The sequence below is a fragment of the Pongo abelii genome, chromosome 9, assembly GCF_028885655.2.
Source record: "Pongo abelii isolate AG06213 chromosome 9, NHGRI_mPonAbe1-v2.0_pri, whole genome shotgun sequence".
Taxonomy (NCBI): domain Eukaryota; kingdom Metazoa; phylum Chordata; class Mammalia; order Primates; family Hominidae; genus Pongo; species Pongo abelii.
Window position 1 is genome coordinate 49,006,854 of NC_071994.2, and position 576,716 is coordinate 49,583,569.

The window sequence follows — 576,716 nt, forward strand, 5'->3', positions numbered from 1 at the left end:
GGGTTTTTCAAAACTGTTCTATCAAAAGGAAGGTTCAGCTATGTGAGCTGAATGCAGAACGCACAGGGAAGTTTCTGAGAATGCTTCTCTCTAGTTTTTATGCGAAGATATTTCCTTTTCCAACATAGGCCTCAAAGCGCTCCAAATAAACAGTTGCAGATCCTACAAAAGGAGTGTTTCAAAACTCTTCTATCAAAAGGAAGGTTCAACTCTGTGAGTTGAATGCACTCATCATGAAGAAGTTTCTGAGAATGCTTCTGCCTAGTTTTTCTGTGATGATATTTCGTTTTCCAGCATTGGCATAAATGCCCTCCAAATATCCACTTACAGGTGTTACTAAAAGAGTCTTTCAAAACTGCTCTATCGAAAGGAAAGTTCAAGTGTGTGAGTTGAATGCACTCATCACACAGAAGTTTCTGAGAATGCTTCTGTCCAGTTTTTAATGTGAAGATATTTGCTTTTCCATCCTAGGCCTCAAAGCGCTCCAAATAAACACTTGCAGATTCTACAAAAGGAGTGTTTCAAAGCTATTCTATCAAAAGGAAGGTTCAAGTCCATGAGTTGAAAGCACTCATCAAACAGAAGTTCTTGAGAATGCTTCTGTCTAGGGTTTCTGTGAAGATATTTCTTTTTGCAGCATAGGCCTGAAATCGCTCCAAATATCCACTTGCAGATTTACAAAAAGGCTGTTTCAAAACTGCTCTATCAAAAGTCAGGTTCAACTCTGTGAGTTGAATGCACACATCACAAAGAAGTCTCTGAGAATGCTTCTGTGTAGTTTTCAGGTGAAGATATTTCATTTCCCAGCAAAGGCCTCAAAATGTTCCAAATATCCACTTGCAGATTCTACAAAAAGAGTGTTTCAAAATTGCTCTTTCAAAATGAAGGTTCAAGTCTGTGAGTTGATTACACTCATCACAAAGAAGTTTATGAGAATGCTTCTGTCTAGTTTTTATGGGAAGATATTTCGATTTCCAGCATAGGCCTCAAATCGCTCCAAACATCCACTAGCAAATTCTACAAAAAGAGGATTTCAAAACTGCGCTTTCAAAAGGAAGGTACCTCTCCGTGACATGAATGCATAAAGCACAGGGAGTTTCTGAGAATGCTTCCGTCTAGTTTTCATGTGAAGATATTTCCTTTTCCAGTGTTGGCCTCTTAACACTCCAAATGTCCACTTGCAGATCCTACTGAAAGTGTGTTTCAAAACAGCTGTATCAAAAGGAAGCTACAACTCTGTGAGTTGAATGCGCACATCACAAAGAAGTTTCTGAGAATGCTTCTATCTACTTTTCAGGTGACGATATTTCATTTCCCAGCAAAGGCCTCAAAACCCTCAAAATATCCACTTGCAGATTCTACAAAAAGAGTGTTTTCAAAACTGCTCTTTCAAAAGGAATGTTAAAGTCTGTGAGTTGAATGCACTCATCACAAAGAAGTTTCTGAGAATGCTTCTGTCTAGTTTTTATGTGAAGATATTTCCTTTTCCAACATAGGCCTCAAAGCGCTACAAATAAACAGTTGCAAATCCTGCAAAAGGAGTGTTTCAAAACTGTTCTATCAAAAGGAACGTTCAAGTCTGTGAGTTGAATGCACTCATCAGGAAGAAGTTTCTGAGAATCCTTCTGCCTAGTTTTTGTGATGATATTTTGTTTTCCAGCACTGGCATAAAAGCCCTTCAAATATCCATTTACAGATGCTACTAAAAGAGTGTTTCAAAACTGCTCTATCAAAAGGAAAGTTCAAGTGTGTGAGTTGAATGCAGTCATCACCCAGAAGTTTCTGAGAATGCTTCTGTCACGTTTTAATGTGAAGATATTTCCTTTTCCATCATAGGCCTCAAAGCGCTCCATATAAACACTTGCAGATTCTACAAAAGGAGTGTTTCAAAACTGTTCTATCAAAAGGAAGGTTCAAGTCCGTGAGTTGAATGCACTCATCACACAGATGTTCCTGAGAATGCTTTTGTCGCGGGTTTCTGTGAAGATATTTCCTTTGGCAGAATAGGCCTCAAATCGCTCCAATATCCACTTGCAGATTTTACAAAAAGGCTGTTTCCAAACTGCTCTATCAAAAGGCAGGTTCAACTCTGTGAGTTGAATGCACACATCACAAAGAAGTTTCTGAGAATGCTTCTGTGTAATTTTCACGTGAAGATATTTCATTTCCCAGCAAAGGTCTCAAAACACTCCAAATATCCACTTGCAGATTCTACAAAAAGAGTGTTTCAAAACTGCTTTTTCAAAATGAAGGTTCAAGTCTGTGAGTTGAATGCACACAGCAGAAAGAAGTTTCTGAGAATGCTTCTGTCTAGTTTTTATGGGAAGCTATTTCGTTTTCCAGCATAGGCCTCAAATCACTCCAAACATTCTCTAGCAAATTCTACAAAAAGAGTGTTTCAAAACTGCGCTTTCAAAGGGAAGGATCCGCTCTGTGACTTGAATGCATAAAGCACAGGGAAGTTTCTGAGAATGCTTCCGTCTACTTTTTATGTGAAGATATTTCTTTTTCCAGTGTTGGCCTGTTAGCACTCCAAATATCCACTTGCATATTCTACTGAAAGAGTGTCTCAAAACAACTATATCAAAAGGAAACTTCAACTCTCTGAGTAGAATGCACACATCACAAAGAAGTTTCTGAGAACGGTTCTATCTAGTTTTCATCTGAATGTATTTGCTTTTCCACTAGATACAGCAATCGCACCAAATATCCACTTGCAGTTTCCACAACAAGAGTGTTGCAGAACTGCTCTATGAAAAGGAAGGTTCAACTCTGTGAGTTCGATCCCCAAATGACAAATGAGTTTCTGAGGATGCTTCTCTCTAGGGTTTATGTGGAGATATTTCTTTGTGCAGCATAGGTCTCAAATCGCTCCAAATATCCGCTTGCAGATTTTACAAAAAGGCTGTCTCCAAACTACTCTATCAAAAGGCAGGTTCAACTCTGTGAGTTGAATGCACACAGCACAGAGAAGTTTCTGAGAATGTTTCTGTCTTGTTTTTATGGGAAGATATTTCGTTTTCCAGCATAGGCCTCAAATCGCTCCAAACATCCACTAGCAAATTCTACAAAAAGAGTGTTTCACAACTGCGCTTTCATAAGGAAGGTTCCTCTCTGTGTCTTGAATGCATAAAGCACAGGGAAGTTTCTCAGAATGCTTCCATCTAGTTTTTATGTGACGATATTTCCTTTTCCAGTGTTGGCCTCTTAACACTCCAAATATCCACTTGAAGATTCTACTAAAAGGGTGTTTCAAAACAGCTATATCAAAAAGAATCTTCAACTCTGTGAGTTGAATGTGCACATCACAAAGAAGTTTCTGCGAATGCTTCTATCTAGTTTTTATGTGAAGATATTTCCTTTTCCAGCATAGGCCTCGAAGCGTTCCAAATGTCGACTTGCAGATTCTACGAAAAGAGATTTTCAAAACTGTTCTATCAAAAGGAAGGTTCAGCTATGTTCATTGAATGTAGAAAGCACAGGGAAGTTTCTGAGAATGCTTCTGTCTAGTTTTTATGTGAAAATATTTCCTTTTCCAACATAGACATCAAAGCGCTCCAACTAAACAGTTGCAGATCCTACAAAAGGAGTGTTTCAAAACCGTTCTATCAAAAGGAACGTTCAACTCTGTGAGTTGAATGCACTCAGTATGAAGAAGTTTCTGAGAATGCTTCTGCCTAGTTTTTATGTGACGATATTTCGTTTTCCATCATTGGCATAAAAACCCTCCAAACATCCACTTACAGATGCTACTAAAAGAGTGTTTCAAAACTGCTCTATCAAAAGGAAAGTTCAAGTGTGTGAGTTGAATGCACTCATCACACAGAAGTTTCTGAGAATGCTTCTGTCTCGTTTTTATGTGAAGATATTTCCTTTTCCATCATAGGCCTCAAAGCGCTCCAAATAAACACTTGCAGATTCTACAAATGGAGTGTTTCAAAACTGCTCTATCAAAAGGAAGGTTCAAGTCCGTGAGTTGAATGCAGACATCACACAGAAGTTCCTGAGAATGCTTCTTTCTAGGGTTTCTGTGAAGATATTTCCTTTTGCAGCATAGGCCACAAATCGATCCATTTATCCACTTCCAGATTTTACAAAAAGGCTGTTTCCAAACTGCTCTATCAAAATGCAGGTTCAACTCTGTGAGTTGAATGCACGCAACACAAAGAAGTTTCTGAGAATGCTTCTGTGTAGTTTTCAGGTGAAGGTATTTCATTTCCCAGCAAAGGCCTCAAAACGCTCAAAATATCCACTTGCAGATTCTACAAAAAGAGTGTTTTAAAACTGCTCTTTCAAAATGAAGGTTCAAGTCTGTGAGTTGATTGCACTCACCACAAAGAAGGTTCTGAGTATGCTTCTGTCTAGTTTTTATGGGAAGATATTTCGATTTCCAGCATAGGCCTCTAATCGCTCCAAACATCCACTAGCAAATCCTACAAAAAGAGGATTTCAAAACTGCGCTTTCAAAAGGAAGGTACCTCTCTGTGACATGAATGCATAAAGCACAGGGAGTTTCTGAGAATGCTTCCATCTAGTTTTTATGTGAAGATATTTCCTTTTCCACTGTTGTCCTCTTAACACTCCAAATATCCACTTGCAGATCCTACTGAAAGAGTTTTTCAAAACAGCTGTATCAAAAGGAAGCTACAACTCTGTGAGTTGAATGCGCACATCACAAAGAAGTTTCTGAGAATGCTTCTGTCTAGTTTTCATGTGAAGATATTTCATTTCCCAGCAAAGGCCTCAGAACTCTCAAAATATCCACTTGCAGATTCTACAAAAGGAGAGTTTTCAAAACTGCTCTTTCAAAACGAATGTTAAAGTCTGTGAGTTGAATGCACTCATCACAAAGAAGTTTCTGAGAATGCTTCTATCCAGCTTTTATGTGAAGATATTTCCTTTTCCAGCTGAGGACTCAAAGCGTTCCAAATGTCAACTTGCAGATTCTATGAAAAGGGTTTTTCAAAACTGTTCTATCAAAAGGAAGGTTCAGCTATGTGAGCTGAATGCAGAACGCACAGGGAAGTTTCTGAGAATGCTTCTCTCTAGTTTTTATGCGAAGATATTTCCTTTTCCAACATAGGCCTCAAAGCGCTCCAAATAAACAGTTGCAGATCCTACAAAAGGAGTGTTTCAAAACTCTTCTATCAAAAGGAAGGTTCAACTCTGTGAGTTGAATGCACTCATCATGAAGAAGTTTCTGAGAATGCTTCTGCCTAGTTTTTCTGTGATGATATTTCGTTTTCCAGCATTGGCATAAATGCCCTCCAAATATCCACTTACAGGTGTTACTAAAAGAGTCTTTCAAAACTGCTCTATCGAAAGGAAAGTTCAAGTGTGTGAGTTGAATGCACTCATCACACAGAAGTTTCTGAGAATGCTTCTGTCCAGTTTTTAATGTGAAGATATTTGCTTTTCCATCCTAGGCCTCAAAGCGCTCCAAATAAACACTTGCAGATTCTACAAAAGGAGTGTTTCAAAGCTATTCTATCAAAAGGAAGGTTCAAGTCCATGAGTTGAAAGCACTCATCAAACAGAAGTTCTTGAGAATGCTTCTGTCTAGGGTTTCTGTGAAGATATTTCTTTTTGCAGCATAGGCCTGAAATCGCTCCAAATATCCACTTGCAGATTTACAAAAAGGCTGTTTCAAAACTGCTCTATCAAAAGTCAGGTTCAACTCTGTGAGTTGAATGCACACATCACAAAGAAGTCTCTGAGAATGCTTCTGTGTAGTTTTCAGGTGAAGATATTTCATTTCCCAGCAAAGGCCTCAAAATGTTCCAAATATCCACTTGCAGATTCTACAAAAAGAGTGTTTCAAAATTGCTCTTTCAAAATGAAGGTTCAAGTCTGTGAGTTGATTACACTCATCACAAAGAAGTTTATGAGAATGCTTCTGTCTAGTTTTTATGGGAAGATATTTCGATTTCCAGCATAGGCCTCAAATCGCTCCAAACATCCACTAGCAAATTCTACAAAAAGAGGATTTCAAAACTGCGCTTTCAAAAGGAAGGTACCTCTCCGTGACATGAATGCATAAAGCACAGGGAGTTTCTGAGAATGCTTCCGTCTAGTTTTCATGTGAAGATATTTCCTTTTCCAGTGTTGGCCTCTTAACACTCCAAATGTCCACTTGCAGATCCTACTGAAAGTGTGTTTCAAAACAGCTGTATCAAAAGGAAGCTACAACTCTGTGAGTTGAATGCGCACATCACAAAGAAGTTTCTGAGAATGCTTCTATCTACTTTTCAGGTGACGATATTTCATTTCCCAGCAAAGGCCTCAAAACCCTCAAAATATCCACTTGCAGATTCTACAAAAAGAGTGTTTTCAAAACTGCTCTTTCAAAAGGAATGTTAAAGTCTGTGAGTTGAATGCACTCATCACAAAGAAGTTTCTGAGAATGCTTCTGTCTAGTTTTTATGTGAAGATATTTCCTTTTCCAACATAGGCCTCAAAGCGCTACAAATAAACAGTTGCAAATCCTGCAAAAGGAGTGTTTCAAAACTGTTCTATCAAAAGGAACGTTCAAGTCTGTGAGTTGAATGCACTCATCAGGAAGAAGTTTCTGAGAATCCTTCTGCCTAGTTTTTGTGATGATATTTTGTTTTCCAGCACTGGCATAAAAGCCCTTCAAATATCCATTTACAGATGCTACTAAAAGAGTGTTTCAAAACTGCTCTATCAAAAGGAAAGTTCAAGTGTGTGAGTTGAATGCAGTCATCACCCAGAAGTTTCTGAGAATGCTTCTGTCACGTTTTAATGTGAAGATATTTCCTTTTCCATCATAGGCCTCAAAGCGCTCCATATAAACACTTGCAGATTCTACAAAAGGAGTGTTTCAAAACTGTTCTATCAAAAGGAAGGTTCAAGTCCGTGAGTTGAATGCACTCATCACACAGATGTTCCTGAGAATGCTTTTGTCGCGGGTTTCTGTGAAGATATTTCCTTTGGCAGAATAGGCCTCAAATCGCTCCAATATCCACTTGCAGATTTTACAAAAAGGCTGTTTCCAAACTGCTCTATCAAAAGGCAGGTTCAACTCTGTGAGTTGAATGCACACATCACAAAGAAGTTTCTGAGAATGCTTCTGTGTAATTTTCACGTGAAGATATTTCATTTCCCAGCAAAGGTCTCAAAACACTCCAAATATCCACTTGCAGATTCTACAAAAAGAGTGTTTCAAAACTGCTTTTTCAAAATGAAGGTTCAAGTCTGTGAGTTGAATGCACACAGCAGAAAGAAGTTTCTGAGAATGCTTCTGTCTAGTTTTTATGGGAAGCTATTTCGTTTTCCAGCATAGGCCTCAAATCACTCCAAACATTCTCTAGCAAATTCTACAAAAAGAGTGTTTCAAAACTGCGCTTTCAAAGGGAAGGATCCGCTCTGTGACTTGAATGCATAAAGCACAGGGAAGTTTCTGAGAATGCTTCCGTCTACTTTTTATGTGAAGATATTTCTTTTTCCAGTGTTGGCCTGTTAGCACTCCAAATATCCACTTGCATATTCTACTGAAAGAGTGTCTCAAAACAACTATATCAAAAGGAAACTTCAACTCTCTGAGTAGAATGCACACATCACAAAGAAGTTTCTGAGAACGGTTCTATCTAGTTTTCATCTGAATGTATTTGCTTTTCCACTAGATACAGCAATCGCACCAAATATCCACTTGCAGTTTCCACAACAAGAGTGTTGCAGAACTGCTCTATGAAAAGGAAGGTTCAACTCTGTGAGTTCGATCCCCAAATGACAAATGAGTTTCTGAGGATGCTTCTCTCTAGGGTTTATGTGGAGATATTTCTTTGTGCAGCATAGGTCTCAAATCGCTCCAAATATCCGCTTGCAGATTTTACAAAAAGGCTGTCTCCAAACTACTCTATCAAAAGGCAGGTTCAACTCTGTGAGTTGAATGCACACAGCACAGAGAAGTTTCTGAGAATGTTTCTGTCTTGTTTTTATGGGAAGATATTTCGTTTTCCAGCATAGGCCTCAAATCGCTCCAAACATCCACTAGCAAATTCTACAAAAAGAGTGTTTCACAACTGCGCTTTCATAAGGAAGGTTCCTCTCTGTGTCTTGAATGCATAAAGCACAGGGAAGTTTCTCAGAATGCTTCCATCTAGTTTTTATGTGACGATATTTCCTTTTCCAGTGTTGGCCTCTTAACACTCCAAATATCCACTTGAAGATTCTACTAAAAGGGTGTTTCAAAACAGCTATATCAAAAAGAATCTTCAACTCTGTGAGTTGAATGTGCACATCACAAAGAAGTTTCTGCGAATGCTTCTATCTAGTTTTTATGTGAAGATATTTCCTTTTCCAGCATAGGCCTCGAAGCGTTCCAAATGTCGACTTGCAGATTCTACGAAAAGAGATTTTCAAAACTGTTCTATCAAAAGGAAGGTTCAGCTATGTTCATTGAATGTAGAAAGCACAGGGAAGTTTCTGAGAATGCTTCTGTCTAGTTTTTATGTGAAAATATTTCCTTTTCCAACATAGACATCAAAGCGCTCCAACTAAACAGTTGCAGATCCTACAAAAGGAGTGTTTCAAAACCGTTCTATCAAAAGGAACGTTCAACTCTGTGAGTTGAATGCACTCAGTATGAAGAAGTTTCTGAGAATGCTTCTGCCTAGTTTCTATGTGACGATATTTCGTTTTCCATCATTGGCATAAAAACCCTCCAAACATCCACTTACAGATGCTACTAAAAGAGTGTTTCAAAACTGCTCTATCAAAAGGAAAGTTCAAGTGTGTGAGTTGAATGCACTCATCACACAGAAGTTTCTGAGAATGCTTCTGTCTCGTTTTTATGTGAAGATATTTCCTTTTCCATCATAGGCCTCAAAGCGCTCCAAATAAACACTTGCAGATTCTACAAATGGAGTGTTTCAAAACTGCTCTATCAAAAGGAAGGTTCAAGTCCGTGAGTTGAATGCAGACATCACACAGAAGTTCCTGAGAATGCTTCTTTCTAGGGTTTCTGTGAAGATATTTCCTTTTGCAGCATAGGCCACAAATCGATCCATTTATCCACTTCCAGATTTTACAAAAAGGCTGTTTCCAAACTGCTCTATCAAAATGCAGGTTCAACTCTGTGAGTTGAATGCACGCAACACAAAGAAGTTTCTGAGAATGCTTCTGTGTAGTTTTCAGGTGAAGGTATTTCATTTCCCAGCAAAGGCCTCAAAACGCTCAAAATATCCACTTGCAGATTCTACAAAAAGAGTGTTTTAAAACTGCTCTTTCAAAATGAAGGTTCAAGTCTGTGAGTTGATTGCACTCACCACAAAGAAGGTTCTGAGTATGCTTCTGTCTAGTTTTTATGGGAAGATATTTCGATTTCCAGCATAGGCCTCTAATCGCTCCAAACATCCACTAGCAAATCCTACAAAAAGAGGATTTCAAAACTGCGCTTTCAAAAGGAAGGTACCTCTCTGTGACATGAATGCATAAAGCACAGGGAGTTTCTGAGAATGCTTCCATCTAGTTTTTATGTGAAGATATTTCCTTTTCCACTGTTGTCCTCTTAACACTCCAAATATCCACTTGCAGATCCTACTGAAAGAGTTTTTCAAAACAGCTGTATCAAAAGGAAGCTACAACTCTGTGAGTTGAATGCGCACATCACAAAGAAGTTTCTGAGAATGCTTCTGTCTAGTTTTCATGTGAAGATATTTCATTTCCCAGCAAAGGCCTCAGAACTCTCAAAATATCCACTTGCAGATTCTACAAAAGGAGAGTTTTCAAAACTGCTCTTTCAAAACGAATGTTAAAGTCTGTGAGTTGAATGCACTCATCACAAAGAAGTTTCTGAGAATGCTTCTATCCAGCTTTTATGTGAAGATATTTCCTTTTCCAGCTGAGGACTCAAAGCGTTCCAAATGTCAACTTGCAGATTCTATGAAAAGGGTTTTTCAAAACTGTTCTATCAAAAGGAAGGTTCAGCTATGTGAGCTGAATGCAGAACGCACAGGGAAGTTTCTGAGAATGCTTCTCTCTAGTTTTTATGCGAAGATATTTCCTTTTCCAACATAGGCCTCAAAGCGCTCCAAATAAACAGTTGCAGATCCTACAAAAGGAGTGTTTCCAAACTCTTCTATCAAAAGGAAGGTTCAACTCTGTGAGTTGAATGCACTCATCATGAAGAAGTTTCTGAGAATGCTTCTGCCTAGTTTTTCTGTGATGATATTTCGTTTTCCAGCATTGGCATAAATGCCCTCCAAATATCCACTTACAGGTGTTACTAAAAGAGTCTTTCAAAACTGCTCTATCAAAAGGAAAGTTCAAGTGTGTGAGTTGAATGCACTCATCACACAGAAGTTTCTGAGAATGCTTCTGTCCAGTTTTTAATGTGAAGATATTTGCTTTTCCATCCTAGGCCTCAAAGCGCTCCAAATAAACACTTGCAGATTCTACAAAAGGAGTGTTTCAAAGCTATTCTATCAAAAGGAAGGTTCAAGTCCATGAGTTGAAAGCACTCATCAAACAGAAGTTCTTGAGAATGCTTCTATCTAGGGTTTCTGTGAAGATATTTCTTTTTGCAGCATAGGCCTGAAATCGCTCCAAATATCCACTTGCAGATTTACAAAAAGGCTGTTTCAAAACTGCTCTATCAAAAGTCAGGTTCAACTCTGTGAGTTGAATGCACACATCACAAAGAAGTCTCTGAGAATGCTTCTGTGTAGTTTTCAGGTGAAGATATTTCATTTCCCAGCAAAGGCCTCAAAATGTTCCAAATATCCACTTGCAGATTCTACAAAAAGAGTGTTTCAAAATTGCTCTTTCAAAATGAAGGTTCAAGTCTGTGAGTTGATTACACTCATCACAAAGAAGTTTATGAGAATGCTTCTGTCTAGTTTTTATGGGAAGATATTTCGATTTCCAGCATAGGCCTCAAATCGCTCCAAACATCCACTAGCAAATTCTACAAAAAGAGGATTTCAAAACTGCGCTTTCAAAAGGAAGGTACCTCTCCGTGACATGAATGCATAAAGCACAGGGAGTTTCTGAGAATGCTTCCGTCTAGTTTTCATGTGAAGATATTTCCTTTTCCAGTGTTGGCCTCTTAACACTCCAAATGTCCACTTGCAGATTCTACTGAAAGTGTGTTTCAAAACAGCTTTAGCAAAAGGAAGCTACAACTCTGTGAGTTGAATGCGCACATCACAAAGAAGTTTCTGAGAATGCTTCTATCTACTTTTCAGGTGACGATACTTCATTTCCCAGCAAAGGCCTCGAAACCCTCAAAATATCCACTTGCAGATTCTACAAAAAGAGTGTTTGCAAAACTGCTCTTTCAAAAGGAATGTTAAAGTCTGTGAGTTGAATGCACTCATCACAAAGAAGTTTCTGAGAATGCTTCTGTCTAGTTTTTATGTGAAGATATTTCCTTTTCCAACATAGGCCTCAAAGGGCTCCAAATAAACAGTTGCAAATCCTGCAAAAGGAGTGTTTCAAAACTGTTCTATCAAAAGGAACGTTCAAGTCTGTGAGTTGAATGCACTCATCAGGAAGAAGTTTCTGAGAATGCTTCTGCCTAGTTTTTGTGATGATATTTTGTTTTCCAGCACTGGCATAAAAGCCCTTCAAATATCCATTTACAGATGCTACTAAAAGAGTGTTTCAAACTGCTCTATCAAAAGGAACGTTCAAGTGTGTGAGTTGAATGCAGTCATCACCCAGAAGTTTCTGAGAATGCTTCTGTCACGTTTTAATGTGAAGATATTTCCTTTTCCATCATAGGCCTCAAAGCGCTCCATATAAACACTTGCAGATTCTACAAAAGGAGTGTTTCAAAACTGTTCTATCAAAAGGAAGGTTCAAGTCCGTGAGTTGAATGCACTCATCACACAGATGTTCCTGAGAATGCTTTTGTCGCGGGTTTCTGTGAAGATATTTCCTTTGGCAGAATAGGCCTCAAATCGCTCCAATATCCACTTGCAGATTTTACAAAAAGGCTGTTTCCAAACTGCTCTATCAAAAGGCAGGTTCAACTCTGTGAGTTGAATGCACACATCACAAAGAAGTTTCTGAGAATGCTTCTGTGTAATTTTCACGTGAAGATATTTCATTTCCCAGCAAAGGTCTCAAAACACTCCAAATATCCACTTGCAGATTCTACAAAAAGAGTGTTTCAAAACTGCTTTTTCAAAATGAAGGTTCAAGTCTGTGAGTTGAATGCACACAGCAGAAAGAAGTTTCTGAGAATGCTTCTGTCTAGTTTTTATGGGAAGCTATTTCGTTTTCCAGCATAGGCCTCAAATCACTCCAAACATCCTCTAGCAAATTCTACAAAAAGAGTTTTTCAAAACTGCGCTTTCAAAGGGAGGGATCCGCTCTGTGACTTGAATGCATAAAGCACAGGGAAGTTTCTGAGAATGCTTCCTTCTAGTTTTTATGTGAAGATATTTCCTTTTCCAGTGTTGGCCTCTTAGCACTCCAAATAGCCACTTGAAGATTCTACTAAAAGAGTGTTTCAAAACAGCTATATCACAAGGAAGCTTCAACTCTGTGAGTTCAATCGGTACATCACAGAGAAGTTTCTGAGAATGCTTCTGTCTAGTTGTTATGTGAAGATATTTCCGTTTCCAGCATAGGCTTCAAAGCCCTCCAAATGTCCACTTGCAGAATCCACGAAAAGAGTGTTTCAAAACTGATCTATCAAAAGGAAGGTTCAACTCTCTGAGTAGAATGCACACATCACAAAGAAGTTTCTGAGAATGCTTCTATCTAGTTTTTACGTGAAGATATTTCCTTTTCCAGCATAGGCCTCAAAGCGTTCCAAATGTCGACTTGCAGATTCTACGAAAAGAGTTTTTCAAAACTGTTCTATCAAGAGGAAGGTTCAACTGTGTGAGTTGAATGCAGAAACCACAGGGAAGTCTCTGAGAATGCTTCTGTCTAATTTTATGTGAAGATATTTCCTTTTCCAACATAGGCCTCAAAGTGCTCCAAATAAACAGTTGCAGATCCTACAAAAGGAGTGTTTCAAACTGTTCTATCGAAAGGAACGTTCAACTCTGTGAGTTGAATGCACTCATCACGAAGAAGTTTCTGAGAATGCTTCTGCCTAGTTTTTATGTGAAGATATTTCCTTTTCCAGTGTTGGCCTCTTAGCACTCCAAATATCCACTTGAAGATTCTACTAAAAGAGTGTTTCAAAACAGCTATATCACAAGGAAGCTTCAACTCTGTGAGTTCAATCGGTACATCACAGAGAAGGTTCTGAGAATGCTTCTATCTAGTTTTTATGTGAAGATATTTCCCTTTCCAGCATAGGCTTCAAAGCCCTCCAAATGTCCACTTGCAGAATCCACGAAAAGAGTGTTTCAAAACTGATCTATCAAAAGGAAGGTTCAACTCTGTGAGTAGAATGCACACATCACAAAGAAGTTTCTGAGAATGTTTCTATCTAGTTTTCATCTGAATGTGTTTCCTTTTCCACTAGATGCCGCAATCGCACCAAATATCCACTTGCAGTTTCCACAACAAGAGTATTGCAGAGCTGGTCTATGAAAAGAAAGGGTCAACTCTGTGAGTTCAATCCCCAAATGAGAAAGAAGTTTCTGAGAATGCTTCTGTCTAGGTTTTATTTGGAGACATTGCTTTTTGCAGCATAGTTCTCAAATCGCTCCCAATATCCACTTGCAGATTTTACAAAAAGGCTGTTTCCAAACTGCTCTATCAAAAGGCAGGTTCAACTCTGTGAGTTGAATGCACACATCACAAAGAAGTTTCTGAGAATGCTTCTGTGTAATTTTCACGTGAAGATATTTCATTTCCCAGCAAAGGTCTCAAAATGCTCAAAATATCCACTTGCAGATTCTACAAAAAGAGTGTTTCAAAAGTGCTTTTTCAAAATGAAGGTTCAAGTCTGTGAGTTGAATGCACACAGCAGAAAGAAGTTTCTGAGAATGCTTCTGTCTAGTTTTTATGGGAAGCTATTTCGTTTTCCAGCATAGGCCTCAAATCACTCCAAACATCCTCTAGCAAATTCTACAAAAAGAGTTTTTCAAAACTGCGCTTTCAAAGGGAGGGATCCGCTCTGTGACTTGAATGCATAAAGCACAGGGAAGTTTCTGAGAATGCTTCCTTCTAGTTTTTATGTGAAGATATTTCCTTTTCCAGTGTTGGCCTCTTAGCACTCCAAATAGCCACTTGAAGATTCTACTAAAAGAGTGTTTCAAAACAGCTATATCACAAGGAAGCTTCAACTCTGTGAGTTCAATCGGTACATCACAGAGAAGTTTCTGAGAATGCTTCTGTCTAGTTGTTATGTGAAGATATTTCCCTTTCCAGCATAGGCTTCAAAGCCCTCCAAATGTCCACTTGCAGAATCCACGAAAAGAGTGTTTCAAAACTGATCTATCAAAAGGAAGGTTCAACTCTCTGAGTAGAATGCACACATCACAAAGAAGTTTCTGAGAATGCTTCTATCTAGTTTTTATGTGAAGATATTTCCTTTTCCAGCATAGGCCTCAAAGCGTTCCAAATGTCGACTTGCAGATTCTACGAAAAGAGTTTTTCAAAACTGTTCTATCAAGAGGAAGGTTCAACTGTGTGAGTTGAATGCAGAAACCACAGGGAAGTCTCTGAGAATGCTTCTGTCTAATTTTATGTGAAGATATTTCCTTTTCCAACATAGGCCTCAAAGTGCTCCAAATAAACAGTTGCAGATCCTACAAAAGGAGTGTTTCAAACTGTTCTATCGAAAGGAACGTTCAACTCTGTGAGTTGAATGCAGTCATCACGAAGAAGTTTCTGAGAATGCTTCTGCCTAGTTTTTATGTGAAGATATTTCCTTTTCCAGTGTTGGCCTCTTAGCACTCCAAATATCCACTTGAAGATTCTACTAAAAGAGTGTTTCAAAACAGCTATATCACAAGGAAGCTTCAACTCTGTGAGTTCAATCGGTACATCACAGAGAAGGTTCTGAGAATGCTTCTATCTAGTTTTTATGTGAAGATATTTCCCTTTCCAGCATAGGCTTCAAAGCCCTCCAAATGTCCACTTGCAGAATCCACGAAAAGAGTGTTTCAAAACTGATCTATCAAAAGGAAGGTTCAACTCTGTGAGTAGAATGCACACATCACAAAGAAGTTTCTGAGAATGTTTCTATCTAGTTTTCATCTGAATGTGTTTCCTTTTCCACTAGATGCCGCAATCGCACCAAATATCCACTTGCAGTTTCCACAACAAGAGTATTGCAGAGCTGGTCTATGAAAAGAAAGGGTCAACTCTGTGAGTTCAATCCCCAAATGAGAAAGAAGTTTCTGAGAATGCTTCTGTCTAGGTTTTATTTGGAGACATTGCTTTTTGCAGCAAAGTTCTCAAACCGCTCCCAATATCCACTTGCAGATTTTACAAAAAGGCTGTTTCCAAACTGCTCTATCAAAAGGCAGGTTCAACTCTGTGCATTGAATGCACACATCACAAAGAAGTTTCTGAGAATGTTTCTGTGTAATTTTCACGTGAAGATATTTCATTTCCCAGCAAAGGTCTCAAAACACTCCAAATATCCACTTGCAGATTCTACAAAAAGAGTGTTTCAAAACTGCTTTTTCAAAATGAAGGTTCAAGTCTGTGAGTTGAATGCACACAGCAGAAAGAAGTTTCTGAGAATGCTTCTGTCTAGTTTTTATGGGAAGCTATTTCGTTTTCCAGCATAGGCCTCAAATCACTCCAAACATTCTCTAGCAAATTCTACAAAAAGAGTGTTTCAAAACTGCGCTTTCAAAGGGAAGGATCCGCTCTGTGACTTGAATGCATAAAGCACAGGGAAGTTTCTGAGAATGCTTCCGTCTACTTTTTATGTGAAGATATTTCTTTTTCCAGTGTTGGCCTGTTAGCACTCCAAATATCCACTTGCATATTCTACTGAAAGAGTGTCTCAAAACAACTATATCAAAAGGAAACTTCAACTCTCTGAGTAGAATGCACACATCACAAAGAAGTTTCTGAGAACGGTTCTATCTAGTTTTCATCTGAATGTATTTGCTTTTCCACTAGATACAGCAATCGCACCAAATATCCACTTGCAGTTTCCACAACAAGAGTGTTGCAGAACTGCTCTATGAAAAGGAAGGTTCAACTCTGTGAGTTCGATCCCCAAATGACAAATGAGTTTCTGAGGATGCTTCTCTCTAGGGTTTATGTGGAGATATTTCTTTGTGCAGCATAGGTCTCAAATCGCTCCAAATATCCGCTTGCAGATTTTACAAAAAGGCTGTCTCCAAACTACTCTATCAAAAGGCAGGTTCAACCCTGTGAGTTGAATGCACACAGCACAGAGAAGTTTCTGAGAATGTTTCTGTCTTGTTTTTATGGGAAGATATTTCGTTTTCCAGCATAGGCCTCAAATCGCTCCAAACATCCACTAGCAAATTCTACAAAAAGAGTGTTTCACAACTGCGCTTTCATAAGGAAGGTTCCTCTCTGTGTCTTGAATGCATAAAGCACAGGGAAGTTTCTCAGAATGCTTCCATCTAGTTTTTATGTGACGATATTTCCTTTTCCAGTGTTGGCCTCTTAACACTCCAAATATCCACTTGAAGATTCTACTAAAAGGGTGTTTCAAAACAGCTATATCAAAAAGAATCTTCAACTCTGTGAGTTGAATGTGCACATCACAAAGAAGTTTCTGCGAATGCTTCTATCTAGTTTTTATGTGAAGATATTTCCTTTTCCAGCATAGGCCTCGAAGCGTTCCAAATGTCGACTTGCAGATTCTACGAAAAGAGATTTTCAAAACTGTTCTATCAAAAGGAAGGTTCAGCTATGTTCATTGAATGTAGAAAGCACAGGGAAGTTTCTGAGAATGCTTCTGTCTAGTTTTTATGTGAAAATATTTCCTTTTCCAACATAGACATCAAAGCGCTCCAACTAAACAGTTGCAGATCCTACAAAAGGAGTGTTTCAAAACCGTTCTATCAAAAGGAACGTTCAACTCTGTGAGTTGAATGCACTCAGTATGAAGAAGTTTCTGAGAATGCTTCTGCCTAGTTTCTATGTGACGATATTTCGTTTTCCATCATTGGCATAAAAACCCTCCAAACATCCACTTACAGATGCTACTAAAAGAGTGTTTCAAAACTGCTCTATCAAAAGGAAAGTTCAAGTGTGTGAGTTGAATGCACTCATCACACAGAAGTTTCTGAGAATGCTTCTGTCTCGTTTTTATGTGAAGATATTTCCTTTTCCATCATAGGCCTCAAAGCGCTCCAAATAAACACTTGCAGATTCTACAAATGGAGTGTTTCAAAACTGCTCTATCAAAAGGAAGGTTCAAGTCCGTGAGTTGAATGCAGACATCACACAGAAGTTCCTGAGAATGCTTCTTTCTAGGGTTTCTGTGAAGATATTTCCTTTTGCAGCATAGGCCACAAATCGATCCATTTATCCACTTCCAGATTTTACAAAAAGGCTGTTTCCAAACTGCTCTATCAAAATGCAGGTTCAACTCTGTGAGTTGAATGCACGCAACACAAAGAAGTTTCTGAGAATGCTTCTGTGTAGTTTTCAGGTGAAGGTATTTCATTTCCCAGCAAAGGCCTCAAAACGCTCAAAATATCCACTTGCAGATTCTACAAAAAGAGTGTTTTAAAACTGCTCTTTCAAAATGAAGGTTCAAGTCTGTGAGTTGATTGCACTCACCACAAAGAAGGTTCTGAGTATGCTTCTGTCTAGTTTTTATGGGAAGATATTTCGATTTCCAGCATAGGCCTCTAATCGCTCCAAACATCCACTAGCAAATCCTACAAAAAGAGGATTTCAAAACTGCGCTTTCAAAAGGAAGGTACCTCTCTGTGACATGAATGCATAAAGCACAGGGAGTTTCTGAGAATGCTTCCATCTAGTTTTTATGTGAAGATATTTCCTTTTCCACTGTTGTCCTCTTAACACTCCAAATATCCACTTGCAGATCCTACTGAAAGAGTTTTTCAAAACAGCTGTATCAAAAGGAAGCTACAACTCTGTGAGTTGAATGCGCACATCACAAAGAAGTTTCTGAGAATGCTTCTGTCTAGTTTTCATGTGAAGATATTTCATTTCCCAGCAAAGGCCTCAGAACTCTCAAAATATCCACTTGCAGATTCTACAAAAGGAGAGTTTTCAAAACTGCTCTTTCAAAACGAATGTTAAAGTCTGTGAGTTGAATGCACTCATCACAAAGAAGTTTCTGAGAATGCTTCTATCCAGCTTTTATGTGAAGATATTTCCTTTTCCAGCTGAGGACTCAAAGCGTTCCAAATGTCAACTTGCAGATTCTATGAAAAGGGTTTTTCAAAACTGTTCTATCAAAAGGAAGGTTCAGCTATGTGAGCTGAATGCAGAACGCACAGGGAAGTTTCTGAGAATGCTTCTCTCTAGTTTTTATGCGAAGATATTTCCTTTTCCAACATAGGCCTCAAAGCGCTCCAAATAAACAGTTGCAGATCCTACAAAAGGAGTGTTTCCAAACTCTTCTATCAAAAGGAAGGTTCAACTCTGTGAGTTGAATGCACTCATCATGAAGAAGTTTCTGAGAATGCTTCTGCCTAGTTTTTCTGTGATGATATTTCGTTTTCCAGCATTGGCATAAATGCCCTCCAAATATCCACTTACAGGTGTTACTAAAAGAGTCTTTCAAAACTGCTCTATCAAAAGGAAAGTTCAAGTGTGTGAGTTGAATGCACTCATCACACAGAAGTTTCTGAGAATGCTTCTGTCCAGTTTTTAATGTGAAGATATTTGCTTTTCCATCCTAGGCCTCAAAGCGCTCCAAATAAACACTTGCAGATTCTACAAAAGGAGTGTTTCAAAGCTATTCTATCAAAAGGAAGGTTCAAGTCCATGAGTTGAAAGCACTCATCAAACAGAAGTTCTTGAGAATGCTTCTATCTAGGGTTTCTGTGAAGATATTTCTTTTTGCAGCATAGGCCTGAAATCGCTCCAAATATCCACTTGCAGATTTACAAAAAGGCTGTTTCAAAACTGCTCTATCAAAAGTCAGGTTCAACTCTGTGAGTTGAATGCACACATCACAAAGAAGTCTCTGAGAATGCTTCTGTGTAGTTTTCAGGTGAAGATATTTCATTTCCCAGCAAAGGCCTCAAAATGTTCCAAATATCCACTTGCAGATTCTACAAAAAGAGTGTTTCAAAATTGCTCTTTCAAAATGAAGGTTCAAGTCTGTGAGTTGATTACACTCATCACAAAGAAGTTTATGAGAATGCTTCTGTCTAGTTTTTATGGGAAGATATTTCGATTTCCAGCATAGGCCTCAAATCGCTCCAAACATCCACTAGCAAATTCTACAAAAAGAGGATTTCAAAACTGCGCTTTCAAAAGGAAGGTACCTCTCCGTGACATGAATGCATAAAGCACAGGGAGTTTCTGAGAATGCTTCCGTCTAGTTTTCATGTGAAGATATTTCCTTTTCCAGTGTTGGCCTCTTAACACTCCAAATGTCCACTTGCAGATTCTACTGAAAGTGTGTTTCAAAACAGCTTTAGCAAAAGGAAGCTACAACTCTGTGAGTTGAATGCGCACATCACAAAGAAGTTTCTGAGAATGCTTCTATCTACTTTTCAGGTGACGATACTTCATTTCCCAGCAAAGGCCTCGAAACCCTCAAAATATCCACTTGCAGATTCTACAAAAAGAGTGTTTGCAAAACTGCTCTTTCAAAAGGAATGTTAAAGTCTGTGAGTTGAATGCACTCATCACAAAGAAGTTTCTGAGAATGCTTCTGTCTAGTTTTTATGTGAAGATATTTCCTTTTCCAACATAGGCCTCAAAGGGCTCCAAATAAACAGTTGCAAATCCTGCAAAAGGAGTGTTTCAAAACTGTTCTATCAAAAGGAACGTTCAAGTCTGTGAGTTGAATGCACTCATCAGGAAGAAGTTTCTGAGAATGCTTCTGCCTAGTTTTTGTGATGATATTTTGTTTTCCAGCACTGGCATAAAAGCCCTTCAAATATCCATTTACAGATGCTACTAAAAGAGTGTTTCAAACTGCTCTATCAAAAGGAACGTTCAAGTGTGTGAGTTGAATGCAGTCATCACCCAGAAGTTTCTGAGAATGCTTCTGTCACGTTTTAATGTGAAGATATTTCCTTTTCCATCATAGGCCTCAAAGCGCTCCATATAAACACTTGCAGATTCTACAAAAGGAGTGTTTCAAAACTGTTCTATCAAAAGGAAGGTTCAAGTCCGTGAGTTGAATGCACTCATCACACAGATGTTCCTGAGAATGCTTTTGTCGCGGGTTTCTGTGAAGATATTTCCTTTGGCAGAATAGGCCTCAAATCGCTCCAATATCCACTTGCAGATTTTACAAAAAGGCTGTTTCCAAACTGCTCTATCAAAAGGCAGGTTCAACTCTGTGAGTTGAATGCACACATCACAAAGAAGTTTCTGAGAATGCTTCTGTGTAATTTTCACGTGAAGATATTTCATTTCCCAGCAAAGGTCTCAAAACACTCCAAATATCCACTTGCAGATTCTACAAAAAGAGTGTTTCAAAACTGCTTTTTCAAAATGAAGGTTCAAGTCTGTGAGTTGAATGCACACAGCAGAAAGAAGTTTCTGAGAATGCTTCTGTCTAGTTTTTATGGGAAGCTATTTCGTTTTCCAGCATAGGCCTCAAATCACTCCAAACATCCTCTAGCAAATTCTACAAAAAGAGTTTTTCAAAACTGCGCTTTCAAAGGGAGGGATCCGCTCTGTGACTTGAATGCATAAAGCACAGGGAAGTTTCTGAGAATGCTTCCTTCTAGTTTTTATGTGAAGATATTTCCTTTTCCAGTGTTGGCCTCTTAGCACTCCAAATAGCCACTTGAAGATTCTACTAAAAGAGTGTTTCAAAACAGCTATATCACAAGGAAGCTTCAACTCTGTGAGTTCAATCGGTACATCACAGAGAAGTTTCTGAGAATGCTTCTGTCTAGTTGTTATGTGAAGATATTTCCGTTTCCAGCATAGGCTTCAAAGCCCTCCAAATGTCCACTTGCAGAATCCACGAAAAGAGTGTTTCAAAACTGATCTATCAAAAGGAAGGTTCAACTCTCTGAGTAGAATGCACACATCACAAAGAAGTTTCTGAGAATGCTTCTATCTAGTTTTTACGTGAAGATATTTCCTTTTCCAGCATAGGCCTCAAAGCGTTCCAAATGTCGACTTGCAGATTCTACGAAAAGAGTTTTTCAAAACTGTTCTATCAAGAGGAAGGTTCAACTGTGTGAGTTGAATGCAGAAACCACAGGGAAGTCTCTGAGAATGCTTCTGTCTAATTTTATGTGAAGATATTTCCTTTTCCAACATAGGCCTCAAAGTGCTCCAAATAAACAGTTGCAGATCCTACAAAAGGAGTGTTTCAAACTGTTCTATCGAAAGGAACGTTCAACTCTGTGAGTTGAATGCACTCATCACGAAGAAGTTTCTGAGAATGCTTCTGCCTAGTTTTTATGTGAAGATATTTCCTTTTCCAGTGTTGGCCTCTTAGCACTCCAAATATCCACTTGAAGATTCTACTAAAAGAGTGTTTCAAAACAGCTATATCACAAGGAAGCTTCAACTCTGTGAGTTCAATCGGTACATCACAGAGAAGGTTCTGAGAATGCTTCTATCTAGTTTTTATGTGAAGATATTTCCCTTTCCAGCATAGGCTTCAAAGCCCTCCAAATGTCCACTTGCAGAATCCACGAAAAGAGTGTTTCAAAACTGATCTATCAAAAGGAAGGTTCAACTCTGTGAGTAGAATGCACACATCACAAAGAAGTTTCTGAGAATGTTTCTATCTAGTTTTCATCTGAATGTGTTTCCTTTTCCACTAGATGCCGCAATCGCACCAAATATCCACTTGCAGTTTCCACAACAAGAGTATTGCAGAGCTGGTCTATGAAAAGAAAGGGTCAACTCTGTGAGTTCAATCCCCAAATGAGAAAGAAGTTTCTGAGAATGCTTCTGTCTAGGTTTTATTTGGAGACATTGCTTTTTGCAGCATAGTTCTCAAATCGCTCCCAATATCCACTTGCAGATTTTACAAAAAGGCTGTTTCCAAACTGCTCTATCAAAAGGCAGGTTCAACTCTGTGAGTTGAATGCACACATCACAAAGAAGTTTCTGAGAATGCTTCTGTGTAATTTTCACGTGAAGATATTTCATTTCCCAGCAAAGGTCTCAAAATGCTCAAAATATCCACTTGCAGATTCTACAAAAAGAGTGTTTCAAAAGTGCTTTTTCAAAATGAAGGTTCAAGTCTGTGAGTTGAATGCACACAGCAGAAAGAAGTTTCTGAGAATGCTTCTGTCTAGTTTTTATGGGAAGCTATTTCGTTTTCCAGCATAGGCCTCAAATCACTCCAAACATCCTCTAGCAAATTCTACAAAAAGAGTTTTTCAAAACTGCGCTTTCAAAGGGAGGGATCCGCTCTGTGACTTGAATGCATAAAGCACAGGGAAGTTTCTGAGAATGCTTCCTTCTAGTTTTTATGTGAAGATATTTCCTTTTCCAGTGTTGGCCTCTTAGCACTCCAAATAGCCACTTGAAGATTCTACTAAAAGAGTGTTTCAAAACAGCTATATCACAAGGAAGCTTCAACTCTGTGAGTTCAATCGGTACATCACAGAGAAGTTTCTGAGAATGCTTCTGTCTAGTTGTTATGTGAAGATATTTCCGTTTCCAGCATAGGCTTCAAAGCCCTCCAAATGTCCACTTGCAGAATCCACGAAAAGAGTGTTTCAAAACTGATCTATCAAAAGGAAGGTTCAACTCTCTGAGTAGAATGCACACATCACAAAGAAGTTTCTGAGAATGCTTCTATCTAGTTTTTATGTGAAGATATTTCCTTTTCCAGCATAGGCCTCAAAGCGTTCCAAATGTCGACTTGCAGATTCTACGAAAAGAGTTTTTCAAAACTGTTCTATCAAGAGGAAGGTTCAACTGTGTGAGTTGAATGCAGAAACCACAGGGAAGTCTCTGAGAATGCTTCTGTCTAATTTTATGTGAAGATATTTCCTTTTCCAACATAGGCCTCAAAGTGCTCCAAATAAACAGTTGCAGATCCTACAAAAGGAGTGTTTCAAACTGTTCTATCGAAAGGAACGTTCAACTCTGTGAGTTGAATGCAGTCATCACGAAGAAGTTTCTGAGAATGCTTCTGCCTAGTTTTTATGTGAAGATATTTCCTTTTCCAGTGTTGGCCTCTTAGCACTCCAAATATCCACTTGAAGATTCTACTAAAAGAGTGTTTCAAAACAGCTATATCACAAGGAAGCTTCAACTCTGTGAGTTCAATCGGTACATCACAGAGAAGGTTCTGAGAATGCTTCTATCTAGTTTTTATGTGAAGATATTTCCCTTTCCAGCATAGGCTTCAAAGCCCTCCAAATGTCCACTTGCAGAATCCACGAAAAGAGTGTTTCAAAACTGATCTATCAAAAGGAAGGTTCAACTCTGTGAGTAGAATGCACACATCACAAAGAAGTTTCTGAGAATGTTTCTATCTAGTTTTCATCTGAATGTGTTTCCTTTTCCACTAGATGCCGCAATCGCACCAAATATCCACTTGCAGTTTCCACAACAAGAGTATTGCAGAGCTGGTCTATGAAAAGAAAGGGTCAACTCTGTGAGTTCAATCCCCAAATGAGAAAGAAGTTTCTGAGAATGCTTCTGTCTAGGTTTTATTTGGAGACATTGCTTTTTGCAGCAAAGTTCTCAAACCGCTCCCAATATCCACTTGCAGATTTTACAAAAAGGCTGTTTCCAAACTGCTCTATCAAAAGGCAGGTTCAACTCTGTGCATTGAATGCACACATCACAAAGAAGTTTCTGAGAATGTTTCTGTGTAATTTTCACGTGAAGATATTTCATTTCCCAGCAAAGGTCTCAAAACACTCCAAATATCCACTTGCAGATTCTACAAAAAGAGTGTTTCAAAACTGCTTTTTCAAAATGAAGGTTCAAGTCTGTGAGTTGAATGCACACAGCAGAAAGAAGTTTCTGAGAATGCTTCTGTCTAGTTTTTATGGGAAGCTATTTCGTTTTCCAGCATAGGCCTCAAATCACTCCAAACATTCTCTAGCAAATTCTACAAAAAGAGTGTTTCAAAACTGCGCTTTCAAAGGGAAGGATCCGCTCTGTGACTTGAATGCATAAAGCACAGGGAAGTTTCTGAGAATGCTTCCGTCTACTTTTTATGTGAAGATATTTCTTTTTCCAGTGTTGGCCTGTTAGCACTCCAAATATCCACTTGCATATTCTACTGAAAGAGTGTCTCAAAACAACTATATCAAAAGGAAACTTCAACTCTCTGAGTAGAATGCACACATCACAAAGAAGTTTCTGAGAACGGTTCTATCTAGTTTTCATCTGAATGTATTTGCTTTTCCACTAGATACAGCAATCGCACCAAATATCCACTTGCAGTTTCCACAACAAGAGTGTTGCAGAACTGCTCTATGAAAAGGAAGGTTCAACTCTGTGAGTTCGATCCCCAAATGACAAATGAGTTTCTGAGGATGCTTCTCTCTAGGGTTTATGTGGAGATATTTCTTTGTGCAGCATAGGTCTCAAATCGCTCCAAATATCCGCTTGCAGATTTTACAAAAAGGCTGTCTCCAAACTACTCTATCAAAAGGCAGGTTCAACCCTGTGAGTTGAATGCACACAGCACAGAGAAGTTTCTGAGAATGTTTCTGTCTTGTTTTTATGGGAAGATATTTCGTTTTCCAGCATAGGCCTCAAATCGCTCCAAACATCCACTAGCAAATTCTACAAAAAGAGTGTTTCACAACTGCGCTTTCATAAGGAAGGTTCCTCTCTGTGTCTTGAATGCATAAAGCACAGGGAAGTTTCTCAGAATGCTTCCATCTAGTTTTTATGTGACGATATTTCCTTTTCCAGTGTTGGCCTCTTAACACTCCAAATATCCACTTGAAGATTCTACTAAAAGGGTGTTTCAAAACAGCTATATCAAAAAGAATCTTCAACTCTGTGAGTTGAATGTGCACATCACAAAGAAGTTTCTGCGAATGCTTCTATCTAGTTTTTATGTGAAGATATTTCCTTTTCCAGCATAGGCCTCGAAGCGTTCCAAATGTCGACTTGCAGATTCTACGAAAAGAGATTTTCAAAACTGTTCTATCAAAAGGAAGGTTCAGCTATGTTCATTGAATGTAGAAAGCACAGGGAAGTTTCTGAGAATGCTTCTGTCTAGTTTTTATGTGAAAATATTTCCTTTTCCAACATAGACATCAAAGCGCTCCAACTAAACAGTTGCAGATCCTACAAAAGGAGTGTTTCAAAACCGTTCTATCAAAAGGAACGTTCAACTCTGTGAGTTGAATGCACTCAGTATGAAGAAGTTTCTGAGAATGCTTCTGCCTAGTTTCTATGTGACGATATTTCGTTTTCCATCATTGGCATAAAAACCCTCCAAACATCCACTTACAGATGCTACTAAAAGAGTGTTTCAAAACTGCTCTATCAAAAGGAAAGTTCAAGTGTGTGAGTTGAATGCACTCATCACACAGAAGTTTCTGAGAATGCTTCTGTCTCGTTTTTATGTGAAGATATTTCCTTTTCCATCATAGGCCTCAAAGCGCTCCAAATAAACACTTGCAGATTCTACAAATGGAGTGTTTCAAAACTGCTCTATCAAAAGGAAGGTTCAAGTCCGTGAGTTGAATGCAGACATCACACAGAAGTTCCTGAGAATGCTTCTTTCTAGGGTTTCTGTGAAGATATTTCCTTTTGCAGCATAGGCCACAAATCGATCCATTTATCCACTTCCAGATTTTACAAAAAGGCTGTTTCCAAACTGCTCTATCAAAATGCAGGTTCAACTCTGTGAGTTGAATGCACGCAACACAAAGAAGTTTCTGAGAATGCTTCTGTGTAGTTTTCAGGTGAAGGTATTTCATTTCCCAGCAAAGGCCTCAAAACGCTCAAAATATCCACTTGCAGATTCTACAAAAAGAGTGTTTTAAAACTGCTCTTTCAAAATGAAGGTTCAAGTCTGTGAGTTGATTGCACTCACCACAAAGAAGGTTCTGAGTATGCTTCTGTCTAGTTTTTATGGGAAGATATTTCGATTTCCAGCATAGGCCTCTAATCGCTCCAAACATCCACTAGCAAATCCTACAAAAAGAGGATTTCAAAACTGCGCTTTCAAAAGGAAGGTACCTCTCTGTGACATGAATGCATAAAGCACAGGGAGTTTCTGAGAATGCTTCCATCTAGTTTTTATGTGAAGATATTTCCTTTTCCACTGTTGTCCTCTTAACACTCCAAATATCCACTTGCAGATCCTACTGAAAGAGTTTTTCAAAACAGCTGTATCAAAAGGAAGCTACAACTCTGTGAGTTGAATGCGCACATCACAAAGAAGTTTCTGAGAATGCTTCTGTCTAGTTTTCATGTGAAGATATTTCATTTCCCAGCAAAGGCCTCAGAACTCTCAAAATATCCACTTGCAGATTCTACAAAAGGAGAGTTTTCAAAACTGCTCTTTCAAAACGAATGTTAAAGTCTGTGAGTTGAATGCACTCATCACAAAGAAGTTTCTGAGAATGCTTCTATCCAGCTTTTATGTGAAGATATTTCCTTTTCCAGCTGAGGACTCAAAGCGTTCCAAATGTCAACTTGCAGATTCTATGAAAAGGGTTTTTCAAAACTGTTCTATCAAAAGGAAGGTTCAGCTATGTGAGCTGAATGCAGAACGCACAGGGAAGTTTCTGAGAATGCTTCTCTCTAGTTTTTATGCGAAGATATTTCCTTTTCCAACATAGGCCTCAAAGCGCTCCAAATAAACAGTTGCAGATCCTACAAAAGGAGTGTTTCCAAACTCTTCTATCAAAAGGAAGGTTCAACTCTGTGAGTTGAATGCACTCATCATGAAGAAGTTTCTGAGAATGCTTCTGCCTAGTTTTTCTGTGATGATATTTCGTTTTCCAGCATTGGCATAAATGCCCTCCAAATATCCACTTACAGGTGTTACTAAAAGAGTCTTTCAAAACTGCTCTATCAAAAGGAAAGTTCAAGTGTGTGAGTTGAATGCACTCATCACACAGAAGTTTCTGAGAATGCTTCTGTCCAGTTTTTAATGTGAAGATATTTGCTTTTCCATCCTAGGCCTCAAAGCGCTCCAAATAAACACTTGCAGATTCTACAAAAGGAGTGTTTCAAAGCTATTCTATCAAAAGGAAGGTTCAAGTCCATGAGTTGAAAGCACTCATCAAACAGAAGTTCTTGAGAATGCTTCTATCTAGGGTTTCTGTGAAGATATTTCTTTTTGCAGCATAGGCCTGAAATCGCTCCAAATATCCACTTGCAGATTTACAAAAAGGCTGTTTCAAAACTGCTCTATCAAAAGTCAGGTTCAACTCTGTGAGTTGAATGCACACATCACAAAGAAGTCTCTGAGAATGCTTCTGTGTACTTTTCAGGTGAAGATATTTCATTTCCCAGCAAAGGCCTCAAAATGTTCCAAATATCCACTTGCAGATTCTACAAAAAGAGTGTTTCAAAATTGCTCTTTCAAAATGAAGGTTCAAGTCTGTGAGTTGATTACACTCATCACAAAGAAGTTTATGAGAATGCTTCTGTCTAGTTTTTATGGGAAGATATTTCGATTTCCAGCATAGGCCTCAAATCGCTCCAAACATCCACTAGCAAATTCTACAAAAAGAGGATTTCAAAACTGCGCTTTCAAAAGGAAGGTACCTCTCCGTGACATGAATGCATAAAGCACAGGGAGTTTCTGAGAATGCTTCCGTCTAGTTTTCATGTGAAGATATTTCCTTTTCCAGTGTTGGCCTCTTAACACTCCAAATGTCCACTTGCAGATTCTACTGAAAGTGTGTTTCAAAACAGCTTTAGCAAAAGGAAGCTACAACTCTGTGAGTTGAATGCGCACATCACAAAGAAGTTTCTGAGAATGCTTCTATCTACTTTTCAGGTGACGATACTTCATTTCCCAGCAAAGGCCTCAAAACCCTCAAAATATCCACTTGCAGATTCTACAAAAAGAGTGTTTGCAAAACTGCTCTTTCAAAAGGAATGTTAAAGTCTGTGAGTTGAATGCACTCATCACAAAGAAGTTTCTGAGAATGCTTCTGTCTAGTTTTTATGTGAAGATATTTCCTTTTCCAACATAGGCCTCAAAGGGCTCCAAATAAACAGTTGCAAATCCTGCAAAAGGAGTGTTTCAAAACTGTTCTATCAAAAGGAACGTTCAAGTCTGTGAGTTGAATGCACTCATCAGGAAGAAGTTTCTGAGAATGCTTCTGCCTAGTTTTTGTGATGATATTTTGTTTTCCAGCACTGGCATAAAAGCCCTTCAAATATCCATTTACAGATGCTACTAAAAGAGTGTTTCAAAACTGCTCTATCAAAAGGAACGTTCAAGTGTGTGAGTTGAATGCAGTCATCACCCAGAAGTTTCTGAGAATGCTTCTGTCACGTTTTAATGTGAAGATATTTCCTTTTCCATCATAGGCCTCAAAGCGCTCCATATAAACACTTGCAGATTCTACAAAAGGAGTGTTTCAAAACTGTTCTATCAAAAGGAAGGTTCAAGTCCGTGAGTTGAATGCACTCATCACACAGATGTTCCTGAGAATGCTTTTGTCGCGGGTTTCTGTGAAGATATTTCCTTTGGCAGAATAGGCCTCAAATCGCTCCAATATCCACTTGCAGATTTTACAAAAAGGCTGTTTCCAAACTGCTCTATCAAAAGGCAGGTTCAACTCTGTGAGTTGAATGCACACATCACAAAGAAGTTTCTGAGAATGCTTCTGTGTAATTTTCACGTGAAGATATTTCATTTCCCAGCAAAGGTCTCAAAACACTCCAAATATCCACTTGCAGATTCTACAAAAAGAGTGTTTCAAAACTGCTTTTTCAAAATGAAGGTTCAAGTCTGTGAGTTGAATGCACACAGCAGAAAGAAGTTTCTGAGAATGCTTCTGTCTAGTTTTTATGGGAAGCTATTTCGTTTTCCAGCATAGGCCTCAAATCACTCCAAACATCCTCTAGCAAATTCTACAAAAAGAGTTTTTCAAAACTGCGCTTTCAAAGGGAGGGATCCGCTCTGTGACTTGAATGCATAAAGCACAGGGAAGTTTCTGAGAATGCTTCCTTCTAGTTTTTATGTGAAGATATTTCCTTTTCCAGTGTTGGCCTCTTAGCACTCCAAATAGCCACTTGAAGATTCTACTAAAAGAGTGTTTCAAAACAGCTATATCACAAGGAAGCTTCAACTCTGTGAGTTCAATCGGTACATCACAGAGAAGTTTCTGAGAATGCTTCTGTCTAGTTGTTATGTGAAGATATTTCCGTTTCCAGCATAGGCTTCAAAGCCCTCCAAATGTCCACTTGCAGAATCCACGAAAAGAGTGTTTCAAAACTGATCTATCAAAAGGAAGGTTCAACTCTCTGAGTAGAATGCACACATCACAAAGAAGTTTCTGAGAATGCTTCTATCTAGTTTTTACGTGAAGATATTTCCTTTTCCAGCATAGGCCTCAAAGCGTTCCAAATGTCGACTTGCAGATTCTACGAAAAGAGTTTTTCAAAACTGTTCTATCAAGAGGAAGGTTCAACTGTGTGAGTTGAATGCAGAAACCACAGGGAAGTCTCTGAGAATGCTTCTGTCTAATTTTATGTGAAGATATTTCCTTTTCCAACATAGGCCTCAAAGTGCTCCAAATAAACAGTTGCAGATCCTACAAAAGGAGTGTTTCAAACTGTTCTATCGAAAGGAACGTTCAACTCTGTGAGTTGAATGCACTCATCACGAAGAAGTTTCTGAGAATGCTTCTGCCTAGTTTTTATGTGAAGATATTTCCTTTTCCAGTGTTGGCCTCTTAGCACTCCAAATATCCACTTGAAGATTCTACTAAAAGAGTGTTTCAAAACAGCTATATCACAAGGAAGCTTCAACTCTGTGAGTTCAATCGGTACATCACAGAGAAGGTTCTGAGAATGCTTCTATCTAGTTTTTATGTGAAGATATTTCCCTTTCCAGCATAGGCTTCAAAGCCCTCCAAATGTCCACTTGCAGAATCCACGAAAAGAGTGTTTCAAAACTGATCTATCAAAAGGAAGGTTCAACTCTGTGAGTAGAATGCACACATCACAAAGAAGTTTCTGAGAATGTTTCTATCTAGTTTTCATCTGAATGTGTTTCCTTTTCCACTAGATGCCGCAATCGCACCAAATATCCACTTGCAGTTTCCACAACAAGAGTATTGCAGAGCTGGTCTATGAAAAGAAAGGGTCAACTCTGTGAGTTCAATCCCCAAATGAGAAAGAAGTTTCTGAGAATGCTTCTGTCTAGGTTTTATTTGGAGACATTGCTTTTTGCAGCAAAGTTCTCAAACCGCTCCCAATATCCACTTGCAGATTTTACAAAAAGGCTGTTTCCAAACTGCTCTATCAAAAGGCAGGTTCAACTCTGTGCATTGAATGCACACATCACAAAGAAGTTTCTGAGAATGTTTCTGTGTAATTTTCACGTGAAGATATTTCATTTCCCAGCAAAGGTCTCAAAACACTCCAAATATCCACTTGCAGATTCTACAAAAAGAGTGTTTCAAAACTGCTTTTTCAAAATGAAGGTTCAAGTCTGTGAGTTGAATGCACACAGCAGAAAGAAGTTTCTGAGAATGCTTCTGTCTAGTTTTTATGGGAAGCTATTTCGTTTTCCAGCATAGGCCTCAAATCACTCCAAACATTCTCTAGCAAATTCTACAAAAAGAGTGTTTCAAAACTGCGCTTTCAAAGGGAAGGATCCGCTCTGTGACTTGAATGCATAAAGCACAGGGAAGTTTCTGAGAATGCTTCCGTCTACTTTTTATGTGAAGATATTTCTTTTTCCAGTGTTGGCCTGTTAGCACTCCAAATATCCACTTGCATATTCTACTGAAAGAGTGTCTCAAAACAACTATATCAAAAGGAAACTTCAACTCTCTGAGTAGAATGCACACATCACAAAGAAGTTTCTGAGAACGGTTCTATCTAGTTTTCATCTGAATGTATTTGCTTTTCCACTAGATACAGCAATCGCACCAAATATCCACTTGCAGTTTCCACAACAAGAGTGTTGCAGAACTGCTCTATGAAAAGGAAGGTTCAACTCTGTGAGTTCGATCCCCAAATGACAAATGAGTTTCTGAGGATGCTTCTCTCTAGGGTTTATGTGGAGATATTTCTTTGTGCAGCATAGGTCTCAAATCGCTCCAAATATCCGCTTGCAGATTTTACAAAAAGGCTGTCTCCAAACTACTCTATCAAAAGGCAGGTTCAACTCTGTGAGTTGAATGCACACAGCACAGAGAAGTTTCTGAGAATGTTTCTGTCTTGTTTTTATGGGAAGATATTTCGTTTTCCAGCATAGGCCTCAAATCGCTCCAAACATCCACTAGCAAATTCTACAAAAAGAGTGTTTCACAACTGCGCTTTCATAAGGAAGGTTCCTCTCTGTGTCTTGAATGCATAAAGCACAGGGAAGTTTCTCAGAATGCTTCCATCTAGTTTTTATGTGACGATATTTCCTTTTCCAGTGTTGGCCTCTTAACACTCCAAATATCCACTTGAAGATTCTACTAAAAGGGTGTTTCAAAACAGCTATATCAAAAAGAATCTTCAACTCTGTGAGTTGAATGTGCACATCACAAAGAAGTTTCTGCGAATGCTTCTATCTAGTTTTTATGTGAAGATATTTCCTTTTCCAGCATAGGCCTCGAAGCGTTCCAAATGTCGACTTGCAGATTCTACGAAAAGAGATTTTCAAAACTGTTCTATCAAAAGGAAGGTTCAGCTATGTTCATTGAATGTAGAAAGCACAGGGAAGTTTCTGAGAATGCTTCTGTCTAGTTTTTATGTGAAAATATTTCCTTTTCCAACATAGACATCAAAGCGCTCCAACTAAACAGTTGCAGATCCTACAAAAGGAGTGTTTCAAAACCGTTCTATCAAAAGGAACGTTCAACTCTGTGAGTTGAATGCACTCAGTATGAAGAAGTTTCTGAGAATGCTTCTGCCTAGTTTTTATGTGACGATATTTCGTTTTCCATCATTGGCATAAAAACCCTCCAAACATCCACTTACAGATGCTACTAAAAGAGTGTTTCAAAACTGCTCTATCAAAAGGAAAGTTCAAGTGTGTGAGTTGAATGCACTCATCACACAGAAGTTTCTGAGAATGCTTCTGTCTCGTTTTTATGTGAAGATATTTCCTTTTCCATCATAGGCCTCAAAGCGCTCCAAATAAACACTTGCAGATTCTACAAATGGAGTGTTTCAAAACTGCTCTATCAAAAGGAAGGTTCAAGTCCGTGAGTTGAATGCAGACATCACACAGAAGTTCCTGAGAATGCTTCTTTCTAGGGTTTCTGTGAAGATATTTCCTTTTGCAGCATAGGCCACAAATCGATCCATTTATCCACTTCCAGATTTTACAAAAAGGCTGTTTCCAAACTGCTCTATCAAAATGCAGGTTCAACTCTGTGAGTTGAATGCACGCAACACAAAGAAGTTTCTGAGAATGCTTCTGTGTAGTTTTCAGGTGAAGGTATTTCATTTCCCAGCAAAGGCCTCAAAACGCTCAAAATATCCACTTGCAGATTCTACAAAAAGAGTGTTTTAAAACTGCTCTTTCAAAATGAAGGTTCAAGTCTGTGAGTTGATTGCACTCACCACAAAGAAGGTTCTGAGTATGCTTCTGTCTAGTTTTTATGGGAAGATATTTCGATTTCCAGCATAGGCCTCTAATCGCTCCAAACATCCACTAGCAAATCCTACAAAAAGAGGATTTCAAAACTGCGCTTTCAAAAGGAAGGTACCTCTCTGTGACATGAATGCATAAAGCACAGGGAGTTTCTGAGAATGCTTCCATCTAGTTTTTATGTGAAGATATTTCCTTTTCCACTGTTGTCCTCTTAACACTCCAAATATCCACTTGCAGATCCTACTGAAAGAGTTTTTCAAAACAGCTGTATCAAAAGGAAGCTACAACTCTGTGAGTTGAATGCGCACATCACAAAGAAGTTTCTGAGAATGCTTCTGTCTAGTTTTCATGTGAAGATATTTCATTTCCCAGCAAAGGCCTCAGAACTCTCAAAATATCCACTTGCAGATTCTACAAAAGGAGAGTTTTCAAAACTGCTCTTTCAAAACGAATGTTAAAGTCTGTGAGTTGAATGCACTCATCACAAAGAAGTTTCTGAGAATGCTTCTATCCAGCTTTTATGTGAAGATATTTCCTTTTCCAGCTGAGGACTCAAAGCGTTCCAAATGTCAACTTGCAGATTCTATGAAAAGGGTTTTTCAAAACTGTTCTATCAAAAGGAAGGTTCAGCTATGTGAGCTGAATGCAGAACGCACAGGGAAGTTTCTGAGAATGCTTCTCTCTAGTTTTTATGCGAAGATATTTCCTTTTCCAACATAGGCCTCAAAGCGCTCCAAATAAACAGTTGCAGATCCTACAAAAGGAGTGTTTCAAAACTCTTCTATCAAAAGGAAGGTTCAACTCTGTGAGTTGAATGCACTCATCATGAAGAAGTTTCTGAGAATGCTTCTGCCTAGTTTTTCTGTGATGATATTTCGTTTTCCAGCATTGGCATAAATGCCCTCCAAATATCCACTTACAGGTGTTACTAAAAGAGTCTTTCAAAACTGCTCTATCAAAAGGAAAGTTCAAGTGTGTGAGTTGAATGCACTCATCACACAGAAGTTTCTGAGAATGCTTCTGTCCAGTTTTTAATGTGAAGATATTTGCTTTTCCATCCTAGGCCTCAAAGCGCTCCAAATAAACACTTGCAGATTCTACAAAAGGAGTGTTTCAAAGCTATTCTATCAAAAGGAAGGTTCAAGTCCATGAGTTGAAAGCACTCATCAAACAGAAGTTCTTGAGAATGCTTCTATCTAGGGTTTCTGTGAAGATATTTCTTTTTGCAGCATAGGCCTGAAATCGCTCCAAATATCCACTTGCAGATTTACAAAAAGGCTGTTTCAAAACTGCTCTATCAAAAGTCAGGTTCAACTCTGTGAGTTGAATGCACACATCACAAAGAAGTCTCTGAGAATGCTTCTGTGTAGTTTTCAGGTGAAGATATTTCATTTCCCAGCAAAGGCCTCAAAATGTTCCAAATATCCACTTGCAGATTCTACAAAAAGAGTGTTTCAAAATTGCTCTTTCAAAATGAAGGTTCAAGTCTGTGAGTTGATTACACTCATCACAAAGAAGTTTATGAGAATGCTTCTGTCTAGTTTTTATGGGAAGATATTTCGATTTCCAGCATAGGCCTCAAATCGCTCCAAACATCCACTAGCAAATTCTACAAAAAGAGGATTTCAAAACTGCGCTTTCAAAAGGAAGGTACCTCTCCGTGACATGAATGCATAAAGCACAGGGAGTTTCTGAGAATGCTTCCGTCTAGTTTTCATGTGAAGATATTTCCTTTTCCAGTGTTGGCCTCTTAACACTCCAAATGTCCACTTGCAGATTCTACTGAAAGTGTGTTTCAAAACAGCTTTAGCAAAAGGAAGCTACAACTCTGTGAGTTGAATGCGCACATCACAAAGAAGTTTCTGAGAATGCTTCTATCTACTTTTCAGGTGACGATACTTCATTTCCCAGCAAAGGCCTCAAAACCCTCAAAATATCCACTTGCAGATTCTACAAAAAGAGTGTTTTCAAAACTGCTCTTTCAAAAGGAATGTTAAAGTCTGTGAGTTGAATGCACTCATCACAAAGAAGTTTCTGAGAATGCTTCTGTCTAGTTTTTATGTGAAGATATTTCCTTTTCCAACATAGGCCTCAAAGTGCTCCAAATAAACAGTTGCAGATCCTACAAAAGGAGTGTTTCAAACTGTTCTATCGAAAGGAACGTTCAACTCTGTGAGTTGAATGCACTCATCACGAAGAAGTTTCTGAGAATGCTTCTGCCTAGTTTTTATGTGAAGATATTTCCTTTTCCAGTGTTGGCCTCTTAGCACTCCAAATATCCACTTGAAGATTCTACTAAAAGAGTGTTTCAAAACAGCTATATCACAAGGAAGCTTCAACTCTGTGAGTTCAATCGGTACATCACAGAGAAGGTTCTGAGAATGCTTCTATCTAGTTTTTATGTGAAGATATTTCCCTTTCCAGCATAGGCTTCAAAGCCCTCCAAATGTCCACTTGCAGAATCCACGAAAAGAGTGTTTCAAAACTGATCTATCAAAAGGAAGGTTCAACTCTGTGAGTAGAATGCACACATCACAAAGAAGTTTCTGAGAATGTTTCTATCTAGTTTTCATCTGAATGTGTTTCCTTTTCCACTAGATGCCGCAATCGCACCAAATATCCACTTGCAGTTTCCACAACAAGAGTATTGCAGAGCTGGTCTATGAAAAGAAAGGGTCAACTCTGTGAGTTCAATCCCCAAATGAGAAAGAAGTTTCTGAGAATGCTTCTGTCTAGGTTTTATTTGGAGACATTGCTTTTTGCAGCATAGTTCTCAAATCGCTCCCAATATCCACTTGCAGATTTTACAAAAAGGCTGTTTCCAAACTGCTCTATCAAAAGGCAGGTTCAACTCTGTGAGTTGAATGCGCACATCACAAAGAAGTTTCTGAGAATGCTTCTGTGTAATTTTCACGTGAAGATATTTCATTTCCCAGCAAAGGTCTCAAAATGCTCAAAATATCCACTTGCAGATTCTACAAAAAGAGTGTTTCAAAAGTGCTTTTTCAAAATGAAGGTTCAAGTCTGTGAGTTGAATGCACACAGCAGAAAGAAGTTTCTGAGAATGCTTCTGTCTAGTTTTTATGGGAAGCTATTTCGTTTTCCAGCATAGGCCTCAAATCACTCCAAACATCCTCTAGCAAATTCTACAAAAAGAGTTTTTCAAAACTGCGCTTTCAAAGGGAGGGATCCGCTCTGTGACTTGAATGCATAAAGCACAGGGAAGTTTCTGAGAATGCTTCCTTCTAGTTTTTATGTGAAGATATTTCCTTTTCCAGTGTTGGCCTCTTAGCACTCCAAATAGCCACTTGAAGATTCTACTAAAAGAGTGTTTCAAAACAGCTATATCACAAGGAAGCTTCAACTCTGTGAGTTCAATCGGTACATCACAGAGAAGTTTCTGAGAATGCTTCTGTCTAGTTGTTATGTGAAGATATTTCCCTTTCCAGCATAGGCTTCAAAGCCCTCCAAATGTCCACTTGCAGAATCCACGAAAAGAGTGTTTCAAAACTGATCTATCAAAAGGAAGGTTCAACTCTCTGAGTAGAATGCACACATCACAAAGAAGTTTCTGAGAATGCTTCTATCTAGTTTTTATGTGAAGATATTTCCTTTTCCAGCATAGGCCTCAAAGCGTTCCAAATGTCGACTTGCAGATTCTACGAAAAGAGTTTTTCAAAACTGTTCTATCAAGAGGAAGGTTCAACTGTGTGAGTTGAATGCAGAAACCACAGGGAAGTCTCTGAGAATGCTTCTGTCTAATTTTATGTGAAGATATTTCCTTTTCCAACATAGGCCTCAAAGTGCTCCAAATAAACAGTTGCAGATCCTACAAAAGGAGTGTTTCAAACTGTTCTATCGAAAGGAACGTTCAACTCTGTGAGTTGAATGCAGTCATCACGAAGAAGTTTCTGAGAATGCTTCTGCCTAGTTTTTATGTGAAGATATTTCCTTTTCCAGTGTTGGCCTCTTAGCACTCCAAATATCCACTTGAAGATTCTACTAAAAGAGTGTTTCAAAACAGCTATATCACAAGGAAGCTTCAACTCTGTGAGTTCAATCGGTACATCACAGAGAAGGTTCTGAGAATGCTTCTATCTAGTTTTTATGTGAAGATATTTCCCTTTCCAGCATAGGCTTCAAAGCCCTCCAAATGTCCACTTGCAGAATCCACGAAAAGAGTGTTTCAAAACTGATCTATCAAAAGGAAGGTTCAACTCTGTGAGTAGAATGCACACATCACAAAGAAGTTTCTGAGAATGTTTCTATCTAGTTTTCATCTGAATGTGTTTCCTTTTCCACTAGATGCCGCAATCGCACCAAATATCCACTTGCAGTTTCCACAACAAGAGTATTGCAGAGCTGGTCTATGAAAAGAAAGGGTCAACTCTGTGAGTTCAATCCCCAAATGAGAAAGAAGTTTCTGAGAATGCTTCTGTCTAGGTTTTATTTGGAGACATTGCTTTTTGCAGCAAAGTTCTCAAACCGCTCCCAATATCCACTTGCAGATTTTACAAAAAGGCTGTTTCCAAACTGCTCTATCAAAAGGCAGGTTCAACTCTGTGCATTGAATGCACACATCACAAAGAAGTTTCTGAGAATGTTTCTGTGTAATTTTCACGTGAAGATATTTCATTTCCCAGCAAAGGTCTCAAAACACTCCAAATATCCACTTGCAGATTCTACAAAAAGAGTGTTTCAAAACTGCTTTTTCAAAATGAAGGTTCAAGTCTGTGAGTTGAATGCACACAGCAGAAAGAAGTTTCTGAGAATGCTTCTGTCTAGTTTTTATGGGAAGCTATTTCGTTTTCCAGCATAGGCCTCAAATCACTCCAAACATTCTCTAGCAAATTCTACAAAAAGAGTGTTTCAAAACTGCGCTTTCAAAGGGAAGGATCCGCTCTGTGACTTGAATGCATAAAGCACAGGGAAGTTTCTGAGAATGCTTCCGTCTACTTTTTATGTGAAGATATTTCTTTTTCCAGTGTTGGCCTGTTAGCACTCCAAATATCCACTTGCATATTCTACTGAAAGAGTGTCTCAAAACAACTATATCAAAAGGAAACTTCAACTCTCTGAGTAGAATGCACACATCACAAAGAAGTTTCTGAGAACGGTTCTATCTAGTTTTCATCTGAATGTATTTGCTTTTCCACTAGATACAGCAATCGCACCAAATATCCACTTGCAGTTTCCACAACAAGAGTGTTGCAGAACTGCTCTATGAAAAGGAAGGTTCAACTCTGTGAGTTCGATCCCCAAATGACAAATGAGTTTCTGAGGATGCTTCTCTCTAGGGTTTATGTGGAGATATTTCTTTGTGCAGCATAGGTCTCAAATCGCTCCAAATATCCGCTTGCAGATTTTACAAAAAGGCTGTCTCCAAACTACTCTATCAAAAGGCAGGTTCAACCCTGTGAGTTGAATGCACACAGCACAGAGAAGTTTCTGAGAATGTTTCTGTCTTGTTTTTATGGGAAGATATTTCGTTTTCCAGCATAGGCCTCAAATCGCTCCAAACATCCACTAGCAAATTCTACAAAAAGAGTGTTTCACAACTGCGCTTTCATAAGGAAGGTTCCTCTCTGTGTCTTGAATGCATAAAGCACAGGGAAGTTTCTCAGAATGCTTCCATCTAGTTTTTATGTGACGATATTTCCTTTTCCAGTGTTGGCCTCTTAACACTCCAAATATCCACTTGAAGATTCTACTAAAAGGGTGTTTCAAAACAGCTATATCAAAAAGAATCTTCAACTCTGTGAGTTGAATGTGCACATCACAAAGAAGTTTCTGCGAATGCTTCTATCTAGTTTTTATGTGAAGATATTTCCTTTTCCAGCATAGGCCTCGAAGCGTTCCAAATGTCGACTTGCAGATTCTACGAAAAGAGATTTTCAAAACTGTTCTATCAAAAGGAAGGTTCAGCTATGTTCATTGAATGTAGAAAGCACAGGGAAGTTTCTGAGAATGCTTCTGTCTAGTTTTTATGTGAAAATATTTCCTTTTCCAACATAGACATCAAAGCGCTCCAACTAAACAGTTGCAGATCCTACAAAAGGAGTGTTTCAAAACCGTTCTATCAAAAGGAACGTTCAACTCTGTGAGTTGAATGCACTCAGTATGAAGAAGTTTCTGAGAATGCTTCTGCCTAGTTTCTATGTGACGATATTTCGTTTTCCATCATTGGCATAAAAACCCTCCAAACATCCACTTACAGATGCTACTAAAAGAGTGTTTCAAAACTGCTCTATCAAAAGGAAAGTTCAAGTGTGTGAGTTGAATGCACTCATCACACAGAAGTTTCTGAGAATGCTTCTGTCTCGTTTTTATGTGAAGATATTTCCTTTTCCATCATAGGCCTCAAAGCGCTCCAAATAAACACTTGCAGATTCTACAAATGGAGTGTTTCAAAACTGCTCTATCAAAAGGAAGGTTCAAGTCCGTGAGTTGAATGCAGACATCACACAGAAGTTCCTGAGAATGCTTCTTTCTAGGGTTTCTGTGAAGATATTTCCTTTTGCAGCATAGGCCACAAATCGATCCATTTATCCACTTCCAGATTTTACAAAAAGGCTGTTTCCAAACTGCTCTATCAAAATGCAGGTTCAACTCTGTGAGTTGAATGCACGCAACACAAAGAAGTTTCTGAGAATGCTTCTGTGTAGTTTTCAGGTGAAGGTATTTCATTTCCCAGCAAAGGCCTCAAAACGCTCAAAATATCCACTTGCAGATTCTACAAAAAGAGTGTTTTAAAACTGCTCTTTCAAAATGAAGGTTCAAGTCTGTGAGTTGATTGCACTCACCACAAAGAAGGTTCTGAGTATGCTTCTGTCTAGTTTTTATGGGAAGATATTTCGATTTCCAGCATAGGCCTCTAATCGCTCCAAACATCCACTAGCAAATCCTACAAAAAGAGGATTTCAAAACTGCGCTTTCAAAAGGAAGGTACCTCTCTGTGACATGAATGCATAAAGCACAGGGAGTTTCTGAGAATGCTTCCATCTAGTTTTTATGTGAAGATATTTCCTTTTCCACTGTTGTCCTCTTAACACTCCAAATATCCACTTGCAGATCCTACTGAAAGAGTTTTTCAAAACAGCTGTATCAAAAGGAAGCTACAACTCTGTGAGTTGAATGCGCACATCACAAAGAAGTTTCTGAGAATGCTTCTGTCTAGTTTTCATGTGAAGATATTTCATTTCCCAGCAAAGGCCTCAGAACTCTCAAAATATCCACTTGCAGATTCTACAAAAGGAGAGTTTTCAAAACTGCTCTTTCAAAACGAATGTTAAAGTCTGTGAGTTGAATGCACTCATCACAAAGAAGTTTCTGAGAATGCTTCTATCCAGCTTTTATGTGAAGATATTTCCTTTTCCAGCTGAGGACTCAAAGCGTTCCAAATGTCAACTTGCAGATTCTATGAAAAGGGTTTTTCAAAACTGTTCTATCAAAAGGAAGGTTCAGCTATGTGAGCTGAATGCAGAACGCACAGGGAAGTTTCTGAGAATGCTTCTCTCTAGTTTTTATGCGAAGATATTTCCTTTTCCAACATAGGCCTCAAAGCGCTCCAAATAAACAGTTGCAGATCCTACAAAAGGAGTGTTTCCAAACTCTTCTATCAAAAGGAAGGTTCAACTCTGTGAGTTGAATGCACTCATCATGAAGAAGTTTCTGAGAATGCTTCTGCCTAGTTTTTCTGTGATGATATTTCGTTTTCCAGCATTGGCATAAATGCCCTCCAAATATCCACTTACAGGTGTTACTAAAAGAGTCTTTCAAAACTGCTCTATCAAAAGGAAAGTTCAAGTGTGTGAGTTGAATGCACTCATCACACAGAAGTTTCTGAGAATGCTTCTGTCCAGTTTTTAATGTGAAGATATTTGCTTTTCCATCCTAGGCCTCAAAGCGCTCCAAATAAACACTTGCAGATTCTACAAAAGGAGTGTTTCAAAGCTATTCTATCAAAAGGAAGGTTCAAGTCCATGAGTTGAAAGCACTCATCAAACAGAAGTTCTTGAGAATGCTTCTATCTAGGGTTTCTGTGAAGATATTTCTTTTTGCAGCATAGGCCTGAAATCGCTCCAAATATCCACTTGCAGATTTACAAAAAGGCTGTTTCAAAACTGCTCTATCAAAAGTCAGGTTCAACTCTGTGAGTTGAATGCACACATCACAAAGAAGTCTCTGAGAATGCTTCTGTGTAGTTTTCAGGTGAAGATATTTCATTTCCCAGCAAAGGCCTCAAAATGTTCCAAATATCCACTTGCAGATTCTACAAAAAGAGTGTTTCAAAATTGCTCTTTCAAAATGAAGGTTCAAGTCTGTGAGTTGATTACACTCATCACAAAGAAGTTTATGAGAATGCTTCTGTCTAGTTTTTATGGGAAGATATTTCGATTTCCAGCATAGGCCTCAAATCGCTCCAAACATCCACTAGCAAATTCTACAAAAAGAGGATTTCAAAACTGCGCTTTCAAAAGGAAGGTACCTCTCCGTGACATGAATGCATAAAGCACAGGGAGTTTCTGAGAATGCTTCCGTCTAGTTTTCATGTGAAGATATTTCCTTTTCCAGTGTTGGCCTCTTAACACTCCAAATGTCCACTTGCAGATTCTACTGAAAGTGTGTTTCAAAACAGCTTTAGCAAAAGGAAGCTACAACTCTGTGAGTTGAATGCGCACATCACAAAGAAGTTTCTGAGAATGCTTCTATCTACTTTTCAGGTGACGATACTTCATTTCCCAGCAAAGGCCTCGAAACCCTCAAAATATCCACTTGCAGATTCTACAAAAAGAGTGTTTGCAAAACTGCTCTTTCAAAAGGAATGTTAAAGTCTGTGAGTTGAATGCACTCATCACAAAGAAGTTTCTGAGAATGCTTCTGTCTAGTTTTTATGTGAAGATATTTCCTTTTCCAACATAGGCCTCAAAGGGCTCCAAATAAACAGTTGCAAATCCTGCAAAAGGAGTGTTTCAAAACTGTTCTATCAAAAGGAACGTTCAAGTCTGTGAGTTGAATGCACTCATCAGGAAGAAGTTTCTGAGAATGCTTCTGCCTAGTTTTTGTGATGATATTTTGTTTTCCAGCACTGGCATAAAAGCCCTTCAAATATCCATTTACAGATGCTACTAAAAGAGTGTTTCAAACTGCTCTATCAAGAGGAACGTTCAAGTGTGTGAGTTGAATGCAGTCATCACCCAGAAGTTTCTGAGAATGCTTCTGTCACGTTTTAATGTGAAGATATTTCCTTTTCCATCATAGGCCTCAAAGCGCTCCATATAAACACTTGCAGATTCTACAAAAGGAGTGTTTCAAAACTGTTCTATCAAAAGGAAGGTTCAAGTCCGTGAGTTGAATGCACTCATCACACAGATGTTCCTGAGAATGCTTTTGTCGCGGGTTTCTGTGAAGATATTTCCTTTGGCAGAATAGGCCTCAAATCGCTCCAATATCCACTTGCAGATTTTACAAAAAGGCTGTTTCCAAACTGCTCTATCAAAAGGCAGGTTCAACTCTGTGAGTTGAATGCACACATCACAAAGAAGTTTCTGAGAATGCTTCTGTGTAATTTTCACGTGAAGATATTTCATTTCCCAGCAAAGGTCTCAAAACACTCCAAATATCCACTTGCAGATTCTACAAAAAGAGTGTTTCAAAACTGCTTTTTCAAAATGAAGGTTCAAGTCTGTGAGTTGAATGCACACAGCAGAAAGAAGTTTCTGAGAATGCTTCTGTCTAGTTTTTATGGGAAGCTATTTCGTTTTCCAGCATAGGCCTCAAATCACTCCAAACATCCTCTAGCAAATTCTACAAAAAGAGTTTTTCAAAACTGCGCTTTCAAAGGGAGGGATCCGCTCTGTGACTTGAATGCATAAAGCACAGGGAAGTTTCTGAGAATGCTTCCTTCTAGTTTTTATGTGAAGATATTTCCTTTTCCAGTGTTGGCCTCTTAGCACTCCAAATAGCCACTTGAAGATTCTACTAAAAGAGTGTTTCAAAACAGCTATATCACAAGGAAGCTTCAACTCTGTGAGTTCAATCGGTACATCACAGAGAAGTTTCTGAGAATGCTTCTGTCTAGTTGTTATGTGAAGATATTTCCGTTTCCAGCATAGGCTTCAAAGCCCTCCAAATGTCCACTTGCAGAATCCACGAAAAGAGTGTTTCAAAACTGATCTATCAAAAGGAAGGTTCAACTCTCTGAGTAGAATGCACACATCACAAAGAAGTTTCTGAGAATGCTTCTATCTAGTTTTTACGTGAAGATATTTCCTTTTCCAGCATAGGCCTCAAAGCGTTCCAAATGTCGACTTGCAGATTCTACGAAAAGAGTTTTTCAAAACTGTTCTATCAAGAGGAAGGTTCAACTGTGTGAGTTGAATGCAGAAACCACAGGGAAGTCTCTGAGAATGCTTCTGTCTAATTTTATGTGAAGATATTTCCTTTTCCAACATAGGCCTCAAAGTGCTCCAAATAAACAGTTGCAGATCCTACAAAAGGAGTGTTTCAAACTGTTCTATCGAAAGGAACGTTCAACTCTGTGAGTTGAATGCACTCATCACGAAGAAGTTTCTGAGAATGCTTCTGCCTAGTTTTTATGTGAAGATATTTCCTTTTCCAGTGTTGGCCTCTTAGCACTCCAAATATCCACTTGAAGATTCTACTAAAAGAGTGTTTCAAAACAGCTATATCACAAGGAAGCTTCAACTCTGTGAGTTCAATCGGTACATCACAGAGAAGGTTCTGAGAATGCTTCTATCTAGTTTTTATGTGAAGATATTTCCCTTTCCAGCATAGGCTTCAAAGCCCTCCAAATGTCCACTTGCAGAATCCACGAAAAGAGTGTTTCAAAACTGATCTATCAAAAGGAAGGTTCAACTCTGTGAGTAGAATGCACACATCACAAAGAAGTTTCTGAGAATGTTTCTATCTAGTTTTCATCTGAATGTGTTTCCTTTTCCACTAGATGCCGCAATCGCACCAAATATCCACTTGCAGTTTCCACAACAAGAGTATTGCAGAGCTGGTCTATGAAAAGAAAGGGTCAACTCTGTGAGTTCAATCCCCAAATGAGAAAGAAGTTTCTGAGAATGCTTCTGTCTAGGTTTTATTTGGAGACATTGCTTTTTGCAGCATAGTTCTCAAATCGCTCCCAATATCCACTTGCAGATTTTACAAAAAGGCTGTTTCCAAACTGCTCTATCAAAAGGCAGGTTCAACTCTGTGAGTTGAATGCACACATCACAAAGAAGTTTCTGAGAATGCTTCTGTGTAATTTTCACGTGAAGATATTTCATTTCCCAGCAAAGGTCTCAAAATGCTCAAAATATCCACTTGCAGATTCTACAAAAAGAGTGTTTCAAAAGTGCTTTTTCAAAATGAAGGTTCAAGTCTGTGAGTTGAATGCACACAGCAGAAAGAAGTTTCTGAGAATGCTTCTGTCTAGTTTTTATGGGAAGCTATTTCGTTTTCCAGCATAGGCCTCAAATCACTCCAAACATCCTCTAGCAAATTCTACAAAAAGAGTTTTTCAAAACTGCGCTTTCAAAGGGAGGGATCCGCTCTGTGACTTGAATGCATAAAGCACAGGGAAGTTTCTGAGAATGCTTCCTTCTAGTTTTTATGTGAAGATATTTCCTTTTCCAGTGTTGGCCTCTTAGCACTCCAAATAGCCACTTGAAGATTCTACTAAAAGAGTGTTTCAAAACAGCTATATCACAAGGAAGCTTCAACTCTGTGAGTTCAATCGGTACATCACAGAGAAGTTTCTGAGAATGCTTCTGTCTAGTTGTTATGTGAAGATATTTCCCTTTCCAGCATAGGCTTCAAAGCCCTCCAAATGTCCACTTGCAGAATCCACGAAAAGAGTGTTTCAAAACTGATCTATCAAAAGGAAGGTTCAACTCTCTGAGTAGAATGCACACATCACAAAGAAGTTTCTGAGAATGCTTCTATCTAGTTTTTATGTGAAGATATTTCCTTTTCCAGCATAGGCCTCAAAGCGTTCCAAATGTCGACTTGCAGATTCTACGAAAAGAGTTTTTCAAAACTGTTCTATCAAGAGGAAGGTTCAACTGTGTGAGTTGAATGCAGAAACCACAGGGAAGTCTCTGAGAATGCTTCTGTCTAATTTTATGTGAAGATATTTCCTTTTCCAACATAGGCCTCAAAGTGCTCCAAATAAACAGTTGCAGATCCTACAAAAGGAGTGTTTCAAACTGTTCTATCGAAAGGAACGTTCAACTCTGTGAGTTGAATGCAGTCATCACGAAGAAGTTTCTGAGAATGCTTCTGCCTAGTTTTTATGTGAAGATATTTCCTTTTCCAGTGTTGGCCTCTTAGCACTCCAAATATCCACTTGAAGATTCTACTAAAAGAGTGTTTCAAAACAGCTATATCACAAGGAAGCTTCAACTCTGTGAGTTCAATCGGTACATCACAGAGAAGGTTCTGAGAATGCTTCTATCTAGTTTTTATGTGAAGATATTTCCCTTTCCAGCATAGGCTTCAAAGCCCTCCAAATGTCCACTTGCAGAATCCACGAAAAGAGTGTTTCAAAACTGATCTATCAAAAGGAAGGTTCAACTCTGTGAGTAGAATGCACACATCACAAAGAAGTTTCTGAGAATGTTTCTATCTAGTTTTCATCTGAATGTGTTTCCTTTTCCACTAGATGCCGCAATCGCACCAAATATCCACTTGCAGTTTCCACAACAAGAGTATTGCAGAGCTGGTCTATGAAAAGAAAGGGTCAACTCTGTGAGTTCAATCCCCAAATGAGAAAGAAGTTTCTGAGAATGCTTCTGTCTAGGTTTTATTTGGAGACATTGCTTTTTGCAGCAAAGTTCTCAAACCGCTCCCAATATCCACTTGCAGATTTTACAAAAAGGCTGTTTCCAAACTGCTCTATCAAAAGGCAGGTTCAACTCTGTGCATTGAATGCACACATCACAAAGAAGTTTCTGAGAATGTTTCTGTGTAATTTTCACGTGAAGATATTTCATTTCCCAGCAAAGGTCTCAAAACACTCCAAATATCCACTTGCAGATTCTACAAAAAGAGTGTTTCAAAACTGCTTTTTCAAAATGAAGGTTCAAGTCTGTGAGTTGAATGCACACAGCAGAAAGAAGTTTCTGAGAATGCTTCTGTCTAGTTTTTATGGGAAGCTATTTCGTTTTCCAGCATAGGCCTCAAATCACTCCAAACATTCTCTAGCAAATTCTACAAAAAGAGTGTTTCAAAACTGCGCTTTCAAAGGGAAGGATCCGCTCTGTGACTTGAATGCATAAAGCACAGGGAAGTTTCTGAGAATGCTTCCGTCTACTTTTTATGTGAAGATATTTCTTTTTCCAGTGTTGGCCTGTTAGCACTCCAAATATCCACTTGCATATTCTACTGAAAGAGTGTCTCAAAACAACTATATCAAAAGGAAACTTCAACTCTCTGAGTAGAATGCACACATCACAAAGAAGTTTCTGAGAACGGTTCTATCTAGTTTTCATCTGAATGTATTTGCTTTTCCACTAGATACAGCAATCGCACCAAATATCCACTTGCAGTTTCCACAACAAGAGTGTTGCAGAACTGCTCTATGAAAAGGAAGGTTCAACTCTGTGAGTTCGATCCCCAAATGACAAATGAGTTTCTGAGGATGCTTCTCTCTAGGGTTTATGTGGAGATATTTCTTTGTGCAGCATAGGTCTCAAATCGCTCCAAATATCCGCTTGCAGATTTTACAAAAAGGCTGTCTCCAAACTACTCTATCAAAAGGCAGGTTCAACCCTGTGAGTTGAATGCACACAGCACAGAGAAGTTTCTGAGAATGTTTCTGTCTTGTTTTTATGGGAAGATATTTCGTTTTCCAGCATAGGCCTCAAATCGCTCCAAACATCCACTAGCAAATTCTACAAAAAGAGTGTTTCACAACTGCGCTTTCATAAGGAAGGTTCCTCTCTGTGTCTTGAATGCATAAAGCACAGGGAAGTTTCTCAGAATGCTTCCATCTAGTTTTTATGTGACGATATTTCCTTTTCCAGTGTTGGCCTCTTAACACTCCAAATATCCACTTGAAGATTCTACTAAAAGGGTGTTTCAAAACAGCTATATCAAAAAGAATCTTCAACTCTGTGAGTTGAATGTGCACATCACAAAGAAGTTTCTGCGAATGCTTCTATCTAGTTTTTATGTGAAGATATTTCCTTTTCCAGCATAGGCCTCGAAGCGTTCCAAATGTCGACTTGCAGATTCTACGAAAAGAGATTTTCAAAACTGTTCTATCAAAAGGAAGGTTCAGCTATGTTCATTGAATGTAGAAAGCACAGGGAAGTTTCTGAGAATGCTTCTGTCTAGTTTTTATGTGAAAATATTTCCTTTTCCAACATAGACATCAAAGCGCTCCAACTAAACAGTTGCAGATCCTACAAAAGGAGTGTTTCAAAACCGTTCTATCAAAAGGAACGTTCAACTCTGTGAGTTGAATGCACTCAGTATGAAGAAGTTTCTGAGAATGCTTCTGCCTAGTTTCTATGTGACGATATTTCGTTTTCCATCATTGGCATAAAAACCCTCCAAACATCCACTTACAGATGCTACTAAAAGAGTGTTTCAAAACTGCTCTATCAAAAGGAAAGTTCAAGTGTGTGAGTTGAATGCACTCATCACACAGAAGTTTCTGAGAATGCTTCTGTCTCGTTTTTATGTGAAGATATTTCCTTTTCCATCATAGGCCTCAAAGCGCTCCAAATAAACACTTGCAGATTCTACAAATGGAGTGTTTCAAAACTGCTCTATCAAAAGGAAGGTTCAAGTCCGTGAGTTGAATGCAGACATCACACAGAAGTTCCTGAGAATGCTTCTTTCTAGGGTTTCTGTGAAGATATTTCCTTTTGCAGCATAGGCCACAAATCGATCCATTTATCCACTTCCAGATTTTACAAAAAGGCTGTTTCCAAACTGCTCTATCAAAATGCAGGTTCAACTCTGTGAGTTGAATGCACGCAACACAAAGAAGTTTCTGAGAATGCTTCTGTGTAGTTTTCAGGTGAAGGTATTTCATTTCCCAGCAAAGGCCTCAAAACGCTCAAAATATCCACTTGCAGATTCTACAAAAAGAGTGTTTTAAAACTGCTCTTTCAAAATGAAGGTTCAAGTCTGTGAGTTGATTGCACTCACCACAAAGAAGGTTCTGAGTATGCTTCTGTCTAGTTTTTATGGGAAGATATTTCGATTTCCAGCATAGGCCTCTAATCGCTCCAAACATCCACTAGCAAATCCTACAAAAAGAGGATTTCAAAACTGCGCTTTCAAAAGGAAGGTACCTCTCTGTGACATGAATGCATAAAGCACAGGGAGTTTCTGAGAATGCTTCCATCTAGTTTTTATGTGAAGATATTTCCTTTTCCACTGTTGTCCTCTTAACACTCCAAATATCCACTTGCAGATCCTACTGAAAGAGTTTTTCAAAACAGCTGTATCAAAAGGAAGCTACAACTCTGTGAGTTGAATGCGCACATCACAAAGAAGTTTCTGAGAATGCTTCTGTCTAGTTTTCATGTGAAGATATTTCATTTCCCAGCAAAGGCCTCAGAACTCTCAAAATATCCACTTGCAGATTCTACAAAAGGAGAGTTTTCAAAACTGCTCTTTCAAAACGAATGTTAAAGTCTGTGAGTTGAATGCACTCATCACAAAGAAGTTTCTGAGAATGCTTCTATCCAGCTTTTATGTGAAGATATTTCCTTTTCCAGCTGAGGACTCAAAGCGTTCCAAATGTCAACTTGCAGATTCTATGAAAAGGGTTTTTCAAAACTGTTCTATCAAAAGGAAGGTTCAGCTATGTGAGCTGAATGCAGAACGCACAGGGAAGTTTCTGAGAATGCTTCTCTCTAGTTTTTATGCGAAGATATTTCCTTTTCCAACATAGGCCTCAAAGCGCTCCAAATAAACAGTTGCAGATCCTACAAAAGGAGTGTTTCCAAACTCTTCTATCAAAAGGAAGGTTCAACTCTGTGAGTTGAATGCACTCATCATGAAGAAGTTTCTGAGAATGCTTCTGCCTAGTTTTTCTGTGATGATATTTCGTTTTCCAGCATTGGCATAAATGCCCTCCAAATATCCACTTACAGGTGTTACTAAAAGAGTCTTTCAAAACTGCTCTATCAAAAGGAAAGTTCAAGTGTGTGAGTTGAATGCACTCATCACACAGAAGTTTCTGAGAATGCTTCTGTCCAGTTTTTAATGTGAAGATATTTGCTTTTCCATCCTAGGCCTCAAAGCGCTCCAAATAAACACTTGCAGATTCTACAAAAGGAGTGTTTCAAAGCTATTCTATCAAAAGGAAGGTTCAAGTCCATGAGTTGAAAGCACTCATCAAACAGAAGTTCTTGAGAATGCTTCTATCTAGGGTTTCTGTGAAGATATTTCTTTTTGCAGCATAGGCCTGAAATCGCTCCAAATATCCACTTGCAGATTTACAAAAAGGCTGTTTCAAAACTGCTCTATCAAAAGTCAGGTTCAACTCTGTGAGTTGAATGCACACATCACAAAGAAGTCTCTGAGAATGCTTCTGTGTAGTTTTCAGGTGAAGATATTTCATTTCCCAGCAAAGGCCTCAAAATGTTCCAAATATCCACTTGCAGATTCTACAAAAAGAGTGTTTCAAAATTGCTCTTTCAAAATGAAGGTTCAAGTCTGTGAGTTGATTACACTCATCACAAAGAAGTTTATGAGAATGCTTCTGTCTAGTTTTTATGGGAAGATATTTCGATTTCCAGCATAGGCCTCAAATCGCTCCAAACATCCACTAGCAAATTCTACAAAAAGAGGATTTCAAAACTGCGCTTTCAAAAGGAAGGTACCTCTCCGTGACATGAATGCATAAAGCACAGGGAGTTTCTGAGAATGCTTCCGTCTAGTTTTCATGTGAAGATATTTCCTTTTCCAGTGTTGGCCTCTTAACACTCCAAATGTCCACTTGCAGATTCTACTGAAAGTGTGTTTCAAAACAGCTTTAGCAAAAGGAAGCTACAACTCTGTGAGTTGAATGCGCACATCACAAAGAAGTTTCTGAGAATGCTTCTATCTACTTTTCAGGTGACGATACTTCATTTCCCAGCAAAGGCCTCGAAACCCTCAAAATATCCACTTGCAGATTCTACAAAAAGAGTGTTTGCAAAACTGCTCTTTCAAAAGGAATGTTAAAGTCTGTGAGTTGAATGCACTCATCACAAAGAAGTTTCTGAGAATGCTTCTGTCTAGTTTTTATGTGAAGATATTTCCTTTTCCAACATAGGCCTCAAAGGGCTCCAAATAAACAGTTGCAAATCCTGCAAAAGGAGTGTTTCAAAACTGTTCTATCAAAAGGAACGTTCAAGTCTGTGAGTTGAATGCACTCATCAGGAAGAAGTTTCTGAGAATGCTTCTGCCTAGTTTTTGTGATGATATTTTGTTTTCCAGCACTGGCATAAAAGCCCTTCAAATATCCATTTACAGATGCTACTAAAAGAGTGTTTCAAACTGCTCTATCAAAAGGAACGTTCAAGTGTGTGAGTTGAATGCAGTCATCACCCAGAAGTTTCTGAGAATGCTTCTGTCACGTTTTAATGTGAAGATATTTCCTTTTCCATCATAGGCCTCAAAGCGCTCCATATAAACACTTGCAGATTCTACAAAAGGAGTGTTTCAAAACTGTTCTATCAAAAGGAAGGTTCAAGTCCGTGAGTTGAATGCACTCATCACACAGATGTTCCTGAGAATGCTTTTGTCGCGGGTTTCTGTGAAGATATTTCCTTTGGCAGAATAGGCCTCAAATCGCTCCAATATCCACTTGCAGATTTTACAAAAAGGCTGTTTCCAAACTGCTCTATCAAAAGGCAGGTTCAACTCTGTGAGTTGAATGCACACATCACAAAGAAGTTTCTGAGAATGCTTCTGTGTAATTTTCACGTGAAGATATTTCATTTCCCAGCAAAGGTCTCAAAACACTCCAAATATCCACTTGCAGATTCTACAAAAAGAGTGTTTCAAAACTGCTTTTTCAAAATGAAGGTTCAAGTCTGTGAGTTGAATGCACACAGCAGAAAGAAGTTTCTGAGAATGCTTCTGTCTAGTTTTTATGGGAAGCTATTTCGTTTTCCAGCATAGGCCTCAAATCACTCCAAACATCCTCTAGCAAATTCTACAAAAAGAGTTTTTCAAAACTGCGCTTTCAAAGGGAGGGATCCGCTCTGTGACTTGAATGCATAAAGCACAGGGAAGTTTCTGAGAATGCTTCCTTCTAGTTTTTATGTGAAGATATTTCCTTTTCCAGTGTTGGCCTCTTAGCACTCCAAATAGCCACTTGAAGATTCTACTAAAAGAGTGTTTCAAAACAGCTATATCACAAGGAAGCTTCAACTCTGTGAGTTCAATCGGTACATCACAGAGAAGTTTCTGAGAATGCTTCTGTCTAGTTGTTATGTGAAGATATTTCCGTTTCCAGCATAGGCTTCAAAGCCCTCCAAATGTCCACTTGCAGAATCCACGAAAAGAGTGTTTCAAAACTGATCTATCAAAAGGAAGGTTCAACTCTCTGAGTAGAATGCACACATCACAAAGAAGTTTCTGAGAATGCTTCTATCTAGTTTTTACGTGAAGATATTTCCTTTTCCAGCATAGGCCTCAAAGCGTTCCAAATGTCGACTTGCAGATTCTACGAAAAGAGTTTTTCAAAACTGTTCTATCAAGAGGAAGGTTCAACTGTGTGAGTTGAATGCAGAAACCACAGGGAAGTCTCTGAGAATGCTTCTGTCTAATTTTATGTGAAGATATTTCCTTTTCCAACATAGGCCTCAAAGTGCTCCAAATAAACAGTTGCAGATCCTACAAAAGGAGTGTTTCAAACTGTTCTATCGAAAGGAACGTTCAACTCTGTGAGTTGAATGCACTCATCACGAAGAAGTTTCTGAGAATGCTTCTGCCTAGTTTTTATGTGAAGATATTTCCTTTTCCAGTGTTGGCCTCTTAGCACTCCAAATATCCACTTGAAGATTCTACTAAAAGAGTGTTTCAAAACAGCTATATCACAAGGAAGCTTCAACTCTGTGAGTTCAATCGGTACATCACAGAGAAGGTTCTGAGAATGCTTCTATCTAGTTTTTATGTGAAGATATTTCCCTTTCCAGCATAGGCTTCAAAGCCCTCCAAATGTCCACTTGCAGAATCCACGAAAAGAGTGTTTCAAAACTGATCTATCAAAAGGAAGGTTCAACTCTGTGAGTAGAATGCACACATCACAAAGAAGTTTCTGAGAATGTTTCTATCTAGTTTTCATCTGAATGTGTTTCCTTTTCCACTAGATGCCGCAATCGCACCAAATATCCACTTGCAGTTTCCACAACAAGAGTATTGCAGAGCTGGTCTATGAAAAGAAAGGGTCAACTCTGTGAGTTCAATCCCCAAATGAGAAAGAAGTTTCTGAGAATGCTTCTGTCTAGGTTTTATTTGGAGACATTGCTTTTTGCAGCATAGTTCTCAAATCGCTCCCAATATCCACTTGCAGATTTTACAAAAAGGCTGTTTCCAAACTGCTCTATCAAAAGGCAGGTTCAACTCTGTGAGTTGAATGCACACATCACAAAGAAGTTTCTGAGAATGCTTCTGTGTAATTTTCACGTGAAGATATTTCATTTCCCAGCAAAGGTCTCAAAATGCTCAAAATATCCACTTGCAGATTCTACAAAAAGAGTGTTTCAAAAGTGCTTTTTCAAAATGAAGGTTCAAGTCTGTGAGTTGAATGCACACAGCAGAAAGAAGTTTCTGAGAATGCTTCTGTCTAGTTTTTATGGGAAGCTATTTCGTTTTCCAGCATAGGCCTCAAATCACTCCAAACATCCTCTAGCAAATTCTACAAAAAGAGTTTTTCAAAACTGCGCTTTCAAAGGGAGGGATCCGCTCTGTGACTTGAATGCATAAAGCACAGGGAAGTTTCTGAGAATGCTTCCTTCTAGTTTTTATGTGAAGATATTTCCTTTTCCAGTGTTGGCCTCTTAGCACTCCAAATAGCCACTTGAAGATTCTACTAAAAGAGTGTTTCAAAACAGCTATATCACAAGGAAGCTTCAACTCTGTGAGTTCAATCGGTACATCACAGAGAAGTTTCTGAGAATGCTTCTGTCTAGTTGTTATGTGAAGATATTTCCGTTTCCAGCATAGGCTTCAAAGCCCTCCAAATGTCCACTTGCAGAATCCACGAAAAGAGTGTTTCAAAACTGATCTATCAAAAGGAAGGTTCAACTCTCTGAGTAGAATGCACACATCACAAAGAAGTTTCTGAGAATGCTTCTATCTAGTTTTTATGTGAAGATATTTCCTTTTCCAGCATAGGCCTCAAAGCGTTCCAAATGTCGACTTGCAGATTCTACGAAAAGAGTTTTTCAAAACTGTTCTATCAAGAGGAAGGTTCAACTGTGTGAGTTGAATGCAGAAACCACAGGGAAGTCTCTGAGAATGCTTCTGTCTAATTTTATGTGAAGATATTTCCTTTTCCAACATAGGCCTCAAAGTGCTCCAAATAAACAGTTGCAGATCCTACAAAAGGAGTGTTTCAAACTGTTCTATCGAAAGGAACGTTCAACTCTGTGAGTTGAATGCAGTCATCACGAAGAAGTTTCTGAGAATGCTTCTGCCTAGTTTTTATGTGAAGATATTTCCTTTTCCAGTGTTGGCCTCTTAGCACTCCAAATATCCACTTGAAGATTCTACTAAAAGAGTGTTTCAAAACAGCTATATCACAAGGAAGCTTCAACTCTGTGAGTTCAATCGGTACATCACAGAGAAGGTTCTGAGAATGCTTCTATCTAGTTTTTATGTGAAGATATTTCCCTTTCCAGCATAGGCTTCAAAGCCCTCCAAATGTCCACTTGCAGAATCCACGAAAAGAGTGTTTCAAAACTGATCTATCAAAAGGAAGGTTCAACTCTGTGAGTAGAATGCACACATCACAAAGAAGTTTCTGAGAATGTTTCTATCTAGTTTTCATCTGAATGTGTTTCCTTTTCCACTAGATGCCGCAATCGCACCAAATATCCACTTGCAGTTTCCACAACAAGAGTATTGCAGAGCTGGTCTATGAAAAGAAAGGGTCAACTCTGTGAGTTCAATCCCCAAATGAGAAAGAAGTTTCTGAGAATGCTTCTGTCTAGGTTTTATTTGGAGACATTGCTTTTTGCAGCAAAGTTCTCAAACCGCTCCCAATATCCACTTGCAGATTTTACAAAAAGGCTGTTTCCAAACTGCTCTATCAAAAGGCAGGTTCAACTCTGTGCATTGAATGCACACATCACAAAGAAGTTTCTGAGAATGTTTCTGTGTAATTTTCACGTGAAGATATTTCATTTCCCAGCAAAGGTCTCAAAACACTCCAAATATCCACTTGCAGATTCTACAAAAAGAGTGTTTCAAAACTGCTTTTTCAAAATGAAGGTTCAAGTCTGTGAGTTGAATGCACACAGCAGAAAGAAGTTTCTGAGAATGCTTCTGTCTAGTTTTTATGGGAAGCTATTTCGTTTTCCAGCATAGGCCTCAAATCACTCCAAACATTCTCTAGCAAATTCTACAAAAAGAGTGTTTCAAAACTGCGCTTTCAAAGGGAAGGATCCGCTCTGTGACTTGAATGCATAAAGCACAGGGAAGTTTCTGAGAATGCTTCCGTCTACTTTTTATGTGAAGATATTTCTTTTTCCAGTGTTGGCCTGTTAGCACTCCAAATATCCACTTGCATATTCTACTGAAAGAGTGTCTCAAAACAACTATATCAAAAGGAAACTTCAACTCTCTGAGTAGAATGCACACATCACAAAGAAGTTTCTGAGAACGGTTCTATCTAGTTTTCATCTGAATGTATTTGCTTTTCCACTAGATACAGCAATCGCACCAAATATCCACTTGCAGTTTCCACAACAAGAGTGTTGCAGAACTGCTCTATGAAAAGGAAGGTTCAACTCTGTGAGTTCGATCCCCAAATGACAAATGAGTTTCTGAGGATGCTTCTCTCTAGGGTTTATGTGGAGATATTTCTTTGTGCAGCATAGGTCTCAAATCGCTCCAAATATCCGCTTGCAGATTTTACAAAAAGGCTGTCTCCAAACTACTCTATCAAAAGGCAGGTTCAACCCTGTGAGTTGAATGCACACAGCACAGAGAAGTTTCTGAGAATGTTTCTGTCTTGTTTTTATGGGAAGATATTTCGTTTTCCAGCATAGGCCTCAAATCGCTCCAAACATCCACTAGCAAATTCTACAAAAAGAGTGTTTCACAACTGCGCTTTCATAAGGAAGGTTCCTCTCTGTGTCTTGAATGCATAAAGCACAGGGAAGTTTCTCAGAATGCTTCCATCTAGTTTTTATGTGACGATATTTCCTTTTCCAGTGTTGGCCTCTTAACACTCCAAATATCCACTTGAAGATTCTACTAAAAGGGTGTTTCAAAACAGCTATATCAAAAAGAATCTTCAACTCTGTGAGTTGAATGTGCACATCACAAAGAAGTTTCTGCGAATGCTTCTATCTAGTTTTTATGTGAAGATATTTCCTTTTCCAGCATAGGCCTCGAAGCGTTCCAAATGTCGACTTGCAGATTCTACGAAAAGAGATTTTCAAAACTGTTCTATCAAAAGGAAGGTTCAGCTATGTTCATTGAATGTAGAAAGCACAGGGAAGTTTCTGAGAATGCTTCTGTCTAGTTTTTATGTGAAAATATTTCCTTTTCCAACATAGACATCAAAGCGCTCCAACTAAACAGTTGCAGATCCTACAAAAGGAGTGTTTCAAAACCGTTCTATCAAAAGGAACGTTCAACTCTGTGAGTTGAATGCACTCAGTATGAAGAAGTTTCTGAGAATGCTTCTGCCTAGTTTCTATGTGACGATATTTCGTTTTCCATCATTGGCATAAAAACCCTCCAAACATCCACTTACAGATGCTACTAAAAGAGTGTTTCAAAACTGCTCTATCAAAAGGAAAGTTCAAGTGTGTGAGTTGAATGCACTCATCACACAGAAGTTTCTGAGAATGCTTCTGTCTCGTTTTTATGTGAAGATATTTCCTTTTCCATCATAGGCCTCAAAGCGCTCCAAATAAACACTTGCAGATTCTACAAATGGAGTGTTTCAAAACTGCTCTATCAAAAGGAAGGTTCAAGTCCGTGAGTTGAATGCAGACATCACACAGAAGTTCCTGAGAATGCTTCTTTCTAGGGTTTCTGTGAAGATATTTCCTTTTGCAGCATAGGCCACAAATCGATCCATTTATCCACTTCCAGATTTTACAAAAAGGCTGTTTCCAAACTGCTCTATCAAAATGCAGGTTCAACTCTGTGAGTTGAATGCACGCAACACAAAGAAGTTTCTGAGAATGCTTCTGTGTAGTTTTCAGGTGAAGGTATTTCATTTCCCAGCAAAGGCCTCAAAACGCTCAAAATATCCACTTGCAGATTCTACAAAAAGAGTGTTTTAAAACTGCTCTTTCAAAATGAAGGTTCAAGTCTGTGAGTTGATTGCACTCACCACAAAGAAGGTTCTGAGTATGCTTCTGTCTAGTTTTTATGGGAAGATATTTCGATTTCCAGCATAGGCCTCTAATCGCTCCAAACATCCACTAGCAAATCCTACAAAAAGAGGATTTCAAAACTGCGCTTTCAAAAGGAAGGTACCTCTCTGTGACATGAATGCATAAAGCACAGGGAGTTTCTGAGAATGCTTCCATCTAGTTTTTATGTGAAGATATTTCCTTTTCCACTGTTGTCCTCTTAACACTCCAAATATCCACTTGCAGATCCTACTGAAAGAGTTTTTCAAAACAGCTGTATCAAAAGGAAGCTACAACTCTGTGAGTTGAATGCGCACATCACAAAGAAGTTTCTGAGAATGCTTCTGTCTAGTTTTCATGTGAAGATATTTCATTTCCCAGCAAAGGCCTCAGAACTCTCAAAATATCCACTTGCAGATTCTACAAAAGGAGAGTTTTCAAAACTGCTCTTTCAAAACGAATGTTAAAGTCTGTGAGTTGAATGCACTCATCACAAAGAAGTTTCTGAGAATGCTTCTATCCAGCTTTTATGTGAAGATATTTCCTTTTCCAGCTGAGGACTCAAAGCGTTCCAAATGTCAACTTGCAGATTCTATGAAAAGGGTTTTTCAAAACTGTTCTATCAAAAGGAAGGTTCAGCTATGTGAGCTGAATGCAGAACGCACAGGGAAGTTTCTGAGAATGCTTCTCTCTAGTTTTTATGCGAAGATATTTCCTTTTCCAACATAGGCCTCAAAGCGCTCCAAATAAACAGTTGCAGATCCTACAAAAGGAGTGTTTCCAAACTCTTCTATCAAAAGGAAGGTTCAACTCTGTGAGTTGAATGCACTCATCATGAAGAAGTTTCTGAGAATGCTTCTGCCTAGTTTTTCTGTGATGATATTTCGTTTTCCAGCATTGGCATAAATGCCCTCCAAATATCCACTTACAGGTGTTACTAAAAGAGTCTTTCAAAACTGCTCTATCAAAAGGAAAGTTCAAGTGTGTGAGTTGAATGCACTCATCACACAGAAGTTTCTGAGAATGCTTCTGTCCAGTTTTTAATGTGAAGATATTTGCTTTTCCATCCTAGGCCTCAAAGCGCTCCAAATAAACACTTGCAGATTCTACAAAAGGAGTGTTTCAAAGCTATTCTATCAAAAGGAAGGTTCAAGTCCATGAGTTGAAAGCACTCATCAAACAGAAGTTCTTGAGAATGCTTCTATCTAGGGTTTCTGTGAAGATATTTCTTTTTGCAGCATAGGCCTGAAATCGCTCCAAATATCCACTTGCAGATTTACAAAAAGGCTGTTTCAAAACTGCTCTATCAAAAGTCAGGTTCAACTCTGTGAGTTGAATGCACACATCACAAAGAAGTCTCTGAGAATGCTTCTGTGTACTTTTCAGGTGAAGATATTTCATTTCCCAGCAAAGGCCTCAAAATGTTCCAAATATCCACTTGCAGATTCTACAAAAAGAGTGTTTCAAAATTGCTCTTTCAAAATGAAGGTTCAAGTCTGTGAGTTGATTACACTCATCACAAAGAAGTTTATGAGAATGCTTCTGTCTAGTTTTTATGGGAAGATATTTCGATTTCCAGCATAGGCCTCAAATCGCTCCAAACATCCACTAGCAAATTCTACAAAAAGAGGATTTCAAAACTGCGCTTTCAAAAGGAAGGTACCTCTCCGTGACATGAATGCATAAAGCACAGGGAGTTTCTGAGAATGCTTCCGTCTAGTTTTCATGTGAAGATATTTCCTTTTCCAGTGTTGGCCTCTTAACACTCCAAATGTCCACTTGCAGATTCTACTGAAAGTGTGTTTCAAAACAGCTTTAGCAAAAGGAAGCTACAACTCTGTGAGTTGAATGCGCACATCACAAAGAAGTTTCTGAGAATGCTTCTATCTACTTTTCAGGTGACGATACTTCATTTCCCAGCAAAGGCCTCAAAACCCTCAAAATATCCACTTGCAGATTCTACAAAAAGAGTGTTTGCAAAACTGCTCTTTCAAAAGGAATGTTAAAGTCTGTGAGTTGAATGCACTCATCACAAAGAAGTTTCTGAGAATGCTTCTGTCTAGTTTTTATGTGAAGATATTTCCTTTTCCAACATAGGCCTCAAAGGGCTCCAAATAAACAGTTGCAAATCCTGCAAAAGGAGTGTTTCAAAACTGTTCTATCAAAAGGAACGTTCAAGTCTGTGAGTTGAATGCACTCATCAGGAAGAAGTTTCTGAGAATGCTTCTGCCTAGTTTTTGTGATGATATTTTGTTTTCCAGCACTGGCATAAAAGCCCTTCAAATATCCATTTACAGATGCTACTAAAAGAGTGTTTCAAAACTGCTCTATCAAAAGGAACGTTCAAGTGTGTGAGTTGAATGCAGTCATCACCCAGAAGTTTCTGAGAATGCTTCTGTCACGTTTTAATGTGAAGATATTTCCTTTTCCATCATAGGCCTCAAAGCGCTCCATATAAACACTTGCAGATTCTACAAAAGGAGTGTTTCAAAACTGTTCTATCAAAAGGAAGGTTCAAGTCCGTGAGTTGAATGCACTCATCACACAGATGTTCCTGAGAATGCTTTTGTCGCGGGTTTCTGTGAAGATATTTCCTTTGGCAGAATAGGCCTCAAATCGCTCCAATATCCACTTGCAGATTTTACAAAAAGGCTGTTTCCAAACTGCTCTATCAAAAGGCAGGTTCAACTCTGTGAGTTGAATGCACACATCACAAAGAAGTTTCTGAGAATGCTTCTGTGTAATTTTCACGTGAAGATATTTCATTTCCCAGCAAAGGTCTCAAAACACTCCAAATATCCACTTGCAGATTCTACAAAAAGAGTGTTTCAAAACTGCTTTTTCAAAATGAAGGTTCAAGTCTGTGAGTTGAATGCACACAGCAGAAAGAAGTTTCTGAGAATGCTTCTGTCTAGTTTTTATGGGAAGCTATTTCGTTTTCCAGCATAGGCCTCAAATCACTCCAAACATCCTCTAGCAAATTCTACAAAAAGAGTTTTTCAAAACTGCGCTTTCAAAGGGAGGGATCCGCTCTGTGACTTGAATGCATAAAGCACAGGGAAGTTTCTGAGAATGCTTCCTTCTAGTTTTTATGTGAAGATATTTCCTTTTCCAGTGTTGGCCTCTTAGCACTCCAAATAGCCACTTGAAGATTCTACTAAAAGAGTGTTTCAAAACAGCTATATCACAAGGAAGCTTCAACTCTGTGAGTTCAATCGGTACATCACAGAGAAGTTTCTGAGAATGCTTCTGTCTAGTTGTTATGTGAAGATATTTCCGTTTCCAGCATAGGCTTCAAAGCCCTCCAAATGTCCACTTGCAGAATCCACGAAAAGAGTGTTTCAAAACTGATCTATCAAAAGGAAGGTTCAACTCTCTGAGTAGAATGCACACATCACAAAGAAGTTTCTGAGAATGCTTCTATCTAGTTTTTACGTGAAGATATTTCCTTTTCCAGCATAGGCCTCAAAGCGTTCCAAATGTCGACTTGCAGATTCTACGAAAAGAGTTTTTCAAAACTGTTCTATCAAGAGGAAGGTTCAACTGTGTGAGTTGAATGCAGAAACCACAGGGAAGTCTCTGAGAATGCTTCTGTCTAATTTTATGTGAAGATATTTCCTTTTCCAACATAGGCCTCAAAGTGCTCCAAATAAACAGTTGCAGATCCTACAAAAGGAGTGTTTCAAACTGTTCTATCGAAAGGAACGTTCAACTCTGTGAGTTGAATGCACTCATCACGAAGAAGTTTCTGAGAATGCTTCTGCCTAGTTTTTATGTGAAGATATTTCCTTTTCCAGTGTTGGCCTCTTAGCACTCCAAATATCCACTTGAAGATTCTACTAAAAGAGTGTTTCAAAACAGCTATATCACAAGGAAGCTTCAACTCTGTGAGTTCAATCGGTACATCACAGAGAAGGTTCTGAGAATGCTTCTATCTAGTTTTTATGTGAAGATATTTCCCTTTCCAGCATAGGCTTCAAAGCCCTCCAAATGTCCACTTGCAGAATCCACGAAAAGAGTGTTTCAAAACTGATCTATCAAAAGGAAGGTTCAACTCTGTGAGTAGAATGCACACATCACAAAGAAGTTTCTGAGAATGTTTCTATCTAGTTTTCATCTGAATGTGTTTCCTTTTCCACTAGATGCCGCAATCGCACCAAATATCCACTTGCAGTTTCCACAACAAGAGTATTGCAGAGCTGGTCTATGAAAAGAAAGGGTCAACTCTGTGAGTTCAATCCCCAAATGAGAAAGAAGTTTCTGAGAATGCTTCTGTCTAGGTTTTATTTGGAGACATTGCTTTTTGCAGCAAAGTTCTCAAACCGCTCCCAATATCCACTTGCAGATTTTACAAAAAGGCTGTTTCCAAACTGCTCTATCAAAAGGCAGGTTCAACTCTGTGCATTGAATGCACACATCACAAAGAAGTTTCTGAGAATGTTTCTGTGTAATTTTCACGTGAAGATATTTCATTTCCCAGCAAAGGTCTCAAAACACTCCAAATATCCACTTGCAGATTCTACAAAAAGAGTGTTTCAAAACTGCTTTTTCAAAATGAAGGTTCAAGTCTGTGAGTTGAATGCACACAGCAGAAAGAAGTTTCTGAGAATGCTTCTGTCTAGTTTTTATGGGAAGCTATTTCGTTTTCCAGCATAGGCCTCAAATCACTCCAAACATTCTCTAGCAAATTCTACAAAAAGAGTGTTTCAAAACTGCGCTTTCAAAGGGAAGGATCCGCTCTGTGACTTGAATGCATAAAGCACAGGGAAGTTTCTGAGAATGCTTCCGTCTACTTTTTATGTGAAGATATTTCTTTTTCCAGTGTTGGCCTGTTAGCACTCCAAATATCCACTTGCATATTCTACTGAAAGAGTGTCTCAAAACAACTATATCAAAAGGAAACTTCAACTCTCTGAGTAGAATGCACACATCACAAAGAAGTTTCTGAGAACGGTTCTATCTAGTTTTCATCTGAATGTATTTGCTTTTCCACTAGATACAGCAATCGCACCAAATATCCACTTGCAGTTTCCACAACAAGAGTGTTGCAGAACTGCTCTATGAAAAGGAAGGTTCAACTCTGTGAGTTCGATCCCCAAATGACAAATGAGTTTCTGAGGATGCTTCTCTCTAGGGTTTATGTGGAGATATTTCTTTGTGCAGCATAGGTCTCAAATCGCTCCAAATATCCGCTTGCAGATTTTACAAAAAGGCTGTCTCCAAACTACTCTATCAAAAGGCAGGTTCAACTCTGTGAGTTGAATGCACACAGCACAGAGAAGTTTCTGAGAATGTTTCTGTCTTGTTTTTATGGGAAGATATTTCGTTTTCCAGCATAGGCCTCAAATCGCTCCAAACATCCACTAGCAAATTCTACAAAAAGAGTGTTTCACAACTGCGCTTTCATAAGGAAGGTTCCTCTCTGTGTCTTGAATGCATAAAGCACAGGGAAGTTTCTCAGAATGCTTCCATCTAGTTTTTATGTGACGATATTTCCTTTTCCAGTGTTGGCCTCTTAACACTCCAAATATCCACTTGAAGATTCTACTAAAAGGGTGTTTCAAAACAGCTATATCAAAAAGAATCTTCAACTCTGTGAGTTGAATGTGCACATCACAAAGAAGTTTCTGCGAATGCTTCTATCTAGTTTTTATGTGAAGATATTTCCTTTTCCAGCATAGGCCTCGAAGCGTTCCAAATGTCGACTTGCAGATTCTACGAAAAGAGATTTTCAAAACTGTTCTATCAAAAGGAAGGTTCAGCTATGTTCATTGAATGTAGAAAGCACAGGGAAGTTTCTGAGAATGCTTCTGTCTAGTTTTTATGTGAAAATATTTCCTTTTCCAACATAGACATCAAAGCGCTCCAACTAAACAGTTGCAGATCCTACAAAAGGAGTGTTTCAAAACCGTTCTATCAAAAGGAACGTTCAACTCTGTGAGTTGAATGCACTCAGTATGAAGAAGTTTCTGAGAATGCTTCTGCCTAGTTTTTATGTGACGATATTTCGTTTTCCATCATTGGCATAAAAACCCTCCAAACATCCACTTACAGATGCTACTAAAAGAGTGTTTCAAAACTGCTCTATCAAAAGGAAAGTTCAAGTGTGTGAGTTGAATGCACTCATCACACAGAAGTTTCTGAGAATGCTTCTGTCTCGTTTTTATGTGAAGATATTTCCTTTTCCATCATAGGCCTCAAAGCGCTCCAAATAAACACTTGCAGATTCTACAAATGGAGTGTTTCAAAACTGCTCTATCAAAAGGAAGGTTCAAGTCCGTGAGTTGAATGCAGACATCACACAGAAGTTCCTGAGAATGCTTCTTTCTAGGGTTTCTGTGAAGATATTTCCTTTTGCAGCATAGGCCACAAATCGATCCATTTATCCACTTCCAGATTTTACAAAAAGGCTGTTTCCAAACTGCTCTATCAAAATGCAGGTTCAACTCTGTGAGTTGAATGCACGCAACACAAAGAAGTTTCTGAGAATGCTTCTGTGTAGTTTTCAGGTGAAGGTATTTCATTTCCCAGCAAAGGCCTCAAAACGCTCAAAATATCCACTTGCAGATTCTACAAAAAGAGTGTTTTAAAACTGCTCTTTCAAAATGAAGGTTCAAGTCTGTGAGTTGATTGCACTCACCACAAAGAAGGTTCTGAGTATGCTTCTGTCTAGTTTTTATGGGAAGATATTTCGATTTCCAGCATAGGCCTCTAATCGCTCCAAACATCCACTAGCAAATCCTACAAAAAGAGGATTTCAAAACTGCGCTTTCAAAAGGAAGGTACCTCTCTGTGACATGAATGCATAAAGCACAGGGAGTTTCTGAGAATGCTTCCATCTAGTTTTTATGTGAAGATATTTCCTTTTCCACTGTTGTCCTCTTAACACTCCAAATATCCACTTGCAGATCCTACTGAAAGAGTTTTTCAAAACAGCTGTATCAAAAGGAAGCTACAACTCTGTGAGTTGAATGCGCACATCACAAAGAAGTTTCTGAGAATGCTTCTGTCTAGTTTTCATGTGAAGATATTTCATTTCCCAGCAAAGGCCTCAGAACTCTCAAAATATCCACTTGCAGATTCTACAAAAGGAGAGTTTTCAAAACTGCTCTTTCAAAACGAATGTTAAAGTCTGTGAGTTGAATGCACTCATCACAAAGAAGTTTCTGAGAATGCTTCTATCCAGCTTTTATGTGAAGATATTTCCTTTTCCAGCTGAGGACTCAAAGCGTTCCAAATGTCAACTTGCAGATTCTATGAAAAGGGTTTTTCAAAACTGTTCTATCAAAAGGAAGGTTCAGCTATGTGAGCTGAATGCAGAACGCACAGGGAAGTTTCTGAGAATGCTTCTCTCTAGTTTTTATGCGAAGATATTTCCTTTTCCAACATAGGCCTCAAAGCGCTCCAAATAAACAGTTGCAGATCCTACAAAAGGAGTGTTTCCAAACTCTTCTATCAAAAGGAAGGTTCAACTCTGTGAGTTGAATGCACTCATCATGAAGAAGTTTCTGAGAATGCTTCTGCCTAGTTTTTCTGTGATGATATTTCGTTTTCCAGCATTGGCATAAATGCCCTCCAAATATCCACTTACAGGTGTTACTAAAAGAGTCTTTCAAAACTGCTCTATCAAAAGGAAAGTTCAAGTGTGTGAGTTGAATGCACTCATCACACAGAAGTTTCTGAGAATGCTTCTGTCCAGTTTTTAATGTGAAGATATTTGCTTTTCCATCCTAGGCCTCAAAGCGCTCCAAATAAACACTTGCAGATTCTACAAAAGGAGTGTTTCAAAGCTATTCTATCAAAAGGAAGGTTCAAGTCCATGAGTTGAAAGCACTCATCAAACAGAAGTTCTTGAGAATGCTTCTATCTAGGGTTTCTGTGAAGATATTTCTTTTTGCAGCATAGGCCTGAAATCGCTCCAAATATCCACTTGCAGATTTACAAAAAGGCTGTTTCAAAACTGCTCTATCAAAAGTCAGGTTCAACTCTGTGAGTTGAATGCACACATCACAAAGAAGTCTCTGAGAATGCTTCTGTGTAGTTTTCAGGTGAAGATATTTCATTTCCCAGCAAAGGCCTCAAAATGTTCCAAATATCCACTTGCAGATTCTACAAAAAGAGTGTTTCAAAATTGCTCTTTCAAAATGAAGGTTCAAGTCTGTGAGTTGATTACACTCATCACAAAGAAGTTTATGAGAATGCTTCTGTCTAGTTTTTATGGGAAGATATTTCGATTTCCAGCATAGGCCTCAAATCGCTCCAAACATCCACTAGCAAATTCTACAAAAAGAGGATTTCAAAACTGCGCTTTCAAAAGGAAGGTACCTCTCCGTGACATGAATGCATAAAGCACAGGGAGTTTCTGAGAATGCTTCCGTCTAGTTTTCATGTGAAGATATTTCCTTTTCCAGTGTTGGCCTCTTAACACTCCAAATGTCCACTTGCAGATTCTACTGAAAGTGTGTTTCAAAACAGCTTTAGCAAAAGGAAGCTACAACTCTGTGAGTTGAATGCGCACATCACAAAGAAGTTTCTGAGAATGCTTCTATCTACTTTTCAGGTGACGATACTTCATTTCCCAGCAAAGGCCTCAAAACCCTCAAAATATCCACTTGCAGATTCTACAAAAAGAGTGTTTTCAAAACTGCTCTTTCAAAAGGAATGTTAAAGTCTGTGAGTTGAATGCACTCATCACAAAGAAGTTTCTGAGAATGCTTCTGTCTAGTTTTTATGTGAAGATATTTCCTTTTCCAACATAGGCCTCAAAGTGCTCCAAATAAACAGTTGCAGATCCTACAAAAGGAGTGTTTCAAACTGTTCTATCGAAAGGAACGTTCAACTCTGTGAGTTGAATGCACTCATCACGAAGAAGTTTCTGAGAATGCTTCTGCCTAGTTTTTATGTGAAGATATTTCCTTTTCCAGTGTTGGCCTCTTAGCACTCCAAATATCCACTTGAAGATTCTACTAAAAGAGTGTTTCAAAACAGCTATATCACAAGGAAGCTTCAACTCTGTGAGTTCAATCGGTACATCACAGAGAAGGTTCTGAGAATGCTTCTATCTAGTTTTTATGTGAAGATATTTCCCTTTCCAGCATAGGCTTCAAAGCCCTCCAAATGTCCACTTGCAGAATCCACGAAAAGAGTGTTTCAAAACTGATCTATCAAAAGGAAGGTTCAACTCTGTGAGTAGAATGCACACATCACAAAGAAGTTTCTGAGAATGTTTCTATCTAGTTTTCATCTGAATGTGTTTCCTTTTCCACTAGATGCCGCAATCGCACCAAATATCCACTTGCAGTTTCCACAACAAGAGTATTGCAGAGCTGGTCTATGAAAAGAAAGGGTCAACTCTGTGAGTTCAATCCCCAAATGAGAAAGAAGTTTCTGAGAATGCTTCTGTCTAGGTTTTATTTGGAGACATTGCTTTTTGCAGCATAGTTCTCAAATCGCTCCCAATATCCACTTGCAGATTTTACAAAAAGGCTGTTTCCAAACTGCTCTATCAAAAGGCAGGTTCAACTCTGTGAGTTGAATGCGCACATCACAAAGAAGTTTCTGAGAATGCTTCTGTGTAATTTTCACGTGAAGATATTTCATTTCCCAGCAAAGGTCTCAAAACGCTCAAAATATCCACTTGCAGATTCTACAAAAAGAGTGTTTCAAAAGTGCTTTTTCAAAATGAAGGTTCAAGTCTGTGAGTTGAATGCACACAGCAGAAAGAAGTTTCTGAGAATGCTTCTGTCTAGTTTTTATGGGAAGCTATTTCGTTTTCCAGCATAGGCCTCAAATCACTCCAAACATCCTCTAGCAAATTCTACAAAAAGAGTTTTTCAAAACTGCGCTTTCAAAGGGAGGGATCCGCTCTGTGACTTGAATGCATAAAGCACAGGGAAGTTTCTGAGAATGCTTCCTTCTAGTTTTTATGTGAAGATATTTCCTTTTCCAGTGTTGGCCTCTTAGCACTCCAAATAGCCACTTGAAGATTCTACTAAAAGAGTGTTTCAAAACAGCTATATCACAAGGAAGCTTCAACTCTGTGAGTTCAATCGGTACATCACAGAGAAGTTTCTGAGAATGCTTCTGTCTAGTTGTTATGTGAAGATATTTCCCTTTCCAGCATAGGCTTCAAAGCCCTCCAAATGTCCACTTGCAGAATCCACGAAAAGAGTGTTTCAAAACTGATCTATCAAAAGGAAGGTTCAACTCTCTGAGTAGAATGCACACATCACAAAGAAGTTTCTGAGAATGCTTCTATCTAGTTTTTATGTGAAGATATTTCCTTTTCCAGCATAGGCCTCAAAGCGTTCCAAATGTCGACTTGCAGATTCTACGAAAAGAGTTTTTCAAAACTGTTCTATCAAGAGGAAGGTTCAACTGTGTGAGTTGAATGCAGAAACCACAGGGAAGTCTCTGAGAATGCTTCTGTCTAATTTTATGTGAAGATATTTCCTTTTCCAACATAGGCCTCAAAGTGCTCCAAATAAACAGTTGCAGATCCTACAAAAGGAGTGTTTCAAACTGTTCTATCGAAAGGAACGTTCAACTCTGTGAGTTGAATGCACTCATCACGAAGAAGTTTCTGAGAATGCTTCTGCCTAGTTTTTATGTGAAGATATTTCCTTTTCCAGTGTTGGCCTCTTAGCACTCCAAATATCCACTTGAAGATTCTACTAAAAGAGTGTTTCAAAACAGCTATATCACAAGGAAGCTTCAACTCTGTGAGTTCAATCGGTACATCACAGAGAAGGTTCTGAGAATGCTTCTATCTAGTTTTTATGTGAAGATATTTCCCTTTCCAGCATAGGCTTCAAAGCCCTCCAAATGTCCACTTGCAGAATCCACGAAAAGAGTGTTTCAAAACTGATCTATCAAAAGGAAGGTTCAACTCTGTGAGTAGAATGCACACATCACAAAGAAGTTTCTGAGAAAGTTTCTATCTAGTTTTCATCTGAATGTGTTTCCTTTTCCACTAGATGCCGCAATCGCACCAAATATCCACTTGCAGTTTCCACAACAAGAGTATTGCAGAGCTGGTCTATGAAAAGAAAGGGTCAACTCTGTGAGTTCAATCCCCAAATGAGAAAGAAGTTTCTGAGAATGCTTCTGTCTAGGTTTTATTTGGAGACATTGCTTTTTGCAGCAAAGTTCTCAAACCGCTCCCAATATCCACTTGCAGATTTTACAAAAAGGCTGTTTCCAAACTGCTCTATCAAAAGGCAGGTTCAACTCTGTGCATTGAATGCACACATCACAAAGAAGTTTCTGAGAATGTTTCTGTGTAATTTTCACGTGAAGATATTTCATTTCCCAGCAAAGGTCTCAAAACACTCCAAATATCCACTTGCAGATTCTACAAAAAGAGTGTTTCAAAACTGCTTTTTCAAAATGAAGGTTCAAGTCTGTGAGTTGAATGCACACAGCAGAAAGAAGTTTCTGAGAATGCTTCTGTCTAGTTTTTATGGGAAGCTATTTCGTTTTCCAGCATAGGCCTCAAATCACTCCAAACATTCTCTAGCAAATTCTACAAAAAGAGTGTTTCAAAACTGCGCTTTCAAAGGGAAGGATCCGCTCTGTGACTTGAATGCATAAAGCACAGGGAAGTTTCTGAGAATGCTTCCGTCTACTTTTTATGTGAAGATATTTCTTTTTCCAGTGTTGGCCTGTTAGCACTCCAAATATCCACTTGCATATTCTACTGAAAGAGTGTCTCAAAACAACTATATCAAAAGGAAACTTCAACTCTCTGAGTAGAATGCACACATCACAAAGAAGTTTCTGAGAACGGTTCTATCTAGTTTTCATCTGAATGTATTTGCTTTTCCACTAGATACAGCAATCGCACCAAATATCCACTTGCAGTTTCCACAACAAGAGTGTTGCAGAACTGCTCTATGAAAAGGAAGGTTCAACTCTGTGAGTTCGATCCCCAAATGACAAATGAGTTTCTGAGGATGCTTCTCTCTAGGGTTTATGTGGAGATATTTCTTTGTGCAGCATAGGTCTCAAATCGCTCCAAATATCCGCTTGCAGATTTTACAAAAAGGCTGTCTCCAAACTACTCTATCAAAAGGCAGGTTCAACTCTGTGAGTTGAATGCACACAGCACAGAGAAGTTTCTGAGAATGTTTCTGTCTTGTTTTTATGGGAAGATATTTCGTTTTCCAGCATAGGCCTCAAATCGCTCCAAACATCCACTAGCAAATTCTACAAAAAGAGTGTTTCACAACTGCGCTTTCATAAGGAAGGTTCCTCTCTGTGTCTTGAATGCATAAAGCACAGGGAAGTTTCTCAGAATGCTTCCATCTAGTTTTTATGTGACGATATTTCCTTTTCCAGTGTTGGCCTCTTAACACTCCAAATATCCACTTGAAGATTCTACTAAAAGGGTGTTTCAAAACAGCTATATCAAAAAGAATCTTCAACTCTGTGAGTTGAATGTGCACATCACAAAGAAGTTTCTGCGAATGCTTCTATCTAGTTTTTATGTGAAGATATTTCCTTTTCCAGCATAGGCCTCGAAGCGTTCCAAATGTCGACTTGCAGATTCTACGAAAAGAGATTTTCAAAACTGTTCTATCAAAAGGAAGGTTCAGCTATGTTCATTGAATGTAGAAAGCACAGGGAAGTTTCTGAGAATGCTTCTGTCTAGTTTTTATGTGAAAATATTTCCTTTTCCAACATAGACATCAAAGCGCTCCAACTAAACAGTTGCAGATCCTACAAAAGGAGTGTTTCAAAACCGTTCTATCAAAAGGAACGTTCAACTCTGTGAGTTGAATGCACTCAGTATGAAGAAGTTTCTGAGAATGCTTCTGCCTAGTTTCTATGTGACGATATTTCGTTTTCCATCATTGGCATAAAAACCCTCCAAACATCCACTTACAGATGCTACTAAAAGAGTGTTTCAAAACTGCTCTATCAAAAGGAAAGTTCAAGTGTGTGAGTTGAATGCACTCATCACACAGAAGTTTCTGAGAATGCTTCTGTCTCGTTTTTATGTGAAGATATTTCCTTTTCCATCATAGGCCTCAAAGCGCTCCAAATAAACACTTGCAGATTCTACAAATGGAGTGTTTCAAAACTGCTCTATCAAAAGGAAGGTTCAAGTCCGTGAGTTGAATGCAGACATCACACAGAAGTTCCTGAGAATGCTTCTTTCTAGGGTTTCTGTGAAGATATTTCCTTTTGCAGCATAGGCCACAAATCGATCCATTTATCCACTTCCAGATTTTACAAAAAGGCTGTTTCCAAACTGCTCTATCAAAATGCAGGTTCAACTCTGTGAGTTGAATGCACGCAACACAAAGAAGTTTCTGAGAATGCTTCTGTGTAGTTTTCAGGTGAAGGTATTTCATTTCCCAGCAAAGGCCTCAAAACGCTCAAAATATCCACTTGCAGATTCTACAAAAAGAGTGTTTTAAAACTGCTCTTTCAAAATGAAGGTTCAAGTCTGTGAGTTGATTGCACTCACCACAAAGAAGGTTCTGAGTATGCTTCTGTCTAGTTTTTATGGGAAGATATTTCGATTTCCAGCATAGGCCTCTAATCGCTCCAAACATCCACTAGCAAATCCTACAAAAAGAGGATTTCAAAACTGCGCTTTCAAAAGGAAGGTACCTCTCTGTGACATGAATGCATAAAGCACAGGGAGTTTCTGAGAATGCTTCCATCTAGTTTTTATGTGAAGATATTTCCTTTTCCACTGTTGTCCTCTTAACACTCCAAATATCCACTTGCAGATCCTACTGAAAGAGTTTTTCAAAACAGCTGTATCAAAAGGAAGCTACAACTCTGTGAGTTGAATGCGCACATCACAAAGAAGTTTCTGAGAATGCTTCTGTCTAGTTTTCATGTGAAGATATTTCATTTCCCAGCAAAGGCCTCAGAACTCTCAAAATATCCACTTGCAGATTCTACAAAAGGAGAGTTTTCAAAACTGCTCTTTCAAAACGAATGTTAAAGTCTGTGAGTTGAATGCACTCATCACAAAGAAGTTTCTGAGAATGCTTCTATCCAGCTTTTATGTGAAGATATTTCCTTTTCCAGCTGAGGACTCAAAGCGTTCCAAATGTCAACTTGCAGATTCTATGAAAAGGGTTTTTCAAAACTGTTCTATCAAAAGGAAGGTTCAGCTATGTGAGCTGAATGCAGAACGCACAGGGAAGTTTCTGAGAATGCTTCTCTCTAGTTTTTATGCGAAGATATTTCCTTTTCCAACATAGGCCTCAAAGCGCTCCAAATAAACAGTTGCAGATCCTACAAAAGGAGTGTTTCCAAACTCTTCTATCAAAAGGAAGGTTCAACTCTGTGAGTTGAATGCACTCATCATGAAGAAGTTTCTGAGAATGCTTCTGCCTAGTTTTTCTGTGATGATATTTCGTTTTCCAGCATTGGCATAAATGCCCTCCAAATATCCACTTACAGGTGTTACTAAAAGAGTCTTTCAAAACTGCTCTATCAAAAGGAAAGTTCAAGTGTGTGAGTTGAATGCACTCATCACACAGAAGTTTCTGAGAATGCTTCTGTCCAGTTTTTAATGTGAAGATATTTGCTTTTCCATCCTAGGCCTCAAAGCGCTCCAAATAAACACTTGCAGATTCTACAAAAGGAGTGTTTCAAAGCTATTCTATCAAAAGGAAGGTTCAAGTCCATGAGTTGAAAGCACTCATCAAACAGAAGTTCTTGAGAATGCTTCTATCTAGGGTTTCTGTGAAGATATTTCTTTTTGCAGCATAGGCCTGAAATCGCTCCAAATATCCACTTGCAGATTTACAAAAAGGCTGTTTCAAAACTGCTCTATCAAAAGTCAGGTTCAACTCTGTGAGTTGAATGCACACATCACAAAGAAGTCTCTGAGAATGCTTCTGTGTAGTTTTCAGGTGAAGATATTTCATTTCCCAGCAAAGGCCTCAAAATGTTCCAAATATCCACTTGCAGATTCTACAAAAAGAGTGTTTCAAAATTGCTCTTTCAAAATGAAGGTTCAAGTCTGTGAGTTGATTACACTCATCACAAAGAAGTTTATGAGAATGCTTCTGTCTAGTTTTTATGGGAAGATATTTCGATTTCCAGCATAGGCCTCAAATCGCTCCAAACATCCACTAGCAAATTCTACAAAAAGAGGATTTCAAAACTGCGCTTTCAAAAGGAAGGTACCTCTCCGTGACATGAATGCATAAAGCACAGGGAGTTTCTGAGAATGCTTCCGTCTAGTTTTCATGTGAAGATATTTCCTTTTCCAGTGTTGGCCTCTTAACACTCCAAATGTCCACTTGCAGATTCTACTGAAAGTGTGTTTCAAAACAGCTTTAGCAAAAGGAAGCTACAACTCTGTGAGTTGAATGCGCACATCACAAAGAAGTTTCTGAGAATGCTTCTATCTACTTTTCAGGTGACGATACTTCATTTCCCAGCAAAGGCCTCAAAACCCTCAAAATATCCACTTGCAGATTCTACAAAAAGAGTGTTTTCAAAACTGCTCTTTCAAAAGGAATGTTAAAGTCTGTGAGTTGAATGCACTCATCACAAAGAAGTTTCTGAGAATGCTTCTGTCTAGTTTTTATGTGAAGATATTTCCTTTTCCAACATAGGCCTCAAAGCGCTCCAAATAAACAGTTGCAAATCCTGCAAAAGGAGTGTTTCAAAACTGTTCTATCAAAAGGAACGTTCAAGTCTGTGAGTTGAATGCACTCATCAGGAAGAAGTTTCTGAGAATGCTTCTACCTAGTTTTTGTGATGATATTTTGTTTTCCAGCACTGGCATAAAAGCCCTTCAAATATCCATTTACAGATGCTACTAAAAGAGTGTTTCAAAACTGCTCTATCAAGAGGAACGTTCAAGTGTGTGAGTTGAATGCAGTCATCACCCAGAAGTTTCTGAGAATGCTTCTGTCACGTTTTAATGTGAAGATATTTCCTTTTCCATCATAGGCCTCAAAGCGCTCCATATAAACACTTGCAGATTCTACAAAAGGAGTGTTTCAAAACTGTTCTATCAAAAGGAAGGTTCAAGTCCGTGAGTTGAATGCACTCATCACACAGATGTTCCTGAGAATGCTTTTGTCGCGGGTTTCTGTGAAGATATTTCCTTTGGCAGAATAGGCCTCAAATCGCTCCAATATCCACTTGCAGATTTTACAAAAAGGCTGTTTCCAAACTGCTCTATCAAAAGGCAGGTTCAACTCTGTGAGTTGAATGCACACATCACAAAGAAGTTTCTGAGAATGCTTCTGTGTAATTTTCACGTGAAGATATTTCATTTCCCAGCAAAGGTCTCAAAACACTCCAAATATCCACTTGCAGATTCTACAAAAAGAGTGTTTCAAAACTGCTTTTTCAAAATGAAGGTTCAAGTCTGTGAGTTGAATGCACACAGCAGAAAGAAGTTTCTGAGAATGCTTCTGTCTAGTTTTTATGGGAAGCTATTTCGTTTTCCAGCATAGGCCTCAAATCACTCCAAACATCCTCTAGCAAATTCTACAAAAAGAGTTTTTCAAAACTGCGCTTTCAAAGGGAGGGATCCGCTCTGTGACTTGAATGCATAAAGCACAGGGAAGTTTCTGAGAATGCTTCCTTCTAGTTTTTATGTGAAGATATTTCCTTTTCCAGTGTTGGCCTCTTAGCACTCCAAATAGCCACTTGAAGATTCTACTAAAAGAGTGTTTCAAAACAGCTATATCACAAGGAAGCTTCAACTCTGTGAGTTCAATCGGTACATCACAGAGAAGTTTCTGAGAATGCTTCTGTCTAGTTGTTATGTGAAGATATTTCCGTTTCCAGCATAGGCTTCAAAGCCCTCCAAATGTCCACTTGCAGAATCCACGAAAAGAGTGTTTCAAAACTGATCTATCAAAAGGAAGGTTCAACTCTCTGAGTAGAATGCACACATCACAAAGAAGTTTCTGAGAATGCTTCTATCTAGTTTTTATGTGAAGATATTTCCTTTTCCAGCATAGGCCTCAAAGCGTTCCAAATGTCGACTTGCAGATTCTACGAAAAGAGTTTTTCAAAACTGTTCTATCAAGAGGAAGGTTCAACTGTGTGAATTGAATGCAGAAACCACAGGGAAGTCTCTGAGAATGCTTCTGTCTAATTTTATGTGAAGATATTTCCTTTTCCAACATAGGCCTCAAAGTGCTCCAAATAAACAGTTGCAGATCCTACAAAAGGAGTGTTTCAAACTGTTCTATCGAAAGGAACGTTCAACTCTGTGAGTTGAATGCACTCATCACGAAGAAGTTTCTGAGAATGCTTCTGCCTAGTTTTTATGTGAAGATATTTCCTTTTCCAGTGTTGGCCTCTTAGCACTCCAAATATCCACTTGAAGATTCTACTAAAAGAGTGTTTCAAAACAGCTATATCACAAGGAAGCTTCAACTCTGTGAGTTCAATCGGTACATCACAGAGAAGGTTCTGAGAATGCTTCTATCTAGTTTTTATGTGAAGATATTTCCCTTTCCAGCATAGGCTTCAAAGCCCTCCAAATGTCCACTTGCAGAATCCACGAAAAGAGTGTTTCAAAACTGATCTATCAAAAGGAAGGTTCAACTCTGTGAGTAGAATGCACACATCACAAAGAAGTTTCTGAGAATGTTTCTATCTAGTTTTCATCTGAATGTGTTTCCTTTTCCACTAGATGCCGCAATCGCACCAAATATCCACTTGCAGTTTCCACAACAAGAGTATTGCAGAGCTGGTCTATGAAAAGAAAGGGTCAACTCTGTGAGTTCAATCCCCAAATGAGAAAGAAGTTTCTGAGAATGCTTCTGTCTAGGTTTTATTTGGAGACATTGCTTTTTGCAGCATAGTTCTCAAATCGCTCCCAATATCCACTTGCAGATTTTACAAAAAGGCTGTTTCCAAACTGCTCTATCAAAAGGCAGGTTCAACTCTGTGAGTTGAATGCACACATCACAAAGAAGTTTCTGAGAATGCTTCTGTGTAATTTTCACGTGAAGATATTTCATTTCCCAGCAAAGGTCTCAAAACGCTCAAAATATCCACTTGCAGATTCTACAAAAAGAGTGTTTCAAAAGTGCTTTTTCAAAATGAAGGTTCAAGTCTGTGAGTTGAATGCACACAGCAGAAAGAAGTTTCTGAGAATGCTTCTGTCTAGTTTTTATGGGAAGCTATTTCGTTTTCCAGCATAGGCCTCAAATCACTCCAAACATCCTCTAGCAAATTCTACAAAAAGAGTTTTTCAAAACTGCGCTTTCAAAGGGAGGGATCCGCTCTGTGACTTGAATGCATAAAGCACAGGGAAGTTTCTGAGAATGCTTCCTTCTAGTTTTTATGTGAAGATATTTCCTTTTCCAGTGTTGGCCTCTTAGCACTCCAAATAGCCACTTGAAGATTCTACTAAAAGAGTGTTTCAAAACAGCTATATCACAAGGAAGCTTCAACTCTGTGAGTTCAATCGGTACATCACAGAGAAGTTTCTGAGAATGCTTCTGTCTAGTTGTTATGTGAAGATATTTCCCTTTCCAGCATAGGCTTCAAAGCCCTCCAAATGTCCACTTGCAGAATCCACGAAAAGAGTGTTTCAAAACTGATCTATCAAAAGGAAGGTTCAACTCTCTGAGTAGAATGCACACATCACAAAGAAGTTTCTGAGAATGCTTCTATCTAGTTTTTATGTGAAGATATTTCCTTTTCCAGCATAGGCCTCAAAGCGTTCCAAATGTCGACTTGCAGATTCTACGAAAAGAGTTTTTCAAAACTGTTCTATCAAGAGGAAGGTTCAACTGTGTGAGTTGAATGCAGAAACCACAGGGAAGTCTCTGAGAATGCTTCTGTCTAATTTTATGTGAAGATATTTCCTTTTCCAACATAGGCCTCAAAGTGCTCCAAATAAACAGTTGCAGATCCTACAAAAGGAGTGTTTCAAACTGTTCTATCGAAAGGAACGTTCAACTCTGTGAGTTGAATGCACTCATCACGAAGAAGTTTCTGAGAATGCTTCTGCCTAGTTTTTATGTGAAGATATTTCCTTTTCCAGTGTTGGCCTCTTAGCACTCCAAATATCCACTTGAAGATTCTACTAAAAGAGTGTTTCAAAACAGCTATATCACAAGGAAGCTTCAACTCTGTGAGTTCAATCGGTACATCACAGAGAAGGTTCTGAGAATGCTTCTATCTAGTTTTTATGTGAAGATATTTCCCTTTCCAGCATAGGCTTCAAAGCCCTCCAAATGTCCACTTGCAGAATCCACGAAAAGAGTGTTTCAAAACTGATCTATCAAAAGGAAGGTTCAACTCTGTGAGTAGAATGCACACATCACAAAGAAGTTTCTGAGAAAGTTTCTATCTAGTTTTCATCTGAATGTGTTTCCTTTTCCACTAGATGCCGCAATCGCACCAAATATCCACTTGCAGTTTCCACAACAAGAGTATTGCAGAGCTGGTCTATGAAAAGAAAGGGTCAACTCTGTGAGTTCAATCCCCAAATGAGAAAGAAGTTTCTGAGAATGCTTCTGTCTAGGTTTTATTTGGAGACATTGCTTTTTGCAGCAAAGTTCTCAAACCGCTCCCAATATCCACTTGCAGATTTTACAAAAAGGCTGTTTCCAAACTGCTCTATCAAAAGGCAGGTTCAACTCTGTGCATTGAATGCACACATCACAAAGAAGTTTCTGAGAATGTTTCTGTGTAATTTTCACGTGAAGATATTTCATTTCCCAGCAAAGGTCTCAAAACACTCCAAATATCCACTTGCAGATTCTACAAAAAGAGTGTTTCAAAACTGCTTTTTCAAAATGAAGGTTCAAGTCTGTGAGTTGAATGCACACAGCAGAAAGAAGTTTCTGAGAATGCTTCTGTCTAGTTTTTATGGGAAGCTATTTCGTTTTCCAGCATAGGCCTCAAATCACTCCAAACATTCTCTAGCAAATTCTACAAAAAGAGTGTTTCAAAACTGCGCTTTCAAAGGGAAGGATCCGCTCTGTGACTTGAATGCATAAAGCACAGGGAAGTTTCTGAGAATGCTTCCGTCTACTTTTTATGTGAAGATATTTCTTTTTCCAGTGTTGGCCTGTTAGCACTCCAAATATCCACTTGCATATTCTACTGAAAGAGTGTCTCAAAACAACTATATCAAAAGGAAACTTCAACTCTCTGAGTAGAATGCACACATCACAAAGAAGTTTCTGAGAACGGTTCTATCTAGTTTTCATCTGAATGTATTTGCTTTTCCACTAGATACAGCAATCGCACCAAATATCCACTTGCAGTTTCCACAACAAGAGTGTTGCAGAACTGCTCTATGAAAAGGAAGGTTCAACTCTGTGAGTTCGATCCCCAAATGACAAATGAGTTTCTGAGGATGCTTCTCTCTAGGGTTTATGTGGAGATATTTCTTTGTGCAGCATAGGTCTCAAATCGCTCCAAATATCCGCTTGCAGATTTTACAAAAAGGCTGTCTCCAAACTACTCTATCAAAAGGCAGGTTCAACTCTGTGAGTTGAATGCACACAGCACAGAGAAGTTTCTGAGAATGTTTCTGTCTTGTTTTTATGGGAAGATATTTCGTTTTCCAGCATAGGCCTCAAATCGCTCCAAACATCCACTAGCAAATTCTACAAAAAGAGTGTTTCACAACTGCGCTTTCATAAGGAAGGTTCCTCTCTGTGTCTTGAATGCATAAAGCACAGGGAAGTTTCTCAGAATGCTTCCATCTAGTTTTTATGTGACGATATTTCCTTTTCCAGTGTTGGCCTCTTAACACTCCAAATATCCACTTGAAGATTCTACTAAAAGGGTGTTTCAAAACAGCTATATCAAAAAGAATCTTCAACTCTGTGAGTTGAATGTGCACATCACAAAGAAGTTTCTGCGAATGCTTCTATCTAGTTTTTATGTGAAGATATTTCCTTTTCCAGCATAGGCCTCGAAGCGTTCCAAATGTCGACTTGCAGATTCTACGAAAAGAGATTTTCAAAACTGTTCTATCAAAAGGAAGGTTCAGCTATGTTCATTGAATGTAGAAAGCACAGGGAAGTTTCTGAGAATGCTTCTGTCTAGTTTTTATGTGAAAATATTTCCTTTTCCAACATAGACATCAAAGCGCTCCAACTAAACAGTTGCAGATCCTACAAAAGGAGTGTTTCAAAACCGTTCTATCAAAAGGAACGTTCAACTCTGTGAGTTGAATGCACTCAGTATGAAGAAGTTTCTGAGAATGCTTCTGCCTAGTTTCTATGTGACGATATTTCGTTTTCCATCATTGGCATAAAAACCCTCCAAACATCCACTTACAGATGCTACTAAAAGAGTGTTTCAAAACTGCTCTATCAAAAGGAAAGTTCAAGTGTGTGAGTTGAATGCACTCATCACACAGAAGTTTCTGAGAATGCTTCTGTCTCGTTTTTATGTGAAGATATTTCCTTTTCCATCATAGGCCTCAAAGCGCTCCAAATAAACACTTGCAGATTCTACAAATGGAGTGTTTCAAAACTGCTCTATCAAAAGGAAGGTTCAAGTCCGTGAGTTGAATGCAGACATCACACAGAAGTTCCTGAGAATGCTTCTTTCTAGGGTTTCTGTGAAGATATTTCCTTTTGCAGCATAGGCCACAAATCGATCCATTTATCCACTTCCAGATTTTACAAAAAGGCTGTTTCCAAACTGCTCTATCAAAATGCAGGTTCAACTCTGTGAGTTGAATGCACGCAACACAAAGAAGTTTCTGAGAATGCTTCTGTGTAGTTTTCAGGTGAAGGTATTTCATTTCCCAGCAAAGGCCTCAAAACGCTCAAAATATCCACTTGCAGATTCTACAAAAAGAGTGTTTTAAAACTGCTCTTTCAAAATGAAGGTTCAAGTCTGTGAGTTGATTGCACTCACCACAAAGAAGGTTCTGAGTATGCTTCTGTCTAGTTTTTATGGGAAGATATTTCGATTTCCAGCATAGGCCTCTAATCGCTCCAAACATCCACTAGCAAATCCTACAAAAAGAGGATTTCAAAACTGCGCTTTCAAAAGGAAGGTACCTCTCTGTGACATGAATGCATAAAGCACAGGGAGTTTCTGAGAATGCTTCCATCTAGTTTTTATGTGAAGATATTTCCTTTTCCACTGTTGTCCTCTTAACACTCCAAATATCCACTTGCAGATCCTACTGAAAGAGTTTTTCAAAACAGCTGTATCAAAAGGAAGCTACAACTCTGTGAGTTGAATGCGCACATCACAAAGAAGTTTCTGAGAATGCTTCTGTCTAGTTTTCATGTGAAGATATTTCATTTCCCAGCAAAGGCCTCAGAACTCTCAAAATATCCACTTGCAGATTCTACAAAAGGAGAGTTTTCAAAACTGCTCTTTCAAAACGAATGTTAAAGTCTGTGAGTTGAATGCACTCATCACAAAGAAGTTTCTGAGAATGCTTCTATCCAGCTTTTATGTGAAGATATTTCCTTTTCCAGCTGAGGACTCAAAGCGTTCCAAATGTCAACTTGCAGATTCTATGAAAAGGGTTTTTCAAAACTGTTCTATCAAAAGGAAGGTTCAGCTATGTGAGCTGAATGCAGAACGCACAGGGAAGTTTCTGAGAATGCTTCTCTCTAGTTTTTATGCGAAGATATTTCCTTTTCCAACATAGGCCTCAAAGCGCTCCAAATAAACAGTTGCAGATCCTACAAAAGGAGTGTTTCCAAACTCTTCTATCAAAAGGAAGGTTCAACTCTGTGAGTTGAATGCACTCATCATGAAGAAGTTTCTGAGAATGCTTCTGCCTAGTTTTTCTGTGATGATATTTCGTTTTCCAGCATTGGCATAAATGCCCTCCAAATATCCACTTACAGGTGTTACTAAAAGAGTCTTTCAAAACTGCTCTATCGAAAGGAAAGTTCAAGTGTGTGAGTTGAATGCACTCATCACACAGAAGTTTCTGAGAATGCTTCTGTCCAGTTTTTAATGTGAAGATATTTGCTTTTCCATCCTAGGCCTCAAAGCGCTCCAAATAAACACTTGCAGATTCTACAAAAGGAGTGTTTCAAAGCTATTCTATCAAAAGGAAGGTTCAAGTCCATGAGTTGAAAGCACTCATCAAACAGAAGTTCTTGAGAATGCTTCTGTCTAGGGTTTCTGTGAAGATATTTCTTTTTGCAGCATAGGCCTGAAATCGCTCCAAATATCCACTTGCAGATTTACAAAAAGGCTGTTTCAAAACTGCTCTATCAAAAGTCAGGTTCAACTCTGTGAGTTGAATGCACACATCACAAAGAAGTCTCTGAGAATGCTTCTGTGTAGTTTTCAGGTGAAGATATTTCATTTCCCAGCAAAGGCCTCAAAATGTTCCAAATATCCACTTGCAGATTCTACAAAAAGAGTGTTTCAAAATTGCTCTTTCAAAATGAAGGTTCAAGTCTGTGAGTTGATTACACTCATCACAAAGAAGTTTATGAGAATGCTTCTGTCTAGTTTTTATGGGAAGATATTTCGATTTCCAGCATAGGCCTCAAATCGCTCCAAACATCCACTAGCAATTCTACAAAAAGAGGATTTCAAAACTGCGCTTTCAAAAGGAAGGTACCTCTCCGTGACATGAATGCATAAAGCACAGGGAGTTTCTGAGAATGCTTCCGTCTAGTTTTCATGTGAAGATATTTCCTTTTCCAGTGTTGGCCTCTTAACACTCCAAATGTCCACTTGCAGATTCTACTGAAAGTGTGTTTCAAAACAGCTTTATCAAAAGGAAGCTACAACTCTGTGAGTTGAATGCGCACATCACAAAGAAGTTTCTGAGAATGCTTCCATCTACTTTTCAGGTGACGATATTTCATTTCCCAGCAAAGGCCTCAAAACGCTCAAAATATCCACTTGCAGATTCTACAAAAAGAGTGTTTTCAAAACTGCTCTTTCAAAAGGAATGTTAAAGTCTGTGAGTTGAATGCACTCATCACAAAGAAGTTTCTGAGAATGCTTCTGTCTAGTTTTTATGTGAAGATATATCCTTTTCCAACATAGGCCTCAAAGCGCTCCAAATAAACAGTTGCAAATCCTGCAAAAGGAGTGTTTCAAAACTGTTCTATCAAAAGGAACGTTCAAGTCTGTGAGTTGAATGCACTCATCAGGAAGAAGTTTCTGAGAATGCTTCTGCCTAGTTTTTGTGATGATATTTTGTTTTCCAGCACTGGCATAAAAGCCCTTCAAATATCCATTTACAGATGCTACTAAAAGAGTGTTTCAAAACTGCTCTATCAAAAGGAAAGTTCAAGTGTGTGAGTTGAATGCAGTCATCACCCAGAAGTTTCTGAGAATGCTTCTGTCACGTTTTAATGTGAAGATATTTCCTTTTCCATCATAGGCCTCAAAGCGCTCCATATAAACACTTGCAGATTCTACAAAAGGAGTGTTTCAAAACTGTTCTATCAAAAGGAAGGTTCAAGTCCGTGAGTTGAATGCACTCATCACACAGATGTTCCTGAGAATGCTTTTGTCGCGGGTTTCTGTGAAGATATTTCCTTTGGCAGAATAGGCCTCAAATCGCTCCAATATCCACTTGCAGATTTTACAAAAAGGCTGTTTCCAAACTGCTCTATCAAAAGGCAGGTTCAACTCTGTGAGTTGAATGCACACATCACAAAGAAGTTTCTGAGAATGCTTCTGTGTAATTTTCACGTGAAGATATTTCATTTCCCAGCAAAGGTCTCAAAACACTCCAAATATCCACTTGCAGATTCTACAAAAAGAGTGTTTCAAAACTGCTTTTTCAAAATGAAGGTTCAAGTCTGTGAGTTGAATGCACACAGCAGAAAGAAGTTTCTGAGAATGCTTCTGTCTAGTTTTTATGGGAAGCTATTTCGTTTTCCAGCATAGGCCTCAAATCACTCCAAACATCCTCTAGCAAATTCTACAAAAAGAGTGTTTCAAAACTGCGCTTTCAAAGGGAGGGATCCGCTCTGTGACTTGAATGCATAAAGCACAGGGAAGTTTCTGAGAATGCTTCCTTCTAGTTTTTATGTGAAGATATTTCCTTTTCCAGTGTTGGCCTCTTAGCACTCCAAATAGCCACTTGAAGATTCTACTAAAAGAGTGTTTCAAAACAGCTATATCACAAGGAAGCTTCAACTCTGTGAGTTCAATCGGTACATCACAGAGAAGTTTCTGAGAATGATTCTATCTAGTTGTTATGTGAAGATATTTCCCTTTCCAGCATAGGCTTCAAAGCCCTCCAAATGTCCACTTGCAGAATCCACGAAAAGAGTGTTTCAAAACTGATCTATCAAAAGGAAGGTTCAACTCTCTGAGTAGAATGCACACATCACAAAGAAGTTTCTGAGAATGCTTCTATCTAGTTTTTATGTGAAGATATTTCCTTTTCCAGCATAGGCCTCAAAGCGTTCCAAATGTCGACTTGCAGATTCTACGAAAAGAGTTTTTCAAAACTGTTCTATCAAGAGGAAGGTTCAACTGTGTGAGTTGAATGCAGAAACCACAGGGAAGTCTCTGAGAATGCTTCTGTCTAATTTTATGTGAAGATATTTCCTTTTCCAACATAGGCCTCAAAGTGCTCCAAATAAACAGTTGCAGATCCTACAAAAGGAGTGTTTCAAACTGTTCTATCGAAAGGAACGTTCAACTCTGTGAGTTGAATGCACTCATCACGAAGAAGTTTCTGAGAATGCTTCTGCCTAGTTTTTATGTGAAGATATTTCCTTTTCCAGTGTTGGCCTCTTAGCACTCCAAATATCCACTTGAAGATTCTACTAAAAGAGTGTTTCAAAACAGCTATATCACAAGGAAGCTTCAACTCTGTGAGTTCAATCGGTACATCACAGAGAAGGTTCTGAGAATGCTTCTATCTAGTTTTTATGTGAAGATATTTCCCTTTCCAGCATAGGCTTCAAAGCCCTCCAAATGTCCACTTGCAGAATCCACGAAAAGAGTGTTTCAAAACTGATCTATCAAAAGGAAGGTTCAACTCTGTGAGTAGAATGCACACATCACAAAGAAGTTTCTGAGAATGTTTCTATCTAGTTTTCATCTGAATGTGTTTCCTTTTCCACTAGATGCCGCAATCGCACCAAATATCCACTTGCAGTTTCCACAACAAGAGTATTGCAGAGCTGGTCTATGAAAAGAAAGGGTCAACTCTGTGAGTTCAATCCCCAAATGAGAAAGAAGTTTCTGAGAATGCTTCTGTCTAGGTTTTATTTGGAGACATTGCTTTTTGCAGCATAGTTCTCAAATCGCTCCCAATATCCACTTGCAGATTTTACAAAAAGGCTGTTTCCAAACTGCTCTATCAAAAGGCAGGTTCAACTCTGTGAGTTGAATGCACGCATCACAAAGAAGTTTCTGAGAATGCTTCTGTGTAATTTTCACGTGAAGATATTTCATTTCCCAGCAAAGGTCTCAAAACGCTCCAAATATCCACTTGCAGATTCTACAAAAAGAGTGTTTCAAAACTGCTTTTTCAAAATGAAGGTTCAAGTCTGTGAGTTGAATGCACACAGCAGAAAGAAGTTTCTGAGAATGCTTCTGTCTAGTTTTTATGGGAAGCTATTTCGTTTTCCAGCATAGGCCTCAAATCACTCCAAACATCCTCTAGCAAATTCTACAAAAAGAGTTTTTCAAAACTGCGCTTTCAAAGGGAGGGATCCGCTCTGTGACTTGAATGCATAAAGCACAGGGAAGTTTCTGAGAATGCTTCCTTCTAGTTTTTATGTGAAGATATTTCCTTTTCCAGTGTTGGCCTCTTAGCACTCCAAATAGCCACTTGAAGATTCTACTAAAAGAGTGTTTCAAAACAGCTATATCACAAGGAAGCTTCAACTCTGTGAGTTCAATCGGTACATCACAGAGAAGTTTCTGAGAATGCTTCTGTCTAGTTGTTATGTGAAGATATTTCCCTTTCCAGCATAGGCTTCAAAGCCCTCCAAATGTCCACTTGCAGAATCCACGAAAAGAGTGTTTCAAAACTGATCTATCAAAAGGAAGGTTCAACTCTCTGAGTAGAATGCACACATCACAAAGAAGTTTCTGAGAATGCTTCTATCTAGTTTTTATGTGAAGATATTTCCTTTTCCAGCATAGGCCTCAAAGCGTTCCAAATGTCGACTTGCAGATTCTACGAAAAGAGTTTTTCAAAACTGTTCTATCAAGAGGAAGGTTCAACTGTGTGAGTTGAATGCAGAAACCACAGGGAAGTCTCTGAGAATGCTTCTGTCTAATTTTATGTGAAGATATTTCCTTTTCCAACATAGGCCTCAAAGTGCTCCAAATAAACAGTTGCAGATCCTACAAAAGGAGTGTTTCAAACTGTTCTATCGAAAGGAACGTTCAACTCTGTGAGTTGAATGCACTCATCACGAAGAAGTTTCTGAGAATGCTTCTGCCTAGTTTTTATGTGAAGATATTTCCTTTTCCAGTGTTGGCCTCTTAGCACTCCAAATATCCACTTGAAGATTCTACTAAAAGAGTGTTTCAAAACAGCTATATCACAAGGAAGCTTCAACTCTGTGAGTTCAATCGGTACATCACAGAGAAGGTTCTGAGAATGCTTCTATCTAGTTTTTATGTGAAGATATTTCCCTTTCCAGCATAGGCTTCAAAGCCCTCCAAATGTCCACTTGCAGAATCCACGAAAAGAGTGTTTCAAAACTGATCTATCAAAAGGAAGGTTCAACTCTGTGAGTAGAATGCACACATCACAAAGAAGTTTCTGAGAATGTTTCTATCTAGTTTTCATCTGAATGTGTTTCCTTTTCCACTAGATGCCGCAATCGCACCAAATATCCACTTGCAGTTTCCACAACAAGAGTATTGCAGAGCTGGTCTATGAAAAGAAAGGGTCAACTCTGTGAGTTCAATCCCCAAATGAGAAAGAAGTTTCTGAGAATGCTTCTGTCTAGGTTTTATTTGGAGACATTGCTTTTTGCAGCATAGTTCTCAAATCGCTCCCAATATCCACTTGCAGATTTTACAAAAAGGCTGTTTCCAAACTGCTCTATCAAAAGGCAGGTTCAACTCTGTGAGTTGAATGCACGCATCACAAAGAAGTTTCTGAGAATGCTTCTGTGTAATTTTCACGTGAAGATATTTCATTTCCCAGCAAAGGTCTCAAAACGCTCAAAATATCCACTTGCAGATTCTACAAAAAGAGTGTTTCAAAAGTGCTTTTTCAAAATGAAGGTTCAAGTCTGTGAGTTGAATGCACACAGCAGAAAGAAGTTTCTGAGAATGCTTCTGTCTAGTTTTTATGGGAAGCTATTTCGTTTTCCAGCATAGGCCTCAAATCACTCCAAACATCCTCTAGCAAATTCTACAAAAAGAGTTTTTCAAAACTGCGCTTTCAAAGGGAGGGATCCGCTCTGTGACTTGAATGCATAAAGCACAGGGAAGTTTCTGAGAATGCTTCCTTCTAGTTTTTATGTGAAGATATTTCCTTTTCCAGTGTTGGCCTCTTAGCACTCCAAATAGCCACTTGAAGATTCTACTAAAAGAGTGTTTCAAAACAGCTATATCACAAGGAAGCTTCAACTCTGTGAGTTCAATCGGTACATCACAGAGAAGTTTCTGAGAATGCTTCTGTCTAGTTGTTATGTGAAGATATTTCCCTTTCCAGCATAGGCTTCAAAGCCCTCCAAATGTCCACTTGCAGAATCCACGAAAAGAGTGTTTCAAAACTGATCTATCAAAAGGAAGGTTCAACTCTCTGAGTAGAATGCACACATCACAAAGAAGTTTCTGAGAATGCTTCTATCTAGTTTTTATGTGAAGATATTTCCTTTTCCAGCATAGGCCTCAAAGCGTTCCAAATGTCGACTTGCAGATTCTACGAAAAGAGTTTTTCAAAACTGTTCTATCAAGAGGAAGGTTCAACTGTGTGAGTTGAATGCAGAAACCACAGGGAAGTCTCTGAGAATGCTTCTGTCTAATTTTATGTGAAGATATTTCCTTTTCCAACATAGGCCTCAAAGTGCTCCAAATAAACAGTTGCAGATCCTACAAAAGGAGTGTTTCAAACTGTTCTATCGAAAGGAACGTTCAACTCTGTGAGTTGAATGCACTCATCACGAAGAAGTTTCTGAGAATGCTTCTGCCTAGTTTTTATGTGAAGATATTTCCTTTTCCAGTGTTGGCCTCTTAGCACTCCAAATATCCACTTGAAGATTCTACTAAAAGAGTGTTTCAAAACAGCTATATCACAAGGAAGCTTCAACTCTGTGAGTTCAATCGGTACATCACAGAGAAGGTTCTGAGAATGCTTCTATCTAGTTTTTATGTGAAGATATTTCCCTTTCCAGCATAGGCTTCAAAGCCCTCCAAATGTCCACTTGCAGAATCCACGAAAAGAGTGTTTCAAAACTGATCTATCAAAAGGAAGGTTCAACTCTGTGAGTAGAATGCACACATCACAAAGAAGTTTCTGAGAATGTTTCTATCTAGTTTTCATCTGAATGTGTTTCCTTTTCCACTAGATGCCGCAATCGCACCAAATATCCACTTGCAGTTTCCACAACAAGAGTATTGCAGAGCTGGTCTATGAAAAGAAAGGGTCAACTCTGTGAGTTCAATCCCCAAATGAGAAAGAAGTTTCTGAGAATGCTTCTGTCTAGGTTTTATTTGGAGACATTGCTTTTTGCAGCAAAGTTCTCAAACCGCTCCCAATATCCACTTGCAGATTTTACAAAAAGGCTGTTTCCAAACTGCTCTATCAAAAGGCAGGTTCAACTCTGTGCATTGAATGCACACATCACAAAGAAGTTTCTGAGAATGTTTCTGTGTAATTTTCACGTGAAGATATTTCATTTCCCAGCAAAGGTCTCAAAACACTCCAAATATCCACTTGCAGATTCTACAAAAAGAGTGTTTCAAAACTGCTTTTTCAAAATGAAGGTTCAAGTCTGTGAGTTGAATGCACACAGCAGAAAGAAGTTTCTGAGAATGCTTCTGTCTAGTTTTTATGGGAAGCTATTTCGTTTTCCAGCATAGGCCTCAAATCACTCCAAACATTCTCTAGCAAATTCTACAAAAAGAGTGTTTCAAAACTGCGCTTTCAAAGGGAAGGATCCGCTCTGTGACTTGAATGCATAAAGCACAGGGAAGTTTCTGAGAATGCTTCCGTCTACTTTTTATGTGAAGATATTTCTTTTTCCAGTGTTGGCCTGTTAGCACTCCAAATATCCACTTGCATATTCTACTGAAAGAGTGTCTCAAAACAACTATATCAAAAGGAAACTTCAACTCTCTGAGTAGAATGCACACATCACAAAGAAGTTTCTGAGAACGGTTCTATCTAGTTTTCATCTGAATGTATTTGCTTTTCCACTAGATACAGCAATCGCACCAAATATCCACTTGCAGTTTCCACAACAAGAGTGTTGCAGAACTGCTCTATGAAAAGGAAGGTTCAACTCTGTGAGTTCGATCCCCAAATGACAAATGAGTTTCTGAGGATGCTTCTCTCTAGGGTTTATGTGGAGATATTTCTTTGTGCAGCATAGGTCTCAAATCGCTCCAAATATCCGCTTGCAGATTTTACAAAAAGGCTGTCTCCAAACTACTCTATCAAAAGGCAGGTTCAACTCTGTGAGTTGAATGCACACAGCACAGAGAAGTTTCTGAGAATGTTTCTGTCTTGTTTTTATGGGAAGATATTTCGTTTTCCAGCATAGGCCTCAAATCGCTCCAAACATCCACTAGCAAATTCTACAAAAAGAGTGTTTCACAACTGCGCTTTCATAAGGAAGGTTCCTCTCTGTGTCTTGAATGCATAAAGCACAGGGAAGTTTCTCAGAATGCTTCCATCTAGTTTTTATGTGACGATATTTCCTTTTCCAGTGTTGGCCTCTTAACACTCCAAATATCCACTTGAAGATTCTACTAAAAGGGTGTTTCAAAACAGCTATATCAAAAAGAATCTTCAACTCTGTGAGTTGAATGTGCACATCACAAAGAAGTTTCTGCGAATGCTTCTATCTAGTTTTTATGTGAAGATATTTCCTTTTCCAGCATAGGCCTCGAAGCGTTCCAAATGTCGACTTGCAGATTCTACGAAAAGAGATTTTCAAAACTGTTCTATCAAAAGGAAGGTTCAGCTATGTTCATTGAATGTAGAAAGCACAGGGAAGTTTCTGAGAATGCTTCTGTCTAGTTTTTATGTGAAAATATTTCCTTTTCCAACATAGACATCAAAGCGCTCCAACTAAACAGTTGCAGATCCTACAAAAGGAGTGTTTCAAAACCGTTCTATCAAAAGGAACGTTCAACTCTGTGAGTTGAATGCACTCAGTATGAAGAAGTTTCTGAGAATGCTTCTGCCTAGTTTCTATGTGACGATATTTCGTTTTCCATCATTGGCATAAAAACCCTCCAAACATCCACTTACAGATGCTACTAAAAGAGTGTTTCAAAACTGCTCTATCAAAAGGAAAGTTCAAGTGTGTGAGTTGAATGCACTCATCACACAGAAGTTTCTGAGAATGCTTCTGTCTCGTTTTTATGTGAAGATATTTCCTTTTCCATCATAGGCCTCAAAGCGCTCCAAATAAACACTTGCAGATTCTACAAATGGAGTGTTTCAAAACTGCTCTATCAAAAGGAAGGTTCAAGTCCGTGAGTTGAATGCAGACATCACACAGAAGTTCCTGAGAATGCTTCTTTCTAGGGTTTCTGTGAAGATATTTCCTTTTGCAGCATAGGCCACAAATCGATCCATTTATCCACTTCCAGATTTTACAAAAAGGCTGTTTCCAAACTGCTCTATCAAAATGCAGGTTCAACTCTGTGAGTTGAATGCACGCAACACAAAGAAGTTTCTGAGAATGCTTCTGTGTAGTTTTCAGGTGAAGGTATTTCATTTCCCAGCAAAGGCCTCAAAACGCTCAAAATATCCACTTGCAGATTCTACAAAAAGAGTGTTTTAAAACTGCTCTTTCAAAATGAAGGTTCAAGTCTGTGAGTTGATTGCACTCACCACAAAGAAGGTTCTGAGTATGCTTCTGTCTAGTTTTTATGGGAAGATATTTCGATTTCCAGCATAGGCCTCTAATCGCTCCAAACATCCACTAGCAAATCCTACAAAAAGAGGATTTCAAAACTGCGCTTTCAAAAGGAAGGTACCTCTCTGTGACATGAATGCATAAAGCACAGGGAGTTTCTGAGAATGCTTCCATCTAGTTTTTATGTGAAGATATTTCCTTTTCCACTGTTGTCCTCTTAACACTCCAAATATCCACTTGCAGATCCTACTGAAAGAGTTTTTCAAAACAGCTGTATCAAAAGGAAGCTACAACTCTGTGAGTTGAATGCGCACATCACAAAGAAGTTTCTGAGAATGCTTCTGTCTAGTTTTCATGTGAAGATATTTCATTTCCCAGCAAAGGCCTCAGAACTCTCAAAATATCCACTTGCAGATTCTACAAAAGGAGAGTTTTCAAAACTGCTCTTTCAAAACGAATGTTAAAGTCTGTGAGTTGAATGCACTCATCACAAAGAAGTTTCTGAGAATGCTTCTATCCAGCTTTTATGTGAAGATATTTCCTTTTCCAGCTGAGGACTCAAAGCGTTCCAAATGTCAACTTGCAGATTCTATGAAAAGGGTTTTTCAAAACTGTTCTATCAAAAGGAAGGTTCAGCTATGTGAGCTGAATGCAGAACGCACAGGGAAGTTTCTGAGAATGCTTCTCTCTAGTTTTTATGCGAAGATATTTCCTTTTCCAACATAGGCCTCAAAGCGCTCCAAATAAACAGTTGCAGATCCTACAAAAGGAGTGTTTCCAAACTCTTCTATCAAAAGGAAGGTTCAACTCTGTGAGTTGAATGCACTCATCATGAAGAAGTTTCTGAGAATGCTTCTGCCTAGTTTTTCTGTGATGATATTTCGTTTTCCAGCATTGGCATAAATGCCCTCCAAATATCCACTTACAGGTGTTACTAAAAGAGTCTTTCAAAACTGCTCTATCAAAAGGAAAGTTCAAGTGTGTGAGTTGAATGCACTCATCACACAGAAGTTTCTGAGAATGCTTCTGTCCAGTTTTTAATGTGAAGATATTTGCTTTTCCATCCTAGGCCTCAAAGCGCTCCAAATAAACACTTGCAGATTCTACAAAAGGAGTGTTTCAAAGCTATTCTATCAAAAGGAAGGTTCAAGTCCATGAGTTGAAAGCACTCATCAAACAGAAGTTCTTGAGAATGCTTCTATCTAGGGTTTCTGTGAAGATATTTCTTTTTGCAGCATAGGCCTGAAATCGCTCCAAATATCCACTTGCAGATTTACAAAAAGGCTGTTTCAAAACTGCTCTATCAAAAGTCAGGTTCAACTCTGTGAGTTGAATGCACACATCACAAAGAAGTCTCTGAGAATGCTTCTGTGTAGTTTTCAGGTGAAGATATTTCATTTCCCAGCAAAGGCCTCAAAATGTTCCAAATATCCACTTGCAGATTCTACAAAAAGAGTGTTTCAAAATTGCTCTTTCAAAATGAAGGTTCAAGTCTGTGAGTTGATTACACTCATCACAAAGAAGTTTATGAGAATGCTTCTGTCTAGTTTTTATGGGAAGATATTTCGATTTCCAGCATAGGCCTCAAATCGCTCCAAACATCCACTAGCAAATTCTACAAAAAGAGGATTTCAAAACTGCGCTTTCAAAAGGAAGGTACCTCTCCGTGACATGAATGCATAAAGCACAGGGAGTTTCTGAGAATGCTTCCGTCTAGTTTTCATGTGAAGATATTTCCTTTTCCAGTGTTGGCCTCTTAACACTCCAAATGTCCACTTGCAGATTCTACTGAAAGTGTGTTTCAAAACAGCTTTAGCAAAAGGAAGCTACAACTCTGTGAGTTGAATGCGCACATCACAAAGAAGTTTCTGAGAATGCTTCTATCTACTTTTCAGGTGACGATACTTCATTTCCCAGCAAAGGCCTCAAAACCCTCAAAATATCCACTTGCAGATTCTACAAAAAGAGTGTTTTCAAAACTGCTCTTTCAAAAGGAATGTTAAAGTCTGTGAGTTGAATGCACTCATCACAAAGAAGTTTCTGAGAATGCTTCTGTCTAGTTTTTATGTGAAGATATTTCCTTTTCCAACATAGGCCTCAAAGCGCTCCAAATAAACAGTTGCAAATCCTGCAAAAGGAGTGTTTCAAAACTGTTCTATCAAAAGGAACGTTCAAGTCTGTGAGTTGAATGCACTCATCAGGAAGAAGTTTCTGAGAATGCTTCTACCTAGTTTTTGTGATGATATTTTGTTTTCCAGCAATGGCATAAAAGCCCTTCAAATATCCATTTACAGATGCTACTAAAAGAGTGTTTCAAAACTGCTCTATCAAGAGGAACGTTCAAGTGTGTGAGTTGAATGCAGTCATCACCCAGAAGTTTCTGAGAATGCTTCTGTCACGTTTTAATGTGAAGATATTTCCTTTTCCATCATAGGCCTCAAAGCGCTCCATATAAACACTTGCAGATTCTACAAAAGGAGTGTTTCAAAACTGTTCTATCAAAAGGAAGGTTCAAGTCCGTGAGTTGAATGCACTCATCACACAGATGTTCCTGAGAATGCTTTTGTCGCGGGTTTCTGTGAAGATATTTCCTTTGGCAGAATAGGCCTCAAATCGCTCCAATATCCACTTGCAGATTTTACAAAAAGGCTGTTTCCAAACTGCTCTATCAAAAGGCAGGTTCAACTCTGTGAGTTGAATGCACACATCACAAAGAAGTTTCTGAGAATGCTTCTGTGTAATTTTCACGTGAAGATATTTCATTTCCCAGCAAAGGTCTCAAAACACTCCAAATATCCACTTGCAGATTCTACAAAAAGAGTGTTTCAAAACTGCTTTTTCAAAATGAAGGTTCAAGTCTGTGAGTTGAATGCACACAGCAGAAAGAAGTTTCTGAGAATGCTTCTGTCTAGTTTTTATGGGAAGCTATTTCGTTTTCCAGCATAGGCCTCAAATCACTCCAAACATCCTCTAGCAAATTCTACAAAAAGAGTGTTTCAAAACTGCGCTTTCAAAGGGAGGGATCCGCTCTGTGACTTGAATGCATAAAGCACAGGGAAGTTTCTGAGAATGCTTCCTTCTAGTTTTTATGTGAAGATATTTCCTTTTCCAGTGTTGGCCTCTTAGCACTCCAAATAGCCACTTGAAGATTCTACTAAAAGAGTGTTTCAAAACAGCTATATCACAAGGAAGCTTCAACTCTGTGAGTTCAATCGGTACATCACAGAGAAGTTTCTGAGAATGCTTCTGTCTAGTTGTTATGTGAAGATATTTCCCTTTCCAGCATAGGCTTCAAAGCCCTCCAAATGTCCACTTGCAGAATCCACGAAAAGAGTGTTTCAAAACTGATCTATCAAAAGGAAGGTTCAACTCTCTGAGTAGAATGCACACATCACAAAGAAGTTTCTGAGAATGCTTCTATCTAGTTTTTATGTGAAGATATTTCCTTTTCCAGCATAGGCCTCAAAGCGTTCCAAATGTCGACTTGCAGATTCTACGAAAAGAGTTTTTCAAAACTGTTCTATCAAGAGGAAGGTTCAACTGTGTGAGTTGAATGCAGAAACCACAGGGAAGTCTCTGAGAATGCTTCTGTCTAATTTTATGTGAAGATATTTCCTTTTCCAACATAGGCCTCAAAGTGCTCCAAATAAACAGTTGCAGATCCTACAAAAGGAGTGTTTCAAACTGTTCTATCGAAAGGAACGTTCAACTCTGTGAGTTGAATGCACTCATCACGAAGAAGTTTCTGAGAATGCTTCTGCCTAGTTTTTATGTGAAGATATTTCCTTTTCCAGTGTTGGCCTCTTAGCACTCCAAATATCCACTTGAAGATTCTACTAAAAGAGTGTTTCAAAACAGCTATATCACAAGGAAGCTTCAACTCTGTGAGTTCAATCGGTACATCCCAGAGAAGGTTCTGAGAATGCTTCTATCTAGTTTTTATGTGAAGATATTTCCCTTTCCAGCATAGGCTTCAAAGCCCTCCAAATGTCCACTTGCAGAATCCACGAAAAGAGTGTTTCAAAACTGATCTATCAAAAGGAAGGTTCAACTCTGTGAGTAGAATGCACACATCACAAAGAAGTTTCTGAGAATGTTTCTATCTAGTTTTCATCTGAATGTGTTTCCTTTTCCACTAGATGCCGCAATCGCACCAAATATCCACTTGCAGTTTCCACAACAAGAGTATTGCAGAGCTGGTCTATGAAAAGAAAGGGTCAACTCTGTGAGTTCAATCCCCAAATGAGAAAGAAGTTTCTGAGAATGCTTCTGTCTAGGTTTTATTTGGAGAGATTGCTTTTTGCAGCATAGTTCTCAAATCGCTCCCAATATCCACTTGCAGATTTTACAAAAAGGCTGTTTCCAAACTGCTCTATCAAAAGGCAGGTTCAACTCTGTGAGTTGAATGCACACATCACAAAGAAGTTTCTGAGAATGCTTCTGTGTAATTTTCACGTGAAGATATTTCATTTCCCAGCAAAGGTCTCAAAACGCTCAAAATATCCACTTGCAGATTCTACAAAAAGAGTGTTTCAAAAGTGCTTTTTCAAAATGAAGGTTCAAGTCTGTGAGTTGAATGCACACAGCAGAAAGAAGTTTCTGAGAATGCTTCTGTCTAGTTTTTATGGGAAGCTATTTCGTTTTCCAGCATAGGCCTCAAATCACTCCAAACATCCTCTAGCAAATTCTACAAAAAGAGTTTTTCAAAACTGCGCTTTCAAAGGGAGGGATCCGCTCTGTGACTTGAATGCATAAAGCACAGGGAAGTTTCTGAGAATGCTTCCTTCTAGTTTTTATGTGAAGATATTTCCTTTTCCAGTGTTGGCCTCTTAGCACTCCAAATAGCCACTTGAAGATTCTACTAAAAGAGTGTTTCAAAACAGCTATATCACAAGGAAGCTTCAACTCTGTGAGTTCAATCGGTACATCACAGAGAAGTTTCTGAGAATGCTTCTGTCTAGTTGTTATGTGAAGATATTTCCCTTTCCAGCATAGGCTTCAAAGCCCTCCAAATGTCCACTTGCAGAATCCACGAAAAGAGTGTTTCAAAACTGATCTATCAAAAGGAAGGTTCAACTCTCTGAGTAGAATGCACACATCACAAAGAAGTTTCTGAGAATGCTTCTATCTAGTTTTTATGTGAAGATATTTCCTTTTCCAGCATAGGCCTCAAAGCGTTCCAAATGTCGACTTGCAGATTCTACGAAAAGAGTTTTTCAAAACTGTTCTATCAAGAGGAAGGTTCAACTGTGTGAGTTGAATGCAGAAACCACAGGGAAGTCTCTGAGAATGCTTCTGTCTAATTTTATGTGAAGATATTTCCTTTTCCAACATAGGCCTCAAAGTGCTCCAAATAAACAGTTGCAGATCCTACAAAAGGAGTGTTTCAAACTGTTCTATCGAAAGGAACGTTCAACTCTGTGAGTTGAATGCACTCATCACGAAGAAGTTTCTGAGAATGCTTCTGCCTAGTTTTTATGTGAAGATATTTCCTTTTCCAGTGTTGGCCTCTTAGCACTCCAAATATCCACTTGAAGATTCTACTAAAAGAGTGTTTCAAAACAGCTATATCACAAGGAAGCTTCAACTCTGTGAGTTCAATCGGTACATCACAGAGAAGGTTCTGAGAATGCTTCTATCTAGTTTTTATGTGAAGATATTTCCCTTTCCAGCATAGGCTTCAAAGCCCTCCAAATGTCCACTTGCAGAATCCACGAAAAGAGTGTTTCAAAACTGATCTATCAAAAGGAAGGTTCAACTCTGTGAGTAGAATGCACACATCACAAAGAAGTTTCTGAGAATGTTTCTATCTAGTTTTCATCTGAATGTGTTTCCTTTTCCACTAGATGCCGCAATCGCACCAAATATCCACTTGCAGTTTCCACAACAAGAGTATTGCAGAGCTGGTCTATGAAAAGAAAGGGTCAACTCTGTGAGTTCAATCCCCAAATGAGAAAGAAGTTTCTGAGAATGCTTCTGTCTAGGTTTTATTTGGAGACATTGCTTTTTGCAGCAAAGTTCTCAAACCGCTCCCAATATCCACTTGCAGATTTTACAAAAAGGCTGTTTCCAAACTGCTCTATCAAAAGGCAGGTTCAACTCTGTGCATTGAATGCACACATCACAAAGAAGTTTCTGAGAATGTTTCTGTGTAATTTTCACGTGAAGATATTTCATTTCCCAGCAAAGGTCTCAAAACACTCCAAATATCCACTTGCAGATTCTACAAAAAGAGTGTTTCAAAACTGCTTTTTCAAAATGAAGGTTCAAGTCTGTGAGTTGAATGCACACAGCAGAAAGAAGTTTCTGAGAATGCTTCTGTCTAGTTTTTATGGGAAGCTATTTCGTTTTCCAGCATAGGCCTCAAATCACTCCAAACATTCTCTAGCAAATTCTACAAAAAGAGTGTTTCAAAACTGCGCTTTCAAAGGGAAGGATCCGCTCTGTGACTTGAATGCATAAAGCACAGGGAAGTTTCTGAGAATGCTTCCGTCTACTTTTTATGTGAAGATATTTCTTTTTCCAGTGTTGGCCTGTTAGCACTCCAAATATCCACTTGCATATTCTACTGAAAGAGTGTCTCAAAACAACTATATCAAAAGGAAACTTCAACTCTCTGAGTAGAATGCACACATCACAAAGAAGTTTCTGAGAACGGTTCTATCTAGTTTTCATCTGAATGTATTTGCTTTTCCACTAGATACAGCAATCGCACCAAATATCCACTTGCAGTTTCCACAACAAGAGTGTTGCAGAACTGCTCTATGAAAAGGAAGGTTCAACTCTGTGAGTTCGATCCCCAAATGACAAATGAGTTTCTGAGGATGCTTCTCTCTAGGGTTTATGTGGAGATATTTCTTTGTGCAGCATAGGTCTCAAATCGCTCCAAATATCCGCTTGCAGATTTTACAAAAAGGCTGTCTCCAAACTACTCTATCAAAAGGCAGGTTCAACTCTGTGAGTTGAATGCACACAGCACAGAGAAGTTTCTGAGAATGTTTCTGTCTTGTTTTTATGGGAAGATATTTCGTTTTCCAGCATAGGCCTCAAATCGCTCCAAACATCCACTAGCAAATTCTACAAAAAGAGTGTTTCACAACTGCGCTTTCATAAGGAAGGTTCCTCTCTGTGTCTTGAATGCATAAAGCACAGGGAAGTTTCTCAGAATGCTTCCATCTAGTTTTTATGTGACGATATTTCCTTTTCCAGTGTTGGCCTCTTAACACTCCAAATATCCACTTGAAGATTCTACTAAAAGGGTGTTTCAAAACAGCTATATCAAAAAGAATCTTCAACTCTGTGAGTTGAATGTGCACATCACAAAGAAGTTTCTGCGAATGCTTCTATCTAGTTTTTATGTGAAGATATTTCCTTTTCCAGCATAGGCCTCGAAGCGTTCCAAATGTCGACTTGCAGATTCTACGAAAAGAGATTTTCAAAACTGTTCTATCAAAAGGAAGGTTCAGCTATGTTCATTGAATGTAGAAAGCACAGGGAAGTTTCTGAGAATGCTTCTGTCTAGTTTTTATGTGAAAATATTTCCTTTTCCAACATAGACATCAAAGCGCTCCAACTAAACAGTTGCAGATCCTACAAAAGGAGTGTTTCAAAACCGTTCTATCAAAAGGAACGTTCAACTCTGTGAGTTGAATGCACTCAGTATGAAGAAGTTTCTGAGAATGCTTCTGCCTAGTTTCTATGTGACGATATTTCGTTTTCCATCATTGGCATAAAAACCCTCCAAACATCCACTTACAGATGCTACTAAAAGAGTGTTTCAAAACTGCTCTATCAAAAGGAAAGTTCAAGTGTGTGAGTTGAATGCACTCATCACACAGAAGTTTCTGAGAATGCTTCTGTCTCGTTTTTATGTGAAGATATTTCCTTTTCCATCATAGGCCTCAAAGCGCTCCAAATAAACACTTGCAGATTCTACAAATGGAGTGTTTCAAAACTGCTCTATCAAAAGGAAGGTTCAAGTCCGTGAGTTGAATGCAGACATCACACAGAAGTTCCTGAGAATGCTTCTTTCTAGGGTTTCTGTGAAGATATTTCCTTTTGCAGCATAGGCCACAAATCGATCCATTTATCCACTTCCAGATTTTACAAAAAGGCTGTTTCCAAACTGCTCTATCAAAATGCAGGTTCAACTCTGTGAGTTGAATGCACGCAACACAAAGAAGTTTCTGAGAATGCTTCTGTGTAGTTTTCAGGTGAAGGTATTTCATTTCCCAGCAAAGGCCTCAAAACGCTCAAAATATCCACTTGCAGATTCTACAAAAAGAGTGTTTTAAAACTGCTCTTTCAAAATGAAGGTTCAAGTCTGTGAGTTGATTGCACTCACCACAAAGAAGGTTCTGAGTATGCTTCTGTCTAGTTTTTATGGGAAGATATTTCGATTTCCAGCATAGGCCTCTAATCGCTCCAAACATCCACTAGCAAATCCTACAAAAAGAGGATTTCAAAACTGCGCTTTCAAAAGGAAGGTACCTCTCTGTGACATGAATGCATAAAGCACAGGGAGTTTCTGAGAATGCTTCCATCTAGTTTTTATGTGAAGATATTTCCTTTTCCACTGTTGTCCTCTTAACACTCCAAATATCCACTTGCAGATCCTACTGAAAGAGTTTTTCAAAACAGCTGTATCAAAAGGAAGCTACAACTCTGTGAGTTGAATGCGCACATCACAAAGAAGTTTCTGAGAATGCTTCTGTCTAGTTTTCATGTGAAGATATTTCATTTCCCAGCAAAGGCCTCAGAACTCTCAAAATATCCACTTGCAGATTCTACAAAAGGAGAGTTTTCAAAACTGCTCTTTCAAAACGAATGTTAAAGTCTGTGAGTTGAATGCACTCATCACAAAGAAGTTTCTGAGAATGCTTCTATCCAGCTTTTATGTGAAGATATTTCCTTTTCCAGCTGAGGACTCAAAGCGTTCCAAATGTCAACTTGCAGATTCTATGAAAAGGGTTTTTCAAAACTGTTCTATCAAAAGGAAGGTTCAGCTATGTGAGCTGAATGCAGAACGCACAGGGAAGTTTCTGAGAATGCTTCTCTCTAGTTTTTATGCGAAGATATTTCCTTTTCCAACATAGGCCTCAAAGCGCTCCAAATAAACAGTTGCAGATCCTACAAAAGGAGTGTTTCCAAACTCTTCTATCAAAAGGAAGGTTCAACTCTGTGAGTTGAATGCACTCATCATGAAGAAGTTTCTGAGAATGCTTCTGCCTAGTTTTTCTGTGATGATATTTCGTTTTCCAGCATTGGCATAAATGCCCTCCAAATATCCACTTACAGGTGTTACTAAAAGAGTCTTTCAAAACTGCTCTATCGAAAGGAAAGTTCAAGTGTGTGAGTTGAATGCACTCATCACACAGAAGTTTCTGAGAATGCTTCTGTCCAGTTTTTAATGTGAAGATATTTGCTTTTCCATCCTAGGCCTCAAAGCGCTCCAAATAAACACTTGCAGATTCTACAAAAGGAGTGTTTCAAAGCTATTCTATCAAAAGGAAGGTTCAAGTCCATGAGTTGAAAGCACTCATCAAACAGAAGTTCTTGAGAATGCTTCTGTCTAGGGTTTCTGTGAAGATATTTCTTTTTGCAGCATAGGCCTGAAATCGCTCCAAATATCCACTTGCAGATTTACAAAAAGGCTGTTTCAAAACTGCTCTATCAAAAGTCAGGTTCAACTCTGTGAGTTGAATGCACACATCACAAAGAAGTCTCTGAGAATGCTTCTGTGTAGTTTTCAGGTGAAGATATTTCATTTCCCAGCAAAGGCCTCAAAATGTTCCAAATATCCACTTGCAGATTCTACAAAAAGAGTGTTTCAAAATTGCTCTTTCAAAATGAAGGTTCAAGTCTGTGAGTTGATTACACTCATCACAAAGAAGTTTATGAGAATGCTTCTGTCTAGTTTTTATGGGAAGATATTTCGATTTCCAGCATAGGCCTCAAATCGCTCCAAACATCCACTAGCAATTCTACAAAAAGAGGATTTCAAAACTGCGCTTTCAAAAGGAAGGTACCTCTCCGTGACATGAATGCATAAAGCACAGGGAGTTTCTGAGAATGCTTCCGTCTAGTTTTCATGTGAAGATATTTCCTTTTCCAGTGTTGGCCTCTTAACACTCCAAATGTCCACTTGCAGATTCTACTGAAAGTGTGTTTCAAAACAGCTTTATCAAAAGGAAGCTACAACTCTGTGAGTTGAATGCGCACATCACAAAGAAGTTTCTGAGAATGCTTCTATCTACTTTTCAGGTGACGATATTTCATTTCCCAGCAAAGGCCTCAAAACGCTCAAAATATCCACTTGCAGATTCTACAAAAAGAGTGTTTTCAAAACTGCTCTTTCAAAAGGAATGTTAAAGTCTGTGAGTTGAATGCACTCATCACAAAGAAGTTTCTGAGAATGCTTCTGTCTAGTTTTTATGTGAAGATATATCCTTTTCCAACATAGGCCTCAAAGCGCTCCAAATAAACAGTTGCAAATCCTGCAAAAGGAGTGTTTCAAAACTGTTCTATCAAAAGGAACGTTCAAGTCTGTGAGTTGAATGCACTCATCAGGAAGAAGTTTCTGAGAATGCTTCTGCCTAGTTTTTGTGATGATATTTTGTTTTCCAGCACTGGCATAAAAGCCCTTCAAATATCCATTTACAGATGCTACTAAAAGAGTGTTTCAAAACTGCTCTATCAAAAGGAAAGTTCAAGTGTGTGAGTTGAATGCAGTCATCACCCAGAAGTTTCTGAGAATGCTTCTGTCACGTTTTAATGTGAAGATATTTCCTTTTCCATCATAGGCCTCAAAGCGCTCCATATAAACACTTGCAGATTCTACAAAAGGAGTGTTTCAAAACTGTTCTATCAAAAGGAAGGTTCAAGTCCGTGAGTTGAATGCACTCATCACACAGATGTTCCTGAGAATGCTTTTGTCGCGGGTTTCTGTGAAGATATTTCCTTTGGCAGAATAGGCCTCAAATCGCTCCAATATCCACTTGCAGATTTTACAAAAAGGCTGTTTCCAAACTGCTCTATCAAAAGGCAGGTTCAACTCTGTGAGTTGAATGCACACATCACAAAGAAGTTTCTGAGAATGCTTCTGTGTAATTTTCACGTGAAGATATTTCATTTCCCAGCAAAGGTCTCAAAACACTCCAAATATCCACTTGCAGATTCTACAAAAAGAGTGTTTCAAAACTGCTTTTTCAAAATGAAGGTTCAAGTCTGTGAGTTGAATGCACACAGCAGAAAGAAGTTTCTGAGAATGCTTCTGTCTAGTTTTTATGGGAAGCTATTTCGTTTTCCAGCATAGGCCTCAAATCACTCCAAACATCCTCTAGCAAATTCTACAAAAAGAGTGTTTCAAAACTGCGCTTTCAAAGGGAGGGATCCGCTCTGTGACTTGAATGCATAAAGCACAGGGAAGTTTCTGAGAATGCTTCCTTCTAGTTTTTATGTGAAGATATTTCCTTTTCCAGTGTTGGCCTCTTAGCACTCCAAATAGCCACTTGAAGATTCTACTAAAAGAGTGTTTCAAAACAGCTATATCACAAGGAAGCTTCAACTCTGTGAGTTCAATCGGTACATCACAGAGAAGTTTCTGAGAATGATTCTATCTAGTTGTTATGTGAAGATATTTCCCTTTCCAGCATAGGCTTCAAAGCCCTCCAAATGTCCACTTGCAGAATCCACGAAAAGAGTGTTTCAAAACTGATCTATCAAAAGGAAGGTTCAACTCTCTGAGTAGAATGCACACATCACAAAGAAGTTTCTGAGAATGCTTCTATCTAGTTTTTATGTGAAGATATTTCCTTTTCCAGCATAGGCCTCAAAGCGTTCCAAATGTCGACTTGCAGATTCTACGAAAAGAGTTTTTCAAAACTGTTCTATCAAGAGGAAGGTTCAACTGTGTGAGTTGAATGCAGAAACCACAGGGAAGTCTCTGAGAATGCTTCTGTCTAATTTTATGTGAAGATATTTCCTTTTCCAACATAGGCCTCAAAGTGCTCCAAATAAACAGTTGCAGATCCTACAAAAGGAGTGTTTCAAACTGTTCTATCGAAAGGAACGTTCAACTCTGTGAGTTGAATGCACTCATCACGAAGAAGTTTCTGAGAATGCTTCTGCCTAGTTTTTATGTGAAGATATTTCCTTTTCCAGTGTTGGCCTCTTAGCACTCCAAATATCCACTTGAAGATTCTACTAAAAGAGTGTTTCAAAACAGCTATATCACAAGGAAGCTTCAACTCTGTGAGTTCAATCGGTACATCACAGAGAAGGTTCTGAGAATGCTTCTATCTAGTTTTTATGTGAAGATATTTCCCTTTCCAGCATAGGCTTCAAAGCCCTCCAAATGTCCACTTGCAGAATCCACGAAAAGAGTGTTTCAAAACTGATCTATCAAAAGGAAGGTTCAACTCTGTGAGTAGAATGCACACATCACAAAGAAGTTTCTGAGAATGTTTCTATCTAGTTTTCATCTGAATGTGTTTCCTTTTCCACTAGATGCCGCAATCGCACCAAATATCCACTTGCAGTTTCCACAACAAGAGTATTGCAGAGCTGGTCTATGAAAAGAAAGGGTCAACTCTGTGAGTTCAATCCCCAAATGAGAAAGAAGTTTCTGAGAATGCTTCTGTCTAGGTTTTATTTGGAGACATTGCTTTTTGCAGCATAGTTCTCAAATCGCTCCCAATATCCACTTGCAGATTTTACAAAAAGGCTGTTTCCAAACTGCTCTATCAAAAGGCAGGTTCAACTCTGTGAGTTGAATGCACGCATCACAAAGAAGTTTCTGAGAATGCTTCTGTGTAATTTTCACGTGAAGATATTTCATTTCCCAGCAAAGGTCTCAAAACGCTCCAAATATCCACTTGCAGATTCTACAAAAAGAGTGTTTCAAAACTGCTTTTTCAAAATGAAGGTTCAAGTCTGTGAGTTGAATGCACACAGCAGAAAGAAGTTTCTGAGAATGCTTCTGTCTAGTTTTTATGGGAAGCTATTTCGTTTTCCAGCATAGGCCTCAAATCACTCCAAACATCCTCTAGCAAATTCTACAAAAAGAGTTTTTCAAAACTGCGCTTTCAAAGGGAGGGATCCGCTCTGTGACTTGAATGCATAAAGCACAGGGAAGTTTCTGAGAATGCTTCCTTCTAGTTTTTATGTGAAGATATTTCCTTTTCCAGTGTTGGCCTCTTAGCACTCCAAATAGCCACTTGAAGATTCTACTAAAAGAGTGTTTCAAAACAGCTATATCACAAGGAAGCTTCAACTCTGTGAGTTCAATCGGTACATCACAGAGAAGTTTCTGAGAATGCTTCTGTCTAGTTGTTATGTGAAGATATTTCCCTTTCCAGCATAGGCTTCAAAGCCCTCAAAATGTCCACTTGCAGAATCCACGAAAAGAGTGTTTCAAAACTGATCTATCAAAAGGAAGGTTCAACTCTCTGAGTAGAATGCACACATCACAAAGAAGTTTCTGAGAATGCTTCTATCTAGTTTTTATGTGAAGATATTTCCTTTTCCAGCATAGGCCTCAAAGCGTTCCAAATGTCGACTTGCAGATTCTACGAAAAGAGTTTTTCAAAACTGTTCTATCAAGAGGAAGGTTCAACTGTGTGAGTTGAATGCAGAAACCACAGGGAAGTCTCTGAGAATGCTTCTGTCTAATTTTATGTGAAGATATTTCCTTTTCCAACATAGGCCTCAAAGTGCTCCAAATAAACAGTTGCAGATCCTACAAAAGGAGTGTTTCAACTGTTCTATCGAAAGGAACGTTCAACTCTGTGAGTTGAATGCACTCATCGCGAAGAAGTTTCTGAGAATGCTTCTGCCTAGTTTTTATGTGAAGATATTTCCTTTTCCAGTGTTGGCCTCTTAGCACTCCAAATATCCACTTGAAGATTCTACTAAAAGAGTGTTTCAAAACAGCTATATCACAAGGAAGCTTCAACTCTGTGAGTTCAATCGGTACATCACAGAGAAGGTTCTGAGAATGCTTCTATCTAGTTTTTATGTGAAGATATTTCCCTTTCCAGCATAGGCTTCAAAGCCCTCCAAATGTCCACTTGCAGAATCCACGAAAAGAGTGTTTCAAAACTGATCTATCAAAAGGAAGGTTCAACTCTGTGAGTAGAATGCACACATCACAAAGAAGTTTCTGAGAATGTTTCTATCTAGTTTTCATCTGAATGTGTTTCCTTTTCCACTAGATGCCGCAATCGCACCAAATATCCACTTGCAGTTTCCACAACAAGAGTATTGCAGAGCTGGTCTATGAAAAGAAAGGGTCAACTCTGTGAGTTCAATCCCCAAATGAGAAAGAAGTTTCTGAGAATGCTTCTGTCTAGGTTTTATTTGGAGACATTGCTTTTTGCAGCAAAGTTCTCAAACCGCTCCCAATATCCACTTGCAGATTTTACAAAAAGGCTGTTTCCAAACTGCTCTATCAAAAGGCAGGTTCAACTCTGTGCATTGAATGCACACATCACAAAGAAGTTTCTGAGAATGTTTCTGTGTAGTTTTCAGGTGAAGATATTTCATTTCCCAGCATAGCCCTCAAAACGCTCAAAATATCCACTTGCAGATTCTACAAAAAGAGTGTTTCAAAACTGCTCTTTCAAAATGAAGGCTCAAGTCTGTGAGTTGAATGCACTCATCACTAAGTAGGTTCTGAGAATGCTTCTGTCTAGTTTTTATGGGAAGATATTTCGTTTTCCAGCATAGGCCTCAAATCGCTCCAAACATCCACTAGCAAATTCTACAAAAAGAGTGTTTCAAAACTGCGCTTTCAAAATGAAGGTTCCTGTCTGTGACTTGAATGCATAAAGCACAGGGAAGTTTCTGAGAATGCTTCCGTCTACTTTTTATGTGAAGATATTTCTTTTTCCAGTGTTGGCCTGTTAGCACTCCAAATATCCACTTGCATATTCTACTGAAAGAGTGTCTCAAAACAACTATATCAAAAGGAAACTTCAACTCTCTGAGTAGAATGCACACATCACAAAGAAGTTTCTGAGAACGGTTCTATCTAGTTTTCATCTGAATGTATTTGCTTTTCCACTAGATACAGCAATCGCACCAAATATCCACTTGCAGTTTCCACAACAAGAGTGTTGCAGAACTGCTCTATGAAAAGGAAGGTTCAACTCTGTGAGTTCGACCCCCAAATGACAAATGAGTTTCTGAGGATGCTTCTCTCTAGGGTTTATGTGGAGATATTTCTTTGTGCAGCATAGGTCTCAAATCGCTCCAAATATCCGCTTGCAGATTTTACAAAAAGGCTGTCTCCAAACTACTCTATCAAAAGGCAGGTTCAACCCTGTGAGTTGAATGCACACAGCACAGAGAAGTTTCTGAGAATGTTTCTGTCTTGTTTTTATGGGAAGATATTTCGTTTTCCAGCATAGGCCTCAAATCGCTCCAAACATCCACTAGCAAATTCTACAAAAAGAGTGTTTCACAACTGCGCTTTCATAAGGAAGGTTCCTCTCTGTGTCTTGAATGCATAAAGCACAGGGAAGTTTCTCAGAATGCTTCCATCTAGTTTTTATGTGACGATATTTCCTTTTCCAGTGTTGGCCTCTTAACACTCCAAATATCCACTTGAAGATTCTACTAAAAGGGTGTTTCAAAACAGCTATATCAAAAAGAATAGGCCTCGAAGCGTTCCAAATGTCGACTTGCAGATTCTACGAAAAGAGATTTTCAAAACTGTTCTATCAAAAGGAAGGTTCAGCTATGTTCATTGAATGTAGAAAGCACAGGGAAGTTTCTGAGAATGCTTCTGTCTAGTTTTTATGTGAAAATATTTCCTTTTCCAACATAGACATCAAAGCGCTCCAACTAAACAGTTGCAGATCCTACAAAAGGAGTGTTTCAAAACCGTTCTATCAAAAGGAACGTTCAACTCTGTGAGTTGAATGCACTCAGTATGAAGAAGTTTCTGAGAATGCTTCTGCCTAGTTTTAATGTGACGATATTTCGTTTTCCATCATTGGCATAAAAACCCTCCAAACATCCACTTACAGATGCTACTAAAAGAGTGTTTCAAAACTGCTCTATCAAAAGGAAAGTTCAAGTGTGTGAGTTGAATGCACTCATCACACAGAAGTTTCTGAGAATGCTTCTGTCTCGTTTTTATGTGAAGATATTTCCTTTTCCATCATAGGCCTCAAAGCGCTCCAAATAAACACTTGCAGATTCTACAAATGGAGTGTTTCAAAACTGCTCTATCAAAAGGAAGGTTCAAGTCCGTGAGTTGAATGCAGACATCACACAGAAGTTCCTGAGAATGCTTCTTTCTAGGGTTTCTGTGAAGATATTTCCTTTTGCAGCATAGGCCACAAATCGATCCATTTATCCACTTCCAGATTTTACAAAAAGGCTGTTTCCAAACTGCTCTATCAAAATGCAGGTTCAACTCTGTGAGTTGAATGCACGCAACACAAAGAAGTTTCTGAGAATGCTTCTGTGTAGTTTTCAGGTGAAGGTATTTCATTTCCCAGCAAAGGCCTCAAAACGCTCAAAATATCCACTTGCAGATTCTACAAAAAGAGTGTTTTAAAACTGCTCTTTCAAAATGAAGGTTCAAGTCTGTGAGTTGATTGCACTCACCACAAAGAAGGTTCTGAGTATGCTTCTGTCTAGTTTTTATGGGAAGATATTTCGATTTCCAGCATAGGCCTCTAATCGCTCCAAACATCCACTAGCAAATCCTACAAAAAGAGGATTTCAAAACTGCGCTTTCAAAAGGAAGGTACCTCTCTGTGACATGAATGCATAAAGCACAGGGAGTTTCTGAGAATGCTTCCATCTAGTTTTTATGTGAAGATATTTCCTTTTCCACTGTTGTCCTCTTAACACTCCAAATATCCACTTGCAGATCCTACTGAAAGAGTTTTTCAAAACAGCTGTATCAAAAGGAAGCTACAACTCTGTGAGTTGAATGCGCACATCACAAAGAAGTTTCTGAGAATGCTTCTGTCTAGTTTTCATGTGAAGATATTTCATTTCCCAGCAAAGGCCTCAGAACTCTCAAAATATCCACTTGCAGATTCTACAAAAGGAGAGTTTTCAAAACTGCTCTTTCAAAACGAATGTTAAAGTCTGTGAGTTGAATGCACTCATCACAAAGAAGTTTCTGAGAATGCTTCTATCCAGCTTTTATGTGAAGATATTTCCTTTTCCAGCTGAGGACTCAAAGCGTTCCAAATGTCAACTTGCAGATTCTATGAAAAGGGTTTTTCAAAACTGTTCTATCAAAAGGAAGGTTCAGCTATGTGAGCTGAATGCAGAACGCACAGGGAAGTTTCTGAGAATGCTTCTCTCTAGTTTTTATGCGAAGATATTTCCTTTTCCAACATAGGCCTCAAAGCGCTCCAAATAAACAGTTGCAGATCCTACAAAAGGAGTGTTTCAAAACTCTTCTATCAAAAGGAAGGTTCAACTCTGTGAGTTGAATGCACTCATCATGAAGAAGTTTCTGAGAATGCTTCTGCCTAGTTTTTCTGTGATGATATTTCGTTTTCCAGCATTGGCATAAATGCCCTCCAAATATCCACTTACAGGTGTTACTAAAAGAGTCTTTCAAAACTGCTCTATCAAAAGGAAAGTTCAAGTGTGTGAGTTGAATGCACTCATCACACAGAAGTTTCTGAGAATGCTTCTGTCCAGTTTTTAATGTGAAGATATTTGCTTTTCCATCCTAGGCCTCAAAGCGCTCCAAATAAACACTTGCAGATTCTACAAAAGGAGTGTTTCAAAGCTATTCTATCAAAAGGAAGGTTCAAGTCCATGAGTTGAAAGCACTCATCAAACAGAAGTTCTTGAGAATGCTTCTGTCTAGGGTTTCTCTGAAGATATTTCTTTTTGCAGCATAGGCCTGAAATCGCTCCAAATATCCACTTGCAGATTTACAAAAAGGCTGTTTCAAAACTGCTCTATCAAAAGTCAGGTTCAACTCTGTGAGTTGAATGCACACATCACAAAGAAGTCTCTGAGAATGCTTCTGTGTAGTTTTCAGGTGAAGATATTTCATTTCCCAGCAAAGGCCTCAAAATGTTCCAAATATCCACTTGCAGATTCTACAAAAAGAGTGTTTCAAAATTGCTCTTTCAAAATGAAGGTTCAAGTCTGTGAGTTGATTACACTCATCACAAAGAAGTTTATGAGAATGCTTCTGTCTAGTTTTTATGGGAAGATATTTCGATTTCCAGCATAGGCCTCAAATCGCTCCAAACATCCACTAGCAAATTCTACAAAAAGAGGATTTCAAAACTGCGCTTTCAAAAGGAAGGTACCTCTCCGTGACATGAATGCATAAAGCACAGGGAGTTTCTGAGAATGCTTCCGTCTAGTTTTCATGTGAAGATATTTCCTTTTCCAGTGTTGGCCTCTTAACACTCCAAATGTCCACTTGCAGATTCTACTGAAAGTGTGTTTCAAAACAGCTTTATCAAAAGGAAGCTACAACTCTGTGAGTTGAATGCGCACATCACAAAGAAGTTTCTGAGAATGCTTCTATCTACTTTTCAGGTGACGATATTTCATTTCCCAGCAAAGGCCTCAAAACGCTCAAAATATCCACTTGCAGATTCTACAAAAAGAGTGTTTTCAAAACTGCTCTTTCAAAAGGAATGTTAAAGTCTGTGAGTTGAATGCACTCATCACAAAGAAGTTTCTGAGAATGCTTCTGTCTACTTTTTATGTGAAGATATATCCTTTTCCAACATAGGCCTCAAAGCGCTCCGAATAAACAGTTGCAAATCCTGCAAAAGGAGTGTTTCAAAACTGTTCTATCAAAAGGAACGTTCAAGTCTGTGAGTTGAATGCACTCATCAGGAAGAAGTTTCTGAGAATGCTTCTGCCTAGTTTTTGTGATGATATTTTGTTTTCCAGCACTGGCATAAAAGCCCTTCAAATATCCATTTACAGATGCTACTAAAAGAGTGTTTCAAAACTGCTCTATCAAAAGGAAAGTTCAAGTGTGTGAGTTGAATGCAGTCATCACCCAGAAGTTTCTGAGAATGCTTCTGTCACGTTTTAATGTGAAGATATTTCCTTTTCCATCATAGGCCTCAAAGCGCTCCATATAAACACTTGCAGATTCTACAAAAGGAGTGTTTCAAAACTGTTCTATCAAAAGGAAGGTTCAAGTCCGTGAGTTGAATGCACTCATCACACAGATGTTCCTGAGAATGCTTTTGTCGCGGGTTTCTGTGAAGATATTTCCTTTGGCAGAATAGGACTCAAATCGCTCCAATATCCACTTGCAGATTTTACAAAAAGGCTGTTTCCAAACTGCTCTATCAAAAGGCAGGTTCAACTCTGTGAGTTGAATGCACACATCACAAAGAAGTTTCTGAGAATGCTTCTGTGTAATTTTCACGTGAAGATATTTCATTTCCCAGCAAAGGTCTCAAAACACTCCAAATATCCACTTGCAGATTCTACAAAAAGAGTGTTTCAAAAGTGCTTTTTCAAAATGAAGGTTCAAGTCTGTGAGTTGAATGCACACAGCAGAAAGAAGTTTCTGAGAATGCTTCTGTCTAGTTTTTATGGGAAGCTATTTCGTTTTCCAGCATAGGCCTCAAATCACTCCAAACATCCTCTAGCAAATTCTACAAAAAGAGTGTTTCAAAACTGCGCTTTCAAAGGGAAGGATCCGCTCTGTGACTTGAATGCATAAAGCACAGGGAAGTTTCTGAGAATGCTTCCTTCTAGTTTTTATGTGAAGATATTTCCTTTTCCAGTGTTGGCCTCTTAGCACTCCAAATAGCCACTTGAAGATTCTACTAAAAGAGTGTTTCAAAACAGCTATATCACAAGGAAGCTTCAACTCTGTGAGTTCAATCGGTACATCACAGAGAAGGTTCTGAGAATGCTTCTATCTAGTTTTTATGTGAAGATATTTCCCTTTCCAGCATAGGCTTCAAAGCCCTCCAAATGTCCACTTGCAGAATCCACGAAAAGAGTGTTTCAAAACTGATCTATCAAAAGGAAGGTTCAACTCTGTGAGTAGAATGCACACATCACAAAGAAGTTTCTGAGAATGTTTCTATCTAGTTTTCATCTGAATGTGTTTCCTTTTCCACTAGATGCCGCAATCGCACCAAATATCCACTTGCAGTTTCCACAACAAGAGTATTGCAGAGCTGGTCTATGAAAAGAAAGGGTCAACTCTGTGAGTTCAATCCCCAAATGAGAAAGAAGTTTCTGAGAATGCTTCTGTCTAGGTTTTATTTGGAGACATTGCTTTTTGCAGCAAAGTTCTCAAACCGCTCCCAATATCCACTTGCAGATTTTACAAAAAGGCTGTTTCCAAACTGCTCTATCAAAAGGCAGGTTCAACTCTGTGCATTGAATGCACACATCACAAAGAAGTTTCTGAGAATGTTTCTGTGTAGTTTTCAGGTGAAGATATTTCATTTCCCAGCATAGCCCTCAAAACGCTCAAAATATCCACTTGCAGATTCTACAAAAAGAGTGTTTCAAAACTGCTCTTTCAAAATGAAGGCTCAAGTCTGTGAGTTGAATGCACTCATCACTAAGTAGGTTCTGAGAATGCTTCTGTCTAGTTTTTATGGGAAGATATTTCGTTTTCCAGCATAGGCCTCAAATCGCTCCAAACATCCACTAGCAAATTCTACAAAAAGAGTGTTTCAAAACTGCGCTTTCAAAATGAAGGTTCCTGTCTGTGACTTGAATGCATAAAGCACAGGGAAGTTTCTGAGAATGCTTCCGTCTACTTTTTATGTGAAGATATTTCTTTTTCCAGTGTTGGCCTGTTAGCACTCCAAATATCCACTTGCATATTCTACTGAAAGAGTGTCTCAAAACAACTATATCAAAAGGAAACTTCAACTCTCTGAGTAGAATGCACACATCACAAAGAAGTTTCTGAGAACGGTTCTATCTAGTTTTCATCTGAATGTATTTGCTTTTCCACTAGATACAGCAATCGCACCAAATATCCACTTGCAGTTTCCACAACAAGAGTGTTGCAGAACTGCTCTATGAAAAGGAAGGTTCAACTCTGTGAGTTCGACCCCCAAATGACAAATGAGTTTCTGAGGATGCTTCTCTCTAGGGTTTATGTGGAGATATTTCTTTGTGCAGCATAGGTCTCAAATCGCTCCAAATATCCGCTTGCAGATTTTACAAAAAGGCTGTCTCCAAACTACTCTATCAAAAGGCAGGTTCAACCCTGTGAGTTGAATGCACACAGCACAGAGAAGTTTCTGAGAATGTTTCTGTCTTGTTTTTATGGGAAGATATTTCGTTTTCCAGCATAGGCCTCAAATCGCTCCAAACATCCACTAGCAAATTCTACAAAAAGAGTGTTTCACAACTGCGCTTTCATAAGGAAGGTTCCTCTCTGTGTCTTGAATGCATAAAGCACAGGGAAGTTTCTCAGAATGCTTCCATCTAGTTTTTATGTGACGATATTTCCTTTTCCAGTGTTGGCCTCTTAACACTCCAAATATCCACTTGAAGATTCTACTAAAAGGGTGTTTCAAAACAGCTATATCAAAAAGAATAGGCCTCGAAGCGTTCCAAATGTCGACTTGCAGATTCTACGAAAAGAGATTTTCAAAACTGTTCTATCAAAAGGAAGGTTCAGCTATGTTCATTGAATGTAGAAAGCACAGGGAAGTTTCTGAGAATGCTTCTGTCTAGTTTTTATGTGAAAATATTTCCTTTTCCAACATAGACATCAAAGCGCTCCAACTAAACAGTTGCAGATCCTACAAAAGGAGTGTTTCAAAACCGTTCTATCAAAAGGAACGTTCAACTCTGTGAGTTGAATGCACTCAGTATGAAGAAGTTTCTGAGAATGCTTCTGCCTAGTTTTAATGTGACGATATTTCGTTTTCCATCATTGGCATAAAAACCCTCCAAACATCCACTTACAGATGCTACTAAAAGAGTGTTTCAAAACTGCTCTATCAAAAGGAAAGTTCAAGTGTGTGAGTTGAATGCACTCATCACACAGAAGTTTCTGAGAATGCTTCTGTCTCGTTTTTATGTGAAGATATTTCCTTTTCCATCATAGGCCTCAAAGCGCTCCAAATAAACACTTGCAGATTCTACAAATGGAGTGTTTCAAAACTGCTCTATCAAAAGGAAGGTTCAAGTCCGTGAGTTGAATGCAGACATCACACAGAAGTTCCTGAGAATGCTTCTTTCTAGGGTTTCTGTGAAGATATTTCCTTTTGCAGCATAGGCCACAAATCGATCCATTTATCCACTTCCAGATTTTACAAAAAGGCTGTTTCCAAACTGCTCTATCAAAATGCAGGTTCAACTCTGTGAGTTGAATGCACGCAACACAAAGAAGTTTCTGAGAATGCTTCTGTGTAGTTTTCAGGTGAAGGTATTTCATTTCCCAGCAAAGGCCTCAAAACGCTCAAAATATCCACTTGCAGATTCTACAAAAAGAGTGTTTTAAAACTGCTCTTTCAAAATGAAGGTTCAAGTCTGTGAGTTGATTGCACTCACCACAAAGAAGGTTCTGAGTATGCTTCTGTCTAGTTTTTATGGGAAGATATTTCGATTTCCAGCATAGGCCTCTAATCGCTCCAAACATCCACTAGCAAATCCTACAAAAAGAGGATTTCAAAACTGCGCTTTCAAAAGGAAGGTACCTCTCTGTGACATGAATGCATAAAGCACAGGGAGTTTCTGAGAATGCTTCCATCTAGTTTTTATGTGAAGATATTTCCTTTTCCACTGTTGTCCTCTTAACACTCCAAATATCCACTTGCAGATCCTACTGAAAGAGTTTTTCAAAACAGCTGTATCAAAAGGAAGCTACAACTCTGTGAGTTGAATGCGCACATCACAAAGAAGTTTCTGAGAATGCTTCTGTCTAGTTTTCATGTGAAGATATTTCATTTCCCAGCAAAGGCCTCAGAACTCTCAAAATATCCACTTGCAGATTCTACAAAAGGAGAGTTTTCAAAACTGCTCTTTCAAAACGAATGTTAAAGTCTGTGAGTTGAATGCACTCATCACAAAGAAGTTTCTGAGAATGCTTCTATCCAGCTTTTATGTGAAGATATTTCCTTTTCCAGCTGAGGACTCAAAGCGTTCCAAATGTCAACTTGCAGATTCTATGAAAAGGGTTTTTCAAAACTGTTCTATCAAAAGGAAGGTTCAGCTATGTGAGCTGAATGCAGAACGCACAGGGAAGTTTCTGAGAATGCTTCTCTCTAGTTTTTATGCGAAGATATTTCCTTTTCCAACATAGGCCTCAAAGCGCTCCAAATAAACAGTTGCAGATCCTACAAAAGGAGTGTTTCAAAACTCTTCTATCAAAAGGAAGGTTGAACTCTGTGAGTTGAATGCACTCATCATGAAGAAGTTTCTGAGAATGCTTCTGCCTAGTTTTTCTGTGATGATATTTCGTTTTCCAGCATTGGCATAAATGCCCTCCAAATATCCACTTACAGGTGTTACTAAAAGAGTCTTTCAAAACTGCTCTATCAAAAGGAAAGTTCAAGTGTGTGAGTTGAATGCACTCATCACACAGAAGTTTCTGAGAATGCTTCTGTCCAGTTTTTAATGTGAAGATATTTGCTTTTCCATCCTAGGCCTCAAAGCGCTCCAAATAAACACTTGCAGATTCTACAAAAGGAGTGTTTCAAAGCTATTCTATCAAAAGGAAGGTTCAAGTCCATGAGTTGAAAGCACTCATCAAACAGAAGTTCTTGAGAATGCTTCTGTCTAGGGTTTCTCTGAAGATATTTCTTTTTGCAGCATAGGCCTGAAATCGCTCCAAATATCCACTTGCAGATTTACAAAAAGGCTGTTTCAAAACTGCTCTATCAAAAGTCAGGTTCAACTCTGTGAGTTGAATGCACACATCACAAAGAAGTCTCTGAGAATGCTTCTGTGTAGTTTTCAGGTGAAGATATTTCATTTCCCAGCAAAGGCCTCAAAATGTTCCAAATATCCACTTGCAGATTCTACAAAAAGAGTGTTTCAAAATTGCTCTTTCAAAATGAAGGTTCAAGTCTGTGAGTTGATTACACTCATCACAAAGAAGTTTATGAGAATGCTTCTGTCTAGTTTTTATGGGAAGATATTTCGATTTCCAGCATAGGCCTCAAATCGCTCCAAACATCCACTAGCAAATTCTACAAAAAGAGGATTTCAAAACTGCGCTTTCAAAAGGAAGGTACCTCTCCGTGACATGAATGCATAAAGCACAGGGAGTTTCTGAGAATGCTTCCGTCTAGTTTTCATGTGAAGATATTTCCTTTTCCAGTGTTGGCCTCTTAACACTCCAAATGTCCACTTGCAGATTCTACTGAAAGTGTGTTTCAAAACAGCTTTATCAAAAGGAAGCTACAACTCTGTGAGTTGAATGCGCACATCACAAAGAAGTTTCTGAGAATGCTTCTATCTACTTTTCAGGTGACGATATTTCATTTCCCAGCAAAGGCCTCAAAACGCTCAAAATATCCACTTGCAGATTCTACAAAAAGAGTGTTTTCAAAACTGCTCTTTCAAAAGGAATGTTAAAGTCTGTGAGTTGAATGCACTCATCACAAAGAAGTTTCTGAGAATGCTTCTGTCTACTTTTTATGTGAAGATATATCCTTTTCCAACATAGGCCTCAAAGCGCTCCGAATAAACAGTTGCAAATCCTGCAAAAGGAGTGTTTCAAAACTGTTCTATCAAAAGGAACGTTCAAGTCTGTGAGTTGAATGCACTCATCAGGAAGAAGTTTCTGAGAATGCTTCTGCCTAGTTTTTGTGATGATATTTTGTTTTCCAGCACTGGCATAAAAGCCCTTCAAATATCCATTTACAGATGCTACTAAAAGAGTGTTTCAAAACTGCTCTATCAAAAGGAAAGTTCAAGTGTGTGAGTTGAATGCAGTCATCACCCAGAAGTTTCTGAGAATGCTTCTGTCACGTTTTAATGTGAAGATATTTCCTTTTCCATCATAGGCCTCAAAGCGCTCCATATAAACACTTGCAGATTCTACAAAAGGAGTGTTTCAAAACTGTTCTATCAAAAGGAAGGTTCAAGTCCGTGAGTTGAATGCACTCATCACACAGATGTTCCTGAGAATGCTTTTGTCGCGGGTTTCTGTGAAGATATTTCCTTTGGCAGAATAGGACTCAAATCGCTCCAATATCCACTTGCAGATTTTACAAAAAGGCTGTTTCCAAACTGCTCTATCAAAAGGCAGGTTCAACTCTGTGAGTTGAATGCACACATCACAAAGAAGTTTCTGAGAATGCTTCTGTGTAATTTTCACGTGAAGATATTTCATTTCCCAGCAAAGGTCTCAAAACACTCCAAATATCCACTTGCAGATTCTACAAAAAGAGTGTTTCAAAAGTGCTTTTTCAAAATGAAGGTTCAAGTCTGTGAGTTGAATGCACACAGCAGAAAGAAGTTTCTGAGAATGCTTCTGTCTAGTTTTTATGGGAAGCTATTTCGTTTTCCAGCATAGGCCTCAAATCACTCCAAACATCCTCTAGCAAATTCTACAAAAAGAGTGTTTCAAAACTGCGCTTTCAAAGGGAAGGATCCGCTCTGTGACTTGAATGCATAAAGCACAGGGAAGTTTCTGAGAATGCTTCCTTCTAGTTTTTATGTGAAGATATTTCCTTTTCCAGTGTTGGCCTCTTAGCACTCCAAATAGCCACTTGAAGATTCTACTAAAAGAGTGTTTCAAAACAGCTATATCACAAGGAAGCTTCAACTCTGTGAGTTCAATCGGTACATCACAGAGAAGGTTCTGAGAATGCTTCTATCTAGTTTTTATGTGAAGATATTTCCCTTTCCAGCATAGGCTTCAAAGCCCTCCAAATGTCCACTTGCAGAATCCACGAAAAGAGTGTTTCAAAACTGATCTATCAAAAGGAAGGTTCAACTCTGTGAGTAGAATGCACACATCACAAAGAAGTTTCTGAGAATGTTTCTATCTAGTTTTCATCTGAATGTGTTTCCTTTTCCACTAGATGCCGCAATCGCACCAAATATCCACTTGCAGTTTCCACAACAAGAGTATTGCAGAGCTGGTCTATGAAAAGAAAGGGTCAACTCTGTGAGTTCAATCCCCAAATGAGAAAGAAGTTTCTGAGAATGCTTCTGTCTAGGTTTTATTTGGAGACATTGCTTTTTGCAGCAAAGTTCTCAAACCGCTCCCAATATCCACTTGCAGATTTTACAAAAAGGCTGTTTCCAAACTGCTCTATCAAAAGGCAGGTTCAACTCTGTGCATTGAATGCACACATCACAAAGAAGTTTCTGAGAATGTTTCTGTGTAGTTTTCAGGTGAAGATATTTCATTTCCCAGCATAGCCCTCAAAACGCTCAAAATATCCACTTGCAGATTCTACAAAAAGAGTGTTTCAAAACTGCTCTTTCAAAATGAAGGCTCAAGTCTGTGAGTTGAATGCACTCATCACTAAGTAGGTTCTGAGAATGCTTCTGTCTAGTTTTTATGGGAAGATATTTCGTTTTCCAGCATAGGCCTCAAATCGCTCCAAACATCCACTAGCAAATTCTACAAAAAGAGTGTTTCAAAACTGCGCTTTCAAAATGAAGGTTCCTGTCTGTGACTTGAATGCATAAAGCACAGGGAAGTTTCTGAGAATGCTTCCGTCTACTTTTTATGTGAAGATATTTCTTTTTCCAGTGTTGGCCTGTTAGCACTCCAAATATCCACTTGCATATTCTACTGAAAGAGTGTCTCAAAACAACTATATCAAAAGGAAACTTCAACTCTCTGAGTAGAATGCACACATCACAAAGAAGTTTCTGAGAACGGTTCTATCTAGTTTTCATCTGAATGTATTTGCTTTTCCACTAGATACAGCAATCGCACCAAATATCCACTTGCAGTTTCCACAACAAGAGTGTTGCAGAACTGCTCTATGAAAAGGAAGGTTCAACTCTGTGAGTTCGACCCCCAAATGACAAATGAGTTTCTGAGGATGCTTCTCTCTAGGGTTTATGTGGAGATATTTCTTTGTGCAGCATAGGTCTCAAATCGCTCCAAATATCCGCTTGCAGATTTTACAAAAAGGCTGTCTCCAAACTACTCTATCAAAAGGCAGGTTCAACCCTGTGAGTTGAATGCACACAGCACAGAGAAGTTTCTGAGAATGTTTCTGTCTTGTTTTTATGGGAAGATATTTCGTTTTCCAGCATAGGCCTCAAATCGCTCCAAACATCCACTAGCAAATTCTACAAAAAGAGTGTTTCACAACTGCGCTTTCATAAGGAAGGTTCCTCTCTGTGTCTTGAATGCATAAAGCACAGGGAAGTTTCTCAGAATGCTTCCATCTAGTTTTTATGTGACGATATTTCCTTTTCCAGTGTTGGCCTCTTAACACTCCAAATATCCACTTGAAGATTCTACTAAAAGGGTGTTTCAAAACAGCTATATCAAAAAGAATCTTCAACTCTGTGAGTTGAATGTGCACATCACAAAGAAGTTTCTGCGAATGCTTCTATCTAGTTTTTATGTGAAGATATTTCCTTTTCCAGCATAGGCCTCGAAGCGTTCCAAATGTCGACTTGCAGATTCTACGAAAAGAGATTTTCAAAACTGTTCTATCAAAAGGAAGGTTCAGCTATGTTCATTGAATGTAGAAAGCACAGGGAAGTTTCTGAGAATGCTTCTGTCTAGTTTTTATGTGAAAATATTTCCTTTTCCAACATAGACATCAAAGCGCTCCAACTAAACAGTTGCAGATCCTACAAAAGGAGTGTTTCAAAACCGTTCTATCAAAAGGAACGTTCAACTCTGTGAGTTGAATGCACTCAGTATGAAGAAGTTTCTGAGAATGCTTCTGCCTAGTTTTAATGTGACGATATTTCGTTTTCCATCATTGGCATAAAAACCCTCCAAACATCCACTTACAGATGCTACTAAAAGAGTGTTTCAAAACTGCTCTATCAAAAGGAAAGTTCAAGTGTGTGAGTTGAATGCACTCATCACACAGAAGTTTCTGAGAATGCTTCTGTCTCGTTTTTATGTGAAGATATTTCCTTTTCCATCATAGGCCTCAAAGCGCTCCAAATAAACACTTGCAGATTCTACAAATGGAGTGTTTCAAAACTGCTCTATCAAAAGGAAGGTTCAAGTCCGTGAGTTGAATGCAGACATCACACAGAAGTTCCTGAGAATGCTTCTTTCTAGGGTTTCTGTGAAGATATTTCCTTTTGCAGCATAGGCCACAAATCGATCCATTTATCCACTTCCAGATTTTACAAAAAGGCTGTTTCCAAACTGCTCTATCAAAATGCAGGTTCAACTCTGTGAGTTGAATGCACGCAACACAAAGAAGTTTCTGAGAATGCTTCTGTGTAGTTTTCAGGTGAAGGTATTTCATTTCCCAGCAAAGGCCTCAAAACGCTCAAAATATCCACTTGCAGATTCTACAAAAAGAGTGTTTTAAAACTGCTCTTTCAAAATGAAGGTTCAAGTCTGTGAGTTGATTGCACTCACCACAAAGAAGGTTCTGAGTATGCTTCTGTCTAGTTTTTATGGGAAGATATTTCGATTTCCAGCATAGGCCTCTAATCGCTCCAAACATCCACTAGCAAATCCTACAAAAAGAGGATTTCAAAACTGCGCTTTCAAAAGGAAGGTACCTCTCTGTGACATGAATGCATAAAGCACAGGGAGTTTCTGAGAATGCTTCCATCTAGTTTTTATGTGAAGATATTTCCTTTTCCACTGTTGTCCTCTTAACACTCCAAATATCCACTTGCAGATCCTACTGAAAGAGTTTTTCAAAACAGCTGTATCAAAAGGAAGCTACAACTCTGTGAGTTGAATGCGCACATCACAAAGAAGTTTCTGAGAATGCTTCTGTCTAGTTTTCATGTGAAGATATTTCATTTCCCAGCAAAGGCCTCAGAACTCTCAAAATATCCACTTGCAGATTCTACAAAAGGAGAGTTTTCAAAACTGCTCTTTCAAAACGAATGTTAAAGTCTGTGAGTTGAATGCACTCATCACAAAGAAGTTTCTGAGAATGCTTCTATCCAGCTTTTATGTGAAGATATTTCCTTTTCCAGCTGAGGACTCAAAGCGTTCCAAATGTCAACTTGCAGATTCTATGAAAAGGGTTTTTCAAAACTGTTCTATCAAAAGGAAGGTTCAGCTATGTGAGCTGAATGCAGAACGCACAGGGAAGTTTCTGAGAATGCTTCTCTCTAGTTTTTATGCGAAGATATTTCCTTTTCCAACATAGGCCTCAAAGCGCTCCAAATAAACAGTTGCAGATCCTACAAAAGGAGTGTTTCAAAACTCTTCTATCAAAAGGAAGGTTCAACTCTGTGAGTTGAATGCACTCATCATGAAGAAGTTTCTGAGAATGCTTCTGCCTAGTTTTTCTGTGATGATATTTCGTTTTCCAGCATTGGCATAAATGCCCTCCAAATATCCACTTACAGGTGTTACTAAAAGAGTCTTTCAAAACTGCTCTATCAAAAGGAAAGTTCAAGTGTGTGAGTTGAATGCACTCATCACACAGAAGTTTCTGAGAATGCTTCTGTCCAGTTTTTAATGTGAAGATATTTGCTTTTCCATCCTAGGCCTCAAAGCGCTCCAAATAAACACTTGCAGATTCTACAAAAGGAGTGTTTCAAAGCTATTCTATCAAAAGGAAGGTTCAAGTCCATGAGTTGAAAGCACTCATCAAACAGAAGTTCTTGAGAATGCTTCTGTCTAGGGTTTCTCTGAAGATATTTCTTTTTGCAGCATAGGCCTGAAATCGCTCCAAATATCCACTTGCAGATTTACAAAAAGGCTGTTTCAAAACTGCTCTATCAAAAGTCAGGTTCAACTCTGTGAGTTGAATGCACACATCACAAAGAAGTCTCTGAGAATGCTTCTGTGTAGTTTTCAGGTGAAGATATTTCATTTCCCAGCAAAGGCCTCAAAATGTTCCAAATATCCACTTGCAGATTCTACAAAAAGAGTGTTTCAAAATTGCTCTTTCAAAATGAAGGTTCAAGTCTGTGAGTTGATTACACTCATCACAAAGAAGTTTATGAGAATGCTTCTGTCTAGTTTTTATGGGAAGATATTTCGATTTCCAGCATAGGCCTCAAATCGCTCCAAACATCCACTAGCAAATTCTACAAAAAGAGGATTTCAAAACTGCGCTTTCAAAAGGAAGGTACCTCTCCGTGACATGAATGCATAAAGCACAGGGAGTTTCTGAGAATGCTTCCGTCTAGTTTTCATGTGAAGATATTTCCTTTTCCAGTGTTGGCCTCTTAACACTCCAAATGTCCACTTGCAGATTCTACTGAAAGTGTGTTTCAAAACAGCTTTATCAAAAGGAAGCTACAACTCTGTGAGTTGAATGCGCACATCACAAAGAAGTTTCTGAGAATGCTTCTATCTACTTTTCAGGTGACGATATTTCATTTCCCAGCAAAGGCCTCAAAACGCTCAAAATATCCACTTGCAGATTCTACAAAAAGAGTGTTTTCAAAACTGCTCTTTCAAAAGGAATGTTAAAGTCTGTGAGTTGAATGCACTCATCACAAAGAAGTTTCTGAGAATGCTTCTGTCTACTTTTTATGTGAAGATATATCCTTTTCCAACATAGGCCTCAAAGCGCTCCGAATAAACAGTTGCAAATCCTGCAAAAGGAGTGTTTCAAAACTGTTCTATCAAAAGGAACGTTCAAGTCTGTGAGTTGAATGCACTCATCAGGAAGAAGTTTCTGAGAATGCTTCTGCCTAGTTTTTGTGATGATATTTTGTTTTCCAGCACTGGCATAAAAGCCCTTCAAATATCCATTTACAGATGCTACTAAAAGAGTGTTTCAAAACTGCTCTATCAAAAGGAAAGTTCAAGTGTGTGAGTTGAATGCAGTCATCACCCAGAAGTTTCTGAGAATGCTTCTGTCACGTTTTAATGTGAAGATATTTCCTTTTCCATCATAGGCCTCAAAGCGCTCCATATAAACACTTGCAGATTCTACAAAAGGAGTGTTTCAAAACTGTTCTATCAAAAGGAAGGTTCAAGTCCGTGAGTTGAATGCACTCATCACACAGATGTTCCTGAGAATGCTTTTGTCGCGGGTTTCTGTGAAGATATTTCCTTTGGCAGAATAGGACTCAAATCGCTCCAATATCCACTTGCAGATTTTACAAAAAGGCTGTTTCCAAACTGCTCTATCAAAAGGCAGGTTCAACTCTGTGAGTTGAATGCACACATCACAAAGAAGTTTCTGAGAATGCTTCTGTGTAATTTTCACGTGAAGATATTTCATTTCCCAGCAAAGGTCTCAAAACACTCCAAATATCCACTTGCAGATTCTACAAAAAGAGTGTTTCAAAAGTGCTTTTTCAAAATGAAGGTTCAAGTCTGTGAGTTGAATGCACACAGCAGAAAGAAGTTTCTGAGAATGCTTCTGTCTAGTTTTTATGGGAAGCTATTTCGTTTTCCAGCATAGGCCTCAAATCACTCCAAACATCCTCTAGCAAATTCTACAAAAAGAGTGTTTCAAAACTGCGCTTTCAAAGGGAAGGATCCGCTCTGTGACTTGAATGCATAAAGCACAGGGAAGTTTCTGAGAATGCTTCCTTCTAGTTTTTATGTGAAGATATTTCCTTTTCCAGTGTTGGCCTCTTAGCACTCCAAATAGCCACTTGAAGATTCTACTAAAAGAGTGTTTCAAAACAGCTATATCACAAGGAAGCTTCAACTCTGTGAGTTCAATCGGTACATCACAGAGAAGGTTCTGAGAATGCTTCTATCTAGTTTTTATGTGAAGATATTTCCCTTTCCAGCATAGGCTTCAAAGCCCTCCAAATGTCCACTTGCAGAATCCACGAAAAGAGTGTTTCAAAACTGATCTATCAAAAGGAAGGTTCAACTCTGTGAGTAGAATGCACACATCACAAAGAAGTTTCTGAGAATGTTTCTATCTAGTTTTCATCTGAATGTGTTTCCTTTTCCACTAGATGCCGCAATCGCACCAAATATCCACTTGCAGTTTCCACAACAAGAGTATTGCAGAGCTGGTCTATGAAAAGAAAGGGTCAACTCTGTGAGTTCAATCCCCAAATGAGAAAGAAGTTTCTGAGAATGCTTCTGTCTAGGTTTTATTTGGAGACATTGCTTTTTGCAGCAAAGTTCTCAAACCGCTCCCAATATCCACTTGCAGATTTTACAAAAAGGCTGTTTCCAAACTGCTCTATCAAAAGGCAGGTTCAACTCTGTGCATTGAATGCACACATCACAAAGAAGTTTCTGAGAATGTTTCTGTGTAGTTTTCAGGTGAAGATATTTCATTTCCCAGCATAGCCCTCAAAACGCTCAAAATATCCACTTGCAGATTCTACAAAAAGAGTGTTTCAAAACTGCTCTTTCAAAATGAAGGCTCAAGTCTGTGAGTTGAATGCACTCATCACTAAGTAGGTTCTGAGAATGCTTCTGTCTAGTTTTTATGGGAAGATATTTCGTTTTCCAGCATAGGCCTCAAATCGCTCCAAACATCCACTAGCAAATTCTACAAAAAGAGTGTTTCAAAACTGCGCTTTCAAAATGAAGGTTCCTGTCTGTGACTTGAATGCATAAAGCACAGGGAAGTTTCTGAGAATGCTTCCGTCTACTTTTTATGTGAAGATATTTCTTTTTCCAGTGTTGGCCTGTTAGCACTCCAAATATCCACTTGCATATTCTACTGAAAGAGTGTCTCAAAACAACTATATCAAAAGGAAACTTCAACTCTCTGAGTAGAATGCACACATCACAAAGAAGTTTCTGAGAACGGTTCTATCTAGTTTTCATCTGAATGTATTTGCTTTTCCACTAGATACAGCAATCGCACCAAATATCCACTTGCAGTTTCCACAACAAGAGTGTTGCAGAACTGCTCTATGAAAAGGAAGGTTCAACTCTGTGAGTTCGACCCCCAAATGACAAATGAGTTTCTGAGGATGCTTCTCTCTAGGGTTTATGTGGAGATATTTCTTTGTGCAGCATAGGTCTCAAATCGCTCCAAATATCCGCTTGCAGATTTTACAAAAAGGCTGTCTCCAAACTACTCTATCAAAAGGCAGGTTCAACCCTGTGAGTTGAATGCACACAGCACAGAGAAGTTTCTGAGAATGTTTCTGTCTTGTTTTTATGGGAAGATATTTCGTTTTCCAGCATAGGCCTCAAATCGCTCCAAACATCCACTAGCAAATTCTACAAAAAGAGTGTTTCACAACTGCGCTTTCATAAGGAAGGTTCCTCTCTGTGTCTTGAATGCATAAAGCACAGGGAAGTTTCTCAGAATGCTTCCATCTAGTTTTTATGTGACGATATTTCCTTTTCCAGTGTTGGCCTCTTAACACTCCAAATATCCACTTGAAGATTCTACTAAAAGGGTGTTTCAAAACAGCTATATCAAAAAGAATCTTCAACTCTGTGAGTTGAATGTGCACATCACAAAGAAGTTTCTGCGAATGCTTCTATCTAGTTTTTATGTGAAGATATTTCCTTTTCCAGCATAGGCCTCGAAGCGTTCCAAATGTCGACTTGCAGATTCTACGAAAAGAGATTTTCAAAACTGTTCTATCAAAAGGAAGGTTCAGCTATGTTCATTGAATGTAGAAAGCACAGGGAAGTTTCTGAGAATGCTTCTGTCTAGTTTTTATGTGAAAATATTTCCTTTTCCAACATAGACATCAAAGCGCTCCAACTAAACAGTTGCAGATCCTACAAAAGGAGTGTTTCAAAACCGTTCTATCAAAAGGAACGTTCAACTCTGTGAGTTGAATGCACTCAGTATGAAGAAGTTTCTGAGAATGCTTCTGCCTAGTTTTAATGTGACGATATTTCGTTTTCCATCATTGGCATAAAAACCCTCCAAACATCCACTTACAGATGCTACTAAAAGAGTGTTTCAAAACTGCTCTATCAAAAGGAAAGTTCAAGTGTGTGAGTTGAATGCACTCATCACACAGAAGTTTCTGAGAATGCTTCTGTCTCGTTTTTATGTGAAGATATTTCCTTTTCCATCATAGGCCTCAAAGCGCTCCAAATAAACACTTGCAGATTCTACAAATGGAGTGTTTCAAAACTGCTCTATCAAAAGGAAGGTTCAAGTCCGTGAGTTGAATGCAGACATCACACAGAAGTTCCTGAGAATGCTTCTTTCTAGGGTTTCTGTGAAGATATTTCCTTTTGCAGCATAGGCCACAAATCGATCCATTTATCCACTTCCAGATTTTACAAAAAGGCTGTTTCCAAACTGCTCTATCAAAATGCAGGTTCAACTCTGTGAGTTGAATGCACGCAACACAAAGAAGTTTCTGAGAATGCTTCTGTGTAGTTTTCAGGTGAAGGTATTTCATTTCCCAGCAAAGGCCTCAAAACGCTCAAAATATCCACTTGCAGATTCTACAAAAAGAGTGTTTTAAAACTGCTCTTTCAAAATGAAGGTTCAAGTCTGTGAGTTGATTGCACTCACCACAAAGAAGGTTCTGAGTATGCTTCTGTCTAGTTTTTATGGGAAGATATTTCGATTTCCAGCATAGGCCTCTAATCGCTCCAAACATCCACTAGCAAATCCTACAAAAAGAGGATTTCAAAACTGCGCTTTCAAAAGGAAGGTACCTCTCTGTGACATGAATGCATAAAGCACAGGGAGTTTCTGAGAATGCTTCCATCTAGTTTTTATGTGAAGATATTTCCTTTTCCACTGTTGTCCTCTTAACACTCCAAATATCCACTTGCAGATCCTACTGAAAGAGTTTTTCAAAACAGCTGTATCAAAAGGAAGCTACAACTCTGTGAGTTGAATGCGCACATCACAAAGAAGTTTCTGAGAATGCTTCTGTCTAGTTTTCATGTGAAGATATTTCATTTCCCAGCAAAGGCCTCAGAACTCTCAAAATATCCACTTGCAGATTCTACAAAAGGAGAGTTTTCAAAACTGCTCTTTCAAAACGAATGTTAAAGTCTGTGAGTTGAATGCACTCATCACAAAGAAGTTTCTGAGAATGCTTCTATCCAGCTTTTATGTGAAGATATTTCCTTTTCCAGCTGAGGACTCAAAGCGTTCCAAATGTCAACTTGCAGATTCTATGAAAAGGGTTTTTCAAAACTGTTCTATCAAAAGGAAGGTTCAGCTATGTGAGCTGAATGCAGAACGCACAGGGAAGTTTCTGAGAATGCTTCTCTCTAGTTTTTATGCGAAGATATTTCCTTTTCCAACATAGGCCTCAAAGCGCTCCAAATAAACAGTTGCAGATCCTACAAAAGGAGTGTTTCAAAACTCTTCTATCAAAAGGAAGGTTGAACTCTGTGAGTTGAATGCACTCATCATGAAGAAGTTTCTGAGAATGCTTCTGCCTAGTTTTTCTGTGATGATATTTCGTTTTCCAGCATTGGCATAAATGCCCTCCAAATATCCACTTACAGGTGTTACTAAAAGAGTCTTTCAAAACTGCTCTATCAAAAGGAAAGTTCAAGTGTGTGAGTTGAATGCACTCATCACACAGAAGTTTCTGAGAATGCTTCTGTCCAGTTTTTAATGTGAAGATATTTGCTTTTCCATCCTAGGCCTCAAAGCGCTCCAAATAAACACTTGCAGATTCTACAAAAGGAGTGTTTCAAAGCTATTCTATCAAAAGGAAGGTTCAAGTCCATGAGTTGAAAGCACTCATCAAACAGAAGTTCTTGAGAATGCTTCTGTCTAGGGTTTCTGTGAAGATATTTCTTTTTGCAGCATAGGCCTGAAATCGCTCCAAATATCCACTTGCAGATTTACAAAAAGGCTGTTTCAAAACTGCTCTATCAAAAGTCAGGTTCAACTCTGTGAGTTGAATGCACACATCACAAAGAAGTCTCTGAGAATGCTTCTGTGTAGTTTTCAGGTGAAGATATTTCATTTCCCAGCAAAGGCCTCAAAATGTTCCAAATATCCACTTGCAGATTCTACAAAAAGAGTGTTTCAAAATTGCTCTTTCAAAATGAAGGTTCAAGTCTGTGAGTTGATTACACTCATCACAAAGAAGTTTATGAGAATGCTTCTGTCTAGTTTTTATGGGAAGATATTTCGATTTCCAGCATAGGCCTCAAATCGCTCCAAACATCCACTAGCAAATTCTACAAAAAGAGGATTTCAAAACTGCGCTTTCAAAAGGAAGGTACCTCTCCGTGACATGAATGCATAAAGCACAGGGAGTTTCTGAGAATGCTTCCGTCTAGTTTTCATGTGAAGATATTTCCTTTTCCAGTGTTGGCCTCTTAACACTCCAAATGTCCACTTGCAGATTCTACTGAAAGTGTGTTTCAAAACAGCTTTATCAAAAGGAAGCTACAACTCTGTGAGTTGAATGCGCACATCACAAAGAAGTTTCTGAGAATGCTTCTATCTACTTTTCAGGTGACGATATTTCATTTCCCAGCAAAGGCCTCAAAACGCTCAAAATATCCACTTGCAGATTCTACAAAAAGAGTGTTTTCAAAACTGCTCTTTCAAAAGGAATGTTAAAGTCTGTGAGTTGAATGCACTCATCACAAAGAAGTTTCTGAGAATGCTTCTGTCTACTTTTTATGTGAAGATATATCCTTTTCCAACATAGGCCTCAAAGCGCTCCGAATAAACAGTTGCAAATCCTGCAAAAGGAGTGTTTCAAAACTGTTCTATCAAAAGGAACGTTCAAGTCTGTGAGTTGAATGCACTCATCAGGAAGAAGTTTCTGAGAATGCTTCTGCCTAGTTTTTGTGATGATATTTTGTTTTCCAGCACTGGCATAAAAGCCCTTCAAATATCCATTTACAGATGCTACTAAAAGAGTGTTTCAAAACTGCTCTATCAAAAGGAAAGTTCAAGTGTGTGAGTTGAATGCAGTCATCACCCAGAAGTTTCTGAGAATGCTTCTGTCACGTTTTAATGTGAAGATATTTCCTTTTCCATCATAGGCCTCAAAGCGCTCCATATAAACACTTGCAGATTCTACAAAAGGAGTGTTTCAAAACTGTTCTATCAAAAGGAAGGTTCAAGTCCGTGAGTTGAATGCACTCATCACACAGATGTTCCTGAGAATGCTTTTGTCGCGGGTTTCTGTGAAGATATTTCCTTTGGCAGAATAGGACTCAAATCGCTCCAATATCCACTTGCAGATTTTACAAAAAGGCTGTTTCCAAACTGCTCTATCAAAAGGCAGGTTCAACTCTGTGAGTTGAATGCACACATCACAAAGAAGTTTCTGAGAATGCTTCTGTGTAATTTTCACGTGAAGATATTTCATTTCCCAGCAAAGGTCTCAAAACACTCCAAATATCCACTTGCAGATTCTACAAAAAGAGTGTTTCAAAAGTGCTTTTTCAAAATGAAGGTTCAAGTCTGTGAGTTGAATGCACACAGCAGAAAGAAGTTTCTGAGAATGCTTCTGTCTAGTTTTTATGGGAAGCTATTTCGTTTTCCAGCATAGGCCTCAAATCACTCCAAACATCCTCTAGCAAATTCTACAAAAAGAGTGTTTCAAAACTGCGCTTTCAAAGGGAAGGATCCGCTCTGTGACTTGAATGCATAAAGCACAGGGAAGTTTCTGAGAATGCTTCCTTCTAGTTTTTATGTGAAGATATTTCCTTTTCCAGTGTTGGCCTCTTAGCACTCCAAATAGCCACTTGAAGATTCTACTAAAAGAGTGTTTCAAAACAGCTATATCACAAGGAAGCTTCAACTCTGTGAGTTCAATCGGTACATCACAGAGAAGGTTCTGAGAATGCTTCTATCTAGTTTTTATGTGAAGATATTTCCCTTTCCAGCATAGGCTTCAAAGCCCTCCAAATGTCCACTTGCAGAATCCACGAAAAGAGTGTTTCAAAACTGATCTATCAAAAGGAAGGTTCAACTCTGTGAGTAGAATGCACACATCACAAAGAAGTTTCTGAGAATGTTTCTATCTAGTTTTCATCTGAATGTGTTTCCTTTTCCACTAGATGCCGCAATCGCACCAAATATCCACTTGCAGTTTCCACAACAAGAGTATTGCAGAGCTGGTCTATGAAAAGAAAGGGTCAACTCTGTGAGTTCAATCCCCAAATGAGAAAGAAGTTTCTGAGAATGCTTCTGTCTAGGTTTTATTTGGAGACATTGCTTTTTGCAGCAAAGTTCTCAAACCGCTCCCAATATCCACTTGCAGATTTTACAAAAAGGCTGTTTCCAAACTGCTCTATCAAAAGGCAGGTTCAACTCTGTGCATTGAATGCACACATCACAAAGAAGTTTCTGAGAATGTTTCTGTGTAGTTTTCAGGTGAAGATATTTCATTTCCCAGCATAGCCCTCAAAACGCTCAAAATATCCACTTGCAGATTCTACAAAAAGAGTGTTTCAAAACTGCTCTTTCAAAATGAAGGCTCAAGTCTGTGAGTTGAATGCACTCATCACTAAGTAGGTTCTGAGAATGCTTCTGTCTAGTTTTTATGGGAAGATATTTCGTTTTCCAGCATAGGCCTCAAATCGCTCCAAACATCCACTAGCAAATTCTACAAAAAGAGTGTTTCAAAACTGCGCTTTCAAAATGAAGGTTCCTGTCTGTGACTTGAATGCATAAAGCACAGGGAAGTTTCTGAGAATGCTTCCGTCTACTTTTTATGTGAAGATATTTCTTTTTCCAGTGTTGGCCTGTTAGCACTCCAAATATCCACTTGCATATTCTACTGAAAGAGTGTCTCAAAACAACTATATCAAAAGGAAACTTCAACTCTCTGAGTAGAATGCACACATCACAAAGAAGTTTCTGAGAACGGTTCTATCTAGTTTTCATCTGAATGTATTTGCTTTTCCACTAGATACAGCAATCGCACCAAATATCCACTTGCAGTTTCCACAACAAGAGTGTTGCAGAACTGCTCTATGAAAAGGAAGGTTCAACTCTGTGAGTTCGACCCCCAAATGACAAATGAGTTTCTGAGGATGCTTCTCTCTAGGGTTTATGTGGAGATATTTCTTTGTGCAGCATAGGTCTCAAATCGCTCCAAATATCCGCTTGCAGATTTTACAAAAAGGCTGTCTCCAAACTACTCTATCAAAAGGCAGGTTCAACCCTGTGAGTTGAATGCACACAGCACAGAGAAGTTTCTGAGAATGTTTCTGTCTTGTTTTTATGGGAAGATATTTCGTTTTCCAGCATAGGCCTCAAATCGCTCCAAACATCCACTAGCAAATTCTACAAAAAGAGTGTTTCACAACTGCGCTTTCATAAGGAAGGTTCCTCTCTGTGTCTTGAATGCATAAAGCACAGGGAAGTTTCTCAGAATGCTTCCATCTAGTTTTTATGTGACGATATTTCCTTTTCCAGTGTTGGCCTCTTAACACTCCAAATATCCACTTGAAGATTCTACTAAAAGGGTGTTTCAAAACAGCTATATCAAAAAGAATCTTCAACTCTGTGAGTTGAATGTGCACATCACAAAGAAGTTTCTGCGAATGCTTCTATCTAGTTTTTATGTGAAGATATTTCCTTTTCCAGCATAGGCCTCGAAGCGTTCCAAATGTCGACTTGCAGATTCTACGAAAAGAGATTTTCAAAACTGTTCTATCAAAAGGAAGGTTCAGCTATGTTCATTGAATGTAGAAAGCACAGGGAAGTTTCTGAGAATGCTTCTGTCTAGTTTTTATGTGAAAATATTTCCTTTTCCAACATAGACATCAAAGCGCTCCAACTAAACAGTTGCAGATCCTACAAAAGGAGTGTTTCAAAACCGTTCTATCAAAAGGAACGTTCAACTCTGTGAGTTGAATGCACTCAGTATGAAGAAGTTTCTGAGAATGCTTCTGCCTAGTTTTTATGTGACGATATTTCGTTTTCCATCATTGGCATAAAAACCCTCCAAACATCCACTTACAGATGCTACTAAAAGAGTGTTTCAAAACTGCTCTATCAAAAGGAAAGTTCAAGTGTGTGAGTTGAATGCACTCATCACACAGAAGTTTCTGAGAATGCTTCTGTCTCGTTTTTATGTGAAGATATTTCCTTTTCCATCATAGGCCTCAAAGCGCTCCAAATAAACACTTGCAGATTCTACAAATGGAGTGTTTCGAAACTGCTCTATCAAAAGGAAGGTTCAAGTCCGTGAGTTGAATGCAGACATCACACAGAAGTTCCTGAGAATGCTTCTTTCTAGGGTTTCTGTGAAGATATTTCCTTTTGCAGCATAGGCCACAAATCGATCCATTTATCCACTTCCAGATTTTACAAAAAGGCTGTTTCCAAACTGCTCTATCAAAATGCAGGTTCAACTCTGTGAGTTGAATGCACGCAACACAAAGAAGTTTCTGAGAATGCTTCTGTGTAGTTTTCAGGTGAAGGTATTTCATTTCCCAGCAAAGGCCTCAAAACGCTCAAAATATCCACTTGCAGATTCTACAAAAAGAGTGTTTTAAAACTGCTCTTTCAAAATGAAGGTTCAAGTCTGTGAGTTGATTGCACTCACCACAAAGAAGGTTCTGAGTATGCTTCTGTCTAGCTTTTATGGGAAGATATTTCGATTTCCAGCATAGGCCTCTAATCGCTCCAAACATCCACTAGCAAATCCTACAAAAAGAGGATTTCAAAACTGCGCTTTCAAAAGGAAGGTACCTCTCTGTGACATGAATGCATAAAGCACAGGGAGTTTCTGAGAATGCTTCCATCTAGTTTTTATGTGAAGATATTTCCTTTTCCACTGTTGTCCTCTTAACACTCCAAATATCCACTTGCAGATCCTACTGAAAGAGTTTTTCAAAACAGCTGTATCAAAAGGAAGCTACAACTCTGTGAGTTGAATGCGCACATCACAAAGAAGTTTCTGAGAATGCTTCTGTCTAGTTTTCATGTGAAGATATTTCATTTCCCAGCAAAGGCCTCAGAACTCTCAAAATATCCACTTGCAGATTCTACAAAAGGAGAGTTTTCAAAACTGCTCTTTCAAAACGAATGTTAAAGTCTGTGAGTTGAATGCACTCATCACAAAGAAGTTTCTGAGAATGCTTCTATCCAGCTTTTATGTGAAGATATTTCCTTTTCCAGCTGAGGACTCAAAGCGTTCCAAATGTCAACTTGCAGATTCTATGAAAAGGGTTTTTCAAAACTGTTCTATCAAAAGGAAGGTTCAGCTATGTGAGCTGAATGCAGAACGCACAGGGAAGTTTCTGAGAATGCTTCTCTCTAGTTTTTATGCGAAGATATTTCCTTTTCCAACATAGGCCTCAAAGCGCTCCAAATAAACAGTTGCAGATCCTACAAAAGGAGTGTTTCAAAACTCTTCTATCAAAAGGAAGGTTCAACTCTGTGAGTTGAATGCACTCATCATGAAGAAGTTTCTGAGAATGCTTCTGCCTAGTTTTTCTGTGATGATATTTCGTTTTCCAGCATTGGCATAAATGCCCTCCAAATATCCACTTACAGGTGTTACTAAAAGAGTCTTTCAAAACTGCTCTATCAAAAGGAAAGTTCAAGTGTGTGAGTTGAATGCACTCATCACACAGAAGTTTCTGAGAATGCTTCTGTCCAGTTTTTAATGTGAAGATATTTGCTTTTCCATCCTAGGCCTCAAAGCGCTCCAAATAAACACTTGCAGATTCTACAAAAGGAGTGTTTCAAAGCTATTCTATCAAAAGGAAGGTTCAAGTCCATGAGTTGAAAGCACTCATCAAACAGAAGTTCTTGAGAATGCTTCTGTCTAGGGTTTCTGTGAAGATATTTCTTTTTGCAGCATAGGCCTGAAATCGCTCCAAATATCCACTTGCAGATTTACAAAAAGGCCGTTTCAAAACTGCTCTATCAAAAGTCAGGTTCAACTCTGTGAGTTGAATGCACACATCACAAAGAAGTCTCTGAGAATGCTTCTGTGTAGTTTTCAGGTGAAGATATTTCATTTCCCAGCAAAGGCCTCAAAATGTTCCAAATATCCACTTGCAGATTCTACAAAAAGAGTGTTTCAAAATTGCTCTTTCAAAATGAAGGTTCAAGTCTGTGAGTTGATTACACTCATCACAAAGAAGTTTATGAGAATGCTTCTGTCTAGTTTTTATGGGAAGATATTTCGATTTCCAGCATAGGCCTCAAATCGCTCCAAACATCCACTAGCAAATTCTACAAAAAGAGGATTTCAAAACTGCGCTTTCAAAAGGAAGGTACCTCTCCGTGACATGAATGCATAAAGCACAGGGAGTTTCTGAGAATGCTTCCGTCTAGTTTTCATGTGAAGATATTTCCTTTTCCAGTGTTGGCCTCTTAACACTCCAAATGTCCACTTGCAGATTCTACTGAAAGTGTGTTTCAAAACAGCTTTATCAAAAGGAAGCTACAACTCTGTGAGTTGAATGCGCACATCACAAAGAAGTTTCTGAGAATGCTTCTATCTACTTTTCAGGTGACGATACTTCATTTCCCAGCAAAGGCCTCAAAACCCTCAAAATATCCACTTGCAGATTCTACAAAAAGAGTGTTTTCAAAACTGCTCTTTCAAAAGGAATGTTAAAGTCTGTGAGTTGAATGCACTCATCACAAAGAAGTTTCTGAGAATGCTTCTGTCTAGTTTTTATGTGAAGATATTTCCTTTTCCAACATAGGCCTCAAAGCGCTCCGAATAAACAGTTGCAAATCCTGCAAAAGGAGTGTTTCAAAACTGTTCTATCAAAAGGAACGTTCAAGTCTGTGAGTTGAATGCACTCATCAGGAAGAAGTTTCTGAGAATGCTTCTGCCTAGTTTTTGTGATGATATTTTGTTTTCCAGCACTGGCATAAAAGCCCTTCAAATATCCATTTACAGATGCTACTAAAAGAGTGTTTCAAAACTGCTCTATCAAAAGGAACGTTCAAGTGTGTGAGTTGAATGCAGTCATCACCCAGAAGTTTCTGAGAATGCTTCTGTCACGTTTTAATGTGAAGATATTTCCTTTTCAATCATAGGCCTCAAAGCGCTCCATATAAACACTTGCAGATTCTACAAAAGGAGTGTTTCAAAACTGTTCTATCAAAAGGAAGGTTCAAGTCCGTGAGTTGAATGCACTCATCACACAGATGTTCCTGAGAATGCTTTTGTCGCGGGTTTCTGTGAAGATATTTCCTTTGGCAGAATAGGCCTCAAATCGCTCCAATATCCACTTGCAGATTTTACAAAAAGGCTGTTTCCAAACTGCTCTATCAAAAGGCAGGTTCAACTCTGTGAGTTGAATGCACACATCACAAAGAAGTTTCTGAGAATGCTTCTGTGTAATTTTCACGTGAAGATATTTCATTTCCCAGCAAAGGTCTCAAAACACTCCAAATATCCACTTGCAGATTCTACAAAAAGAGTGTTTCAAAACTGCTTTTTCAAAATGAAGGTTCAAGTCTGTGAGTTGAATGCACACAGCAGAAAGAAGTTTCTGAGAATGCTTCTGTCTAGTTTTTATGGGAAGCTATTTCGTTTTCCAGCATAGGCCTCAAATCACTCCAAACATCCTCTAGCAAATTCTACAAAAAGAGTGTTTCAAAACTGCGCTTTCAAAGGGAAGGATCCGCTCTGTGACTTGAATGCATAAAGCACAGGGAAGTTTCTGAGAATGCTTCCTTCTAGTTTTTATGTGAAGATATTTCCTTTTCCAGTGTTGGCCTCTTAGCACTCCAAATAGCCACTTGAAGATTCTACTAAAAGAGTGTTTCAAAACAGCTATATCACAAGGAAGCTTCAACTCTGTGAGTTCAATCGGTACATCACAGAGAAGTTTCTGAGAATGCTTCTGTCTAGTTGTTATGTGAAGATATTTCCCTTTCCAGCATAGGCTTCAAAGCCCTCCAAATGTCCACTTGCAGAATCCACGAAAAGAGTGTTTCAAAACTGATCTATCAAAAGGAAGGTTCAACTCTCTGAGTAGAATGCACACATCACAAAGAAGTTTCTGAGAATGCTTCTATCTAGTTTTTATGTGAAGATATTTCCTTTTCCAGCATAGGCCTCAAAGCGTTCCAAATGTCGACTTGCAGATTCTACGAAAAGAGTTTTTCAAAACTGTTCTATCAAGAGGAAGGTTCAACTGTGTGAGTTGAATGCAGAAACCACAGGGAAGTCTCTGAGAATGCTTCTGTCTAATTTTATGTGAAGATATTTCCTTTTCCAACATAGGCCTCAAAGTGCTCCAAATAAACAGTTGCAGATCCTACAAAAGGAGTGTTTCAAACTGTTCTATCGAAAGGAACGTTCAACTCTGTGAGTTGAATGCACTCATTGCGAAGAAGTTTCTGAGAATGCTTCTGCCTAGTTTTTATGTGAAGATATTTCCCTTTCCAGCATAGGCTTCAAAGCCCTCCAAATGTCCACTTGCAGAATCCACGAAAAGAGTGTTTCAAAACTGATCTATCAAAAGGAAGGTTCAACTCTGTGAGTAGAATGCACACATCACAAAGAAGTTTCTGAGAATGTTTCTATCTAGTTTTCATCTGAATGTGTTTCCTTTTCCACTAGATGCCGCAATCGCACCAAATATCCACTCGCAGTTTCCACAACAAGAGTATTGCAGAGCTGGTCTATGAAAAGAAAGGGTCAACTCTGTGAGTTCAATCCCCAAATGAGAAAGAAGTTTCTGAGAATGCTTCTGTCTAGGTTTTATTTGGAGACATTTCTTTTTGCAGCATAGTTCTCAAATCGCTCCCAATATCCACTTGCAGATTTTACAAAAAGGCTGTTTCCAAACTGCTCTATCAAAAGGCAGGTTCAACTCTGTGCATTGAATGCACACATCACAAAGAAGTTTCTGAGAATGTTTCTGTGTAGTTTTCAGGTGAAGATATTTCATTTCCCAGCATAGCCCTCAAAACGCTCAAAATATCCACTTGCAGATTCTACAAAAAGAGTGTTTCAAAACTGCTCTTTCAAAATGAAGGCTCAAATCTGTGAGTTGAATGCACTCATCACTAAGAAGGTTCTGAGAATGCTTCTGTCTAGTTTTTATGGGAAGATATTTCGTTTTCCAGGATAGGCCTCAAATCGCTCCAAACATCCACTAGCAAATTCTACAAAAAGAGTGTTTCAAAACTGCGCTTTCAAAATGAAGGTTCCTGTCTGTGACTTGAATGCATAAAGCACAGGGAAGTTTCTGAGAATGCTTCCGTCTACTTTTTATGTGAAGATATTTCTTTTTCCAGTGTTGGCCTGTTAGCACTCCAAATATCCACTTGCATATTCTACTGAAAGAGTGTCTCAAAACAACTATATCAAAAGGAAACTTCAACTCTCTGAGTAGAATGCACACATCACAAAGAAGTTTCTGAGAACGGTTCTATCTAGTTTTCATCTGAATGTATTTGCTTTTCCACTAGATACAGCAATCGCACCAAATATCCACTTGCAGTTTCCACAACAAGAGTGTTGCAGAACTGCTCTATGAAAAGGAAGGTTCAACTCTGTGAGTTCGATCCCCAAATGACAAATGAGTTTCTGAGGATGCTTCTCTCTAGGGTTTATGTGGAGATATTTCTTTGTGCAGCATAGGTCTCAAATCGCTCCAAATATCCGCTTGCAGATTTTACAAAAAGGCTGTCTCCAAACTACTCTATCAAAAGGCAGGTTCAACTCTGTGAGTTGAATGCACACAGCACAGAGAAGTTTCTGAGAATGTTTCTGTCTTGTTTTTATGGGAAGATATTTCGTTTTCCAGCATAGGCCTCAAATCGCTCCAAACATCCACTAGCAAATTCTACAAAAAGAGTGTTTCACAACTGCGCTTTCATAAGGAAGGTTCCTCTCTGTGTCTTGAATGCATAAAGCACAGGGAAGTTTCTCAGAATGCTTCCATCTAGTTTTTATGTGACGATATTTCCTTTTCCAGTGTTGGCCTCTTAACACTCCAAATATCCACTTGAAGATTCTACTAAAAGGGTGTTTCAAAACAGCTATATCAAAAAGAATCTTCAACTCTGTGAGTTGAATGTGCACATCACAAAGAAGTTTCTGCGAATGCTTCTATCTAGTTTTTATGTGAAGATATTTCCTTTTCCAGCATAGGCCTCGAAGCGTTCCAAATGTCGACTTGCAGATTCTACGAAAAGAGATTTTCAAAACTGTTCTATCAAAAGGAAGGTTCAGCTATGTTCATTGAATGTAGAAAGCACAGGGAAGTTTCTGAGAATGCTTCTGTCTAGTTTTTATGTGAAAATATTTCCTTTTCCAACATAGACATCAAAGCGCTCCAACTAAACAGTTGCAGATCCTACAAAAGGAGTGTTTCAAAACCGTTCTATCAAAAGGAACGTTCAACTCTGTGAGTTGAATGCACTCAGTATGAAGAAGTTTCTGAGAATGCTTCTGCCTAGTTTTAATGTGACGATATTTCGTTTTCCATCATTGGCATAAAAACCCTCCAAACATCCACTTACAGATGCTACTAAAAGAGTGTTTCAAAACTGCTCTATCAAAAGGAAAGTTCAAGTGTGTGAGTTGAATGCACTCATCACACAGAAGTTTCTGAGAATGCTTCTGTCTCGTTTTTATGTGAAGATATTTCCTTTTCCATCATAGGCCTCAAAGCGCTCCAAATAAACACTTGCAGATTCTACAAATGGAGTGTTTCAAAACTGCTCTATCAAAAGGAAGGTTCAAGTCCGTGAGTTGAATGCAGACATCACACAGAAGTTCCTGAGAATGCTTCTTTCTAGGGTTTCTGTGAAGATATTTCCTTTTGCAGCATAGGCCACAAATCGATCCATTTATCCACTTCCAGATTTTACAAAAAGGCTGTTTCCAAACTGCTCTATCAAAATGCAGGTTCAACTCTGTGAGTTGAATGCACGCAACACAAAGAAGTTTCTGAGAATGCTTCTGTGTAGTTTTCAGGTGAAGGTATTTCATTTCCCAGCAAAGGCCTCAAAACGCTCAAAATATCCACTTGCAGATTCTACAAAAAGAGTGTTTTAAAACTGCTCTTTCAAAATGAAGGTTCAAGTCTGTGAGTTGATTGCACTCACCACAAAGAAGGTTCTGAGTATGCTTCTGTCTAGCTTTTATGGGAAGATATTTCGATTTCCAGCATAGGCCTCTAATCGCTCCAAACATCCACTAGCAAATCCTACAAAAAGAGGATTTCAAAACTGCGCTTTCAAAAGGAAGGTACCTCTCTGTGACATGAATGCATAAAGCACAGGGAGTTTCTGAGAATGCTTCCATCTAGTTTTTATGTGAAGATATTTCCTTTTCCACTGTTGTCCTCTTAACACTCCAAATATCCACTTGCAGATCCTACTGAAAGAGTTTTTCAAAACAGCTGTATCAAAAGGAAGCTACAACTCTGTGAGTTGAATGCGCACATCACAAAGAAGTTTCTGAGAATGCTTCTGTCTAGTTTTCATGTGAAGATATTTCATTTCCCAGCAAAGGCCTCAGAACTCTCAAAATATCCACTTGCAGATTCTACAAAAGGAGAGTTTTCAAAACTGCTCTTTCAAAACGAATGTTAAAGTCTGTGAGTTGAATGCACTCATCACAAAGAAGTTTCTGAGAATGCTTCTATCCAGCTTTTATGTGAAGATATTTCCTTTTCCAGCTGAGGACTCAAAGCGTTCCAAATGTCAACTTGCAGATTCTATGAAAAGGGTTTTTCAAAACTGTTCTATCAAAAGGAAGGTTCAGCTATGTGAGCTGAATGCAGAACGCACAGGGAAGTTTCTGAGAATGCTTCTCTCTAGTTTTTATGCGAAGATATTTCCTTTTCCAACATAGGCCTCAAAGCGCTCCAAATAAACAGTTGCAGATCCTACAAAAGGAGTGTTTCCAAACTCTTCTATCAAAAGGAAGGTTCAACTCTGTGAGTTGAATGCACTCATCATGAAGAAGTTTCTGAGAATGCTTCTGCCTAGTTTTTCTGTGATGATATTTCGTTTTCCAGCATTGGCATAAATGCCCTCCAAATATCCACTTACAGGTGTTACTAAAAGAGTCTTTCAAAACTGCTCTATCAAAAGGAAAGTTCAAGTGTGTGAGTTGAATGCACTCATCACACAGAAGTTTCTGAGAATGCTTCTGTCCAGTTTTTAATGTGAAGATATTTGCTTTTCCATCCTAGGCCTCAAAGCGCTCCAAATAAACACTTGCAGATTCTACAAAAGGAGTGTTTCAAAGCTATTCTATCAAAAGGAAGGTTCAAGTCCATGAGTTGAAAGCACTCATCAAACAGAAGTTCTTGAGAATGCTTCTGTCTAGGGTTTCTGTGAAGATATTTCTTTTTGCAGCATAGGCCTGAAATCGCTCCAAATATCCACTTGCAGATTTACAAAAAGGCTGTTTCAAAACTGCTCTATCAAAAGTCAGGTTCAACTCTGTGAGTTGAATGCACACATCACAAAGAAGTCTCTGAGAATGCTTCTGTGTAGTTTTCAGGTGAAGATATTTCATTTCCCAGCAAAGGCCTCAAAATGTTCCAAATATCCACTTGCAGATTCTACAAAAAGAGTGTTTCAAAATTGCTCTTTCAAAATGAAGGTTCAAGTCTGTGAGTTGATTACACTCATCACAAAGAAGTTTATGAGAATGCTTCTGTCTAGTTTTTATGGGAAGATATTTCGATTTCCAGCATAGGCCTCAAATCGCTCCAAACATCCACTAGCAAATTCTACAAAAAGAGGATTTCAAAACTGCGCTTTCAAAAGGAAGGTACCTCTCCGTGACATGAATGCATAAAGCACAGGGAGTTTCTGAGAATGCTTCCGTCTAGTTTTCATGTGAAGATATTTCCTTTTCCAGTGTTGGCCTCTTAACACTCCAAATGTCCACTTGCAGATTCTACTGAAAGTGTGTTTCAAAACAGCTTTATCAAAAGGAAGCTACAACTCTGTGAGTTGAATGCGCACATCACAAAGAAGTTTCTGAGAATGCTTCTATCTACTTTTCAGGTGACGATACTTCATTTCCCAGCAAAGGCCTCAAAACCCTCAAAATATCCACTTGCAGATTCTACAAAAAGAGTGTTTTCAAAACTGCTCTTTCAAAAGGAATGTTAAAGTCTGTGAGTTGAATGCACTCATCACAAAGAAGTTTCTGAGAATGCTTCTGTCTAGTTTTTATGTGAAGATATTTCCTTTTCCAACATAGGCCTCAAAGCGCTCCAAATAAACAGTTGCAAATCCTGCAAAAGGAGTGTTTCAAAACTGTTCTATCAAAAGGAACGTTCAAGTCTGTGAGTTGAATGCACTCATCAGGAAGAAGTTTCTGAGAATGCTTCTGCCTAGTTTTTGTGATGATATTTTGTTTTCCAGCACTGGCATAAAAGCCCTTCAAATATCCATTTACAGATGCTACTAAAAGAGTGTTTCAAAACTGCTCTATCAAAAGGAACGTTCAAGTGTGTGAGTTGAATGCAGTCATCACCCAGAAGTTTCTGAGAATGCTTCTGTCACGTTTTAATGTGAAGATATTTCCTTTTCCATCATAGGCCTCAAAGCGCTCCATATAAACACTTGCAGATTCTACAAAAGGAGTGTTTCAAAACTGTTCTATCAAAAGGAAGGTTCAAGTCCGTGAGTTGAATGCACTCATCACACAGATGTTCCTGAGAATGCTTTTGTCGCGGGTTTCTGTGAAGATATTTCCTTTGGCAGAATAGGCCTCAAATCGCTCCAATATCCACTTGCAGATTTTACAAAAAGGCTGTTTCCAAACTGCTCTATCAAAAGGCAGGTTCAACTCTGTGAGTTGAATGCACACATCACAAAGAAGTTTCTGAGAATGCTTCTGTGTAATTTTCACGTGAAGATATTTCATTTCCCAGCAAAGGTCTCAAAACACTCCAAATATCCACTTGCAGATTCTACAAAAAGAGTGTTTCAAAACTGCTTTTTCAAAATGAAGGTTCAAGTCTGTGAGTTGAATGCACACAGCAGAAAGAAGTTTCTGAGAATGCTTCTGTCTAGTTTTTATGGGAAGCTATTTCGTTTTCCAGCATAGGCCTCAAATCACTCCAAACATCCTCTAGCAAATTCTACAAAAAGAGTGTTTCAAAACTGCGCTTTCAAAGGGAAGGATCCGCTCTGTGACTTGAATGCATAAAGCACAGGGAAGTTTCTGAGAATGCTTCCTTCTAGTTTTTATGTGAAGATATTTCCTTTTCCAGTGTTGGCCTCTTAGCACTCCAAATAGCCACTTGAAGATTCTACTAAAAGAGTGTTTCAAAACAGCTATATCACAAGGAAGCTTCAACTCTGTGAGTTCAATCGGTACATCACAGAGAAGTTTCTGAGAATGCTTCTGTCTAGTTGTTATGTGAAGATATTTCCCTTTCCAGCATAGGCTTCAAAGCCCTCCAAATGTCCACTTGCAGAATCCACGAAAAGAGTGTTTCAAAACTGATCTATCAAAAGGAAGGTTCAACTCTCTGAGTAGAATGCACACATCACAAAGAAGTTTCTGAGAATGCTTCTATCTAGTTTTTATGTGAAGATATTTCCTTTTCCAGCATAGGCCTCAAAGCGTTCCAAATGTCGACTTGCAGATTCTACGAAAAGAGTTTTTCAAAACTGTTCTATCAAGAGGAAGGTTCAACTGTGTGAGTTGAATGCAGAAACCACAGGGAAGTCTCTGAGAATGCTTCTGTCTAATTTTATGTGAAGATATTTCCTTTTCCAACATAGGCCTCAAAGTGCTCCAAATAAACAGTTGCAGATCCTACAAAAGGAGTGTTTCAAACTGTTCTATCGAAAGGAACGTTCAACTCTGTGAGTTGAATGCACTCATCGCGAAGAAGTTTCTGAGAATGCTTCTGCCTAGTTTTTATGTGAAGATATTTCCTTTTCCAGTGTTGGCCTCTTAGCACTCCAAATATCCACTTGAAGATTCTACTAAAAGAGTGTTTCAAAACAGCTATATCACAAGGAAGCTTCAACTCTGTGAGTTCAATCGGTACATCACAGAGAAGGTTCTGAGAATGCTTCTATCTAGTTTTTATGTGAAGATATTTCCCTTTCCAGCATAGGCTTCAAAGCCCTCCAAATGTCCACTTGCAGAATCCACGAAAAGAGTGTTTCAAAACTGATCTATCAAAAGGAAGGTTCAACTCTGTGAGTAGAATGTACACATCACAAAGAAGTTTCTGAGAATGTTTCTATCTAGTTTTCATCTGAATGTGTTTCCTTTTCCACTAGATGCCGCAATCGCACCAAATATCCACTTGCAGTTTCCACAACAAGAGTATTGCAGAGCTGGTCTATGAAAAGAAAGGGTCAACTCTGTGAGTTCAATCCCCAAATGAGAAAGAAGTTTCTGAGAATGCTTCTGTCTAGGTTTTATTTGGAGACATTGCTTTTTGCAGCATAGTTCTCAAATCGCTCCCAATATCCACTTGCAGATTTTACAAAAAGGCTGTTTCCAAACTGCTCTATCAAAAGGCAGGTTCAACTCTGTGCATTGAATGCACACATCACAAAGAAGTTTCTGAGAATGTTTCTGTGTAGTTTTCAGGTGAAGATATTTCATTTCCCAGCATAGCCCTCAAAACGCTCAAAATATCCACTTGCAGATTCTACAAAAAGAGTGTTTCAAAACTGCTCTTTCAAAATGAAGGCTCAAGTCTGTGAGTTGAATGCACTCATCACTAAGTAGGTTCTGAGAATGCTTCTGTCTAGTTTTTATGGGAAGATATTTCGTTTTCCAGCATAGGCCTCAAATCGCTCCAAACATCCACTAGCAAATTCTACAAAAAGAGTGTTTCAAAACTGCGCTTTCAAAATGAAGGTTCCTGTCTGTGACTTGAATGCATAAAGCACAGGGAAGTTTCTGAGAATGCTTCCGTCTACTTTTTATGTGAAGATATTTCTTTTTCCAGTGTTGGCCTGTTAGCACTCCAAATATCCACTTGCATATTCTACTGAAAGAGTGTCTCAAAACAACTATATCAAAAGGAAACTTCAACTCTCTGAGTAGATTGCACACATCACAAAGAAGTTTCTGAGAACGGTTCTATCTAGTTTTCATCTGAATGTATTTGCTTTTCCACTAGATACAGCAATCGCACCAAATATCCACTTGCAGTTTCCACAACAAGAGTGTTGCAGAACTGCTCTATGAAAAGGAAGGTTCAACTCTGTGAGTTCGACCCCCAAATGACAAATGAGTTTCTGAGGATGCTTCTCTCTAGGGTTTATGTGGAGATATTTCTTTGTGCAGCATAGGTCTCAAATCGCTCCAAATATCCGCTTGCAGATTTTACAAAAAGGCTGTCTCCAAACTACTCTATCAAAAGGCAGGTTCAACTCTGTGAGTTGAATGCACACAGCACAGAGAAGTTTCTGAGAATGTTTCTGTCTTTTTTTTATGGGAAGATATTTCGTTTTCCAGCATAGGCCTCAAATCGCTCCAAACATCCACTAGCAAATTCTACAAAAAGAGTGTTTCACAACTGCGCTTTCATAAGGAAGGTTCCTCTCTGTGTCTTGAATGCATAAAGCACAGGGAAGTTTCTCAGAATGCTTCCATCTAGTTTTTATGTGACGATATTTCCTTTTCCAGTGTTGGCCTCTTAACACTCCAAATATCCACTTGAAGATTCTACTAAAAGGGTGTTTCAAAACAGCTATATCAAAAAGAATCTTCAACTCTGTGAGTTGAATGTGCACATCACAAAGAAGTTTCTGCGAATGCTTCTATCTAGTTTTTATGTGAAGATATTTCCTTTTCCAGCATAGGCCTCGAAGCGTTCCAAATGTCGACTTGCAGATTCTACGAAAAGAGATTTTCAAAACTGTTCTATCAAAAGGAAGGTTCAGCTATGTTCATTGAATGTAGAAAGCACAGGGAAGTTTCTGAGAATGCTTCTGTCTAGTTTTTATGTGAAAATATTTCCTTTTCCAACATAGACATCAAAGCGCTCCAACTAAACAGTTGCAGATCCTACAAAAGGAGTGTTTCAAAACCGTTCTATCAAAAGGAACGTTCAACTCTGTGAGTTGAATGCACTCAGTATGAAGAAGTTTCTGAGAATGCTTCTGCCTAGTTTTAATGTGACGATATTTCGTTTTCCATCATTGGCATAAAAACCCTCCAAACATCCACTTACAGATGCTACTAAAAGAGTGTTTCAAAACTGCTCTATCAAAAGGAAAGTTCAAGTGTGTGAGTTGAATGCACTCATCACACAGAAGTTTCTGAGAATGCTTCTGTCTCGTTTTTATGTGAAGATATTTCCTTTTCCATCATAGGCCTCAAAGCGCTCCAAATAAACACTTGCAGATTCTACAAATGGAGTGTTTCAAAACTGCTCTATCAAAAGGAAGGTTCAAGTCCGTGAGTTGAATGCAGACATCACACAGAAGTTCCTGAGAATGCTTCTTTCTAGGGTTTCTGTGAAGATATTTCCTTTTGCAGCATAGGCCACAAATCGATCCATTTATCCACTTCCAGATTTTACAAAAAGGCTGTTTCCAAACTGCTCTATCAAAATGCAGGTTCAACTCTGTGAGTTGAATGCACGCAACACAAAGAAGTTTCTGAGAATGCTTCTGTGTAGTTTTCAGGTGAAGGTATTTCATTTCCCAGCAAAGGCCTCAAAACGCTCAAAATATCCACTTGCAGATTCTACAAAAAGAGTGTTTTAAAACTGCTCTTTCAAAATGAAGGTTCAAGTCTGTGAGTTGATTGCACTCACCACAAAGAAGGTTCTGAGTATGCTTCTGTCTAGCTTTTATGGGAAGATATTTCGATTTCCAGCATAGGCCTCTAATCGCTCCAAACATCCACTAGCAAATCCTACAAAAAGAGGATTTCAAAACTGCGCTTTCAAAAGGAAGGTACCTCTCTGTGACATGAATGCATAAAGCACAGGGAGTTTCTGAGAATGCTTCCATCTAGTTTTTATGTGAAGATATTTCCTTTTCCACTGTTGTCCTCTTAACACTCCAAATATCCACTTGCAGATCCTACTGAAAGAGTTTTTCAAAACAGCTGTATCAAAAGGAAGCTACAACTCTGTGAGTTGAATGCGCACATCACAAAGAAGTTTCTGAGAATGCTTCTGTCTAGTTTTCATGTGAAGATATTTCATTTCCCAGCAAAGGCCTCAGAACTCTCAAAATATCCACTTGCAGATTCTACAAAAGGAGAGTTTTCAAAACTGCTCTTTCAAAACGAATGTTAAAGTCTGTGAGTTGAATGCACTCATCACAAAGAAGTTTCTGAGAATGCTTCTATCCAGCTTTTATGTGAAGATATTTCCTTTTCCAGCTGAGGACTCAAAGCGTTCCAAATGTCAACTTGCAGATTCTATGAAAAGGGTTTTTCAAAACTGTTCTATCAAAAGGAAGGTTCAGCTATGTGAGCTGAATGCAGAACGCACAGGGAAGTTTCTGAGAATGCTTCTCTCTAGTTTTTATGCGAAGATATTTCCTTTTCCAACATAGGCCTCAAAGCGCTCCAAATAAACAGTTGCAGATCCTACAAAAGGAGTGTTTCCAAACTCTTCTATCAAAAGGAAGGTTCAACTCTGTGAGTTGAATGCACTCATCATGAAGAAGTTTCTGAGAATGCTTCTGCCTAGTTTTTCTGTGATGATATTTCGTTTTCCAGCATTGGCATAAATGCCCTCCAAATATCCACTTACAGGTGTTACTAAAAGAGTCTTTCAAAACTGCTCTATCAAAAGGAAAGTTCAAGTGTGTGAGTTGAATGCACTCATCACACAGAAGTTTCTGAGAATGCTTCTGTCCAGTTTTTAATGTGCAGATATTTGCTTTTCCATCCTAGGCCTCAAAGCGCTCCAAATAAACACTTGCAGATTCTACAAAAGGAGTGTTTCAAAGCTATTCTATCAAAAGGAAGGTTCAAGTCCATGAGTTGAAAGCACTCATCAAACAGAAGTTCTTGAGAATGCTTCTGTCTAGGGTTTCTGTGAAGATATTTCTTTTTGCAGCATAGGCCTGAAATCGCTCCAAATATCCACTTGCAGATTTACAAAAAGGCTGTTTCAAAACTGCTCTATCAAAAGTCAGGTTCAACTCTGTGAGTTGAATGCACACATCACAAAGAAGTCTCTGAGAATGCTTCTGTGTAGTTTTCAGGTGAAGATATTTCATTTCCCAGCAAAGGCCTCAAAATGTTCCAAATATCCACTTGCAGATTCTACAAAAAGAGTGTTTCAAAATTGCTCTTTCAAAATGAAGGTTCAAGTCTGTGAGTTGATTACACTCATCACAAAGAAGTTTATGAGAATGCTTCTGTCTAGTTTTTATGGGAAGATATTTCGATTTCCAGCATAGGCCTCAAATCGCTCCAAACATCCACTAGCAAATTCTACAAAAAGAGGATTTCAAAACTGCGCTTTCAAAAGGAAGGTACCTCTCCGTGACATGAATGCATAAAGCACAGGGAGTTTCTGAGAATGCTTCCGTCTAGTTTTCATGTGAAGATATTTCCTTTTCCAGTGTTGGCCTCTTAACACTCCAAATGTCCACTTGCAGATTCTACTGAAAGTGTGTTTCAAAACAGCTTTATCAAAAGGAAGCTACAACTCTGTGAGTTGAATGCGCACATCACAAAGAAGTTTCTGAGAATGCTTCTATCTACTTTTCAGGTGACGATACTTCATTTCCCAGCAAAGGCCTCAAAACCCTCAAAATATCCACTTGCAGATTCTACAAAAAGAGTGTTTTCAAAACTGCTCTTTCAAAAGGAATGTTAAAGTCTGTGAGTTGAATGCACTCATCACAAAGAAGTTTCTGAGAATGCTTCTGTCTAGTTTTTATGTGAAGATATTTCCTTTTCCAACATAGGCCTCAAAGCGCTCCAAATAAACAGTTGCAAATCCTGCAAAAGGAGTGTTTCAAAACTGTTCTATCAAAAGGAACGTTCAAGTCTGTGAGTTGAATGCACTCATCAGGAAGAAGTTTCTGAGAATGCTTCTGCCTAGTTTTTGTGATGATATTTTGTTTTCCAGCACTGGCATAAAAGCCCTTCAAATATCCATTTACAGATGCTACTAAAAGAGTGTTTCAAAACTGCTCTATCAAAAGGAACGTTCAAGTGTGTGAGTTGAATGCAGTCATCACCCAGAAGTTTCTGAGAATGCTTCTGTCACGTTTTAATGTGAAGATATTTCCTTTTCCATCATAGGCCTCAAAGCGCTCCATATAAACACTTGCAGATTCTACAAAAGGAGTGTTTCAAAACTGTTCTATCAAAAGGAAGGTTCAAGTCCGTGAGTTGAATGCACTCATCACACAGATGTTCCTGAGAATGCTTTTGTCGCGGGTTTCTGTGAAGATATTTCCTTTGGCAGAATAGGCCTCAAATCGCTCCAATATCCACTTGCAGATTTTACAAAAAGGCTGTTTCCAAACTGCTCTATCAAAAGGCAGGTTCAACTCTGTGAGTTGAATGCACACATCACAAAGAAGTTTCTGAGAATGCTTCTGTGTAATTTTCACGTGAAGATATTTCATTTCCCAGCAAAGGTCTCAAAACACTCCAAATATCCACTTGCAGATTCTACAAAAAGAGTGTTTCAAAACTGCTTTTTCAAAATGAAGGTTCAAGTCTGTGAGTTGAATGCACACAGCAGAAAGAAGTTTCTGAGAATGCTTCTGTCTAGTTTTTATGGGAAGCTATTTCGTTTTCCAGCATAGGCCTCAAATCACTCCAAACATCCTCTAGCAAATTCTACAAAAAGAGTGTTTCAAAACTGCGCTTTCAAAGGGAAGGATCCGCTCTGTGACTTGAATGCATAAAGCACAGGGAAGTTTCTGAGAATGCTTCCTTCTAGTTTTTATGTGAAGATATTTCCTTTTCCAGTGTTGGCCTCTTAGCACTCCAAATAGCCACTTGAAGATTCTACTAAAAGAGTGTTTCAAAACAGCTATATCACAAGGAAGCTTCAACTCTGTGAGTTCAATCGGTACATCACAGAGAAGTTTCTGAGAATGCTTCTGTCTAGTTGTTATGTGAAGATATTTCCCTTTCCAGCATAGGCTTCAAAGCCCTCCAAATGTCCACTTGCAGAATCCACGAAAAGAGTGTTTCAAAACTGATCTATCAAAAGGAAGGTTCAACTCTCTGAGTAGAATGCACACATCACAAAGAAGTTTCTGAGAATGCTTCTATCTAGTTTTTATGTGAAGATATTTCCTTTTCCAGCATAGGCCTCAAAGCGTTCCAAATGTCGACTTGCAGATTCTACGAAAAGAGTTTTTCAAAACTGTTCTATCAAGAGGAAGGTTCAACTGTGTGAGTTGAATGCAGAAACCACAGGGAAGTCTCTGAGAATGCTTCTGTCTAATTTTATGTGAAGATATTTCCTTTTCCAACATAGGCCTCAAAGTGCTCCAAATAAACAGTTGCAGATCCTACAAAAGGAGTGTTTCAAACTGTTCTATCGAAAGGAACGTTCAACTCTGTGAGTTGAATGCACTCATCGCGAAGAAGTTTCTGAGAATGCTTCTGCCTAGTTTTTATGTGAAGATATTTCCTTTTCCAGTGTTGGCCTCTTAGCACTCCAAATATCCACTTGAAGATTCTACTAAAAGAGTGTTTCAAAACAGCTATATCACAAGGAAGCTTCAACTCTGTGAGTTCAATCGGTACATCACAGAGAAGGTTCTGAGAATGCTTCTATCTAGTTTTTATGTGAAGATATTTCCCTTTCCAGCATAGGCTTCAAAGCCCTCCAAATGTCCACTTGCAGAATCCACGAAAAGAGTGTTTCAAAACTGATCTATCAAAAGGAAGGTTCAACTCTGTGAGTAGAATGTACACATCACAAAGAAGTTTCTGAGAATGTTTCTATCTAGTTTTCATCTGAATGTGTTTCCTTTTCCACTAGATGCCGCAATCGCACCAAATATCCACTTGCAGTTTCCACAACAAGAGTATTGCAGAGCTGGTCTATGAAAAGAAAGGGTCAACTCTGTGAGTTCAATCCCCAAATGAGAAAGAAGTTTCTGAGAATGCTTCTGTCTAGGTTTTATTTGGAGACATTGCTTTTTGCAGCATAGTTCTCAAATCGCTCCCAATATCCACTTGCAGATTTTACAAAAAGGCTGTTTCCAAACTGCTCTATCAAAAGGCAGGTTCAACTCTGTGCATTGAATGCACACATCACAAAGAAGTTTCTGAGAATGTTTCTGTGTAGTTTTCAGGTGAAGATATTTCATTTCCCAGCATAGCCCTCAAAACGCTCAAAATATCCACTTGCAGATTCTACAAAAAGAGTGTTTCAAAACTGCTCTTTCAAAATGAAGGCTCAAGTCTGTGAGTTGAATGCACTCATCACTAAGTAGGTTCTGAGAATGCTTCTGTCTAGTTTTTATGGGAAGATATTTCGTTTTCCAGCATAGGCCTCAAATCGCTCCAAACATCCACTAGCAAATTCTACAAAAAGAGTGTTTCAAAACTGCGCTTTCAAAATGAAGGTTCCTGTCTGTGACTTGAATGCATAAAGCACAGGGAAGTTTCTGAGAATGCTTCCGTCTACTTTTTATGTGAAGATATTTCTTTTTCCAGTGTTGGCCTGTTAGCACTCCAAATATCCACTTGCATATTCTACTGAAAGAGTGTCTCAAAACAACTATATCAAAAGGAAACTTCAACTCTCTGAGTAGATTGCACACATCACAAAGAAGTTTCTGAGAACGGTTCTATCTAGTTTTCATCTGAATGTATTTGCTTTTCCACTAGATACAGCAATCGCACCAAATATCCACTTGCAGTTTCCACAACAAGAGTGTTGCAGAACTGCTCTATGAAAAGGAAGGTTCAACTCTGTGAGTTCGACCCCCAAATGACAAATGAGTTTCTGAGGATGCTTCTCTCTAGGGTTTATGTGGAGATATTTCTTTGTGCAGCATAGGTCTCAAATCGCTCCAAATATCCGCTTGCAGATTTTACAAAAAGGCTGTCTCCAAACTACTCTATCAAAAGGCAGGTTCAACTCTGTGAGTTGAATGCACACAGCACAGAGAAGTTTCTGAGAATGTTTCTGTCTTTTTTTTATGGGAAGATATTTCGTTTTCCAGCATAGGCCTCAAATCGCTCCAAACATCCACTAGCAAATTCTACAAAAAGAGTGTTTCACAACTGCGCTTTCATAAGGAAGGTTCCTCTCTGTGTCTTGAATGCATAAAGCACAGGGAAGTTTCTCAGAATGCTTCCATCTAGTTTTTATGTGACGATATTTCCTTTTCCAGTGTTGGCCTCTTAACACTCCAAATATCCACTTGAAGATTCTACTAAAAGGGTGTTTCAAAACAGCTATATCAAAAAGAATCTTCAACTCTGTGAGTTGAATGTGCACATCACAAAGAAGTTTCTGCGAATGCTTCTATCTAGTTTTTATGTGAAGATATTTCCTTTTCCAGCATAGGCCTCGAAGCGTTCCAAATGTCGACTTGCAGATTCTACGAAAAGAGATTTTCAAAACTGTTCTATCAAAAGGAAGGTTCAGCTATGTTCATTGAATGTAGAAAGCACAGGGAAGTTTCTGAGAATGCTTCTGTCTAGTTTTTATGTGAAAATATTGCCTTTTCCAACATAGACATCAAAGCGCTCCAACTAAACAGTTGCAGATCCTACAAAAGGAGTGTTTCAAAACCGTTCTATCAAAAGGAACGTTCAACTCTGTGAGTTGAATGCACTCAGTATGAAGAAGTTTCTGAGAATGCTTCTGCCTAGTTTTTATGTGACGATATTTCGTTTTCCATCATTGGCATAAAAACCCTCCAAACATCCACTTACAGATGCTACTAAAAGAGTGTTTCAAAACTGCTCTATCAAAAGGAAAGTTCAAGTGTGTGAGTTGAATGCACTCATCACACAGAAGTTTCTGAGAATGCTTCTGTCTCGTTTTTATGTGAAGATATTTCCTTTTCCATCATAGGCCTCAAAGCGCTCCAAATAAACACTTGCAGATTCTACAAATGGAGTGTTTCAAAACTGCTCTATCAAAAGGAAGGTTCAAGTCCGTGAGTTGAATGCAGACATCACACAGAAGTTCCTGAGAATGCTTCTTTCTAGGGTTTCTGTGAAGATATTTCCTTTTGCAGCATAGGCCACAAATCGATCCATTTATCCACTTCCAGATTTTACAAAAAGGCTGTTTCCAAACTGCTCTATCAAAATGCAGGTTCAACTCTGTGAGTTGAATGCACGCAACACAAAGAAGTTTCTGAGAATGCTTCTGTGTAGTTTTCAGGTGAAGGTATTTCATTTCCCAGCAAAGGCCTCAAAACGCTCAAAATATCCACTTGCAGATTCTACAAAAAGAGTGTTTTAAAACTGCTCTTTCAAAATGAAGGTTCAAGTCTGTGAGTTGATTGCACTCACCACAAAGAAGGTTCTGAGTATGCTTCTGTCTAGCTTTTATGGGAAGATATTTCGATTTCCAGCATAGGCCTCTAATCGCTCCAAACATCCACTAGCAAATCCTACAAAAAGAGGATTTCAAAACTGCGCTTTCAAAAGGAAGGTACCTCTCTGTGACATGAATGCATAAAGCACAGGGAGTTTCTGAGAATGCTTCCATCTAGTTTTTATGTGAAGATATTTCCTTTTCCACTGTTGTCCTCTTAACACTCCAAATATCCACTTGCAGATCCTACTGAAAGAGTTTTTCAAAACAGCTGTATCAAAAGGAAGCTACAACTCTGTGAGTTGAATGCGCACATCACAAAGAAGTTTCTGAGAATGCTTCTGTCTAGTTTTCATGTGAAGATATTTCATTTCCCAGCAAAGGCCTCAGAACTCTCAAAATATCCACTTGCAGATTCTACAAAAGGAGAGTTTTCAAAACTGCTCTTTCAAAACGAATGTTAAAGTCTGTGAGTTGAATGCACTCATCACAAAGAAGTTTCTGAGAATGCTTCTATCCAGCTTTTATGTGAAGATATTTCCTTTTCCAGCTGAGGACTCAAAGCGTTCCAAATGTCAACTTGCAGATTCTATGAAAAGGGTTTTTCAAAACTGTTCTATCAAAAGGAAGGTTCAGCTATGTGAGCTGAATGCAGAACGCACAGGGAAGTTTCTGAGAATGCTTCTCTCTAGTTTTTATGCGAAGATATTTCCTTTTCCAACATAGGCCTCAAAGCGCTCCAAATAAACAGTTGCAGATCCTACAAAAGGAGTGTTTCCAAACTCTTCTATCAAAAGGAAGGTTCAACTCTGTGAGTTGAATGCACTCATCATGAAGAAGTTTCTGAGAATGCTTCTGCCTAGTTTTTCTGTGATGATATTTCGTTTTCCAGCATTGGCATAAATGCCCTCCAAATATCCACTTACAGGTGTTACTAAAAGAGTCTTTCAAAACTGCTCTATCAAAAGGAAAGTTCAAGTGTGTGAGTTGAATGCACTCATCACACAGAAGTTTCTGAGAATGCTTCTGTCCAGTTTTTAATGTGAAGATATTTGCTTTTCCATCCTAGGCCTCAAAGCGCTCCAAATAAACACTTGCAGATTCTACAAAAGGAGTGTTTCAAAGCTATTCTATCAAAAGGAAGGTTCAAGTCCATGAGTTGAAAGCACTCATCAAACAGAAGTTCTTGAGAATGCTTCTGTCTAGGGTTTCTGTGAAGATATTTCTTTTTGCAGCATAGGCCTGAAATCGCTCCAAATATCCACTTGCAGATTTACAAAAAGGCTGTTTCAAAACTGCTCTATCAAAAGTCAGGTTCAACTCTGTGAGTTGAATGCACACATCACAAAGAAGTCTCTGAGAATGCTTCTGTGTAGTTTTCAGGTGAAGATATTTCATTTCCCAGCAAAGGCCTCAAAATGTTCCAAATATCCACTTGCAGATTCTACAAAAAGAGTGTTTCAAAATTGCTCTTTCAAAATGAAGGTTCAAGTCTGTGAGTTGATTACACTCATCACAAAGAAGTTTATGAGAATGCTTCTGTCTAGTTTTTATGGGAAGATATTTCGATTTCCAGCATAGGCCTCAAATCGCTCCAAACATCCACTAGCAAATTCTACAAAAAGAGGATTTCAAAACTGCGCTTTCAAAAGGAAGGTACCTCTCCGTGACATGAATGCATAAAGCACAGGGAGTTTCTGAGAATGCTTCCGTCTAGTTTTCATGTGAAGATATTTCCTTTTCCAGTGTTGGCCTCTTAACACTCCAAATGTCCACTTGCAGATTCTACTGAAAGTGTGTTTCAAAACAGCTTTATCAAAAGGAAGCTACAACTCTGTGAGTTGAATGCGCACATCACAAAGAAGTTTCTGAGAATGCTTCTATCTACTTTTCAGGTGACGATACTTCATTTCCCAGCAAAGGCCTCAAAACCCTCAAAATATCCACTTGCAGATTCTACAAAAAGAGTGTTTTCAAAACTGCTCTTTCAAAAGGAATGTTAAAGTCTGTGAGTTGAATGCACTCATCACAAAGAAGTTTCTGAGAATGCTTCTGTCTAGTTTTTATGTGAAGATATTTCCTTTTCCAACATAGGCCTCAAAGCGCTCCAAATAAACAGTTGCAAATCCTGCAAAAGGAGTGTTTCAAAACTGTTCTATCAAAAGGAACGTTCAAGTCTGTGAGTTGAATGCACTCATCAGGAAGAAGTTTCTGAGAATGCTTCTGCCTAGTTTTTGTGATGATATTTTGTTTTCCAGCACTGGCATAAAAGCCCTTCAAATATCCATTTACAGATGCTACTAAAAGAGTGTTTCAAAACTGCTCTATCAAAAGGAACGTTCAAGTGTGTGAGTTGAATGCAGTCATCACCCAGAAGTTTCTGAGAATGCTTCTGTCACGTTTTAATGTGAAGATATTTCCTTTTCCATCATAGGCCTCAAAGCGCTCCATATAAACACTTGCAGATTCTACAAAAGGAGTGTTTCAAAACTGTTCTATCAAAAGGAAGGTTCAAGTCCGTGAGTTGAATGCACTCATCACACAGATGTTCCTGAGAATGCTTTTGTCGCGGGTTTCTGTGAAGATATTTCCTTTGGCAGAATAGGCCTCAAATCGCTCCAATATCCACTTGCAGATTTTACAAAAAGGCTGTTTCCAAACTGCTCTATCAAAAGGCAGGTTCAACTCTGTGAGTTGAATGCACACATCACAAAGAAGTTTCTGAGAATGCTTCTGTGTAATTTTCACGTGAAGATATTTCATTTCCCAGCAAAGGTCTCAAAACACTCCAAATATCCACTTGCAGATTCTACAAAAAGAGTGTTTCAAAACTGCTTTTTCAAAATGAAGGTTCAAGTCTGTGAGTTGAATGCACACAGCAGAAAGAAGTTTCTGAGAATGCTTCTGTCTAGTTTTTATGGGAAGCTATTTCGTTTTCCAGCATAGGCCTCAAATCACTCCAAACATCCTCTAGCAAATTCTACAAAAAGAGTGTTTCAAAACTGCGCTTTCAAAGGGAAGGATCCGCTCTGTGACTTGAATGCATAAAGCACAGGGAAGTTTCTGAGAATGCTTCCTTCTAGTTTTTATGTGAAGATATTTCCTTTTCCAGTGTTGGCCTCTTAGCACTCCAAATAGCCACTTGAAGATTCTACTAAAAGAGTGTTTCAAAACAGCTATATCACAAGGAAGCTTCAACTCTGTGAGTTCAATCGGTACATCACAGAGAAGTTTCTGAGAATGCTTCTGTCTAGTTGTTATGTGAAGATATTTCCCTTTCCAGCATAGGCTTCAAAGCCCTCCAAATGTCCACTTGCAGAATCCACGAAAAGAGTGTTTCAAAACTGATCTATCAAAAGGAAGGTTCAACTCTCTGAGTAGAATGCACACATCACAAAGAAGTTTCTGAGAATGCTTCTATCTAGTTTTTATGTGAAGATATTTCCTTTTCCAGCATAGGCCTCAAAGCGTTCCAAATGTCGACTTGCAGATTCTACGAAAAGAGTTTTTCAAAACTGTTCTATCAAGAGGAAGGTTCAACTGTGTGAGTTGAATGCAGAAACCACAGGGAAGTCTCTGAGAATGCTTCTGTCTAATTTTATGTGAAGATATTTCCTTTTCCAACATAGGCCTCAAAGTGCTCCAAATAAACAGTTGCAGATCCTACAAAAGGAGTGTTTCAAACTGTTCTATCGAAAGGAACGTTCAACTCTGTGAGTTGAATGCACTCATCGCGAAGAAGTTTCTGAGAATGCTTCTGCCTAGTTTTTATGTGAAGATATTTCCTTTTCCAGTGTTGGCCTCTTAGCACTCCAAATATCCACTTGAAGATTCTACTAAAAGAGTGTTTCAAAACAGCTATATCACAAGGAAGCTTCAACTCTGTGAGTTCAATCGGTACATCACAGAGAAGGTTCTGAGAATGCTTCTATCTAGTTTTTATGTGAAGATATTTCCCTTTCCAGCATAGGCTTCAAAGCCCTCCAAATGTCCACTTGCAGAATCCACGAAAAGAGTGTTTCAAAACTGATCTATCAAAAGGAAGGTTCAACTCTGTGAGTAGAATGTACACATCACAAAGAAGTTTCTGAGAATGTTTCTATCTAGTTTTCATCTGAATGTGTTTCCTTTTCCACTAGATGCCGCAATCGCACCAAATATCCACTTGCAGTTTCCACAACAAGAGTATTGCAGAGCTGGTCTATGAAAAGAAAGGGTCAACTCTGTGAGTTCAATCCCCAAATGAGAAAGAAGTTTCTGAGAATGCTTCTGTCTAGGTTTTATTTGGAGACATTGCTTTTTGCAGCATAGTTCTCAAATCGCTCCCAATATCCACTTGCAGATTTTACAAAAAGGCTGTTTCCAAACTGCTCTATCAAAAGGCAGGTTCAACTCTGTGCATTGAATGCACACATCACAAAGAAGTTTCTGAGAATGTTTCTGTGTAGTTTTCAGGTGAAGATATTTCATTTCCCAGCATAGCCCTCAAAACGCTCAAAATATCCACTTGCAGATTCTACAAAAAGAGTGTTTCAAAACTGCTCTTTCAAAATGAAGGCTCAAGTCTGTGAGTTGAATGCACTCATCACTAAGTAGGTTCTGAGAATGCTTCTGTCTAGTTTTTATGGGAAGCTATTTCGTTTTCCAGCATAGGCCTCAAATCGCTCCAAACATCCACTAGCAAATTCTACAAAAAGAGTGTTTCAAAACTGCGCTTTCAAAATGAAGGTTCCTGTCTGTGACTTGAATGCATAAAGCACAGGGAAGTTTCTGAGAATGCTTCCGTCTACTTTTTATGTGAAGATATTTCTTTTTCCAGTGTTGGCCTGTTAGCACTCCAAATATCCACTTGCATATTCTACTGAAAGAGTGTCTCAAAACAACTATATCAAAAGGAAACTTCAACTCTCTGAGTAGATTGCACACATCACAAAGAAGTTTCTGAGAACGGTTCTATCTAGTTTTCATCTGAATGTATTTGCTTTTCCACTAGATACAGCAATCGCACCAAATATCCACTTGCAGTTTCCACAACAAGAGTGTTGCAGAACTGCTCTATGAAAAGGAAGGTTCAACTCTGTGAGTTCGACCCCCAAATGACAAATGAGTTTCTGAGGATGCTTCTCTCTAGGGTTTATGTGGAGATATTTCTTTGTGCAGCATAGGTCTCAAATCGCTCCAAATATCCGCTTGCAGATTTTACAAAAAGGCTGTCTCCAAACTACTCTATCAAAAGGCAGGTTCAACTCTGTGAGTTGAATGCACACAGCACAGAGAAGTTTCTGAGAATGTTTCTGTCTTTTTTTTATGGGAAGATATTTCGTTTTCCAGCATAGGCCTCAAATCGCTCCAAACATCCACTAGCAAATTCTACAAAAAGAGTGTTTCACAACTGCGCTTTCATAAGGAAGGTTCCTCTCTGTGTCTTGAATGCATAAAGCACAGGGAAGTTTCTCAGAATGCTTCCATCTAGTTTTTATGTGACGATATTTCCTTTTCCAGTGTTGGCCTCTTAACACTCCAAATATCCACTTGAAGATTCTACTAAAAGGGTGTTTCAAAACAGCTATATCAAAAAGAATCTTCAACTCTGTGAGTTGAATGTGCACATCACAAAGAAGTTTCTGCGAATGCTTCTATCTAGTTTTTATGTGAAGATATTTCCTTTTCCAGCATAGGCCTCGAAGCGTTCCAAATGTCGACTTGCAGATTCTACGAAAAGAGATTTTCAAAACTGTTCTATCAAAAGGAAGGTTCAGCTATGTTCATTGAATGTAGAAAGCACAGGGAAGTTTCTGAGAATGCTTCTGTCTAGTTTTTATGTGAAAATATTTCCTTTTCCAACATAGACATCAAAGCGCTCCAACTAAACAGTTGCAGATCCTACAAAAGGAGTGTTTCAAAACCGTTCTATCAAAAGGAACGTTCAACTCTGTGAGTTGAATGCACTCAGTATGAAGAAGTTTCTGAGAATGCTTCTGCCTAGTTTTTATGTGACGATATTTCGTTTTCCATCATTGGCATAAAAACCCTCCAAACATCCACTTACAGATGCTACTAAAAGAGTGTTTCAAAACTGCTCTATCAAAAGGAAAGTTCAAGTGTGTGAGTTGAATGCACTCATCACACAGAAGTTTCTGAGAATGCTTCTGTCTCGTTTTTATGTGAAGATATTTCCTTTTCCATCATAGGCCTCAAAGCGCTCCAAATAAACACTTGCAGATTCTACAAATGGAGTGTTTCAAAACTGCTCTATCAAAAGGAAGGTTCAAGTCCGTGAGTTGAATGCAGACATCACACAGAAGTTCCTGAGAATGCTTCTTTCTAGGGTTTCTGTGAAGATATTTCCTTTTGCAGCATAGGCCACAAATCGATCCATTTATCCACTTCCAGATTTTACAAAAAGGCTGTTTCCAAACTGCTCTATCAAAATGCAGGTTCAACTCTGTGAGTTGAATGCACGCAACACAAAGAAGTTTCTGAGAATGCTTCTGTGTAGTTTTCAGGTGAAGGTATTTCATTTCCCAGCAAAGGCCTCAAAACGCTCAAAATATCCACTTGCAGATTCTACAAAAAGAGTGTTTTAAAACTGCTCTTTCAAAATGAAGGTTCAAGTCTGTGAGTTGATTGCACTCACCACAAAGAAGGTTCTGAGTATGCTTCTGTCTAGCTTTTATGGGAAGATATTTCGATTTCCAGCATAGGCCTCTAATCGCTCCAAACATCCACTAGCAAATCCTACAAAAAGAGGATTTCAAAACTGCGCTTTCAAAAGGAAGGTACCTCTCTGTGACATGAATGCATAAAGCACAGGGAGTTTCTGAGAATGCTTCCATCTAGTTTTTATGTGAAGATATTTCCTTTTCCACTGTTGTCCTCTTAACACTCCAAATATCCACTTGCAGATCCTACTGAAAGAGTTTTTCAAAACAGCTGTATCAAAAGGAAGCTACAACTCTGTGAGTTGAATGCGCACATCACAAAGAAGTTTCTGAGAATGCTTCTGTCTAGTTTTCATGTGAAGATATTTCATTTCCCAGCAAAGGCCTCAGAACTCTCAAAATATCCACTTGCAGATTCTACAAAAGGAGAGTTTTCAAAACTGCTCTTTCAAAACGAATGTTAAAGTCTGTGAGTTGAATGCACTCATCACAAAGAAGTTTCTGAGAATGCTTCTATCCAGCTTTTATGTGAAGATATTTCCTTTTCCAGCTGAGGACTCAAAGCGTTCCAAATGTCAACTTGCAGATTCTATGAAAAGGGTTTTTCAAAACTGTTCTATCAAAAGGAAGGTTCAGCTATGTGAGCTGAATGCAGAACGCACAGGGAAGTTTCTGAGAATGCTTCTCTCTAGTTTTTATGCGAAGATATTTCCTTTTCCAACATAGGCCTCAAAGCGCTCCAAATAAACAGTTGCAGATCCTACAAAAGGAGTGTTTCCAAACTCTTCTATCAAAAGGAAGGTTCAACTCTGTGAGTTGAATGCACTCATCATGAAGAAGTTTCTGAGAATGCTTCTGCCTAGTTTTTCTGTGATGATATTTCGTTTTCCAGCATTGGCATAAATGCCCTCCAAATATCCACTTACAGGTGTTACTAAAAGAGTCTTTCAAAACTGCTCTATCAAAAGGAAAGTTCAAGTGTGTGAGTTGAATGCACTCATCACACAGAAGTTTCTGAGAATGCTTCTGTCCAGTTTTTAATGTGAAGATATTTGCTTTTCCATCCTAGGCCTCAAAGCGCTCCAAATAAACACTTGCAGATTCTACAAAAGGAGTGTTTCAAAGCTATTCTATCAAAAGGAAGGTTCAAGTCCATGAGTTGAAAGCACTCATCAAACAGAAGTTCTTGAGAATGCTTCTGTCTAGGGTTTCTGTGAAGATATTTCTTTTTGCAGCATAGGCCTGAAATCGCTCCAAATATCCACTTGCAGATTTACAAAAAGGCTGTTTCAAAACTGCTCTATCAAAAGTCAGGTTCAACTCTGTGAGTTGAATGCACACATCACAAAGAAGTCTCTGAGAATGCTTCTGTGTAGTTTTCAGGTGAAGATATTTCATTTCCCAGCAAAGGCCTCAAAATGTTCCAAATATCCACTTGCAGATTCTACAAAAAGAGTGTTTCAAAATTGCTCTTTCAAAATGAAGGTTCAAGTCTGTGAGTTGATTACACTCATCACAAAGAAGTTTATGAGAATGCTTCTGTCTAGTTTTTATGGGAAGATATTTCGATTTCCAGCATAGGCCTCAAATCGCTCCAAACATCCACTAGCAAATTCTACAAAAAGAGGATTTCAAAACTGCGCTTTCAAAAGGAAGGTACCTCTCCGTGACATGAATGCATAAAGCACAGGGAGTTTCTGAGAATGCTTCCGTCTAGTTTTCATGTGAAGATATTTCCTTTTCCAGTGTTGGCCTCTTAACACTCCAAATGTCCACTTGCAGATTCTACTGAAAGTGTGTTTCAAAACAGCTTTATCAAAAGGAAGCTACAACTCTGTGAGTTGAATGCGCACATCACAAAGAAGTTTCTGAGAATGCTTCTATCTACTTTTCAGGTGACGATACTTCATTTCCCAGCAAAGGCCTCAAAACCCTCAAAATATCCACTTGCAGATTCTACAAAAAGAGTGTTTTCAAAACTGCTCTTTCAAAAGGAATGTTAAAGTCTGTGAGTTGAATGCACTCATCACAAAGAAGTTTCTGAGAATGCTTCTGTCTAGTTTTTATGTGAAGATATTTCCTTTTCCAACATAGGCCTCAAAGCGCTCCAAATAAACAGTTGCAAATCCTGCAAAAGGAGTGTTTCAAAACTGTTCTATCAAAAGGAACGTTCAAGTCTGTGAGTTGAATGCACTCATCAGGAAGAAGTTTCTGAGAATGCTTCTGCCTAGTTTTTGTGATGATATTTTGTTTTCCAGCACTGGCATAAAAGCCCTTCAAATATCCATTTACAGATGCTACTAAAAGAGTGTTTCAAAACTGCTCTATCAAAAGGAACGTTCAAGTGTGTGAGTTGAATGCAGTCATCACCCAGAAGTTTCTGAGAATGCTTCTGTCACGTTTTAATGTGAAGATATTTCCTTTTCCATCATAGGCCTCAAAGCGCTCCATATAAACACTTGCAGATTCTACAAAAGGAGTGTTTCAAAACTGTTCTATCAAAAGGAAGGTTCAAGTCCGTGAGTTGAATGCACTCATCACACAGATGTTCCTGAGAATGCTTTTGTCGCGGGTTTCTGTGAAGATATTTCCTTTGGCAGAATAGGCCTCAAATCGCTCCAATATCCACTTGCAGATTTTACAAAAAGGCTGTTTCCAAACTGCTCTATCAAAAGGCAGGTTCAACTCTGTGAGTTGAATGCACACATCACAAAGAAGTTTCTGAGAATGCTTCTGTGTAATTTTCACGTGAAGATATTTCATTTCCCAGCAAAGGTCTCAAAACACTCCAAATATCCACTTGCAGATTCTACAAAAAGAGTGTTTCAAAACTGCTTTTTCAAAATGAAGGTTCAAGTCTGTGAGTTGAATGCACACAGCAGAAAGAAGTTTCTGAGAATGCTTCTGTCTAGTTTTTATGGGAAGCTATTTCGTTTTCCAGCATAGGCCTCAAATCACTCCAAACATCCTCTAGCAAATTCTACAAAAAGAGTGTTTCAAAACTGCGCTTTCAAAGGGAAGGATCCGCTCTGTGACTTGAATGCATAAAGCACAGGGAAGTTTCTGAGAATGCTTCCTTCTAGTTTTTATGTGAAGATATTTCCTTTTCCAGTGTTGGCCTCTTAGCACTCCAAATAGCCACTTGAAGATTCTACTAAAAGAGTGTTTCAAAACAGCTATATCACAAGGAAGCTTCAACTCTGTGAGTTCAATCGGTACATCACAGAGAAGTTTCTGAGAATGCTTCTGTCTAGTTGTTATGTGAAGATATTTCCCTTTCCAGCATAGGCTTCAAAGCCCTCCAAATGTCCACTTGCAGAATCCACGAAAAGAGTGTTTCAAAACTGATCTATCAAAAGGAAGGTTCAACTCTCTGAGTAGAATGCACACATCACAAAGAAGTTTCTGAGAATGCTTCTATCTAGTTTTTATGTGAAGATATTTCCTTTTCCAGCATAGGCCTCAAAGCGTTCCAAATGTCGACTTGCAGATTCTACGAAAAGAGTTTTTCAAAACTGTTCTATCAAGAGGAAGGTTCAACTGTGTGAGTTGAATGCAGAAACCACAGGGAAGTCTCTGAGAATGCTTCTGTCTAATTTTATGTGAAGATATTTCCTTTTCCAACATAGGCCTCAAAGTGCTCCAAATAAACAGTTGCAGATCCTACAAAAGGAGTGTTTCAAACTGTTCTATCGAAAGGAACGTTCAACTCTGTGAGTTGAATGCACTCATCGCGAAGAAGTTTCTGAGAATGCTTCTGCCTAGTTTTTATGTGAAGATATTTCCTTTTCCAGTGTTGGCCTCTTAGCACTCCAAATATCCACTTGAAGATTCTACTAAAAGAGTGTTTCAAAACAGCTATATCACAAGGAAGCTTCAACTCTGTGAGTTCAATCGGTACATCACAGAGAAGGTTCTGAGAATGCTTCTATCTAGTTTTTATGTGAAGATATTTCCCTTTCCAGCGTAGGCTTCAAAGCCCTCCAAATGTCCACTTGCAGAATCCACGAAAAGAGTGTTTCAAAACTGATCTATCAAAAGGAAGGTTCAACTCTGTGAGTAGAATGTACACATCACAAAGAAGTTTCTGAGAATGTTTCTATCTAGTTTTCATCTGAATGTGTTTCCTTTTCCACTAGATGCCGCAATCGCACCAAATATCCACTTGCAGTTTCCACAACAAGAGTATTGCAGAGCTGGTCTATGAAAAGAAAGGGTCAACTCTGTGAGTTCAATCCCCAAATGAGAAAGAAGTTTCTGAGAATGCTTCTGTCTAGGTTTTATTTGGAGACATTGCTTTTTGCAGCATAGTTCTCAAATCGCTCCCAATATCCACTTGCAGATTTTACAAAAAGGCTGTTTCCAAACTGCTCTATCAAAAGGCAGGTTCAACTCTGTGCATTGAATGCACACATCACAAAGAAGTTTCTGAGAATGTTTCTGTGTAGTTTTCAGGTGAAGATATTTCATTTCCCAGCATAGCCCTCAAAACGCTCAAAATATCCACTTGCAGATTCTACAAAAAGAGTGTTTCAAAACTGCTCTTTCAAAATGAAGGCTCAAGTCTGTGAGTTGAATGCACTCATCACTAAGTAGGTTCTGAGAATGCTTCTGTCTAGTTTTTATGGGAAGATATTTCGTTTTCCAGCATAGGCCTCAAATCGCTCCAAACATCCACTAGCAAATTCTACAAAAAGAGTGTTTCAAAACTGCGCTTTCAAAATGAAGGTTCCTGTCTGTGACTTGAATGCATAAAGCACAGGGAAGTTTCTGAGAATGCTTCCGTCTACTTTTTATGTGAAGATATTTCTTTTTCCAGTGTTGGCCTGTTAGCACTCCAAATATCCACTTGCATATTCTACTGAAAGAGTGTCTCAAAACAACTATATCAAAAGGAAACTTCAACTCTCTGAGTAGATTGCACACATCACAAAGAAGTTTCTGAGAACGGTTCTATCTAGTTTTCATCTGAATGTATTTGCTTTTCCACTAGATACAGCAATCGCACCAAATATCCACTTGCAGTTTCCACAACAAGAGTGTTGCAGAACTGCTCTATGAAAAGGAAGGTTCAACTCTGTGAGTTCGACCCCCAAATGACAAATGAGTTTCTGAGGATGCTTCTCTCTAGGGTTTATGTGGAGATATTTCTTTGTGCAGCATAGGTCTCAAATCGCTCCAAATATCCGCTTGCAGATTTTACAAAAAGGCTGTCTCCAAACTACTCTATCAAAAGGCAGGTTCAACTCTGTGAGTTGAATGCACACAGCACAGAGAAGTTTCTGAGAATGTTTCTGTCTTTTTTTTATGGGAAGATATTTCGTTTTCCAGCATAGGCCTCAAATCGCTCCAAACATCCACTAGCAAATTCTACAAAAAGAGTGTTTCACAACTGCGCTTTCATAAGGAAGGTTCCTCTCTGTGTCTTGAATGCATAAAGCACAGGGAAGTTTCTCAGAATGCTTCCATCTAGTTTTTATGTGACGATATTTCCTTTTCCAGTGTTGGCCTCTTAACACTCCAAATATCCACTTGAAGATTCTACTAAAAGGGTGTTTCAAAACAGCTATATCAAAAAGAATCTTCAACTCTGTGAGTTGAATGTGCACATCACAAAGAAGTTTCTGCGAATGCTTCTATCTAGTTTTTATGTGAAGATATTTCCTTTTCCAGCATAGGCCTCGAAGCGTTCCAAATGTCGACTTGCAGATTCTACGAAAAGAGATTTTCAAAACTGTTCTATCAAAAGGAAGGTTCAGCTATGTTCATTGAATGTAGAAAGCACAGGGAAGTTTCTGAGAATGCTTCTGTCTAGTTTTTATGTGAAAATATTGCCTTTTCCAACATAGACATCAAAGCGCTCCAACTAAACAGTTGCAGATCCTACAAAAGGAGTGTTTCAAAACCGTTCTATCAAAAGGAACGTTCAAGTCTGTGAGTTGAATGCACTCAGTATGAAGAAGTTTCTGAGAATGCTTCTGCCTAGTTTTTATGTGACGATATTTCGTTTTCCATCATTGGCATAAAAACCCTCCAAACATCCACTTACAGATGCTACTAAAAGAGTGTTTCAAAACTGCTCTATCAAAAGGAAAGTTCAAGTGTGTGAGTTGAATGCACTCATCACACAGAAGTTTCTGAGAATGCTTCTGTCTCGTTTTTATGTGAAGATATTTCCTTTTCCATCATAGGCCTCAAAGCGCTCCAAATAAACACTTGCAGATTCTACAAATGGAGTGTTTCAAAACTGCTCTATCAAAAGGAAGGTTCAAGTCCGTGAGTTGAATGCAGACATCACACAGAAGTTCCTGAGAATGCTTCTTTCTAGGGTTTCTGTGAAGATATTTCCTTTTGCAGCATAGGCCACAAATCGATCCATTTATCCACTTCCAGATTTTACAAAAAGGCTGTTTCCAAACTGCTCTATCAAAATGCAGGTTCAACTCTGTGAGTTGAATGCACGCAACACAAAGAAGTTTCTGAGAATGCTTCTGTGTAGTTTTCAGGTGAAGGTATTTCATTTCCCAGCAAAGGCCTCAAAACGCTCAAAATATCCACTTGCAGATTCTACAAAAAGAGTGTTTTAAAACTGCTCTTTCAAAATGAAGGTTCAAGTCTGTGAGTTGATTGCACTCACCACAAAGAAGGTTCTGAGTATGCTTCTGTCTAGCTTTTATGGGAAGATATTTCGATTTCCAGCATAGGCCTCTAATCGCTCCAAACATCCACTAGCAAATCCTACAAAAAGAGGATTTCAAAACTGCGCTTTCAAAAGGAAGGTACCTCTCTGTGACATGAATGCATAAAGCACAGGGAGTTTCTGAGAATGCTTCCATCTAGTTTTTATGTGAAGATATTTCCTTTTCCACTGTTGTCCTCTTAACACTCCAAATATCCACTTGCAGATCCTACTGAAAGAGTTTTTCAAAACAGCTGTATCAAAAGGAAGCTACAACTCTGTGAGTTGAATGCGCACATCACAAAGAAGTTTCTGAGAATGCTTCTGTCTAGTTTTCATGTGAAGATATTTCATTTCCCAGCAAAGGCCTCAGAACTCTCAAAATATCCACTTGCAGATTCTACAAAAGGAGAGTTTTCAAAACTGCTCTTTCAAAACGAATGTTAAAGTCTGTGAGTTGAATGCACTCATCACAAAGAAGTTTCTGAGAATGCTTCTATCCAGCTTTTATGTGAAGATATTTCCTTTTCCAGCTGAGGACTCAAAGCGTTCCAAATGTCAACTTGCAGATTCTATGAAAAGGGTTTTTCAAAACTGTTCTATCAAAAGGAAGGTTCAGCTATGTGAGCTGAATGCAGAACGCACAGGGAAGTTTCTGAGAATGCTTCTCTCTAGTTTTTATGCGAAGATATTTCCTTTTCCAACATAGGCCTCAAAGCGCTCCAAATAAACAGTTGCAGATCCTACAAAAGGAGTGTTTCCAAACTCTTCTATCAAAAGGAAGGTTCAACTCTGTGAGTTGAATGCACTCATCATGAAGAAGTTTCTGAGAATGCTTCTGCCTAGTTTTTCTGTGATGATATTTCGTTTTCCAGCATTGGCATAAATGCCCTCCAAATATCCACTTACAGGTGTTACTAAAAGAGTCTTTCAAAACTGCTCTATCAAAAGGAAAGTTCAAGTGTGTGAGTTGAATGCACTCATCACACAGAAGTTTCTGAGAATGCTTCTGTCCAGTTTTTAATGTGAAGATATTTGCTTTTCCATCCTAGGCCTCAAAGCGCTCCAAATAAACACTTGCAGATTCTACAAAAGGAGTGTTTCAAAGCTATTCTATCAAAAGGAAGGTTCAAGTCCATGAGTTGAAAGCACTCATCAAACAGAAGTTCTTGAGAATGCTTCTGTCTAGGGTTTCTGTGAAGATATTTCTTTTTGCAGCATAGGCCTGAAATCGCTCCAAATATCCACTTGCAGATTTACAAAAAGGCTGTTTCAAAACTGCTCTATCAAAAGTCAGGTTCAACTCTGTGAGTTGAATGCACACATCACAAAGAAGTCTCTGAGAATGCTTCTGTGTAGTTTTCAGGTGAAGATATTTCATTTCCCAGCAAAGGCCTCAAAATGTTCCAAATATCCACTTGCAGATTCTACAAAAAGAGTGTTTCAAAATTGCTCTTTCAAAATGAAGGTTCAAGTCTGTGAGTTGATTACACTCATCACAAAGAAGTTTATGAGAATGCTTCTGTCTAGTTTTTATGGGAAGATATTTCGATTTCCAGCATAGGCCTCTAATCGCTCCAAACATCCACTAGCAAATTCTACAAAAAGAGGATTTCAAAACTGCGCTTTCAAAAGGAAGGTACCTCTCCGTGACATGAATGCATAAAGCACAGGGAGTTTCTGAGAATGCTTCCGTCTAGTTTTCATGTGAAGATATTTCCTTTTCCAGTGTTGGCCTCTTAACACTCCAAATGTCCACTTGCAGATTCTACTGAAAGTGTGTTTCAAAACAGCTTTATCAAAAGGAAGCTACAACTCTGTGAGTTGAATGCGCACATCACAAAGAAGTTTCTGAGAATGCTTCTATCTACTTTTCAGGTGACGATACTTCATTTCCCAGCAAAGGCCTCAAAACCCTCAAAATATCCACTTGCAGATTCTACAAAAAGAGTGTTTTCAAAACTGCTCTTTCAAAAGGAATGTTAAAGTCTGTGAGTTGAATGCACTCATCACAAAGAAGTTTCTGAGAATGCTTCTGTCTAGTTTTTATGTGAAGATATTTCCTTTTCCAACATAGGCCTCAAAGCGCTCCAAATAAACAGTTGCAAATCCTGCAAAAGGAGTGTTTCAAAACTGTTCTATCAAAAGGAATGTTCAAGTCTGTGAGTTGAATGCACTCATCAGGAAGAAGTTTCTGAGAATGCTTCTGCCTAGTTTTTGTGATGATATTTTGTTTTCCAGCACTGGCATAAAAGCCCTTCAAATATCCATTTACAGATGCTACTAAAAGAGTGTTTCAAAACTGCTCTATCAAAAGGAACGTTCAAGTGTGTGAGTTGAATGCAGTCATCACCCAGAAGTTTCTGAGAATGCTTCTGTCACGTTTTAATGTGAAGATATTTCCTTTTCCATCATAGGCCTCAAAGCGCTCCATATAAACACTTGCAGATTCTACAAAAGGAGTGTTTCAAAACTGTTCTATCAAAAGGAAGGTTCAAGTCCGTGAGTTGAATGCACTCATCACACAGATGTTCCTGAGAATGCTTTTGTCGCGGGTTTCTGTGAAGATATTTCCTTTGGCAGAATAGGCCTCAAATCGCTCCAATATCCACTTGCAGATTTTACAAAAAGGCTGTTTCCAAACTGCTCTATCAAAAGGCAGGTTCAACTCTGTGAGTTGAATGCACACATCACAAAGAAGTTTCTGAGAATGCTTCTGTGTAATTTTCACGTGAAGATATTTCATTTCCCAGCAAAGGTCTCAAAACACTCCAAATATCCACTTGCAGATTCTACAAAAAGAGTGTTTCAAAACTGCTTTTTCAAAATGAAGGTTCAAGTCTGTGAGTTGAATGCACACAGCAGAAAGAAGTTTCTGAGAATGCTTCTGTCTAGTTTTTATGGGAAGCTATTTCGTTTTCCAGCATAGGCCTCAAATCACTCCAAACATCCTCTAGCAAATTCTACAAAAAGAGTGTTTCAAAACTGCGCTTTCAAAGGGAAGGATCCGCTCTGTGACTTGAATGCATAAAGCACAGGGAAGTTTCTGAGAATGCTTCCTTCTAGTTTTTATGTGAAGATATTTCCTTTTCCAGTGTTGGCCTCTTAGCACTCCAAATAGCCACTTGAAGATTCTACTAAAAGAGTGTTTCAAAACAGCTATATCACAAGGAAGCTTCAACTCTGTGAGTTCAATCGGTACATCACAGAGAAGTTTCTGAGAATGCTTCTGTCTAGTTGTTATGTGAAGATATTTCCCTTTCCAGCATAGGCTTCAAAGCCCTCCAAATGTCCACTTGCAGAATCCACGAAAAGAGTGTTTCAAAACTGATCTATCAAAAGGAAGGTTCAACTCTCTGAGTAGAATGCACACATCACAAAGAAGTTTCTGAGAATGCTTCTATCTAGTTTTTATGTGAAGATATTTCCTTTTCCAGCATAGGCCTCAAAGCGTTCCAAATGTCGACTTGCAGATTCTACGAAAAGAGTTTTTCAAAACTGTTCTATCAAGAGGAAGGTTCAACTGTGTGAGTTGAATGCAGAAACCACAGGGAAGTCTCTGAGAATGCTTCTGTCTAATTTTATGTGAAGATATTTCCTTTTCCAACATAGGCCTCAAAGTGCTCCAAATAAACAGTTGCAGATCCTACAAAAGGAGTGTTTCAAACTGTTCTATCGAAAGGAACGTTCAACTCTGTGAGTTGAATGCACTCATCGCGAAGAAGTTTCTGAGAATGCTTCTGCCTAGTTTTTATGTGAAGATATTTCCTTTTCCAGTGTTGGCCTCTTAGCACTCCAAATATCCACTTGAAGATTCTACTAAAAGAGTGTTTCAAAACAGCTATATCACAAGGAAGCTTCAACTCTGTGAGTTCAATCGGTACATCACAGAGAAGGTTCTGAGAATGCTTCTATCTAGTTTTTATGTGAAGATATTTCCCTTTCCAGCATAGGCTTCAAAGCCCTCCAAATGTCCACTTGCAGAATCCACGAAAAGAGTGTTTCAAAACTGATCTATCAAAAGGAAGGTTCAACTCTGTGAGTAGAATGTACACATCACAAAGAAGTTTCTGAGAATGTTTCTATCTAGTTTTCATCTGAATGTGTTTCCTTTTCCACTAGATGCCGCAATCGCACCAAATATCCACTTGCAGTTTCCACAACAAGAGTATTGCAGAGCTGGTCTATGAAAAGAAAGGGTCAACTCTGTGAGTTCAATCCCCAAATGAGAAAGAAGTTTCTGAGAATGCTTCTGTCTAGGTTTTATTTGGAGACATTGCTTTTTGCAGCATAGTTCTCAAATCGCTCCCAATATCCACTTGCAGATTTTACAAAAAGGCTGTTTCCAAACTGCTCTATCAAAAGGCAGGTTCAACTCTGTGCATTGAATGCACACATCACAAAGAAGTTTCTGAGAATGTTTCTGTGTAGTTTTCAGGTGAAGATATTTCATTTCCCAGCATAGCCCTCAAAACGCTCAAAATATCCACTTGCAGATTCTACAAAAAGAGTGTTTCAAAACTGCTCTTTCAAAATGAAGGCTCAAGTCTGTGAGTTGAATGCACTCATCACTAAGTAGGTTCTGAGAATGCTTCTGTCTAGTTTTTATGGGAAGATATTTCGTTTTCCAGCATAGGCCTCAAATCGCTCCAAACATCCACTAGCAAATTCTACAAAAAGAGTGTTTCAAAACTGCGCTTTCAAAATGAAGGTTCCTGTCTGTGACTTGAATGCATAAAGCACAGGGAAGTTTCTGAGAATGCTTCCGTCTACTTTTTATGTGAAGATATTTCTTTTTCCAGTGTTGGCCTGTTAGCACTCCAAATATCCACTTGCATATTCTACTGAAAGAGTGTCTCAAAACAACTATATCAAAAGGAAACTTCAACTCTCTGAGTAGATTGCACACATCACAAAGAAGTTTCTGAGAACGGTTCTATCTAGTTTTCATCTGAATGTATTTGCTTTTCCACTAGATACAGCAATCGCACCAAATATCCACTTGCAGTTTCCACAACAAGAGTGTTGCAGAACTGCTCTATGAAAAGGAAGGTTCAACTCTGTGAGTTCGACCCCCAAATGACAAATGAGTTTCTGAGGATGCTTCTCTCTAGGGTTTATGTGGAGATATTTCTTTGTGCAGCATAGGTCTCAAATCGCTCCAAATATCCGCTTGCAGATTTTACAAAAAGGCTGTCTCCAAACTACTCTATCAAAAGGCAGGTTCAACTCTGTGAGTTGAATGCACACAGCACAGAGAAGTTTCTGAGAATGTTTCTGTCTTTTTTTTATGGGAAGATATTTCGTTTTCCAGCATAGGCCTCAAATCGCTCCAAACATCCACTAGCAAATTCTACAAAAAGAGTGTTTCACAACTGCGCTTTCATAAGGAAGGTTCCTCTCTGTGTCTTGAATGCATAAAGCACAGGGAAGTTTCTCAGAATGCTTCCATCTAGTTTTTATGTGACGATATTTCCTTTTCCAGTGTTGGCCTCTTAACACTCCAAATATCCACTTGAAGATTCTACTAAAAGGGTGTTTCAAAACAGCTATATCAAAAAGAATCTTCAACTCTGTGAGTTGAATGTGCACATCACAAAGAAGTTTCTGCGAATGCTTCTATCTAGTTTTTATGTGAAGATATTTCCTTTTCCAGCATAGGCCTCGAAGCGTTCCAAATGTCGACTTGCAGATTCTACGAAAAGAGATTTTCAAAACTGTTCTATCAAAAGGAAGGTTCAGCTATGTTCATTGAATGTAGAAAGCACAGGGAAGTTTCTGAGAATGCTTCTGTCTAGTTTTTATGTGAAAATATTGCCTTTTCCAACATAGACATCAAAGCGCTCCAACTAAACAGTTGCAGATCCTACAAAAGGAGTGTTTCAAAACCGTTCTATCAAAAGGAACGTTCAACTCTGTGAGTTGAATGCACTCAGTATGAAGAAGTTTCTGAGAATGCTTCTGCCTAGTTTTTATGTGACGATATTTCGTTTTCCATCATTGGCATAAAAACCCTCCAAACATCCACTTACAGATGCTACTAAAAGAGTGTTTCAAAACTGCTCTATCAAAAGGAAAGTTCAAGTGTGTGAGTTGAATGCACTCATCACACAGAAGTTTCTGAGAATGCTTCTGTCTCGTTTTTATGTGAAGATATTTCCTTTTCCATCATAGGCCTCAAAGCGCTCCAAATAAACACTTGCAGATTCTACAAATGGAGTGTTTCAAAACTGCTCTATCAAAAGGAAGGTTCAAGTCCGTGAGTTGAATGCAGACATCACACAGAAGTTCCTGAGAATGCTTCTTTCTAGGGTTTCTGTGAAGATATTTCCTTTTGCAGCATAGGCCACAAATCGATCCATTTATCCACTTCCAGATTTTACAAAAAGGCTGTTTCCAAACTGCTCTATCAAAATGCAGGTTCAACTCTGTGAGTTGAATGCACGCAACACAAAGAAGTTTCTGAGAATGCTTCTGTGTAGTTTTCAGGTGAAGGTATTTCATTTCCCAGCAAAGGCCTCAAAACGCTCAAAATATCCACTTGCAGATTCTACAAAAAGAGTGTTTTAAAACTGCTCTTTCAAAATGAAGGTTCAAGTCTGTGAGTTGATTGCACTCACCACAAAGAAGGTTCTGAGTATGCTTCTGTCTAGCTTTTATGGGAAGATATTTCGATTTCCAGCATAGGCCTCTAATCGCTCCAAACATCCACTAGCAAATCCTACAAAAAGAGGATTTCAAAACTGCGCTTTCAAAAGGAAGGTACCTCTCTGTGACATGAATGCATAAAGCACAGGGAGTTTCTGAGAATGCTTCCATCTAGTTTTTATGTGAAGATATTTCCTTTTCCACTGTTGTCCTCTTAACACTCCAAATATCCACTTGCAGATCCTACTGAAAGAGTTTTTCAAAACAGCTGTATCAAAAGGAAGCTACAACTCTGTGAGTTGAATGCGCACATCACAAAGAAGTTTCTGAGAATGCTTCTGTCTAGTTTTCATGTGAAGATATTTCATTTCCCAGCAAAGGCCTCAGAACTCTCAAAATATCCACTTGCAGATTCTACAAAAGGAGAGTTTTCAAAACTGCTCTTTCAAAACGAATGTTAAAGTCTGTGAGTTGAATGCACTCATCACAAAGAAGTTTCTGAGAATGCTTCTATCCAGCTTTTATGTGAAGATATTTCCTTTTCCAGCTGAGGACTCAAAGCGTTCCAAATGTCAACTTGCAGATTCTATGAAAAGGGTTTTTCAAAACTGTTCTATCAAAAGGAAGGTTCAGCTATGTGAGCTGAATGCAGAACGCACAGGGAAGTTTCTGAGAATGCTTCTCTCTAGTTTTTATGCGAAGATATTTCCTTTTCCAACATAGGCCTCAAAGCGCTCCAAATAAACAGTTGCAGATCCTACAAAAGGAGTGTTTCCAAACTCTTCTATCAAAAGGAAGGTTCAACTCCGTGAGTTGAATGCACTCATCATGAAGAAGTTTCTGAGAATGCTTCTGCCTAGTTTTTCTGTGATGATATTTCGTTTTCCAGCATTGGCATAAATGCCCTCCAAATATCCACTTACAGGTGTTACTAAAAGAGTCTTTCAAAACTGCTCTATCAAAAGGAAAGTTCAAGTGTGTGAGTTGAATGCACTCATCACACAGAAGTTTCTGAGAATGCTTCTGTCCAGTTTTTAATGTGCAGATATTTGCTTTTCCATCCTAGGCCTCAAAGCGCTCCAAATAAACACTTGCAGATTCTACAAAAGGAGTGTTTCAAAGCTATTCTATCAAAAGGAAGGTTCAAGTCCATGAGTTGAAAGCACTCATCAAACAGAAGTTCTTGAGAATGCTTCTGTCTAGGGTTTCTGTGAAGATATTTCTTTTTGCAGCATAGGCCTGAAATCGCTCCAAATATCCACTTGCAGATTTACAAAAAGGCTGTTTCAAAACTGCTCTATCAAAAGTCAGGTTCAACTCTGTGAGTTGAATGCACACATCACAAAGAAGTCTCTGAGAATGCTTCTGTGTAGTTTTCAGGTGAAGATATTTCATTTCCCAGCAAAGGCCTCAAAATGTTCCAAATATCCACTTGCAGATTCTACAAAAAGAGTGTTTCAAAATTGCTCTTTCAAAATGAAGGTTCAAGTCTGTGAGTTGATTACACTCATCACAAAGAAGTTTATGAGAATGCTTCTGTCTAGTTTTTATGGGAAGATATTTCGATTTCCAGCATAGGCCTCAAATCGCTCCAAACATCCACTAGCAAATTCTACAAAAAGAGGATTTCAAAACTGCGCTTTCAAAAGGAAGGTACCTCTCCGTGACATGAATGCATAAAGCACAGGGAGTTTCTGAGAATGCTTCCGTCTAGTTTTCATGTGAAGATATTTCCTTTTCCAGTGTTGGCCTCTTAACACTCCAAATGTCCACTTGCAGATTCTACTGAAAGTGTGTTTCAAAACAGCTTTATCAAAAGGAAGCTACAACTCTGTGAGTTGAATGCGCACATCACAAAGAAGTTTCTGAGAATGCTTCTATCTACTTTTCAGGTGACGATACTTCATTTCCCAGCAAAGGCCTCAAAACCCTCAAAATATCCACTTGCAGATTCTACAAAAAGAGTGTTTTCAAAACTGCTCTTTCAAAAGGAATGTTAAAGTCTGTGAGTTGAATGCACTCATCACAAAGAAGTTTCTGAGAATGCTTCTGTCTAGTTTTTATGTGAAGATATTTCCTTTTCCAACATAGGCCTCAAAGCGCTCCAAATAAACAGTTGCAAATCCTGCAAAAGGAGTGTTTCAAAACTGTTCTATCAAAAGGAACGTTCAAGTCTGTGAGTTGAATGCACTCATCAGGAAGAAGTTTCTGAGAATGCTTCTGCCTAGTTTTTGTGATGATATTTTGTTTTCCAGCACTGGCATAAAAGCCCTTCAAATATCCATTTACAGATGCTACTAAAAGAGTGTTTCAAAACTGCTCTATCAAAAGGAACGTTCAAGTGTGTGAGTTGAATGCAGTCATCACCCAGAAGTTTCTGAGAATGCTTCTGTCACGTTTTAATGTGAAGATATTTCCTTTTCCATCATAGGCCTCAAAGCGCTCCATATAAACACTTGCAGATTCTACAAAAGGAGTGTTTCAAAACTGTTCTATCAAAAGGAAGGTTCAAGTCCGTGAGTTGAATGCACTCATCACACAGATGTTCCTGAGAATGCTTTTGTCGCGGGTTTCTGTGAAGATATTTCCTTTGGCAGAATAGGCCTCAAATCGCTCCAATATCCACTTGCAGATTTTACAAAAAGGCTGTTTCCAAACTGCTCTATCAAAAGGCAGGTTCAACTCTGTGAGTTGAATGCACACATCACAAAGAAGTTTCTGAGAATGCTTCTGTGTAATTTTCACGTGAAGATATTTCATTTCCCAGCAAAGGTCTCAAAACACTCCAAATATCCACTTGCAGATTCTACAAAAAGAGTGTTTCAAAACTGCTTTTTCAAAATGAAGGTTCAAGTCTGTGAGTTGAATGCACACAGCAGAAAGAAGTTTCTGAGAATGCTTCTGTCTAGTTTTTATGGGAAGCTATTTCGTTTTCCAGCATAGGCCTCAAATCACTCCAAACATCCTCTAGCAAATTCTACAAAAAGAGTGTTTCAAAACTGCGCTTTCAAAGGGAAGGATCCGCTCTGTGACTTGAATGCATAAAGCACAGGGAAGTTTCTGAGAATGCTTCCTTCTAGTTTTTATGTGAAGATATTTCCTTTTCCAGTGTTGGCCTCTTAGCACTCCAAATAGCCACTTGAAGATTCTACTAAAAGAGTGTTTCAAAACAGCTATATCACAAGGAAGCTTCAACTCTGTGAGTTCAATCGGTACATCACAGAGAAGTTTCTGAGAATGCTTCTGTCTAGTTGTTATGTGAAGATATTTCCCTTTCCAGCATAGGCTTCAAAGCCCTCCAAATGTCCACTTGCAGAATCCACGAAAAGAGTGTTTCAAAACTGATCTATCAAAAGGAAGGTTCAACTCTCTGAGTAGAATGCACACATCACAAAGAAGTTTCTGAGAATGCTTCTATCTAGTTTTTATGTGAAGATATTTCCTTTTCCAGCATAGGCCTCAAAGCGTTCCAAATGTCGACTTGCAGATTCTACGAAAAGAGTTTTTCAAAACTGTTCTATCAAGAGGAAGGTTCAACTGTGTGAGTTGAATGCAGAAACCACAGGGAAGTCTCTGAGAATGCTTCTGTCTAATTTTATGTGAAGATATTTCCTTTTCCAACATAGGCCTCAAAGTGCTCCAAATAAACAGTTGCAGATCCTACAAAAGGAGTGTTTCAAACTGTTCTATCGAAAGGAACGTTCAACTCTGTGAGTTGAATGCACTCATCGCGAAGAAGTTTCTGAGAATGCTTCTGCCTAGTTTTTATGTGAAGATATTTCCTTTTCCAGTGTTGGCCTCTTAGCACTCCAAATATCCACTTGAAGATTCTACTAAAAGAGTGTTTCAAAACAGCTATATCACAAGGAAGCTTCAACTCTGTGAGTTCAATCGGTACATCACAGAGAAGGTTCTGAGAATGCTTCTATCTAGTTTTTATGTGAAGATATTTCCCTTTCCAGCATAGGCTTCAAAGCCCTCCAAATGTCCACTTGCAGAATCCACGAAAAGAGTGTTTCAAAACTGATCTATCAAAAGGAAGGTTCAACTCTGTGAGTAGAATGTACACATCACAAAGAAGTTTCTGAGAATGTTTCTATCTAGTTTTCATCTGAATGTGTTTCCTTTTCCACTAGATGCCGCAATCGCACCAAATATCCACTTGCAGTTTCCACAACAAGAGTATTGCAGAGCTGGTCTATGAAAAGAAAGGGTCAACTCTGTGAGTTCAATCCCCAAATGAGAAAGAAGTTTCTGAGAATGCTTCTGTCTAGGTTTTATTTGGAGACATTGCTTTTTGCAGCATAGTTCTCAAATCGCTCCCAATATCCACTTGCAGATTTTACAAAAAGGCTGTTTCCAAACTGCTCTATCAAAAGGCAGGTTCAACTCTGTGCATTGAATGCACACATCACAAAGAAGTTTCTGAGAATGTTTCTGTGTAGTTTTCAGGTGAAGATATTTCATTTCCCAGCATAGCCCTCAAAACGCTCAAAATATCCACTTGCAGATTCTACAAAAAGAGTGTTTCAAAACTGCTCTTTCAAAATGAAGGCTCAAGTCTGTGAGTTGAATGCACTCATCACTAAGTAGGTTCTGAGAATGCTTCTGTCTAGTTTTTATGGGAAGCTATTTCGTTTTCCAGCATAGGCCTCAAATCGCTCCAAACATCCACTAGCAAATTCTACAAAAAGAGTGTTTCAAAACTGCGCTTTCAAAATGAAGGTTCCTGTCTGTGACTTGAATGCATAAAGCACAGGGAAGTTTCTGAGAATGCTTCCGTCTACTTTTTATGTGAAGATATTTCTTTTTCCAGTGTTGGCCTGTTAGCACTCCAAATATCCACTTGCATATTCTACTGAAAGAGTGTCTCAAAACAACTATATCAAAAGGAAACTTCAACTCTCTGAGTAGATTGCACACATCACAAAGAAGTTTCTGAGAACGGTTCTATCTAGTTTTCATCTGAATGTATTTGCTTTTCCACTAGATACAGCAATCGCACCAAATATCCACTTGCAGTTTCCACAACAAGAGTGTTGCAGAACTGCTCTATGAAAAGGAAGGTTCAACTCTGTGAGTTCGACCCCCAAATGACAAATGAGTTTCTGAGGATGCTTCTCTCTAGGGTTTATGTGGAGATATTTCTTTGTGCAGCATAGGTCTCAAATCGCTCCAAATATCCGCTTGCAGATTTTACAAAAAGGCTGTCTCCAAACTACTCTATCAAAAGGCAGGTTCAACTCTGTGAGTTGAATGCACACAGCACAGAGAAGTTTCTGAGAATGTTTCTGTCTTTTTTTTATGGGAAGATATTTCGTTTTCCAGCATAGGCCTCAAATCGCTCCAAACATCCACTAGCAAATTCTACAAAAAGAGTGTTTCACAACTGCGCTTTCATAAGGAAGGTTCCTCTCTGTGTCTTGAATGCATAAAGCACAGGGAAGTTTCTCAGAATGCTTCCATCTAGTTTTTATGTGACGATATTTCCTTTTCCAGTGTTGGCCTCTTAACACTCCAAATATCCACTTGAAGATTCTACTAAAAGGGTGTTTCAAAACAGCTATATCAAAAAGAATCTTCAACTCTGTGAGTTGAATGTGCACATCACAAAGAAGTTTCTGCGAATGCTTCTATCTAGTTTTTATGTGAAGATATTTCCTTTTCCAGCATAGGCCTCGAAGCGTTCCAAATGTCGACTTGCAGATTCTACGAAAAGAGATTTTCAAAACTGTTCTATCAAAAGGAAGGTTCAGCTATGTTCATTGAATGTAGAAAGCACAGGGAAGTTTCTGAGAATGCTTCTGTCTAGTTTTTATGTGAAAATATTTCCTTTTCCAACATAGACATCAAAGCGCTCCAACTAAACAGTTGCAGATCCTACAAAAGGAGTGTTTCAAAACCGTTCTATCAAAAGGAACGTTCAACTCTGTGAGTTGAATGCACTCAGTATGAAGAAGTTTCTGAGAATGCTTCTGCCTAGTTTTTATGTGACGATATTTCGTTTTCCATCATTGGCATAAAAACCCTCCAAACATCCACTTACAGATGCTACTAAAAGAGTGTTTCAAAACTGCTCTATCAAAAGGAAAGTTCAAGTGTGTGAGTTGAATGCACTCATCACACAGAAGTTTCTGAGAATGCTTCTGTCTCGTTTTTATGTGAAGATATTTCCTTTTCCATCATAGGCCTCAAAGCGCTCCAAATAAACACTTGCAGATTCTACAAATGGAGTGTTTCAAAACTGCTCTATCAAAAGGAAGGTTCAAGTCCGTGAGTTGAATGCAGACATCACACAGAAGTTCCTGAGAATGCTTCTTTCTAGGGTTTCTGTGAAGATATTTCCTTTTGCAGCATAGGCCACAAATCGATCCATTTATCCACTTCCAGATTTTACAAAAAGGCTGTTTCCAAACTGCTCTATCAAAATGCAGGTTCAACTCTGTGAGTTGAATGCACGCAACACAAAGAAGTTTCTGAGAATGCTTCTGTGTAGTTTTCAGGTGAAGGTATTTCATTTCCCAGCAAAGGCCTCAAAACGCTCAAAATATCCACTTGCAGATTCTACAAAAAGAGTGTTTTAAAACTGCTCTTTCAAAATGAAGGTTCAAGTCTGTGAGTTGATTGCACTCACCACAAAGAAGGTTCTGAGTATGCTTCTGTCTAGCTTTTATGGGAAGATATTTCGATTTCCAGCATAGGCCTCTAATCGCTCCAAACATCCACTAGCAAATCCTACAAAAAGAGGATTTCAAAACTGCGCTTTCAAAAGGAAGGTACCTCTCTGTGACATGAATGCATAAAGCACAGGGAGTTTCTGAGAATGCTTCCATCTAGTTTTTATGTGAAGATATTTCCTTTTCCACTGTTGTCCTCTTAACACTCCAAATATCCACTTGCAGATCCTACTGAAAGAGTTTTTCAAAACAGCTGTATCAAAAGGAAGCTACAACTCTGTGAGTTGAATGCGCACATCACAAAGAAGTTTCTGAGAATGCTTCTGTCTAGTTTTCATGTGAAGATATTTCATTTCCCAGCAAAGGCCTCAGAACTCTCAAAATATCCACTTGCAGATTCTACAAAAGGAGAGTTTTCAAAACTGCTCTTTCAAAACGAATGTTAAAGTCTGTGAGTTGAATGCACTCATCACAAAGAAGTTTCTGAGAATGCTTCTATCCAGCTTTTATGTGAAGATATTTCCTTTTCCAGCTGAGGACTCAAAGCGTTCCAAATGTCAACTTGCAGATTCTATGAAAAGGGTTTTTCAAAACTGTTCTATCAAAAGGAAGGTTCAGCTATGTGAGCTGAATGCAGAACGCACAGGGAAGTTTCTGAGAATGCTTCTCTCTAGTTTTTATGCGAAGATATTTCCTTTTCCAACATAGGCCTCAAAGCGCTCCAAATAAACAGTTGCAGATCCTACAAAAGGAGTGTTTCCAAACTCTTCTATCAAAAGGAAGGTTCAACTCTGTGAGTTGAATGCACTCATCATGAAGAAGTTTCTGAGAATGCTTCTGCCTAGTTTTTCTGTGATGATATTTCGTTTTCCAGCATTGGCATAAATGCCCTCCAAATATCCACTTACAGGTGTTACTAAAAGAGTCTTTCAAAACTGCTCTATCAAAAGGAAAGTTCAAGTGTGTGAGTTGAATGCACTCATCACACAGAAGTTTCTGAGAATGCTTCTGTCCAGTTTTTAATGTGAAGATATTTGCTTTTCCATCCTAGGCCTCAAAGCGCTCCAAATAAACACTTGCAGATTCTACAAAAGGAGTGTTTCAAAGCTATTCTATCAAAAGGAAGGTTCAAGTCCATGAGTTGAAAGCACTCATCAAACAGAAGTTCTTGAGAATGCTTCTGTCTAGGGTTTCTGTGAAGATATTTCTTTTTGCAGCATAGGCCTGAAATCGCTCCAAATATCCACTTGCAGATTTACAAAAAGGCTGTTTCAAAACTGCTCTATCAAAAGTCAGGTTCAACTCTGTGAGTTGAATGCACACATCACAAAGAAGTCTCTGAGAATGCTTCTGTGTAGTTTTCAGGTGAAGATATTTCATTTCCCAGCAAAGGCCTCAAAATGTTCCAAATATCCACTTGCAGATTCTACAAAAAGAGTGTTTCAAAATTGCTCTTTCAAAATGAAGGTTCAAGTCTGTGAGTTGATTACACTCATCACAAAGAAGTTTATGAGAATGCTTCTGTCTAGTTTTTATGGGAAGATATTTCGATTTCCAGCATAGGCCTCAAATCGCTCCAAACATCCACTAGCAAATTCTACAAAAAGAGGATTTCAAAACTGCGCTTTCAAAAGGAAGGTACCTCTCCGTGACATGAATGCATAAAGCACAGGGAGTTTCTGAGAATGCTTCCGTCTAGTTTTCATGTGAAGATATTTCCTTTTCCAGTGTTGGCCTCTTAACACTCCAAATGTCCACTTGCAGATTCTACTGAAAGTGTGTTTCAAAACAGCTTTATCAAAAGGAAGCTACAACTCTGTGAGTTGAATGCGCACATCACAAAGAAGTTTCTGAGAATGCTTCTATCTACTTTTCAGGTGACGATACTTCATTTCCCAGCAAAGGCCTCAAAACCCTCAAAATATCCACTTGCAGATTCTACAAAAAGAGTGTTTTCAAAACTGCTCTTTCAAAAGGAATGTTAAAGTCTGTGAGTTGAATGCACTCATCACAAAGAAGTTTCTGAGAATGCTTCTGTCTAGTTTTTATGTGAAGATATTTCCTTTTCCAACATAGGCCTCAAAGCGCTCCAAATAAACAGTTGCAAATCCTGCAAAAGGAGTGTTTCAAAACTGTTCTATCAAAAGGAACGTTCAAGTCTGTGAGTTGAATGCACTCATCAGGAAGAAGTTTCTGAGAATGCTTCTGCCTAGTTTTTGTGATGATATTTTGTTTTCCAGCACTGGCATAAAAGCCCTTCAAATATCCATTTACAGATGCTACTAAAAGAGTGTTTCAAAACTGCTCTATCAAAAGGAACGTTCAAGTGTGTGAGTTGAATGCAGTCATCACCCAGAAGTTTCTGAGAATGCTTCTGTCACGTTTTAATGTGAAGATATTTCCTTTTCCATCATAGGCCTCAAAGCGCTCCATATAAACACTTGCAGATTCTACAAAAGGAGTGTTTCAAAACTGTTCTATCAAAAGGAAGGTTCAAGTCCGTGAGTTGAATGCACTCATCACACAGATGTTCCTGAGAATGCTTTTGTCGCGGGTTTCTGTGAAGATATTTCCTTTGGCAGAATAGGCCTCAAATCGCTCCAATATCCACTTGCAGATTTTACAAAAAGGCTGTTTCCAAACTGCTCTATCAAAAGGCAGGTTCAACTCTGTGAGTTGAATGCACACATCACAAAGAAGTTTCTGAGAATGCTTCTGTGTAATTTTCACGTGAAGATATTTCATTTCCCAGCAAAGGTCTCAAAACACTCCAAATATCCACTTGCAGATTCTACAAAAAGAGTGTTTCAAAACTGCTTTTTCAAAATGAAGGTTCAAGTCTGTGAGTTGAATGCACACAGCAGAAAGAAGTTTCTGAGAATGCTTCTGTCTAGTTTTTATGGGAAGCTATTTCGTTTTCCAGCATAGGCCTCAAATCACTCCAAACATCCTCTAGCAAATTCTACAAAAAGAGTGTTTCAAAACTGCGCTTTCAAAGGGAAGGATCCGCTCTGTGACTTGAATGCATAAAGCACAGGGAAGTTTCTGAGAATGCTTCCTTCTAGTTTTTATGTGAAGATATTTCCTTTTCCAGTGTTGGCCTCTTAGCACTCCAAATAGCCACTTGAAGATTCTACTAAAAGAGTGTTTCAAAACAGCTATATCACAAGGAAGCTTCAACTCTGTGAGTTCAATCGGTACATCACAGAGAAGTTTCTGAGAATGCTTCTGTCTAGTTGTTATGTGAAGATATTTCCCTTTCCAGCATAGGCTTCAAAGCCCTCCAAATGTCCACTTGCAGAATCCACGAAAAGAGTGTTTCAAAACTGATCTATCAAAAGGAAGGTTCAACTCTCTGAGTAGAATGCACACATCACAAAGAAGTTTCTGAGAATGCTTCTATCTAGTTTTTATGTGAAGATATTTCCTTTTCCAGCATAGGCCTCAAAGCGTTCCAAATGTCGACTTGCAGATTCTACGAAAAGAGTTTTTCAAAACTGTTCTATCAAGAGGAAGGTTCAACTGTGTGAGTTGAATGCAGAAACCACAGGGAAGTCTCTGAGAATGCTTCTGTCTAATTTTATGTGAAGATATTTCCTTTTCCAACATAGGCCTCAAAGTGCTCCAAATAAACAGTTGCAGATCCTACAAAAGGAGTGTTTCAAACTGTTCTATCGAAAGGAACGTTCAACTCTGTGAGTTGAATGCACTCATCGCGAAGAAGTTTCTGAGAATGCTTCTGCCTAGTTTTTATGTGAAGATATTTCCTTTTCCAGTGTTGGCCTCTTAGCACTCCAAATATCCACTTGAAGATTCTACTAAAAGAGTGTTTCAAAACAGCTATATCACAAGGAAGCTTCAACTCTGTGAGTTCAATCGGTACATCACAGAGAAGGTTCTGAGAATGCTTCTATCTAGTTTTTATGTGAAGATATTTCCCTTTCCAGCGTAGGCTTCAAAGCCCTCCAAATGTCCACTTGCAGAATCCACGAAAAGAGTGTTTCAAAACTGATCTATCAAAAGGAAGGTTCAACTCTGTGAGTAGAATGTACACATCACAAAGAAGTTTCTGAGAATGTTTCTATCTAGTTTTCATCTGAATGTGTTTCCTTTTCCACTAGATGCCGCAATCGCACCAAATATCCACTTGCAGTTTCCACAACAAGAGTATTGCAGAGCTGGTCTATGAAAAGAAAGGGTCAACTCTGTGAGTTCAATCCCCAAATGAGAAAGAAGTTTCTGAGAATGCTTCTGTCTAGGTTTTATTTGGAGACATTGCTTTTTGCAGCATAGTTCTCAAATCGCTCCCAATATCCACTTGCAGATTTTACAAAAAGGCTGTTTCCAAACTGCTCTATCAAAAGGCAGGTTCAACTCTGTGCATTGAATGCACACATCACAAAGAAGTTTCTGAGAATGTTTCTGTGTAGTTTTCAGGTGAAGATATTTCATTTCCCAGCATAGCCCTCAAAACGCTCAAAATATCCACTTGCAGATTCTACAAAAAGAGTGTTTCAAAACTGCTCTTTCAAAATGAAGGCTCAAGTCTGTGAGTTGAATGCACTCATCACTAAGTAGGTTCTGAGAATGCTTCTGTCTAGTTTTTATGGGAAGATATTTCGTTTTCCAGCATAGGCCTCAAATCGCTCCAAACATCCACTAGCAAATTCTACAAAAAGAGTGTTTCAAAACTGCGCTTTCAAAATGAAGGTTCCTGTCTGTGACTTGAATGCATAAAGCACAGGGAAGTTTCTGAGAATGCTTCCGTCTACTTTTTATGTGAAGATATTTCTTTTTCCAGTGTTGGCCTGTTAGCACTCCAAATATCCACTTGCATATTCTACTGAAAGAGTGTCTCAAAACAACTATATCAAAAGGAAACTTCAACTCTCTGAGTAGATTGCACACATCACAAAGAAGTTTCTGAGAACGGTTCTATCTAGTTTTCATCTGAATGTATTTGCTTTTCCACTAGATACAGCAATCGCACCAAATATCCACTTGCAGTTTCCACAACAAGAGTGTTGCAGAACTGCTCTATGAAAAGGAAGGTTCAACTCTGTGAGTTCGACCCCCAAATGACAAATGAGTTTCTGAGGATGCTTCTCTCTAGGGTTTATGTGGAGATATTTCTTTGTGCAGCATAGGTCTCAAATCGCTCCAAATATCCGCTTGCAGATTTTACAAAAAGGCTGTCTCCAAACTACTCTATCAAAAGGCAGGTTCAACTCTGTGAGTTGAATGCACACAGCACAGAGAAGTTTCTGAGAATGTTTCTGTCTTTTTTTTATGGGAAGATATTTCGTTTTCCAGCATAGGCCTCAAATCGCTCCAAACATCCACTAGCAAATTCTACAAAAAGAGTGTTTCACAACTGCGCTTTCATAAGGAAGGTTCCTCTCTGTGTCTTGAATGCATAAAGCACAGGGAAGTTTCTCAGAATGCTTCCATCTAGTTTTTATGTGACGATATTTCCTTTTCCAGTGTTGGCCTCTTAACACTCCAAATATCCACTTGAAGATTCTACTAAAAGGGTGTTTCAAAACAGCTATATCAAAAAGAATCTTCAACTCTGTGAGTTGAATGTGCACATCACAAAGAAGTTTCTGCGAATGCTTCTATCTAGTTTTTATGTGAAGATATTTCCTTTTCCAGCATAGGCCTCGAAGCGTTCCAAATGTCGACTTGCAGATTCTACGAAAAGAGATTTTCAAAACTGTTCTATCAAAAGGAAGGTTCAGCTATGTTCATTGAATGTAGAAAGCACAGGGAAGTTTCTGAGAATGCTTCTGTCTAGTTTTTATGTGAAAATATTGCCTTTTCCAACATAGACATCAAAGCGCTCCAACTAAACAGTTGCAGATCCTACAAAAGGAGTGTTTCAAAACCGTTCTATCAAAAGGAACGTTCAAGTCTGTGAGTTGAATGCACTCAGTATGAAGAAGTTTCTGAGAATGCTTCTGCCTAGTTTTTATGTGACGATATTTCGTTTTCCATCATTGGCATAAAAACCCTCCAAACATCCACTTACAGATGCTACTAAAAGAGTGTTTCAAAACTGCTCTATCAAAAGGAAAGTTCAAGTGTGTGAGTTGAATGCACTCATCACACAGAAGTTTCTGAGAATGCTTCTGTCTCGTTTTTATGTGAAGATATTTCCTTTTCCATCATAGGCCTCAAAGCGCTCCAAATAAACACTTGCAGATTCTACAAATGGAGTGTTTCAAAACTGCTCTATCAAAAGGAAGGTTCAAGTCCGTGAGTTGAATGCAGACATCACACAGAAGTTCCTGAGAATGCTTCTTTCTAGGGTTTCTGTGAAGATATTTCCTTTTGCAGCATAGGCCACAAATCGATCCATTTATCCACTTCCAGATTTTACAAAAAGGCTGTTTCCAAACTGCTCTATCAAAATGCAGGTTCAACTCTGTGAGTTGAATGCACGCAACACAAAGAAGTTTCTGAGAATGCTTCTGTGTAGTTTTCAGGTGAAGGTATTTCATTTCCCAGCAAAGGCCTCAAAACGCTCAAAATATCCACTTGCAGATTCTACAAAAAGAGTGTTTTAAAACTGCTCTTTCAAAATGAAGGTTCAAGTCTGTGAGTTGATTGCACTCACCACAAAGAAGGTTCTGAGTATGCTTCTGTCTAGCTTTTATGGGAAGATATTTCGATTTCCAGCATAGGCCTCTAATCGCTCCAAACATCCACTAGCAAATCCTACAAAAAGAGGATTTCAAAACTGCGCTTTCAAAAGGAAGGTACCTCTCTGTGACATGAATGCATAAAGCACAGGGAGTTTCTGAGAATGCTTCCATCTAGTTTTTATGTGAAGATATTTCCTTTTCCACTGTTGTCCTCTTAACACTCCAAATATCCACTTGCAGATCCTACTGAAAGAGTTTTTCAAAACAGCTGTATCAAAAGGAAGCTACAACTCTGTGAGTTGAATGCGCACATCACAAAGAAGTTTCTGAGAATGCTTCTGTCTAGTTTTCATGTGAAGATATTTCATTTCCCAGCAAAGGCCTCAGAACTCTCAAAATATCCACTTGCAGATTCTACAAAAGGAGAGTTTTCAAAACTGCTCTTTCAAAACGAATGTTAAAGTCTGTGAGTTGAATGCACTCATCACAAAGAAGTTTCTGAGAATGCTTCTATCCAGCTTTTATGTGAAGATATTTCCTTTTCCAGCTGAGGACTCAAAGCGTTCCAAATGTCAACTTGCAGATTCTATGAAAAGGGTTTTTCAAAACTGTTCTATCAAAAGGAAGGTTCAGCTATGTGAGCTGAATGCAGAACGCACAGGGAAGTTTCTGAGAATGCTTCTCTCTAGTTTTTATGCGAAGATATTTCCTTTTCCAACATAGGCCTCAAAGCGCTCCAAATAAACAGTTGCAGATCCTACAAAAGGAGTGTTTCCAAACTCTTCTATCAAAAGGAAGGTTCAACTCTGTGAGTTGAATGCACTCATCATGAAGAAGTTTCTGAGAATGCTTCTGCCTAGTTTTTCTGTGATGATATTTCGTTTTCCAGCATTGGCATAAATGCCCTCCAAATATCCACTTACAGGTGTTACTAAAAGAGTCTTTCAAAACTGCTCTATCAAAAGGAAAGTTCAAGTGTGTGAGTTGAATGCACTCATCACACAGAAGTTTCTGAGAATGCTTCTGTCCAGTTTTTAATGTGAAGATATTTGCTTTTCCATCCTAGGCCTCAAAGCGCTCCAAATAAACACTTGCAGATTCTACAAAAGGAGTGTTTCAAAGCTATTCTATCAAAAGGAAGGTTCAAGTCCATGAGTTGAAAGCACTCATCAAACAGAAGTTCTTGAGAATGCTTCTGTCTAGGGTTTCTGTGAAGATATTTCTTTTTGCAGCATAGGCCTGAAATCGCTCCAAATATCCACTTGCAGATTTACAAAAAGGCTGTTTCAAAACTGCTCTATCAAAAGTCAGGTTCAACTCTGTGAGTTGAATGCACACATCACAAAGAAGTCTCTGAGAATGCTTCTGTGTAGTTTTCAGGTGAAGATATTTCATTTCCCAGCAAAGGCCTCAAAATGTTCCAAATATCCACTTGCAGATTCTACAAAAAGAGTGTTTCAAAATTGCTCTTTCAAAATGAAGGTTCAAGTCTGTGAGTTGATTACACTCATCACAAAGAAGTTTATGAGAATGCTTCTGTCTAGTTTTTATGGGAAGATATTTCGATTTCCAGCATAGGCCTCTAATCGCTCCAAACATCCACTAGCAAATTCTACAAAAAGAGGATTTCAAAACTGCGCTTTCAAAAGGAAGGTACCTCTCCGTGACATGAATGCATAAAGCACAGGGAGTTTCTGAGAATGCTTCCGTCTAGTTTTCATGTGAAGATATTTCCTTTTCCAGTGTTGGCCTCTTAACACTCCAAATGTCCACTTGCAGATTCTACTGAAAGTGTGTTTCAAAACAGCTTTATCAAAAGGAAGCTACAACTCTGTGAGTTGAATGCGCACATCACAAAGAAGTTTCTGAGAATGCTTCTATCTACTTTTCAGGTGACGATACTTCATTTCCCAGCAAAGGCCTCAAAACCCTCAAAATATCCACTTGCAGATTCTACAAAAAGAGTGTTTTCAAAACTGCTCTTTCAAAAGGAATGTTAAAGTCTGTGAGTTGAATGCACTCATCACAAAGAAGTTTCTGAGAATGCTTCTGTCTAGTTTTTATGTGAAGATATTTCCTTTTCCAACATAGGCCTCAAAGCGCTCCAAATAAACAGTTGCAAATCCTGCAAAAGGAGTGTTTCAAAACTGTTCTATCAAAAGGAATGTTCAAGTCTGTGAGTTGAATGCACTCATCAGGAAGAAGTTTCTGAGAATGCTTCTGCCTAGTTTTTGTGATGATATTTTGTTTTCCAGCACTGGCATAAAAGCCCTTCAAATATCCATTTACAGATGCTACTAAAAGAGTGTTTCAAAACTGCTCTATCAAAAGGAACGTTCAAGTGTGTGAGTTGAATGCAGTCATCACCCAGAAGTTTCTGAGAATGCTTCTGTCACGTTTTAATGTGAAGATATTTCCTTTTCCATCATAGGCCTCAAAGCGCTCCATATAAACACTTGCAGATTCTACAAAAGGAGTGTTTCAAAACTGTTCTATCAAAAGGAAGGTTCAAGTCCGTGAGTTGAATGCACTCATCACACAGATGTTCCTGAGAATGCTTTTGTCGCGGGTTTCTGTGAAGATATTTCCTTTGGCAGAATAGGCCTCAAATCGCTCCAATATCCACTTGCAGATTTTACAAAAAGGCTGTTTCCAAACTGCTCTATCAAAAGGCAGGTTCAACTCTGTGAGTTGAATGCACACATCACAAAGAAGTTTCTGAGAATGCTTCTGTGTAATTTTCACGTGAAGATATTTCATTTCCCAGCAAAGGTCTCAAAACACTCCAAATATCCACTTGCAGATTCTACAAAAAGAGTGTTTCAAAACTGCTTTTTCAAAATGAAGGTTCAAGTCTGTGAGTTGAATGCACACAGCAGAAAGAAGTTTCTGAGAATGCTTCTGTCTAGTTTTTATGGGAAGCTATTTCGTTTTCCAGCATAGGCCTCAAATCACTCCAAACATCCTCTAGCAAATTCTACAAAAAGAGTGTTTCAAAACTGCGCTTTCAAAGGGAAGGATCCGCTCTGTGACTTGAATGCATAAAGCACAGGGAAGTTTCTGAGAATGCTTCCTTCTAGTTTTTATGTGAAGATATTTCCTTTTCCAGTGTTGGCCTCTTAGCACTCCAAATAGCCACTTGAAGATTCTACTAAAAGAGTGTTTCAAAACAGCTATATCACAAGGAAGCTTCAACTCTGTGAGTTCAATCGGTACATCACAGAGAAGTTTCTGAGAATGCTTCTGTCTAGTTGTTATGTGAAGATATTTCCCTTTCCAGCATAGGCTTCAAAGCCCTCCAAATGTCCACTTGCAGAATCCACGAAAAGAGTGTTTCAAAACTGATCTATCAAAAGGAGGTTTAACTCTCTGAGTAGAATGCACAAATCACAAAGTAGTTTCTGAGAATGCTTCTATCTAGTTTTTATGTGAAGATATTTCCTTTTCCAGCATAGGCCACAAAGCGTTCCAAATGTCGACTTGCAGATTCTACGAAAAGAGTTTTTCAAAACTGTTCTATCAAGAGGAAGGTTCAACTGTGTGAGTTAAATGCAGAAACCACAGGGAAGTCTCTGAGAATGCTTCTGTCTAATTTTATGTGAAGATATTTCCTTTTCCAACATAGGCCTCAAAGTGCTCCAAATAAACAGTTGCAGATCCTACAAAAGGAGTGTTTCAAACTGTTCTATCGAAATGAACGTTCAACTCTGTGAGTTGAATGCACTCATCACGAAGAAGTTTCTGAGAATGCTTCTGCCTAGTTTTTATGTGAAGATATTTCCTTTTCCAGTGTTGGCCTCTTACCACTACAAATATCCACTTGAAGATTCTACTAAAAAAGTGTTTCAAAACAGCTATATCACAAGGAAGCTTCAACTCTGTGAGTTCAATCGGTACATCACAGAGAAGGTTCTGAGAATGCTTCTATCTAGTTTTTATGTGAAGATATTTCCCTTCCCAGCATAGGCTTCAAAGCCCTCCAAATGTCCACTTGCAGAATCCACGAAAAGAGTGTTTCAAAACTGATCTATCAAAAGGAAGGTTCAACTCTGTGAGTAGAATGCACACATCACAAAGAAGTTTCCGAGAATGTTTCTATCTAGTTTTCATCTGAATGTGTTTCCGTTTCCACTAGATGCCGCAATCGCACCAAATATCCACTTGCAGTTTCCACAACAAGAGTATTGCTGAGCTGGTCTATGAAAAGAAAGGGTCAACTCTGTGAGTTCAATCCCCAAATGAGAAAGAAGTTTCTGAGAATGCTTCTGTCTAGGTTTTATTTGGAGACATTGCTTTTTGCAGCATAGTTCTCAAATCGCTCCCAATATCCACTTGCAGATTTTACAAAAAGGCTGTTTCCAAACTGCTCTATCAAAAGGCAGGTTCAACTCTGTGCATTGAATGCACACATCACAAAGAAGTTTCTGAGAATGTTTCTGTGTAGTTTTCAGGTGAAGATATTTCATTTCCCAGCATAGCCCTCAAAACGCTCAAAATATCCACTTGCAGATTCTACAAAAAGAGTGTTTCAAAACTGCTCTTTCAAAATGAAGGCTCAAGTCTGTGAGTTGAATGCACTCATCACTAAGAAGGTTCTGAGAATGCTTCTGTCTAGTTTTTATGGGAAGCTATTTCGTTTTCCAGCTTAGGCCTCAAATCGCTCCAAACATCCACTAGCAAATTCTACAAAAAGAGTGTTTCACAACTGCGCTTTCAAAATGAAGGTTCCTGTCTGTGACTTGAATGCATAAAGCACAGGGAAGTTTCTGAGAATGCTTCCGTCTACTTTTTATGTGAAGATATTTCTTTTTCCAGTGTTGGCCTGTTAGCACTCCAAATATCCACTTGCATATTCTACTGAAAGAGTGTCTCAAAACAACTATATCAAAAGGAAACTTCAACTCTCTGAGTAGAATGCACACATCACAAAGAAGTTTCTGAGAACGGTTCTATCTAGTTTTCATCTGAATGTATTTGCTTTTCCACTAGATACAGCAATCGCACCAAATATCCACTTGCAGTTTCCACAACAAGAGTGTTGCAGAACTGCTCTATGAAAAGGAAGGTTCAACTCTGTGAGTTCGATCCCCAAATGACAAATGAGTTTCTGAGGATGCTTCTCTCTAGGGTTTATGTGGAGATATTTCTTTGTGCAGCATAGGTCTCAAATCGCTCCAAATATCCGCTTGCAGATTTTACAAAAAGGCTGTCTCCAAACTACTCTATCAAAAGGCAGGTTCAACTCTGTGAGTTGAATGCACACGGTACAGAGAAGTTTCTGAGAATGTTTCTGTCTTGTTTTTATGGGAAGATATTTCGCTTTCCAGCATAGGCCTCAAATCGCTCCAAACATCCACTAGCAAATTCTACAAAAAGAGTGTTTCACAACTGCGCTTTCATAAGGAAGGTTCCTCTCTGTGTCTTGAATGCATAAAGCACAGGGAAGTTTCTCAGAATGCTTCCATCTAGTTTTTATGTGACGATATTTCCTTTTCCAGTGTTGGCCTCTTAACACTCCAAATATCCACTTGAAGATTCTACTAAAAGGGTGTTTCAAAACAGCTATATCAAAAAGAATCTTCAACTCTGTGAGTTGAATGTGCACATCACAAAGAAGTTTCTGCGAATGCTTCTATCTAGTTTTTATGTGAAGATATTTCCTTTTCCAGCATAGGCCTCGAAGCGTTCCAAATGTCGACTTGCAGATTCTACGAAAAGAGATTTTCAAAACTGTTCCATCAAAAGGAAGGTTCAGCTATGTTCATTGAATGTAGAAAGCACAGGGAAGTTTCTGAGAATGCTTCTGTCTAGTTTTTATGTGAAAATATTTCCTTTTCCAACATAGACATCAAAGCGCTCCAACTAAACAGTTGCAGATCCTACAAAAGGAGTGTTTCAAAACCGTTCTATCAAAAGGAACGTTCAACTCTGTGAGTTGAATGCACTCAGTATGAAGAAGTTTCTGAGAATGCTTCTGCCTAGTTTTTATGTGACGATATTTCGTTTTCCATCATTGGCATAAAAACCCTCCAAACATCCACTTACAGATGCTACTAAAAGAGTGTTTCAAAACTGCTCTATCAAAAGGAAAGTTCAAGTGTGTGAGTTGAATGCACTCATCACACAGAAGTTTCTGAGAATGCTTCTGTCTCGTTTTTATGTGAAGATATTTCCTTTTCCATCATAGGCCTCATAGCGCTCCAAATAAACACTTGCAGATTCTACAAATGGAGTGTTTCAAAACTGCTCTATCAAAAGGAAGGTTCAAGTCCGTGAGTTGAATGCAGACATCACACAGAAGTTCCTGAGAATGCTTCTTTCTAGGGTTTCTGTGAAGATATTTCCTTTTGCAGCATAGGCCACAAATCGATCCATTTATCCACTTCCAGATTTTACAAAAAGGCTGTTTCCAAACTGCTCTATCAAAATGCAGGTTCAACTCTGTGAGTTGAATGCACGCAACACAAAGAAGTTTCTGAGAATGCTTCTGTGTAGTTTTCAGGTGAAGGTATTTCATTTCCCAGCAAAGGCCTCAAAACGCTCAAAATATCCACTTGCAGATTCTACAAAAAGAGTGTTTTAAAACTGCTCTTTCAAAATGAAGGTTCAAGTCTGTGAGTTGATTGCACTCACCACAAAGAAGGTTCTGAGTATGCTTCTGTCTAGTTTTTATGGGAAGATATTTCGATTTCCAGCATAGGCCTCTAATCGCTCCAAACATCCACTAGCAAATCCTACAAAAAGAGGATTTCAAAACTGCGCTTTCAAAAGGAAGGTACCTCTCTGTGACATGAATGCATAAAGCACAGGGAGTTTCTGAGAATGCTTCCATCTAGTTTTTATGTGAAGATATTTCCTTTTCCACTGTTGTCCTCTTAACACTCCAAATATCCACTTGCAGATCCTACTGAAAGAGTTTTTCAAAACAGCTGTATCAAAAGGAAGCTACAACTCTGTGAGTTGAATGCGCACATCACAAAGAAGTTTCTGAGAATGCTTCTGTCTAGTTTTCATGTGAAGATATTTCATTTCCCAGCAAAGGCCTCAGAACTCTCAAAATATCCACTTGCAGATTCTACAAAAGGAGAGTTTTCAAAACTGCTCTTTCAAAACGAATGTTAAAGTCTGTGAGTTGAATGCACTCATCACAAAGAAGTTTCTGAGAATGCTTCTATCCAGCTTTTATGTGAAGATATTTCCTTTTCCAGCTGAGGACTCAAAGCGTTCCAAATGCCAACTTGCAGATTCTATGAAAAGGGTTTTTCAAAACTGTTCTATCAAAAGGAAGGTTCAGCTATGTGAGCTGAATGCAGAACGCACAGGGAAGTTTCTGAGAATGCTTCTCTCTAGTTTTTATGCGAAGATATTTCCTTTTCCAACATAGGCCTCAAAGCGCTCCAAAGAAACAGTTGCAGATCCTACAAAAGGAGTGTTTCAAAACTCTTCTATCAAAAGGAAGGTTCAACTCTGTGAGTTGAATGCACTCATCATGAAGAAGTTTCTGAGAATGCTTCTGCCTAGTTTTTCTGTGATGATATTTCGTTTTCCAGCATTGGCATAAATGCCCTCCAAATATCCACTTACAGGTGTTACTAAAAGAGTCTTTCAAAACTGCTCTATCAAAAGGAAAGTTCAAGTGTGTGAGTTGAATGCACTCATCACACAGAAGTTTCTGAGAATGCTTCTGTCCAGTTTTTAATGTGAAGATATTTGCTTTTCCATCCTAGGCCTCAAAGCGCTCCAAATAAACACTTGCAGATTCTACAAAAGGAGTGTTTCAAAGCTATTCTATCAAAAGGAAGGTTCAAGTCCATGAGTTGAAAGCACTCATCAAACAGAAGTTCTTGAGAATGCTTCTGTCTAGGGTTTCTGTGAAGATATTTCTTTTTGCAGCATAGGCCTGAAATCGCTCCAAATATCCACTTGCAGATTTACAAAAAGGCTGTTTCAAAACTGCTCTATCAAAAGTCAGGTTCAACTCTGTGAGTTGAATGCACACATCACAAAGAAGTCTCTGAGAATGCTTCTGTGTAGTTTTCAGGTGAAGATATTTCATTTCCCAGCAAAGGCCTCAAAATGTTCCAAATATCCACTTGCAGATTCTACAAAAAGAGTGTTTCAAAATTGCTCTTTCAAAATGAAGGTTCAAGTCTGTGAGTTGATTACACTCATCACAAAGAAGTTTATGAGAATGCTTCTGTCTAGTTTTTATGGGAAGATATTTCGATTTCCAGCATAGGCCTCTAATCGCTCCAAACATCCACTAGCAAATTCTACAAAAAGAGGATTTCAAAACTGCGCTTTCAAAAGGAAGGTACCTCTCCGTGACATGAATGCATAAAGCACAGGGAGTTTCTGAGAATGCTTCCGTCTAGTTTTCATGTGAAGATATTTCCTTTTCCAGTGTTGGCCTCTTAACACTCCAAATGTCCACTTGCAGATTCTACTGAAAGTGTGTTTCAAAACAGCTTTATCAAAAGGAAGCTACAACTCTGTGAGTTGAATGCGCACATCACAAAGAAGTTTCTGAGAATGCTTCTATCTACTTTTCAGGTGACGATACTTCATTTCCCAGCAAAGGCCTCAAAACCCTCAAAATATCCACTTGCAGATTCTACAAAAAGAGTGTTTTCAAAACTGCTCTTTCAAAAGGAATGTTAAAGTCTGTGAGTTGAATGCACTCATCACAAAGAAGTTTCTGAGAATGCTTCTGTCTAGTTTTTATGTGAAGATATTTCCTTTTCCAACATAGGCCTCAAAGCGCTCCAAATAAACAGTTGCAAATCCTGCAAAAGGAGTGTTTCAAAACTGTTCTATCAAAAGGAACGTTCAAGTCTGTGAGTTGAATGCACTCATCAGGAAGAAGTTTCTGAGAATGCTTCTGCCTAGTTTTTGTGATGATATTTTGTTTTCCAGCACTGGCATAAAAGCCCTTCAAATATCCATTTACAGATGCTACTAAAAGAGTGTTTCAAAACTGCTCTATCAAAAGGAACGTTCAAGTGTGTGAGTTGAATGCAGTCATCACCCAGAAGTTTCTGAGAATGCTTCTGTCACGTTTTAATGTGAAGATATTTCCTTTTCCATCATAGGCCTCAAAGCGCTCCATATAAACACTTGCAGATTCTACAAAAGGAGTGTTTCAAAACTGTTCTATCAAAAGGAAGGTTCAAGTCCGTGAGTTGAATGCACTCATCACACAGATGTTCCTGAGAATGCTTTTGTCGCGGGTTTCTGTGAAGATATTTCCTTTGGCAGAATAGGCCTCAAATCGCTCCAATATCCACTTGCAGATTTTACAAAAAGGCTGTTTCCAAACTGCTCTATCAAAAGGCAGGTTCAACTCTGTGAGTTGAATGCACACATCACAAAGAAGTTTCTGAGAATGCTTCTGTGTAATTTTCACGTGAAGATATTTCATTTCCCAGCAAAGGTCTCAAAACACTCCAAATATCCACTTGCAGATTCTACAAAAAGAGTGTTTCAAAACTGCTTTTTCAAAATGAAGGTTCAAGTCTGTGAGTTGAATGCACACAGCAGAAAGAAGTTTCTGAGAATGCTTCTGTCTAGTTTTTATGGGAAGCTATTTCGTTTTCCAGCATAGGCCTCAAATCACTCCAAACATCCTTTAGCAAATTCTACAAAAAGAGTGTTTCAAAACTGCGCTTTCAAAGGGAAGGATCCGCTCTGTGACTTGAATGCATAAAGCACAGGGAAGTTTCTGAGAATGCTTCCTTCTAGTTTTTATGTGAAGATATTTCCTTTTCCAGTGTTGGCCTCTTAGCACTCCAAATAGCCACTTGAAGATTCTACTAAAAGAGTGTTTCAAAACAGCTATATCACAAGGAAGCTTCAACTCTGTGAGTTCAATCGGTACATCACAGAGAAGTTTCTGAGAATGCTTCTGTCTAGTTGTTATGTGAAGATATTTCCCTTTCCAGCATAGGCTTCAAAGCCCTCCAAATGTCCACTTGCAGAATCCACGAAAAGAGTGTTTCAAAACTGATCTATCAAAAGGAGGTTTAACTCTCTGAGTAGAATGCACAAATCACAAAGTAGTTTCTGAGAATGCTTCTATCTAGTTTTTATGTGAAGATATTTCCTTTTCCAGCATAGGCCACAAAGCGTTCCAAATGTCGACTTGCAGATTCTACGAAAAGAGTTTTTCAAAACTGTTCTATCAAGAGGAAGGTTCAACTGTGTGAGTTAAATGCAGAAACCACAGGGAAGTCTCTGAGAATGCTTCTGTCTAATTTTATGTGAAGATATTTCCTTTTCCAACATAGGCCTCAAAGTGCTCCAAATAAACAGTTGCAGATCCTACAAAAGGAGTGTTTCAAACTGTTCTATCGAAATGAACGTTCAACTCTGTGAGTTGAATGCACTCATCACGAAGAAGTTTCTGAGAATGCTTCTGCCTAGTTTTTATGTGAAGATATTTCCTTTTCCAGTGTTGGCCTCTTACCACTACAAATATCCACTTGAAGATTCTACTAAAAAAGTGTTTCAAAACAGCTATATCACAAGGAAGCTTCAACTCTGTGAGTTCAATCGGTACATCACAGAGAAGGTTCTGAGAATGCTTCTATCTAGTTTTTATGTGAAGATATTTCCCTTCCCAGCATAGGCTTCAAAGCCCTCCAAATGTCCACTTGCAGAATCCACGAAAAGAGTGTTTCAAAACTGATCTATCAAAAGGAAGGTTCAACTCTGTGAGTAGAATGCACACATCACAAAGAAGTTTCCGAGAATGTTTCTATCTAGTTTTCATCTGAATGTGTTTCCGTTTCCACTAGATGCCGCAATCGCACCAAATATCCACTTGCAGTTTCCACAACAAGAGTATTGCTGAGCTGGTCTATGAAAAGAAAGGGTCAACTCTGTGAGTTCAATCCCCAAATGAGAAAGAAGTTTCTGAGAATGCTTCTGTCTAGGTTTTATTTGGAGACATTGCTTTTTGCAGCATAGTTCTCAAATCGCTCCCAATATCCACTTGCAGATTTTACAAAAAGGCTGTTTCCAAACTGCTCTATCAAAAGGCAGGTTCAACTCTGTGCATTGAATGCACACATCACAAAGAAGTTTCTGAGAATGTTTCTGTGTAGTTTTCAGGTGAAGATATTTCATTTCCCAGCATAGCCCTCAAAACGCTCAAAATATCCACTTGCAGATTCTACAAAAACAGTGTTTCAAAACTGCTCTTTCAAAATGAAGGCTCAAGTCTGTGAGTTGAATGCACTCATCACTAAGAAGGTTCTGAGAATGCTTCTTTCTAGTTTTTATGGGAAGCTATTTCGTTTTCCAGCATAGGCCTCAAATAGCTCCAAACATCCACTAGCAAATTCTACAAAAAGAGTGTTTCAAAACTGCGCTTTCAAAATGAAGGTTCCTGTCTGTGACTTGAATGCATAAAGCACAGGGAAGTTTCTGAGAATGCTTCCGTCTACTTTTTATGTGAAGATATTTCTTTTTCCAGTGTTGGCCTGTTAGCACTCCAAATATCCACTTGCATATTCTACTGAAAGTGTGTCTCAAAACGGCTATATCAAAAGGAAACTTCAACCCTCTGAGTAGAATGCACACATCACAAAGAAGTTTCTGAGAACGGTTCTATCTAGTTTTCATCTGAATGTATTTGCTTTTCCACTAGATGCAGCAATCGCACCAAATATCCACTTGCAGTTTCCACAACAAGAGTGTTGCAAAACTGCTCTATGAAAAGGAAGGTTCAACTCTGTGAGTTCGATCCCCAAATGACAAATGAGTTTCTGAGGATGCTTCTCTCTAGGGTTTATGTGGAGATATTTCTTTGTGCAGCATAGGTCTCAAATCGCTCCAAATATCCGCTTGCAGATTTACAAAAAGGCTGTCTCCAAACTACTCTATCAAAAGGCAGGTTCAAATCTGTGAGTTGAATGCACACAGCACAGAGAAGTTTCTGAGAATGTTACTGTCTTGTTTTTATGGGAAGATATTTCGTTTTCCAGCATAGGCCTCAAATCGCTCCAAACATCCACTAGCAAATTCTACAAAAAGAGTGTTTCACAACTGCGCTTTCATAAGGAAGGTTCCTCTCTGTGTCTTGAATGCATCAAGCACAGGGAAGTTTCTCAGAATGCTTCCATCTAGTTTTTATGTGACGATATTTCCTTTTCCAGTGTTGGCCTCTTAACACTCCAAATATCCACTTGAAGATTCTACTAAAAGGGTGTTTCAAAACAGCTATATCAAAAAGAATCTTCAACTCTGTGAGTTGAATGTGCACATCACAAAGAAGTTTCTGCGAATGCTTCTATCTAGTTTTTATGTGAAGATATTTCCTTTTCCAGCATAGGCCTCGAAGCGTTCCAAATGTCGACTTGCAGATTCTACGAAAAGAGATTTTCAAAACTGTTCTATCAAAAGGAAGGTTCAGCTATGTTCATTGAATGTAGAAAGCACAGGGAGGTTTCTGAGAATGCTTCTGTCTAGTTTTTATGTGAAAATATTTCCTTTTCCAACATAGACATCAAAGCGCTCCAACTAAACAGTTGCAGATCCTACAAAAGGATTGTTTCAAAACCGTTCTATCAAAAGGAACGTTCAACTCTGTGAGTTGAATGCACTCAGTATGAAGAAGTTTCTGAGAATGCTTCTGCCTAGTTTTTATGTGACGATATTTCGTTTTCCATCATTGGCATAAAAACGCTCCAAACATCCACTTACAGATGCTACTAAAAGAGTGTTTCAAAACTGCTCTATCAAAAGGAAAGTTCAAGTGTGTGAGTTGAATGCACTCATCACGCAGAAGTTTCTGAGAATGCTTCTGTCTCGTTTTTTTGTGAAGATATTTCCTTTTCCATCATAGGCCTCAATGCGCTCCAAATAAACACTTGCAGATTCTACAAATGGAGTGTTTCAAAACTGCTCTATCAAAAGGAAGGTTCAAGTCCGTGAGTTGAATGCAGACATCACCCAGAAGTTCCTGAGAATGCTTCTTTCTAGGGTTTCTGTGAAGATGTTTCCTTTTGCAGCATAGGCCACAAATCGATCCATTTATCCACTTCCAGATTTTACAAAAAGGCTGTTTCCAAACTGCTCTATCAAAAGGCAGGTTCAACTCTGTGAGTTGAATGCACGCAACACAAAGAAGTTTCTGAGAATGCTTCTGTGTAGTTTTCAGGTGAAGATATTTCATTTCCCAGCAAAGGCCTCAAAACGCTCAAAATATCCACTTGCAGATTCTACAAAAAGAGTGTTTTAAAACTGCTCTTTCAAAATGAAGGTTCAAGTCTGTGAGTTGATTGCACTCACCACAAAGAAGGTTCTCAGTATGCTTCTGTCTAGTTTTTATGGGAAGATATTTCGATTTCCAGCATAGGCCTCTAATCGCTCCAAACATCCACTAGCAAATTCTACAAAAAGAGGATTTCAAAACTGCGCTTTCAAAAGGAAGGTACCTCTCTGTGACATGAATGCATAAAGCACAGGGAGTTTCTGAGAATGCTTCCATCTAGTTTTTATGTGAAGATATTTCCTTTTCTAGTGTTGTCCTCTTAACACTCCAAATATCCACTTGCAGATTCTACTGAAAGAGTTTTTCAAAACACCTGTATCAAAAGGAAGCTACAACTCTGTGAGTTGAATGCGCACATCACAAAGAAGTTTCTGAGAATGCTTCTGTCTAGTTTTTATGTGAAGATGTTACTTTTTTCAGCATAGGCTTCAAAACGCTCCAAATATCCACTAGCAAACTCCGCAAAAAGAGTGTTTCAAAACTGTTCTATCAAAAGGAAAGTTCAACTCTGTGAGTAGAATGCACACATCACAAAGAAGTTTCTCAGAACGGTTCCATCTACATTTATCTGAATATATTTACTTTTCCACTAGAAGACGCAATCGCACCAAATATCCACTTGCAGTTTCTATAACAAGAGTGTTGCAGAACTGCTCCATGAAAAGAAAGGTTCAACTCTGGGAGTTCAATCTCCAAATGACAAAGAAGTTTCTGAGAATGCTTCTCTCTGGAAAATATCTTCACAAAAATAATTCTTTGGGATGAGTGTATTCCACATTCCATTCCATTCCAATTCATTCCATTCCATTCTATTCCATTCCATTCCATATTCCATTCCAATCCATTCCAGTCCACATTCCATTCCATTCCCCATTCCACATTCCATTCCACATTACATTCCACGTTCCATTCCATGTTCCATTCCACATTCCTTTCCACGTTCCATTCCACATTCCATTCCATTCCACGTTCCATACCACGTTCCATTCCACATTTCTTTCCACGTTCCATTCCACGTTCCATTCCATTCCATTCCACGTTCCATTCCATTCCATTCCACATTCCATTACACATTTCATTCCATTCCATTCCCCATTCCATTCCACATTAAATTCCATTCCATTGCACATTCCATTCCGCATTCCCTTCCATTCCATTTCACATTCCATTCCATTCCACATTAAATTACACAATCCATTTCCTTCCATTTGACATTCTTTTCCATTTCATTCCACATTCCATTCCACATTCCATTCCATTCCATTCCACATTCCATTCATCATTCCATTCCATTACACAATCCATTCCACATTCCTTTCCACGTTCCATTCCAATCCATTCCACTTTCCATTCCACGTTCCCTTCCAAGTTCCATTCCACGTTCTATTCCACATTCCATTCCATTCCATTCCAGGTTCCATTCCACATTCCTTTCCATTCCATTCCACATTTAATTCCATTCCATTCCTTTCCATTCCAATCCATTCCTCATTCCATTCCACATTTCTTCCATTCCATTCCATTGCACATTCCATTCCATTCCATTCCACATTCCATTCCATTCCATTTCACATACCATAACATTTTGTTCCATTCCACATTCTATTCCATTCCACATTCCTTTCCATTCCACATTCCTTTCCATTCCATTCCACATTCCATTCCAGTCCATTCTATTCCATTCCATTCCACATTCCATTCCATTCCATTGCATTCCCCATTCTATTCCTTTCTGCATTCCATTCCACGTTCCATTCCACGTTGCATTCCTTTCCATTTCACATTCCATTCCATTCCATTCCACAATCCATTCCATTGCATTCCACATTTCATTCCACCTTCCATTCCATTAAATTCTATTCCACATTCCATTCCACTTCATTCCACTTTACATTCCGCATTCCATTCCATTTCATTCCACATTCCATTCCACATTCCTTTCCATTCCATTCCTCATTCAATTCCATTCCATTCTAATTTCCATTCCATTCAAGATTCAATTTCATTCCATTCCACATTCCATTCCACCTTCGATTCAACGTTCCACTGGATGATCCATTGCATTCCATTCCACATTCCATTCCATATTCCTTTCCATTCCATTCGACATTCTTTTCCATTCCATTCTCTTTCCATTCCACATTCCATTCCATTACATTCCACGGTCCATTCCATTTTCCATTCCACAATACATTCCACATACCACTCCACGTTCCATTGCATTCCATTTCACGATACATTCCACGATCCATTCCATTACCTTCCACATTCCATTGCAAATTCCATTCCATTCCATTCCACATTCCCTTCCACATTCCCTTCCACATTCCATTCCATTCCATTCCATTCCACATTCCAATTGATTCCATTCCACATTGCATTCCACATTCCATTACATTCCATTCCACATTCCATTCCACATTCCATTACATTGCATTACACATTCCATTTCATTCCTTTCCACATTGCATTCCACGTTCCTTTCCACGTTCCTTTCCATTCCAATCCACGTTCCATTCCTTTCCATTCCACTTTCCATTTCATTCCATTCCACGTTCCGTTTTATTCCATTTTACATTCAATTCTACATTCCATTTCACATTCCATTCCACTCCATTCCATTGCATTCCAAATGCCATTCCATTCCATTGCACGATCCATTCCATTCCAAATTCCATTCCATTCCATTTCACATTCCATTCCATTCCATTCCACATTCCATTTCATTCCATTACTCATTCCATTCCATTCCATTACACATTCCATTCCACATTCCATTTCACCTTACATTCCATTCCAAACTATTCCACATCACATTCCATTCCATTACACATTGCATTCCATTATATTCCACATTCAATTCCGCATGCCATCCCACGTTCCATTCTATTCCATTCCGAGTTCCATTCGACGTTCCATTAGACATTCCATTCCACGTTCCATTCCACCTTCCATTCAACGTTCCTTTCCATTCCATTCCACGTTCCATGCCACTCCATTCCACGATCCATTTCATTCCGTTCCATGTTCCATTCCGCATTCTGTTTCACATTCCATTGCACCTTCCTTTCCATTCCGTTCCATTCCTCATTCAATTCCATTCCATTCCACTTTCCATTCCATTCAATTCCACATTCCACTCCATTTCATTACATTCCAGTCCACATTCCATTCTATTCCATTACCTTCCATTCCACATTCCATTCCTTTCCATGATATTCCATTCCACTTTCCGTTCCATGCCATTCTGCGTTACATTGCATTCCATTCCATTCCATATTCCTTTCCATTCCAATCCTCCTTCCGTTAGATTCATTCCATTCCATTCCACATTCCATAAAATTCAATTCCATTCTGCATTCCATTACATATTCAATACCCTTGCATTTCATTGCACATTCCATGCATTTCCATACCACATTTCATTCCATTGTATTCCACCTTCCATTCCATTACATTCTATTCCACATTCCATTCCCCTCCATTCCACATTCCATTCCATTTCATTCCTAATTCCATTCAAAGTTCCATTTCAATTTCTATTCCACGTTCCATTCCATTCCATTTCACATTCCATAGCATTCCATTCCTTTCCATGCCGGATTCCGATCCGTTTAACTCCACATTCCATTGCACATTACATTCCATTCCATTCCACATTCCATTACATTCCACTACACATTGCATTCCCTTCCACTCCACAGTAGATTCCTGACCTTTCGACATTACATTCCACATTCAATTCCACGTTCCATTGCACATTCCATTCCACGATCCATTCCACATTCCGTTCCATTCCATTCCACTTTCCATTCCACGTTTCTTTACACATTCCACTCCACATTCCTTTCCAAGTTCCATCCCATTCCATTCCACGTTCCATTCTACTTTCCATTTGATCCTTCTCCACTTTCCATTCCCCAATCCATTCCATGCTCCATTCCACATTCAATTCCACTTTCCATTCCATGTTCCATTCAAAGTTCCATTCCATGTTACATTCCACGTTCCATTCCATTCCATTCCACGTTGCATTCCACATTCCATTCCATTCTATTCCACTTTCCATTCCACATTCCATTCCACAATCCGTTCCACAATCCAGTCCTTTCCATTACACTTTCCATTCCACTCTCCATTCCACATTCCATTCCATATTCCATTCCATTCCATTCCATATTCCATTACACATTCCATTCCACATTCCTTTCCATTCCATTCCATATTCCATTCGACATTCCATTCCATTTCATTCCAAATTTCATACCACATCCCATTCCTTTCTATTCTACAGTCCATTCTACATTCCTTTCCACTTTTCATTCCATGTTACATTCCACGTTCCATTCCACATTCCATTCCATTCTATTCACCGTTCCATTCCATTCCATTCCACGTTCCATTTCATTCCTTTCCACATTCCATTCCACATTCCATTTCACATTCCGTTCCACGTTCTATTTCACTTTCCATTAAATTACAATCCATTCCATTACACATTCCGTTCCATTCCAATCCACATTCCATTCCATTCCTTTCCACATTCCATTCCATTCCATTCTATTAGACTTTCCATTCCATTCCATTATACAATCCATTCCACATTCCTTTCCACGTTCCATTCCATTCCATTCCACATTCCAATCCATTTCATTCCACATTCAATCCCATTCAATTCCACGTTCCATTCCATTCCATTCCATTTCATTCCACATTCTATTCCATTGCAATTCACATTCCATTCCATTCCATTCCACATTCCAATCCATTCAACTCCATTCCACATTCCATTCCATTCCATTTCACATTCCATTCCGTTCCATTCCACATTCCTTTCCATGTTCCGTTCCACGTCGCATTCCATGTTCCATTCTAGGTCCCATTCCACGTTCCATTCCTTACCATTCCACATTCTCTTCCACGTTCCATTCCACATTCCATTCCACATTGCATTCCTAGTTCCATTCCTTTCCATTCCGCATTCCATTCCACGTTCCATTCCATTCCATTCCATGTTCCATTCCACGTTCCATTCCAACTTCCAATCATTTGCATTCCACATTCCATTCTATTCCATTCCACATTCCCTTCCGTTCCATTCCACTTTCCATTCCACGTTCCACTCCACGTTGCATTCCATGTTCCATTCCACTTCACATTCCACATTCCATTCCTTTTCATTGCCCATTCCATTCCATTCCATTCCACATTTCATTAATTTCTGTTGAATATTACATGCCATGTTCCTTTCCATTACATTCTACGTTCCATTCCACGTTCCATTTCACATTCCATTCTACATTACATTCCAAGTTCCATTCTATTCCATTCCACTTTCCATTCCATTGCATTACACGTTCCATTCCACGTTCCATTCCACATTTCATTCCACGTTCCAATCCACGTTTCATTCCATTCTTTCCAAATTCCATTCCACTTTCCATTCTATTCCATTCCCCGTTCCATTCCACATTCCATTGCCCATTCCATTCCACATTCCATTCCTCGTTCCAATCCATTTTCGATTCGATGTTCCATTCCAAATTCCATTCCATTCCATTCCATCTTCCATTCCGCATTTCATACCATTCCATTCTGCTTTCATTTCCAGATTCCCTTCCACGTTCCATTACATTACATTCCACTTTCCAATCCACATTCCATTCCACATTCCATTCCACTTTCCTTTCCACCTTCCATTCCACATTCCATTCCACATTACTTTCGTTCCATTCCACATTCCATTCTGCTTTCCATTCCACGTTCCATTCCACGTTCCATTCGACTTGCCTTTTTTTTCCATCCAGCTTCCATTCCGCATTCCATTCCATTCCATTCCACTTTCCTTTGCAAATTCCATTCCCCCTTCCATTCCACATTAGTTCGGTTCCATTCCACTTTCCATGCCACATTCCATTCCACCTTCCATTCCATTCCATTCCACATTCCATTCCAAATTCCATTCAACATTCCTTTCCACATTCCATTCCATACCATTCCACATTCCATTCCCCAATCCATTCCATTATATTCCACATTCCATTCCACATTCCATTCCTTTCCATTCCACTATCCATTCCAATCCATCCCACATTCAATTCCATGTTCCATTCCATTCCATTTCACGTTCCATTCCACGTTCCATTCCACATAGCATTCCATGATCCATTCCATATTCCATTCCTTTCCATTCGACATTCCATACCATTCCATTCCATACCGTTCCACAGTCCATTCCATTCCATTCCACGCTCCATTCCACATTCCATTCCACATTCCATTCCGTTCCATTCCACATTCCATTGCGTTTCATTCCACATCCTTTCTACATTCCAATCCATTCCATTCCACATTCCATTCCATTCCATTCCATTCCACATTCCATTCCATTGCATTCCATTCCATTCTACATTCCATTCCACATTCCATTCCATTCCTCATTCGATTCAACATCCCGTTTCACATTCCATTCCACATTCCAATCCATTCCAAATTCCATTTAACATTCCATTCCATTTAATTCCACATTCCATTCCACTCCATTCCTCCTTCTATTCCACGTTCCATTCCATGTTCCATTCCGCGTTGCATTCCACATTCCGTTCCCTTCTATTGCACTTTCTATTTCACACTCCATTCCATATTCCATTCCACATTACATTGCGTTCCATTCCACATTCCATTCCACATTTCATTCCACATTCCATTCCATTCCATTCAACATTCCATTCAACATTCCTTTCCACATTCCATTCCATTTCACATTCTATACCATTCCATTAAACATTGCATTCCACATTCCATTCCATTCCATTCCAATTTCCATTCCACTTTCCATTCCACATTCTATTCCACGTACCATTCTGTTCCATTCCACATTCCATTCCAGATTCCATTCTATTCTATTCTACTTTCAATTCCACATTTCATTCCACATTCCATTCCATTCCTCATTCCATTGCATTCCAGTCCACATTCCATTCCACAATCCATTGCATTCCATTCCACATTCCAATCCATTCCAATCCACATTCCATTCCATATTCCATTCGATTCCTTTACATATTCCATTCCGCATTCCATTCCATTCCATTCCACATTCAATTCCACATTCCATTCCATTCCATTCCACGTTCCTTTCAACGTTTCCTTCCACATTCCATTCTACAATCCATTACACGTCCCATTCCATTTCATTGCACGATCCATTCCACGTTCCATTCCATTCCATTCCACGTTCCATTCTGCATTCCGTTGCGCATTCCATTCTACGTTGCATTACACCTTGCATTCCATGTCCCATTTCATTCCATTCCACGTTCCATTCCATTCCATTCCACGTTCCATTCCATTCCATTCCACGTTCCATTTCATTCCATTCACATTCCATTCTGCATTCCATTTTACGTTCCATTCCACATTTCATTCCACATTCCATTCCATTCCATTCTATTCCCCATTCCAATACATTAAATTCCACATTCCATTCCAGTTTCCTTTCCATATTCCATTCCACGTTCCAATCCATTCCATTCCACATACAATTCCATTTCGTCCCGTTCCACATGGCTTTCCATTCCATTCCACATTCCATTCCGTTCCGTCCCTTTCCATTCCACATTCCACTGCATTAAATGCCATTCGAAATTCCATTCCCTTCCACACCTCATTCCATTCCTTTCCATTCCACATTCCACTCCATTCCATTCAACATTCCTTTAAATTCCATTCCATTCCACATTTCATACCATTCCGTTCCACGTTCCATTCTTTCCATTCCACATTCCATTACATTCCAGTCCACATTCCATTCCATTCCATTCCATTACACATTCCATTCCTCGCTCCATTCCCTTCCAATCCACATTCCATCCCATTCCATTCCACGATCCATTCCGCATTTCTTCTCACGTTCCATTCCACGTTTTATTTCACGTTCCATTCCATTCCATTCCACATTCAATTCCTTTCCATTCCACATTCCATAGAATTCAATTCCTTTCCGTTCCACATTCCAGTACATTCCATTCCACAATCTATTCCAACTTCCAATCCATTCCATTCCACATTGCATTGCACATTCCATTCCACATTCCATTGCATCCCAGTTTCCATTCCACATTCCATTCCATTCCATCCCACATTGCCTTCCACACTCCATTACATTCCTTTCCACATTCCGTTGCATTCCATTCCTCTTTGCATTCCGCATTCCAATGCATTCCATTCCACTTTCCATTCAACATTCCATTCCATTCCATTCCACATTCCATTCCATTCCATTCCACATTCCATTACATTCTTTCCCACTTTCCATTCTACATTCCATTCCACGCTCCATTCCACTTTGCATTACACTTTCCATTCAAAATTCCATTTCATTTCATTCCACATTCCATACCATTCCATTCCATTCCATTCCATAATCCATTCCATTCCATTCCATGTTACCTTGCACATTCCATTCCACATTCCATTCTACATTCCATTCCATTCCGTTCCACATTCCATTCCATTCCGTTCCACATTCCATTCCATTCCATTCCACATTCCATTCCACATTCCATTTCACGTTCTATTACACAATGCACTCTATTCCATTCCACATTCCATTCCATTCTATTCCACTTTATATTCCACATTCCATTCAACATTCCTTTCCCTTCCTTTCCACATTCCATTCGACATTGCATTCCATTCCATTCTACATTCCATTGCGTTACTTTCTACATTACTTTCCACTTTCCATTCACTTCCATTCCACATTCCATTCCGTTCCATTCCATGTTTCCTTCCACATTCCATTCCACATTCCATTCCACATTCCATTCCTTTGCATTTCACATTCCATTCCAAATTCCATTCCACATTCCAGTCCACATTCCATTCCATTCCATTCCACATTCCATTCCATTCCATTCCACATTCCATTCCATATTGCCTTGCATTCCATTCCATATTCCATTTCTTTCCATTCCGCATTGCATTCCACATTCCATTCCATTCCATAAAATGTTCCATTGCACATTCCATTCCACATTCTTTTCCATTCCATTCCACATTAATTTCCACTTCAATTCCACGTTCCATTCCACATTCCATTCCAAATTCCATTCCACATTCCATTCCATTCCACATTAAATTCCACTTCCATTCCACGTTACTTTCCACGTTCCATTCCGCGTTCCATTCTATTCCATTCCACGTTGCATTCCATTTCAATCCACGTTCCATTCCATTCCTTTCCCCGTTTCATTACACTCCATTCCACATTCCAGTCCACTTTCCATTCCACATTACTTTTCACATTCCTGTCCACATTCCTCTTCACTTTCCATTCCATTCAACTTTCCGTTCCATTCCAATCCACATTCCGTTCCATTCCATTCCATTACACATTCCATTCCAAATTGCATTCCACAATCCATTCCATTCCACATTCCATTCCACATTCCATTCTGTTCCATTCTATTCCAGATTCCATTTCACTCCATTCCACATTCCATTCTATTCCATTCCACATTCCATTCCACATTCCATTCCAAGTTCCATTGCATTCCACATTCCATTCCATTCCATTCCACATTCCATTCCATTCAATTCCACATTTCATTCCATTGCATTGTATTCCACATTCCACTCCATTCCATTCCGCATTCCATTCCATTCCATTCCATTCTATTAAACATTCCATTACATTCCATTCCACATTCCATTCCATTCCATTCCACATTCCATTCCACAATCCATTTCACATTCCATTCCCTTTCATTCCGCATTCTATTAAATTCCATTCGACATTCCATTCTCCGTTCCATTCCTTTCCATTCCACATTCCTTTCCTATCAATTCCTCATTTCTTTACATTCCATTACATTCCACATTCCATTCCTTTCCATTCCCATTGCACTCAATTTCATTCCATTCTATTCCACATTCCATTCCATTCCATTCAACATTCCTTTCCATTCCACTCCACATTACATTCCCCATTTCATTCCTCATTCTATTCCACCTTCTACTCCATTTCAATCCACATTCCATTTCATTCCACTCTACAAGCCATTACTTTCCATTACACATTCCATTCCACATTCCATTCCATTCCGTTCCTCATTCCATGCCTTTCCATTCTACATTGCATTCCACCTTCCATTCTATTCCTTTCCATATTCCATTCCACAATCCTTACCACAATTCATTCCACATTCCATTCCACTCCATTCCACATTCCAATCCACACTCCATTGCATTCCTCTCCACATTCCAGTCCACATTCCATTCCACATTCAATCCACATTCCATTCCTTTCCATTCTGCATTCCATTCCACATTGCTTTGGTTTCCATTACACATTCCATTCCTCATTCCATTCCATTCCATTGCACATTCCTTTCCATTCAAAATTACATTCCATTCCACATTCCATTCCATTCCATTCGACATTCCTTTCCACATTCGATACCAATTTGCTTTACAAGCCATTCCACGTCCCATTCCACATTCCGTTCCAAGTTGCATTCCACGTTCTATTCCATTCTATTCCACGTCCCTTTCGTTTCCATTGCACGTTCCATTCCACTTTCAATTAAACATTCCATTCCACATTACATTCCACGTTGCATTCCTTTCCATTCAATGTTCCATTCCACGTTCCATTCCATTCCATTCTACTTTCCATTCCACATTCCATTTCACATTCTATTCCACGTTCCATTCCTCGTTCCATTCCATTCAATTCGACTTGCCTTTCCACGTCCATTCCTTTCCATTCCACGTTGCATTCCACGTTCCATTGCAAATTTCATTCCACTTTCCATTCCACATTCCATTCCACGTTCAATTACAAGTTACATTCCACGTTCCATTCCACGTTCCATTCCATTCCATTCCACGTTTCATTCCGCATTCCATTCCATTCCATTCCACATTCTATTCATCATTGCATGCCACATTCGATTCCATTCCATCACACCTTCCATTCCATTTCACATTCCATTAGTTTCCATTCCACTTTCTATTCCAAATTTCATTCCACATTCCATTGGACATTCCATTCCACTTTCCATTACACATTCCAATCGACATTCCATTTCATTCCACATTCCATTCCACTTTCCATTCCATTCCATTCGAGATTCCATTTTATTCCATTCCACATTCAATTCCAAATTCCATTTCACTTTCCATTCCATTCCTTTCCATTCCATTCCATTCCATTTCATATTCCATTCCTTTCCAATCAACATTCCATTCCATTCCATTCCAATTTCCATTCAATTTCACATTACATTACATTCCAAATTCCATTCCATTTCACTTTCCATTCCATTCCTTTCCACTTTACAATCAATTCCATTCCGCATTCCATTAGACATTCCATTCCACATTCCACTCCATTCCATTCTATTCCACATTCCATTCCAATCCATTCCACATTCCATTCCATTCCATTCCATTCTATTCCACATTCCATTCCATTCCATTACACATTCCATTCCACTTTCCATTCCACATTCTATTCCACGTTCCATTCCATTCCATTCCACATTCCATTCCATTCCATTCCATTCCATTCCAAGTTCCAGTCCATTCCATTCCACATTCCTTTCCACATTACATTCCACTCCATTCAACATTCCATTGTATTCAATTCCACATTCCATTCCACATACCACTGTACATTGCATTCCACATTCCATTCCACGTTCCATTCCATTGCATTCCACATTCTATTCCTTTCCATTGCACATTTCATTCCATTCAGTTCTATTTTTCTTTCCATTCCATTGCAATCCACATTCCATTTCATTCCATTCCACATTCCATTCCTTTACATTCCATTCCATTCCACATTCCATTCCATACAATTCCACTTTCCATTCCATTCCATTCCACATTCCATTCCACATTCCATTCCACATTCTATTCCAACTTCCATTCCATTTCATTCCACATCCCATTCCAGTCCATTCCATATTCCAGTTCACGTTATATTCCATTCTATTCCACATTCAATTCCATTCCATTCCATATTGCATTGAATTCAATTCCTCATTTCAATCCATTTCTTTGCATTCCACATTTCATCCCATTCCATTCCATTCTATTCCAAATTCCATTACATTCCAAAACACATTACATTCCAATCCATTCCACTTTCCATTCAACTCCATTCCATTCCACGTTCCATTCCACATTCCATTCCACATTCTATTCCACTTTCCATTAAATTTCATTCCACTTCCCATTCCATTCCATTCCACATAGCATTCCATTCCATTCCACATTCCATTCCTCATTCCATTCCATTCCATTCCAATTGCCATTCCATTCAATTTCACATAACTTTCCTCATTCCATTCCATTCCATTCCACATTCCATTCCATTCCATTTCACATTCCATTCCTTTCCATTCCTCATTGCATTCCACTTTCCATTCCATTCCATTCCACATTCCATTCCACAATCCATTCCATTGCATTCTGCATTCCATTCCACATTCAATTGCATTGCATTCGACTCCACATTCCATTCCATTCCATTCCACATTCCATTCCACTCCATTCCACTTTCCATTCCATTTCATTCCCATCGACATTCTATTCCATTCCACATTCCATTCAATTCCATTACATTCCATTCCACATTCCTTTCCATTCCGTTCCATGCCACATTCCATTCCACATTGCATTCCACATTCCACTCCATTCCATTCCACATTCCATCCCATGTTGCACCCCATTCCAATGCACGTTCCTTTCCACTTTCCATTAGGCGTTCCACTCCACATTCCATTCCACATTCCATTTCACATTCCATTCCACCTTCCATTCAGCCTTCCATTCCTTTCCATTCCATTTCACATTCCATTCCACCTTCCATTCCACCTTCCATTCCTTTCCATTCCATTCCATTCCAAGTTCCATTGCATTGCATTCCACTTCCTAATCCATTAAATTCCACATTCCATTCCATTCCATTTATATATTCCATTTCATTCCACATTGAATTCCACATTCCATTCCATTCCACATTCCATTCCACAATCGATTCCACTTTCCATTCCATTCCATTCCACATTTCATTCCACATTCCATTCCATTCCACAATCCATTACATACCATTCCACATTCCATTCCACATTCCATTTCTCATTCCATTCCATTGCATTCCACATTCCATTCCACATTCCATTAAATTGCATTCCAGTTTCCATTCCACATTCCATTCCTTTCCATTCCACTTTCCATTCCATGTTCCATTCCACGTTCCATTCCACATTCCATTCCACGTTCCACTCCACGTTCCAATCCAGTCCATTCCACGTTCCATTCCATGTTCCTTTCCATTCCATTCCACGTTCCATTCCGTTCAATTCCACGTTCCATTCCACATTTCTTTACAAATTCCATTCCATTCCATTCCACATTCCATTCCACATTCCATTCCATTCCATTCCACATTACAATCCACTTTCCAATCCATTCCATTCCAGATTCCATTCCACATTCCATTACATTCCATTCTACATTCCATTCCATAACGTTCCACGTTTCGTTCCACGTTCCATTCCACGTTCCATTCCATTCTATTCCACGTTGCATTCCATTCCATGCCACGTACCATTTCTTTCCATTCCACCTTCCATTTTTTTCCATTTCACATTCCATTCCACATTCCATTTCACATTGCATTCCATTCCATTCCATTGCATTCCACATCCCATTCCATTCCAATCCACATTCCATTCCATTCCATTCCACAATCCATTCCATTCCACTTTCCATTACATTCCATTACACATTCCATTCCATTCCACATTCCATTCTACCTTCCATTCCAGTCCATTATATTCCACATTTCATTCAATTCCATTCCACATTCCATTCCATTCCATTCCACATTCCATTAAATTACATTCCACATTCCTTTACACATTCCATCCCACGTTCCTTTCCATTCCATTACATGTTCCATTCCACATTCCATTCCATATTCCGTTCCATTCCATTCCATTCCATTATACGTTCCTTTCCCCGTTCAATCCCACTCCATTCCACATTCCCTTCCATTCCATTCCTCACTCCATTCCATTCCATTCCACATTCCATTCCATTCCATTATACGTTCCATTCCACGTTCAATCCCTCTCCATTACTCGATCCATTTCATTCCGTTCCACGTTCCATTCCACATTCCATTTCACGTGCCATTCCACCTTCCATATCATTCCATTCCATACCATTCCACATTACATTCCACTCCATTCCACTTCCCATTCCATTGAATTCCACATTCCATTCCATTCTATTACTTTCCATTCCACATTCCATTCCAATCCATTACATTCCCTTCCACATTCCATTCCATTCCGTTACATTACATTCCACATCCTATTCCATACCATTCCGCATTCCATTCCATTACCTTCCATTCCACATTACATTCCATTCCACTCCATTCTATTCCACGTTCCATAAAATACCATTGCATTCCACATTCCATTCCAGATTCCATTCCCTTCCATTCCACATTCCATTCCATTCCATTCCACATTCCATTCCATTCTATTCCACTTTCAAATCCATTCCATTCCAGATTCCATTCCATATTCCATTACAATCCATTCCACATTCCATTCCATTCCATTCCACGTTACGTTCCATGTTCCATTCCATGTTCCATACCATTAAAATCCACGTTGCATTCCATTCCATGCCACGTTCCATTTCACTCCATTCCACCTTCCATTTTATTCCATTTGAAATTCCATTCCACCTTCCATTTCACAATCCATTCCATTCCATTAACTTGCATTCCACATCCCATTCCATTCCCATCCACATTCCATTCCATTTCATTCCACGATCCATTCCATTCCACTTTCCATTCCATTCCACATTCCATTCCATTCCATTCCATTCCACATTCCATTCCACATTCCATTCCTCATTCCATTCCATGCTCCATTCTACATTCCATTTCACGTTCCGTTCCATTTTCCATTCCAAGTTCCATTCGACATTCCATTCCATTCCATTCCACTTTCAAATCCACATTCCATTCCACATTCCATTCCGTTCCATTACACTTTCCATTCGACATTCCATTCCATTGCCTTCTGCTTTCCATTCCACATAACATTCCACATTCCATTCCACATTCCGTTCCGTTCCATTCCACGTTCCATTCCACATTCCATTCCATATTCCATTGTACATCCCATTACATTCCTTCCACATTCCATTCCGTTCCATTCCACATTCCATTCCATTACATTCCACATTCCATTCCACTTTGCATTCCTTTCCAGTCCACCTCCCATTCCACATTCCATTCCATTCATTACACTTTCCATTCCACATTTCACTCCACATCCCATTCCATTACATTCCACATTCCATTCCTTTCCATTCCACGTTGTATTCCAGGTTGCAGTCCGCATTCCATTCCAAATTCCATTCCACGTTCCATTCCATTCCTTTCCACGTTCCATTCCACTTTCCATTCCATTTCATTCCACATTACATTCCCCATTCCATTGCCCATTCCATTCCACCTTCCATTCTACATTCCATTCCACGTTCCATTCCATTACGTTCCACGTTCCATTCCACATTGCATTCCACATTCCATTCCACATTCCATTGCACATTCCATTCCGTTCCATTCCACATTCCATTCCACAATCAATTCCACATTCCATTTCTCGTTCCATTTCACGTTCCGTTTCATGTTCCATTCCACGTTCCATTCCTTTCAATTCCACGTTCCATTCCACAATGAATCCCATTGCATTCCACTTTCTTTGCAAATTCCATTCCACATTCTATTAAACATTGCATATTCCTCCTTTCCACATTCAATGCCACATTCCATTCCACGTTCCATTCCATTCCATTCCACATTCCATTCCACATTCCATTCCATTCCATTCCATGTTCCTTTCAACGTTCCATTCCACATTCCATTCCAGATTCCATTCCATGTTCCATTGCATTCCAATCCACTCCCCATTCCACTTTCCATTCCATTCCATTCCACGTTCCATTCCATTCTGTTGCACGTTCCATTCCACATTCCATTCCGCATTCCATTCCAAGTTCCATCCCACGTTCTGTTTCATATCATTCCATATTCAATTCCATATTCCATTCCATTCCATTCCTCTTTCCATTCCACATTACATTCCACATTTCATTCCACATTCCATTCTGTTCCATTCAACTTTCCATTCCACATTCCATTCCATTCCATTCCACATTCCATTCTCATTTCATTGCATTCCATTCCACATTCCATTTCACATTGCATTCCATTCAATTCTACATTTCATACCATATTCCATTCCATTGCACTGCACATTCCATTCCACATTCCATTCCACGTTCCATTCCATGTTCCATTCCACGTTCCATTCCATGTTCCATTCCATTCCATTGCACGTTCCATTCCATTCCATTCCACGTTCCATTTCATTCCATTCCACATTACATTCCATTCCGTTCCACATTCCATTCCATTCCATTCCACATTCCATTCCGCATTCAATTCCATTCCATTCCAAATTCCATTCCACATTCCAATCCATTCCATTCCACAATCCATTACATACCATTCCACATTCTATTCCACATTCCATTCCACGTTCCATTCCATTAAATTGAACGCTCCATTCGACCTTACATTACACGTTCAATTCCACGTTCAATTCCAATCCATGCCACGTTCCATTCCACGTTCCACTCCACAATTCATTGCACATTCCATTAAACATTCCATTCCACAATCTATTCCATTCCATTCCACATTCCATTCCACTTTCCATTCCACATTCCATTCCACATTCCATTCCACGTTCCATTCCATTCCGTTCCACGTTCCATTCCACATTCCTTTCCATTCCATTACACATTCCATTTCATTCCTTTCCACATTCCATTCAATTCCATTCCACTTTCCATTCCACGTTACATTCCAGATTCCTTTCCACGTTCCATTCCACGTTTCATTCCATTCCATTCCACGTTCCATTCAACTTTCCATTCCATTCCATTCCACGTTCCATTCCACATTCCGTTGTACATTCCATTCCAATTTCCATTCCACATTCCATTCCACGTTCCATTCCATGTTCCATTCTACGTTCCATTCCATATTCCATTACATTGAAGTTCCGTTTCACATTCTATTCCATTCTGTTCCACGTTCCATTGCACATTCCACTCCACATTCCATTCCACTTTCCATTCCACATTGCATTGCACATTACTTTCCACGTTCCATTCCAAATTCCATTCCACGTTACACTCCACATTCCATTCCATGTTCCATTCCATTCAATTCCACGTTAGATTCCACATTCCATTCCACTCTCATTCCAGGTTGCATTCCACATTCCATTCCACATTCCATTGCACATTTCATTCCACATTCCATTCCATTCCTTTCCATTCTTCATTCCATTCCACATTCCATTCCATTCCACATTCCATTCCTCATTCCATTCCATTCCATTCCACATAACATTCCACATTCCATTCCATTCCATTCCAGATAACATTCCGCTTTCCATTCCATTCCTTTCCACCTTCCATTCCAAATTCCTTTCCAATCCATTCCACCTTCCATTAGAAACTCCTTTCCAATCCATTCCACCTTCTATTCCACTTTCCATTCCATTTCATTCCACATTCCATTCCATATTCCATTCCACATTGCATTCCACTTTGCCTTTCACCTTCCATTCCACATCCCATAGCACATTGGATTCCACATTCCATTCCATTCCATTCCACATTCCATACCACATTCCATTCCATTCCATTCCAGGTTACATTCCATTACATTCCACATTCCATTCCACATTCCATTCCATGCACCATTCCATTCCTTTCCACATTCCATTCCATTCCATTACACGTTCCCTTCTACTTTCCATTAGACGTTCCATTCCATTCCATTCCACGTTCCGTTCTACATTCCATTAGAATTTCCATTTCGCCTTCCATTCCACGTTCCATTGCATTCCAAGTTACATTCCATATTCCATTCCATTCCATTCCACATTCCATTCCATTCATTTCAACATTCCATTCCATTCCATTACACGTTCCATTCCACTTTCCATTCCACGTTCCATTCCACGTTCCAGTCCATTCCATTGCTCATTCCATTCCATTCCATTTCACTTTCCTTTTCATTCCATTTCACGTTCCATTCCACATTCAATTTCAACTTCCATTCCACCTTCCATTCCATTCCTTTACATCTCACATTACATTCAACTCCATTCCACATTCCATTCCAATCAATTCCACATTCCATTCCACGTTCCATTCCATTATATTCCATTGCATTCCATTCTGGATTCCTTTCCATTCCATTCCACAATATATTCGCATTCCATTCAATTGCATTGCATATTCAATTCCATTCTGGGTTATTTTCCATTCCATTCCACATTATATTCGCATTCCATTCCATTCCATTCCACATTCCATTCCATTCCATTCCATTCCGCATTCCATTCCATTCCACATTCCGTTCCATTCCATTCCACATTGCATTCCATTCCATTGCACATTCCATTCCTTTCCATTCCACATAACTTTCCACTTTACATTCCACTTTCCATTCCATATTACATTCCACGTTCCTTTCTATGTTCCACTCCATTCCATTCCACTTTCCATTCCACGTTCCATTCCACGTTCCATTCCACGTTACATTCCATTCCATTCAACGTTCCATTCGACTTTTCATTCCATAACCATCCACATTCCATTCCATTCCGTGCCATTCCATTCTGCATTCCATTCCACATCATATGACTTTCATTACACATTCTTTTCCATTCCATTCCACATTCATTCCATTCCATTCCACAATCCGTTACCTTCCTTTCCAAATTCTTTTCCATTCCACATCACATTCTATTCCATGTTCCAATCCACTTTCCAATTAGCATTCCATTCCATTCCATTCCATTCCATTCTGGATTCCTTTCCATTCCATTCCACATTCTATTCCACATTCCATTCCATTCCATTCCACATTCCATTCCACATTTCATTCCACTAAATTCCTCATTCCACTCTATTCCATTCCATATTCCATTACTTTACATTCCACGTTACATTCCAAATACCTTTCCACCTTCCATTCCACATTCCATTCCATTCAATTCCAAATTCCATTCCATTCCATTCCACAATCCATTCCACATTCCATTCCACTTTCCTTTCCATTGCATTCCACATTCCATTCCATTGTGTTCCACTTTCCATTCCATGTTCAATTCCCCAATCCATTCCACATTCCATTCCACGTTCCATTCCATTCCATTCCTCACTCCCTTCCACTTTCCTTTGCATTACATTACACATTCCATTCCATATTCCATTACCCATGCCATTCCACGTTCCATGCCACATTCCATTTCACATTCCATTCCACATTCCATTCCATTCCATTCCACATTCCATTCCATTCCATTCAACTTTCCATTCCATTCCATTCCACGTTCCATTCCACGTTCCATTCCATGTTCCATTCCATTCCAAATTCTATTCAAATCGACTCCACATTCCATTCCAATCCAGTCCACACTCCATTCCATTCCATTCCACTTTTCAGTCCGTCCCACATTCCATTCCAAACCATTCCGCATTCCATTCCATTCCATTCCACTTTCCAGTTCATTCCATACCACATTCCATTCCAACTTCCATTCCATTCCATTGTATTCCATATTCAATTCCATTCGATTCTACTACACATTCCATTCCATTCCTTTATACTTCCTATTCCATTCCAATCCGCATTCCATTCCACATTCCATTAAATGTTCCAATCCACGATCCATTGCATTCCATTCCACTCTCCATTCCATTTCATTCCACATTCCATTCCACATTCCATTCCTTTCCATTCGACATTCCATTCCATTCCATTCCACATTCCATTCAACATTCCATTCCACATTCCAACCCATTCCGTTCCACATTCCATTCCACATTCCATTCCACATTCCATTCCACATACCATTCCATTCCATTCCACAATCCATTCCATTCCACAATCTATTCCATTCCATTCCACATTCCACATTCCATTCCACATTCCATTGCACATTCCATTCCATTCCATTCCATGTTCCATTACACATTCCATTCCATTCCATTTCACGTTCCATTCCACATTCCATTCCACTTTCTGTTCCATTCCATTCCACATTCCATTGCACATTCCATTCCATTGCGCATTCCATTACATTCCAATTTCCATTCCAGTCCATTCCACTTTCCATGCCATTCCATTCCACATTCCATTCCATTCCACTCCACATTCCATTCCATTCCACAATTCATTCCATTCCTTTCCACATTCCATTCCATTCCATTCCATGTTCCATTCCATTCCATTCCATTCAACTGCACATTCCATTCCACATTCCATTCCATTCAATTGCACATTGAATTCCACATTCCATTTCTTTCATTCCACATTCCATTCCATTCCAATCCATTCCATACCACATTCCATTCTATTCCATAAATTTCCACATTCCATTCCATTCCATTCCACATTCCCTTCCATTGCAGATTCCATTCCATTCCATTCCATTCCACATTCCATTCCTTTCCATTCAATTCAACATTCCATTCCACATTCCATTCAATTCCATACCACATTCCACTCCACATTCCAGTCCTCTCTCTATTTCATTCAATTGCACATTTCTTCCACATTCCATTCCATTCCAATCCACATCCCTTCCACAATCCATTCAATTCCATTCCACATTCCATACCACATTCCATTCCATTCCATTCCACATTCCATTCCACATTCAACATTCCATTCGATTCCATTCCACAATCCATTCCACTTTCCATTCCATGTTGCATTCCACGAACCATTCCATTCCATTCCACATTCCATACAATTCCATTTCATTCCATTCCAGATTCCATTAGATATTCCATTCACATTCCATTCCATTCCATTCCACATTCCATTCCATTGCATTCCATATTCCATTCCATTCCATTCCACATTCCATTCCACATTCCATTTCATTTCATTCCACGTTCCTTTCCACTTTACATTGGACGTTCCATTCCACTTTGCATTCCTCGTTTCATTCCATTCCATTCCACGTTCCATTCCACGTTATATTCCATTATATTCCATATTTCATTCTATTCCATTCCAATTTCCATTCCACGTTCCATTCCATGTTCCATTCCACGTTCCAACACTTTCCATTCCACATTCCATTCCACTTTCCATTCCACATTCCATACCTTTCTTTTTAACATTCCATTCCACATTTCATTCCACTCCAATCCACCTTCCATTCGGCATTCCATTCCACCTTCCATTCGGCACTCCATTCCATTCCATTACATGTTCCATTCCATTCCATTCCACATTCCGTTCCACATTCCATTCCGCGTTCCATTCCATTCCATTCCACGTTCCATTCCACTATACATCCCATTCTATTCCCTTCCATTCCACATTCAATTCCACATTCCATTCCATGTTCCATTACATTGCACTCCACGTTCCATTCCACAATCCATTCCTGATTTGATTCCTCATTCCATTCCATTCCATTCCTCATTCCATTCCACATTGCTTTCCATTCCATTACAAATTCCTTTCCACATTCCATTCAATTCCTTTCCACATTCCATTCCATTCCATTCCACGTTGCATTCCCCGTTCCATTCCACATTCCATTCCACATTCCATTTCATTTTCCATTCCATTCCATTCCACGTTCCATTCCACTTTCCATTCCATTCTATGCCACGTTACATTTCACATTCCATTGCTCATTCTATTACACGTTCCATTCCATTCCGTTCCACGTTCCATTCCACTTTCCATTCCACATTGCATACCATTCCATTTAACATTCCATGCCACATTTCATTCCTTATCAATCCACATTCCATTCACCATTCCTTTCCATTCCATTACACGTTCCATGCCATTCCATTCCACATTCCATTCCACTTTCCAATCCTTTCCATTCTACATTCCATTTCACATCCAATTCCATTCCATTCCACATTCCATTCCATTTCATTCCACATTCCATAACATTCCACTACATTCCACATTCCATTCCACATTTCATTCCACATTCCCTTCCTCATTCCATTCAATTTCATTCCACATTCCATTAAACTTTCCATTCCATCAAATTCCATTCCATTCCACATTCCAATCCACATTCTATTCCACATTCCATTCCACATTCCATTCCATTCCATTCCTTTCCACATTCCTTTCCGCCTTCCATTCCATTCCTTTCCACATTCCATACCATTCCATTCCACATTCCTTTCCACATTCCATTCCATTGCTTTCCACATTCCATTCCATTGCTTTCCACATTGCATTCCATTCCGTTCCACATTGCCTTCCACTTTCCATTCCATTCCTTTCCATTCCATTCCACATTCCATTTCACATTCCATTCCACGTTCCATTACATTCCATTCTATTTTCCATTCCACCTTCCGTTCCACATTCCATTCCATTCTATTCCACATTCCATTCCACATTCCATTCCACGTTCCTTTCCATTCTCTTACAGGTTCGGTTCCACATTCTATTCCACATTCCATTCCACGTTCCTTTCCATTCCATTCCACCTTCCATTCGACTTCCCATTCCATTGCTTTCCACTTTCCATTCCCCATTCCACATTCCAAACATTCCACTTTCCATTCCACATTTCATTCCACATTCCATTCCACATTTAATTTCGCATTCTATTCCACACTCCATTCCACATTCCATTCCATTCCAATCCATTCCACATGCCATTCCAACTTCCATTCCATTCCACATTCCATTCTACATTCCATTCCAGAGTCCAATCCCTAGGATTACACATTCCATTCCATTCCATTGCACATTCCATTCCACTTTCCTTTCCACATTCAATTAGACATTCCATTAAACAATCCATTCCATTCCATACGATTCCATTCCAAATTCCATTCCATTTCTCCCCAGGTTCTTTTCCACCTTCTACTCCTCATTCCATTCCACGTTCCATTCAATGTTCCATACCATTCCATTCGACGTTCCATTCCACTTTCCATTCCATTCCACGTTCCATTCCACATTCCACTGCACATTCCATTCCACTTTCCATTCCACATTCCATTCCACATTTCATTCCACGTTCCATTCCATCTTCCATTCCATTCCATTCCACGTTCCATTCCACATTCCTTTCCATTCCATTCGACGTTCCATTCCACAATACATTCCACATTCCATTCCACATTCCATTCCTCATTCCATTCAATATTGCATTCCATTCCATTCCACATTCCTTTCCACTTTTCATTTCATTCCATTCCACATTCGAATCCACATTCCATTCCATTTCATTCCAGATTCCATTCCACATTTCATTCCATATTGCATTCAACATTCCCTTTCACATTCCATTCCATTCCATTCCACTCCACATTCCATTCCTTTCCATTATATTCCACATTCCATTCCACATTCCATTCCATTCCTTTCCACATTCCATTCAACATTCCATTTCATTCCATTCCACATTCCTTTCCACATTCCATTCCATTCTACATTCCATTCTTCATTCCCTTCCACATTCCTTTCCATTCCATTCCACATTCCTTCCACAATGCATTCCATTCCATTCCACTTTCCGTACCACAGGCCATTCCATTCCATTCCACATTCCATTCCATTCCACATTCCATTCCATTCCATTCCACATTCCATTCCTCATTCCATTCCATACCTTTCCACCTTCCATTCCATTCCATTCCACGTACCATTTCTTTCCGTTCCAGATTCCATTCCAGATTCCATTTCACATTCCATTCCACTTTCCTTTTCACCTTCCATTCCACTCCATTCCATTCGATTACACATTCTATTCCACATTCCATACCATATTCCATTCCACTTCCCATTCCATTCCATTCCATTCCACATTCCATAACATTCCGTTCCAAATTCCATTCCATTCCATTCCACATTCCATTCCATACTGCATTCCACATTCCATTCCATTCCATTCCACTTTGCATTTCACATTCCATTCCACATTCCTTTAAACGTTGCATTCCACGTTCAATTCCATTCCATTCCGTACCACTTTCCATTCCACGTTCCATTCCATTCCATTCCACTTTCCATTCCACATTCCACTGCACATTCCATTCCACATTCCACTCCACAATCCATTCCACGTTCCAGTCCACATACCATTCCATTCCGTTCCACTTTCCATTCCACATTCCATTGCACATTGCATTCCACTTCCTATTCCACAATTCATTCCACGTTCTATTGCACGTTTCATTCCATATTCCGTTCCACTTTCCATTCCATAGAATTCCACGTTCCATTCCACATTCCATTCCACATTCCATTCCATTCCATTCCTCATTCCGTTCCACATGCCATTACATTCCACATTACATTACATTCCATTCCACATTCCATTCCACCTTCCATACCATTGCATACAACATTCCATTCCACAATCCATTAAATTCCGTTACACTTTCCATTCCACATTCAATTCCATATATCTTTCCACTGCATTCCATTTCACATTCCATTCCATTCCACATTCCATTCCATTCCGCTTCCCTTTCCATTCCATTCCACATTCCTTTCCATTGCACATTCCAATCCATTGCATTCCATTCCACGTTGCATTGCACCTTCCATTCCACATTCCATTCCATTCCACGTTCCACTCCACATTCCATTCCATTCCATTCCACTTTCCTTTCCAAATTACATTCCATTCATTTCACGTTCATTTCCACATTCCATTCCACATTCCTTTCCACATTCCATTCCATTCCATTCTGCATTCCATTGCACATTCCTTTCCATTCTGCATTCCATTTTATTCCACATTCCATTCCATTCTATTCCATTCCATTCCATTCCACCTTCCAGTCCACATTCTATTCCACATTCCATTCCACATTCCATTCCATTCCATTCCACATTCCTTTCCACATTCCATTGCATTCCATTCCACATTCCATTCCATTCCTTTCCAAATTCCATACCAATCCAATCCACATTCCTTTCCACATTCCATTACATTCCTTTCCACATTGCATTCAATTCCATTCCACATTGCTTTCCACATTCCATTCCATTCCTTTCCACGTTCCATTCCACATTCCATTGCATTCCATTCCACATTCCATTCCACACTGCATTCCATTCCATTCCATTCCACATTCCATTCCATTCAATTCCACTTTCCATTCCATTCCATTCCACATTCCATTGCACATTCCTTTGCATTCCATTCCACATTGCATTCCATTCCACATTCCATTCCACATTCCATTCCATTCCATTCCACATTCATTTCCACTTTCCATTTCATTCCATTACACATTCGATTCCACATACCATTAAATTTCATTCTACATTCCATTAAACATTTCATTCCAGATTGCATTCCACATCCCCTTTCAAATTCCTTTCCATTCCATTCCACATTCCATTGCATATTCCAATCCATTCCATTCCACATCCCATACCACATTGCATTCCACATTCCATTCCATTCCATTCCTTTACACATTCCATACCACATTCCATTCCCTTCCATTCCACATTCCATTCCACGTTCCATTCCACGTTTCATTGTATTCCATTCCACGTTCTATTCTACTTTCCATTAGGCGTTCTATTCCATTCCATTCCACGTTCCATTCTACATTCTATTAGTGGGTCAATTTCACGGTCCGTTTCATTCCATTCCACGCTACATTCCATTTTCCATTAGATTCCATTCCACATTCCATTCGATTTAATTCAAAATTCCATTCCATTCCAATCCATGTTGCATTCCACGCTCCATTCCACGTTCCTTTCCATGTTCCATTCCATTCATTCCACATTCCATTCCATTTGACATTCTTTTTCACATTTCATTCCACATTCCTTTCCTCTTTCCTTTCCATTTCATTCAACATTGCATTCCACATTCCATTCCATTACATTCCATTCCACATTCCAATCCACATTCTATTCCACCTTCCATTCCACTCTCAATTCCATTCAATTCCACGTTCCATTCCACCTTCCATTGCACATTGCATTCCACGTTCCTTTCCACATTCCATTCCACATTCCATTCCGCATTCCATTCCAAATTCCATTCCATTCCAATCCATTCCACATTCCATTCCACCTTCCATTCCCTTCCACATTCCATTCCACAAAGCATTCCATAACTTTCCACGTTCCATTCCACATTCCATTCCTTTCCATTGCACGTTCCATTCCTCTTTCCATTGCACATACAATTCCAGATTGCATTCCACAATCCATTCCATTCCTTACCATTCCATTCCACATTCCATTCAGCTTTCCGTTCCACATTCCATTCCACATTCCATTCGATTGTATTCCACATTTCATTAAACTTTCCATTCCACATTCCATTAAACATTCCATTTCGCATTCCATTCTGTTCCATTAAACTTTCCATACCACGTTTCCTCCCACTTTCCATACCACGTTTCATTTCACGTTCCATACCATTCCATTCCACGTTCCATTCCACTTTCCATTCCATTCCATTCCACGTTCCATTAAACATTCCATTTCATATTCCATTTCACGTTGCATTCCACATTCCATTCCACATTCCATTAAATGTTCCACTCCACGATCCATTGTATTCCATTCCAGATTCCATTCATTTCCATTCTACATTGCATTCCACATTCCATTCCATTCCATTCCACATTCCATTCCATTCCATTCCACATTCCATTCCACATTCCATTTCACTCCAGTCCACATTGCATTCCACATTCCATTCCACTCCGTTCCACATTCCATCCCACATTCCATTCCATTCTATTCCACTTTCCATTCCATTACATTCCATTCCACATTCCACGTTCCATTCCATTCTATTCCACTTGCCATTCCATTCTGTCACAGATTCCATTTCATATTCTATTCCATCCCATTCAACATTCCATTCCACTTTCCATTCCAATCCATTCCACATTCCATTTCACATTCCAAAACACTCCATTCAGCATTCCAATCCATTGCATTCCACATTCCGTTCAAAATTCCATTCCATGCCATTACACATTCCATTCCACACTCCATTCCATTCCATTTCACATTCTATTTCATTCCATTCCACATTCCATCCCACATTCCATTCCATTCCATCCACATTCCATTCCATTCCATTCGACTTTCCTTTCCACGTTCCACTCCATTCCATTCCACATTCAATTCCATTCCATTCCTTTCCACATTCCATTCCATTGCATTCCACATTCAATTCCATTACATTCCAAATTCCATTCCATTCCATTCCACTTTCCGTGCCATTCCAACTCAAGTTCCTTTCCATTCCATTTCACGTTGCATTCCATTCCATTCCATGTTCCATTCCATTCCATTCCACGTTCCGTTTCACATTCCATTGCATTCCATATCTTGTTCCATTCCATTCCTTTCAAAGTTCCATTCCACTTTTCATTGCATTCCATTCCACGTTCCATTAAATTCCATTCTACATTCCATTCCACATTCCATTCCTTTCCATTCCATTCCACATTCCGTTCCATTGCATTCCACTATCAATTCCATTACATTCCAAATTCCATTCCATTCCATTCCATGTTCCGTGCCACTCCAATCCAAGTTCCTTTCCATTCCATTTCACGTTGCATTCCATTCCGTGTTCCATTCCATTCCATTCCACGTTCCTTTTCACATTCCTTTCCATTCCATACCATGTTCCATTACATGCCATTCAATGTTCCATTCCATATTTCTTTGCTTTCCATTCCACGTTCCATTAAATTCCATTCTACATTCCATTCCACATTCCATTCCTTTCCATTCCATTCCACATTCCGTTCCATTGCATTCCACTATCAATTCCATTACATTCCAAATTCCATTCCATTCCATTCCATGTTCCGTGCCATTCCAATCCAAGTTCCTTTCCATTCCATTTCACGTTGCATTCCATTCCATTCCATGTTCAATTCCATTCCATTCCACGTTCCGTTTCACATTCCATTCCATTCCATAGCATGTTCCATTCCATTCCATTCCACGTTCCATTCCACATTTTATTGCATTCCATTCCATGTTCCATTAAATTCCATTCTACATTCCATTCTACATTCCGTTCCATTCCATTCCACATTCCATTCCATATTCCATCCCATTCCATTCCACAGTCTTTTCCATTCCATTTTACATTCCATTCCACATTCCATTCCTTTGCATTCCAGATTGCATCCCATTCCTTCCCTCCCATTCCGCTTTCCATTACCTTCCATTCCATATTCCTATCCACATTCCAATCCACATTCCATTCCATTCCATTCCACATTCCCTTCCACGTTCCATTCCATTCCATTCCACATCCATTCCATTCCATTCCATTTCACATTCCATTTCACAGTCCATTGCATTCCATTTCAGATTCCATTGCTTTCCATTCTGCATTCCATCCAATTCCTTTCCACATTCCATTCCATTCCATTCCACATTCCATTCCACATACCATTCAATTTCATTCCACTTTCCGTTCCACATTCCATTCCATTTAATTCCACATCCACTCCATTCCATTCCCTTCCACATTCCATTACATTCCATCCAAAATCCATTCCATTCCATTCCACATTCCATTCCATTCCATTGCACGTTCCATTCCATTCCATTCCATTCTAAATTCCATTCCGCATTCCATTCCATTCCACATTCCTATCCATTCCTTTCCACATTCCATTCCATTCCATTAAAAATTCAATTCCATTCCACATTCCATTCCATTCCGTTTCAAATTTCATTCCATTCCATCTCACATTCCATTCCACATTCCATTCCATTCCATTCAATTCCACATTCCTTTCCTTTCCATTGAATTCCACATTCCATTGCATTCCGTTACACATTCCATTCCATTCCCTTTCAAATTCCATTCCACATTCCTTTCCATTCCATTCCATCAATTTCACATTCTATTCCAGTCCATTCTATTCCACATTCCAATCCACATCCCATTCCACATTCCATTCCTTAGCATTCCACATTCCATTCGATTCCATGCCACTTTCCATTCGATTCCCTTCCATATTCCACTCCACTCCAATCCACATTCCGGTCCTTTCCATTCCATTCCACATTCCATTCCATTCCATTCCATTCCATTTCACATTTCATTCCACATTCCATTCCATTCCATTCCACATTCCATTCCTTTACATATCACATTCCATTCCACATTCCATTCCATTCCATTCCACATTCCATTCCACATTTCATTCCATTCCATTCCACCTTCTATTCAGTTCCATTTCATTCCATTCCTCTCCACATTTCATTACATTCCATTCCATTCCACATTCCATTCCATTCCATTTCACATTCCATTCCAATCCATTCCACATTCCATTCCACATTCAATTCCATTCCATTCCACATTCCATTCCATTCCACTCCTTTCCATTCCATATTATGTTCCATTCCATTCCACATTCCCTTCCATTCCATTGCTCTTTCCATTAAACATTCCATTCAACTCCATTCCACATTCCGTTCCATAGTCCATTCCATTACATTCCGTTCCACATTCAATTCCACATTACTTTACCTTCCACTCCACATTCCATTACATTCCATTCCATTTCATATTGCATTCCACTTTCCATTCCATTCCATTCCACATTTCCTGCCACATTCCTTTGCATAACATTCCATAATCCATTCCACATTCCGTTACATTCCATTCCACCTTCCATACCATTCCATTCCACAATCCACTCCCTTCCCTTCCACATTAAATTCCATATTCCTCTCCATTGAATTCCACATTCCATTAAACAATCCATTCCACATTCCATTCCATTCCTTTCCACATTCCTCTACATTTCATTCTGATCCGCATTCCATTCCATTGCCTTCCACATTCCATTCCATTCCATTGCAGACTCCATTCCATTCCATTCCACATTGCATTCTACACTCCTTTCCATTCCTTTCCATTCCATTGCACTTTCCATTCCAAATTCCAATCCACTCCATTGCAAATTAAATTCCATTCCATTCCACATTTCATTCCATTCCACATTTCATTCCATTCCATTTCAAATTCCATTCCATTCCATTCCATTCCACATTCCATTCCATAACATTGCATTCCATATTCCATTCCCTTGCATTCCACGTTCCATTCCACGTTCTATTCCACGTATCTTTCCACGTTCCATTCCACGTTCCAATCCATTCCATTCCACATTCCATTCCACATTCCATTACACATTCGATTCCATTCCATTCCATTGCATTCTATTCCACATTCCAGTCCATTCCATTCCACTTTCCATTCCACATTCCATTCCTTTCCATTCCTCATTGCATTCCGCATTCCATTGCATTCCACATTCCATTCCATTCCACATTCTGTTCCATTCCATGACACATTCCATTCCATTCCATTCCACATTCTGTTCCATTCCATGACACATTCCATTCCATTCCATTCCAAATCTTATTCCATTCCATTCCTTTCTATTCCACAATCCATTCCATTCCATTCCATTCCACTCCACATTCCACTCCACTTTGCACTCCATTGGATTCCATCTTGCACTTCATTCCATTCCATACCATATTCCATTCCATTCCATTCCACATTCCATTCCATTCCATTCCACATTCCAATCCATTCCATTTCACATTCCATTCCATTCCATTCCACATTGCATTGCCAAATTCCATTCAATTCCATTCCATTCCATTCCATTCCACATTCAATTCCATTCCACTTTCAATTCCATTCCATTCCATTCCACATTCCATTCCATTCCATTTCACATTCCATTCCAATCCATTTCACATTCCATTCCATTCCGTTCCACATTCCATTCCTTATTCCATTCCATTCCATTCCATTCCATTCTGCATTGTTTACATTGAGTTTGATTCCACATTCCATTCCATTCCATTCCATTCCAAATTCCATTCCATTCCATTCCACATTCCATTCCATTCACTTCCACGTTACATTCCATATTCCCTTCCATTCCATTCACTTCCACGTTACATTCCATATTCCCTTCCATTCCATTCGACATTCCAATGGTATCCACTCCAATTTACTCCACATTCCGTTCCATTCCATTCCCCATTCCATTTCATTCCATTACACATTCCATTCCATTCCATAAAATATTCCTATCCATTCCTTTCCATTCCATTCCACATTTCATTCCATTCTGTTCCTTTCCAAAATCCATTCCACATTCCACTGCATTCCATTCCATTGCACATTGCACTCCATTCCTTTTCACATTCCATTCCATTCCATTCCACTTTCCATTCCACATTCCTCTCCATTCCATTACACATTCCATTCCACGTTCCATTCCAAATTCCATCCATTCCATAATAATTTCCACTCCATTCCATTCCATTCCACATTCCATTTCTTTCCATTCCTCATTCAATTCCATTCCATTCCATTCCACATTGTATTCCTCATTCCATTCCAATCCACATTCCATGCCTTTCCATTCCACATTCCATTCCACATTCCATTGCATTCCATTCCATTCCACATTCCATTCATTTCATTCCAATTTCCATTCCACATTCCATTCCATTCCATCCCATTCCAAATTCCATTCCATTCCATTCCACTTTCCATTGCATTCTATTCCACATTCCATTCCACATTACTTTCCATTCCGTTCCATATTTCATTCAACTTTCCATTCCATTTCATTCCACATTCCATTCCATTCCATTCCATTCTGCATTGTTTCCATTGAGTTTGACTCCACATTCTATTCCATTCCATTCCATTCCAAATTCCATTCCATTCCATTCCAAATTCCATTCCATTCACTTCCACGTTACATTCCACATTCCCTTCCATTGCATTCCACATTCCATTGGTTTCCACTCCAATTTACTCCGCATTCCGTTCCATTCCATTCCATTCCCCATTCCATTTCATTCCATTACACATTCCATTCCATTCCATAAAATATTCCAATCCATTCCTTTCCATTCCATTCCACATTCCATTCCATTCTGTTCCTTTCCAAAATCCATTCCATTCCATTCCATATTCCCTGCATTCCATTCCATTCCACATTCCACTCCATTCCATTTCTCATTCCATTCCATTCCATTCCCCTTTCCATTCCACATTCCACTCCATTCCATTACACATTCCATTCCACATTCCATTCCAAATTTCATCCATTCCATTGCAGATTCCTCTCCATTCCATTCCATTCCACATTCCATTTCATTCCATTCCTCATTCAATTCCATTCCATTCCATTCCACGTTGTATTCCACATTCCATTCCAATCCACATTCCATGCCATTCCATTCCACATTCCATTCCACATTCCATTGCATTCCATTCCATTCCACATTCCATTCCATTCCATTCCAATTTCCATTCCACATTCCATTCCCTTCCATCCAATTCCACATTCCATTCCATTCCATTCCACTTTCCATTGCATTCTATTCCACATTCCATTCCACATTACTTTCCATTCCATTCCATATTGCATTCAACTTTCCATTCCATTTCATTCCACATTCCATTCCATTCCATTCCACATTCCATTCCACGTTGATTCCAATCCATTCCAATTTCCATTGAATTCCATTCCACATTCCATTCCACATTCCATTCCTTTCCACATTGAATTCCACTTTCCATTCCATTCCCTTCCACATTCCATTACATCACATTTCACATTCCATTCCACCTTTCATTTCACATTCCGTTCCACTTTCCTTTCCACTTTCCATTCCAACTTGCATTATACGTTCTATTCTACGTTGCATTCCATTCCACTGCACATACCCTTCCATTCCATTCCACATCCATTTCATTCCATTCCATTCCCCTTTCCATTACATTCCAAAGTAAATTCCATTCCATTCCATTCCACATTCCATTCCACTCCATTGCATTCCACGTTCCATTCTATTAAATTCCACATTCCATTCCCACTTCTATTAAATTCCATTCCACAGTCCTTTCCATTCCTTTCCACATTCCATTCCATTCCAGTACTCATTCCATTCCATTCCATTCCAAATTCCGTTCCATTCCATTTCAAATTCCATTCCATCCCAATTCATATTTCATGCCACATTCCATTCCATTCCATTCCATTCTACATTAAATTCCTTTCCATTCCATTCCACTTTCCATTCAATTCAATTACATATTCCATTCCATTGTCTTCTACATTCCATTGCATTCCATTCCAAATTCCATTGCATTCCATTCCATTCCATTCCATATTCCATTCCCTTTCAACTTCAATTCCATTCCATTCCATTCCTTTCCACATTCCATTCCTTTCCATTCCACATTCCATTCTGTAACATTCCCTTAGACATTCCATTCCATTCCATTCCACTTTCCATTCCACCTTACATTCCACGTACCACTCCATGTACCTTTCCACGTTCCATTCCATTACATTCCAAATTCCATTCCAAATTCCATTCCACATTCCATTCCACATCGCACTCCATTCCATTCCACATTGCATTCCACATTCCATTCCATTCCCTTCCATTCAACATTCCATTTGACTTTCCATTCCAGCCCATTCCATTCCATATTCCATTGCACATTCCTTTCCATTTCATTTCACATTCCATTCCATTCCCTTCCACATTCCATTCCACATTTCATTCCATTCCATTCCCTTCCACATTCCATTCCACATTTCATTCCATTCAATTTCACATTCCATTCAATTCCACTCCTTTCCATTCCACTTTCCATTCCATTCCATTCATCATTCTATTCCGTTGCATTCCACATTGCTTTCCATTGCATATCAATTTCCATTCCATTCCATTCCACATTCCATTCCACTCCATTCCATGCCATTCCACATTCCATTCCATTCCACATTACACTGTATATTCCAATCCATTCATTTTCACATTCCATTCCATTCCTTTACATCCCATTCCACATTCCATTCCATTCCATTCCATTCCTCTCCGCATTCCATTCGATTCCATTCCACATTTCATTCAATTCCATTACACATTCCATTCCGTTCCATTCCATATTCCATTCCATTCCATATTCCATTCCTTTCCACTGCACATTCCTTTCCTTTCCATTCTACATTCCATTCCTTTGTATTACACATTGCATTCCATTCCAATTTCAATTCCATTCCATTCCTTTCCACATTCCATTCCATTCAACATTGCATTCCTTTAAATTATACATTTGATTCCATTCCATTCCACATTCCATTCCATTCAATTCCACTTTCCATTCCAGTCCATTCCATTCTACATACCATTCCATTCCATTAAATTCCACATTCCACTCCATTCCATTCCATTTTACTTTCCATTCCACGTTCAATTCCACGTTCCATTCCACGTACGATTCCACGTTCCATTCCATTCCATTCCACATTCCATTGCAGTTTCCAATCTATTCCATTCCACATTCCATTACATTCCCATGTACATTCCATTCCACGTTCCATTCCACGTTCCATTCCAGTCTACAGTCCATTCCATTGCGTTCTTCATTCCATTTCATTGCATTCCACTTTCCATTCCATTTGATTGCATTCCATTCCACTTTCCATTCCATTTCATTCCATTCCACATTGCATTCCATTCCAGTCTACAGTCCATCCCATTCCATTCCTTTTTCCATTTCATTATATTCCACTTTCCATTCAATTCCATTACATTCCATTTCACATTCCATTCCATTTCATTCCATATTCCATTATAGTCAATTCCACATTCCCTGCCATTAAATTCCATGGGCCATTCCATTACATTACATTCCGTTCCATACTCCTTTGCAATCCATTCAATTCCATGTTCCATTCCATTTTCTGTTTCTCGTTACATTCCACGGTCCATTCCGCTTTCCATTCCACATTCCATTCCATTCCATTCCACATTCTATTCCATTCCATTCCTCTGTCTATTCCATTCCATTCCACATTCCATTCCACATTCAGTTCCATTCCATTACACATTTCATCCCATTCCTTTATACATTTCATTCCAAATTCCCTTCCATTTCATTCCACATTCCATTCCACATTCCATTCTATTCTATTGCAGGCTGCATTACGTTCCATTCCATTCCATCCCATATTCCATTCCATTCCACATTCCTTTTCATTCCATTCTACTTTCCATTCCACTCCAATCCATTCCACATTGCCTTACATTCCAAATTCCTTTCTGCATTGCATTACGTTCCATTCTGCATTCCATTCTACATTCCATTCCATTCCATTCCATTCCACATTCCATTCCATTTCATTCCACATTCCATTTCATTCTATTCCACATTCCATTCCATTCCATTCCACATTCCATTCCCTTTCATTCCACCTTCCATTCCATTCCATTCCTTTTCCCATTCTATTCCACATTCAATTCCACATTCCTTTCAAAATTCCATTAAACATTCCGTTGCACTCTCCATTGCACATTGCATTCCATTCCATTCCACATTCCATTTCCCTTTACATTCCATTCTATTCCACATTCCATTAAACATTCCATTCCACATTGCAACGCACATTCCATTCCATTTCATTTCATTCCACATTACACATTCCATTCCACGTTCAATTCCAGGTTCCTTTCCTAATTCCATTGCAAGTTCCTTTCCACATTCCATTCCATTCCATTCCACATTCCATTCCATTCCATTCCATTACACATTCCATTACACCTTCCATTCCATTTAATTCCATTCCACATTCCATTCCACATTCCATTCCATTCCATTCCAATTTCCATTCCACATTACATTCCATTGAATTCCACATTCCATTACATTGCACACTCCATTCTACATTCGATAAAATTCCCTTCCACATTCCATTCCCTTCCACCTTCCATTCCAATCCATTCCACTCCATTCCACATTCCATTCCAAGTTCCATTCCATTCCATTCCACTCCACATTCCATTCCATTCAGTTCCATATCCCTTTCCATTCCATTCCATTCCATTGACATCCACATTTCATTCCACGTTCCACTCCATTCCATTCCACATTCTATTGCACATTGCATTCCACATTGCATTCCATTCCATTCCACATTCCATTCCATTTCATTCCACATTCCATTCCATTCCATTCCACATTCGATTCCACATTCCATTCCATTCCTCATTCGATTCCTCATTCTATTTCATTCTATTTCCCATTCTATTCCAATCCATTCCATATTCTCTTCCATTCCATTCCTCATTCTATTCCATTCAATTCCACATTCCATTCCATTGCATTCCACATTACACATTCCATTGCACGTTCAATTCCAGGTTCCATTTCTAATTCCATTGCAAGTTCCTTTCCACATTCCATTCCATTCCATTCCACAATCCCTTCCATTTCATTCCACATTACATTCCATTGCATTCCACATTCCCCCACATTCCATTTCGTATTCCATTACTTTCCACATTCCATTCCATGCCATTCCACATTTCATTCCACATTCCATTGCATACCATTCCACATTCCCTTCCATTCCAATCAATTCCAGTCCACGTTCCATTCCATTCCATTCCATTCCACATTCTTTTCCGTTGCATTGCAGTTTCCATTCCATTCCATTCAATATTCCATTACATTGCATTCCAGTTTCCATTGCATTCGAATCCACATTCCATTGCTTTCCGTTCCACATTTATTTCCCCTTTCCATTCGATTCCTTTCCACATTCCATTAGACATTCCATGACATTCCATTTGGCAATCCATTCTATTCCATTCCACGTTCCATTCCATTCTACTCCACATTCCATTCCACATTCCATTCGTTTCCATTCCACATTCCATTCCATTCCACATTCCATTTCATTCCATTCCACATTCCATTCCCTTCAATTCCACATTGCATTCCATATTCCATTCCATTCCATTTCCCATTCCATTCCACATTCACTTCCATTCTACATCCCATTACAGGTTCCTTTGCATTACATTCCATTCCACGTTCCATTCCATTCACATCCACATACCATTCCATTCCATTCCATTCCACATTCCGTTCCCTTCCATTCCACATTCCATACCACATTCCATTCATTTCCATTCCACATTCCATTCCACTTTCTATTCTATTCCATTCCACATTCCATTCCACATTCCATTCCACATTCCATTCCATTTCATTTAATTCCACATTCCATTCCACTTTGACTTCTAAGTTCCATTCCATTCCACGTTCGATTCTACCTTCCTTTCCATTCCGTTCCACATTCCTTTACATTCCATTCGAATTTTCTTTCCATTACTCATTCCATTGCATGCCATTCCATTCCACATTCCATTCCAAACCATTCCACATTCCATTCCATTCCATTCCACATTCCAGTTCATTACATGTTGCATTCAATTCCACATTATACTCCATTGCATTCCATTCAAAGTTCCATTCCATTCCATTCCACTTTCCATTCCATTCCATTAAACGTTCCAGTCCATTCCATCCCACGTCCCATTCCACATTTCAATCCACTGCATTCCACATTCCATTCCTTTCCATTCCACTTTGCATTCCACGTTCCATTCCACTGCATTCTGCATTTCATTCCAGTTTCCATTCCATTCATTTCCACATTCGATTCCACATTCCATTCCACATTCCATTCCAGTTTCCATTCCATTCCTTTCCACGTTCCATTCCATTCCATTCCATTCCACTTTCCATTCCATTCCATTTCTCAAACCATTCCATTACATTCCACATTCCATTCCATTCAATTCAACATTGCATTCCATTCCATTCCACATTCCATTCCATGCCATTCCACATATCATTCCACTTTCCAATACATTCCTTTTCACATTCCATTCCATTCCAATCCATTCCAGTCCGCATTCCATTCCATTCCATTCCATTCCACATTCGTTTCCATTGCAATGCACATTCCATTCCATTCCCTTCCACATTCCATTTCCTTCAATTACACATTCCATTCCACATTCTATTCCATTCCATTCCACATTCCATTCCACATTCTATTCCATTCAACATCCCATTACGCGTTCCATTCCGTTCCACAATCCATTCCATTCCTTTCCACATTCCATTCCATTTAATTCCATTCCATTCCACAATCCATTCCATTCCATACCATTCCATTCCATTCCACATTCCATTCCATTCCGTCCCTCATTCCTTCCCACATTCCATTCCATTGCTTTCCACATTCCATGCCATTTCATTCCACTGCCCGTTGCATTCCACGTTCAATTCCGTTCCTTTCCAGGTTCAATTCCACCTTCCATTCCCTTCCGTTCCACATTCCATTTCATTCCATTCCACTATCCTTTCCATTCCACATTCCATTCCAAGCCATTCCACATTCCATTCCATTCCATTCCACATTTCATTCCCTCTATTCCATGTTCAGTTCCATTCCTTTCTACATTCCATTTCATTCCAAATTCCATTTCTTTCCATATTCCGTTTCATTCCATTCCATTCCACATTCGATTCCATTCCATTCCACATTCCGTTCCACATTCCATTCCATTCCATTTAACATTACATTCCACTCTCCATTCCATTCAATTCCACATTCCATTCCACATTCCATTCCATTCAATTACATTCGACATTCCATTCCACTTTCCATTCCTTTCCATTCCATATTCCATTCCATTTCACTGCATTCCAGTCCCCAATCCTTTCCATTCCATTCCATTCCACATTCCATTCCACTCCATTCCATATTCCATTCCACATTCCATTCAAATCCATTCCACATTCCCTTCCATTCTATTCCATTCCTTTCCATATTCCATTACATTCCATTCCACATTCCACATTCCATTCCACGTTCAATTCCAGTTTCCATTCCTAATTCCGTTGCAAGTTCCTTTCCAAATTCGATTCCATTCCATTCCACGTTCGATTCCATTCCATTCCATTCCGTTATTCATTCCATTCCATTCCATTCCATTCCTTTCCAATCCATTCCACATTCCATCCCACATTCCATTCCATTCCATTCCAATTTCCTTTCTGCATTACATTCCATTCCATTCCACATTCCATTCCATTACATTCCACGTTCCATTTCATTCTATTCCATTCCATTCCTCATTCAATTTCACATATCATTCCTTTCCACATTCCATTTCTTTCCATTTCACATTGCTTTCCACATCCTATTCCATTCAATTTCTCATTTAATTCCACTTTCCATTAAATTCAATTGCCGATTCCATTCCACATTCCATTCCATTCCATTTCATTGCATTCCACATTCCATTCCACTGTACATGCCATTCCATTCCACATTCCACTCCATTCCTTTGCATTCTAGTCCACATTCCATTCCATGCCATTCCATTCCGCATTCCACTCCATTCCATTGCATTCTAGTCCACATTCCATTCCATTCCATTCCATTCCACATTCCATTCCATTCCATTCCATTCCACATTCCATCCCATTCCATTCAACAATCCCTTCCATTTCATTCCACATTCCATTCCTTTCCATTCCACAATCCCTTCCGTTTCATTCCATATTCCATTCCATTCCATTGCATTCCACATTACCCCGCATTCCTTTCCATATTCTATTCCTTTCCACTTTCCATTCCATGCCATTCCAAATTTCATTCCACATTCAAATGCCTACCATTTCACATTCCATTCCTTTCCAATCCATTCCAGTACACGTTCCATTCCATTCCATTCCACATTCCATTCCCTTCAATTCCATGTTCAGTTCCATTCCATTCCATTCCATTCCACATTCGATTCCATTCCATTCCACATTTCATTTCACAATCCTTTCCATTCCATTTAACATTCCATTCCACTTTCCATTCCATTCAATTCCACATTCCATTCCTCATTCCATTCCATTACATTCCAAATTCCATTCCACTTTCCCTTCCTTTCCATTCCACATTGCAGCCCATTGAATGGAAAGTGTAATGGAATGGAATGTGAAATGGAATGGAAAGAGGAAAGGAATGTAATGGAATGTGGAATGAAATGGAATGGAACGTGCAATGGAATGTGGAACGCTATGGAATGGAATGTGGAATGGAATGTGAAATGGAAAGGAATGCAATGTGGAATGGAATATAATGGAATGTGGAATGCAATTTAATAGAATGTGGCGTTCAAACTGGAATGGAATGGAATGGAATGTGGAATGGAATTCAATGGAATGTGAAATGAAATGGAATGGAATGTGGAATGGAGCCTGGAATGGAATGTGGAATGGAAAGTGGAATGGAATCTGGAATGGAACGTGGAATGGAACGTGGAATGGGATGGGATGGAATGTGGAATGGAATGTGGAATGGAATGGAATGGAACGCAGAATGGAATGTGGAATGTAATGGAATGGAATGGGAAATGGAACGTGGAATGGAATGGAATGGACCGTGCAATGGACTGTGGAATGAAATGGAATGAAAAGTGCAGTGGAATGTGGAATGGAATGGAATGTGGAATGGAATGGAATGGAATGTAGAATGTAAAGTGGAATCGAATGGACTGTAAAGAAGAATTGAAAGTGGAATGGAATGGAAGATGGAAAGGAATGTAATGGAATGGAATATGGAATGGAATGTTATGGGTATGGGAGGTGGAATGGAATGTTGAATGGAATGTGGAATGGAATGGAATGGATTGTGGAATGGAATGTGGAATACAATGGAATGGAATGGAATGGAATTTCGAATGGAATGCAATGGAATATAGAATGCAATGGAATGGAATGGAATGGAATGTGGAATGCAAAGGAATGGAATGTGGAATGGAATGGAATGGAATGTGGAATGGAATGGAATGGAATTTGGAATGAAATGAAATGGAATGGAATGGAATGTGGAATGGAATGGAATGGAATGTGGACTGGAAGTTGGAATGGAATGGAATGTGGACTTGAAGTTCGAATGGAATGGAATGCAATTGAATGGAATGTGGAATGGAATGTCGAAAGGAAAGGAATGGAATGTAGAATGGAATGGAAGGGAACGTGGAATAGAATGTAATATGGAATGGAATGCAATGTGGTTTGAAATGCGGAATGGAATGGAATAGAATGTGGAATGGAATGTGGAATGGAATGTGGACAAGAACGTGGAATGGAATGTGGAATGGAATGTAGAATGGAAACTGGAAAGGAATGGAATGGAACATGGAATGGAATGGAAAGGAATGTGGAATGTCATGTGGAATGGAACGTGGAATGGAATGGAATGGAACGTGGAATGGAATTGAAAGGAATGTGGAATGGAATGGAATGGAATGGCATTGGGGTTGGAATGTGGAATGGGTTGGAATGTCGAAAGGAATTCAACGGAATGGAAGGTGGAATGGAAAGGAAAGGAATCTCGAGTGGTTCGTGGAATGGAATGTGGAATATACTGCGGAATGGAATGTGGAATGGAAGGTGGAATGGAACGTGGAATGGAATGGAATGGAAAGTGGAATAGAACGTGGAAAGGAAGGTGGAATGGAAGGTGGAATGGAAGATGGAATGGAATGCAAAGGAACGTGGAATGGAATGTGAAATGGAATATGGAATGAAAGGGAATTGAACGTGGAAAGGAATTTAATCAAATGTGGAATGGAATGGGGAACAAAATGGATTGGAATGTTTAATGGAATGTGGAAGGGAATGGAATGGAATGTGGAAGGGAATTAGGAATGGAAGGTACAAAGTAAAGGGGAATTGAATGGAATGGAATGTGGAATGGAATGTGGAAGGAAATGGAATGGAATACAGAAGAGAAAGTGGAATGGAATGTGGAATAGAATGTGGAATGCAATGGAATGGAATCTGGAGTTGAATGTGCAATGGAATGGAAAGGAATGTGGAAGGGAATGTGGAATGCAATGTGGAATGGAATGTGGAATGAAATGTGGAATGGAATGCAATGGAATGTGGTATGCAATGGAATGGAATGGGAATAGAATAGAATGGAATGTGGAATGGAATGTCGAATAGAATGTGGAATGGAATGGAATGGAATATGAATTCTAATATGGAATGGGATGGAATGGAATGAGGAAGGGAATGTGAAATGGAATGTGGGCTGGAATGTGGAATAGAATGCAATTGAATGTGGAACGGAATGAGGAATGGAATGGAATGGAATGTGAAATTGAATGTGGAAAGGAATGGAATGGAATGTGGAAAACAAGGGAATGGAATGCGGAATGGAATGGAATGGAATGTGGAATGGAATGTGGAATAGAATCTGGAATGGAATGGAATGCAACGTGGAATGGAATGTGGAATGGAATGGAATGGAATGTGGACAGCAAATTGGAATAGAATGTGGAATGGAATGGAATGGAATGTGGAATAGTATGTGGAATGGAATGCAATGGAAGGTGGGATTGAATGTGGAAAGGAATGTAATGGAATGTGGAACATAATGGTATGGAATGTGGAATGGAATGGAATGGAACGTGGAAAGGATCGCGGAATGGAATGTGGAATTTAACATGCAATGGAACGTGGAATGGGATGTGGAATGGAATGAGGAATGGAATGGAATGTGGAATGGAATAGAATGGAAAGTGAAATGGGATGGAATGCAACGTGGAATGGAAAGGAATGGAATACTTAGTGGACAGGAATGGAACGCGGAATGCAATTAAATGGTTTGGAATGTGGAATGGAATGGAATGGAATGCAATGTGCAATGGAATGGTATGAAAAGTGGAATTGAATAGAATGCAAAGTCGAATGGAATGGAATGGAATGGAATGAAATGGAAGGTGGAATGGAATGCAATGGAATAGAATGCAATGGAATGGAATATGCATTGGAACGTCAAACAGAATGGAATGGAACATGGAATTTAATGTGGAATGGAAAGTGGTATGGAATATGGAATGGAACGTGGAATGGAATGTGAAATGGAATGTGGAATGGAACGTGGAATGGAATGGAATTGAACGTGGTATGGAATGTGGAATGGAAAGTGGAATTTAACCTGGAATGGAATGGGTTTGAATGTGGAATGGAATGTGGAATGGAAGGTGGAATGGAACGGGGAATGTAATGGAATGGAAGGTGGAATGGAATGTGCAATGCAATTGAATGGAATGTGGAAGGGAATGTGTAATACAATGTGGAATGGAATGAAATGGAATGTGGAATGGAATATAATGGAATGTACAATGGAATGGAATGGGATTTGGAAAGTTATGTTGATTAGATTTCAACGGGATGCGGAATGGAAAGTGGACTGCAATGAAATGGAATGTGGAACGGAATGATATGGAATGTGGAAAGGAAATGAATGGAATGGAATGGAATGTGGAATGGAAAGTTGAATAGAATGGAGTGGAATGGAATGTGGAATGGAAAGTGGAATAGAATGGAGTGGAATGTAACATAGAATGGAATGTGGAGGGGAATGTGGAATGGAAAGTTATGGGATGCGGAATGTATTGGAATGGAATGCAGAATGGAATGGAATGAAATGCGGAATGGAATGTGGAATGAAATGCAACGGAATGTGGAATGGAATGTGGAATGGAATGGAATGGAATGTGGAATGGAATGGAATTTAATGTTATGGAATGTTTAATTTAATGTAATGCAGAATGGAATGTGGAATGGAATGTGGAATGGAATTCAATGGAACGTGGAATGGAACGTGGAATTGAACGTGGAATGGAACATGGAATGGAACGTAGAATGAAACATGGAATGAAATGTATGATGGAATGTAATGAAATGTGGAATGGAAAGGAATGGAATGGAATGGAATGTGGAATGCAATGTATTGGAATGTGTAATGGAAAGGAATGGAATGTGGAATGGAATGAAAACGTAGGGAAGGTGGAATGCAATAGAATGGAATGAAATGTGAAATGGAATGTAATGGAATGTGGAATAGAATGGAATGGAAAGTGGAATGAAATTCAATGGAATGTGGAATGAAACGTGGAATGATATTGAAAGGAACTTGCAATAGAATGTAGAATGGAAAGTGGGATGGAATGTGTAATGGAATGGAATGGAATGTGAAATGGAATGGAATCAAAAGTGATATGAAATGGCATGGAATAGGGCATGGAATGTGGAATGGAATGTGGAATGGAATGAACTGGAATGTGGAATGAAACGTGGAATGGAATGTGGAGTGGAATGGAATGGAATGTGGAATGGAATGTGGAGTGGAGTGTGGAACGGAATGTGGAGTGGAGTGTGGAACGGAATGTGGAATGGAAAGGAATAGAAAGTGGAATGGAATATGGAATGGAATGTGGAATGGAACTTTAAATGGAATGGAATGCAATGTGGAATGGAACATGGAATGGAATGTGGAAAGGATTGGAATGTGGAAAGTAATGGAATGGAAATTGGAATTTAATGGAATATAATGGAATGTGCAATGGAAAGTGAAATGGAACGGAATGGAATGTAGAATGGAATGGAATGGAAAGTTGATTGGAACGCCGAATGGAATGTGGAATGGAAAGTGGAATGCAAAGTCGAATGGAATGGAAGGGAATGTAGAAAGGAATGTAATGGAATGGGCAACGGAATTTGGAAGGGAAAGGAATGAAATGTGGAATGGAATGTGAAATGCTATGTGGAAAGTAATGTGGAATGGAATGTGAAATCGAATGTGAATTGGAATGGAATGCAATGTGGAATGGAATTGCATGCAATGTGGATTAGAATGTAATGGAATGGAACTTAATGTAGAATGGAATGTGGAAAGGAATGTGGAATGGAATGGAATGGAATGTGGAATGGAACAGAATGGAATGTGGAATGGAATGGAATGTGGAATAGAATGGAATGGAATGTAACGTGGAATAGAATGGAATGGAAAGGAATGGAATTCGGAATGGAATGGAAAGCAATTAGGAATGAAATGGAATGGAATTCCGAACGTAATGTAATGGAAAGTGGAATGCAATGTAATGTAATGGAATGTGAAGTTGAATGGAATGGAATGTGGAAAGGAATGGAACGGAATGTGGAAAGAAATGGAATAGAACGTGGAATCGAAAGTGGAATGGAATGTGGAATTGAATGTGCAAAGGTATGGAATGGAATGGAATGTGGAATAGAATGGAATGGAATGAAATTTGGAATGGAATGTGGAATAGAATGAAATGCAATGTGAAATGGAATGCAATGGAATGTGTAATGGAATGGAATGGAATGGAATGGAGAATGAAATGGATGACGAAATGGAATCTGGAATGGAATGTGGAATGGAGTGGAATGTTGAATGGAACGTGGAATGGAATGGAATTGAACTTGGAATGGAATGTGGAATGGAATGTGGAATGGAAAGTGGAATTTAACCTGGAATGGAATGAGTTGGAATGTGGAATGGAATGTGGAATGGAAGGTGGAATGGAACGGGGAATGTAATGGAATGGAATGTGGAATGGAATGTGCAATGCAATGGAATGGAATGTGGAAGGGAATGTGTAATACAATGTGGAATGGAATGAAATGTAATGTGAAATGGAATATAATGGAATGTAGAATGGAATGGAATGGGATTTGGAATGGTATGTTGATTGGATTTCAACGGGATGCGGAATGGAAAGTGGACTGCAATGGAATGGAATGTGGAATGGAATGATATGGAATGTGGAATGGTAATGAATGGAATTGAATGGAATGTGGAATGGAATGGAATGGAAAGTGGAATAGAATGGAGTGGAATGGAATATGGAATGGAAAGTGGAATAGAATGGAGTGGAATATAATGTGGAATGGAATGTGGAGTGGATTGTGGAATGGAAAGTTATGGGATGCAGAATGGAATGGAATGGAATGCGGAATGGAATGGAATGAAATGCGGAATGGAATGTGGAATGAAATGCAGAATGGAATGTGGAATGGAATGTGGAATGGAATGGAATGGAATGTGGAATGGAATGGAATTTAATGGTATGGAATGTGTAATTTAATGTAATGCGGATTGGAATGTGGAATGGATTGTGAAATGGAATTCAATGGAACATGGAATGGAACGTGGCATTGAATGTGGAATGGAACATGGAATGGAACGTAGAATGAAACATGGAATGAAATGTATGATGGAATGTAATGGAATGTGGAATGGAAGGGAATGGAATGGAATGGAATGTGGAATGCAATGTATTGCAATGTGTAATGGAAATGAATGGAATGTGGAATGGAATGGAAACGTAGGGAAAGTGGAATGCAATAGAATGGAATGAAATGTGGAATAGAATGGAATGGAAAGTGGAATGAAATTCCATGGAATGTGGAATGAAACGTGGAATGATATTGAAAGGAACTTGCAGTAGAATGTAGAATGGAAAGTGGGATGGAATGTGGAATGGAATGGAATGGAATGTGAAATGGAACGGAATCAAAAGTGGTATGAAATGGCATGGAATAAGGCATGGAATGTGGAATGCAATGGGATGTGAAATGGAATGGAATCAAAAGTGGTATGAAATGGCATGGAATATGGCATGGAATGTGGAATGGAATGAACTGGAATGTGGAATGAAACGTGGAATGGAATGTGGAATGGAATGTGGAGTGGAACGGAATGGAATGTGCAATGGAATGTGGAGTGGACTGTGGAACGGAATGTAGAATGGAAAGGAATAGAAAGTGCAATGGAATATGGAATGGAATGTGGAATGGAACTTTAAATGGAATGGAATGCAATGTGGAATGGAACATGGAATGGAATGTGGAAAAGATTGGAATGTGGAAAGTAATGGAATAGAAATTGGAATTTAATGGAATATAATGGAATGTGCAATGGAAAGTGAAATGCAACGGAATGGAATGTGGAATGGAATGGAATGGAAAGCTGATTGGGACGCCGAATGGAATGTGGAATGGAAAGTGGAATGCAAAGTCGAATGGAATGGAATGGAATGTAGAAAGGAATGTAATGGAAAGTGCAATGGAATATGTAAGGGAAAGGAAAGCAATGTGGAATGGAATGTGAAATGCTATGTGGAAAGTAATGTGGAATGGAATGTGAAATGGAATGTGAATTGGAATGGAATGCAATGTGGAATGGAATGTGGAATGGAATTGCATGGAATGTGGATTAGAATGTAATGGAACGGAACTTAATGTTGAATGGAATGTGGAAAGGAATGTGGAATGGAACGGAATGGAATGTGGAATGGAACAGAATGGAATATGGAATGGAAAGGAATGGAATGGAATGTGGAATAGAATGGAATGGAATGTAATGTGGAATAGAATGGGATGGAAAGGAATGGAATTCGGAATGGAATGGAAAGGAATTAGGCATGGAATGGAATGGAATTCCGAACGTAATGTAATGGAATGTGGAATGCAACATAATATAATGGAATGTGAAATTGAATGGAATGGAATGTGGAAAGGAAAGGAATGGAATGTGGAAAGAAATGGAATAGAACCTGGAATGGAAAGTGGAATGGAATGTGGAATGGAATGTGCAAAGGAATGGAATGGAATGGAATGTGGAATAGAATGGAATGGAATGAAAGGTGGAATGGAATGTGGAATAGAATGGAATGGAATGTGGAATGGAATGCACTGGAATGTGTAATAGAATGGAATGGAGAAGGAAATGGACTGCGGAAAGGAATGTGGAATGGAATGTGGAATGGAAAGTGGAATGGAACGTGGAAGGGAATGGAAAGGAATGTGGAATGGAACGTGGAAGGGAATGGAAAGGAACGTGTAATGGAACGTGGAATGGAACGTGAAATGGAAAGTGGAATGGAATGTGGAATGTAATGGAATGGAATGCAAAGTGGAAGGGAATGTAATGGAATGTGGAAGGGTATTGAAAGGAATGTGGAATGGAGTGGAATGGAATGCAATGTGGAATAAAATGGAATGCTCTACAATGTGGAATGGAATGGAATTGAATGTGGAATGGAAAGCAATGGAATGTAGAATGGAATGGAATGGAATGGCATAAAATGTGGAATGGAATGGAATGGAATGGAATGGAATGTTGAATTGAATGGAATTGAATCTGGAATGCAATGGAATGGAATGGAACTAAATTTGCTATGGAAGAGAATGCAACGTTGAATGGAATGCAATGGAATGTGGAATGGAATGGAATGGAATGAAATGTGGAATGGAATAGAATGGAGTGCAATCTGGAATGGAATAGAATGGAATGTGGAATGCCATGGAATGGAATTTGGAATTGAACGGAATGGAATGTGGAATAGAATGGAATGGAATGTGGAATGGAATGTGGAATGGAATGGAATGGAATGAAATGTGGAATGGAATGGAATGGAATGCAATGTGGAATGGAATGCAATGTGGAATGGAATGCAATGGAATGTGGAATGCAATGGAATGGAATGTGGAATGGAATGGAATGGAATGCAATGATTAATGGAATGGAATGGAACGTTGAATGGAACAGAATGTACTGGAATGGAATGGAATGGAATGTGGAAAGGAATGGAATGAAATGGAATAGAATATGGAACAGAATGGATCGTGGAGTGGAATGTGGAATGTAATGGAATGGAAAGTGGAACGGAATGTGGAATGGAATGGGATGGAATGTGGAATGGAATCTGGAAAGGAATGGAATGGAATGGAATATAGAACGGAATGTAATGTAACGGAATGGAATGTGGAATGCAATGTCATGGAATGTGGAATGTAAAGGAATGTGCAATGGCATGGAACACAATGTGGAATGGCATGTGGAATGAAATGGAATGGAATGTGGAATGGAACGGAATGGAACGTGGAAAGAAAAGGAACGGAATGTGGAATGGAATGGAATGGAATGTGGAATGCAATTGAATGGAATGGAATGAAATGTGGAATAGAATTGAATGGAATGTGGAATGGAATGTCGAATGGAATGGAATGGAAAGTGGAATGGAATGTGGAATTGAATGTAATGGAAGGTGGAATGGAACATGGAATGGAATGTGGGATGGAACGTGGAATGGAATGCAATGGAATGTGGAATGGAATGTGAAATGCAATGTGGAATGGAATGTGGAATGGATTGTCTACTTCAATGTGGAATGGAATGTGAAGTGTTAGGGAATGGAAAGTGGAATGGAATGTGGAATGAAATGTGGAATGGAATGTGGAAAGGAATGTCAACTTTAATGTGGAATGGAATGTGGAATGGAATGGAACCAAATGTGGAACGGAATGGAATGGAATTGTACGGAATGTGGAATGGAATGGAATGGAATGGAAGGTGGAATATAATGGAATGGAATGGAATGTGGAATATAATGAAATGGAATGGGGAATGCAAATGAATGCAATGTGGAATGGAATGGAAGGGAATGGAACGTAGAATGGAATGGAATGAAACGTGGAATGGAAAGTGGAATGGAACGTGGAGTGCAATGTGGTATGGAATGTTGTATGGAATGGAATTGTATGTGGGATGGAATGTGGAATGGAATGGAATGGAATGTGAAATGTAATGGAATGCAAAGTGGAATAGAAAGGAATGGAATGGAATGGAATGTGGAATGGAATGGTATGGAATGGAATGGAATTTGGAATGAAATGGAAGGGAATGTGGAATGTAATGGAATGGAATGTGGAATGGAATTGTACGGTATGTGGAATGAAATGTGGAATGAAATTGAATGGAACGTGGAATGGAATAGAATGAAATGAAATGGCATGTGAAATGGAATGTGGAATGGAATGTGAAATGGAATGTGGAGTAGAATTTGGAATTGAATGAAATGGAACGTGAAATGATATGGAATGGAACGTGGAAGTGAATGGAATGGAATGTGGAATGGAACGTGGAATGAAACGTGGAATGGAACGTAGAATGGAACGTGGAAAGGAATGGAATGGAATGTGGAATGGAATGCAATGGAATGTGAACTGGAAAGTGGAATGGAATGCAATGGAATGTGGAATGGAAAGTAGAATGGAATGGAATGGAATGTGGAATGCAATGTGGGATGGAATGGAATGGAATGTGTAAAGGAAAGTGGAATGCAATGGAATGTGGAATGGAATGTGGAAAGCAATGTGGAATGGAATGGATTAGCATGTGGAATGGGAAGTGGAATAGAATGTAATCGAATGTGGAATGGAATGGAATTGGTTTGCATGGAATGTGGAATGGAATGGAATTGAATGTGGAGTAGAATGTGGAATGGAATGGAATGGAACGTGAAATGGAAAGTGGAATGGAAAGTGGAATGGAATGGGAAAAGATTCGGGGAATGGAATGTGGAATGTAATGGAAGGGAATATGTATTGGAATGGAATGGAATGTGGAAAGTAATGGAATGGAATGGAATGGAATGTGAAGTGAAATGTGGAATGGAATGTGAAATGGAATGTAGAAAGCAATGTGGAATTGAATGAAATGGAACGTGGAATGGAATGCAATGGAACATGCAATGGAATGAAATGGGACTTGGAACGGAAGGTGGAATGGAAGGTGGAATGGAAGGTGTAATGGAATGCTGAATGGAACGTGGAATGGAACGGAATGGAACGTGGAATGGAATTTGGAATTTGTCATGGAATGGAAAGTGGAATGGAATGGAATGGAATGTGGAATTGAATGTGGAATTGAATGGAATGGAAAGATTAATGGAATGTGCAATGGAATCGAATGGAATGTGGAATGGAATGTGAAATGGAATGGAGTGGAATGTTGAATGGAATGGAATGGAGAGTGGAATGGAATGTGGACAGTAATGCAATGGAATTTGGAATGGAATGAGAAATGGAATGGAATGTGGAATGGAATGTGGAATCAAAAGTGGAACGGAATGGAATGGAGCGCGGAAGGTAATGTGGAATGGAAAGGAATGGCATGTGGAACTGAATGTTGAAAGGAAAGTGGAATGGAAATTGGAATGGCATGGAATGGAATGGAATGTGGAGTGCAATGCGGAATGGAATGTGGAATCGAATGGAATGGAATGTGGAATGGAATATGGAATGGAATGGAATGAGAAATGGAATGTTGAACAGAATGGAATGGAATGTGGAATGGAATTTGGAATAGAATGCCGAATGGAACGTGGAATGGAATGTGGAATGAAACGTGGAATGGAACGTGTAATGGAACATGGAATGGAACATGTAATGCAACGTGGAAAGGAACGTGGAATGGAATGTGGAATGGAAAGAGGAATGGAATATGGAATGGAATCTGGAATGGAATGGAAAGGAATAGAAGATGGAATGGAACGTGGAATGCAATGTGAAATGGAATTTGGAATGAAATGTGGAATGGAATGAAATGAAAAGTGGAATGGAATGCAATGGAACGTGGAATGGAGTGGAAGGATACTTGGAATGGAAAATGGAATATAACGTGGAATAGAATTAAAGGGAATATGGAATGCAACGGAATGAAATGTGGAACGGAATGGGATGGAAAGGAATGTGGAATTGAAAGGAATGGATTGTGGAACGGAATGTGAAATGGAATGGAATGGAATGTGGAATGGAATGGAATTTGGAATGTAATGGAATGTGGAATAGAAAGTGGAATTTAAAGGAATGGAATGCAATGGAATAAGAAATGGAATGGAATGGAATGGAATGTGGAATCGAATGGATTATGGAATGGAATCGAATGCAATCGAGTATGGAATGGATTGTAATGGAATGGAATGGAAAGTTGAATAGAATGTGGAAGGCAAGGTGGAATGGAAAGTGGAATGGATCATGGAATGGATTGGAAGGGAAGGTGGAATAAAATGTGGAATGGAATGTGGAATGGAATGTTTAAAGGAATGTGGAATGGAATTGAATGTGGAATGGAATGAGTAAAGGAATTGAATGCAATGTGGAATGGAAGGGAATGGAATGTGGAATGGAATGTGGAATGGAAAGTTGAATGGAATGCGGAATGGAATGCGGAATGGAAAGTGGAATGGAATGCAATGGAACGTGGAATGGAATGGTATGGAAAGTGGAATAGAACTGAATGGAATGTGGAATGGGAAGGACAGGAATGCGGAATGCAATGTGGAATGGAATATGGAACGGAATGTGGAATGGAATGGAATGGAATGTGGAATAGAATGGAATGGAATGTGGAATGGAATGGAATGAAAGGTAGAATTGAATGGAAAGTGTTGGAATGCGGAATGGAATGGAATGGAAAGTGGAATGGAATGGAATGGAATGTGGAATTGAATGCAATGGAATTGAATACTTAATGGAATGCAATGGAATATGGAATGGAATGGAATGTGAAATGCAATGCAATGGAATGCGGAATATATTGTGGAATGGAATGTGGAATGGAATGGAATGTGTAATGGAATGGAATGGAATGCATAATGGAATGGAAAGGAATGTGGAATCGAGAGGAATGCAATGTGGAAAGAATGGAATGGAACGGAATGTAGAATGGAATGTGGATTGGAATGGAAAGGAATGTGGATTGGAAAGTGGAATGCAATGGGATGGAATGAAATGTGGAATGGAATGGAATGGAATATAATGTGGAATGGAATTGAATGGAATGTAGAATGGAATGGAATGTGTTGGAATGTTAAATGAAATAGAATGGAATATGGAATTTAATGGAATGGAATTGAATATTTAATGGAATGGAATGGAATGCTGAACGGAATGGAAGGGAATGGAATGGAATGCAATGGAATGTGAAATGGAATGGAATGTGAAATGGAATGGCATGTGAAACGGAACGGAATAGAATGTGTAATAGATTGTGGAATGGAATGTGGAATGGAATGGCATATGTAATGGAACGGAATGGAATGTGTGAAGGAATGGAAGGGAATGTGGAATCGAGTGGAATGGAATGTGTAATGGAATGGGATGGAATGTGGAATCGAGAGGAATGCAATGTGGAAAGAAAGAAATGGAATGGTATGTGGAATGGAATGTGGAAAGGAATGGATTGGAACGTGGAATGGAATGTGGAATGGAATGGAATGGAATGTGGAATGGAGTGTGAAATTGAATGGAATGGAATGGAATGGGGAAAAGAATGTGTACTCGGTTGCAAAGGAATGGAATGAAATGTCGAATGGAATGGAGTGTAGTATAATGTGGAATGGAATTGAATGGAATGTAGAATGGAATGGAATGTCTTGGAATGTGGAATGAAATGGAATGGAATGTGGAATTTAATGGGATGGAATTGAATATTTAATGGAATGGAATGGAATGCTGAATGAAATGGAATGGAATGGAATGGAATGCTGAATGGAATGGAATGGAATGGAATGCAATGGAATGTGTAATGGAATGGAATGTGGAATAGATTGTGGAATGGAATGTGGAATGGAATGGAATGTGTAATGGAACGGAATGGAATGTGTAAAGGAATGGAAGGGAATCCGGAATCGAGCGGAATGGAATGTGTAATGGAATGGAATGGAATGTGGAATCGAGAGGAATGCAATGTGGAAAGAATGGAATGGAACGGAATGTGGAATGGAATGTGGAAATGACTGGATTGGAATGTGGAATGGAATGTGGAATGGAATGGAATGTGCAATTCAATGGAATGGAATGTAATGTGGAATGGAATGAAATGGAATGTGGAATGGAATGTGCACTGGATTGCAATGGAATGGAATGGAAGGTGGAATGGAATGCAATGGATTGGAATGTGGAATGGAATGGAACGGAAAGTGGAATTCAATGGAAAACAATGGAATGTGGAATTGAACGGAATGGAATGGCATCGAAAGGAATGCGGAATGGAATGGATTGTGGATAGGAATATGGAAGAGAATGGGACGGATAGTTGAATTAAATGTTCAATAGAATGGAAAGGAAATTGAAATGGAATATGGAATGGAATGGAATGTGGAACTCAACGGAATCGAATGTGGAATGGAATAGAATTGATTGGAATGGAAAGTGGAATGGAATGAAATGGAATAGAATGCAATGCAATGTGGAACAGAATGGAATGGAATGTGGAATGGAATGTGGAATGGAATGTGATGGAATGTGGAATGGAATGGAATGGAATGGAATTTGGAATGGAATGAAATGGTATGGAATGTGGAATGGAATGGAATGAAATATGGAATTGAAAGTCGAATGAAATGGAATGGAATGTGGAATTGAATGTGGAACGGAATGTGGAGAAGAACGGAATTGAATGTGGAATGGAAGGTGGAATGGAATATATTGGAATGTGGAATAGAATGTGGAATGGAATGGGATGGAATGTTGAATGGAATGTGGAATGGAATGGAATGAAAAGTGGAATGGAATGTGGAATGGAATGGGCTGAAATGTGGAATGGAATGTGGAATGGAATTGAAAGGAAAGTGGAATGGATTGCAATGGAGTGTGGAGTGGAACTGAATGGAATGTGGAATGGGATGCAATACGATATGGAATGGAAAGGAAAGTAATGTGCAATGAAATTGAATGGAATGCAATGGAATATGGAATGGAATTGAATGGAATATGTAATGGAAAGTGGAATGAAAAGTGGAATGGAATGGATGAGAATGAGGAATGTAATGTGGAAAGGAATGGAATGGAATGGAATGGAATGTGGAATGGAATATGGAATGGAATGGGATGCATTGTGGAAGGGAATGTGGAATGCAATGGAATGTGAAATGTAAAGTGGAATGGAATGGCATGTGGAATGGAAAGGAATGGAATGTGGAATGGAATGGAATGGAATGGAGTGTGGAATGGAATGGATTGGAATGGAATGTCGAATGGAATGGAATGGAATGCAATGGAATGGAATGTGGAAAGTAATGGAATGGAATGGAATGCAATGGGATGTGGAATGGAATGGAATGCAAAGTGCAATGGAAAGCGGAATGGAATGCAATGGAATGCAATGTGGAATGGAATGGAATGGAATGGCATGGAATGGAATGTGAAATTGAATGTAATGGAATGTGGAATGTAATATGGAATGGATAGGGACGCAATGTGGCATGGAAATTGGAAAACAATGGGATGGAATGAGGAATGAAATGTGGAATGGATTGCAATGTGGAATGGAATGGAAAGGAATGTGGAATGGAATGTGGAATGGAATGGAATGGAACATGGAATGGAGCCTGCAATGGAAAGGGATGGAATGTGGAATGGAATCTGGAATGGAATGGAATGGAATGGAATATGGAATGCAATGTACTGGAATGGAAAGGAATGTGGAACGGAATGGAATGGAATGTGGAATGGAATATGGAATGCAATGTACTGGAATGGAAAGGAATGTGGAACGGAATGGAATGGAATGTGGAATGGAATGGAATGTGGATTGCATGAAATGGAATGTGGAATGGAATGTGTAAAGGAATGGAATGGAATGTATAATCAAAATGGAAAGGAATGTGGAATGGAATGGAAGAGAATGTGAAATGGAAAGGAATGGAATGTGGAATGGAATGGTTTGGAATGTGGAATGAAATTCAATGGAATGGAATGGTTTTGAATTTGGAATGCAATTGAACAGAATCTAATGAAATGTGGAATGGAATTGAATGGAATGCAGAATGGAATGTGGAATGAAATTGAATGGAATGTGGAATGGAATGTGGAATGGAAAGTGGAATGGAATGTGGAATGGAATGAAATGGAATGGAATTTGGAATATAATGTGGAGGGGAATAGAATTGGATGTGAATGGAATTTAATGGAAAGTGGAATGGAATGGAGTGGAATGTGGAATTTGGAATGCAATTGAACAGAATCTAATGAAATGTGGAATGGAATTGAATGAAATGCGGACTGGAATGTGGAATGCAATTGAATGCTATGTGGAATGGAAAGTGGAATGGAATGTGGCATGGAATGTGGAATGCAATGGAATGGAATTTGGAATATGATGTGGAATGGAATGGAATGGGATGTGTGTGGAATTTAATGGAAAGTGGAATGGAATGGAGCGGAATGTGGAATGGAATGTAGAATGAAATGTAATGTAATGTGGAATGGAATGTGGAATGGAATGGGGTGGAATGTGGAATGGAATGTGGAATGGAATGTAATGGAATGTGGAATGGAATGTGGAATGGAGGGAGGGGTGGATTTGAATGTGGAATGGAAGGTGGAATGGAATGGAATGGAATGAGGAATGGAATGGAATGGAATGTGGAATGGAATGTGGAAAGGAAAGTGGAAGGGAATGTGGAATGGAATGTGGAATGTGGAATGGAATGAGGAATGGAATATGGAATGGAACGTGGAATGAAATTTGGAATGGAAAGGAAGGGAATGTGGAAAGGAATGAGGAATGGAATGGCATGAAATGTGGAATGGAATGGAATAGAACGCTGAAAGGAATGTGGAAGGCGTAATGGAAAGTGGAATGGAATTTAATGGAATGTTGAATGGAATGTTGAATGGAATGTGGAATGGAATGGAATGCAATGAGGAATAGAATGTGAAATGGAGCGTGGAATGGAAGATGGAACAGAATGGAATGGAATGTGGAATGGAAGGTGCAATGGAATGGAATGGAATGTGGAATAGAATAGAATGTGTAATGGAATATGGAATGGAATGTTTAAGTAGAATTGAATGGAATGTGCAATGGAATGTGGACTGGAATGGAATGCTATATGGAATATATTGTGTAATGGAATGGAATGGAAAGTTGAATGGAATGTTCAATGGAACATGGAATAGAATGTGGAATGGAATGTAATGGAATGTGGAATGGAACGTGGAATGGAAAATAATGGAATGTTGAATGGAATATGGAATGGAATGTGGAAAGGAACAGGGAATGGAATGTTGAATGGAAAGCGGAATGGAACGGAATGGAAAGCAGAAATTAATGTGGAATGGAATGGAGTGTGGACTGGAACGTGGAATGGAAATTGAAATGGAATTGAATGGAACGTAGAATGGAATGTGGACTGGAATGGAATGCAACGTGGAATGGAATGGAATGGAAAGTGGAATGGTAAGGAATGGAACGAGGAATGAAACATAGAATAGAACGTGGAAAGCAACATGGAATGGAACGTGGAAAGGAATGTGAAATGGAATGGAATGGAATGGAATGGAACGTGGAATGGAATGGAATTGAGTGGAATGTGGAATGGAATGGAATGGAATGGAATGGAATGCGTAATCCAATGGAATGAAATGTGGAATTGAATTGAATGGAATGGAATTTAATGTAGAATGTAATGGAATGGAATCTAAAGGAAATTGGAATTGAATGTATTTGAATGTGGAATGGAATGGAATGGAATGTGGAATGGAATGTGGAATGGAATGTGGAATGGAATGTGGAATGGAGCAGAATGCAATGTGGAATTTAATGTGGAATGGAATGTACAAAGGAAAGTGGAATGGAAAGGAATGGAATATGGAATGGAACGTGGAACTGAATGGAATGGAACCTGCAATGGAACGTGGAATGGAACGTGGAATGGAACGAGAAATGTAATGAGGAATGGAATGTGGAATGGAAAGTGCAATGGAACGGAAAGGAATATGGAATGGAATGTGCAATGGAATGTGCAATGGAACATGGAATGTAATGGAACGTAACGTGGAATCGAACGTGGAAAGGAATGGAATGTAACGTGTAATAGAACGTGGAATGGAATGTGCAATGGAAAGTGGAATTGAAAGGGCAATGGAATGTGGAATGTAACGTGGAATGTAAAGGAATGGAAAGTAAAATGGAACATGGAATGGAAAGGAATGGTACATGAAGGTTAATCTGCAATGGAATGTGGAATGGAATATGTAATGGAACGTGGAATGAAACGGAATGGAATGTGGAATAGATGTGGAATGGTATGGAATGGGATGTGGAATGAAATGTTTAATGAAATGTGTAATGGAATGGAATGGAATGTGGAAAGAAATGGAATGGAATGTGGAATGGGATGTGGAATGGAATGGAATGGATTGTGGGATGGAATGTGGAAAGGAATGGAATGGAATGTGGAACGGAATGTGGAATGGAAGGGAATTGAATGTTGAAAGGCATGTAATGGAATGTAGAATGGAATGTGGAATGGAATGTGCAATGGAATGTGGAATGGAACGGAATGGAATATGGAATGGAATGTGGAATGGAATGTGGAATTGAAATTGTAATGAAATGGAATGGAATGTCGAATGGAACGTGGAATGGAATGGAATGGAATGTGGAATGGAAAGTGTAATGGAATGGAATGGAATGTCGAATGGAATGTGGAAAGAAATGGAATGGAAGGTGGAATGCAACTTGGAATGGAACTTGGAATGCAACTTACAATGGAACGTGGAATGGAACGTGGAATGTAATGTGGAATGGAGCGTGTAATGGAAGGTGGAAAGGAATGTGGAATGGAACGTGGGGTGGAATGGTATGGAAGATGGAATTGAACGTGGAATGGAATGGAATGGAACGTGGAGTGGAACGTGGAATGGAATGGAACGCAACATGGAATGGAATGTGGAATGGAAAGTGGAATGGAACGTGGAATGGAATCGAAAGGAACATGGCATAGAATGGAATGGAAAGTGGAATGCAATTTGGAATGAAATGAGGAATGGGATGTGGAATGGAATGGAACATAACCTGGAATGGAATGTAGAATGGACTGTCGAATGGAATAGAATGGAATGTGGAATGGAATGGAATTGAATGTGGCTTGGATTACAGAAAGGAATGTCGAATGGAATGTAGAATGGAATGGAATGGAAAGTGGAATGGAATGTGGAATGGATTGTGTAATGGAATGGAATGGAATGTGGAATATGATGGAACGGAAGGGAATGTTGAATGGAATGGAATGGAATGTGAAATGGAATTGAATGGAATGGAATAGAATGGAAAGTGAAATAGAATGTGGAACGGAATGTGAAAAGGAATGTTGAATGCAATGTGGAACGGAATGAAATGGAACGTAGAATGGAATGGAATGAAACGTGGAATAGAATGGAATGAAACGTGGAATGGAACGTGGAACGGAACATGGAATGAAAACTAGAATGGAATGCAGAATGGAATGTAGAATGAAATGGAATGGAAGGTAGTAAGAGATGTGGAGTGGAATGGAATGGAACGTGGAATGGAATATGGAATGGAATGTGGAATGGAATGTGGAATGGAATGTGGAATGGAAAGTGTGATGGAAAGTACTGGATTAAGGTATGGATTGTGGAATGGAATGTGGAGTGGAAAGTGGAATGGAATGGAATAGAAAGTGCAATGGAAAGTGGAATGGAATGTAATGGAAAGCGGAATGGAATTTGGCAAGCATGGAATGAAACGTTGATTGGAAAGTGGAATGGAATGTGGAATAGAACGTTGAATGGAACGTGTAATGCAATGGAATGGAATGTGGATTGGAATGGAATGGAACTTGTAAAGGAATGCGGAATGAAATGGATTGGAATGTGGAAAGGAATGGAATGGAATATGCAATGGAATGTGGAATGGATTGTGTCATGGAATGGAATGGAATGTGGAAAAGAATGGAATGGAAGGGAATGTTGAATGGAATGTAATGGAATGTGAAATGGAATTGAATGGAATGGAATAGAATGGAAAGGGAAATAGAATGTGGAATGGAATGTGGAATGGAATGTGAAATGGAATGTTGAATGGAATGTGGAACAGAATGAAATGGAACGTAGAATGGAATGGAATGGAATGTGGAATAGAATGGAATGGAATGTGGAATGGAACATGGAATGAAAAGTGGAATGGAATGTGGAATGTAATGTAGAATGGAATGGAATGGAATGTGGTAAGAAATGCCAAAAGGAATGGAATGGAAAGTGGAATAGAATATGGAATGGAATGGAATGGAATGGGGAATGGAATGTGAAATGGACTGTGGAATGGAAAGCGTAATGGAAAGTACTGGATTGTGGAAAGGATTGTGGAATGGAATGTGGAGTGGAAAGTGGAATGGAAAGGAATGGAATGTGGAATGAAAGGTGGAGTGGAATGGAATGGAACGTGGAATGGAATGAGGAATGGAACTTTGAATGGAACGTGGAATGGAAGGTGGAATTGAGTGTGGAATAGAGCATGGAATGGAATGGGGAATGGAATGTGGAATAGAATCGAATGGAACATAGAATGGAACGTGGAATAGAATTGACTGGAACGTAGAATGGAATGTGGAATGGAAAGGAATGGAACGTGGAATGGAATGTAGAATGGAATGTGGAAAGAAACGTGGAATGGAATGGAACGGAATGCGGAATGGAACATGGAATGGAATGTGGAATGGACAGGTATCTAATGTAGAATGGAAGGGAATGGAATGTGGAATGGAATGGAATGGAATGGAATGCAATGTGTAATGGAATGGAATGGAATGTGCAATAGAATGTGGAGTGGAAAGGAACGGAATGCGGAATGGAATGCATTTGAATGGTATGGAATTTGGAATGGAATGGAACGGAACATGGAACGGAACACGGAATGGAATGTTGAATGGAATTTGGAATGGAATGGAATGGAATGTGGAATGGAGGGGAATGGAAAGTGGAATGGAAAGGAATGAAATGGAAGGTGGAATATAATGAAATGGAATGTGGAATGGAAAAGAATGGAATGTGGAATGGAAGGCAACGGAATGGAATGTGGAAGGGAATGGAATGGAATGGAATGCGGAATGGTATGGAATGGAATGTGGAATGGAATGTATTGTAATGGAATGGCATGTGGAATTGAATGAAATGGGAAGTGAAATGGAATAGAATGGAATGTGGAATGGAATGGAATGTGGAATGGAATGTGGAATGGATTGTGGAATGGAATGTGGAAAGGTATTGAAAGGAATGTCGAGTGGAATGGAATGGATTGTGTAATGGAATGGAATGGAATGTGAAATAGAATGAAATGGAATGGAATGTGGAATAGAATTGAATGGAATGGAAGGAGGAATGGAATGTGGAATGGAATGTTTTGGAATGAGGAATGCAATGGAATGGAATGTGGAATGGAATGGAAAGAAATGTGGAATGGAATGGAACGTAGAATGGAATGGAAACAAATGTGGAATGGATTGGAATGGAATGTGGAGTGTAATGTGGAATGCAATGGAATGGAATGTGGAAAGGAATGTGAAATGGACTGCAATGGAATGTGGAAAAGAATTTAATGGAATGGAAGTTTGAATGGAATGTGGAATGGAATGGAATGGAATATGGAATGGAATGGAATGGAATGTGGAATGCAATGGAATGCAATGGAATGGAATGTGAAATGGAATGCGGAGTGGAATTTGAAATGGAATGAAATGGAACGTGGAATGGAATGAAATGGAACGTAGAATGGAATTGAATGGAACGTGAATAGGAAAGTAATGGAATGTGGAATGGTACGTGGAATGTAACGTTGAATGGAATAGAATGGAATGTGAAATGGCATGGAATTGAATGCGGACTGTACTGGAATGGAGTAGATTGGAATGTAATGTGGAATGTAATGTGGAATGGAATGTGGAATGGAATGGAATGGAATGGAATGGAATGGCATGGAACGGAATGTTAAAAGGAATGGAATGGTATGTGGAATGGAATTGAATGTAATGTGGAATTGAATGTGGAATGGTATGGAATGGAATGTGGAATGGATTGTGAAATGGAATCGAATGGAATGTCAAATGGAATGGAACGGAGTGGAATGTGGAAGAAAGGTGGAATGGAAAGGAATGGAACGTGGAATTGAATGTGGAGGGGAAACTATAATGGAAGTTGGAATGGCATGGAATGGAATGTGGAATGGAATGGAATGGAACGTGGAAAGGATCACAGAATGGAATGTGGAATTTAACCTGCAATGGAACGTGGAATGGGATGTGGAATGGAATGCGGAATGGAATGGAATGTGGAATGGAATAGAATGGAAAGTGAAATGGGATGGAATGGAACGTGGAATGGAAAGGAATGGAAAACTTAGTGGATAGGAATGGAATGCGGAATGTAATTAAATGGTTTGGAATGTTGAATGGAATGGAATGGAATGCAATGTGCAATGGAATGGTATGGAAAGTGGAATTGAATAGAATGCAAAGTGGAATGGAATGGAATGGAATGGAATGGAATGAAATGGAATGTGGAATGGAATGCAATGGAATAGAATGGAATGGAATGGAATGTGCATTGGAACGCGGAACAGAATGGAATGGAACATGGAATTTAATGTGGAATGGAAAGTGGTATGGAATATGGAATGGAACGCGGAATGGAATGTGAAATGGAATGTGGAATGGAACTTGGAATGGAATGGAATTGAACGTGGAATGGAATGTGGAATGGAATGTGGAATCGAAAGTGGAATTTAACCTGGAATGGAATGGGTTGGAATGTGGAATGGAATGTGGAATGGAAGTTGGAATGGAACGGGGAATGTAATGGAATGGAATGTGGAATGGAATGTGCAATGCAATTGAATGGAATGTGGAAGGGAATGTGTAATACAATGTGGAATGGAAAGAAATGGAATGTGGAATGGAATATAATGCAATGCAGAATGGAATGGAATGGGATTTGGAATGGTTTGTTGATTAGATTTCAACGGGATGCGGAATGGAAAGTAGACTGCAATGGAATGGAATGTGGAACGGAATGATATGGAATGTGGAATGGAAATGAATGGAACGTGAATAGGAATGTAATGGAATGTGGAATGGTACGTGGAATGTAACGTGGAATGGAATAGAATGGAATGTGAAATGGCATGGAATGGAATGCGGACTGTACTGGAATGGAATAGATTGGAATGTAATGTGGAATGGAATGTGGAATGGATTGTGGAATGGAATGGAATGTGGAATGGAATGGAATGGAATGTGGAATGGAAGGGAATGGAATGTGGAAAGGACAGTAACCAAATATGGAATGGAATGTGGAATGGAATGGACTGGAATGTGGAACGGAATGTGGAATGGAATGCAACGGAATGTGGAAGGGAAGGAGGAATGGAATGTGGAAAGCAATGTGGAATAGAATGGAATGGAACGTGCAATGGAATGTGGAATGTAATGGACTGGAATGTGGAACGGAATGTGGAATGGAATGCAACGGAATGTGGAAGGGAAGGAGGAATGGAATGTGGAAAGCAATGTGGAATAGAATGGAATGGAACGTGGAATGGAATGTGGAATGTAATGGAAAGGAATTTGGAACGGAATGAAGAATGGAATGCGGAATGAAATGTAGAATGGAATGGAATGAAATGAGGAGTGCAATGTGAAATGGAATGTAATGGAACGTAGAAGGAAATGTGTATTGGAATGTGTAATGCAATGTGGAATGGAATGGAATGTGGAAATGAATCTAATCGAATGTGGAATGCAATGGGAATGGAATAGATTAGGTTGCGGAATGGAATGTGGAATGGAGTGTAATGGAATGTGGTAGGGAATGAGGAATGGAATGTGGAATGCAATGTGAAATGAAATGTAATGGATTGTGGAATGGAATGTTGAATGTAATGGAATGCAATGTGGAAGTGAATGTGGAATGCAATGTGCAAAGGAATGGAATGGAATGTGGAAGGGAATGAGGAATGGAATGTGGAATATAAGGTCGAATGGAAAGGAATGGAATGTGGAATAGAATGTGAAATGGAATGGAATGGAATGTGGAATAGAATGTGGAATGGAATGGAATGGAATGTGCAATAGAATGTGCAATGGAATATGGAATGGAATGTGGAAAGGAATGGAATGCAATGTGTAATGTGTAATGGAATGTGGAATGGAATGGAATGTGGAAGGGGATGTGGAAGGGAATGAGGAATGGAATGTTGAAAGGAATGGAATGGAATGTGGAATGGATTGTGGAATGGAATGCAATGTAATGTGGAAGGGAATGTGGAATGGAATGGAATGGAATGTGGAATGGAATGCAATGGAATGTGGAAGGGAATGAGGAATGGAATGTGGAATGTATTGTGGAATGGAATGGAGTGGAATGTGGAATGGAACGTGGAATGGAATGTGGAATGGAATGGAATGGAATGTGGAGTGGAATGGAATGGAATGAGGAATGGAATGTGGAATGGAATGGAATGTAATGTCTAATGGAATGTGGAATGGAATGAAATGGATTGTGGAATGCAATGTGGAAAAGAATGTGGAATTGAATGGAATGGAAATTTGAATGGAATGTGTAATGGATTGGAAAGGAATGTGCAAGGGAATGTGCAATGCAATGTGGAATTGAATGTAGAATGCAAAGGGGAATTCAATGTGGAATGGAATGGAATGGAATGTGGAATGGAATGTGGAATGGAATGGAACGGAATATGGACTGGAATGTGGAACAGACTGTGGAATGGAATGTGGAATGGAAAGTGCAGTGGCATGTGGGATAGAATGGAATGAAATGCTGACTGGAATGTGGAACAGAATGTGAAATGGAATGTGGAATGGAAAGTGGAGTGGCATGTGGGTTAGAACTGAATGGAATGTGGAATGGATTGTGGAACGGAACATGTTATGGAAAGGAATGGAATGTGGAATGGAATGTGGAATAGAATGTGGAATGGATCATGGAATGTAATGGAATGGAATGTGGAATGGAACGTGTAATGGAAAGGAATTTAAAGTGGAATGGAACATGGAATGGAAAGTGGAATGGAATGTGGAATGGAATGTGGAATGGAACGTGCTATAGAACGGAATGGAATGTGGAAAAGAATGTGGAATGGAATGTGGAATGGATCGTGGAATGGTATGGAATTGAATGTGGAATGGAACATGTAATGGAAAGGAATTTAAAGTGGAATGGAACATGGAATGGAAAGTGGAATTAAATGTGGAATGGTACGTGGAATGGAAGGTGCAATGGATTGTGGAATGGAACATGTGATGGAATGGAATAGAAAGTGGAATGGAGCATGGAATGGAATGTAAAGGAACGTGGAATGGAATGTGGAATGTAATGTGGAATTGAACGTGGAATTGAATGTAATACAAAGGAATGTGAAATGGAATGTGGAATGGAATGTGGAAAGGAACGTGGAATGGAAGGGAATGGAATGTGGAATGGAATGTGGACAGGAATGTGGAATGGAATGTGGAATAGAACGGAATGGAATTTGGAATGGAATATGGAATGGAATGTGGAATGGAAAGTGGAATGGAAAGTGGAGTGGCATGTGGGTTAAAACTGAATGGAATATGGAATGGAATGTGGAATGGAACGTGTTATGGAAAGGAATGGAATATGGAATGCAATGTGGAATGGAATGAGGAATGGATCAAGGAATGGAATGGAATGAAATGTGGAATGGAACGTGTAATGGAAAGGAATTTAAAGTGGAATGGAACATGGAATGGAAAGTGGAATGGAATGTGGAATTGAATGTGGAATGGAACGTGTTATGGGACGGAATGGAAATGTAATCCAGCATATAAACAGAACCAAAGACAAAAACCACATGATTATCTCAATAGATGCAGAAAAGGCCTTTGACAAAATTCAACAACCCTTCATGCTAAAAACTCTCAATAAATTAGGAATTGATGGGACGTATCTCAAAATAATAAGAGCTATTTATGACAAACCCACAGCCAATATCGTACTGAATGGGCAAAAACTGGAAGCATTCCCTTTGAAAACTGGCACAAGACAGGGATGCCCTCTCTCGCCACTTCTATTCAACATAGCGTTGGAAGTTCTGGCCAGGGCAATTAGGCAGGAGAAGGAAATCAAGGGTATTCAATTAGGAAAAGAGGAAGTCAAATTGTCCTTGTTTGCAGATGACATGATAGTATATCTAGAAAACCCAATTGTCTCAGCCCAAAATCTCCTTAAGCTGATAAGCAACTTCAGCAAAGTCTCAGGATACAAAATCAATGTGCAAAAATCACAAGCATTCTTATACATCAATAACAGACAAACAGAGAGCCAAATCATGAGTGAACTCCCATTCACAATTGCTTCAAAGAGAATAAAATACCTAGGAATCCAACTTACAAGGGATGTGAAAGACCTCTTCAAGGAGAACTACAAACCACTGCTCAAGGAAATAAAAGAGGATACAAACAAATGGAAGAACATTCCATGCTCATGGGTAGGAAGAATCAATATCATGAAAATGGCCATACTGCCCAAGGTAATTTACAGATTCAATGCCATCCCCATCAAGCTACCAATGACTTTCTTCACAGAATTGGAAAAAACTACTTTAAAGTTCATATGGAACCAAAAAAGAGCCCGCATCGCCAAGTCAATCCTAAGCCAAAAGAACAAAGCTGGAGGCATCACACTACCTGACTTCAAACTATACTACAAGGCTACAGTAACCAAAACAGCATGGTACTGGTACCAAAACAGAGATATAGATCAATGGAACAGAACAGAGCCGTCAGAAATAATGCCACATATCTACAACTATCTGATCTTTGACAAACCTGACAAAAACAAGAAATGGGGAAAGGATTCCCTATTTAATAAATGGTGCTGGGAAAACTGGCTAGCCATATGTAGAAAGCTGAAACTGGATCCCTTCCTTAAACCTTATACAAAAATCAATTCAAGATGGATTAAAGACTTAAATGTTAGACCTAAAACCATAAAAACCCTAGAAGAAAACCTAGGCATTACGATTCAGGACATAGGCATGGGCAAGGACTTCATGTCTAAAACACCAAAAGCAATGGCAACAAAAGCCAAAATTGACAAATGGGATCTAATTAAACTAAAGAGCTTCTGCACAGCAAAGGAAACTACCATCAGAGTGAACAGGCAACCTACAAAATGGGAGAAAATTTTCGCAAGCTACTCATCTGACAAAGGGCTAATATCCAGAATCTACAATGAACCCCAACAAATTTACAAGAAAAAAACAAACAACCCCATCAAAAAGTGGGCGAAGGACATGAACAGACACTTCTCAAAAGAAGACATTTATGCAGCCAAAAAACACATGAAAAAATGCTCACCATCACTGGCCATCAGAGAAATGCAAATCAAAACCACAATGAGATACCATCTCACACCAGTTAGAATGGCAATCATTAAAAAGTCAGGAAACAACAGGTGCTGGAGAGGATGTGGAGAAATAGGAACACTTTTACACTGTTGGTGGGACTGTAAACTAGTTCAACCCTTGTGGAAGTCAGTGTGGCAATTCCTCAGGGATCTAGAACTAGAAATTCCATTCGACCCAGCCATCCCATTACTGGGTATATACCCAAAGGACTATAAATCATGCTGCTATAAAGACACATGCACACGTATGTTTATTGCTGCATTATTCACAATAGCAAAGACTTGGAACCAAACCAAATGTCCAACAATGATAGACTGGATGAAGAAAATGTGGCACATATACACCATGGAATACTATGCAGCCATAAAAAATGATGAGTTCACGTCCTTTGTAGGGACATGGATGAAACTGGAAATCATCATTCTTAGTAAACTATCGCAAGAACAAAAAACCAAACACCGCATATTCTCACTCATAGGTGGGAATTGAACAATGAGAACACATGGACACAGGAAGGGGAACATCACACTTCGGGGACTGTTGTGGGGTGGGGGCAGGGGGGAGGGATAGCATTGGGAGATATACCTAATGCTAGATGACAAGTTGGTGGGTGCAGCGCACCAGCATGGCACATGTAAACATATGTAACTTACCTGCACATTGTGCACATGTACCATAAAACCTAAAGTATAATAATGATAATAATAATAATAATAATAAAAGAAAAAAAAAAGAAAAAAAAATAATGTGTAATGGAATGTGGAATGGATTTTGGAATGGAAGGGAATGGAATGTGGAATGGATTTTGAAATGGAATGGAATGGAATGTGGAATGGAACGTGTAATGGAAAGGAGTATAAAGTGGAATGGAACATGGAATGGAAAGTGGAATTAAATGTGGAATGGAACACGGAATGGAAGGTGCAATGGATTGTGGAAAGGAACGTGGGAAGGAAAGGGATGGAAAGGAATGGAAAGTGGAATGGAGCATGGAATGGAATGTAAAGGAACGTGGAATGGAATGTCGATTCTAATGTGGAATGGAACGTGAAATGGAATGTAATACAAAGGAATGTGAAATGGAATGTGGAATGGAATGTGGAATGGAACGTGGAATGGAATGGAACGGAATGTGGAATGGAATCTGGAATGGAATGTGGAATAGAACAGAATGGAATGTGGAATGGAAAGTGGAATGGAATGTGGAATGGAATGTGGAATAGTAAGTGGAGTGGCATTTGGGTTAGAACTCAATGGAATATGGATTGGAATGTGGAATGGAACGTGCTATGGAAAGGAATGGAATATGGAATGGAATGTGGAATGGAATGAGGAATGGATCGTGGATTGGAATGGAAAGGAATGTGGAATGGAACGTGTAATGGAAAGGAATTTAAAGTGGAATGGAACATGGAACGGAAAGTGGAATGGAATGCGGAATGGAATGTGGAATGGAACGTGTTATGGAACAGAATGGAATGTGGAATAGGTTGTGCAATGGAATGTGGAATGGATCGTGGAATGGAATGGAATGGAATGTGGAATGGAAGGTGTAATGGAAAGGAATTTAAAGTGGAATGGAACACGGAATGCAAAGTGGAATTAAATGTGGAATGGAACTTGGAATGGAAGGTGCAATGGACTGTGGAACAGAACGTGGGTTGGAATGGAATGGAAATGGGAAAGGGGCATGGAATGGAACGTAAAGGAACGTGGAATGGAATGTGGAATGGAATGTGGAATGGAACGTGGAATGGAATGTAATACAAAGGAACGTGGAATGGTATGAGGAATGGAATGTGGAATGGAACGTGGAATGGAGTGGAATGGAATGTGGAATGGAATGTGGAATGGAATGTGGAAAGGAATGTGGAATGGAATGTGGAAAAGAACGGAATGGAATGTGGAATGGAATGTGGAATGGAAAGTGGAGTGGCATGAGGGTTAGACATGAATGGAATATGGAATGGATTGTGGAATGGAACGTGTTATGGAAAGGAATGGAAAATGGAACGGAATGTGGAATGGAACAAGGAATGGATCATGGAATGGAATGGAATGAAATGTGGAATGGAACATGTAATGGAAAGGAATTTAAAGTGGAATGGAACATGGAATGGAAAGTGGAATGGAATGTGGAAAGGAATGTGGAATGGAACGTGTTATGGGACGGAATGGAATGTGGAATAGAATGTGTAATGGAATGTGGAATGGATTTTGGAATGGAATGGAATGGAATGTGGAATGGAACGTGTAATGGAAAGGAATTTAAAGCGGAATGGAACATGGAATGGAAAGTGGAATTACATGTGGAATGGAACGCGGAATGGAAGGTGCAATGGATTGTGGAACGGAACGTGGGATGGAAAGGAATGGAAAGTGGAATGGAGCACAGAATGGAATGTAAAGGAACGTGGAACGGAATGTCGATTGTAATGTGGAATGGAACGTGAAATGGAATATAATACAATGGAATGTGAAATGGAATGTGGAATGGAATGTGGAATGGAACGTGCAATGGAATGGAATGGAATGTGGAATGGAATGTGGAATGGAAAGTGGAAAGGAATGTGGAATGGAATGTGGAATAGAACAGAATGGAATGTGGAATGGAAAGTGGAATGGAATGTGGAATGGAATGTGGAATAGTAAGTAGAGTGGCATTTGGGTTAGAACTGAATGGAATATGGATTGGAATGTGGAATGGAACGTGTTATGGAAAGGAATGGAATATGGAATGGAATGTGGAATGGAATGAGGAATGGATCGTAGAATGGAATGGAATGGAATGAGGAATGGAACGTGTAATGGAAAGGACATTAAAGTGGAATGGAACATGGAATGGAAAGTGGAATGGAATGTGGAATGGAACGTGTTATATAACAGAATGGAATGTGAAATAGAATGTGCAATGGAATGTGGAATGGATCGTGGAATGGAATGGAATGTGGAATGCAACGTGTAATGGAAAGGAATTTAAAGTGGAATGGAACATGGAATGGAAAGTGGAATTAAATGTGGAATGGAACGTGGAATGGAAGGTGCAATGGACTGTGGAACAGAACGTGGGATGGAATGGAATGGAAATGGGAATGGGGCATGGAATGGAACGTAAAGGAACGTGGAATGGAATGTGGAATGGAATGTGGAATGGAAAGTGGAATGGAATGTAATACAAAGGAATGTGGAATGGTATGAGGAAGGGAATGTGGAATGGAACGTGGAATGGAGTGGAATGGAATGTGGAATGGAATGTGGAATGGAATGTGGAAAGGAATGTGGAATGGAATGTGGAATAGAACGGAATGGAATGTGGAATGGAATGTGGAATGGAAAGGAAAGTAATGTGGAAAGGAATGTGGAATGGAAAGTGCAATGGAAAGTGGAATGGAATAGAAAGGAGTGTGGAATGGAAAGTGGAATGTAATGGAATGGAAAGTGGAATGAAACGTGGAATGGAAAGTAGAATGGAATGTGGAATGGAAAGTGGAATGGACCATGGAATGGAATGTGGAATGCAACGTGGATTGGAAAGTGGAATGGAACGTGGAATGTAACGTTTAATGGAACGTGCAATGGAAAGTGGAATATAAAGGAATGGAATGTGGAATAGAATGGAATGGAAAGTGGAATGGAATATGAAAGGGAATGTGGAATGGAATGTGGAATGGGATGGAATGAAATGTGAAATGAAATGTTTAATGGAATGCAATGGAATGTGGAATGGAATGGAATGAAATGTGGAATGGAATGTTGAATGGAACGTGGAATGGAATGGAATGGAATGTGGAAAGGAATGTGGAATTGAATGTGGAGTAGAACGGAATGGAATGTGGAATGGAATATGGAATGGAAAGGGGAATGGAAAGGAAAGAAATGTGGAATGAAATGTGTAATGGAAAGTGCAATGGAAAGTAGAATGGAATGGAAAGTATTGTGGAATGGAACGTGGAATGTAATGGAATGCAACATGCAATGGAATATGGAATGTAAAATTTAATGGAAAGTGGAATGGAATGTGGAAGGTAATGGAATGGAATGTGGAATGGAATGGAATGCAATGTGGAATGGAATGTGAAAAGGAATGTGGAATGGAACGTGGAATGGAAGGGAAAGGAACACGAAATGAAATGTTTAATGTAATGCAATGGAATGTGGAATGGAATGGAATGAAGTGTGGAATTGAATGTTGAATGGAACGTGGAATGGAATGTGTAATGGAACATGGAATTGAACGTGGCATTGAACGTGTAATGGAATGTGAAATAAAAGGGAATGCTATGTTGAATGGAGAGGAATGGAATGTGGAATGGAATGTGGAATGAAATGTGGAATGGAATGGAATGTGGAGAAAATGTACAATAGAATGTGGAATCGAACGAGGAGTGGAATGGAATGAAATGTGGAATGGAGTGGAATGGAATGTGGAATGGCTTGTGGAATAGAATGTGGTAAGGAATGTGGAATTCAATGGAAAGGAATGTGGAATGGAATGGAATGGAAAGTGGAAAGGAAAGTGGAATGGAATGCAATGGATGTGGAATGGAACGGAATGGAATGTGGAATGGAATTTCGAATGGAATGTGGAATGGAACGGAATGGTATGTGGAATGAAATGTGGAATCGGAAGCGGAATGGACCGGATTGGAATGTGGAATGGAATATGGAATGGAAAGTGGAATGGAACGTGGAATGGAACGTGGCATGGAAAGTGGAATTGAATGGAAAGGAAAGTGGAATGGAATGTGGAAAGGAATGGAATGTGGAACGGAACGTCGAATGGAATGTGGAATGGAATGTGGTTTGGAATGGAATGAAATGTGGAATGGAATGGAATGGAACAAGGAATCGGATGTGGAATGAAATGCAAAGGAATGTGGAATGGAATGTGGAATGGAAAGGAATGGAATGTGGAATGAAATTTGGAATGGAATGTGGACAGCAATGCAATGGAATCTGGAATGGAATCTGGAATGGAATGGAATCGATTGTGGAATGGAATGCGGAAAGGAATGCGGAATGGAATGTGGAATTGAGTGGAATGGAATGTGGAATGCAACGTAGAATGGAAAGGAAAGGAATGTGGAATTGAATGGAATGGAATGTGGAATGGAATGTAGAATGCATTGGAATGGAATGTGAAATGGAAAGTGGAATTGAATGGAATGGGATGCTGAATGGAATAAAATGGAATGGAATGTGGAATGAAATGGAATGAAACATGGAAAAGAATATGGAATGGAATGTGGAATGGAATGGAACGAAACATGGAAAAGAATATGGAATGGAATGTGGAATGGAATGGAATCGAATGTGGAATGGAATCGATTGGAATGTGGAATAGAATGGAATGGAATTCAATGGAATGGGAATGGAAAGGAATGGAATGTGGAAAGCGATAGAATGTAAGAAATGAGGAATTGAATGGAAAGGAATGTTGAATGGAATGGAATGGAATACGGAATGGAATTGAACATAGAATGGCATGTCAAATGGAATGTAATAGAATGTGGAATGAAATGGAATGAAATGTGGAATAGAATATGGAATGTAATGTGGAATAGAATGTCGAATGGAATGTGGAATGGAATGGAATGGAATGTGGAATGGAATGGAATGGAATGTGGAATGAAATGGAATGGAATGTGGAATAGAATGGAATGGAATGCAATGGAATTTGGAATGGAATGGAGTGGAATGGGGAATGCAATACAACGCAATGAAATGTGGAATTTAATTGAATGGAATGTGGAATGGAAAGGATCGTGGAAAGGAATGTGGAATGGAATGTGGAATGGAATGTGGAATCGAATGGAATGGAATGCGGAATAGAACGGAATGGAATGTGGAATAGAATGGAATGGAATGGAATGTGGAATGGAATGTGGAATGGAACAGAATGTGGAATGCAATGTGGAATGGAATGTGGAATGGAATGCAATGGAACTTGGAGTGGAATGGAAAGGAATGTAGATTGGAATGGAATGGAAAATGGAAAGGGATGGAAAGTGAAGTTGAATGTGGATAGGGATGTGAAATGGAATGTGGAATCGAATGCGTACTGGAATATGCAATGGAGTGAAAAGAAAGGTTGAAAGGAATGGAATGGAACTTGGAATGGAATAGAATGGAACGAGGAATGCAACATGGAATGGAACGTGGAATGGAAATTTGAATTCAAAGTGGAATGGAATGGAAGAGAATGTGGAATGGAATGTGGAAAGGAATGTGGAATGGAACGTGGAATGGAATGTGGAAATGAATGTGGAATGGAATGGAATGGAATATGGAATGAAATCTGCAATGGAATTTGTTGTGGAATGGAATGGAATGTGGAAAGGAAAGTGGAGCGGAATGAAAAGGAATGTGGAATGGAATGGAAAGGAGTGTGGAATGGAATGTGGAATGGAATGTTTAATCGAAAGGAAGGTAATGTGGGATGGAATGTGGAATGGAAAGTGCAACAGAAAGTGGAATAGAATGGAAAGGAAAGTGGAATGGAATGTGTAATGTAATGGAATGGAACGTGTAATATAATGGAATGGAACATGGAATGTAACCTTTAATGGAACGTGGAATGAAATGTGGAATGGAATGGAATGGAAAGTGGAATAGAATGGAATGGAATGTGGAATGGAATGTGAAATGGAATGTGGAATGGAATATGGAAAGGAATGGAATGCAATGTGGAATCGAATGTGGAATGGAATGTGGAAGGGAATATGGAATGGAATGCAATGGAAAGTGTAATGGAAGGGAATGGAAAGTGGAAAGGAATGTGGAATGGAATACAATGGAATATGGTAGGGAACATGGAATGGAAAGGAACGGAAAGTGGAATGAAAGGGAATGGAAAGTAGAAAGGAATGTGGAATGGAATGCAATCGAATGTGGAATGGAACGGAATGGAATGTGGAATGGAATGTGGAATGGAACGGAATGAAATGTAGAATGGAATGTGGAATGCAATGTGGAATGGAATGGAATGGATTGTGGAATGCAATGGAATGGAATGGAATGGAAAGTGAAACGGAATGAATGGAATATGGAATGGAACATGGAATGGAATGTGGAATGGAACGAGGAATGGAAAGTGGAATGCCACGTTCAAGGGAATGGAATGGAAAGTGCAGTGGAAAGTTGGAAGAAATGGAATGGATAGTGGAAAGAAATGTGGAATGGAATCTGTAAAGTAATTGAATGGAAAGTGAAATGGAATGGAATGGAATGTGAAATGGATTGTGGAGTGGAACGCGGAATGGAATGTGGAATGGATCATGGAATGGAACGTGGAACGAAATGGAATGGAACCTGTAATGGAAAGTGCAATGGAATGGAATTGAATGTGGAATGGAAATGAATGTTATGTGGAATGGAATGTGGGACAGAATGAGGAAGGAAATGGAATGGAATGTGGAATGGAATGGGGAAGGGAATTTGGAATGGAATGTGGAATGGAATGCAGTGGAATGTGGAATGAAATGTGGAATGGAATGGAATGGAATGTGGAATGGAATGTGGAAAGGAATAGGGAATGGTACGGAATGGAATGTGAAATGGAATGTGGAATGGAATGTGGAAAAGTATGAGGAATGGAAAGAAAAGGATTGTGGAAGGGAACGAGGAAAGGAGTATGGAATGGAAAGTGGCATAGAACAGAATGGAATGTCGAATGGAATGTGGAATGGAATGTGGAATCGTATGGAACGGAAAGTGGAATGGAATGGATTGGAACGTGGAATAGAATGAAATGGAAAGGAATGCGGAATGGAATGTGGAATGGAATGCAATGGAATCTGGAATGGACTGGAAAGGAGTGGAATGTGGAATGGAATGTTGAATGGAATGGAAAGTAAAGGTGGAATGGTATGTGGAATGGAATTGGAATGGAATGGAATGGAATGAGGAATGGAATGTGGAATGGAATGGAATGGAATATGGAATGCAATGTGGAATGGTGTGGAATAGAATGAGGAATGGAATGCGGAATGGAATGTGGAATTGTATGTGCAATGGAATGTGGAATGGAATGAAATGGCATGTGGAATGGAGTGGAAAGGAATGTGGAATGATATGGAATGGAACGTGGAATTGAATGTGGACCGGAATGTGTAATGGAACGTGGAATGGTAAGGAAAGGAATGTGCAATCGAATGGAATGGAATGTGGAATAGAACGGAATGGAATGGAATGGAAAGGAAAAGGAATTGAATGGAATGTGGAATGCACGGGAATGAAATGAAATAAGGAATAGAATGGAATGGAATCTGGAATTGAATGGTATAGAACGTGGAATGCAATGGGGAATGGAATGCAATGGAATGTGAAATGGTATGTGGAAAGGAAAGTGGAATGGAATGGAATGTGGAATGGAATGGAAAGAAATGTGGAATAGAATCGAATGGAATGGAATGTGGAATGGAATGCGGAATGGAATGTGGAATGGAATTTAATGGAATGTGGAATTGAATGGAATATAATGTGGAATGGAATGTGGAATGGAATGGAATGGAATGTGAAATGGAATGGGGAATGGAATGGAATGGAATGTGGAAGGGAATGTGGAAAGGAACGGAATGGAATGTGAAATGGAATGTGGAATGGAATGTGGAAATCTAAGTGGAATGGAATGGAATGGAATGGAATGCAATGGAATGAGGAATGGAACAGAATGGAATGTGGAATGGAATGTGGAATGGAACGGAATGGAATGTGGAATGGAGTGTGGAATGGCCTGGAATGGACTGTGGCATGGAATGTGGAATAGAATGTAATGGAATGTGGTTTGGAATGTGGAATGGAAGGTGGAATGGAAAGGAAGGTATTGTGGAATGTAATGTGGAAATGAAAGTGGAATGGAATGGAATGGAATGTGGAATGGACCGTTGAAAGGAATGGAATGGAATTTGGAAAGTTATGTTTAATGGAATGTGGTAAGGAATGTAGAATCGAATGGAATGGCATGTGGAATCGAAAGGAATGGCATGTGGAATCGAATGGAATGGCATGTGGAATGGAATGGAATGAATGTGGTATGAAATGGAATGTAACGTGGAATAGAATGTTGAATGGAATGTGGAATGGAATGGAATGGAATGTGGAATGGAATGGAATGGAATTGGAATTGACTGGAATGGAAGGTGGAATGCAATCGAATGGAATGAAGTAAGCAATTGAATGGAATGGAATGTGGAATGGAATGGAATGGAATGTGGAATGGAATGGAATGGAATGGAATGTGTAATGAAATGGAATAGAACGTGGAATGGAATGTGGAATGGAATGGAATGGAATGTGTAACGAAATGGATTGGAACGTGGAATAGAATGTGGAATGGAATGGAATGGAATGTGGAATCAAATGGAATGGAATGTGGAATGGAATATAATGGAAAATGGAATGGAATGGAAGATGGGATGGTACGGAATGAAATGTGGATTGGAATGGAATGGAATGTGGAATGGAATGTGGAATGGAATGGAATGGAGTGTGGAATGGAATGTGGAATGGAATGGAATGGAATTTGGAATGGAATGTGGAATGGATTGGAATGGAATATGGAATAGAATGTGGAATGTAATGGAGTGGAATGTGGAATGGAATACAATGGAATGGTATGGACTGGGGAAAGGAATGGAATGCAATGTGGAATGGAATGTGGAATGAAACACAGAATAAAAATTGGAAAGGATAGTGGAATGGAACGTGGAATGGAATGTGGAATGGAACGGAAAGGGATGTGGAATGGAATGTGGAATGCAATGGAAAGGAATGCCAAACGGAAAGTAATAGAAAGTGGAAACGAATGGAATATTATGGAGTGTGGAATGGAACGGAATGGAATGAAATGGGATGTGGAATGGAATGGAATGCAATTTGGAAAGGAATGGAATAGAATGTGGAATGGAATGAAATGCAATCTGGAATGGAATGGAATGGAATGTGGAATGAAATGGAATGGAAGGAATGGAATGCGGAATGGAATGAAATGAAATGTCGAATTCAATGCAATGGAATGGAAAGTGGAATGGAATGGAAAGGAATGTGGAATACAATAGAATGGAATGTAGATTGGAATGTGGAATGCAAAGGAGTGGAACGTGGAGTGTAATGTGGAATGCAATGGAATGGAATGTGTAATGGAATGTGGTATGGAATGCGGAATGGAATGTGGAATGGAATGTGGAATGGAATGGAATGGAATGTTCAATGGAATGGAATGCAAGATGGAATGGAATAGAATTTGGAATGGAACAAAATGGAATGGAAAATGGAATGGAATGGAAATGAACGTGTAATGGAAAGGAATGCGATGAGGAATGAAATGGAATGGAATGGAATGTGGAATTGAATACGGAATGGAATGGAATGGAATGTGGAATGGAATCTAATGGATTGTGTATTGGAATGTGGAATGGAATGTATACTGAAAAGTGGAATGGAATGGAATGTGGAATGGAATGGAATGGAATGTGGAAAGGAACGTGGAATGGAATGTAATGGCATGTGGAATGGAGTGTGGAATGGAACGTGGAATGGAAAGTGCAATGGAAAGTGGAATGGAATGGAATCGAATGCGGAATGGAATGCGGAATGGAATGTGGAATGGAACGTGAAATGGAAAGTGGAATGGTACGTGGAATGGAATGGAACGTTGAATGGATTGTGCAATGAAATGGAATAGAACTTGGAATGAATTTGGGATGGAATGGAATGGAAAGTGGAATGGAATGTGGAATGGAATGGAGTGGAACGTGGAATGGAATGTGGAACGGCATGTGGAATGGAACGTTTAATGGAAAGTGGAATGCAATGGAAAAGAAAGTGGAATGGAATGTGGAATGGAATGTTTAAAGGTACGTGCGAGGGAATGTTAGATATAATGTAGAATCGAAAGGAATGTAATGTGGAAGAGAATGTGAAATGGAAAGGAATGGAATCCGAAATCAAATAGAATGGAATGGCATAGAGTGTGGAATGGAATCGAATGAAACGTGGAATGGAACCTGGAATGGAATGTGGAGTGGAATTGAATGGAATGTGGAATGGATGGGAATGGAATAGGGAATGGATTGTGGAATGGAACGGAATGCAACTGAATTGAATGGAAAGGAATGGAAAGGAATGGAATGTGGAATGGAATGTGGAATGGTGTGGAATGGAGTGTGGAATGGAAGGTGGAATGGAAGGTGGAGTGAAACATGGAACAGAATGGAATAGAACATGGAATGGAATGTGGAATTGAATGGAAAGGAATTTGTAAAAGTATGTAATCAAATGTGGAATGGAAAGTGGAATGGAATGGATTGAAATGGGGAATGGAATGTGCAAAGAAATGGAATGGAATGTGGAAGGGAATGTTGAATGGAAGGTGAAATGTAATGTAGAATGGAATGGAATGGAATGTGGAATGCAATATTGAATGGAAAGGAATGGAATGTGGAAGGGAAAGTGGAATGGAATCAGGAATGGAATGTGGAAAGGAATGGAATGGAATGTGGAAGGGACTGTGGAATGCAATGTGGAATGGAATGTGGAATGGAATGGAATGGAATATGGAAAAGACTGGAATGGAATGGAATGGAATGTGGAATGGAATTTGGAATGCAATGGAATGGAATGTGCAATGGAATGTGGAATAGAATGGAATGGAATGTGGAAAGCAATAGAATGGAACGTGGAATGAAATGCAGAATGCAATGGAATGGAATTTGGAATGGAATATGGAATTGAATGAAATGCAATGAGGAATGAAATATGGAATGGAATCTGGAAAGGAACATGGAATGGAAGATGGAATGGAATGGAATGGAATGTGGAATGAAAGGTGGAATGGAAGATGGAATGGAATGGAATGGAATGTGGAATGAAAGGTGGAATGGAATGGATTGGAATGTGGAATGGAATCGATTGGAATTTGGAATGAAATGGAATCTGGAATGGAATGTGGAATGGAATGGAAGGATTAAATATAATGGAATGGAATGTGGAATGGGATGTGGAAAGGAATAGAATGCTATGCGGAATGGAATGTGGAATGCAATGGAATGGAATGTGGAATGGAACGTTCAATGGAATGTGGAATGGAATGTGGAATGGAATGTGGAATGGAATGTAATGGAATGTGGAATGGAATGTGGAACAAAACGTGCAACAGAACGAAACGCAAAGTGGAATGGATGTGGAATGGAATGGAATGGAATGGAATGTGGAATGGAACGTGGAATGGAATGTGGAATGGAAAGTGGAATGGAAAGGAATGCAACATAGAAGGGAAAGTGGAGTAGAATGGAATGGAATGTGGAATGGAATGGAATGGAATGTGGAATAGAAAGGAATGGAACTAGGAATGGAACATGCAATAGAACGTGGAATGAAACGTGGAATGGAATGTGAAATGGAATGGAATGGAAAGTGGAATGGAATGGACTGGGATGTGAAATGGAATGGAATGGAGTGGAATATGGAATTGAAGGGAATGGAATGGAATGGAATGCAGAATGCAATGGAAAGAAATGTGAAATGGAATGGAATGGAATGAAATGGAATGTGGAATGGAATGGAATGGAATCTGATGTAAATTGGAATTGTATGGCATGGAATGTGGAATGGAATGAAATGGAATGTGGATTGGAACGTGGAATGAAACAGAATGCAATCTGGAATAGAATGTGGAATGGAATGCACAAAGGAAAGTGGAATGGAATGGAATGGAATGTGGAATGAAACGTGGAATTGAATGGAATGGAACGTAGAAAGGAAACTGTAATGGAAAGGAACAGAACGTGGAATGGAATGTGGAATGGAACGTGGAATGGAATGGGCAATTGAAGTGGAATGGAACGTGGAAGGGAATGGAATGGAAAGCGGAATGTTACCTGGAAAGTAATGTAATGGAAGGGAATGGAATGTGGAATGGAACGTGGAATGGAATGTGGAATGAAATGGAATCTGGAATGGAATGTGGAATGGAATGGAAGGTTTAAATAGAATGGAATGGAATGTGGAATGGAATGTGGACTGGAATAGAATGCTATGCGGAATGGAATGTGGAATGGAATGGAATGCAATGTGGAATGGAACATTCAATGGAATGTGGAAAGGAATGTGGAATGGAATGTAATGGAATGTGGAATGGAATGTGGAACGGAATGTGCAATGGAACGGAACGGAAAGTGGAATGGATGTGGAATGGAATGGAATGGAATGTGGAATGGAATTTAGAATGGAAAGTGGAATGGAATGGAATGGAACGTAGAATGGAAAGTGGAGTAGAATGGAACGGAATGTGGAATGGAATGGAATGGAATGTGGAATGGAAAGGAATGGAACTAGGAATGGAACATTGAATGGAACGTGGTATGCAACGTGGAATGGAACGTGGAATGGAATGTGAAATGGAATGGAATGGAAAGTGGAATGGAATGGAATGGGATGTGAAATGGAATGGAATGGAGTGGAATATGGAATTGAAGGGAATGGAATGGAATGGAATGCAGAATGCAATGGAAAGAAATGTGAAATGGAATGGAATGGAATGAAACGGAATGTGGAATGGAATGGAATGGAATGGAATCTAATGGAAATTGGAATTGTGTGGAATGGAATGTGGAATGGAATGGAATGAAATGGAATGTGGAATGGAATGTGGAATGAAACAGAATGCAATCTTGAATAGAATGTGGAATGGAATGCACAAAAGAAAGTGGAATGGAATGGAATGGAATGTGGAATGGAAAGTGGAATTGAATGGAATGGAACGTAGAATGGAAAGTATAATGAAAAGGAACAGAACGTGGAATGGAATGTGGAATGGAACGTGGAATGGAATGGGCAATTGAAAGTGGAATGCAACGAGGAATGGAATGGAATGGAAAGCGGAATGTTACCTGGAAAGTAATGTAATGGAAGGGAATAGAATGTGGAATGGAAAGTGGAATGCAATGTGGAATGGAACAGAATGCAATGTGGAATGGAATGAGGAATGGAATGTGAAAAGGAAAGTGGAATGTAATGGAATGGAATGTGGAATGGAACGAGTAATTTAAGGGAATGGAGCGTGGAACGGAATGGAATATAAAGTGGAATGGAACGTGGAATGGAACGTGGAATGGAATGTGGAATGGAACGGAATGGAATGTGGAATGGATGTGGAATGGAATGGAATGGGATGTGGAAAGAAATGTGGAATGGAATGTGTAACAGAATGGAATGGAATGGAATGTGGAATGGAATGGAATGGAATGTGAAATGCGATGTGGAATGGAATGGAATGGAATGTGGAATGGAATGTGGAATTTAATGGAATGGAATGTGGAACACAATGTGGAATGGAACGAAATCGAATGTGGAAAGAAATATAATGGAAAGTAGAATGGAATGTGGAATGGAATGTGGAATGGAATGTAGAATGGAACGGAATGGAATGTCGAATGGAATGTGGAATGGAAAATGGAATGGAATGGATTGGAATGTCAAATGGAAAGTGGAATGGAACGGAATGGAATGTGGAATGGAATCTGGAATGGAATGTGGAATGGAAAATGGAATGGAATGTCAAATGGCACGAAGAATGAAATGGAATGGAAAGTAAAATGGAACTTGCAAAGGAACGTGGAAAGGAACGTGGAATGGAATGTGGAGTGGAGCGTGGAATGCAAGGTGGAATGTAATGTGGAATGGAACGAGTGATGGAATGGAATGGAAGGTGGAATGGAACGTGGAATGGAATGGAATGGAACGTGGAATGGAATGGAATGGAACGTGGAACGGAATGTGGAATGGAATGTGGAATGGAACTTGGAATGGAATGTGGAATGGAACATGGAATGGGATGTGGAACGAAATGTGGAATGGAAAGGAATGGAATGTGGAACAGAATGTGGATTGGAACGGAATGGAATCTGGAATGGAAAGGTATGGATTGTGGAATGGAATGGAATGGAACATGGAATGGAACGTGGAATGGAACGTAAAATGGAATGTGGAATGGAATGCAATGGAATGTGGAATGGAAGGGAAAGGAATATGTAATGGAATGTGGAATAGAATGGAATGGAATGGAAGGGAAGAGAATGTTGAATGAAATGGAATGAAATGTGGAATGGAAATGAATGGAATGTGGAATAGAATGGAATTTTATGGAATGTGGAATGGAATGGAATGGAATGTGGAATGAACTGGAAAGGAATGTGGAATGGAATGGAATCCAGAATGGTATGTAATGGAATGAGGAATGGAACATATTGGAATGGAATGGAATGGAATGTAATCGAATGGAATGTGGAATGTAATGTAAAGGAATGGAATGGAATGCGGAACTGAATGGAATGGGAAGTGAAATACGATGGAATGGAATATGGAATGGAATGGAATTGAATGGAATTGAAGTTGGAGTGGAATGTGAAATGGAAAGTGGAAGGGAACGTGGAAAGGAATGAAATGGATGTTGGAATGGAGGGGAATGGAACATGGAATGGAATGGAATGGAACGTTGAAAGGAATGTTGAATAGAACGTGGAATGGAAAGCGGAATGGAATGTATAATGGAATGGAAAAGAATGTGGAATGGAATGGAGTGGAATGGAAGGATGAATGGAATTGAATGGAATGGAATGGAATGTGAAATGGAATGTGGAATGCAACGTGGAACGGAATGGAATGGAATGTGAAATGGAATATGGAATGGAAAGTGGAATGGAATGGAATGGAATGTGGAATGGAAAGGAATGGAGCTTTGAAAGTAACGTGAAATGGAATGGAATGGAACGTGGAGTGGAACGTGGAATGGAACGTGGAATGGAACTTGGAATGCAACGTGGAACGGAAGGGAATGGAATGTGGAATGGAATGTGGAATTGAATGTGGAATGGAATGTGGAATACCATTTAATGGTATGAGGAATGGAATGTGGAATGCAATGGAATGGAATGAGACTTGGAATGTGGCATGGAATGAGGAATTGAAAGTGGAATGGAATGGAATGGAATGTGGAACGGAATGGAATGGAATGCAGAATGGAATGTGGAAAGGAATGAGGAATGGCAAGTGGAATGGAAAGGAATGGAATGTTTAAATGGAATGGAATGAGGAATGGTATGTAGACTGGAATGGAATGCACTGTGGAATGGAATGTGGAATGGAATGCAATGGAACATGGAATGGAATGCTCAAAGGAATGTGGAATGCAATGCACTGGAATGTGGAATGGAATGTGGAGTGGAGCATTGAATGGAACGGAATGGAATGTGGAATGGAATGCGGAATGCATTGTAGAATGGAATGTGGAATGGAAAGTGGAATGGAATGGAATGTAATGTGGGATGGAATGTGGAATAGAATGTGGAATGAAATGTGGAATGGAACGTGGAATGGAACATGGAATGTAGTGGAATCAAATGTGGAATGGAGTGTGGAATGGAATGGAATGGAGTGTGCAATGCAATTAGCAACAGAATGGAATGGAATGCGGAATGGAATGGAAAGTGGAATGGAATGTGGAATGCAATGTAATGGAATGTGGAATGAAAAGTGTAATGCAATAGAATGAAATCTGGAAAGGAATGTGGAATGGAAAGGAAAGCAATGAGGAATTAATGTGCAATGGAATGGGCAATCCAGAGTGGAATGGAAGATGGAATGGAACGGGATGTAATGTGGAATGGAGTGTGGAATGGAAGGTGGAATGGAACCGAATGGAATGTTGAATGGAATGTAGAATGCAAAGTGAAATGGAATGGAATGGAATGTGGAATGGAACGTGGAATGCAATGGGATGGAACATGGAAGGGAACGTGTAATGGATCGTGGTTTGGAATGGAATGGAACATGGAATGAAAGGTGGAAAGAAATGCGGAATGGAACGTGAAACGGAATGGAATGGAACGTGAAATATAACATTTAATGGAATATGGAATGGAATGTGGAATTTAATGCTGCATGGAATGTGGAATGGAATGTGGAATTGAACGGAATGGAATGTGGAATTGAGTGTGGAATGGAACGTGGAATGGAATGTAATGGAAGGTGGAAAGGAACGTGGAATGCAACTTGGAATTGAATGAAATGGAATGTGGAATGGAAGGTGAAATGGAATGGAATGGAATTGAATGTGGAATGGAATGTGGAATAGAATGGAATGGAATGTGGAATGTAATGTGGAATGGAATGGAATGGAATGTGGAAGTGAATGTGGAATGGAATGTGGAATGTAATGAGCAATGGAATGGAATGAAATGTGGAATGAAAGGTGGATTGTAATGTAACGGAATGTGGAATGGTATGGACTGGAATGTGAAATGAAATGTGTAATAGAATTTAATGGAAAGTGGAATGGAACGTGGAATGGAATGGAATGGAATGGAATGGAATGTGGAATGGAATGGAATGAAATGTGGAATGGAATGTGGAATGGAATGGAAAGAAATGTGGAATGGAATGTTGATTGGAATGGAATGGAATGTGGAATGGAATGCGGATTATAATGGAATGTAACTTAGAATACAATGCCGAATGGCATGTGAATTGGAATGCAATGGAATGTGGAATGGAATATGCAACGAAATGCAATGCAATGAGAATGGAATGTGGAATGGAGTGTGGAATGGAATGTGGAATGGACTGCGGAATGGAATTGTGGAATGGAATGTGGCATGGAATGTGGAATGGAATGGAATGGAATGTGGAATAGAACGCAATGGAATGTGGAATGGAATGTGAATTGGAATGCAACTGAATGTGGAAAGGAATGTGGAATGGAAAGCAATGGAATGAAAATGGAATGTGGAATTGAATGTGGAATGTAATGGAATGCATTATGGAATGGAATCTGGAAAGGAAAGTGGAATGGAATGGAATGGAATGTGGATTGGAAAGTGGAATCGAATGGAATGTAGATTGGAAAGTGGAATGGAATAGAGTGGAATGTAGAATGGAATGTGAAATTGAAAATGTAATGGAATGAGGATAGTAATGTGGAAAGGAATGGGCAATGGAATGTGGACTGCAACGTGGAACGGAATAGAATGGAAAGTGGAAAGGAACTTGGAAAGAATGGAATGGATCTTGGATTGGAATTTGGAATGGAATTTGGAATGGAAAGTTGAATGGAACGTGGAATGGAATGGAGTGGAATGTGGAAAGCAATGGAAGGGAACTAGGAATGCAATGTGGAATGGAATGTAGAATGGAAGGTGGAATTGAACGTGGAATGAAATAGAATGGATAGTAGAATGGAATGTGGAATGGAATGGAAAGGAATGTGGAATGGAATGGAAAGGAATGTGGAATGGAATAGAATGGAATATGGAATATAAAGGAATGGAAAGTGGAATCGGACGTGGAATGGAACATAGAATGCAACGTGGAAAGGAAAGTGAAATGGAATGTGGAATGCAATAGAATTTAATGTGGAATGGAATGGATTGGAATGTGGAATGGAAAGGAATGGAACGTGGAATGGAACGTAGAATGGAATGGTATGGAACTTGGAATGGAATGTGGAATGGAATGGAACGGAACTTGGAATGCAGTGTGGAAAGGAATGTGGAATGGAACGTGGAATGGAACGTTGAATGGAGTGGAAAGGAACATTGAATGGAATGGAATGGGACGTGGAATGGAATGTGGAATGGAATTGAATGGAATTTAGAATGGAATGGAATGCAATGTGGAATGGAATGGGATGAAGTGGAATGTGCAATGGAATGGAAAGGAATGTGGAATTGAATTTAATGGAATGTGGAATGGAATGGATCGGAATGTGGAATGGAATGGAATGGAACGTGGAATGGGATGTGTAATGGAATGTGGAAAGGACCGTGGAATGGAATGGAATGGAATGTGCAATGGAATGGAATGGAATGTGTAATGGAATGGAATGGAATGGAATGGAAAGTGAAATAGAATATGGAATGAATGTGAAATGTAATGTAATGGAATGGAAAGGAGTGTGGAATTTAATGCAATGGAATGTGGAATGGAATGGAATGGAATGTGCAACGGAGTGGAATGGAATGTGCAATGGAATGTAATGGAATGTGGAATAGAATGGAATGGAATGTTGAATCAAATGGAATGGAATGTTTAATAGAATTGAATGGAATGCAGAATTGAATTTGAAGAGGAATGGAATGGAGTAGAGTGGAATGTGGAATACAATGGAATGGAATGGAATATGAAATAGAATGGAATGTGGAATGGAATGTGAAATGTAATGGAATGGAATGGGGAATGTAATGTAATGGAATGGAATGTGGAATGGAATGGAATGGAACGTGGAATTGAATGGAATGGAATGGAATATGGAATGTAATGTAATGGAATGGAATGCAGAATAGTATGGAATGGAATATGGAATTTAAAGTAGAGGAAAGGAATGTAAAGGAATATTATGCAATGTGGAATTGAATGGAATGGGGAGTGGATTGCAAGGGAATGGAATGTGGAATGGATAGGAATGGAATGGAATAGAAGGTGGAATGGAATGGGAAATGAAATGTGGAAGGGAACGAGGAACGGAATGAAAACGAACGTGGAATGGAATGGAATGGAAAGTGGAATGGAATGGAATGGAACATGGAATGGAACGTGGAATGGAAGGTTAATTGTATTGGAATGGAATGAAATGCAATGGAATGGAATGCAATGGAATGCAATGGAACTGAATGTAGAAAGAAATGTGGAATGGAATGAAATGGTACTGGGAATAGAAAGTAGAATGGAACTTCCAAAAGAAAGTGGAACTGAACGTGGAATGGAATGGAATGGAAAAGGGAATGGAATGTGGAATGGAATCTGGAATGGAATGTAATGGAATGTGGAATGGAATGGAATGGAATGTGTTCTCGAAAGTGGAATGGAATGGAATGGAATGTGGAAGGGAATGTGGAATAGAATGAGGAATGGAATGTGGAATGGAATGTGGAATGGAATGTGAAATTGAACGTGGAATGGAATGTGAAATGAAATTGGATTGGAATCGAATGGAATGTGGAATGGAATGCAATGGAATGTGCAACGGAATTGAATGGAATGGGGAATAGAATGTGCAATGGAATGGAATGGAATCCAGAATGCAATGGAATGGAATGGTATGGAAGGTGGAATGGAATGGACTGAATCGTGGAATGGAAGTGGAATGGAAAGTGGAATGGAATGTGGAATGGAAAGGAATGGAATGTGGAATGTGGAATGCAATGGGGAATGGAATGGAATATAATGTGGTACGGAAACTGGAATGGAATGGAATAGATTGTGGATGTAATGTGGAATGGAATGGAAACGAATGGAATGTGGAATAGAATGGAAAGGAAAGGAATGTGCAATGGAGTGGAATGGAATGGAAAGTGGTATGCAATGGATTGTCATGGAATGGAATGTGGAATGGAAGTGTATGGAATGTGGAATTATTATGCCATTGAATGGAATGGAATGTGCAATTGAAAGAAATGGAATTGAATGGTATGTGGAATGGAAAGGAACAGAATGTTGAATGGAATAGAATGGATTCTGGAATGGAATGCAATATGGAATGGAATGGAACGGAATGTGGAATGCAATGAGGAATGGAATGGAATGGGCAAAGGAATGTGGAATGGAATGGAATGGAATGTGGAAAGGAATGGAATATAATATGGAATGGAATGGAATGGAATATTGAATGAAGTGTGGAATGGAGTGGAATGGAAAGTTGAATGGAAAATGTAATGGAATGGAATGAAAGTGGAATGGAATGTGGAATGTAAAGGAATGGAGTGTGGAATGGAATCTGGAGTGGAATGGAATTTGGAATGGAGTGTGAAATTGAATGGAATGTGGAATTGAATGGAATGGAATGTCTAAATGTAATGAAATGGAATGTGGAATGGAATGTGGACTGGAATGAAATGCAATGTGGAATGGAATGTGGAATGCAATGCAATGGAACGTGGAAAGAAACGTGGAATGGAAAGTGGAATGGAACGTGGAATGGAATATGGAATGGAATGTGGAAAGCAAAGGAATGGAATGTGGAACGGAATGTGGAATGGAATGGAATGGAATGTGGAATGCAATGTAATGGAATGTGAAATGGAATGTGGAATGGAATGTTAATTGGAATGTGGAATGGAAAGTGGAATGGAATGGAATGGAATGGAATTGAAAGTGGAATGGAATGTGAAATGGAATGGAATGGAATGTGGAATGCAATGTGGAATGGAAAGTGGAACAGAATGTGGAATGCAACGGAATGGAATGTGGAAAGGAATGTGTAATGGAGTTTGGAATGGAATGGAATGAAATGTGCAATGGAATGTGGAATGGAATGGAATGGAATGTGGAATGGAATGCAATGAAATGTGCAGTAGAATGTGGAATGGAATGGATTGGAATGTGGAAAGGAATGTCGAATGGAATGTGGATTGGAATGGAATGGAATGTGGAATGGAATGTGTAATGGAATGTGGAATGGAATAGAATGGAATGTCGAATGGAATGTGAAATGTAACGTGAAATGGAATGGAATGTAATGTTGAATGGAATGTGGAATGGAATGTGTAATGGAATGGAATGGAATCTGAAATGGAATGGAAAGGAATGTGGAATGGAATGTGTAAAGGTATGGAAAGGTATGTGGAATGGATTATGGAATGGAATGGAATGGAGTGAGGAATGCAATGTGGAATGGAATGTGGAATGCAATGTGGAATGGAAAGTAATGGAATGTGGAATGGAACGTGGAAGGGAATGGAATGGAACGTGGAATGGTACGAGTAAATGAACGTGGAAAGGAATGTGCAATGGAACATGGAATGGAATGTTCAATGGGATGTGGAATGGAACGTGCAATGGAATAGAATGGAATGTGGAATGGAACATGGAATAGATTGTGGAATGGAACGTGGAATGGAACGTGGAACGGAATAGAATGGAATGTGGAATGGAATGTGGAACGGAATCTGGAATGGAATGTGGAATGCGATGGAATGGAATGTGAAATGGAAAGTGGAATGGAATGGAATGAATTGTGGAATGGTAGGTGGAATGGAATGTATAATTGAACGTGGAAAGGAACTTGTATTGGAATGGAATGGAATGTGGAATGGAATGTGGAATGTAATGGAATGGAATGTGGAATGGAATCTGGAGTGGAATGGAATGTGGAATGGAGTGTGAAATAAAATGGAATGTGGAATTGAATGGAATGTAATGTCTCCATGTAATGGAATGCAATGTGGAATGGAATGTGGAGAGTAATGAAATGCAATGTGGAATGGAATGTGGAATGCAATGCAATGGAACGTGGAATGGAACGTGTTATGGAATGTGGAATGGAACGTGGAATGGAATGTGGAACGGAATGTGGAAAGCAAAGGAATGGAATGTGGAACCAAATGTGGAATGGAATGGAATGGAATGTGGAATGCAATGTAATGGAATGTGAAATGGAATGTGGAATGGAATGTAAAGTGGAAAGTGGAATGGAATGTGGAATGCAATGGAAAGAAATGGATAGGAAAGGGGAATGGAATGTGAAATGGAATGGAATGGAATGTTTATTGCAATGTGGAATGGAAAGAGGAATAGAATGTGGACTGGAACGGAATGCAATGTGGAATGAAATGTGGAATGGAGTGTGGAAAGGAATGTGGAATGGAATGGAATGGAATGGAATGTGGAATGGAATGTGAAATGTAACGTGAAATGGAACGGAATGGAATGTGGAATGGAATGTCGAATGGAACGTGGAATGGAAGGTGGAATGGAAGGGAATGGAATGTGGAATGGAATGTGCAACTGAATCGAATGGAATGGAATGGAATGTGGAATGGAATGGAATAGATTGTGGAATGGAATGGAAAATGGATTGAAATGGAATTGAATGCGGAATGGAATGGAATGGAAGGTGGAATAGAATGGAATGGAATTTGGAATAGAATGGAGGTGGAATGGAATATGGAATGGAATGGAATGGAGTGGAATGTGGAATGGAATGGAATGTGCAATGGAATGTGGAATGAAATGTGGAATGGAATGGAATGTGGAATGGAATGTGGAATGGAACGAAATGGAATATGGAATGGAAGGAGGAATGGAATGATGAATGGAATGTGTAATGGAATGTGGAATGGAACGTGAAATAAAATGGAATGGAATGTGGAAGGGAACGTTGAAATAAATGGAATGGAATGTGGAATGGAACACGGAATGGAACGGGGAAAGTGGAATGTAATGGAATGGATCGAGGAATGGAATGGAATGGAAAGTGGAATGGAATAAGGAATGGAAAGGAATTGAATGTGGAATGGAATGGAATGCAGAATGGAATGTGGATTGGAATGTGGTATGGAATGTGGAATGGAATGGAAAGCAATGTCGAATGGAATGGAATGGAATATGGAATAGAATGTGGATTAGAATGGAATGGAATGTGGAAAGGAATGCAATGGATCATGGAGTGCAACGTGGAATGGAAAGTGGAATGGAATGTGGAACGGAATGGAATTCAATGTGTAATGGAATGGAAAGGAATGTGTAATAGAATGGAATGGAATGGAATGTGGAATAGAATGGAATGGAATGGAAGGTGGAATGGAATGTGGAATGGAATGTTTTGGAATATGGAATGGAATGGAATGGGATGTGTAAAGGAATGAGATGGAAAATGGAATGGAATGGTCCTTAGAATAGAATAGAATCAAATGTGGAATCTAATGGAATGGAATGTGGAATGGAATGTGGAATGAAATGGAATGAAATGTGGAATTGACTGTGGAATGGAATGTGGAATGGAGTGAAATGGAATGTGGAATAGAATTTAATGGAATGGAAGGTGGAATGGAATGTGGAATGGAATGAAATGGAATGTGAAATGGAATGGAATGGAATGTGGAATGGAATGGAAATTGCAATGGAACGGAATGAAATTTGGATTGGAATGGAATGGAATGTGGAATGCAATGGAATGGAATGTTGAATTATATAGAATGGGATTTTGAATGAAATGTGGAATGGAATGGAATGTGGAAGAGAATGTGGAATGGAATGTGGAATAGAATGTCCAATGGAATGGAATGGAATGTGGAATTGAATGGAATGGAATGTGGACTGGAATGTGTAATAGAATGTGGAATGGAACGGAATGTAATTCCGTTGAATGTAATTCCGTTGAATGTGCAACGGAATGTGGAATGGAACGGAATGTAATTTGGAATGGAATGTGGAATGGAATGTGGAAAGGAAAGTGGAATATAATGGAGTGGAGTATGGAATGGAATCAGGAATGGAATGGAATGGAAGGTCAAATGGAATGTTGAATGGAACGTGAAATGGAACGTGTAATGGAATGTGGAATGGAATGGAATGGAATGTGGAATGGAATAAGGAATGCAATGGAACGGAATGTGCAACGGCATGTGGAATGGAATTTGGGATGGAATATGGAATAGAAAGGAATGGAATGTGGAATGGAATGTAGAATGGAATGTGGAATGGAACGTGGAGTGGAATGGAATGGAACCTGGAAGGGAATGTGGAAGGGAATGGAATGCAATGTGGAATGTAATTTGGAATGGAATGTGGAATGGAATGGAATGGAATATGGAAAGGAATGTGGAGTGGAATGGAATGGAATGTGGAATGCAATAAAATGGAATGAGGAATGGAAAGTGGAACGTAATGGAATGGAATATGGAAAGGAATGTAGAATGGAATGTGGAATGGAATGTGGAATGGAATGGAATGGAAAGCGCATTGAATACTGGAATGGAACGTGGTATGGAACGTGCAATGGAATGTGAAAAGGAATGGAATTCAATGTGGAATGGAATAGAATGGAGAGTGGAATCGAATGTGGAATAGAATGGAATAGAATGTGGAATGGAATGGAGTGGAATGTGGAAAGGAATGTGCACTGAAATGTGCAATAGAATGGAATGGAATGAGGAATGTCATGGAATGGAACGTGAAATGGAATGTTGACTGGAATGGAATGCAATGTGGAATGGAATATGGAATGGAATGGAATGGAATGTGGAAAGGAATGTAATGGATTGTGGAAGAGAATGTGGAATGAAATGTGGAATGGAACAGAATGGAATGTGGAATGCAATGTGGAATGCATTGTGGAATGGAAAGTGGAATGGAATGGAATGCATTCTGGAATGGAAAGTGGAATGGAATGGAATGCAATGTGGAATGGATCGTGCAATGAAATGGAATGGAACGTGGAATGGGACTTGGAATAGAATGTGGAATGGAACGTGGAATGGAATGTGGAATGGAGCGTGGAATGGAATGGAATGGAACGTGGAATGGAACGTGGAATGTAATGGAATGGAACTTGAAATGGAATGTGGAAAGGAATGTGGAATGGAACGTGGAATTGAATGTGCAATGGAATGTGGAATGGACAGGAATGGAAGGTGGAATGGACTGGAATGGAATGGGGAATCGAATGGAATGGAATGTGGAATCGAATGCAATGGAATGTGGAATGGAATGTGAAATGGAATGGAATGGTATGACTAATAGAATGTGGAATGGAATGGAATAGAATGGAATCCAATATGGAATGGAATCGAATGGTATGGAATGAGGAATCGAATGGAATGGAACGTGGAATGGAACGTGGAATGGATCGTGGAATGGAACGTGGAATGGAATGCGTAATGCAATTTGGAATGGAATGGAATGGAAAGGGGAATGGAATGGACTGGAATATGCAATGCAATTTGGAATGGAATGGAATGGAATGTGGAGTGGAATGGAATGTGGAATGGAATGTGAAATGGAATGTGAAATGGATTGGAATGTGTAATGTAATGTGGACTGTAATGGAATGGAATGTGGAATGGAACGTGGAATGTAAGACGGAATGAAACGTGGAATGGAATGGAATAGAATGTGGAATGGAATGTGGAGTGGAATGGAATGTGGAAAAGAATGTAATCGAATGTGGAATGATATGTGGAATGGAATGGATTGGAATGTGGAATTGAATGTGGAATGAAATGGAATGCAATGTGGAAGGGAATGTGGAATGGGATGTGGAATGTAATGTAGAATGGAATGGAATGGTATGTGGAATGTAATGTGGAATGGAATGAAATGGAATGTGGAAGAGAATGTGGAATTCAATGTGGAATGGTATGTGGAACGGAATGGAATGCAATGTGGAATGGAATGTGGAATGGAATGCAAAGGAATGGAATCGAATGTGGAATGGAAACTGGAATTGAACGTCGAATGTAATGGAATGGAACGTGTAATGGAAGGTGGAATAGAATGGAATGTAATGTAGAAAGGAATGTGGAATGGAACGTGGAATGGAACATGGAATGGAATGGAATGGATTGTGGAATGGAGCGTGGAATGGAACGGAATGGAAAGTGCAAGGCGATTTCGAAAGGAATGGAATGGAATGTGGAATGGAATGGAATGTGGAATGGAATGTGGAATGCAATTGAATGGAATGTGGAATGGAATGTGGAATGGAATGGAATGGAATGTGGAATGCAATGTGGATTGGAATGCAATACAATGAGGAATGGTATGTGCAATGGAATGTGGAATGGAACGTGGAATGGAAGATGGAATGGAATTGAATGGAATGTGGAATGGAATGTTGAATGAAATGGAATGGAATGTGGAATGGAATGGAAAGTGGATTGGAATGTGAAATGGAATGGAATGTAGAAAGGAATGGAATGGAATGTGGTAAGAAATGTGGAATGGAATGGAATGGAAAGTGGAATGGAATATGGAATGGAATTGAATGGGGAATGGAATTGGGAATGGAATGTCGAATGGAACGTGGAGTGGAAAGTGGAATGGAATGGAATGTGGAATGAAATGGGGAATGGAATGGAATGGAACGTGGAATGGAACGAGGAATGGAACTTTGAATGGAACGTGGAATGGAACGTGGAATTGAATGTGGAATGGAGTGTGGAATGGAATGGGGAAAGGAATATGGAATAGCATCGAATGGAACGTCGAATGGAATGTGGAAAGGAACGTGGAATAGAACGTGGAATGGAATGGAACGGAACGTGGAATGGAACGTGGAATGGAACGTGGAATGGAACGTGGAATGGAATGTGGAATGGAACGTGGAATGGAATTTGGAATGTAATGTGGAATGGAGAGGAATCTAATGTGGAATGGAAGGGAATAGAATGTGGAATGGAATGGAATGTAATGAGGAATGGAATGGAATGTAATATGCAATAGAATGTGGAGTGGAAAGGAACGGAATCCGGAAAGGAATGGAATGGAATTCTATGGAATTTGGAATGAAATGGAACCGAACGTGGAATGAAACGTGAAATGGAATTTTGAATGCAATTTGGAATGGAATGGAATGGAATGTGGAATGGAGAGGAATGGAATGTGGAATGGAAAGGAAATGAATGGAATGTGGAATACAACGGAAAGGAATGTGGAATGGAAATGAATGGAATGTGGAATGGAAATGAATGGAATGTGGAATGCAATGGAATGGAATGGAACGTGGAATTGAATGTAATTGAATGTGCAATGGAATGGAATGGAATGGAGTGCGGAATGGTATGGAATGGAATATGGAATGGAATGTATTGTTATGGAAATGAATGTGGAATGGAATGGAATGGGAAGTGGAATGGAATGGAATGGAATGTGGAATGGAATGCAATGGAATGGAATGGAATGGAAGGTGGAATGGAATGTGAAATGGAATGTGGAATGCAATGTGGAATGGAATGGAGTGGAACATGGAATGGAATGGAATGGTACGTGGAATGGAATGAAATGGAACGTGGAATGGAATGTGGAATGGAATGGAATGGAAAATGGAATGGAATGGAATGGAAAGTGGAGTGGCATGGAATGGAACTTGGAATGGAATGGAATGGAATATGGAATGGAACTTGGAATGGAAAGAAATGGAACATGGAATGGAACGTCTAATGGAACGTGGAACGTAACATGGATTTGAATGGAATGGGAGGTGGTATGGAATGTGGAATGGAATGAAATGTGAATGGAAAGGAAGGGTGAATGGAATGGAGTGGAATGTGGAATATAATGTAATGGAATGTTGAATGGAAAGGAATAGAATGTAATGGAATGTGGAATGGAAATGAATGGAATGTGGAATGGAATGGAATGGAATGGAACGTGTAATGGAATGTAATGGAATGTGCAATGGAATGGAATGGAATGGAATGGAGTGCGGAATGGTATGGAATGGAATATGGAATGGAATGTATTTTTATGGAAATGAATGTGGGATTGAAAGGAATGGGAAGTGGAATGGAATGGAATGGAATGTGGAATGGAATGCAATGGAATGGAATGGAATGGAAGGGGGAATGGAATGTGAAATGGAATGTGGAATGCAATGTGGAATGGAATGGAATGGAACATGGAATGTAATGGAATGGTACGTGGAATGGAATGAAATGGAACGTGGAATGGAACGTGGAATGGAATGGAAAGGAATATGGAATGGAATGGAATGGAAAGTGGAGTGGAATGGAATGGAACGTGGAATGGAATGGAATATGGAATGGAACTTGGAATGGACAGAAATGGAACATGGAATGGAACGTCTAATGGAACGTTTAATGGAACGTGGATTTGAATGGAATGGGAGGTGGTATGGAATGTGGAAAGAAACGGAATGGAATGTGGAGTGGCATGTGGAATGGTTTGTGGAATGGAATGGAATGGATTGTGAAACGGAATGGAATGGTAAGGAATGTCGAATGGAATGGAATGGAATATGTAATGGATTGTGGAATGGTACGTGGACTAGAACGCGGAATGGAATGTGGAATACAATGGAATGGAAGGAGCAATGGAAAGTGGAATGGAATGGAATAGAATGTTGAATGGAATGTGGAATGGAATGTGGAATGGAATGGATTGAAATGTGGAGTGGAATGTGGAATGGAATGGAATGGAATGTGGAAGGGACTGTGGAATGGAATGTGGAATGGAATGTGTAATGAAACGAAGTGATGTGGAATGGAATGTGGAATGGAATGTGGAGGGAAAGTGGAACGGAATGGAATGGAATGTGGAATGGAACGTGTAATGGAGTGGAAGGGAAAGTCAAATGGAATGTGGAATGGAACGAGGAATGGAATGTGTAATGGACTATGTAATGGAACGAAAGTAATGTGGAATAGAATGTGGAATGGAATGTGGAAAGTAAAGTGGAATGGAAAGTGGAATGGAATGTGGAATGGAACGTGGAATGGAATGTGGAATGGAATGTATAATGCACTGGAATTTAATGTGGAAGTGAGTCTGGAAAGGAAATTGGAATGGAATGGAATTTAATGCGGAATGGAACGTGAAATGGAATGGAATGGATTGGACTTTGGAATGCAAGGTGGAATTGAATATGGATTGGAACAACGAATGGAATGTGGAATGGAATGGGCAATGGAATGTGGAACGGAACGTGGAATGGAATAGAATGGAAAGTGAAAGGGAATTTGGCAAGAATGGAATGAAACGTGTATTGGAATGTGGAATGGAATGTGGAATGGAACGTTGAATGGAACGTGTAATGCAACGGAATGGAATGCGGAATGGAATGGAATGGAACTTGGAATGGAATGTGGAAGGAAATGGATTGGAATGTGGAAAAGAATGGAATGGAACGTGGAATGGAATGTGGAATGGATTGTGTAATGGAATGGAATGGAATGTGGAATAGAATGGATTGGAAGGGAATGTTGAATGGAATGGAATGGAATGTGAAATGGAATTGAATGGAATGGAATAGAATGGAAAGTGAAATAGAATGTGGAATGGAATGTGAAATGGAATGTTGAATGGAATGTGGAACGGAATGAAGTGGAACGTAGAATGGAATGGAATGGAACGTGGAATAGAATAAAATGGAACTTGGAATGGAACGTGGAATGGAACATGGAATGAAAATTGGAAAGGAATGTGGAATGGAATGCAGAATGGAATGGAATGGAATGTGCTAAGAAATGTGGAATGTAATGGAATGGAATGTGGAATGGAACGTGTAATGGAATGGAATGGAAAGTGGAATGGAAACTGGAATGGAATGTGGAATGGAATGTGGAATGGAATCTGGAGTTGAATGGAATGTGGAATGGAGTGTGAAATTGAATGGAATGTGGAATTGAATGGAAAGGAATGTCTAAATGTAATGAAAAGGAATGTGGAATGGAATGTGGACTGGAATGAAATGCAATGTGGAATGGAATGTGGAATGCAATGCAATGGAACGTGGAAAGAAACGTGGAATGGAAAGTGGAATGGACCGTGGAATGGAATGTGGAGTGGAATGTGGAAAGTAATGGAATGGAATGTGGAACGGAATGTGGAATGGAACGGAATGGAATGTGGAATGCAATGTAATGGAATGTGAAATGGAATGTGGAATGGAATATTAATTGGAATGTGGAATGGAAAGTGGAATGGAATGGAATGGAATGGAATGGAATTGAATGTGGAATAGAATGTGAAATGGAACGGAATGGATTGTGGAATGCCATGTGGAATGGAAAGTGGAAAAGAATGTGGAATGCAACGGAATGGAATGTGGAAAGGAATGTGTAATGGAGTTTGGAATGGAATGGAATGAAATGTGCAATGGAATGTGGAGTGGAATGGAATGGAATGGAATGGATTGGAATGGAATGGAACGGAATATGGAAAAAAATTGAGTGAAATGTTGAAAAGATTGTGGAATGGATTGGAATAGAATGTGGAATGGAATGTGAAATTGAATGGAATGGAATGAAATGAAATAGGGAATGGAATAGAACATAATGTGGAATGAAATGGAATGGAATGCGGAAAGGAATGGAATATAATATGTAAAGGAATGGAATGGAATGGAATATTGAATGAAGTGTGGAAAGGAATGGAATGGAAAGTTGAATGGAAAATGTAATGGAATGGAATGAAAGTGGAATGGAATGTGGAATGTAATGGAATGGAGTGTGGAATGGAATCAGGAGTGGAATGGAATTTGGAATGGAGTGTGAAATTGAATGGAATGTGGAATTGAATGGAATGGAATGTCTAAATGTAATGAAATGGAATGTCTAAATTTAATGAAATGGAATGTGGAATGGAATGTGGACTGGAATGAAATGCAATGTGGAATGGAATGTGGAATGCAATGCAATGGAACGTGGAAAGAAACGTGGAATGGAAAGTGGAATGGAACATGGAATGGAATATGGAATGGAATGTGGAAAGCAAAGGAATGGAATGTGGAACGGAATGTGGAATGGAATGGAATGGAATGTGGAATGCAATGTAATGGAATGTGAAATGGAATGTGGAATGGAATGTTAATTGGAATGTGGAATGGAAAGTGGAATGGAATGGAATGGAATGGAATGTGGAATGGAATGTGAAATGGAATGGAATGGAATGTGGAATGCAATGTGGAATGGAAAGTGGAACAGAGTGTGGAATGCAACGGAATGGAATGTGGAAAGGAATGTGTAATGGAGTTTGGAATGGAATGGAATGAAATGTGCAATGGAATGTGGAATGGAATGGAATGGAATGTGGAATGAATGCAATGAAATGTGCAGTAGAATGTGGAATGGAATGGATTGGAATTTGGAATGGAATGTCGAATGGAATGTGGATTGGAATGGAATGGAATGTGGAATGGAATGTGTAATGGAATGTGGAATGGAATAGAATGGAATGTCGAATGGAATGTGAAATGTAACGTGAAATGGAATGGAATGTAATGTTGAATGGAATGTGGAATGGAATGTGTAGTGGAATGGAATGGAATCTGAAATGGAATGGAAAGGAATGTGGAATGGAATGTGTAAAGGAATGGAAAGGTATGTGGAATGGATTATGGAATGGAATGGAATGGAGTGAGGAATGCAATGTGGAATGGAATGTGGAATGCAATGTGGAATGGAAAGTAATGGAATGTGGAATGGAACGTGGAAGGGAATGGAATGGAACGTGGAATGGTACGAGGAAATGAACGTGGAAAGGAATGTGCAATGGAACATGGAATGGAATGTTCAATGGGATGTGGAATGGAACGTGCAATGGAATAGAATGGAATGTGGAATGGAACATGGAATAGATTGTGGAATGGAACGTGGAATGGAACGTGGAACGGAATGGAATGGAATGTGGAATGGAATGTGGAATGGAATCTGTAATGGAATGTGGAATGCGATGGAATGGAATGTGAAATGGAAAGTGGAATGGAATGGAATGAATTGTGGAATGGTAGGTGGAATGGAATGTATAATTGAACGTGGAAAGGAACTTGTATTGGAATGGAATGGAATGTGGAATGGAATGTGGAATGTAATGGAATGGAATGTGGAATGCAATCTGGAGTGGAATGGAATGTGGAATGGAGTGTGAAATAAAATGGAATGTGGAATTGAATGGAATGGAATGTCTCCATGTAATGGAATGCAATGTGGAATGGAATGTGGACAGTAATGAAATGCAATGTGGAATGGAATGTGGAATGCAATGCAATGGAACATGGAATGGAACGTGTTATGGAATGTGGAATGCAACGTGGAATGGAATGTGGAATGGAATTTGGAAAGCAAAGGAATGGAATGTGGAACCGAATGTGGAATGGAATGGAATGGAATGGAATGTGGAATGCAAAGCAATGGAATGTGAAATGGAATGTGGAATGGAATGTAAAGTGGAAAGTGGAATGGAATGTGGAATGCAATGGAAAGAAATGGATTGGAAAGGGGAATGGAATGTGAAATGGAATGGAATGGAATGTTTAATGCAATGTGGAATGGAAAGAGGAATAGAATGTGGAATGGAACGGAATGCAATGTGGAATGAAATGTGGAATGGAGTGTGGAAAGGAATGTGGAATGGAATGGAATGGAATGTGGAATGGAATGTGAAATGTAACGTGAAATGGAACGGAATGGAATGTGGAATGGAATGTGGAATGGGATGTTGAATGGAATGTGTAATGGAATGGAATGGAATGTGGATTGGAATGTGGAATGGAGTGTGGAATGGAATGTGTGATGGAACGGAATGGAATGTTGAATGGAATGTAGAATGCAAATGAAATTGAATGAAATGGAAGGTGTAATGGAACGTGGAATGAAATGGGATAGAACATGGAAGGGAACGTGGAATGTATCGTGGATTGGAATGGAATGGAACATAGAATGGGATGTGGAAAAGAATGTGGAAAGGAATGGAATGGACTGTGGAATGGAACGTGAAGTGGAATGGAATGGAATGTGGAAAGGAATGTGGAATTGAACGCTGCATGTAATGTGGAATGGAATGTGGAATGGAACGGAATTGAATTTGGAATGGAATGTGGAATTGAGTGTGGAATGGAACGTGGAATGGAATGTAATGGAATGTGGAATGGAACTTGGAATTGAAAGTTAAATGGAATGGAATGGAATGTGGAATGGAATGGAAAGTGGAATGGAATGGAATGGAATGTGGAATGGTATGGAATATAATGTGGATGGGAACGTGGAATGGAATGTGGAATGTATTGTGGAATGCAATGGAATGAAATGTGGAATGAAATGTGGATTGGAATGGAATCGAATGTGGAATGGTATGGACTGGAATGTGAAATGGTATGGAATGGAATGTGGAATGGAATATGTAATAAAATTTAATGGAATGTGGAATGGATCGTGGAATGGAATGGAAAGGAATGGAATGTGGAATGGAATGCAATGGACTGTGGAATGGAATGTGGATTATAATGGAGTGTAACTTGGAATATAAGGTCGAATGGCATGTGAATTGGAATGAAATGGAATGTGGAATGGAATGTGGAATGAAATGCAATGGAATGAGAATGGAATGTGGATTGGAATGTGGAAAGGAAAGGAATGGAATGTGGAATGGAATGTGGAATGGAAAGTGGAATTGAATGAAATGGAATGTGGAATGGAATGTGGAATGGAATGTGGAATTGAATGAGGAATGGAATTTTTTGGAATGTGGAATGGAATGTGCAATGGAATGTGGAATGGAACCGAATGGAATGTGCAGTGGAATGTGGAATGGTATGTGGAATGTAAAGAGGAACGGAATGGAATGGAATGTGGAATGGAACGAGGAATGGAACGTGGAATGCAACGTGGAATGGAACATGGAATGGAACATGGAATGGAACGTAAAATCGGATTTGTAATGGAATATGGAATGGAAAGTTGAATGGAATGGAATGGGACGTTGAATTAAACGTGGAATGGAATGAAAGGGAACGTGGAATGAAACGTGGAATGGAACATGTAAAGGAATGTGGAATAGAACGTAGAATAGAATGTGGAATGGAATGTGGAAAGTAATGTGGAAAGCAATGGAATGGAATGGAATAGAATGTGGAGTGGAAAGTGCAATGTATTGTGGAATTGAATGTGGAATGTGGAACGGAATGGAATGGAATGTGGAAGGGAATGTGGAATGGAATGTGGAATGGAATATTGAATGGAACGTGGAATGGAATGTGGAATGGAACGTGGAGTGGAATGTGGAATGAAATGTGGAATGGAAACGAATGGAATGTGGAATGGAATGGAATGGGATGTGGAATGGAATGGAATGGGATGTGGAATAGAATGTGGAATGGAATGGAATGGAATCCAGAATGGAAGGGAATGGAATGGTATGGAATATGGAATGGAATGGACTGGATCGTGTAATGGAACGTGGAATGGAAAGTGGAAAGGATTGTGGAATGGAATGGAATGGAATGTGGAATGGAAAGGAATGTAATGTGGAATGTGGAATGGAAAGTGGAATGTAATGGAATCTAGTGTGGAATGGAATGGAATGGAATGTGGAATGGAATGGAATGGATTGTGGATGTAATGTGGAATGGAATGGAATGGAATGTGGAAGGGAATGTGGAAATGAAAGTGGAATGGAATGGAATGGAAAGTGGAAAGGAATATGGAATGGAAGGTGAAATGCAATGTGGAATGGAATGTGGAATGGAATGTTGAATGGAACATGGAATGGAAAGTTGAATGGAATGGAATGTAAGCTGGAATGGAATGTGGAACTGAGTGGAATGGAATGTGGATTGGAATGGTATTTAATGTGGAATGGAAAAGAATGGAAGATGGAATGGGATGTGGAAAGGAACATGGAACTTAACGTGGAATGGAACATGGAATGGAATGTGGAATGCAATGGAATTTAGTGTGGAATGGAATGGAATGGAATGTGGAATGGAATGGAATGGAATGTGGAATGAAATGGAATGAAGTGGAATTTGGAATGGAATGAAATTGAATGGAATGCAATGCGGAATGCAATGGAATGGAATGTGGAATGGAATGGAATGGAATAGATTGGAATGGAATGGAATGTGTAATTGAATAAAATGGAATGTGCAATGGAATGGATCAGAATGTGGAATGGAATGGAATGGAAAGTGAAATGGGATGTGGAATGGAATGTGGAATGGATTGTTTAATGGAATGGAAAGGAATGAGCAATAGAATGGAATGGAATGGAATGTGGAATGAAATGTGGAAAGGATAGTGGAATCGAAAGGAATGGAATGTGCAATGGAATGGAATGGAATGTGTAATGGAAAGGAATGGAATGGAATGGAAAAGGAAATAGAAAGTGAAACGGAATGTGAAATGGCATATGGAATGGAATGTGGAATGGAATGAAATGGAATGTGGAATGGAAAGGAATGGATCGTGGAATGGAATGGAATGGAATGTGTAATGGAACGCGGAATGGGTCATGGAATGGAAAGATTAATGGAATGTGGAATGGAATGTGGAATGGAATGGAATGGAATGTAGAATGGAATGCAATGGAATGAGAATGGTATGTGGAATGGAATGGAGGGAATGTGGAGTGTAATGTGCAATGGAATGGATTGGAATGTGGAATGGAATGTGGAATGGAATGTGGAAGGGATTGTGTAATGAAACGTGGAATGCAGCGTGGAATTGATGGAAATGGAAATTGGAATTGAATGTGGAATGGAATGGAAGGGAATGTGGAATGAAATGTGCAGTGGAATGGAATGGAATGTGGAATGGAATGGAACGTAATGTGGAATGCAATGTGGAATGGAATGTGGAATGCAAAGTGGGGTGGAACGTGGAATGGAATGTGGAATGGAATGTGGAATGGAATGGAATGGAATTTGGAATGGATTGTGGAATGCAGTGTGGAATGGAATGGAATGGAATTGGAATGGAATATGGAATGTATTGGAATATAACAGGGAATGGAATGTGGAATGGATCATGGAATTGAAAGTAGACTGCAATGGAATGGAACGTGGATTTGAATGTGGAAAGGAATGTGGAATAGAAAGTGGAATGGAATGTGGAATGGAATGTTGAATGGAACGGAATGGAATGTGGAAACGAATGGAATGAAATGGGGAATGGAATGGAATGCAATGTGGACAGGAATGGTATTGAACGGAATGGAATGTGGAGTGGAAGTTGGAATGGAACGTGGAGTGGAATGGAATGGAAGTTAGAAAGGAACGTGGAATGGATCATGGAATAGAAGGTGAAATGGAAAGTGGAATGGAATGTGGAATGGAATGTGGAATGGAATGTGGAAAGGAATGTAATCGCATTTGGAATGGAATGTGCAATGGAATGGATTGGAATGTGGAATGGAATGTGAAAATGTATGGAACGGATTGTGGAAGGGAATGTTTAAATGGAATGTGCATTGTAAAGTTGAATGGAATGGAATGGAATGTGGAATGGAATGTGGAATGTGATGGAATGGAATGTGGAATACAATGTGGAATAGAATGTGGAATTGAATGGAATGGAATATTGAATGGAATGTGGAATGGAATGGAATGGGGATGGGAAAGTGGGATGGAATGTGGAATGTAATGTGGAATAGAAGGTGGAATGGAATGGAATGGAATGTGGAATGGAATGTGGAATGGAATGGAATGGAATGTGGACTGTAATGTGGAATAGAACGTGGAATGGACTGTGGAAATGAACGTGTTATGGAACTGAATGCAATGTGTAAAGGAATGTGGAAATGATTGTGGAATGGAATGCACTGGAATGCGGAATAGAACGTGGAATGGAATGGAATGAAACGTGGAATGGAATGTGGGATGGAACGTGGAATGAAATGTGCAATTGAACGTGGAATGGAATGTGCAATGGAATGTGGAATGGTAAGTGGAATGGAATGGAATGGAGAGTGCGATGGAACGTGGAATGGAATATAAAGGAACGTGGAATGGAATGGAAAAGAACGTGGAATTGAATGTGGAAAGGAATGTGGAATGGAACGTGGAATGGAATGGCATGGAATGTGGAATGGAATGTGGAATGGAATGTGGAGTGGAATGGAATGGAATGCAAAGTGAAATGGAATGGAATGTAATGGAATGGAATGCAGAATTGAATGTGGAATGGAATGTGGAATGGAATGTGGAATGGATTGTGGAATGCAATGTTGAATAGAACTGAATGGAATGTGGAATGGAAGGTGAAAAGGAATGTGGAATGTAATGGGATGGAATGTGGAATGGAATGTGAAATGGAATGTGGAATGGAATGGAATGGAATGTGGCATGGAATTTGGAAGGAAATGGAATGGAATGTGGAGTAGAATGTGGAATGAAATGGAATGGAATGCGAAAAGGATTCAATGAAATGGTAAGGAATATGGAATGGAATGGAATGGAGCATGGAATGGAATGTGGAAGGGAATCTTGAATGGAACGTGGAACTTAAGGTGGAATGGAACGGAATGGAAAGTGGAATTGAAAGTGGAATGGAATGTGGAATGCAAAGTGGAATGGAATGTGGAATGGAATGTGGAAAGAAATGAATGGAAAGTTCAATGGAGTGGAATGGAATGTGGAATGGAACAGAATGGAATGTGGAATTGAATGTGGAATGGAATGGAATGGAATGAGGTAAAGAAAGTGGACTGCAATGGAATGCAATGCGGAATGGAATGGAGTGGAATGGAATGTGGAATGGAATGGAATGGAACATGGAATTGAATGTGGAGTGGAATGGAATGGAATCTGTAATAGAATATGGAATGGAAGGTAATGGAATGCAGAATGGAATGGAAAGGAATGGTTTGCAATGTGGAGTGGAATGGAATGGAATGTAATGTGGAATGGAATGGAATGGAACATGGAATGGAAAGTGAAATGGAATGTGGAATGTGGAATTTAGTGTGGAATGGACAGGAATGCAATGGAATGGAATGTGGAATGGAATGTGGAATGGAAAGGAATGGAATGTGGAATGGAAAGGAATGGAAGGCAATGTGGAATGGAATGCAATGTAATGGAAAGGAATGAAGAAAGGAATGTGGAGTGGAATGTAGAAGGGAATGTGGAATGGAATGTGGAATGGAATGGATTGGAATGTGGAATGGAATGTGGAATGGAATGTGGAATGGAATGGAATTGAATGTGGAATGGTATGTGGAAAGGAATGTGGAATGGAAAGCAGAATAGAATGGAATGGAATGTGGAATGGATCATAGAATGAAATAGAATCGAACATGGAATGGAAAGTGGAATGGAAGGTGGAAAGGAATGTGGAATGGAATGGAATGGATTGTGGAATGGAATGTGTAGTGGAATGTGTAATGGAATGGAATGGAATGTGGAATGGAAAGGAATGCAATGTAGAATGGAATGGTATGTTACAGAAAGTGGAATGAAAAGGAATGGAATGGAATGTAATGTGGAATGGAATTGAATGGAATGTGGAATTGAATGGAATTGAATGTGGAATGGTATGAAATGGAATGGAACGTGGAATGGTATGGAATGGAATTTGGAATGGAATGTAATGCAACGGAATGGAATGTGGAAATAAATGGAATGGGAAGTTGAATGGTGTGGAATGGAATGTGGAATGGAATGGAATGTGGAATGGAATGGAATGGAATGTGGAATGGAGTGTGCATTTGAATGCAATGGAATATGGGATGGAATTGGCAACTGAATGGAAAAGAATGGAATGGAATTTGGTATGGAATGGAATGGAATGTGGAATGGAATGGAATATGGAGTGGAATGGAATAGAATGTGGAATGGAATGGAATGGAATGTGGAATGGAATGGAACGTGGAATGGAATATGGAATGGAAAGGAATGGAATGGAATGTTCAATGGAACCTTGAATGGAATGGAATGGAATGTGGAATGGAATGCAATGTGGAATGGAATGAGGAATGGAAAGAAATGGAATATGGAATGGAATGAGGAATGGAATGATGAATCAAATGTGGAATGGAATGTGGATGGAATGTGGAATGGAACGTGAAATGGAATGGAATGGAATGTGGAATGGAATGCGGAATTGAATGGAATGCAAAGTGGAATGGAAAATGGAATGGAATGTGGAATATGGAATGGAATGAAATGTAACGAGGAAAGGAGTGGAATGGAAAATGGAATGGAATGTGGAATATGGAATGGAATGAAATGTAACGAGGAAAGGAGTGGAATGGAAATTGAAATGGAATGTGGAATGGAATGGAATGGAATGTGGAATGGAATGTGTATTGGAATGGAATGTGGAATGGAATGTGGAATGGAATGGAAAGGAATGTCGAATGGATTGGAATGGAATATGGAATGGAATGTGGAACGGAATGGAATGGAATCTGGAATGGATTGCAATGGATCCACGATTGGAACATGGAATGGAATGGGGAATGGAATGGAATGGAATGTGTAACGTTATGGAATGGAATGTGGAATACAATGGAATGGAATGGAATGTGCAACAGAATGGAATGGAATGGAAGGTGGAATGGAATGTGGAATGGAAAGTTTTGGAATGTGGAATGGAATGTGGAATGGAATGGAATGGAAAGTGGAATGGAACTTGGAATGAATGGAATTTAACTCGGATTGGAATGTGGAATGGAATGTGGAATGGAAAGGAATGGAATGTGCGATGGAATGGAAGGCAGAAGGGAATCGAATCGAATGTGGAATGGAATGGGGAAAGGAATATGGAATGAAATGGAATGGTATGTGGAATGAAATGTGGAATGAAATGTGGAATGAATTGGAATGGAATGTGGAATAGAATTTAATGGAATGTAATGTGGAATGGAATGTGAAATGGAACGGAAAGTGGAATGGAATGGAATGGATTGTGGAATGGAATGGAATGTAATGTGGAAAGCAATGGAATTGAATGAAATGGAATGTGAAATGGAATGCGGAATGGAATTTGAAATGGAATAAAATGGAACGTGGAATGGAACGAAATGGAACGTGGAATGGAATAGAATGGAACATGGATAGGAATGTACTGGAATGTGGAATGGTACGTGGAATGTAACGTGGAATGGAATACAATGCAATGTGGAATGGCATGGAATGGATTGTGCACTGGAATGGAATGGAATGCAATGAAATGTGTAATGGAACGGAATGGAACATGGAATGGAACATGGAATGGAACGTGGAATGGAAGGTGGAATGGAAAGTGGAATGGAGTGGAATGTAACGTGGAATGGAATGTGGAATGGAATGTGCAATGGAGTGGAATGGAATGTGGAAGGGAGTGAGAAATGGATTGTGGAATGTAATGTGGAATGGAAAGGAATGGAATGTGGAATGGAATGTGAAACGGAATGGAATGTGGAAGGGATTGCGGAATGGAATGTTCAATGTAATGTGGAATGTAATGGAATGGAATTTGGAATGGAATGTGGAATGGAATGTAATGGAAAGTGGAATGGAACTTGGAATGAATGGAATGGAACTTGGATTGGAATGCGGAATGGAATGTGTAATGTAAGGTGGAATTGAACATGGAATGAAATGGAATGGAAAATGGAATGTAATGTGGAATGGAATGGAATGTGGAATGGAATGGAATGGAATGGAATGTGGAATGGAATGTAATGGAATGGAATGTGGAATGGAAAGGCATGGAACGTCGAAAGAGATGTGGAATGGAACATGGAATGGAATGTGGAATGGAATGTGGAATGCAAAGGAATAGAACATGGAATGGAACGAGGAATGGAATGTGGAATGTATTGTGGAATGGAAGGTGGAATTGAATGGAATGGAATGTGGAATGGAATGTAATGCAATGTGGAATGGAATGTTTAAAGGAATGGAAGGGATTGTGGAATGGAATGGAATGGAATGGTTTGGAATGTGGAATGGAATGGAATGCAACGTGGAATGGAAAGTGGAATGAAATGGAATAGAATGTGGAATGGAATGGGGAGTGGAATGCAACGGAACATGGAGTGAAATGTGGAATGGAAATTGGAATGGAAGGGGGAATAGAATGGAATGGAACGTGGAATGGAACGTGGAATGGAACGTGGAATGGAATGTGGAATGGAATGTTGAATGGAATTGGCAATGAAATGTAGAATGGAACGTGGAATGGAACGTGTAATGGAATGAGGAACGAAGAGTGGAAGGGAATGTGAAATGGAATGTGGAACGGAACATGGAATGGAATATATTGGAATGTGGAACAGAACGTGGAATGGAATGGAATGGAACGTGTAATGCTATGTGGAATGGAAAGTGGAATGGAACGTGGAATGGAATGGATAGGAACGTGGAATGGATCGTGGAATGTAACGTGGAATGAAATGGAAAGGAATGTGGAATGGAAAGTGGAATGGAATGTGGAATGGAACACGGAATGATATGTGGAATACAATGTGGATTGGAAAGGAATGGAATGTGGAAATGAATGGAATGGAATATAGAATGGAAGGGAAACGTATGTGGGATAGAATGTGGAATGGAATGGAATGGATTCCGGAATGAAATGGAATGGAATTGTGTGGAATGTGGAATGGATTCGAATGGAACGTGGAATGGAATGTGGAATGGAACGTGGAATTGAATATAGAATGTAATGTAATGGAATGTGTAATGGAAGGGAATGGAATGTGGAATGGAATGTGGAAGGGAATGGAATGTGGAATGGAATGTGGAATGGAATGGAATGCATTGGAATGGAGTGGAATGTGGAATGGAATGGAATAGAATGTGGAATTGAATGGAATGGTATGGAATGAGGTATGGAATGGAATGTAATGGAATCTGTGATGGAATGGAATGGAATGTGGAATGGAACTTAATGGAATGTGGAATGGAATTGAATGCAGAATGGAATGGAATGGAATGTGGAATAGAATGTAATCGAATGGAATGGAATCTGGAATTGAAAGGAATGGGAAGTGGAAAGGAATGGAATGGAATCATGAAATGAATGTGGAATGGAAAGGAATGGAAGTTGGAATGGAATGTGAAGTGCAATGTGGAATGGAACGTGGAATGCAATGGAATGGAAAGTGGGATGGAATGTTATGGAACGAGGAATGGAACGTGTATTGGAACTTGGAATGGTATGTAGAATGGAATGTGGAATGGATCATACAATGGTATGTGGAATTGAATATGGAATGGAATGTGGAATGGAATGTGGAATGCAATGGAATGGAATGCGGAATGGAATCTGGAATGGAATGGAGTGGATTCGAATGTACAATGGTATGTGGAATGTAATGGAATGGAAAGTGTAATGGAATGGTATGGAATGTGGAATGGAATGCGGAATGGAATATGGAATGGAATGTGGAATGGAATGTCCAATGGAATGTGGGATGGAATATAAAGCAAAGTGGAACGGAATGAATGGAATGTGGAATAGAATGGAATGGAATGAAATGTGGAATAGAATGTGGAAGAGAATGTGGAATGGAATGGAATGGAATGGAATGTGGAATGGAATGGAATGGAATGGAATGTGGAATGGAATGGAATGGAATGGAAGGTGAAATGGAATGGAATTGAATGGAATGTAAAATGGAATGTGGACTGGAATGTGAAATGGAGTGTGGAATGTATTGTGGAATGGAATTAAATGAAACGTAGAATGGAATGGAATGGAAGGTGGAATGGAGTGGAATGGAACGTAGAATGGAACCTGGAATGGAACATGGAATAGAATATGGAATGGAATGTGAAGGGGCATGCGGAATGGAATGGAATGGAATGTGGAATGAAATATGAAATGGAATGTGGAATGGAATGCAATGGATTGTGGAATGGAATGTGGAATGGAATGGAATGGAATGTGGAAAGGAATGGAATGGAATATGGAATGGAACGTGGAATGTAATGGAATGGATCATGGAATGGAACATTGAATGGAACGTCTAATGGAACGTGGAATGGAAGGTGGAATGAAAAGGAATGGAAAGCTGAATGGAATGTGGAATTGAAAGTGGAATGGAACGTGGAATGGAGTGGAATCCAATGCGGAATGGAAAGTGGAATGGAACGTGGAATGAAATGTGGAATGGAACATGGAGTGGAACATGGAATGGAAGGTGGAGTTTAATGGAATGGAATGAAATGCAAAGGAATGGAATGCGGAATGGAATGAAATTGAATATGGAATTGAATGCAATAGAATGGAATGTGGAATGTAATCGAATTGAATGTGGAATGTAATGGAATGAAATGGAATATGAAAGGGAATGGAATTGAATGGAATGTGGAGTGGAATGTAACGGAATAGAATGGAATGGAATGGAATGTGAAATGGAATGGAATGGAATGCGGAGTGGAATGTGGAATGGAATGAAATGGAATATGGAAAGGAAAGGAAAGTAATGTGGAATGAAATGTAATAATATGTGGAATGGAATGTGGAATGGAATGTGGAATGGAATGTGGAACGGAATGTAATGGAATGTGGAATGGAATGGAAAGAATATGGAATGGAAAGTTGAATGGTATGGAATGGAATTTGGAATGGGATGTGGAATGGAATTTGGAAAGGAATGTGGAATGGAAAATGGAGTGGAAAGGAATGGAACGTAGAATGGAACGTGGAATTCAACGTGGAATGGAAAGTGGGATGGAAAGTGGAATGGAAAGTGGAATGGAATGTGGAATGGAATGTGGAGAGAAATGGAATGGAATGGAATTTGGTATTGAATGGAATGGAATGGAATGTTGAATTGAATGGAGTGGAATGTGGAGCCGAATGGAATGGAATGTCTAATGGAATTTGGAAAGAAAAGGAATGGAATGTGGAATCGAATGTGTAATGGAAAGGAATGGAATAGAATGTGGAATGGAATGTGGAATGAAATGGAATGGAATGTGGAATTGAATGCGGAATGGAATAGAATGAATTGTGGAATGTGAAATGGATTGTGGAATAGAATGGAACGTAATGTGGAATGGAATGTGGTATCGTATGGAATGTGGAATGGAATGTGCAATGGAATGTGGAATGGAATGGAATGGAAAGTGGAATGGAATGTGTAATGGAATGAGGAATGGAATGTGGAATGGAATGTGTAATGGAATGAGGAATGGAAAGGAATGGAATGTTAAATGGAATGGAAAGGTAAGTGGAATGCAATGGAATGGAATGTGGAATGCAATGGATTGGAATGTGGATTGGAATGGAATGGAAAGTGGAATGAAATTGAATGAAATGTGCAATGGAATGGAATGGAATGGAAATGGAATGATATGGAAAGTGGAATGGAATGGAATGGAATGTGGAATGGAATGGAATGGAATGGAATGGAATATGGAATAGAATGGAATAGAATGTGGAATGGAATGGAATGGAATGTGGAATCGAATGCAATGGAATGTGGAATAGATTGGAATGTAATGTAGAATGGAATGGAATGGAATGGAATGTGGAATGGAATGAAATGGAATGGAATGAAATGTGGAATGGAATGGAATGGAATGCGGAATGGAATGGAATGGAATGGAATATGGAATAGAATGGAATGGAATGTGGAATGGAATGGAATGGAATGTGGAATGGAATGCAATGGAATGTGGAATAGATTGGAATGTAATGTAGAATGGAATGGAATGGAATGGAATGTGGAATGGAATGTAATGGAATGGAATGAAATGTGGAATGGAATGGAATGGAATGCGGAATGGAATGGAATGGAATGGAATGGAATGGAATATGGAATAGAATGGAATGTAATGTGGAATGGAATGTGGTATCGTATGGAATGTGGAATGGAATGTGCAATGGAATGTGGAATGGAATGGAATGGAAAGTGGAATGGAATGTGTAATGGAATGAGGAATGGAATGTGGAATGGAATGTGTAATGGAATGAGGAATGGAAAGGAATGGAATGTTAAATGGAATGGAAAGGTAAGTGGAATGCAATGGAATGGAATGTGGAATGCAATGGATTGGAATGTGGATTGGAATGGAATGGAAAGTGGAATGAAATTGAATGAAATGTGCAATGGAATGGAATGGAATGGAAATGTAATGATATGGAAAGTGGAATGGAATGGAATGGAATGTGGAATGGAATGGAATGGAATGGAATGGAATATGGAATAGAATGGAATAGAATGTGGAATGGAATGGAATGGAATGTGGAATCGAATGCAATGGAATGTGGAATAGATTGGAATGTAATGTAGAATGGAATGGAATGGAATGGAATGTGGAATGGAATGAAATGGAATGGAATGAAATGTGGAATGGAATGGAATGGAATGCGGAATGGAATGGAATGGAATGGAATATGGAATAGAATGGAATGGAATGTGGAATGGAATGGAATGGAATGTGGAATGGAATGCAATGGAATGTGGAATAGATTGGAATGTAATGTAGAATGGAATGGAATGGAATGGAATGTGGAATGGAATGTAATGGAATGGAATGAAATGTGGAATGGAATGGAATGGAATGCGGAATGGAATGGAATGGAATGGAATGGAATGGAATATGGAATAGAATGGAATGGAATGTGGAATGGAATGGAATGGAATGTGGAATGGAATGCAATGGAATGTGGAATAGATTGGAATGTAATGTAGGATGAAATGGAATGGAATGGAATGGAATGGAATGTGGAATTGAATGTACTTGAATGGAATGAAATGTGGAATGGAATGGAATGGAATGTGGAATGGAATAGAATGTGGAATGGAATTAAATGGAAAGAAATATTAGAATGGAATGGAATGGAATGTTGAGTGAAATGGAATGGAATGCAATGTGGAATGGAATGGAATGGAATGAGGAATGGAATAGATTGTGGAATGCAATGAAATGGAATGGAAAGTAGATTTGATTGGAATGAAATGGATTGAAATGGAATGTGGAATGGAATAGAATGGAATGTGGAATGGAATACAATGTGGAATGGAATGAAACGCTATGGTTTGTGAAATGGGATTGAATGAAATGTGGAATGGAATGGAATGGAAGGGAATATGGAATGTAATGGAATGGAATGGAATTAAATGTGGAATGGAATGCAAGGGAATGTGGACTGGAATGTATAATGGAATGTGTACTGCAGTGTTGAATGGAAAGGAATGGAATCTGGAATGGAATAGAATGTGTAATAGAACTTGGAATGGAATGGAATGGCATTTGGAATAGAACTTGGAATGGAACATGGAATGGGACATGGAATGGAACGTGGAATGGGTTAGAATGGAACGTTGAATGCAATGGAATGGAATGAGGAATGGAATGGAATGAAATGTGAAATGGAATGTGGAATGGAATGGAATGAAATGTGGAATGGAATGGAATGGAATGCTGAATGGATTGTGGAATGGAATGGAAAGGAATGTCAAATGGAAAGAAATGCATTGTGGAATGGAATGTGGAATGGAATAGAATAGAATAGAATGGAACGGAATGTGAAATGGAATGGAAGGGAAAGTGGAATGGTATGTGCAATGGAAGGGAATGGAATGGAATGTGGAATGGAATGTGAAATGGAAAGAAATGGATTGGAATGTGGAATGGAATGTGGAAAGGAATGGAATGGAATGTGGAATAGAATGGAATGGAACATGGAAAAGAACTTGGAATGTAACGTGGAAAGGAACGTGGAATGGAATGTGGAATGGAAAGTGGAATGGAATGTGGAATGGAACGTGGAGTGGAAAGGAATGGAACGAAGAATGGAACATGGAATGGCATGGAATGGAATGTGGAACAGATCTTTGAATGCAACTTGCAATGGAATGCTGAATGGATCGTGGAATGGAACGTTCAATGGAATGGAATGGAATGTGCAAAGGAATGTGGAATGGAATGGAATGGAATGTGGAATGGAATGGAGTGGAATTAGGAGGGGAATGTTTAATGGAATGAAATGGAATGTGGAATGGAGTGGAATGTGGAATGGAATGTAATGGAAAGTGGAATGGAATGTGGAATGGAATGTGGAATGAAATGGATTGTGGAACCGATAATAATGTGGAATGGAGTGAAATGGAATGGAATCTAGAATGGAATGGAAAGGAATGTGGAATGGAATGTAATGGAATGCAATGTGGAATGGAATGCAATGGCATGTGGAATGGAATGGAATGGAATGTGAACTGGAATGTGGAGTGGAATGTGGACTGCAATGTGGAATGGGTTGGAAAGGAATGGTTAATGGAACGTGGAATGGAATGGAATGGCATGTGGAATAGAATGTGGAATGGAACGCGGAATGGAACTTGGAATGGAATAGAATGGAACGTGGCATGCATTGGAATGGAATGTGGAATGGAATGGAATGGAATGTGGAATGGAATGTGGAAGAGAATGGAATGCGGAATGGAATGTGGAATGCTATGGAATGCCGAATGGAATGTGGAATTGAGTGGAATGGAAAGGAATGTGGAATAGAATGTGGAATGGAATGTGTAATGGAATGGAATGTGGAATGGAAAGGGGAATGGAATTGAATGGAATAGAATGTGGAATGGAATGGAACAGAATGTGGAATGGAATGGGGAATGGAATGTGGAATGGAATAGCATGTGGAATGGAATGTGGAATGGAATGGAATGAAATGTGGAATGGAATGTGGAATGGAATCGAATGGAACGTGAAATGGAATGGAATGGATTGTGGAATGGAATGGAATGTGGACTGGAATGTTCAATGGAATGGAATGGAATGTGGAATGGAATGTTCAATGGAATGGAATGGAATGTGGATTGGAATCAAATGCAATGTGGAATGGAATGTTGAATGGAATGGAATGGAATGTATAATGGAATGTGTAATGGAAAGGATAGGAAGTTGGAGTGGAATGGAATGGAACGTGGAATCGATCGTGGAACGGAACGTGGAATGAAATGTGGAATGGAAAGTGGAATACAACGTGGAAAGGAATGTGACTGGAACGTGGAATGGAAAGTCTAATGGAATGTGGAATGGAATGTGTAATGGAATGTGGAATGGAGTAGATTGTGGAATGGAATGCAATGGAATGTGGATAGGAATGTAATAGAATGTGCAATGGAATGTGATGGAATGCATTGGAATGTGGAATGGAATGGAATGGAATGCGGAATGGATTAGAATGTGGAATAAAATGGAATGGAAATGTATGTGTAATGGAATGGAATGGAATATGGAATGGAATGTGGAAAGGAATGTGTATTGGAATGTGGAATGCTATGGAATGGAATGTGGAATCAAATGGAAAGGAACGTGGAATGAAATTGAATGGAATGTTGAATGGAATGGATTGTAATTTGGAATGGAATGGAATGGAATGTGGAATGGAATGAGGAATGGAATGGAATGGAATGTGGAATGGAATGTGGAATGAAATGGAATGGAATGCGGAATGGAATGTGAAATGGAATGTGGAATAGATGGAATCGAATGTAAAATGGAATGGAATGGAATGTGGAATGGGATTGAACGGAATGCAAAGTGCAATAGTTTGTGGAATATAATGTGGAATGGAAAGGAATGGAATGGAATGTGGAATGGAATGTGGAATTGACGGAATGGAATGTGGAATGGAATGTGGAATAGAAGGGAATGGAATGGAATGTGGAATGGAATGTGGAATGGAAAGGAATGGCATGCGGAATGGAAAGGAATGGCATGTGGAATGGAATGTGGAATGGAATGGAATTGAATGTGGTATCGAATGTGGAATGGAATGTGGAATGGAATATGTAATGGAATGGAATTGAATCGAATGTGGAATGGAGTGTGGAATGTAATGGAATCAAGTGTGGAATGGAATGCAGAATGGAATGGAATGGAATGTGGAAAGGAATGGAATGGAATGTGGAATGGAATGTGGAGTTGAAAGGACTAGAATGTGAAATGAAATTAAATAGAATGTGAAATGGAACGTGGAATGGAATGTTGAAAGAAACTGGCAATGGAATGCTATATGGAATGGAATGGAATGGAATGCAATGAATTGTGGAAATGAATGGAATGGAATTGAATGTGGAATGGAATGGAAAGGAATGTGGAAATGAATGGAATTGAATGTGGAATGGAATGGAAAGGAATGTGGAATTGAATGGAAAGGAATGGAATGTGGAAGGGAATGGTATAGAATGCATTGGAATGGAATGTGGAGTGGAATGGAATGGAATGGAATGAGAATGGTGTGTGGAATGGAATGAAATGGAATGGAATGGAATGGAATGAAAAGGAATGTAATGTAATGGAATGGAATGGAATGGAATGGAAGGGAATGGAATGGAATGGAATGGAATGGAATGGAATGAAATGAATGGAATGGAATGGAATGGAATGGAATGCAATGGAATGGAATGGAATGGAATGGAAAGGAATGGAATGGAATGTGGAATGAAATGTGGAATGGAATAGAATGTGGAATGGAATGAAATGGAAGGAAATGAAGAATGGTATGGAATGGAATGTCGAGTGGAATGGAATGGAATGGAATGGAATGTGGAATGGTATGGAATGGAATGAGGAATGGAATAGATTGTGGAATGCAATGGAATGGAATTGAAAGTGGAATGGAATGGAATGGAATGGACTTCAATGGAATGTGGAATGGAATCGAATGGAATGTGGAATGGAATAGAATGTGGAATGAAATGAAATGATATGGTTTGTGAAATGGAATTGAATGGAATTTCGAATAGAATGGAATGAAATGTGGAATGGAATGGAATGTAAGGGAATGTGGAATTTAGTGTGGAATGGAATGGAATCGAATGAAATTTGGAATGGAACGGAATGGAAAGGAATGTGGAATGGAATGTGGAATGGAGTGGAATGGAATGGAATTAAATGTGTAATGGAATGAAAAGGAATGTGGACTGGAATGTATAATGGAATGTGCACTGCAGTGTGGAATGGAAAGGAATGGAATGTGGAATGGAATGGAATGTGTAAAGGAATTTGGAATGCAATGGAATGGCATGTGGAATAGAATGTGGAATGGAACGTGGAATGGAACATGGAATGGAACGTGAAATGGATTAGAATGGAACGTGGAATGCAATGTAATGGAACGCGGAATGGAATGCAATGGAATGTGGAATGGAATGTGGAACGGAACGGAATGGAATGGAATGCGGAATGGATTGTGGAATGGAATGGAAAGGAATGTCAAATGGAAAGAAATGCATTGCGGAATGGAATGTGGAATGGAATGCAATAGAATGGAATGAAATGTGAAATGGAATGGAAAGGGATGTGGAATGGAATGTGCAATGGAATGGAAAGGAATGGAATGTGGAATGGAATGAAATGGAAAGAAATGTAGAATGGAATGGAATGGAATGTTGAGGGGAATGGAATGGAATGGAATGTGGAATGGAATGGAATGGAATGAGGGATGGAATAGGTTGTGGAATGAAATGGAATGGAATGGAAAGTGGAATGGAATGGATTAGAATGGAATGTGGAATGGAATCGAATCAAGGTGGAATGGAATAGAATGTGGAATGGAATGAAACGATATGGTATGTGAGATGGAATTGAATGGAATGTGGGATGGAATGGAATGAAATGTAGAATGGAATGGAATGGAAGGGAATGTGGAACGGAATATGGAATGGAATAGAATGGAATGGAATTAAATGTGGAATGGAATGGAAGGGAATGTGGACTGGAATGTATAATGGAATGTGCACTGCAGTGTGGAATGGAAAGGAATGGAATGTGGAATGGAATGGAATGTGTAATGGAACTTGGAATGGAATGCAATGGCATGTGGAATAGAACGTGGAATGGAACATGGAAGAGAACATGGAATGGAAAGTGGAATGGATTAGAATGGAATGTGGAATGCAATGGAATGGAATGTGGATTGGAATGTGGAATGGAATGGAATGGAATGTGGAATGGATTGTGGAATGTAATGGAAAGGAATGTCAAATGGAAAGAAATGCATTGTGGAATGAAATGTGGAATGGTATGGAATAGAATGGAATGGAATGTGAAATGTAATGGAAGGGAATGTGGAATGGAATGTGCAATGGAATGGAATGGAATGGAACGTGGAATGCAATGTGGAATGGAAAAGAGTGGAATGTGGAATAGAATGAGGAATGGAATGGAATGGAACATGGAATGGATTGGAATGGATTGGAATGTGGAATGGAATGTGGATTGGAATGGAATATAATGCAGTATGGAATGGAATGTGGAATGGAATGGAATGGAATGGAATGTGGAATGCAATATGGAATGCAGTGCAATGGGATATGAAATGGAATGTGGAATGGAATGGAATGGCATGCTATGAAAAGTGGAAATAAATGGAATGGAATGTAGAAAGGAATGGAATGGAATGTGGAATAGAATGCAATGTAATGTGGAATGGAAAGGAATGTGTAATGGAATGGAATGGAATGTGGAATGGAATATAATATGGAATGGAATGGAATGGAAAGAAATGGAATATGGACTGGATTGTCTAATGGAATGTGGACTGCAATGTGGAATGGAATGTTATGGAATGTGGAATGGAATGTGGAATGGAAAGTGAAATGGAATGTAGAAATGAATGTGGAATGGAATGTAGAGAGCAATGTGTAATGGAATGGAATGGAATGTGGAATGGAATGGAATAGAATATGAAGTGGAATAGAATGTGGAATGGAATGAAATGGAATGGAATGTAGCATGGAATGGAGTGGAATGTCGAGTGGAATAGAATGGAATGGAATAGAATGTGGAAAGTAATGGAATGGAACGTGGAATGGAATAGAATGTGGAATGCAATGGAATGGAGTGCAGTATGGAATGGAATGGAATGGAATGGATTGGAATGGAATATGCAATGGAATGGAATTGAATGTGGAATGGAATAGAATGTGGAATGGAATGAAATGTTATGGTATGTGAAATGGAATGGAATGGAATGTGGAATGGAATGGAATAGAATGGAATGTGGAATGGAATGGAATGGACGGAATGTGGAATGGAATGTAGAATGGAATGGAAGGGAATAGAATTAAATTTGGAATGGAATGGAATGGAATGTGTAATGGAACGTGGAATGGAATAGAATGGCATGTGGAATAGAACGCGGAATGGAACGTGGAATGGAACGTGGAATGGAACGTGGAATGAAGTAGAATGGAACGTGGAATGCAATGGAATGGAATGTGGAATGGAATGGGATGTGGAATGGAATGTGGAATGGAATGGAAAGGAATGCGGAATGGAATGTTAAATGAAATGGAAAGGAATGTCAAATTGAAAGAAATGGATTGTGGAATTTAATGTGGAATGGAATGGAACGGAATGGAATGTGAAATGGAAGGGAATGTGGAATGCAACGTGCCATTGAATGGAATGGAATGGATTGGAATGTGGAATGGAATGTGGAATGGAATGGAATGGAATGTGGAATGGAATGTGGAATGGAATGGAATGGAATATGGAATGGAATATAATGGAATGGAAAGTGGAAAGGAATGGGGAATGGAATGGAATGGATTGTGGAATGGAATGGAATGGAACGTGGAATGGAACGTGGACTGGAACGTGGAATGGAATGTGGAATGGAATGTGAAATGGTATGTGGAATTGAATGCAATGTGGACTGGAATGGAATGGAATGGAATGTGGAATGCACTTATCCCAAAGAAGTTTTTTTGTGAAGATATTTTCCAGACAGAAACATTCTCAGAAACTTCTTTGTCATTTGGGGATTGAACTCACAGAATTGAACCTTCCTTTTCATAGAGCAGTTCTGCAACACTCTCGTTGTGGAAACTGCAAGTGGATATTTGGTGTGATTGTGGCATCTAGTGGAAAAGGAAATGCATTCAGATAAAAACTAGATAGAACCGTTCTGAGAAACTTCTTTGTGGTGTGTGCATTATAGTCACAGAGTTGAACCTTCCTTTTCATAGAACAGTTTTGAAACTCACTTTTTGTGGAGTCTGCAAATGGATATTTGGAGCGCTTTGAAGCCTATGGTGGAAAAGGAAACATCTTCACATTAAAATTAGATAGAAGCATTCTCAGAAACTTCTTTGAGATGTGCGCATTCAACTCACAGAGTTGAAGCTTCCTTTTGATATAGCTGTTTTGAAACACTCTTTCAGTAGAATCTGCAAGTGGATATTTGGAGTGTTAAGAGGCCAACACTGGAAAAGGAAATATCTTCACATAAAAACTAGATGGAAGCATTCTCAGAAACTTCCCTGTGCTTTATGCATTCAAGTCATAGAGAGGAACCTTCCTTTTGAAAGCGCAGTTTTGAAACCTTCTTTTTGTAGAATTTGCTAGTGGATGTTTGGAGCGATTTGAGGCCTATGCTGGAAAACGAAATATCTTCCCATAAAAACTGGACAGAAGCGTTATCAGAAACTTCTTTGTGATGAGTGCATTCAACTCACAGACTTGAACATTCATTTTGAAAGAGCAGTTTTGAAACACTCTTTTTGTAGAATATGCAAGTAGATATTTTGAGGGTTTTGAGGCCTTTGCTGGGAAATGAAATATCTTCACCAGAAAACTACACAGAAGCATTCTCAGAAACTTCTTTGTGATGTGTGTATTCAACTCACAGAGTTGAATCTGCCTTTTGATATAGCAGTTTGGAAACAGGCTTTTTGTAAAATCTGCAAGTGGATATTTGGAGTGATCTGAGGCCTATGCTGCAAAAGGAAATATCTTCACAGAAACCCTAGACAGTCTCAGGAACTTATGTGTGATGGGTGCATTCAACTCACGGACTTGAACCTTCCTTTTGATAGAACAGTTTTGAAACACTCCTTTTGTAGAATCTGCAAGTGTTTATTTGGAGCGCTTTGAGGCCTATGATGGAAAAGGAAATATCTTCACATAAAAACGAGACAGAAGTATTCTCAGAAACTTCTGTGTGATGAGTGCATTCAACTCACACACTTGAACTTTCCTTTTGATAGAGCAGTTTTGAAACACTCTTTTAGAAGCATCTGTAAGTGGATATTTGGAGGGCTTATATGCCAATGCTGGAAAACGAAATATCATCACATAAAATCTAGGCAGAAGCATTCTCAGAAACTTCTTCATGATGAGTGCATTCAACTCACACAGTTGAACGTTCCATTTGATAGAACAGTTTTGAGAGACTTCTTTTGTAGGATCTGCAGGTGTTTATTTGGAGGGCTTTGAGGCCTATGTTGGAAAAGGAAATATCTTCACATAAAAACTAGACAGAAGCATTCTCGGAAACTTCCCTGTGTTTCTGCATTCAACTCACATAGTTGAACGTTCCTTTTGACAGAACAGTTTTGAAAATCTCTTTTCCTAGAATCTGCAAGTCGACATTTGGAAAGCTTTGAGACCTATGCTGGAAAAGGAAATGTCTTCACCTAAAAACTAGATAGAAGCATTCTCAGAAACTTCTTTGTGATGTGCTCATTCAACTCACAGAGTTGAAGCTTCCTTTTGATGTAGCTGTTTTGAAACACTCTTTTAGTAGAATCTTCAAGTGGATATTTGGAGTGTTAAGAGGCCAAAACTGGAAAAGGAAATATCTTCACATAAAAACTAGGCGGAAGCATTCTCAGAAACTTCCCTTTGCTTTATGCATTCAAGTCACAGAGAGGAACCTTCCTTTTGAAAGCACAGTTTTGAAACACTCTTTTTGTAGAATTTGCTAGTGGATGTTTGGAGCGATTTGAGGCCTATGCTGGAAAACGAAATATCTTCCCATAAAAACTAGACAGAAGGATTCTCAGAAACTTCTTTGTGATGAGTGCAATCAACTCACAGACTTGAACCTTCATTTTGAAAGAGCAGTTTTGAAACACTCTTTTTGTAGAATCTGCAAGTGGATATTTTGAGTGTTTGGAGGCCTTTGCTGGGAAATGAAATATCTTCCCCTGAAAACTACACAGAAGCATTCTCAGAAACTTCTTTGTGATGTGTGCGTTCAACTCACAGAGTTGAACCTGCCTTTTGATAGAGCAGTTTGGAAACAGCCTTTTTGTAAAATCTGCAAGTGGATAATTGGAGCGATTTGAGGCCTATGCTGCAAAAGGAAATATCTTCACAGAAAACCTAGAAAGAAGCATTCTTAGCAACTCCTGTGTCATGAGTGCATTCTACTCACGGAGTAGAACCTTCCTTTTGATAGAGCAGTTTTGAAACACCCCTTTTGTAGGATCTACAAGTGTTTATTTGGAGCGCTTTGAGACCTATGATGGAAAAGGAAATATCTTCCCATAAAAACAAGACAGAAGCATTCTTAGAAACTTCTGTGTGATGAGTGCATTCATCTCACACACTTGAACTTTCCTTTTGATAGAGCAGTTTTGAAACACTCTTTTAGTAGCATCTGTAAATGGATATTTGGAGGGCTTTTATGCAAATGCTGGAAAACTAAATATTATCACATAAAAACTAGGCAGAAGCATTCTCAGAAACTTATTCATGATGAGTGCATTCAACTCACAGACTTGAACGTTCCTTTTGATAGAACAGTTTTGAAACACTCCTTTTGTAGTATCTGCAGCTGTTTATTTGGAGCGCTTTGAGGCCTATGTTGGAAAAGGAAATGTCTTCACATAAAAACTAGACAGAAGCATTCTCAGAAACTTCCCTGTGCTTTCTGCATTCAACCCCCATAGTTGAACATTCCTTTTGATAGAACAGTTTTGAAAGTCTCTTTTCTTAGAATCTGCAAGTCGATATTTGGAATGCTTTGAGGCCTATGCTGGAAAAGGAAATATCTTCACATAAAAACTGGATAGAAGCATTCTCAGAAACTTCCCTGTGCTTTATGCATTCAAGTCACAGAGAGGAACCTTCCTTTTGAAAGCGCAGTTTTGAAACACTCTTTCTAGTATTTGCTAGTGGATGTTTCAAGGGATTTGAGGCCTATGCTGGAAAACGAAATATCTTCCCATAAACATTAGACAGAAGCATTCTCAGAAACTTATTTGTGATGAGTGCGTTCAACTCACAGACTTTAAGTTTCCTCTTGAAATAGCTGTTTTGAAAACATTCTTTTTGTAGAATCTGCAAGTGGATATTTTGAGTGTTTTGACGCCTTTTCTGGGAAATGAAATATCTTCACCTGAAAACTAGGCAGAGGCATTCTCAGAAACTTCCTTGTGATGTGCACATTCAACTGACAGAGTTGAAGCTTTCTTTTATTATAGCTGTTTTGAAACACTCTTTCAGTAGGATCTGCAAGTGGATATATGGAGTGTTAAGAGGCCAACACTGGAAAAGGAAATATATTCACATAAAAGCTAGACGGAAGCATTCTCAGAAACTTCCCTGTGCTTTATGCATTCAAGTCACAGAGAGGAACCTTCCTTTTGATAGCGCAGTTTTGAAACACTCCTTTTCCAACATAGGCCTCAAAGAGCTCTAAATAAACACTTGCAGATTCTACAAAAAGTGTGTTGAGTGGATTGGAGATTCTAATCCATTCCATTCCATTGTATTGTACTCACAGAGTTGAACTTTCTTTTTGATAGAACAGTTTAGAAACACTCTTTTTGAAGAATCTGCAAGTGTTTATTTGAAGCGCTTTGATTCCTATGTTGGAAAAGGAAATATCTTCCCATAAAAACTAGACTGAAGCCTTTTCAGAAACTTCTTTGTGATGAGTGCATTCTACTCACAGAGTTGGACCTTCCTTTGATAGAACACTTTTGAAACACTCTTTTTGTAGAATCTGCAAGTGGATATTTGAGCACTTTGATGCCTATGTTGGAAAAGGAAATTTCTTCCCATAAAAACTAGACTGAAGCATTCTCAGAAACTTCTTTGTGATGAGTGCATTCTACTCACAGAGTTGAACCTTCCTTTTGCAGAACAGTTTTGAAACACTCTTTTTGGAGATTCTGCAAGTGTTTATTTGGAGCGCTTTGAGGCCTATGCTGGAAAACGAATTATCTTCACATAAAAACTAGACAGAAGCATTCTCAGAAACTTTTTCTGATGTGCACATTCAACTCACCGAATTGAACCTTCCTTTTGGTAGAGCAGTTTTGAAACCCTCTTTTTCTAGAATGTGCAAGTGGATATTTGGGGTGTTAGGGGCCAACACTGGAAAAGGAAATATCTTCCCATAAAAACTAGAGAGAAGCATTCTCAGAAACTTCTTTGTGATGAGTGCATTTAACTTACAGACTTTAACTTTCCTTTTGAAAGAGCAGTTTTGAAACACTCTTTTTATAGAATCTGCAGGTGGATATTTTGTATGCTTTGAGGCCTAAGCAGCAAAAGGAAATATCTTCACGTAAAAACTAGACAGAAACATTATCCAAAACCTCTTTGTGATGTGTGCATTCAAAAAACAGAGTAGAACTTTCCTTTTGATAGTGCAGTTTTGAAACACCCTTTTTGTAGAATCTGCAAGTGGATATTTGGAGAGATTTGAGGCCTATGCTGAAAAAGGGGATATCTTCACATAAAAACTAGATAGAAGCATTCTCAGAAACTTCTTTATGATGAGTGCATTCATCTCACAGAGTTGAACATTACTTTTGATAGAACAGTTTTCAACACTCTTTTTGTAGAATCTGCAAATGGATATTTGGAGAGTTTTGAGACCTATGATGGAAAAGGAAATATCTTCATATAAAAACTAGACAGAAGCATTCTCAGAAATTTCTCTGTGATGAGAGCATTCAACTCACAGAGTTGAACTTTCCCTTTTATAAAACAGTTTTGAAACACTCTTTTTGTACAATCTGCAAGTGGATATTTGGAGCGCTTAGAGGCCTATGCAGGAAAAGGAAACATCTTCACATAACAGATAAGCAGAAGCATTCTCAGAAATTTCTTTGAGATGAGTGCATTCAACTCACAGACTTGAACCTTCCTTTTGATAGAGCAGTTTTCAAACACTCGTTTTGTAGTATCTGCAATTGGATATTTGGAGCGATTTGAGGCCTATGCTGGAAAAGATAATATCTTCACATAAAAATTAAGCTGAAGCATTCTCAGAAACTTCTTCATGATGAGTGCATTCAACTGACGGACTTGAACTTTCCTTTTGATAGACTTGTTTTGAAACACTCCTTTTGTGGAATCTGCAATTGGATATTCGGGGCGCTTTGAGGCCTATGCTGGAAAGGGAAATATCTTCACATAAAAAATAGACAAAAGCATTCTCAGACAGTACTTTGTGATGAGTGCATTGAACTCACAGAGATGAACCTTCCCTTTGATAGAAGAGTTTTGAAAAACTCTCTTTGTAGAATCTGCAAGGGGATATTTGGAGTCCTTTGAGACCCACGCTGTAAAATGGAATATCCTCACATAAAAACCAGACAGAAGCATTCTCAGAAACTTCTTTGTAATGTGTGCGTTCAACTCACTGAGTTGAACATTCGTTTTGATAGAGCAGTTTGGAAACACACTTTTTGTAGAATCTACCAGTGGATATTTGGAGATATTTGAGGACTATGCTGGAAAAGGGAAAATCTTCACATAAAAATATTAAAGAAGCATTCACAGAAACTTCCCTGTGATTTATGCATTCAACTCACAGACTTGAACCTTCCTTTTGATAGAGCAGTTTTGAAATACTGTTATTGTAGAATCTGCAAGTGGATATTTGGACCGCTTTGTGGTCTATGCTGAAAAAGGAAATATCATCACGTAGAAACTAGACAGAAGCATTCTCAGAAACTTCTTGGTGATGAGTGCATTCAAATCACAGAGTTGAAACTTCCATTTGACAGAACACTTTTGAAACACTCTTTTTATAGAATCTGCAAGTGGATATTTGGAGCACTTTGAGGCCTACAGTGGAAAAGGGAATATCCGTGATGAGTGTCTTCAACTCACAGACTTGAAACTTCCTTTTGATAGAGCAGTTTTGGAACACTCCTTTTGTAGAATCTGCAAGTGGATATTTGGAGCGCTATGAGGCCTACACTGGAAAAGGAAATATCTTCACATAAAAACTAGACAGAAGCACTCTCACAAACTTCTTTGTGATGAATGCATTCAACTCACAGAATTGAACCTTCCTTTTGATAGAACAGTTGTGAAACATTCTTTTTATAGAATCTTCAAGTGGATGTTTTGAGGGCTTTGAGGCCTATGCTGGAAAAGGAAATATCTTCACATAAAAAGTAGACAGAAACAATCTCAGAAAATTCTTTGTGATGAGTGCATTCAACTCAAAGACTTGAACCTTCTTTTGATAGAGCAATTTTGAAACACTTTTTTGTGGAATCTGCAAGTGGATGTTTGGAGCAATATGAGGCCTATGTTGGAAAAGGAAATATATCCACATAAAAAGTAGACAGAAGCATTCTCAGAAACTTCATTGTGATGTATGCATTCAACTATCAGAGTTGAACCTTCCTTTTGATAGAGAAGTTTTGAAACACCCTTTCTGTAGAATCTGCAAGTGGATATTTGGAGCGCTTGAGGCCTATGCTGGAAAAGGAAATATCTTCACATAAAAAGTAGACAGAAGCATTCTCAGAAACTTCATTGTGATGTATGCATTCAACTATCAGAGTTGAACCTTCCTTTTGATAGAGAAGTTTTGAAACACCCTTTCTGTAGAATCTGCAAGTGGATATTTGGAGCGCTTGAGGCCTACGCTGGAAAAGGAAATATCTTCACATAAAAATTAGACTGAAGCATTATCAGAAACTTCCCTGTGCTTTATGAATTCAACTCACAGACTTGAACATTCCTTTTGATAGCTCAGGTTTGAAAAACTCTTTTTGTAGTGTCTGCAAGTTGATATTTGGGGTGCCTTGAGCGCTATGCTGGAAAAGGAAATATCTTCACAGAAAAACTAGACAGAAGCAATTTCAGAAACATCTTTGTGATGAGTGCATTCAACTCAAACACTTGAACCATCTTTTGATTGAGCAATTTTGAAACACTCTTTTTGTAGAATCTGCAAGTGGATGTTTGGAACAATTTGAGGCCTATGCTGGAAAAGGAAATATCTTCACATAAAAAGTAGACAGAAGCATTCTCAGAAACTTCTTTGTGATGTATGCATTCAACTCACCGTGTGGAACCTTCCTTTTGATAGAGCAGTTTTGAAACACCCATTCTGTAGTATCGGCAGGTGGATATTTGGAGCGCTTGAGGTCTATGCTGGAAAAGGAGATATTTTCCCATAATAATTAGACAGAAGCATTGTCAGAAACTTCCCTGTGCTTTATGAATTCAACTCGCAGTCTTGAACATTCCTTTTGATAGTTCAGGTTTGAAACACTCTTTTTGTAGTATCTGCAATTTGATATTTGGGGCGTTTGAGCGCTGTGCTGGAAAAGGAAATATCTTCCCATAAAAACTAGACAGAAGAATTCTCAGAGACTTCTTAGTGGTGAGTGCATTCAACTCACACAGTTGAACCTTCCTGTTGATAGAACAGTTTTGAAACACTATTTTTGTAGAATCTGCAAGTGGATATTTGGAGCGATTTCAGGACTATGATGGAAAAGGAAATATCTTCACTTATAAATAAGACAGAAGCATTCTCAGCAGCTTCTCTGTGATGAGTGCATTCAACTGATAGTGTTGAACCTTCCTTTTGATAGAACAGTTTTGAAACTCTCTCTTTGTAGATTGTGGAAGTGGATACTTGGAGCGCTTTGATGCCTATGATGGAAAAGGAAATATCTTCACATAAAAAATAGACAGAAGCATTCTCAGAAACTTCTTTGTGATGCGCACATTCAACTCACCGAGTTGAACCTTCCTTTTGATAGAGCAGTTTTGAAACACTCATTTTGCAGAATTTGCACATATATATGTGGAGCGCTTTGAGACCTATGCTGGAAAAGGAAATAACTTCCCATAAAAAGTAGAGAGAAGCATTGTCAATAACTTGTTTTTTATGTGTGCATTCAACTCACATAGTTGAACCTTCCTTTTGATAGAACAGTTTTGAAACCCTCTTTTTGTAGAATCGGCAAATGAATATTTGAAGCCCTTTAAGGCCTATGCTGTAAAAGGAAACATCTTCACATAAAAAACTAGACAGAAGCATTCTCAGAAACTTCTTTGTGATATGTGCAGTCAATTCATAGAGTTGAACCTTCCTTTTGATAGAGCAGTTTTCAAACACTCTTTTTGTAGAATCTGTAAGTGGATATTTGGAGCAATTGTGGCCTCTGGTGGAAAAGGAAATATCTTCATATAGAAACTAGATGGAAGACGTCTCAGAAACTAATTTGTGGTGTGTGCTTTCAACTCACAGACTTGCACCTTCTGTTTTGTAAAGCAGTTTTGAAACACCTTTTTTGTAGAATTTTCAATTGGTTATTTACAGCGCTTTGAGGTCTATGCTGGAAAAGGAAATATCTTCATATAAAAACAAGAGGGAAATGTTTTCACAAACTTCTTTGTGTTGTGTGCATTCAACTCCCAGAATTGAACTTTTCTTTTGATAGAGCAGTTTTGAAACACTGATTTTAGAGGATCTGGAAGTGTATATATGGAGCGCTTTGAGGGCTATGCTGGAAAAGGAAATATCTTCACATAAAAACAAGACAGAAGCATTCTCAAAAATTTCTTGGTGACATGTGCATTCAACTTATAGAGTTAAACCGTCCTTTTGATACAGCAGCTTTGAAACACTCTTTTTTAAGAAGTTGTATGTGAATACTTAGAGCACTTTGAGGCCTAAGCTGGAAAAGGAAATATCTTCACATAAAAACTAGAGAGCTGCATTTTCAGAAACTTCTTTGTGATGTACGCGTTCAGCTCACAGAGCTGAACCACCCTATTGATACAGCAGTTTTGAAACTCTTTTTGCAGAATCTGCAAGTGGATATTTGGAGCTCTTTGAGGCCTAAGCTGGAAAAGGGAATATTCTCACATACAAACAAGACAGAAGCATTCTCAGAAACTTTTTTGTGATGTGTGCATTCAATTCACAGTGCTGACCATTCCTTTTGATAGAGTAGTTTTGAAACACTCTTTTTCTAGAATCTGCAGGTGGATATTTGGAGCACTTCGTGGCCTACGCTGGAAAAGGAAATATCTTCACTTAAAAACTATACAGAAGAATTCTGAGAAATTTCTTTGTGATGACTCCATTCAATTCACAGAGTTGAACCTTCCTTTTGATAGAGCAATTTAGAAATACTCTTTTTGTAGAATCTGCAAGTGAATATTTGGAGCGCTTTGAGGCCTATGCTGGAAAAGGGAATATCTTCACCTAAAAACTAGACCGAAGCATTCTAAGAAACTTCTTTTTGATGTGTGCATTCAACTAACAAAGTTAAACCTTTGTTTTTATAGAGCAGTTTTGAAACACTCTTTTTGTAGAATCTGCAAGTGGATATTTGGAGTGTTTTGGGGCCAATGCTGGAAAAGGAATTATATTCACATAAAAACTAGACAGCAGCATTCTCACAAACTTCTTTGTTCTGTGTGCATTCAACATGCAGAGTTGAATCTTCCTTTTGCTAGAGCAGTTTTGAAACAATCTTTTTGCAGATTCTCCAAGTCAATATTGGGAGCGCTTGGAGGCCCATGCTGGAAAAGGAAACATCTTCATATAAAAACTAGACAGAAGCATTCTCAGAAACTTCTTTCTGATGTCTACATTCAAGTCATAGAGTTGAACCTTCCTTTTTATAGAGCAGTTTTGAAACACTCTTTTTGTAGAATCTGCAAGTGGATATTTGGAGCGATTGTGCGTCTGGTGGAAAAGGAAATATCTTCATATAGAAACTAGATGGAAGCCTTCTCAGAAACTAATTTTTGGCGTGTATTTTCAACTCACAGACTTGTACCTTCTGTTTTATAGAGCAGTTTTGAAACACCTTTTTGGTAGAATTTTCAATTGATTGTTTGCAGCGCTTTGAGGCCTATGCTGGAAAAGGAAATATCTTCACTTAAAAACTAGAGAGAAGCGTTTTCTCAGACTTCTTTGTGATGGGTGCATTCAACTCCCAGAGATGAACTTTTCTTTTGATAGAGAAGTTTTGAAACACTGTTTTTAGAGGATCTGCACATATATATATGGAGTGCTTTGAAGACTATGTGGGAAAAGGAAATATCTTCACATAAAAACAAGATAGAAACCTTCTCAAAAATTTATTTGTGACGTGTGCGTTCAACATATAGAGTTAAATCGTCCTTTTGATACAGCAGCTTTGAAACACTCTTTTTGTAGTATTTGTGTGTGAATACTTAGAGCACTTTGAGGCCTAACCTGGAAAAAGGAATATCCTCACATAAAAACAATAGAGAAGCATTCTCAGAAACTTCTTTGTGATGAGTGCATTCAATTCACAATGCTGAACATTCCTTTTGCTAGAGCAGTTGTGAAACACTCTTTTTCTAGAATCTGCAAGTGGATATTTGGAGCACTTTGAGGCCTATGCTGGAAAAGGAAATATCTTCACTTAAAAACTAGACAGAAGCATTCTTAGAAATTTCTTTGTGACGTCTGCATTGAATTCACAGAGTTGAACCTTCCTTTTGATAGAGCAGTTTTGAAACACTATTTTTGTAGAATCTGCAAGTGAATATTTGGAGCGCTTTGAGGCCAATGCTCTAACAGTAAATATCTTCACCTAAAAACTAGACAGAGGCATTCTAAGAAACTTATTTTTGATGAGTGCATTCAACTAACAAATTTGAACTTTTTTTGATAGAGCAGTTTTGAAACACTCTTTTTATGGAATCTGCAGGTGAATATTTGGAGTGCTTTGAGGCCAGTGCTCCAAAAGTAAATATCATCAAATAAAAACTAGACAGAAGCATTGTCAGAAACATCTTTATGATCTGTGCATTAAACTCACAGAGTTGAAGCTTCTTTTTTTTTCTTCTTCTTCTTCTTCTTCTTCTTCTTATTATTATTATTATACTTTAGGCTCTATGGTACATGTGCGCAATGTGCAGGTAAGTTACATATGTATACATGTGCCATGCTGGTGCGCTGCACCCACCAACTCGTCCTCTAGCATTAGGTGTATCACCCAATGCTATCCCTCCACCCTCCTCCCACCCCACAACAGTCCCCGAAGTGTGATGTTCCCCTTCCTGTGTCCATGTGTTCTCATTGTTCAATTCCCAACTATGAGTGAGAATATGTGGTGTTTGCTTTTTTGTTCTTGTGATAGTTTACTGAGAATGATGATTTCCAATTTCATCCATGTCCCTACAAAGGACGTGAACTCATCATTTTTTTTGGCTGCATACTATTCCATGGTGTATATGTGCCACATTTTGTTAATCCAGTCTATCATTGTTGGACATATGGGTTTGTTCCAAGTCTTTGCTATTGTGAATAATGCCGCAATAAACATACGTGTGCATGTGTCCTTTTAGCAGCATGATTTATAGTCCTTTGGGTATATACCCAGTAATGGGATGGCTGGGTCAAATGGAATTATAAGTTCTAGATCCCTGAGGAATTGCCACACTGACTTCCACAAGGTTTGAACTAGTTTACAGTCCCACCAACAGTGTAAAAGTGTTCCTATTTCTCCGCATCGTCTCCAGCACCTGTTGTTTCCTGACTTTTTAATGATTGCCATTCTAACTGGTGTGAGATGGTATCTCATTGTGGTTTTGATTTGCATTTCTCTGATGGCCAGTGATGGCGAGCATTTTTTCATGTGTTTTTTGGCTGCATAAATGTCTTCTTTTGAGAACTGTCTGTTCATGTCCTTCGCCCACTTTTTGATGGGGTTGTTTCTTTTTTTCTTGTAAATTTGTTGGAGTTCATTGTAGATTCTGGATATTAGCCCTTTGTCAGATGAGTAGGTTGCGAAAATTTTCTCCCATTTTGTAGGTTGCCTGTTCACTCTGATGGTTGTTTCCTTTGCTGTGCAGAAGCTCTTTAGTTTAATTAGATCCCATTTGTCAATTTTGGCTTTTGTTGCCATTGCTTTTGGTGTTTTAGACATGAAGTCCTTGCCCATGCCTATGTCCTGAATGGTATTGCCTAGGTTTTCTTCTAGGGTTTTTATGGTTTTAGGTCTAACATTTAAGTCTTTAATCCATCTTGAATTGATTTTTGTATAAGGTGTAAGGAAGGGATCCAGTTTCAGCTTTCTACGTATGGCTAGCCAGTTTTCCCAGCACCATTTATTAAATAGGGAATCCTTTCCCCATTTCTTGTTTTTGTCAGGTTTGTCAAAGATCAGATAGTTGTAGATATGTGGCATTATTTCTGAGGGCTCTGTTCTGTTCCATTGATCTATATCTCTGTTTTGGTACCAGTACCATGCCGTTTTGGTTACTCTAGCCTTGTAGTATAGTTTGAAGTCAGGTAGTGTGATGCCTCCAGCTTTGTTCTTTTGGCTTAGGATTGACTTGGTGATGAAAATTGACACCCTAACATCACAATTAAAAGAACTAGAAAAACAAGAGCAAACACATTCAAAAGCTAGCAGGAGGCAAGAAATAACTAAAATCAGAGCAGAACTGACGGAAATAGACACACAAACAACCCTTCAAAAAATAAGGGAATCCAGGAGCTGGTTTTTTGAAAAGATCAACAAAATTGATAGACCACTAGCAAGATTAATAAAGAAAAAAAGAGAGAAGAATCAAATAGATGCAATAAAAAATGATAAAGGGGATATCACCACTGATCCCACAGAAATACAAACTACCATCAGAGAATATTACAAACACCTCTACACAAATAAACTATAAAATCTAGAAGAAATGGATAAATTCCTCAACACATACACCCTCCCAAGACTAAACCAGGAAGAAGTTGAATCTCTGAATAGACCAATAACAGGAGCTGAAATTGTGGCAATAATCAATAGCTTACCAACCAAAAAAAGTCCAGGACCAGATGGGTTCACAGCCGAATTCTACCAGAGGTACAAGGAGGAGCTGGTACCATTCCTTCTGAAACTATTCCAATCAATAGAAAAACAGGGAATACTCCCTAACTCATTTTATGAGGTCAGCATCATCCTGATACCAAAGCCTGGCAGAGACACAACAAAAAAAGAGAATTTTAGACCAATATCCTTGATGAACATTGATGCAAAAATCCTCCATAAAATACTGGCAAACAGAATCCAGCAGCACATCAAAAAGCTTATCGACGATGATCAAGTGGGCTTCATCTCTGGGATGCAAGGCTGGTTCAATATACACAAATCAATAAATGCAATCCAGCATATAAACAGAACCAAAGTCAAAAACCACATGATTATCTCAATAGATGCAGAAAAGGCCTTTGGCAAAATTCAACAACCCTTCATGCTAAAAACTCTCAATAAATTAGGTATTGATGGGACGTATCTCAAAATAATAAGAGGTATTTATGACAAACCCACAGCCAATATCATACTGAATGGGCAAAAACTGGAAGCATTCCCATTGAATACTGGCACAAGACATGGATGCCCTCTATCACGACTCCTATTCAACATAGTGTTGGAAGTTCTGGCCAGGGCAATTAGGCAAGAGAAGGAAATCAAGGGTATTCAATTAGGAAAAGAGGAATTCAAATTGTCCCTGTTTCCAGGTGACATGATTGTATATCTAGAAAACCCCATTGTCTCAGCCCAAAATCTCCTTAAGTTGATAAGCAACTTCAGCAATGTCTCAGGATACAAAATCAATGTACAAAAATCACAAGCATTCTTATACATCAATAACAGACAAACAGAGAGCCAAATCATGAGTGAACTCCCATTCACAATTGCTTCAAAGAGAATAAAATACCTAGGAATCCAACTTACAAGGGATGTGAAGGACCTCTTCAAGGAGAACTACAAAACACTGCTCAAGGAAATAAATGAGGATACAAACAAATGGAAGAACATTCCATGCTCATGGGTAGGAAGAATCAATATCATGAAAATGGCCATCCTCCCCAAGGTAATTTACAGATTCAATGCCATCCCCATCTGGTTACCAATGACTTTCTTCACAGAATTGAAGTTTCTTTTTGATAGATTAGTTTTGAAACACTCTTTTTGTAGAATCTGCAAGGGGATATTCGGACTGATTTGAGGCATTCGTTGGAAACGGGAATATCTTCACTTAAAACTAGACAGAAGCCTTCTCAGAAACTTCTTTGTGATGTGTGCAATCAACTCACCGAGTTGAACCTTCCTTTTGATAAAGCAGTTTTGAAATACACTTTTTGTAGAATATGCAAGTGGACATTGGGAGCACTTTGAGGCCTTCTAAGGAAAAGGAAATGTCTTCACATAAAAACTAGACAGAAGAATTTTCAGAAACTGGTTTGTGATGTGTGCATTCAATTCACTGATATGAAATTTCCTGTTGATCAGCAGTTTTGAAACACTCTTTTTGTAAAATCTGCAAGTGGATATTTGGAACACTTTGATTCCTTCATTAGAAAAGGAAATATCTTAAAATAAAAACAAGACTGAAGCATTCCCAGAAACTTCTTTGTTATGTGCACATTCAACTCACAGAGTTGAACTTTCCTTTTGATAGAGCAGATATAAAACACTGTTTTTCTAGGATCTGCAATGGACATTTGTAGTACTTTGAGGGCTATGTTGGAAAATGAAATATCTTCAAATAAAAACTAGACAGAAGCATTCTCAGAAATATCCTTGTGATGTTTGCATTCAACTGACAGAGTTGAACATACCTTTTAATAGAGGAGTTGTGAAACACTCTTTTTTAGATACCTGCAAGTGGAAATTTGAAATGATTTCAGGCCTTTGTTGGAAACGGAATATCTTCACATAAAAACTAGACAGAAGCATTCTCATAAACGTCTTTGTGATGTGTTCATTCTATTCACTGAGTTGAACTTTTCTTTTGATAGAGCAGTTTTGAAACAATGTTTTTGTAGGATCTGCAAGGGGATATTTGAGCATATTTGAGGCCTTCTTTGGAAACTGGAATATCTTCACATAAAAGCTGGACAGAAGCATTCTTAGAAATTTCTTTGTGTTATGTGCACTCAACTCACAGAGTTGAACCTTCCTTTTGCTATATCAGTTTTGAAACCCACTCTCTGTAGATTCTGCAAGAGGACATTTGGAGCGCTTTAAGGCCTTTGGCGGAAAAGGAAATATCTTCACATACAAACTAGACAGAAACATTATCAGAAACATCTCTGTGATGTGTGCATTCAACTCAATGATTTGAGTCTTCCTTTTGATAGAGCAGTTTTGAAACACTCTTTTTGCAGAATCTGCAAGTGGATATTTGGAGCTCTTTGAATCCTTCATTGGAAACGGGAATATCTTCAAATAAAAACAAGACAGAAGCATTCTCAGAAACCAATTTGTGATATGTATATTCAGCTCACAGAGTTGAACCCTTCTTATGATAGAGTAGTTTTGAAACGCTCTTTTTGTAGAATCTGCAAGCGGACAATTTGGAGCTTTTTGAGTGCTCTGGTGTAAAAAGAAATATCTTCACATAAAAACTAGACAGAATCATTCTCAGAAATTTCTTTGTGATGTTTTCATGCAACGCACAGAGTTGAACATATCTTTTCATAGAACAGTAGTGAAACACTCTTTTTTAAGAACCTGCAAGTGGTTATTTGGACAGATTTGAGGCCTTCATTGGAAACACGAATATCTTCACAGAAAAACTAGACAGAAGCATTCTCAAAAACTTCTTTCAGATGTGTGCATTCCCCTCACAGAGGTCAACGTAACTTTTCATAGAGCAGTTTTGAAACACTCTTTCTGTGGAATCTGCAAGTGGATATTTAGACCTCTCTGACGCCTTCGTTGGAAACGGGAATATCTTCACATAAAAACTAGACAGAAGCATTCTCAGAGACTTCTTTTTCATGTGTGACTTCAACTGACAGATTTGAAACTTCCTTTTGATAGAGCAGTTTTGAAACATTTTGTGTAGAAACTGCAATTGGACAGTTTGAGAGATTTGAGGCCTTCGGTGGAAAGGGAAATATCTTCACATAAATACTTGACTGAAGAATTCTTAGAAACCTTTTGGTGACGTATGCATTTAACTCACAGAGTTGTATCTTTCTTTTCATAGAGCAGTTTTGAAACACTCTTTTTGTAGGATCTGAAAGAGGACAATTTGTAGGACTTTGAGGGCTGTGGTGGAAAAGGAAATATCTTCCAATAAAAACCAGACAGAAGCATTATCAGAAACTTCTTTGAGATGTTTGCATTCAACTCACAGAGTTGAACATTCCTTTTGATAGAGCAGTAGGGAAACACTCTTTTTGAAGAACCTGCAAGTGGATATTTGGACAGATTTGGGGCCTTCTTAAAAACAGGAATATCTTCACATAAAAACTGGACAGAAGCGTTATCAGTAATTTCTTTGTGATGTATGCTTTCAATTCATGGAGCAGAACATAAGTTTTCATGGAGCAGTTTTGAAACACTCTTTTTGTATAATCCACAATTGGATATTTGGACCATTTCAGGGCTTCATTAGAAACGGAATTATCTTCCCATAAAAACTACACCAAAGCATTCTCAGAAACTTCTTTGTAATAGGTGCATTCAACTCACAGATTTGAACATAACTTTTCATAGAGCAGTTTTGAAACAGTCTTTTTGTAGAATCTGTAAGGGGATATTTGGATGGATTTGAGGCCTTCGTTGGAAACTTGAATATCGTCACATAAAAACTAGAAAAAAGCATTGTCAGAAACTTCTTTGTGATGTGTGCATTCAACTCAAAGAGTTAAACCTTCATTTTGATAGAGCAGTTTTGAAACCTTTTTTTGTGGAATGTGAATGTGGACAATTGGAGCGCTTTGAGGCCTTCAGTGGAAAAGGAAATATCTTCACATAAAAACTAGACTGAGCATTCTCAGAAAGTTCTTTCTTTTGTGTGCGTTCAACTTACAGAGTTGAACCTTCCTTTTGATAGAGCCGTTTAGATACAGTTTTTTTGTGGTATCTGAAAGTGGACATTTGGATCACTTTGAGTCCTCCAGTGGAAAAGGAAATATCTTCACATGAAAACTAGACAGAAGCATTCTCGGAAACTTCTTTGTGAAGTGTGAATTCAACTCACCGAGTTGAATCTTCCTTTTGATAGAGTAGTTTTGAAGCAATTTTTTGTAGAATCTGCAAGCGAATATTTAGAGGGCTTTGAAGCCTTCGTTTGAAACGGGAATATCTTCAAATAAAAACTAGACCGAAGCACTCTCAGAAACAACTTTGTGATATGGCCATTCAACTCACAGAGTTGAACCTTTCTTTTGATAGAGCAGTTTAGAAACTCTCTTTTTTGTAGAATCTGAAAGAGGACATTTGTAGCACCTTGAGGGCTATCGTGGAAAAGGAAATATCTTCAACCAAAAACTACACAGAAAAATTCTCAGAAACAACTTTGGAATGTTTGCATTCAACTCACGGAGTTGAACATACATTTTCTTAGTGCAGTTGTTGAACACTCTTTTTGAAGGACCTGCAAGTGGATATTTGGAATGATTTGAGGCCTTCATTGAAAACGGGAACATCTTAACATATACACTAGACAGAAGGATTCTCAGAAACTACTTTGTAATGTATGCATTCAACTCATGGAATTGAACATAACTATTCATAGAGCAGTTTTGAAACACTCTTTTTGTAGAATCTGCGAGAGCATATTTGGACAGTGTGAAGCCTTCATTGGAAACGGGAATATCTTCACATAAAATCTAGACAGAAGCGTTCTCAGAAACTACTTTGTGATGTGTGCATTCGACTCACAGAGTGGAACATAACTTTTCATAGAGCAGTTTTGAAACAGTCTTTTTGTAGAATCTGAAAGGGGATATTTGGACCGATTGGAGGCTTTCGTTGCAAATGGGAATATCTTCAGATAAAAACAAGACCTGAGCACTGTCAGAAACTTCTTTGTGATGTGTGCATTCAGCTCACAGAGCTGAAACTTCCTTTTGATAGAGCAGTTTGAAACCTTTTTTTATGGAATTTGCAAGTGGACATTTGGAGTGCTTTGAGGTCTTTGGTGGAAAAGGCAACATCTTCACATAAAACTAGACAGAAGCAATCTCAGAAACTTCTCTGTTATCTGTACATTCAACTCACAGAGTTGAACCATCCTTTTCATAGAGCAGTTTTGAAACACATTTTTTGTAGAATCTGGAAGTAGGCAATTGGAGTGCTTAGAGGACTTCATTGGAAAAGGAAATCTCTTCACATAAAAACTAGACAGAAGCATTATCAGAAACCTCTTTGTGTTGTGTGCATTCAGCTCCCAGAGTTGAATCTTCCTTTTGATAGAGCAGTTTTGAAACACTATTTTTGTAGTATCTGCAATTGGATACTTGGAGAGCTTTGAAGCCTTCATTGGAAACGGGAATGTGTTCAAATAAAATCGGAAGCATTCTCAGAAACTACTTTGTGATGTGTGCATTCAACTCACAGAGATGAACATTTCCTTTGATAGAGCAGCTTTGAAACACTCTTTTTGTAGAATCTGCAAATGGACATTTGTATCGCTTTAGGGCTATGGTGGAAATTGAAATATCTTCAAATAAAAACTAGACGGAAGCATTCACAGAAACTTCTTCGTGATATTTGCATTCACCTCACAGAGTTGAACATGTTTTTTCATAGAGCAGTTGTGAAACACTCTTTTTGAAATCCTGCAAGTGGATAATTTTACCAATTTGAGGCCTTCGTTGTAATCGGGAAAATCTTCACATAAAAACTAGAAAGAAACATTCTCAGAAACTTTCTTTGTGATGTGTGCATTCAACTCACAGAGTAGAACATAAGTTTTCATAGGACAGTTTTGAAACACTCTTTCTGTAGAATCTGCAAGTGGATATTTGGACGGTTTGATTCATTCATTGGAAATGGGAATATTTTCCCATAAACATTAGACAGAAGCATTCCCAGAAACTTCTTTGTGATGTGTGCATTCAACTCACAGAATTGAACATACCTTTTCATAGAGCAGTTTTGAAACACTCTTTCTGTAGAATCTGCAAGGGGATATTTGGACCAATTTGAGGCCTTCGTTGGAAACAGGAATATCTCCACATAAAAACTAGACAGAAGCATTGTCAGCAACTATTTTTTGATGTGTGCATTCAACTTAAACAGTTGAACCTTCCTTTTGCTAGAGTAGCCATGAAACCTTTTTTTTTTTTGGAATGTACAAGTGGACATTTGGAGCGATTTCAGGCCTTTGGTGGAAAGGGAAATATCTTCACATAAAAACTAGAGAGAATCATTCTCAGAAACTTCTTTGTGACATGTGTATTCAACTCAGAGAGTTGAACATAACTTTTCATAGAACAGTTTTGAAACCGTCTGTTTTTAGAATCTGCAAGTGGATAATTGGAACGCTTTTAGGCCTTCATTGGAAACAGGAATATCTGCACATAAAAAATAGACAGAAGCATTCTCAGAAACTACTTTGTGATCTGTGCATTCATCTCACAGAGTTCAACATTCCTTTTGATAGAGCAGTTTTGAAACACTCTTTTTGTAGAATCTGCAAGGGTATATTTCAACGATTTGAGGCTTTCATTCGAAACGGGAATTTCTTCACATAAAAACTAGACAGAAGCATTCTCAGAAAATTCTTGAAGATGTGTGCATTCAACTCACAGAGTCAAACCTTCCCTTTGATAGAGCAGTTATGAAGCACTCTTTTTCTACAATCTGTAAGGGGACAATTGGACCGTTTTGAGGCCTATGGTAGAAAAGGAACTGTCTTCACTGAAAAACTAGACAAAGACATTCTCAGAAACATCTTTGTGATGTGTGCATTCAAATCACAGAGTTGAAACTTTGTTTTGATAGACCAGTTTTGAATCACTCTTTTTGTATTATCTGAAATTGGATATTTGGAGCGCTTGGAGGCCTATGGTAGAAAAGGAAATATCTTCACTTAAAAACTAGACAGAAACAATCTCAGAAACTCCTTTGTGATGAGTGCTTTCAACTAACAGGGTTGAACTTTCCTTTTGATACAGCAGTTTTAAAACAGTCTTTTTGTAGAATCTGCAAGTGGATATTTGGAGCGCTTTGAAGCCTTCATTGGGAACGGGAATATCTTCAAATGAAAACTAGACAGAAGCATTCTCAGAAACTACTTTGTGATGTGTGCATTCATCTCACAGAGTTGAGCCTTCCTTTTGATATAATAGTTTTGAAACACTCGTTTTGAAGTATCTACGGTTGGATATTTGGAGCACATTGTGGCCTATGGTACAAAAGGAAATGTCTTCACATAATAACTAGACAGATGCATTCTCATAAACTTCTTTGTGATGTTTGAATTCAACTCACAGAGTTGAACATAACTTTTCATAGAGCTGTTTTGAAACACTCTTTTTCTAGCTTCTGCAAGTGGAATTTTGGAACGATTTGAGGCCTTCGTTTGAAACGGGGATTTCTTCACATAAAAAGTAGACAGAAGCATTCTCAGAAACTTCTTTGTGATGTGTGCATTCAGCTCAAGGAGTTGAACTATCTTTTTAAAGAGCATTTTTGAAACACTCTTTTTTAGAATCTGCAAATGGACACTTTTAGCGATTTTGGGCTATGGTGGAAAGGGAAATATCATCAAATAAAAACTACACAGAAGCATACTCAGAATCTTCTTTGTGATGTGTGCGTTCAACTCATAGAATTGTACATATCTTTTCATAGAGCAGTTTTGAAACTGTCTTTTTGTGGAATCTGCAAGTGAATACTTGGATCGCTTTGTGGCCTTCTTTGGCAACGGGAGTACCTGCACATAAAAACAAGAAAGAAGAATTCTCAGAAATTTTTTGTGATGTATGCATTCAACTGACAGAGTTGATCCTTCCTTTTGATAGAGGAGTTTTGAGACACTGTTTTTGTAGATTCTGCAAGGGGATAGATCGATTTGAGGCCTTCATTGGAATCCGGAATAGCTTCACATAAAAACTAGACAGAAGCCTTCTGAGAAACGATTTTGTGATGTGTGCATTCAACTCACAGAGGTGAACCTTCCTTTTCATAGAGCAGTTTTGAAACACTCTTTTTGTAGAATCTGCAAGTGGAAATTTGGTCCGCTTTGGGGCCTTTGTTGGAAACGGGAATATCTTCACATAAAAATTAGACAGAAGCATTCTCAGAGACTTCTTTGTGATGTGTGCTTTCAACTCACAGAGTTGAACCTTCTTCTTGATAGAACACTTTTGAAACACTCTTTTCCTAGAATCTGCAATGGGATATTTGGACCGTTTTGAGGCCTTAATCAGAAACAGGAGTATCTTCACATAAAAGTACACAGAAGTATTCTCAGAAACTATTTTGTTACGTGAGCATTCAACTCACCGAGTTGAATCTTCCTTTTCATAGAACAGTTTTGAAAAACTTTTTTTGCAGAATCTGCAAGAGGACATTTGGAGCGCTTTGAGGCCTTCAGTTCAAAAGGAAATATCTTCATATGAAAACTAGACAGAAGTATCCTAAGAAACGTCTCTGTGATGTGTGCATTCAACTCACAGAGTTGAACATAACGATTCATCGAGCAGTTTTGAAACACTCTTTTTGTACAATCTGCAAGTGGATATGTGGAGCACTTTGAAGCTTTCATTGGAAACGGGTATATCTTGAAATAAAATCTAGATAGAAGAATTTTCAGAAACTAATTTTTGGTGTGTGCATTCAACTCACGGAGTTGAGCCTTCCTTTTGATAGAGCAGTTTTGAAACACTCTTTTTGTAGAATCGGCAAGTGGATATTTGCAGTCCTTTGAGGCGTATGGTAGAAAAGGAAATATCTTCACATAAAAACTAGACAAAGCATTCTCAGAAACTTCTTTGTGATGTTTGCATTGAACTCACAGAGGTGAACAAATCTTTTCTTAGAGCAGTTGTGAAACATGCTTTCTAAGAGCCTGCAAGTGGATATTTGGACCGAATTGAGGCCTTCTTTGGAAACCGGTATATTTTCACATAAAAACTAGACAGAAGCATTCTCATAAACATCTTTGAGATGTGTGCATTCCACTCACAGAATTGAACATAATGTTTCAAGAGCAGTTTTGGAACACTCCTTTTCTAGAATCTGCAGTGGATATTTGGAGTGCTTTGAGGCCTATGGAAGAAAAGGAAATATCTTCTCATAAAAACTAGATGGAAGCATTCTCAGAAACTTCTTTTTGATGTGTGCATTCAACTCACAGAGTTGAACCTTCCTTTTGATAGAACAGTTTTGAAACACTCTTTTTGTATAATCTGCAAGTGGATATTTGGAGCGCTTTGAGGCCTGTGGTAGAAAAGGAAATAACTTCACTTAAAAACTACACAACAGCATTCTCAGGAACTTCTTCTTGATGTGTGCATTCTACTCACAGAGTTGAACCTTCCTTCTGATAGAACACTTTTAAATCACTCTTTTTGTAGAATCTGCAAGTGGATATTTGGAGTGCTTTGAAGCATTCTTTGGAATCGTGAGTATTTTCAAATAAAAACTAGACAGATTCATTTTCAGAAACTACTTTGTGATGTGTGCATTCAACTCACAGTGTACAGCCTTCTTTTTGATAGGACAGTTTTAAGCAATCTTTTTGTGGAATTTACAAGTGGATATTAGGAGAGTTTCAAGGATTATGGTGGAAAAGTAAATATCTTCAAATAAAAACAAGACAGAAGCGTTCTCAGAAACTTCTTTGTGTTGTGTGCATTCAACTCACAGTGTTGAACTTTCCTTTAGATACAGCAGTTTTGAAAAACTCTTTTCGTAGATTCTGCAAGGGGATATTTAGACCTATTTGAGGCCTTCCTTGGAAACGAGTAGATCTTCACATAAAAACTAGACAGAAGCATTCTCAGAAACTGCTTTGTGATGTGTGCATTCAACTCATAGGTTTGAACATAACTTTTCATAGAGCAGTTTTGAAACACTCTTTTTGTGGAATCTGCAAGTGGACAATTGGAGCACTTTTAGGAATTCGGTGGAATATGAAATATCCACATAAAAAGTAGACCGAAGCATTATCAGAAACTTCTTTGTGATGTGTGCATTTAACTCACAGAGTTCAACATAATTTTTAATAGAGTAGCTTGGAAACACTCTTTTTGTAGAATCTGCAAGTGGACATTTGGAGCACTTTGAGGCGTTCAGTGGAACAGGAAATATCTTCACATAAACACTAGACAGAAGCATTCTCAGAAACTTCTTTGTGATATGTGCATTCAATTTACTGAGCTGAAACTTCCTTTTGATAGAGCAGGCTTGAAAATCTCTTTTTTGTAGAATCTGCAAGTGGATATTTGGAGCACTTTGAATCCTTCCTTGGAAACGGGAATATCTTCAAATATAAACTAGACAGAAGCATTCTCAAAAACTGCATTGTGATGTGTGCATTCTTCTCACAGAGTTAAACTTTCCTTTTGAAAGAGCAGTTATGAAACACTCTTTTTGTATAAACTGCAGGATGATGTTTGCACCATTTTGAGACCTTCATTCAAAAAGCATATACATTCACATAAAAACTAGACAGAAGCATTCTCAGAAACTTCTTTGGGATGTGCACATTCAACTCACAGATTTTAACATTCCTTTTGATTGAGCAGTTTCAAAACACTTCGTTTGTAGAATCTGCAAGTGGACATTTGGAGCGCTTTGAGGCCTTCTGTGGAAAAGGAAATATCTTCACATAAAAACTAGACAGAAGCATTCTCAGAAACTTATTTGTGATGTGCGCATTCTGCTCACAGAGTTCAACATACCTTTTCATAGAGCAGTTTTGAAACACTCTTTTTGTAGAGTCCGCAAGGGGATATGTGGACCGATTTGAGGCCTTTTTTGGTAACGAGGATTTCTTCACATAAAAAATTGAGGGAAGCATTCTCAGAAACTGCTTTGTGAAATGTGCATTCTACTCACAGACTTTTACCTTCCTTTTGATAGAGCAGTTTTGAAACCCCCTTTTTGTAGAATCTGCAAGTGGATATTTTGAACACTATGGTTCCTTCGTTGGAATCCAGAATATCTTCAAATAAAAAATAGACAGAAGCATTCTCATAAACTACTTTGTGATGTGTGCATTCAACTCACAGAGTTGAACCTTTCTTTTGATAGAGCAGTTTCGAAAAACTCTTTTTACAGAATCTGCATGTGGATAATTGTAGTACTTTCAGGGCTATGTTGGGATAGGAAATATCTTCAAATTAAAAGTAGACAGAAATATTCTAAGAAACTTCTTTGTGATTTTTGCATTGAACTCACAGAGTTGAACATTCCTCTTCATAGAGCAGTTGTGAAACACTGTTTTTGAAGAACCTGCAACTGTATACTTGGACCAATTTGAGGCCTTCATTGGAAATGGGAATATCTTCACATAAAAACTAGACAGAAGCATTCTCAGAAATGTCTTTGTGATGTGTGCATTCAACTCACAGAGTTGAACCTGCCTTTTGATAGAGCAGTTTTGAGACACTGTTTTTGTGGAATCTGCAAAGTGATATTTGGACCGATTGCATTCCTTCATTGGAAAGGGGAATATCTTCACAAAAATCTAAGCAGAAACATTGTCACAAACTCCTTTGTGATGTGTGCATTCAACTCACAGAGTTGAGAATACCTTTTCGTGGAGCAGTTGTGAAACACGCTTTTTGAAGAACCTGAAAGTGGATATTTGGGCCAATTTGAGTCCCTCATTGGAAACGGGAATATCTTCACACAAATACTAGACAGAAGCATTCTCAGAAATGTCTTTGTGATGTGTGCATTCAACTCACAGAGTTGAACCTTCCTTTTGATAAAGCAGTTTTGAGACACTGTTTTTGTAGAATCTGCAAAGTGATATTTGGACCGGTTGCATTCCTTCGTTGGAAAGGGGAATATCTTCATAAAAATCTAAGCAGAAACATTCTCACAAACTCCTTTGTGATGTGTGCATTCAACTCACAGAATTGAGAATACCTTTCGTAGAGCAGTTGTGAAACATGCTTTTTGAAGAACCTGCAAGTGGATATTTGGGCCAATCTGAGGACTTCGTTGAAAACGGGTATATCTTCACATAAAAACTAGACAGAAGCATTCTGAGAAACTTCTTTGTGATATGTGCATTCAACTCACAGAGTTGAAACTTCCATTTGATAAAGCAGTTTTTAAACACTCTTTTTGTAGAATCTGCAAGGGGATATTTGAACCGATTTGAGCCCTTCGTTGAAAACGGGAATATCTGCACATAAAAACTGGACAGAAATATTCTCAGAAACTTCTTTCTGATGACCTCATTCAACTCACAGATTTGAACCTTCCTTTTCATAGAGCAGTTTTGAAACAATTTTTTGTAGAACCTGCCAGTGGACATTTGGAGTGCTTTGAGGACTTCAGTGGAAAAAGAAATATCTTCATATAAAAATTAGACAGAAGCATTCTTTGAAACTACCTTTGATGTGTGCATTCAACTCACAGAGTTGAACATTCCTTTTGATACAGCAGTTTTGAAACACTCTTTTTGTACAATCTGCAAGTGGACAATTGGAGCGGTTTGAAGCCTTCTTTGGTATTGTGAATATCTTCAAATAAAAACTAGACAGAAGCATTCTCAGAAAGCCCTTTGTGGTTTGTACATTCAACTTACAGAGTTGAGCTATTCTTTTGATAGAGCAGTTTTGAAACAATGTTTTTGTAGAATCAACAAGTGGATATTTGGAGTGCTTTGAGGCCTATGTTAGTAAAGGAAATAACTTCACATAAAAACTAGACAGAAACATTCTCAGAAAGTTCGTTGAGATGTGTGCATTCAACTCACAGGGTTGAATATAACTTTTCATAGAACATTTGTGAAACACTGTTTTTGAAGGACCTGCAAGTGGATATTTGGACCGATTTGAGGTTTTCATTGGAAACGGAAATATCTTCACCTAAAAATTCCCCAAAAGCATTCTCAGAAACTTCTTTGTGATGTGTGCATTCAACTCACAGAGTTGAACATAAGTTTTCATAAAGCAGTTTTGAAACACTCTTTTTGTAGAATCTGCAAGTGGATATTTGCACTACTTTGAGGCCTTCATTGGAGACTGGAATATCTGCACATAAAAACTACAGAGACACATTCTCAGAAACTTCTTTGTGGTGTGTGCATTCAATTCACACAGTTCAACCTTACTTTTGATAGAGCAGATTGAAACACTCTTTTTGTAGAATCTGCAAGGGGATATTTGGACCGTTTTGAGGCATTTGTTGGAAAGGGGAATATCTTCACATAAGAACTAGACAGAAGCATTCTCAGAAACCTCTTTGTGATGTGTGCATTCAACTCACAGAATTGAACCTTCCATTTTATAGAGCAGTTTTGAAACACTTTTTGTGTAGAATCTACTAGTGGATGTTTGCAGCGCTTAGAACATTTGGTGGAAAAGGAAATATTTCCACATAAAAACTAGACAATAGCATTCTCAGAAACTTCTTTGTGATGTGTGCATTGAACTCACAGAGTTGAATCTTCCTTTTGATAGAACAGCTTTGAAACTTTCTTTTTGTAGAATCTGCAATTGGACATTTTCAGCACTTTGAAACCTTCATTGGAAACGAGAATATCTTCCACTAAAAACAAGACAACTATTCTCAAAAACTGCTTTTTGATGTGTTCATTCAACTTACATAGCTGAACGTTACCTTTCATAGATCAGTTTTGATACACTCTTTTTGTCAAATCTGCAAATGGACATTTGTAGCACTTCGTGGGCTGCGGTGGAAAATGAAATATCTTCAAAGGAAATTAAACGGTAGTATTCTCAGAAACTTCTTTGTGATATGTGCATTCAGCTCACAGAGTTGAACATAACTTTTCATAGAGAAGTTTTGAAACCATTTTTTGTAGAATCTGCAAGTGTACATTTGATCACTTTGAGGCCTTCAGTGGAAAAGGAAATATCTTCACATAAAAACTAGACTGAAGCAGTCACAGAAACTTCTTTGTGTTGTGGGCATTCAACTGACAGAGTTGAACCTTCCTATAGATAGAGCTGTTCTGAAACACTGTTATTGTAGAATCTGCAAGTGGATATTTGGAGGGCTTTGAGTCCTATGCTGGAAAAGGAAATATCCTCACAGAAAAACTAGACAGAAGCATTTTCAGAAACTGGTTTGTGATGTGTGCATTCAACTCACAGAGTTGAACCTTCCTTTTGATAGAGCAGTTTTGAAACACTCTTTTTGTAGAATCTGAAAGTGGATATTTGGAGAGCTTTGTGGCCTATGCTAGAAAAGGAAATATCTTCACATAAAAACTAGACAGAAGTGTTCTCAGAAACTTATTTGTGATGTGTGCATTCAACTTACAGAGTTGAACTTTCCTTTAGATAGGGTAGTTTTGAAACACTCTTTTTGTAAAATCTGCAAGTGGATATTTGGCAGGCTTTGAGGCCTTTCCTGGAAAAAGAAATATCTTCACATAAAAACTGGACAGAAGGGTTCTCAGAAACTTCTTTCTGATGTGTTCACTCGACTCACAGAGTTGAATCTTACTTTTGATAAAGCAGTGTTGAAACACAATTTTGGTAGAATCTGCAAGTGGATTCTTAGAGCACTTTGAGTCCTATGATAGAAAAGGAAATATACTCACATAAAAACTAGACAGAAGCATTCTCAGAAACTTCTTTGTGATGTGTGCATTCAACTCACTGAGTTGAACTTAACGTTTCATAGAACAGTTTTGAATCACTCCTTTTGTAGAATCTTCAAGTGGACATTTTGAGTGCATTGATGCCTTAGGTGGAAAAGGAAATATCTTTACATAAAAACTACAGAGTAGCATTCTCAGAAATTTATTTATGATGCGTGCATTCAACTCATGGGGTTGAACGTTCACTTTCATGTAGCAGTTTTGAAACTCTCTTTTTGTAGAATTTGCAAGTGGACATTTGTAGTGCTTTGAGGCCTAAGGTAGAAAAGGAAACATTTTCATATAAAAACTACACAGAAGCTTTCTCAGAAACTTCTTTGTGATGTGTGCATTCAACTGACATGGTATAAACTTCCTTTTTATAGAGCAGTTTTGAAACACTCTTTTTATAGAATCTGCAAGTGGTTATTTGGAGTGGTTTGAAGCCTTCGTTGGAAACGGTAATATCTTTAAATAAAAAATAGACAGAAGCATTCTCAGAAACTACCTTGTAATGTGTGCTTTCAACTCACCAAATTGAGCATTTATTTTGATAGAGCAGTTTTGAATCCCACTTTTTGTAGAATCTGCCAGTGGATATTTGGAGTGCTTTGAGGTCTACATTAGAAAAGGAAATATCTTCACATAAAATCTAGAGAGATGCATTCTCAGGAACTTCTTTGTGATTTGTACATTTAACTCACAGTGTTGAACCTTCCTTTTTATAGAGCAGTTTTGAAACACACTTTTTGTAGAATCTGCAATTGGCTATTTGGAGAGATTTGAAGCCTTCGTTGGAAACAGGAATTTCTTCAAATAAAGAAGAGACCGAAGCATTCCCAGAAACTGTTTTGTGATGTGTACATTCAACTCACAGAGTTGAACCTTTCTTTTGATAGATCAGTTTTGAAACACTCTTTTTGCGGCATCTTCAAATGGTTGCTTGTAGCGCTTTGAGAGCTGTGGTGGAAAAGGAATTATCTTCAAATAAAAACTACACAGAAGTATTCTCAGAAATTTCTTTGTTATGTGCACATTCTACTCACAGAGTTGAACACACCTTTTCAGAGAGCAGTTGTGAAACCCTCTTTCTGAAGGACCTGCAAGTGGATATTAGGACCGATTTGAGGCCTTCATTGGAAATGGGAATGTCTTCACATAAAAACTAGACTGAACCATTCTCAGAAACTTCTTTGTGATGTGTGAATTCAATTCACATTGTTGTACATAACTTTTCATAGAGCAGTTTTGATACACTCTTTTTGTAGAATCTGCAAGTGGATATTTAGACGACTTTGAGGCCTTCGTTGGAAAAGGGAATATCTGCAGATAAAAACTTGACAGAAGCATTCTCAGAAACTTCTTTGTGATGAGTGCATTCAACTCACAGGGTTGAAGCTTCCTTTTGATAGAGCAGTTTTGAAACACTCTTTTTGTCGAATCTGCAAGGGGATATTTTGACCATTTTGAGGCTTTCTATTTAAACGGGAATACCTTCACATAAAAACTAGAGAGAAGCATTCTTAGAAACATCTTTGTGATGTGTGTATTCAACTCACAGAGTTGAACCTTTGTTTTGATAGAGCAATTTTGTAACACATTTTTGGTAGAATCTGCAAGAGGACATTTTGAACCCTTTGAGACCTTTGGTAGAAAAGGAAATATCTTCACATAAATACTAGACAGAAGCACTGTCAGGAACTTTTTTGTGATGTGTGCATTCAAACTCACAGTGATGAGCCTTCCTTTTGATAGAGCAGCTTTGAAAGACTCTTATTGTAGAATCTCCAAGTGGATATTTGGAGCACTTTGAATCCTTCATTGGAAACGGGAATATCTTCAAATAAAAACTAGACAGAAGCATTCTCCAAAACTCCTTCGAGATGTAAGCATTCAATTCATGAAGTTGAGCCTTTCTTTTGATAGAGCAGTTTTGAAAACTCTTTTTGTAGAATCTGCAAAAGGATATTTGGACTGCTTTGGGGCCTATGGTAGAAAAGGGAATACCTTCACATACAAACTAGACAGAAGCAGTCTCAGAAACAGTTTTGTGATGTATGCCTTCAACTTATAGAGTTGAACATTTCTTTTGATACAGCACGTTTGAAACACTTTTTTTGCAGAATCTGCAAGTGGACATTTGGAGTGGTTTGTGACCATTGGTGGAAAAGGAAACATCTTCATATAAAAAGTAGATAGAAGGATTCTCAGAAACTTATTTGTTATGTGGACATTCAACTCACAGAGTTGAACCTTCCTTTTGATAGAGCAGCTTTGAAACACTTTTTTTTTAGAATCTGCCAGTGGACATTTGGAGGGCTTTGAGGCCCTCAGTGGTAAAGGAAATCTCTTCACATAAAAACTACTCAGAAGAAGTCTCAGAAACTCCTTTGTGATGTGTGCATTCAACTCACAGAGTTGAACCTTCCTTTTGGTAGAGCAGTTTTGAAACACTTTTTTTGTACAATCTGCAAATGGATATTTTGAGCGCTTTGAAGCCTTCATTGGAAACGGGAATTTCTTCAAATAAAAACTCGACAGAAGCATTCTCAGAAACTGTTTTGTGTTGTGTGCATTCAACTCACAGTGTTGAATATTTCTTTTGACAGGGAAGTTTTGAAACACTCTTTTTGTAGAATCTGCTTATAGACATTTTAACGCTTTGAGGGCTATGGTGGAAAAGTAAATAACTTCAAATAAAATCTAGAGAGAAGCATTATCTGAAACTTCTTTGTGATGTGTGTATTCAACTCACAGAGTTTAAACTTTCTTTTGATGGAGCAGGTTTGAAACACTCCTTCTGTAGTATCTGCAAGTGTATATTTGGAGTGTTTTGAAGACTTCGTTGGAAACGGGAATATCTTCAAATAAAAACTAGACAGAAGCATTCTCAGAAACAAGTTTGTGATGTGTGTATTCAACTCACAGAGTTGAACATAACTTTTTATAGAGGAGATTTGAAAAACTCTATTTGCAGTATCTGAAAGGGGATATTTGGACCGTATTGAGGCCCTCATTGGAAACAGGAATATCTTCCCATAAAAACTAGACAGAAGCATTCTCAAAAACTACTTAGTGATGTGTACATTCAACTCACACAGTTGAAGCTTCCTTTTGATAGAGCAGTTTTGAAACCGTCCTTTTGAAGAATCGGCAAGTGGATATTTGGAGCACTTTGAATCCTTCATTGGAAACGGGAATATCTTCAAATAAAAACTAGACAGAAGCATTCTCAGAAACTTCTTTGTGATGTGCGCATTCAACTCAGAGAGTTAAACTTTCCATTTGATAGACTAGTTTTGAAACACTCTTTTTGTAGTATATGCAGGTGGATATTTGCAGTACTTTGAGGACTATGGTAGGAAAGGAAATATCCTAACAAAAAAACTAGACAGAAGCATTCTCAGAAACTTCTTTGTGATGTGGGCATTCAACTCACCAGGTTGAACCTTCCTTTTGATAGAGCAGTTTTGAAATACTCTTTTTGTAGAATCTGCAAGTGGATATTTGGAGTGCTTTGAAGCCTTCATTGGAAACGGGAATATCTTCAAATAAGAACTAGACAGAAGCATTCTCAAAAAGTACTTTGTGATGTGTGCATTCAACTCACAGAATTGAGCCTTCCTTTTGATAGAGCAGTTTTGAAAACTCCTTTTGTGGAATCTGCAAGTGGATATTTGGATCGCTTTGAGACCTATGGTAGAAAAGGAAATACCTTCACATAAAACCTAGACAGAAGCATTCTCAGAAACTTCTTTGTGATGTTTGCATTCAACTCACAGAATTGAACATACCTTTTCTTAGAGCAGTTGTGAAACACTCTTTTTGAAGAACGTGGAAGTGGATATTTGGACCAATTTGGGGCCTAGGTTGGAAACAGAAATATCTTCACATAAAACTAGACAGAAACAATCTCCGAAAAATGTCTGTGATGTGTGCATTCAACTCAAGGAGTTGAGCACACCTTTTCCTAGAGTTGTTTTGAAGCACTCTTTTTGTTGAATCTGCAAGTGCATATTTGAACCGCTTTGAGGCCTTCGTTTGAAGCAGGAGTTTCCTCTCATAAAAAATAGACAGAAGCATTGTTAGAAACTTCTTTTTGTTGTGTGCATTCAACTCACAGAGTTCAACCTTCCTTTTGATAGAGCAGTTTTGAAAACCCCATTTGTACAGTGTGCAAGTGGATATTTGGAGTGCTTTGAAGACTTTTTTGGAAACGGGAATATTGTCACATAAAAACTTGACAGAAGCATTCTCAGAAACTACATTGTGATGTGTGCGTTCATCTCACAGAGTTGAAACTTCCTTTTGATAGAGCAGTTATGAAACACTCTTTTTGTAGAATCTGCAAAGTGATGTTTGCACCATTTTTAGGCCTTCATTGGAAACGTGTATATCTTCACATAAAAACTAGACAGAAGCATTCTCAGAAACTTCTCTGTGATGTGTGCATTCTACTCACAGAGTGGAACATAACTTTTCATAGAGCAGTTTTGAAACACTATTTTTGTAGAATCTGCAATGGTATATTTGGAGCGCTTATATGCCTTTGTAGAAAACGGGAATATCTTCAAATAAAAACTAGACAGAAGTATTCTCAGAAACTACTTTGTGATGTGTGCATTGAACTCACAGAGTTGAACATTTAGTTTGATAGTGCAGTTTTGAAACACTCTTTTTGTAGAATATGCATGTGTACATTTGTAGCACTTTGAGGGCTATGGTGGAAAAGGAAATATCTTCAAATAAAAAAGAGACAGAAGCTTTCTCAGAAACTTCTTTGTGATGTGTGCATTCAGCTCACAGAGTCGAACATTCCTTTTCATAGAACAGTTGTGAAACAATCTTTTAGAAGAACTTGCAAGTGGATAATTGGACCGATTTGAGGCCCTCATTGGAAACGGGAACATCTTAACATAAAAATTAGACAGAAGGATTCTCAGTAATTTCTTTGTGATGTGTGCATTCAACTCCCAGATTTGAACGTAACTTTTCATAGAGCAGTTTTTCACCACCCTGTTTGTAGGATATGGAATTGGAAAGTTAGGCCGCTTTGAGTCCTTCGTTGGAAATTGGAATATTTTCACATAAAAACTAGACAGACGCATTCTCAGAAAATTTTTTGTGATGTGTGCATTCAACTCACAGATTTGAGCCTTTCTCTTTGATAGAGCATTGTTGCAACACTCTTTTTGTAGAATCTGCAAGTGGATATTTGGATCACTTTGAGACCTATGATTGAAAAGGAAATGTCTTCAAATAAAAACTAGACGGAAGTGTTCTCAGAAACTTCTTTGTGATGTGTGCATTCAACTCAGAGGGTTGAACTTTCCTTTTGATAGAGCAGCTTTGAAACACTCTCTTTGTAGAATCTGCAAGTGAATATTTGGAGCACTTTGAAGACTTCATTGAAAACGGGAATATCTTCAAGTAAAAACTAGAGAGAAGCATTCTCAGAAACTACTTTGTGATGTGTACATTCAACTCACAGAGTTGAACCTTTCTTTTGATAGAGCAGTTTTGAAACACTTTTTTTTCAGAATCTGCATGTGGACATTTATAGCACTTTGAGGGCTATGGTGGGAAAGGAAATATTATCAAATGAAAACTAGATAGCAGCATTCTCAGAAACTTCTTTGTAATGTGTGCATTAAACTGACAGAGTTGAAATTCCTTTTCATAGAGCATTTGTGAAACACTCTTCTTGAAGGAACTACAAGGGTATATTTGGACGGATTTGAGGCCCTCGTTGGAAACGGGAATATCTTCACATAAAATCTAAACAGAAACATTCTCAGAAACTCCTTTGTCATGTGTGAATTCAACTCACAAAGTTGAACATACGTTTTCATAGAGCAGTTGTGAAATACGCTTTTTGAAGAACCTGCAAGTGGATATTTGGACCGGATTTGTGGTCTTCGTTGGAAATCGGAATATCTTCATCTAAAAACTAGACAGAAGCATTCTCAGAAACTTCTTTGGGATGTGTGCATTCAACTCACAAAGTTGAACCTTCCTTTTGATAGAGCAGTTTTGAAACACTCCTTTGTAGATTCTGCAAGTGGACATTTGTAGCCCTTTGAGGGCTTTGGTGCATAAGGAAATATCTTGAAATAAAAACTAGGGAGAAGCATTCTCAGAAACTTCATTTTGATGTTTGCACGCAACTCACAGCGTTGAACATACCTCTTCATAGAGCAGTCGTGAAACACCCTTTTAGAAGAAACTGCAAGTGGATATTTGGACCCTTTTGAGGCCTTCATTGGAAATGGGAATATCTTCGAATAAAAACTAGACAGAAGCATTCTCAGAAACTTCTTTGCGATGTGTGCATTCAACTGACAGAGTTGAACTTTCCTTTTGATAGAGCAGTTTTAAAACACGCTTTTTAGAACCTGCAAGTGGATATTTGGACCACTTTGAGACCCTTCATTGTAAATGGGAATATCTTCAAATAAAAATTAGACAGAAGCATTTTCAGAAACTTCTTTGTGATGTGTGCATTCAAATTACAGAGTTGAACCTTCTGTTTGATAGAGCCTTTTGAAAAACTCTTTTTGTAAAATCTGCAAGTGAATAATTGGACTGCTTTGAAGCCATCATTGGGAATATCCTCACATAAAAACTAGACAGAATCATTCTCAGAAACTTCTTTGTGATGCGTAAATTCAACTAACGGAGTTCAACTTTCCTTTTGATAGAGCAGTTTTGAAACACTCTTTTTGTAGGATGTGCAAGTGGATATTTGCACCGTTTTGAGGCCTTCGTTGGAAAGGGGAATATCTTCATGTAAAAACTACAGAGAAGCATTCTCTGAAATTTCTTTGTGATATGCAGATTCAACTCGCAGAGTTGAACCTTCCCTTTGATAGAGCAGTTTTGAAACCCTCTTTTTGTAGAATCTGCAAGTGGACATTTGTAGGTCTTTGAGGTCTTCCATGGAAAAGGATATATCTTCATATAAAAACTATACAGAAGAATTCTCAGAAACTTCTTTGTGATGTGTGCATTCAACTCACATACTTGAACCTTCCTTTTGATAGAGCAGTTTTGAAACACTCTTTTTGTAAAATCTGCAATTGATTACATGGGTTGCTTTGAAGCCTTTGTTGGAAACGGGAATATCTTCACATATAAACTAGACAGAAGCATTCTCAGAAACTTCTTTGTTTTGATTGCAGTGAACTCACAGATTTGAAACTTCCTTTTGATAGAGCAGTTTTGAAATAAACTTTTTGTAGAATCTCCAAGTTGACATTTCGAGCACTTTCAGGACTTCGGTTGAAAAGGAAATATCTTCACATAAAATCTAGACAGAAGCATTCTCAGAAACTTATTTCTGTTGTGTGCATTCAACTCACAGAGTTGAACATAACTTTTCATAGAGCAGTTTTGAAATTCTGTTTTTGTGGAATCTGCAAGCGGAAATTTGAAGCCCTTTGAAACCCTCATTGGAAACGGAAATATCTTGGAATAAAAACTAGACAGAAGCATTGTTAGAAACTACTTTGTGATGTGTGCATTCAACTCAGAGAGTTGAACATTTCTTTTGATAGAGCACTTTTTAAACACTCTTTTTGTAGAATCTGCAAATGTACATTTGTAGTGCTTTGAGGGCTATGGTGGAAAAGGTAATATCTTCTTATAAAAACTAGACAGAAGCATTCTCAGAAACTTATCTGTTATGTTTGCATTCAACTCACAAAGTTGAACATACCTATTCATAGAGAAGTTGTGAAACACTCTTTTTGTAGGATCTGCAAGTGGATATTTGGACTGCTTTGAGTCCTTCATTGGATATGGGATTATCTTCACATAAAACTAAACAGAAGCATTCTCAGAAAATTCTTTGTGATATGTGCTTTCAACTCACAGAGTTGAACATAACTTTTCATTGAGCAGTTTTGAAACACTCCTTTTGTAGAATATGCAAGTGGACTTTTGAAGCCCTTTGAGGCCTTCGTGGAAAGGGAAATATCTTCACATAAAATCTGGTCAGAAGAATTCTCAGTAACTGCTTTGTGATGTGCGCATTCAACTCACAGAGTTGTAACTTTCTTTTAATGGAGCAGTTTTGAAACACTCTTTTTGTAGAAATTGCAAGTGGATATTTGCTGCTCTTTGACCTCTATGATAGAAAAGGAAATATCTTCACATAAAAACAACACAGAAGTATTTTGAGAAACTTCTTTGGGATGTGTGCATTCAACTCAAAGAATTGAGCCTATCTTTTTATTGAGCAGTTTTGAATCTCCCTTTTTGCAGAATCTGCAAGTGGTTGTTTGGAGAGCTCTGAATCTTACTGTGGAAAAGGAAATATCTTCACATAAATACTACACAGAAGCATTCTGTAAACTTCTTCGTGAGCTGTGCGTCCAACTCATAGAGTTGAACTTATCTTCTCATTGAGAAGTTTTGAATCTCTCATTTTGTAGAATCTGCAAATGGATATTTGGAGCCCTTTGCCTAATATGGTGGAAAAGGAAATATCTTCAAATAAAAACTATATAGAAACAATCAGAGAAACTACTTTGTGATGTGTGCATTCAGCTCACAGTGTTGAACCTGTCTTTTGATTGAGTAGTTTTGAATCTCTCTTTTTGCAGAATCTGCAGGTGGATATTTGGAGCCCTTTGAGGCTTATAGTGGAAAAGCAAATATCTTCATATAAAAACTACACAGAATGATTCTGAGAAACTTCTTTGTGATGTGTGCATTCAACTCCCAGAGTTGAACCCATCTTTAGATTGAGCAGTTTTTAATCTGTCTCTTCCAGAATCTGCAAGTGGATATTTTTAGCCCTTTGTGGCCTATGGTGGAAAAGGAAATATCTTCAAATAAAACTACACAGAAACTTTCGGAGAAACTTCATTGTGATATGTGCATTCATCTCACAGGGTTGAAGCTAACTTATGCTTGAGCAGTTTTGAAACAGTCTTTTTGTACAGTCTGCAAGTGGATATTTAGAGCGCTATGAGGCCCACCATGGAAAAACAAATATCTTCAGACAAAAACTACACAGAAGAATTCTGAGAAACTTCTTGGGATGCGTGCATTCATCTCACAGAGTTGAAACTTTCTTTTGATTGAGCAGTTTTGGAACACTCTTTTTGTAGAAGCTGCAAGTGAATATTTGCAGTCCTTTGTTGCCTATGGTGGAAAAGGAAATCTCTTCACATGAAAACTGCACAGAAGCATTATGAGAAACTTCTTTGTGATGTGTGCATTCATCTCACAGAATTGAAACTTTCTTTTGATTAAGCAGTTTTGACACACTCTTTTCGTAGAATCTGCAAGTGGATAATTGATTCACTTTGAGCCCTGCTGTGGAATAGGAAATATCTTCACATAAAAACTACTCAGAAGCATTTTGAGAAACTTCTTTGTGATGTTTGCATTCAACTCACAGAGTTGAATCTATCTTTTGATGGAGCAGTTTAGAGTCTCTCTTTTTGTAGAATCTGCAAGTGGATATTTAGAGCACTTTGTGCCCTGTGATGGAAAAGGAAATAACTTCAAATAAAAACTACACAGAAGCATTCTCAGAAACTTCTTTGAAATGTGTGCATTCAATTCACAGAGTTGAACTTATCTTCTCATTGAGCAGTTTTGAATCTCTCTTTTTGAAGGATGTACAAGTGGATATTTGGAGCCCTTTTTGACCTATTGTGGAAAAGGAAATAGCTTCAAATGAAAATTACTCAGAAGCATTCTAAGAAACTTTTCGTGATGTGTGCATTCAAGTCAATGAGTTGTACCTACCTTTCTATTGAGCCGTTTGGATTTCTCTGTTCATAGAATCTGCAAGTGGATATTTGGAGCGCTGTGACTCCTACTGTGGAAAATAAAATACTTTCCAATAAAACCACACAGAAGCATTCTGACAAACTTCTTTATGATGTGTGCATTCAACTCAGAGAGTTGAACCAGTCTTTTGATTGAGAAGTATTGAATCTCTCTTTTTGGAGAATCTGCAAGTGGATGTTTGGAGAGCTTTGAGGCTTTGTGGAAAAGGAAATATATTCACATAAAAGCTACACAGAAACATTCTGAGAAACTTCTTTACAAGGTGTACATTCAAATCACACAGTTGATCTTGTCTTCCCATTGATAAGTTTTGAATCTCTCTTTTTGGAGAATCTGCAAGTGGATATTTGGAGCCATTTGTGCCGTATGGTGGAAAAGGAAATATCTTCAAATAAAAAGTACAGAAAATCATTCAGAGAAAGTTCCTTGTGATGTATGCATTGAACTCATAGAGCTGAACCTGTCTTTTGATTTAGGCATTTTGAATCACTCTTTTTGCAGAATCTGCAGGTGGATATTTGGAGACATTTGAGGCCTATTGTGGAAAAGCAAATATCTTCTCATAAAAACTACACAGAAGCATTCAGAAAAACGTCTTTGAGATGTGTGCAATCAACTCACAGAGTTGAACCTTTCTTTTGATTGAGCAGTTTTGAATCTCTCTTTTGCAGAATCTGCAAGAGGATATTAGGAGCCCTTTGTGGCCTATGGTGGAAATGGATATATCTTCAAATAAAAACTGCACAGAAACATTCTGAGAATCTTTTTGAGGAGTGCACTCATCTCACAGGGTTGAACTGATCTTATCATTGAGAAGTTTTGAAACACTCTTTTTGTAGAATCTGCAAGTGAATATTTGGAGCCCTTTGAGGTGTACCGTGGAAAACCAAATATCGTCAGATAAAAACTACACAGAAGCATTCTGAAAAACCTCTTTGTGATGTGTACATTCATCTCACTGAGTTGAAACTTTGTTTTGATTGAGCAGTTTTGAAACAATCTTTTCCTAGAATCTGCAAGTGGATAATTTGAGCCCTATGAGGCCTATTGTGGAAAAGGAAATATCTTCAGATAAAAACTACTCAGAAGCATTCTAAGAAACTTCTTTGTGATGTGTGCATTTAACTCACAGAGTTGAACCTATCTTTTGATTGAGCATTTTAGAATCTCTCTTTCTGTAGAATCTGCACGTGGATATTTGGAGCCCTTTGGACCCTATGGTGGAAAAGGAAATATCTTTAAATAAACGTTACACAGAAGCATGCAGAGAAACTTCTTTGTGATGTATGCATTCAACTTACAGAACTGAACCTATCTTTTGATTGAGCAGTTTTGAAACTCTCTTTTTGCACAATCTGCAGGTGGATGTTTGGAGGGCTTTGAGGACTATTGTGGAAAAGGAAATATCTTCACATAAAAACTACACAGAAACATTCTGAGAAACTTTTTTGTGAGGTGTGCATTCAACTCACACTGTTGAACTTATCTTCTCATTGAGCAGTTTTGAATCTCTCTTTTTGCAGAATCTGCAGGTGGCTATTTGGAGCCCTTTAAGGCCTAGTGTGGAAAATCAAATATCTTCATATAAGAACTACACAGAAACATTTTGAGAAATTCTTTGGGATGTGTGCATTCAACTCACAGAGTTGAAACTGTCTTTTGATAGAGTAGTTTTGAATCTCTTTTTATGCAGAATCTGCAAGTGGATATTTTGTGCCCTTTGAGGCCTATTGTGGAAAAGTAAATATATTCACATAAAAACTACACAGAAGCATTCTGAGAAACTTCTTTGTGATGTGTGCAGTCATCTCACATAGTTGAACCTTTCTTTTGTTAGAGCAGTTTTGATTCACTCTTTTTGTAGAATCTGCAAATGGATAATTGGAGTCCTTTGAGGTGTACTGTGGAAAAAATATCTTCACAAAAAAACTACACAGAAGGATTCTGGGAAACTTCTGTGGGATGGGTGCATTCAACACACATAGTTGAACCTATCTTTTGATTGAGCAGTTTTGAATCTCTCTTTTTGTAGAATCTGCAAGTGGATATTTTGAGTGCTGTGACGTCTACTTTGGAAAAACAAATATGCTCACATAAAAACTACACACAAGCATTCTGAGAAACTTCTTTGTGATGTGTGCATTCAACTCAAAGAGCTGAAACTACGTTTTGATTGAGCAGCTTTGAATTTCTCTTTTTGCAGAATCTGCAAGTGGATGTTTGGAGAGCTCCGAGGCCTGTTGTGGAAAAGGAAATATCTTCACATGAAAACTACACTGAATAATTCTGAGAAACTTCTTTGTGAGGTGTGCATTCAACTCACAGAGTTGAACTTATCTTCTCATTGAGCAGTTTTGAATCTATCTTGTAAAATCTGCAAGTGGATATATTGAGCACTTTGAGCCCTATGCTGGAAAAGGAAATATCTTCAAATAAAAACTACACAGAAGCATTCAGAGAAACTTATTTGTGAGGTATGCATTCAACTCACAGTGTTGAACCTATCTTTTGATTGAGCAGTTGTGAACCTCTCTATTTGCAGAATCTGTAGGTGGATGTTTGGCACCCTTTGAGGTCTACTGTGGAAAAGAAAATATCTTCACATAAAAACTATACTGAAGCCTTCTGAGAAACTTCTTTGGGATGTATGCATTCAACTCACAGAGTTGAAACTTTCTTTTGATTGAGCAGTTTTGAATCTCCCTTTTTGCAGAATCTGCAAGTGGATATTTGGAGCCCTATGCGCCCTATGGTGGAAAAGGAAATATCTTCATATAAAAACTACACAGAGACATTCTAAGAAAGTTCTTTGTGATGTGTGCATTCATCTCACAGGGTTGAACCTATCTGATGATTGAGCAGCTTTGAAACACTCTTTTTGTGGAATCTGCAAATGGATATTTGGAGGGCTTTGAGGCCAACCGTGGAAAAGCAAATATCTTCAGATAAAAATTACACAGTAGCACTCTGAGAAACTTCTGTGTCATGTGTGCATTCAACTCACAGAGTTGAACCTATCTTTTGATGGAGCAGTTTTGAATGTCTCTTTTTGCAGAATCTGCAAGTGGATGTTTCGAGAGCTTTGAGGATTGTGGTGGAAAAGGAAATATCTTCACATAAAAAGTACACAGAAGCATTCTGAGAAACTTCCTCGTGAGGTGTGCATTCAACTCACAAGGTTGAACTTATCTTCTAATTGAGCAGTTTTGCATCTCTCTTTTTGTAGAATCTGCATGTGGATATTTGGAGCCCATTGTGACCTAAGGTGGAAAAGGAAATATGTTCAAATAAAAACTACACAGAAGAATTCAGAGAAACTTCTTTGTTATGTTGGCATTCAACTAACAGGGCTGAACCCATCTTTTCATTGAGCAGTTTTGAATCTCTCTTTTTGTAGAATCGGCAAGTGGATTTTTGGAGACCTTGGTGCCCCATAGTGGAAAAGGAAATATCTTCAAATAAAAACTACATAGTACTATTTAGAGAAACTTCTTTGTGATGTATGCAATCAACTCTCAGAGTTGAACCTATCTTTTGATAGAGCAGTTTTGAATCTCTCCTTTTGCAGAATATGCAGGTGGATATTTGGAGCCTTTTGAGGCCTACAGTGGAAAAGCAAATCTCTTCACATAAAAACTACACAGAAGCATTCTGAGAAACTACTTTGGGACGTGTGCATTCAACTCACAGAGTTGAACCTATCTTTTGATTGAGCAGTTTTGAATCTCTCTATTTGCAGAATCTAGAAGAGGATATTTGGAGTCCATTGGGTCCCATGGTGGAAAAGAAAATATCTTCAATTAAAAACTACACAGAAACATTCAGAGAACCTTCTTTGTGATGTGTGCATTCATCTGATAGGGTTCAACCTATCTTATGATTGAGGAGTTTTGAAACAATCCTTTTACAGAATCTGCGAGTGGATATTTGGTGCGCTTTCAAGCCTACCTTGGAAAAGCAAATATCTTCAGATAAAAACTACACAGAAGCATTCTGAGAAACTTCTTTGTGATGTGTGCATTCATCTCACAATGTTGAACTTTTCTTTTGATTGAGGAGTTTTGAAACACTATTTTTGTAGAATCTGCAAGGGGATATTTGGAGCCCTTTGAGGTCTATTGTGGAAAAGGAAATATCTTCACATAAAAACTACACAGAAGCAGTCAGAGAAACTTATTTGTGATGTGTGAATTCATCTCACAGAGTTGAACATTCCTTTTGATTCAGCTGTTTTGAAACACTCTTTTTGTAGAATCTAAAAGTGGATAATTGGAGCCCTTTGTGCCCTATGGTGGAAAAGGAAATATCTCCAAATAAACCCAGAAACTTTTTCGTGATGTGTGCATTCAACTCACAGAGTTGAACCTATCTTTTGATTGAACAGTTTTGAATCTCACTTTTTGTAGAATCTGCAAGAGTGTATTTGGATTCCTTTGTGCCCTATGGTGGGAAAGGAAATATCTTCAAATAAAAAGTACACAGAAGCATTTTCAGAAACTTTTTCTTGATGTGTGAAATCAACTCACAGAGTTGAACCTATCTTTTGATTGACCAGTTTTGAATCTCTCTTATTGTAGAAACTGCAAGTGGATATTTGGACCTCTGTGAGGCCTACGGTGGAAAATCAAATATGTTCACATAGAAACTTCACAGAAGCATTCTGATAAACTTCTTTGTGATGTCTGCATTCAACTTACAGGATTGAGCCATCTTTTGATTGGGCAGTTTTGAATCTCTCTTTTTGAAGAATCTGAAGAATCTGCAAGTGGATGTTTGCAGAGCTTTGAGGCCTATTATGGAAAAGGAAATATCTTCACATAAAAACTACACAGAAGCATTCTGAGAAACTTCTTTGTGATGTGTGCACTCTTCTCACAGAGCTGAGAATTTATTTTGATTGAGCAGTTTTGAAACACTCTTTTTGTAGTATCTGCAAGTGGATAATTTGAGCCCTTTGAGCTTTACTGTGGAAAAGCAAATATTTCAAATTAAAACTAACCGGAAACATTCTGAGAATCTTCTTTAGGATGCCTGCATTCAAATCACAGAGTTGAATCTATGCTTTGATTGAGCAGTTTTTAATCTCGCTTTTTGCAGAATCTGTTAGTGGATATTTGGAGCCCTTTGCAGCCTATGGTGGAAAAGGAAATATCTTCAAACAAAAACTACACAGAAATAGTCTCAGAAACTTCTTTGTGATGTGTGCATTCATTTCACAGTGTTGAACCTATCTTACGATTGAGCAGTTTTGAAACACTCTTTTTGTAAAATCTGCAAGTTGATATTCAGAGCGCTTTGAGGTTTACTGTGGAAAAGCAAATATCTTCAGATAAAAACTACACAGAAGCATTCTGAGAAACTTCTCATTGATGTGCGCATTCATCTCAGAGAGTTGAAACTTTCTTTTTATTGAGCCGTTTTTAAACACTCTTTTTCTAGTATTTGCAAGTGGCTAATTGGAGCCCTTTGAGTCCTATTGTGGAAAAGGAAATATCTTACCATAAAAACTACTCAGAAGCGTTCTGAGAAACTTATTTGTGATGTACGCATTCCACTGACAGAGTTCAACATATCTTTTGATTGAGCAGTTTTGAATCACTCTTTTTTTAGAATCTGCAAGTGGATATTTGGAGCCCTTTGAGGCCTATTGTGGGAAAGGAAATATCTTCACATAAAAACTACACAGAAGCAGTCAGAGAAACTTATTTGTGATGTGTGCATTCATCTCACAAGGTTGAACCTATTTCATGATTGAGCAGTTTTGAAACACTCTTTTTGTGGAATCTGCAAGTGGATATTTGGATCGCTTTCAGGCCTACCAGGGAAAGGCAAATATGTTCAGCTAAAAACTACACAGAAGCATTCTGAGAAAGTTCTCTGTGTTGTGTGCGTTCAATTCACATATTTGAACCTCTCTTTTGAATGATCTGTTTTGAGTCTCTCTTTTTGCAAAATCTACAATGGATGTTTGGAGAGTTTTGAGGCCTATTGTGGAAATGGAAATATCTTCACATAAAAACTACACAGAAGCATTCTTAGAAACTTCTTTGGGATGTGAGCACTCAACTCACAGAGTTGAACTTATCTTTTGATTGAGCAGTTTTGAATCTCTCTTTTTGCAGGATCTGCATGTGGATATTTGGAGCCCTTTGCGGCCTATGGTGGAACAGGAAATTTCTTCAAATAAAAACTACTCAGAAGCATTCTGAGAAACTTCTTTGTGATGTGTATTCATCTCACAAGGTTGAACCTATCTTATGATTGAGCAGTTTTGAAACATTCTTTTTGTGGAGTCTGCAAGTGGATATTTGGAGTGCTGTGAGGGCTTCTAGGGAAAATCAAATATGTTCACATAAAAATTACACAGAAGCATTCTGAGAAACTTCTTTGTGATGTGTGCATTCAACTCACAGAGTCGAACCTATCTTTTGATTGAGCAGTTTTGAATCTCTCTTTTTGCAGAATCTGCAAGTGGATGTATGGAGAGCTTTGAGGCCAATTGTTGAAAAGGAAATATCTTCACATACAAACTAAAAAGAAGCATTCTAAGAAACTTCTTTGTGAGGTGTGCATTCAACTCACAGAGTTGAACTTATCTTCACATTGAGCAGTTTCAAATCGCTCTATTTGTAGAATCTACAGGTGGATATTTGGAGCGTTGTGAGGCCTGCTTTGGAAAATCAAACATGTTCACAGAAAAACTACACAGAAGCATTCTGAGAAACCTTTTCTGATGTGTTCATTCATCTCAAAGTGTTGAACCTATGTTTGATTGAGCAGTTTTGAATCTCTCCTTTTGCAGAATCTGCAAGTGGATGTTTGGGGATCTTTGAGGCCTATTGTGTAAAAGGAAATACCTTCACAAAAAAACTACATGGAAGCATTCTGAGAAACTCCTTTGTGAGGTGTCCATTCAACTCACAGAGTTAAACTTATCTTCTCATTGAGCAGTTCTGAGTCTCTCTTTTTGTGGAATATGCAAGTGGATATTTGGAGCCCTTTGCACCCTGTGGTGGAAAAGGAAATATCTTCAAATAAAAGCTACATAGAAGCATACAGAGAAACTTCCTTGTGATGTGTGCTTTCGTTTCACAGAGTTGAACCTTTCTTTTGATTTAGCAGTTTTGAAACAGTCTTTTTGTAGAATCTGCAAGTGGATAATTGGAGACCTTTGAAGCCTATTGCAGAAAAGGAAATATCTTCGTATAAAAACTACTCAGAAGCATTCTGAGAAACTTCTTTGTGATGTGTAGATTCAACTCACAGAGTTGAACCTATGTTTTGATTGAGCAGTTTTGAATCTCTCTTTTTGTAGAATCTGCAAGTGGATATTTGGAGCGTTGTGAGGCCTACTGTAGAAAATCAAATATGCTCTCATAAAAACTACACAGAAGCATTCTGAGAAACCTGTTTGTGATGTGTGCATTCAACTCACAGAGTTGAAACTTTCTTTTGATTGAGCAGTTTTGAATCTCTCTTTTTGCAGAATCTGCAAGTGGATGATTGGAGAGCTATGAGGCCTATTGTGGAAAAAGCTATATCTTCACATAAAAACCATACAGAAGCATTCTGAGAAAGCTCTTTGTGATGTGTCCATTCAGCTCACAGAGTTGAACTTATCTTCTCATTGAGCAGTTTCGAATCTCTCTTTTTGTAGAATCTACAAGTGGATATTTGGAGCCCTTTGCGCCCTATGGTGGAAAAGGTAATATCTTCAGATAAAATCGACACAGAAGTATTCAGAGAAACTTCTTTGTGATGTACGCATTCATCTCACAGAAGTGAACTTATCTTTTGATTGATGAGTTTTGAATCTCTCTTTTTGCAGAATTTGCAGTTGGATATTTGGAGCACTTTGAGGCCAATGGTGGAAAAGCAAACATCTTCACATGAATACTACACAGAAGCATTCTGAGAAACTATTTTGAGATGTGTGCATTCAACTCCCAGATTTGAAACTTTCTTTCATGGAGCAGTTTTGAATCTCTCTTTTTGCAGAATCTGCAAGTGGATATTTGGAGCCCTTTGCACCCAATGGAGGAAAAGCAAATATCTTCAAATAAAAACTACACAGAAACATTCTGAGAAACTACTTCCTGATATGTGCATTCATCTCACAGGATTGAACATATCTTATGATTGATCAGTTTTCAAACACTCTTTTTGTAGTATCTGCAAGGGGATATTTGGAGCACTTTGAGGCCTACCATGGAAAAGCCAGTATCTTCAGATAAAAACTACACAGAAGCATTCTGAGAAACTCCTTTGTGATGTGTGCATTCATCTCAGAGTTGAACTTTTCTTTTGATTGAGCAGTTTTGATACACTCTTTTTGTAGAATCTGCAAGTGGATAATTAGAGCCATTTTTGACCTATTGTGGAAAAGGAAATATCTTCACATAAAAAGTAGACAGAAGCATTCTGAGAAACTTCTTTCTGATGTGTGCATTCAACTCACAGAGTTGAACCTTTCTTTTGATTGAGCAGTTTAGAAACTCTTTTTGCAGAATCTGCAGGTGGATATTTGGAGCCCTTTGAGGCCTACTGTGGAAAACCAAATATCTTCACATAAAAACTACACAGAAGAATTCTGAGAAATTTCTTTGGCATGTGTGCATTCACCTCATAGGGTTCAACTTATCTTTTGATTGAGTAGTTTTGAATCTCTCTTTTTGCAGAATCTGCAAGTGGATATTTGGAGCCCATTGCGGCCTGTGGTTGAAAGGGAAATATTTTCAAATAAAAACTACACAGAAACATTTTGAGAAACTTCTTTGGGATGTGTGCCATCATCTCACAGGGTTGAACCTATCTTCTGATTGAGCAGTTTTGAAACAATCTTTTTGTATAATCTGCAAGTGGATATTTGGAGCACTTGGAGGTCTACTGTGGAAAAGCAAATATCTTCAGATAAAAACTACACAGAATCATTTTGAGAAACTTCTTTGTGATGTGTGCATTCATCTCACAGAGCTGAACCTATCTTCTGATTGAGCAGTTTTCAAACTCTCTTTTTGTAGAAACTGCAAGTGGATGTTTGCAGCTTTCTGAGGCCTCTTGTGGAAAAGGAAATATCTTCCCATAAAAACCAGATAGAAGCATTCTGAGAAACTACTCTGTGATGTATGCATTCATCTCACAGAGTTGAAAGTTTCTTTGGATTGAGCAGTATGGAAACATCCTTTTTGTAGAATCTGCAAGTAGATAATTGCAGCCCTTCGAGGCCTATTGTGGAAAAGGCAATATCTTCACATAAAAACTACTTAGAAGACTTCTGAGAAAGTTTTTGTGATGTGTGCATTCAACTCACAGAGTTGAACCTAATTTTTGATTAAGTTGTTTTGAATCTCTCTTTTTGTAGAATCTACAAGCGGATATTTGGAGTGCTGTGAGGCCTTCTGAGGAAAATCAAATAAGTTCACAGAAAAAGTACACAGAAGCATTCTGAAAAACTCCTTTGTGATGTTTGCATTAAACTCACTAAATTGAACCTACCGTTTCATTGAACAGTTTTCAATCTCTTTTTGCAGAATCAGCAAGTGGATGTTTGGAGAGCTTCGAGGCCTATTGTGGAAAAGGAAATATCTTCACTTAAATACTAAACAGAAGTATTCTGAGAAACTTCTTTGTGAGGTGTGAATTCAAAACACAGTGTTGAACTTATCTTCTCATTGAGCTGATTCCAATCTCCCTTTTTTTGGAATCTGCAAGTGGATAGAAAAAATATATCTTCCAATAAAAGCAACATAGAAGCATTCAGAGAAACTTCTTTGTGATGTATGCATTCAACTCAAAGGGTTGAAAATATCTTGTGATTGAGCAGTTTTGAATCTCTCTTTTTGTAGAATCTGCAGGTGGATATTTGGAGCCCTTTGAGGCCAACTGTGGAAAACCAAATACCTTCGCATAAAAATTACACAGAAGAATTCTGAGAAACTTCTTTGGGATGTGTGAATTCAACTCACAGTGTTGAACCTATCTTTTGATTGAGCAGTTTTGAGTCTCTCTTTTTGCAGAATCTGCAAGTGGATATTGGGAGTCCATTGTGGCCTACGGTGGAAAAGGAAATATCTTCAAAAAAAAAAACTACACAGAAACATTGTGAGAAAGTTCTTTGTGATGCGTGCATTCATCTCACGAGTTTGAAGCTATCTTATGATTCAGCAGTTCACACTTTTTTTAATTAATTTATTTATTATTATTATACTTTAGGTTTTAGTGTACATGTGCACAATGTGCAGGTTAGTTAAATATGTATACATGTGCCATGCTGGTGCGCTGCACCCATTAACTCCTCACCTAGCATTAGGTATATCTCCCAATGCTGTCCCTCTCCCCTCCCCCCACCCCACAACAGTCCCCAGAGTGTGATGATCCCCTTGCTGTATCCGTGTGTTCTCATTGTTCAATTCCCACCTATGCGTGAGAATATGCAGTGTTTGGTTTTTGGTTCTTGCGATAGTTTACTGAGAATGATGATTTCCAATTTCATCCATGATCCTACAAAGGACATGAACTCATCATTTTATATGGCTGTATAGGATTCCATGGTGTATATGTGCCACATTTTCTTAATCCAGTCTATCATTGTTGGAGATTAGGGTTGCTTACGTGTGCATGTGTCTTTATAGTAGCATGATATATAGTCCTTTGGGTATATACCAAGTAATGGGATGGCTGGGTCAAATGGAATTTCTAGTTCTCGAACCCTGAGGAATTGCCACACTGACTTCCACAATGGTTGAACTAGTTTAGAGTCCCACCAACAGTGTAAAAGTGTTCCTATTTCTCCACATCCTCTCCAGCACCTGTTGTTTCCTGACTTTTTAAGGATTGCCATTCTAACTGGTGTGAGATGGTATCTCATTGTGATTTTGATTTGCATTTCTCTGATGGCCAGTGATGGTGAGCATTTTTTCATGTGTTTTTTGGCTGCATAAATGTCTTCTTTTGAGAAGTGTCTGTTCATGTCCTTCGCCCACTTTTTGATGGGGTTGTTTGTTTTTTTCTTGTAAATTTGTTTGAGTTCATTGTAGATTCTGGATATTAGCCCTTTGTCAGATGAGTAGGTTGCGAAAATTTTCTCCCATTTTGTAGGTTGCCTGTTCACTCTGATGGTAGTTTCTTTTGCTGTGCAGAAGCTCTTTAGTTTAATTAGATCAAATTTGTCAATTTTGGCTTTTGTTGCCATTGCTTTTGGTGTTTTAGATATGAAGCCCTTGCCCATGCCTATGTCCTGATTGGTAATGCCTAGGTTTTCTTCTAGGGTTTTTATGGTTTTAGGTTTAACATTTAAGTCTTTAATCCATCTTGAATTGATTTTTGTATAAAGTGTAAGGAAGGGATCCAGTTTCAGCTTTCTACATATGGCTAGCCAGTTTCCCAGCACCATTTATTAAATAGGGAATCTTTCCCCATTGCTTGTTTTTTTCAGGTTTGAAAAATCAGATAGTTGTAGATATGTGGTGTTATTTCTGAGGGCTCTGTTCTGTTCCAATGATCTATATCTCTGTTTTTGTACCAGTACCATGCTCTTTTGGTAACTGTAGACTTGTAGTATAGTTTGAAGTCAGGTAGTGTGATGCCTCCAGCTTTGTTCTTTTGGCTTAGGATTGACTTGGCGATGTGGCTCTTTTTTGGTTCCATATGAACTTTGAAGTAGTTTTTTCCAATTCTGTGAAGAAAGTCATTGGTAGCTTGATGGGGATGGCATTGAATCTGTAAATTACCTTGGGCAGTATGGACATTTTCACGGTATTGATTCTTCCCACCCATGAGCATGGAATGTTCTTCCATTTGTTTGTATCCTCTTTTATTTCCTTGAGTAGTGGTTTGTAGTTCTCCTTGAAGAGGTCCTTCACGTCCCTTGTAAGATGGATTCCTAGGTATTTTATTCCCTTTGAAGCAGTTGTGAATGGGAGTTCACTCATGATTTGCCTCTCTGTTTGTCTGTTGTTGGTGTGTAAGAATGCTTGTGATTTTTGTACATTGATTTTGTATCCTGAGACTTTGCTGAAGTTGCTTATCAGCTTAAGCAGATTTTGGGCTGAGACAATGGGGTTTTCTAGATATACAATCATGTCGTCTGCAAACAGGGACAATTTGACTTCCTCTTTTCCTAATTGAATACCCTTTATTTCCTTCTCCTGCCTAATTGCCCTGGCCAGAACTTCCAACACTATGTTGAATAGCAGTGGTGAGAGAGGGCATCCCTGTCTTGTGCCAGTTTTCAAAGAGAATGCTTCCAGTTTTTGCCCATTCAGTATGATATTGGTTGTGGGTTTTTCATAGATATCTCTTATTATTTTGAGATATGCCCCAACAATACCTAATTTATTGAGAGTTTTTAGCATGAAGCATTGCTGAATTTTGTCAAAGGCATTTTCTGCATCTATTGAGATAATCATGTGGTTTTTGTCTTTGGTTCTGTTTATATTCTGGGTTACATTTATTGATTTGTGTATATTGAACCAGCCCTGCATCCCAGTGATGAAGTCCACTTAATCATGGTGGATAGCTTTTTGATGTGCTGCTGGATTCGGTTTGCCACTATTTTACTGAGTATTTTTGCGTCAATGTTCATCCAGGATATTGGTCTAAAATTCTCTTTTATGGTTGTGTCTCTGCCCGGCTTTGATATCAGGATGATGCTGGCCTCATACAATGAGTTAGGGTGGATTCCTTCTTTTACTATTGATTGGAATAGTTTCAGAAGGAATAGTACCAGCTCTTCCTTGTACCTCTGGTAGAAATCGGCTGTGAATCCGTCTGGTCCTGGACTTTTTTTGGTTGGTAAGCTATTGATTATTGCCACAATTTCAGCTCCTGTTATTGGTCTATTTAGAGATTCAACTTCTTCCTGGTTTAGTCTTGGGAGAGTGTATGTGTCATGGAATTTATCCATTTCTTCTAGATTTTCTAGTTTATTTGCATAGAGGTGTTTGTAGTATTCTCTGATGGTAGTTTGTATTTCTGAGGAATCAGTGGTGATATCCCTTTTATCATTTTTTATTGCATCTGTTTGATTCTTCTCTCTTTTTTTCTTTATTAATCTTTCTAGTGGTCTTTCAATTTTGTTGATCCTTTCAAGAAACCAGCTCCTGGATTCATTAATTTTTTGAAGGGTTTTTTGTGTCTCTATTACCTTCAGTTCTGCTCAGATTTTAGTTATTTCTTGCCTTCTGCTAGTTTTTGAATGTGTTTGCTCTTGCTTTTCTAGTTCTTTTAATTATGATGTTAGGGTGTCAATTTTGGATCTTTCCTGCTTTCTGTTGTGGGCATTTAGTGCTATAAATTTCCCTCTATACACTGCTTTGTATGCATCCCAGAGATTCTGGTATGTTGTGTCTTTGTTCTCGTTGTTTTCAAAGAACATCTTTATTTCTGCCTTCATTTCGTTATGTATCCAGTAGTCATTCAGGAGCAGATTGTTCAGTTTCCATGTAGTTGAGCAGTTTTGAGTGAGATTCTTAATCCTGAGTTCTAGCTTGATTGCACTGTGATCTGAGAGATAGTTTGTTATAATTTCTGTTCTTTTACATTTACTGAGGAGAGCTTTACTTCCAACTATGTTGTCAATTTTGAAATTGGTGTGATGTGGTGCTGAAAATAATGTATATTCTGTTGATTTGGGGTGGAGAGTTCTGTAGATGTCTATTAGGTCCGCTTGGTACAGAGCTGAGTTCAATTCCTGGGTGTACTTATTGACTTTCTGTCTCGTTGACCAGTCTAATTTTGACAGTGGAGTATTAAAGTCTCCCTTTATTAATGTGTGGGAGTCTAAGTCTCTTTGTAGGTCACTCAGGACTTGCTTTATGATTCTGGGTGCTCCTGTATTGGGTGCATATATATTTAGGATAGTTAGCTCTTCTTGTTGAATTGATCACTTTACCATTATGTAATGGCCTTCTTTGTCTCTTTTAATCTTTGTTGGTTTAAAGTCTGCTTTATCAGAGACTAGGATTGTAACCCATGCCTTTTTTTGTTTTCCATTTGCTTGGTAGATCTTCCTGCATCCTTTTATGTTGTGGCTATGTGTGTCTCTGCACGTGAGATGGGTTTCCTGAATACAGCACACTGATGAGTCTTGACTCTTTATCCAATTTGCCAGTCTGTGTCTTTTAATTGGAGTATTTAGTCCATTTACATTTAAAGTTAAGATTGTTATGTATGAATTTGTTCTTGTCATTATGATGTTAGCTGGTTATTTTGCATGATAGTTGATGCAGTCTCTTCCTAGTCTCGATGGTCTTTACATTTTGGCATGATTTTGCAGTGGCTGGTGCCAGTTGTGCCTTTCCATATTTAGTGCTTCCTTCAGGAGCTCTTTTAGGACAGGCCTGGTGGTGACAAAATCTCTCAGCATTTGCTTGTCTGTAAAGTATTTTATTTCTCCTTCACTTATGAAGCTTAGTTTGGCTTGATATTATATTCTGGGTTGAAAATTCTTTTCTTTAAGAATGTTGAATATTGGCCCCCACTCTCTTCTGGCTTGTAGAGTTTCTGCTGAGAGATCCACTGTTAGTCTGATGGGCTTCCGTTTGTGAGTAACCCGACCTTTCTCTCTGGCTGCCCTTAACATTTTTTCCTTCATTTCAACTTCGGTGAATCTGTCAGTTATGTGTATTGAAGTTGCTCTTCTCGAGGATTATCTTTGTGGCCTTCTCTGTATTTCCTGAATCTGAATGTTGGCCTGCCTTGCTAGATTGGGGAAGTTCTCCTGGATAATATCCTGCAGAGTGTTTTCCAACTTGATTCCATTCTCCCCATCACTTTCAGGTACACCAATCAGACATACATTAGTTCTTTTCACATAGTGCCATATTCCTTGGAGGCTTTGCTCGTTTCTTTTTATTCTTTTTTCTCTAAACTTCCCTTCTCACTTCATTTCATTCATTTCATCTTCCATCACTGATATCCTTTCTTCCATTTGATCACATCAGTTCCTGAGGCTACTGCATTCTTCACGTAGTTCTCGAGCCTTGGTTTTCAGCTCCATCAGCTCCTTTAAGCACTTCTCTGTATTGTTTATTCTAGTTATGCATTCTCCTAAATTTTTTTCAGTTTTCAACTTCTTTGCCTTTGGTTTGAATATCCTCCCATAGCTCAGAGTAATTTGATAGTCTGAAGACTTCTTCTCTCAGCACGTCAAGGTCATTCTTCATCCAGCTTTGATCCATTGCTGGTGAGGAACTGCGTTCCTTTGGAGGAGGAGAGGTGCTCTGCTTTTTAGAGTTTCCAGTTTTTCTGCTCTGCTTTTCCCCATCTTTGTGGTTTTATCATCTTTTGGTCTTTGATGATGGTGATGTACAGATGGGTTTTTGGTGTGGATGTCCTTTCTGTTTGTTAGTTTTCCTACTAACTGACAGGACCCTCAGCTGCAGGTCTGTTGGAGTACCCGGCCGGCCGTGTGAGGTGTCAGTCTGCCCCTACTGGGGTGTGCCTCCCACTTAGGCTGCTGGGGGGTCAGGGGTCAGGAACCCACTTGAGGAGGCAGTCTTCCCATTCTCAGATGTCCAGCTGCGTGCTGGGAGAACAACTGCTCTCTTCAAAGCAGTCAGACAGGGACATGTAAGTCTGCAGAGGTTACTGCTGTCTTTTTGTTTGTCTGTGCCCTGCCCCCAGAGGTGGAGCCTACAGAGGCAGGCAGGCCTCCTTGAGCTGTGGTGGGCTCCACCCAGTTAGAGCTTCTCAGCTGCTTTGTTTACCTAAGCAAGCCTGGGCAATGGCGGGCGCCCCTCCCCCAGCCTCGCTGACGCCTTGCAGTTTGATCTCAGACTGCTGTGCTAGCAATCAGTGAGACTCCACGGGCATAGGACCCTCTGAGCCAGGTGCGGGATACAATCTCCTGGTGTCCAGTTTTTTAAGCCCTTCAGAAAAGCACAGTAGTCAGGTAGGAGTGACCCGATTTTCCAGGTGCGTCTGTCACCCCTTTCTTTGAGTAGGAAAGGGAACTCCCTGACCCCTTGTGCTTCCCGAATGTGGCAATGCCTCGCCCTTCTTCAGTTCATGCACGGTGCGTGCATCCACTAACCTGCACCCACTGTCTGGAACTCTCTAGTGAGATGAACCTGGTACCTCAGTTGGAAATGCAGAAATCACCTGTGTTTTGCATAGCTCATGCTGGGAGCTGTAGACTGGAGCTTTTCCTATTCGGCCATCTTCAGTTCACACTTTTTATAGAACCTGCAAGTGGTATTTTGTGTGCTTTTTGCCCATGGTGGAAAAAGAAATATCTTCAAGTAACAAAATTAACAGAAGGATTCTCAAAAACTTCTTCATTATGTGTGCATTCAACAAAGAGTGTTGAATCTATCTTTTGATTGAGCAGTTTTGAGTCTCTCTTTTTGTAGAATCTACAAGTGGATATTTGGAGCACTGTGAAGCTAACTGGAAAATCAAATATGTTCACATAAAAACTACACAGAAGCATTCTGACAAACTTCTTTGTGATGTGTGCATTGAACACACAGAGATGAACCAATCTTTTGATTGAGCAGTTCTGAGTCTCTCTTTTTGTAGAAATTACAAGTGGATGTTCAGAGATCTAGGAGGCCTATTGTGGAAAATGGAATATCTTCAAATAAAAACTACACAGAAGCATTCTGAGAAACTTATTTGTGAGCTGTGCATTGAACTCACAGAGCTGAACCTATCTTTTGATTGAGCAATTTTGAATCTCTCTTTTTGCAGAATCTGCAAGTGAATATTTGGCACCCTCTGCAGCCTATAGTGGAAAATGAAATATCTTCCAATTAAAACTACAGAAAAAATTCTGAGAAACTTCTTTGTCATGCGTGCATTCATCTCACAGGTTTGAAACTTTCTTTTCATTGAGCAACTTGGAAATACTCTTTTTGTAGAATCTGCAAGAGGATATTTGGAGCCCTTTGAGGCCTATTTTGGAAAGGGAAATAACTTCACCTAAAAATTAGACAGAAACATTTGTAGAAATTTCTTTGTGAAGTGTGAATTCAACTCACAGAGTTGAACTTATCTTCTCATTGAGCAGTTTTGAATATCTCTTTTGTAGAATCTGCAAGTGGATATTTGGAGCACTTTGCACCCTATGGTGGAAAAGGAAATATCTTCAAATAAAAACTACACAGAAGCATTCTCAGAAACTTCCTTGTGATGTGTGCATTCAACTCACAGGATTGAATCTGTCTTTTGATTGAGCAGTTTTGAATCTCTCTTTTTGCAGAATCTGCAGGTGGATATTTGGAGCCCTTTGTGGCCTACTGTGGAAAAGCAAATATCTTCACCTAAAAACTACACAGAATAAGTCTCAGAAACTTCTTTGTGATGTGTGCATTCATGTCACAAGGTTGAACCTATCCTTTGATTGGGTAGTATTGAATCTCTCTTTTTGCAGAATCTGTATGTGGATATTTGGAACACCTTGCAGCCTATGGTGGAAAAGGAAATATCTTCAAATAAAAACTACACAGAAACATTCTGAGAAACTTCTTTGTGATGTGTGTAGTCATCTCACAGGGTTGAACTTATCTTAACATTGAGCAGTTTCGAAACACTCTTTTTAAAGAATTTACAATTGGATATTTGGAGCGCTGTGAGGCCTACCGTGGAAAAGCAAATATCTTCAGACAAAAACTACACAGAACCATTCTCAGAAACTCCTTTACGATGCATGCATTCATCTTACAGGGTTGAACCTATCTTATGATTGAGCAGTTTTGAAACAGTCTTTTTCTAGAATCTGCAAGTGGATATTTGGAGTGCTTTTTGCCCTGTGGTGGAAAAGGAAATATCTTCAAATAAAAACTACACAGAACCTTTCTGAAAAACATCTCTGTGATGTGTGCATTCAACTCACAGAGTTGAATCCATCTTTTGATTGAGCAGTTTTGAATCTCTCTTTTTGTAGATCTGCAGGTGGATGTTGGGAGCATTGTCAGGCCTAATGTGGAAAATCAAATATGTTCATATAAAAATTACACAGGGGAGTTATGAGAAACTTCATTGTGATGTGTGCATTCAACTCAGAGCTGAACCTATCTTTTGATTGAGCAGTTTTGAATCTCTCTTTTTGCAGAATGTGCAAATGGATATTTGGAGCCCCTTTTGGCCTATGGTGGAAAAGGAAATATCTTCAAATAAGAACTACACAGAAACATTTTGAGAAACTTCTTTGCAATGTGTGCATTCATCTTACAGAGTTGAACCTATCTTTTGATTGAGCTGTTTTGAATCTCTCTTTTTGCAGAATATACAGGTGGATATTTTGAACCCTTTGAGGCCTACTGTGGAAAAGCAAATATCTTCACATAAAAACTACACAAAACATTCCAAGAAACTTCTTCATGATGTGTGTATTCAACTCATAGTGTTGAACCGATCTTTTGATTGTGCAGTTTTGAATCTCTCTTTTTGCAGAATCTGCATGTGGATATTTGGAGCCCTTTGCAGCCTGTGGTGGAAAAGGAAATATCTTCAAACAAAAACAACCCAGAAACATTCTGAGAACTTCTTTTTGATGTGTTGATTCATCTCACAGTGTTGAAACTTTCTTTTGATTGAGCAATTTTGAAACAGTCTTTTGGTAGAATCTGCATGTGCATATTTGGAGCCCTTTGTGGCCTATTGATGAAAAGGAAATATCATCACATAAAAACTACACAGAAGCATTCTGAGAAACTTATTTGTGATGTGTGCATTCATCTCACAGGTTTGAACCTATTTTATGATTGAGCAGTTTTGAAACACTCTTTTTGTAGAATCTGAAAGTGGATAATTGGAGCCCTTTGAGGCCTATTGTGGAAAAGGAGATATCTTCAAATAAAAACTACTCAGAAGCATTCTGAGAAACTTCTTTGTGATGTGTATTCATCTCACAGGGTTGAACCTATCTTATGATTGGGCAGTTTTGTATATCTCTTTTTGTAGAATCTGCAAGTGAATATTTGCAACACTTTGAGGCCTACCGTGGAAGAGCAAATACCTTCAGATTAAAAATACACAAAAGCATTCTAAGAAACTTCTTTGTGATGTGTTCATTCACCTCACAGAGTTGAACGTTACTTTTGATGGAGCAGTTTTGAAACTCTGTTTTTTTAGAATCTGCAAATTTATATTTGGAACACTTTGAGGCCTATTGTGGAAAAGGAAATATCATCATAAAAACTACACTGAAGGATTCTGAGAAACTTCTTTGTGATCTGTGCATTCATCCAACAGAGTTGAATCTTTCTTTTGATTGACTAGTTTCGAAACACTCTTTTTGTAGAATCTGTAAGTGGATAATTGGGGCCCTTTGAGGCCTATTTAAAAAAAATAGTTTCATATAAAAACTACTCAGATGCATTCTGAGAAACTTCTCTGTGATGTGCGCATTCAACTCACAGAGTTGAACCTATCTTTTGTTTGAGCAGTTTAGAATCTCCCTTTTTGTAGGGTCTGCAAGTGGATATTTGGAACCCTTACACCCTATTGTGCAAAAGGAAATATCTTCAAATAAAAACTACACAGAAGCATTCAGAGAAATTTTTTTGTGATGTATGCATTCAACTCACAGAGTTGAACCTATCTTTTGATTGAGCAGTTTTGAATCTCTCATTTTCAGAATCTTCAAGTGGATGCTTGGAGAGCTTTGAGGCCTATTGTGGAAAAGGAAATATCTTCACACAAAAACTACACAGAAAGATTCTGAGAAACTTCTTTGTGACGTGTGCATTCAACTCACGGAATTGAAATTGTCTTCTCGTTGAGCAGTTTTGGATTTCTCTTTTTGTAGAATCTGCAAGTGGATATTTGGAGCCCTTTACGCCCTATGGTGGAAAAGGAAATATCTTCAAATAAAAACTACACAGAAGCATTAAGGGAAACTTCTTTGTGATGTATGCTTTCAACTAAAAGAGTTGAACCTATCTTTTGAATGAGCAGTTTTGAATCTCTGTTTTTGGAGAATCTGCAAGTGGATATTTGGAGCCCTTTGTGGCCTATGTTGGAAAAGGAAATATCTTCAAATAAAAACTACACAGAAGCATTCTCAGAAACTTCTTCGTGATGTGTGCATTCAACTCACCGTGTTGAACCTATCTTTTGATGGAGCAGTTTTTAATCTCTCTTTTTGTAGTATCTGCAAGGGGATATTTGGAGCGCTGTGAGGTCTACTGTGGAAAATCAAATATGTTCACCTAACGACTACACAGAAGCATTCTGAGAAACTTCTTTATGATGTGTGCATTCAACTCAAAGGGTTGAACCTATCTTTTGATTGAGCAGTTTAGAATCTCTCTTTTTTAGAATCTGCAAGTGGATATTTGGAGTGCTGTGAGGCCTACTGTGGAAAATTAAATGTGTTCACATAAAAACTATACAGAATCATTATGAGAATCTCCTTTGATGTCTACATTCAACTCACAGAGTTGAACTTGTCTTTTCATTGAGCAGTTTTGAAACACTCTTTTTATGCAATCTGCAAGTGGATATTTGGAGCCCTTTGCACCCTATGGTGTAAAAGGACATATCTTCAGATAAAAACTACCCAGAAGCATTCTCAGCAACATCTTCGTGATGTATACATTCAAGTCACACAGTTGAACCTATCTTTTGATTTTGCTGTTTAGAATCTCTGTTTTTGTAGACTTTGCAAGTGGATATTTGGAGTGCTGTGAAGCCTACTGGGGAAAATCAATTATGTTCTCATGAAATCTACACAGAAACATTCTGAGAAAATACTTTGGGATGTGTGCACTGAACTCACAGAGTTGAACCTATCTTTTGATTGAGCAGTTGAACAGTATTGAATCTCTCTTTTTTCAGAATCTGCAAGTGGATGTTTGGAGAGATTTGAGGCCTATTGTGGAAAAGGAAATATCTTCACGTAAAAACTACACTGAAGCATTCTGGGAAACTTTTTGTGAAGTGTGCATTCAACTCTCAGAGTTGAACTTATCTTCTCATTGAGCAGTTTTGAATCTCTCTCTTTGTATAATCTGAAAGTGGATATTTGGAGTGCTATGATGCCTAATGTGGAAAATCAAATACATTCACATAAAAACTACACAGAAGTATTCTGAGAAACTTCTTTGTGATGTGTGCATTCAACTCACAGAGCCGAACATATCTTTTGATTGAGCAGTTTTGAATCTCTCTTTTTGCAGAATGTGCATATGGATATTTGGAGCCCCTTTTGACCTATGGTGGAAAAGGAAATACCTTCAAAGAAGAACTACACAGAAACATTCTGAGAAACTTCTTTGTGATGTGTGCATTCATCTCACAGAGTTGATCCTATCTTTTGATTGAGCTGTTTTGAATCTCTCTTTTTGCAGAATCTACATGTGGATATTTTGAGCCCTTTGAGGACTACTGTGGAAAAGCAAATATCCTCATATAAAAACTACACAGAAGCATTCTGAGAAACTTCTTTGGTATATTTGCATTCAACTCAAGGAGTTGAACCTATCTTTTGATAGAGCAGTTTTGAATCTCTCTTTTTGCAGGGTCTGTATGTGGATATTTGAAGCCCTTTGCAGCCTATGGTGGAAAAGGAAATATCTTTAAATGAAAACATCACAGAAATATTCTGAGAAACTTCTTTTTGAAACTTTCTTCTGATTGAGCAGTTTTGAAACCGTCTTTTTGTAGAATCTGCATGTGGATATTTGGAGCCATTTGTGGCCTATTGTGGAAAAGGAAATATCTTTACATAAAAACTACACAGAAGCATTCTGAGAAACTTCTTTGTGATGTGTGCATTCATCTTTCAGAGTTGAACCTTTCTTTTGATTGAGCAGTTTGGAAACACTCTTTCTGTAGTATCTACAAGTGGATATATGAAGTGCTTTGAGTCCTATAGTAGAAACGGAAATGTCTTCACATAAAAACTACACAGTAGCATTCTCAGAAACTTCTTTGTGATGTTTGCATTCAACTCAAAGAGTTGAAACCATCTTTCAATTGAGCAGTTTTGAATCACTCTTTTTGTAGAATCTGCAAGCAGATATTTGGTGTCCTTTGCAGCCTATTTTGGAAAGGGATATATCTTCACATAAAAACTACACAGAAGCATTCTGAGAAACTTCTTTGTGATGTGTGCATTCATCTCACAGAGTTGAACCTTTCTTTTGACTCAGCAGTTTTGAAACATTCTTTTTGTAGAATGTGCATGTGCATATTTGGAGTGCTTTTAGACCTATTGTGGAAAAGGAAATATCTTCATATAAAAACTACACAGAAGCATTCTGAGAAACTTCTTTGTGATCTGTGCATTCATCTCACACAGTTGAACCTTTCTTTTGATTGAGCACCTTTGAAACACTCTTGTTGTAGAATCTACAAGTGCATATTTGGAACGCTTTGTGGCCTATGATGAAAAAAGAAATATATTCACATAAACACTACACAGAAGCATGCTTAGAAACAATTTTGTGATGTATGCATTCATATCACGGAGATGAACCTACCTTTTGATTCAGCTGTTTTGAATCTCTCTTTTTGTAGAATCTGCAGGTGGATATTTGGAGCCCTTTGCAGCCTATTTTGGAAAAGGAAATATTTTCACAAAGAAAATACACAGAAGCATTCTGAGAAACTTCTTTGTGGCGTGTGCATTCATATCACAGAGTTAAACCTTCTTTTGAATAAGCAGTTTGGAAACACTATTTTTATAGTATCTGCAAGTGGATATTTGAAGCACTTTGAGGATTATGGTTGAAAAGGTAATATCTTTACTTAAAAGCGATACAGAAGCACTCTCAGAAACTTCTTCATGATGTGTGCATTAATCTCACAGTGTTGAACTTTTTAAACTGAGCTGTTTTGAAACAATATTTTTGGAAAACTTTCACCTGTATATTTGGTGGGCTTGGAGGCCTATTATGGAAAAGGAAATATCTTCACATAAAAACTACACAGAAGCATTCTGAGAAACTTCTTTTTGATGTGTCCATTCATCTCACAGAGTTGAACATTTCTTTTGATTGAGCAGTTTTGAAACACTCTTTTTGTAGAATCTGCAAGTGGACATTTGGAGTACTATCAGGCCCATGTTGGAAAAAGAAATATCTTCACATAAAAACTACACAGAAGCATTCTGAGAAACTTCTTTTTGATGAGTGCATTCAACTCTCAGAGTTGAACCTATCTTTTGATAGAGCAGTTTTGAAACTCTCTTTTTGAAGAATTGCAAGGGAATATTTGGAGCCCTTTCTAGCCTATTGTGGAAAAAGAAATAAGTTCACCAAAAAACTACACAGAAGCATACTGAGAAACTTCTTTGTGATGTGTAAATTCAACTCACAGGGTTGAACCTATCTTTTCGTAGAGCAGATTTGAAACTCTCTTTTTGTAGAATCTGTAATTGGATATTTGGAGCGCTCTGCAGCCTAAGGTGGAAAAGGAAATATCGTCACATAAAAACTACACAGAAACTACATAAAAACTACTTTATGATGTGTGGATTCATCTCACAGAGTTCAATCTTTCTTGTGTTTGAGCAGTTTTGAAACACCCTTCTTGCAGAATCTGCAAGTGAATTTTTGGAGCGCTTTGGTGCCTGTTGTGGAAAAGGAAATATTTTCACATAAAAACTGTACAGAAGCATTCTGAGAAACTTCTTTTCAATGTGTGCACTAATCTCACAGAATTGAAACTTTCTTTTGATTGAGCAGTTTGGAAACACTCTTTTTGGAGAATATGCACGTGGATATTTGGAGCGCTTTGAGGCCTATGTTGGAAAAGGAAATATCTTCACACAAAAGCTACACAGAAGCATTCTGAGAAACTTCTTTGTGATGGGCACATTCAATTGATGGAGTTGAACCTATATTTTGAATGAACAGTTTTGAAACTCTGTTTTTTGTATAATCTGCAAGAGGATATTTGGAGACCTTTGTGACCTATGGTGAAAAAGGAAATATCTTCATATAAAAACTACACAGAAGCATTCTGAGAAACACCTTTGTGATCTATGCCTTCATCTCACAGAGTTCTAATTTTCTTTTGATGAGCAGTTTTCAAACTCTCTTTTTGTAGAATCTGCCAGTGGATATTTGCAGCCCTTTGAGGCCTATTACCGAAAAGGAAATATCTTCCTATAAAAACTGCACAGAAGCATTCTGAGAAACTTCTTTGTTGTGTGTGCATTCATCTCACTGAGTTGAACCTTTCTTTCGATTAAGCAGTTTGGAAACACTATTTTACAGAATCTGCAAGTAGATATTTGGAGCTCTTTGAGGCCTATTGTGGAAAAGGAAATATCTCTAAATAAATACTACACAGAAGCATTCTGAGAAACTTCTTTGTGATGTGTGCATTCATCTCACAGAGTTGAGCCTTTCTTTTGATTCAGCAGTTTGGAAACACTCTTTTTGTAGAATGTGCAACTGGATACTTAGAGCACTTTGATGCCTATTGTCTAAAAGGAAATATCTTCACACGGAAACTACACAGAATGATTCTGAGAAACTTCTTTGTGATGTGTGCAATCAACTCACATTGTTGAACCTATCTTTTGATTAAGCAGTTTTGAATCTCTCTTTTTGTAGAATCTGCAAGAGGATATTTGGAGCCCTATGCGGACTATTTCGGAAACTGAAATATCTTCACATAAAAACCACACAGAAGCATTCTGAGAAACTCCTTTGTGATGTGTACATTCATCTCAGAGGGTTGAAATTTTCTTTTGATTGAGCAGTTTTGAAGCACTCCTTTTATACAATCTGGAAGGGGATATTTTAAGCAATTTGAGGCCTACAGTGGAAAAGGAAATATCTTCCCATAAAAGCTACGTGGAAGCATTCTCAGAAACTTCTTTGTGATGTGTGCATTCGCCTCACAGAGTTAAAACTTTCTTTTGATTGAGCAGTTTTGAAACAATCTTTTTGTAGGGTTTGCAAGTGGATATTTGGAGTGCTTTGAAACCTATTGTAGAAAAGGAATTATCTACTCATAAAAACTACACAGAAGCATTCTGAGAAACTTGTTGTGATGTGTGCCTTCATCACACAGAACTGAAACTTTCTTTTGATTGAACAGCTTTGAATCTCTCTTTTTGTAGAATCTGCAAGAGGATAACTAGAGCCCTTGCAGCTTATTTTGGAAGGGAATTATTTTCCATAAAAACTACACAGAAGCATGCTGAGAAACTTCTTTGTGATGTGTGCATTCATCTCACAGAGTTAAACCTTCCTTTTGATTGACCATTTTGGAAACACTCTATGTAGAGTGTGCAAGTGGATATTTGGAGGGATTTGAGGCCTATAGGGAAAAGGAAATATATTCAGATAAAAATTACACAGAAGCATTCTGAGAAACTTCTGTGTGATATGTGCCTTCATCTAACAGGGTTGAACATTTCCTTTGACTGAGAAGTTTTGAAACACTCTCTTTGTAGAATCTGCAAGAGGATATTTGGAGCAGTTTGAGGGCTAACGGGAAAAGGTAATATCTTCACATAAAAACTACACAGAAGCATTCTGAGAAACTTCTTCATGATATCAGCATTCATCTCACAGAGTTGAACGTTTCCTTTGATTGAGGAATTTGGAGACCCTCTTTATGTAGGATCCACAATAGGATATTTGGAGTTCTTTGAGTTCTATTGTGGAAAAGGAAATATCTTCAAATAAAAACTACAGAGAGCCATTCTGAGAAAATTCTTTGTGATATGTGCATTCATCTCACAGAGTTGAAACTTTATTTTGATTGAGCAGTTTTGAAACATCCTTTTTATAGAATCTGCAAGTGGATATTTGAAGGGCTTTGAGGCCTACTGTGGAAAAGGAAATATCTTCACATAAAAACTACACAGAAGCATTCTGAGAAACTTCCATGTGAGGTGTGCATTCATCCACAGAGTTGAAGTTTTCTTTTGATTGATCAGTTTTGAAACACTGTTTTTGTATAATCTGCAAGTAGATATTTGGAGCACTTTGAGGCCTATGGTGGAAACAGAAATATCTTCACATAAAAACTACACAGAAGCATTCTGAGAAACTTCTTTATGATGTGTGTATTCTTCTCACAGAGTTGATCTTTTCTTTTCATGGAGCAGTTTTGAAACACTCTTTTTTTAGTATCTGCAAGTGGATATTTGAAGCGCTTTGAGTAATATTGTGGAACAATAAATATGTTCACATAAAAACTACAAAGAAACATTCTGAGTAACTTCTTTGTGATGTGTGCATTCATTTCACAGAGTTGAACTTTTCTTTTGATTAAGCAGTTTTGAAACACTCTTTTTGTAGAATCTGCAAGTGGATATTTGGAGCACTTAGAGGCCTATGGTGGAAAAGGAAATTTCTTTACATAAAAGCAACACAGAAGCATTCTGAGAAACTCCTTTTTATATGTGCATTTATCTTCAAGAGTTGAATTTTTCTTTTGATTGGGCAGTTTATAAACACTCTTTTTGTAGAATCTGCAAGTGAATATTTGGAATGATTAAATAACTGTTGTGGAAAAGGAAATATATTCACATAAAATTACACAGAAGCATTCTGAGAGACATCTTTGTGATGTGTGCATTCATCTCACAGAGTTGAACTTTTCTTTTGATTGAGCAGTTTTGAAACACTCTTTCTGTAGAATCTGCAAGTGGATATTTGGTGCGCTTTGAGGCTTATGGTGGATAAGGAAATATCTTCACAGAATAACTACAAAGAAGCATACTGAGAAACAGTTTTGAGATGTGTGCATTCAACTCACAGAGTTGCATTTATCTTTTGACAGAGCAGTTTTTAAACTCTCTTTTTGTACAATCTGCAAGTGGATATTTGGAACCCTTTGCAGCCTATGGTGGAAAAGGAAATATCTTCCAATGAAAACTCTACAGAAACATTCTGAAAAACATCTTTGTGATGTGGGCATTCATCTCACGGAGTTCAGCCTTTCATTTGATTGAGCAGTTTTGAAACATTATTTTGCAGAATCCAGAAGTGGATATTTGGAGCTCTTTGAGGCCCATTGTGGAAGAGGAAATATCTTCACATGAAAACTACACAGAAGCATTATAAGAAATTCCTTTGTGATATGTGTATTCATCTCACAGAGTGGAACTTTTCTTTTGATTGAGCAGCTTTGAAACACTCTTTTTGTAGAATCTGTGAGTCAATATTTGGAGCACATTGAGGCCTATTGTGGAAAAAGGATATATCTTCACAAAAAACTACACGCAAGAATTCTGAGAATCTTCTTTGTAATGTGAGCATTCAACTCACAGGTTGAAACTAACTTTTGATAGTGTAGTTTTGAAACTCTTTTTTTTGCAAAATCTACAAGTGGATATTTGAGCCATTTGCAGCCTACGGTGGAAAAGGAAATATCTTCACATAAAAACTACACAGAAACTTTCTGAGAAACTTCTTTTTGATGTGTGCATTCATCTCACAGAGTTGAAACTTTCTTTTTGTGGAGCAGTTTTTAAACGCTCTTTTTGTAGAATCCCCAAGTGGATATTTGGAGCGCTTGGAGGTATACTGTGGAAAAGGATTTGTCTTCAAATAAAAACTACACAAAATCATTCTGAGAAACTTCTTGTGTTGTGTGCATTCATCTCACAGAGTTGTAACTTTCATTTGATTAAACAGTTTTGAAACACTCTTTTTGTAGAACTTCCAAGTGGATATTTTGAGCGCTTTGAGGCCTATGGTGGAAAGGGAAATATCTTCACATAAAAATTACACAGAAGCATTCAGAGAAACTTCTTTGTGATGTATTCATTCATCCCACAGAGTTGAACCGTTCTTTTGATTGAGTAGTTTTGAAAAACTTTTTTGTAGAATCCGCAAGTGGACAATTGAAGTGCTTTGAGGCCTATTGTGGAAAAGGAAATATCTTCACATAAAAACTACACAGAAGCTTTCTGAAAAACTTCTTTGTGATGTGTGCCTTAATCTTGTGGAGTTTAAATTTTCTTTTGATTGAGCAGTATGGAAACACTTTTTTTTGTGGAAACTGCAAGTGGATATTCAGAGCACTTTGTGGCCTATGGTGGAAAAGGAAGTATCTTCACATAAAAACTAGACAGAACCATTTGGAGAAACTTCTTTGTGATGTGTGCATACATCTTCCAGAGTTGAACCTTTCTTTTGAATGAGCAGTTTTGAAACACTCTTTTTGTAGAATCTTCAAGTGGATATTTTGAATGCTATGAGATCTTTGTTGGGCTAGGAAATATCTTCACATAAAAACTAGACAGAAGCATTCTGAGAAACTTCTTTGTATATGTGCACTCAACTCACAGAGTTGAGCATTTCTTTTCATTCAGCAGTTTGGAAACAATCTTTTTGTAGTATCTGCAAATGGATATTTGGAGCGCTTTGAGGCCTATAGTGGAAAAGGGGATATCTTCTCATAAAAACTAGACAGAAGCATCCTGAGAAACTTCTTTGTGATGTTTGCATTCATCTCATAGATTTGAACTTTTATTTTGATTGAGCAGTTTTTAAACACTCTTTTTCTATGATCTGCATGTGGATATTTGGAGTGCTTTGAGGCCTTGGGTGGAATAGGAAATGTCTTCACATAAAAAGTAGACAGATGCATTCTGAGAAACTTCTTTTTTTATTGTACTTTAATATTTATGGTAGACGTGCACAATGTCCAGATTAGTTACTTATGTATACATGTGCCATGCTGGTGTGCTGCCCGCATTAAGTCCTCATTCAGCATTAGGTATATCTCCTAATGCTACCCCTCCACCCTCCTTCCACTGCAAGGCGGTCCCCAGAGTGTGATGTTCCCCTTCCTGTGTCCTTGTATTCTCCTTGTTCAATTTCCACTTATAAGTGAGAACATGCGGTGTTTGGTTTTTTGTCCTTTCAATAGTTTACTGAGAATTATGATTTCCAATTTCATCCATGTCCCTGCAAAGGGCATGAACTCGTCATTTTTTATGGCTACATAGTATTCCATGGTGTATATATGCCACATTTTCTTAATCCAGTCTATTACTGTTGGACATTTCAGTTGGTCACAAGTCTTTGCTATTCTGAATAGTTCCAAAATAAACATATATGTGTGCATGTGTCTTTATAGCAGCATGATTTATATTCGTTTGCATATATACCCAGTAATGGGATGGCTGGGTCAAATGGTATTTCTAGTTCTAGATCCCTGAGGAATAGTCACACTGACTTCCACAATTGTTGAATTCATTTACAGTCCCACCAACAGTGTAAAAGTGTTCCTATTTCTCCACATCCTCTCCAGCACCTGTTGTTTCCTGACCTTTTAATGAATGCCATTCTAACTGGTGTGAGATGTTATCTCATTGTGGTTTTGATTTGCATTTCTCTGATGGCCAGTGATGGTGAGCATTTTTTCACGTTTTTTGACTGCGTAAATGTCTTCTTTTGAGAAATGTCTGTTCATGTCCTTTGACCACTTTTTGATGTGGTTGTTTCTTTTTATCTTGTAAATTTGTTTTAGTTCATTGTTGATTCTGGATATTAGCCCTTTCTCAGATGAGCATGTTGTGAAAATTATCTCCCATTTTGGAGGTTGCCAGTTCACTGTGATGGTAGTTTCTTTTGCTCTGTAGAAGCTATTTAGTTTAGTTAGATCCCATTTGTCAATTTTGACATTTGTTGCCATTGCTTTTGGTGTTTTAGACATGAAGTCCCTGCCCATGCCTATATCCTGAATGGTAATGCCAAGTTATCATCTAGGGTTTTTATGGTTTGGATTCACAGCCGAATTCTACCAGAGGTACAAGGAGGAACTGGTACCATTCCTTCTGAACCTATTCCATTCAATAGAAAAAGAAGAAATCCTCCCTAACTCATTTTATGAGGCCAGCATCATCCTAATACCAAAGCTTGGCAGAGACAGAACAAAAAAAGAGAATTTTAGACCAATATCCTTGATGAACATTGATGCAGAAATCCTCAATAAAATACTGGCAAACAGAATCCAGCAACACATCAAAAAGCTTATCCACCATGATCAAGTGGGCTTCATCCCTGGGATGCAAGCCTGGTTCAATATACACAAATCAATAAATGTAATTCAGCATATAAACAGAACCAAAGACAAAAACCACATGATTATCTCAATAAATGCAGAAAAGGCCTTTGACAAAATTTAACAACCCTTCATGGTAAAAACTTTCAATAAATTAGGTATTGATGGGACGTATCTCAAAATAATAAGAGCTATCTATGACAAACCCACAGCCAATATCATACTGAATGGGCAAAAACTGGAAGCATTCTCTTTGAATACTGGCACAAGACATGGATGCCCTCTCTCACCACTCCTATTCAACATAGTGTTGGAAGTTCTGGCCAGGGCAATTAGGCAGGAGAAGGAAATAAAGGGTATTCAATTAGGAAAAGAGGAAGTCAAATTACCCTGTTTGCAGATGACGTGATTGTATATCTAGAAAACCCCATTCTCACAGCCCAAAATCTCCTTAAGCTGACAAGCAAATTCAGCAAAGTCTCAGGATACAAAATCAATGTACAAAAATCACAAGCATTCTTATACACAAATAACAGACCAACAGAGGGCCAAATCATGAGTGAATTCCCATTCACAATTGCTTAAAACAGAATAAAATACATAGGAATCCAACTTAAAAGGGACGTGAAGGAGAGTAGTTCTTCAAGGAGAACTACAAACCACTGCTTAATGAAATAAAAGAGGAAACAAACAAATGGAATATCATTCCATGCTCATTGGTAGGAAGAATCAATATCGTGAAAATGGCCATATTGCCCAAGGAAATTTATAAATTCAATGCCATCCCCATCAAGCTACCAATGACTTTCTCTACAGAATTGGAGAAATCTACTTTAAAGTTCACATGGAATCAAAAAAGATCCTGAATCGCCAAGTCAATCCTAAGCCAAAAGAACAAAACTGGAGGCATCATGCTACCTGACTTCATACTACAAGGCTACAGTAACCAAAACAGCATGGTACTGGTACTAAAACAGAGATATAGATCAATGGAACAGAACAGAGTCCTCAGAAATAACACTGCATATCTACAAATATCTGATCATTGACAAATCTGAGAAAAACAAGCAAAGCTGAAAGGATTGCCTACCTAATAAATGGTGCTGGGAAAACTGGCTAGCCATATGTAGAAAGCTGAAAATGGATCCCTTCCTTACACCTTATACAAAAATTAATTCAAGATGGATTAAAGACTTAAACATTAGACCTAAAACTATAGAAACTACTTTTTGATGTGTGCATTCAAATCACTGTGTTGAACTTTTCTTTTGATTGAGCAGTTTTGAAACACTCTTTTTGTAGAATCTGCAACTTGATATTTGGAGCACTTTGAGGCCTATGGTGGAGAAGGAAATATCTTCACATAAAAACTAGACAGAAGCCTTCTGAGAAACTTCCTTGTGATGTTTGCATTCATCTCACACAGCTGAAACTTTCTTTTGATTGAGCAGTTTTGAACAACTCCTTTTGCAGAATCTGCAATTGGATATTTGGAGCACTATGAGGCCTATGGTGGAAAAGGAAATATCTTCGCATAAAAACTAGACACAAGCATTCTGAGAAACTTCTTCATGATGTGCGCATTCAACGCACAGAGTTGAACCTTTCATTTGATTGAGCAGTTTTGATATACTCTTCTAGAATCTGCAAGTTGCTATTTGGAGTACTTTGCAGCCTATAGTGGAAAAGGAAACATCTTCACATTAAAACTACACAGAAGCATTCAGAGAAACTTCTTTCTGATGTAAGCATTCAACTCACAGAGTTGAACCTTTCCTTTTATTGAGCAGTTTGAAAACAGTCTTTTTGTAGTATCTGCAAATGGATATTTGGAGTGCTTTGAGGCCTACAGTTTAAAAGGAAATATCTTCACATAAAAACTAGACAGAAGGATTCAGAGAAGCTTCTTTGTGATGTGTGCATTCATCTCACAGATTTGAAACTTTCCTTTTATTGAGCAGTTTAGACACTGATTTTGTAGAATCTGCAAGTGGATATTTGGACAGCTTTGCGACCTATAGTGGAAAAGGAAATATCTTCACATAAAAACTACACAGAAGTATTCAGTGCAACTTCTTTGTGATATGTGCATTCATCTCACGGAGTTGAGACTTTCTTTTGATTCAGCAGTTTTGAAGCACTCTTTTTGTGGATTCTGCCAACGGATATTTGGAGCGCATTGAGGCCTAGGATGGAAAAGGAAATATCTTCACTTAAAAACTAGACACAAGCATTCTGAAAAACTTCTTTGTGACGTGTGCATTCATCTCACAGAGTTGAACATTTCTTTTGATTGAGCAGTTTGGAAACAGTCTTTTGTTAGTATCTGCAATTGTATATTTGGAGCGCTTTGAAGCCTATAGTGGAAAAGGAAATATCTTCACATAAAAACTAGACAGAAGCATTCTGAGAAACTTCGTTGTGATGTGTGCATTCAACTCACAGAGTTGAACGTTTCCTTTGATTGCACAATTTGGAAACAGTCTTTTGTAGTATCTGCAAATGGATATTTGGAGAGCTTTGAGGCCTATGGTGGGAAAGGAAATATCTTCAAATAAAAACTAGATAGAGGCATTCTGAGAAACTTCTCTGTGATGTGAGCATTCATCTCACAGAGGTAAACCTTTCTTTTGACAGAGCAGTTTTGAAACACTCTTTTGGTCGAATCCGCAAGAGGTTATTTGGAGCAGTTTGAGGCCCATGGTGGAAAAGGAAATAACATCACATAAACACTAGACAGAAGCATTCTGAGAAAATACCATGTGATGTCTGCATTCCTGTGAAAGAATTCAAAATTTCTTTGGTTTGAGGACTTTTGAAACACTCTTTTTGTAGAATCCACAATTGGATACTTGGAGAGCTTTGAAACCTATGGTGGAAAAAGAAATATCTTCACATAAAAACTAGACAGAAGAAATCTGAGAAACTTCTTCGTGATGTGTGCATTCACTCACAGGGTTGAACCTTTCTTTTGATTTAGCAGTTTGGAAACAGTATTTTTGTAGTATATGCAAATGGTTATTTGCGGTGCTTTGAGGCCTATAGAGGAAAATGAAATATCTTCACATAAAAACTAGACAGAAGAATTCTGAGAAACTTCTTTGTGATGCGTGCATTCAATTCGCAGAGATGAAACTTTCTTTTGATTGAGCAGTTTTGAAATCCTTTTTCACAGATACTGCAAGTGGATATTTGGTGCTCTTTGAGCCCTTTGGTGGAAAAGGAAATATCTTCACATAAAAATTAGACAGAATCATTCTGAGAAATTTCTTTGTGATGTTTGCATTCATCTCACAGAGTTGAACCTTTTTTTTTGATTGAGCAGTTTTGAAACACTCTTTTTGTAAAATCTGCACGTGGATGTTTGGAGCGCATTGGGGCCTATGGTGGAAAAGGAAACATCTTCACATAAAAACTACACAGAAGTAATCTGAGAAACTTCTTTCTGATGTGTGCATTCAACTCACAGAGTTGAAACTTTCTTTTTATTGAGCAGTTTTGAAGCACACTTTCTGTAGAATCTGCAAGTGGATATTTGGAACGATTTGAGGCCTACAGTGGAAAGGGAAATACCTTCATATAAAAACTTGACAGAGGCTTTCTGAGAAGTTGGTTTTAATGTATACATTCATCTCACACAGTTGAACTTTTCTTTTGTTTAAGCAGTATTGAAACACTCTTTTTATAGAATCTGCAGGTGGATACTTGGAGGGCTTTGAGGTCTATGGTGGAAAAGGAAATATCCTCACATAAAAACAAGACAGAAGCATTCTGAGAAATTTCCTTGTGATGTGTGTATTCAGCTGACACAGTTGAACCATTATTTTGATTGAGCAGTATGGAGACAATCTTTTGGTAGTTTCTGAAACTGGATACTTGGAGCGCTTTGAGGCCTATGGTGGAAAAGGAAATATCTTCACATAAAAACTAGACAGAAGCATTCGGAGAAACTTCTTTGTGAAGTGTGCATTCAATTCATAGAGTTGAAGCTTTCTTTAGGTTGAGCAGTTTTGAAACACTCTTTTTGTATAATCTGCAAGTGGATATTTGGAGCACTTTGTGGCCTCTAGTGGAAAACAAAATATCTTCACATAAATACTACAAAGAAGCTTTCTGAGAAACTTCTTTGTGATGGGCACATTCATCTCACAGAGTTGAACCTTTCTTTTGATTGAGCAGTTTTGAAACACTCCTTTTGTAGAGTCTGAAAGAGCATATTTGCAGTGCTTTGAGTGCTAAGGTGGAAAATAAATATCTTAACATAAAAACTAGACAGAAGCATTCACAGAACCTTGTTTGTGATGTGTGCATTCATCGCACAGAGTGGAACCTTACTTTTGATTGAGCAGTTTTGTAACACTATTTTTGTAGAATCTGCAAGTGGATATTTGGAGCGTTTTGAGGCCTAAGGTGGAAGAGGTAATATCTTCACATAAAAACTAGATAGAAGTATTCTGAGAAACATCTTAGTGATGTGTGCATTCATCTCACAGAGTAGATAGAACCTTTCTATATATTGAGCAGTTTTGAAACCCTCTTTTTATGGATTCTGCATGTGGGTATTTGGGGCGCTTTGCAGCCCATGGTGAAAAAGGAAATATCTTTACATAAAAACTAGACAGAAGCATTCTGAGAGACTTCTTTGTGATGTTTGCATTCATCTCACAGAGTTGAACCTTACTTTTGATTGAGCAGTTTTGAAACACTCTTTTTGTAGAATCTGCAACTTGATATTTTTAGCGATTTGTGGCGTATGGTGGAAAAGGAAATAACTTCACACAGAAACTAGACAAAATTGTTCTGAGAAACTTCTTCATGATATGTGCATTCAACTCACAGAGTTGAACCTTTCTTTTGATTGAGCAGTTTAGAAACACTCTTTTTGTAGAAACTGCAAGTGGATATTTGGAGAGATTTGCAGCCTATGGTGAAAAAGGAAATATTTTAACATAAAAACTAGACAGAAGCATTCTGAGAAACCTCTTTATAATGTGTGCATTCATCTCACAGAGTTGAAATTTTCTTTTGATTCAATAGTTTTGAAACACTCCTTTGTAGAATCTGCAAGTGGATATTTCAAGTGCTTTGAGGTCTATGGTGGAAAAGGAAATATCTTCATTTAAAAGCTAAACAGAAGCATTCTGAGAAACTTCATTGTGATGTGTGCCTTCATCTCACAGAGTTGAAACTTTCTTTTGATAGAGCGGTTTTCAAACACTCTTTTTGGAGAGTCTGCAAGTGGATATTTGGATCGATTTGAGGCCTACGATGGAAAAGGAAACATCTTCACTTAAAAACAAGACAGAGGCATTCTGAGAAATTTCTTTGTGATGTGTGCATTCATCTCACAACGTTGAACACTGCTTTAGATACAGCAGTTTTGAAACACTCTTTTTGTAGAATCTGCAAGTAGATAGGGGCCTAAGGTGCAAAAGAAATATCTTCACATAAACACCAGACAGAAGCATTCTGAGACACAACTTTGTGATGTGTGCATTCATCTCACCGGGCTGAACCTTTATTTTGATTGAGCAGATTTGAAACACTCTTTTTGTAGAACCTGCAAGTGGATATTTCGAGTTCTTTGTGGCCTCTAGTGGAAAGGGAAACATCTTCACATGATAATTAGACAGAAGCATTCTGAGAAACTTCTTTGTGATGTGTGCATTCATCTCACAGATTTAAACCATTCTTTTGATTGAGCAGTTTTGAAACACTCTTTTTGTAGAATCTGCAAGTTGATAATTGGAGTACTCTGAGGTCTTTGGTGGAAAAGGGAATATCTTCAAATAAAAGCTAGACAGAAGCATTCTGAGAAACTTCTTTGTGATATGTTCATTCATCTCATGGAGTTGAGCCTTTCTTTTGATTGAGCAGTTTTGAAATACTCTTTTTGTAGAATTTGCAAGTGGATACTTTGAGGGCATTGAGACCTATGGTGGAAAAGGAAATATCTTCACATAAAAATTAGAAACATTCTGAGAATCTGCTCTGTGATGTGTGTGTTCATCTCACAGAGTTGAAGATTTCTTTTGACTGAGCAGTTTTGAAACACTCTTTATAGAATCTGCTGGGGATATTTGGAACGCTTTGGGGCCAATGTTGGAAAATGAAATATCTTCACATAAAAACTACACAGAAGCTTTCTGAGAAACTTCTTTGTGATGTGTGCATTCATCTCACAGAGGTGAACCTTTCTTTTGATTGAGCGGTTTTGAAAAACTCTTTGCAGAATCTGCAAATGTGTATTTGGAGCGCTTTGTAGACTATTGTGGAAAAGGAACTATCTTCACATAAAAACTAGGCAGAAGCATTCTGAAAAACCTCTTTGTGATGTGTGCCTTCATCTCACAGAATTGAACCTCTCTTTTCATTGAACAGTTTTGAAACACTCTTTTTGTGGAATCTTTAAATGGATATTTGGAGCGCTTTGTGGCCTATGGTGGAAAAGAAATATCTTCACATAAAAACTTCACAGAAGAATCTGAGAAACTTCTCCATGATGTGCACTTTCATCTCACACAGTTCAAACTTTCTTTTGATTGAGCAGCTTTTAAACACTCTATTTGTAGAATCTGCAATTGGCGACTTAGAGTTCTTTGAGTCCTATGGTGGAAAAGGAAATGTATTCACATAAAAACTACACAGAAGCATTCTGAGATACTCCTTTGTGATGTGTGCATTCATCTTACAGTGTTGAACTTTTCTTTTGATTGAGCAGTTTTGAAACCTCTTTTTGTAGAATCTGCAAGTGGATATTTAGAGTGCTTTGAGGCCTATGGTAGAAAAGGAAATATCTTCACTTAAAAATGACACAGAAGCATTATAAGAAATATCTTTCTGATGAGTGCATTCAACTCACAGAGTTGAACCTTTCTTTAGATTGAGGAGCTTGAACCACTCTTTCTTTAGAGTCTGCAACTGTATATTTGGAGCGTTTTGTGGCCTATGTTGGAAAAGGAAATTTCTTCAAATAAAAGGTAGACAGAAGCACACTGTGAAACTTCTTTGTGATGTATGCATTCATCTCACAGATTTCAACCTCTCTTTTGATTGAGAAGTTTTCAAACACTCTTTTTGTTGAATCTGCAAGTGGATATTTGGAGCGCATTGAGGCCTATGGTGGAGAAGAAAATAATTTCACATAAAAATTAGAGAGAAGCATTCTGACAAATTTCTTTGTGATGTGTGCATTCATCTCAGAGAGTTGAACCTTTCTTTTGTTTGAGCAGTTTTGAAACACTCTTTTTGTAGTACCTGTAAGCAGATATTTTGAGTGATTTCAGGCCTCTGGTGGAAAAGGAAATACCGTCACATAAAAGCTAGACAGAAGCATTCTGAGTAGCTTCTTTGTGATGTGTGCATTCATCTCACAGAGTTCAACCTTTCTTTTGATTGAGCAGTTTTGAAACACATTTTTTGTAGAATCTGCAATTGGATATTTTTAGCCCCTTGGGGCCTATGGTGGAAAAGGAATTATCTTCCCAATAAACTAGACAGAATCATTCTGAGAAACTACTTTGCCATGTGTGCATTCATCTCTCAGAGTTGAATCTTTCTTTTGATTGAGCAGTTTTGAATCACTCCTTTTGTAGAATCTGCAAGTGGATATTTGGAGCACTTTACGGACTATTGTGGAAAAGGAAAAATCTTCTCATAAAAACAAGACAGAAACATTCTGAGAAACCACTTTGTGATGTCTGGTTTCAACTCACAGATTTGAAACTTTATTTTGTTTGAGCAGTTTTGAAACACATTTTTTGTAGACTCTGCAAGTGGATATGAGGAGCACTTTGTGGCCTAAGGTGGAAAAAGAAATATCTTCACCTAAAAACTGGACAGAAGCATTCTGAGAAACTTCTTTTTGATGTGTGCATTCATCTCACCGACTTGAAAATTTCTTTTTATTCAGCATTTTTGAAACATTCTTTTTGTACAATCTGCAAGTGGATATTTGGAGAGCTTTCAGACGTATGTTGGAAACGGAAATATCTTCACATGAAAACTAGACAAAAGCATTCGGACAAACATCTATGCGATATTTGCCTTAATCTCACAGAGTCGAACCTTTCTTTTGATTGAGCAGTTTTTAAACTATCTATTTGAAGAATCTGCAAGTGGATATTTGAAGATCTCTGAGGTCAATGCTGAAAAAGGATATATCTTCATATAAAGATCAGACAGAAGCAGTCTGGGAAACTTCTTTTTCTTGTATGCATTCATCCCAAAGAGTTGACCATTTCTATTTATTGAGCAGTTTTGAAACACTGTTTTTTTAGAGTCTACAAGTGGATATTTGGAGCACTTTGAGCTCTTTGGTGGAAAAGGAAATATCTTCACATAAAAATTAGACAGAAGCATTCTGAGAAACTTCTTTGTGATGTTTGCATTCATCTCACAGAGTTGAACCTTTCTTCTGATAGAGCAGTTTTGAAACACTATTTTTGTAGAATCTGCAGGTGGATGTTTGGAGCGCATTGGGGCCTATGGAGGAAAAGGAAACATCTTCAAATAAAAACTACACAGTAGTAATCTGAGAAACTTCTTTGTGCTGTTCACATTCAACTCACAGAGTTGAAACTTTCTTTTGATTGAGCAGTTTTGAAACAGTCTTTTTGTAGTATCTGCAAATGGATATTTGGAGTAGATTGAGGCCTATGGTGGAAAAGGAAATATTTTCACGTAAAAACTTGACAGAAGCATTCTGAGAAACTTTTTTGTGATGTGTGCATTCATCTCACAGAGTTGAAACCTTCTTTTGCTTGAGCAGTTTTGAAACAGTCCTTTTGTACAATCCACAAGTGGATGTTTGGAGTGCCTTAGGGCCTATGGTGAAAAAGGAAATATCTTCCCATAAAAACTAAACATGAGAATTCTGAGAAACTTCTTTGTGATATTTGCATTCATCTCTCAGTGTTGAATCTTTTTTTTAATTGAGCAGTGTTGAAACACTCTTTTTCTACAATCTGCAAGTGGATATTTGGAGTGCTTTGAGGTCTATGGTGGAAAAGCAAATGTCTTCACGTGAAAACTAGACTGAAGCTTTCTGAGAAAGTTCTTTGGGATGTGTGCATTCAACCCACAAGGTTGAACCTTTATTTTGATTGAGCAGTTTTAAAACACAGTTTTTGTTGAATCTGCAAGTGGATATTTTGCATGATATGCAACATTTACTGGAAAAGGAAATATCTTCACATAAATACTTGACAGGAGCATTCAGAGAATCTAATTTGTGATGTGTGCATTCATCTCACACAGTTGAACCTTTCTATTAATTAAGCAGTTTTGAAGCACTCTTTTTGTAGAATCTGCAAGTGGTGATTGGAGCACTTTGAGGCCTATGTTGCAAAAGGAAATATCTTCACGTAAAAACTAGACAAAAGCATTCTGACAAAGTTCTTTGTGATGTGTACATTCTTCTCACAGAGTTGTAACTTTCTTTTGATTGAGCAGTTTTGAAACACTCTTTTTGTAGAATCTGAAAGTGCATATATGGATCGCTTTGGGTCCTGCAGTGGAAAAGGAAATATCTTCACATAAAAACAAGACAGAAGCATTCTGAGAAACTTCTTTGTGATGTGTGCATTGATCTCACAGTGTTGAACCTTTCTTTTGATTGAGCAGTTTTAAAACACTCTTTTTGTAGAATCTGCAATTGGATATTTGGAGCGTTTCAGGCCCATGGAGGAAAAGCAATTATCTTCACATAAAAACTAGACAGAAGCATTCTGAGAAACTTATTTGTGATGAGTGTATTCAACTCACAGAGTTAAAACTTTCTTTTGATTGAGCAGTTTTGAAACACACTTTTGCAGAATCTGCCTGTTTGTGTTTGCAGATCTTTGGGGCCTATGGTGGAAAAGGAAATATCTTCAGAAAAACTAAACAGAAGCATTCTGAAAAACTCCCTTTTGATGTGTGCATTCAATTCACAGAGTTGAACATTTCTTTTGATTGAGGAGTTTTGAAACACTCTTTTTGTGGTATCTGCCAACGGGTATTTGGAGGAGATTGAGGCGTATAGTGGAAAACAACATATCTTCACATAAATACCAGAAAGAAGCATTCTGAGAAACTTATTTGTGATGTGTGTATTTAACTCACAGGGTTGAAACTATCTTTTGATTAAGCAGTTTTGAAGCACTCTTCTTGTAGAATCTGCAGATGGATATTTGGAGCGCTTTGAGACCTATGGTGGAAAAGGAAGTATCTTCATATAAAAACTTGACAGAAGCATTCTGAGAAACTTCTTTTTGATGTGTGCATTCATGTCACAGAGCTGAACCCTTCTTTTGCTTGAGCAGTTTTGAAACAGTCCTTTTGTACAATCCACAAGTGGATGTTTGGAGTGCCTTAGGGCCTATGGTGAAAAAGGAAATATCTTCCCATAAAAACTAAACATGAGAATTCTGAGAAACTTCTTTGTGATATTTGCATTCATCTCTCAGTGTTGAATCTTTTTTTTAATTGAGCAGTGTTGAAACACTCTTTTTCTACAATCTGCAAGTGGATATTTGGAGTGCTTTGAGGTCTATGGTGGAAAAGCAAATGTCTTCACGTGAAAACTAGACTGAAGCTTTCTGAGAAAGTTCTTTGGGATGTGTGCATTCAACCCACAAGGTTGAACCTTTATTTTGATTGAGCAGTTTTAAAACACAGTTTTTGTTGAATCTGCAAGTGGATATTTTGCATGATATGCAACATTTACTGGAAAAGGAAATATCTTCACATAAATACTTGACAGGAGCATTCAGAGAATCTAATTTGTGATGTGTGCATTCATCTCACACAGTTGAACCTTTCTATTAATTAAGCAGTTTTGAAGCACTCTTTTTGTAGAATCTGCAAGTGGTGATTGGAGCACTTTGAGGCCTATGTTGCAAAAGGAAATATCTTCACGTAAAAACTAGACAAAAGCATTCTGACAAAGTTCTTTGTGATGTGTACATTCTTCTCACAGAGTTGTAACTTTCTTTTGATTGAGCAGTTTTGAAACACTCTTTTTGTAGAATCTGAAAGTGCATATATGGATCGCTTTGAGTCCTGCAGTGGAAAAGGAAATATCTTCACATAAAAACAAGACAGAAGCATTCTGAGAAACTTCTTTGTGATGTGTGCATTGATCTCACAGTGTTGAACCTTTCTTTTGATTGAGCAGTTTTAAAACACTCTTTTTGTAGAATCTGCAATTGGATATTTGGAGCGTTTCTGGCCCATGGAGGAAAAGCAATTATCTTCACATAAAAACTAGACAGAAGCATTCTGAGAAACTTATTTGTGATGAGTGTATTCAACTCACAGAGTTAAAACTTTCTTTTGATTGAGCAGTTTTGAAACACACTTTTGCAGAATCTGCCTGTTTGTGTTTGCAGATCTTTGGGGCCTATGGTGGAAAAGGAAATATCTTCAGAAAAACTAAACAGAAGCATTCTGAAAAACTCCCTTTTGATGTGTGCATTCAATTCACAGAGTTGAACATTTCTTTTGATTGAGGAGTTTTGAAACACTCTTTTTGTGGTATCTGCCAATGGGTATTTGGAGGAGATTGAGGCGTATAGTGGAAAACAACATATCTTCACATAAATACCAGAAAGAAGCATTCTGAGAAACTTATTTGTGATGTGTGTATTTAACTCACAGGGTTGAAACTATCTTTTGATTAAGCAGTTTTGAAGCACTCTTCTTGTAGAATCTGCAGATGGATATTTGGAGCGCTTTGAGACCTATGGTGGAAAAGGAAGTATCTTCATATAAAAACTTGACAGAAGCATTCTGAGAAACTTCTTTTTGATGTGTGCATTCATGTCACAGAGCTGAACCCTTCTTTTGATTGAGCAGTTTTGAAACAGTCCTTTTGTAGGATCTGCAAGGGGATGTTTGGTGAGCCATGGGGCCTATGGTGGAAAAGGAAATATCTTCACATAAAAACTAAGCAGGAGCATTCTGAGAAACTTCTTTGTGATGTTTGCATTCATATCACAGAGTTGAATCTTTCTTTTAATTGGCCATTGTTGAAACACTCTTTTTGTACAATCTGCAAGTGAATACTTGGAGCGCTTTGAGGCCTATGGTGGAAAAGACATATCTTCACATACGAAGTACACAGAAGCACTCTAAGAAACTTCTTTGTGATGTGTGCATTCACCTCACAGTGTTGAACCTTTCTTTTGATTGAGCAGTTGTGAAACACTGTTTTTGTAGAAATTGCAATTGGATAGAATACTTTGAGACCTATGTTGAAAAAGGTAATATCTTCACATAAAAAAGAGAAGAATTCTGACAAACTTCTTTGTGATGTGTGCATTCATCTCACAGAGTTGAATTTATCTTTTGATTGATCAGTTTTGTAACACTCTTTTTGTAGAATGTGCAAGTGGATATTTGGAGTGCTTTGCGGCTTATGGTGGAAAAGAAATATATTCACATAAAAACTAGAAAGAAGCATTCTGAGAAACTTCTTTGTGATGTGTGCAGTCATCTCAAAGAGTTGAACCTTTCTTTTTATTGAACACCTTTGCAACACTCTTTTTGTAAAATCTGCAAGGGGATTTTTAGAGTGCTTTGAGGCCTATGGAGGAAAAGGAAATATTTTCCCATAAAAACTACACAGAAGCATTCTGAGAAACTTCTTTTTGATGTCTGCATTCTACTAACAGAGTTGAAGCTTTCTTTTGACAGAGCAGTTTTGAAACACTCTTTTTGTAGATTCTGCAAGTGGATATTTTGAGTGCTTTGCCACCTGTGGTGGAAAGGAATATATCTTTACATAAAAACTAGACAGAAGCATTCTGAGAAACTACTTTGTGATGTGTGCATTCATATCTCAGAGTTGAACCTTACTGTCAATTGAGAAGTTTGGATATACTGTTTTTGTAGAATCTGTAAGTGGGTATTTGGAGCCCTTTGCTTCTTACGGTGGAAAAGGAAATATCTTCACATAAAAACTAGAAAGAAGCATTCTGAGAAACTTCTTTGTGATGTGTGCATTCATCTCACAGAGTTGAACCTTTCTTTGGATTGAGCAGCTTTGAAAAACTCTTTTTGTAGAATCTGCAAGTGGATATTTGGAGTGCTTTGTGATCTATAGTCAAAAAGGTGATATCTTCACATAGAAACTAGAGAGAAGCATTCTAAGAAACTTCTTTGTGATGTGTGCATTCATCTCACAGAGTTGAACTTTCTTTGATTGAACTGTTTGGAACCAGTCGTTTTGTAGAATCTGCAAAGGGGTATTTGTGAGCCCTTTGAGGCCTATGGGGTAATAGGAAATATCTTCACATGAAAACTAAACAGAAAATTTCTGAGAAAATTATTTCTGATGTGTGCTTTAATCTCACAGTGTTGAAACTTTCTTTTGATTGGGCACTTTGGAATCAGTCTTTTCGTAGAATCTGCAAGTGGATATTTGGAGCGCTTTGAGACCTATGGTGAAAAAGAAATATCTTCACATAAAAAATAGACAGAAGCATTCTGAGAAACTTATTTTTGAAGTGTGCATTCATTTAACAGACTTGAACCTTTGTATTGATTGAGCAGTTTGGAAACAGTCGTTTTGTAGACTCTGTAGAGGCATATTTGTCAGACCACTGAAGCCTCTGGGGAAATAGGAAATATCTTCAGATAAGAACTAGACAGAAACATTCTGAGAAACGACCTTCTGATGTGTGCATTCATCTCACAGATTTGAACCTTTCTTTTGATTGAGCAGTTTGGAAACTTTCTGTACTATCTGCAAATGGATATTTGGAATGCTTTGAGGCATACGTTGAAAAAGGAAATATATTCACATAAAAACTTGACAGAAGCATTCTGAGGAACTTCTTTTTTATGTGTGCATTCACTTCACAGTGCTGAACCTTTCTTTTGATTGAGTAGTTTTGAAACACTCTTCTTGTAGTATCTACAAGTGGATATTTGTAGTATTTGGGACCTATAGAGGAAAGGATATATCTTCACCTAAAACCTAGACAGAAGCATTCTGAGAAACTTCTCTGTGATTTTTGCATTAATCTCACCGAGTTCAACCTTTTTTTTTTGATTGAGCAGTTTGGAAACCCTCTTTTAATAGAATCTGCACGTGTATATTTGGAGCGCTTTGTAGCCTATAGTGGAAAAGAAATAACTTCACGTAAAAACTAGACAGAAGCATTCTGAGTAACTTCCTGTGACTTGTGTGTTCGTCTCACAGAATTGAATCTTTCTTTTGATTGAGCAGTTTGGAAACGTTCCTTTTGTAGAATTTGCAAATGGATATTTGGAGGGCTTTGCAGACTACAGTGGAAAGGGAAATATCATCACATTAAAACTAGAAGCATTCTGAGAAACTTCTTTGTGATGTGTGCATTCATATCACAGAGGTAAACCTTTCTTTTGATGGAGCAGTTTGGAAACAGTCGTTTTGTACAATCTGCAAAGGGACTTTTGTGAACCTATTGAGGCCTCTGGGACAATAGGAAATATCTTCACATAAAAACTAGCCAGAAACATTCTGAGAAACCTCCTTGTGTTGTGTGTTTATCTCACAGAGTTGAAACTTTCTTTTGATTGAGAAGTTTCGAAACACTCTTTTTATAGAATCTGCAAGTGGATAGTTGGAGTGCTTTGCAGCTTATAGTTGAAAAGGAAATATCTTCACGTAAAAACTAGACAGAAGCATTCAGATAAACTTCTTTGTGATGTGTGCATTCATCTCACAGAGCTGAGCCTTTCTTTATTTTGAAAAGTTTCAAATAAGTCGTTTTCCAGAATCTGCAAAGGGATATTTTGGAGCCCTTTGTGGACTCTAGGGAAACCGAACATAATTTCACATAAAAAATAGACAGAAACTTTCTGAGAAATTTCTTTGCATTGTGTGCCTTCTTCTTACAGAGCTGAAACTTACTTTTGATTGAGCAGTTTGGAAACAGTTTTTTGCAGAATCGGCAAATGGATATTTGGAGTGCTTTGCGGTCTCTGGTGGAAAAGGAAATATCTTTACATAAAAACTAGAGAGAAGCATTCTGAGAAACCTCTTTGAGGTGTGTGCATTCAACTCACAGAGTTGAACCTATCTTTTGATTGAGCAGTTGGAAACTTTCTTTTTGTAGTATCTACAAAAGTATGTTTGGAACGCTTAGAGGACTATATTTGAAAAGGAAGTATCTTCACATAAAAACTAGACAGAAGCATTCTGAGAAACTTCTTAGTGATGTGTGCATTCATCTGTGGGAGTTGAAAGACTCTTTTCATTGAGCAGTTTGGAAACAATCTTTTTGTAGTATCTGCATGTGGATATTTGGAGCGCTTTGTGGCCAATGGTGGAAAAGGAAATATCTTCACACAAAAGCTAGACTGAAGCATTCTGAGAAACTTCTGAGTGATGTGTGCATTCATCCCACAGAGTTGGAACTTTCTTTTCATTGAACAGTTTAAAAACACTCTTTCTGTAGAATCTTCAAGTGGATATTTGGAGAGCTTTGCAGCCTCTTCTGGAAAAGGAAATATCTTCACATAAAAATTAGACAGAAATATTCTGAGAACCTTCTTTTTCATGGGTGCATTCATCTCGCCAAGGTGAACGTTTCTTTTGATTCAGCAATTTTGAAACACTCTTTTTGTAGAATCTGCAATTGGATTTTGTAGCGCTTTAAGGCCTGCATTCAAAAGGAAATATCTTCACGTAAAAACTAGACAGAAGCATTCTGAGAAACTTCATTGTGATGGATACATTTTTCTCACAGACTTGAAGCATTCTTTTGATTGAGTAGTTTTGAAACACTCTTTTTGTAGAATCTGCAGGTGGACATTTGGAGTGCTTTGAGGCCTACGGTCGAAAAGGAGGTACCTTAACATAAAAGTTAGACAGAAGCATTCTGAGAAACTTCTTTGTGATGTTTGCATTCATCTCACAGAGTTGAACCTTTCTTTTGATAAAGCAGTTTGGAAACATTCTTTTTGTAGAATCTGCAAGTGGATATTTGGAGCGATTGGTGGCCTACGATGGAAAAGGAAATATCTTCACATAAAAACTAGACAGAAGCATTCTGAGAAACTTCTTTCTGATGTGCTCATTCAACACACAGAGTTGAACAACTGTTTTGTTAGAGCAGTTTGGAAATAGTCATTTTGTAGTATCTGCAAATCGATATTTGGAGTGCTTTAAGGCCTGTGGTGGAAAAGGAAATATCTTCACGTAAAAATTGGAGAAAAGCATTCTGAGAAATTTCTTTGTGATGTGTGCATTTCTCTTACAGATTTGAACATTTCTTTTGATTTAGCAGTTTTGAAACACTCTTTTTGTGGTGTGTGAAATTGGATATTTCGAGCGCTTTGCAGATTCCAGTGGAAAAGGAAATATCTTCACATAAAAACTCGACAGAAGCATTCTGAGAAACTGCTTTGGATGTGTGCATTCATCTCACCGAGTTCAAACTTTCTTTTTATTGGCCAGTTTTGAAATACTCTTTTTGTTGAATCTGTAAGTGGATATTTGTTGTTATTAGAGGCCTTTTTTGAAAAAGGAAATATCTTCATATAAAAACTAGACCGAAGTATTCTGAGAAACTCCTTAGTGATGTGTGTATTCATCTCACAGAGTTAAACCACACTTTTGATTGAGCAGTTTGGAAACAGACTTTTTGTAGTATCTGCATATGGATATTTAGAGCACTTTGATGCCTATGGTGGAAAAGGAAATACCTTAACATAGAAATTAGAAAGAAGGATTCTGAGAAACTTCTTTCTGTTGTTTGCATTCATCTCACAGAGTTGAACCTTTCCTTTGATTGAACATTTTTGAAACACTCTTTTTGTAGAATCTGCAAGTGGATATTTGGAGTGCTGTGAGGCCTATGGTGGAAAAGGACATATCTTCACATAAGAACTGTAAAGCAGGTTTCCTAAAAACAGCCTTGTGATGTGTGCATTCATCTCACAGAGGTAAGGGTTTATTTTCTCTGTTCAGTCTGGAAAATCTGTTCTTGTACAATCTGAAAAGGGGTATTTTTGAGCAATTTGAGGCCTATGTTGACAAAGGAAATATCTTCACATACAAAGTAAAAAGAAAGTTTCTCAGATACTTCTTTGAGATATGTGCATTCATCTCACAGAGTTGAACCTCTCTTTTGATTGAGCAGTTTGGAAATGGTATTTTTACAGAATCTGCAAATGGATATTTTTGAGCACTTTGAGGCCTATGCAGAAAAAGAAGCATCTTCAAAGAAAACTATAAAGAAGGTTTCTGAGAAACTGTTTGGTGATGTCTTCATTCATCTCACAGAGGTAAATGATTCTTTTCTTTGATCAGTTGGGAAACTCTGTTTTTTTAGAATCTGCTAAGGGATATTTGTGAGTGCATAGAGCCTTATGGTGAAAAAGGAATTGTCTTCACATAAAAACTAGACAGAAGCCTACTGAGAAACTTCTTAGTGATGTGTGCATTCATCTCACAGAATTGAAACTTTCTTTTGATTGAACAGTTTGGAAACATCTCTTTGCGGAATCTGTAAAGGGATATTTCTGAGCACTTTGAGGCCTATGGTGAAAGAGAAAATATGTCCACATAAAAACTAGACTAAAGAATTCTGAGAAACTGCCTTGTGATGTATGCATTCATCTCACAGATTTCAACAATTCTTTTGATTGAGCAGTTGGGAAACCATCTGTTTGTAGAATCTGCAAAGGTATATTTGTGAGCGCTTTGAGGTCTATGGTTAAAAGGAAATGTCTTCACATAAAAACTATAAAGAAGGTTTGTGAACAACCTCTTTGTGATGTGTGCATTCATCTCACAGAGTTGAACAATTCCTTTGACTCAGCAGTTTGGAAACAGTCTTTTTTTAGGATCTGCAAAGGGATACTTTTGTGGACTTTGAGGCCTGTGGTGAAAAAGGAAACACATTCACATAAAAACAAGATAGAAGCTTTCTGAGAAACATCTTTTTGATATATGTATTCATCCCAGAGAGGTGAACCTTTCTTTTGATGAGAAGTTTGGAAACAGTATTTTGTAGAATTTCCAAATGGTTATTAGTTAGCACTTTGTGTCCTATGTTGAAAAAGGAATTATCTTTACATAAATACTAGACAGAATATTTCAGAGAAACTGCTTTGTGATGCGTGATTTCATCCCACAGAGTTAACCATTTCTCTTCATTGAGCAGATTGGAAATTCTGTTCTTGTAAAATCTGCAAAGGGATATTTGTCAGCGCTTTGAGGCCTATGGTGAAAAAGGAATTATCTTCATGTAAAAACTGGACAGAAGCTTTCTGTGAAACATCTTGGAGATGCGAGAATTCATCTCACAGAATTGAAACAACCTTTTGATTGAGCAGTTTGTAAACAGTATTTTGGTAGAATCTGCAAAGGGATATTTGTGATGTTTTGATGCCTATGGTGAAAAAGGAAATATTTTCACATGAAAACTAGAGAGAAGTTTTCTGAGAAACCTCCTTGTGACGTGTGCATTCATCTCACAGATTTGAACCTTTCATTCGATTGAGCAATTTGGATACAGTATTTTTGCAGAATCTGTAAAGGCATATTTTTGAGAGCTTTGAGGCTTATGATGAAATAGGAAATATCTTCACATAAAAACTAGACAGAAGCTTCCCAAGAAACTTCTTTGTGATGTGTGCATTCATCTCATAGAGCTCAACCATTCTTTTGATTGAACAGTTTGGAAAAAGTCTTTTTGTAGAATCCGCAAAGGGATATTTATGAGTGCATTGAGGCCTACGGTGAAAAAGGAAATATATTCACAAAAAAAGTATAAACAAGGATTCTCAGAAACAGCTTAGTGATGTAAGCATTCATCTCACAGAGGTAAAATTTTCTTTTCTCTGGTCAGTCTGGAAGTCCTTTGAGGCCTATGGTGAAAAAAGAAATATCTTCCCATAAAAATTACAGAGAGGCTTTCTGAGAAACCTCCTTGTGATGTGCACATTCATCTCACAGATTTGAACCTTTCATTGGATTGAGCAATTTGGATACAGTATTTTTGTAGAATCTGTAAAGGCATATTTTTGAGAGCTTTGAGGCTTATGATGAAATATCAAATATCTTCACATAAAAACTAGACAGAAGCTTCCCAAGAAACTTCTTTGTGATGTGTGCTTTCATTTCATAGAGCTCAACCATTCTTTTGATTGAAGACTTTGAAAACAGTCTTTTTGTAGAATCTGCAAAGGGATATTTATGAGTGCTTTGAGGACTATGGTGAAAAAGGAAATATATTCACATAAAAAGTATAAACAAGGTTTCTCAGGAACAGCTTTGTGATGTAAGCATTCATCTCACAGAGGTAAACTTTTCTTTTCTCTGGTCAGTCTGGAAACTGTTATTGTAGAGTCGGCAAAGGGATATTTATGAGTCCTTTGAGGCCTATGGTGAAAAAAGAAATATCTTCACATAAAAATTAGAGAGAGGCTTTCTGAGAAACGTCTTTGTGATGTGGGAATTCATCTCAAAAAGATGAAACTTACTTTTGATTGAGCAGTATGGAAACTATCTGTTTGTGGAATCTGCAAAGGGATATTTATGAGCATTTTGAGGTCAATGGTAAAAAAGGAAATGTATTCATATAAAAGGTATAAAGAAGGTTTCTTAGAAACAGCTTTGTGATGTGTGCATTGATCTCACAGAGGTAAATATTTATTTTCTCTGATTAGTCTGGAAACTCTGTTCTTGTAGAATCTGCAAAGGGATATTTGTGAGTGCTTTGAGGCCTATGGTGAAAAAGAAAATATCTTCACAGAAAAACCAGACGGAAGCGTTCTTAGTGGCTTCTTTGTGATGTGTGCAATCATTTCACGGAGTTCAACCTTTATTTTGATTGAGGAGTCTGGAAACTGCCTTTTTGTAGAATCTGAAAGGTATATTTTTCAGGACTTTGAGTGCTATGGTGAAAAAGGAAATATCTTCACATAAACAATGGACAGAAGATTTCTGAGAAACCTCTTTGTGATGTGTGCATCCATCTCACAGAGTTCAAACATTTATTTGGTTGAGCAGTTGGGAAGACGTCTTTTTGCAGAATCTGCAAAGGGATATTGCTGAGCACTTTGAGGCTTATGGTGAAAAAGGAAATACCTTCACATAAAAACTATAAAGAAGGTTTCTGATAAAATTCTTTGTGATGTATGCATTCATCTCATGGAGTTGAACTATTTTTTTGATTGAGCAGTTTGGAAACAATCTTTTTGTAGAATCTGCAAAGGGATATTTTTGAGCGCTTTGAGTCCTAGGGAGAAAAAAGAAATATCATCACATTAAAAGTATAAAGAAGGTTTCTGAGAAAGAGTTTTGTGATGTGTGCATTCAACTCACAGAGGAAAACATTTGTTTTCTTTGATCAGTCTGGAAATTCTGTTCTTGTAAAATCTGCTAAGGGATATTTGTGAGCAGATGGAGGCCTATGGCGAAAAAGGAAATGTCTTCATATAAAAATTAGACAGAAGCCTCCTGCAAAACTTCTTAGTGATGTGTGCATTCATCTCATAGATTTGAAACTTTCTTTTCTTTGAGCCGTTTGGAAACAGTCTTTTTGTAGAACCTGCAAAAGGCTATTTGGAGCACTTTGAGGCCTAAGGTGAAAAAGGAAATATATTCACATAAAAACTAGACTGAAGGTTTCTGAGAAATTTTTGAGGTGTGTGCATTCGTCTCAGAAATTTCAATAATTATTTTTATTTAGCAGTTTGGAAACAGTCTTTTTGCAGAATCTGCAAAGAGATATTTGTGAGGGCATTGAGGCCTATGGTTAAAAAGGAAATATTCACATAAAAACTTAATAGAAGCTTTCTGAGAAACTTATTTTTGACATGTGCATTCATCTCACAGAGTTGAAACTTTCTTTTGATGAGCAGTGTGGAAACAGACTTTTTGTAGAATCTGCAAAGGAACAATTTTGAGCACTTTGCATCCAGTGGTGAAAAAGGAAATACCTTCACATGAAAACTAGATAGAATGTTTCTGAGAAACTGCTTTGTGATATGTGCACTCATCTCCCAGTTGTTTCTGTTTCTTTTCATTGAGAAGATTTGAAACTCTTTTCTTGTAAAATCTCCAAAGGGATATTTATGAGCCCTTTGAAGCATATGGTGAAAAAGGAAATATCTTCACATAAAAACTACACAGAAGCTTTCTGAGAAACATTCTGGTGATGTGAGCATTCATCTCACAGACTTGAAACATTCTTTTGATTGAGCAGTGTGTGAAGAGTCTTTTTGTAGAATCTGCAAAGGGATATTTGTGAACCTTTTGAGGCCTATAGAGAGAACCTTTTGAGGCCATAGAGAGAAGCTTTCTGAGAAACCTCTTTGTGGTGTGCATACATCTCGCAGTGTTGAACCTTTCTTTTGATTGAGCAATTTGGTAAAAGAATTTTTGTAGAATCTGTAAAGGGATATTTGTGAGTACTTTGAGGCCAATGGTGAAAAAGCAAGTATCTTCACTTAAAATCTAGACAGAAGCATTCTGAGAAACTTCCTTGTGTTGTGTGCATTCATCACACAGAGTTAAACCTTTGCTTTGGTTGAGCAGTTTGGAAACAGTCTTTTTGTAGAATCTGCAAATGGATATTTGGAGCGCTTTGAGGCCTATGGTGAAAAAGGAAATATATTCACATAAAAACTAGACTGAAGGTTTCTGAGAAACTTCTTTGAGATGTGTGCATTCATCTCACAGTGTTCAGTAATTCTTTTTATTCAGCAGTTTGGAAACAGTCTTTTTGCAGAATCTGCAAAGGGACATTTGTGAGGGCTTTGAGGTGAGGCCTATGGTGAAAAAGGAAATATCTTCACAGAAAAACTATAAAGAAAGTTTCAGAGAAACTTCTTCATGATGTGTGCATTCATCTCACAGAGTTGAAACATTCTTCAGATTGAGCAGTTTGAAAACAGTCTTTTTGTACAAACTGCAAAGGGATATTTAGGAGCGCATTGAGGCCTATGGTGAAAAAAGAATTATCTTCACATAAAAACTAGAAAGAAGCATTCTGAGAAGCTGCTTTAAGATATGTGTATTCATCTCACAGAGGTAAACATTTATTTTCATTGAGCAGTTTGTAAAATCTGTTATTCTAGAGTCTACAAAGGGATATTTTTGAGTGCTTTGAGGCCCACATTGAAAAAGGGACTATCTTCACATAAAAACTAGTGAGAAGCTTGCTGAGAAACTACTTTCTGATGTGTGCATTCATCTAACAGAGTTGAAACTTTCTTTTGATTGAGCAGTTTGGAAAGTCTTTTTTTAGATTCTGCAAAGGTATATTTGGGAGCGCATTGAGGACTATGTTCAAAAAGGGAATATCTTCACATAAAAACGAGAAGAAGGTTTTCTGAGAAACTTCTTTGTGATGTGCACATTCGTCTCACGGTGTTGAACCACTCTGTTTATTGAGCAGTTTGGAAACATTCTTTTCATAGAATTTGCAAAGGGATATCTGGGAGCACGTTGAGGCATATGGTGAAAAAGGAATATCTTCACATAAATAGTATAAAGAAATTTTCTGAGTAACTCCTTTCTGACATGTGCATTCATCACACAGAAGTAAAAGTTTCCTCCCATTGAGCAGTTAGTTTTTATGTGAAGATGTTTCCCTTTTCACCATAGACCTCAAACTGCCTATATATATCCCTTTGCAGATTCTACAAAAAGACTGTTTCCAAATGGCTCAAAGAAAGTTTCCACACTGCAAGATGAATGCACACATCACAGAGAAGTTTCTCAGAAAGTTTCTGTCTACTTTTTATTTGTTGATACTCCCTTTTTCACCATAGGCCTCAAACCACTCATAAATAACCGTTTGCAGATTCTACAAAAAGACTGTTTCCAAACTATTCAATCAAAAGAAAGGTTCAACTCTGTGAGGTGAATGCACACATCACAAAGAAGTTTCTCAGAAAGCTTCTGTCTAGTTTTTATTTGATGATATTTCCTTTCTCAATATAGGCCTCAAAGTGCTCACAAGTTTCCCTTTACAGAATTTACAAAAAGACTGTTCCCAAACTGCTCAACCAAAAAAAAAGCTTCAACTCTTTGAGATGAATGCACACATCACAAAGAAGTTTCTCAGGAAGCTTCTGTCCAGTTTTTATTTGAAGGTATTTCCTTTTTCACCATAAGTCTCAAAGCATTCAAATTATCACTTTGCAGATTCTACAAAAACATTTTCCAACCTGCACTATCTAAAGAAAGGTTCAAAGCTGTGAGAAGAAAGCACACATCAAAAAGAAGTTTCATGGAATGCTTCTGTCTATTTTTTATGTGTAGACATTTCCTTTTTCACCATAGGCCAAAAAGGGATCCCAAATATCCCTTTGTACATTCTACAAAAGGACTGTTTCAAAACTGCTCAATCCAAAGACAATTTCAACTCTTCGGAATGAATGCACACATTACAACGAAGTATCTCAGAAAGCTTCTGTCTAGTTTTTGTGTGAAGATATTTCCTTTTTCACCATAGGCTTCAAAGAGCTCACAAATATCACAAAGCATGTTCTACAAAAAGACTCTATCCAAACTGGTCAATGAAAGAACACTTCAAATCTGTGAAATGAATGAGCACATCACAAAGAATTTTCTCAGAAAGTTTCTGTCTAGTTTTTATGTGAGGATATTTCCATTTTCACCATAGACCTGAAATCACCTACATACGTCCCTTTGCAGATTCTACAAAAAGATTGTTTCCAAACTGCTCAATCAAAGAAAGCTTTCTACTCTGTGAGATGAATGCACACATCACAGAGAAGTTTCTCAGAAAGTTTCTATCTAGTTCTTGTTTGTCGATACTTCTTTTTTCACCATAGGCCTCAAACTGCTCATAAAAAAACCCTTTGTAGATTCTACAAAAGGACTGTTTCCAAACTGCTCAATCAAAAGAAAGGTTCAACTCTGTGTGATGAATGTACACATCACAAAGAATTTTCTCAGAAGGCTTCTGTCTAGATTTTATTTGTCGATATTTCCTTTTTCACAACAGGCCTCAAAAAGCTCACAAATATCTTTGTGTATTCTACAAAAAGACTGCTTCCAAACTACTCAGTGAAAGAAAATTCAACTCTGTGAGATGAATGCACACATCACAAAGTGGTTTCTCAGAATACTTCTGTCTAGTTTTTATATGAAGATATTTCCTTTTTCACCACATGCCTCAAACCACTCAAAAACATCCCTTTGCAGATTCTCCAAAAAGACTGTTTCCAAACTGCTCAATCAAAAGAAAGATTCAACTCTTTGAGATGCATACACCCATCACAAAGAAGTTTCCCAGAAAACATGAGTCTAGTTTTTATGTGAAGATATTTCCTTTTTCACCATAAGCCTCAAAGCCTTCACAAATATCACTTTGCAGGTTCTATGAAAAGACTGTTTCCAAACTGCTCAATCAAAAGAAAGTTTCAACCCTGTGAGAGGAATGCACACATCACAAAGAAGTTTTTTGGAAAGCTGCTGTCTACGTTTCATTTTTCGATATTTCCGTTTTCACCATAGGACTCAAACCACTGAAACATATCACTTTGCAGATTCTACAAAAAGACAGTTTCCAAACTGCCCAATGAAAAGAAAGGTTCAACTCTGAGAGCAATGCGCACATCATGAAGAAGTTTCTCAGAATGCTTCTCTCTTGGTTTTATGTGGAAGTATTTCCTTTTTCACTGCAGACCTCAAACCACTCATAAATATCCCTCTGCACATTCTAAAAAAAGACTGTTTCCAACCTGATAAGTCAAAAGAAAGTTTCAACTCTGTGAGATGAATGCATACATCACAAGGAATTTTCTCAGATAGCTTTTGTCTACTTTTTATGTGCAGGTATTTCCTTTTTCACCATATGCCTCAAAACACCTTCAAATATCCCTTTACAGATTATACAAAAAGACTCTTCCCAAACTGCTCAATCAAAACAAAGGTTCAACTCTGTGATATGAATGCACACATCTCAGAGAAGTTTCTTTGAAAGCTTCTGCGTAGTTTTTATGTAAAGATATTTCCTTTTACACGATAGGCCTCAAAGGGCTCAAAAATGTCTCCTTACAGATTCTACAAAAATACTGTTTTTGAACTGGTGAATCAAAATAAATGTTCAACTCTGTGAGATGAATGCACACATCCTAAAGAAGTTTCTCAGAAAGCTTTTTTATAGGTTTAGGTGAGGATATTTCCTTTTCCACCATAAGCCTGAAATCATTCACAGATATCTCTTTGCAGATTGTACAAAAAGACTATTTAAAAACTTCTCAATCAAAACAAAAGGTCAACTATGTGAGATGAATGCACATATCACAAAGAAGTTTCTCAGAAAGCTTCTGTTTAGATTTTATTTGTAGATAATTCCTTTTTCACCATAGCTTTCAAATTGCTCAAAAATATTCCTTGTAGTTTCTAAAAAAGACTTTTTCCAAACTACTCAATCAAAAGAGAGGTTCAACTCTGTGAGATGAACACACATATCACAAAGAAGTTTCTGAAAAAGCTTCTGTCTAGTTTTCATGTGAAGATAATTCCTTTTTCAACATAGGCCTCAATGGGCTCACAAATATCCCTATGCAGATTCTACAAAAGACTGTTTCCAAACTACTCAATCAAAAGGAAGATTTAACTCTGTGAGATGAATGCACACATCACAAAGAAGTTTCTCAGAGAGCTTCTGTCTAGCTATTATTTGTGGCTATTTCCTTTTTCACCATAGGCCTCAAAGGGCTCACAGATATCCCTTTGCAGATTCTATAGAAACTGTTTCCAACCTGCTCAATCTAAAGAGGGGTTCAACACTGTGAGCTGAATGCACACATCCCAAAGAAGTTTCTCAGAATGCTTCTGTCTAGTTTTTATGTGAAGATATTTCCTTTTTCACCATAGGCCTCAAATTGCTCACAAATGTCCCTATGCAGATTCTACATAAAGACTGTTTTCAAACTGCTCAATGAAAGGAAAGGTTCAACTCGGTGAGACGAAAGCACACAACACAACGAAGTTTCTCAGCATGCTTCTGTCTAGTTTATGTATGAAGATATTTCCTTTTTCACCATAGGCCTCAAAGGTTTCACAAATATCACTATGCAGATTCTACAAAAAGAATGCTTCCAAATGGATCAATCAAAAGGAAGCTTCAACTCTGTGAGATGAATGCACACATCACAAAGAAATTTCTCAGAAAATTTCTGTCTAGTTTTTTTGTGAAGATGTTTCTTTTTTCAACATAAACCTCAAATTGTTCACAAATACCACTTTGCAGATTATACAAAAAGCTCTCAAACTGCTCAATCAAAACAAAGGTTCAACCCTGTGGGATGAATGCACACAGCACAAAGACGTTTCAGAGAAAGCTTCTTTCTATCTTTTATTTGTGGATATTTCCTTTTTCACCTTATGCCTCAAACTGCTCACAAATATATTTTTGCAGATTCTCCAAAGAGACGTTTCCAAACAGCTCAATCAAAAGACAGTTTCAACTCTGTGAGATGAATGCACACATCACAAAGAAGTTTCTCAGAATGCTTCTCTATAGTTTTTTTGTGAATACATTACCTTTTTCACCATATGCCCCAACATTTTCACAAATATCCCTATGCAGATTCTATAAAAAGACTGCTCCCAAAATTCTGAATCAAAAGGAACCTTCAAATCTGTGAGACGAATGCATACACACCAAAGAAGTTTCTCAGAAAGATTCTGTTTAGTTTTCATGTGCATATATTTCCTTTTTCACCATATGCGTCAAAGCGCCCAGAAATATCTCTTTGCAGATTCTATGAAAAGACTGTTTCCAAAATGCTCAATCAAAAGAAAGGTTCAAACCCATGAGATGAATGCACACATCACAAAGAAGTTTCACAGAAAGATTCTGTCCAGATTTTATTAGTGGATATTTCCTTTTTCACAATAAGCCTGAAAGGGCTCACAAAAATCCTTTGGCAGAATCTACAAAAAGACTGTTTACAAACTGCTCAATCAAAAGAAAGTTTCAACTCTGTGTGATGAACACACACATCACAAAGAAGATTCTCAGAAAGATCCTGTCTAATTTTTATGTGAAGATATTTCATTTTTCACCATAGATGTCAAACCTCTTACATATATACCTCTGCAGATTATTCAAAAAGCCTGCTTCCAAACTGCTCAATCAGAAGAAAGGTTCCACTCTGTGAGATGAATGCACACATTACAAAGAAGTTTCTTAGAATACTTTTGTCTAGTTTTTATGTGAAGACATTTCCTTTTTCACTGTAGGCCAAAAATGGATTGCAAATATCCCTTTGCAGATCCTACAAAAAGATTGATTCAAAACTTCTCAATCAAAAGAAGGGTTCAACTCTGTGAGACAAATGTACACATCTCAAAGAAGTTTGTCAGAAAGCTTCTGTCAACTTTTCTGTGAATTTATTTCTTTTCTCACCATGGGCCTCAAACTGCCCACAAATATACTTTTGCAGATATTTCAAAAAGACTGTTTACAAACTGCTCAATCAAAAGAAAGGTAAAACTCTGTTTGATGAAGGCATATATCACCAAGAAGTTTATCAGAAACTTCTGTCTATTTTTTATTTGAAGATATTTCATTTTTCACCGTATCAAAGTGTTCACAAATATCACTTTGCAGATTCTACAAATAGACTGTTTCTAAATTGCTCAATCAAAAGAAAGGTTCAACTCTGTGAATTGAATGCACACATCACAAAGAAGTTTCTCAGACAGCTTCTCTCTAGTTTTTATATGAAGATATTTCCTTTTCCACCATAGGCCCCAAAGCGCTCCAAATATCCACTTGCAGATTCTACAAAAAGATTGTTTCCAAACTGTTCTATCAAAAGAAGGTTCAACTCGGTGAGAAGAATGAACACATCACAAAAAAGTTTCTCAGAAATCTTCTATCTAGTTTTTAAGTGAAGATATTTCCTTTTTCACCATAGTCCTCAAAGCTCTCTCAAATGTCTCTTTGCAGATTCTACAAGAAGACGGTTTCCAAAATTCTCAATCAAAAGGCAGGTTTATATCTTTGAGGTAAATGCACACATCACAAAGAAGTTTCTCAGAAAGCTTCTGTCTAGTTGTTATGGGATGATATTTGCTTTTTCACCATAAGCTTCAAAGCCTTCAGAAATATCAGTTTTCAGATTCTACAAAAAGTGTGTTTCCAAACTGCTCAATGAATAGAAAGATTCAACTCTGAGAGATGAATGCATACATCACAAAGAGGTTTCTCAGAAATCTTCTGTCTGGTTTTTATGTGAAGATATTTCCTTTGTCACCATAAGCTTCCTATCACTCACAAATATCCCTTTGTAGATTCTACAAAAAGACTGTTTCCAAACTGCTCAATCAAGAGAATGGTTCAACTCTGTGACACGAAGGCACACACAACAAAGAAGTTTCTCAGAAATATTCTGTCTAGTTTTTATGTGAATATATTTACTTTCTCACCGTATGCCTTAAAACACTCACAAATATCCCTTTGGAGATGCTCCAAAATGATGGTTTCCAAACTGTTCAATCAAAAGAAAAGTTCAACTCTGTGAAATGAATGCACACATGGCAAAGAGGTTTCTCAGAAAGCTTCTGTGTAGATTTTATTTGTAGATATTTCCTTTTTCACCATAAGCCTCAAACTGCTCACAAATATCCCTTTGCAGAATCTACAAAAAGACAGTTTCCAAACTGCTCAATCAACAGCAAGGTTGAAATCTGTGAGATGAATGCACACATCACAAAAAAGCTTCTCAGAAAGTTTCTGTCTATTTTTTATGTGAAGATATTTCCTTTTTCAACATAAGCCTCAAATCGTTCACAAATATCATTTTGAAGATTCTACAAAAAGACTGTTTCCAAACTGCTCAATCAAAAGAAAGGTTCAACTCCGTGAGATGAATGCAGACATCACAAAGAAGTTTCTCAGGAAGATTCTTTCTAGTATGTATTTGTAGACATTTCACTTCTCACCATAGGGCTCAAACCGCTCACAAATATCCATTTATAGATCTACAAAAGACTCTTTCCAAACAGCTCAATTAAAAGAAAGGTTCAACTCTTGAGATGAATGCACACATCAAATAGAGGTTTCTCAGAAAGCTTCTGTCTTGTTTTTATGTGAATGTATTTGCTTTTTCACCATTAGCCTCAAAGCTTTCACAAATGTCCCTTTGCAGATTTTACAAAAAGACTGTTTCCTAACTGCTCAATCAAAAGATCAGTTCCAAACTGTGAGATACATGCTGACATCACAAAGAAGTTTCTCAGAAAGATTCTGTCTAGTTTTTACCTGAATATATTTACTTTCTCACTTTTGGCCTCAAACCGCTCAGAAATATCCCTTTGCAGATTTTCCAAAAGACACTTTACAAACTGCTCAATCAAAAGAAAGTTTCAACACTGTGATATGAATGCTCACATCAAAAAAAAGTGTCTCAGAAATCTTCTGTCTAGATTTTATTTGTGGATATTTCCTTTTTCACTATAAGCCATAAACTGCTTAAAATTATCCCTTTGCAGATTCTACAGAAAGACAATTTACAAACTGCTCAATCAAAAGAAAGTTTCAACTCTGTGAGATGAATGCTCACATCACAAAAAAGTGTCTCAGTAAGCTTCTGTCTAGATTTTATTTGTTGATATTCCCTTTTTCACTTTAAGCCATAAATCATTTAAAAATATCCCTTTGAAGATTCTACAAAAAGACTGTTTCCAAACTGCTCAGTGAAAATAATGGTTAAACTCTGTGAGTTGAATGTGCACATCACAAAGAAGTGTCACAGAAAGATTCTGTCCAGATTTTATTAGTGGATATTTCCTTTTTCACCATAAGCCTGAAAGGGCTCACAAATATCCTTTGGCAGAATCTTTAAAAAGACTGTTTACAAACTGCTCAATCAAAAGAAACATTCAGCTCTGTGTGATGAATGCACACATCATAAACAAGGTTCTCAGAAAGATTCTGTCTAGTTTTTATGTGAAGATATTTCCTTGTTCAACATAGGCCTCAAAGCGCTCCAAATATTCAATTGCACATTCTACTAAAAGACTTTTTCCAAACTGCTCAATCAAAAGAAAGTTTCAACTCTGTGAGATGAAAGTGCACATCACAAAGAAGTTTCTCAGAAATATGTGTCTAGTTTTTATGTGAAGATAGTTCCTTTTTCACCATAGGCCTCAAAGGGCTCACAAACATCCCTTTGCAGATTATACAAAAATACTTTTTCCAAACTCCTCAATCAAAAGAAATGTTTAAATCTGTAAGATTAATGCACACATCACAAAGGAGACTCTCAGAATGCTTCAGTCTGGTTTTTATGTGAAGATATTTCTTTTTCAGCATAGGCTTCAAACCACTCAGAAATATCCCTTTGCAGATCGCACAAAGAGACTGTTTCCAAACTGCTCAATAGAAAGAAACTTCAATTCTGTGACGTGAATGAAAACATTTCAAAGAAGTTTCTCAGAATGCCTTGGTCTAGTTTTTATGTGAAGATATTACCTTTTTCACCATAGGCCTCAAACTGCTCACAAATATCCCTTTGCAGATTCTACAAAAAGACTGTTTGCAAACTGCTCAATGAAAAGAAACCTTCAACTGTGTGAGACGAAAGCACACATCCCTAGAAGTTTCTCAGAATGTTTCGGTCTTGTTTTTATGTGACGATATTTCCTTTTTCTCCATAGGCCTCAAATCCTTCCAAATATCCATTTGCAGATTCCACAAAAAGATTGTTTCCAAACTGCTCAATCAAAAGAAAGTCTCAATTCTGTGATATGAAAGCACAAATCACAAAAATTTCTTAGAAAGCTTTTGTCAAATTTTATGTGTAGATATTTCCTTTGTCAGAATAGGCCTCAAAGTGCTCAGAATTGCCCTTGCAGATTCTACAAATAGACTGTTTCAAAACTGCTCAATCAAAAGAAAGGTTAAACTCTGTGAGAGGAATTTTTTCTCCACTTGCCTCAAAGTGCTACAAATATCCATTTGCATATTCTATGAATAGACTGTTTCCAAACTTCTCAAAATCAAAACAAAGGTTCAACTCCGTGATATGAATGCACACATCACAAAGAATTTTCTTAGAAATCTTTTGTCTAATTTTTATGGGAAGATATTTCTTTTTCACCATAGGCCTCAAAGCACTGCAAATATCCACTTGCAGATTCTACAAAAATACTGCTTCTAAGCTGCTAAATCAAAGGAAAGTTCAACTGTGTGAGATGAATGCACACATCACAAAGAAGTTTCTCAGAAAGATTCTGTCTAGTTTTTATGTGAAGATATGTCCTGTTTCACCATAAACCTCAAAGGGCTCACAAATATCCTTTTCCGGATTCTACAAAAAACTGTTTCCCAACTGCTCAATCAAAAGAAAGGTTCAACTCTGTGAGAGGAAACCACACATCCCAAAGAAGTTTCTCAGAAAGCTTCTATCTAGTTTTTATGTTAAGATATTTCCTATTTCACCATAAGCCTCAATGGGTTCACAAATATCCCTATGCATATTCTAAAAAAAGACTGTTTCCAAACTGCTCAGTCAAAAGAAAGTTTTAACTCCATGAGATGAGCACACACATCACAAAGAAGTTTATGAGAATGCTTCTGTCTAGTTTTTATGTGAAGATATTTCCTATTTTACTGTAGGCCTCAAAGTGCTCGCATATACCCCTTTTCAGATTTTATAAAAAGACTTTTTCCAAGCTCCTCTGTCTAAAGAAAGTTTCAACACTGTGAGATAAATGAACACATCACAAACACGTTTCTCAGAATGCTTCTATCTAGGTTTCATGTGAAGATATTTCTTTTTCACCTTAGTGCTCAAACCGCTCAGAAATATCCCTTTGCATATTTAACAAAAACACTATTTCCTAACTACTCAATGAAAAGAAAGTTTCAACTCTGTGAGGTGAATGCAAACATCACAAAAAAGTTTCTCAGAAAGCGTCTGTCTAGTTTTCATGTGAAGATATTTCCTTTTTCACCATAGGCCTCAAATCCCATGAAATATCCATTTGCAGATTATACGAAAAGACTGTTTCCAAACTGCTCAATCCAAAGAATGGTTCAACTCTCTGAAATGAAAGAACACATCACAAAGGAGTTTCTCAGAAAGCCTCTGTCTAGTTTTTATATGAAGATATTTCCTGTTTCACCATAGGCCTCAAAGCGCTCTCAAATATCCCTTTAAAATTCTGTGTAGAAAGTCATTGGTAGCTTGATGGGGATAGCATTGAATCTATAAATTACCTTGGGCAGTATGGCCATTTTCATGATATTGATTCTTCCTACCCATAAGCAAGGAATGTTCTTACATTTCTTTGTATCCTTTTTTATTTCATTGAGCAGTGGTTTGTATTTCTCCTTGAAGAGGTCCTTCACGTCCCTTGTAAGTTAGATTCCTAGGTATTTTATTCTCCTTGAAGCTATGCAGCCATAAAAAATGATGAGTTCATGTCTTTGTAGGGACATGGATGAAATTGGAAATCATCTTTCTCAGTATAATATCGCAAGAACAAAAAACCAAACACCGCATATTCTCACTCATAGGTGGGAATTGAACAATGAGAACACTTGGACACAGGAAAGGGAACATCACACTCTGGGGACTGTTGTGGGATGTGGGGAGGGATGAGGGATAGCATTAGGAGATATACCTAATGCTAAATGAAAAGTTAATGGGTGCAACACCTCAGCATGGCAAATGTATACATATGTAGCTAACCTGCACATTGTGCGCATGTACCCTAAAACATTAATTATAATAATAATAAAATAAAAATACATATAAAAATAAATAAAAAATAAGAAAAAAAAATCCCTTGGCAGATTCTACAAACAGACTGTCTCCCAACTGCTCAATCAAAAGAAAAGTTCAACTCTGTGTGATGAAAGCACACATCACAAAGTTGTTTCACATAAAACTTATGTCTAGTTTTTATGTGAAGATATTTCCTATTCCACCGTAGGCCTCAAAGGGCTCACAAATATCCCTTTGCAGATTCCAAAAAAATACTGTTTCCAATTGCTCAATCAAAAGAAAGGTTAAGCTCTTTGGGATAAATGCACACATCACAAAAAACTTTCTAGGAATATTTCTGTATAGTTTTTATGTGAAGTTATTCCCTATTTCACCATAGTCCTCAAAGGGATCAAAACTATCCCTTTTCAGATTCCACAAAAATACCATTTCCAAACTGCTCTATGAATAGTAAGGTTCAACTCTATCAGATGAATGGAAAAAATCACAAAGAAGTTTCTCAAAAAGTTTCTGTCTGGTTTTCATATGAGGATACTTCCTATTACACCATATGCCTCAAAGGGCTCAATAATATCCCTTTGCACATTCTACAAAAAGACTGCTTCCAAACTGATCAATCAAAAGAAAGCTTCTACTCTGTGAGAAGAAAGCACACGTCATAAGGAAGTTTCTCAGAATGCTTCTGTCTAGTTTTCTGTGAAGATATTTACTTTTTCACCATATTCTGCAAACCACACACAAATATCCCTCTGCAGATAGTACAAAAAGACTGTTTCTGAATTGTGCATTCATAAGGTTCTACTCTGTGAGATTAATACACACGTCAGAAATAAGTTTCTCAGAATGCTTCTGTCTATTTTTTATGTGAAGATATTTCTTTATCTCCATAAGCCTCAAAACGCTCAGATATATCCCACTGCAGATACTACAAAAAGACGGTTTCCAATCTGCCCAATGAAAAGAAAGCTTCTACTCTGTTAGAAGAAAGCACACATCATAAGAAAGTTTCTCAGAATGTTCTGTCTAGTTTTTATGTGAAGATATTTCCTATTTCAACTTAGGCCTCAAAGGGCTGACAAATATCCCTTTGCAGATTCTACAGTAAGACAGTTTCCAAACTGATCAATGAAAAGAAAGGTTCAACTCTCTGCAAGGAATGGACACATCACAAAGAAGTTTCTCAAAGTTCATCTGTTTAGTTATTATGTGAAGACATTTCTTTTTCACCGTAGTCCTCAAACCACTCAGAAATATCCCGTTGCAGATTGTACAAAAAGACAGTTTCCAAACTGCTCAGTCAAAACAAAGGTTCTACACTGAGATGAATGCACACATCACAAAGACGTGTCTCAGAACGCTTCTGTTTAGTTTTTATGTGAAGATATTTCCTTTTTCACCATAGACCTCAAAGGACTCCAAATATCCATTTGCAGATTCTGCAAAAAGAGTGTTTCCAAACTGCTCAATCAAAAGAAAGTTTAAACTCTGTGAGATGAATGCAAACATCACAAAGCAGTTTCTCAGAATGCTTCTGTCTAATTTTTATGTGAAGATATTTCCTTTTATCATGGGCCTTAAACTGCTCACAAATATCCCTCTGCAGATACTACAAAAAGACTGTTTCCAAACTGCTCAATCAAAAGAAAGGTTCAACTCTGCAAGATGAAAGCACTCATCAAAAAGAAGTTTCTCAGAAAGCTTCTGTCTAGTTTTTATGTGAAGATATTTCATATTTCAACAAAGGCCTCAATGGGCTTAGAAATATGCCTTTGCAGATTGTCCAAAGAGACTCTTTCCAAACTGCTCAATCAAAGGAAACGTTCAACATGTGAAATGAAAGTGCACATCACAAACAAGTTTCTCAGATGCTTTCTTTCTATTTTTAATATGAAGATATTTCCTTTTTCACCATACGCTTCAGTGGGCTCAAAAATATCTCTTTGCAGATCCTACAAAAGGCCTCTTTCCAAACTGCTCTAACAAAGGAAAGTTTGAACTCTGTGAGGCGAAATCACACATCACAAATAAGTTTCTCAGAAAGCTTCTGTCTAGTTTTCATGGGAAAATATTTCCTATTTCACCTTAGGCCATAAAGGGATAACAAATATCCCTTTACAGAATCTACAAAAAGACTCTTTCCAAACTGCTCCACCAAAAGAAAATTTCAACTGTATGAGATTAATGGATGCATCACAAAGCAGTTTCTCAGAAAGCTTCTGTCTAGTTTTTATGTGAAGATATTTCTTTTTCACCATAGGCCTCAAACATCTAAGAATTATCCCTTTGCAGATTGGACATAAAGACTGTTTCCAAACTTCTCAATCAAAAGAAATTTTCAACTCTGTGTGATGAATGTACACATCACAAAGAACTTTCTCAGAATGCTTCTGTCTAGTTTTTATGTGAAGATATTTACTTTTTCACCATAGGCCTTAAACCACTCCCAAATATCCCTCTGCATATAATACAAAAAGACTGCTTCCAAACTGCTCAATGAAAAGAAAGTTCAACTCTGTGGGATAAAAGCACACATCACAAAGACGTTCTTCAGAAAGTTTTTCACTAGATTTTATGTGAAGATATTTAGTTTTTCACCACAAGCCACAAAGCACTCCAAATATCCATTTGCAGATTCTTCAAAAAGACTGTTTCCAAACGGATCAATCAAAAGAAAGTTTCAACTCTGTGAGATGAATGCAAACATCACAAAGAAGTTTCTCAGAATGCTTCTGTCTAGTTTTCTGTGAAGATATTTCCTATTTCACCATGGCCGTCAATGGGTTCACATATATCCTTTCGCAGATTCTACAGAAAGACTGTTTCTGAACTTCTCAATGAAAAGAAATGTTCAACTCTGGGAGATGAATGCACACATGAAAAAGAAGTTTCTCAGAATGCCTCTGTGTAGTTTTTATGCTAAGATATTTCTTTTTTCACCATAGACCTCAAACCACTCAGAAATATCCCTTTGCAGATTGTACGAAAAGATGGTTTCCAAACTGCTCAATGAAAAGAAATGTTCAGCTCTGTGACATGAATACGCACATCACAAAGAAGTTTTTCAGAAAGCTTCTGTTTAGTATTTAAGTGAAAATATTTCCTTTTTCACCATAGGCCTCAAATCCCTCCAAATATCCTTTTGCAGAATCTACAAAAAGAGAGTTTCCAAACTGTTCAATGAAAAGATAGATTCAAATCTGAGAGATGAAAGCACACATCACAAAGAAGTTTCCCATAATGCTTCTATCTACTTGTTTTGTGAAGATATTTTCTATTTCAATATAAGCCTCAAAGGGCTCACAAATATCCCTTTGCAGACTCTACAAAAAAGACAATTTTTGAACTGCTCCATGAAAAAAAAGTTTCAACTCTGTGAGATGAATGCACAAATAATAAATTAATTTCTCATAATGCTTCTGTCTAGCTTTTATGTGAAGATATTTCTTTTTCACCATAGGCATAAAACCGTTCAGAAATATCCCTTTGTAGATTCTACAAGAAGACTGCTTCCAAACTGCTCAATCAAAAGAAAGGTTCAACCCTGTGAGATGAATGCACATATAACAAAGAAGTTTCTCAGAAATCTTCTGTCGTGTTTTTATGTGAAGATATTTCCTTTCTCAACATAGGCCTCAACGTGATCCAAATATCAATTTGCAGATCCTACAAAAAGACTGTTTCCAAACTGATCAATCAAAACTAATTTTTAACTCTCTGAGATGAAAGCACACATAACAAAGAAGTTACCCAGACAGCTTTTCTCTAGTTTGTATGTGAAGATATTTCCATTTCACCTGAGGCCATAAAAGGCTCAGAAATATTCCTTTGAAGGTTCTACAAAAAGACTATTTCCAAAGTGCTCAATCAAAAGAAAGGTTCAACTCTGTGAGATGAATGCACACATCACAAAGAAGTTTCTCAGAATACTTTTGTCTAGTTATTATGTGAAGATGTTTCCTTTTTCACCATAGTCTTTAACCACTCAAAAATATCCCTCTGCAGATACTACAAAAAGACTATTTCCAAACTGGTCCATCAAAGAAAGTTTCAACTCTGTGAGATGAATGGACTCATCACAAAGAAGTTTCTCAGAATTTTTCTGTCTAGTTTTATGTGAACATATTCCCTTTTTCACCATAGGACTCAAATTGTTCCAAATATCCATTTGCAGATTCTACAAAAAGAATGTTTCCATACTTCTCAATCAAAAGAAAGGTGAAACTTTGTGAGACGAAAGCACACATCACAAAGAAGTTTCTCAAAAAGCTTCTGTTTACTTTTTATATGAAGGTATTTCCTTTTGCACAATAGGCCTTAAACTGCTCACAAATATAACTCCGCTTATACTTCCAAGAGACTTTCTCCAAATTGCTAAATCAAAAGAAACGTTCAAATTTGTGAGATGAATGCACACATCACAAAGAAGTTTCTCAAAATGCTTCTGTCTAGTTTTCATGTGAAGATATTTATTTCTCACCATTGGCCTCAAACCACTCTGAAATATCCCTTTGCAGTTTGTACAAAAAGACTGTTTCCAAACTGCTCAATGAAAAGAAATGGCCAACTATTAGAGATGAATGGAAATGTCACAAATAGTTTTCTCAAAAAGCTACTGTCTAGTTTTTATGTGAAGATATTTCCTTTTCCTCTATAGGCCTCAAAACGCTCCAAATATCCATTTGCAGATTCTACAAAAAGACTGTTTCCAAACCACCCCATAAAAAGAATGGTTCAACTCTGTGAGAGGAAAGTGCACATCACAAAGAAGTTTCTCAGAAAGCTTCTATCTAGTTTTTATGTGAAGATATTTCTTATTTCAACATAGGCCATATGGGGCTCACAAATATCCATTTGCAGATTCTAAGAAAATACATGTTCCAAACTGCTAAATCAAAAGAAAGATTCAACTCTCTGAAATGAAAGCTCACATCACAAAGAAGTTTCTCAAAATGATTCTGTCTAGTTTTTATGTGAATGTATTTCCTTTTTGACCTTAGGCCTCAAAGCTCTCCAAATATCCATTTGTAGACTCTTCAAAAAGACTGTTTCCAAAGTGATCAATCAAAAGAAAGGTTCAACTGTGTAGGATGAATGCACACATCACAAAGAAGTTTCTCAGAAAGATTCTATCTAGTATTTATGTGAAGATATTTCCTATTTCTCCATAGGCCTAAAGGGGATCACAAATATCCCTTTGCAGATACTACAAGAAGACTGTTTCCAAACTGCTCAATGAGAAGAAAGGATCAACTCTGTGAGGTGAATGCACAGATAAAAAAGAAGTTTCTCAGAATGCTTCTGTCTAGTTTTTATGTGAATATATTTCTTTTTCACCACAGGCCTGAAACCACTCAGAAATATTCCTTTGGAGATTGCACAAGAAGAATGTTTCCAAACTCTTCAAAGAACAGAAACGTTCAACTCTTTGATATGAATGCAAACATCACAAAAAGTTATCTCTAAAAGCTTCTGTCAGGTTTTTACGTGAATATTTAGTTTTTCAGCATAGGCATCAAACCGCTCACAAATATACATTTGCAGATTCTATACAATGACTTGTTCCCAAAGTGCTCAATGAAAAGAAATGTTCAAATCTGTGAGATGAAAGCACACATCACAAAGAAGTTTCTCAGAAAGTTTCTGTCTAGTTTTTAGGTACAGATACTTCCTTTTTCACCTTATGCCTCAAAGCGCTCCAAATATCCATTTACCAATTCTACAAAAAGAGTGTTTCCAAACTGCTCAATCAAAGGAAACGTTCAACTCTGTGAAATGAAAGCGCACATCACAAAGAAGTTTCTCAGAATGCTTCTGTCTAGTTATTATGTGAAGATATTTTCTATTTCACTATAGGACTCAAAGGGCTCAGAAATATCCCTTTGCAGATTCTACAAAAGGACTGTTTCCAAACTGCTCAATCAAAAAGAAGGTTTGCAAGCATCACAAAGAAGTTTCTCAGAAATCTTCTGTCTAGTTTTTATGTGAAGATATTTCCTATTTCACCATAGGTCTCAAAGGGCTCAGAAATATCCCTTTGCAGATTCTATGAAAAGACTCTTTCCAAACTACTGAATGAAATGAAAGTTTCAAATCTGTGGGATGAATGCACACATCACAGAGAAGTTTCCCGGAATGCTTCTGTCTGATTTTTATGGGAAGATATTTCTTTTTCACCATAGGACTCAAACCACTCAGAAATATCCCTTTACAAATTGTGCAAAAAGACTGTTTCTAAACAGCTCAATGAAAAGGAAGATTCAACTCTGGGAGATGAATGCAAACATCACAAAAAGTTTCTCAAAAAGCTTCTGTCTGGTTTTTATGTGAAGGTATTTCCTTTTTCACCATAGGCCTCAAACTGCTCACAAACATCCCTTTGCAGATTCTACAAAAAGACTGTTTCCAAACTGCACAATGAAAAGAAAGGTTAAACTCTGTGAGATGAAAGCACACATCACAAAGAATTTTCTCAGAATGCTTTTGTATAGTTTTGTGTGAAGAAGTTTCCTTTTTCACCATAGCAATCAAAAGAATGGTTCAAATGTGTGGGATGAATGCACACATCCCAAAGAAGTTTCTCAGAAAACTTCCATTTAGTTTTTTGTGAAGACATTTCCTTTTTCACCATGGGCCTCAAAGCACTCCAAATATCCACTTCAGATTCTACAAAAAGAGTGTTTCCAAGCTGCTCAATCTAAAGAAAGGTTCAACTCTGTGAGGTGAAAGCACACATCACAAAGAAGTTTCTTAGAAACCTTCTGTCTAGTTTATATGTGAAGATATTTCATATTTCAAAATAGGCCTCAAAGGGCTCAGAAGTATACCTTTGCAGAAGCTACAAAAAAAGAGTGTTTCCAAACAGCTCTATCAAAAGAAATATTTAACTTGGTGAGATGAATGCACACATTACATAGAAGTCTCTCATAATGTTTCTGTCTAGTTTTTTTGAGAAGCCATTTCCTTTTTCACTATAGGCCTCAGTCTGCTCATTAATAGCCCTCTGCAGATACTAGAAAAAGAGTCTTTCCAAACTGCTCAATCAAAATAAAGGTTCAAATCTTTGAGATGAAAGCCCACGTCACAAAGAAGTTTCTCAGAAAGTTTCTGTCTAGTTTTTATGTGAAGATATTTCCTATTTCACCTTAGTCCTCAAAGGGATCACAACTATCCCTTTTCAGATTCTACAAAAAACTCTTTCTGAACTGCTTCATCAAAGGAAAGGTTCAATTCTGTGAGATGAATGCACACATAAAAAATTAGTTTCTCAGAATGCTTCTGTCTTGTTTTTATGTGAAGATATTACTTTTTCACCATAGGTCTCAAACTGCAAACAGATATTCCTTTGCAGATTGCACAAAAAGTATGTTTCCACACTGCTCAATGAACAGAAAGTTTCAACTCAGTGAGATGAATGCAAACATCACAAAGAGTTTTCTCAAAATACTTCTGTTTAGGTATTATGTGAAGATATTTACTTTCTCACCATAGGCCTCATACTGCTCACAAATATCCCTTTGCAGATTCTACAAAATGACTTGTTGCCAAACTGCTCAATGAAAAGGAAGGTCCAAATCTGAGATGAAAGCACGCATCACAAAGAAGTTTCTCAGAAGTTTCTGTCTAGTTTTTATGTGCAGATATTTCCTTTTTCACCATAGGCCTCAAAGCACTCCAAATATCCCTTTGCAGATTCTACAAAAAGAGTGTTTCCAAACTGCTCAATCAAAAGAGAGGTTCAACTCTTTGAGATGAAAGCACACAGTACAAAGAAGATTTTCAGAAAGCTTTTGTCTAGTTTTTATGTGAAGATATTTCCTATTTCACCATAGGCCTCAATGGGCTCACAAATATCCCTTTGAAGATTCTTCAAAAGGACTCTTTCCAAACTGCTGAATCCAAGGAAAGTTTCAACCCTGTGACATGAATGCACACATCACAAAGAAGTTTCTCAGAATGCTTCTGTCTAGTTTTTATGTGAAAATATTTCCTGTTCATCATAGGCATAAAACGTTGCAAATATCCATTTGCAGATTCTACAAAAAGACTGTTTCCAACCTGCTCAATCAAAAGAAAAGTTCAACTCTGTGAGATGAAGGCACACATGACAAATAAGTTTCTCAGAAAGCTTCTGTCCAGTTTTTATTTGAAGATTTTCCCTATTTCACCATAGGCCTGAAAAGGCTCACAAATATCCTTTTGCATATTCTAAAAAAGGACTGTTTCCAAACTACTCAATCAAAAGAGAGGTTCAAATATGTGTGATGAATGCACACATCACAAAGAAATTTCTCAGAATGTTTTTGTCTAGTTTTTATGTGAAGATATTTCTCTTTCACCACAGGCCTCAAATGGCTCAGAAATATCACTTTGCAGCTTGTACAAAAAGACTGTTTCCAAACTGCTCAATCAAAAGAAAGTTTCAACACTGTGAAATGAATGCACACATCAGAAAGAAGTTTCTCAGAAAGCTTCTGTTTAGCATTCATGTGAAGATATATCCTTTTTCACCATAGGCTTCAATGGGCTCAGAAATATCCCTTTGCAGATTCTATAAAAGGACTGTTTAGAAAACTGCTTAATCCAAAGAAATGTTCAACTCTGTGAGTTGAATGCATACATCTCATAGAAGTTTCTCATAACGGATCTGTCGAGTTTTTTTTGTGAAGATACAACCTTTTCAACCATAGGTCATAAACTGCTCATGAGTATCCCTCTGCAGATACTACAAAAAGACTGTTTCCAAACTGCTGCATCCAAAGAAATGTTCAACTCTCTGAGTTGAATACACCCATCACAAAGAAGTTTCTCAGAATGCTCCTGTCTGGTTTTTATGTGAAGATATTTCCTTTTTCACCATGGGCCTCAAAGTGCTCCAAATATCCATTTACAGACTCTACAAAAAGAGTGTTTCCAAACTGCTCATTCAAAAGAAAGGTTCAACTCTGTGAGATGAAAGCACACATCACAAAGTAGTTTCTCGGAAAGCTTCTGTCTAGTTTTTATGTGAAGATATTACCTATTTCACCGTAGGCCATAAAGAGCTCACAAATATTTTTTTGCAGATTCTTCAAAAAGACTGTTTCCAAACTGCCCAATCCAAAGAAAGGTTCAATCTGTGAGATGAATGGACACATCACAAAGAAGTTTTGCAGAATGCATCTATCCAGTTTTATGTGAAGATATTTCTTTTTCATCCTAGGCCTCAATGGGCTCAGAAATATCCCTTTGCAGATTCTAAAAAAGAACTGTTTCCAAACTGCTCAATCTAAAGAAAGGTTCACCTCTGTGAGTTGAATGCACACATCACAGAGAAGTTTCCCAGAATGCTTCTGTCTACTTTGTATGTGAAGGTATTTCCTTTTTCACCGTAGGCCTCAAACCGTTCATAAATATCCCTCTGCAGATACAACAAAAGGACTGTTTCCAATCTGCTAAATCAAAAGATAGGCTCAACAACGTGAGATGAATGCATGCATCACAAATAAGTTTCTCAGAATGCTTCTGTCTAGTTTTAATGTGAAGATATTTCCTTTTTTCACCATAGGCCTCAAAGCACTCCAAACATCCATTTGCAGATTCCACAAAAATACTGTTTCCAAGCTGCTCTATCAAAACAAAGGTTCAACTCTGTTAGATGAAAGCACACATCACAAAGTAGTTTCTCACAAAGCTTCTGTCTAGTTTTTATGTACCGATATTTCCTATTTCAACACAGGCCTCAATGGACTCAAAAATATCCCTTTCAGATTCTACAAAAAGAGTGTTTCTGAACTTCTCAATGAAATGAAAGTTTCAACCCTGTGAGGTGAATGCACACATAAAAAAGAAGTTTCTCAGAATGCTTCTGTCTAGTTTTTATGTGAAGATATTTCCTTTTTCACCATAGTCCTTAAACCATTCACAAATATCCCTCTGCAGATACTACAAAAAGACTGTTTCCAAACTGCTCCATGAAAAGAAAGGTTCAACTCTGTGAGATGAATGCACACATAAGGAAGAAGTTTCTCGGAATGATTCTGTCTAGTTTTTACGTGAAGATAATTCTTTTTCACTACAGGCATCAAACGGCTCAGAAATATCCATTTGCAGATTGTACAAAAATACTGTTTCCAATCTGCTCAATCAAAAGAAAGGTTCTGCTCTGTGATATGAATCCAGGCATCACAAAGAAGATTCTCAGAAAGCTTCTTTTTGTGTTTTGGGAAAATATTTCCGTTTTCACCATAGGCCTAAAAGAGCTGCAAATATCCATTTGTGGATTCTACAAAAAGACTGTTTTGAAACTGCTCAATCAAAAGAAAAGTTCAACTCTGTGAGATGAAAGCACACATTGCAAAGCATTTTCTCAGAAATATTCTGTCTAGTTTTTATGTCAAGGTATTTCCTGTTTCATAATAGGATGTGAAGGGCTCACAAATATCCATTTGCATATTTTAAAAAAAGACTGTTTCCAAACTGCTCAAAGAAAAGAAAGCTTCAAATCTGTGAGAGGAATGCACACATCAGAAAGAACTTTCTCAGAATGCTTCTGTCTAGTTTTTATGTGAAGATATCTCTTTTTCACCTTAGGTCTCAAATGGCTAAGAAATATCCCTTTGCAGATTTTACAAAAAGACTGTTTCCAAACTGCTCAATAAAAAAAAGTTTCAACACTGTGAGATGAATACACACATCAAAAAGAAGTTTCTCAGAAAGCTTCTGTTTTCTTTTTATTTGAAAATATTTCCCTTTTAACCATAGGCCTCAATGGGCTCAGAAATATCTCTTTGCAGATTCTACAAAATGACTGTTTAGAAAACTGCTGGATCCAAATTACAACATTATGGCTCACACACTGCAGCCTCAACCTCCCCAGGGTTAGGCGATTCCTCAAGGGATCCTACAGCCTCGGCCTCCCAAAGTGTTGGGGTTACAGGCGTGAGCTACCAGCACCCGGCCTGAGTTAATACATCTGATCTCACTACGTCTTAACCACACACCCATGAAGAACTCAACTCAAGAGAGAGTTGGCAAGAGACTCTCAGCATTCTCTCCCGAAAGCAGTGAGGTGGATGGCAGACGTGTGTCCCGAGCTCCTAGGGTTTTAGGTGACCATGTGAAGAGGAAAGATTTCCAATGTTTCCAGAGAGGCATGAGCCACAGTTATTCGGGGCATCAGAACACGAGATGGGGTTTCTGACAGCAACTTAATGTCCAGGAAGGTCCAGAATCTGCCAAGGCCCATGTCCCAGGGTGGGGCCAATGGAACCCAAGGTAGAGGGAGTCAGCGGTCCTCACAGAGAGGACTCCAGCCCTAGGCTCCGCTGTGCAGACCAAATCAGAAGGAAGAGAGTCCTTCGTCCTACATGCCACATCCCTCCACTGAACATGGGAGTGGATCTGTTTCCCAAATATAAGGTGACTTTCGCTTTGCAATGGATCACAAGGGGTCAGGCTTTCCAGAGGCAGCAGGATAAAGAAGTCATTCTGGCTCGGCCACCCCCATCCCCCGGTAACTGGTGAATTTAAATGAGCCGAGGCTGGCCGGGCCAGAGCCGCTACGGGGGGAGGGGGATGGGTGGGGTGGGGGTTTCCTAAGGCACTGCAGAAATTGGGCCTTTGCCTCGAGGATGACAGTGCTGCAGGAACCCGTCCAGGCTGCTATATGGCAAGCACTAAACCACTATGCTTACCAAGATGGGGTTTTCCTCACAGAACGCCTTTATGCAGAAGTACACTCAGAAGAAGCCTTGTTTTTAATGGCGACCTGTTCTTACCTCCCAGGAAAGGCCTATAAAGCATATAGACTCTTGAAAAGACACAGCAGTCCTACACCACAATGCAAATACCTGCTTGCAAAATGTTGTGTTGATCTCAGTAAGCTTGCAGACTGGGAACAAATCTTATCTGGTAGAGTGTTTATTAAGCAGAAAAGCCATGATGATATTGTTACTGAGTTTGGTGATTCAGTTTGCTTTCCCCTTCCATTGTTGGGACGTGTATATTGCAAGACAGATCGGCTTGCTAAAGGATAAGAATATTACCAAAAGAGGCTTAGTTTAAATCCTTTCCTCTGGTATCCCTTTGAATCATTATGTGAAATAGGTGAAAAGCCAGATCCTGACCAAACATTTAAATTCACATCTTTACAGAACTTTAGCAACTGTCTGCCCAACTCTTGCACAGCACAAGTACCTAATCACAGTTTATGTCACAGACAACCTGAGACCATTCTTATGGAAACACCCCAGGACACAACTGAGTTAAACAGAGTCAATTTGGAATCTTCCAATTCAAAGTATCCTTGAATACAGATTCCCCAGTGTCTTTTATTGATTCAGCTGTAATTTCACCTGAAACTGTCCCACTGGGAACAGGAACTTCCATATTATATAAACAGGTTCAAAATAAACCAAAAACTGGTCGAAGTTTATTAACAGGACCAGCAGCTCTTAGTCCATTTACCCCACGTTTTGGGATTTTGCCATTAGAAACCCCAAGTCCTGGAGATGGATCTTATTTACAAAACTACACTAATACACCTTCTGTGATTGATGTGCCATCCACCAGAGCCCCTTCAAAAAAGTCTGTTGCCAGAATTGGCCAAACTGGAGCAAAGTCTGTCTTCTCGCAGAGTGGAAATAGCCGAGAGGTAACTCCAATTCTTCCACTAACAGAAAGTTCTGGTCCATAAATAACTACAACACCTCAGGTAATGAGCCCCACTATGACATCTCCCCCAAATGCACTGCATCGAAGAAGTTCATGACTCTTTACTAGTGACAGTTCCACAACCAAGGAGAATAGGAAGAAATTAAAAATGAAGTTTCCACCTAAAATCCTAAACAGAAAAACAAAAAGTAAAACTAATAAAGGAGGAATAACTCAATCTAATATAAATGACAACCTGAAAATTACAAAATTGGACTCTTCCATCAATTCAGAAGAGGAAATATCCACAATCAAACCCAGATTCAGGCTTTTAATCTACAAAAAGCAGCAGCAGAAGGCTTGATGAGCCTTCTTCATGAAAGGGGGAAAGGTTATTTATCTTTATGTTCATACCACTGCAAAGAAGCTATAAATATTTTGAGCCATCTACCTTCTCACCACTACAATACTGGTTGGGTACTATGCCAAATTGGAAGGTCCTATTTTGAAATTTCAGAGTACATGCAAGCTGAAAGAATATTCTCAGAGGTTAGAAGGATTGAGAATTATAGAGTCAAAGGCATGGAAATCCACTCTACAACACTTTGGCATCTTCAAAAAGATGTCGCTCTTTCATTTCTGTCAAAAGACTTAACAGACATGGATAAAAATTAGCCAGAGGCCTGGTGTGCTGCAGGGAACTGTTTCAGTCTGCAACAGGAACACGATATTGCAATTAAATTCTTCCAGAGAGCTATCCAAGTGGATCCAAATTATGCTTATGCCTATACTTTATTAGGGCGAGAGTTTGTCTTAACTGAAGAAATGGACAAAGTGTTAGCTTGTTTTCGAAATGCTATTAGAGTCAATCCTAGACATTACAATGCATGGTAAGTGGTAATGAATTGTAAAGACAAAGTCTTGTTGATGGTGCTGGTAGTCACTGATTTTTCTTGTTAGATAGCTTTTTATTGTCATGAATTTTGTTACTAATACTTAGGAATGGTACATACTGGTCAATAACTTCAAACTAACTTTTTTTATGAAATGTATGTCTTTAACAAACTCTTCAGTTAACTAATGGTAATATAATACGTGATGCTTATACTCAACAGTTTCAGTCTTCTACAAAACTTTTGCAGATACTGTAGTTGTGTTTTGTTTGTTTGCTTGTTTAGTTTTGTTACTTGATTTGTTACTTTTTCTTCGAACACAAAATTGCTGATTGGGACAAAAAGTGCTTGGGAAATTGGAAAGGAATAGCATAATTCACTTATTGGATAATAGAAAAAAACACTGAAAAAGTTCACTAGTTGCTTTTTGACGATGTTCCAGTTTATTGAGTCACTATTAAGAACTTAATGTATCCTTTATTTAGCAGTATCTCTGTTTTACTTTTTTGTATTTGTGTATAAGTAGACACATAGGAAATTACTACCCAGGTCATATTGTTATCAACCGAATAACATATGAAAAAGTTTGGTCCTACTTCTGCCTCAACACCATACTTACTGTTGACATTTATTGTACTTCTCTGGACTGACTTAAAAGTTTAAATATCAAGAGAAGGCCAGGCATGGTGGCTCATGCCTGTCATCCCAGAAATTTGGGAGGCCAAGTCGGGCAGATCACAACGTCAAGAGATCGAGACCTTATGGTGAAACACCGCCTATATTAAAAGTACAAAAATTAGCTGGGCATGGTGGCAGGTGCCTGTAGTCCCAGCTACTCAGGAGGCTGAGGAAGGATAATCACTTGAACCCGGGAAGCGGAGGTTGCAGTGAGCCAAGATTATGCTATTGCACTCCAGCCTGGGTGACAAAGTGAGACGCTGTCTCAAGAAAAAAATAAAATAAAAATAAAATAAAATAAAATAAATATCAAGAGAAAGTATAATTCTGAAGTAGTAATTCTGCGGAAGCTTTTTTGTCAGATACGGTTAACTTTGGGGTTAGTTATTATAGCAGTTGGGTTTTAACACTTGATTTGCTTCTAAATCTGAAGCATTATATTACTAAAATATCTTTTGATTTGTGATTATGTTGTTTAATGGATTATATATCATTTTGCAGTAGTAGTTGCAGTGCCTGAAAGATTGCCAAAAAAATAGTGCTAGCTATTGCTGACCAATGTAACAATCAACTTGCCAATATTGCCATCTCTTCCAATAGCTATGTTCTCCATAATATTTTAAGAACTCAGTTCTTCATAAGGCTTGTGTTGTTTTTGATTCTTTCCCAAGTCTGGTGGATTCTTGTGCTGTTCTTTTTTAAATGTGTATTGTCTGTCCAGCTATTCTGCAGGAGTCATATTCTTAAAAACCTTAATCATATCAAAAATTGTGTTTAAAGGAGGATTATTCAGACTGGCATGCTTTTAGTAGGAAGAGTTTAAATGCTGACATATTTAGGTAACTCTAAATACTGAGCAACTTTATTCTATCTACAAAATAGATAGCCTTTCTTTTCTTTTCACTTTAACTATCATTTAATACCTTTTCTTCATCTATAACACAATTATAACGATATACAAAGCCACTCAAATAAAGCAGATATATTGTGCTTTAAAAAAAAATAAGTCATTATATGGCACACAATGAGGTGTGACTCAAATCTAGAATCTCCAGTGAAAACCAATGAAACAGGGTCAAATCCCGTGTCTACTAAAAATAAAAAAAGAGCCAGGTGTGGTGGTGCTGAGGCAGGAGAATCACTCTAACCCAGGAGACAGAGGTTGCAGTGAGCTGTGATCACACCACTGTACTCCAGCCATGGAGGGACAGAGCAAGACTCCCGCTCAGAAGCAAACAAACACAGAAAGCCGATAAAGTTGTTTAACTCAACGTATCAGGCTCAGGTCTCTTGACAGGATACATCCAGCACCCAGGGAAACGTTGATGGGTGGGATGGAATCTATTTTGTGGCCTTAAGGAAGGGTTTGAGAGACAGTCCCACAAACGTGACGGCCTAAAGAAGCTGCTCCGCCCAAGAAGCGATATTCATTTGTATCCTGTAGCCACACACGAGGGAGAATCAGGCTCTCTACAGACCCCCAACCCCCAACCCACCCCCCCAACCCACGCCCCTGCTTCGTGAAATGAGCTCTCACTCCATCAGGCTCTATTCAGGCCGTGTGGTTTTGTAACCTCCAGCGTGTGTGCCTGGGTTGTGGGGTGGGGTTGGGGCGGCTGTGGACAGAGGAGGGGAAAAAGTGGTGGTGTCCCATGGGTGCCCAGTACGTGGGACGTGGGTGGGGTGGCCAGAGCCTAGGGATCTCATTGCCTGTCAGGACATCTCCCCTCCTGGTTCCCTTTCTGACCTATGCTCCACATCTCTGCAGTTCAGTGGGGATCTTGTGGGTGGAAGTCACCATCCCTTTGGACTTTAGCCGAGGAAAGCCGGGCTGCCAAGAGTCTCCCCGCAGTTGGGGCCTTGGGCAGGCTCACAAGGATGCTGAAGGTAACTGTTGGTGACAGTGATGTAAGTTGGAGGCCTCGGGCCAATGCAGAGGTATCCATTTGACCTCAGTGGGACAGGTCAGCTTTGTGGAGTCCCGTGCTTCCTTCCAGAGACTCATCCAGTGCTAGCAAGCATGGTCCCGAGGATCCCAGCTCCCAGCAGAAGCACTTTTGTTCCCACAGAATCCTGGGCAGGAAAGTTCTCAGCAGGTTTAGACCTCCTAGCCAAAAAGCCAAAGCAACTTCTGGGATTTTTTTTCAAAGAGCCAGTGGTTCCACAATGGGCCATGGGTAGTTGTGGAAATGGAGAGAAGTGTTTGTAGATACATATTTCAGACAGAACGGACAGGGCTTGGTCATAGGTCGTGAAGGACATGAGCAGATGCACATTGAGAAAACCCTCCCAGCATCCTAGGTGAACAGAGGTATGATTTTTTTAGACAGTTGAGCTAGATGCAACCTCAGATTTTAGGGTTGGATCTTTATTAATATGTAGTATCTATGAGGTATCAAAGTCCAGAAATCAACTCTCCAGTTCTGTACAGCATTTTGTAGGGAGATCAAATTTGGGATGTCTAAAGTTAAGAATTCAGGCTGTGGTAATGGATTAAATTAGATGTACTTGAACTTATTTTGCCAAGAAAGAGAGGGCGGGAGATAGAGAGAGCCAGAGAGTGAGCGAGCAAGAGAGAGAGACAGACACAGAGACAGAGACGGAGAGACAGACAGAGAGACACAAAGATACACAAAAAGAGAAAGACAGAGAGAGACAGAGAGATAAAGACACAGAGAAAGACACAGATGGAAAGAGACAGAAAGAAACTGAAAGACAGACAGAGACAGAAAGAGATAGAGATAGACAGAGAGAGAGACAGACCGAGAGGCAGCCAGACAGGCAGAGAAAGAGAGTAAGACAGAAAGCAGACACACACACACACAGAGACAGAGACAGTTGGAGAGACAGAGAGAAAGAAAGAGAGAGACAGAGGGAAAGAGACAGAGAGAGAAAGAGACAGACAGAGGGAGAGACAAAAACAGACAGAGAGAGACAGACAGAGACAGAGACAGAGAGAAACAGACAAGGAGAGAGAGACAGACAGACAGGAAGAGAAAGACAGTAAGACAGAAGACAGACACAGAGAGAGAGAGACAGAGAGACAGAGACAGAGAGACAGACAGGCAAAGAGAGAAAAAAAAACAGACAGACAGGGAGAGAGAGAGACAGACAGGGAGAGAGAGAGAGAGATACTGACAGACAGGCAGAGAAAGAGAATAAGACAGAAGACAGACAAAGTGAGAGAGACAGAGAGAGAGACAGAGACAGTGAGACAAAGAAAGAAAGAGATACAGACAGACAGACAAAGAGACAGACAGAGAAAGGCGAGATGGACAGAGAGAGACAGAGAGAGAGAAAGAGAGAGAGAGAGAGGCAGGCAGAGAAAGAAAGAAAGAAAGAAGACAGACACCATGAGAGAGACAGGCAGAGAGAGAGACACACAGAGACAGAGAGACAGAGAGAAAGAAAGAGACAGACAGAGATAAAAACAGAGACGGACAGAGAGAAACAGACAGACAGGGAGAGAGAGAGACAGACAGGCAGAGAGAGAGAGACAGAAAGGCAAAGAAAGGGAGTAAGACAGAAGACAGACACAGTGAGAGAGACAGGCAAAGAGAGAGAGAGAAAAATAGACAGACAGGCAGAGAGAGAGAGAGACAGAGAAAGAGAGACAGAGAGACAGAGAGAGGAGGAGGAATGACGTGGTCAGGAAATAATTACACATATTTTATAACGCTTTTGATTCCGTAAAGGGTGGCCGGAGTGTGCTTTGAAAACAACAACAACAGCAACAAGAGCAGCAGCAGCAGCAGCAGGAGCAGCAGCAGCATTCGCTTATGGATTTCTAGAAAATAAGATGTTCTGAAGTCAACATCAACCGGCTCTCACTACACGTTGAGAGATTCACAAAAGCGCTAGTTAACAACAGGAGAAAACAGCAGCTAACATGTCTTGGGGAAAAGATACGTCTTCCTGAAAATTAGGGATTTCTACTTCACCTGAAAAGAAATACATACGAAAAAGGAAAAACAAGAACAAAACAAAACAAAACAACAAACACGGGCCAAGGCACCATCCCTGGAAATCTTAAGTGAGCAAAGTATTAGTTTTCAGAAAACGTTTCTATTATGGGCAAATACTAAGAATGCCCAGACTAGAGCTGTGACGCCATTCCCATTGTGAAACTATACTGGCTGGAGGGCGGAGAAACTAAAACATCATGTTAAAAGGTGATGGAGACCCAGCCAGGGTGAAGCTTTCCTAGGGAGGGAGGCCTGAGGAGGGAGGTGGGGGGAAAAACCCCACAACAGCAGGCCCGCCCGCTTGCCCACACGGGTCAAGGGATATGCCATCGGTCTGAGCTCCCTCCAGGAAAGTGGGACAGTGCCACCCCCATCTTCAAAAACGGTGGCCACTGAGTGAGGCCTGATGACCACCGTTGCAAATGTCAGCCTGGCAAGAATGAGATTGCCGGTAACGGGTGGGGGAAGGGGAGAGAAGAGGGAGGCACACCAGCGAGGCTCAGGAAGGTTTCCAAGCAGGGTGTTGGGAGGCGGGGGGTGGGGGGGTTTGGGGGGAACCCGCCTAACTGACTCACTAAATGAAGGTAAAGGGACGTGGGTAGTGGGGGGAGCCGGGGGGCAACTTGAAAATTAAAGTGACCCCTCCTAAAACCCAAGTAGAAGAGTCTATGTGCATGAAAGAAACCAACACACAAAGAAAACTAAAGCGCTGATAAAAGAACAATAGGGCCCCCGCCAGGGCGGAGGTTCCCTAGGCAACCAGGGAGAGAGGGAGGGACCTCCAGAAGGGAGAGAGAGAAACCCGTTGCCCAGGCTTAGTGAAGTAAGCAAGACCTCCCTCCATATCACCTAGACTTTCAATAACAGTGGCCGCTAGATGACGCCCGAAGACAACCGATGCATGGAAAAGAATGCATTTATTTATTTATTTATTTATTTATTTATTTATTTATTTGTTTATTTGTTTAGAGACAGAGTCCTACTCACTCTACAGCCCGGGCTGTAGTGCAGTGGCATGATCTCGGCTCACTGCAGTCTCCGCCTCCCAGGTTCAAGTGATTCTCCCACCTCAGCCTCCCGAGTAGTTGGCATTACAGGGGCATACCCCACCATGCCCGACTCAGTTTAGTATTTCTTGTAGAGACGGGGTTTTACCGTGGTGGCAAGGCTGGTCTGGAACTCCCAACCTCAAGTGATCCCCCGACTCGGCCTCCGGAAGTTCTGGGATGACAGACGTGAGTCACCACGCCCGGCCTTAACCAGGTATTTTTGAGTCGAGGAGCTTATCACAGAAATACGAGAAGTAGGGACGCCACACGTGATGGAGAGAAAAGACTGAAAATGCCCCTTCCATCCAAGTGGGGACCCGGCCTCGACCTCCCAAAGTCGTACACCGAGTGGTGAAGCATAGCAAGGCCCGTCTGTCTGGATTCCTCTCAGCCTCTCTAAGCAGGCCCTTCTCACTTTCATGGAAGGGGCAGGGCCCTCTCCTTCATGAGGGGTCTGACAGACTGACAGAGAAAGAGACAGACATAGAAAGACAGAGATGGACAGAGAGAGACAGAGAGAAACAGACAGAAAGAGAAAGAGACAGAGACAGAGACAGAGAGAAACAGACAGGGAGGGAGAGAGACAGAGAGAGAGACAGACAGACAGAAACAGACGGAGAGGAAACAGAGAGAGAGACAGAGAAAGAGAGAAACAGACAGACACACAGAGACAGACAGAGAGAAAGAGAAAGAGAGAGACAGAGAGAGACAGAAAGGGAGGGAGAGAGAGACAGACAGACAGGCAGAGAAAGAGAGTAAGACAGAAGACAGACACAGTGAGAGAGACAGGCAGAGAGAGAGAAAGAGACAGAGAGAAAGAGAGGGACAGACAGAGAAAGAGACAGACAGAGAAAGACAGAGATGGACAGAGAGAAACAGAAAGAGAGAGACAGAGATAGAGAAAGAGACAGAAACAGACAGACAGGGAGGAAGAGAGACAGAGACAGAGAGAGAAAGACAGAGACAGAGAGAAACAGACAGAGAGAGAGGGAGAGAATGAGAGATATATAGAGAGAAACAGAAAGAGGGGGGAGAGAGGGACAGGCAGGCAGAGAAAGAGAGTAAGACAGAAGAGAGACACAGTGAGAGAGACAGGCAGAGGGAGAGAGAGACAGAGACAGAGAGAAAGAAAGAGAGAGACAGACAGAGAAAGAGACAGACAGAGATGGATAGAGAGAAACAGCAAGAGAGAGAGACAGAGAGAGCGAGAGTGAGAGAGACAGAGAGAAACAGACAGGGAGGGAGAGAGACAGACAGAGAGAGAGAGACCGACAGGCAGAGAAGAGAGTAAGACAGAAGATAGGCACAGAGAGAGAGAGAGAGACGAAAGAAAGAAAGAGAGAGACAGGCCGTGTGTGGTGGCTCATTCCTGTCATCCCAGCACTTTGGGAGGCTGAGGAGGGTGGATCACGAGGTCAGGAGATCGAGACCATACTGGCTAACTCGGTGAAATCCCGTCTTTACTAAAAATACAAAAAATTAGTCGGGCTTGGTGGCAGGTGCCTATAGTCCCAATTACTCTGGAGGCTGAGGCAGGAGAATGGCGTGAACTTGGGAGGTGGAGTTTGCAGTGAGCCGAGATGGTGCCACTGCACTCTAGCGTTGGCGACACAGTGAGACTCCATGTGAAAAAAAAAGAGAGAGAGACAGACAGACAGAGAAAGAGACAGGCAGAGACAGACAGAGAGAAACAGACAGAAAGAGAGAAAGAGCGAGAGAGAACAGAAAGGCAGGCAGAGAGAGAGACAGACAGGCAGAGAAAGAGAGCAAGACAGAAGACAGACACAGTGAGAGAGACAGGCAGAGAGAGACAGACAGAGACAGACAGAAAGAGAGACTGACAGAGATGAGACAGAGAGACAGAAACAGACAGAAAGAGAGACTGACAGACAGAGAGTGAGAGAGAGAGGGAGAGAGACAGAAAGGGAAGAAGAGGGACAGACAGAAAGAGAGACAGACGGGTAGAGAAAGACAGTAAGACAAGATAGGCACAGAGAGAGAGAGAGTGAGAGAGACAGACAGAGAGACTCAGAAAAAGAAAGAGAGAGACAGACAGAGAGACTCAGAAAAAGAAAGAGAGAGATAGACAGAGAAAAACAGAGACAGACAGAGAGAGACAGAGAGAAACAGAGACAGACAGAGACAGAGAGAAACAGACAGAAAGAGAGAGACAGAGAGAGAGAGAGAAACAGACAGGGAGGGAGACAGAGAGAGATAGACAGGCAGAGAAAGAGAGTTGGACAGAAGACAGACACAGTGAGACAGGCAGAGAGAGATAGACAGAGATAGAGAGAAAGAAAAAGACAGAGAAAGAGACAGATAGAGAAAGACAAAGACAGACAGAGAGAGACAGAGAGAAACACAGAAACAGAGAAGGTCCTGGCCGAGTAGTGATATAGTGCCTTTTCTTTCATTTTCTCTTTCTTTTCTGGTTTTCTTTTCTTTTCTTTTCTTTTTTTGTTTTCTTCTCTTCTCTTTTCTTTTCTTTCTTTTCTTTTCTTTCTTTCTTTCTATTTATTTATTTAGAGACCAAATCTCACTCTGTCGTCCAGGCTGTAGGGCAGTGGCGCCATCCCGGGTCACTGCAACCTCCGCCTGCCAGGTTCAAGTGATTATCCTGCCTCAACCTCTCGAGTAGCTGGGATTACGGGTGCCTGCCCCACCGCGCCCGACTCAGTTTCGTATTTTCAGTACAGAGGGGGTTTCACCATGTTGGCTAGGCTGGTCTTCAACTCCTGACCTCGTGACCCACCCAACTCGGCCTCCCAAAGTGCTGGGATGACAGACGTGAGCCACTACTTTCAGTGTACAGTGCCATTTATTAGAAATCACTCATGGGAACACGCACTTATAGGTCATGTGTAGATATTTTATTTATTTATTTATTTACTTATTTATTTTTTGCACGGGAAGGTGGGGGGACGGAGTTTCGCTCTTGCTGCCCAGGCTAGAGTGCAATGGCATAGGGGACTCAAAGAGTCAACCCATGGCAGAGAGGACACGTCATTCTGAGTGTAAGGGCCGCAGCGAAAGGTGGCAGGGCCGGCACTTTTAAAGGCTGAAATCCCTGAGGCTCAGAACTGTCGTCCCAGCACTTTGGGAGGCCCAGGAGGGCAAATCACTTCAGGTCAGGAGTTCAATACCAATGCGGCCAACATGGAGAAACACCATCTCCACTAAAAATAGAAAAATTAGCTGTATGTCATGGTGGGCGTCTGTAATCCCAGCTACCGAAGAAGAATCACTGGAACCCGGAAAGCAGAGGTTTCAGTGAGCCAAGAGAGCGCCACTGCACCGCAGCCTGGGTGACAGAGTGAGAGAGACTCAGTCCAAAAAAAAGAAACGAAGAAAAAAAGAACAGGCCCAAATACTACATTGTCGCTGAATGTTCCCCCAAAAGGCTGGAAACCCCCGACTCAGGTCAAGGAGGTGGTGTTTCGTTTCACTTCTCTCTCTCTCTCTTTCCTTCTCTCCCTCTCTCTCTCTTTCTCCTCTAACTTTCATTTCTTGTTCAAGCATACACGTGCAAGATTGTTTCGTAGGTAAGCTTCTGATGTGAGTTTCAGTGTGCAGATGATTTCATGAGCCAGACACTGAGCGCAGTACTCGACAGTTTTCATGTTTCATTTTGTTTTGGTTTCTCCTGAAGCTGTCTCTCTTTCCACCCCTCCTCCCTCAAGTAGGCTCCCGCGTCTCTCGTGTCCCTCGTTCTGCCCACGCAGAACTTTCATCTATAAGTTCCCACTTATGGATGAGAACACGCGGTATTTAACTGATTGTTGCTTTCATCTTCGGTGGTGGCGGTGAAAGAGGCATGACACTAAATCGACCCTTAGGACGTTCCCCTCTGTCCCCACCCCACACCCCCTCCCCCTACACACCCTAATTCCTGCACACACTCCTCAAACGTAGGAAATGAAGAAAGACAGAAATTAAAGTAAGAGGTCAGCCTCCAATGTGGTGGAGGGAGGGGATCTCAAAGGGTGAGCAAGCGATGGGGGTCAGGAGATATCTTGGCTGAGCTTGCAACAATGGGGGAAAGAGTTTCCAGCCCCACCACATCCCGTAATCCTCAGCCGTAGCCAGCCTCTGGGTGGGGTTGTGCCTGTAAAAGCTTCTGAATGGAGAGAAACCCCAGGCAATGGAAGGCATCAGATCCAAGTCCAGGAAGTGAATCGGGCTTTGTGCATTTGAATGGGGCTTTAGAAGGCGGTGCTGCGGCTTCCAAAGCATTGCACCTCGCCTTGCCTCACCTCGCCCAGAGTGAGACTCCGTCTCAAAATCAATCAATCAATCAACCAATAATAAAAAAATCATCAATGAAAGAAAGAAAGAAAGAAAAAAAAGAAAGAAAGAAAGAAACAAAGAAAGAAAGAAAGAAAGAAAGAAAGAAAGAAAGAAAGAAAGAAAGAAAAAAGAAAGAAAAAAGAAAGAAAGAATCAGTACAGTGGTCATGGTCGTGAATCATTCCCCGGAGTCCTGGCGCAGTGGCTCACGCCTGTCACGCCAGCACTTTGAGGCACTGGGTCAGGAGGGTTGCAACAAAATGATGAGAACCTATCTGTGGAAAAACATTGAAAAATGAAGGCCAGGCTCGGTGTCTCATGCCTGCCATCCCAGCACTTCGGGAGGCCGGGGAGGGCGGATCACCTGAGGTCGGGAGTTCAAGACCAGCCTGACCAACATGGAGAAGCCCCGTCTGCACTAAAAATACAAAATTAGCCAGACGTGGTGGCGCATGCCTGCAGTCCCAGCTGCTGGGGAGGCTGACGCAGGGGAATCGCTTGAACCCAGGAGGCAGATGTTGTGGTGGGCCAAGATCAAGCCATTGCACTCCAGTCTGGGCAACCAGAGAGAAACTGTGTCTCGGGAAATAAAATAAATAAGTAAATAAAAATTATCTGGGCACAGTGGCGCATGCCTGTGGTCCCAGGTACTCTACTCTGGAGGCTGAGGTGGAAGGATCGCTTGAGTCCAGGAGTGTCCATGCTGCAGTGAGTGAGTTATGATGGCACCACTGCCAGGGTGACAGAGTGAGACGCTGCCTCTAAATCAGTCAATCAATCAATCAGATCACTGGAAGGCGCTGTCTGTGTCTTACTTTCAAAGGGTGTCTCTTTAGGCCAAGCAGGCATGGTGCCTCATGCCAGTAATCCTGGCACTTTGGGAGGCTGAGGCAGGAGGAAAGAAGAAAGGGAGGAAGGGAGGAAAGAAGAAAGGCAGGAGGGCAGTCAGGCAGGAAAGGAAGGAAGGAAGGAAGGAAGGAAGAAAGAAAGAAAGAAAGAAAGAGAGGGAGAGAGGGAGGGAGGGAGGGAGAAGAAGAGAGAAGAAAAGAGAAGAAAAAGAAAAGAAAAGAAAAAAAACGGGGAGGGGCATATCTCCTTGACTGGTGACTGCTCAGGATACAGCTGACTGAAGCCTCGACCTGTGGGGCCTCAAGTGTTCTTCTCCTTATCTCAGCCTCCCAAGTAGCTGTGACTACATGCAGGTATTACCACGCAAAACTAATCTTATAATAATATTATAATTATTATTGAGACAGAGTCTCGCTCATTCTCAATAATTGCCATGGCAGGATCTCAGCTCACTGCAACCTTGGCCTCCCTAACTCAAGCAACTCGCCTGCCTCAGTCTCCTGAGTAGTTGTGATTACAAGCCTATGCCACCAGAACTGGTAATTGTTCTATTTTTCATAGAGATGGGGTTTCACTATGTTGGCCAGCCTGGTCTTGAATTCCTGGCCTCAAGTGATCAACCCACCTTGGCCTCCCAAAGTGCTGGAATGACAGGCGTGAGCCACTGTGCCCAGCCCAGATGATCCTTTTTATAAATTGTAGAGAAGGAGTTTTGTCAACCGCCGGGTGGAGGGTGGGGTGGGTTTTACTCACACTGCGTACTGTGAAAACAGTAAATTAGTGTAGTTTGTGAGCTAGACGTGGAAATTGTGTGTGTGTGTGTGTGAGAGACAGAGAGACCAATCCCACCATGAGGACGCGGAAATGGTGTTTGATTTGGGTACCTGTCTATTCACCTGTCTGTATGTAGATGACTGAAGATTCCACAAATGAAGGTCAGCAGTATCTATTGAGCTGTTTCTCCCTCTCATGCGTCTCATGTGTGTGGTGGAGAAAGGAAAGAAAAGAGGTTCTGATGGGAAGTTGTCTTCATGCCTGACAAGCTGAAGGCAGGCTGACGGGACGGAGGACATCCTATGTGACATTTCCATACCTGGACACCTTTTACAATGCTGGGGCTGCCAGTCCACCCTGTATGTCAACATACCCCCAAGAACAGCATGGTCCGGGGTGGTCCAGTCTCATCCCATCCGGCCCACCCAGGGCATCTGGTGGAAGTCTTCACTGGAGGATTCGACACCATGGAATACTATGCAGTCATAAAAAATGATGAGTTAAAGTCATTTGTAGGGACATGGATGAAACTGGAAACCATCATTCTCAGCAAACTATCGCAAGGACACAAAACCAAACACCGCATGTTCTCACTCATAGGTGGGAATTGAACAATGAGAACACATGGACACAGGAAGGGGAACATCACACACCAGGGACTGTTGTGAGGTGGGGGAAGGGGGGAAGGACAGCATTAGGAGATATACCTAATTCTAAACGACGAGTTAATGGGTGCAGCACAACAACATGGCACACGTATACATATGTAAAAAACCTGTACGTTGTGCACATGTACCCTAAAACTTAAAGTATAATAATAATAAAATTTTAAAAAAAGAAAAAAGAAAGCGTCATCACAGTTCCCTTGGGGTCACCAGGCAACGGCCAGCCAGGGGAGGGTGGTGGAACATGAAGGGGGGCGGGGCATCAGCCTCAGAGCTCGCTGGAAGGTGGCAGGCAGCCGGTGGGGGACGCTGAGCCAGAGACGTCTGGCAGGATATAGATCTGGAAGGTGCATCAGTCCTCTCCCATACCTCTCCCACGGAAAATCCCACAGCGGCGGTGGGAGCCTTGGCTGGGGGAGAAGCAGGGACAAGGGGGAGAGGGAAAGAGGCCCCCGGGAGGATTTAGCACAGAAAACCCACCCAGGCAAGCCCCCTCCCTCCTATCGGTTCCAAGGTACACCCTGGGAGGCAGCAAGAGAAACGTTCACCCCATACTTTTTGTCTTCCTCTTTTTTTTTTTTTTTTTTTCCATTTTACAAGAGATGCTCATTTCAACAACCCGGCGGTGGATGTGACGGGAGAAGTGTCAAGGCCAGGAGACCAACCTGATCAACTGAGCAACACAAGTAGGAGAGCCCAGCTGAAAAAAATGAAAAAAAAGGGGGAGGAGGAGGGAAGAAAAGAAAAGAAAAAAGAAAAACAATCACCAAGAAAGTTAAAATTCTCTAATGGTGTAGGCACAAAAAAGAGTGATTTCACGTCTTTTCCCACAACATGGATAGAGCTGGAAGCAAGTATGTACCCAGTGAACTGCCTTCTGCTTAAAAGTGGGAGGTAAACAGTGGGTACGCACAAGGTCATCAAGATGGAAATAAAAGACACTCCAAAAGGGAGGAGGAGAACAACAGGGGGATGAGGGATGAATAAATCGCCCGTCAGAGACAACGTTTGCCACGTGGGTATCGCATACACTGGAGGTCCACTTCTACATCCGGAGGCAGTAGTATGCTGATCTAACAAACAAGCAGGTACACCCCCTAAGTCTGTAAAATACCAAAACAACGACGACAGCACCAGCAGCAGCAGCAGAAACAAGAACAACAGAACAGGAGCTGGAACACAAAACCACCACAACCACCACCACAATCACCAGTTGGGGGTTGGGGGAGGGTGGCCGCGCTCCAAGCCCTCAGGCTCAGTCCCCTCGGGTTTAAAAAAGAAAACAGCAGACTCATTCCTGCCTGTAGGCAGGAAAAATCCAATCAAAGTTCTCCATTGCTAGAAAGGGAAGTAGAATACGGAGAAGGGCTTATTGATCTTGTGACCGATCGTGGCCATACATGTAGGAAAAAATTAAATACAGACAGCAACACTTTCTACACTGTTCAAAAGCATCGTAGATCAGACGCACCACACTCCATGGGGCTTGTGCCACTAGAAAGAAAAGACAGGCCGGGCGCGGTGGCTCATTCCTGTCATCCCAGCACTTTGGGAGGCTGAGGCGGGTGGATCACGAGGTCAGGAGATCGAGACCATCCTGGCTAACACGGTGAAACCCCATCTCTACTAAAAATACAGAAAATTAGCTGGGCCTGGTGTGGGCGCCTGTAGTCCCAGCTACTCGGGAGGCTGAGGCAGGAGGATGGTATGAACCCCGGAAGCACAACTTGCAGTGAGCCAAGATAGAGCCACTACACTCTGGCCTGGGCTAAAGAGCGAGACTCCATCTCAAAAAAAATATATATATATCCAAGCATAGTGCTGCATGCCTGTAGTCCCAGCTACTCAGGAGGCTGTGGTAGAACAATCACTTCACCCAGCAGTTTGAGGCTGCAGTGAGCTATGATCATACCACTGCACTCTGGCCTGGGTGACAGAGAGAAACCCCTTCTCAAAACAAAGAACAACCAAAAACTTTCAAGAATACTCATAGATAGTGTAGGTTTGGTTCCAGACAACCACAATAAGGCAAATGTTACAATCAAATTAGTCACATAAACATTTTGTTTCCCAGTACTTATAAAAGTTGTGCTTAAACTGTGTTGTAGTCTAATGAGTACTTAATAATTATTAATTAATTAATTAGTGATCACATTATGTCTAAAAATCCATGTACATACCTTAACTTAAAATACCTCATTGCTGAAAAATACTAATGAATATCTGAACCTTACCAAGTCATAATCTTTTTGCTGGTGAGTGAAGGGGCAGCCTGCTCCTCCACACTTGTGGGTATTTCTAGTCAAGTGGGACGAGAGACTGAGAAAATAATTAAGACACAGAGACAAAGTATAGAGAAGCACTAGTAGGCCCAGGGGACCAGCACTCAGCATACAAAGGACCTGCACAGGCACCGGCCTCTGAGTTCCCTCAGTTTTTATTGCTTATTATTTCCATTATTTGAGCAAAAAGGAATGTAGTAGGAGAGCAGGGTGATAATAAGGAGAAGTTTTTATTGCTTATTATTTTCATTATTTCAGCAAAAAGGAATGTAGTAGGAGAGCAGGGTGATAATAAGGAGAAGGTCAGCAAAAAACATGTGAGCAAAATAATCTATGTCAATTAAGTTCAAGGGAAGGTACTATGACTGGACGTGCACGTAAGCCAGATTTATGTTTCTCTCCACCCAAACATCTCAGTGGAGTAAAGAATAACAAAGCAGCATTACTGCAAACATGTCTGCCCTCCCATCATAGGGCGGATTTTCTCCTATCTCAGAATTGAACAAAGGGAAAATCGGGTTTTATACTGAGACATTCAGTTCCCAGGGGCAACCAGGAGACAGTGGCCTTCCTCTATCTCAACTGCAAGAGGCTTTCCGCTTTTACTAATCCACCTCAGCACAGACCCTTAACGGGTGTTGGGCTGGGGGACAGTCACGTCTTTCTCATCCCATGAGGTCATATTTCAGAATTTCACAAGGGAAGAAACCTTGGACAATATCCCGCTTTCAAGGGCAGAGGTCCCTGCGGCTTTCTGCAGTGCATTTTGCCCCTTGTTTATTAAGATTAGAGAATGGCGATGACTTTTACCAAGTATACTGCTTGTAAACATTTTGTTAACAAGGCACGTCCTGCACAGCCCTAGATCCCTTAAACCTTGATTTCATACAACGCATGTTTTTGTGAGCTCCAGGTTGGGTCTGAGTGGCTGGGGCAAAGTGGCTGGGGCAAAGCTACAAATTAACAACATTTCACCAAAGCAATTGTTTAAAGTACAAGTCTTTTTCAAAATGGAGTCTCTTATGTCTTTTCTTTCTATATAGACACAGTAACAGTCTGATCTCTCTTTCTTTTCTCTACAGTGAGGGTCTTGCCTCTATGTTGATGGCTGCTGACTGATCAGTATGGGGGCTGCTGAAGTTTGGGTACCTGTGTCAATTTCTTAAAACAATGAAGTTTGTTCCTTTCACAAAAGATTTCCCTATAGCACGTGATGCTGTTTGATAACATTTTATCCACAGTAGAACTTCCTTCAAAATTGGAGTAAACCCTCTCAAACCCTGCTGCTGCTTTATCCACTAGGTTTATGGAATATTCTAAATCCTTTGTTGTTATTTCAACAATGTTCATAGCATCTCCACCTGGAGTAGATTCCATCTCAAGAAAATATTTTCTTTGCTCATCCATAACAAGCAACTCGCCACTTGTTCAAGTTTCATTACGAGTTTACAGCAATTTAATCTCATCTTAAGGCCCTAATTCTAATTCTGATTGTCGTGCAATTTCTACCACATCTGTAGGGAATTCTTCCACTGACATCCTGAGCCCTCAAAGTCATCCATGAGGGCTGGAATCAACTTCTTCCAAACTCCTTTTAATGTTGATATTTCAACTTCCTCCCATCAAACACAAATGTCCTTAATGGCATTTGCTATTAAGGACATTTGTGATTCACGGGAGGAGTTTGAAATATCATGAAGGGATTAATGGTGAAACCTTTCCAAAAGGTTTTCAATTCAGTTTATCCAGACTCATCAAAGAAATTACTATCTATGACAGCTATACCTTTACAAAACGCATTTATTATTTAATAAAAACACTTGAAAGTCAAAACCACTCTTTGATCCACAGGCTGAAGGATAGATATTGTATTAGCAGCCATGAACATAACATTAATTTCCAAGTACATCTCCATCTAAGCTTCTGGGTAGCTAGGAGAATTATTAATAAGCAGCAATCTTTTTTCCTTTTTTCTTTTCTTTCCTTTTTTTTCTCCTTTATATAGTTTCCCTCTTGTTGCCCAGGATGGAGGGCATTGGCGTGGTCTTGGCTCACTGCAACTTCCGCCTCCAGGGTCCAAGCCATTCTTCTGTGTCAGCCTCCCAAGTAGCTGAAATTACAAGTACCACCACCATGCCCAGCTAATTTTTTTGTATTTTTATTAGACATGGGGTTTCATAATTTTCGCCAGGCTGGTCTCCACCTTCTGACCTCAGGCGATCCAACCACCTCAGCCTCCCAAAATGCAGGGATTATAGGTGTTAGCCACTGCACAAGGCCAAGCAGCAATCCCTTTAAAGGACTCGTTTTTTTTTTTTTTTTTTTTTTTTTCTGAGCCATAGGTCTCAATAGTGGGATTAAAATATTCAGTAAACCATACTGTTAACAGTTGTGTTGTCACTCAGACTGTGATATTCCATTTCTAGAGCACAGAAAGAATAGATTTTGAATAATTCTTAAGAGCCCTGAGATTTTCAGAGTGGTCAACGAGCATTGGCTGTAACTTAAAGCCACCAACTGCAGTGGTCCTCAAAGACAGTCAGCCCATCCTTTGAAGTTTTGAAGCCAAGTGTTGACGTCTCTCTAGCAATGAAAATTTTACATCTTCAGTAAGCTTAATCATTTCTAGCTCTTTACTTAAAGTGAGAGACGTGCAATTCTTCCTTCCATTTGAGCTCTTTGAGGCCACTGTGGTTACTAATTAACACCCCCAGTGGGTGTCATCCTCCTCCCTCCTCAATCGAGTTCACCCACATCTCTGCGTGGGGAACGGGGCTTTCTGCACCACACACGCCCTGCATGCCTGGGGCTCTCTCACAGGGGGCTTTCGTGAGCCAGGGAGCAAGGGCCGTCCCCCCACTCCAGCCCAGCCAGGCTGTGCAGGCAGAAGGAATCTCTCAACCTGCCATTGCACGTGGGAATTTTTGTGTTCGCTGCCCTGGCTCCTCTGGAAGTAGGACTTTCTCACCCTCAGACACCTCGGTGGCCTCCACACCCCAACAAATGCAAGGAGGACGAGGATCCACAGCACGGCAGCCTGCTGGGCGCGTGCTCAGTGGGACAGCTTGGGCCCCCTCAAGCTGAGTCACAGGGGCAAGGTGTGTTTGCACCACCCACGTCCAACCGGAGTCCGCGGTGGGTCTGGAGCCCCAGGTCGCCAGGGCGGGGTGGGAAACCAAAGACGGGGCACCTCCACCTCCGAAGCTAGCGACCCTGGACTCCTCCGCATCAAGCACAGATGCAAGCCATCCAGGCACCTCTCAACCGCTCCGGGAGCCGGGGCGCTCCTCTACACTCACCTGCAGCCTGTTAGATGAGCTCCTGTCAACCCCAGAGTTTCAGCAAAAGGCACAACCTTTCCTAGGCCCGGCGCCACTGGGGAAGCTGAAGGAAGTGGAAGAGCCCGTTCTGCTGGAACCACTCCTCAGCCAGGAAGAACACCGGGCTCTGCTGGAGAAGCTTTAGGACGCGGGGTGGGGGCGGGGTGGGGGCAGGGCGGCCGCCTCTCTTTGGCGGTGAACCTCTGACTCGGTATGGAGAGGCGTGTCTTCCCTTCCAGCTGACCTGCCTAGGATCTCTGAGTTCCAGGTCCCATGAGAGACTCCACTCAGAGGAGGGCTGTCATTCTTTCCTGAGCATCCCGGGGATCCCAGGGCCCGTCCAGGTACCGGGAGGTGGAGTGTCTACTGCTCATGCGCGGGTGAGCAGGCAGCAGCCTACGTTTTCTAACCAGCTCAGGCGGAGCTCTCATCCCTTCCCTCTTGTGCCCCCGCCGCGTTCTTCAGTGGGGCGGGCGGAGACCTCCATCCCGGGAAACACTGGCCTGGGCAGGTGCCAAGCCTACTCTTCTTTCCGCGTCTCGCCACCTCTGTCTCCCCGCCCCACCGTCACTCGCCTACCCTTGCCCAGCCAGCTTCCTTGGCATCACCGTGGAGTGCCTGATAGCTAAATGCAGACCCGAGACCCCGCGCAAACCGGGTGCTGCCCTTTATACGCGGGAGGGAACTCAGGCAGAGATGGGGAGAGGAACGGAGACAGAGAGGGAGGGAGCTATGGAGGGAGAAAAGAACGGATGGACCCAGGGACCTTGGAAGGTTTGGAAGGATAGGAGGGAGAGAGGGAAGGAGGGAGGGAGGGAGGAAGGGAGGAACTGAGGGAGGGACGGAGGGAAAGAGGGAGGGAGGGTGGGAGCAAGAAACAAAGAGGGGAAGGCAGAGAGAAAAGCGGTCTTCTTCCTCCAGGACCAGCAGGATCTTGCACTCCGGGAAAATGTTGGGTGCCCAGGGCAGGCTAAGTGCTGGGCCCACAGCCGCGTCGGCCTGCGGGGCTCTCACCGGCCCTCTGGATCGCCAGCCTGGGTTACTTCATCTGGGAGCGATTCAGACAAATTTCGTCTCCAAAGGAATAAGCGAATTACCCAGAGAGCAATGAGCCGAGACTCGGGTGATTGTCCATTTTTCATCCACATGGTTCACAGATGAGATAGCCCCACGTTGAGCCTGCAACGGAGCGTGAGGTGGATAGTCCCGCCCACACAGGAGTCACACTCAGGCCGACTGAAGCATGGTTTCGGGTTCCACGTTCCTTTGTCTTCTGCAAGGGGACCTGTTGCTCATGTGTCTCTAGCCCCCGAAAGCGTGACCATTTTGACTGTTTGTTTCCCGAGCTCTGTGGGGACACAGAAACCTCCAGAGAATAGTGGAAAAGCAGCATGGTGTTTTCGCTCTCCTTTCCAGTTTCCTCTTTGGAAACAGGTCATAGTGGAGACTCCCCATTTCTTACGAAACAGGAAACCATCGTCAGGCCGTGATGCACCGGGCGTTTCTTTTCTCTGTAGTTTCGCTCTCGTTTTCTACATGAAAATGAACGAGATTCGTAAGGAAACAGAAAAGAATTTGTGGTACACAAGTCTTGACTACTGTTGCATTACACTTTGAAATCACTTTGAGCTGAAACAACAGTTTTCCAAGATTTAAAGAAAAATAGATTTTATAAAAGGGATTCTTTTATTCACTCAATACATAATTTAAGTTACTGAGAGTAACAAGTGATATTTTTTCCACTATAATTTGCTCTGATGAAAGAAATAATTCTTTTAACTCCTCACAAATGCTACATTTTCAGGACTAAAGGAATTATCAGTAGGCATTCTTTCTTCTTGATCTAAGTTATTTGTCTCTAAAATATGTCAAGTAAGCTTTTAAAGATTCAGGGAGGGGCAGTTTCATGATTTTTTTCACTCAGAAAATTTTGAGGTGGCTCCTGTAGCTTCATCGCTTCACTGTGATCTTTTTCTTCCTCTTCTTTGCTATCTTCTTCCATTTTTTCATCCTCCTCACTGTCTAGAGGCTGAAGAATAAGCTGATTACCCACAAATACATAAGTGGTAATTCTCTGTTTAACTATTTCTTTTCCTTTTGGGTGGAGCCCTTTGAGGAATCCCTTTGGCCTGCATCTCATCATTTATGAAATTTCTAAGTGTGGGTCAAATGTAAACACAAGCCAAGTCCTATAGATTCCTGACAGTGATTCCTTACAGATTTGTAGTGGTGAGTGTTAGATTTAATTTTATATAAGGGTTAAATAATAGTTAAGCTTATGTAACCTGATCTGAATTTGCATTTCCTCTATGAATACTTCATTTATCTAATAAGGAAATCAAATGATTGTAGACCTATTTACCTTACTTTTGTTGCAATCACTGTTGCTGTGTTGCTGTATATATATTCTGGGCAATATATGAGTGTAATAAAAATACAAAATATTGAATAATTTAGATTTTAAAAGTCCCAAAAACTTCATGAAATTTTACAGCACTGCTACTTTTGCTTTTGAATCTCTTTCCAAAAGACATGAGTAAAATATTGACTTCTCTCACACAGATTTTAAGAACAAAGCAAGTGAATTATTATAATAGGAAGTATGTACTTAATGCAGCTTTTTATATGGACCCTTTACAATTTCAGTATTTTTAAAAATGAGGTTATCTTAACTCTCTAGAATTTTTTTTATTATTATTATACTCTAAGTTTTAGCGTACATGTGCACAATGTGCAGGTTAGTTACATATGTATACATTTGTCATGCTGGTGTGCTGTACTCATTAACTCGTCATTTACAAGTAGGTAAATCTTCTAAAGTTATTCCTCCACCCTCCGCCCACCCTACGACAGTCCCCAGAGTGTGATGTTCACCTTCCTGTGTCCGTGTGTTCTCATTGTTCAGTTCCCACTTATGAGTGAGAACATGTGGTGTTTAGATTTTTGTCCTTGCAATAGCTTACTGAGAATGATGATTTCCAATTTCATCCATGTCCCTAAAAAGGACATGAACTCACCATTTTTTATGACTGCATTGTATTCCATGGTGTATATGTGCCACATTTGCTTAATCCAGTATATGATTGTTGGACATTTGGGTTGGTTCCTAGTCTTTGCTATTGTGAATAGTGCCGCAATAAACATATGTGTGCATGTGTCTTTATAGCAGCATGATTTATAGTCCTTTGGGTATATACCCAGTAATGGGATGGCTGGCTCAAATAGTATTTCTAGTTCTAGATCCCTGAGGAATCGCCACACTGTCTTCCACAATGGTTGAACTAGTTTACAGTCCCACCAACAGTGTGAAAGTGTTCCTATTTCTCCACATCCTCTCCAGCACCTGTTGTTTCCTGACTTTTTAATGATTGCCATTCTAACTGGTGTGAGATGGTATCTCATTGTGTTTTTGATTTGCATTTCTCTGATGGCCAGTGATGGTGAGCATTTTTTCATGTGCTTTTTGGTTGCATGAATGTCTTCTTTTGAGAAGTATCTGTTCATGTCTTTCACCCACTTTTTGATGGGATTGTTTGTTTTTTTCTTGTAAATTTGTTTGAGTTCATTGTAGATTCTGGATATTAGCTCTTTGTTAGATGAGTAGGTTGCGAACATTTTCTCCCATTTTGTAGGTTGCTTGCTCACTCTGATGGTAGTTTCTTTTTCTGTGAAGAAGCTCTTGAGTTTAATTAGATCCCATTTGTCAATTTTGGCTTTTGTTGCCATTGCTTTTGGTGTTTTAGACATGAAGTCCTTGCTCATGCCTGTGTCCTGAATGGTAATGCCTAGGTTTTCTTCTAGGGTTTTTATGGTTTTAGGTCTAAAGTTTAAGTCTTTAATCCATCTTGAATTATTTTTTGTATAAGGTGTAATGAAGGGATCCAGATTCAGCTTTCTACATGTGGTTAGCCAGTTTTCCCAGAACCATTTATTAAATAGGGAATCCTTTCCCCATTGCTTGTTTTCCTCAGGTTTGTCAAAGATCAGATAGTTGTAGATATGCGGTGTTATTTCTGAGGTCTCTGTTCTGTTCCATTGATCTGCATCTCTGTTTTGGTACCAGTACCATGCTGTTTTGGTTACTGTAGCCTTGTAGTATAGTTTGAAGTCAGGTAGCGTGATGCTTCCAGCTTTGCTCTTTTGGCTTAGGATTGACTTGGCGATGTGGGCTCTTTTTTGGTTCCATATGAACTGTAAACTAGATTTTCCAATTCCGTGAATAAAGTCATTTTTAGCTTGATGGGGATGGCATTGAATCTATAAATTACCTTGGGCAGTATGGCAATTTTCACCACATTTATTCTTCCTAACCATGAGCTTGGAATGTTCCTCCATTTGTTTGTGTCCTCTTTTATTTCATTGAGCTGTGGTTTATAGTTCTCCTTGAAGAGGTCCATCACATCCCTTGTAAGTTGGATTCCTAGGTATTTTATTCTCTTTGAAGCAATTGTGAATGGGAGTTCACTCGTGATTTGGCTCTCTGTTTGTCTTTTATTGGTGTATAAGAATGCTTGTGATTTTTGTACATTGATTTTGTATCCTGAGAATTTGCTGAATTTGCTTATCAGCTTAAGGAGATTTTGGACTGAGAAAGTGGGGATTTCTAGATATACAATCGTGTCATCTGCAAACAGGGACAGTTTGACTTCCTCTTTTCCTAATTGAATACCCTTTATTTCCTTCTCCTGCCTCATTGCCCTGGCCAGAACTTCCAACACTATGTTGAATAGGAGTGGTGAGAGAGGGCATCCCAGTCTTCTGTTAGTTTTCAAAGGGAATGCTTCCAGTTTTTGTCCATTCAGTAGGATATTGGCTGTGGGTTTGTCATTGATAGCTCTTATTATTTTGAGATATGCCCCAACAATACCTAATTTATTGAGAATTTTTATCATGGAGGGTTGTTGAATTTTGTCAAAGGCCTTTTCTGCATCTATTGAGATAATCATGTGGTTTTTGTCTTTCGTTGTGTTTATAAGCTGGATTACATTTATTCATTTGTGTATATTGAACCAGGCTTGCATTCCAGGGATGAAGCCCACTTGATCATGGTGGATAAGCTTTTTGATGTGCTGCTATATTTGATTTGCCAGTATTATATTGAGGACTTTTGCATAAATGTTCATCAAGGATATTGGTCTAAAATTCTCTTTTTTGATTGTGTCTCTGCCCAGCTTTGGTATCACGATGATGCAGGCCTCATAAAATGAGTTTGGTAGGATTCCCTCTTTTTCTATTGATTGGAATAGTTTCAGAAGGAATGGTACCAGTTCCTCCTTGTACCTCTGGTAGAATTCGGCTGTGAATCCATCTGGTCCTGAACTCTTTCTGGTTGGTAAGCTATTGATTTTTCCTCAATTTCAGAGCCTATTATTGGTCTATTCAGAGATTCAACTTCTTCCTGGTTTAGTCTTGGGAGGGTGTATGTGTCGAGGAATTTATCCATTTCTAATAGATTTTCTAGTGTATTTGCATAGAGGTGTTTGTAGTGTTCTCTGATGGTAGTTTGTATTTCTGTGGGATCGGAGATGATAACCCCTTTACCATTTTTTATTGCGTCTTTTTGATTCTTCTCTATTTTCTTCTTTATTAGTCTTGCTAGCGGTCTATCAATTTTATTGATGTTTTCAAAAAACCAGCTCCTGGATTCATTGATTTTTTGAAGGATTTTTGTTTCTCTATTTCCTTCAGTTCTGCTCTGATTTTACTTATTTCTTGCCTTCTGCTAGCTTTTGAATGTGTTTGCTCTTGCTTTTCTAGTTCTTTTAATCTTGATGTTAGGGTGTCAATTTTGGATCTTTTCTGCTTTCTCCTGTGGGCATTTAGTGCTATAAATTTCCCTCTACACACTGCTTTGAATGTGTCCCAGAGATTCTGGTATGTTGTGTCTTTGTTGTCATTGGTTTCAAAGAACATCTTCATTTCTGCCTTCATTTCGTTATGTACCCAGTAGTCATTCAGGAGCAGGTTGTTCAGTTTCCACGTAGTTGAGTGGTTTTGAGTGAGTTTCTTAATCCTGAGTTCTAGTTTAATTGCACTGTGGTCTGAGAGACAGTTTGTTATGATTTCTCTTTTTTACATTTGCTGAGGAGAGCTTTACTTCCAACTATGTGGTCAATTTTAGAATATGTGTGGTGTGGTGCTGAAAATAATGTATATTCTGCTGATTTGGGGTGGAGAGTTCTGTAGATGTCTATTAGGTCCGCTTGGTGCAGAGCTGATTTCAATTCCTGGGTATCCTTGTTGACTTTCTGTCTCGTTGATCTGTCTAATGTTGACAGTGGAGTGTTAAAGTCTCCCATTATTATTGTGTGGGAATCTAAGTCTCTTTGTAAGTAAATCAGGACTTGCTTTATGAATCTGAGTGCTCCTGTATTGGGTGCATATATATTTAGGATAGTTAGCTCTTCTTTTTGAATTGATCCCTTTACCATTATGTAACGACCTTCTTTGTCTCTTTTGATCTTTGTTGTTTTAAAGTCTGTTTTATCAGAGAGTAGGATTGCAACCCCTGCCTTTTCTTGTTTTCCATCTGCTTGGTAGATCTTCCTCCATCCTTTTATTTTGAGCTTATGTGTGTCTCTGCACGTGACATAGGTTTCCTGAATACAACACCCTGATGTGTCATCACTCTTTATCCAATTTGCCAGTCTCTGTCTTTTAATTGGAGCATTTAGTCCATTTACATTGAAAGTTATACTGTTATGTGTGAATTTGTTCCTGTCATTATGATGTTAGCTGGTTATTTTGCTCGTTAGTTGATGCAGTGTCTTCCTAGCCTCGATGGTCTTTAAAATTTGGCATGATATTGCAGTTGCTGGTACTGGTTGTTCCTTTCCATGTTTAGTGCTTCGTTCAGGAGCTCTTTTAGGGCAGGTCTGGTGGTGACAAAAATCCCTCAGCATTTCTTCTCTGTAAAGTATTTTATTTCTCCTTCACTTACGAAGCTTAGTTTGGCTGGATATGACATTCTGGGTTGAAAATTCTTTTCTTTAAGAATGAGGAATATTGGCCCCCACTATCTTCTGGCTTGTGGAGTTTATGCTGACAGATCTACTGTTAGTCTGATGGAATTCCCTTTGTGCATAACCCGACCTTTCTCTCTGGCTGCCCTTAACATTTTTTCCTTCATTTCAACTTTGGTGAAACTGAAAATTATGTGTGTTGGAGTTGCTCTTCTCGAGGAGTATCTTTGCAGCATTATCTGTATTTCCTGAATCTGAATGTTGGCCTGCCTTGATAGATTGGGGAAGTTCTCTTGGATAATATCCTGCAGAGTGTTTTCCAACTTGGTTCCATTCTCCTCGTCACTTTCAGGTACACCAATCAGACGTAGATTTGGTCTTTCCACATAGTCCCATATTTCTTGGAGTGTTTGTTTGTTTCTTTTTATTATTTTTTCTCTAAACTTCCATTCTCGCTTCATTTCATTCATTTCATCTTCCATCACTGATACCCTTTCTTCCAGTTGATTGCATCGGCTCCTGGGACTTCTGCATTCTTCACCTAGTTCTTGAGCCTGGATTTCAGCTCCATCAGCTCCTTTAAGAACTTCTCTGTATTGTTTATTCTAGTTATACATTCATCTAATTTTTTTTCATAGTTTTTTAACTTATTTGCCTTTGGTTTGAATTTCGTCCTGTAGCTCGGAGTAGTTTGATCATATGAAGACTTCTTCTCTCAACTCATCAAAATCATTCTCCGTCCAGCTTTTTTCCATTGCTGGTGAGGAACTGTGTTCCTCTGGAGGAGGAGAGGCACTCTGCTTTTTAGAATTTTCAGCTTTTCTGCTCTGTTTTTTCCCCATCTTTTTGGTTTTATCTACTTTTGGTCTTTGATGATGGTGATGTACAGATGGGTTTTTGGTGTGGATGTCCTTTCTGTTTGTTAGTTTTCCTTCTATCAGACGGGACCCTCAGCTGCAGGTCTGTTGGAGTTTGCTAGAGGTCCACTCCAGACCCTGTTTGTCTTTATAACAACAACAGTGGCTGCAGAACAGCGGATTTTCATGAACCGCGAAAGCTGCTGTCTGATCGTTCCTCTGGAAGTTTTGTCTCAGAGGAGTACCCGGCCGTGTGAGGTGTCAGTCTGCCCCTACTGTGGGGTGCCTCCCCCTTATGCTGCTTGGAGGTCAGGGATCAGAGACCCACTTAAGGAGGCCGCCTGCCCGTTCTCAGATCTCCATCTGCATGCTGGGAGAACCATTGCTCTCTTCAAAGCTGTCAGACAGGGATATTTAAGTCTGCAGAGGTTACTGCTGTCTTTTTGTTTGTCTGTGCCCTGCCCCCAGAGGTGGAGCCTACAGAGGCAGGCAGACCTCCTTGAGCTGTGGTTGTCTCAACCCAGTTCGAGTTTCCCGGCTGCTTTGTTTATCTAAGCGATCCTGGGCAATGGCGGCACCCCTCCCCCAGCCTCACTGCTGCCTTGCAGTTTGATCTCAGACTGCTGTGCTAGAAATCATCAAGACTCCATGGGTGTAGGACCCTCTGAGCCAGGTGCGGGATATAATCTCCTGGTGTGCCGTTTTTTAAGCCTGTCAGAAAAGTGCAGTATTAGGGTGGGAGTGAACCTATTTTCCAGGTGCTGTCTGTCACTCCTTCCTTTGACTAGGAAAGGGAACTCCCTGACCCCTTGCACTTCCCATATGAGGCAATGCCTAGCCCTGCTTCGGCTCACACACGGTGCACTGTACCCACTGTCCTGTGCCCACTGTCTGGCACTCCCTAGTGAGATGAAACTGGTACCTCAGATGGAAATTCAGAAATCACCCATCTTCTGTGTCACTCACACTGGGAGCTGTAGACCTCAGCTGTACCTATTCCTCCATGTTGGCTGCCCCCACTCTCTAGAATTTTAAAATTATATTTAGAAATGTTTTTTCTATAGTTCACTGTATAAAGTATTTGTTTCTTTTAGAAAAGCAAAATCATCGTTATGTGTGACTCTTGATAGGCCACAGAACGAGTGAATGAGCATGAGTGAGGCCACTTTCTTAGATGTCTGTAAGTAGAAGGGCCATGGTAGACCTTGTCAGCAGATGCACTTTAGCAGATGGAACTTCTAGTTTCCCTGAATATTCATCCTTGACAAGGTAGGGCTAAGCCTACATTTGCTTTGGATCTTTCTAGTACAAGAAATATTCACATAAATTGTATGTAGATAGCTTTTTTTTTTTTTTTTTGGAAAATCCTGTTCAGAATCATAATGTAATCTTTGGGACTCATGCCATTCTCATTTGACTTCTTCCCATAATTTTTATGTTTCTTTTGGTAAAACTATAATGGTTTTCATTTTTTACTTAATATCACACAATTAAACTGTCCAAATTTGAGCTTTATTGTAGCTTATCAGTGATAAAAAACAGGTAGTAACTGCCATTGTTTGTTTGTTTGTTTTCCTAATAAGGCCTGAAAACAGCCATTCCTTATTAACAAAGTGTGCAATGTAATATATTTGCTAGAGTTACATGGATTATATATTTCTTAAAGGGAAAAATTTGGGAGTATCATGGATTACCACCAGGATTATTATTACAGTAGTTGCTCAGATCAGGTTAAGGAAGCCCAATCAATGTATAGTGAAAGGATTATTATCTCTCTGCTAAGATTCAGATACAGTTTCAAAAATCTCAGCCCCAGTAATTCCACAACATCTGAAAACAAGTGTTTGTGATCATGTGTAAACATGAAATTGTTCCAAGTAATTGAGGATACTTTAGTTATGTGAAAGACAGTATCAATAGAAGGTTATTTGTTTTATACCAGTGGCTAGGATGGTGGAATTGGGGTTATTTCTACAGTTATTCTTAGATGATTAGTAAACTGTTAAGAAATGTCCCATATCATTTGTATCTAGGAAAGAAAAAAATCAGTATCATACTGTTGTCATCTGTCAGAAATGTTCACTTTATTCTGAATTAAATGTGGCTTTTGAAGTTACCTTGAATTCCTGATGACCACACGTTTTTATCTGGAAAACCTGGGGAAAGTTGTCTGTCCCATCTACCCTGCTTTTTTTTTTTTTTTTTTCTCGGTTGGAACTGCTGTTTAGATGATGCTTTTACTATGTAGGAGAGAGTTTTTGTTAAGAATATATTTGAAGATAGGCTTTTCCGTATTGTATTTCATTCTTTGACTTTGGCAAAGTGTACAGTAGATTTTCATGATCATTGCATACTTCTTGTAACTGAAATGTATTTTTATATGTTTAAATGCATTCATTTTGCACTTGTGACTTTATTGTTGACTTTAAGAGGTAGAAATAAAAAATGAAAATTTAAAAAAACGAAAATGAATGAGATCCACACACCTGCCTGTGTGAGACTATCACGGCAACAGCGACACCCACAGGCATTGCTGCCTTCATGGAGTGGGCATGGAAAACTCAAGACTATCATGGAGGTTCAGTTCTACACGCCACCCTTCCAAGGTGGTTTCTCCCTGAAATCGTGTGTGAGCCAAGAGAGAAACTTCCAGTTTCTGTAGAATTCTGGAGAACTCAGAGAGCCAGCCCCGGAAGACCCCCTTTCCCAGCTGATCTGGCCCCAGCTTCACCTACTACACAAGGCCCTGGTCTGTGGTTTCTGGCTTCAGAGGGCGGGTTACCCAGGGCCCTTAGGTGCTCATGCATATTCGTGAAGGGGTGAAGCTGGTGGGTCTTTATAAGGGCCATTGGCGGGGTTGGACTCCTGACTGGCCTGTGTGCAGCACAAAGAACAACAGAGGCACGTGGGAGCCGCCAGCCACTCTCTGCCCATGTCTGTCCATGACATTCTGGCCAGGTGCCCTCACGATGGCTCTCCCGACACCTTCTGACAGCCCCTTCCCTCCGGAAGCCTGAGGACGAGGACAGCAAAGGAGACTCGTTTGTAACCTGAACAAAAAGATGCCCTGCCAGCATGCTTTGAGCAGAACCCTTACCCGAACTGGCCAGAGAGACCTGCCTTTTAGAGTCCAGGATTCAGTTTTCGTGTCAGAATCGAAAGTTCAGGCATCCAGGCCAGGGTGGCTGGGAACCCGTGCATGCAGGCAGCCTGTGCAACATGGCCCACCAAGGTGCCACCCTCCCTCCTTTGTCAATTCACCCCCACCACGGCGTGGGGAACAGGGGGCTTTCTTGAGCCAGACAGCAAGGCTCGCCCCTCTGCTGCAGCCCAGTGAGGCTTCGCATGCAGAAGGAATCTCCCAACCTGCCGTGGCACACGGAGATTTTGGGTTTGCTGCCCTGCCTTCTTCAGAAGTGGCGCTGTCCCACCCTCAGACACCTGGGTGACCTCCGCACCCAAACTGATGGCAGGGGGACCAGGATCCGCACTACTGTGGCTTTCTGGGTGTGTGCTCAATGGGACAGCTTGGGCTGCTCACGTTGAGTCAAACAGATGGCAGGGGTACCAGGACCCACAGCAAGGCGGCCTTCTGGGTGCCTGCTCAGTGGGACAACTTGAGCTACTCAGGCTGAGTCACAGGAGCAAGGTGTGCTTGTACCGCACACGTCCCAAGTGAGTCCATATTGGGGCTGGGGCCAGGGTCTCCAGGTCGCCAGGGCGCTTGGGGACACGAAGCCGAGGCACATCTACCTCCGCAGCTGACGCCCATGGAGGCCTCTGCATGTCAGAAGCAGATGTAAGCCATCCAGGCACCCTCCCAACCACTACAGGAGCTGAAGCATTCATCTGCACTCACATCCACCCTGTTATATGAGGTCCTGTCGACCCCAGAATTTCAGCAAAAGGCACATCCTTTCCTAGCAACAGAGCCACTGGGGGAGTTGAAGGACGTGGAAGAGCCCACTTTTCTGTAACCACTCGTCAGCCAGGAAGAACACTGGGCTCAGCTGGAGGAGCTTTAGGACGCGGGGTTGGGACAGGATGGGGGCAGGGGGCTGGCCCTTCTTTTGCGGTGAATCTCTGGCTTGGTATGGAGACCTGTGTCTTACCTTCCAGCTGACTTGTCTAGGATAAATGAGTCCAGGTCCAGCGAGAGACTCCACAGAAAGGAGGGCTGTCATTCTTTCCTGAGCATCTCAGATGTTTCAGAGCCAGCACAGGTACTCAGAGATGGGCCGTCTACTGTGCATGCATGGGTCCACAGGCAGCCAGCTAGGGTTTGGCACCAGCCCAGGCAGGGCTCTCCTCCCTTCCCCAGCCCCCCCACACCGTATACTCCCCCCGCCCCCGCGTTCTTCTGTTGTGTAGGCGGAGATCTCCACCCTGGGAAACACCGGCCGGGGCAGCGGCCAGGCCTGCTCTCCTTTCCGCGGCTCAACTCCACAGCTTCCCTGCTCCACCATCACTCACCCACCCGTGCCCTGCCATCTTCCCCGGCATCACGTGGAGTGCCTGGCAACTAAATGTAGACCCCGAGATCTCTCACAACCTGTGGTTCTGCCCTTTCTAGGCGGGAGGGAAGCCAGCCAGAGATGGGGAAAGGAATGGAGACAAAGTGAGTGGGAGTGACAGAGGGAGGAAAGGGCGGATGAATGGAGGGACCTTGGAAGGGATGGAGGGAGGGAAGGAAAGTAAAAGAGAAAAAGGGAGGGAGGGAAGGAGGGAGAAAGGGAGGTATGGATGGAGGGAGAGAGGGAAGGAGAGAAGAACAGAGGGAGGGAGGGAGAGAGGGAGAGAAGGAAGAATAAAGGGAAGGATGGACAGAGGGAGAAAAGAAGCAAGAAACAGAGAAAGGAAGGCAAAGAGAAAAGCTGTCTTCTGCCTCCAGGACCAGCAGGACCTCGAACTCCGGGAAAATGTTGGGTGCCCAGTGCAGGCTGAGTGCTCGGCCAAAGGCCGCGTAGGCCGACAGTGCCCTCACCGGCCCTCAGGATTACCAGCCTGGGTTACATTAACTGGGAGCGATTCAGACGAATTCTGCCTCCCAAGGAATGAGTGAATTCCTGAAAGAGCAGAGCTGAGACTCGAATGGTTGTATGTTTTTCATCCACATGGTTCACAGATGACATATCCCCACGCTAAGCCTGCAACAGAGTGCGAGGCAGATACTCCTATCCACACAGGAGTCACACTCAAGCCGAGTGAACCATGATTCCGGATTCCACGTTCCTTTGCCCTCTGCAAAGTGGTCTGTTGCTCACTGGCCTCTGGCCCCCGAAAGCATGACCATGTTGACTGTTTGTTTCCCGAGCTCTGCGGGCACACAGAAACCTCCAGCGAAGCGTGGAAAAGTGGCATCGTGTCTTTGCTCTCCTTTCCAGTTTCCAAACAGGCCATCTTGGAGACTCCCCATGTTGCAGGAAACAGGAATCCGTCGTCAGGCTGTGATGCCACAGTCCCCTGCCCTGGCTCCAGGCCCACCAGGCGGCCTCCCTTTCACTGACACTCCAGGCCTTCCACTGGCTCACGAGGTCCCAAGATTACAACACATGGGTCCGGCTCAGGAGAGGGTGTATTTGGAGGCGTTAGGGCTCAAGGCCCACAGTCCTGGGATCCCCTCTGGTCCTCTGCCTTACCGCGGAAAAATTGTTTTGGATACCTCGCTGCCCCTCCTGCAAGGCTCGCTCTTGCCCCACACACCCAGAGCCGCCAGGGCTGCCCAGGGTTGAACAGTCTGCTCAGCCGTTTTTCTCACAATGCCCACACCATCATCGCTTGTCCCGAAGAGGACCCGCCTGTGGCCAACGGGACTAGAAGGCCCTGCTTTGCGCCAGGTGGCACTAGAGCCCCAGCAGTCTGATCCCGGGAAAGAGGGGCTGACGTATACCCAGACACACCACATCAACAGCACGAGCAAACCCACCGCGACACACACACAGATACACACAGGTGCACGTGCACAGGCACACATGCACACACTCGGGCACACACACAAGGACATACAGACAAAGACACAGACACAGCTTGAAAGAGAGCTAGGGAGACTGGGATGGAGAGATAGGAATGTGGGGAGAGAGAGAAAGTTGGAGGAGGAGAGAGACAGAAGGTGACAGAAGAGTGAGAGGTGGAGGGGGAAATAGAGAAAGGGAGATGGTGAGGGAGTAGTAGAGCAAGAGAGACAGAGCCTTGGAGAGGGAGGCTCTGCTCAGGCAGACAGGGCACCTTTGAGCAGGCCGGGGTGAGGTGGAGGGTGCTTGGGCCAAGCTAGAACAGGGGGTCAGGACTGCCCAAGCGGGAAAACCAACGGAGCCCTGAGACGTGTTTTTTTTTTTTTTTCTTGGATTTGTTTGTTGCTTTGGGGATGCATTTCGTAGGGTCCTTCTGTCTCCTTGGTGTGGTGGTCCCTGAGATTTGTAGAGTGCACCCGTCCATCTGGTGGAAGCAGTGGCACTGAGCATGTCCATGTGGTCAGGCCTGGGTCTCTCTCGTGTCCTGAGGACTAGAGTTTACACAAAGTCGGTGGCAATGGGAAATAGGGTGCACAGGGACGGATTTCTTCGTGGCTGTTAAAGACAATGTCCTTCCCTCGGGGAAAGCAGCCCACGTGTTCTGGAGCGGAGGTCTTGGCTAGCGACTGTGGGACCTGCTGCCCCAGCTTGGATGGTTGCAGTGGCGCTTGATCGATGAATTGAATTGCCTGGGGTCCGGGGAGTGGGAAGACAACCCAGAGGGCAGTAAACCCTAGCCTGTGCCTTCAGGGTCTAGTACCTGCCACAGCGCCCCGGCTGGAGCCGGGCTCCTGGTGGGGCTGTAGCCAGGCGGAAGAGGTGGGATGCTGCCCCCTGGCGGTATTGCAGCTGCGGATCCCCACGAGGAGGTTTCATCTCGACATAAATATTTTTCTTTCTTCAGCTGATATGTATCCTTAATTTTAGATTAGTGGTAACTGCACAAATTTAGAGGCACAAAATATGATTGCCCACACCTTATAATCGCATTACCACCTCGCATTACCATCACCTTTCCCCCTCCTCACCACCCTCAACCCATAGACTAGGTCTCGCCATGTTGCCCAGGCTGGCCTCAAACTCCTAGGCTTAAGTGATATGCCTGCCTTGGCTTCTCAAAGTGCTGGGATCAGAGGTGTGGGTCCCCATGGCCAGACAACCACCAACAAGTTTTGATTCAGCAGCACTGGGTCGTGGAGCTAAGGACCCACAAATTTAGAAAAGTTTTAAATATCATAATTTTTCTGTGAGGAAATTGTATTTGGTATTACATTTTTAGACTCTTTTATAATGTTCTGTTTTTTTCCACTGAGCACAGGACTAAGTAGTAATTGGAAAATCACAGCATAAGTCATATTACTTTTTCTAATACAGAGTCCTTCGCTGTTCTCTAAGCTAAACCTGATCACCTACATTGAGAAAAAGAAAAAGCCCCAGAGTGTGAGGAGACAGGAGATAGTAGCCAAACATCCAAAGAGGTGGGAGTGAATAAGGCAGATGACACGGATGAGATGTCCAAAGGTCAAGGAGAAAGCCAGATCTTAAAGTGTGGTTTGCGAAGTTATGCTCCAATGGAAATCTTTTCTGAGAAGCCCTGATTTCTTTCTCTTACTTTCATTAGAGACAAACATCTTCTGCCCCATGCTCTTCAATTTTCTAGGAGTGGACTTTCACTTCAATGATCATTCATCTAAGTTACAAAGAAAATCAAACCCTTTGCATGGCTTGCAAGTGACTGGAGGACCTGACTGCTTGCTCTTTTATTGCTTTTGAGGACATGGGACCATCTGTGATTTTTAAGGAACTCTATGTTAAACATATTCTAATTTCCATTTTGAATCTTGTCTAAAATGTGTAAGAGTAGTGGAGATATTGGGATTTGGTTTAAAAATTGCAAAGACACCACATCCAGGTGTCATATGTTTTCTGCTTTATAATTTCATATCCTGTGAAGGTTTCAAATGTGATTCTACGGAAATTCATACTCAATAATTTTATCAGAACACTAAGCATCTGCCCCATATAATAAAACCTAATGTTATTTTACTTCAAAATTTTAAGTTTTTGGTATGTATTGAGGCTAAAACTGTAAACACTCTGTGCCATAATTCCTAAACTGTAATATGGTTTAATGTATCTACTTTCTACATTTAAAACATGTACTTTGCCATTGAGTAACTTAGAATATTGCTGAGCATGTATTAAATACCCATTTGTTTCCTGATTTTTAAATAGTTATCATTTTATAATTTTCTCTTGTTTAGTTTGAAGCTTACTAAGATTTTGTCATTGATATGTATGTGTGTATATATATATATATAAACACACACAAGTATATACATAACAACTTATGTAATTGATATATATGTATATGTTTTATATATGTATATATACACACTTATGTGAATATATGCATGTGCACATAACATTAATTTTTTGACCAATAAAAATTGCATAATTATGTTTTGACTAAATTATAATAATTTGATAGGTATATATATTGTAAAATGTTTAATACAATTAAGTTGATGAAAAGTTATGTCACCTCACATGGTTATGATTTTGCAGTGAGAGCATTTGAGGTCTCCTACTGTTGTAGCAAATTCTAAGCATAAAAAACACTGTTATTAACTACATTTTAAAGCTATACATTAGACCACCAAAACTTATTTATCTTATAACTGAAAGTTTGTACTCTTTGAACACCTTATCATTTTTTCTACCTCCAGGCCTGTTCTTTACCATTGTACTCTCAGCTTCTGTGAGTTCAGGCTTTTTAAATTCTCAATTTAAGTGAGAACATACACTGTTTGTTTTTCTGTGCCCAACCTATTTTGTGTAGCATAATGTACTCAGGTCCATTCATGTTGTTGAAATAGCAGAATTTCATTCTTTTTTAAGGGTGAATAATATGTGGTTGTCTATTTATACCACATTTTCCTTATCCATTCATCATCTACAGATAAGTCATTTTTTTAAAAAAAAACTACCCTTGACAGTTGTGAATAACGCTTCATTGAATACAGGGGTGCAGATTATTTTTGAGATGCTGATTTTATTTTGTTCATAGACAGAAGTGGAATTTCGGGATTGCATGATAGTTCAATTTTTTAAAATAACCTGCATACTAATTTTCATAATGACTCTTCCAGTTTACAACTCATTAAGACTGTACAGAAATATTTTGTCACATCCTTGTTAACACTTGTCGTATTTCTTTTTTTTGATATTTGCCATTCCTACTGCTGTAAAGTGATATCTTTTGATTTGCAATTTTCTCATGAATGGTAATGTTTAGCATATTTCTACACACCTGTTGGACATTTGAATATGTTTGTAAAAAATATTTAGTCTTGGTCGGTGGAGCCAAGATGGCTAAACAGGAACAGCTCCAGTCTACAGATCCCAGCTTGAGTGACGCAGAAGATGGGTGATTTCTGCATTTCCAACTAAGGTACCAGGCTCATCTCACTGGGGAGTGCTGGTCAGTGGGTACTGGACAGTGGGTACAGTGCGCCACACATAAACCAAAGCAGGGTGAGGCATCGTGTCACCTGGGAACTGCAAGGGGTCAGGGAATTCCCTTTCCTAGTCAAAGAAAGGGGAGACAGATGGCACCTGGAAAATTGGGTCATTCCCACCCTAATACTGCACTTTTCCAATGGGCTTCACAAATATCACACCAGGAGATTATATCCTGCACCTGGCTCAGAGGTTCCTATGCCCACAGAACCTCGCTCATTGCTAGCACAGCAGTCTGAGATCAAACTGCAAGGTGGCAGTGAGGCTGTGGGAGGTGTGCCTGCCATTGCTCAAGCTTGAGTAGGTAAACAAAGTGGCTGGGAATCTCGAACTGGGTGGAGCCCACCACAGCTCAAGGAGGTCTGCCTGTCTCTGTAGGCTCCCCCTCTGGAGGCAGGGCACAGACAAACAAAAGACAGCAATAACCTCTGCAGATATTAATGTCCCTGTCCCACAGCTTTGAAGAGAGTAGTCATTCTTCTAGCACGCAGCTTAAGATCTGAGAATGGGAAGATTGCCTCTTCAAGTGGGTCCGAGACCCCTGAGTAGCCTAATTGGGAGGTACCCCCCAGTAGGGTTGGACTGACACCTCACACGGCCAGGTACTCCTCTGAGACAAAACTTCCAGGGGAAAGATCAGGCAACAGCATTTTTGGTTCAACAATATCCGTTTTTCTGCAACTACCACTGCCAATACCAAGGCAAACAGCGTCTGGGGTAGACCTCCAGTTAACTCCAACAGACCTGCAACTGAGGGTCCTGACTGTAAGAAGGAAAACTAACAAACAGAAAGGACATCCACACCAAAAGCCCATCTGTACATCACCATCATCAAAGACCAAAGGTAGATAAAACCACAAAGATGAGGAAAAAAAGACCAGAAAAACTGGAAACTCTAAAAATCATAGCACCTCTCCTCCTTCAAAGGAACGCAGCTCTTCACCAGCAATGGAACGTAGCTGGATAGAGAATGACTTTGATGAGTTGAGAGAGGAAGACTTCAGAAGATCAAACTACTCCAAGCTAAAGGAGGAAGTTTAAACCAATGGCAAAGAAGATAAAAACTTTGAAAAAAAATTAGACAAATGGATAACTAGAATAACCAATGCAGAGAAGTCCTTAAAGGACCTGATGGAGCTGAAAACCATGACACCAGAACTACGTGATGAATAAACAAGCCTCCGTAACCAACGCGATCAACTGGAAGAAATGGTATCAGCGATAGAAGTTGAAATGAATGGAATGAAGCGTGAAGAGAAGTGTAGAGAAAAAAGAATAAAAAGAAACGAACAAAGCCTCCAAGAAATATGGGACTATGTGTAAAGACCAAATCTACGTCTAGTTGGTGGACCTGAAGGTGACGGGGAGAATTGAAACAAGTTGCAAAACAATCAGCAGGATATTATACAGGAGAAATTCCCAAATCAAGCAAGGCAGGCCAACATTCAAATTCAGGAAATACAGAGAACACCACAAAGATACTCCTCGAGAAGTGAACTTTAAGACACAACATTATCAGATTCACCAAAGTTGAAATGAAGGAAAAAATGTTAAGGGCAGCCAGAAAGGTCGGATTACCCACAAAGGGAAGCATATCAGACTAACAGCAGATCTGGTAGCAGAAACTCTACAAGAAAGAAGAGAGTGGAGGCCAATGGTCAACATTCTTAAAGAAAAGAATTTGGACCCAGAATGTCATATCCAGCCAAACTAAGCTTCAGAAGTGAAGGAGAAATAAAATCCTTTACAGACAAGCAAATGCTGAGAGATTTTGTCAGCACCAGAAATGCCGTAAAAGAGCTCCTGAAGGAAGCACTAAACATGGAAAGGAACAACCGGTAACAGTCACTGCAAAAATATGCCAAATTGTAAAGACCATCCAGGCTAGGAAGAAACTGCATCAACTAACGAGCAAAATAACCAGCTAATATCATAATGATAGGATCAAGTTCACACTTAACAATACTAACCTTAAATGTAAATGGGCTAAATTCTTGAATTAAAAGGAACAGACTGGCAAATTGGAAAAGAGTGAAGACCCATCAGTGTGCTGTATTCAGGAAACCCATCTCACGTGCAGAGACACACATAGGCTCAAAATAAAGGGATGGAGGAAGATCTACCAAACAAATGGAAAACAAAAAAGGCAGGGATTGCAATCCCAGTATCTGATAAAACAGACTTTAAACCAACAAAGATCAAAAGAGACAAAGAAGGCCATTACATAATGGTAAAGAGATCAATTCAAAAAGAAGAGCTAACTATCCTAAATACATATGCACCCAATACAGGAGCACCCAGATTCATAAAGCAAGTCCTTAGTGACCTACAAAGGGACTTACACACCCACACAATAATAATGGGAGATTTTAACACCCATTGTCAACATTAGACAGATCAACGAGACAGAAAGTCAACAAGGATACCTAGGAATTGAAATCAGCTCTGCACCAAGCGGACCTAATAGGCAACTACAGAACTCTCCACCCCAAATCAACAGAATATACATTATTTTCAGCACCACACCACACCTATTCCAAAATTGACCACATAGTTGGAAGTAAAGCACTCCTCAGCAAATGTAAAAGAACAGAAATCATAACAAACTGTCTCTCAGACCACAGTGCAATCAATCTAGAACTCAGGATTAAGAAACTCACTCAAAACAGCTCAACTACATGAAAACTGAATAACCTGCTCCTGAATGACTACTGGGTACTTAACTAAATGAAGGCAGAAATAAAGATGTTCTTGGAAACCAATGAGAACCAAGACACAACATACCAGAATCTCTGGGACACCTTCAAAGCAGTGTGTAGAGGGAAATTTATAGCACTAAATGCCCACAAGAGAAAGCAGGAAAGATCTAAAATTGACACCCTAACATCACAATTGAAAGAACTAGAGAAGCAAGAGTAAACACATTCAAAAGCTGGTGGAAGGCAAGAAGTAACTAAAATCAGAGCAGAACTGACGGAAATAGAGACACAAAAAACCCTTCAAAAAATTAATGAATCCAGGAGTTGTTTTTTTGAAAAGATCAACAAAATTGATATACCACTAGCAAGACTAATAAAGAAGAAAAGAGAGAAGAATCAAATAGACGCAAAAAAAAAAAGACAAAGGGGATATCACCACGGATCCCACAGAAATACAAACTAGCATCAGAGAATACTATAAACACCTCCACATAAATAAACTAGAAAATCTAGAGGAAATGGATAAATTCCTGGACACATACACCCTCCCAAGACTAAACCATGAAGAAGTGGAATCTCTGAATACACCAATAACAGGCTCTGAAATTGAGGCAATAATTAATAGCTTACCAACCAAAAAAAGTCCAGGACCAGATGGATTCAGAGCCGAATTCTACCAGAGGTAAAAGGAGGAGCTGGTACCATTCCTTCAGAAATGATTCCAATCAATAAAAAAGAGGGAATCCTCCCTAACTCATTTTATGAGGCCAGCATCATCCTGTTACCAAAGCCGGGCAGAGACACAACCAAAAAAGAGAATTTTAGACCAATACCCTTGATGAACATTGATGCAAAAATCCTCAATAAAATACTGGCAAACCAAATCCAGCAACATGTCAAAAACCTTATCTACCATGATCAAGTTGGCTTCATCCTTGGGGATACAAGGCTGGTTCAACATACGAAAATCAATAAACGAAATCTAGCATATAAACAGAACGAAAGACAAAAACCACTTGATTATCTCAATAGATGCAGAAAAGACCTTTGAAAAAATTCAACATTTCATGCTAGGAACTCTCAATAAATTAGGTATTGATGGGACTTTTCTCAAAATAACAAGAGCTGTCTATGACAAACCCACAGCCAATATCATACTGAATGGACAAAAACTGGAAGCATTCCCTTTGAAAACTGGCACAAGACAGGGATGCCCTCTCTCGCCACTCCTATTCAACATAGAGTTGGAAGTTCTGGCCAGGGCAATCAGGCAGAAGAAGGGAATAAAAGGCATTCAATTAGGAAAAGAGGAAGTCACACAGTCCCTGTTTTCAGATGACATGATTGTATATCCAGAAAAACCCATCATCTCAGCCCAAAATCTCCTTAAGCTGATAAGCAACTTCAGCAAAGTCTCAGGATACAAAATCGATGTGCAAAAATCACAAGCATTCTTATACACCAATAACAGACAAACAGAGAGCCAAATCATGAGTGAACTCCCATTCACAATTGATTCAAAGAGAATAAAATACCTAGGAATCCAACTTACAAGGGATAGGAAGGACCTCTTCAAGGGGAACTACAAACCACTGCTCAATGAAATAAAATAGGATACAAAGAATGGAAGAACATTCCATGCTCATGGGTAGGAAGAATAAATATTGTGAAAATTGCCATACTGCCCAAGGTAATTTATAGATTCAATGCCATCCCCATCAAGCTAATAGTGACTTTCTTCACAGTATTAGAAAAAACTACTTTAAAGGCCATATGGAACCAAAAAAGAGCCCGCATCACCAAGTCAATCCTAAGCCAAAAGAACAAAGCTGGAGGCATTACACTGCCTGACTTCAAACCATACTACAAGTCTACAGTCACCAAAACAGCATGGTACTGGTACCAAAACAGAGATATAGACCAATGGAACAGAATAGAGCCCTCATAATGCCGCATATCTACAACTATCTGATCTTTGACAAACCTGAGAAAAACAAGCAATGGGGAAAGGATTCCCTATTTAACAAATGGTGCTGGGAAAACTAGCTAGACATATATAGAAAGCTGAAACTTGATCCCTTCCTTACACCTTATACAAAAATTAATTCAAGATGGATTAAAGACTTACATGTTAGACTTAAAACCATAATAACACTAGGGGAAAACCTAGGCAATACCATTCAGGACATAGGCATGGGCAAGGACCTCATGTCTAAAACACCAAAATGAATGACAACAGAGGCCAAAATTGGCAAACAGGATCTAATTAAACCAAAGAGCTTCTGTAGAGCAAAAGAAACCACCATCAGAGTGAACAGGCAACCTACAGAATGGGAGAAAATTTTTGCAATCTACTCATCTGACAAAGGGCTAATATCCAGAATCTACAACGAACTCAAACAAATTTACAAGAAAAAAACAAACAACCCATCAAAAATTGGGCGAAGGATATGAACAGACACTTCTCAAAAGAAGATGTGTATGCATCCAAAAAACAGATGAAAAAATGGTCATCATCACTGGCCATCAGAGAAATGCAAATTAAAACCACAATGAGATACCATCTCACGTCAGTTAGAATGGCGATCATTAAAAAGTTAGGAAACAACAGGTGCTGGAGAGGATGTGGAGAAATAGGAACACTTTCACACTGCTGGTGAGACTGTAAACTAGTTCAACCATTGTGGAAGGCAGTGTGGCGTTTCCTCAGGGATCTAGAACTAGAAATACCTTTTGACCCAGCAATCCCATTACTGGGTATATACTCAAAGGATTGTAAATCATGCTGCTATAAAGACACATGCACACGTATGTTTATTGCAGCACTATTCACAATAGCAAAGACTTGGAACCAACAGAATGTCCAACAATGATACAGTGGGTTAAGAAAATGTGGCACATATACACCATGGAGTACTAGGCAGACATGAAAAACGATGAGTTCATGTCCTTTGTAGGGACATGGATGAATCTGGAAACCATCATTCTCAGCAAACTATCTCAAGGACAAAAAACCAAACACTGCATGTTCTCACTCATAGGTGGGAATTGAACAATGAGAACACATGGACAGAGGAAGGGGAACATCACACACTGGGGACTGTTGTGGGGTGGTGGGAGGGGGGAGGGATGGCATTAGGAGATATTCCTAATGCTAAATGACGAGTTAATGGGTGCAGCACAACAACATGGCACATGTATACATATGTAACAAACTTGCACGTTGTGCACATGTACCCTAAAAGTTAAAGTATAATAATATTAAAAAATAATGTTTAGTCTTTTGCCTATTTTTTAGTTGGGTATTATAAATATTATTGTTTAGTTTCTGATTTGTATGAGTTTCTGCTGTATTTTGAATACTATCCTCTTATCATATATGGTTTGCAAATATTTTATCCCATCTTAAATGTTTTCTTATTTTTTGCTTTTCACAATTGTTTAATACACTGCAGCTTTATGTCTGGTTTTATTGCTATACTTTTGATATCATATTTAAAAAAATTGCCAAGGCCGGTATCATGGAGGCTTTTCATATGCTTTTTTAAAGATTTTCTTTTAAGGATTTATGTATTAAATTTAAGTCAATTTTTGTGTCTGGCGTAAGAAATATGATCAAGTTTTATCATTGTGCTTGTGAGTATCCAGTTTTCCCAGCACTAAGTATTGAAAAGGCTACACTTTTTGTATTGCTTATTCATAGGGCCCTTGTCAAAGATTAACTTTAGATGCATAGTTTTACTTCTGGGCTCTGTATTCTGTTCCATTGGTTTTTGTGTGGGTTCCTATAAACATGCCATTCTATTATGTTTACTGTAGTCTTGAAATGTAGTTTTAAATAATAAAGTATAATGTCCCCAGTTTTCGTTTTATTCCTCATGATTGCTTTGGCCTTTCAATATTTCTTATAGTTTTATATACATTGCAGAATTTATTTTCTATTACTGTAAAAAGTGGCACAGGAATTTTGATAGGAAGTTGAATTAATCTACAGATTGCTTTGGATAATATGGCTCTTAGACAATATTCTTCTAATCCATAAACATGCAATATATTTACATTTATTTGTGTTTTTTTAATTTTTTCATCAATATATTTTATTTTTTATTGTAAAGATCTTTCACCACACTGGTTAAATTTACTGCTGAGAAATCTATTATTTTGTTGCTATTGTAAATGAGATTTTTTTTCTTTTTTATTGGTTTGTTGCTAGCATATAGAAACAAAACTGATATCTGTATGTTAATTGTATACTCTGCTTCTTTACTGAGTGCATTTATTAGATGCACTATTTATATACAGATGCGCTAAATGCACTATTTAAATGTATTATTTATGTTTTTTATATATAATATTATGTCATCTACAAACAGTGACGTTATTTCTTCTTTTCAATTTGGATCTTTTAGCTTTTCTGGCTTAATTTTTTGACGTAGGACTTAATTAGTCTATGTTGGACTTCCAGTTCTATGTTAAAATAGAACCGTTAGAATGGTCATAATATAGACTTGCATTGGTGTTTGTGCATTTGAATTAGCAAACACCTCTTTTCATTTTTTTGTTGTTGTTATTTTGTTTTTCAGATGGAGTCTCGCTTTGTCACCCAGGCTGGAGTGCTGTGGCACGATCTTGGCTCACTGCAATCTTCACCTCCTGGGTTCAAGCAATTCTCTGCCTCAGCATCCCGAGTAGCTGGGATTACAGGCGCCAACAACCATGCCTGGCTAATTTTTGTATTTTTAGTAGGGACAGTGTTTCGCCATCTTGTCCAGGCTGGTCTTGAACGCCTGACCTCGGCCTCCCAAAATGCTGGGATTACAGGTTTCGGCCACAGTGCCCAGCCACCTCTTTTCATTTTTATAAACTGCTTTTAGTAGGTAAAGATCTTCATCTGTTGGGTCTCAAGGCTGATGAGATCTGTACTGGGTTTGCAGTAAAAAGTCTTGTAGCTGCGTCACAAGGTGGCTGCCGAATCTGAAGTGAGTTTTACTTTTAGTGGGTTTGTTGCCAGGAGAACGTGTAGTTGTGAGTTCTGTCATGTTTTTGGGCAGGCTGGATTGTCTTCAGGGCTTTGTTCTGTGGAGCAGGCACTAGGGCAGGTTCTGCTATATGCTGGGCCTAATTGCAGATGTGTGGGTGAGTGTGGCTCCCACTGAGTACTTAGAACGGTTTCCCCAGTTTATCTACAAACAGTGATTTTTGAACTGTTTTGTGTGAGTCACGAGTATGACGTCCCCAGCTTTTTTCTTATTCCTCATGATTGGCTTGGCCATTCAGCCTACATTGTAGGCTTACATTTTCTATTACTATAAAAAGTGGGACAGGGATTTTGATAAGGATTTGAGTTAACTTACAGATTGCTTTGGATAATATGACACCTTATTAACCAAAGGGCCTGCCTTCTCAAAATGACACTTTTCGATCTTGGGTTTTAGCAAGGTTTCATAATGCCCTTTATCCCAAAGCTCACTATATTGCCCAGGCTGTTCTTGAACTCCTGGTCTGGCAGTCCTCCCACCTCAGACTCCTGAATGGAGGAGATTACTGTCATGAGCCACTGTGCCTGGATCTCTCATAAAGTTACTTTGGTTGATGGATGGCTGACTAGTTTTTATTGCTGCAGGAGAATACAAAAGTTGGGACCTCCTATTCCACCACCTTGATAATGTCACTGTCTCCATACATTTCTTCCTAATTTTGTTCTCTTGTATGTTTTTGTGTTATTTTAGGTTCAAATATTAAGACCAATAGGCTAGGACTTATACATTGTGTGAAAAGTAAATTAGATAGCCAGTAGGAACCCTATATATATTATAATGTTCTCTATAAGATTAAGTTTAGTGCAGGCAAAAAGGGCTCCTTAAAACTTTCATTCACTTTTTTCAACCTCTATCCAAACTATAATGTAATTTGTGCCCCAATTTTTATTTTATCAATTACTTTTAACAATATTTCATAAAATTTATATTTTTTCTTTATTTAGAAATGTAAGGCTATTATTTGCTTTTAAAGGCTGTAATACAGCTTTTTTATTTTGTGAAATAATAGCACCAATATTATAAATATTTATAGTGTAAATACTTATTCATTAAAATCTTCCCATTAGAGAATTTCATTAATTATTGTAGTGTATTTCTGTAAAATTGTACTGCCACACACTACAGGGCAATGATTCAAAATGCCTGGTCTTCACAGATGCACAGTCACAGTTGAACATTGTAGTTATTTAGAAAAAATATTTTCTAGTGTTATACCAATGTTCCAAACAAGATTTTATGGGTAAATATTTCTCCCATTCTAGTTTTGCAATTCCATGTTAATTGTATTTTTATTTTAGGGTAGGTTCATTGACATTGGTTCATAGTATTTTTGGTTTTAACTAAGTATTATTTTGGATGACAATGTGCAGCAACTTTTAATGTATAGTTTATGTCAATGTGCAGTTTAATTACAATATGAATCAGCCATATATTTATTCACAATTCAAGTTTAACAAACTTAATGAAAACTAAGCAAACTAGCCTTACATGATAAAGCCCCAATCAGCTATCTTATACTTAAGCAAATTCACCAAAAAATAGTTTGTAGCTTTATTGCTGCTTTTGTTCAAACTATGGTTTATATTCCCTATGACCAAGGAAATTTCTGATATTTTCCTACCACGCTAAAGAAACAGACAAAAAGACAGTGAACATACTTTGAAGTAGCAGTTTGTGTAGAGCCGCAGATATTCCATCTGTAGACCACTATGCTCATATTTCTTTGTTTTAATAAGGCTGTAGCCCAAAACCTTACATTTTTGTGGAAATTGAAGCTTTTCATTTCCATACTAAAGAGATGACAGCCCCATGATCTAAATCCAAGGGTGATGGCTTAGAGTGAGGACCATTTCTTGTTGACATGGAGATGGTTGAGATGGTCTACAATAAATCTATGGGAGAGGCAGGTTGTGGTAAGTTGGAAGTGTTGGCTGCCTTCATGGTCTCAAAGTTCCCTGTCAGGTTCACCTCAGCACTGCTGTACTCCTGTTCTGATGTCAGGTTGGGAATGCTTGGCCAGTAGAGGTTCTCCACATGGTCCTCAACTGCCAGTGCTTCCCTGATCCACTGCCTGCCAGAAATGCAATTGTAGCAGAGGAGGCTGATAAGGGGACAGAAGCCAGAGATGGTAACAGGCCCACTGCCAGGTGGGGGAAGACAGCAGTGGGCTCTCAATCCTAGCTCACATGCCAACAGCCATTCTCCTCCCAGCACCCAGTGGTGTCCCCCATAATGTGCACTGCCTGGCATGAGGTAAATTGAGAGCCCAGCTAAGGCCTAAAGTTGAAAAGGGGCTTTCCAGAGTCCCACTTGTGCTGGACATCTCACCAGCCCTGGAAAGAGTCTTTATCCTTGTGACCACAGATAGACAATGATGGGAGCCTGCCCACATTTCAGGACCTTCTGGAGTCTTCACCTGAGAGTTCAGCTCTGGCAACAGAGGACACTTCTGGTGTCCAGAGATTCTCAGTGCCTGGCGGATGTAAAACCGATTGATGGTATCTGATGGTTTCTGGGAGCACTGCTTGGCCATCCTTATCTGTGGGCCCCAGCCAAGGCACTGCAGAAAGCCTGGTCTCTGGCTAGCATTCTGGACTGTGAGACAGCATGGCAGCAGCTAGCACTGGATGGAGAGAGTACAGTGTGGTGAAGTGGGGATAGTGGGCATTCTGCCACATGGCCTAGAGTTTCTTGTGACTCTGGACTGCCCAGGTGCGGTGAACAGAAGGGAATCAGGGAGTGGAGTCCATTTCTTGGCCACAGCTCAGGAAGGGAGAACCCAGGCTGAGCCTGGTGATGGTCCTGAGTTGAGGAGATAACCTCGGAGTCCAGGGAGACCAAAGAAGCTCAGATAAACTCTGCAGGGCAGAGTATTCAGGGCATGAAAAGGACAAAGTCACAAAATGAAAACGCTCCAGAGTCTTCAGTTAGATACTGATCAGCACATGTATGTGTGTAAACTACAAGTCTGGGGGAAAAAATACCTGAAGGAAACAGAAAGAACAATGCTTGAACCTCCCACGCAACCAGGCATATTTGGTGTTCCCACCAGCAACAGTGGACAAATCTTATACTTCCCGGACGATTGGATGGAACACTCAGAAAAGAATTGCCTCAGCAGTGTGAAAGATTAGATCTAGGCCGAGGCTGCTAAGGTCCTAAATAACAAGACCTAAAAGAAAACCCTCAAAGAACCAAAATCTTTCCAGATAATTTAACTGCATCTTAGAACATAGCTCAATAATATTTATAGGAACCCAACAATATCCAACACACAATAAGATATATTTCATGTTGTCTGCCATCCAGCTGAAAATTACCAGGCATGTGAAGAAAAAGGAAATGTCTCAATAATGAGAAGAAAACATGATCAATAGATGCAGAAATTGCAAATAAGATGGAATTAGTAGGCAACGATATTAAAACAGTTATTGTAATGATAACATTCCACAATAAGAAAGTAAAGGGAAGCTACAACATGGAAGTAGAGACATGGAAGACCCAGCTTGAACTTCTAGAGATGAAAAATACAATGTCTGAGATGAAAAATATACTAAATGGCATTTAAAATAGAATAGATGTTATACAAAAAAGGATTAGTCAACTGGAAGATGTAGCAGTAGAAACTATCAAAAATGGAACATGGAGAAAATAATGGAAAAAATTGAACAGAAAATCAGCACCAACAGGACTAATATATTTGTAATTGCAGTTCCTGAAGAAGGTGGGGCGGAGTAGGAGAAAAAATATTTGAAAAAACTGTGGCTGAAAAATTTTAAATTTGAGAAAAACTGTAATCCCAGAGATGTAAGAACCAATGAGCCCTTAGCACAAGAGACATGAGGATGACACACTGAAGCACATCATAATCAAATTGCCCCAAACCAGTGACAAAGAGAAAATCTGAAAAGTTACCAAAGGGAAAAGGACATTATACAGAGAGGAACAAGGATGAAAATGGACTGAGCGTGGTGGCTCACACCTGTAATCCCAGCACTTTGGGAGGCTGAGGCAGGATGATCACTTTAGCCCAGGAGTTCAAGACCAGCCTGGGCAACATGGGAAAACCCCGTCTCTACTAAACACACAAAAATTAGCAGGGCATGGTGACATTCATCTGTAACCTCAGCTACTCAGGAGGCTGAGGCAGCGAGAATCGCTTGACCCTGTGAGGCAGAGGTTGCAGTGAGCTGAGATGGTGCCATTGCACTCCAGCCTGGGCAACAGAGCGAGATTCTGTCTCAAAAGAAAAAAAAAAAAAAAAAAGATGGCAGATTCTGGTTAGAAACAACGCAATGCCAGATGTGTTGGTGCATGCCTGTTATCCCAGCAATTTGGGAGGCCAAGGCAGGATGATCACTTGAGCCCAGGAGTTCTAGACCAGCCTGGGCAATATGGCAAAACCTGGCCTCTACATAAAATGCAAAAATTAGCTGGCTGTGGTGGCGCATGCCTGTAGTCCCAGCTACTTGGGAGGCTGGGGCGAGAGGATTGCTTGAAACCAGGAAGTAAAAGTTTCAGTAAGCTGAAATCATGCCACTGCACTGCAGCCTGGGTGACAGAGTGAGACCCTGTCTCAAAAAAAAAAATAAAAAAAAAACAGAAACAATGCAAACCAAAGGATTGTAGAGTGACTTCTATAAAATACTTAAGGATAAAACGATTGTCAGTATAGAATTCTACACCCAGCAAAAATATCTTTCAAAGATGATAGTGCAGTAAAGACTTTCAGACATTGAAAAGCTTGAAGAATACATTACCAGCAAGTCCTCACTGCAAGGAATATTAAAGGAAATCCTTCAGGCAGAGGGAAAGTGAAACCAGATAGAAGTCTAGATGTACACCAAAGAATGTAGAGCACCTGAGATGGCAAATGTTTGAGCAAAAATACAACATTAAAAAGCATTTTTTTCTTTTTATTATTATTATTCTTCTTCTTATTATTATTATACTTTAGGCTCTATGGTACATGTGCGCAACGTGCAGGTAAGTTACATATGTATACATGTGCCATGCTGGTGCGCTGCACCCACCAACTCGTCATCTAGCATTAGGTATATCTCCCAATGCTATCCCTCCCCCCTCCCCCCACCCCACAACAGTCCCCGAAGTGTGATGTTCCCCTTCCAGTGACCATGTGTTCTCATTGTTCAATTCCCACCTATGAGTGAGAATATGCGGTGTTTGGTTTTTTGTTCTTGCGATAGTTTACTGAGAATGATGATTTCCAATTTCATCCATGTCCCTACAAAGGACATGAACTCATCCTTTTTTATGGCTGCATAGTATTCCATGGTGTATATGTGCCACATTTTCTTAATCCAGACTATCATTGTTGGACATTTGGGTTGGTTCCTAGTCTTTGCTATTGTGAATAATGCCGCAATAAACATACGTGTGCATGTGTCTTTATAGGAGAATGATTTATAGTCCTTTGGGTATATACCCAGTAATGGGATGGCTGGGTCAAATGGAATTTCTAGTTCTAGGTCCTTGAGGAATCGCCACACTGACTTCCACAAGGGTTGAACTAGTTTACAGTCCCACCAACAGTGTAAAAGTGTTCCTATTTCTCCACATCCTCTCCAGCACCTGTTGTTTCTTGACTTTTTAATCATTGCCATTCTAACTGGTGTGAGATGGTATCTCATTGTGGTTTTGATTTGCATTTCTCTGATGGCCAGTGATGGTGAGCATTTTTTCATGTGTTTTTTGGCTGCATAAATGTCTTCTTTTGAGAAGTGTCTGTTCATGTCCTTCGCCCACTTTTTGATGGGGTTGTTTGTTTTTTTCTTGTAAATTTGTTGGGGTTCATTGTAGATTCTGGATATTAGCCCTTTGTCAGATGAGTAGGTTGCAAAAATTTTCTCCTGTTTTGTAGGTTGTCTGTTCAAAAAATAAATAAATAAAATAAAAAATAAAAAGCTTTTTTAAAAGATAATTACTGTCTAAGGCAAAAAATGATAACAAATTAATGTGAGTTTACAGCACAAATAGAAGTAAAATGCATGAAAACAATAACACAAAACCCAAAAGGAGGGAAATGAATGGGCACTGTTTTAAGGTTCTTATCCACTATGTGAAGTGGTATAATGTAGATGGCAGCCAATGCTAAGTTTAAAACATATACTGTATTAGTCTGTTCTTGAACTGTTATAAAGAAATGTCTGACACTTCTGAAAATAAGACATTTATGCAGCAAAAAAACACATGGAAAAATGCTCATCATCACTGGCCATCAGAGAAATGTGAATCAAAACCACAATATCATCACTGGCCATCAGAGAAATGCAAATCAAAACCACAATGAGATACCATCTCACACCAGTTAGAATGGAGATCATTAAAAAGTCAGGAAACAACAGGCGCTGGAGAGGATGCGGAGAAATAGGAACACTTTTACACTGTTGGTGGGACTGTAAACTAGCTCAACCATTGTGGAAGTCAGGGTGGCAATTCTTCTAGAAATACCATTTGACCCAGCCATCCCATTACTGGGTGTATACTCAAAGGATTATAAATCATGCTGCTATAAAGACACATGCACACTTATGTTTATTGCCACGCTATTCCCAATAGCAAAGACTTGGAGTCAACACAAATGTCCAACAATGATAGACTGGATTAAGAAAATGTGGCACATATACACCATGGAATACTATGCAGCCATAAAAAATGTTGAGTTCATGTCTTTTGTAGAGACATGGATAAAGCTGGAAATCATCATTCTGAGCAAACTATCACAAGGATAAAAAACGAAACTCCACGTTCTCACTCATAGGTAGGAATTGAACAATGAGAACACATGGACACAGGAAGGGGGACATCACACACCGGGTACTGTTGTGGGTTGGGGGAAGGGGGAATAATGGCATTAGGAAATATACCTAATGCTAAATGACGAGTTAATGGGTGCAGCAGACCAACATGACACATGTATTCATATGTAACAAACTTGCACATTGTGCACATGTAACCTAAAACTTAAAGTATAATAATAATTTTAAAAAATGATAAATAAACTAAAAAAAAAAGAAATGTCTGAGACTGGGGCTGGGCATGGTGGTTTACACCTGTAATCCCAGCACTTTGGGAGGCTGAGGCAGGTGTATTATGAGTTCAAGAGATTGAGACCATCCTGGCCAACATGGTGAAACCCTGTCTCTACTAAAAATACAAAAAATATTAGGTGGGCTTGGTGGCATATGCCTGTAGTTCCAGCTAAGCCACTTTGGAGGCTGAGGCAGCAGAATCACTTGAACCAGGGAGGCAGAGGTTGCAGTGAGCCAAGATCGCACCACTGCACTGCAGCCTGGGCGACAGAGTGAGACTATGTCTCAAAAAAAAAAAAAAATGTCTGAGACTGGGGAATTTATGATGAAAAGAGGTTTAATTGGCTCACAGTTCTGCAGGCTGTACAGGAAACGTGATTCTGTCATCTGCTTGGCTTCTGGGGAGGCCTCAGGGAGCTTACAATCATGACAGAAGGCAAAGGGGAAGCGGGCGCATCTTATGTGACTGGAGCAGGAGGAAGAGAGAGAGGAGGAGTTGCCACACACTATTAAAAAACCAGATCTTGTGAGAACTCACTTGCTATGTGATACCAAGCGGGGATGGTGTTAAACCATGAGAAACTGGCTCCATGATGCAATCACATCCCTGCAGTCCCCACGTTTGGCATTGGGGATTAGATTTCCACAAGAGATTTGGGTAGGGACACAGATCCAAACCATATGATATACCATAAACCATAGAGTAATGATTAAAACTCAAAACCAAACCAAGCAAAAATAGTTATATGTAAAAGGCCAACAAAGAAGATTAAATGAAATAAAAATACTCAACAAATTCAAAAGAAGTCAGAGAAAGAGGAAAAGGACAACAAACTACATATGGGACAAATAGAAAGCAAACAGGAAGATGACCAATTAAAACAAACTCTCCGGCATTCCACCAGTTGCGTGTGGTTATTTAGCAACTCTCTACCTCTGACAACAATACCTGTCACACAGGGTAGTCAACAGAACTTGCCACATGTGATATGGAAACCATGCCTTTTGCAGACCTGCAATCATTATACATTAGCTCGTAATGTTGGTAGGAGAGACACAGGTCTCTGTATTGGTCATGCTGAGAGCTCCCTTCTCATTGCTCTGTTTTCCTCCTACTTTGATCCCTTCCTGTACTTCCACGCCCCACACCATCTAGTTGGAGAAGATTCTCAGCCTTCCAGTCTGCAAATGTTCAATGTCCATGAACCAAATACCCAACAAATGTATTTCTGTACGTTTATCTGCTACCCAGGGATCCAGGAGAAATGCTTTCCTTCCTGCAAGAAGTCCGTGGTTGCTGATGTGAAGAATGTGCTCTCTCTGTCCTCTTCTCTTTTCTGATCTGCATATTCTCAGCTGTTCTGCATTTCTGGAAGACTTTACACAGGGACAACTATGAGTTTTTGTAAGAAGATGAGAAGTCACCACTTTGGGAACCATCCATTAGACGTTCCAATATTGCTGCAGACAGGGACTCTAGCATGTTCTCTTCTTCTCTGACACCCACCCCTTCCCCCATTGGCCACAGCAACTTGGGCTTGCTCTTCAGTTATGTCAGTACCTACCCCTGGGGAACTGTGAATTGTTTTACACCCTATCTAATAACACAGTGTGTCCTTATACAAAGTAAGTATTCAATATACATCTATTGAAGGGATTTCATCACAGTTAAATCTGTGGAGAGTTCAGCAGATAAGTGAGTTGCTCAAGATGGTCAGAGGCTCTCTTATTCCATTTGGGCTACCATAACAAAATACCTTAGCCTAGGGGGCTTATAAGCAGCAGAAATGTATGTCTCATAGGTCTGGATGCTGGCAAGTGGAAGGTCAAGGTAGTGGCAGATTGGGTGTCTGTTGAGGGCCTGTTCCTTATGGAGGGCACCTCCTAGCTGTGTCCTCACATGGTGGAAGGAGAGAACAAGCTCCCTTGGTTCCCTTTTACAAGGCCACTTATCCCATTCATGGGGTCTTTGCTTTCATGATTAAATCACTTCCTAAAGTCTTTGCCTCCTAATTCAAACCTAACCTATCAGGGGTTAGGTTTCAACCACGGATTTTAGGGGCACAAAAACATTGACTATAGCAAAGACATAGATGTACCTGGGTCTGGGACCTTCTGGGTCCAGCTCCATTATGACACCTACACTGCCCATGGTCTCCCACATGATGTAATTCTGTCCTGTGACATTGTGCCCATGAGGCAGGGATGCAGTAGAGGCCTCTGCAGACATGGCTTGTTCTTGGGACTTCGGCCTGGCTTTGTGCTGCCAGCCTGGCAGAATCCACCAGCTGCCCACTCTCATGCCTGATTCAGGTTCGTGGGTCCCTCCAGGCACATGTCAGATAGCACACTCAATTTTTTAGTTGCCCCACCTCCATGGGTTCCCTTCTGAACTCAGGGACCATGGAGGGAGCTGGGAGTCTCTGTTTTTAGTTGATGCTCTTGTCTCCTATTTGGGAACAATGCCAAGGCAAGGGAATCTCTTTCCTACTGTTTTCTAAGAACATCAGGGGCTTCCTCTAAAATCTTCACCTACTCCCTCCACTAATCCCTTCTCCCTCAGGGACACAGGGCACAAGCCCACTTCCTGTGTGAAGATCCTGCCACAGGGTGGCTCTTTGGTTTTCTGCAGGCATCCAGACAAGAAGCTAAAGGTGAATGCACTCCGGAATCCAGGAGCACTGGCGATTTTCTCACCTTAGCTCAGAGAGCATCCCCACAGATACCCCTCGCCCCACCACAGGCCCCATGAATCCATACCATAAAATATATGTCAGTTTGTTCAAATAAGGACCCAGCTGAGTATTTAATCCCTATTTAAAGATGATGTTTATTTTATTTTAGAGTTGAAATTAATCAGCCTCAGGATACAGAATTAGATAAGGCTGGGATTTAGCTCCCCTGGAATAATTCATTTCACATCAAGCCTTCTTAACTCTTTGGCTGCAGAGAGAAAGTGTCTGTGTCTTTCTCTGCAGAGTTTCCCAGGGCTGGCCAGGTGAACAGACATGCTCCCTCCTCCCCGTCCTGCCAGCCAGGGCACGGTGTGTGCTTATGATGCATGGAGTTAGGATACTAGCCTTTTCATCACAACAGTCTTAAATCCTCACACAGGGAAATAGAGATAATATACAAGTAGGAAAAAAAGAAAAATAAGCAGTCTTGAATTCTGCTACCTAAAGATAACCATTGTTACCATGTAGGCAAGCTTCCTTTCATGCTGTGTCAATTGTTTAAAAAATATGGCTCAATATTACAAATACACAGGACTATGTAGAGGATAATGACATCAAACTTTCATGTACCTCCCAGTTAAAATTCAAACGTGGCAGATTTTGGATGCATTTGCTCCAGAGTTTAAGGGAAGAAAACTACGGATTCAGCCTTGTTTATGCTGACTCTCGAGTTATATGTCCCTTTTCTAGGCCAGTTACCGCCTCCTTCCCCACTATTCTGAAGTCAATGTGTGTCTTTACATCCATGATTAATACCTAGTGTGCCTGTCCATGAAGAATAGATAGTGCTCTTTGGTCTGTTTTTACAATTTTATACAAATATCAGTCCGTACATACTCTCCTGAAAGTTGCTTTTCCCTCCAACTATGTCTTCCAGATGAATCTAGAATTCTGCATTTCTGGTGAGGAGAGGACGAGCAACCCCCCCTGCAACCCCCACCTCAAGGTGATGCTGATGTTCTGGTCCAAGGCCTGCACACAACCTGGTGAGGCTTGGAGTCTTGGGACAGGTCTGTTGTCAGCCCTTCCTTCCTAGGAAGCACAGCCAGATGACATTGGGGCTGGATACCTCACTATGCCCCTCGCCAGCAGTGTGCACATCCATCTTCACTCATCTTCGTCAATATTTGTTATCGCACTTTCTGATATTGTTTGTGGATTTTGCTGTGCAGCTGAATGCCTGCCTTGATTTTCCCAGCCTTTCGGGTCTCCTCCTCTGTGAATTGCTCCTGTCCCATATGTCTGTTGGGTCTTTGGCTTCTCCTTGCTGACTTGTAAGTGCTTTTTTTGTTTTTTTTTTAGATGGTGTTTTGCACTTGATGCCTAGGTGGGAGTGCAATGGCATGATTGCAACTCACCACGACTTCTGCCTCCTGGGTTCAAGCGATTCTCCTGCCTCAGCCTACTGAGTAGCTGGGATTACAGGTAAGTGCCACCACGCCTGGCTAATTTTGTATTTTTAGTAGAGACAGGGTTTCTCCACGTTGGTCAGACTGGTCTCGAACTCCCGACCTCAGGTGATCCACCCACCTCAGCTTCCCAAAGTGCTGGGATTACAGGCATGACTCACCACGTCTGGCCAATTTTGATTTTAATGATCTGGATATCAACGCTTTTTCGGCCAAATACCTTACAAATATGTTTTCCCTTTTGGTGCACTATATTAGTCCATTTTCACACTGCCAATAAAGAGATACCCCAGACTGGGAAGAAAAAGAGGTTTAATTGGACTTACAGTTCCACATGACTGAAGAGGCCTCAGAATCATGGTGGGAGGTGAAAGGCACTTCTCACATGGCGGTGGCCAGAGAAAAATGAAGACGATGCAAAAGTGGAACCCCCTGATAAAACTGTCAGTTCTCATGAGACTTATTCACTACCAGGAGAACAGTATGGGGGAGCCGCCCCCATGATTCCAATTATCTCCCACCAGGTCCCTCACACGACACAGGAGAATGATGGGAGGACAATTCAAGATGAGATTTGGGTGGGGACACACAGCCAAACCATATCATGCACTGTCTTTGTCTTTTAACTTTATTCATTGCCTCTTTTGTCTCATCAAAGCTTCTACATTTAATACGATTGAATTTATCAGTAATTTCTTTTATGGTGTCTGTGTTTTGTGTCATATTAAAAAAAGCTTTTCTCTGCTTAGTGTCATAAAATCTGTCCTCTGTTTTCTTCTAAAAATTGGAAATCTGCTTTTCACGTTTTGTTTTATTTCCTTTGTTCTTTGATTCATAGGGATATGAGGTAGAAATCTCTATTAGTTAACTCTCGTTTTGTAAGAAATAACCCCACAACTCAGAGGCCTACGACCATAGGTCACCATTTCTCACTCATGGGCATGGGTTTCTTGGGAGGTTTCAGCTCGAACTGTGGTGGCTGAGCTGGATCTGCTCCAAGTGTCTCTGATCCTCCTGGGTTTGGGGCCTGCCAGGGTGCCTTCTTCTCATGGCAATGGCAGGAGTGCAAAGAACAAAGGGAAATGTGAAGGGCTCTTAGCTCACCACCCAGGCTGAGAATGGGCGGACTACCACTTTACCACATCCACTGGCCAAAGTGAGTCACGTGGCCAAACCAGAAGTCAAGGGCAGGAAGTTTACATATGAATCCCATCTCCACGTGCTATGATTTCCTGGGCTTTCAACTTCTTAAGGCTGAATTGTTTTATTCTCACCTCCCCAGACTGCAGAAAACACATTTTCTCCAGGACTAGTTGAGCCATAGGGCAGAATGATTGTAGTTGATAAGGACTAGATGGAACTCAAGTCTCCAGCCTCTGTGCAGTGGGCAGGTGCCATTTGGCCACTGAGGCCACTTCCTTCCCCTTGTCCCCATTTAGGGCCTCTGTTCTGCTCCAATCTCCCTGTCATTCTTCCCAGGCCTTCCAGGCATCAGCCTCTTAATAGTTCCTGGCTTTGTTCCCTCTCTATTATGTGAGGGTTTCCATCCTTATTTGGTGTAGGAGGACTGGACTGAGACAACTCAGCCTGTCACGTCCCCACTCTCAGCACCTGGGTACCCCTGAGTGCTCAGCATAAGTGGGGTCCCTTGGTGCCTCCCTCCATGGCATGTTCTGAAGGCATAGGAGCTGGACTGATATTCGGGACACCTAAACCTTTGTTCCACTTCAGCCATGACAACTTCATTGGTCTAGGCAAATCATGGCAGCTCTCTATGCCTCATTTATTTATTCCTCACACAATGGAATGACATAACCCTCAGTGCTTACCTAAAGGAGGATAAATGATTCCCCTGCCTTCTCCCCATTTCTGCATTTGCCAGAGCATCAGATTTTTGTGTCTGGACAAGAATATAGGGAAGGAAGAGCAGGTAAGCTTTGAGCACAAAGAGGGCGTTTAGGGATTTCACTTAAGGAAAGAAAGCCAGGGGGCAGAGAGGGGTGGTGGAGCATGATCTTGGGCCAATGGTGAAGAACCAATGAAGTGCAATTGCATGGGTTAAGTTGTGTAGCAGCCTGGGTTCCATCAAGAGATAGAAACCACATAGTGGGTCTAAAGGGGAAGTGTAGTATAAAGGATTGCAACTATGATAAAAGAGTCACTGTAAGACATAAAGCAACTCTGCCTTGTGTCCTAGTGCAGAGGGAGGTACCCAAGGAAGTACAGATTTGAAAGGTGTTCGGACGTCATAAAATATGGTTCAGCCACCACATATGAGACGTTTGTGGATTTGGGCAGGCTGGAGCTCGTCAGCAGCTTTTGCACAAGCACTAGGCCACCCACTGGAGTGCAGGTGAGGGAGCCTGCTGTCAGCCACTGGTGCAGGTGAGGGAGCCAGCCGTGAGCTGCTGGAATGCAGGGGAGGGAGCTGGCCATGAACCGCTGTTGTGCAGGGGAGGGAGCAGGCCATGAGGCGTTGTGGCAGGTGAGGGAGTTGGCCACGAGCCACTGGAGTGCAGTTGAGGGAGCTGGCCGTGAATCGCTGGTGCAGGGATGCATGGCGGGAGTCTGGCTACCTTTGTAGGGAAGGAAGCCTCCAGAATGCGTGAGTCCCGCAGGGTCTGACAGAAGAAATGGCAGTTCTGTGTGCATCCTCTAGAATACAGGTCACTATGTGCAGATTGCACAAGGGGTACTAGAGGGGGTCTGGGAAAATTTCAGGAACTTTCTGATCACATGGTCCCTGCTGCGTTTTGGTTTCCATGTCAAGATATTGCAAGCCAAGGCTACAAGGTGGCTGAGGGACCATGCCTAGGTCTGTGGTTGGGGCTTGAACATGATCAAGGCCCAGCCAGAGAGCTCCTGACCCCTGCAGTCTCTCCATCCTCTACCTAGATGCCCGCAGAATGTTCATTTCCAGAAGGTATATTGAACGGTGTTTCCCAGTTTATCACAGTGCACTTATTGAAACGTGCACTAGGAGCTGGGAGGCAACAGACTGAAAACTGACACTGGAGACGCTCGCTCATAGCAACGAAGAGAAGCTGAAAAGGAGTGGGTAGGAACTAACTGTAATTTTACATCAACGATCTGCATCTTTGTTTCGATGGTTTGGGGCAACTGAAATGACTATTCTTTCTACCTTCCTAGTTCAGACACAGCCTGAGACTTTTTTTTTTTTTTTTTGAGATGAAGTCTCACTCTGTCACTCAGGCTGGGGTGCAGTGGCCTGGTCTCAGCTCATTGAAATCTCTGCCTCCCAGGTCCAAGTGATTCTTCTGCCTCAGCTTCCAGAGTAGCTGGGGCTAACAGGCACCCACCACAATGACCGGCAAACTTTCGTATTATTGGTAGAGATAGGGTTTCTCCATGTTGGTCAGACTGGTCTTCAACTCCTGATATCAGGATATCTGCCCGCCTATGCCTCCCAAAAGGCTGAGATTACAGATGTGAGCCAGTGTACCCGGCCATCTGAGACATTTTGGGCAACAGCTGTGACAGACGAAATGAGTATCCCTTCCGGGCATGGGATTTAAGAAGTGGTTCATGGCTGATTGTGTTTTCTTTGCACTGTTTCTGGAACTGTGGGAGCATCTTCTGGGATAAGGTCTATCTGTTTGAGTTTCTGAATGACTACGACCACCAGAGCCCCCTTGTTGACCCATGATGGATGTGAAATTAATTGAGAAGTCAAGGCCGGGTGCGGTGGCTCACACCTGTAATCCCAGCACCTTGAGAGGCTGAGGTGGGCAGATCATAAGGTCAGGTAATCAAGACCATCTTGACTAAGATGGTGAAATCCAGTCTCTACTAAAAATACAAAAAAATTAGCCAGGTGTGGTGGCAGGCGCCTGTAGCCCCAGCTACTCAGGAGGCTGAGGCAGGAGAATCTCTTGAACTCAGGAGGTGGAGGTTGAAGTGAGCTGAGATTGCACCACTGAACTCCAGCATGGTCGACACAGCGAGATTCCATCCACCGCACCCCACCCCCTGAAAAAAAAAAAAAAAGAAAAGAAGTCAACTTTGCTGTTGAAGCCACTGAGGTTTCGTGGCTTTTTTGTCACACTGCATCACCTGTCCTGATGAATGCATGACTCATTTCATCCTTGCCACAGCCCCTGAGAGAAGGGGCTTCATCCTCATTTCACAAATGAAGAGTCAAGTCTCAGAGAGGTTAGGAGCATGAGCAAGGTCACACAGCGAGGGGTGGAGCTTGGATTTGAATCCAGGTCTGTCTAACCTCAAAGACTGAAGTGGGGATGAAAATAAGTTGCCATTGTTGTTTGCCTGTCACCCAGGTGATGTAACTCTTGTCTAGGCTCTGCCTACGGGGGCTTTGTGACATATCTCTGCACTGATCACCTAGGTGATGGGACCCTTTTCTGGGCTCTTCTATCCTTGGATTGTAACCTTGCAGGATCTTGGACTCATATCCTTTCAGGGATCATAGAAGTGATCACATCAAAGCTGCCATGATAAAGTTGTGGAAAAGTGGGCAATATTGCCAAATGCAAAATATCTGGGCTATATTTTGTTCTGAGATAACCATTTGAGATTCCTGGAAGTTAGGGAATATGGAGGCCAACTCCCATAGGAATGTTGTATAAGACTCCAATTCCTAAGTCAATGATCTCAACCCTGTGGATACAGCACTCTCCCTGTAATGGGACATCTTAACCGATTTTGTGCTGCTATAACAGAATACCATAGACTAGGGAATCTATAAAGAAAAGGAATTTATTTCTTAGAGTTCTGGAGGCTAGGAAATCCAAGGATGAGGGCTCTGCATCTGGTGAGGGCCTTCTTGCTGTGTTATCTCATGGCTGAAGGCAGCTGAGCAAGACTTGGAAAAAGAAAGAGAGCAAAAGGGACTGAACTTGCTTTTTATACAAGCCCACTCCCAAGGTAAGTAACCTACCTCCAAGATAACTAACCTATTCCTGAGATAGTGACATTAATCCATGCATGGGGACAGAATCTCATAAACCAATCACTCTTATTAGGCCCCACATCTCAACACTGTCACATAGAGGATTAAGTTTCCAACAATTGAGCTCTGGGGGACAAATGCAGACCGTACATGGGGGATTGATGAGTATATGGGAGGGACCAGTCATGAATATTTTGGCTGAGAGTTGTGTTTGGGAGCTGAAGCCATGCTCCATCATGGCAGGGCACACATAGACCTTTGAGTGCTCTGAGGAATGAATATTGAACAGTGTAACTCATGGCAGAAGGTGGAATATTTAAAAAGCAGAACTGCCTGGGTCAACTAAAAGAGTGAACAAACAGCCTGTAGCCTGTGGCTGGCTCCTCTTCTCTTCCCATCTCCACCTTTCACCTTTCTCTCTTTCTTTCCCTCCCTCCCTCTCTCTCTCCCTTCCTTCCGTCCCTCATTCCTTCCTTTCTTCCTTCCTCTGCCTTCTTCTTTCTCTCCCTCCCTGCTTCCTTGTTTCTTTCCTTCTTTACGTTTCCCTGTTTCTCTCCCTCCTTCCTTCTTTCTCTCTCATTTCCCTCTCTCTTTCTTTCTCTCTCTCTCCATCTTTCTCTCCCTCCATCCTTCCTTCTCTCTTTCCTTCTTTGCCCCCTTCTTTCCTTCCTTTTTTCCTTCCTCCTTCCTGCCTTCCTTTCTTCTCTCTTTCTTTGACTGATGTGTTCTGAGCCCGAGCACCCTGTGGGGTAGTAAGTGGTACCAAAATTGACTCAAAAATCAAGAAGAAATAGAAAACCTAAGAAGTACTATAACATGAAGAACATAAAACCTCTAGTAAAATAAAATCTTTCACAAAGGAAGGACAAGGCCCAGATGATTGTATGAGCAAACTTTACAGACTTTCAAAGAATGGATCATTCTAATTATGATGTCCCAAACAACTGTAGCTAGGAATATTAATGCTTGATTTTTCAAGAGCTTCATTTCCTAAAATCTGTAGGATCAAAGGTAGATTGACATGTGTTGGAAATTCTCAAATGTTGTGCAGTTCCTTGGAGTCTTAGCATTAAAAAAGAAAGGCCTTGCTTGCATTAACTTTGAATTTTGTAACAGTTACAAGTTAATAGAGATACTCTATGAATTTATATACATTCTGATTTTATAGGAATGGAGGCATATCAGACAATTGCCTCTGCACCCAGAATTATTACTTTGTAACATATCTTGGACATCATTTTTGAGCATCCTTTTAAAATTTATTTTTTCAAATAGCTACATAGTATTCTATCATATGAATAACCATAATTTCAATAAACAGTAAGGTGATAATCATTAATGTGATTGATAAACATTAAGGTGATTTCTAGACTTTTGTTAATTAAAAAGATGGTATAATACTTTCTCCCATTCATACATAATTCCAGGCATCATGAGTATGTCTGTAGGGTAAGTTTCTGGAAACGAATTTGCTGAATCAGAGGGTATTTCCATTTATAATTTTGGTATATATTGTTTAATCACAATTGATATAGTTTGTACTAATTTATAATCCCAGTAACAAGATGCGAGTAACACTTCAAACTCCACAAATTCACTGCCAGTGCTTGAAGTCTTGATGCATATTGCCAGCCTTCCTTCAAGTAAAGTTCTATTAACTCTACAAAAATTTTATAAATGGCAGACGTTACATTTCCAGATAGCTTTGTAGTAACCAAAAAAGAATTGATTTATTAGCAATTTGTGTATCACATTGAGACAAAATACATTTGTAATAAATATCATTATTGTTACGTACTTAAAACATCCCATGTATTGCAAAATCATACTTTAGATGGGGCCAAGCTGGCCGATTAGAAGCAGCTGTGGCCCGTGGCTTTCACAGAGAGCAATGAAAACTGTGAGTGAATTCAGCACCTTCAATTGAGGTATTCAGATTCTTGCATTAGGACTGACTAGGCAGACAGCTCGACCCACAGAGAGTCAGGAAAAGCAAGTGAGTCAATGATCCACCCAGGTGTGGCACGGAGCTAGCTGAGCCCTCACTCGCAGGCAAGGGAGGCTATGAGTAATTGTGTGACTCTGCCCGGGAAACCATGCTTCTGCAATGGATCTTTGTAACCTGCAAATCAGGAAGTCCCTTCATGAGCTCAGCCACCACGGCCTTGGGTCTGAAGCAAAGAGCTGTGTGGAGTCTCAGCAGAGTGCTTGCCGACTTACTGGGGCATGCATGGAAACCCAGGAATTTTGCATACTCTGCCCCGAGAATTCCAGCAAAGCGGGAGATACATCTCTGCATTCCCTTAGGAAGGGGGCTGAATCCAGGGAGCCAGGTGACATCATTCTGAGGCCCCACTCCCACAGCACCTCACAATACCCATTGGCTTGGAATTCCAGCTGGCCAGTCGCAGCAGGCTGGAGAAAGCCAGAGGAGGACCGAGTTTGCAGGGAGAGAGGCAGCTGCTCTATCTTTGGTTTGAGTTGACCACTCTAGCCTGCTGGCACCAGGGAACAGGAAGAGTCCCCTATAACATAGTACAGCTGTTGTGACTGATCGTGGCCAGGCTGCTTCTTTAAGTGAGACCAAAATCCATCCCTCCTCACTGGACAGGGCCTCCCCATAGAATTTTAGCAACTCCAGCCAGAGTTCTATGGACAGAACTCTAATTTTTCCCTGGGATGAAGTCCACAGGGAGAGGGGTAGCTGCTGTCTCTCCAGTTCAGCCAACTGAACTTTTTCAGCCTGCTGGCTCTGGAGAGTCCTGGGGGTCAGAACAACACACCTCCTCTGCCAAAGGTCAGCCAGACTGCTTCTTTAAGCAGTCCCTGATCCTGTTCCTCCTGACTCGGTGAGACCTCCCAACCGGGGTCTCCAGACACCTCCTACAGGAGGGTTCCAGCTGGCATGAAGTCAGTAATCCCTTGGACTGGTGCTCCCAGAGGAAGGAACAGGTTGCCATCTTTGCTGTTTTACAGCCTTCACTGGTGATACCACCAGGTGCAGGAGAGACTGATGTGACTAGGGTACACAGTGGACCCCCAAAAACCACAGGAGCCCTAGCCCTAGGGAAGAGAGGTCTGACTGTTAAAAACAAACAGAAAACAACAACAACAACATCAACAAAACGACCCCATGAAAAACTCTGTACAAAGTCAGCAACGTCAAAGATCAAAGGTAGATAAGCCCACAAAGATGAGAAAGCATCAACACAAAAACGCTGAAAACTCAAAAAGGCAGAATGCCTCTTCTCCTCTAAATGACAACAACACCTACCAAGCAAGGGCACAGAACTGACCCGAGGCTGAGATGGCTGAATTGACAAAAGTAGGCTTTAGGAAGTGGGTAATAACAAATTTCTCTGAGCTGAGGGAGCACGTTCTAACTTAATGCATGTAACTAAAAATCATAAAAGAACACAGTAGCTGATAACCAGAATATTCAGTTTAGAGAGGAACATAACTGACATGATGGAGCTGAAAAACACAACATGAGAACTTCACAACACAACCACAACTATCACTCACAGAATAGGCCAAGTGGAGGAAAGAATCTCAGAGCTTCAAAACTATCTGTCTGATATAAGACAGGAAGAGAAGAATAGAGAAAGAAGAATAAAAAAGAAAGAACAACAAAACCTTCAAGAAATATGAGATTATGTAAACAGACTGAACTTAAGACTGATAAGGGTACCTTGACCCACCATGATCAAGACGGCTTCATCCCTGGGATACAAAGTCGGTTCAACACAGGCAAATCTATAAATGTAATTCATCCCATAAACAGAACTAAACACAAAAACAACACGGTTATCTCAATAGATGCAGGAAAGGCCTTCAGTAAAATTCAACATCCCTTCATGTTAAAAACTCTCAATAAGCTAGGTATTGAAAGATCACTACTCAAAATAATAAGAGCCATATATGACAGACCCACAGCCAATATCATACTGAGTGAGCAAAAGCTGGAAACGTTCCCCTTGAAAACTGACACAAGAAAAGGATGGCCTCTCTCACCACTCCTATTCAACGTAGTACTGGAATTTCTGGCCAGGGCAATCAGGCAGGAGAAAGAAATAAAGGTATTTAAATAGGAAGAGATGAAGTCAAATTATCTTTGTTTGCAGATGGCATGATCCTATATCTAGAAAACCCGATCATCTCAGCCCAAGAGCTTCTTAAGCTGATAAACCACATCAACAGAATCTCAGGATACAAAATCAGTGCGCAAAAATTGCTAGTGTTCCTACAAACAAACAACAGGCAAGTAGAGAGCCAAATCGTGAATGAAATTCATTCACAATTGCTACAAAAAGAATAAAACACATAGGAATACAGCTAACAAGAGAAGTGAAGAACCTCTTCAAGGAGGACTACAAACCACTGCTCAGAGAAGTCAGATAGGACACAAACAAATGGAGAATCATTCCATGATCATAGATAGGGAAGAATTCATTCCTGAAAATATCCATACTGCCCAAAGTAATTTATAAAAGAATTCAATGCTATTCCCATTAAACTACCAATGAAATTCTTCACAGAATTAGAAGAAAGTATTTTTAAATTCTCATGAACCAAAGAAGACCCCAAATAGCCAAAGCAATTCTAAGCAAAAAGAACAAAGCTGGAAGCATTACACTACCCAACTTCAAACTACACTATAATGCTACAGTAACCAAAACAGCATGTTACTGGTACAAAAACAACCAATGAAACAGAATAGAGAACTCTGAAACAAGACCATACACATACAACTATCTGATCTTTGAAAATCTGACAAACACAAGCAATGGGGAAATGATTCCTTATTTAATAAATCATGTTGGGAAAACTGACTAGCCATATGCAGAAACTGAAACTGGACTTCTTCCTTATACCTTACACAAAAAATAACTCAAGATGGAATAAAGACTTAAACATAAGACCTAAAACCATAAAAACCATTGAAGAAAACCTAGGCAATACCATTCAGGACATAGGCATGGGCAAAGACTTTGTGACTAAAACACCAAAAGCAATGGCAACAAAACCCAAATTGACAAATGAGATCTAATTAAACTAAAGAGCTTTTGCACAGCAAAATAAACTGTCATCAGAGTGAACAGACGACCTACAGATTGGGAGAATATTTTTGCAATCTATCTGTCTGACAAAGGGCTAATATCCAGAATCTACAAAGAACTTAAACAAATTTACAAGGAAAAAAAAGCCCCATCAAAAAGTGGCCAAAGGAAACCAGCAGACACTTCTCAAAAGAAGACATTTATGCGGCCAACAAACATGAAAAAAAGCTCATCATCACTGGTCATTAGATGAATGCAAATCAAAACCACAATGAGATACCATCTCACGCCAGTTATAATGGCGATTGTTAAAGTCAGGAAACAGCAGATGCTAATGAGTCTGTGGAGAAATAGGAATGCTTTTACACTGTTGGTAGGAGTGTAAATTAGTTCAGTCATTGTGGAAGACAGTGTGAAAATTCCTCAAAGATGTAGAACCATAAATACCATTTGACCCAGCAATCCCATTATAGGGTATATACCCAAAGCATTATAAATTATTATACTATAAAGACACATGCACTTTATGTTTATTTCAGCACTGCATGTTTATTTCAGCGCTATTCACAATAGCAAAGACTTGGAACCAACCCAAATGCCCATTAATGATAAACTGGATAAAGAAAATGTGGCACATATACACCATGGAATACTATGCATTTATGTCTTTTCCAGGGACATGGATGAAGCTGGAAACCATCATTCTCAGCAAACTAACACAAGAAAAGAAAACCAGGCCAGGAGGAGTGACTCATGCCTGTAGTCTCCGAACTTTGGGAGGCTGAGGAAGTGAGTTTGAGATCAGCCTGACCAACATGGAGAAACCCCGTCTCTACTAAAAATACAAACAATTAGCCAGGCATGTTGGCACATAACTGTAATCATAGCTACTTGGGAGGCTGAGGCAGGAGAATCGCTTGAACCCAGGATGCAGAGGCTGGGTTGAGCCGAGATCATGCCATTACACTCCAACCTGGGCAACAAGCTTGAAACATTGTCTCAAAAAAGAGAGAGAGAGAAAGAAAAAGAAAAAAGAAAAGAAAACCAAACACTGTATTTTCCCACTCATAAATGGGAGTTGAAAAATGAGGACACATGGACACAGGGAGGGGAACATCACACACTGGGGCCTGTCGTGGGGTGGGAGGCTAGAGGAGGAATAGCGTTAAGAGAAATACCTATGTAGATGACGGGTTGATAGGAGCAGCAAACCACCATGGCACTTGTATAACTATGTAACAAAACTGCATGGTCTGCCCATGTATCACAGAACATAAAGTACAACAAAGAAAACTTTACATAAATACATAAAGTCTAGAACAGCTAATACATTATAATGAAAAGTCAACAATAATCTCAGCTCAAAGAGAACACCATAAAATTATGAAGTGCTCTCAACAAATCTCTAAATTTATGTCCTCATAAGGTTACATTTCTATTTCTTCTTGAATAATTTCCCCATTTTAGCTATGATTTGGTGATAGTAAGATGGTAATTCTGAAGAGAAAATTATTCTTACTCTTCATTGAGAAAATTCTGCCTCATTTCACCACAAACCTGAGTCTTAAGCAGTCACTTCTAATGTAGCTGAATAATAGATCCTCACCCAGCTGAGTCTATGAGTTGAATCCATGTACGTGAGATAAGGCCCCCAAGGAGAGGTAATAAGCTGGGAATGCCATCAGTTCATCTTTCTTCAGGCCTATATTTGTCATTGTCACTTGTAGTAGCAGGACAGCCCTGGCATTGGGATTTGTAGTAACAGAGAGTATCGAAGGGAAAACTGAACTTCCCTAATTTTTGGAAAAAAGCAGATTGGAAGCAGATGAGTTCCAACGTTTTCCATGTGTGAGATCATTGTCCCAGGTAGTCTTGCTCAGGACATTTCTTGTCAGCAAAACAGAAGTCAAACGATATTTCTACCTTCCAAGAGAATAGAACATAATGTCAGATTTTCTCATGGATTCTCACAAGTTCAAGAAACTTTCATGGCCTTATTTAACTGCTTAAGCATTTCAACTAAAAAATTGTCTTTCAAATACACAGGAATATGTTTGGAAAAATTTTAACCAGAAAAAGTTGGAATTCTAAAGCAAAAAATGCATGAGGCCATAAAAATTTTTTACATCTTTTAATTTATATGTCAACTGGGGAAAGAAAAACATTCTTTGAAGTTTCCTTTTATACCATTAAAGACAAATTCTTTATTCCAGCAATACAGGGTGACTTATTCAGGTTGAATGTTGAAGGTAAACTTCAACTTAATTTTAAGTTCTGGCTAATTTTTAAGCATTTCTCAGTCACCTACCATGATTTCATCTCAGAAACCAAAATCTCAATTTCATTTAGACCTTTGAAATATTAAAACAGAAGGTTAAATTCTTCAAAATAATATTCATGTAGAGACTTACATATGTGGACCAGGAATCTCCAGGTATTACAAAGTTTATGAGAACATAACAAATGTTGATACACACACTTAATTCTGAAATAAAAACTTACAACAAATAAAACTAACAAATCAAGAAAATTTTGTAGGTTACACATTTTATGTCTAAAAATATAGGTATGAAACACTCAAGGATGGATAAAAGAAGAAATCACAAGAGAAAATAGAAAATATCTAGAGACAATTAAAAACATGAAATCCCAAAAGTTAAGAAATACATCAAAAACAGTACCATAAGGGAAAAATTTGTAGCTATAAGTGATTATAAAAAATAAGATACCGAATCAACAACTTTACTCTTAAGGAACTAAAAACAGAGGGAAAAAGAGGGACTATTAAAGAGGGACAACTAAAAGCTAGCAAAATTTAAAAAATGATAAAGATAACAGTGGAAATAAGTGAAATAGAGAATAGAAAAACAATATCAAAACTCAACAAAACCTAGTTTGTTCTCTGAAAAAGATCAAAATTGACAAAATTTTATCTAGATTGACTAAGAAAAAAAGGCAATATTCAAATTACTAAACTCAAAAATAAAATGGGTACATTACTAACAAATTTTTGGAGTAAAAAAGGGATGTAGGAGAGTACCACAAGGAACTATACATTAAAAAATTGAATAGTCTAAATAAAATGAACAAATTCCTAGAAACAAAAAACCTACTAAGACTGAATCAGAAAAGTTGAATAAACCTAAACCTATTCAGCAAGGAGATTCAGCAGGAAGATTGCATCAGTAATCAAAAACCCAGCAACAAAGAAAAGCCTGGAGCAGAGGGCTTCACTGTTGAATTCTACCCAATGTTTAAAGCAGAATTAACACCACTTTTTCAGAACTTTGAAGAGGAGATAATTTTTTCTAACTTATTCTATGAGTCCAGTATTACCCTGACACCAAGCCAGACAAAGGCACCATAAGAAAACTACAAACAAACATCCCTTATAAATGCTGATGCAAAAATCCTCAACGAAATACCAGCAACTCAAACTTAGCAGTACATTAAAAGGATTATACACTATGAATGGGTATAATTGACTCCTGAAATAAAAGTATGTTTCAACACATGAAAATCAGCATAATATCACATTAACATAAAGAAGGAAAAAACCCTCATGTCATCATCTTAATCAAAGAAGAAATATCATTTGTCAAAATTTAACCCACATTCATGATAAAATATAAACTATAAAAAGAAAAAAACACCTTAACATAATGCTATACAAAAAACGAAACAAAACAAAAAAAACACAGCTAACATGGTGAAAGACTGAAAGCTTTTACCCTAAGAGCAAAAACAAGGATGCCTGCTTTTACTACTTCTATTTAATATAGTACTGAAGGTTCTGGTTAGTTAAAACAGTAAGGTGAGTAAAATAAATAAAGATATTCCAATTTTTTTAGAAAGTAAAATTATCTGTTTGCAGATGACATAACTTTATATATTAAAAATCTTTTAGTTTCTGTGAAATAAACTTTCAGATGCAATAAATAAAATTCAGCAAAGCTGCATGATACAAAATAATACACAAAAATCAGTTATATTTCTACAATAACAATAAACTATCTGAAGAAGAAATCAAGACAACAGTATCCTGTATGATAGCATCAAAAGAATAAAATACTTAGAAACCCATTTAACCAAGGAAATGAAAAACCTGTACAACAAAAACTATAAACATGGCATGAAAGTATTAAAGATGACACAAACAAATGAAAAGACATCATGTGTTTATGGACTGGAAGACAAAATCTTGTCAAGGTGCCATTGTTATCTATAGTCTTCTACAGATTCAATAAAATCACTACAAAAATTCCAATATTTGTAAAAATAGAAAAACCTATTCTAAAATTCAGATGAAATCTCGAAAAACCCCAAGCGGCCAAATCAATCTTAGAAACTAACAAAGTTAGAGGACTAACACCTCCTGGTTTCAAACTTCAGTAAGCAAAACAATGCTGTACAAGCATAGAGACGGACACAAGGACGAATGCAATAGAAATAAAGAAAAAATATATAGTCATGATTTTTAACAAGGGTGTCAACACTGTTCAATGGGGAAAGGACGATACTTTTTTAAATAGTGTTAAAAACGGATATTTACATCTATCTATCTATATATTTATATGTATATATATTTATATGTATATATATACATATCCCAAATTAGCTTTTTGTCTGTCATGTACGTTGCAGATCTATTTTCCCAGTCTGTTGACTTTTGACTTTGAGGCAGTTTTCTCTCATACAAAATTTTAATTTTTATGGAGTCAAATACAACCTTGGCGCCGATCTGGTTCCCGTACTGCCCGGCCTGCGTGAGCATGATTTCCCTCATGGCCAAGGCGGGATTAGAGCGGCAGGAGAAACACGAGAAGGTGGAGCAGACGCACAGCTACCCAGCCCGCCCTCCATCAACGCTGAAATAGCCCCACTCCCACCTCCCTCAGCCTCGGATTTGGCTCCCAGAATAAGCAACAGCTTTACTTCCACACAGGTGTACCCCCCTGTGAATCCCTTGGCGATGAACGTCTGTTGGAGAGCTCAGGTGTCCTGCTGTGGTCCTTTCCACGTTGGGGAATGCAGGTCAGCTGGAGAACTTCCTCCCACATCTTTAGTAAGACTAAATCCCTAGCTGAGCTGAAACTGAATTTTCCTCCCATGTGGGAGGAGAAGACTCTTGTTTCCATATTCACAGAGTGCCTTTGCACCTGTCGTAGATTGATGACATATTGTTGTAATTGATGAGTCTTTTCATCTATTAGGAGATCTATGCTTAGGAAAGGTCTTCCGAATGTTAACTCAACAGGATTTAATTATAAGTTTTACTTTGGAGCAGTCCAAACCCGCAGTAAGCTATGGGTGTTAGAGATAGTCAGGCGCCTGATTTAGCTGGAGTCTTCTTTAGAGTAGCATTAGCCCTCTCACCTTTTCAGAGGACTGCATTCTGCACACAGAGTGAAGGTAATATTGGATTCTTAAAGCTGAGGATAGGTGTTGGGATACACCTGCTGTGAAAGACAGGCCATTGCCACTTTGCAGGCTTTTAGATTACCCAAACAGAGGAGTTATTTCTTCTGGAAAACATTTTTCAGATGGGGTGGGGAATGCCTCGATCTAACCAGTGAAGTTATCAGTAAGCATTAGCAAATATTTGAATCTCCTGCAGAAAGGTATCTGAGTAAATTAGAGTTGCCAGTTCTTACCTGAATAGGTTCCTCAATTTTGCACAGGTTTCCCTGGAGAAGGAGAAAATTGCTGGCCATTTGGGTCATGTCAGGCACAGAGATCACAGGGCTGAGTCACCTGTTTTGGTGTCTTGAAAAGATTTACACCTATAAACAAATGAGACATTAACAGAAACCAAGAATCCCTTCGAGGGTGAAAATAATCATGAAAGTGCTGAATTATATTCCTATGATTGGTACTTGGCATTAGCAATTTATTACCACCATTCAGCCAGCCAGAGGGGCCCTGGACTGAAGTGCAAACCCTGGCCCATTTTTGTTCTTCTTCAGAGTGTTCTGGCCCAGTTCTATGTATGCTGTCTAGCACGCCCATAAGCTTCAGTGGCCCTTTCAGTGCAGGGGCCTTGGCTGTGGCATCTACAAGGGCATTTCCTTTTACATGGTCAGTCTCTCTTTTGATGTCCTCTGCAATTAATTATAGTCACTTTTTGGAAGAAAAGCAGCATTCTAACAAGCTCAAAATTTGAATGATGTTGTATGGAAAAGCCCTTGGGGGTCAGGAGTCCCTACCCATTCCAAATTGCACCATAAGCATGAAGCACTAAAAAGTCATACTTGGAATCAGTGTAAATGATAACTTTTAAATCCTTTCCCAACTGCAGGGGCTGAGTAAGTTCAATTAACTCAGCTTTTTGAGCTGAGGTCGAGGCCAGCAAGGCTTGTGCCTACTACTAATAGCATATCTACCCCTCCCGTTTTCCTGATGCATAAAACAACTTACATCTGTTAACCAATCTTCCTTGGGATGGTCTAGGGGCTCATCCTTCTTAAGTCTGGCCTGCTAGAATAAGTTTGTTTCATAACCTGTGACATGCTTTGGCTGTGTCTCCAGTCAAATCTTATCTTGATTTGTAGCTCCCATAATTCCTATATATCATGGGAGGGACCTAGTGGGAGGTAATCGCATCGGGGGATGGGTCTTTCCCATGCTGTTCTCGTGACAGTGAATAAGCCTCATGAGATCTGATGGTTTATTTATTTATTTTTTAGACATAGTCTTGCTCTGTTGCTCAGCTGGAGTGCATTATCATGACCTTGGCTCACTGCAACCTCTGACTCCTGGGTTCAAGCGATTCTCCTGCCTCAGCCTCCCGAGTAGCTGGGATTAAAGGCGACTACCACCATACTTGTCTAATTTTTGTACTTTTAGTATAGACGGGGTTTCACCATGTTTGCCAGGCTAGCCTCGATCTCCTCACTTCAGTTCATCCCCTGCATTGGCCTCCCAAAGTGCTGGGATTACAGCTCTTGGTTTTATAAAGGGGAGTTTCCCTACACAAGCCCTTTTGTTTGCTGCCATGTAAGAGATGTGACATTGCTCCTCATTTGCCTTCTGCCATGAGTGTGAGGCTTCCCTGACCATGTGGAACTGTAAGTCAATTAAACCTCTTTTCTTTATAAATTACTCAGCCTCAGATATGTCTTTATTAGCAGCATGACAACAGACTAATACAACCTGTATGCCAGAAAGGCTAGAAGCACCTGTGGACTCTGGCAGATAAGTAGCTGGGTTTATGGTTTGGCAGGCTTTAAGGGTTATGTCTGGAATGTCTAGCAATAAGGCCTGATACTTTCGTAAACGTTCTCTTATTATCCACTGCTGCCCTTTAGCTTCTAGGACCACCTTCCCTTGGTGTGGAGTCAAAAACCTGTAGGTGCTGTTCTAATGTTACTTTATTAGCTTTGCCTGCTAGAAAAGTGGTAGCAGCAATAGCTCTAAGACATCAAGACCACCCTGAGTCCACCTGGTCTATCTTCTTAGAAAATTAGGCTACTGTCCTTGGAATGTCCCCCAGTTTTGGGACAAGATTACCGAAGGCCTATGCCTTGCTTTTTGGTCACATAAAGAACACATGGTTCATCCAACTTGGGGACTCCCATGGCTGCAGCAGAGCCCAATTTCTCCTTGAGAGTATTGAAGGTTTGCTTGCAGTTCTCATTACATTCTAGGAGCTCTAAATCTTTCCCTTTAGTGTATCATATAAAGGCTTGGCTACATGCCCAAATCTGGGCACCCATAAGCAGCAGTACTCAGCAGTCTCCTAAAAAAGCCCACAGTCATTTTTTGGACAGGGACTCTTGGGTGACTAAAATAACTTTTTTATCTTCTAGGGATTTTGATCAGTTCCAGAGGTTAAGACAGATTCCAAATATTTAAGTCTTTCAATCAAAATCTGAGCTCTGTGTGGTGATGCCCTATATCTGCAAGTTCCCAGGAAATTTACCAAATTAACATTATTATTATGAGTCTTCTTTAGTTGGGCTAGCAATGAGCAAGTCACCTACATACTGAATAATTGTGTCCCTTTCCAATTGTAGATTTTTAAGTCCTTAGCTAGAGCATTTTCAAATAAGTGGGGGCTATCTCAGAACCCTTCAGAGATTACTGTCCAGGTTAGTTTTGAGGCTGAATGCATATCTGGATCAGTCCACTCAAAGGCAAACATATTATGAATCTGGATGCATTGCGATCCTGAAAAGTGCATCTTTCAGATTTAAGAATGTAAACCAGCTTGCATCTTCTGGAACTTGGTAAGTATTGGGGACAATGAAGTGTATGGGGACAACGGCATTTCTTAATGCTCTAAGGGTTCTGACAAATCTGTACTTGCCATTAGGCTTTTTATCTGGTAACATGCGAGTATTGTAAGGAGACTCTCATGGGCTTAATAACTCATATGGCAAGAATTTGGCAATAAGGGGTTGAATTTCCCATCATGCTTCTTGCCTTAAAATATATTGTCTCTTCTGAGGTCGAGGAGTACTAGGCTGAAGTTGGATTTCAATGGGGGAGGTGTTTAGTGCATTTCCCAGAGCCTGTGTGGCCCAAACCTCAAGATTTACTTAAGACAACACCTCAGGTGGTAAATGTGACAGCTCATTCTTAACTTCTTTTTTCCCCTGATGGGTCAGGAACAAAAGTAACAGTTTCTATGCTTTATGATCTGTGAAGGTGACCATGACTTGGTCTCCTCAGTCAATAAACCTCTCCCCAGTAAGAGTTCAGGCAATCAGACAGTACTAAAAAGGCAGGCGAGAAACCTAGAGACTCTGGAGGACAATTTAGAAGATACAAAAAGGAGTGTTTTGGGGCTTGTCCATCATGAGAAGACAGGAGAACATTGTATTAAATCAGGACAGAGTAATCTGCTCCCACACCTAATACGAAGTTAATACCCCTACCTGCTACTTCAAGAGTCACCTGAGGCTCCTTCATCTCTCGATAGCTAGTAGTCCAATGGGAGTGGAGGTAGGAAATATCAGGCCCCGCCACTTTTGAGTCTGCTGGGCTCTGATGATGGCTCCCTTGGAAGCACAGTGCATTTCCTTTGGCAGAGGCTTACCTTCCTACAGAAGGCACACAGATTTATACCCAAGGCGCAGTGGCCCAGAGGCACATACTGCGATTTTCACCTTCTCACTTCCTCTGTGAGGGCCAGGGGTTAAGGGGCTGCCTCTGAAGTGGTAGAGAGCACAAGGCTGCAGCTAGAAGCTGGGCCTCTTGGAAGATTTGCTTTATTTTATGTTTTCTCTGCTCAATTCCTGTGATGGAAAACTGCAAAATCCAAGTCTAAAATCTGATCCATGGGAGTCTGGAAGCCTAAGGTTGCTTTTGGCAGCTTCCTGCAGATATAAGAAGGAGACAGTGCTATAAATTAAACTCCTAGAAATGACTGTCCCTTTTTGGAGTCAGGGTCAGTGTTAGTGTATTTCCTCAAGGTCTAAATTATCCACCCTTGTAATAAGGCTAGGTTTTCATCTTTTCCCTGAGTAATTTTCCAGAATTTATAAAATTAAAAAGCTGTATCACACTTTTTATTCCTTCACGGAGTCAATCATAATTTTTTCTCTATATATCCTACTTTCTTCCTAATTCATTAGTTTTTTCTAGATTCTAGTTCTTTTGGGTCCTAGTCAGGCACTGCTGTGCCTCCTACTTGATTGGCAGGGGGAGTTCAGCCCCAGCTAAGAAAAGCCTAATATTAAGAGTAACTTGCATTAAAAGGGTAATCAATTATGTGCCATCCCTGTTTTGTCTTTTCCTCCATCAAACATATAGAAGCCCATTTTAATTTTTATCCTGACCAAGCATCAGAGAAACCTGTATATAATGTACTTCCTCCCTCTTAGTTTCTCTTCTATAAAACAAATGAAGCTGCAAAATAGGAGTCAGATCAAACAAGAGAAATAGGAAGGCTGTAACTTGTATATTGTAATATATTAGTCCATTTTCTTTTATATATATATATATACTTTAAGTTTTAGGGTACATGTGCACAATGTACAGGTTAGTTACATACGTATACATGTGCCATGCTGGTGTGCTGCACCCATTAACTCGTCATTTAGCATTAGGTATATCTCCTAATGCTATCCCTCCCCCCAGACCCACCCCACAACAGTCCCCAGAGTGTGATGTTCCCCTTCCTGTGTCCATGTGTTCTCATTGTTCAATTCCCAGCTATGAGTGAGAACATGCAGTGTTTGGTTTTTTGTCCTTGCGATAGTTTACTGAGAATGATGATTTCCAATTTCATCCATGTCTCTACAAAGAACATGAACTCATCATTTTTTATGGCTGCATAGTATTCCATGGTGTATATGTGCCACATTTTCTTAATCCAGTCTATCATTGTTGGACATTTGGTTTGGTTCCAAGTCTTTGCTATTGTGAATAGTGCCACAATAAACACACAAGTGCATCTGTCTTTAAAGCAGCATGATTTATAATCCTTTGGGTATATACCCAGTAATGGGATGGCTGGGTCAAATGGTATTTCTAGTTCTAGATCCCTGAGGAATCTCCACACTGACTTCCACCATGGTTGAACTAGTTTACAGTCCCACCAACAGTGTAAAAGTGTTCCTATTTCTCCACATCCTCTCCAGCACCTGTTGTCTCCTGACTTTTTAATGATCTCCATTCTAACTGGTGTGAGATGGTATCTCATTGTGGTTTTGATTTGCATTTCTCTGATGGCCAGTGATGATGAGAATTTTTTCATGTGTCTTTTGGCTGCATAAATGTCTTCTTTTAAGAAGGGTCTGTTCATATCCTTTGCCCAGTTTTTGATGGGGTTGTTTGTTTTTTCTTGTAAACTTGTTTGAGTTCATTGTAGATTCTGGATATTAGCCATTTGTCAGATGACTAGGTTGCGAAAATTTTCTCCCATTTTGTAGGTTACCTTTTCACTCTGATGGTATTAGTCCATTTTCACACTGCTACAACAAATCTGACAAAACTCTCTCAGGAAAAAGTGACCTGCTGGGTTAAGAAAACAGGGTCCAGCTGCCCTATACCAGCTCATCAAAGATGGTGTTATGGTTAAGAAATGAGAGAAAAGTGTTAAGAAAATGTCTCATGTTCTCCATCTTGAGGGTAATTGTTTGCAAAGGGTTGTCATAAAAGAGGCTGTCACTAAACGGGCATATCTGATCTTATCATGTAGAGCTCTTAAATACCACATTTCAACTTCAGTCATGATGGCGAGGTTACTGCTGATCTTTTCTGAAAATTAAGGTAAAAAAATTCTAGGTTCCAAGACAATTCTTTTTTTCAGTGTTACTTGGACAAGTGGCAAATTAAACAAGCAGTCAGTTCAGAGTCAGAGGATCGCTGAGGAAAGTAAAAGCTAAACTGTTTGGGACCTCTGTCCTGGGGCAGCCTCCAGCCTACTGCAAAACAGAGGTGATGAGCAGAAAGGTGACAAGATGTGGAGCACTCAGTTGAGGGACCAAAAGCACAAGGTGGACAGTCCAAAAAGAGAAAGTGGCAAACATCTTGTTTAGCCAAATCCATTCTTCTCAATATTCCCCAGGGCCTCTAACCCTGTGGGCTTGGCCTCTAATCTGAGTATGATAATAGTGGATAATCATTCTTGCCCACCAGAATGGCTTCACGACTCTAAAAGACAGCCCACTTGCCAGGTGTCAGCTGATTGATTCCGTGTGGATTGTTTTCCTTGGAGTGGGGGTCTTGTCTTGTTGTCCGTTCATGGTGTTGCTGAAAGATGTTGCTGGAAATGAGGGTCCTGATACAGACCACAAAGTAGGATTCCTAGATCTTCTGCAGGAAAAAATTTGAGGTGAGTTAGAGAGCACAGTGAAAGAAGCAAGTTTATTAGAAATTACTCCATTACAGAGTTGGACATCCTCAGAAAACAAGAGCAGGAATGCATTGTCTTTTGTTAGTGTCTCTACTTAGAAGTAACTATAAAGATAAAGCGTTATAATTAAACTTGGAAGGTGCAGATGTAGTCACTAAAGTCGTGGCTATTCGTTTTAACAATAACCATTAACCCATTGACCTAAGCTAGCTCATTAATAATATCCTTACAAAAAATGCTGCACTCCTAGGACATTTATATATTTTTCAGACTTGGTGGAAGATGTCTTGTATGATCACAAATATTCTGCAATTGTAATTTGTGGCCAGTTAAAAAATGTGACTATTTTCAGACCATGAACATTAATCTTCTAGATGCCCTGTGAGTACCTAGCTACTCATATTAAGATAGAATATTCTAGTCATGTTTATTAAACTAGAAGCTAGGTAACCATGAGTTCCTCTAACACAGCAAGTCTACTCCTCAAGGAGAAAATGTATTTCTCAGGAATTTTGTGCATTTTGTTTAATGGCATTTGGTATGTTTACCAAAATGGCAGAAAAGAGTGAAATTACTCCTCAAAGATTTCTCAAGATTGGATATCAAATAAACAAAATGATTATAGTTAATATGCAAGTTGATACAGTTGATATTCAAAATAAATTTTGTTTGAAACAAAATGAGATTTTTATTGTTACTTATTTATTATTATTATTATTATTATTAATTATTTTGAGACAGAGTCTTGCTCTGTTGCCCAGGCTGCAATGCACTGCACTATCTTGGCTCACTGAAACCTGTGCCTCCCTGGTTCAAGCAATTCTTCTGCCTCAGCCTCCCAAGTAGCTGGGATTACAGGCATGAATCACTACACCCAGTTAATATTTGTATCTTTAGTAGAGATGGGGTTTCCCTCTGTTGGCCAGGCTGGTCTCAAACCCCTGACAACAAGCGATCTGCCCACCTTGGCCTCCCAAATAGCTGGGATTACAGGCGAGAGCCACCATTCCCAGCCACATTGAGGTTTTTAAATAATTCTGATTTCCTGCTGTTGAGCAGGGAGCTGAGCAAATTCAACAGATCATGGGCCTATACTAGGGGAAGACTGAGGACAAACTCTAGAACACATGTGATTAAATTAATTACAATGGAAACCAAATCAAATTTAATAAGGCCACACCTCTTAGTTGCAAGATGTTTCCCCACATTTTGAAATGCGATGTTATTCCATGGAAAAGAAAACTAGTGTTTATCTCCAGAGTAAAGAACAGAGTTCCCTGCAATGATTGATTGACTGAGAATTGTGGCTCAAGATTTAAAATCCTTCTTTTTTCCATTTATAAACTAAAAATAAATTTCTAATCCCCTGTTGATTAAATGGACCTCTCTTCTTGGATAAGGACTTTCCAAAGTTAACCTGAAAAGCTAGTTCAAGCCATGGGTCACACATGCCTCATTATACTCTCCTCCCTTTTGTTTTAATTTTAATTTCAATTTCAATTTTTAATTTATTTTTGTGGGTACATAGTTGGTGTATATATTCATGGGGGTACATGACACACTTTGATGCAGTCATGCAATGAGTAATACATAATAAAAAATGGGGTATCTGTCCCCTCAAGCATTTATAGCTTGTGTTATAAACAATCCAATTATACTCTTTTAGTTTTTTTAAATGTGGAATTAAATTATTTTTTACTAAAATCACCGTGTTGTGCTATCAAATGCTGTCTTATTCATTCTTTCTAACAATTTTTTTTTACCCATTTAGCATCCCCACTATCCCCTTGTTCCCTCCCTGCCCTTCCCAGCCTCTGGTAACCGTCCTTGTACTCTCTACCTCTATGACACCAATTGTTTTGAATTTTAGCACCCACAAATAGTGAGAACATGTGACATTTGTCTTTCTGTGCCTGACATTTCACTTACCATAAAGACTTTCAGTTCCATTTTTGTTATTGCAAATGGAAGGCTCTCATTCTTTCTTACAGCTGAATAGTACTCCATTGTGTATATGTACCACATTTTCTCTATCCAGTCATCTGTTGATGGACATTTAGGTTCCTTCCAAATCTTGGCTATTATAAACCTTGCTGTAGCAAACATGAGAGTGCCAATAGGTCTTTGATTCACTAATTTTTTTTCTTGTAGGCATATAATGAGCAGTGGGATTGCTGGACCATATAGAAGCTCTATTTTTAGTTATATCGGGAACATCCAAACTGTCCTTAAATGTGCTCCCAACGGCAGTGTACAAGGGTTCCCTTCACTCGACATACTCACCAGCATTTGTTTTTTACTGACTTCTGGATAAAAGCCACCTTAACTGGGGTGAAATGATATCTCATTTTGGGTTTGATTTGCATTTCCATGATGATCAGTAATCTGGAGCACCTTTTCATTTGCCTGTTTCACATTTGTATGTCTTCTTTTCATAAATGTCTATTTAAATTTTTTGTCCACTCTTTATTTGGGTTATTAATTTTTTCTATGGACTTTTTTGAACTCAATATATTGTAGTGTATTAGTCTGTTCCTGCACTGCTATAAAAAAATACCTGAGACTGTGTTATCTATTTATTTACTGAGATGTAGTCTTGATCTGTTGCCCCGACTGAAATGCAGTGGTGCAATCTCGGCTCACTGCAACCTGCACCTTCTGATTCAAGCAATTCTCTGACTCAGCTCCTGAATAGCTTGGATTACTGGCACCTGCCACCATGCCTGGCTAATGTTTGTATTTTTATTGGAGACAGGGTTTCACCATCTTGGCCAGGCTGGTCTTGAACTCCTGACCTCGTGATCCACCCTCCTCAGCCTCCCAAAGTGGTGAGATTACAGGCATGAGCCATGGCACCTGGCAAGACTGGGTAATTTATAAAGGAAATGGGTTTAATTGACTCACAGTTCCACATGGCCGGGGAGGACTCAGGAAACTTCCAATAATGGCAGATGGGGAAGCAGTCACCTCTTACATGACAGCAGGAGAGAGAGCATGTATGTGAAGCAAAGGGGGAAAAGTCCCTTATAAAACCATCAGATTTCATGAGAAATCACTCACTATCAGAAGAACAGCATGGGGAAAGCCACCCCCATGATCGAATCACCTTCTACCAATCTCTCCCTCAACATCTGGGGATTACAATTCAATATGAGATTTGGGTGGGGACACAAATCCTAACCATATAATGTAGCTATTAATTGCTTTTCAGATGGATAATTTACAAATATTTTCTCCCATTCTGTGGATTTTCTCTTCACTTTGTTTCTTGTTTCTTTCACTTTAAAAAGGCTTTCTGACTTTCTGTAATCCGATTTGTCCATGTTTGTTTTAGTTGTCTGTGCTTCTGGGGCATTATTTAAGGAGTTTTTGCCCAAACCAATGCCCTAAAGAGTTTCCCCAATGTTTTCTTGTAAAAGTTTGATGGTTTGAGGCGTTAGGTTTAAGTCTTTAATTCATTTTAATTTGATTTTTGTAAGTGGCAAGAAATAGGGTTCTAGTTTTATTCTTCTGCCTATGGCTTGCCAGTTTTCCCAGCCCTATTTATTACAAAAGCTGTCTCATTTTTTATTGTATGTTCTTGGCACTTTTGTTGAAAATTAATTTAGCTGCCCCTCCCATAGGATTTCAGAACACTGCTATGAGGGTCTGAATGTTTGTCCCTCGCATAGGTTCCAGAACACTGCTGCTGGGTTCCAAACGTTTATCACATAAGATTCCAGAACACTGCTACGAGGGTCTGAATGTTTGTTCCTCACAGGGGATTCCAGAACACTCCTGCTGTGGTCTGAATGTTTGTCCCTCACATAGGATTCCAGAACACTGCTATGAGCGTCTGAATGTTTGTCCCTCACACAGAATGCCAGTTTTACCAGCCATATTTATTACAAAAACTGTCTTATTTTTTATTGTATGTTCTTGGCACTTTTGTTGAAAATTAATTTAGCTGTATGAGTTTGTTTCTCAGGTCTCTATTTCGTTCCATCTGTCTTTATGTCTGTTTTTATGCTAGTGTCATGTTGTTTTAATTACTACAACTTAGTAGTATAATTTAAAACCAGGTAATGGAATTCCTCCAGTTTTGTTTTATATACTCAGCATAGCTTTGACTATTATGGTGTTTTCTGATGTTTCCATATAAATTTCAGAATTTTTTTTCTATATCTGTGAGGAATGTCTTCTTCTTTTTCTTTTTTTTTTTTCTTTTTTTTTTTTTTTTTTTGGTGGCATCTTGCTCTGTCACCTAGACTGGAGTGCAGTGATGTGATCTGGGCACAATGCCACCTCCACCTCCTGGGTCCAAGCAATTCTTTGCCTCAGCCTCCTGAATAGCTGGGATTACAGGCACCCACCACCATACCTGGCTAATTTTTTGTATTATTAGTAGAGGTGGGGTTTCACCAAGTTGGCCAGGCTGGTCTTGAACTCCTGACCTCATGATCCACCAACTTCAGCCTCCCAAAGTGCTGGGATTACAGGCATGAGCCACTGCCCCTGGCCTGTTATTTTGATAGAGATGGCATGAAGTGTATAGATTGCTATGGATCATACGGACATTTTTTTAAAAATGCTGATTCTTCCAATCTGTGAACATAAAAATATCTTTCCAATTTTTGAGTCCTTTTTCATTTCTTTTATCAGTGTTTTACAGTTTTAATTGTTGAGAACTTTTATTTCTTTGGTAAATTCCCACATATTTTTTTATTTGTGGCTACTGCAAATAGTATTACATTTTTGAATTCTTTTTCAGTTTGTTGACTGTTGGCGTATAGAAACCTTACTGATTTGTATGTGTTGATTTCGTATTCTGCAAATTTACTCAAGTTATTACCTCTAATATATTTTGGTGGATGTATTAGGCCATTCTCATATTGCTATAAAAAGTAATCAGTGACAGGTTAATTTATAAAGAAAATAGGTTTCATTGGTTCATGTTTCTACAGGCTGTACAGAAAGCATAGCACTGGCTTCTGCTTCTGGGGAAGCCTCTGACAACTGACAAGGTGAAAAATAAATCCAGTGCTTTCACATCACATGGTAAGTGCGAGGGCAGGGGGGAAGTGTTACACACACTTATAGATAACCAGCTCTGATAAAAACTTACTATTGTGGGAATGGCACCAAAGGAAATGATGCCAAACTCTCCCTGGAAATCTTGCCCTCATGATTCAATCACCTCCCCTCTAGGCCCACTTCCAACATTGAGGATTATATTTCAATATAAGATTTTGGTGGGAATACACATCCAAACTGTATCATTTTGCCCCTGGCCGTTCCAAATCTCAAATCCTTCTCATATTTCAAAATACAATCATGACTTCCCAATAATCCCCAAAGTCTTAACTAATTTCAGCCTTAACTCAAAAGGCAAAAGTCTCATCTAAGACAAAGCTAATTTCTTCCTCCTATAAGCCTGTAACATAAAGAAACAAATTAGGTTCTTCCAAGATACAAATGAGGCTGAGGCATTGGGTAAATACTCCTATTCTAAAAGGAAGAAATCAGCCAAAAGAAAGCGGTCACAGGATCTATGATAGTCTGAAACCCAGAAGGGCAGTTATTGAATTGTAAGGCTCCCAAATAATTATTTTTGACTCTGTGTCCCATTTCCAGGGCATGCTAATGCCTTGGGAAGGTTCTACCTTGTGACTTTGCATGGTTCAGCCCCCACAGCTTCTCTCATGGGCTGGCATACTGTGCCTCTGGCTTTTCAAGGTGCAAGGAGCAGGCTGTAGCTAGATCTACCATTCTGGGGTCTGAGGTCTGGAGGACAATGATCCTCTCTTCACATATCTACTAGGCCATGACCCAGTGGGGAGCCTTCCTGGGGACTCTCACCCCATATTTCTTTTCTCCATTGTTTTAGTAGAGGATCTCCATCAGGGCTCCACACCTGCAACATGCTTCTGCCTGCACACCCTCTCTTTTTCATACATCCTTTGAAATAAAGGTGGAGGCTCCAAAGTCTCAACTACTCGCATTTGGTAAACCCACAGTCCTAACACCACATGGAAGCTACCAAGATTATGGCTTGCACCCTCTGAAGCAGTGACTGGAGTTGTAACTGGGTCAATATGAGCTACACCTGGAGCTGAAGCAGTGGCAAGGATGCAGTGAGCCTTGTTCCAAAGCTACCCAAGGCAGCAGGTCCTAGACCTGATCCCAGAAACTATTCTCTTCTTTTATGCCTCAGGGCCTGTGATGGGTTGCTGCCTTTCAGATTTCTAAAATGCCTTCAGTTCCTCTTTCCCATTGTCTTGGCTATCAACACTTGCTTTTTTTTAGGTTATACAAATATCTCTAACAAGTGGTTGACCCATATGCTGCTTGAGTTCCTCTCTTATAAAAGCTTTTTATATTTCAGCCACATGACTAGGCTGCAAAGTTTTCAAGCTTTTACACTATGCTTCTTTTGTAAGTATAGTTACTACTTATTTTATTTTATTTTTTTTTTGCTAGAACATGTGAGCATAGGTTGTTAGAGGCAGCCAGGTCACATCACAAATGCTTTGCTGCTTAGACATTTTTCCAACAGAAACCCTAAATCATCAATTTCAAATTCAAACTTTTTTATATCCCTAGTGCATGACAGAAATTCAGCCAACCACTTTGCTAAGACGACATGCATGACCTTTGTTTCACTCCCAATAAGTTTCTAGTTTTCATCTGACAGCTTCTCAGCCCGGCCTTCACTGTCCAGATCACTATCAGCATTTTGGTCACAGACATTCAACCAGTCTCTAAGAAAATCTCAACTTTCCCTCATTTTTCTGTCTTCTGAATCCCACAAATTCTTCCAACTTCTGCCTGTTTACCCAATTACAAAGCTGATTCCACATTGTGGGGTATTCTTATAACTATTTTCCATTCCTTGGTGCCAATTTTTGTATTAAGCTATTTTTGCAACACTATGAGAGTGGGACTGGATAATTAATTTTTTACAAAGTAGGTTTAAGTGGCTTATGATTCTACAGGCTGTTGAGAAAACATAGTACTGGAATATGCTTTTGCAACACTATGACAGTAGGACTGGATAATTTGTTTTTTACAAAGTAGGTTTAAGTGGCTTATGATTCTACAGGCTGTAGAGAAAACATAGTACTGGAATATGCTTCTGGGGAGGTCTCTGGAAGTTTACAGTCATGGCAGAAGTTGAAGCAGAATCTTGCACATCATAGGGCAAAAAGCAGAAGCCAAAAACAGAGGGGCGAGTTTTTGCACAGTTTTAAATAACCAGATTTTATGGGAACTCACTCACTATCATGAGGATAGCACCAAATGGGATGGTGCTAAGCCATTTAAAGTAATCCACCCCAATGGTTAAATCACCTTTCAACAGGCCCATCTCCAACATTGAGAATTACATTTAAATATGAGATTTGGGAGGGAATACACATTCAAATCCTATCAGAGGAGTATTTATGCCTTTTCCAATATAACATTATAACATTGGCAAAAAAAAAAAAAAAGGTAATTTGACTTCTTTTCCAGTTGGGATGCGTTTTATTGCTTTCTCCTGTCTGATTGCTCCAGATAGGACTTTCAGCATTATGTTGAATAACAGTGGTAAAAGTGGTCATTCTTGTCATCTTCCAGATTTTAGAGAAAAGGCTTTTAGTTTTTCCCCACTTAGTGTGATACTAGCTTTGGGTCTGTCATATATGACTTTATTATGTTGAGGTACGTTCATTCTATACCCAGTTTTCAAAGGGCTTTTTATTATTAAAGAATATTAAATTTTATCAAAACTTTTTAGCATAATTGTAATGATTATATGGATTTTGTCCTTGTTTTTTTGTTTTGTTTTGTTTTGTTTTTTTGAGATGTAGTCTCCCTCTGTCACCCAGGCTGGAGTGTAATGGCATGATCTCAGCTCAATGCAACCTCTGCCTCCCGGGTTCAAGTGATTCTCCTTCTTCAGCCTCCTGAGTAGCTGGGATTACAGCTGCTCACCACCATGCCTGGCTAATTTTTGTATTTTTAGTACAGATGTAGCTTCGCCAAGTTGGCTAGACTGGTTTCAAACTCCTGACCTCAGGTGATCCATCCACCTCGGCTTCCCAAATTGCTGAGATTACAGGTGTGAACCACTGTTCCTGGCCCCTTCATTCTCTTTATGTGATCTATCACATTCATTGATTTGCATGTTGAACTATCCTTGCATCCTTGGGATAAATCCCACTTGGTCATTATGAATTACCTATTTATGTATTGTTTAATTCAGTTTGCTAGGTGTTTTGCAAATTTTTGCACCAATATTCTCCACTCCACTCTTATTCACTCTACTATTCCACTACATTCCAGTCCATTCCTTCCCACTCCACTCTACTCCACTCCACTCCATTCCATTAAACTCCGACCCTTTCCAATACACTCCATTCCACTCCACTCCATTTCATTTCATTTCACTCCACTCCACTCCACTCCACTCAACTCCATTCCATTACACTCAATTCCACTCCACTTCACTCCATTCCATTTCACTCCATTCCAGTCCAATCCATTCCATTACACTCCACTCCATTCCATTAAACTCCACTGCACTCCATTCCATGCGGCTCCACTCCACTCCACTCCACTCCACTCTGCTCCATTCCATTCCATTTCATTCCACTCCACTCCTTTCCACTCCATTCAATTCCATTCCTCTACACTCCGTTCCACTACACTTCACACTACTCCATTCTCCTCCACTCCACTCTATTCTGCTCCACTACAATTCATTCCACTCTACTCCATAACATTCCACTCCATTCCACTCCATTTCATTATATTCCGTTCCACTCCACTCAACTTTTCTGCACTCCATTGTATTCCACTCCATTTCATTCCATTCCACACCAATCCATTCCATTCCACTCCACTCCACTCCATTCCACTCCACTCCACTCCATTCCACTCCACTCCACTCCATTCCACTCCATTCTCTTCCATTCCACTCCACTCCACTCCATCCGACTCCACTTCGTTCCATTCCAGTCAATTCAACTCCACTCCACTCCATTCCACTCCTGTCCATTCCATTCCACTCCGCTCTATTCCACTCCATTCTATTCCATTCCACTCCACTCCACTCCATTCAACTCCACTCCATTCCACTCCAATCTACTCAATTCCATTCCACTCTTCTTCATTCCATTCCACTCCACCCCACGCCACCACACTCCAATTCATACCAATCCTCTCCACTCCAGTCCACTCCATTCCACTTAACTCCATTCCATTCCACTCCAATCCATTCCACTCCAATCTACTCGTCTCCACCGCACTCAACTCTGTTCCATTCTATTCCATTCCTTTCCATTCCACTACACTCCATTCCACTCCATTCTATTCCATTCCATTCCTCTCCACTCCATTCCAATCCAGTCCATTCGATGCCACTCAATTCCACTGCACTCCACTCCATTCCACTGCACTCCATTCCATTCCACTCCACTCCATTCCATTCCACTCCACTCCATTCCATTCCAATAAATTTCACTACATTTTATTCAACTCCATTCCATTCCACTCCACTCCACTTCATTCCCCTCCATTCCATAGCATTCCACTCCACTCCATTACATTACACTCAACTCCATTCCAGGCCCCTCCACTCCATTCCATTCCACTCCACTCCATTCCATTCCACTCCACTCCATTCCACTCCAATCCACTCTGTTCCACTCCACTCCATTCCACTACAATCCATTCCATTCTACTCCACTCCATTCCATACAGCTCCATTCCACTGCACTCCACTCAACTCCATTCCACTCCGTTCTATTCCATTCCACTCCATTCTATTCCAGTCCACTCGATTCCACTCCATTCCACTCCACTCCATTCCATTCCATTCCATCATATTCCATTCCACTCCACTCCACTTCCATTCCACTCCTCTCCACTTCATTACACTCCACTCCATTCCATTCCAATCCACTCCATTCCATTCTACTGCATTCCATTCCGCTCCAATCCATTCCACTCCACTCCATTCCATTCCATTTCACTCCACTCCTTTCCAGTCCACTCTACTCCACTCCACTCAATTCCACTCCATTCCACACCATTCCTCTTGACCCCGTCCCATTCCACTCAACTTCCCTTTATTCTTCTCCACTCCATTCCACTCCACTCCTTTCCATTCCACTCCACTCCATGCCACTCCACTGCGTTCTATTCCGCTCCACTGCTTTCCACTCCACACCACTCCACTCCAATCCACCCCACTCCTTTCCACTCCTTTCCATACCATTCCACTCCACTCCATTCAATTCCACTCCACTCCATTTCATTCCACTCCACTCCAGTCGTTTCCACTTCTCTGCATACCACCCCACTCCATTCCATTCCACTCCACTCCTTTCCATTCCATGCCACTCCATTCCTTTCCATTCCAATCCACTCCATTCCACTCCCCTCCAGTCATCTCCACTACACTCCACTGCATTTCATTCCATTCCACTCCATTCCGTTCCATTACTTTCTTTTGACAGGATCTCACTCTGTCACCCATGCTGGTGTGGAGTTACACAATCTCAGCTCACATTTCATTTCACCATTCCATTTCATTCCATTCCACTGCACTCCTCTCCACTCCACTGAATTCCACTCTACTCCACTCCAATCCATTCCATCCCATACCTTTCCAGTCTCTCCCATTACACTCCTTTCTTTGACAAGATCTCCCTCTGTCACACAGGCTGAAGCACAGTGGCACAATCTCAGCACAAATTTCTTCCTTCCATTCCATTCCATTTCGTTCCACTCCACTCAACTCCACTCAAGTCCACTCCACTCCACTCCATGACACTCCAGTCCTCTCCATTCCAATCCATTCCATTGCACTCCACTCCAATCCACTCCATTCCATTCCACTCCACTCCATTCCATTCCATTCCACTTCACTCCATTCCATTTCACTCCACTCCAATCCACTCCACTCCATTCCATTCCACTACTCTCCACTCCATTCCACTCCACTCCATTCCATTTCACTCCACTCAATTCCACTCCACTCCTTTCCATTCCAATCCAATCCAATCCATTCCAATCCAGTCTAATCCATTCCACTCCACTCCACTCCATTCCACTAAATTCCATTCCACTCCATTCCACTCCATGCTATTCCATTCCACTCCATTCCACTTCATTCCATTCCATTCCGATGCATTCCATTCCAATCCACTCCATTTCATTCCACTCCTTTCCATTCGATACCACTCCATTCCATTCCATTCCACTCCATTCCACTCCACTCCATTCCATTCCAATCCACTCCACTCCACTCCACTCCAATCCATTCCACTCCACTCCATTCCATTCCAATCCACTCCACTCCACTCCAATCCATTCCATTTCACTGCATTCCATTCCATTCCTTTCTTTCGAGAGTATCTCACTCTGTCACCCAGCCTGGAGTGCAGTATCACAATCTCATCTCACATTCCATTCCGTTCCATTCCACTCCACTCCACTCTGCTACATCCGCTCCATTCCATTCTTTTCCATTCCATTTCATTCCACTGAATACCACTTCGTTCCAGTACAATCCATTCCATTCCATTCCACTCGTTTCTTTCGACAGGATCTCCTTCTGTCACACAGGCTGTAGCTCAGTGGCAAAATCCCAAAGCAGATTTCTCCATTTCGTTCTGGTCCATTCCGTTCAATTCTTTTTCATTCCATTCCGTTCCTCTGTGTTCCACTCCACTCCACTCCACTCACTTCATTCCATAACATCCGATTCCGTTTATCTACATTCAACTCCTCTCCACTCCACTGCACTCCACTCCACTCAATTCCACTCTATCCCATTCCATTCTGCTCCATTCCACTGCATGCCACTCTGCCCCACTCTACTCCACTTCATTCCATTTCAGGCCATCCAATTCCATAGCATTCCATTCCTCTCCATTCCACTCCACTGCACTTCACTCCACTACACTCCAGTCCACTCCGTTTCATTGCATTCCACTGCATTCCATTCCAAACCTTTCTTTCTAGAGTATCTCACTGTCACCCAGCCTGGAGTGCAGTGGCACAATTAAAGCTCGCATTTCATTATTCCACTCCATTCAGATCCTTTCCACTTCATTCCACTCCACTCCACTCCATTCCACTCCACTCCACTCCACTCCATTCCACTCCACTCCACTACATTCCTTTCCACTCCACTCCATTCCTCACTACTCAAATCCGTTACACTCAACTCCACTCCATGCCACTCCTCTACATTCCATTCCACTCCACTCCATTTCTTTCCATTCCACTCTTTTCCATTCCATTCCAGTCCACTCCACTCCACTCGGTCCCATTCCATTCCATTCCATTCCACTCCACTCCACTTCATTCAATTTCACTCCCTCTACTCCACTCCATTCCAGTCCACTCCACCCTTTTCCATTGCATCGCATTCCATTAAATTCCACTCCACTGCATTGCATTCCACTGCACTCCATTTCATTCCACTACACTACACTCCATTCCACTCCATTCCATTCCACTACATTCCAGTCCGTTCCTTCTCACTCCTCTAAATTCAATTCCACTCCACTCCTTTCCACTCCACCTTACTCCACTCCATTTCATTCCATGTCACTCCATTCCATTCCATGCCACTCCATTCCATTGCATTCCTTTCTTTTGACAGGATCTCTCTCTGTCACCCATCCTGGTGTGCAGTGGCACAATCTCAGCTCACATTTCATTTCACCATTCCATTCCATTCCATTTCATTCCACTGCACTCCTCTCCACTCCATTCAATTCCACTCCACTCCTCTCCAATCTGTTCCATTCCATTCCATTCCAATCTCTTCCATTCCACTCTTTTCTTTCTACAGGATCTCATTCTGTCATACAGGTGTAAGCGTGGTAGCACAATCTCAGCACACATTTCTTCTTTCAATTAGACTCCATTCCATTTCCTTCCACTTCACTCCACTCCATTCCAGTCCACTCCAGTCCATTCCACTGAACTCCATTGCACTCCATTCCACTCCATTCCATTCCACTCCACTCTATCACTTTCCACTCCACCCCACTACAAACCATACCGTTCGATTCCATCCCATTACACTTCACTTCACTCTATTCCATTCCTTTCCACTCCGCTCCTTTCCACTCCATTAAACCCCACTCCACTCCAATCCACTCCACTGTACTTCAATCCAGTCAATTCCATTCCATTCCATTCTATTCCATTCCATTCCATTCAATTCCTCTTCCCTCCATTCCATTCCATTCCACTCCACTGCATTCCAATCCACTCCACTTCACTCCATTCCCCTCTACTCCACTCCACTCCATTCCATTCCACTCCACTCTATTCCATTCCACTCCATTCGAATCCATTCCACTTATTTCCACTCCACTCATCTCCACTCCACTCATCTCCACTCCACTCCACTCCACTCCATTGCATTCCACTCCATTCCATTCCATTCCACTCCACTTCTTTCCATTCCACTCACCTACACCCCATTCCACTCCATTCCACTCCACTCCACTCCATTCCACTCCTCTCCACTCCACTCCATTCCACTCCACTCCACTCCATTCCACTCCATTATATTCCATTCCATTCCACTCCATTCAATTCCACTCATTTCCAATCCACTACACTCCATTCAACTCCACTCCATTACATTCCTCTCCACTCCATTCCATTTGAGTACACTCCATTCCATTGCAATCCACTGCACTCTTCTCCACTCCACTCCATTCCACACCTCTCTACTCCATTCCATTCCACTCCACTCCACTCCATTCCACTCCACTCCATTTCATTCCTCACCAATCCATTCAATTCCTCTCCATTCCACTCAATTCCTCTGCACTCCATTCCATTCCACTCCACTCCATTCCAGTCCATTCCACTCCATTCCATTCCACGCCACTCATTTGCACTCCACTCTACTCCACTCCACTCTATTCCACTCCATTCCATACCATTTCACTCCACTCAATTCCATTCCACTCAACTCCACTCCATTCCTCAACACTCCATTACACTCCATTCCATTGCATTGCACTCCACCCAATCCAGTCCAATCCACTCCACTACATACCGCTCCAGTCCAATGCACTCCACTCCACTTAACTCCATTCCATTCCACTCCACTACATTCCAGTCCAATCCACTCCATTCCATTCCATTGCAGTCCACTCCACTCCATTCCACTCCACTACATTCCATTCCACTCCATTCCATTTCATTCCATTCCTCTCCACTCCATTCTACTACATTCTAATCCATTCCATTCCACTCTGTTCCTTTCCTCTCCACTCCACTCCACTCCACTCCATGGCACTCCACTCCACTCCATTCCACTCCACTCCACTCCAATCCACTCAATTCCATTCCACTCTATTCCATTGCATTCCTTTCCATTCCACTCCACTCCATTTCATTCCACTCCATTCCATTCCATTGCACTCCACTCCTCTCTACTCCACTACATACCACTCCTGTCCAATCCACTCCACTCTGAGTAACTCCATTCCATTCCACGCCACTGCATTCCAATCCACTCCTCTTCATTCCATTCCATTCCACTACACTCGACTCCATTCTACTCCACTCCATTCCATTCCATTCCACTCCACTCCATTCCATTCAACTCCACTTCTTTGCACACCACTCCACTCCAGTCCACTCCATTTCAATCCATTCCACTCCATTCCATCCCATTCCTTTCTTTAGACATGGTCTCACTCTGTCACCCATACTGGTGTGCATTGGCACAATCTCAGTTCACATTCCATTTCACCATACCATTCCATTCCATTCCATTGCACTGCACTCCACTCCAATCCACTGAATTCCATTCCACCCAACTCCATTCCATGCCATTCCATTCCAAATCCCTTCCATTCCACTCCATTCTTTCTACATCATCTCCCTCTGTCACACAGGCTGTAGAGCAGTGGCACAATATCAGCAAACATTTCTTCATTCCATTGCATTCCATTCCATTCCATTCCATTCCACTTCACTCCTCTCCACTCCACTCCACTCAATTCCACTTCACTCCACTCAATTCCACTCTATTTCATTCTACTCCACTCTACTGCACTCCATTCCATTTCATTATGCTCCATTCCATTCCACTCCACTCCACTCCTTTCCATAAAGTTCCATTCCATTCCATTCCACTCCACTTCATTCCATTCCTTTCCATTGCACTCCATTCCATTCCCTCCACTCCACTCCATTCCATTCCATTCCAGTCCATTCCACTCCATTCCATTCCAGTCCACTCCATTCCATTCCACTCCATTCCACTCCATTCCATTCCATTCCACTCCACTCCAGCCCACTCCGCTCCATTCCACTTCAGTCCAATCCACTCCACTCCACTTCACTCCATTCCATTCCACTCCCCTGCATTTCACTCCACTCCACTCCATTCCATTCCACTACACTCCATTCCTTTCCACTCTGCTCAATTCCATTCCACTCCACTCCACTCAATTCCATTCCATTCCAATCCATTCCAGTCTTTTCCATTTCACTCTACTCCATTCCATTCTAATCCAGTCGGCTCCATTCCATTCTATTCTACTCCCTTCCTTCCCACTCCGCTCCACTCCTCTCCACTCCACTTCAATCCTTTCCATTCCATTCCACCCCATTCCATTCCATTCCTTTCTTTGCACAGGATCTCATTCTGGCACAAAGGCAGCAGTGCAGTAGCACAATCTCATCCCACATTTCTTTTCACCATTCCATTGCAATCCATTCCATCCCATTCCATTCCATTCTATTTCACTCCACTCCATTAAATTCCACTCCATTCCATTCCGTTCCAATCCATTGAATTCCATTCCACTCCATTCCATTCCATTCCTCTCCACTCCATTACTTTCCACTCCATTCCATTCTACTGCACTCCTTTCCATTCCACTCCACTCCACTCCACTCCATTCCACTCTACTCCACTCAATTCCATTCCACTCCACTCCATTCCATTCCATTCCATTCCACTCCACTCCATTCCACTCCACTCCCCTCCATTCCATTCAACTCCACTTCACTCCACTCCATTCTACACCTTTCCATTCCACTCCACTCCAGTCCATTTCATTCCACTGCAGTCCAAACAATGCAACTCCACTCCTTTGCACTCCACTCTACTCCTCTCCAATTCATTCCATTCCACTCCATTGCGTTCCATTCCTCTCTTTGGACAGGATCTCATTCTGTAACCAATCCTGGTGTGCAGTGGCACAATCTCAGCTTACATTTCATTTCACCATTTCATTCCATTCCATTCTATTCGATTCCATTCCACTGCAAACCACTCCAATCCACTCAATTCCAATCCACTCCACACTCATCCATTCCATGCCATTCCATTTTAATCCCTTCCATTCGACTCCTTTCTTTCAACAGGATCTTCCTCTGTCACAAAGGCTGAAAAAGCAGTGTCAAAATCTCAGCACACATTTCTTCATTCCATTCCATTCCATTCCATTCCATTCCATTCTAATCCACTACACTCAACCCAACTCCACACCATTCCATTCCACTCGACTCCATTACACTCCACTTCACTTTATTCCTTTCCATTCCATTCCACTCCACTCCACTTCACTCCATTCCATTCCACTCCACTCCTATCCATTCCACTCCACTCCGTTCAATTCCACTCCACTCCACTCCATTCAATTCCTTTCAACTCCACTGCATTCCATTCCATTCCACTCCACTCCACTCCCCTCCATTCCCTTCCACTCCACTCCGTTCCATTCCACTCCACTCCACTCCATTCCGTTCCTTTCAGCTCCACTGCATTCCATTGCACTCCACTCCTCTCCATTCCATTCCATTCCAGTCCATTCCACTCCATTCCATTCCAATACACTGCATTCCATTCCACTCCACTCCACTCCTTTCCATAAAGCCCCATTCCATTCCATTACAATCCACTCCATTCCATTCCTTTCCACTGCATTCCATTCCATTCCCTCCACTCCATTCCATTCCATTCCATTGCAGTCTATTCCACTCCATTACATTCCACTCCATTCCACTCCTTTCCATTCCATTCCACTCCATTCCAGCCCACTTCACTCCATTCCACTTCAGCCCAATCCACTCCTCTCCACTTCACTCCATTCCATTCCACTCCACTGCATTTCACTCCACTCCATTGCATTACATTCCACTAAACTCCATTCCATTCCACTCCACTCAATTCCATTCCACTCCACTCCATTCCATTCAACTCCACTCCACTCCATTCCATTCCTTACCAATCCATTCCACTCCTTTCCATTCTACTCCACCCCTTCCACTCCACTCCATTCCATTCCATTCCACTCCACTCCACTCGACTCCATTCCACTCAACTTCATTCCTCTCCATTCCATTCCACTCCATTCTATTCCACTCCACTCAACTCCACTCCACTCCTTTTCAATCCACTCCATTCCACTCCACTCCACTCCATTCCAATCCACTCCACTCCGCTCAATTGCATTCCACTCCATTCCATTCCATTCCATTCCACTCCTCACCATTTCATTCCAATCCACTAAATTTCACTCCTTTCCATTCCAATCTGCTCCATTCCATTCCACTCCAATCCACTCTACTCCATTCCACTCCACTCTACTCCATTCCACTCCACTCCACTCATTTCCACTCCACTCCATTCCATTCCACTACATTCCATTCCATTCCATTCCACTCTACACCATTCCTTTCCACTCCACTCTATTCAATTCCATTCTATTCCATTTCATTCCATTCCATCCCACTCAATCCCACTCCTCTCCACACCAATCCATTCCATTCCATTCCTTTGCATTCCATTCCACTCGTTTCTTTCCCCAGTATCTCCCTCTGTCACAGGGCTGTAGCGCAGTAGCACAATAACAACACACATTTCTCCGTTCCATTCCATTCCATTCTGTTCCTTTCTCTTCTGTTCCATTCCACTCCATTCCACTCCACTCTACTCCACTGCACTATATTCCATTACATTCGATTCCTTTCCACTACATTCCCCTCACCTCCACTCCACTGTACTCCACTCCACTCCATTCCATTCCACTCCATTCCATTCCATTCCATGCCATTCCATTCCTCTCCATTCCATTCCACTCTATTCCATTCCATTCCATCCCATTATACTCATCTCCATTCCATTCCACTCCACTCCAATCCATTCTACTCCACTCCATTCCATTCCACTCCATTCCTTTCCCCTCCACTCCATTCCACTCCATTCCACGCCACTCCACTCCAATCCATTCCACTCCTTCCCATTCCACTCAAGTCCACTCCATTCAACTCCACTCCATTCCGTTCCACTCCACTCCATTCCATTCCACTCCAATCCTCTCCATTCGACTCCACTCCAATCCATTCCACTCCACTCCATTCAACTCCACTCCATTCCATTGCACTCAACTCCACTCCATTCCACTCCACTCCATTTGATTCTACTCCATTCCATTGCATTCCACTCCATTCCAGTTCATTACTTTCTTTCCACAGGATCCCACTGTGTCACAAATGCTTGAGTGCAGTGATACAGTCTCAGCTCACATTTCTTTTCACCATTCCATTGCATTCCATTCAATCCCATTCCATTCCATTCTATTTCACTCCACTACACTCCACTCCATTCCATTCCACTCCATCCCATTCCATTCGACTCCATTTTACTTTATTCCAATTCACTCCAATCCTATCCACTCCAATTCATTCCATTCCATTCCTATCCATTCCACTCCATTCCATTCCACTCTATTGCATTCCATTCCACTCCATTGCATTCCACACTATTCTACTCCGTTCCATTGCATTCCACCCTATTCCACTCCGTTCCATTCCATTCTACTGAACTCTACTCCAATCCACTCCACTCCATTCCATTGCACTGCGTTCCATTCCTCTCAACCCCACTCAACTTCACTCCATTCCACTCCACTCCATTCCATTCCACTAGATTCCATTCCATTCCTTTCCACAACACTCCATTCCACTGAACTCCATTCCAATCCATTTCACTGCACTCCATTCCATTCCAGTCCACTCCACTCCTTTCTATTCCATCTGATTCCATTCCATTTCACTCCAATCTTTTCCACTCCACTCCACTCAATTTTACTCCACTCCACTCCTCTCCACTCCTCTCCACTTCATTCCATTCCATTGCACTCAACTCCACTCCATTCCACTCCATTTCATTCGATTCTACTCCATTTCATTGCATTCCTCTCTATTGCAGTTCACTACTTTCTTTCCACAGGATCTCACTCTGTCACAAATGCTGGAATGCAATGAAACCGTCTCAGCTCTCATTTCTTTTCACCATTCCATTGCATTCCATTCCATACCATTGTATTCCATTCTATTGCACTCCACTCCACTCCACTCCATTCCATTCCACTCCATCCCATTCCATTCGACTCCATTCCAGTTCACTCCAATTCACTCCACTCCAATCCACCCCAATTCATTCCATTCTATTCCTATCCATTTCACTCCATTCCATTCCACTGTACTGCATTCCATTCCACTTCATTCCATTCCACTCTATTCCACCCAGTTCCATTCCATTCCACTCTGTTACATTCCATTCCACTGCACTCCACTCCAATCCACTCCACTCCACTTCATTCCACTCCATTCCATTGCACTCCATTCCATTCCACTCCACCCCACTCAACTCCACTCCATTCCACTGCACTTCATTCCATTCCACTAGACTCCATTCCATTCCTTTCCACTCCACTCCATTCCATTGAACTCCATTCCAAACCATTTCAGTCTTCTCCACTCCATTCCAGTCCACTCCACTCCTTTCCATTCCATCTCATTCCGTTCCACTTCACTCCACTCTTTTCCACTCCACGCCAATCAATTCCACACTACTCCACTCCACTCCATTCCCCTCCACTCCACTCCATTCCACTCCACCCCACTACCCTCCACTCCATTACATTTCATTCCACTCCACTTCATTCTTTTCCACTCCAGTCAATTTCATTCCACTCCACTCCATTCCACTCCATTCCATTGCACTCCACTCCTGTCCATTCCGTTCCACTCCACTCCATTCTATTCCACTCCACTCTTTTCCACTCCACTCCACTCCACTCCACTCCATTTCAATCCATTCCAATACATTCCATTCCATTCCGTACTTTCTACAGGATCTCCCTCTTTCACCCAGGATTGTGTGAAGTGGCAGAATCTCAGGTCACATTTCTTTTCACCATTCCATTCTATTCCATTCCTTTCCATTCCATTCCATTCCATTCCATTTTATTCCGTTGCACGCCTCTCCACTCCACTCCTATCCATTTTTTGCCATGCTTTTCCAATCACTTCTATTCCACTCCTTTCTTTCAATAGGATCTCCATCTGTCACACAAGCTACAGCACAGTGGAAAAATCTAAGCACACATTTCTTCATTCCATTCCATTCAATTCCATTTCACTCCACTCCACTCCACTCCAATCCATTCCACTCAATTCCACTCCACTCTATTCCATTCCACTCCACTCTTTTCCACTCCACTCCACTTCATTTCTTTCTGCTTCAATTCATTCCAGTTCACTCCACTCCACTGCATTCCGTTCCACTCCATTCCATTCCAATCCATTCCACACCTCTCCATTCCATTCCTTTCCACTCTACTCCATTCCCTTCCACTCCACTCCATTCCATTCTACTGCAGTCCATTTCACTCCAATCCATTCCTCTCCACTCCATTCCATTCCACTTCATTTGACTACATTCCATTCCACTCCACTCAAATCCATTCCACTCCACTCCATTCCAATGAACTCCATTCCACTATATTCCGTTCCATTCCACTCCACTCCATTCCACTAAAATCCACTCCATTCCATTCTGCTCCATTCCATACCATTCTATTCCACACCACTCCATTCCATTCCTTTCCACTCCACTGCAGTCCACTCCACCCCTCTCCAACCCATTCCTTTCCTTTCCAGCCCAATCCATTCCTTTCCACTCCACTCCATTCCCTTCCAGTCCACTCCTATCCATTCCACGCCATACCATTCCATTTCACTACTCTCCACTCCACTCCACTACACTCCATTCCATTCCACTCCACTCGATTCCACTCCACTTCTCTCTACTCCACTCCACTCCTCTCCACTCCACTCCATTCCACTCCATTTCATTCCACTCCACTCTAGTGCATACCATTCCACTCCACTCTAGTGCATTCCATTCCACTCCACTCTATTCCATTCCCTTCCTCTCCATTCCACTCGACTGCACTCCATTCCCTTTCATCCCACTCCACTCCATTTCCTTCCACTCCACTCCACTCCATTCAATTCTGCTCTCTTCCGTTACATTCCATTCCACACCACTCCATTCCATTCCTTTCCTCTCCACTCCATTTCATTGAAGTTCACTCCATTCCATTCCAATCCACTACATTCCATTCCATTCTATTCCAGTCTATTGCACTACACTCCATCCCACTCCACTCCATTCCATTCCAATCCATTCCACTCCATTACATTCCACTCCAATCCATTCCATTCCACTCCACTCCACTCCATAGATCTCCACTCCATTCCATTGCACTCCATTCCATTTAACTCCACTCCCCTCCATTACACTCCACTCCATTCCATTCCACTCCAACCCATTCCAATCCACTCCACTCCCGTCCATACCTCTCCACTCCATTCCATTCCACTCCAACCCATTCCATTCTACTCCACTACAGTCCATTCCACTCCATTCCATTCCATTCCACTCCATTCCATTCCTTTCCAATCCGTTCGATTCCACTCCACTCCATTCCATTCCACTCCTCTCCTTTCCACCGCACTGCATTCCATTCCACTCAACTCCTTTCCACTCCATACACTCCACTACACTCCATCCCACTCCACTTTATTCCATTCCACTCCATTCCATTCCATTCCACTCCCTCCACTGCATTTCACTCAACTCCACTGCGTTCCACTTCACTCCATTCCATTCCATTCCACTCCCTCCACTGCATTTCACTCAACTCCACTGCGTTCCACTTCACTCCATTCCATTCCACGCCATTGCATTCCACTCCACCCCATTCCATTCCATTCCACTCCATTCCATTCCACTCCACTCCATTGCATTCCAATCCACTCCATTCCTTTCCATTCCACTCCAGTCCTTTCCACTCCACTCCGTTCCACTCCCCTCAATTCCACTCCACTCACTTCATTCCACTCTACTCCACTCCACGTCGTTCCATTCCATTCCAATCCATTCCTTTCCATTCCTTTTTTGCACAGCATCTCACTCTGTTAACAATGGCTGGAGTGCAGTGTCACAATCTCAGCTCACAATTCTTTTCACCATTCCATTGCATTCCATTCCGTACCATTCCATTCCATTCTATTTCACTCCACTTCACTCCACTTCACTCCATTCCATTCCACCCCATTGCATTCCATTCGACTCCATTCCACTCCATCCCACTCCACTCCACTCCACTCTACTCAACTCCACTCCACTCCACTGCAATCCATTCCATTCCGTTCCATTTCACTCCATTGCATTCCATTCCTTTCTTTCAGCAGGATATCATTGTGTCACCCAGGCTGGAGTTTAGTGGCACAATCTCAGCTAACATTGGATGTCAACTTTCCATTGCATTGCATTGTATTCTATTGCCAGCCATTGCATTTCATTCCAACAAATTACATTTCATTCCATTCCATTCCACTCCGTTCTATTCCATTATATTTCATTCGGTTCCATTCCGTTGAAACCCATTCCGTTCCACTCCACTCCCCTCCACTGCACTATATTTCATTACATCCGATTCCACTCCACTCCATTCCACTCCTCCAGACTCCACCGCACTCCACTCCTCTCCATTCAACTCCAACCCATTCCATTACACTCCATTACACGGCACTCCACTGCACCCCACTCAACTTCACTTCATTCCATTCCAATCCATCCCATTCCATTCCTCTCCACTCCACTCTACTCTACTTCACTTCAGTCCACTCAACACCAGTCCACTCCATTCTATTCCATTCCATTCCACTACATTCCATTCCATTCCTTTCCTTGGAGAGTATCTTACTCTGTCACACAGCCTGGAGCACAGTGGCACAATCTTAGCTCACATTCCATTCCGTTCCATTCCATTCTGCTTCAGTCCACTCCCCTCCAATCCTCTCCATTCCATTCCTTTCCATTCCATTCCATTCCACTCCTTTCCATTCCGTTCCATTCCATTCCATTCCACTGAATTTCACTTCACTCCACACCAATGCATTCCATTCCAATCCTCTCTTTTCTTTCGACAGGATCTCCTTCTGTCACACAGCTTATAGTGCAGTGCCACAATCTGCACACATATTTCGCCATTCCATTCCATTCCTTTCCGTTCTGTTCCATTCCGTTCGATTCCGTTCCATTCCGTTGTGCTCCATACAAGTCCACTAAAATGCATTCCATTACATCTGATTCCACTCCACTCCATTCCATTCCTCTAGACTCCACTGAACTCCACTGCACTCAATACAACTCCATACCATTCCATTCCGCTCCATTCCACTGCACTCCACCCCACCCCACTCTACTCCACTTCATTCCCTTCCATTGCATTCCATTCCATTCCTCTCCTTTCCACTCCATTCCCCTTCACTCCACTCCACTCCACTGCAGTCCACTCCATTCCATTCCATTCCATTCTACTGCATTCCATTCCATTCTTTTCTTTTGAGAGTGTCTCACTCTTTCACCCAGCCTGGAGTACAGTGGCACAATCTCAGCTCACATTTCATTATTCCACTCCATTCCCCTCAATTCCACTTCATTTAACTCCACTCCACTCCACTCCATTCCACTCTATATAATTCCAATCCATTCCATTCCTCTGAATTCCACTCCGCTCCACTCCATTCCACTCCACTCCATTCCATTCCACTCCATATCTTTCCATTCCACTCCACTCCATTCCATTCCATTCCACGCAATTGAATTCCAATCCACTCCACTCCACTCCATTCCACTCCACTCCATTCCGCTACTCTCCACTCCATTCCACTCCACTCCACTCCATTCCGCTCCACTCCACTCCATTCAGCTCCACTCCAATTCATTCCACTCCACTCCATTCCATTCCCCTCCACTCCATTCCATTCCACTCCACTCCACTCCATTCCACTCCACTCCACTCCATTCCACTCCACTCCATTCCATTCCACTCCACTCCACTCCATTCCATTCATTTCCACTCCATTCCATTCCACTCCAGACGATTGCATTCCATTCCACTCCATTCCATTCCACTACACTCGATTCCATTCCACTCCATTCCATTCCACTGCACTCCATTCCACTTCATTCCACTCTATTCCACTCCACTAAATTCTACTCGACCCCACCCACTCCATTCCACTCCACTCCATTCAATTCCACAACACCCATTCCATTCCACTCCACTCCATTCCATTCCACTCCACTTCACTCCACTCCAATCCTTTCCATTCCACTCCACAACATTCCATTCCGTTACACTCCATTCCATTGCCCACCATTTAACTCCTTTCCAATCCACTCCAGTCTACTTCATTCCATTCCATTCCATTCCACTCCACTACAATCCACTCCACTCCACTACAATCAATTCCACTCCCTCTACTCCACTCCATTCCTGTACACGCCACTCCTTTCCATTCATCCCATTCCATTGCATTCCACTCCACTCTATTCCATTCCAATCCACTGCATTCCATTACACTCCACTCAATTCCATTGTAATCCACTCCACTAGACTCCATTCCATCCTTTCCTTTCCACTCCACTCCAGTCCATTCCATTGCACTCCAGTCTATTCTTTTCAACTCCACTCCTTTGCACTCCACTCTACTCCACTCCACTCCATTTCACTCTGTTCGACTCCATTCCATTCCATTCCATTCCATTTTCTGACAGGATCACACTCTGATACCCCTCCTGGTGTGCAGTGGCACAATCTCAGCTCAGGTTTCATTTCAACATTCCATTCCATTCCATTGCATTCCATTCCATTCCACTTCACTCCACTCCATTCCACTCAATTCCACTCCACTCCTCTCCAATCCATTGCATGCTATTCCATTCCAATCCCTTCCATTCAACACCTTTCTTTCGACAGAATCTCCCTCTGTCACACAGGCTCAAGAGAAGTGTCACAATCTCAGCCCACATTTCTTCATTCCATTCCATTCCATTCTGTTCCACTCCACTCCACTCCACTCCACACCACACCACTAAATTCCATTTCACTCCACTCCAATCCGTTCCATACTGCTCCATTCCATTCCACTCCACTCCTTTCCACTCCATTCCATTCCATTCCACCAAACTCCATTCCATTCCCCTCCTCTCCACTCCATTCCATTCCACTCCCGTCCATTCGATTCCACTCCGTTCCACTGAATTCCACTCCACCACACTCCACTCCATTCCATTCCACTCTACTGCAATTCACTCCATTCCATTCCACTCCACTCCATTCCATTCCACTCCATTGCATTCCACTCCACACTACTCCATTCCATTCCACTCCATTCCATTCTACTCCACTCCGTTCCATTCCACTCTACTCAATTCCACTCCAATCCACTCCATTCCACTGCACTCCATTCCACTGCACTCCATTCCATTCCTCTCCACTCCATTCCATTCCATTCCACTAAATTCCTTTCCACTCCTTTCCACTCCATTCCACTCCACTCCAATCCACACCATTCCCTTCCATTCTATTCCATTCCACTCCACTCCACTCCAATCAATTCCACTCCCTCAACTCCACTCCATTCCAGTCCACTCCAGTCCTTTCCATTCCATCCCATTCCACTCAATTACACTGCACTCCATTCCATTCCACTCCACTCCATTCCATTGCACTCCACTACACTCAAATCCATTCCAATCCTCTCTGTTCCACTCCACTGCAGTCCATTCCATTCCACTCCCCTCCATTCCATTCAACTCCACTCCTTTGCACTCCACTCCACTCCACTCCAATCCCTGTCATTCCATTCCACTCCCTTCCATTGCATTCCTTTCTTTTGACAGGATCTCACTCTGTCACCCATCCTGGTGTGCATTGGCACAATCTCAGCTCACTTTTCATTTCACCATTCCATTCCATTCCATTCCATTGCACTCCAATCCAATCCACTCAATTCCATTCCATTCCAATCGAATCCATTCCATGATATTCCATTCCAAACCCTTCCATTCCACTCCTTTCTTTCGACAGGATCTCCCTCTGTCACACAGGATGAAGAGCAGTGACACAATCTCAGCACACATTTCTTGATTCCGTTTCATTCAATTCCATTATGTTGCACTCCACTCCACTCCTTTACACTCCACTCCACTCCATTCCATACAGCTCCACTGCATTGCATTCCATTCCACTTTACTTCATTCCATTCCTTTCCACTTCACTCCATTCCATTCCACTCCACTCCACTCCATTCCATTCCATTCCCGTCCATTCCACTCCATTCCACTCCACTCCACTCTATTCGATTGCACTCCATTTTACTCCATTCCATTCCAATCCAATCCACTCCACTCCATTCCACTCCTGCCCAATCCACTCCACCACTATTCACTCTTTTCAATTCTGCTCCACTGCATTCCAATCCACTCCACTCCATTCCAATCCACTCCATTCCATTCTATTTCATTACACTCTTCTCCATTCCATTCCTTTCCACTTCACTCCATTCCATTCCACTCCACTCCATTCCATTCCACTGCACTACTCTCCATTCCATTCCTTTCCAATCCATTCCACTCCATTCCATTCCACTCCACTCCAGTCCATTCCACTCCACTCCAATCCACTCCTCTCCACTCCTTTCCACCCTTCTCCACTCCATTCAATATCACTCCACTCAACACCACTCCACTCCATTCCATTCCATTCCACTCGATTCCTTTCCATTCCTTTCTTTTCACAGGATCTCACTCTGTCACAAAGTCCGTATTGCAGTGGTACAAACTCAGCCCACATTTCTTTTCACCATTCTATTGCAACCATTCCATCCCATTCCATTCCATTCTATTTCACTCCACTCCACTCCACTATACTGCATTCCATTCCACTCCATCGCAATCCATTCCACTCCATTCCACTCCACTCCACTCCATTGCATTCCATTCCATTCCATTTCATTCCATTGCATTCCATTCCTTTATTTCAACAGGCTATCACTGTGAGACCTGGGCTGGAGTACAGTGGCCCAATTTCAGCTCACATTACATGACAACGTTTCATTGCATTCTATCCATTCCATTGCATTCCATTGCATTCCAATCCATTGTATTCCATTCCATTCCAATCCACTCCGTTCCACTCCACTCCACTCCACTCCACTCCACTCCATTACATCCGATTCTATTCCACTCCACTCCAACCCACTCCACTCCACTTCATTCGATTACATTCCATCCCATTCCATTCCTCTCCATTCCACTCCATTTCACTCCCCTCCACTACACTCCACTCCATTATATTCCATTCCTTTCCACTGCATTCCATTCCATTCCTTTTTTTCGAGAGTATCTCACTCTGTCACCAAGTGTGTAGCAGAGTGGCAAAATCTCATCTCACATTCCATCCCGTTACATAACGTTCCATTCCTTTCTGATCCGCTCTCCTCCAATCCACTCCATTCCCTTCCATTCCATTCCATTCCATTCCACTCAATTCCACTCCACTACTTTCCAATCCATTCCATTCCACTTGTTTCTTTCGACAGGATCACCCCATGTCATACAACCTGTAGCTCAGTGGCACAATCTCAGCACACATTTCTCCATTCCGTCCCATTCCATGGCTTTCTGTCTCGTTCCGTTCCGTTCCATTCCACTCCACTCCACTACATTCCATTACATCCAATTCCATTCTTCTCCATAACACTCCTCTCCACTCCACACCACTCCACTTCACTCCATCCTATTCCATTCCTCACCATTTCACTGCAGTCCACTCCACCTAAATCCACTCTACTTCATTCCATTCCATTCCATCCCATTTCTTTCCTCGGCATTCCACTCCATTCCACTTCACTCTACTTCACTCCAGTCCACTCCATTCCATTCCATTCCATTTCATTCCACTGCATTCCATTCCATTCCGTAGTTTCGAGAGTATCTCACTCTGACACCCAGCCTGGAGCGCAGTTGCACAATTTCAGCTCACAATACTTTATTCCATTCCATTCCATTCCATTGCATTCCATTCCATTGCGTTCCATTCCTTTCCATTACCTTCCATTGCATTCCATTTCATTCCATTCCACTCCTTTCCATTCCATTCCACTCCTCTCCATTACGTTCCACTCCACTTAATTACGTTCCTAGCCACCCCACTCCGTTCCTCTCCACTCCACTCCGTTCCACTCCACTCCACTCCATTCCACTCCACCCCTTTCCACTCCACTCCGTTCCACTCCTCTCCACTCCACTTCACTCCGTTTCACTCCACTCCACTCCATTCCAGTCCAATCCATTCGATTCTGATCCATTTCATTCCACTTCACTCCACTCCACTCCATTACACCCCATTCTACTCCATTCCATACCATTCCACTCCACTGCATTGCATTCCATTCCACTCCACTCTTTTCCACTCCACTCCATTCCATTCCACTCCATTCCATTCCACTACACTCCATTCCAAACCATTCCATTCCACTCCGTTAGGTTCCACTTCACTCCGTTCCGTTCCACTGCATTCCAAATCCTTCCAATCAACTCCAATACATTCCACTACACTCCATTCTCTTCCACTCCATTCCACTCCACTCCACTGTACTGCATTCCATTCCACTCCTCTCCACTCCTTTAAACACAAATCCATTCCATTTCACTCCAGAACTTTCCATTCCACTCCACTCTGTTCCATTCCATTCGACTCCATTCCATTACACTCCACTCCCTTCCATTGTTCTGCATTTCACTGCATTCCATTTCATTTCACTCCACTCCACTCCACTGCATTCCACTCCATTCTATTCAAACCCATTCCATTCCAATCCACTCCACTCCTCTCCACTGCACTCCATTCCACTCCCCTCCTCTCCACACCACTCTACTCCACCCCATTCCATTGCATTCCTTTCCATTCCCATGCAGTCTATTACATTCCACTCCATTCTACCCCATTCCATTCCTTTCCATTCCACTCCACGCCAGTGTATTCCACTCCACTCCATTCGAACCCATTCCATTCCACTCCACTCCACTCCATTCCATTCCACTTCATTCCATTCCACTCAACTCCACTCTACTCCACTCCATTCCAGCCCACCACATTCCATTCCACTACGTTCCATTTCACTCCATCTCATTCCACTCCTCTCCATTCCATTCCACTCCACTCCCTTCCCTTACATTCCATTCCACTCCTCTCCATTCCATTCCACTCCACACCATTCCATTCCGTTCCACTCTACTTTATTCCACTCCACTCCACTCGACTCCATTACATTCCAATCCATTCCACTCCACACGTTTCCACTCCATTCCATTCCATTCAACTCCACTCCATTCCACTCCATACCACTACACTCCATTCCACTCCACTCGAATCCACTCCACTCCAATCCACTTCACCCCATTCCATTCCATTCCATTCCTTTCCACTCCACATCATTCCACTCCATTTCATTCCATTCCATTCCACTCCTCTCCATTTCATTCCATTCTATTTCATCCCACTCCACTTCATTCCACTCCACTCCTTTCCTCTCCATTCTATTCCTTTCGACTCCACTCCACGCCATTCCACTCCACTCCATTCTACTGCATTCCATTCCACTCCATTCCACTCCACTTTACTCCGCTCCACGCTATTCCACTCCACTCCATTACATTCCACTCCATTCCATTCTGTTCCACTCCTCTCCAATCCATTATTCTCCATTCCATCCCATTCCACTCCATTCGTATCCATTCCACTAAACTCCATTCCATTCCACTGCACTCCACTCTACTCCATTCCATTCCATTCCAATCCATTCCATTCCACTCCACTCTATTCCATTCTACTCCATTCCACTTCATTCCATTCCATTCCTCTCGACTCCACTCTATTCCACTCCACTCCATTCCACTCTATTGCATTCCATTCCATTCCATTTCACTAAAATCCACTCCACTCCACTCCATTTCACTCGCCTCCTTTCCACTCCAGTCCAATCCCCTCCACTCCACTCCCTTCCGCTCACCTCGATTACACTGCACTCCACTTAACTCCATTCCATTCCAATCCACTCCAATCCATTCCACTCCATTCCTTTCAATTCCATACCACTCCTCTCCATTCCATTCCAGTCTCTTCCATTCCACTCCTAGTCATTCCATTCCACTCCAATCCACTCCATGCCATTCCATTACACTCCACTCCACCCCATTCCCCTCAACTCCATTCCACTCCATTCCATTCCACTCCATTCCATTAGACTCCATTCCAATCCACTCCACTCCACTCTACTGCACTCCACTCCACTCCATTGCATTCCACTCCACTTCACTCCACTGATTCCATTCCATCCCATTGCTCTCCATTCCATTCCACTCCACTTCACTCCACTCCTCACTTTCAGTTGTACTCCACTCCATTGCATTCCACTGCACTCAACTCCATTCCATTACATTACACGCCATTCCACTCCTCTCCACTCCATTCCACTCCACTCCACTTCACTCCCCTCCATTCCATTGCATTCCACTCCACTCCGTTCCCCTACACTCCATTCCTTCCCACTCCATTTTATGTCACTCCCCTCCACTCCATTGTATAACATTCCATTCCATTTCACTCCATTGCATTCCATTCCTTTCTTTCGACAGGATATCACTGTCACCCAAGCTGGAGTTCAGTGACACAATCTCAGCTCACATTACATGCAAACTTTCCATTGCATTGCATTCTATTCCCTTGCATTCCATTGCATTCCATTCCATTCCATTCCATTCCATTCCACTCCATTCCACTCCTCTCTTCTACATTCCATTCCATTCCACTCCATTCCATTACACTCCTTTCTTTCAAGAGGATCTCCCTGTGTCACACAGGTTGTAGTGCAGTGGCACAATCTCAGCACACATTTCTCCTTTCCGTTCCTTTCTGTTCCGTTCTGTTCCATTCCATTCCGTTCCGTTACACTCCACTGCAGTCCACTACAGTACATTCCATTAGATCTGAATCTATTCCACTCCTTTCCACTCCTGTCCACTCCACTTCGCTTCACTCCTCTACATTACATTCCATCACATTCCATTCTTCTCCATTCCACTGCACTCAACTAAACCGCACTATATTCCACTTCATTCCACTCCATCTCGTTCCTTTCCAATCCTCTCCATTCTACTACACTCCACTTCACTTCACTGCACTCCATTCCATTCCATTCCATTCCATTGCACTGCATTCCATTCGATTCCTTTCCTACAAGAGTATCCCACTCTGTCAACAAGCCTGGAGTGCAATGGCACAATGTCAGCTCACATTTCATTATTCCACTCCATTTCATACCGTTTCATTCCATTGCATTGCACTGTACTCCATTCCATTCCATTCCATTCCACTCCACTCCACTCCACTCATCTCCACTCCACTCCACTGCACTCCACTCCCATCCACTCCACTCCATGCCATTCCTATCCATTCCATTCCATTCCACTCAATTACACTCCAATCCATTCCATTCCATACCACTTTATTCCACTCCATTCCCCTCCACTCCATTCCACTCCACTCCGCTCCACTCCACTCCATTCCATTCTTGTCAATTTCACTCCATTCCATTCCAATCCACTCCATACCATTCCACTGTAGTCCACTCTATTCCATTTCATTCCACTTCACTCCATTCCACTCCATTCCACTCCATTCTATTCCACTCCATTCCATTCCACTCCACTCCACTCCATTCCACTCCACTCCATTCCATTCCATTCTACCCCACTCCAATACATTCCACTCCACTCCATTGCATTCCATTCCACTTCATTCTCTTCCACTCCATTCCACTCACATTGAAGTCCATTTCACTTCACTCCACTCCACTCCATTTCACTACATTCCAATCCACTCCACGCCGTGCCACTCCATTCCATTCCACTCCTCTCCAATCCAATACACTCCACTCCATTCCAATCCATTCCACTCCACTCCGTTACATTGCTTTCCCAACCACTCTATTCCATTCCCCTCCACTCCCTTCCATTCCAATCATCTCCATTCCAATCCATTCCACACCAATCCATTCCATTCCACTCCACTCCAATCCATTACTTTACAATCCACTCCATTCTGTTCCACTCTGCTTCATTCCACTGCACTCCACTCCACTCCATTCCATTCCAGTCCTTTCCGCTCCATTCCGTTCCACTCTATTCCATTCCACTCCACTCCACTGCACTCCAATCAACTCCACTCCACTCCATTCCATTCCACTCCATACCATTCCTTTCAACTCTACTCCATTCCATTCCATTAAACTCCTCTTCATTCCATTGCACTCCACTCCATCCCATTCCATAGCATTCCACTCCTCTCCATTCCATTCCACTCCACTCTACTCCATCCCACTGCACTCCATTCCATTCCAGTCAGCTCCACTGCTTTCCACTCTGCTCCATTCCATTCCACTCCACTCCATTCCATTCCACTCCACTCCATTCCACTCCACTCCACTCCATTCCACTCCACTCCACTCCACTCTATTCCACTCCACTCCACTCCATTACTCTCCACTCCTTTCTATTCCACTTCACTCCACTCCACTCGATTCCATTCCACTCCATTCAGTTACTCTCCATTCCACTCCATTGCACTCTATTCCATTCCATTTCATTCCAATCCACTCCATTCAATTCCATTCCACTCCATTCCATTCCCCTCCATTCCAATCCATTCCACTCTATTCCACTCCACTCCGATCTATTCCATTCCGTTCCATTCCACTCCACTCCTTTCCATTCCACTCCATTCCATTACACTCCATTCCACTCCATTGTACTCTTTTACACTCCATTCCTTTCCAATCTACTCCATTATACTCCACTCCACTCCCCTCCAATCCACTCCAATACAATCCATCCCACTCCACTCCACTCCACTCAATTCCACTGCATTCCACTCCATTGCATTCCACTCCATTCCATTGCATTCCACTCCACACCCTTACGTTCAATTCCACTCCATTTCATTCCATTCCATGCATTTCCATTCTGTTCCATTCCACTCAATTCCACTCCACTCCAATCCATTCCGTTCCATTTCACTCCTTTCTTTCGACAGGATCTGCGTCTGTCACATGGCTGTAGCGCAGTGGCACAATCTCAGCACACATTTCTCTGTTCCGTTCCGCTCTGTTCTGTTCCATTCCGTTCCGTTCCATTCCTGTCCATTCCCCTCCAGTCTGTTCCACTCCACTACATTCCATTATATCCGACTCTGTTCCACTCCATTCCAATCCCCTCAACTCCACTGCACTTCAATCCACTCCATTCCACTCCACTCTATTCCATTCCACTCCATCCCATTCCATTCCATTCCACTCCATTCCACTCCTCTAGATTCCATTCCACTCCACTCCATTCCATTCCTTCCCATTCCACGCCTTTCCATTCCATTCCACTCCACTCCATTCCACTATGCTCCACTCAATTCCATTCCACTCAACTCCACTCCATTCCACTCCACACCTTTCCATTCTTCTCCATCTCCTTCCACTCCATTCCATTCCACTCCACTCCTCTCCATTCCACTCCACTCCACTCCACCCCATTCCATTCAACTCCACTCTATTGCATTCCACTCCATTCCATTCCATTCCATCCCTTTCCACACCTCTCCATTCCATTCCACTCCACTCCATTGCATTCCACTCCACTCCATTCCATTCTACTCAACTACACTCCAGTCCACTCCACTACATTCCATTCCATGCCACTGCATTCCATTCCACTCCAGTCAACTCAATTCCACTCCACACCAATCCCTTCCACTCCACACCAATCCCTTCCACTCCACGACATTCTGCTCCACTCCATTCCATTGCACTCAACTCCACTCCATTCCACTCCACTATATTCCATTCCCCTCCATTCCATTGCATTAAACTCCATTCCATTCCATTCCTATCTCTCCAAAGGATCTCACTCTCTCACAAATGCTGGAGTTCAGTGACACAGTCTCAGCTCACGTTTCTTTTCACCATTCCATTGCAATCCGTTCCATCCAATTCCATTCCATTCCATTTCACTCCATTACACTCCAATCCATTCCATTCCACTCCATTCCACTCCATTCGACTCCATTCCACTCCACTTCAATACACTCAACTCCACTCCACTCCACTCCATTCCATTCCATTCCTATACATTCCACTCCATTCCATTCCACTCACCTCCATTCCTTTCCACTCCATTTCATTCCTATCCATTCCATTCCATTCCATTCCACTCCACTCCATTCCATTCCACTGCATTCCACTCCATTCCATTTCATTCCTCTCCACTGCAATCCACTCCACTCCACTCCATTCCACTCCATTCTATTCCACTCCCTTCCATTCCAATCCACTCCACTCCACTCCATTCTACTCCACTCCATTCCATTCCACTCTACTCCACTCCAATACACTCCACTCCACTCCATTCCATTGCACTCCACTCCATTACATTCCACTCCATTAAATTCCATTCCATTCCACTCCACTATGCTCCACTCCATTCGACTCCATTCCAATCCACTCCACTCCAAGCCACTCCATTCTATTCCATTCCTCTCCATACCAATACACTCCATTCCATTCCACTCCTGTCCATTCCATTCCTTTCAAATCCACTCCATTCTTTTCAACTCCACTGCATTCCCTTCCACTCCTCTCGATTCAAACCCACTACACTCCATTTCATTCCTTTCTTTCCACACGACATCACTGTGTCACCCAGTCTGGAGTGGAGTGGCACAATCTCAGCTCACATTACACGTCAACTTTCCATTGCATTGCATGCTATTCCGTTGCATTCTGTTGAATTCCATTGCATTTCATTTCATTCCATTTAATACCATTCCATTCCATCTTGTACCACTCCACACCACTCCACTCCATTACATTCCATGACATCCGATTCCATTCCACTCCTTTCCACTCCTGACCCCTGCAATACACTCCACTTCTATCCATTCCACTCCATTCCATTCCAATACGATCCATTCCACCGCACACCACACCACCACACTCCACTCCACTTCATTCCATTCCATTCCATCCCATTCCATTCCTCTCCATTACACTCCACTCCACTTCATTCCACTCCACTCAAGTCCACTCCATTCCAATACATGCCACTGCATTCCATTGCATTCCTTTCTTTCTAGATTATCTCACTCTGTCACCCAGCCTGGAGCACAGTAGCACAATCTCAGCTCATATTTCATTATTCCATTCCCTTCCATTCCATACCATTCCATCACATTCCACCCCAGTTCATTCCATTAGATTCCATTCCATTCCATTAAACTCCACTCCACTCCACTCCACTTCAGTACTTTCCATTCCAGTACACTTCACTCCACTGCATTCCATTCCACTCCACTCCACTCCACTCCACTTCAGTACTTTCCATTCCAGTACACTTCACTCCACTGGACTCCATTCCACTCCACACCACTCCAATCTATTCAATTCAACTTCACTCCACTCCACTCCATTCCACCCCACTCCATTCCACTCCACTCCGTTCCATTCCACTCCATTCAACTCCAATCCACTCCGTTCCATTCCACTCCATTCCACTCCACTCCACTCGACAGCACTCCACTCCACTCGACAGCACTCCACTCCACTTCACTCCACTCCACTCCACTGCACTCCACTCCATTCCAGTCAACTCCACTCCAATCCACTCCACTCCACTTCACTCCTCTCCATTCAATTCCACTCCATTCGATTCCATTCCACTCCCGTCCATTCATTTCCACTCCACTCCATTCCATTCCGCTGCATTCCATTCCTTTCCATTCCACTCCATTTCATTCCATTCCACAAGACTCCTTTCCATTCCACTCCACTCCATTCCATTCCATTCCACTCCACTCCATTCCATTCCACTCCATTCCACTCCACTCCACTTCACTCCACTCCTTTCCATTCCACTCCACTGCATTCCATTACATTCCACTCCACTCCATTCCACTTCACTCCACTTCACTCCACTCCACTCCAGTCCACTCCATTCCAATACATGCCACTGCATTCCGTTACATTCCTTTGTTTCTAGATTATCTCACTCTGTCACCCAGCCTGGAGCGCAGTAGCACAATCTCAGCTTATATTTCATTATTCCATTCCCTTCCATTCCATTCCATTCCTATCCACTCCAATTGATTCCATTCCATTCCATTCCATTCCATTGCAGTTCACTCCACTCCACTCCACTTCAGTAGTCTCCACTCCACTACACTCCACTGGACTCCATTCCACTCCACACCACTCCACTCTATTCCATTGAACTCCACTCCACTCCATTCCACCCCACTCCATTCCACTCCACTCTGCTCCATTCCACTCCATTCCACTCCACTCCACTGGACAGCACTCCATTCCACTTCACTCCACTCCACTCCACTCCACTCCATTCTAGTCAACTCCACTCCATTCCACTCCACTCCACTCCTCTCCACTCGATTCCACTCCATTCAATTCCATTCCACTCCCATCCATTCATTTCCACTTCACTACATTCCATTCCACTGCATTCCATTCCATTCTATTCCACTCCATTTCATTCCATTCCACTCCACTCCTTTCCATTCCACTCCATTCTATTCCATTACATTCCACTCCACTCCATTCCATGCCACTCCATTCCACCTCATTATATTCCATTTCCCTCCACTCCTCTCCAGTCCATTCCATTCCACTCCATTCCACTCCACTGCACTCCACTCTACTCCATTCTTTTCCATTCTACTCCACTACATTCCATTCCTCTCCATTTCATTCCACTCATCTTCATACCATTGCACTCCACTCCATCCTTTTCCATAGGATTCCACTGCTATCCATTCCGTTCCACTCCACTCCATTCCATTCCAATCCACTCCACTCCACTCCACTCCACTCTATTTCATACAATTAAACTCCATTCCATTCCATTCCTTTCTTTCCACAGGATCTCACCCTGTCACAAAGGCTGGAGTGCAGTGGCACAATCTCAGCTCACATTTCTTTTCATCATTCCATTGCATTCCATTCCATCCCATTCCATTTCATTCCATTCAATTTCACTCCACTACACACCACTCCACACCATTCCATTCCACTACTTCCATTTCCATTCGAGTCCATTCAACTCCACTGCACTCCACTTCATTCCCCTCCATTCCATTCCATTTCATTTCACTCCATTGCGTTCCATTCCTTTCTTTTGACAGGATATCACTGTGTCAGCCAGGCTTTAGTGCAGTGGCACAATCTCAGCTCAGATTACAGGACAACTTTCCATTGCACTGCATTCTATTCCATTACATTCCAAAGCTTTCCATTCCTTTCCTTTCCTTTCAATTCCAATGAATTCCATTCTATTCCACGCTATTCCACTCCACTCCACTCCACTCCATTACACTCCACTCCACTCGATTCCACTCCAGTCCATTCTATTCCACTCCACTCCATTCAATTCCACTACACTCCATTCCATTCCACTTCATTCCATTCAATTCCACTCGATTCCATTCCGTTCCACTCCAATCCATTCTATTCCACTCCACTCCATTCCATTAGATTCTACTCCACTCCATTCCATTCCACTCCACTCCACTCCATTCCACTCCACTCCATTCCACTGCACTCCTCTTCACTCCACTCCATTCCATTCCATTCCATTTCTGTCCATTCCACTCCACTCCATTCCATTCATTCCACTACTCTTCATTCCATTTCACTCCACTCCATCCCATTCCACAGCATTCCACTCCTGTCCATTCCATTCCACTCAACTCAATTCCATTCCACTCCACTCCATCCCATTCCATAGCATTCCACTCCTGTCCATTCCAATCCACTCAACTCAATTCCATTCCACTCCACTCCATTCCACTACACTCCACACCACTTCATTCCACTCCATTGCATTCCACTCCAATCCATTGCACTCCACTCCATTCCACTCTACTCCACTCCACTCTATTCCACTCCACTCCACTCCATTCCACTCCACTCTACTCCATTCCACTCCACTCCATTCCATTCCACTTCACTCCAATCCACTCCACTCCTTTCCATTCCACTCCATTGCATTACACTCCATTCCAGTCAGTTGCACTCTATTCCACTCCATTGCATTTCAATCCACTCCATTCAATTCCATTACATTCCACTCCATTCCACTCGCCTCCACTCCACTCCAATACACTCCAATCCAATCCATTCCACTCCACTCCACTCCACTCAATTACGTTGCATTCCACTCCATTGCTTTCCACTCCATTCCATGACATTCAACTCCACACCCTTCCATTACATTCCACTCCATTCCATTCCATTCCATTCCATGTCATTCCAATCGATTCCATTCCACTCAATTCTACTACACTCCACTCCAATCCATTCCATTCCATTTCACTCCTTTCTTTCAACACGATTTCCATCTGTCACAAGGCTGTAGCGCAGTGGCACAACCTCAGCACACACTTCTCTGTTCTTTTCCGCTCCGTTCTGTTCCATTCCGTTCCATTCCATTCCAATCCATTCCACTCCACTCTACTCCAACTCACTACTTCTATTTCATCCGATTCCGTTCCATTCCATTCCACTCACCTCCACACCACTATACTCCATTCCACTCCACTCTATTCCATTCCATTCCATTCCAGTCCTCTAGATTTCATGCCCGTCCACTCCATTCCATTCCATCCCATTCCATGCCTCTCCATTCCATTCCACTCCACTCCATTCCTTTCTGCTCCACTCAATTCCATTCCACTCAACTCCACGCGATTCCACTCCACTACATTCCATTCCATATCATTTCACTCCATTCCATTCCACTCCACTCCATTCCATTCAACTCCACTCCATTCCATTGCACTCCACTCCATTCCATACCATCCCTTTCCACTCCTCTCCATTCCATTCCACTCCACTCCATTGCATTCCACTCCATTCCATTCCATTCTACTCAACTCCACTCCAGTCCACTCCACTCCATTCCATTCCACGCCACTCCATTTCATTACACTTCTGTCAACTCCATTCCACTCCACACCAATCCATTCCACTCCATGACATTCTGCTATACTCCATTCCATTGCACCCAACTCCACTCCATTCCGGTCTACTCCATTCCATTGCATTCCACTCCATTCCATTCCAATCCTTTCTTTCCAAAGGATCTCACTCTGTCACAAATGCTGGAATGCAGTGACACAGTCTCAGCTCAACTTTCTTTTCATCATTCCATTGCATTCCATTCCAACCACTTCCGTTCCATTCTATTTCACTCCATTACACTCCACTCCATTCCATTTCACTCCACTCCATTCCATTCGACTCCATTCCACTCCACTTCAATCCACTCCACTACACTCCACTTAACTCCATCCCATTCCATTCGACTCCATTCCATTCCATTCCATTCCACTCTACTCCAATCCATTCCACTCCATTCCATTCCTGTCTATTCTACTCCATTCCATTCCACTCCATTCCATTTCATTCCATTCCATTCCATTCCATTCCACTCCAATCCATTCAATTCCACTGCATTACACTCCATTCCATTTCATTCCTCTCCACCCCAATCCACTCCACTTCACTCCATTCCACTCCATCCTATTCCACTCCATTCCATTCCAATCCAAACCACTCCACTCCACTCCACTGCGTTCCACTCCACTCCATTCCATTCCACTCTATTCCACTCCAATAAACTCCACTCCACTCCATTCCATTCCACTACACTGCATTACATTCCACTCCATTCCACTCCATTAAATTCCATTCCTCTCCATTCCACTACGCTTCCCTTCATTAGACTCCATTCCAATCAACTCCACGCCAAGCCACTCCATTCCTTTCCACTCCTTTACATTCCAATACACTACTCCATTCCATTCCATTTCACTCCACTCCATTCCATTCCTTTCCAGTCCATTGCGTTCCATTCCATTCCATTCTATTCCATTGCATTCTATTGCACATTCCATTCCATTTCATTCCATTCCACATTCCATTAGACTCCATTTCACATTCCATTCCTTTCCATTCAACATTCCATTCGTTTCCATCCCACAATATATTCCATTACATTCCACATTCCTTTCGATTCCACTCCTCATTACATTCCACTCCATTCCACATTCAATTCCACATTCTATTCCATTCCACTCCATATTCGATTCCACATTCTGTTCCATTCATTCCACCTTCCATTTCATTTGATTCAGCATTCCACTCCTTTCCATTACATATTCCATCCCACATTCAATTCCATTCCATTACACATTCCATTCCACATTGCATTCCATTCTATTCCACATTCCTTTCCAATACTTTCCACATTACATTCAATTCCATTCCACACTCCAATCCATTCCATTCTATTCCATTCAACATTACATTCCACATTCCATTCAATTCCATTCCAAACTAAATTCCACATTCCACTCAATTTCATTCCACACTCCATTCCAATCCATTCCATTCCATTCCACATTCCATTCCACTTCATTCCACATTCCATTCAACGTTCCATTCCACATTCCATTCCATTCCATTCCACATTCCATTCCATTCAATTCAATTCCATTCGATTCTACATTCCATTCAACGTTCCATTCCACATTCCATTCCATTCCATTCCACATTCCATTCCATTCAATTCAATTCCATTCGATTCTACATTCCATTCCGTTCCATTCCATTCTGTATTCCATTCCATTCCATTCCACATTCCATTCCATTCCATTCCAAATTCCATTCCATTCCATTCCACATTCCAATCCATTCCAATACACATTCCATTCTCCTCCATTCCATATTCCATTCCATTCCAATAGACATTCCATTCCATTCCACATTGCATTCCATTCCATTTCACATTCCATTCCATTCCATTCCACATTCCATTCCATTACATTCCACATTACATTACATTCCAAAAAATTCCATTCCGTTCCATTCCACATTCCATTCAACTCCATTCCATTCCAATTTCCATTGCATTCCATTCCATTATATTCCATTCCACAGTCAATTCCAATCCATTTCACATTCAGCATTCCATTCCACCCCATTCCATTGCACATTCCATTCCATTCCACATTCCATTCCATTCCGTTCCATTCCACATTCCATTCCATTCCATTCCACATTCCATGTTGCATTCCATGTTCCATTTCACGTTCCATTCCATTCCATTCCATTTCACGTTCCATTCCACATTCAATTCCACATTCCATTCCATACCGCCTTACAATCCAATCCATTCCATTCCACATTCCATTCTATTCCATTCCATTCCACATTCCATTTCATTCCACATTCCATTAAATTGCATTCCATTCCAATTTCCACATTCCATTCCATTCAATTCAATTACACCTTCCATTCCATTCCATATTCCATTCCATTACATTCCACATTTTATTCCTTTCCATTCCACCATACATTCCATTCTAATCCATTCCCCATAGCATTCCATTCCATTCCACATTCCATTCCATTTCATTCCAATCCATTTCACATTCCATTCCACATTCCATTCCATTCCATTCCACATTCCATTCCATTATATTCCACCTTCCATTCCATTATATTCCACACAGCATTCCATATTCCATTGCATTAAATTCCACATTCCATTCCATTCAAGTCCACATTCCATTCCATTCCATTCCATTCCACATTCCATTCAATTCCATTCCATTCCAAATTCCATTCCAGTCCACATTCCGTTCCATTCCATCCATTACACATTCCATTCCATGCTACATTCCATTCCATTCCATTCCACTTTCCATTTCTTTTCACATTCCATTCCATTCCACATTCCATTCCATTCCATTCCATTACACTTTCCTTTCCTCTTGCCATTCAATTTCACATTCCATTAAATTCCATTCCACTCCATTCCACATTCCATCCATTCCATTCCATAGCACATTCCATTTTATTTTATTCCACGTTCCATTCCATTACATTCCATTCCATTCCATATTCCATTCCTTTCCATTCCACATTCCATTCCTTTCCATTCCACATTCCATTCATTTCTATTCCATATTCCATTCCATTCCATTCCACATTTCATTCCTCTTTCCATTCCATTCCATTCCACATTCCATTTCATTCCATTCCACGTTCTATTCCATTCCTTTGCATATTGCATTCACTTCCATTCCACATAATTTTCCATTCCATTCCATACCATTCAATATTACATTCCATTCCATTACATTACACATTCCATTCCATTCTATTCCACATTCAATTCCACATTTCATTACATTGCATTACAAATTCCATTTCATTACATTAAATTCCACATTCCATTCAATTCCATTCCAAATTCCATTCCATTCCATTCCATTCCATTTCACATTCCATTCCCCTTTACATTCCATTCCATTCCATTCCACATTCCATTCCATTCTATTGCACGTTCCATTCCATTCCATTCACATTCCATTCCCTTCCATTCCTCATAACATTCCATTCCATTCCATAACATTCCACATTCCATTCCATTCCACATTCCATTCCATTCCATTTCATATTCTATTCCACATTCCATTCCACATTCCATTCCATTGCATTCCACATTCCATTTCATTCCATTCCATTCCACATTTCATTCAGAATTCCATTCCACATTCCATTCGATTCCATTCTATTCCACATTCAATTCCACTGTCCAGTCCCCATTAAATTAGACATTCCATTCCATTCCATTCCATATTCCATTCCTTTCCATTCCACATTCCATTCCATTCCATTCCAAATTCCATTCCATTCCATTCCACACTCCATTCCATTCCAATACACATTCCATTCTCTTCCATTCCATATTCCATTCCGTTCCATTAGACATTCCATTCCATTCCACATTGCATTCCATTCCATTTCACATTCCATTCCATTACATTCCACATTACATTACATTCCAAAAAATTCCATTCCGTTCCATTCCACATTCCATTGCGTTCCATTCCATTCCATTTTCCATTGCATTCCACTCCATTATATTCCATTCCACATTCAATTCCAATCCATTTCACATTCAACATTCCATTCCACCCCATTCCATTGCACATTCCATTCCATTCAACATTCCATTCCAATCCATTTCACATTCAACATTCCATTCCACTCCATTCCATTGCACATTCCATTCCATTCCACATTCCATTCCAATCCATTTCATTCCACATTCCATACCATTCCACATTCCATTCCATTCCATTCCACATTCCACATTGCATTCCATGTTCCATTTCACGTTCCATTCCCTTCCATTCCATTCCACGTTCCATTCCACATTCAATTCCACATTCCATTCCATTCATTTCCGCCTTCCATTCCATTCCATTCCATTTCACATTCCATTCCACTCCATTCCACATTCCATTCCATACCGCCTTCCATTCCAATCCATTCCATTCCACATTCCATTCTATTCCATTCCATTCCACATTCCATTTCATTCCACATTCCATTACATGGCATTCCATTCCAATTTCCACATTCCATTCCATTCCATTCAATTACACATTCCATTCCCTTCCATATTCCATTCCATTACCTTCCACATTTTATTCCATTCCATTCCACATTCCATTCCGTTCAAATCCATTCCCCATAGCATTCCATTCCATTCCATTCCATTCCAGATTCCATTCCATTCCATTCCAATGCATTTCACATTCCATTCCATATTCCATTCCATTCCATTCCATTACACTTTCCTTTCCTCTTGCCATTCAATTTCACATTCCATTAAATTCCATTCCACTCCATTCCACATTCCATCCATTCCATTCCAAAGAACATTGCATTTCATTTTATTCCATGTTCCATTCCATTCCATTCCATTCCATTTCATATTCTATTCCACATTCCATTCCACATTCCATTCCATTGCATTCCACATTCCATTCCATTCCATTCCACATTTCATTCCGCTTTCCATTCCATTCCATTCCACATTTCATTCCGCTTTCCATTCCATTCCATTCCACATTCCATTCGAGGTTCTATTCCATTCCATTGCATATTCCATTCACTTCCATTCCACATAATTTTCCATTCCATTCCGTACCATTCCATATTCCATTCCATTCCATTACATTACACATTCCATTCCATTCTATTCCACATTCCATTCCACATTTCATTACATTGCATTACACATTCCATTCCATTCTATTAAATTCCACATTCCATTCAATTCCATTCCAAATTCCATTCCGTTCCATTCCGTTCCATTTAACATTCCATTCCGCTTTACATTCCATTCCATTCCCTTCCACATTCCATTCCATTCTATTGCACGTTCCATTCCATTCCATTCACATTCCATTCCCTTCCATTCCTCATAACATTCCATTCCATTCCATAACATTCCACATTGCATTCCATTCCATTCCATTCAATTTCATATTCTATTCCACATTCCATTCCACATTCCATTCCATTGCATTCCACATTCCATTTCATTCCATTCCATTCCACATTTCATTCAGAATTCCATTCCACATTCCGTTCGATTCCATTCTATTCCACATTCAATTCCTTTGTTCAGTCCACATTCCATTAGACATTCCATTCCATTCCATTCCATATTCCATTCCTTTCCATTCCACATTCAACTCCACATTCCATTCAATTCCATTCCACATTCCATTCCACATTCCATTCCATTACATTCCACGTTCCATTAAACGTTCCATTCCGCGTTCCATTACATTCCATTCCACGTTCCATTCCATTCCATTCCACATTCCATTCCATTCTATTCCACATTCCATTCGACATTCCATTCCACATTCCATTAAATTCCACTAAACTTTCTATTCCACATTCCATTCCTTTCCATTCCACAATCCATTCCAACTTCCATTCAATTCCATTCCATTCCACATTCCGTTCCATTGTATTCTGTTCCACATTCCATTCCATTTCATTCCATTCCACATTCCATTCTTTTCCATCCCACATTCCATTCCATTACATTCCAGATTCCTTTCGATTCCATTCAACATTCCATTCATTTCCATCCCACATTCCATTCCTTTATATTCCACATTCCTTTCAATTCCATTCCACATTCCATTCCACTACATTCCACATTCCATTCCACCATGCGTTCCATTCCATTCCATGTTACATTGGACGTTCCATTCCACGTTCCATTCCACGTTCCATTCCATTACGTTCCACATTCCATTGCATTCCCTTCCAAATTCCATTGAATTCCATTCCACATTCCATTCCATTCAATTCTGCATTACATTACATTCCATTCCACATTCCATTCCACGTTCCATTCGATTCCATTCCACTATTCATTCCACATTCTATTCCACATTTCATTCCACATTCATTCCACATTCCATTCCATTCCATTCTGCATTCCATTACATTCAACACTCCTTTCAATTCCATTCCACATTCCGTTCCATTACATTCAACATTCCTTTCCATTCAATTTCACATTAATTTATATTCCATTCCATTCCATATTCCACTGCATTCCTTTCCAAATTCCTTACCATTCCTTTCAATATTAAATTCCATTCCATTCCACACTCAATTCCATTCCATTCCATTGCAGATTCCATTCAATTCCATTCCATTCCATTCCATTCCAATCCACATTCCATTCCATTCCACATTCCATTCCGTATTCCATTCCTTTCCATTACACATTCCATTCCATTCCATTCCATAATCCATTCCACATTCCATTCCACATACCTTTACATTCCATTCCACTTTCCATTCCACATTCCATTCCACTTTCCATTCCATTCCATTCCACATTACATTCCACATTCCATTCCATTCCATTCCACATTCCATTCCACATTCCATTCCACATTCCATTCAACATTCCATTCCATTCCATTCCACATTTCATTCCACATTCAATTCCACTCCATTCCACATTCCATTCGACTCCATTCCACATTAAATTTCATTCCATTCCACGTAAAATTTTACGTTCCTGTCCACGTTTCACTCCACATTCCATTCCACGTTCGATTACATTCCTTTCCACGTTCCATTCCATTTCATTCCACATTAAATTTCACTTCCCGTTTCACATTCCATTCCACATTACATTTCACTTTCCATTCCATTCCATTCCCCATTCCATTCCAATCCATTCCACATTCCATTCCACATTCCATTCCATTCATTTCCACATTCCATTCCACATTCCATTTCACTTTCTATTCCATCGCGTTCCACTTTCCATTCCATTGCATTCCACATTCCTTTCCACATTCCATTCCACATTCCTTTCCATTCCATTCCATTCCATTCCACATTCCATTCCATTCCATTCCATTCCATTCCACATTCCATTCCATTCCATTCCACATTCCTTACCACATTACATTCCGCATTCCATTCAACGTTCCATTGCACGTTCCACCCCATTACATTCCTCCTTCAATTCCATTCCATTAAACTTTCCATTTCCTCCCATTCAACGTTCCGTTGCACATTCCATTTCACATTCCATTCCACATTCCTTTTCGCATTCCAATTCATTCCAATTCATTCCACATTGCACTCCATTCCAATCCATATTGCATTCCATACCATTCCACCTTCCATTCCATTCCACATTCCAATCCATTCCAATCCACACTCCATTCTTTGCATTCCACATTCCATTCTATTCCATTCCAAATTCCATTCCATTACATTCTATTCAACATTTCATTCCATTCCTTTTCGTTCCATATTCCATTCCACATTCCATTCCACTTTCCACTCCATTCCATTCCATATTCTCTTCCATTCCATTCCACATTCCATTCCATTCCATTCCACATTCCATTTGACATTCCATTTATTCCAATCCATTCTATTACACATTCCATTGCATTCCATTCAACATTCCATTCCATTCCATTCCACATTCCATTCCACAGTCCGTTCCACATTCCATTCCGTTACATTCTGTATTCCACTCCACACTGCATTTCACATTCCATTTCACATTCCATTCCTGTCCATTCCACATTACTTTCCACATTCCATTCCACATTCCGTTCCACATTCTATTCCATTCCATTCCGTTCCACATTCCATTCCATATTTCATTCCTTTCCATGTCACATTCCATTCCGTTCCATTCCACATTCCTTTTCACATTCCATTCCATTCCATTCCACGTTGCATTCCACATTCCATTCCACATACCATTCCATTCCACATTCCTTTCCAAATTCCATTCCACGTTCCATTCCATTCCATTCCACATTCCGTTCCACAATCCATTCCACATTCCATTCCATTCCTTTCCACCTTCCATTCCATTCCATTCCACATTTCCTTCCACATTGCACTCCACTCCATTGCACATTCCATTTCATTCCATTCCACGTTACATTCTACGTTCCTGTACACATTCCATTCCATGTTCCATTCCACGTTCCATTCAATTCCATTCCACGTTCCATTCCATTCCAATCCACTTTAAATTCTACTTTCCTTTTCACATTCCATTCCACGTTACATTTCCCATTCCATTCCACTCCATTCCTCATTCCATTCCACTCCTTTCAACATTCCATTCCACATTCCATTCCATTCCTTTCCACATTCCATTCCACATTCCATTTCACTTTCCATTTCATCTTGTGCCACTTCCCATTTCACGTTCCATTCCACGTCCCGTTACATTCCATTACACGTTCCATTCCAAATTCAATTCCGTTTCATTTCACTTTCAATTCTACATTGCATTCCACGTTCTTTCCATTCCATTCCACATTCCATCCCACACTCCATTCAGTTCCATTCCACATTCCATTCCACACTCCATTCCACATTCCATTCCTCATTAAATTCCACATTGAATTACATATTCTTTTCCGTTCCATTCCAGATTTCATTCCACAGTACATTCCACATTCCGTTCAACAATGCATTCTGTTCCATTCCACATTAAATTCCACATTCCTTTCCATTACATTCCATTGCATACCACATTCCGTTCCATTCCACATTCCTTTCCACATTCCAATCTACGTTCCATTCCACGTTCCTTTCCACGTTCCTTTCCATTCCATACCTCGTTCCATTCCATTCCATTCCAAGTTACATTTCATGCCATTCCACGTTCCCTTCCACATTCCATTTCACATTCCAGTCCACATTCCATTTCGCATTCCATTCCATTCCATTGCATTCCACATTACATTCCATTCCAATCCACATTTCATTCCATTGCATTCCACATTCCATTACATTCCAATCCACATTCCATTCCATTCCACGTTCCATTACATTCCACATTCCGTTCCATTCCGTTCCACATTCCATTCCATTTCATTCCACATTCCATTCCATTCCATTCTACATTCCATTCCATTCCATTCCACATTCCATTCCATTCCATTCCACATTCCATTCAATTCCACTTCACATTGCATTCCACATTAAATTCCATTCCATTCAATTCCATTCCTCAGTCCATTCCGTTCCAGTCAACTTTGCATTCCTTTCCACACCACCTTCCATTCCACATTCCGTTCCATTCCATTCATCAATCCATTCCACATTCCATTCCATTCCTTTCCACATTCCATTCCACATTCCATTCCAAACCATTCCACATTCCATTCCACATTCCATTCAATTCCATTCCACATTCCATTCCATTCCTTTCGATTGCATTCCACATTCCATTCCTTTCCATTCCATATTTCATTCCTTTCCATTCCATATTCCAATCCATTCCGTTCCACATTCAATTCCATTCTATTCCACATTCCATTCCATTCCTTTCAACATTCCATCCATTCCATTCCACATTCCATTCCACATTCCATTCCACATTCCTCTCCATGCTCCATTCCATTCCATATTCCATTCCATTCCATTCCACATTCCATTCCATTCAATTCCACATTCCATTCCACATACATTTCCACATTCCATTCCATTCCATTTCAAATTCCATTCCGTTCCATTACACATTACTTTCCACATTCCATTCCACGTTCCATTGCATTCCATTCCACATTCCATTCCGTTCCTTTAAACATTCTATTCCAAATTCCATTCCATTCCATTTCACATTCCTTTCTGTTCCATTCCACATCCCTTTCCACATTCCATTCCGCATTCCATTCCATTCCTTTCCGCATTTCATTCCACATTCCATTCCATTCCACTCCACATTCCATTCCATTCCATTCCACATTCCATTCCACAATACATGAAACATACGATTACATTCCATTCCATTCCACATTCCATTCCACACTCCATTCCACATTCCATTCCTCAATCGTTGCTATTCCTTTCCACATTCCATTCCACATTCCATTCCACATTCCATTCCATTCCATTCCACAGTCCATTCCACATTCCATTAAACGTTCCATTCCAAGTTCCATTCCATGTTCCATTCCATTCCATTCCACGTTCCATTCCATCCAATTCCACTTCCATTTCATGTCGTTCCACGTTCCATTCCACATTACATTTCACATTCCATTCCACATTCCATTTCGCATTCCATTCCATTCCATTCCATTCCACATTCCATTCCATTCCAATCCACATTCTATTCCATTCCATTCCACATTCCATTTCATTCCATTCCATTCTATTCCACATTGCATTACTTTCCATTCGACATTTCATTCCACATTCCATTCCACGTTGTATTCCACGTTCAATTCCATTCCATTCCACATTCCATTCTATTCCATTCCATTCCACATTCCATTCCATTCCATTCCACATTGCATTTCATTCCATTCCATTCCACATTCCACTTCATTCCATTCCACATTCCTCTCCATTCCATTCCATATTCCATTCCATTTCATTGCACATTCCATTCCAATCCATTCCACATTTAATTCCATTCCATTCTATTCCACATTCCATTCCATTGCATTAAACATTCCGTTCCATTCCATTCCACATTCCATTCCACATACAATTCCACATTCCATTCCACATTCCATTCCACATTGCATTCCATTCCATTCTGTTCCACGTTCTATTTCATTCCATTCCACATTCCATTCCATTCCACATTCCATTCCTTTCCATTCCACGTTCCATTACACATTCCATTCCACATTCCATTCCATTCCATTCCACATTCCATTCCAAATTCCTTTCCACTCAAAATTACGTTCCACATACCATTCCATTCTATTCCACAGTCCATTACACATTCCATTTCACATTCCATTCCATTCCATGCCGCATTGCTTTCCATTTTCCATTGCATTCCATTCCAAGATTCATTCCACAATCCATTTCACATTCCATTCCACATTACAATCTGTTCAATTTCACATTCCATTCCGTTCCTCTCCACATTGCATTTCACATTTCATTCCATATACCATTCCACATTCCATTCCATTCCAATCCACATTTCATTCCATTCCTTTCCGCATTCCATTCTTTTCCTTTCCATTCTATTCCACATTCCATTCCATTCCATTCCACATTCCATTCCACATTCTATTCTAAGTTCCATTGCATTCCGTTCCACATTCCATTACATTCCACTCCATATTCCATTCCATTCCACTCCACATTCCATTCCATTCCATTCCACATTCCATTCCATTCCATTCCACTTTCCGTTCCATTTCATTTCACAGTATATACCATTCCATTACCCCTCCCATTCCACATTCTTTTCAATTCCATTCCATTCCATTGCACATTGCATTCCATTCCATTCTGTTCCACGTTCCTTTCCACATTCCATTCCATTCCACTCCACATTCCATTCTATTCCATTACACTTTCCATTCCATTCCATTCCATTCCACATTCCATTCTTCATTGCATTCCATTCTGTTACACGTTCAATTCCACATTCCATTCCATTCCTTTCCACATTCCGTTCCATTCCATTCCACATTGCCTTCCACATTCCATGCCATTGCATTCTGTTCCATATTCCATTCCATTCAATTCAACGTTCCATTCCTTTCCATTCTACATTCTATTCCACATACCATTCAACATTCCATTCCACATTCCATTCCACTTTCCATTCCATTCTGTTCCACATTCCATTACATTCCATTCCACATTCCTTTCCATTCAGTTCCACATTTCCTTCCATTCCATTGCAATCCACATTCCATTCCATTCCATTCCACATTCCATTGCACATTCCATTCCACATTCCATTCCATTAAATTCCCCATTACATTCCGTGTTCCATTCCATTCGAGGTTCCAATCCACGTTCCGTTCCTTTCCATTCCATTCCACGTTCCATTCCACCTTCCTTTCCACATTCCATTCCACATTCCATTCCACATTCCATTCCTTTCCATTACAGATTGCACATTCTATTCCCCATACCATTCAGCATTCCATTCCACATTTCATTCCAGAATCCATTGCACGTTCCACTACATTCCATTACAAATTCCATTCCATTCCAATCTACATTCCATTCCATTCCACATTCCATTCCATTCCATTTCATATTCCATTCGATTCCATTACAGGTTTCTTTCCATTCCACATTCCATTCCATTCCATTCCATTCCACATTCTATTCAACGTTCCGTTCCATTTCATTGCACATTCCATTCCAGTCCATTCCACTTTCCATTCCACGTTCTATTCCATTCCTTTCCACATTCCATTCCATTCCAGTCCACATTCCATTCCATTCAATTCCTCATTTCTTTCCATTCCATTGCATTACACCTTCCATTCCAGTCCATTCCACATTCTATTCCATTCATTTCCTCATTTCATTCAATTCCATTGCATTCCACTTTCAATTCCATTCCATTCCCATTAAATTCCATTGAATTCCTCATTTCATTCCATTCGATTGCATTCCACTTTCCATTCCATTCCATTCAACATTCCATTCCATTGAATTCCTCATTTCATTCCATTCGATTGCATTCCACTTTCCATTCCATTCCATTCCACATTCCATTCCATTCAATTCCACATTCCATTCCATTCAATTCCTCATTTGATTCCATTCCACTGCATTCATCATTCCATTTCATTCCATTCCCATTCCATTCCATTCAATTCAATTCTATTCCACATTTCATTCCATTCCATTCCACCTTCCCTTCCACATTCTGTTCCACATTCCAAACCATTCAATTCCACATTCCGTTCCTTTCCATTCCACTTTGCATTCCACATTCCATTCCATTTCATTCCACTTTCCATTGCACATTGCATTCCATTCCATTCCACGTTCCTTTCCACATTCTATTCCTTTTCACTCCAAATTACGTTCCACATACCATTTCGTTCTATTGCACATTCAATTACACCTTCCATTCCACATTCCATGCCATTCCATGCCGCATTGCATTCCACTTTCCATTCCCTTCCAATCCACTTTTCATTCCACATTTCATTCCACATTCCATTCCACATTCCATTCCACAATCCAATTGTTCAATTCCACATTCCATTCCGTTCCCTTCCACATTCCATTTGACATTTCATTCCATATTCCTTTCCACATTCCATTCCACATTCCATTAGACATTCCAATCTTTTCCATTCCACATTCCATTCCACATTTCCTTCCACATCCCATTACATATTCCTTTCCACATTCCATTCCACATTCCGTTCCATATTCCATTCCATTCTATTTCACAATACTTTCCATTCCATTCCACATTTCATTCCATTCCATTCCGCATTGCATTCCATTCGATTCTATTGTATTCCACATTCCACTCCTTACCATTTCACATGTCATTGCACATTCCTTTCCATTGCATTACAAATTCCATTCCATTCCAATCCACATTCCATTCCATTCCACATTCCATTCCCTTCCATTCCATGTTCCATTCCATTCAATTACACGTTCCTTTCCATTCCACATTCCATTCCATTCCATTTCCTTCCACATTCTATTCAATGTTCCGTTCCATTTCATTGCACTTTCCATTCCAGTATATTCCGCATTCCATTCCACGTTCTATTCCATTCCTTTCCACATTCCATTCCATTTCATTCCACATTCCATTCCATTCATTTCCTCATTTCATTCCATTCCATTGCATTACACCTTCCATTCCACTTCATTCCACATTCCATTCCATTCAATTCCTCACTTCATTCCATTCGATTGCATTCCACATACCATAGCATTCCATTCCCCATTAGATTCCATTCCATTACACATTCCATTCCATTCAATTCCTCATTTCATTCCATTCCATTGCATTCCACATTACATTACATTCCATTACCATTCCATTCTATTAAACATTCCAGTCGATTCCATTCCGCGTTCCATTACATTCCATTCCACTTTCCACTCCACATTCCATTCCATATTCTATTCCATGTTAAATACCATTTCATTCCACATTCCATTCCATTCAATTCCATATGCCATTCCCTTCCATTCCACATTCCTTTCCTCATTCCTTTCCATTCCATTCCACATGCCATTCCGTTCGATTCCACATTCCATTCCTCATTTCATTCCTATCCATTCCACATTCCATTCCATTCCACATTCCATTCCTTTCCATTCCACATTGCATTGCACTTTCCATTCCATTCCATTCAACATTCCATTCCACATTCCATTCCACGTTCCATTCCACGTTCCATTCCATTCCACATTCCATTCCATTCCATTCCACATTCCATTCCATTCAATTCCACATTTCATTCCACTGCATTACATTCCACATTCCACTCAATTATATTCCGCATTCCATTCCACATTCCATTGCACATTCCATTCCACATTGCATTCCCTTCCATTCCACATTCCATTCCACTTTCCATTCCTCTTTACGTTTCTCGATCCATTCCACATTCGATTCCACTTTACATTCCACGTTCCATTCCATTCAATTCCAAGCTCCATTCCACAATCCATTCCTTTCCATTCCACTTTACTTTGGACATTTCACTCCACATTGCATTCCGCATGGAATTCTGTTCCATTCCACATTGCATTCCACATTCCATTACACATTCCATTCCGCGTCCCATTCCACTTTCCATTCCATTCAATTCCACGTTTCATTACACATTCCATTTCTCATTCCATTAAACGTTCCATTCCACGTTCCATTCCACTTTCCTTTATATTCCATTCTACTTTCAATTCCACGTTCCTTTCCATTCAATTCCATGTTCCATTCCACATTCCATTCCATTCCATTCCACTTTCTTTGCACATTCTATTCCACATTTCATTCCACATTGCATTCTGTTCTATTCCACATTCCATTCTGCATTCCATTCCACATTCCATTGCATTGCAATCCACATTCCATTCCATTCAGTTTCAATTTTCTTTAGATTTCATTACATTCCATTCCAATCCATTCCATTCCATATTTCATTCCATTGCATTCCGCATTCCATTCCATTCCGTTCCATTCCACTTTCCACTCCATTCCATTCCATTCCACATTCCATTGCATTCAATTCCACATTTCATTACTTTCCATTCCACTTTCCATTCCATTCCATTTCACATTCCATTCCACGTTCCATTTCACGTTGCATTCCACGTTCTAATCCATGTTCCATTCCTCGTTAAATTCCCTTCCATTACACTTTGCACTCCATTGCATTCCATTCCATTCCACATTCCATTTCATTCCATTCCACATTCCATTCCATTCCATTTCACATTCCATTCCACGTTCCATTCCAAGTTGCATTCCACATTCTATTCCATGTTCGATTCCTCATTCCATTCCTTTCCATTCCGCATTCCATTCCATTCCATTCCACATTCCATTCCATTCCACTCCACATTCCACTCCATGTTCCATTCCATTCCATTCCACTTTCCATTCCACTTCCATTCCTCATTCCATTCTATTCCATTCCGTTCCACATTCCATTCCACGTTCCATTCCATTCCATTCCACTTTCCGTTCCACTTTACATTCCACGTTTCATTCCACATTCCCTTCCAAATGCCATTCCACATTTCATTCCATTGTATTTCACATTCCATACCATTGCCTTCCATTCCATTCCACAATCGATTCCATTCCTTTCCACATTCCATTCCACATTCTATTCCACATTCCATTCCACATTCCATTCCATGTTTCGTTCCACATTCCATTCCTCATTCCATTCTACAATCCATTCCACGTTCCACTTCATTCAATTCCACCTTGCATTCCACATTCCATTTCATTCCATTCCAGTTTCTTTTCCACATTCCATTTCACATTCCATTCCACATTACATTCTCTTCCATTCAACATTCCGTACCACATTCTATTCCACATTCCACTCCATTCCACATTCTATCCCACATTCCATTCAACATTCCGTTTCACATTACATTCCATTCCATTCCACCTTCCATTCCACATTCGATTCCATTCCATTCCGCATTGCATTCCACATTCCTTTCATTCCATTCCACATTGCATTCCACATTACATACCATTCCATTCCTCACTCCATTCCACATTTGATTCCATTTCATTCCACCTTTCATTCGACGTTCCATGCCATATTACATTCCACATTGGATTCCACGTTCCATTCCATTCCATTCCACTTTCCATTCGACGTTCCATGCCATATTACATTCCACATTGGATTCCACGTTCCATTCCATTCCATTCCACTTTCCATTCAACATTTCATTCCGTTCAAAGTCACGTTCCATTCGAAAATCCATTCCACATTCCTTTATACATGCCATTCCATGTTGCATTCCACGATCCAAACCATATTCCATTCCACGCTGCATTCCATTGCATTTCGCGTTCCATTCCACATTTCGATCCACATTCCATTCCATTCCATTCCACATTCCATTCCAATTTCCATTGCATTCCATTCCACATTCCACTCCATTCCATTCCATTCCACATTCCATTGCATTCCATTCCACATTCCATTCCATTCCATTCCACATTCCATTATACATTCCATTCCATTCCATTTCACATTCCATTCCATTCCATTCAACTTTCTATTCCACATTCCATTCCATTCCATTCCACATTCCATTCCATTCCATTCCACATTCCATTCCACATTCCACTCCATTCCATTCCATTCCTCATTCCATTCCGCATTCCATTCCATTCTATTCCACATTTTATTCCACATTAAATTCCTTTCCATTCCACATTGCATTCCACATTACATTCCACGTTCCATTCCATATTCCATTCCACATTCCATTTCACGTTCCATTTCATTCCATTCCATTCCACTTTCCATTATACGTTTCATCCCATATTCCGTTTCATATTCCATTCCACGTTAAATTCCATTCCATTCCACGTTCCGTTCCATGTTCCATTCCCTTCCATTCCACGTTCCATTCCGCGTTCCGTTTCACATTCCATTCCACGCTCCTTTCCACATTCCATTCCACGTTCCATTCCACGTTTCATTCCAAGTACCATTTCACGTTCCTGTCGATTCCATTCCATGTTCCATTCCACATTTCATTCCATTCCATTCCAGAATCCATTCCACATTCCGTTCCACATACCATTCCACATTCCATTCCGTTCCATTCCACATTCCATTCCACATTCCATTCCAATCCATTCCACATTCCGTTCCACATTCCTTTCCGTTCCATTCCACATTCCATTCCACATTGCATTTCATTGCAGTCCACATTCCATTTCACATTGCATTCCATACCATTCCACATTCCACTCCATTACATTTCACATTCCATTCCATTCTATTCAACATTCCATTCCACTTTCCATTCCACATTCCATTCCACTTTCCATTCCACGTTCCATTCTGTTACCTTCCACGTTCCATTCAACGTTCCATTCAACATTCCATTCCAGATTCCATTCCTCGTTCCATTTCGCTACATTCCACGTGCCATTCCACTTTCCATTACATTCTATTCCACGTTCCATTCCACATTCCAATGCCCATTGCATTCGTCGTTCCATTCCTCGTTGCATTCGACGTTTCATTCCACGTTCCATTACACGTTCCATTCCACTCCCTCCATGTTCCATTCCATGTTCCATTCCATTCAATTCCCTGTTCCATTCCACATTCCATTCTGTTCCATTCCACTTTCATTTGCACACTCCATTCAAGATTCCATTCCACAATGCTTTCTTTTCCATTCCACATTCCATTCCTCATTCCATTCCACATTGCACGTTCCATTCCACATTCCATTTCACATTCCATTACAAGTTAGATTCCACCTTCCATTCCATATCATTCCAAGTTCCATTCCAGATTCCATTCCACATTCCATTCCATTGCATTCCATTCCACTTTCCATTCCACATTCCATTCCACATTCCATTCCACGTTCCATTACGTTTCATTCAACGTTCCATTACACATTCCATTGCACATTCCAATAGATTCCATTTCACGTTCCATTCCACACTTCACTGAGCATTCTATTCCACATTCCATTCCATTCCATTCCACATTACATTCCACAGTGCATTCCATTCCTGTCCACATACCATTCCACATTCCTTTCCATTCCGTTTAAAAATTCCATTCCATTCCATTTCACATTCCATTCCACATTCCATTCCATTCCACATTCAATTACAAGTTCCATTCCACTTTCCATTCCATTCTATTCCACATTCCATTCCATTGCATTCCGCGTTCCATTCCACCTTCCCATCCACATTCAATTTCTCATTCCATTCCATTGCATTCCACATTCCAATCCACATTCCATTGCAATCTGTCCCGCATTCCACGTTCCTTTCCATTCCTTTCTATTCCCCATTCAATTCCATTCCACTCTACATTCCATTCCATTCCATTCCACATTCTATTCCACATTTCTTTCCACATTCCATTCCCCATTCTATTAAATACATTTCCTCGTTGCATTCCATTCCATTGCATTCCACATTCCTTTCCATTCCATTCCGCATTCCATTCCATTCCATTCCATTCTATTCCACATTCCATTCCATTGCATTCCACATTCCATTACATTCCATTCCCCATTCCATTCCATATTCCATTCCACATTGTATTCCACGTTCCATTCCATTCCATTCCAAATTCCCTTCCATTTCATTCCATATTCCATTCGATTCCTTTCCATTCTTTTCCACCTTCCATACCATTCCATTGCAATCCGTATTGCATTCCTTTCCATTCCACATTCGATTTCATTCCATTCCACATTCCATTCCATTCAATTCCACATTCCATTCCTTTCCATTGCATTCCACAGTCCACTCCATTCCATTCCGCATTCCATTTTAATTCATTCCAGTCTATTCCACATTTCATTCCATTCCATTCGACATTCCATTCCACATTTCTTTCCACATTCCATTCCACGTTCCATTCCATTCCATTCCACGTTCCATTCCCTTCCATTCCACTTACCATTCCATTCCATGTTCCGTTCCATTCCATTCCACATTCCTTTCCATTCTATTCTACATTCCATTCCATGTTCCATTCCAAATTCTATTCCATTCCATTCCACATTCCATTCCATTCCATTGCACATTCCATTCCATTCCATTCCACATTCCATTCCACATTCCATTCTATTCCATTGTATTCCATATTCCATTCCATTCAATTCAACATTCCATTCCATTACATTGAACATTCCACTACGCATATCATTCCAAATTCCTTTCCACATTCCATTCCACATTCCATTCCATTGCATTCCACTTTGCATTGCATTCCATTGCACAATTCATTCCTTTCATTTCCACATTTAATTTCAATTCCACATTTAATGGAATTCCATTCCATTACAATCCACATTCCATTCCATTCCACATTCCATTCCATTCCACATTCCATTCCATTCCATTCCATTTTCCATTCCACATTCCATTCCATTTCATTCTACATTCCATTCCAGTCCACTCCTCATTCCATTCCACGTTCTATTCTCTTCCATTCCACATTCCATTGCATTCCATTCCACATTCCATTCCATTCAATTCCACATTTTATTCTATTCCATTTCATTCCACTTTCCATTACCATTCCATTCTATTCCATTCCATTCTATTCCACATTCCATTGCATTCCATTCTATTCCACATTCCATTGCATTCCATTCCACATTACATTCCATTTAATTCCGCATTCCATTCCACATTCTTTCCCGCGTTCCATTCCATTTCATTCCACATTCCATTCCATTCAATTCCACATGCCATTCCTTTCCATTCCACATTCCTTTCCTCATTCCTTTCCTTTCTATTCCACATTCTATTTCTTTTCATTCCACATTGCATTCCATATTCCATTCCATTCCATTCCACACTCCATTCCACATTCCATTCCATTCCATTCCACATTCCATTTCACATTCCACTGCATTCCATTCTACCCCAAATTACATTCCATTACATTCCATTCCACATTCCATTCCATTGTGTTTCGCATTCCATTCCTTTTCATTGCATTCCACATTCTATTCAATTCCATTCCATTCCACATCCCATTCTATTCCATTCCATTGCATTCCATGATGCAATCCATTCCATTCCATTCCACATTCCATTCCACATTGCATTCCACATTCCCTTCGATTCCATTCCACGTTGCATCCCACATTGCTCTCCATTCCATTCCACGTTCCATTCCACTTTCCATTAGGGGTTTCATTCCATGTTCCATTCCACATTCCATTTCACCTTCCATTCCACCTTCCATTCCATTCCATTCCACATTCCATTCCATTCCATTCCACTTCCCATTCCATTCAATTCCACATCCCATTCCATTCCATTCCACATTCGATTCCATTCCATTCCGCATTCCATAAAATTCCATTTCATTGCGAATTCCATTCCTTTCCATGCCACATTCCATTCCATTTCATTCCAAATTCCATTCCATCTCATTCCTTTCAAATCCATTCCATTCCATTCCAGATTCCAATCCACATTCCATTCCCTTTCATTCAACTTTCCATTCCATTCCATTCAGCATTCCATTCCACGTTCCCTTCCACGTTCCATTCATGTTCCAGTCCATTTAATTCCACATTCCAAACCATTCCATTCCATTCCATTCCGCATTCCATTCCATTCTTTTCCACGTTCTATTCCACATTAAATTCCTTTCCATTCCACATTGCATTCCATTCCATTCCACATTCCATTCTACTTTACATTTCATTCCATTTCTCATTCCATTTCATTCCATTCCGCATTCCACGTTCCATTCCAGTTCCATTCCACTCAATTTCACGTTACATTCCACATTCCATTCCATTCCATTTCACGTTCCATTCCACATTCCATTCCACATTCCATTGATCATTCCTTTCCTCGTTCCATTCAATATTCCATTTCGTTCCATTCCACAATCCATTCCACATTCATTCCATTCCACATTCCATTCCATTCCATTCCACATTCGATTGCATATTCCATTCCATTTCACATTCCATTCCATTCCATTCCATTGAATTCCATATTCCATTCCACATTACATTCCATTCCATTTCACTTCCCATTCCATTCAATTCCTCATTCCATTCTATTCCATTCCATTCCATTCCATATTGTGTTCAATTTCATTCCATAATCCATTGCATTCCATTCCGCATTCCATTCCATTCCTCATTTCATCCCATTCCATTCCATTCCATTCCACATTTCATAGCATTCCATTCCATTCCACATTCCATTCCACGTTCCATTCCATTCCATTCCGTATACCATACCATTGCATTCCGTTCCATTCCTGATTCCTTAAAATTCTATTTCACATTCTATTCCACATTCAATTAAATTCCATTCCACATTCCATTCCACATTCCTTTCCTTTCCATTCCACATTCCATTCCTTTCTATTCCACATTCCATTCCTTTCCATTCCACATTCCATTCCACATAACATTCCACTTTCCATTCTAAGTTCCATTCCACGATGCATTCCTCGTCCCATTCCACGTTCCATTCCATTCCATTCCGCATTCCTTTCCACATTCCATTCCATTCCTTTCCGCTTTCCATTCCATTCCATTGCACGTTCCATTACACATTCCATCCCTCATTCGATTACAAGTACCATTCCACGTTCCATTCCATATCAATCCATGTTCCATTCCACATTCCATTCCACTCCATTCCACTTTCCATTCCACATTCCATTCCACATTCCATTTCACCTTCCATTCTGTTCCATTCAACGTTTCATTACATATTCCATTGCACATTCTAGTACATTCCATTTCACATTCCTTTCCACATTTCACGGAGCATTGTATTCCACATTCCATTCCTTTCCATTCCACATTCTATTCCACAGTGCATTCCATTCCATTCCACAAATCATTCTACATTCCTTTCCATTCCTTTTAAACATTCCATTCCATTCCATTCCACATTTCATTCCACATTCCATTCCATTCCACATTCGATTACTCATTCCATTCCACTTTCCATTCCATTCTATTCCACATTCCATTCCATTCCATTACACGTTCCATTCCACCTTCCCATCCGCATTCCATATCTCATTCCATTCCCTTACATTCCACATTCCGTTCCTCTTTCCATTAAATTACATTCCACTTTCCATTCAACATTCCACCCCACATTCTATTCCACATTCCATTGATCATTCCATTCCTGGTTCCATTCCATATTCCATTGCGTTCTATCCCTCATTCCATTCCACATTTCATTCCATTCCACATTCCATTCGATTCCATTCCACTTTCCATTCCACATACTATTCCTTTCCATAACCCCTTCCATTCCACATTCCATGCTTTTCCATTCCACATTCCGTTGCCTTCCATTCCACATTCTTTCCACATTCCATTCCATGCCATTCCACCTTTCATTCCTTTCCATTAAACATTCCATTCCATTCCATTCCACATTACATTACACGTACCACTCCACGATACATTGCATTCCATTACACATTCCATTCCATTCCATTCCACATTCCATTCCATATTCCGTACCATTTAATTCGACCTTCCTTTCCATTCCATTCCACATTCCATTCCGCATTCCATTCCATTCCACATATCATTCCACATTGCATTCCACTCCATTCCACATTCCATTCCACTTTGCATTCCATTACATTCCTCATTCCATTCCATTCCACATTCTGCTTTCCACTCCATGTTCCATTCCTCGTTCCATTACACTCAATTCCACATTATATTCCACATTCCATTCCATTCCATTTCAGGTTCCTTTCCTCATTCCATTCCACATTCCATTCCACATTCCATTCTTTGTTCCATTCCATATTCCATTACATTCCTTTCCACAATCCATTCCAAAATCCATTGCACATTCCATTGTGAAATGGAATGGAATGGAATTTGGAATGGAATTGAATAGAGCTTGGAATTGAATGTGGAATGGAATGGAATGGAACATGGAATGCAATGGAGTGTGGAAGGGAATGGAATGGAATGTGGAATGGTATGTGGAATGGAATGGAATGAAATGTGGAATGTAATGGAAAGGAAACTGTATTGGAAAGTGGAAAGGAATGGAAAGGAATGTGGAATGGACTGTGGAATGGAATGTATTTGAAGGTGGAATGGGATGGAATGTAATGTGTAAGCCAATGTGGCATTGAATGGAATGGAACGTGGAGTGGAATGGATTTGAATGTGGAAAGGAAGTTCGATCTGAATGTGGAATGGAATATGGAATGGAACGCAGAATGGAATGTGTAATGTGGAATGGAATGGTATTGAATGTGGTATGGAATGGAATGGAATTTAGAACGGAAAGTGGAATGGAATGCATTGAAAAGTGGAATGAAATGTGGAATGGAATGGAATGAATTGTGGAATGGAATGTAATGGAAAGCAGAAAGAAGGCGGAAGGGAATCGAATTGAATGGAATGGAATGGGAGGTGGAATGGAATGGAATGGAATGTGGAATGGAATTGAATGGAGCTTGGAATGGAATGTGAAATGGAATGGAATGGAACATGGAATGCAATGGAATGTGGAAGGGAATGGAAAGTAAGGTGGAATGGAATTTTGAATGGAATGGAAAGAAATGGAATGGAATATCCAATGGAATATGGGAGGGGGAATGTGGAATGGAATGGAATGGAATGTGGAATGGAATGTAATGGAAAATGGAATGTGGAGTGGAATGGAATGGAATGTGGAATGGAATTTGCAATGGAATGGAATGGAATGTGCAATGTAATGGAATGGAATGTGGAATGGAATAGAACGTGGAATGGAATGCAACGGAGTGGAATGCAAAGTGAAATGGAATAGAAAGTGGAATGGAATGTGGAATGGAATGGAAAGTGGAATGGAATGTGGAATGGAATGTAATGGAATGTGCAATGGAAATGGAATGGTACGTGGAAAGAAGTGGAATGGAATTGAATGTAGTGGAATGCAATGTGGAATGGAATGTGGAACGGAAAGTGGAATGGAATGGAATGGAATTGTTCGTGGAATGGAATGGAATGGAACATGGAATGGAATGGAACCTGGAATGGAATGGAATGAAAAGTGGAATGGAATGGAATGGAATGTGGAAAGGAATAGAATGGAATGGAATGGAATGTGAAATGGAATGGAATGGAAAAGAATGTAGAGTGGATTGGCATGGAATGGAATGTAATTTGTATTGGAATGGAATGTGGAATGGAATGGAATGCAAAGTGGAATGGAATGGAATGGGATGTGGAATGGAAATTGGAATGGAATGGAATGTGGAATGGAACGTGGAATGGAATGGAAAGGAATGGAATGGAATTTGGAATGGAATGGAATGGAATCTGGAATAGAATGGAATGGAATGCAAGGCAAAATGGATTGGAATTGAATGTGGAATTGAATTGAATGAAATATGGAATGGAATGGAAAGGAATGGAATGTGGAATGGAATGGAATGGAATATGGAATGGAATGTGGAATTGAATGCGGAATGGAATGTGGAATGAAATGGAATGGAATATGGAATGGAATGTGGAATTGAATGCGGAATGGGGAATAAAATGGAATAAGGAATGGAATGGAATGAAATGTGGAATGCAAAGGAAAGGGTTGGAATATGGAATGGAATGGAATGACGATTGGAATGGAATGGAATGATGAATGGAATGGAATGGAATGTGGAATGGAAAGGAGTGGAATGTGTAATGCAATGTGGAATGGATTCGAATGGAATGCAAGGTGGAATGGAATAGAATGGAATGTGGAAAGGAGAAGAATGGAATCTGGATGGCAATGAGGAATGGAATGGAATGGGATGTGGATTCGAATGTGGAATGGAATTGAATGCATTGTAGAATGGAATGGAATGGAATATGGAATGGAATGGAATGAAATGGAATGGAATGTGGAATGAAATGTGGAATGGAATGGAATGGATTGTGGAATGGAATGGAATGGAGTATGGAGTGCAATGGAATGGAATGGAAGGGAATACGGAATGGAATGTGGAATGGAAAGGAAAGGAACATGGAACGCAATGGAATGAAAAGTGGCATGGAATGGAATGGAAAGTGGAATGGAATGGAACGGAAATGTGGTATGGAATGTAATGTAATGTGGAATGGAATGGAATGGAATGTCGAATAGAATGAAATGGAACGTGGAATGGAATGTGGAATGGAATCGAATGGAACGTGGAATGGAACGTGGAATGGAGTTGAATGGAATGGAATGTGGAATGGAAGGGAATGGAAAGTGGAATGGAATGGAAGGGAATGGGATGGAATGGAATTTGAAGTGGAATGGAATGGAAAGTTGAATGGAAATCAATGGAATGTGGAAAGGTATGGAATGGAGTAGAATGTGGAATGGAATGGAATGTGAAAAGGAATGTGGAATGGAATGAATTGAAGTGGAATGTGGAATGAAATGGAATGGAATGTGGAATGGAATTTGTAACAGAATGTTCCATGAAAGGCTGAATGGAATGTGCAATGGAATGTGGAACGGAATAGAGTCAAATGTGGAATAGAATGTGGGATAGAATGTGGAATAGAATATGGAATAGAATGGAATGTAATCGAATGTGAAATTGAATTATTTGGAATATGGAAAGGAATTTAATGGAATGTGGAATGCAATGTGAAATGGAATGGAATTAAATGTGGAATGGAATGTGGAATGGAATGTGGATTGGAACGTGGAATGGAACGTGGAAAGGAAAGTGGGATGGAGCGTGGAATGGAACCTGGATTGGCATGGAATGGAACGTGGAGGGCAAAGTGGAATGGAACGTGGAATTGAAAGAGGAATGGAACGTGGAATGGAACGCGGAATGGAACGTGGAATGCAACGGGATTCAATCTTGAATGGAATGGAAAGGAAGGTGGAATGGAATGGAATGGAATGTGGAACAGTATGTGTAATGGAATTGAGTCGAATGTGGAATGGAAAGGAAAGGAATGTGGAATGGAATGTCAAATGGAATAGAATGGAATGTAAAAAGGAATGGAATGGAATGTGGAATGGAATGGAAGGAAATGTGGAATGGAATGGAACTAAATGTGGAATTGAATGGAAAGGAATGTGGAATGGAATGCTGAATGCAATGGAATGGAAAGTGGAATGGAATGTGGAATGGAACGTGGAATGGAATGGAATGGAATGGTATGTGGAATGGAATGGAATGGAATTTGGAATGGAAAGGAATGGAATGGAATTTAAATGGAATGGAATGGAATGTGATGGAACGTGAAATGGAATGTAATAGAATGTGGAATGGAATTCAATGGAATTTCGAATGGAATGCACTGGAATGCGGAATGAAATGGAAAGTAATGTGGAATGGAAAGAGGAATGTAATGGAATGGAACGGAATGTGGAATGGAATGGAATGGATTGCAGAATGGAATGGAATTTAATGGAATATGGAATGGAATGGAATGGAATGTGGAATGGAGTGGAATGAAATGAAAAGTGGAAAGGAACGGAATGGAAAGGAAAGTAATGTGGAATAGAGTGGAATGAAATTAAATGTGGAAAGGAACGGAATGGAAAGGAAAGTAATGTGGAATGGAATAGATGGGAATCTGGAATGGAATGTAATGGAATGCGGAACGAAAAGAAATGGAATGTGGAATGGTATGGAATGAATTACGAATGGAATGGAATAGAATGGAATGTGGAAAGGAATGGATTGGAATTGAATTCGGAAAGAAAAGTACTGGAATAACATGGAATGAAATGGAATGTGGAATGGAATGAAATGTAATGTGGAATGGAATGTGGAATGGAATGGAATGGAATGTGGAGTGGAATGAAATGGAATGTGAAATGGAATGTGGAATTAAGTGGAATGGAATGGAATACAGAAAGGAATGTAATGGAATAGAATGGAATGGAATGGAATGCTGAGTGGAACAGAATACAACGTGGAATGGAATTTGGAATGGAATGGAATGGAATGTAGAATGAAATAGAAAGGAATGTGGAATGGATTGGAATGGAATGTGGAATGGAGTAGAATAGAATGGAATGGAATTGAAATTGACATGGAAGGTAATGGAATGTGGAATAGAATGTGCAATGGAATGTGGAATGGAATGAAATGGAGAGGAATGTGGAATGGAATGGAATGGATTGTGGAATGGAATGTGGAATGGAATGTTCAATGTAATGTGGAAAGGAATGTGCAATGGAATTTGGAATGTCATGTAGTGAAATGTGGAATAGAACGTGGCATGGTATGGAATGAAACGTGGAGTGGAAAGCGGAATGGAAAATGGAATGTAAGGTGTAATGGAACATGGAATGGAAAGTGGAATGGAATGCAAAGCATTGTGGAATGGAATGGAAAGCATTGTGGAATGTAATGGAAATGTAGGTGGAATGGAATGGAATGGAATATGGAATGGAATGGAATGGAATGGAATGGAATGGAATGTGGAAAGGAATGGAATGGAATGGAATGGAAAGAATGTGGAGTGGAATGGATTAGAATGTGGAATAGAATGTGGAATGGAATTGAATTGAATTTTTAATGAAATACGGAATGGAATGGAAAGCAACATGGAATGGAATCGAATGCAATGTGGAATGGAAAGGAATGGAATGGAATTTGAATGGATGGGAATGGAATATGGAATGGAATGCAATGGAGTGGAATGTGGAATGGAATGGAATGGAATATGGAATGTAACGAAATGGAATGGAATGGAGTGGAAAGTGTAATTGAATGGAATGGAAAGAGGCTTGGAATTTGTAATCAAATGTTGAATGAAATGGAGTGGAATGTGGAATGGAATGTGGAATGGAATGGAGTGCAGTGTGGAACGGAATGGAATGGAATGTGGAATGGAATGTAATGTGGAATGGAAAGTGGAATGGAATGGAATGTGAAATGGAATGGAATGTGGAATGGAATGGAATGGAATGTGGAATGGAATGGAATGGAGTGTAATGTGGAATGGAATGGAATGGAATGTGGAATGGAATGTGCAATGGAATGTGCAATGGAATGTGGAATCAAATGTGGAATGGAATGGAATGGAATGTGGAATGGAATGTTAATTGTATGTAATGGCCGTTGGAATGGAACGTGGAATGGAATCGAATGGAATGTGGAATGGAATGTGGAATTCAATGGAACGGAACGTGGAATGGAATGGAATGTGGAAGTGAATGTGGAATGGAATGGAATGGAGTGGAATGTTGAATGGAATGAATAATGGAATGTGGAATGCAATGTGGAGTGGAATGGAAAGTGGAATGGATTGTGGAGTGGAAAGGAATGGAATGTGGAATGGAATTTGGAAGGGAATGGAATGGAATGGCTTGGAATGTGCAATGGAATGGATAGGAATTCCGAATGGAATGTGGAATGGAATGGAATGGAATTTGAAACGCAATGTGGAATGGAATGTGGAATCTAATGAGGATGGCAATGGAATGCAATGTGGAATGGAATGTAGAATGGAATGTGCAATGGAATGGAATGCAATGTGAAATGCAATGGAATGGAATTTGCAATGGAATGGAATGGAAGGTGGACTGGAATGGAAAGGAATGGAATGGAATGTGAAATGGAATGGAATGAAATGTGGAATGGAATTGAATGGAATGTGGAATGGAATGGAATGGAATGGAGAATGGAACATGGAGTGGAATGAATTGTAGAATGGATTGTGGAATGGAATGTGGAATGGATTGTAGAATGGGATGTGGAATGGAATGGAATGGAATGTGGAATGGTATGTGGTATGGAAAGGAATGTGGAATGGAATGGAATAGAATGGAATGGAAGGGAGTACGGAATGGAATGTGGAATGGAAAGGAAAGGAATGTGGAATGGAATGTAGAATGGAATGGAATGGAATGTGAAAAAGAATGGAATGGAATGTGGAATGGAATGGAATGGAATGTGAAAAGGATTGGATTGGAATGTGGAATAGAATGGAATGGCAGGTGGAATGGAATGGAATGGAAATTGGAATGTAACGTGGAACGGAATGGATTGTGGAATGGAATGGAATGGTTTGTGGAATGGAATGGAATGGAATGGAATTTAATATGGAATGGAATGGAATGGAATGGAATGGAAGGCTATACGGAATGGAATGTGGAATGGAAAGTAAAGGAATGTGGAATGGAATGTGGAATGTAATGTAATGTGAAAAGGAGTGGAATTGAATTTTGAATGGAATGGATGGGAATGTGAAAAGGAATGGAATGGAATGTGGAATGGAATGGAATGGAATTTGGAATGGAATGGAATGGAATGTGGAATGGAATGAGGAATGGAATGGAATGGAATGGGGAATGGAATGGTATGGAATGTAGAATGAAACATCGAGTGTAATGAATTGTAGAATGAAATGTGGTATGAAATGTGGAATGGAATTGAATGGAATGTGGAGTGGAATGGGATGGAATGGAGTGGAATATGAAATGGAATGGAATGGAATGGAATGTGAAATGGAATGCAATCGATTGTGGAATGGTATGTGGAATGGAATGTGAAATGGAATGGAATGGAATGTGGAATAGAATGGTATGAACTGTTGAATGGAATGTGAAATGGAGTGGAATGGGATGTGGAATGGAATGGAATGGAAAGTGCAATGGAATTGAATGGACTGTGGAATGGAATGGAATGGTATGTAGAGTGGAATGTGGAATGGAATGGAATGGAATTTGGAATGGAATTTATTGGATTGTGGAATGGAATGGAATGGTATGGAATGTGGAATGGAATTGAATGGATTGGACTGGAGTGGAATCTAACGGTGTGGAATGGAATGGAGTTGGGTGTAGTGTGGTGAAGTTGAGTGGATTGGAGTAAAGCTGAATCGAGAGAAATGCAATGTAGTGGAATGGATTTGACTGGAGTAGAATGGAGAAGAGTGGAAGAGAATGGAAAGAAATGGAATGTAGTGGAATAGATTTGACTGGAATAGAATGGAAAGAGTGGAATGTAGTGGAATGGATTGGAATGGGATGGAGTGGAATGGAATGTAGTGGAGTGGAAAGGATTGGAATGGAATGTAATTGATTGGAAAGGAATGGAATGGAATGGAGTGGATTTGAGTGGAGTGAAGTGGAATGGAACGGAATGGAACGAAGGAGAATGGAAAAGAATGGAGTGGAGTGGAATGGAATGGCATGGAATGGAGTGGAGTGGAGTGGAGTGGAGTAGATTGGAAAGGAGTGTTGCAGACTGGAATGTAGTGGAATTGAATGTAATGCAGAGGAATGGAATGGAATGGAATAGAATGGAATGGACTGGAATGGAGTGGAATGGAGTGGAGTCAAACTGAGTGGAGTGTAATGGAATGGAATGAAAGGGAGTGGAGTGCAGTGGAAAGGATTGAAGTGGCGTGCAGAGGAAAGGCATCGAACTGAAAGGAGCAGAATGAAATTGAATGGATTGGAGTGGAGTGGATTGGAACAGAATGGAATGGAGTCGAGTGGAATAGAGTGGAATGGAATGCAATGGAATGAAGTGGAAAACAATTGAGTGGAGTTAAGTGGAATGGAGTGGAATGTGCGGGCATGGTGTGGAATAGAATTGAATTAAGTGAAATGGAATGGAATGAAATGGAGTGGAATGGAATGGAATGGAGTGGACTGGATTGGAATCTAATGGAGTGGAATGGTATGGAGTGGGGTGTAATGGAGTGGAGTTGAGTAGATTGGAGTAAAGTGGAAGGAAATGGAGTGGAATGGAGTGGAATGGAATGGAGTGGAGTGGATTTGTGTGGAGTGCAGTGGATTGGAGCGAAATGCAATGAAATGGATTGGAATGGAGTGGAGTGGATATTGGTGGCGTGCCATGGAATGGATTTGATGGAATGGAGTTGAGTGTAATAGAGTGGAGTGGAAAGGAGTGGAGTGGAATGGAGTAGAGAGGAAAGGAATGTCATCGAATGGAGTAGAATGAAACGGAATGGAGTTTAGTGGAAAGGAATAGAATGGAGTGGAGTACAGTGGAGTGGAGTGAACTGGAATGCAGTGCAATGGAATGGACTGGAGAGGAATGGAGTGGAGTGGAATGGAATGGAATGAAGGTGAGTGGAGAGGAGTGGCATGGAATGGAGTGCAATGGAGTGGAGTGGAATGGAATGGAGTGGAGTGGAATGGAATTCAGTGGAATGAAATCGAATGTAATGGAATGGAGTGGAGTTGAATGGAGTGGAGTGGAGTAGAATGGAGTGGAGTGGAATGGAATGGAATGGAATGGAATGGAATGGAGTGGACTGGAGTTGAATTGAGTGGAGTGGAGAGGAATGGAATTGAATGGAAAGAAATGGATTGTAGTGGAATCGATTTGACTGGAGTAGAATGGAGAAGAGTGGAATGGAATGCAATGGAGTGGAATGGAATGGAGTGGAATGGAGTGGAGTGGAGTGTAAAGGATTGGAATGGAATGGAGTTGAGTGGAAAGGAATGGAATGGAATGAAGTAGATTTGAGTGGAGTGAAGTGGAATGTATCGAAATGGAATGAAGGCGAATGGAATAGAATGGAGTGGAGTGGAATGGATTGGCATGGAATGGAGTGGAGTGTCGTGGAGTGGAGTGGAGTAGAGTAGGGTGGAAAGGAGTGTTGCGGACTGGAATGTAGTGGAATGGAAACTACTGCAGAGGAATGGAGTGGAATGGAATAGAACCGAATGGAATGGACTGGAGTGGAGTGGAATGGAGTGGAGTGGAGTGGAAAGAAACTTAGTGGAGTGGAATGGAATAGAATGAAAGGGAATGGAGTGCAGTGGAATGAATTGGAGTGTGGTGGAGAGGAATGGCATGGAAATGAATGGAGTAGAATTAAATGGAATGTATTGTAGTGGAGTGGATTGGAACGGAATGGAATGGAGTCGAGTGGAAGAGAGTGGAACGGAATGCAGTGGAATGGAGTGGAATATAACTGAGTGGAGTTAACTGGAATGGAGTGGAATCTACAGGAATGGTGTGGAATGGAATTGAATGAAGTGGAATGAAATGGAATGGAATGGAGTGGACTGGAGTGGAATCTAAAGGAGTTGAATGGAATGGAGTGGGGTGTAACGGAGTGGAGTAGAGTGGATTGGAGTAAAGTGGAAAGAAACGGAATAGAATGGAGTAGAATGGAAAGGAGTGGAGTGGATTTGAGTGGAGTGCAGTGAATTGGAGCGAAATGGAATGAAACGGATTGGAATGGAGTGCAGTGGAGATTGGTGGGGTGTCATGGAATGGATTTGATGGAATGGAGTTGAGTGTAATAGAGTGGAGTGGAACGGAATGGAGTGAAATGGAGTGGAGTGTAAAGCAATGTCATGGAATGGAGTAGAATG